The sequence below is a fragment of the Larus michahellis genome, chromosome 5 (genome assembly GCF_964199755.1).
Source record: "Larus michahellis chromosome 5, bLarMic1.1, whole genome shotgun sequence".
NCBI classification, from domain to species: Eukaryota; Metazoa; Chordata; class Aves; order Charadriiformes; family Laridae; genus Larus; species Larus michahellis.
Window position 1 is genome coordinate 16,238,912 of NC_133900.1, and position 502,446 is coordinate 16,741,357.

Sequence of the window (502,446 nt, forward strand, 5' to 3'; positions counted from 1 at the left end):
AGACTATGACTTTGTTTTAATTTAAGATGCCAAGGCCAGAGCAGAGTGCTTTATTGTAATGCCTGGGAACTGAGTAAGTCATCACAGAAGTCTTCAGCACTAAGGGTTAACATCCTTAAGTGGCCTAATGACCTTTTAAAGTCTACAGATCCCTAAAATGCTTCTCTTTTAGGTGTCTGTCATGGTAAAATTAATTTAAGCCTGTCGGCAATCTCCTACACACTCCTAGAGATGCACGGATCACCCATGAAAATCTTTTTTTTATCTTAAAAGGGCTTGCCAGCTTTTCTCCGCACCCCACCCACAGGGCTGGGGCTACAGCGCATCATGAAAATGATTTTGCTGTTACAGCTCCCATAACAAGAAGAGGTGCCACGAGTGCAACTCTGGTGTAACAAGAGCCATTTTACAAGCCAACTTCTTCTTGTTTTGCTCCAGTAACCTTCCTTACCTTCCAGATCACATCACCAGAGCTCCTAAGTGTAAGCCAGGTCACCTTTAAGAACGGCTTTGCTACAGGTAGAAGCCAGGTGAGCTGATTTCCTCCAGATTTTTTGGGTGAGGCTGTTCACCTGATTAGGGCCACACCAAATGGCCACCTGGCAGTTGCCTATTTGATGACAGGATCTGATGTTACCTGTTCTTTAGTAGCTGTGTGGCAGCCGAGGAGAGGAAAGCTACAGACGAGTTCAACTGACCAGCACACGGTGATGTGAAACCTTTGAGAAAATGTGAGTGAATATTTTTATTTTTAAAGTCTTATCTGTATGTGTAGTTATGCTGACACAACCAAGTCAGTATGGCTTTAGAAGTGTCTTGTGCTTTGTATGCTCTGAGAAAGAGTCTCTTTAATCTGTGAACTGTAGAGGTCAGTTGGGGCTGTTAGTCTCACAGCTGGGGAAAAAAAATAAAAATCTTTGTCCTCTTCAGAGCTGAAATCTGGGACTGGACACTGATGTGTGCTGCTTTTCTAGCTTGGTAGGCGCCTGGTGGCAGCAGGGTGCCGCCTGCCAAGAGACAGAGAGCAGATAATGGAGGAGTGAGAAGTTATTTTGTAGAATTTTCTCTGTTTAAAAAGAAAAGAAGCCATAAAGAAACATTCCTCTCAAGTTTTTTTTTCCAATCTGTTTTTCAATTTCTTCAGATGCTGATAGCATGTGAAAGTTCAATGGTGCTTATTTCCTTCACTGCAGCACGTTACAGCTCCTGCTTTCTAGGTGTTAGAGCTGAGGGTTGTGTTTTGAGACTTGTGAAGGTCAGCATTACATGAATTTTGGGCAAGCAAACAGAAAAGCTTGTTACGTGATGTATTAAATCTACTGAAACTTTGACATCTAAACTGTTGTAAAGAGAAAAGTGCCTTAGGAGTTCTTAAACAGTGATGCTGGAGCTTGTGTTATAGCAAACAGCAGGTGGTGTGTCATAAATGAAGACGGCAGAGGCTGGTATGGTGTGGTATGTAAAGGGGCTGTGGGAGCGAAAGGGAGGAACCTTAAAGAGTTGGTCAAGCAAAGAGATGGTGCTTTTCCTGGGAAAGCTGTGCAGCTGGTCCGGTTCTTCAGCTAGGTGCTCTCCACACTTCTGGATCCCTCCCCTTGCAGGGTCTTCATCATTAATCTTGCAACAGCATTTTGAAATTGTGGTAATAATTGGGTCTCTCGACAGCAGATACAGTAAACCAACAGATACAGAAAGCAACAAGAAACTGTTGGGAAAAGTTTGAATTCCATCAGGTTACTTAGAGCAACAAACCAAAGCTGGTGCATAAGCGCTGTAAGGCTACAACATGCCTAAATGGAAAAGCAATAGGTGGGTAATGGCACCCGTGGCTGCACCAGTGTAGTACTGGTGTGGAGCATGCCTTGCCAAGTCCACACCGGTTTGGGCTGGGCGCACGTTAATGAGTTCCAGTGCTGTTACTCTCCAAACTTCTGGTATCCCTGTGAGTGACTTAACCATAATCTCATGTCTGCTCCAGTTCTTGGTAATTCAGTAATAACGAGGTATGATGTAGCTAGAAGATGCCTTTTATCAGAAATGAAATACTAACAGTAAAAATATTTGATGCTGTTGTATCTATTTTTGTAAGAAAAAGGGACTCGTCGGGCTTAGACTAAAACATCTGTGGAAAAAATGAGGAACAGTGTTACGGGCTGGTAGGTGAGCTCAGCTTATGGTGGAGTGTGCCTTAGTACCCTGTCCTGTTGCTCAGCTGGAGCACGAGGTCCCAATATCTGGGGCCTTCCTCCGGACCCTGGCACCAATGCCTGCTGCTGTGGGAGAGGGCTGGCCGGGACCGGAGCTCACCAGCTCGGATACACGTCGAGGCTTAACCTTATAGCGAGAATGGAAGCGCAGCAGTCGCATCTGTTACTGAGCATTATCCTCTGTTGGAAGAAAACATTTCTTTTATGTTACTCCTATTTCTTTATGCTAGCAGATAGGCTTGACCCAAATGTTACATACTTTGTGACTTTTAACGCTCATTTAAAATGCTGACTTATTCAATGGTGAAAATATAAATTAGCCCAGCAGCAAATAATTAGAACAAAACTGTGGCAGTGAATGTTAAACTGGAATATGGCTAATAATAGAAATGTGTGACATGTGGTGGTCACTGTGTAACTGTTTCAGTGCTGGGAGTACAAGGGATGAAATACAGGACCTTGGTCTTAAACTGCAGTGCAAGATGCTCCCAATAAATGGTGGCAGATAACATCTCAAAGCATGTGACTCAGAAGATAGTTTACCTCTGGTTCTTTTTCCTGCGGTACTCAGTATCTCAATTTACATTTCCTGAATAGCTGCTTCCTCATTCCATTTCCTACGATAACTGGTATTTGCATAACTGACCAACTTGACATTGGGGGTCTGGAGGAGTGGGATGTTTCTGTAGTGCAGGGCCTGTTCTAGGCTTCTGCAGAAATAAAAATTGCTACAGCTGAGGTCCTGTCCTTCTCATGTAGTGGCACGTTGGAGACCAAATACTTCTATTAATGTACTAAAATTCAGGAGTAGAAACAAAGGCTACCTGAGAAATACAAATGGAACTGAAAAACAGCATGAATTACTTGACATAGTTTTATGGAGATGAAGGCGTGATGGAAGACACAGAGGTTAAAGTATTTTCTTGGTTTAAAAAAAAAAAAAAAGGACATTAAAACACATCAGGGCTTCTCTTTCTTTCTCCAGTAAAGTTCTCCAGACTTCTTCTCTAAATCTCAATTTTGTTCCTGGAGTTTTGCTCTCCTGAACAAAAACACATGCACTTCAAGCAATTATGAGTTCATTTCCAGGTCCTTCAAACCTTGTGGTTTTTTGGGGGTTTTGTTGGGTTTTTTGTGTTGTTTTTCTTTTTAAAGCTTAAAACAGAGCTTCTTTTAAAGTGAGGATTTCAAGAGCTACTGACATAAAGCAGTGATAAATCTCTACCAGTTGCAGCAGAGTGTGGCAGCCTACCTGTGCAATATTCTCTTATGTCCCATAATCAAAATTCTGGTCCATCACTGAAGAGAGCAATGTAATGCTCTAGCTAAAGAAACTCAGCAAAGCTACTCTCTGCCTCCTTCCAACCCAGTATGCTTTTTGTAAGTGCTATATATCAAGGAAGTGAGGTCTGCTTTCTGTGGTGTGGACCAAAAGAACTTGAGAAAAGGGATGCTGCCACCTTTCAGGTCAGGTGTAGAACAAAGTGAGGTGATGGCTGAGAAGCCCCTCAGCTAGCAAAGTCTACCCAACTGAAAAAAAAACCCAGCCCAAAACAAACAAAAAAAAAGGTTGGTAGGATAAAGCTTTCTCTCATATCACACAGAACTTCTAAGAGCATGGCTAACTGGAAATTGTTACGTTTCCTAGCAGGCCAGAACACACTAACATTGACAATGTTTTGGAATAACTCGTTCTTTATTTGCTACCACTGTAAACATCTCTTTCCATTACACAGACATCACAGTTTACATTATTGCTTTTATATTGTGGTAAACAGAAATTTCTATTAGTATGCAGCTACCTAAGCACAGTGTGATAAGAAGAAACTGCCCTCAAGGTGTCTTGGGCTGTTTTTTTCTTCCCTAGAGAACGACAATATATAGACTGGCACAAGAAACATCGGTCCAAAGACTGATCACCATTGTACTACAGCAACACAAAACCAGTATGACAGAAAGGAACAACAGGTTACATCTCTGCCACGCACACACTAGCAGTATTTTAAAGAATACTGACTGCTGAACTCCCACCTAACTAAATACAAACTTTTTCACCACGATAATTCTTAAAACAAGGCTAACCAATATTCTTTTGTAAAATGATTATTTAAACTAGGCTAGAAAATCTGGAAAACGAATGCTTGGAGCTTTGTGTGTGTCTGCATTTAATTTTTTGTTTGCATTTTTTTTTGTTTTGCCTTTCAAAGAGTGAAAATCCCAAAGTATTTATCTGCGGTGCTTAAATCGGAGCCTTTTCTTATTGTCATTTGGGACAAAATGCCCTATTCTTTACACTGCTGTATCAGATGCCAGAAGCAAAACCAGTTTAAAAACACTCTCAGTTTCTTTCTTCCTAAGTAGCACTGTCTTCAAATCACTTTCCAATCAAGTTGGTTACTTAAGAAGCAATGTGTTTACTTACTTGAAAGATTAGATTTTTACTTTTGCTTATGGTAAACTTCTTATTTTCAGATTAATTTGTTCATGTAGTGGCACCATGTTTCAAGCATACACAAACAACAAAAGTGGAGGTAGTTTGTTAAACAGTTGCTACAGGAACAACATCAACAAAAAAATTTAGAGAACCACCTTGTTGTCTTCGGTTTCAGATTATTTTTTTTTCTAAAATTACCATTGCATATAAGCTTTCACATAGTGAATGCTTTAAAGAGGCAGCAAGTTAGAAAACTAACAGTACTTTCAATTTCTAATAAGATAATACATACTTTAAAACATGACAGTTAATAAATAACAAGAGAATTTACCAAGGTTTTAAGACTCTTAGAATAAACCATGAGCAACAAATTCTGATGTTAAACAAATTGATCACATCAACTTGCAGAGAGGTGCCCTACCTCCATTTTGAATCTTCTACAACGTTAGGACTGTCACCCTACAACAGAGTTAGGATAAAATACCGCTGACTAGTAAAACATTAAGTCTTCCCTTTCCTAAACACAAATTTACCTTTTTTCCATATATTTTCTAGCTACCACCATAATACAATTAGCCTACCGCTGGTGCAAAACAGGGACACCCAGTACTAGTCTACATATAGTGAGTGACTCCTACACAGAAGGACTGGGCTACTTGATCGTACAAAACTACATGCAAATTCTGTTTATGAGGAGGGGGGTACTGGAGCCTAACAAAAATATTTACCTTAATTACTACATGCAAACTAATGCATTCCCATATATGTCACTCATCTGACGATGGTTGGGTTTACTTTTTTTCCTTGTATACTGCCACAGTTTACTCCCAGCTCACACCTTGATTTTTTAAAAAAAAGCTAATGAAGATGCCTCTTCATCAGGCTCAATCTACATTCTACAATAAAATGTCTTAGGTGTGTAATAGGAAATCTGAAACTTGATGGTTGGGCTTTAGAAGCTTCAGCAGTAGCCAAATGTCAGTCTCCTCGTGAACAAGGAGCTGAGCGAAAGTTTCAAGGCTGGCAAGGTGTAGACTCTAGCGCAAGGGAGCGTTGAGAGGGATGGCTCAAGCAATTTTGTGACTTGCTAGCAAGCAGTAGATGAAAATAAGAATGGGATCTCCTTTCCTGCTGCTGCTAAACATATTGGGGTTACTTCTGAAATTCAAAAAGTCAGTCTCTGGTTGCTTGCAAAGGAGATCTATAAGCAATAGCAAAAATTATTAATGAAGAAAAACATTACAGAAGCTGGGGCTAGAAAGTAACAGACAACTAACCTCTCAGCCACTGGGAAAGAGTCCTCTTTCCACTTCCTCAGATTTTAGGCATGTCCAGTATCTACAAAGGTCAGAGAAATGGAGCTCCGCCATAGGACCTGAATCCCAGAACACTTTCCATAGGATCTCAGCTTTTTCAGTGGTGAGAATTACAGGACCCAAGTACCTGGGAGCAGCAAAAGAACTAGGCTTCCTCTGGTCAGTTTTGTATCTAATCTAGTTGGTTCAGCTCGCGAGCCACTGCATAACCGTAAATACTCTCCCTACAAACACCTTCACATTACTCTTTTTTTAGTAGACTAGCATCAACACAACACAGATGAGACAAACCCTTCTCCAGCCTGCACATGTTTAATTCTTGTCTACATCTGAAGTATCATAAAGAGAAAAGAGAAGTGCACTACCTCCTACATACATACTGTCTACCCTGATCAGAAGCTTTCTCACAAATGAGAGATCACCAACATTTAAGGGATCAAAAGCAACTGGGTGGATGCAGTGCAAGAAGTCGCTAGGTACACAATGCAGACTTGCAGAATTACAGAGGTGGGAAGGCACCTCTGGAGATCAGAGCCCAACCCCTGCCCAAGGCAGGGTCACCTAAAGCAGGCTGCTTAGGACCATGTCCAGTTGGGTTTTGATTATCTCCAAGGAGATGTAATATTAGATATTATAATAATACATTTAATACTTGTGTAGTGTAACATCACTCATTACAAAAAGGGGTTAGTGTTTGTTTTTTTTCTTCTCGTGGTTTTTTTTTTTTTTCCCTACTCTTCAGGAAGTTGCTCCTGCATTCTCATAGTAAAAGTTAACAGAAAGCAACGCTCCCTCCCTGCTTCCCTGTACCAACAGGGAAACCTAAATGGTATCCTGAGGTGTTTGAGACTCAGGGACATCAAGTCTAGAAGTTAACTAATTTACCTGAGATGATTTTAAAAAAAAAAAAAAAGGCATGAAAGCTTCTACTAGCATACAAATTTTGTGCCACTGTGTGCTATTTAGGTGTATACCGAAAGAATCTTTCCTAAATAACTCAAGCTTCTAAGGCTATGATCTAGTTACAGAATCAAACTAAAACACTGATTGAATAAAGCAGAAGGCACTTATTTAATAGTAGGTTTTAGAAAAAGAAGTGATGGTCATACCAAATCTGTTTAAAGTTGCTTTAAGCAATAATTAGTCACAATATAGACATGAAGTCCTATTGACTAGATTGTCTGAGGACGCCAAGATTAAGGAACATGTGGTAGCTGCATCCCTTCCATGGAAAATACATCTTTGTTAGAGACTTGTACTCAGGTGTGAATTTATTTTCACAAAATAGGGACTGCAGTTTTTAATGAGTGAACTTTATCAAAGGGCTAAACTAACTCACTTGTACTTCCCACTTAGAATGCCCCATTAGCTGCTAAAAGAAAGGGCTGACAACAGATACAAAGTCAAGCAGCCTGAGCAGATGAAGTTAGGTTAGAAAGAATTGCAAATTTTTACAGTAGGAATATTTTTAGGAGTAGCTTTAGTCTGAGGATCTTATCCTCACACTGATGATTTGTGGTTCTTTTTGTCTGTTAGTAAACTAAGCTTTTTTCCAAGCATAGGAAATTGCTGGTACAAATCCACAGATTCAAAAAAACTTCCTTAGCCAGAAGTAGTTTCTAGTAAGTACATTAGTATGTTGATGGATTAAGCCTCTTCTCCAAAATCATAAGCAACTAAATCCATCCCCTTCATGGACCTCTTCATTATAGAGAAATTTAACATTGAGTGAACGATCAACTACATATACAGAACTAGAAAACAAAGTCTAAAACCAGAGAAATTTCAACTAAAAGAAGTTTTAAAAAGACAGTTAATTTAAAAATTAACAGTAAAACCTATTCATGGAAAACATGATGCAGCATAAATACCTGCTTCATGTTCCTGCACCAAGAGGTATAAAAGAAATTGTGAAAGCAAGCGATCCAGAGGCTCTTGAGATTCGTGGGTTGTTTTTTGTGTTGGTTGGTTTGTTTGTTGGTTTTTGTTTCAAATTTTTAAAAAAAAAAAAAAAAGCTGTCCTTTGGAGAATAGCATATAAAGACCTGTAAACAGAGGCTGATTGTCCAAGCTTTCTTAACTGACTTTTGATTATTTTTTTAAATGTAAAAAAAAAAAATAAAATAAAATTCTGTTAAGCAGTTTTTGGTGAAACATGCAAAACTTCCATCCGATGCATAATTCCATTTTTGATGCAGAACCTCACAGACTGCAGAGGAGTTAAGGTTTCTTTGTATTTTGTAAGGTTAGTATCACATCACAATGCAGTAGAAGTCCCTTAATTTTTTCATGGAATTTCTCTCTGTACTGGTTGAAGTGCATAATGCTTTCTGGTTCTTCTTCAAACCAGAACTTATCAAACTCATAAACCAGATAACCTGTGAAGAAAATAAAATGCTGTTCTGCAAAAATGACTCCACAATAATCTGCCTTGATCTAGCTAGACCTAGAATGATCCTTTAGACTCTATTCAATCCCTTAAAATAGGGAGTGTTCCACCCTGGTCAATAGCAAACTACCGGACTGTAATAATGAATAATAAAAAAAAAAAATCTGCAAATACTCAGTTTTCAGACTGCAGTCTCTAATATATAGAAAGCCACCCAAATGTATCCCTTAGACGTATATTTCTGTAGCACAGTGTAAACACTGTAAGCATCAGGCGCATTTCTAATACCTGATCCAAAAGATAAACAGCTTGCTCTGGCTAATGAGAAAAGAGTGGAAACTTACTCCAAAAACCCTATACTCTACGTTGTAGGCATCCCCCTGGTGGTCTGTATTAAAGAAGCTACAGGTACTTACAGTAAAACTGATGGAAGTGGTCCATCTGTGGTGATCCAGAGACCATGTTGTACAGATGAGACTTTAAAGCACCGTTCTTAAGCAAGCTGTACGCCATTTCTGTCAGATTGATTCCAACTATTGCATAAGAATATCTGCAATGCCAATCATAGGTCACGTTTTACCTTGTGGATCAAAGGACTTAAAAGCTTCCCTGAAACAGTCTGCATTAGGATAATGATTAAGAGTCAGATTTTGCTATGACACTTGCTGAGAAGCTGACTCTGGCCTACAGACCACTTTCCATTCCCTGGTGCATCCAACCATGTAAAAGTTCTTTAAAAACACTAATTTCCTATACAACAGCATCGCAAATGCCTTCATTAGTTAATAATGAGATGGTAAGGCGTTAACCTCAGTTTGCTCATTTGACATCATTAAATTTGCTGGAATATTAAAAATCAGACATCAAAAACGTCACTGCAGTATAAATGGAATGGCCACCTCAACTGTTATTCAAGCTGAAAAAAAATCTGTTTTCCTGTTGTGTGGTATAGAAAGCACTACAACAGAAATTCTCAAAGGACTGTTAAAACAAATATTTTGGGGGGAAGGGAAAAAAAGGAATTCATTTGTGTCAATGCTATGGGATTTAATTGATCTGAATGTCTCTGATATCCTATTCATGACCTACTTCCAAGAGGTAATATTATTTACAATTGAAGCCACGAAAGCCTCCCATTTTTGGTAGGTGATTGAGTTAACTGCGGACTAGCTGGATGGGATGATATACACAGGCTTACCAGCTTTCCTCTGCATCTGACTGCTTTTAGAGGATATTTTGCTGTAAAGTGAGCTAAATCTTTTAATACGCAAAGTTTTCAAAAACGAAGTTAAAGCTGAACAACCACAAAACATCTATTTGTATATATTTAGTACAGAGCAAAAAACTAGCAAAAAAAGGAACCTGATCCAACACAGGATCGGTTAAGGAGAAAAATAAGTATTCATTTCTAAATCTAAACTAAGCCTATTACAAGTAAAGCTAACTATGATGTTAATGGTGTTCACTGTGTTAACTGAAGTCAGTATTTTGCAGTATTTTTGTCCCGAGGACTCTATTCTGGAAAAAAAACAAAACAGCTGCACATAGTTCCCAGCCTGAAACTGATTTCTGTGTTCAGTTGCTCATGCCTTTCTACTTTGGCCCTTTTTTCCTCCTTTAATGGAAAAAAAAAACCCACAAATGTTTCCCCTCTTTACTTTCAGGACACATATTTGGCAGTCTTCACATGAGCTCTTACACAGAACAAGTGAGAAAAAGTTATATAGTGACTTACCCCAGCTTTGGGTGATTTGAACGAGAAAGGATCTGACGAGCTTCGTTGGTGTAATGCTTACTAAAATACCTGGCAGTGTAAAACAGGATCTTCCATTATTTTTTTAAGTTCATATAAAAAAATTCATTTATTCAACATCAAAATGTGTAGCTTTAAACTACAGTTGAATACTACTCTGTACTGAAAAATGGCACAAAATGAAGACCAAGGAAAAGGTAGCAAATTAAATTATATTCGGCATGAACTAATATAGTAAAAAAAAAAAAAAATTGTTGTGATCTGAACATCAAATATAAAGTTGCCCCAAGTCCACAAATTAACTTAGTAAAGTTATGCAAACCTGATTATTTTTCATTACAGTCATTAATTCAGGAGTTTTAAAAGCTTTTGACAAGTTATTTTCTAAGTTATAACCTATCAAATCTATAATATGAGAACAAAACACTAAGGTGTCTTGGGCAAGCAACTTTCTGTTCCTCCCTTCGCTTGTTGGCCTCTACCCAATCACACGTTTACAGATGTGTAGCTGCTAGAAATGTTGACTTATTTAGAAAATACTGATTATTTTTTTTCACTGTCCAGAAGCCACTGCTTCTATTCAGTCTTTATTAGAAATAGCACTAACTAGAGAAAATACATAGATACTGAAAATCAGTTACAACAAATTAAATACTTCTTTTCACTTACACCAGATTCACTAATCCCAGCAGGCCCATTCCTCTGAAGTCTGTTTTGGGATCATCACCTTGGAAGCCAATGTCACACCACTGCTTGGTGATCCTGGCCTTCAGATTCTCATGAGGCATCAGCAAATTCCAAAGCTGCACAAATATGCTTCCATGTTACGCACAGCTGCTAAAGTATTCCAAGTCACATAATTCAGAACACTTGTTGCTGCACACTAGAAACCATTCACCAAGGAACAGGATACAATCTGCATGCTGCTCTTTTCTGTTAGTGGCAATCCGCACTCATACTACAATGGCTTACTTCAGCAATTAGGAAGATTATTACATGTAACATTAAACATGATAGTTTTCCTTCACAGACAAAGCCACTGTATCAATACTAAAGAAACAAAGACTTGTTTCACTTCAGAAACTAAATTTATGCATCATTTTCTGATAGGACAGCTATAAACTGAAACGGAAATTCTCAATGAATGCTTGTTTAACACGTCAATGTTGGGACTTGCGTAGCGAGCAGAGATAATTACAGAAATGCTAAGAAGATGACATGCTAATATATTTGCACAGTAGAAGCTATTTTAAAAAGCCTCAAGCAGTACTATATGATTTGCTTGCCATTATTTATTGTTACCTAAAATACATTACTGATAGTTTTTCTCTTCCGGCATTAAACTATCCTCTTTGACATTGACTGGGATGCAGTAATAAGAAAACACTAGTGTCTTTTTTTATTTAGTAATTATTGTTTTACAAAGTTAGACGTGTGCATAAGGTTAAATATCATTTTAGTTACAATCCTTCAGGGATCTGTTACAAAATTACTTTGCTACTTCTATGTTGTTGTTATGTCTGATCTCACACAAAATAATCCTAGTGCAAGTAATTCTAGTTTATTAATTTGTTTGGCTTTGATGTTGTATTTTACTGTATTGCTTCTATAATGGCTTAGCAGTTCACAAGCAGAAAAGAGCTTTAAATAGGCCACCTGGTAAGAATACTACCAACAAATTAAGTTAATTCAAGCTCTTGGACTTGGAGGCGGGGGGGGAAAAGCCCAAATAAATAGCTTTTGTATTTAAAAGATTATTTTCACCTCAATTAACTGTTCCTCATGTTCTTCGTTATCCGAATCATACGGGACCTTCCTCAGATTTTCCACATTCAAATAAAGTTTTTTATAACCCGATATCTGCAGTAAGGATATATGCAGATTTGTCTTAAACCTGAAATAATAACAAAACACCACACACGGTTGCTATAAAGAGGCACAGTTAACCATAAATTCTTGCCTGAACTACCAGCTAAGGCCTTTCTGATGTTAATTTAACATAAACACTAGAATTAGGAAGTGCTTTATGTTTACCTTTCAAACTACAGTATATTGGTTAAGTATATTGTTTTATGGATCTTATTTCTACTTAAAAAAAAAAAAACCACCAAACCTCTAGCTGATTCTAGTGCTGCACAGTCATGCCCTATTCACTTAAATTATGGAAATAAAAAATAACTTAGCTAAAAATCTGTGATGACACAAGAAAACTCCATCTATCACCCTGACCCCTATATCTTCACCTACCCCCAAACTTTTTATTAAGTCTTAAAGTGTAACTTTGTCAGAAATGCTCATAGCTTCAAAGAAGCATTTAAGTTTTGACTGTTCACAATTTTGCCTCTCAATTGCTCATAATTACTTATGCAGATGAATGCAAAGATTAATCAGGCATCACTATACTCTCTCAAATATATCTAAGCAATCGCATAGTTCATGTAATCAACCTATGCGATAATCATGTTACTTGGAAATAAGGAGTAAGAGAAGGGAACGGCAAGATAGAGTTGCAGTTATCCCAAATCCATGTCAATTAAAACTTTGCAATTTATTTTCTAGAACTGAAGAGGACATAACCGTACCTTATTTTCTAATTTCGTTCTAAAGATTTGTGCCGAATGGCCTAAATATTGTATCAGATTAAGCAACTGCAAGAACGTGCCAAGAAGTCAAAATTGTCTGCCATGAAGAACTTATGTTTGGGTTCTAAACGTACCCTGTATCCTTCTGTTCAATTTTCTTTTCTTTCATTACATCTCTGACACACTTCTCCACTTCAGCTTCCTCAACATGTACAGCATTTCTTAAAACCTAGGAAGTTAACACAGTAAAAGACCTCATGAGGAACGTAGAAATCTATTATCTGCTTTATTCTTATTTCTCAGCTTCTGTATATCTGCCATGTATGCATTCTTTACTATAAAAGGAGAACAGTCAATTTATTGCAAATGTTTACAATAAATGGACTCCACTCGCATATAAAATATTTGCGATAATTACATACAAGCATAACTTGTAACTCTGTCAGACTGTAAGCAACAATCTTTACACAGGAGTGTCATAAAGAATAAATAAAAAGTGCAAGAGTTGCTAAGTCTAGGTGGTTGGTTGCTTTCAAATGCTGAACTGAAACATGTTCTTCCTAATCCATTTGAAACAAATGCAGCTATTGAGTAGCAAAAATGATAGAACTTCAATAAGGAAATAATGCTTCAGAGTCAGGAGACAGGGAACTAACAAACTTGAGGTTTCAATGCTGGGATGAAACAAAAGAACTTCATGTTCTGCTATTCTTCTTCTGCTAGTCTTCTAAAGAGCAAATACTAGTAATTACAATTATACACTGCCCACCTAAAATCACTTCACAACAATTTGTTGTATCAACTTTTTATGGTCACGATGCATTCTTTAGTCCAACTTATGCTAATACCAAAGCTGCTTCATTTCAGTAAAGCAAAAGGTTAACTCTTTTAAAACTGAATATTAATCAATTTGATATAATCATTTAATTAAGAGATGCTAAAAGACCCACCCATACTGTGCTCTACTGCAACAAAGATGCTTGTGGCAGTTACTAATTCTCTCTCAACAAACATCACATTGCAGTGATCAGCTAGAAAAAGGGAGAATGCAGCCCCCTCACTGTCTAAAGAAGAAAAGTTTTGTTCGATACACAAATTTGAGGGTTTGAAGTGTTAGCTTATGTCTAACCACTGCAGAACAACGGGACAAACTTGTCAGTTAAATGTCCACCTGTAAACTTGCATTATGCTTTTTTTAAACAATTCCAAGCATTACTGTATACGCTGCATTTAATTGCTTTATCGGTATCATCTCTCTGTAGATCGCTGTGACCGGGAGAACTGACCCTCTCCAAGAATGGAAGCTCTGTATCACGGTTTGTCTGACTTGCTGCTGAAGAGCAGGTAATCCTTCAGAGAGATGGAAACAAACCCTTGAAGGGCCATGGGGTCATTTTTGAGAAACCTCGACCAACCCTAGCATACAGAACCCAAAATGCTGTTCTCTCCTCTCTGCCTTTTATTCCTCTACTTTCCTCCACCCTCAAAAAGCAAACGCACGTGTTCTTTTCTGGGATCTGTCTCTGAAAGAAGGTTTTATTACAGTTTAATCTCCGGTATCTTTTACCTTATTCTTTGATGATGCCAGTGAATGTTCTGCAATACAAAAAAAGTAAATGTCACGGTTAAATTGAACGGACTTGTTTCAAAAAACTGACAATAGGTGTTCCTGCGGCATGTAAGTATTATAAAATTTTGCATCCCTTTTATTCAAGTAGTTAATAAAAAAAATGACTCAATCTTAAAATCAACAGGTATCAGGTAACTGAAAGTCTTAATTTATATAGATTTTTTTTTTATATATAACCCCTGAGTACAATCCTGAAAATAGACTTGGATTTTTTTTAAAACATTGATCAATTACATGTACAAACACAAATTTGAAAAGGTGACAAGACAAAAATATGACTGATATTTTCCATTTTTAGAAATGTTTTTGTGTTTATTACTGAAGCAAAGTCAAGCTACTGTTAAAACAGCAAAAACTAAATAGTTTCTTAAATTACTATTTTAGATCAAAATTCTGCCTCAAGCAAAATTGTGCATTTAATCATTCTTCCTCCTTTCCCCCTGCCCCAAATGCATTCACGTCTGTTCTGTGTGGCTTTTTTAGTAAGAGGAAAGTAAGAACATACACAAAGTGTTGGGAAGACACTGAGAGAAAATATCAGATTTCTGATTCAGTTTTTGAAGCTAACTGGAAGCAGGCAAGGAAACTAGATCTGGCATTCTGATTTAAAGTTCTCACAGAATAGCCAAGAAGAAGAGAACTGTGAAAACATGATTGAGGGGATGCACCCTGCACTTGGGAGAAGTAACTGGTTTCCAACGATTGCTTTTCACAACGATTCTAAAGATCTAAACCAGTCCTAGGGGAGAATTTACGGCCACTTACAGTACCTAAAGGGGGCTACAGGAAAGATGGGGAGGGACTCTTTATCAGGGAGCGTAGTGATAGGATGAGGTGTAATGCTTTTAAACTGAAAGTGGCAGATTTAGATTAGATATTAGGAAGAAATTCTTTCCTGTGAGGGTGGTGAGACACTGGCACAGGTTGCCCAGAGAAGCTGTGGATGCCCCATCCCTGGAGGTGGCCAAGGCCAGGCTGGATGGGGCTTTGAGCAGCCTGGTCTAGTGGGAGGTGTCCCTGCCCAGGGCAGGGGACCTGGAGGTATTTAAGAGACGTGTAGATGTGGCACTTGGGGACATGGTTTAGTGGCGGACTTGGCAGTGTTAGGTTTACGGTTGGACTCAAAAATCTTAAAGGCTTTTTCCAACCTAAATGATTCTGTGATTGATTCTATCTTCGAGGTCCCTTCCAACCCGAGCCACTCTATGATTCTGTGATTACCTATGCTCAGCGTCCGCTGCGCCCCTGCCTTCGAGCCATCAAAGACACGCTGCAATTCGCATTTCCGAGTCAGCAGCCGCAAGATCCACTTCAGCCAAAACCGAACGTAGTTGCTGTACAGGAACCCCCAGAAGTACACCAACATCTTCTGCGGGAGGAAAGCCCGGCGTTAGCAGCGGGGTCGCGGCGGCGGCGGCAGCCCCTACCCCTCCCCTCAGCCCCGCTACCGCCGCCCGAAAACGCCCTCCCCTCCGGAGGGCAGCACCGCCCGCCGCGGGCCGGCTCCCCCTCAGCCGCGAGCCGTTAACGGTCGGCGCCGCCCCGCCCCGCCCCCCACCGCGAGGCCGGGCAGCCGTTGGGCGGCAGCCGTTACGCGGCCCTGCCCCGGCGCGGCCGCCCGGCGCCCACCGTAGCGGCCAGCTAGCGGCGCCCGGCCGCCCCCCGCATCCTCCCGCCGGAAGCCGCCTTCCCCCCACCGGGAAGTGACGGCGGGGCGGAAGTGCCGGGTGGGAGGCGCCTTCCCCGGCCGGGCGGCCGTTAACGGCTCTGCCGCGCGCTCCTCGGAGGGCCGTAACGGCTCCGCTCCCTCCGCCGCCTGCGGAGGGAGCCCCGGGCAGCGGTGTGCTCAGCGGGCGGCCTGGCTCGGGTAAAGCGCCTCCTGCCCCGAGAGCCCAGAGGCCTGGGCTGCTAGCCAGGTGTGGGAGGCGCGGGCCCAGGTGGCAGGTGTGGTGCCGCCCTAGGTGGTGGCACAGAGGCCCTCGCCCGACATGTTAGTTGGCCAGTCATGGCCAGCCAGCCGGGGCACGCCGCTCACTTCAGGGCTGACGCCGGCGCTAACCGGGCAGTTGGTACAGGCAGCCTGGCTCGTACCTGGGCCAAAAATCAGCGTCCCGTTTCCCTAGTTAACGCCATCACCTCGTGCGTGATGCCTCACAAAATACAGCTGGGGATTGCGTGTGCTTGTTGAGGTGTTTACAAAACCGCTTGAGGACTTGCTGCTTGCCACCGCTATAGCTGAAGGCAACGCTGATCAGAAAGATGTTATGAATTTACTTAAGCTAAATGCTGTTAAGGAGGAGTGCTTTGCCATGGATCCTGCTTTGCCATTGCTGAACGGAGGTTTCAGCCTAAGTGTTTCATTTAGTTCCCGTCACTGCTTCCATTGTATTATTATTTCACTAAACATGGGTTGAACAGTTCCTTTGAGGACAGCAGGAGGAATTCCTATTGCTCAAAATTGTATGCAAAATTTGTAGGCTTGAAAGGGAGCTGACGGACTTGCTTGACCACATTCTGGTACGTTTTTTAATATGAGGAAATTGAAGTACCTTTTACACAGAATCAAAAGCCACGCAGCAGGTCTGGTGGCCTGTGTCCCACAGAGGATTTTAGAGGATGGACCAACACATTTGGCATCCTCCCTTTGGATTTTTACACTCGTAGGGGTGCAGAGTTTCATGTGGGTGAATCATTGATATGTGAACTTCAGTTATTTTCAGTTATTTCAGTTATTTAGTTCCTACTCTTAAAAACCATGAGGAGAGCTGGTGCATGTTAAGAGGCAACAGGTGGTCATTTTTTTTTCAGTGTAACTTAAGTAAGTAAACTGACATTTAAAGCATCGGAGTGCTACTGGATGAAAATAAACATATTTCTCTTTATTAAAAAGTATTTTTACTTGGTGGCAGGATGGCATGATGGTTCTATCACGTCACCTACATATGAGTCAGTCCAAGATAGCCAAAAACTATAAAGTATCTTCAATAAATGCCAAACATCCAGTGCCTAAGAACTGATAAAAGAAATTGGAAGGAAGAAACTTGTCTGTATTGCAGGACTTGGCTAAACTACAGCTCCCAACTCACTTGTACAGGAAACAACTCTAAGCAAATAATCCAGATCAGGAAAAAAAGATTGCGCTGCACCTCCCATCTGATGATTTGTCAGAGCACTGCTGCTGCTGCGGTATTAACACAGCAAGGCCGAAAGCTTGTCATCAGGAGAATCCTGGCCTCAGCAGCAGCTGGGTGTTACAGCTTGATGTTGGGAAGGCGGAGGAGTTGTAACAGCATGAAGCGACGGGAGGGTGGTCAGGTCCTTGCTGTCAGTCTTTATGCCCACGCATGGATTGCTCTAAGATAGTTTGTGAGCTACCGGAATTACTTAGGAAGTCCAGCAGGTGCATCCTTAAAGTGTGGGCCTGTGCAAAGAACACTGAGAGAAATTTGTAGCTGATGAGGCTTTTGTTGATGTATACCAAAATAAAACCTTCCTCTTGCTTCAAGAGTTTCACTTTCCGTTGCATCTTTTAATTGATTAAACAGCTTCATATCATAGAATCATAGAAAGTTTGTGTCAGAAGGGAACTTGAAAGGTCATCTAGTCCAACCCCCCTGCAACGACCAGGGATGTCTTCAACTAGATCGGGTTGCTCAGAGCCCTGTCCAGCCTGACCTTGAACATTTCCAGGGATGAGGCATCTACCACCACTCTGGGCAACCTGGGCCAGTGTTTCACCACCCTCATTGTGAGAATTTTTTTCCTTATATCCAGTCTAAATCTTCTCTCTTTTAGTTTAAAGCCATTACCCCTTGTCTTACTGCAACAGGTCCTGCTAAAAAGTTTGTCCCCATCTTTCCTGTAGGCCCCCTTTAAGTACTGAAAGGCCACAATAAGGTCTCCCTGGAGCCTTCTTGTCTCCAGGCTGAACAACCCCAAGTCTCTCAGCCTGTACTCACAGGAGAGCTGTTTCATCCTTCTGATCATCTTTGTGGTCCTCCTCTGGACCAGCTCCAACAGGTCCATGTTTTTCCTGTGCTGAGGGCTCCAGAGCTGGATGCAGTACCCCAGGTGGGGTCTCACCAGAGCAGAGTAGAGGGGCAGAATCAGCTCCCCCGACCTGCTGGCCATGCTTCTTTTGATGCAGCCCAGGATGCTGTTGGCTTTCTGGGCTGCGAGTGCATGTTGTTGGCTCACGTCCAGCTTTTCATCCATCAGTACGCCCAAGTCCTTCTCAGCAGGGCTGCTCTCAAGCCCTTCGTCCCCCAGTCTGTATCAGTACCGGGGGTTGCCCCGACCCAGGTGCAGGACCCTGTGCTTGGCCTTGTTGAACCTCATGAGGTTCACACAGGCCCGCTTTTCAAGCCTGTCCAAGTCTCTCTGGATGAATCCCTTCCCTCAGGCATGTCAACTGCACCACTTGGCTTGGTGTCATCTGCAAACTTGCTGAGGGTGCACTGGACCTCATTGTCCATGTCATTGATGAAGATATTAAATGGTATTGGTCCCAATATGGACCCCTGAGGGACACCCCTTGTCACTGATCTCCATCTGGACGTTGAGCCATCATATTAATCATATCAATATCATTAATTTTTTTCCATGTTATTTTTATACCTAAATAGAAAATCCTTTTTGTATGGATTGTTAAGAACCAAAGTGACTTCTTTTACTACAGGTTTCAGAATTTGTTACACTTCCTGTTTTGGTTTATGACATTCTTAAACTTTACTGTAACAATAATGCACGCAATACATGATCGTTGTTTTCTCAGTCGATTCTTTTTGCTTCCAGTTTCCAGGACTGATGTGTAGAGTATCCGGTATTGACAATACATTGCAAAATACTTCTCTGTTTTATAATTAGACTTTCTGAGGTAAGCGTGAAAATTTTTAAGGTCTTGTTTTAAAGCACTTCTGAAAGGTGAGAGTTTAAAAGATGCAAGTTTTAACCTAGCTTATACTTTTTTTTTGCTCATACAAGGTTTTCTTTACTAAATCTGTATTTTAAGGTAAGATCTGTAACCAATTACATTTATTTATTTAAAAATATTAAAGCATGTGTTTTTGACAGTTCTTTTCACAGCTTTTTATAACTTGTTATTAAAAAGATGTAGAGCTTATTTACTGTAAATAAGGCAGAAGATAAAGGTGATTATACCAAACTCGGTAATTTCAGGTATATTAATTTCTCTTTAAGTTCCAAACTTGATCATCTTTTTCGATGTATATCAAGTAAGCCTAAACACTTGACTTGAAGCTTCACTGGGTTCTTTACAGAACCGAGCGATCCAGTTGCGAGCGTGTTTGATTTGACGCAAATGTTGGCACTTGAATCATGCAAGATGCTTCTGTATCATCATGTTCAGTCAATTCGTAAATTATATTAGGTCAAAAATATAAAGTGGTAGCTTAAGAAAAAAAAGTTATAGCTTCCTCATTTGCATTCAGTAGTTGCCTTCCAGCACTACCTTCATAGAGACTTTGGTTGAGGAAAGATAATGACCTACTGTTTACCTTTTACAATTACATTTCTTAGGTGACAGCGGGGCAAATAAAAGGTGACTTTAACCAGCAATATCAGTTGGATCTCTACGCAATCAGAAAACTTTCCACGGCAGTGACTATTACCCATTGTTACTGGTAGCTATTTGTTCATGTGCCCTTGTGGATGAAGGACAGCTGCAACCCACATGCAAAACAATCCATTACTTGTTTCACCTGTGACCCTGTATTTTGTCAAATATTTATTTTAATGTTTCTTATCTCTACTCTTGCATTCGCGCAGATGTGTGAGAACAGTATCGAAAACGTGAGACAGTCATCTTAGGAAGAAAAGACATTCAGTGACAGAGCATGAGGACACACCTAGAAACTCTTTATTGCAGGTGAGCTGCCTCGGTGGAACTTGTCCATTGAATGACTTGCTTAGCCCAGGTATTAGAGATTACTCAGCCATGTGTTCTACACGGTATTTTTAAAAGATGATTGGTTTGCCAAAAACGCAGAAAGTCTGCTGCTGGGAGGCAGAACTGGTCTGAAACATTTAACACCACCACCACCCCCACCCCCCAAAAAAAAAAAAGCCCCACGCATCTTATCATCTTATTCCAGTTGTACAGTTCTTGGTGATATGAAATAACATATGAGGACAACACTGAGAGAAAGAGATTAGGCGAGTATGAAGCAAGAAGGAGGGCCTATTTGCAAATAGGTCCCAAGGCAGTGGAAGTTCATGACATTTTCAGTGATTAGGTATTTTGATTTGTTTTTTTTTGAGGAACAGTTAATGCACTACCTCATTCTAAGTTAATGTGCTAGTCTAAGAAGTCAGCATTAAGTAAATGATCACCACAGCTCAGCACGTCTGAGTAACCGCTTCTGCTTTAGCATCAGCCTTAATAAATGACATCTAATGCATTCAGTGGTGGTCTCCGCAGACATTCCCTGTACAGTGTGTAGGTCTGTTATAAGTTTCTGGAACTATGTGATGGGTTTGGATTATTATTTTTTTTTACTGGCTCTGAAAAGAAGCTAAAATTAAGTGTGTGTTAGCTTTCTGATATCTTCAGTAGCCCTCATGCTTGACCACATCATTTACACGTTCGCTTTCGCTTTGTAACAGATAGTTCTAAAGCTCTATTTTACTGCAAATGTGCCAAAGTCTACATTGATCCTCCAATAAAAGTAGTGCCTTGAGCTTTTAGTTTGTTAACTTGGAGAGGGAAATGGTGATGAGGAGGCACCAGCATAAGCGGATTGAGTCATAATCACATTGGTTAATATGAAAAATTACAAGTATATAGTCGAAGTGTAGCTTAAAGAAGATTTGTCAGTAAAAATATCAAAGATACAGTCAGAAACAGAAGGGGGAGGGCAGTTTTGAGTGAATGAGTACAGATCAGGAATAGTAAGGTCTAACTCAAGGTTTCGCAGTGATTCATGGAGCCATACTCAGATTTTTAGTTCTCCATTTGTATGCTGATGCAGGCTATTAGCAGCCTCCTGCATTATTAATGAATAATAACATTTATAATTCAAAGTAATTAGTAAACAGGGAAGTAAACCCATCCATATCATCATTCAAACGCGGGAAGGTTACGCCAACCTCTCAAAAGCAGCAATGTACAATCTGGGGAGGCCGAGATCAGCTTTCCAAAAAGGCCGCAGTTACTTTGTTGGCAGTGTAAGGAGCGGCACGTGAAGGCGGCATTCACCTTAGGACTCCAGCACGCTTGTGCCCGGGCACCGGCGTTCGGTTTGCTTGACACGACGCTATTCCACACGATTTAGGGGTTTCGCTGTAAGACGGGAAGTTACATCTTTCCAACACACCGTATTTTCTTTATCGCAGGTGTGGAATGGCTGCGTGCGCCTGTGCGTTACATTTGCGAGCAGGTAGCGACCGCGACAGAGCGAAAGCCGCCCCACCAGGTATGAAAACCAGGGGTTCCCCCCGCCCCATTCTGTTAAAATTCTGTTAAAATTCTGTTAAAACCGTGTCCCCGTAACAGATTTCTTTTTACCTGCCGCCGCCCCGGGCGCGTGTTTTAATTCTACGCTGCCGCGGCTCGGCTTCCTGATACCATCTTATAAGCAATATGCAAATAAAGGCATCATTAGATTTGCCTCGAGGGGAAGCGGGGGGGACAGGGGCCACGGGGGGTGGGGGGCACGTCCCCGGGCCGGGGCGACGAGGCACGTCCCCGGGCCGGGGCGACGGGGGAGGGCATGCCCCGGCCCGGGTCCGGGCCGGGGCATGCCCTCCCCCGTCGCCCCGGCCCGGGGACGTGTCCCCCGGGCCCCGGAGGCGGGCAGGTTAGCGCGGCACGGACACGCCCGGCCGGCAGTTGGCCGGGAGCCGGCGGCTGGGCGAGTAGGCAACCGCCGAGGGGCGAGCGGGCTAGAGCCCCCGCCGGGAGATGCGGTTGCGGCTCGGTCCCCTCCTCACGGTGCTGTGCGTCGGTGTCGCCTTCCCCTTCTTCTGGTACGCGGTGTGGCAGAGGACGCGAGGTGAGAGGGGACACCCGAACTGGGGGGTACCGAGGGGGACCCGAGGTGAGAGCGGGCACCGGGCGAAACGAGAAGGGCGAGCGACCCGGCGGCACCTGCTCGCCTTCCCTTCCGACGGCCGGGGTCCGCTCGTCCGGAGCGGCCGCTTGACGGCGGTACCGGCTTGTGGCAGCGTCCGTCCCTTCCCGGAGCTTCGGTTCCCCCGTCCCGGGGATGGGGCGAGGGGACACCCGTGCTCCGTCGCTCTCGGCCTCTCGGGTCGGGGCGTTAGTCCGGGTTGCCCCGCAGCCCGCCCCCGCTAGCCCTCGGCTCGGCGGCAGCCTCGGGGAAAGAGGAACCGGGAGCGGTGGAAGGCTCGTCCCCGCGAAGGGCTGAGGGTGCGGGTCTCGCCTGTCCCCCAGGGTCGTGGCTTATGGGCACCGGGTTACCGGATTGCCTAGCAGCTGACGGGACTGGGTCCTTGGGTCAAACCTGTCCGGTTCTAAAAAAAACCCCACCCCAATTTAAGAAAATAATAATACTAAAAGTTGCTAACAACCCTCCTGTGTTAGGATGGAAAGAGCAAGTCTGAAGGTTATCGCCGTGGCTGTCACTTCTGAAGTGTTCTTGTTCGGAATACTACTCAGGGAGGACCATTATCCTTTTTGCAGTTGTATTTGTGCCTCGTGTACAGTCACTTTTCCGCTTTTCTGGCGCCAGAACGCAATGTTCAATCTAGAGAAAAAAACACCCGAGTTTTTATATTTTTATTTATAAACTTTGAAATTACATAATATCTTTTTAATAGGTTACGTAGGTGGCATATGGTGGATAGATCTACAGAAAGCCGGGTCTAAGATTCTCTGAGTCTACATAGGAAAGATAAAACTGCTGTTATTTTCTGGAAATAAATTAGAAGATGTCTCCAAGTAGTACCTGTGAGGCCTGCGGATGCAGCTTGTTACGTGGCAGTTTGCTTGGGGTGAGAGTGGATCCTTACGTGCTTCCTATGTACACCATTACAAAAGGTCTGGTTTTGTAGATGCAGAAGAATTAGAATAAGCCAATTAGGAACTTCTGGGATGAAGACAGCACTCCGACTAGCTGTTAATTTATTTATCTTAATTTTTTCTGTAACAAATAGAAGCGGCAGTAGAAATCGTGGCCCCGCAAGGGAGTATTGAATAGAGTGGAGACCGTGCTGATCCTCCTGCCTTTATCATTTCTTGCCAGCTACGTGGTTGTCTATCCTACAACACTTTGACACTTTTCTCAGTGGCAATCCTGCTCGGAGTGGGGAAGGAGAAACAGAAATAAAAGGGTGTGTCTTAAGAAACTAAGATCCAAGAGATGACAGAATGAAAGCGTTTGTCCCATCCGCAGTTACCACCCCTATCACCATGTTATCTTGTGACTCGTATTTTGTGACTCCTCGTTGCTGAAATTCCATTTTCATTCTGCTTTCTTCTGGGCCTTTCTCTGCTGGTGTTCCATGCTGGGGTGTTTTGGTTTGTGGGTTTTCTTTTTTGTTGGGGCTTTTTTTGGGGGGAGGGTAGTATGTGTGGTGGTAAATATTTATACGTGTTGTTTTAACTTTTCTCTTTCCACAGTTGTCTCCTCCTCCACAGTAAACAGAGTAACTAATTCCTCTCAGATGTTATCATTTTCCTAATTATTATTATTAGCACCTGTTTTCTTAACAAGCTTTTAACCATGAAAAATGTAAATACGTAGTGTTCAGGGACACGTTCCCTCCAAAGCTTGGTAAATCTCACAAATATGTAAATAAGGAGTTGATACTCATAACTAAAGGAGGAGGTAACAGCATGTGGTGAATGACTTTGAATTAAGTTTATTTAGCTGGAAAGATAGTCTTTGCTCCCGGGTGGTGGTAGACGGCAAAAGCCTTCTATCCATCTAGAAAATTCGGGAACAGCCCAATGTTGTTACCTTTTTGCATGGAGAGAGAATCATTGGGAGTAAACGAACTAATGGTCTGTTGTTGTCACAGAGTATCTGCTTAAGAAGGTGGTTTGAAATTAATCTTTTTCTCTGAAAACAGACAGATACCTCTGCTTATTGTTAAAGCTCTCTTCCCTTCCGCGCTGCTGACCTTGCCTCTCCACTGGCATGCCTAGAGCCCTACAGGAGGTCCCACTTTTCTCGCATCTCAAACTGATGTTTATTTTCTTTTCTAATGCCCTTTTCACTTATCCCACCTGTCACTGAGAGGTCAAGGGCTGTCTCAGCTTGTCAGCTCCCATCTCTTTCGCTCACTTGTCAGATGTTCTTTGGCTCATTTTCTTCCACACATTGGGTAAATCTTTTATTTCAGTTTCCTCCTCTGCTTTGCACGTTAAAACGTTTACGCTGCTCTTGATCTTTGACTCCAGCACAGCGCACTAAGCAGCAGTAGTCTGCAGTGCGCCTTCCGGTTTCTATCCAGTTATTGTTTCTTGGATTATAGTGATGTTGGGATAACAAATAATCTTTTTTTGTGTTTGTTGTGCAACTAGGACAGGGCATCCTACCTCAAGACTTAAGTACTTCCATAATATGAGAAGTGTCTAATAGCCCTGTAAAATACTGATCGGTCTGCCTGCAGCCCTTGAAGTGTAAATCAGGTATTGGCTCTGTCCCGATTTCTGTGCAAATAAAAATCAATAGCTTAAGCCAGCGACCTTTACACGTTATACCAAGGGGCTAGTGAGCTTCAGAGATTTGAGTTGAAATGTGTTTGCTGTCAATGACAGCAGTAAATAATTGGCTGTTTGGTACTGCTTCTAACTGCCCAGGGCAGCCCGCGTGTTGACTTGCAGTTGGGAGACTTAACTCGAGTACAGGTAACTTGAACTGGCATGGCAGGGAAGATGCTCCTGCATCACCCATGCACTTAAAAATGATTAAGTTCAGAATTACCAAAGTCACCAGACTTCAGGTATTGTGGATAACATTATATATTTTTAACTATCCTTACAAAGATGTTTTCATAGTCACTTTTTCCATTGCTTTATAAATATAAGCAGAGGTTTCCTTTTAAATAGGCTGATATTTTTGTGGCAGAAACCAAGAAGAGAGAAAATTACGGTGACAATTGGTAATCACTAGATGTTCAGCAAAGCCTGACGCTGTCTAAACTTGCACGGTGATTCCTCCGACATCCTCTAGAGTGTTTGTGAACACATGCTGCTATTAGCAAGTAATCAGATGGACTGTCGTAGCAATACCTGTTCCACCTCCTGCGTGGTTTTGCTGTGAGCTTTTTGGTCCCTCCCCTGGCCCCAAGCAAAACCTGTCTGAAGCAAACAGTTTGCATCTGGGGATAGGAAGGGCTGCTGTCAGGAATGATGCAGATGTTCCTACTGTTGTGCAACTGAGTTACAATCCACTTGTTAATTCACCTGACCAAAAGCGTTTGCTCTCATATAAATACTCTTCGTATGGATTTGTAGTTATGGAAAGTACAGCTATACAATACACGCGGTGATCTTCTTGCGCAGTTTTAGCTATCATTTTTCCATGTTAATATTAATCAAGAAGAAATATCACAGGTATACAAAAATACGAAAGTAAACGTAAGGAGGTAGCAAATCTTGAAAAGCAGTAAAAGAGAAGGCAAGGGTACATTATAAACTCGTTATGAACTTACATAAAGTTTCTTCAGAGGAAAGACTATTCCTGAATAAAAAGAAACTTTGGTGCCTTGGCTGAATAACAATGAATTTTTTAGGAGTCACAGCAATGAGGTAAATCAGATCATCTCACATGGCAGCGCTTCTTCATGTTGCTTGTAAAGAGGTACAAGATTGGATCTCTTTGAACTGATTTGTAACATTTGGCTGCCCTCTTCACCTAAATTTGTGGGATACTTCATCCAAGCAAATTAAAACTAAGCTTTGTCTGGAAGCTAGGAGAAAGTGATGCTAAAATACGATGTCACAGGAACATAAGTGTGTTAATATATCCATGTTGAGTCAAACATTGTGAAACCTGGATTTCTTTATTCCTTTGAGGTGGGGTGAAGAAGAGAGAAACTGTTTGTACTTAATTGTATTCACAGAAGTATACGTAAGGTTTATCAAATTGTTTCACATATTATTTTTTTTCATTATTTCACAAAACTTTTCATCAAAAAAGGGGCACAAAGGGTTAAAAAGGTATTTTTGATGAAAGTAATTTTTTTGCAGTTAAAATTATAGTAATACACATGCTAGCCCAAACAGCTTTTTTTTTTTTTTAACATTTATTTTATTTCCAATAATCTTCTGCCCATGGTGTGATGCTTTGCTTTGGCTGGCCAACCCCTGCTCCTGCTGGGCGTCCAAGCCAGGTCCCCAGGAGAGTCTGTCATTTGCGATGGAGTTCTTTGCGGGCTTCCTGTCCAGACCCAACCGGAGCACTCTGGCTCAAAGCTTCAATTAAATACTGGCAAACTGACAGATTTGATAAGGAGCCTCGAATTACACCGTTCTCATTTCAGCCCATACAGCCTATCTAGATTTATGAATATGCAGAAGCCAATTTTCCTGCCTTCTCTATCCCTGTTAGGCTGTGTTTAACCACCGTTTTCCCCAGTTGTCCCAGTTGACTGGTGTAGGCTACATCTTCCCTCCTTGCCTTCATGCATATGTTTCCTTCCAGTGGAACCGAGAGCATGCAGGGGTTATTGCGCACCGGGGTTTTGTTCCAACATGCAGTCAGGATGTGGCCAAAATGCACAGTGTGGTAAGGGGAGAGTTTCTCCAGTCCACTGATTGCTTACTCAGTTTCTTTGTATAGTTATGCATTTATGTATTAAAAAAAAAAAAAACACAAACAAAAAAACCCCCAACATACAACAACCTCAAATGCGACCTAAGACTTAATATTTACTGGTCCCAAAATTCATATCCAAGCCTTAGAAAAGCTGTATAGTTTTACTGGCTTCTAAATGCGTAATTTACTGGACTGAGTCTGCTGCTTCTTGCAGTTACTTCAGGCAGAATAGTGGCTGCCTTGTCCTCAAAAGTAGAGGAACTGAGTCATAAATCCTATAAAGATTCAGGTACAAAATGAGACCAGTTACTGTTGGTTTTCGTAGGGATAGGGAACATTTCAGACCTCTCTTTGTTTGCTGTGCAGTGTCTCATCACAACCTGTACTTAAACAAGTGCAAATGTATGACCTTCACGTGTTCATAATGTTGCACAGTCTTGAGGAACACAGTTTTATCCAGAAATACTTCAGTTAGTGGCTAGGCATTTAATTAAACACGTGTATAAGTGAGTGATTGTTGCTACATCAGGCAGAACAGTAAAAATATTCAAAATACTAACCAGAATGATGCAATAACCGTTGCTTGAAGTGAATGGGTACTTTTTATTTATCTGATAAAGGCCATATTCAAATCAGAACTTTCCACTGCCATTAAGAACCTATATTGTGTTACTAGCATTACTATGTTAAAAACAAAGTATACCAATTATGGGCAAACACCGTACAATATCCATCCAATTTATACATTTTTCCACTTATTTTAATACCACTGCTTTCCTGTAGGGTGATGTTCTGACTGAATGTTTGAAGATTACTTTTCACTACATTCTAATATAGGAAAAAACTCAGATGTAAAATGAAGATTGTTTGATAGCATTTAAGAAAATATTAGAACTTAGGTTGTAGTTTCTTTTTGAAACAAGTTGCTTATCTATTTTCAGTTAGATACAGTATGTAAAGGGTTCAGTAAAAAGTCTTCTATGCCAAACCCAATAGCGAGTCCATGTTCCTTGTACAGTTGAACGTGTTCTTGAAATTCAGTTATTAACTTTGATCTGCCTTTAACTTTGTAAGGTTTTTGTTCACTTTAATACTGGAAAGTGATTCTGATTCTCTTCCTAGTATATCCTCTGTATGGGCACAGAGGAACCCTAACTTCCCACCCAAAATTGCTGGCACGCAGCTTTTCTTTCATTCTACTGAGTTAATGCAGTGTCCGTCCACTGGCCACCACTGTCTGGAAGCTCCTGATGCGGATGCTGTCAAAGACGAGTTCTGCGCTGGCAGAACATCCTGCTGCCTGCTTCCTCCGCTTGCCCAGACGCCCACCTAGAGAGCTGTAAGAACTTGGGGAGAGAGTCCTCGCTGCGTGTTAAGCCCCGTGCTTTGCCTTACCAAGCCTGCACGTTTGATACTGCTGCTTCACAGCCAGGCAACGGTCTCAGCCAGGCGGCTGAGAATTGTGCCTGGCTGAAATTAGTATTTTTCCTCCTACTCGCAGCCTCCACCATCAGACGTAGGAATAGCGCCTGCGGCCCAGTTGCGGTCAGGGCATGGACAGGACAGATGAGTAAAAACAATTAGAAGCTTCGTAACCTGCTCACTTAACCTTCCCTTTTCAACTGTGTAAAACCAACCTCAGCGCTGACTGACTTCAGAGGGGCTTTGAGCAGCCTGGTCTAGTGGGAGGTGTCCCTGCCCATGGCAGGGGGTTGGAACTAGGTGATCTTTAAGGTCCCTTCCAACCTGAACCATTCTGTGATTAAGATACGCATTAAGACACGCTGTGTCCTATGCATAAAGCTCAACAATTGAAACTACCCCAATTCTGACGAACACTAAACGTAATGGGTGAATGTGCCCAGTGCAGGTGAAGCAGCCTCTGACTTACGGTAGTTTTTCTTGGCTGTCTCTAACCTGTTAGGAGACACAAATAATTCTGTGCTGTAACGCTATAAACAAAATACTGAAAGATCATACACAAATTCCTTACCTGGAAAGGTAAATACCTGCTTAAATACCCTTAGACTTTAGCACATTGTTGAATTTAAGTGTTTGTGTAAGGACTGACTGTTCTGAACTAAGATAAAGGCATTGTTTGGGGGATTTTTTTCCTCCTCGCTCTGAGAGAACAAACCCCAATCTTGCAAAGCATGTAACAAGATTTAGAAAGGTCTCTCTATTTTAGATCAGTGACAGGAAGATAACAAAACGCCACAGTTAGCGCAGTGCATGCCTCAATGGCTTCATATGCTTCATTAACCTGAACAGTGAGCAGTGCTTCCCAGCGTGGGGTATGACAAGATCTTTTGCAGTTAGTGTGCTTATATAGTTTTCATTTAAAGAGGGCATTAACCAGAATTCAGTTTCTACAAAAAAGTGTCGTTAGATATGATAAGCAGTGTTAGCCTGTAATCAAGAAATAGGAACAAGAGTCACTGCTGACACTGGGGTGTTTTCTTCCCGCCTTTCTGCCACTCCCAATTTTCCTTTTATTTTCTTTTTTCTTTGAATGCTAGGAGATAGTGATGAATTATTCCACGGCTCTTAGATGTTGCCAGAAATCAATAGTTAATAAAACTGGAAGCATTTATGATAATAGGAACTATGCGTGTGTAGAGCTAAGAGAAATAATCAGTTGGCTTTCAGAATGAGTATTCGCTTTAGAGATTAGTATTGTTTCTAAACAGTTTTGGTTTCTGGTGCAGTAAGTTATGTATATTTATCTATTAGGAAATAACACAAGATTGCATGTAAAACTATTTTAAGTATTGCCATCTTAGAATTACAGTAGCCGTAAGTATGTATTACAATGTGTAGTAAACAATCAAAGGAAATGCTGTAGTAGAGCTGAAAATGCGTTGCAAAGGCTTTGAGTGCTATCACGGAGCCTGGTTTGCTGTTGGGTTGGGTTTTTTTTCTCGCCTGCCTTGTAGCCAGCATAACCCCATTGAGATTTCCTAGTAGGTTTTCCTTAGCCCAGCAGAGTGATTCACCTTCAGCTCACCAAGGGGAAAAAGAAGCCTTTACTTTACTTTTTGTACTTTTGCCATAGGTCTCCTCATCTCGCTATTTTCCGGTTTTACCTTGACGCTCCCTGTTGCAGATAGAACCGTTGGTAGACAAGGTGCTGCTGAGTCAGGCTATTGCTGGGGACAGACAGTGTTTCGTGTTACAGCCAGAGGTCCCTTCTCCTGGCCCTCCTTGCCGGAGTGAGCTGGAGTTGTGAAAACGCCCTGTCTGCTTCTTCCCAAGCAAGCACTTTTAGCTGGTTTTGTTCTCCTGAGATACTTAAAGAGCAATGCTTTCCATGCACACCCTAAAATCCATTGAAACTTAATGACTATTTAAATATTTAGAGTATTTAGCTTCATAATGCTTCTATTTTTTTCTTCTTAGCTTGCTACAATTATGTCAGTAATTAATACTGCTCATGACAGTACCTTATTGCACAGCAGAATACAAAGCGTTCAGTACTGATTTCCAACCACACGTTTTTTGCCAAAGGTTTACTAATAGTTAATATTGCTCGTTTACATATGGTCTGATAACACTTAGAACATTTCATGTTCTTTTTTGAACTATATATGTTTATAATAACAAACTCATGCGAATACTGCTTGCCTTTTGTCAAACTCCTGCTTCCCCGGCTGACAAAATGGAATGAGATAAGCAATTACCAAGAGTCTTGTTCCTACCAACCCAACAGAGGCTTCAATTCTGAAAGGCTCAAAAATGTGGTTTCTCTCTTCTGGCCTGAAGAAATAGATAATGCTGATTACAAATGCCAGCTTCTTTGGGTGCACTCAGTGATAGCTGAGTATTGACCTTTTATTTGCCAGCAGCATCTATGGTATTTTGGTAGGCTCACCTGTAAGTAAGCAAATAAAACTACAATTAGTCGGTTCTTGCCAAAATGTCAACGCGGTAGTGACACCGCTAGTTTTGAGTCACACTGACACTGGATAGCTGAAAGAATTGTAAAGAGAGGGACTACGATGTTATTAGTCATTTGCAATTTCTTTACTGATTCCTCCTGTAATGTACTGAGGGGATTTTAGTTTGGTTTAGCAAAATCTTATGCTATTACATCACGGGAAATGCCAATGGAACAACACTTTCCAGCATTTAATTATGAAACACCTCCATTACACAATGATTGATTCCCTTTGCAGAAGCAGTAAGTTGCATCCTGTGATAACGTGTATTTATCCTGAGATTGTGGACTTGCTCTTTGTTGTTGTCTCTTTTGCAGGCTAGAATCCCTGGGAATTCACCTTTGCTGAGAAACAGTGGTGGGTCCTAGAAAATGAGTCCTGCCAAGAATGGAACCCAGCACAGTCCACAAATAGAATGGGAGAAATGTTTAAATAACAGGATTTAACTAAAAAAAAACCCAAACCAAACAAAAACAAACAAAAACCCCACAACCCAATAAAAAAGCAGTATTATAAAACATTTTTCTAAAGGAAGTCGAAGGTCCTCTTCTGCCCTCTACTTTCTTTACTTCCTATTGCAAAGTGAGTGTCATGACGCAAATGTTGCCTTACATTAATTTTAATAAGTCTAACAATCTTTATTCACGTGGCAGTGAGGCAGTGGGGGCACTGAGAGGTATGAGCCTTGCATACCATCTGTGATAAGTGGGAAGTTCTGACAGTACCTGCTTCTTAGGAAAGTGGATACATAACGTTGTAAACATAACGTAACATTGACATTATCTGAGAATACTACGCAGAACAGCAGAGGTGTCCAATAACCATGACTGAGGGTACAGCGTTTCTAACATCGATATGGCTGTAGAGTATTTCATCAGAGGTGGGCTATATATTATGAAGGTATCCTTCAATCCAGAGCACAGTTTCAGTTGTTATCTAATTAAATATATCCAGGAGTTCAAATATCTATCTGTACTAGTAGTTCTTAATGTACTCTAGGCATTTTTCAACTCATAGATGAAGACTGAATACCCTAATATCTGTATTTTAATCTTAATAGTGTTTTATACAAACTACAAGCCATTACAGAATTACACTCTTCAATGTGACAAGGGTCATCGCAATTTGTCACTCAGTGAAAAATGCTTTACTGGATAGCACTTTCCCCTGCAATTCATAATCTTTCACTGACTTTTTCCATATTATGGATGGCAGGTTCTTGTTTTTGTCTTCAATTGCAGGCCTTTGCCCAGCTCTGCTCCGAAAACTCTACTACTTAATACTTTTCCAGACTTCTTCATTCTATGAATAAACTTTGAGTGGCCTCTTTTATTATTGTTTATACACTTCTGGTCGCGTCGTCTTCTGGACTGTCTCCTGTTCTTAAACTTTCTCTACATTCTATCATATAATTCACCTCTTTGAAAAGAAATTATGTTCTCATTGCAGGAAATGACTTTGACATGTACCAAAACCAGTTTCTGGAACTTCGTCAAAGACTACTGTATGCTGAAAGGGAAAATAAAAGAAGATCACAGGAACTGAGCAGTGCCCTAGATGAAATTAAACACGTAGTCGCAAAAAGAATGAACTTGACAACAAATCATACAGGTTTGTGTGTGTCAAAATGTTAATGCTTCAAAGTTCTGTGTGTGCTCATGTTTCTTTATCACTGGTGTGGGTAGAAAAATCATTGGTTTGATTATCTTAGCATATAGGTAGAGGTTTCTACTTAAAAAAAAAAAGGGTGGGGAAGTAATCTGTAGCCCCTCTTTAAATAGGGTCCATTAGTAACTAAACAAATAAGTAGAGAAAAACAAGGGGACACAACAGACTGCAGCGCTGTCATGGTGGCAAAGCTGTACGTATTGCTAATCGAGTTTCTTACAGTGCTTATCCCTCTCTCGCTGCCAACTACAGAGCATTGAATAGGCTAATTTTACCAGCTTTTACTATGCTACTACACCCTGATAAATACCAGGGCTGTGCCTAACCTGGAAGGCAAGCACACCTCCTCAGACGTTCCATAGTCTTGGTCCCCCTCCTGTCCAGGTGGAGTGACTTTCTGGGAGCACTTTTTTTTTTTTTTTTTTAAACTGTTTTCTGTAGAGTGGGGAATCTCTCTCGAGTCCTAATTTTCTGTAGGAATATCTTTTGGAAGTTGAAAAACTTCAAACAAATGTTGTCCATTCAGTAAGCCCCTGTCTTCATTGACCTAAGGCAAATGAATAAAGCTGATGCTGGTCATTTGTAAGAGTTGTTTTAAGTAACTTTGAAGGCTGGTAAATTTGGGGAGTTACCTCAGATGCATTTCTTAGGGAAAATAACTTTCCATTTAAGTCAATAAACCTTCTGTTGCTTTGCTGACTGTGAGCTTTCAAGTTTTCTGCAGCTTGGCAGGCTGTTAGCATGATTTTGTTGGCTAAAACGAATTGAGGAGGTGTTCTGGTATCAGGAAGCGTCCCAGCACCAGCCTCTTTGCACAACTGATAAAGAGTCTGGGGGAGGCACCCACTGAAGTATGAATTACCTTAGATAACTTCACAGGAGCTTTATTTTTCTTTCAGGGCAAAAAGACATACACGTTGTAGGTAGCTAGTAGGGAACAGAAAAATTCAGCAACAGAGAATGACAGACAAAATTCTAGTATGAAAGCCATACGCTGCCTGTGTCAGGGAAGTAAGATTTAAGCCTTTAGGCAACTGGTAAAAGATCACTGGAGTGATCTTCAGTTTTGTTTCTAAGCAGTTGTCTTAAATATTAGAAAGACCATTTGCTATTCTTTGTAAATATAATCTTCATTTTAATCTATTTAAATACCTTTTTTAAAATTGCATGGTGCATGTCATCTCTGGCCCCCTGGGTATCTTACATTAAGTGCATTTTTTTTGCAAGCTTATAATTGGTTTTATAATGGTTTTAGAATTAAGTTGTTCAAGTTTATATTAAATTTATTTTAAAGATTTTTTTACCACCACTGGAACACTGAGGAATTTTTCTATCAAGGAAGATAAATTAGTGAATTAATGGTATCTGTTTTTCATATGGCTCATTTTTAAAAAATGGGATTATTTTTATAAGGTCACACCTCAGTTATTTTAACGTGAATAAGTATTCCAATTATTTTCATCTTTATTTTAAACTAGTAAAGAAAAAATAAATATTCCGTACTTTCCTCTTAACTGCTACAGTCTTTTGTTTCTCAAATAGTTTCTAAAGGCCTGGATTTGGTTGTCCTTTTTGCCTTAGGACTTTTTATAACCTGAGATGTTCTGTTAGAGCCCTGAAAACTACCATGTGTTACATTTTGGGGAAAGCATTTAAGTTTGTTAATTAATTAAGGAAGTTATTAATCAGAATATGTGTTTCTTTTCATTTAAATGTTGCTTGCCAACTGTGCAAAAAAAAAAAGAAACACACAATTTTTTCCTTGCGGCTTTGAAAATAACTGCTTGTTGTCTTTTAAGGTGGCTCCATCCTGCAAGTGTTTAGGCACAGGAAAAGACAGGTGGAGTTCCCAAGGCGTTCAGGCTCGGAGCTTTGCACCTTCACTGGGGTGGGGTGGGTCGTACTGAACGATTCTCAGTTTATTACTGCAGGAGGGTAATATATATAAAACATATAATCACTTCTGAGGAAAAGTTCTGTTTGAATAACCGTGTGTGTGGTAATCTGCTAATATTCAGTTGAGGAAAACAGTTGAAATAATAGGCTTCACTGCTGGCTTTTTAAATTATGTGTATATCTGCGTTTGTTTTTTCTTGCAGATGATATGAAGTGGAAAGTGTTAAACCTCACCAGAAAACTCCCTGTGCATCTTACAAACATGTATTACTATCTACCTCACCTTCGAGAATATGAAGATGCCATTTTTCCAAATGTTATTTTTGGGCGACAGAGAACTGGAGGTAGGAAATAAAGTTTGGCTTATATTTTCTGTATGTTTATGTTTTATATTAAGTTCTACCAATGAAGCGTACTCAAAGTTTGGAGGGGGTTTTCTCCCTAAACTTTATAATGTTGCCAAACTAAATAAATTTTAATGGGGATGGCAAAAGCACTTTTGCCACTCCCATCCCAACTTCAAGTCTTCCCCAAAGTATTCTTATAAACCTTTTAAAATATCAACAAAAAATAGTCATAACTGAAAAGCAGTATTATTTTTGTTGTTAGTCACGGACTCACGTGGCAAAGATGCAGTAGCTGACACATTTTCCCCACAAAATTAGTATGACTGAGGAAACCACGGAGAATTTACAATTCACACAGTTTGCTAAAGTTAGAAGCAAATGGAAAGGTGATGTGATCATTTGAAGGATATTAATAAATCTTCAGTGTAACTTTTTCATCCACGTGAGAAATCAGCTGACCACTGCACAAATCATAATCAATTCTAGTGAACTATAATGCAAATTATTAAGTTACATCATCTCCTAATTGTTGTGTGATAGGTAAAAAGAACATCCAAAAGCAATAAGCAAACAAGGAACCAGTCGGCTGTTTTCCTGGGGTTTGTATTTTCTTGAAATTTGACTTTTCTCTAGGGTGATTTATATAAAGAAAGGTTGGCAGCACTTTTGAAAACAAAAAATAACGTGGCCGTGCCTGTGACATGGGCTAGTGGTTCTACTGGTGTGGTGCTGTTGTTCTCACCGGAGTGAGATCTATGCACCTGTAGATCAGCGTGAGTATGCAAAAGACCACGGGTAGTCAGCAAAATGATTTGCAAAAAACCCTCAGAAAACCAGATACATTTGCAAGCAAGCAAGAAAAAAAAGAAGTAAGAAAAGTAATAAAAGAATGCTGCATTTGCTGCATGTTTAATTTTCATTTATTTGGACATGAAAATACAATAGCAGAACCACACTTTAACAAGTACAGGTTGACCTTCGGTGTGTAAAACCAAACAAAACCCCAGTGGCCCAGTGGTTTAGCAGGTTATGTGCTGGGAAGGAAAGTTGGAACTTTGGCATTTTTGAGCTGATGCTGGCACAAATGATGAAGTCTGGAGCAAGTCACTACTTTCCTTCAAAATCCGGTGCTTCCTTACCAGCCTCATGAGTTTCTTGTGAATAGGAATCTTCTGCAAGGACTAAGAATTCTATGGGTTTACTGAGCCATATTAGGTCACTGCATTCAGTAACGCCCTTGCCAATGCTACAGGAATATTAACTGTCACCAAGTCTCATGGTCACATCAAATCAAAGTGTAATTTCAGTTTCCTTTTACCTGATTTGAAATTACGTGGCTTGTGGACTTCTTTCTTTGCAGTCTCACTGGTGATGGGTATTCCTACTGTGAAAAGGGAAAAACAACATTATTTGATTAATACACTGCATTCCCTACTGTACGAACTTTCTGAAGAGCAAAAGAACGACTGCGTAATAATCATCTTTATAGCAGAGGTAAGTCTGCATGGAAAGGTGCAGTATGCTGACAGAAAGACAATATTGGAGATTTATGTCTTAGTGTAATAGTGTAGGAGAGGCTGCAAAATACTGTTAGCTTGGCCTTTGGGAGGGATTTCTTCAGGGTTGGAGGAGATAGTGAATAGTTACTGCCTCAGTGTTCCTGTGTAGAAAAAAACCCTGTAATTCAGGTGATCGAAGGGTAAAAAGTCATATTACATTTACAAACACAGTTGTTGCAGTCAGATTTTCAAATAAAACCATATGAACTCATTAATTATCTCTGAAAGTAAAGTATTCTGCTTCAAGAATGAAATGTAAGTCCTCCACAAAAAAGTTACGTAGAACCAGAAAAAACAACTTAGTCTAACAACATTTCAGATTATTTACCTGCTGGTTTGATAACATATATCTTGCGAAGTACCTTGCCATGCTGGAGCCTTGTCTTCTGGATGTGTATTGGCATTTCTTGTGGAAAAGTAAACTGTTCAGAGACTTGAACGGTTCCACATCTGGGAAAGTAAACGGTGCTCAAGGTAAAACATTAGGGGTAAATGAATTTTTTTCTTGATCACATTGGAAAAAAGCTACAGAAGGGAATTAGCTAGTGATAGTTACTTACAGGTTGAAAGACTGTGCAATTATTCAGACATCATATTTATTCTTCATATTTCTTTGTCCTTCCATAAACAACCTGTATTTCATACCTGTATTTCATACCTGTATTCATTAACAGTTAAAGTTCGCTTTTTTAGTTCAGTCATCACTTAAGAGCAGCTTTTGCAACTGAAATAGTGTCAAACTGAACATAGGTCACTTTATTATATAGGTCAGACTTCCACTTTTGTGTTTGGATCACAACAATAAGTAGACAGGCCCAGTTTTGCTGGCTTTATTTCTCTTCGGCGTAATTTTCAGGACCTGAACTGATTTTACAGTTGCTATTTCCCAGCAAAGAGCCCTGGCAACGATGAGCTTTGCCTAGCTGCCATTCAGATAAACCTTCTATTGCAGGGCTTCTGAGAGTTCTTTGCATTTTTAAGGGTTAACTTCTGAATGGTACATTTTTCCTCCTGTGGACAGCCCTAACATGGCACTTCTAACAAACGGTAGCTTTGGTTGTGGTCATAGTCTGTTTCAGCCAAGTTATGATTAAACTGCTGTTGTAAGAATCGGTCTCTCCCCTTTCTCCCGTCCCCAAAGTCACGTTCTTGCAGCTTCCATTGTTCAGCCATGCTGTAAATTAGAGGACATTGATCAGGCTGAAGGGAGGTGATAAGAACGTTTAATTATGAGAGGGGGCCAGGTGTGTTCACTGATCATGAATCCACACCTTCCTTTTTCCCAGAAAGTTTCAGAAGATCAAGTTAAATGTTTACATCATGGATTAAGTCAGAGTAACTTATTGACTGAAAAGTCAGTTTCAAAGTTGTTGGTATTTTTTTTCTTATCACAGTTCTTTACTTATCACATTGCATCTTTGTTACGCATTACAAATTTAATGTATGGCTGGTAACAATTATTTGTGTATTCAAAAAAAATTCTGAACTGCTAAGACAGGTATTGTATGGCTTTCAAAATCCATAAAACTTAGCACCGTTTAATATAGCTAACAGATGTGTTTTGTACACTAAAACTGTTATTTTTATGAAACAGCAGCAATGAGTAAGTATGCCCTCAAAATTTCCAGACTAAGAGCCATAAGTTTGTTAAATTAGGAAGAAACTCTAAATAAAATTTTTAAGTATCGCTAGCTTTAGAAAATTTTGCTTAGGTGACTTTTCTCAACAGCCTCAGGCCTCTCGTGTGACTTTTGGATGATTAACCTGAAATGGCACTTTTTACAGTTACATGAGTGTGCTTTTCTGGCATAAGTGAAAGCTGTAGAACAGAATTTTATGCAGAAAATGGCTTGGCCTCCTGCAGAAACAGTGAAAAAACAAAATGCAGAAACTGTAGCTGGAGATAGTTCAGTTCTACTTTCAATTGTGTTGAAAGTTCAGTTGGCTTGAAATCCCCATACTGTCCTTTAGTAGAAATGCTGCTCTAACACATTGCTTTTGTTTGGAATGAAAAGAATTGGAGAATAAAAATGAAGTTTTTGCTTGTAAATATTCCCTACAAAATTTTGCTTAATACAAAAATGGGTGACTTGAAATGAACCCCCCCTTCTTTTCTTTAGGTGAATGCAGAATATGTTAACAGCGTTGCAGAAAGTGTTAAAACCAGGTAAGTCCCATAGAGTGTAACACTGAACAGCTAGTAAACATGTTTTGAGCTTTTATGGAAAGAACTAGAGCATTTCAGCAATAAATTACAACTCTACCGTACTGAAGTGGTACTGCTAAGAAGTGAGGCAAAGGTACACTCGTAATACGTGTATTGTAACGCACTGTGAAATTCAGAATGGAAGGATGTATATCAGTTTGTTTTCCTTTTCTTATTTTGCAAATAGGCTTTAACTAATCAGGCAAGGTCTCAACTTAAGGCTCTGATAAATATTTACTTGAACTTCAATATTTTCCCCATGAAATTTATGATGCAATTCAAGGCACCTGTGTCTACATGTATTAGGTCCCCACTGACTTCAGGGCCCTGCAACGTATACTGATGCCTGTCATGTTTTCTAGGTGTTTTTGTTTCCTCATTTGCTTTTTTTCCGTGAAGGCAACGGATTTTGGACAGCAATCTGATTCTATTTATAATGTTAAATACTATTGTATGATGGGTAACATGAGATGGGCATTCTTTGCTGTGCCAAATTAATATAGGAGTTATCAAATGAAGGCTTGAGTGCCACTGCAGTTTTGCTTGCTCTTACCATTCTTTCCCATAGACATTTATGGCATCATGTGCACATGAAAAACCTTAAGGCTAAAGGCCCTGAAGCGCAGCTGACTGAAAGAAGCAAGAGGTGAAATCTGCATGGTGCTGCAGTAACTGGCGTTGCTGGTTTCTTTGGTGCACAAGCTCATTTGTGAATTAGTCACTCTGACGGAACCTCACTTTGGCCGGTATTTGCAGTGAAACAGCCGTTCCCCTCTCTCCTTCTTTTAAATGACTACAAGAGAGGTCTTAGTCCAAGATGAACAAGATCCCCAGAGAGGTTGCCCTTTTCCTTCACTTTTGAGGCTTTGCTGCATGTCCTGCTATACTCAAGGGGTCTCCCAGAGTGTATTTTGGGTGCAGGTTTCCCCGAGAAGGCTCCCCAGGCTGAGCCTGCTGCCGAAGTCATAGCAGTAGCCCCCTGCCTCCAGAGGGTTTAGCTCGGCTGGGAGCACCGCAGCGAGGACAAGGTGGTCCCCCTCAGGACCACTGAGCACCACAAGGTACAATACATATAGCAACTTAAGCACTTAGATCATTTTTATGATTTTGTTACGGTTTTTGAAAATACTGCTGCAGAGTAGATGCTCTGTCAGTGTTATACAGTAAGACTGAGCTTCTTTTTTATAAGCATGCTTGTACTGTGATGTGATTAATTTTTAATGGTAGCCTTTTTTCATTAGTCATAGGAAATGGGGAGCTCAGTTTTGAGAACTTATGTCAGTGATCCTATACCTATCCAAAACTGATGAATTTTTTTTTTTTTTTTCATGTTCTGGAGGAAGGGAGAGATTTGTCTTCCAGGTTTGGCTTTCAAAGTTGATTACACATTTTTTCAATTACTTTTTAAATGGAGAATTGAATCCTTGGAGAGAGAGTAGACCCAGACTCCCCATACCAAACCTCCACCCACTCCAGGACAGTATAATTTTGGCTAGAATGTAGAATTAGAGCAAGTGAAAGGAAACTAGGAGCTCTCATGCAAGGGGGAATGGTTGTGTGTAGTTCTAGATAGTGGATTTGGTTGTGAATTACTGCTGTGTTTTGGCAACCATCTCAGGATTACGAGTAAGAATCCACAGATGCAGGAGGGGCAGGATTTCTGAGACACACTTCCCTCCAATGTTTTCTGTGACTTTGATGAGTTACAGTCTTGCCTGTTGTGACAGTTGTCAAAGACCTCTTCTTGGTTCCTAATTTACAATCTATGTGACTAAGTTTCTTTGCTAGAGTTGTGAATTCCACTTAAGGAGGAGCAGACCTAACTCTGGGAAGCTGCTTTCCGTGGTTGCCCTCAAAAATCTTTTTGAGGAATGGAGTCTCACTAAGCTTCTCTTCACAGCTTCCCCAGAGAAATCCAGTCTGGAGTCCTAGAGGTTATTTCTCCTCCTGCTTCTTATTATCCAGATCTTTCCAACCTGAAGAAAACATTTGGGGATTCAGAGGACAGAGTAAGGTAAGATAGCTGTATAAAACCTAAGAACTTTTGCTAAGAGTATAAAATGGAAAATTCTGCAAAAGTCAACATTGTTGGAGCTGATAATGTTTTCGTATTTCAGAGATAATGGACCCCAAGTGTGCTTTTTTTAAAAATTATTACACAAGGGGATCTTGAGAAAAGCTATGCTGCACATCAGCTTGAGGGTGAGAGCCAAGGCTTCTCCTTTGGGTCTTGACTCTAGACTTAAAACACAGGTTTTAAACCACAGGGATAATGAGGAGAGGGGATAGGCTAGATGATCTGGTCGTAAAGGAGAAAATAGGAAAATGTTTTATGTGACAGGTAAGGGAGAGGCTCTGTGAACACACAGTGGAAACCCCACGTGGCCCCTTAGCTAACTAGTAACAACTGCTGTGGGTTTAATTAACAACCTAACTTTTGGTGATCATGGACTTTTTATACTACTGATAATAATATATCCTATCTGGTGATTTCCTTTGCTCATGTGCCCCAAATTCACTAAGACAGAGGTTATAACCTCATAAAATTGATCTACTGGAGGAAAGTAATCTTCTTTTGATCAACGACAACTATTTATCAGAAGTTACCTCAGCAATGCAGCAAGAGAGCTGCAGTACCCAGAGTTTAGCTTGAAGGAAATCAGCAAGTGTATGTATGCACGTATATTGTGTTTATAGACAAGCCTTACATCTTTCAGAGCACAAACATGTTTACGTACTTAAGTTTCAGATATGATTAGATTTGAATCAGATATACTTATGTTAATTAAATACTGATAAATTACTCTCTAATCTTTGAGCATTGATTATCAAACATCAGCTTCATCCTCTGGTAAAATGAGAGACTGTACTTTGTAGAAAAAAAAATCTGTGTTTACATTTAAACCTGAAAATGAAGTTTATCAACCTGTTTTCTGTGCTGTTAATCATCAAGAGCACTTGATTTTAGATCTTTAAACAATCGCAGTGTGTTGATCTGTACTGTTCATAATATAATGAGTAGAATCTTTAAGTCATTTGACATGAATATACTTGTTAGATGCTTTGTTTCAGGCTGCATTGATACAGATCAGATTTTTTGCTTAGTTAATGTTAACTTTTATAGGAAAGTCAAATAATTTACAGATGTTTACACTAATTATAGCGGAATTTTTATTCGCTTAATGAGTTAGAATACTCAACCTTACAATATTACTGTAGAGAAAAAACTGCAGGGCATTAGAAATGCTTTTATTACAGAAATAACTCTTGCAACCCCCCACAAAAGCTTATCAGAATTTGCTGCTTATGTTTAGGTGGAGAACTAAACAGAATTTGGATTATAGCTTTTTAATGCTATATGCCCAACCTAAGGGAACATTTTATTTACAGGTATGTTCACATTATCATTAAGTAGCTGCGATAGATCTGTACTGATTATTAGCTTTGGCAATTTTAATTTGTTTCAAAGGCCTCAATAAAAACAGCTATCTGTTGTCATTTTCTGTGTATTTTTCCTGTGCTCTTTACAAGCATCCACATATTTCTGTGTTTGTATACATCTTGCAGCCAGGAACTATTTGATTAAACCCACCTCTACCTTCCTGCCATTTGTGAGGTTGAATAACAAGGTAACTGCAGCATGACACCCTTATTTGATTAGGTTAAGAAAGTCAGAATTTAATGTGTTTTCACTTGGCGCAGTGAGACAGAATAGTGGTGGTAGGTGCAGATTACAGCCCAGATCAAAATGAACCAAAAACCCCTTACAGACAGAGAAGCATACCAGTATAGTGATACTGGAGACAAGGTTAAACTGCAAGTTGGTACAGATCCTAAATTCTCCAGATTTAGAGTGTTAGAATGTAAGAAGATCATAATGCATTCAGGCTTAGGGTTTAGCCATCATTGTATATTTGTGCTAGTTTACACTCCATAAAGATGATAAGCAGGACCAGAGAGTCCGAAATTGATCATGACTGTTCAATAATGGAACAGATCCATAAAATTTCATGTAGCTCGTGAATGTCACAGTTTTTAAAAAAGCTCAGAAGAGCGTTTTGCTTAGTTCTTAGTTTTCCTGGGTCTCCTCCGGCTCGAACCGGCCTCAGACTCTGTATCACATAAGTGTATCACGAGATTCCCAGAGGCAGAAGACCACAAGAGCCAGCATCTTGTACAATTCTGTTCAGCATTTAGCACAAACGCGTTTGAGCTGGGCTACTCAAGAGTCTATGCTCCGTTCTCAAATTTGGCATAGGCAAAGAAAAATGTTGCTATTGCATAGTTAAGGTTTACTGGAAAATGAAGTATTTTCCTGTGACTTTTGTATATTTTTAAGAACAGTACCCAAGTTTACTAAGTGCAGTAGAGCATTAAGGCATGGGAAACATGGTGAAGGCAAATGTTAAGCGTGCTGCCAGACACCTAATGTCCTTTTCTATTATGAAGTTCTCCAAGCATGCATGTCTGCATGGAAATGACTTATTTATTTGTTTGTATTTTTAAAAAAATTTGTGAATATGTGTTCTCTTATCTGGGACATTATATAAGGACCGAACTGTGCTATTCAGAGCAAAGCCTGGATTGTGATGGTCTGGTGATAGTTACGGCTATGTTCAGGATTTTCTTAGAAAGAAACTATGCTTTCCTCATATCCTTATCTAGTATATCTGCTTCTCCATTTGTGTGTCCAGCCTGCTGCTGTTTCTCTAGCACAGATGCTGGTCCACCCAGGAAAATTCTCCATAGAGTATGGATGAAAAGAAGGAAGATATGCTGCCATAAAGATAGTTATCATCTACATCTATTTGGAAGCCCTATACTAATGAAAGCAAATAACCTAAAAATCCCTTTCTTCAGCCTGGTACAAAGATTTACTTCAGTAATCTTAGGGGAAACTTGAAATAGATTAGATTTTATTTACTGTTTTGTCAGGAAGCTGTGAATGCCCCATCCCTGGAAGTGTTCAAGGCCAGGCTGGATGGGGCTTTGAGCAGCCTGGTCTAGTGGGAGGTGTCCCTGCCCATGGCAGGGGGTTGGAACTAGATGATCTTTAAGGTCGCTTCCAACCTGAACCATCCATGATTTGGGTGACTGATATTAACCTCTGAATTTTGAAAGAAGATAAACATATGTAATTACTCTTGATGTCTACATGATATCATAAGCCATGCAAGATCTTAGCTGAATAAACATGTAAAGACTCATTCTAGGACACTGCTGAATCAGGATTTAAGCAAGTAGCTTGTGAAGTCCACTGAGGCTAACAGGGTTATGCTGTGGATGAACCTTACCTACTGATCACACATGAACTTTGAAAAAAGATAATAAATCACATCAGTCATCTCATCACTTCTACTTGAAGCATCTCTTCTTCTCTTCTTTGCCTGTCTTTTTTTTTTTTTTTTCCCCCTTAATCGGCTATTGCTTCTTTCGGGCTTCTTTGTGAAGTTTTCTTAATCAATAAAAAACCTAAGAGAACTTTGAAATACTTGTTCCCACTTTTGCTATACTTCCTGGAGTCCCCCAGTGCTCCTTGAGACACTTGTAATAATGTCAGAAACAAGATAATGGGATCTTAACGTAGCCATAAAAGCAGGCATTCGAATCCCAACCTAATAGTGAGGAGATGCATTTTTTCTTTGTGTCCACAGAGACTTAGTTCATTCTGAAGTGATTAAACATTTCAAATCTGAAAGCATCTTTGAGAAACTCAGATACAGCAGTTTTTGGGAAGTGTTTTCTATTAGCGCTCAGATGAACCAAAAATCAGCCATTAAAAAATCTTTTAGTATCTTCAGTTAAAACCTGTGATAAACTTCAAACTTAGTTAACTGAACTACTGCTATGCTTTTTTTACCTCATGAGCTTTTTCCTTGTGGAGGCTGGGGGAGCTTTGTGTATTTATATATAACTTATATGTATATACTGGTAATATATACTGCCAGCAGCACTTATCTGTCCACCATTATAATTTCTCTAGTGTGTTCCTCTAATGGGTTTAAGGCCTAAGCAAGAGCTCTGTGAAGTCATTAGGAGTCTTTGTATTGATTTTTTTTTTCTTCCCCTCCACTAGACTCTAGATCAAACCTGTTAGGTGGTAGTGTTCCTAAAAGGAATAACTTTCATGAAAGTGCATTTTTAGCTGAAATTTTCTTTATGCTTGTACTAAAAAAAAAAAAAAGTGTCTTTATGGAATGAACTGTTGGAGGTTTGTTTTCAGTGGAAAATGAGAGAATAATTTTTTTTCAGCTTAACAGTCTTCGCAAATTTGTTAAATGGTGATTCAAAATACAAAAATACCCTAATATAATTTAGAAAGGAAGATACTTCCCAGTTCGATGCCTACACTTTCATTGTATGCTACAACTTTTTTGTTGCTTCTTCATTGTTACTTCTCTTAGATAACCCCCATAAGAAAAATTAATGGAAACCCATTTATTGTCTATCATTTCGGAAATTTACATAGCCTTGCTATTGTGCCGTATCTTTTTTCATCCCAAAGTACTCATGAGTGAAGGGAAGTTAGCTGCAATCATGTGTTCTGCTGGCCTTCTCGTGGCAATGGGGCAAATGGACTAGACAGTTCATATCTTAAACTTCCTGACCCAGCTGCGTACAGCCACTGCACAATCTCCTTTGGTAGATAAGAGCATACAACAAACAAGTGTCTGTAAACTAAAGTCAGAAAAATTCAAATCAGAATTTGGGTACCACATACTAAATGTTCAGGATAATTACACATAGTATAACTTACTGAAAAAGAACTGATACTGAAATCTCTAAGCAATGGCAGATGCTCTTCAAGAAGATGTGCTTTAGTTGAATGCAAATTATGGGGCTCGGTACAGGGTTAAATAAACAACCTTTAATGTCCTGTGCTACATAGGATATCAAACTTCATACTCCAGTATTCACTTTTAGCTGTCAGCTTCAGAAAAGACTGTTTCAGACTTCTTGCTATGCAAAACTACTTTCAGTTCATAACCACATTCACCCCCACTTGTGTGCAGCCTCTATATTTTTCATCTTTACTACTTTTGTACGCTTTCTTCTAATGTTTCTCGATATGGTGGTCTCACTACGTTTTTGAGATTCTCCGCTCTCCTTTCGTCCTTTTTTGGGTGCCCCTCAATTTCTCTTTAAGGATTCTCTGAAACTATCTGATTCCTTGCCCTTCTCCCTTTACACCGAGCTACGGGAATGATAGTCTTAGCTCATTTCATTTTATGCAAGATTTCTTGTAAGTTGGTGTTTTGGATTTAGTTTTTTTTGTTGTTCTCTTCTGCATAACCGTCGCCTCAGCTCAATCCCCAGATCTCAGAATCTGTTAATAAGCATTTGTCTTGATCTGTTTGTCTCCATCTGTCTATTTTTTGTTATCTTTACCATCAGCAAAAGCTGACAGAGTCAAAACAGAGCTCTTAATCTTGTCTTTCAAACTTCATTCTACTTCCTCCTGGGTCCACTGTTGACAGGGCATTTCTCCCCCGCCTGCTCTACGCTTGTAGTAATGGCCGCATTCAGCTGAAAGCTGGGCGCCAGCTCTCATGCTCTTGCTGCTGACTCTGCACCGAGTCAGCTGATGATGCACAACCAGCAGGAAATCATACATTTATTATTTTTTTTTCCTCATAGCATTCATTTTCTACTTATTTAGCTTTCTGAATCAGATTCCAGTGCCACCAGACAAGCACCAGGGCCAAGAAAGTGCAGCAGTTTTAGATCAAATGAACTCTGTCATTATGCTGCACCCCAACATTCTCCTGGAGGCTTAGTCTCCTCTTCCTGTGTTTTTTCACAGCCATACCAAATTCAAACCTTGAATTACTTGCTCCTTAATTATTTCTGGAATTCATTTATTTCCTTTGTGTCATTACCTCTAACCTTGTCATTATCCTCAGCTTTAGTAACTGGAACAGCTTCTGGCTTTTCAGATCCCCCATTCTTCTCTGAAAGCCGTCCAAAAAATGCAGCCAAGGCCTTTCCCATTTCCTTGACAGATGTCAGTCTCCTTTTCCAGGTATCCTTTCATTGGCTCTATTGCCGTATTCACTGTCAGCCTTTACAACACCTCGGAAGCTCTATGTATGCCTGTCCTTCACAGCATGTTCTTTCTTTCACGACCAGTATTCCCTGAAACAACTTGCTTTCTACTGGCATCTCAGTAATCACCCACAGCTCTTCTCAGTCACCTTTTACATATGACAAAGTCTGTCCAGGATACCCTACAGAGCTTGTAACCATCTGATTTGGACGCTTCTCTTTTCAAACAGTTTGCTCCTGCTGCTTATCTACTGTCTTATTCCTTAATCTCTATCTTTTTGCTTAATGTGAGATCTCTTTAAGGTAGGGAGTCACCCTTACTTGAAAAAGTGAGAAGCACGCGTGGTGTTATAGTTGCTCCTGTAAATAGTCACTCCTGTAAATAAATATTTAATGACTGTTACTGAAACAGAGATACGTGTAGAAACTAAACAGCAATGCACTGTATTTTGGCACAGCTTCAGTACATACTGTACAGCAATCAAACACAATGCAGTTATCACTTACATGTGGCAACATCACCACCCCCTCTGCAAGCAATAAAACTACCACTTGCCTTCTCTTTTTTTGTGGCTTTTTTTTTCCCCACAGCTGGAAGATGATATTTTAGCCAAATCTGATTATTTTCAAAGTATAAAAGACTTCATTGCTAAACAGTCCCAAGAGTGGATGATTCTCGAGTTCTCCCAGCTTGGATTTATTGGTAAGTATTAAGACCTCAGCAGGGTCAGCTGGCTTTGGAGCTGCGTAGGTCGAGTAGGTCTCACTCGGAATTACATTCCAAAGCATGGCAGGACTCGCATATCAAAACTTCCTTGGTTCTGTAGGAAAGCTCCCACTGAAAGTCTTTTACTTTCTGTGCTCTTTAAAACTGTCTTTTTATGCGGAGTCTCCTCAGCATAGGATCTAGTAGTTGGGTTCCCATAAGAAACAGGTTGTTCTACCTCAAGGCACCATGTGCCCCTGTAGCATGTAGTTTTCCTTTCAAGAATAGAATTTGAACTATCTATAAAAAAATCTTCTTCCTTTGTGGAGCAAAACATGCATCCCATATCATAGGGAAGGGGTTTTATTATTTTTAGTAGTAAGTTTCTTTTTGTATTTTTTTCTTCGGTTTTAATACAATTTACTTGTGGTAACACCATATAAGTGTTAGGTCAAACAGAGAGATCTAACAGAATCTGCTAATACAAATAGCAAGAGAACTAAATGAACAGCGATAGTCTTTAAAAGCAACATTTTTCATATCTGGGTCTTAATTTAAAGATATTCAGTGTATTATTGCCAGTGAAATTGCATATCTAGCATTTTGAGGAATTATCCAGGCTTCATTTAATCTGTCACACTGATACAGGTGACTGGCAGATTTGTTTTTGGAACTAGGATGTAACTGCATGCTTTATTAGTCGGCTGGTTGACTATCAGAGAATATCTCCAGGCATGGAATAGAAATCTTTTCAAAATCCCAACAAGCTGGAAGATAACCAAATCTCCGAAGTTGGAGTCTGTGTGAAATTTCCACTAAGTATCAGAATTACGTCCATGTGTTTCAGGCTGGAGTAAACATAAAGCTGGTGATTTTTGGACAGCAATAAAAATATCTAAATATGCAATTTCTTATCTTGCTTTCAGGAAAATTGTTTAAATCAGAAGACCTCCCTCTCATAGTGGATTTTTTTCTCATGTTCTATAAAGATAAGCCCATAGACTGGCTTATAGACCACCTGCTCTGGGTTAAAGTGTGCAATCCGGAAAAGGATGCAGTAAGTATGTCTAAGAATTTATGAACATAAGTAATATTCAAACAGTCCCAGTGACAAAATAATTTATTTTCAAAAAGCGGAATAGAAATCTCTCAAACCTGACTTACTTTGGAATTTGTGGGGAAAGATCTGCTGCAGATCTCCAGAGAGTGGCACGGTGTTTGAGCCCATTAGGGCATGCAGAGAGGCCTGACTCACAGAAATTTGGATTTCCCCACAAGAGCTGTTTTGCCTCTGTCAGCTCAGAACATGGACAGCACAAGCTCACATCTAGTCACGTAGGCAACCCCGCAGCACCAAAGAAAAGTTTGAATATGTAAGCCTATGTGGACTATCACTTCTCATAACTTTCTGCTGACCATTTAATATGAAAGTCAGTAAAGTGTACAATTTTACAATCACAGTTGTTCTGCATTTTGCATACCAATTCCTCTCTTTAACAGAACTTAAGTGTTTTGCTTTAAATCTGTTACTACCTGGGGAAAAAAATGACTGCCTGAAAAAAATAATGCAGGGAAATGTGTAGGTTGAATGAACTAAATGATACTTTTCACTGAAAATGAAAGAAACGGGTGCCATGTCTAGCACTACAGGTGAGCCCAATGAAATATTAAGTATTTCTTTATGTCCTTTTGCATTCTTTCTCTCACCAGTTTTTGGTGCTGGTCACCACTCACACTCTTCTTGTATAACAGACTGTGCCACAGAGGACTGGCCAGAGGGCCAGAGTTTCTGCTCCTTCTTGGTTTTTAAGGTTCAAGAGTTGTATTTGATTGGTGTAGCTAGTCCCCACTTGAGGTGTTCACACATGTTCCTTCTGTGTTGATAAAGAAGGACGAAGAGACAGATAGGAGCTGTGCCGAGCAGGAGACTGAGGGGAGCAGAACAAACAAACTTCAAGTTTTACTGCGTAGCAGAGGTGACCCCTGGGGATGGCAGAAGGCCCCTGGTTTTACCCTTAGTAATGCCACTGAGGAGTCTTGTTCCCACTTCATACAGATAGGAGTAAGCTTTGAGATCCTACTCCATGGGTTAGGCTGGCTCATAGGAGTTACAGTGAGCACCAAGTACCTTTAATTTAGGTTTTTGCCTGCCTGTGATAACAGAATAAAAAAAAAAAAAGATACTGTTATGTTAACATCACCCATTCCAAATCTGTCTAATGTGTGCCAACTTCCATCTGATAGATGAAACATTTTATTTTTTAAATGACTGTTCTAGCTTCTAAGACCTGATTAATACCTAAAATGATGCTGTGTTCCTGAAAGGCAGGCAGGCAGGCAGCTTATGCGAGTCAGCTCCAGCCAAGCCAAAGCAAAGTGGCATCAGCAAGTTTCTAGTGAGTTTCGCTTCTGCAATTGCAGTTTCGATTGCTGTGGGTAGCAAAAACATAATGAGACAAGTCAGTCTCACACTGGACATGGGTGGCAATGACCAGTGGTGTGACCTACTGGGACTATTCCTGAGAATGCGGAAAATGGAGGCTAGAGGAAGGATGGAGATCCCAGTTGCTGCTCCTCCTCTGCTTGTCAGATTAAAGTGGTGGACTTTGTACAGGCGCCAGAGAAGGCAAGCTGACAGAAATCCTCACACTTTCACCTTTCCAAGCAACTAAGAGTGTCACTAAGTGATCACACACTGTGTCTCACGGGAGGGTCAACAGGGCACCTGTTTGTGGTTTTCTGTGCCATCCTGTGGTGATGGGTATGTGGCACACGAGTATTAACATACCAAGATTCAGCTACATTTGCTCACCGAGTTGGAAAAGACAGTTTGTAATGATCAGAGCCATCACATCTCTGCATCGTTCAGAAACTTCGTCATGTTTACCTCCTGTGAACCATCATCCAGTTCTGGGGTCCCCAGTGCAAAAAAGACATGGACCTGTTGGAGCAGGTCCAGAGGAGGGCCGCAAAAATGATCAGAGTGATGGAACACCTCTGCTATGGAGACAGGCTGAGAGAGTTGGGGCTGTTCAGCCTGGAGAAGAGAAGGCTCTCAGGAGACCACATTGTAGCCTTTCAGTACTTAAAGTACTTATAAGAAAGACAGAGAAAGACCTTCTACCAGGGCCCTGTGGTGACAGGACAAGGGGCAACAGTCTTAAATTGAAGGAGGGTAGATTTAGATTGGACATAAGGAAGGCATTTTTTACGCTGAGGGTGGTGAGGCACTGGAACAGGTTGCTCAGAGAAGCTGTGGATGCCCCATCCCTGGAAGTGTTGAAAGTCAGGTTCGATGGGGCTTTGAGCAGCCTGGTCTAGTAGGAGGTGTCCCTGCCCATGGCAGGGGGTTGGAACTAGATGATCTTTGAAGGTCCCTTTGAACCCAAAACATTGTATGGTTCTGTGATCACGTGCAGTGGTATCTATCTATCAAGTGTAGTGGGGACTAGCAGGCTGCAAAGATGGGAGCCCTGACTCAGTGAGGAGCCTTATCTCGGTTTCTGCACAAATGACCACACCAGTCCTGTGCTACTGATTATTCTCAGCTGCTACCATAAGTAGCTGTTTTGGTAGTGCTGCCATAGTGTGAAAGGAGACCTGCTAGGGACTACCTTTATTATAGGGGATGAACTGCAGACCCTGTCAGTAGAAAGTTCACAAATTTTCTTATAATGATTTTTTTTCCAGCAAAAGTATAGGATGCTTTTCAAAGAAGCAGCTGTCAATAAATCAATTTGCATGTATTGTGTTTTTACATTGTTTTGCTGAACATCTGCTGTGGACAAACATAAAAATACTTAGTTCTTTTTATAGACTTCCAGGTGGTTTTGAACTTGTAATTAGTACTTCTGCGGAAACCATAAATCCCCCATGAGTTTTGGTGTTTAAGCCAGCTGAGTGATGACTTAATCACTTCTAGCTTTAGAGGGCATTAATATAGTTTACGTAACATTTTTCTTTTATAGAACTGAAAGCACTTGAAAGGTAAACATATTACCCTCTCAAATCTAAAGATGTGAGACCTGGGATACAGAAAAGTTAAATGATTTTCCAAACTCATACAATAATTCTGTGGCAGAACTGAGAGTAGAACCCAGGGAGTCCCATTTCAGCTCTTTGCTCTGTTCTATGCCATTATGCTTCATTATGTCTCATTAATTACTGTAGCATGTTTGCTTCATTGTATCAAACTATGATGCTCTACACATATAGAGCAAAAATTACACATAAAGAAGTAATTTGTTATCATTCAAAAATCAAGAAACTTGGAAATTAGTACCAATTACAGTTATTTAATTCCCTGGTATATGCCATATTACAAAGTGTACTAAACTGGAAAATCACAATTGAAATACAGTATCTAAGGGTTTTATGGAATTGTAAGATAAAAGATACATAACATAGTATAGTATAGTACATTATAAGCCTCTCAAACATAGCAGACAGCCAAAATGACAAAGATTGAAATGTAACCAGAATCTATCTCGAGAAAGTCAGTTTTGGTCAAAATAATTTTTTTAGAATGATACGGCAAGGCCAAGAGTTGAAATGAAATTTGCCAGAAACAGTTAAAAAAATCAGTTTCAGATTTGAAGTCCACTTGTCACTCTGAGGTGTAACTGATGGTATACAGTGCTGAAGTCCCTGAATTAGTGGTGATTGAGCCTTGAAATCTACATAGCACCATGACTGGAATTACAAGTTTAGGTCTAGAAACAATGTATTTGAAATAAGGTGACCGTTAATCTAAGGATTACTCATTTAAAATATGGTTAAAAAACCTGGACCCATACCCTCAACTACACAATGAAATTGCCTTATGGAACTTAGTTTGTCTCTCCTGTATTTAAATAAAACTTCTCTCCCTTTTACTTTCTTTCCAGATACACTGTGAAAAAGAAAAAGTAAAGTTACGTATCCGTGCGAAACCATCTCTATTTCAGCACGTGGGAATTTATTCATCATTGGCTGGGAAGATACAGAATTTGAAAGTAAGGATAAGTAATTAATGTCATATTTCTATATTATATTCTTGTGTTCTGACTTGTTTCTCAAATCAGTTTCAAGCATTGCATCTTTGGCTTTAGATGGTGTTTCCATATCCAAGAACGCTGGTTTACAGATTTGGGGGAGAATAGTAATCTGGCATCTACACTGCAGATTGGGGACACTGCCTCTGCATAAACATCTCGGAATCTCTAATCTGAATGCTCGTACCATAGTAGCATTTCATGGGATGTAGGAACCCTCTTCACAGAACAAGGTTTCATGTGCTCTGCATGGTACAAACACAAACAGCTATGGTGGGTTGTTTTGGCCAAATAGGGACATGGTTTAGCGGTGGACTTGGCAGTGCTAGGTTAGTGGTTGGACTTGATGATCCTAAAGGTCTCTTCCAACCAAAACGATTCTATGATTCTGTAATAGTCCACAATCCCAATACGAGGGACTATTAAGAAGAAGGTATACTGGTAGGACAAGGGTGTGGCTGTCGTGATGGCCACAGATTTTTTAGGGAGAGTTTGGAGGGCAAACAGTGGATCTACCACATACTTGGTAAGGACAAGAGCAGTGAAGCACCAGACTTCAGGGATGTCCTGATGGTGCCATTTAGATTAGTCATAAGATCATTTAAATTGCTGTATTGGATCAGAATGGAGGTTCACGTAGCGTTTCGCAGAGACCAATATCAGATGTCCTGGCAGAAGGCATAGTAGAGAACTATGAAATAGGCTAGTGTGGAGAAGTTTATTTTTAAATTTAGGCAACTGAGAAATAATCAATACAGCTCTGTCTACAAACTGTAACGTTGATTACATGGAAATGAATATTCTATTTCCCTTAGAAAATCTATTGTAACATTTTTCTAAATCTATTAAAAGTAGATTGTAGATTTTCTGACACTGAGGTAATTATTTTCTGGAATAGCTTCCTGTAGTAAGTCAAGATATTAGAGCACTTTTTTTTCATTGTATGAATGAAATTACACTTCTTTATATCCAACAGGATAAAGATTTTGGCAAAAATGCGCTACATAAAGCACATAATAATCCTCCTGCAAAAGTGGATACAAGCCTAAGAATATACCAGCAATATACCTTGGAAAAAATTTATAAAGGAGAAGACTGTTTTTGGGCTTCAGCTCCAGTGGCAGGGGACTACATCCGCTTCACCTTTTTAAATCCATTAAAAGTTGAAAAGTAAGTATTACATCATATGGAATATGGAAGCCTATGTATATCCAGTTTGGAAATGACTGAGTGTGTTCAGAATCACCAGTGCTCAACTGCTCACATAAACCATAGACTCATTACTGACCAAAAAATACATGATTTGCTATTTATCTTCTCCCCCTCTTGAATTCCCCTCCTGAAATATATTTCTTCATTAGTAATTAGAGAGCTTCTTAATTTTTTTTCCTTTTACTTCTTCAGTTAAATATTTTACATTCTCTTATGATAATTCTCAAAGGATTTTAACTAATGAATTTCATCAATGGAGTCAGTGAAAGTTGTATTTCTATAGTTGTCAACAGAAAGGCTGTTTGCATGATGTCAATCAAGTCAAAGACCATGTCCCAGACCTGACACTTATCAGTGTAGGTGAAAGCGAACAGAAAATATCACTATTGTGGGGAAATAATGAAGAGTGAATTAATGAAGGTGGGATTCAGTTGAAGATTCAGAGACTTCAACGTAGGTATTTACAGTAGAGATGTCTACGTAAAGTAGGTGTGTAAGCTCCTCGTATACATGACAGATGGAGACCTACTTGATAGACTCAGTGGAAGGGAGAGAGCTATTCATATATCTCTATTGCCCGTAATGAGAGCTTGAACACCTGGGTCACAGACAGACTTCTCACTTCACGTGTTTGGATCTACAGCCAGGTCCCACCTTGAATCTTTTTCTGATTCTAAAAGGTAAAACTGTCTTCTGTGTTCTTGCATCATTCAACTTGGGTTTCTTTGAAAGGAAAAGACACCTGTAGCTTAAGATAGGGAAGCATTTTTCAGAAGGACTTACTCTATAAACAGTACAAACTGAGGTTGGCACCAAAAGAAGCAAAGTTTCTTCTCTCTCTGTTGGATTGGAGAACAGATCTGAGTTAAAAGCAACCTAGCAAGAAATATGGTTCCAGGAGAATGTCTCTGACACCAATTACCATAATTACCATATCTCTGTAACGACATTCAGAGAGAAAACTCCTTCACTGTTGTTACACTTCCTCCCAAAACTGGTCACAAAACTAAGACAATTCAATTTCTGCAAAGATTGTAGATTTCTCATTTATTTCAAAAAGAACTTAAGGAAGCAAGTCTGTATCTCCATCTAGTGAGCTGCACTAAGTGAGAGTTGTTATAATAAACACTGGTGTTCTGTAGTGAACACTGCTAATTAACTGGTTTATGCTTTGGGAAACTTGGGTAGCCTCTATTTTTGCATTTTGCTGTTAGTGGGAAGTCGTACTGGATGAAGCTAACTTACACATGGTATTGCCTAATGGCTGATGCCAGCCCCATCCCACTGCTAACCTGTGAAAATGTATAGTTAATCCTACAATATCTGCTGCCCTTCTTAGGCCTTGATTGTTTGATGCCTGAGGAGGGAGGCTGATACTTTAAATTTCCTTAGCTCTTTTTGGATCTAAAAACCTAAGAACTCTTAGGTTCTTAGAAATTCAAAACCAAACAGGCATTTATTTGTCTTTTTAAAATCTCATAGGTGTTTTTGCTTGGATTCTTGCTTTGATGATGCTGTTGCTCATTGGCTATAAAGGAGGTTATTTAGAAGCACCTGAATTGGTCAGTATTGATAAAAAGGGGGATTCTCTTGGCATGTAGCGTATGGTCTGGTAGAAACCAGGATTTTTGCTGCCATTGCATTCCTGCAGCCCATCTCACCTCGGCTTTAGGATGATCGGAACAGATCAGAGGGCAGATCTTCCTTAGGCATTTCAAACTGGAAAGTTAATTTATTTGGAACTTGAGCACTGAAAAGGGGGGACACTTGGATTTGTGGTTCCAGAGGAAGATGTTTTTAATGCTTGTCCGGTTTAAAATAAAAAGCCTCTAGAATGGATTGGTGACATATTGGAAAGTTTCAACGCCTATTTCTGTTCCCTATAGCCCACAAATAATTAAAGAAAAGGTATTTGAAACTTTCTTTCAAAACTGAAAAGAATTACTTCCCTAGAACATTTTACCTGGAAATAATATACATTTATCACCAGGTACTTCTTCAGAAGTGGAAACATGGAGCACCCGGGTGATAAACTGTTTAACACGACTGTGGAAGTGTTGCCAGCTGATGTAAGTCTCTCATTTCCAGTTGTAATACATAGTGCTATTTCATTTTAAGAATGATGTTGACGCCCTAAAAAATATTTCTGGAGATTTTGTTGTTTTATTTTTTTACAGGAAATGCTAAGAAAAGAACTGATTGACAATGGAAGTAAATTTAACTACCCAGCAACCAAAGACGGATATTTAAAAATAGGTAAATTGTTTATTGTCGCTTCAAAACCAGAAATTTTGTTCTTATGTATAAAATGTTTCTGCATTTGAGAATTTCATTAACTCTGTAATAAATACAACATTCCAAGGTGAACTAGGAAGGAAAAGAAACCCTTTTGCGCTACTGCATATCATAGTATATGATGTTTGACCAATTACTATCCTATTTTGTTTTAAATAATGAAGAGCCCTGCCAGCAGCGGCCAAAGCCAAGGTATCTAATTAGAAGAAAGACTAACTGAAGTCTGTGCAAGGTCTTAATAGGATAATTGATTCTGGTTTGGATTTTGCAGCCTTAGCTGAAGACAAGGATTTCTTATAAGAGCATTAACTTGTGCTCCAACCCAAAATGAAGCATCACGCCATGCACCTTCCCCCCTTTTTTGCCCCCAGCCCTCCTTCCCCTTTTCCCTTCCCCAGGGTGGTACAAGACTTCTCTTCAATGACCTGCAGGTTCTCCACACGCTTGCCAAGGCCTGGTTTCTATCATTACCTAAACTAAAACGCCACTACATGAACAAAACCAGACCATTGGGAGATCTGCTTTGCTTCCCACTTTCTTCCGTCTCTTCCACCACAGAATTGCTCTTTTCTCCCAGTGAATCACTTTCACCTCTCCAACGCTTCTTGTTTTCTTTGATTTGCATCTCTCTCCCACCTCCTCGTGGCTCTTTTACTCTAATTAGAGATCCAAACTGAAATGCTGTCAACTCACAGTTGCATATGAAAGTGGATAGGAAATAAATATCATACATGGGATGACCATTTTTCATTTGTCTGCAGTGATTTTATGCCAGTTTAACAAGGTTAGTTAAAAAGCATTGAACTGGTGAAGAAATGTGTAGGAATTGGTCCATGATTCCTAATACAGCTTTTTAAAAATAATCATACTTCTCTTTTAGAGAAGCTAAAAAGCTTCTAGAGAAGCTAAAGCTCTTTTAGATTATTTAACGTGACCGTGTGTGCTGTATGTATATCGTCACTGCTAACATATTTACATTTATTTTTTAACATTTGTAGCTATAGGTTCTTTATTTTCTTGTATTCTTCTCCAGGTCCTAGTTGCTGTAACTGAAGGAATGAATCCTCCTTCTTGTTTACAGTTTTATCTTTCAGTTATTGTTTGACTTTTACCAAAAGGTTATTTTTCCTTAACGTTGTATCCCTGGAGTTAATTTATAATTTGTAATTTAGAGCTTTTGCATAAGTTCACTTGGAAGCATATTTCATTCTAATATATGTTTGTACGGGTCTCGTTTTATTTTTTTATTTAGGGGCTTTTGAAAATGGAATTGCAGAAGGCAGTATCAATCAGTCAATAGGAAAAATACAGGCTATTCGTTTATCAGTCAATTCTGATTCTCCTGTATGGGCAATGCTTAGTGAGGTAAGCATGTTAATAAAAGCATTTTAATTAAACCTTTATTCAATGAGCTTCAATTCTTCCTACCATATAGTATTGATAATCATTAATTTTTATTTAATTTTGAATGGAATTTTGTGTGGGAAAAACTCACACAAGTGGAGAATTAATTAATTATTCAGGGGAGAAATTAAATTTATTTAATAGAAAAAGTGCTGGAAATGCTCAAATGGGATGATTCTCCAGATTTGCAGTGCTGTAAGTACAGCCACTAGAAGTTGGGTCACGATAAACAAACCAACCAAAGGAGACAGGGAGGCTTTTCCAGCTTTTGCCAGTCACCATCTTGGATATTAATTATAATATGCAAACATTTTTCAGATTAACATGATTTTTTTTTATTCTTCAAGTTTCTCCCAAGTTGTCTGAATGTGTGTGAACCTGTAAGTAGAAGATATTAATCAGAAGTTACTGAAGAGAATTACTACAGCCTAAAATTATAGCTGTAGTTGGAAGGAGGGAAAAGCTAATGTCTTAGGCCATGCTTCCTACTCAGATTTTTGAAAATAATATATTTTGGTTTTTTTTCAGGTACTTATCAAGACATCTGAAAACTGAAAAAAAAAAATACATTTTTGACATGTCACTTGTTACAGATTGTTTGAAAACAAGGCTAACAGCAACAAAAAACTGCCTGGGTAAAAAGAACAAATCCAAACCCATTTCATTCTTAATACTGTGTATTAGGAAAGAGTTGTGATAACTGTTAAATCTTTATATAAAGAATATTAAAAGCTATAAAGAACCTCTTTATGTTATTAATTTCTATAAAATGTTCTTGAGTAAGGTGTCATATATAAAAATCTCACCTTAGCTTGGCAACATTTAATATATATTATTATAAACAACTGATAAAGCATTACAGGCTGTCTCAGGGACTAAAGCATAAAAGCATGGTTTCACCAGAACTAAAAATATGGACATTTTTGAAAAACATAAAGGACCCAGTGTTCAACTCCACTAAGAACACTGGTCCGTTTTGGACGGAACGTAGAACTGAAGGAAAATTGTCAATATTCATTGCAAGGATTTAGAGCAGTCCACTTAACAATATGAAAATGGATCTCAAATTTAACAGAAGGAATGTGTTTCAGCATTAATGTAGCATAAGTTATGTTTAATGTTTTTTTTAATGGGAAGTGCCTACAAGCTACCATTTGAATAACTTGAAACTTAAACAGATTTTGTTCAGATGATTGTAAAACTTTTCAGTGAATTTTGCATTTAATTAAGTACGGGAAATAATAAGGGTATTATGTATAACTATATTTTTGTAGAAAGAAAATCTATTTAAATAAAGTTTTGGCTCCTGTTGATAATCAGTATGTACTGATACTGAAATCCTGGTCACAAGGCAAAACTCAATAAAAGTTTGAAAATAAAAGGTAAGCAACAGTAGTCTCATTTGAAATGTTTTGGGGAAATGACAATCCACCTTGGACATCCACCTGTTAATGTGCAGGATTCCTCTATCACCTCCTTAGCACTTGAAGCACAACTGCGCCCTCATTCTCCTGCACATGCATTGCAGCTGCACAGCAGACAGCGAGAAATAAGCTGCACTGTACACTGTTGCATGGATTTGTATTAAATGGGTTACATTAATGAAGAATTGTATTCCTAATGCAAAAGTATTTTAATTTAGAATAAGATTAAATTAATTTTCTTACATTAAAACATTTCAGAAGGGTGTTTTTTCAAAGACCACCTCTAATAATATTTTGATCATTTACAGTATTGTTAGTATACTGTGGTGCAATATATATGTGCATGTAGATATATATACATACATATGTATGCATGTATTCCTCGGACCAAATACTGCAGCCTTCGTTAGGATAAGAGTTCAATGCAGGTTAAGAATTAATGCAGTAATCCAGAGATGCACAGAGGGACACCTTTATCCATCAGCACTTCCAGTAAAAAGAAGGGCTAAGTGAAACTGAGACCAGTGGATTGTTAAAAAGCAGTGGCTAAAACTGCAACTAGGGAAAGAGAGGAAGTAAAGTGGCTCTGCATCGAACCTACCTGGCACGAGAAGGGCAGAGCCGCCTCCCAATGACCTTGCTCAGAATCGCCTTCCAGATCATCTTTTTCTCTGCCGACGCAGGAGTCTGAGACAAAAACTTGTACTAGGGAATAAAAAACAAATCAGATTGCATTGAGAGAGACAAAATTGAGTTCTCTGAAGTCATTCTCTCTCTTAACCTGAAGTGCTTTAGCATCTTTGGGGAAAAACAACTTGAAATGAATAGGGCCCTCTACCCAAAAAGGCAAAGCCACAGATAACCTACAGAACAAGGGGGTTTTTTTTCCTGCAGAGCTTTAGAAATTTGTAGACGTATGAAAATGATTGAAGTGTGGGACCTCTCCTGTCGCCTTAGTGCAGTTCTTAGCATGTCATAGCTTTTAATACTGTCATTGAAATCACATCATGTCATGGGGATTATCTTCAGGATCTTGTCAAATGCTTCAGAATGGCAAGTTCTTGTAAACGTACTGCAACTGTATAGTCTGAATTGACCTCTTATAAGGCTTGTTTCACCTGCCATCAAAAGATGAAAACAGCAGAAATCAAAGTAGAGAGAGCATTTATTGTAGAACATTTTACTAATTAGGCGTGTGATCTAGTAAAAACTTAAAATCTTGTTTTGCCATTGCTTTCACTGCAACAGAGTCCCAGGCTGGGAGCAGTGTCTGCGTTCAGGCTGCCTTACACTCACTTGTTACAGGGAAGCGTCACCATAAGGAGGACATTTCAGAACAATTATTAGTCAGTGAAAACACAGAAAATACTAAGGCAATAGATTTTGTTACCAAAACCTCTTATTTTCATAGTGAAATGAGATTTCACTCTTAAGTGTTGAAGTGTAATTTCAAAAAGCTCAGAAATTCAAAAATTTCAGAATACCTGAAATTATGTTAGGAAGTGACTGGACTTTTTGTAAATACATTTTTTTCATTCTGCACTGCCAGCTTTGTCCTTCATTCATTCTGATTCTATTTTTGCGTATTTTACATAACCATTGCAATCGCAGAACACACTTCCCATCACTTTGACGTAAACGAGGTTTTAAATGTTGACACAGGAAATAATGAATGCTTGCATATGCACTATTAAAACTTTGCTTACTCTTGATTATTCCTGTGCTTTGCGGAGTGCAGAAGTTTCTTGCACAATCTGCAGCACCACTATAAAACTGAAGGAACCTCTTGAGAGGAACTCGGGATTTTCAGTGAAGAAGTGACAGCTGAATAGCGAGTGTTGCAGCCCCAGCAAGTTTAAGACAATGGAGTGTAACACAAATACACTTATTTACCTTTGTATGTTAACAGCAACAACCACCACTGGCAAGTGAATTAGCTGGGTTTGTTCATAACAGTCTCTGTTAGGCAAGGGGCGGTTACAGAACAGGTGCACCAGCTTCCTTTCCACCCTGCAAGCAAGTCCCTACCTGTGGTTTTCCCTTTAATAATCCTGTGTACTGAGCCTGCGTGCGCCTTCGCACACCGCAGCCCTGGGGCCAGGTTAAAGGCTGCAGAGAGGCCGCCTCATAGGAAGCTTCAGTTTAGGTAACGGGTCCAGGGGATAAGGAACATCCTCTGACTTTATGGGTGACAGGTTTTTGCAGGGTAGGCGCTGTGATTGTAACTTACAGAAACAAAGGCAGTAAGCCTAAATAAAAAAAAAAACTATGAAAGGAGTTTCAGATTCCATACAGGATCACCAGTCTCCTTCAGTAGGGAATTTTACTTCAGTATTTTCATGTGGTTTAAAACATAATTGAGAAAATATTGACTACCTTGGGCTCATTGTACATGTACCTAATCAGGTTAAATACCTGTGTGGGAAAAAAGCCCATTTTTCAAGCTAATTCAATATTAATGATGATTTATTCAACCCATTTTGATTTTCACTGGAGCGCAGTTATTCGTTTCTCTGAATGCTGTGTCTCCGTTCTTGTCTTAAAACCTTTGAGGGACTTTTGAAAGGGGAATGCTAACATTTGGCTTCAATACGAAAGGCAGTTATGAACTTGGCTTTACCGATTTTTTACATTGTTTTTTATTTCCATTAATTACATGGGCCCCTAATCTCATCAGTGCTGTTATGACAGCTTAATACAAGCACACATCCACTGTAAATGCTAATGGCTGCTAAATGTACACTGAGAGGAAACTAAGCAGGAATATCTATTAAAATTAATTAGGAAACATTTAATCCAAAGTTGAAAATGTATTTGCTTATTGAATTGAAAATATCTCTCTCATTTGAGAAAGTGGATAGTGTCTCATACACATGGATCCCAATTTTCTCTAACATCTACTTTTTTTATTACTCATAAGACACATTTGTTACCTGTATTACTGGTTGCGCAAACTAATTGTCGTGTCTGAGAGTGTTTTGGGTTGTGTTTTCTTTGTTGTTTTTTTTTTAAACTATTATTTATTTGCATAAATGTAAGATTCCAGATAAATCTTTCATAGATGCCTTACAATGAATGGTAGTAAAATTAACAATTAATTCTGCAGTAAGCAGAAATCTTTAATTCTCCAATTGCTTCTAAAAGGATGTATGTGCATTTCAAGCTGTGAGGATAGCTTTCATCTGTCTTTGTTTGCTCAAGAACGTGCCTTTGTTTTTTTTTAGCTAGAGATGTCTAAAGATTGAAGTTTCCAAAGGACTATGGTACCATTTCTCAAAAGCACATTAAATACGGATTTGAATTGGTGATTTTATTTCCATTAATAATGTGGACCCCTAATACTTGAAAGGCAGAATACCACAAAAATAAATATGAGCATTTGGATTTATAATTCATGTTACACATTCTAATGGTAACTCCTAAGAGTTTTGAGTCAACAAACTAATATGCAGTAGACATAAACCAAATGGAGAAATCTATAAAAATTATCTGACATTATAAATTATTTTAGGAAGGGGGAAGCTTAACTTAACAGTGCATAGGCCATAATTGTTATGTCCAAAAGACCGTTTCCTCAACATGGTAAGAATCAAGTAACACAAAACAGATTCTTGTGGCCTGAGCGCTGGCTGAAAGATGCTTTGAGTGATGAGAAAAAAGTACCACTTTTTCTTATAGCTATCAACATTTCTGGTATTTCCTTCCTTCTTTTCTTTCACAGACCCACAGTTTCATAGGCAATAGAAAGAAAAGCTCTGCTTATGTGCCTTAGTAAGAATTTCTTGGGCAGTGAAATCTGCCTGCATTTGAGGGGATGGCTGGTACTGCAATGACGCATGCCCTTGGCTGCGTAGGAGCGTACCTTTCAAAAGCAGTCTTCAGTGAAGAGTTGCAGATGCATCCTTCAGAGAGATTCAACAGTAAGAACGGAAGGCAGTGGCTATAGTTGTGTGGTTCATCTCACCAATACTGGCGTGATGGTTGGTGTCCAGAATGAACATTGAGCTTGAAATGTGGATGGCAACTCCTACAGCCTTTGGCCAGCAGGAAGTCTTTGAGACAAGTTGTCAAGTGACACAGCATCACGTGCAAACATGCCAAGCCCTGACCCAGTCCGGCAGCAGCTGGAACAACTTCTACATGCCTCGTGATCCCTCAAGGAATCGCTTTTGTCTCAGCCCTCTCCTGCATGTATCAACTATTGGTGTCACAGATGATGTTTTTAAATGTTCATATATTGTTCAGTGCCCAGAGTGTAAAGACACAACTTGAGCTGGGCCGGGAGGCTCCACAGTGCGGTACCCTGCTGTGTTCAGCAGGCCTGGGTGCGGCCTTCAAAAAACCAGTCACGAATTAATGCTGTGGCCGCTCCCCTCAGTGACCCCCCAAATGTAGACTGGATCGCTAGACTGAGTCTCCAACTGCAACACAGGGCTTGGTTAACTTCAGCTAAATTGCTCCAATTAGCAACGGAGAAGCCAACACGTCTTTATCCATCCTGACCACTGACCGAGTGGGATGACGCCACTGCAGCTCAAGGTCCTGCTGACTGTGGCCATAATGGCAAAGTCTATCTCAAAAAACTCTATGCTGGAGCACACACTGATGTGTGTCCAACCCAATGGCACTGGATTTCCCGTCTCTCCTGGCAACTTTTCCTCAGGGAAGGAGCACACTCAGGAGCCGCCATCCCCCAGCCCGGACTAAGCGCAGAATGGCGTCGTGGCGGCGAAGCCGAGGGGCAGCCTGGCAAGGTGCTGCCCCGCGATTGGCTCGGGCACCCGCGGGCCGAGCCGCCATTGGCCCACGCCGGGCGGGAGGGCGCCCTCGATTGGTGGGCCTACCTGCCGGCGGCGGATCGTGGAGGTGGTGGTTCGGGCGCGGATTGGGCAGAGCCGCGCTTGCTGCGCCTGGATTGGCTGAGGCAGAGCGGCGGCACCTGCTCCTCGGCGTCCGCATCCCTGGTGTCGGCGGTGCGCATGCGCGGCCGGTGATGCCCAGGGAACGGCAGCCAGGCTCGGCTAGCGGGGATCGCGCCGCCGGTAATCTGCCCGCCGCGGGGAGGGGTGCGCTGGGGTGGGGGCCGCTCGTCGGCCGCTCTCTGCGCTGCGGTGTTTGATAACTAGGGCGGGGAGTGTATGTGGGGGAGCGGCGGCCACCCGGGCCCGCGGCGGTGGGAGGGTGCGTGGTGGTCCCCCGCAGCGCCCGTCCTGTCTCCGGCGCTCGGTGTGTGGCGGCGGGGGGAGGTCGGACCCCTCCCGGCCGGCGGCGGGGCTCCTGGGGCTGGGTTTCGGAGGGATGAGCAGCTGGGGGGGTGGGTTGCGGGTCCGGCCCAGCCCCTGAGGGGAGACGCCGCGCCTGAGGAGAGAGCGGAGGGGAGAGCCTGAGGAGAGGAGGGCCGCCTCGCCTGAGGAACGTGGCCGCCAGGACTACAGGCGGTTGTGAGGCCGGGGCAGTCAGTTGGCCCTGCGGTGGTCGTTGTGTAGGAACTCCAGGGTGCTTTTCACGGAGCTGGATGCTGTCTTTGGTCAGGTTGATGGCCACACTGCTCTGTGGGGGAGGAGTAAGGCAGCACGTGGTTATGGATGGAGGAAGGGTTTTGGGGGAAAAACACGGCTTTCCATTGCCCTGGGTGGAATTGGTATTTTGGTATAGGAAAAGCCCATGTATTGGTACTGGATGCAGGAGCTTTAGCCCCCTGAGTGAGAAAGGCTGTTAGTGGCAGTCTTACTCTCTGCTTGAGAATGCAGAACTCTGACAGTTTTATGAAAAAGGCACGGCCCTCTCTAAAGTCCAAGGAAAAGTCAGTGATCACAGGGTTGGAAGGGACCTTTGGAGATCATCTAGTCCAACCCCCCTGCTAGAGCAGGGTCACAAAGATGTTGGTAGGACTCAAACTCCAAACCCTCTGGGCCACTGTCAAATGGCCTGACCTCTCGGCTACGGGGACCCCACCAAAACATTGGTGGTTAGCAGAGGATGGTTAATAATCTAAAAGATCCCGACCTCTATTTAATTCTGCATCAAATGGAGTAACAATGCCATTAATTTAATGGCACATGTAGAATATCTAAAAGACCATGGTGCAGTGGTCTGAAGATTGACGTACTTGCACTGTGCAACCATCTGTGGAAATCAAATCATTCAGGTGGGAAGAGACCCCAGGAGGTCTCTACTCCAGCCTGCTGCTCATGGCAGGGTCAGCTCTGAGGCCTGTTCAGGTTGCTCAGAGCTTTATTCTATTGGTCTTGGAAAACACCAAGGACTGAGGCTAGCCAGCCTGTACCACAGCTTGCCTGTCCTCATGGGGGGAAAAAAATTCTAATATCCAGTCAGAATATTCTTTCAGTTTATGCCTGTTGTCTTTCATAAATACTAGTATGTGTCTCAGAAATGGTGGATTGTTTCTTTAGGTGCAATATTACGCTGATGTTGCAGCACTGTTGCTGGTCCCAAGAGTATGCTTTACTATAGTACTGCTGGCTCAAATGTCTCTTCTGATGTGTAGATGGGCTGTAGTTACTGATGTTCCCAGCGCAAAGAGTGACCAAGCTACACAAAAATTCAGTTTAAAATCGCAGGTCTGAAGTTACATATATTAAACACATTGACAATTCTGTCATGGAGAGAAAGCTGAATATAAGCTGCCCATCCCAAAAGGAATGATTGTGAATCCCATTTTGGAGGTGTAATTATTATTGGATAAACTTCTTTGACTCAGCTTCTATGATTACAGCTTTTCAAACTGAAGAACGGCTATCCTGTTCTCTCATGGGTCATACTACAGCTATATCGCATTCCTAATTGAAGGTGCTGTCAAGATGTATGGTTTTGTAATTACATATTTGCTGTAGCCCCCTGAAAGATGGTTTGGAAGTCACTGGTCTTTGACGTTTGGGCCAAGACTGCTCATAAGTGTGTTATGTGTTTGTGTGAGTGCTGTAGGCTAGGATAACTTGTTTTGTTCTGCTGAGGAACTTTTAACCGTGGGGATCCTTTTGGCCTGTTTTTATGGTCACCTTGAGGAAAGAATAAGAAAAGCTTTCCGTAGGTTTTCATGTGCTAATTAGGAAAGTTCAGTAGGTTTTAAAGACAATTAAATGCATAGTGTGAAGTTCTATTTTGAGACTAGAAACTCTTTGACTTAGTTTAAAGATTTATTTTGCATTCTAAGGCCGTAGTGCTGGCAGAATTCACAAAAGTCAAAGATGTAATGGTCTTGTTTAAAACAGTCTTTGCCTGGCAATTGAGCAATAACTGTAATTGTTCTTGATAACATATTTCAGTGTTTCTGGCGTTATTTAGAAAGTGTGTCAAAAGGTCAAAAAAGTGTGTGTTCCCTTTTTGAAGGGAAAAGTAATAGATGTAATTGAAGACTGAATGAAATTAGGAATGTCCTAGGCTAGGTTCAAGGAGTAGTGATAAGGCTTAGCATGAATGAAAGGAAAAAGCTTAACACGTTGAAAGCGTCAGGAGTTCTTTTAAAAGGGAACTGTGTGGAAAGGTGAGTATTAGTCTGATTTCTTGGATGGCCTTGCTAGTCTATGTATGGAACAGAAGTGGATGGGGCTAATTACAGGAAAATTACAGCTATATAAGTGAAAGGTATTTTGGATCATAGGCAAAACACACTGTGTGTTGACAAAGAAAGATGTATCTCTTCATCTGCTTTAGGAGAGGAAGAGGAGACCACCTGCATGACAAACTACTAAAGTAAGGTAGTGAAGTTTTATGGTAAAAAAGCAAGTCTAATACCTGAGTAATATAAGCCACTTTAGCTAAGAACTAAGGAGTCCCAGAAGGTATTGATAGGAAATTCTTCAACAGTTTGTGCTAATATGATGATTAAGAACATGGGATGATTGAGATGGGGGTGGTAAAACTGAGTGTGGTAGCCTCCAGACAAAGATGTTCAAACACTGTAAGATAGAGTATTTGCGTGTGTGTCCTGGTTTGAAGCAGAACAAAACCAATTTTCTTTTCAGTCATTTTACTTTTCTGTTAAGTCTCTTCTGACTGACTGTACTCTCCAAAATTAATTATATGTTTTTCAGACACTGTCTGCTTCTGGCAGTGATAATGTCTGATGCTTATAATTAATGCCAAGGAATGGTATGCAGAGAGGCTCTTGCTTATGCTTCTTGCTCTGACAGCCAAGGTCAGCTCACTTTGCTGTGTACCAAGTTGGAGGATCAGAAGTAGAAGAGTGTAGAGGGCTTGCACCTGTGGGGAGGAGCAGACAGGGCATGTGACCCAAACTTGGCCAACAGGGTATTCCATCCCATCTGCCTCCTGCTCAGTATAAAAGCTGAGGGATCAAAGGGGTCAGCCTCTCTCTTCAGTGGCTGGCATCTGAGGAGGCCTCTGTCTTTCTGCCTTTGGTCCCAATCCCTGCGTTTCTGACTCCAGTTCCCATCTGCTGCTGAGCCCAGTCCCTGTGCTGGCCAGTGGTGTGATTGTCATCCTGGGAGCTCGATGTTGGTTTTGTATATATTTGTGTACACTTCATTATTTTCTTATTAATATTATTAGCTTTTCTTTTTATTGTTAATATTTCATTAAAAGCTGGCTTATGTTTTTTTTCCCCACCCATAAGTCTCTCCCTTGTTCTCTCTCCCTTCCCTTTCTGGGAAGGAAGAGGGTTAATAGAAAACATCTGTCATTCATTTAGTGGCCAACCCAGCCTAAACCGCAACAGTAAGATAAACTGAATGACTTTAAATCATCAAGTCAAGATTATTTTAAAGTCTAGAATTGGCCAAGGAGGTCTATGAATTACAGTATCTGTAGTTTTTACTTAAAGAGCGACAAAGTAGTAAAATTTGCAGATAACTTTTGAGATATATCACTGTGTTAATAACTGAGAAAAGAGGGAACCATAGACTTGCCATCCCCAAGCAAAATACACAGCAGGGTGAAAAGTCCTGCAAAGAATGGTATGGATTGTGGATAATAGTGGGGGAGAAAAAAAAGAATGGTAACATAATTAATGTAGTTTTGTGGAAAATAGGTGTTTGTCACAAGAAGGGAGACTTTTGATGATTTCCTAATATTGACATAGTACTAATATGTGAAACACTTCTTTATGAAACTTCTGGGTTTTGGCTCTAAATATAATTAATGCACTCAATATTAAATTAATAGATCTTAAAAGGAATAAGGAAAAAATAGTTTGTTTTCTTTTTGGACACTTGTAGTACGGTCATACTGGGATGAGGTTTTTTTAGCCCTGATACTATTTGATCTCTATATGTGTTGGTTGATAGAACTTGCAAATGTTATGAATTGAATGATAAATTGGTGCAATTCTAATGTTTCTGTTGCTTAGGAAGAAAGAAAGAGACTCACGCTTCCAGTATAAGGTTGCTTGAATTGCTGCGATATTTAGGGTTGTAGTGGTAAACAATTTAATCTCTAGAGTGCGATGATATAACTAAGAGCGTGACTGCTTTCTCAGGGACAGAAAGCACCTCTGTAGCAGAATATTTATTATGGTAGTAATGGCTAAAAGTAATGCAAGGTTTGAAAATGTCTTACAATAGCAAACTAAATATCAGTAATTGTCTTTCTTTTTAAACTTACTGTGGATAGACATTAATAAGAACCAAAGGATAAATACCTGTGCAGTGATATCTAGAATCTGCCTTCCATTTCCAAATCCAGACAAAAACAAATTCAGAAAGAAGCATTTTTGGCAAGACTGTTGAGGAAACTTGCATAGGCATGTGCTTGATACTACAGTGCTCCAAAGCAGTGGGTACTCTAACATTAAACTGGATTTGTATGTATTGCAGTTGTGAAGCAAAACCACCTGGGCAACAATCTTTTTCTGTGTTGCAGCAGATTAGATTGAGAGGCTGGTGTAGTTATCTGATGTTGGCATTTATACTTACACAGATTAAAGATTTTCAAGTTTCCCTGAAATTGGAAAGATATTTGCATTTAAGATTAAACTTTTGTGTTTATTGGATAATTTCTGAAACAATCTTATGCTTTCTTCAGACACTTAGAGCTGGAGTTGATATAAACTCTGCACTCATCCAAATGTAGACAGTGGCAGAAGAGCCAAAACAATTGAGTAGTTCTGGCAGTGGATAATAATATGTCCTAAATCTATCAATTTTATTTTCCCTAATGAAAGGGATGTTACTTTTTGCTACACTGTAGAGACTGATTCAGTTTGATTACTTGTTCAGATTGTTAAGGAATGAGAAAAATAAAAGCAGTCTTACTTAATTCTTAAAAATGTATATATACAACAGTCAAATTCTTGCTAGATTTGTGGCCTGGCAAGATAAGGGAACAGGCTACAAGCACTGGGACAACAGGAAGGGAAAAAGAGTCTGAGTCAGGGCTGTGTAGTAAGAAATTGTTCAAATTAAGGTATAGCACCTTATTAAAATTCTGTAGAGACAATACTTTATGATCTTTATTTCTTATTATTTTAATGTGTTTTTTTCTGTTGAGGTAAAATGTGGGGTAACATTGGAATAGTATTGATAGTATCCTTGCAACAATATTTAAAATTTAAAACTTTCAGTTCTTCAGATAAGCAGGATGCACTTCCAGTGGGACTGGCTGTGCGTGGGTGTCCTGATAATTAACTCAGTGACTGCAGAAATTGAAAATGAAGAAACTCTGGACGCAGATGTTGAAGCGGAGGATTTCGACAAGCAGTCTCAAGAACCTAATGTTGGCAGAGATAAATCTTCCTTAGAGGTAAGACTACAGAAGTCTTTAGTTAAAGCTTGCTTAATTACAAGGCACATAGTTACCACTAGTAGATAAATTGGTGGACAAACGCATTTTAAAAAGACCAGGTTAATACGGAGTTGACAGCTGAGGGAGTGTCAAACCCACCAGTCTGAGTTTTTCAGTTGCTGTATGTGACACGCAGGACAAGCTTAATAAATGATTCTGCTATGCCAAAGTATAAAGTCAGGTCTCCTGCCTCTAGTGGATAGTCATGAAGAAGGTTTTGCTAGTCTGTGCTTCAATCTAGATGTAGAACTTTTTATTGCAAGTCGTAACATGCCATTTCTAAGAAGAAAACAGAAAACATCTTGGTCTTACTGAGGTTTTGACTTCAGACCAGTTTCTCGATTTCATCAGTCACAGCTGCCTTTTGACACTGTCTTTATTCTCAGAAAATCTTTTTGCATTTGTTATGCTGTCCTTCATAATAGATGTGGGCAATACTCAAATTATTTTTTCAACTTTTTACTGTGTGGCCCAACTGTAATGTGCAAAGTAGATAGAAAAACAGAAGAATGGAAAACATGTATAGAAAGAAGTAGGGAGAAAGCAGAGAACTGTTGCAAGTTCAGTAAATTTTCTGGGGTTTTATTGCACGTAAGATGTGTAACAGTACTTTAGTTATGAGCTTTGAACGCAGGAAGCAGTTTTTAAAATTCACAGATGTAAAATTGTTCACTGTTAGAGGGATGTGCCCAAACTGTAGAAATAAGAGGGGCATGCGGGAGCAGGGAAAGGTGTTTCATGCTGCTAGATGTTTCTGCTGAACAAAATCTGGTGGTCTGTCTGGATGGGCTGCTTCTTGGAGGTATGATAGTGTATTTCAAACGAAAAAATGTAATTTATGCTAGACCATGTGTCTGTACATGTCTTTTTAGGTTGTGTACCAGACTCCAAAGCCAACTGGGGAAGTGTATTTTACAGAAACCTTTGATGGAGAATTTTCTGGGTAAGTTTATGCCTTAAAATGATAAACTTCTATTTTTAGCAGTATAACTTATAGTGGCAGGACTTACTTTGTATTGATTTGTCTGCTAGTATCTTTATAAAAATTAATTTTTACAGGGGTTAGAATTGGGAAGGCTGGTAATGCTTGCTCCAAATACATCATAATGTTAAGCCAGACAGTTAATATTTCAGGTATGTTGCTGTTTTTTGTGTTTTAAGGAAGTTTTTAATAAACTCTGGGTTTATGGACATTAAGAAAAATAATATAATTTAAAGATTTAGCCAGTTGAGTTTAACTAGCTGCAAGGTGAAGTGCATAGCCATTACACTGCAGTAGCAAACTTTCTTCCTCTTCATGTGCACTTAGGTATGCGTAAGAAGACAGAGCCTTCAGCATTATAGATAAAACCTTTATTGGGGAAGCCTTTTTTTTAGCAATTTTTTATTGATTTATTGTATTGCTTCCCATACTCAATAAGAATTAAATATTTTTGAGACTGCTGATGTGTTCCTAGGTAGTTTCACCTTAGTGTATTGGTATTTTAAAAAAATCTTTGGGTTTATCTCAAAAATTCTTAAGCCAGACATTTTTGTCTTGTCTGTATCTTGTAAGTTTTCTTCCATCAGTAGGGCAGTGTAAGGTGTAACTGCTACTGGGTGACTTGTGTTGCTCAATGAAAAGCTGTGTATTGTGAGCTATAGTCAGTTGCCACCAATGCACTGTCAATAAGAGTCAATATAATATATTACTTTCTGTTTCTGGAGAAGACTTCCTACTTCTAATTGGAAAACAACTTAGTTTTCAGTTGTCTTTTCTAGCTCAGCTATAAAGGATGTAGAATACCAAGGAAAACAAATGAGTACCAGGTAAAAGTGGTCTGTGTGATCACTGACTTCTCGTTTTTGTATCAAGCTGGGTTAGCATGTTGTCACGCTCAAGTTAAGTAAGCGTGCATCCAGGTAGGATCTGTGAATGCAGTAGAAATCTCTTTAGTAAGAGCTGGTGTGATGAGTTGTTAAGAGTACTTTCTTGCTATGAGAAAGGGTTTTAAAATGTGAAGGTAAGTCTTTCATTTTTAGTGACAAATCAGGTCTTGTTATTGTTTTTTTTTTTCCTGTACGCTTTGCTGTTGAACGAGAGCTGTCTCTTGATTTGTAAAGAATTACAAAAAAAGGTGTTTTCATACGTTACTAAAGTTGATGGAATAAAATACAACTCTGTGAAAAGCAAGACAGAGGTGAAAGGAGATGCGATATGATATGTTCATTATGGTGGAATTTAAAGCTGCTTATTTTTTTTTACTTCCTGTGAGAGGATTGAGATCCACCTGCTGTAGGAGTGAGGTTATACCATCATAAAAGATGTGTGTCTATTGAGGATGCACAATTTAAAATGTAAACAAAGTAGCATGGTAGCAGGCACCAGTAACTTTTATAAGAGTCATCTTGCTCCCTTTTTCCAGTTGTTTCTAAACTGTTCTATTCTGTAGAGTTACAGGGAATTTCAGGCCACTGAACATTAATCTGTCATTACTCACATTACAGTCTTTCATATTGTCTTATTTTTGTTACATATTTAGACCAAGTGTAGAAGGAAAATACCTAACAAGCTCCTGTCTTCAGTGTATCGCTTGTCTTAATCACTTGTCACTTCTAAATGTTAAGAAGCGCAATACAAAAGCAGTACCAATGATGACAGGAAAATGATTAAATAGAAGAGGTGATAGTGATTGTTAAAAAAGCAAAAACCAAAACCCAAACAATTGAAAACCTTGCTTAACAAATGCAAAAACTTAACTGGAACACTTGAATAATATTCATCCCAATTTCTAGTTTTGAGATCTGTTCAAAGATTAGTTTGTCTTCCTACTAAATTTAATATTCAAAGCTTTAGCTACAATGCTCAGAATGTTTTTGATCTAGCTGTACATAATTTACATAAGAATAACAAGTATGGAACTAAGATGTATGAGAAAGTAAGCAGTGTGTTGCCTTTCTTTCCTAAAACTGGAGAGAAGAGACACATAAATTGACTAGGTAAATCACCAGAATAGAGTTGCTTTTTTGAGAATAGACCTTGAAAATCTTGTGCATGACTTGTGGAGATGTATTATTTCTTCATTGGTCTTTCTCCTGATAGATGAGGGATCTAGTTTGCCATTCATACTGTGAAGCTTTTCTGTTAACAGTGAACAAATCTGGCTGAAACTCAAGCAGAAAAGATAAAGTATTCATCCCTGAAATACTCCATGCAGAGGATTGTTCAGAATGAATGAAAATAGTTCTTTACAGAATTAATTATGAGAATGTAGTATTGTAGTTGATACAATGAAGAGTTCAGTGACAATGTTGGCTTAAGATATTCCTGTGCATGGCTCAAGATAGAACCACTGTATGACCAGATGAGGGTGGATTGCCCCTTTTTTTCCTTCTTTTTTCTTTTTTTTCCTCCTTCAAATGAACACTTTGTGTGTAGGGTATGTGCATATCTTTTTTGTAACCTCAATTTGATAAGCTGAGTTTGCCTTATTTATAGTATCAAGGAGATCAGGAGTTTGTTTGCCCTGTTGGGATTCCCTTTGTGCAATACATTTGGAATCTGTTAAGCGCATGATTGCATTTGTCGTTTGGACGCTTGTACCTCTTCCCTTCCTTCTCTGCTATCCATGTGTAATGTTGCTATCAGATGGTATTGTGGTTTCTTTGGGTGATTTTTTTCCTTTCGTTGTCATATTGAAGGTTTTGCATTTGAACCTTGCTATTTGCCATGTATCTTTGACATTCTGTGCTTATGTAATATTCTAACATTCTACCAAACTCAGGTTGTGTATAAAACTGAAGTTTATTCAGAATATTTAAATTACTTTAGAGCTATAATTGTGTATTCATTTACATTCTTAAGGAGTATTTTGAAATGCTATATTAGACTAAACTATTTTAATTTTTCTTTTCATGTTCTTTGAACTACGCAAAGTTCCATGACTGTCAAAATCATTATCACAGGTTCACAGCCTAGAAGCAAAAGCTGTTTTTCCTTTGCTTGTTAAATATTACAGCTTTCTGTAGCTAGTGAAATGACTACTACACTTCTTGTTTTAGGTGGGTGTTGTCTAAAACCAAGAAAGAAGACACAGATGATAACATTGCTAAATATGATGGTAAGTGGATTTTGGTTTTAATGTTTACTTCCACTCTATAGTTTCTGATGTTCTGTTGTTCTTTGGGAAATAACTACCCCTTACACTGAACTGGACTTTGAAAACCTAGATGACATAAGTCAAAAATATGTTAGTTTGTATAATGACTGTTGCCCTGAAACTGAGATGTGAAATGTTGCTCATTGGGTTACTTAGCATGAAGTTAATTTTTTTTTATCTTCCCAACAATCTATTGGAATGAAGGATACTAGAGTACCCTCTGGCATCTGAATATTCAGTATTGATTATTTATGACTAGTGCTTCTTGAGAACTACCTTCTCTGAAATCACATCAGAGAGGTTTACCACTTCAATTTCAGTAGTTAAACACATTTTTAAAGCAATAAGTTCCATGTTGCTGCATCTGTCCTACCGATTCATGGGCTGATCTCCCAGACTAGCTTCTGAAACAAAAAAGTTGAGCTGAATGATGTTCTTCTTTAAAATACTTTTTCAGATTGTCTGTGCTTGAATGTAGGGTTCTCCAGTGGTTCTTGTATAGTTTATTCTACAGTAGTCTAAAAAAAAAAAATTGGAAAATAATAATGAAAAAGTTGGTTTGATGGTTTTTATCATTGGGGTTTGCACTTGACTTATAAATTCCTAGGCTGGAATTGCCTGCCTGGATGTAATTTTAAATTGTTGACAGATATGTGATCTGTGGCAGTAATTTTGTAACCTCAATTTATTTCACTCAGGAGAAAGTGAGGAGAACAGAAAATGTTTCTCCTGCAAAAGAAAAGTATTTGCTACTGCTCTTATGTCAAATGAAAACAATGTTAACAGAAAGTGGTAAGCATAGTAACTTGTAGGACTTTGGTGTTCACAACAGTACGGAACAGATGTTTTTCGGTTTAGCAGTTACCAGAAATAACTGGTAAAAATAAAGAAGTTGCAGAGGAGATATCCATACAGACGAGATGCTTAGAAGAACTGACATCTCTCCGATTACTTAGCCTCATATTAAGTAGAAATTGTCTCTAATGTCAAAACAGTTATGTTTGCTTACAGACACCCAGGCAATTCAACATTTAACAAAGTCTGTAGTGAAATTTCCAATTTAATTTTTTTGTGTGTCTTGTTGTTTTGACTGACGTTATTCCTTGGTCTTAGTTTCCAGGAAGGAACACTACTGAAGATGAGGGAATTTTCCTACCTCCTGTTTAGCAGACTAGAAGAAACTTGTATGTTGACATACATATCTGCCCTTTCTTAATGACCTTTCACAAATCACATTTCAGTTAAATAAAAGTAAATAGCTGTTTCATTTGGATTTCAGTTTGCGTCTTCTCTAAAGTACATGCTGAAGAACTCATTATGTTTTCTTCCTTTTGTATGTGTTGACACAGACTTTTTTTCAACATTACAGTGAATTGTAAAAGTAGTCTTTCTAAAGTGTTCATTCCTGGAAAAAAAATCAGTGAATCTTGTGCTGCTAATCTCTGAGAAAATATAACTGCCCTTTTAGAAATCTTGTTCTTTGGATTTTGCCCACATGTGTAATCAACAGTATTTTTTCCAAACGCGGAGAATTCACAATTATATAATCTATAATTTTTAAAGCTGTAGGCTTGTCTTTAAGATCAAATCTGATAATTCTTGTAAAGACTTTGGGAGGGGCAGGGGGAAGCTTCATCTCCCACGTGATTAGATTTGACCTGAAAGATTCTCATTCTGTACAAGCAGGAGGGGAAGAACCACGCAGGTATCTAGCTTACGCAGTGCCTTGAGACTAATGTTTTTTATGTGGTGAAGGTAGGAACAAATCTAAAATCTGGAGAAATACTTTCTTCCTCTAGGCACTGTGGGATACCACAAGCTAAAGATACAGATCTACAATATTAAAGTTTTCTTGGAGATTCCTGTAATATTGGAGAAGAGCAAGGAATAACGTGTGCTTTACACATGTGCTATCTTTCAAATATCGAAAGCTAGCATTATCTTAATTAGCTAGAACAAATACCTTTTTGTTGAAATGGGGAACTGGGCTTTTCTATATAGAGCTATGCATACCCAAAGAGTAGGCATCTCTTTAACTATCTGCCGATTTCTTAAGGCTGAATTGGATTTTTACAATAAAATTCCTTAAATATGAACCAGAGCATTGAAACAGTCTCTACAGTAGCAATGGAAGCTTTAGGCTTGAATAAAATATCTAAAATGTATTGATTCTTGCATACAATATTGCAATTAAACAGAAATCCATATTCACACATGCTACAGGTTTGTGCAATAAACTTAATTAAGTTTTGTGATGTAAAAACATTTTTTTATTACATGTGTACATTTTCCTATTCAATTTCACTGGTTTAGGGTGGATTATGGTAAGGATGGGATTCTTTCGTACTTTGGAGTCCATGGCTACTACTGTTTCCTACTTTTGAGTCCATAAAACTCAAACTTTGATAATTTTCTTTCTTTTGGCTATAACAGTTATGAAACTGGGATTTTTACTGCTGTAGAAACAGTTACTTGGGGAAAGAAAAAAGAAATAGCTTGTCACTTCTTGTTGTTACAATTACTTGCACTCTTTTTCCCTAAGGTTTCTTTCCTTCTTGCTGTCTGAGCCAGGACATTGGGTTAGATGGATCGTTGGCATGACACAGTTTTTATTTTACCATCTAACTGTGGAGCTGGAATTCTAGTGGTTTCTAATTCTTGAAAAGTGCTGGTTAAAAGATTCTGTCACTGATTTAATAGGAAGATGTGAGCAGCAAATTTGTGTAGCATGAATTTTATTTTATTTTATTTTGTATTTGAGTGCTGTAGAGTAGTTAGTTCGGGGAAGTGCAAGCTGGACTTGAGTAATGTTTTGCATCCACGGTAGAATTACCAGTAATGAATTGGATGATTATTGTTTAACTTCTTTGCATCATATGTCAAGATTTCTTCCCTGCTTTGGCACCTAGTCCTTATTGGCTGTTAACTCTTTGCTTTCAACAAGGCTATGATTTCTTTACTTCAGCCTACGTTTTTTTTTTCAAAGACTCTGTCTGTGTGTTTTAGGAAGATGGGAAGTAGAAGAGCTGAAAGAAAACACAGTGCCTGGAGACAGAGGATTAGTGTTAAAATCGGTGGCAAAGCATCATGCAATATCAGCTATGCTAACAAAAGCATTTATTTTTGATAATAAACCTTTGATTGTTCAGTAAGTAATCCCTCAGATTTTTTACTTACTATTTATTATTACTAAAATCTTTAAGTCGGGAAAGTAATGTGAATCCCTGTAGAAAAATACTGACTTCCACATAGCGTTGACCTATCATATCCAGAGTTATCAAAACTGTAAGTATGAATGATTTAATAATCAAGTAAGATTGTAGTACGAGTGTTAAAAAGTGATATTTAAACTCTTGTGAAATATTTTTGGACAGAAATGTGGTATTTTACAAGATTGCTGAAAAAGCTAATTAATTTTCAGTCTTACTCTAAAAGAGCTAAATCGTATGTAGTTTGAGTACAGTGTTTTTCCACTTACAGAATACTTCTGTATAGCTTCGTAAAACCAACTTGAATCTTGAATGTACTATAGCAACATTAGTGATGAGGTGCACTGTGGCAATTTGGCTACTTTTCTCTGATATTCAGATTTGCTTTGTTGTACTTAACAGACATATCCAGATAAATCCTCTGGCTGAATTCAGCCTGTCATATGGGCAGTTTCAGAGACAGCACAAACTTTTTAGAACTCTTGGCCGTTTGTGCTTCACTTTGATGTTTGCACGTTGGTCGATACCACCTTGAAACTTTTCTTACTGGCGATACCAACTGTAGCAATTGCTACCATGGAGTTTTTTGACTGACATCACTGCTATATTAGCTTGTGTGGAAATCAAAACCTTTTTGGTCATGTACAAGTGTTTTGACAGTAGTGACTAATACACAGCCGTAATGTAGTCATAATTAGAACTGCAGATAAAACTTAATTTGTATTTGTCTGATACTCGGAATGTTTTTTTTAACTTGTTCTTTGTCCAGATATGAAGTGAATTTTCAAGAAGGCATTGACTGTGGTGGTGCATATATTAAACTTCTCTCTAGTAGTGATGACTTAAATCTGGTATGTCCTCTTACTTAACTATTGCTATTGGTTGTTCATTTGAGGAACGCATAATTGTTCATGTGAAATGTCAATAAGCAATTAATTCCTAATGCATCCTAAATTCTTAAAATATTCCTAAATGTTTAAACAGAAGATTGGGCAAGAGAATAATATGCATATAGTTGATTATATATACACAAAACCTTTGGAGTTATTCTTCTTATAATTTCCATTTATTTTAATAAAACTTATAGGTAGTCCAAAACTTAAAGTAAACTACTAAGATCTGTATTGACACAAGAAATCTCCAAATAGGAATTTCAGAAGGTTAAAATGACCAGTTTGCTGTGATAAATATACTCCTCTTAGCTCTGCACGAGTAATGTCCTATATCCAGGACAAAGGACTCTTGTATCTGTTTAGTCTGACGTTCCGCAATAATAGAAGCCATAGAATCTCAATGTCTAACTTGTGGAACACGGTTGGGTTTTCTTACTACATGGCATCTTAGAAAGGGCTGTGACTTGGATTTAAAAACTGAAAGTGTTGGAGAATCTCTGTTCCCAGGAAAAGGTCTGAATGATCAAGTGTGGAAAAAAAAGTGCCTTAGTATATTGGACCATTTTGTAGATTGTTTCTCAATATGTTGATGTAAGCTTGTCTGCAAAACTCTTTATTACTATGCCAATGCAATCAGGTATTTCTTGCTTAAAATCCTGTTCTGGCACATGAACTGGTTGTTGCCACTTTTAGTATTTCTGCCAGTACGCTGGGGTGTAGATATAAGCTGTCTAGCCTCTGAGGGAGGTTATTTTAGCAACTTTTTTTTCCTCTATGTTAACAACTGGCAGTGAATTGTGGCCTAGGATCTTGTGCAATTCAAATGTTGTGAAGGGATAAGTGTACTTAAAATTCTGACGTAGGTTGCTGTGGCCACTTAAAGGCTGACTGCTCTAACCGCTGCAGGTTTGTGGCTAATTGGTGTTGTTGAGCCCACATTCAGTAGTATAGTGACAGAAGTTTGCAAGACAATCACAGTTACAACCTGTATAGGCTATAGAATTTGTTGGGTTTGAGATGCATTAGGCTATACTATTTGTTCACCAAGACTTGGTAAGCTAGAAAGGCAAGCTCAGGGAAAAAACAGTAGGGAACAGTCTGGAAAAAAGCTTTAATAAGAGTATGGGCAGAATTCATCATTTCCTCTCTGTGTAAGATTTTTCATCTGTGCTTTTATCCCTGAGAGGTTTGTGCTTACTGCTGCCTCTGTGACCCATGAGGCCATAACCTCGACTTTCAAGTACTGAGGAGAACAGAGGTGAAGTGTGATGCCCGCTGTATGTGCAAAATGAAGAGGAGATTGCTCAGGACAGGCTCAAGCCATTGCTTGACCTGACCTGCAAACCAGTGGTCAGGAAGAGTCACTTAACAGTGGGACTCTTAATGAGATACAAGGATAATACGTACCTCTGAAAGAGGCAACACACATAAGTTGCTTGTAAGCATTTTTAAGCTGTATTAATAAAAGTTTTAGTGCAACTTCTAATGCTCTTCTTTTTTTCCTAAAGTTTATATGCCAGCGTGTGTTCTATGCTCAAGTAACCTGAGTACCAATAGATAAGTAGTAAAAGTACAGACCGCAGGAAAGGACGTAGAGGCATGGCATCTTTCACAATGGAAAAATGTGTAAATGATAGTAAAACTGAAAAGTTTTCACATTTTAAAAGAAGGCTTGAGACCTAGATACTCAGCTCAATTACACGTGAAACTGTAATTCTCCAGTATTTGTTACCTTATTAGAAGGTAAAGCAGAAGATGGCAAATGCAAAATCTGCCTGGTTATGGCCTGGCTCACAGCTCATTCTGTACTGTTTTTGGAGTTTCACTGTGTGTGATGAGGTGACTTAAAAGAGTCAATGTTCTCTCTGTCTTGTTTTTTAACTTTAAAATTGGACATGTCTCAATGCTGTATATATACTTATTGCTATTAGAATAGTCAGTTAATTATCGTTAATTCTTAGCAGTGACATTTTCCTAAGACTGTTGAATGTTGTAAAAGGGACCAGACTTAAAATACACGCGCTTGTGTAGTGCATAAAGTGAAGATGTTTTACTTTGCATTCAAAATATTTAAAAATACAGACTCATTTCAAACAATACATTTATGTCAGAATATATATTTCATGAAGAAAACTTCTAGGAATCAAGTGGACTTCTTCCTTCAAGCACTTGCTTATGAATACAAGGCAGCATGTTACTGGATATTCCAAATACAAAAATCGTATAAATAGTTGAAAGATACTGACATATCTCAAGAGTTTACTGCAACATACTCTGAAGAAGAGGAACAATATTTGGTATTTTCAGGGTTGTTTGTTATTTAATATGGAGCAAGAAGGCTGATGAAATACAGGGTAATAATATCCTGGGGTTTTTTTATCTTTATTGAAAAATGAAATTGATGTGAAGAACAGTAATTAGTTCCCTTCCATCTTTTAGTGTAACGTTTGTAGAAGGTTATAGGTATTTGGGTGTTTTGATTTGTGACAGGCTTTTCCACTTAACATAAAGGTAAGGTCTAAACAAATATATTCATCTTCCCTTGAAGAGGCTTATGTGATCTCTATGGTTAGGCCATTCCCTGAGAACAGAGAGCACTCAGCAACTCAAGAGCACTGTTCAGTTCCTTTCGTCACTTACCCTAGCAGTTTTCAGTTGCTTTTTAGAAAAAGGTAACTATGCTGTATGCCACAGCACCCAGAAAAGAAGTACCCAAAATGACTTTGTGAAATGTACAGCATAACACATGCTCAGCTTTCTTGCTTCTACAGGAATACTTTTTTGACAAAACACCTTATACTATTATGTTTGGACCAGATAAATGTGGAGAAGATTACAAACTGCACTTTATCTTCAGACATAAGAATCCTAAAACTGGAGAATATGATGAAAAACATGCAAAACGTCCTGATGTAGACCTAAAAAAATTCTATTTGGACAAGAAGACGCATCTATATACTCTTGGTATTGTTAAATTTTTATAAGTTTAAATTGGAAAGGAGTCTGCTTTTATGTTTGTAATAGTCCATTAATTCTGAGAGGTGGTTGCTTAATGATTCGGGCTTAAATGATTTAAGGCCAGCTCTTAAATGATCTAATGACTGAGCTTAATTGCAGGACATAAAAGTGGCTTTGAAATGTTGCTGTTTAATAATAAATTACTGAAAAAAACGTATCAGCCCTGGCCAGCCTTTAACATGAGGAATTGATTAATACTTTCAGTACTTACCATGATAAAAATACTTGTTAAGGAAGGTACTAAAAAAAACCCACAACTGCCCAGTATTCTAGGAAGGCATCAGAGTTCACAGGAATTCAGTTAAATCTGCAGCGTGCCGCACACAACTCTCCTCCACATGTGAAGAGTTCTCAGTAACCCCTGCACGTGCAGCATGAACGGATGTGTTACCACATCCTCTGAAGATGAATGAATATGGGCTGGTTTTCATTCATGTGACATCTCTTTACGTACCAGTGAACGGTATAGCAGAGATGAAAGTTTAATGTCTGTGTTCTTTTCCCCCCTTTTTCTAATTCCTGGTGAAGAATAAATAATCAGAGAAGAACCGGGTAATCTGTGGCATACTGCAAATCCAGCAAAGTTGACTGCGCTTTTGAACTTCCATTGAATAATAATGGAAGGCACGTGCAACTGCTGTGCCATGGGCAAACTTAACTGTTCTTTAAAATAAATTACAGTAGTGTGCCATAGCAAACTTGCACTTTTAGATAATTGGCGTAAGTGAAACAAAAAACTATTCTTGTGGTAAAGGAATGTATGTGTTTCTGTGTTTGAGCTGTTCATTAGAAATTATGATTAAAGATATTTAAGCTCAGATTGCATTTATTCTGTTTGTAACTGTTCAAATAGACTCCGTACAGCTGTGTGATTCTAATGTATTATGTGACTGATAACATAAGTTTAAAAATCAGTTCTTTGTATTGCATTTAAAGTGATATTGGGGATTTAAATTTTGCATTTATGGATATTTTAATACTGTTGAAGACTTAGGCTGCAAGGGCTTCATTAGATATTATCAAACTGTCAGTGTAAGACTGTTACTCTGGTTTTCATCACTTTTTTTTTATAAAAGTGGAATAGTATTTATATTGAATTAATAGTCTTTGTGTTGAGTGGACATTTGAATATACTTGTTAAGCACTTATAAATGTGCTTATTGGTTATTACAAATGGATCTGGATACAATGTCTGTTACCAAGTCTGACAGTGCTCAGTTCTTTGCCCCTGGCTTCTCAATTACTCACACTTGCTAAAATACTTAAACATTTGAAGATAATTTCCTGTGTTCTTAGTCTGGCATTTGAGGGAAATGGCTGTCAGGTTTCAATCAGAGAAAATATTGCTTTGATGATCCTTCAGCTGTGTTACTGACACAGTTCTTGTGTTTCTGTGCTTTCAGGTGTGAAACTGTAGTTTGGTAGCAGAGATGCCTTTTGGGGCAGAGGTTTGTCTTTTATTGCCTGTGTTTTAGAATAAATAAATAAAGCAGAATTTTGACCAAGTGCTAGGTTTATGAAAAAATCTCTTACGCTGTGCTTGGATGTGATTCAGCACTTGAATTTGCTAGAGGTTTCATTTTGGGGGGCCCAATACTGGTCATATATCTCCACAGTAGCAACTTTAAAGTTTTGTGTCCAGATCCAGTACCTGGGTGGGGAGTCTGTCTCCTGCTCTGCTAGTGAGGATCCTCTTTGCTGTTATTTGTCTAAGTCTGTGATTATTATATAGATTTTGGTTAAAGATATTTGTAACATTAATGTTTTCCGTATTTCCTTAATACAAATTTCTTCAATTTAGTGCTAAAACCAGATGATACATTTGAAATGTTAATTGACCAATCGGTTGTCAGTAGAGGAAGTCTTCTTGAGGATATGGTTCCTCCAGTAAACCCTCCCAAAGAAATAGAGGATCCTAGTGAGAAGAAGCCTGAAGATTGGGATGAGAGACCAAAAATATCTGATCCAAATGCTGTTAAACCAGATGACTGGTAAGGAGAACATTTTTATCTGTACGATGCCTTTTAAGTGCAGGTTATTAATTTGAAAGATTTAACTGGTTTTATTTTGGTTTTTTGGTAATGACAATTGGGATATGTTTCACTACTAAAAGTGCTAAAGTTTGTAAACATAATTGAGGTGGGTACAAGGATCTGGTCATCTTCTAAGGAAAGAAATAATAGTACTTTTTGATTATTTTTTTTTTTTTTTACCCTTCATGGTTGCAATTAATAACTAACATTACTGTACCTGAAAGATGAGGAAAAAAGTTTTGTGTTTAGTTTGGTTTTTTTTTTCCCCACCATATCGTGTTAATTTATATTCAATGATTTCTACTTCCTTCTGTGTGAACTGCTGTTCATACTGCGATTCTAGAAGAGGAAGGAAAAACTTAATGGGAAGACCTGACTGACACCTGCCAGTTGATGGCAGCAATTTCTGGGCTAAGTAGTACTTTGAAACAATGTAAATATCATAGAATCATAGAATTGTTAGGGTTGGAAGGGACCTTAAAGATCATCTAGTTCCAATCCCCCTGCCTTGGGCAGGGACACCTCCCACTAGACCGGGTTGCTCAAAGCCCCTTCCAGCCTGGCCTTGAACACCTCCAGGGATGGGGCATGCACAGCCTCTCTGGGCAACCTGTTCCAGTGCCTCACCACCCTCATGGTGAAGAACTTCTTCCTAACGTCCAGTCTGAATCAACCCATCTCTAGTTTTAATCCATTCCCTCTGGTCCTACCATTACCTGACCTCCTAAAAAGTCCCTCCCCAGCTTTCTTGTAGGCCCCCTTAAGATACTGGTAGGCCGCTGTAAGGTCTCCCTGGAGCCTTCTTTTCTCCAGACTGAACAACCCCAACTCTCTCAGTCTGTCCTCATAGGAGAGGTGCTCCAGCCCTCTGGTCATCCTCGTGGCCCTTCTCTGGACACGTTCCAGCACGTTGATATCTTTCTTGTAGTAGGGGCTCCAGAACTGGACGCAGTACTCCAGGTGGGGTCTCACGAGGGTGGAGTAGAGGGGGAGGATCACCTCCCTCGATCTGCTGGCCACACTTCTCCTCATGCAGCCCAGGATACGGTTGGCTTTCTGGGCTGCTAGTGCACACTGACGGCTCATGTTGAGCCTCCCGTCCACCAGCACCCCCAGGTCCTTTTCTTCAGGGCTGCTCTCAAGCCAGTCACTGCCCAGCCTATGTCGGTGCTTGGGATTGCCCCGACCCAGATGGAGGACCTTGCACTTGGTCTTGTTGAGCTTCATGAGGTAGGCATGGGCCCACCTCTCCAGCCTGTCAAGGTCCCTCTGGATGGCATCCCTTCCCTCCAGCGTGTCAGCCGCCCCACACAACTTGGTGTCGTCAGCAAACTTGCTGAGGCTGCACTCTATGCCACTGTCCATGTCGCTGACGAAGGTGTTAAACCAGAGCGGTCCCAGTACTGATCCTTGAGGGACTCCACTTGTCACTGGCCTCCACTTGGACATGGACTCATTGACAGCCACTCTTTGGGTGCGGCCGTCAAGCCAGTTCTTTATCCACTGAATTGTCCATCCATCAAACCCATATTTTATCAGCTTGGAGACCAGGATGTCGTGCAGGACAGTGTCAAAGGCTTTGCTCAGGTCCAGGTGAATGACATCAGTTGCTCTCCCCTTGTCTATTGGTGTTGTGACCTTCTCATAGAAGGCCACCAGGTTTGTCAGGCCCAATTTGCTCTTGGTGAAGCTGTGTTGATTGTACCCAGTCACCTCTTCGTTATTCTTCTGCCTCAGCAGTGCCTCCAGGAGGATCTGCTCCATAATCTTACCGGGCACGGAGGGGAGACTGACTGGCCTATAGTTCCCTGGTTCCTCCTTCTTTCCCTTTTTGAAAATGGGGATGATGATTCCCCTTTTCCAGTGAGTGGGGACTTCACCAGACTGCCATGACTTCTGGAATACATAATTCAGATATTTATAAACAGATAATTGGATGTCTGATTCTCATGATCGGTGTGTCTAATTGTGTTGTACCTTTGAAAATCATCCCTTTCTTGCCAGTTACAGTCCTCTGAACAGAACATTGGTTCAATGTCAGGCTGATGTATTTTTCTAACATAAGTCTCTAATTGAAGGGACGAAGATGAGCCTTCCAAAATAGAAGATCCTGATGCTGTTAAGCCTGAGGGATGGCTTGATGATGAACCACAGTATGTTCCAGACCCTAATGCAAAAAAACCAAAGGACTGGTAAGAACTTGATCAAGTGCAGATTGTTAACATGTCTTGTAGATAAACTTGCCTATTCTCCGTGGCAAATTATGAGTTGTGGATCAGAAGTCAATCCAAATCTCATTGCCTTTTGAGGTAGTAAGTTGGAATGTGTAAGGTATGGCCAAATACTTGTTGGGTTAGGGGTTGCTTTTAGAAGAACATGAACATGTCAATTGCCTTTTGTTTTCTGAAGGTATAAAAAAAAATATGAAAGACCCCTTTGAAAATGAATTTGCTACAGTGTTAAACCATGGAACAATTCAAGTTGATAATTTGAAATCATCATATAACAGCCTCAAAGCGATCTCTAAGCATCTTATGGAGGAGTGTTTCAAGCTGTCTGCAGATGCAGGAATACAGTTGCTGTGGTAGTTATGAACGTGTGGCCTTTAAAAAAAGTAAAATGTAGCATTCCTTGAAAAAAAAAAAAAAAAAAGTGTTTATACTGTTGGCTAAAGTTTTGTGAGTGGGTCAAAATTCTGAGGTTGTTACAGCAAAATGTGTGTGGACCCTAACTTCAGACTGACAGCTAGCGTTCAGACCAGTCGGGTCTCAAATTGGTTGTTTGTAATTTTAATAATATTTTTTTCTGTAGGGATGAAGAAATGGATGGGGAGTGGGAAGCCCCTCAGATCCCTAATCCAAAGTGTGAGACTGCACCTGGTTGTGGACACTGGGTGCGTCCCATGAAGAATAACCCAAAATATAAAGGAAAATGGAAAGCACCTATGATAGATAATCCTAACTATCAGGTAATAGCAATATTGTAGGTCATTGTTAAAAGGTACAGACTTCAACAGAGCAGGCAAATCCAAGTAGTAGATTTATCTAGGGTTTTTTCAAGTATATTTATATTTTAGAATGAGTCTGAGTACCCACACTAAACATTTTGAGCTTTTTTTGTATTTAATTTGCTTTTTTTTTTCTTTATACTGGAAAATAGGCCTCCTGTATTAAAAAGATTTCTCTGTTGAAAGTTGCTTTTTGCAACGACTTACACTGGTATTACTTATTTAATATGGTCTGTAGAATTGTATTCTGAATTACGTTATCATTTAATGAAATATTTCTCTTTTTGTTGGGGGTTTAAGTGTGGGTTTTCTAAATGAACAAATTTTTTTATACCTATATATATACACACACACACGCACTGGAAGGGACTGTGTGGATCACAGGATGTAGTTCCCCTGCAGTCTTAGGCCACCAGGCAATAGATGTTTATCTCAGAAGATTCCATCACTGGCCACAAAATATTGACCAGTGCCCTCACAAAAATGTGTATGCTATATTGATGAACAAAAGCCAGAAATATATATTACATAAGGAGAGAATAGAGTAAGAAGTAATACCAATGTCTTATTTTCCTGCAGCATTAGGAAATTTGTTTCCTAGACTTACTCTAGGAAGTTTACAGAGACTGTGCTTGGAATCACCAGTATCAGGAAGACCGGAGATGCTTTGTACAGTCAGTTGTTACTGTAACCCTGTATGAACAAAAAGAAAAATTTTAAGAGGTCTGCCCAAGCCAGAAAACCGAGACCCATCTGCCAAAATTCTGTAGGCTATTTCCAATTCCGTTTTTATGCAGGTTAAACTCTACTGCTTGTCTTTTTAAATAATGCATTTAAAATATTTGGGAAGTTCTAATTATTTTAAAATTTGTTTCACAGTTGTTGGTTTCTTTTTTTTTAGTAAGGTGTAGATAATGTGATTACATTTTTGTTCGTTAAAAGGGAATCTGGAGCCCTCGGAAAATACCAAACCCAGACTATTTTGAAGATCTTCACCCATTTGAGATGACCACTGTCAGTGCTATTGGTTTAGAACTCTGGTCTATGACGTCCGATATCTACTTTGATAACTTCATTATATGTTCAGAAAAAGAAGTAGCAGATCGATGGGCAGCAGATGGCTGGGGCTTGAAGAAATTAGTAGCAAGTGCTAATGAGGTACAAACTTTACCGTGTTCTTGATAGCCACAAGTAGTGAAGATGATGTGCTGTTGGAAGCATTTTCTGTCAGAATATTAATTTGTCTGCAATTAATAATCTTGTTGAATAACTATGATAGGTTTCTTTATTGTAGTTTTGGCTTTTTACCTTTCCAGATCAAGATCCTCTTGAAATTAAAAGGGCACAACATTTTACTTAAACACCTAGCAAGAAATTGGCTTCACTGTAGTTAATGAATCTTCTGCTGTTCACAGTAATACTAGCAATTCAGTACCTGTCCGCACATGGAAGCTGTTATTTACACTCAAAGACCTCCCTTACTTTATTTTCTTTTCACTTGTGTCTAACTCATTATATATGTTCTTTAGATGTTTCCCTCCCATGAAGAATGGATAAGTAGTCCTGTGTGTTTTCTGTTTAATAATTTTCAGCCTTTGGCTGCTTAGATGTATATTATGCAGCTCTTAAAATAGCACGCGTATGTTTATGGAGCTGCATCTGTTCTTCTGTTTCTGTGTGTGCATCTGCATTTTGTCTGTATACTGCATTTGCCCAGCTGCCATGTTTTTTTCTCGTTCTCTTTCCTGTCCTGTGCGATGAACTTGTCCTGACATACGAGGTCATGAGCCCCTCTAGTGGCTGCCTTTACTGACTACAGTTTCTTTCTAAAAGTCCTGTACTTTCTTTTGAGTGGCAAGCGCAGGGCTGCAATTGTGGGGAAAGAAACGATGGGTTGGTGGCAAATGTGGCCCATTCCTGACAGCTGCTGTTTGTCATAGGATGAGCAAGTAGCAACAGCATATCTGCCCATACAATTAGGAAAGCTACCTCCTTCTAAAACCTTGCCCTCTTCTGAAATGTTTAGTTTTATGTCTGGATCTACATCTTTAACTGTACACACAATAGCAAAAAATACTCCCTTGAGACCCCTCACTCCACTCTGCCTCTCAAACTTACTACTTTAGTTGCTGGTGTGCTGTTTCCAGAGGTCTGACTGGACCAGGCACTTGCCTACCTACTTCTACTGTTTAAGTCAGAATTGGTCTGGGAGGACAGCTTACTCCCTGAATAATTGTCTGTCAAAGGAGAGAAGATGGTAGTACAGATGGGGCAAGACATTGCTCTTCAGAAGGCTGGCTGCTGCTCTGAGGTTCTTGATGAGCTCTGAGAAGCTTTCAGCTGAGCTAGCGCGGCACGGAGGAAAAATACAGTAGCTGGGAAGGTGTCCTGGTTTGGGGTAGAACAAAACCAACTTTCTTTTCAGTCATTTTACTTTTCTGTTAAGTCTCTTCTGACTGACGGTACTCTCTGAAATTAATTATATGTTTTTCAGACACTGTCTGCTTCTGGCAGTGATAATGTCTGATGCTTATAGTTAATGCCAAGGAATGGTATGCAGAGAGGCTCTTGCTTATGCTTCTTGCTCTGACAGCCAAGGTCAGCTCACTTTGCTGTGTACCAAGTTGGAGGGTCAGAAGTAGAAGAGTGTAGAGGGCTTGCACCTGTGGGGAGGAGCAGACAGGGCAGGTGACCCAAACTTGGCCAACAGGGTATTCCATCCCATCTGCCTCCTGCTCAGTATAAAAGCTGAGGGATCAAAGGGGTCAGCCTCTCTCTTCAGTGGCCGGCATCCGAGGAGGCCTCTGTCTGTCTGCCTTTGGTCCCAATCCCTGCGTTTCTGACTCCAGTTCCCATCTGCTGCTGAGCCCAGTCCCTGTGCTGGCCAGTGGTGTGATTCCCGTCATCCTGGGAGCTCGATGTTGGTTTTGTATATATTTGTACGTATTTCATTATCTTCTTATTAATATTACTGTCTTTTTATTGTTAATACTTCATTAAAGCTGGTTTAGTTGGTTCTTTTCAACCCATAAGTCTCTCCCTTATTCTCTCTCCCTTCCCTTTCTGGGAAGGGAGAGGGGTTGATAGGAAAAAATGTGTCTTTTGTTTAGTATACAGACCAGCCTAATCTTGACAGAAGGGTGTAAAATGTGAGGTTGCCAAGACTCCAAATGTCACTTTACAACTTTACGCTTTTAGTGGCCAGTCTAGTATGTTTGGAATAACAGGCTTGTTCCTTCTTACTTAGTCCTTGCTATTTATTTGCAATCTGTCAAGTTGCTACTTTATTTGTATTGAAATCCAATATTGTTTCAGTCATTAAAAAGCAAAAGTAAAGAAGGGGTTTCTTTGGGCAACATAAAGCTTAATGTATATATACAGTATAGTTTATAAACCTAATGATGTGTTGAGAGGGATGTAAATGCAAAATCTCTCTTTTTTTTTTTTTTTTTTTTTTTAATGTAGCCCGGTATGTTTAGTCAACTGGTGACTGCTGCAGAAGACCACCCATGGCTCTGGGTTCTTTACATCTTGACTTTAGCTCTGCCTGTTGGTCTAGGTGTGTTGTTCTGCTGGCCAGCAAAGGTTAGAGAAATTTCCTATATTTTTATTTGGTTTTATTCTTAATACTTTATTTGAAAACTCTTAATATCTGTGCAACGATACGCACATTTAATGTACCATTGATATTACTTTGCTTGCAGTGGCTGTTGTTTTTAATTCTTAATTTGAGTTTAAATGTAAATTGATTTTTAATTTGTTGTAGAAAACAGATGAAGATATTGACTTCAAAAAAACTGATATATCTAAGCCAATTACGAAGGGAGAACTAAAACAAGAGAGAGAAGAGTTAGATGATGATGAAATAGAATTAGAAGAAGAAAAAGAAAATGAAGATACTGTTGAAGATGGTAAGATGAGCAGGCCAGCTTGCAGTTTGATTAAACATAAAGACCTAAATAGGACTAGTTCATGGATTGCATTACCAATAATTACAACCAGTTACCTTAGAATATGCAAAACCTGCCTTGCTCTGAGTCTTTTTTTCTTTGACAACCTCCAGCGCCTGGCATTCCATGGATATTAGCTCTTCGATAAGTACAAGCAGAAAGTAAGGCTTTCCTCAGTATTTTTTCACTTCCAAGAAATTAACGTGCTTCTGACACCCTTTTTATGTTTGTAGACAGTGATGCATATTTTCTCCCTTCTAAATATTCCATATATTGAACACATTTGAATGGTTTAGATGCACGTACCTGAAGTGGTTAAAGTCACATTGTTGTCTCTAATATGTGGCTGGAATAGCTTTAGGTCTTTAACATAAGTCTTTCTGCTTACTTCTCTGTGGGGGGGTTGTACTTTGAACTATGCTGTTGGTCACTGATTTTAATAATTCCTGTTAAAGCCTGAAAATACAGTATACTTGAAATACTGAAGCCTGCTGCTTCCTTTGTGTTGCTCTCTAGCAATGCACTGCATGCCTGCACAGGTCTGTCCTGCTGCCCCAAGGCAGGAATCAATGGTTCTGTAGGTTGAGCTATACTTCGGCATCCCAGGATAAAATCATCTCGTGTTACTGTGTCAAAGATTACTAGTACTATTCAAGTATGGCTTTGTTCTGTTAGCATTTTCCTGAGTCTATAGTAATGAACAAAAAGCAAACCTCCTAACTTAGAGTGCATATCTTGACTTCCACGAGAAAATCCTTAGCCTCAGACCTCTGCAAGATTCTGCCTCTTAGTTTGCCCTTCCTTGGTAGGAACAAAGTGACTGGCAAGGAAAGTTAGAAACCTAGCAGACATTCATGGGGTGTGTGTTTTGGGGTGTTTGGGGTTTTTTTCCTTAGTGTTGACATCACTTTGTATTACTGACTGAAACTTTGTGGGGTTTGCCTGTCTCTCCACTGTGTTCCATGAGTGGTGGTGGCTTCTGCCTGTATGACTTAAAAATTTATTCAGCATCAGATGTTCCCATGCTAGTACTTACATAATTGAGTATGTTGTTGGCGTACATATATACCTAAAAGTGGAAATCAAAACAGCTGGGTCTGTGGCCTTCACAAAATATGCCAAATATAGGGAGTTGGTTACCCTAGAAGGGCAACCCATGTGCTGACCAGAGAGCAGCCTAGAATTCGCAATATTTGGTGCAAACACTGCTCTTTAGTACAGTGACATGGCCTCAGTAAGAAAGTAGAAACCGCCTGTGTGTTGCTTAGCCTATAGTTTGTCCAGGGAATTTTGGAAAACAAGAAGGTACTTTTTTTTTTTCCTTCAGGTTTTTTCTTTCTTTTTTTTTTTTTTTTCTCCTCTCCAGTGCCTGAAAGTTCAAAGATCTAACTGACGCCACATCTCATAGAAAGCTTACTGCTATTTGTGAATGTTTTTATCCTAATGTAGTGCAAACTTCGAGTGAGCTGAGGGGAGTACAGTGCTTTTCTGACTAGTTTCCGCATTCCAATAATGCATAAGAAGGGGGTGAGCACAGAGCTGCTTATCCCTCAACCAAAACAGTATGCCAGAAGAATTCCCTGCTGAAAAGAGGAGTTCCCTTGGCATGTAGGTGTCGCCCATGGTGGATGACTGCAATGTTGTAGTTTGCCTAAATTCTGACTTAGCAGATTTGGGATACCCGAGTTGTCGTATTTTGGACTCCGGTCTCAAAATTAATACAGTACGTGGATTTAAAGACTTCCCTAAAGGAAACCAACGTAAGGTTGTCATTTTAGTCGGTCACTTAAAAGTCTGAAGACCACATGTACCGTTGTGAAAAGAAGCTAGGCTGAAGCTGTTAAAATTGGTTATTAAATCCAACAGTGCTCAATTTATACTAATTCATGAGTCTTTTACTCTCTATCACAGAGTTGGTTTTAGAGGTGACTGTAAACAAGCAGTTCATTCTAAGACTGAAATTGGCTTATTTTCCTTACTAGTGTGTCTGGATATAGTACATTTTTAATATAGTCTTGTTTATAAAGTAAAATTAATTTCTTTTGAAGATGATCGTGAAGGTGGTGAAGATATTGATGATGATGAAGAAGAAAATGAAGTTGCAGTTGAAAGTCAAGAAGAAGGTGATAAGTCAAATAAATCTGGTTCAGAAGATGAGGTAGGTTTGGGGGTGTTTTCCTCTATTTTCTCCTTGCCCTTGTCCAACATTGCACTTCTAAGCCCAGTTACCTACAAGAGCTTTTCTTCTGAGTTATAAAACAAATCATGAAGTGGGGATGTGTTTTTATTTGACTTTGACAGCTCAAATGCTCTGTATAGGTTTGTGAAACATGTCTCTTCCTATGTAATTTTGGCTAGAAGGTGATATTTATTGTAAAATACAGATATAGTTTAGAAGTGATCATGCAGGTCTCTAAACATGAAATGTTTTTTTAGGAGTATAACTTTTAACAGTTTATTAAATGATTGCCAGTCTTGAATATTTGGATGCTGCAGTAGATGTCAATCTCTTTTTATGGTGCTACTTAATTGAAGGAACATGTGCTTCTAACTGAATAGCTTTTCAGTAAGACCTAGAAGAACCTTAAGCTTTCAGTTATCTTTTTTTTTAATTACAAAATAAGGTTTTCAGCAAAATGACCATACTGATTTTGAATTCAGCACCTGCAGTTTCATTTTTCTTGTGCAGATTAATCCGGTCACCAGATAATCTATAAGTTGTTTTTCAGAAAATGACATTGTAGAATGGAATTTGTGTGTGCTTTTCTTGCTCATCAACTACTCATTATCCATTCATTGAGAAACTCTGCTATGTCTGAAACACTTTAGATCCACCCACAGTATTTCTGTTGGTCATCTTGTGCTTGTCACTCCCTAAATGAGTCCCTTCGCAGAGTAAGGGAGTTGTTTAATGTAATGTTAACTCCTTTTCATATAAAATTTCTCTAGGAAACTGTACCTTGCATGAGGTTGCATTGTTCCAGCTCTGAAATTCTTCATTAATTACACCTTATTCAATACTTCCTCTTGTTCCTCGAAGAAGTTTATTTTTCCTTGTACATCTAACTAGGAATATAGTATCTGATGAACTCCATTAAATACATATGACTTTCTGTGAAAATAATAACAAGATCCAAATGTGTGTATGCCACTACACAGTATCGCAACAAGGTTATGGCTTGCTCTTCTCTGGGTGTTTTCAGGGTGTAGAAGTTTCTGTCATGGGTTGGCTAGTGACCTACGTGGGAGATGTCATACATACCATGTTCTCACTCAGGTTGTGCCGCATTCTGTGAGCTGGCTCCTTCTGACTGAGGTGCTTACCATTAGACAGTGCAAAGCAATGCGTTGTCTGAGAAGGGCATTCGTGTTGGAAAGGCTTTGCATGTGCCTCTAAGCTAATGGCTTTTACACTGAGAAGAACACATCTGATTTAAGAAGAGTTCGTTCTATTTGTAGCTTTCCAAAGGTGGCATTTAGAATGTTTTAAATGCTTTTTGCTTAAGAAGTGGAAATTGAAATTAGCATGAGATGCACTTTAAGGAAGTTGCTAAATTCATTAAAAAGTCACCGCTTTTAAAACAGTGAATAAATGGCAAAACCAAATTTCTGACATCAGTTTATATGTGCTATACTCTTCCTTCTGAATATAAAAAGGAAAAAGTCTTCTACTCACTTTATTGTTAAATTAATATTATGGGAAAAAAAAAAAACGTCCTATCACTTAAGTGTTGCATTTAGTGATAATATGATTGGGGGGGTCAGGAGGAGGAGTAGTAAAGTAACATGCCAGCCTCAATAATTCAGTTAAAATTGGTTTAAAATTTTAATGCTGGCTTTTTTTTTTTTTTACTTTTTTATCTTTTTCAGATGAAAGAAGCTGATGAAAGCACAGGTTCTGGAGATGGTCCACTGAAATCAGTGCGCAAAAGAAGAGTACGAAAGGACTGAGTTACTTCAAGCTAGTATTTGTAGTTCTAGATAATAGTAACTTTTGGTATCCGCTTCAGTGGGCCTAACAGCGTGCAAGTTCCTGAGATTTGCAGGAAAAAGGGGGACTCATTGCTCTTTAACCTCCTCTTTTAATTCTCTAACCTCTTTTAACCTTCCCAAACTACCTTGATTCCTTTTAAGGAGAAACACTATCTGTGAGGAGTTAGCTGATGTTTCGAATTCAGAATAAAAGTGAAATTACAAATTTGCCAACTGATTTTAAGGTGAAGATTCCTAAGGTTTGAAGATTCCTAGAAATTAGTATTAGTTGGAGATAAGCTTACTCTAAATATTTTTTAAAAACATGAGTAAATTATAATATTTTTGCAGCTCTAGCACGAAATTAACTATTTATACTTTTCAGCTAAAAGAGGATGATAGTAAAGATGTAGCATCTATAGCAGTTCACGTTGCTAAGAGAAAAGGTGGGTTTTTTTCTGTGCGGACCTAAACGCAATAATTGGGTTTGTAAGATGGTTTTAGTGCTAGCAACAATTTTTATTGTAAATTATTTATTTTAGTTGATCTTGTTACATGGGTGGTCACCTGTTCACTTTAGACATTGGTTACAGTAATTTATTTTTAAGAGATACTTTAAAATAGAATACTCATAGAACAAGTGGTAATTGATGTGACTTGTTTTATTTTTGGACGCAGATATCAAATCTGCAGAAGTGATATACAGATGACTTTTTTCAAACTTTTATAGTTCTCATGTTCCAAGCCAGAGTGGTATAACCTCTGTTTATAGAATACTTGCTAAGTGTACATTGCCTCCTAAAGATATTTAATAATTCTTGCTTAACATGAAATTTATTAATATAGATAAGAATTTTTGATGGATTAAGTTTTTTACAGATGTGAGTAACTGGACATTCTCATAATATAGTTTAAATAAACTGCGTATTGTAAAAGAATCTTTGTTTTGTTAAAGTTCAGCTGTATATTAAACGAAACAATAAAACTGCAGTCACCAGAAGCCTCTTGCTGCTTGGCAGCTGCCTATAATACTAGTAGGGTATAAAATGCAGGTAAATGCAGTCATACATTAAAAACAAGTAAAAGTACATTAATTCATAAGGTACTTAACAGATTTCCTTGTGCCTGACAAGATGCTAGTTCACTTAAAAAAGAAATATTTTCACAGCAAATGGAGTCAGCAAAGATTCCACAGAAGTCTGAAATGAATGCTTAATTAACCCTAATGAAGAAGACAGTGTCTTTAAGTGCTTGTGTTGAAGCATTCAAAAGTAATTATATTGGACTTTATTTTGTGTGAACTACGTGGAAAGGCCTCTTTGTTGGTTCTTGGGTTGGTTTCTTTTTTCTTTAAGTTAAATGCAAGTTCCCTCTTCTTTATTTAGGGTCTGCATGCAAAAGGTAAGAAGTGAAGACTCCAGACCCTTCCCCCTGCCTCTGACTTTTCAAGCAACAGATAGAAGTTGTTGCCAATGCAGCATCCTGCTGGTAACAGCTACTGTGAGCTGTCGGGGAGCATTTTGGCATTCTTTTTCAACTAATCCTGTCTGAGTCTGGTAACAGTCCTTTGGAATTGTTGCAGCATTTAGGCGTGGGTTTGGGGGGTGGTTTTTGTTTGTTTGTTTGGGGTTTGTTTGGTTTTTTTTGGTGTGATATAGTTACTTCAGGGACTGGTCACCCCTCAGGGGACGCTAGTCTTCCCTTAGGGCATTGAATTTAAGGTTCCCATAAAGTCTTGATTAATGTCCCATCAACACCTTTGCTTGTACCTCACTTCAGTAAATAAGGAGCCATTTACTATGAGTAAAATGGTCTTGTGAGGCCATGACTCAAGGGTGCTGTTTGCAGGAATACTGACTCTGCAAAGCCCATCTCACTTTAATACTGATTTAATGACTTCGATTACCTGGAACCTGGAGATAGAAGACATCAGTAAGTGTGCGCGTCAGCTTACTTGGACATAGTCTTAATGCTAGTAATTAGGGGAGAAATACCAGAGCTTTGGGGATTTGAGACTCTGCATGGAGAAAGTCAGGCAAAAGGGGAACCCCCTTCCATTGACACTTTGTAACACTGAGGTTTCACCTGCAGGTCCTGCGTGTAGTCCATCTATATCTGAACAGGTATTTCAGGAAAAATCTTTGATCTTGCTATCAATGGCTGCTTGAAGGTGCTTTGAAATTAACAAACTAATGGTAATCCAGTTCCAGGATGCCTTGCTGTTAAGACTGTCAGTCATCTTTGGAACACCAGGAGCATCGGGCCTCTGCAGCCTGCACTCCCACTGGCTACATTGTAGCTCCATAAAAGTGGGGTTTTACTGAGGACACCAAATCCCAGACTGAGACTTTTCATTATTCAGGGAAGAATAAGTAGGACTGACGCCAATTGTATTTAATTACAACTGAAGCTACTCCTCAGTTAGCTTCCACCTTCATGAAGGTATGATGAAGTAATTCTGGTTTCTGTCTAATGTAGTGCTCATTACCTGTGTAGCAAAAGGTAAAGTCTCATCTATTCTAACTTGCCTTAAAGCTCTTCCACATGAAGAGGCGCAAGTTTCAGCTTTGACAAGACTGGATGCACTCTACCAACCCTTTTCCTTTTTTCTTTAGCCACAAGAGAAAAATATACAGAATTGTAAGATTCATGGGTGAAAATACAAAGTGAGTCAGGAACTGGAATCTTGCTAAAAATAGATTAATAAACTCAGGTTTACTGTTAATACTTGCTAATTACATCTAGTCTTTCAGACACTTCAGCTATGTAGAAACAATTTAAGATGATGGCAACCCCTACTACTTTGTCACCTTTTGACTACAGATAGTTATGAGACGTTTTAGGGTTTACAAATGTTAAACCAAACTAATCGAGACAAATAAAAAGTTTTTATTTAGTGTAAAGTCAGAAATACAACATCTTTAAAATGTTCATAAGTTAAATGAAGGCCACAGTAGTGGGATGTAAAATGGTCTATAGCTGAAATGACTATTATATATACACCGACAGATAAAATATCACTACCCAGTCTTACAATACAAAATCATGATTTTAAGATTACTTGATCTTGGGGAATTGCTGAAGTGTAACAAGCGCATGCTCTGTTACCACTTGATCTCCTACAATGCAGATGGAGATGTGCAGTGACATGGTTTTAAAGCTAGGATGGCTGTAATGCAATGCAATCTTTAGAAGTCGCGTGCTTAGTGTGATTGTTTTTCATTTTAATGCTCAAACCCTGGACTAACCATGTGATCTACTCTACCTTCTAGCATTTCTTGGATAAATCTAGAGTTCCAGGTAGGCAGTAAAGTGAGAGAGTAGTTCATAGAAGATTAAAAATAAATTTTGATGTTTACAGGACCCCATGACACAGATGGTATCAGCCATTTGTGCCTTGGTGGGTAAAACTTGTTTTCATCATCAGGTTTCTTGACTCAAACTTCTAAACAGCCCTCAGACCGAACCATTGGTGCTTTGTTTGCAATCATTTGACTTTGCTGATGTTCCAGTGAGTGCTGTACAGCCCTCTTAAATGGGAAGAAATGGGAGACCTTGCCTTCCGGGTGGGGAAACCTCACAATGCCAGCTTACACTTGAGACACAGCAGTGCTTAGCTGCCAAGGAACTTGGGGTTTGAGAGGGATTTTATCCACTCATTCAGTTCCTGCAGCTTTATTTTATAGAGTTCATCACAGCAAGGCTGAAAGAGATTCTTGAACTAGTGCTTTCCTTTTGTTAAAAGGTAAAGTACAATGGCTTCGCTACTGAAGAGAGAGAACTCAGTTCTAGGTAATGTCCATAAATAAGTCTGCAGTGCTGCTGTATGGCAAGATGAAAGAGATGCAACTGAGTACTGCTAAAAGTTACAGTGTTTGTATTTCAGCTTCTGCTCTCCCTTAATACTGATTATGTTAGACGTCACCTCTGGGAAGTGCTCAGACCCATAATCTGGGCTGAGCTCCTTTACAAAACCTGCTAACAAACAGCCAAGCCAGTGAAAAAAAACAGGATGCCTTGACACGAGGCATTGCTCAGAGCAGCAAAGATCTGAAAGGCAAAAGCCACCTTTGTTCCACTGCAGTCTTCTGCCTTAGATGTTTCTGTGCAGTGCCTCAAGAGGTACTTCACAAGCGCAGGCTGTGGGGCAGGAAAACAGTTGCTCTAAGGCCTGAAGCAAAGACAAGTTTGGCACTTCGGGAGGAAAATAAAAGGTGGCGAGGAAAGACTTGTTCTCGGTTCCTCACTGCAGATTGTTCACAATGAGCATGAGGAACACTGTTGACCACCTGTTTCTGTAAAGCTTATTACTCAGGATTTTATAAATAAAAACTCTTCATCACACAACTGAAAAACTTCGGGAAGACCATACCTCATGATGCTGTGCCTGATCGTTCTCTGAGGAACCTGGGAAGTGAGAATAGTCTGAAGCGTACATCTTACAAACTACAAACACTCTGATACTGCATCAGTTTGGTATTTCCCTGATGTAAGTTCCTTGATCCTCTTCCCTTACCCTCCCCCTTCCCAAAAAATTTTAAGTGTTTTTCTGTACTCAAGCCCTGCAAATAATGTCATACTGTTACTGCTTCATAGAAATTCTTAACTGGTTTATAGCCTTTTGTTTAAAAGTTGCTTTGCAGAGCTATGGAAAGAACTATATAGTAATCTAAATATATTTGAGGTGAAAAAGGTGATGATATTAGACTTTGAATATTTTTCTTAAATGAGGTTTCAACACAATATTATAACTGTATTATTTTGCAAGTCAAGAGTGCTACCCTAAGACCTCATAGAGCGCCAACAAACTTTTGTTTAACCTGACAAACTGAATTCAATTTTTAACAAGATATGCCCATTTTTAAAACAAGTATGAAAGTTTAGTAAGTCTCTACACTACATTTGCACATTCCTTAATCTTAACAATACACAAACTTATGTCTCCTGTTCATGATAATGTTCTTAATTCTGTTTATCACCAAAGTTTATACTCTTCAGGTATCCAGTAAAGCCACAAACTAAGGTATTTTAGCTCATGTAGCTTATGTCAATTAAAACAAAAAAAGACAGCAGCAATACAATGACATCATCTGTGAGTCAACCCTTACTTCCTTTTGCTTTTTGTGTCAGTTGTTTGGAAAACACTAGACGCTGACATCAGATTTTCTATATACTGTCCAAGAACTTGGTTTTCTGATTTCAGTTTCAAGTTTTCTTCCTTAACAGCATCTACTCGTGCTGAGAGATCTGCAAAGGTGATAGTACAAGAAAAATATTAGACACTATTGCATGCAATAACAAATATGTTCTATGTGCCTACATCAAACTATTCACACTTTTAATGTGGGAAACATTGCCGTAAGGTATTATCTTATAAAACACTCTGCTACTCGCACCTTTTCTTTTAAAGACCATTTTTCTCTATTATTTTGTAGTACAGTATTTTGACAAACTTGTTAAACAAACCTACTGTTAGTCTGTATCCTTAGTCTTTTATTGAATTTTTTTGGATTAGGCTATTGCAAACTAAACTACTTGGTAATGAGCAGGCTCAAAGGTGTATTTCAACTAATGAGCCTGGGGAAGTTAACTGTATCGCCCCTTCTGCTTGAAGTGTATTATGAGAGTCAAGCGCACATTATGTTGCTTAAAGAGGAAAAAAATTAACAGTTCTGAGACCTTGCTTATGTACCTTCAGCTGCATAAGTGACATACTTCTGGACACTTTGACTAAGGTAGGGCAGAACAGTAAAGTCTCTTCTTTTGCTTATGACTCTCTGCTTGTAAAAAAATCTGAGGTGTCAAACTGCTAACCTTCAAGCGTGTGCTGCAGTTCCAAAACTTGATTAATAAGCCGTGTTTTCTCTTCTAATTCCACCTGATTCTCAGCCTCAACAGCTGCAAAAAATCATGAGAGTTTTAGTGCAACCTTTGTTAACAGCTGGAAATTATATTAAGTAGAAAAAAATAACAAGAACGTTAAGAACTTATACCATCCATGTCGGCGTTCATCATTGCAGAACAGGCTCTTTCCGCTTTTGAGGAGAGTTTTCCTGAGAGATGCTCTGCTTAAGGAGGGGGGAAAAAAAAAGAGAACACTGAGGCAGCTGTTAGTGAAACTGCCTTTATATTTGGATTTTTAGATGCATTTTTCTAATTGGTGTTGAAAAGCCAGCACTGAAGCCTAAGCCAGAACAACGGGGTTTTTTTAGTGTTCATCAATTATTTTTGGTATCTGAAGATAATTCTTCAGGTATCTATGCTTCAGTTTACAAAGACAGCTGATCTAGATGACTCCCTAACGTATAAAATAACCGATTTTACACGTTGCCGCCTTCTAGCCACCGATCCTTCTGGAATTGGCTATTAAAGCCCACCCGCCTCCGCCGCTGTCCGGGGCCCTGGGCCTGCAGGGCCGGGCCTGTTTGCTCCGGCTCCACTCGCGCCGAGCCGAGCCCCCCCCGCCTCGCCCCGCATCCCCGCCGCAGGGACGGTGAACGGCAGCGCCGCAGGGCCCTTCCCCGCAGGACCCTCCGCCGGGCCCGCTGCCGAGGCCAACAGCATCCTCTCCGAGGCCCGCCCTCCCCGCCGCGACGCCTCACCTGCCGCCGCCCCGGCCCCGGCCCGCTCCTCGCTCTGCGCCTGCGCCGACCTCCCCGGCCGCGGGCCCTGCGCGCGCAGCGGGCTGCCCTAGCCAATGGGCGGGCCGAGGGGCGGGGCGGGGCCCCGGCGTGCGGCTGAGGGCGGGCTGAGGGCGGGCTGAGGGCGGGCTGAGGGCGGGCTGAGGGCGGGCTGAGGGCGGGCGGGAGAAGCGGTCGCAGCCCAGACCTTGTCCGCCTCACGGGCGGGTTTAGTCCCCTTAAATCCCACCGAGTTGCGGGTAAAATAATGGAAGTGACTAGTAAGTACGCGATTAAATGAATATCAGTGTTTTCCTCACAAACTCGTTTCGCGCTCGTTTCCTAGGGCAGGTGTTTAGAGCGGTGGTCCTCAACCCTGAGTCGTGTTCAGGAGAAGTTAAGAAAAGGCAGGTGTTCCCCAGCACCTAACTCCTTCAGGTTTAGGAAGGCTGGCATAAGCCTGAGGAACCTCTTTCTTCACCGAAAGGGTTATCAAGCATTGGAACAGGCTGCCCAGGGAAGTGGTGGAGTTGCCATCCCTGGAGGTATTTAAAAGACAGGTAGATGTGGTGCTGAGGGACGTGGTTTAGTGGTGGTTTTGGCATGTTAGGTTGATGCTTGGGCTCTGTTTTCTCTGAGGCTAGAAGGTCTCTTCCAACCTAGGTGATTCTATGATTCTAACCTCAAGAGAAAACCAAGCGTGCCTGTGGCTGTGAGTGACCCTCTGGTGCTGGTATGTGGAGCTTCCACTCTGGCAGATCGATAATCCTTCTGCACAGCAGTGTCAAGGCTAAGAAACCTGTGATTTAGCTCCTTTCTTCTGGATCTGACAGCATTATAGATCATATCACGTGGAAACCCAAGTAACTTCATAGTAAGTCTCATCTAGTAGCTCAGTAGCTCCAGACCACCACTCCTCTTTCTGTGTTCTTTCCCTGGTTCCCTAGAGGGAATAACCCTTGCTGCACAGGGTGATTCCTCCCTTTGGACCTCATAGGACAGTCTACAAGCCACAGTAAAGACAACACACAGGACCTGAGCTAATTTTAGTGGCTTTACTGAAATGCCTGCACTGTATGATTTGTAGTTTTATAGGTACTATGTTGCATGGACCATATGTTGCAGTGAATTATATCCATACCATATCCGTATGTTGCAGGAATACCTCCAAAATAAATAATTTGCTGCTGCGGAGATACTCAGGAAGATAAAGGCATTTGGGAAATGTGCCCTCTACTGTATTTTTTTAATACACTTCAGAAGGTATGTATTTCTGATATCTACATGTTCTGGGTGCCTCCACAATATTATTAACATTGTGTTAATAACTTTTTTAACCTCCCAATCACATAAATTCAGAGTAGACTGAATGCTGTTCCAGTTATGAAAACATATTTTAGAGTCTTGCAGTCTGTTTGTACTGGAAAATGAGTCTGTCAATTTCAGTTCCATTAGCTGGTTTACTTAAAAGTATATCACCTTCTCTACAAAAGGCATTTTTAACCCAGTAATCCTGCTTAATTCTTGCAAGCTGTCCTCTCAGGTAGTAGCTGGGTTTTAGGAGCTTGTTCGTAACTCCCCTTGATTGCTGTTTTTAAAATGACAGGTGCTTGTCACTCTGTTGTGATCTTGCTGCACTCGCTATGTGGCAAGCCTGGTAATCAACAGGTTCTCATAATTCTTTTTAGCAAGACAGTCTCCAGTACTTCAATTAATGAAAAAATGTGGCCAGAGTCTGCAGGTGGATACAGATGTATGGAGAGCTTGCTTACCTGGTAAAGAACTTGCTGTGTTTTATACTATAAGAGGAGAAAAAAAATATTGTGGGCTAATCTTGGGGAAATGCACCTCTCTGCTGCAGAAATTCCACTTTGCTCACTGTGTTACGTTTGCAGTTTATTGTCTAAACTGCCCCAAAATGAGCAAAGTGGTAAAATCCTTGATATTGAGTTATGGGACAGAATGGAAACCAGGCATATTGGCTCCTATGCTGTCGTAGCCAAACAAGAGTTGGTGGTTTACCTACTGTTTCCATTTTCAGTATGCATACTGTTGAGGGTTCGTTCTACTTCACATGGTTGTGGTTTCTGACTGTAGTATTTTCTTTTCATTCTTAACTTGGAAATTTGGGCTTGAGCACCAGGCTGAAACTCCTTTTCAGAAGTTAACCTGTGTGGGAGGTTTTTTGGTTTTCCTTTAGAGACAATTGTCTTTATCTGAGCCTCCACTGTTAGCATGGCAGAGAGGCTGTCAGCAGAGAACAGATGGCGCCTTTAGTCTAGTGCTGTGTGTTACTAGGTTAGTGTTAAAGAGTTGCACAGATGCTTCTTTAGGTTTGTACCGCAGTACACTCAGACATAGTGGATCTCACACAATGCATCTTCCTACTGTTAAGTGCTTAATATGAATCCCTTTACCCTAGTATCTGAGACAGTACGACTGGCCCATGCTCTTGGGCCCCAGCATTTAGAAGCTGTTTCTGTGTGACCTGGCTATGGTCTGCACAGACCAGGGACGAAGACTGCTGGCTTGATGCTGCTGGGTGCAAACTCCACAGAGAGGATGCCTATGCCTAGCTCATCTTGCTTTCCCTTAAAAAGGTTTGCCTTCCTAACCCTCCCTCTATTTTCCAGTGCAAAGAAGTCAACCCCAGGATTCTAAATACCTGATGCGTTACCAGATTTAAACACACAAACAAACAAAAAAACCAAAGCCCAACACATTACAGAAAAAAGCCCACAGCCCAAAGTATTTTTCATGAGAAATCAACCAAACCAACAGAAGCTTAGAATATCCCATGACTTACCTATTTGCTTTTCAAATTCCTTACCTCACCTGTCTTGCATTGGGTAATACATCATCAATGAAATTTGTTGTGCACTTTAAATTTGAAGCTTTAGGGATTTACAGTATATCCCAAACAATAAGATTCCTTTTATAATTGTAGGATGTGTCTCAGGGAAGGCATACCTATGTATGTGTGTAGAGTACCAATATTACCTTGCATTTTAGGAGTGTGCTTGGTGTCCCCTTTGACTGGAGGAGGCCGATTCAAGCCCTTGTATAACAATTCTTGCTTTTATCAGCCTGTAGTATTTTGTTAACTCTTGTGTTAGAAAGTGTCATTTCTTTGTTCTTTAAGTTGTTAGCAGGGCAAGTCTTGTCTGGGAACTGTTCCTAGGAGAACCTCAAACAATCTGTCCTCAGGGATCTGGCAGCATTTGCTTCTCTGTGGTTTCCCCACTCACTGGAAGGGGCAAAATTAATGGGGTAAACATGTAAGTGTGAGCAAATCGGTCAAGTTCACTATGTGGCTGTTTACTTTGAGCATTTGGAATATGCAGCACAAGGCTGAGAGACTAGGTACAAACTGTTCACAGAGCTTTTTTTTAAGTTTTGTTTACAAAGTTATGCTCCCTACTTTAGAGAACATATACCTTATCAAGAAAATTAAATAAAATCAATATCAATAAAATTAAATATGCCGCTCCTGGGGAGCAGCATAACAACTCTGCACTTCAAAAAGAAGAAATAGGAGGATTCTCTTTATTACTAGAAATACTTGGACACTGCCCTAAGTAATGTTCTGCTGTTCGGTTTATTAAACTGTTTTTACACTACACACTAGATTACTCTCTTCAGGTAAGTGGATTTTCTGACTGAAGAGTTATGAAGAGAGTTTGTAATTTTTAGCAGCGTGTCAGAGCTCCTGAAGTCAAAACTTGACTTGGATGTAACTAAGAACAGGTGCTAATCCCTTTCTTTCTTACTAATTCGTTTTGTATTTTCGAAGGCATTTGGTTAAAGCAGGGGAGGCATTCGTAATATTGTCATGTATATTAAATTTATAGGAACAAGTTTCACTTTACAATTGCAATTATCTATACTTACTTGTATTCTAAGTTCTGATTAAGCTTTCCTAAAACTAGCTGACGTTGCTGGCAAAAGGAATTAATTTATTCAGTTTCACTGAAAGAGCATTTTTTGCTCAAAATAGCAACAATCTCCCTAGGATATAAAGCATCATTAATAGTTTACCTGAATGCATATACGTATACAGTTACCAAACTACAGGAGATAATTTTATTGCTCTGGACTTAGACTCTAAGCGATTGCTGCTAATGACAAACAGTTTCAGACGTTTTATTTCTCAAACTCTGGTGTACCTCCTGTTTTTTCCGTGGTACACAGTACAAACCAACAAGCCTTTCACTTCCTTTTTGGCAACGTTACAGGCGCTAGAGGCGCCTGCGTAAGCTGACTGATGACAGAGGGTTCACTGTTCACCACTAGAATAGAAATGTATTCTCCTTTTCACTAACAGAAGAAGGTATTGTGCATATTTCTGAGATGAGTTTGCTATTCGAACTGTACTGTTTTCTCCTTTAGCTAATTATTGCCACAAAGAAAAAGACAAAAAGGAATACAAATGGCTTAATTCTTTTTCCTTGCAATACTAACTCGCAAGACCCTTTACATCAAATCTTCATCATTTTGTTTCTCTGTGGAAATGACAGACTTGGAGAAGCTTTTTTTCAAGTAATGTTGCTTTACACCAGAATTCTTTGCAATTATTGTTACTCTTTCTGAGTAACATAAAAGGGCTTTTGTAGCCTTGTGCACATCCTTATGCAAATTTACAATTACAGACTTCTGTCAAATGCAGAATTTGAGTAGTTCTTAGTGTCGTGGTTTGGGCTGGACTGGCCACTGTTTCCAACCAAATCAAACTACACAAAATGAGCAGCTATTTTGGCTTACATTGGTTTAACTATTGTTTGTGTCCTTATTTATTGTGTGTTATTTGGTGCCTTAAGTCCTGAATGAGAATGGGACCTCATCAGATGACATAACCTGTGAGTGTACAGTTGGGGAAAAACATCCAGTCTCTTTAGAAAGTCTACAAAAAGAAAGCCTTAGAAAGTCATATTTTCTCTTTAACCCTAAAGAGGCCTGTCCTCTAACAGAAATGCATCCTATCTTTTGCAGGATTGTGCAGGAGTGCAAATGTTCTCATTTCTTCTCTGATTCCACAAAAATGCATTTTTAAATAGACTGAGCAACTGAACACTTTGCAGCTTTAGGCTGTGAATACCAACATACATGACATAATGTTGGCCTGTTAACAGTTTGATCCTCCTTGTAATCATCAGCTCTAGGTTTGCCACCAAATTTTGTGGAAGGACTTTTTAGCGAGATTCCATAAAGCTTTACTGGTAACTTAATAAGATGAAAAACTGTTTTGCCTTCCTGTAAGTTAGGCCTAAGCATTTAGAGGTTTACATCTGCTTTTTAAAAGCAGGGGTTTACATGAGAAATGCAGTCCTTAACGTTGGCTTTGTAGAAAGCATATTTGAAAAGAGAGTAAGAGAATTTCTAGGGTCTTTACAATGAAGAAAGAGAGCCTTGATTTACTTTTCATCAGAAGAACAATACAGAAATTTTTGCAGCTGTTGGCCATCATCTCACTGTTTTGTTTAATTTTTGGTTTAATTTCCTCTGTATTTGTGTTTGAGAGGTAATTTTTTTGAGGGAACTTTATGAAGCGCTATGAATTTCTAAATTAAAAGGTATTTCTTTCACTAAAGGTGAAAATACTTCACGAATGTTGTTAATGAATCCTTGATTTCATACACTTATGATATTACTATTAAAATACTTATTGAGCAGTTTCTATCTTGCTACCATTTTGTGTTCATCTTGATTTACACGGAATTGATTTTTTTAATACCTGCGTACTTAACAAATAGAGAAACATTGCTGTTTTGAAAGAGCAATAGCTCATATTAAATATTCATTCATTGCAGTCAGTTAATCAGGCTCAGTAACGCCTGTTGCTTTAGCACAAAGGCTTTTCACAGTAGTAAAGAAATTTTGATATGAAGACTGTATTCTGATTATGCTTTAGATTTTACATACATATAGCATGTTGTTCTACTTGTCTGTTTAGTATCTTTTCCAGTATTTTAAGAAATAGGAGGAAAAGCTTATACAATTACAAATGTACTAGAGGTCATTAAAACCAGTGTATTCTTGTGACCCCACTTAAAATTTCATTATGGGACACTTGCTAAAACATCAGGTCATCCTCAGGCAAAGTCCACTTATGATCTGTCCAGTTTCCTTATTCCTCACTTGAACTTGCTGTCGTCCATCCTAAGGAATCTTTTTCTCTCTAACCATCTAAATCTTTTCTGTTATCCTCCCTGCTCTTCTGGAATTGATGTTCTCCAGCCTTACAGTTACAGCTATAAGGCCCATTCTGTTTGTTAGCTTCTGTGCTCGAGTTACTGTAATTAGTCTTCACTTCAGCTGGGACAGATAAGGAAGACTCTTTCCTACAAACTATATGATAGTCTCTTCCTATTGTAGGTTAGGAATTTTCTTATACCTTTCTCTTTAGCCTCCAGCTGTTGCTCTCCGGCAGAAGAAATGGATCAGGGTTATGATGTTCATCATGAATCTTACTGTATTCTCCCTCTATGTCTTCAATCTAAAAGCTTGCCTGAAGATGTCATGTATTTTCAGGTACTTTGAATTTCTCTCTCTGATTCTGACTGACTGTCCCCACGTCTTCACTACTAGGGAAAAAGCTCTGATATTGGTTGCAGATCTTGTATAAAGAAGCCTTGTTTATGGTCCTCTTTGTGTTGCGAATATGATCTTTCTCTGACCTTGGGCGCGTTAACTGCAGTCAAAGAGTCCAGTAAATGTGAAGTGTTTCGTTTCTAAGGTGCAGTAGAGTCTTATTTGTACTGTTGCTGAGCAGCTACTTTTATATCAGTAACATCTGTCAGGGCTTGGCATTGGTGAGTATACTTTGGTATCTAGTATCAGTTGGTGCTTGAATGTGAGCGCTTTTAACTTTGTGCTTCTGTTTTCTCATGTGTATTAACATTTTCCAAGCTGCAAGGGTGCTGAGGTTAGAGTAGTAGAGGAGGCTAGTGCATTTTTGCCTTTTAAAGAAAGCAACTTGATATCTTCCAAAAGACTAATCAAGCAATACGGCAAAAACATCCATCCAGTATTGTGGAGTCATCACAGCTAACCCAGCTACTTCTGGATGCCTTGCAAAGACTAGACAATCTTGCCACTGTGTGCTGCCCCTCATCTGTTCTTGACATGTCATCAGCTGTCCAGCCAGTCACGAAACAGGGTCATAGGATACCTTTTTCCATACTGTTGTACACCTTGCTACAGGGAAAGAGTGAGATTCAGTGTCAGGAGAACCCTCCATTACTGCACAACTTGGACCAAAGTCTGCCAGTTTATCTTGCTGTAAATAGCTCAGGTCAACCACATCTTGATGTTATTAGGCTATATGCTGTATAAACAAAGTGCATTCAAATATTTGGTTCAGCGCCATCACACTACTATGAAATTGCTAGAAAAATGTATTCTAAAAATAAGATCAACCCCACGGTTTGTTTTTTTTTTTGTATAGGAGGTAAAGATAGCATGTACAATGACATTCTTTATGCTAAAAAAAAGGGGGAGTGGGAAATTAGACTTGTATAAAATTCATTAATAAGCAAACCATATTTCTCGCTAGGTTAAATTAGCACAGCTCTACGGTGGCCATGCTGACATGATCAAGTTGGTACTCTGGCCACACCTTTCTAAATAATTTATTGTCAATTCTTATTAACTCACTTCATATTTCCATACATAGAACTATCCTACTTCCCATTGAAGATTATTTTTATTCCATAAGATAGAAGGGGAGTGGGGGGAGGGCAGGCAGTCTTTGCTTTTGTAGTTTCTTTTAAAACAATTAAGTGCTTAATAGTGGGGATTTAAATGGATCAGCTTATTTCCATTACCAATTAATTTGCATCACTTCTTGTGAGCTCTCACTAGAGTATGTAAAAAAGATTATTGTTCCATATTTGGGAGGAAAGGCCAGCATTATCTGTATTTTCTTTGATAGTAGTAACTACTGAGTTAACATTTTTGTAACTTTTTCTTTCTAAACAGTGAAAGGCTATGTGTGCTCAGATGACAAATGTATATTCCCATATGCTATTATGTGAAAACTGTGGTAGCTTCCATACCCCCAAAATCTCAATTTGTAACTATTTACAAGGCTTATTCAACTACGCAACTAGAAAAGTTTACTTGAGGGCTTTCACTAAAAATACTTTATACCTGGTAATTAGGATCTACAGAATCATGTGCTCACGCAGTACTATTATTCAGCCCATGGAATTTGTATTGTATCAGTAGATTACTGTAGTTTCTTACCTGAATCATCTGCCAAGGAAATGTTGGTGAAAGTGTCATCCTCCTCATCCAGGCGTAACTCCATTTTCCTTCCTTTTTTCAAAGTTTTTTGAGACGTGCATTAAGCGTGGCAATTGTCAGCCATTTTTCAGCAGGCATGTGACTTCTCTAGTTAAATCTTTAATGAGTCCAACACACAGGTGTTATCGGATACTGTTGGCAACTACCCACGTCTTACTCTGTGTGGTGTCTCATCTGAACCTTGAGCTCTTTTCCGGAAATTGTTAATCTAGAAGGTTTCTGAGTTCTAACTGCTTTGTCAGATACATGCTGAGCAAACACTGCTATTGCGGGTTCTTTCTGTGAAAGAACTGTGTATTCACACTAGTTGCGTTTTTGTTGTTCTTGATTTTTCTCTAGGGCTGTGTATAGTTTTTTGTTGGAGGGTTTTTTTTGATAGAGGAAAGAGGGAAAGTAACTTTAGTGTTCAAAAAATGTTACTTACAGTCCAAGCAAATGCAATAGACAGATTTGGGAGTAGCAAAGTTAAAATGTAATCTTTAAATACTTAGGAATGTGAGTAATTTTACTTACATGAACAGTTGCATCTAAACCAATCAGGTAATGTGAACAAGTGAAGTTCTATAAGTGAGCATGTGACAGTCTGTGATAGTAGATGGGCGGAAGGAAATCGAGTTCAAAGAAAACCCCACTTTAGTCTTCTTGGTTTGCTTCTTGAAGAAAATTAGACATAGTTTGAACATATAAACTAGAAATTCACCTCAAACTACTTACCTCTTTGGAAATAGCTTTCTTTTGTACTTCTGGATTAGAATGTTTTCTTGCAATAATTTAAAAGTTTAAATGGCCCTGGTCTTGATTAAAGACAGTGAATAGTGGAACCACTTCTTTTTCAGGGGATTGCATGTTCAGAATCTACCCATTTTTAATTTGTATTCAGAAAAAGGCTGTAAGTTTAGGATGCTGACAAATAATTTTTTCTTAATTGTAATTAGGAACCTCTCTGAAGTCTCACTAAAAATTGAATCTTAGTTTTGTGAAGCACTGTCCAGCTATAGAATGAGATAATTCTCAGAATTTACAGTTCACCTTTCACCCTTTTGGACATAATCTTGATTTGGACTCCTGAGACAGCCTCTATGTACAAAGGTAAACGCACGTAACTTGGCAGGACAAAGGGCCTAAGACACTAAGCATCAGAATTGGTGCAGCTTACAGAAATGATAAATGTAATGCTGCTATTTAGTTTTTTCTTCTTATCCTTTAACTGCTTAGTTTTTATTTTAGCTTTTCGGTTGGTGTCAGTGAAGGTACTCACAGCTGCCTTCAGAGATTAATGAAAACCAAGCACATCTTGCATTTTCAGAATTGTGCTGAGAGTTACTCATTTTTGCTTTGCATTGATCAGAACCAGTCCAAAATTTACCTTATTGGTCTTGAGTAGTCTGTGTAAAGAGACCTACTGGTTTCATTCCAAATTCTTGAGTATCACAAGGTGTGTCTGGATCAGTTGGGTTTTTTAATTCTTTCAATGATGCAACAGCACGCTTCAAAGCTCTCATGATGATAATAATAATAATAAAGTTAGAAAACTTTTTGATCTTCTGTCTTTATTATGTCTTTTATTGTTCTCAGACATGTTATGTACAGTAGAAGCATTTCAACAACTCAGTTTGGAAAGGCAGATCCTAAAAACACATGCACTTATATAATCTGTTACCTCCGAATTTTGTAAAACCGTATGTGCTTGTGGAAGTATGGGTTTTATCTTGTCTGAACTGTATAGCCCTCATCTAAAAGCTTTAATTAACTTTTCTTGCCTGTGTCAATATTGTTCTATTATATTGGCCATATGGGTTCCCTCTGGTAGATACAATTTCCATGTAAATTATTAGCTGGTTTTAGACAGACTCTCACAGTAGCCTAGTGAATATGGATGTTGTGCAGTTGTTACTCATGTTTAGATCAAAGCCATTAGTGAAAGTGATGCAGAGTAAAAGCTGTATTTTAATATGAGCCAGCAAGAAAGACTCCTCAGGGTGCAGAAGAATATGATTCAGGGAGGAGTTTGTCTGCCTCATGTGAGATGTACTGATCCCTGCAACTTCTGGAGTCAGGCCTTTCTGCCAAGTGCATTCCACACTGTGTGGCACCAAAGAGCAGGTTACCCGAGGAGTTATTCTTCCTACCCTACAGAGCCAAGACTCAAAGGCTCTCTGCAAGTGTTTCAGAGCTCATTAAAACTCCCTTTGAAAGAAAGGCCTTTGGACAGATTGCTTGCTTTGTTTTCTTAGTCAGTGCCTCTGCTTCTGAAGGAGGAGAGAGCAGAAAGTATGTGTTTGGGTGTATGTATCTAGTTGTATGCATGTGTGTATAAACTAAGACCAAGGTGGGACCCTGGAGCTGCACTTTTTTGCAGAAGGCCTTGGCTTTTTATGAGGACCTGGGAATCAGTTAGATTTGTGGGAGACATACACAGTTTATTCATGGAAATGGAGACTCATTTACCAACAGAGAGGAATGGGGTTTAACTAAGAGGACTTTACAGACATGATCTTGTTTCTTTCTTGCCCGAAATTTTTTTCATATTTAAACATACACCCATGTTCTCTAATTTTAAAGGCGCTGTAGAATTATATCTGTAGCTTGCTTGTTTTTGTGAGTGCTGTGGTGAGAAACATTTTCTTTGATGGTGACCTGATATTTTATTAGTGAAATAAGGTTTTTGGGTAGGAGGTGCCATTTAAATATAAAGTAGAAGTGCCCATTTCTTGCTATCACCATGTTTGTTTTATAAGGAAGAATATAAAGGAGTAGCAGCAGACAGAGGAACTCTGACCAGCTTAAAAGCAAGCTGTGTAATGGAATTAACTGTCAGACCACAATGAGTTTAGCTATTTCCATGTGTGAATTATTTTCACTGGAGTAATGGACATTAATGTAAAAGTTAATTTGGTTATAAAATATCAGCTCATCTTTCTGAGGGTTTCATTACTAAACTGAACAGGGGTTGTGGCATACCTAGCACCTAGTACCTGGCTGCCTTTTAAAATAGGTGGCATAAACTGTCAGAGGAGGTTGAGGGTAGGGGAAGTGTGGGGACAACCTCTCCTTCAGCCACTCCTCTGAGCCCTTTGTTTGACTTCATAGCAATAGCATCAGTTGATGTAGCCATATACTAGCCTAGTTTTGATGAGTATTGGTACAAGCACATTAGCAGATCGCTGTCTAGATATGATGGTCATGAAAGCAGTAGATAAATACCCAAGAACATCTTCAGGTTTGGTGCTGAAATGATTCTCCAAGCTCAGGATTTTGCAGTCTGTCAGGCAACTTTGTGTCAAGTACACAAATACAGGAGGGTTTAGGTCCTTAGCTTTAAAACACCATAGCTAAACCTGCCTGGTAATAGGTTCACATTTTTATTACTGTAAGTATCATGTAACTATTTCCTAATTAAAATGATTTAATGGTGACCTGAAAAGGAAGTTGGCTCAGAGTTAAGTACAGATGTATGGAACGTTTTAGCTAAACCGCAGCATGTGCTGTGACTCCTATTTATACCAACACTGTAACAGTGCTTATAGCGTGGTTGAGGCAGACTTCAATACCACTAATTTTTTGCAGGGTTCAGCCTTGCGCTTACGAACTGAGCTACATCATCAAAACATTCAACAGCCCTTTTCACCTGCTTCCCTTGTTTCCTGTTACTGTGCTAATTTGTTATCTCTGGGAGTCCACAGCTGCAGTGCCTTTTGGAAACATTTTTCAGTGGCTCTATTTCAAATATTTTTGTAACTTGGAAAGGCAAGAGGGAAGAGTGGGGTCGGGGACAGGAGGTTAGTCAGTTGAGAGACATTTTTGCTGTCTGCATCACCCGTCAAAACCTCACTGACCCCTTGTTCCAAAGGTGTAATTGTATAGAGATGCCTGCTGTTGCTCTGATACTTTCTGAGTATCAATAATAGAAAAGATTTTTTTTTTTAAAGTCAGAGAAACACTCAAGTAGAAGAAGGTTTCTGTTGATTTCAGAGAATACTGGGACAGTCAGGGTATTCTGGGTAGGTTAGATCCTTATTGCAACACAGGTGTAATGGCTGATCTTCCATCAGGTTGCATTGTACAATCTTAATGCATTCATCTGCTTTTCTTATGCAGTGGTTTGATGAAGAGTCCAATTTGAAGACAAGTTTTGTAAACGTGGATGTATATGATATAAGCAATGCAGTATATAAAGTAAGCCACTAAAGATTTCAAATAGGAAAACTATGTTTTGCATTCTTAGGAGATATCGTATCCTTCTGCTTTTAGTCAGCACATTTAAAAACAAAATCAAAAATATTCCTTTTGATTTCTATTTTTTTCAAGTAAGACAATAAGCTCTGAGTAAAGAGTAGAATCCATCTCTGACTGTACAATTGGGTAATATACATTTCTGTACATTTGCTGGTACTTTCCAGCATACAACAAAGTGTTTAGAATTATTTTCTTACACAAAACATTAAAAAATGCATCCGATGTATCAGTTTCACACTGTATATAAAACGCAGCGTTTAAAAAATATGTGTGCCTTGTTAGGAAATGACAGCTGCCAGTGTATTTCTGTTTTAATGAACTTCGACAGAAAGGAACTGTGGCACGTGTTTAGTTCATGCTAATAAAGCAGTAATCATACTACTAAATTCGTAGGATGTTCCAAGCTAGTCTGACTGACACTGTATGACAGTAACCTACTTGCAGAACAACAGTTTACTAAGGTGGTGACAGAAGTGTATTAAATGTGTCATTCACAGATTTAACCTGTAAACTGAAGTGTATTTATACTTGTCAGTAAGTATCCTAGGTGTATACTCTCTCTCCATTCCCACCTGCTTCCCTCCTCGCTCACCACTTAGCAGTTTAAGATACTTACAAGCCATGTTGTGGCTGAGATAGTCTTGTAAGTTTTGAGGTACACTTCGAGGGCATGTTATGCAAATGAGCATCATTATTTGCAAATGCTGCTTCTGAAACTGCATCCAAACTGGTCACCTGGAAACCATCCACAACGATGGCCCACTTGCATTCATAGCCACTCACTTATTATGTTTAATTTTGATAAATGCATACATGTTGTTCTTTTCTGCATGAGTAATTTTTTTTAAATTTGTATCTGCTGTCTGAAAATGAATGACTTGTTCATAACATCTGGTACATATGTCTTAAAATAGACCCACTTTGCTTCACACTTGTCCATTCTACTCTCAGATTTCCTGTCATGCATCTGTCTAGACTTGGAGAACATTTGCCCGCTAAATTAAAAAAAATAAAAAAAATCTACTGCTTCAGACTACTTCAAATACTTCTTAAAGTTTAATTCCATTATGATTCCTGTAAAACCAAACTGACTGGGCAACGGGTGAGCCTATCTATATTTTACTAGTGTGTCCTCTTCCATTTCCTGCTCCTTTTTCTTCCATCTGATACATCTCATAATTCTTAACTAGGTGACTCGGCATGTGCAGCATGCAGCAGAACAGGACTCTTCACCGGATTTTGGAATGATCAACCTGCTTTTTCCCTTTGAATGATAGCCCATTCTACTTCACTCCATTGATCTATAATTCTAGAGATGGCAGTAATTCAGGAACAGTGTTGGCTCAAGTAATTTCTACATCTCTAATAATTTTTCATTGTGTTCATTAGAGATACTAGGAAATTATTGGTTAGTTTACTGGAGAGTGCCAGTATAGAAACTGACAAGACACTGAAGACACTGCTTTTTATTTTATTGCTCTAAAGTCATACTAAATGTTTCCTCCGCTTCTTTGTAATACAGAGATGCAGAGAGTTCAGTAGTGCATGTCCTGTCCCAGGGTACGTGTTCCTTATGCCTTTGACAGTGTTCTCTAATGTGTCTGACCATTAGCATCCTTCTAAAGTGAGCGTGACCAGTCAGAAGATAGGAACAACTTCTTTTTGGTCCTTCATGGAGCCTTCCAGGTCTGTAACCAGCTAACCTGTGTGTTTCTTCTGTTCCACGGTGCAGTTAAATGCAAAACACTTCAGATTTTAAATGTGTAGTCATTAAAATTGTCATTGCTAAATGGATGGGGGATGTATTGCTAAATGGATGGGGGATGTTTAATCCAATCAAGGTTTGCTGATTACAACCAATTAAATTCATACAATACTAATAGATTTTACTTTGCAAGAGGATAGCAAAAACACATGGATCTCAATGCAGCCATAGAAACTTCCTGCACGACAGTTCAGGTGCTGAGACAGTACTTAAGCAGTCTATCTCTAGCGACACAGACTTCAGTGATGGCTTCAGAATTACTGCTAGCTTCAGGAGCAGATTAAGTTGGCTTTCGCGAGTCCTGTGCTGCAGTGGCAAGGCTGAGACTGGTACACAGTCCAACAATGTGTCATCCCACTGGCTCTGCTGTATCTTCTCTCTGAATCTTAGCACTTCAGAGGGGAAAAAACAGGGGACATATTTTCAAGTATTTTGCCATTTCAATCTTTTTTTGAAAAATCAAATGTGATCTCTTTGCGGCCTGAATTCTGCCTACCTTGGGCTTGATCAACTTCATTGCAAGCACTCTGACTGGGATGCTGGCTGTTGCTGCAGGCTCTGAAAGAGGGTCATGCAGAACTGCATATTCTGGGCACCAAGGGAGTTTTTCTTTCACACGGTATTTTAGCTTGTTCATAGCTCTGTAATATGCAACTGGTGAAGAGGACTGGGTCCAGAGTACCAGGCAGAATTCCAAAACCTGGATTTATTAGCTAAAACAGATTTGGCGTTTGTCAGTTTCTCTGCTGCTGCCTGCCTCATGGTCTGTCACCTGTCTGAAACACTCCCCAAAGTGCCTAAACAGGCCGCTGCCCCTTGCCTACTGAGCTGCCAGTGGAGCACTCTGCAGAATAAGGTGTCAGTCAGTCAGTAGTCAGACACTAAAAGGCTGACAATGAGAAGGACAAAGTCTATACATGTTCTTGGTTTTCTTTTTCAAAGTCACATACTTTAACAAATATTACTGACATTTGCATACGGATGCCCCATTTGAAGATTGTGGATTTCCTGTTGTCACATACCTGGTTTCTAGAACTCTAAGGTTATTATACGCTACTCACAGAAATCCCCAGTGGAATGCAATCATATGACATGTTTGCTCAATCATTTTTGTCTTGCTTATTCTTGGACGCTGTCTATTTAAGCTGCAGCTATGCTGGCTTTTCTTTAGTACAAGTCTCCTGGAAGGTCATTGCTGATGGCATCTGTGGCCGAAGCTAGTCTGGAGAGATGAATTATTTAAGGTGACTAATGCTTTTAATGGACTTGATGATCAATAATGCTTATAATAATAATACGATAGCAGAGAGAGACCTCATGTATGAAAAACTAGTTTCTGGAGGAGGAAGGGATCTTTGGGGACTTTTTTGCCCCCATAAAATGGGCTATTTCTCAGTTACTTTAATAGAATTGTGCCCAGATCTTAGTTTTATCATGAGTCTTACAATAGTTGGTGTTTCCTTAAAAAAAAAAACAAACCTGAAATTATGTGAGAATCTTTTTTTATTATTATTTTTAAAATGCAGGACTTGTAATAAGGAATGAAAAGATTAAAAGAACTATACCTGTGAACCCTGGCAGAAGCTGAACACAAATGAGAAGCATTAAGGAAAATGTATTAAGGAAAAATTCTATTACTTTAAATCTAATTCCTTGAGTCACAACGCTTAAATGGTGGAGGACTGACTTTGTTCCTGTATCTCGCTTTATACAAATGTTTTATCAAGGTGTGTTTTTTTTTTTTTTACTTAGAAGCTTAAAAATTTTTTTGAGACTGTGGAAGTGGTTGTTACAAGATATTATATCTTACACTTGTGTTTGAGTGGCCTCCCTTGCCAACTTTCCTGGGTGGGAATCATGTCACATTGTAGTGAAGGCTTCCAGTTTTGGTTTGGGAAAGCTGAAAGTAGAAGGGGAAAAGAGAAAACAGAAAGTGTGTAGTGAACAAACTCATTTTCCAAGCCAAGTAAACTATTTAAGAAGGAAAGAATGAAGCCGTGACAGTAATGCCAAACCCAAAGATTCAAAAATGCTACTCTGTAAAGGGTTCAGCCTCAAAAAATAATAAATGTTGGGATTCTTTTATTAGCCTTTGCATTCTTTAGCCATGAGCATTAATGCTTCTAACATCTCTTCAGGCCCATGCAAATCTTTTGGGGGTTTTTTGGAGAGCATCAAAGCTCATGTTATGAAAGTATATCAGTTCAAGAGCTGAGACTGGAAGAAATACACCATTATGTTAATACAGTCTAGGATAAAATTGTGAGAGTTGTAAAGATACCTCATTTAATAAGAACCAGCTGCAAACCCATGCAATAGTAGCAGTACATATTGTATGTGAATGTCTGTTATCAAAAAATGCTCCAAAAGCCAAGACAGAAAAGTTGCTCTCAGACATTGCAAGTGTAGTGATGGAATTATTTGGCATTGGCCAAAAAATAGACCAGGCGAAGCAGTAAGAAGTCTTCCTCTGCTGTGGCCCAGCTGAAGTTTCTGTATAATGTGGGATGGACCTGAAAGCTGTTCTCTCACAGCAAAAAGCCAGGGACAATGGCAGTAACATAGCTGTTAGCTTCCCCTGGTGTCAGGTCTCCTCTCCTTCACTTGAGGAAATGCAGTTTTAGCCACTGAGGGAAATCTGACCTTTAATGCAGTTTTGCAGGATTAATCAGAGAAGAGCTTTGTACCTACCCAAAAACAAGGCAGCCCTCAACACCCCTGTCTTAGGGAAGAATATTTCCCTAGACTAAAGCAAAGCCGTGACATCTCTTTTTCCCTTCCTTGCCTCATCCTGCTGCACACTTTTATCCTCAGTATCCCAGCTTCATGCTTCCTTCCCAACCCTGCTCCATCCCTCTTCTGTGTAGCTTTACCTTTTCTTGCCTTCTCAGCCCTCTTTATTTGATCCTGTTTCTGTCATAAGTCACTTAGTGCGATTCCTGACGCCTGCTGAGTTCTGTCAGGGCCAGTATAGTAGGCTGCCTCCTGCAGGGGCAAATTACTATTATTATTTGATGGGCCGTAGCTCACCTCTGTGCTGTGGTTCACAGCTCCCTACTCTTTGATCATAAAGATAAGGCAAGAGTCTAGTACCTGCTCCAGGGGAGAAGGGATGGGTGGGAAATCTGGCTTGAACTTTAGGAAAATTATAATGAACAACTTATCATGGAATGATGTCTTCATAGTGGAAAATGAAGAATTGCTTTGTAATTATATTATCATGAGTTTTGTCCTTGGGGAATGAAGTGCAGTAACTTCAGAGCTGGCATCCAGTGGAACAATTTCAGACAGAAAGTGAAGACTGACTCAGCTTGTACAAGAAATTAATGGATAAACAGCTTTCCTAAGCTCCATGTATTCTTTGTTAAAAAGACTTATTAGTTCTTTACATCCAGATAGTGTATGAAGAGCCAGATCCTAAGATGCCTACTCAGTCCCACTTAAGCAACCTCTCAGAATGTGAGTCTTAACAGTACTTTTGTCATTAGTCAGATAAAACTGTCAGAGAGTGTATTTGCCTTACAAAGGGGAAAAGAAACATGTTTTATCTTAATACTCTTTTCATAGAAGGTCCCCTTCATCTTTGACTTTCCCAATAGACTTCAGTCCCTTTCCTTGTACTAGTTCCCAGTGGAGCGGTAGTTCCACGCTCCAGCAACGTTCTGAATCAACAGACAGTCTTCAGTGATAAGTTTGACATTCATTAATGCTAATTATTCATGCTCTGTGTGTCGTATACTTTGCATGTGTATGGAAACCAGATCTCTACAGCTATTTTGTTTTATTAGCTGAGAGTGCTACCTATGTTTCCTAAAATCTGTTGCTGTGTATGCAAATTATCCTCTCTACTGAAAGTAGACATTGCCAATCCATTTTGTAATGTCCCTAAGTAAGTGTCCAGAAGTGCCCATTGTCATTGAGATTGGGGATGGTTCCAGGGATTACTGCATAAAGTGTTAAATCTAATAAATATTCCCATCTCCAGGTCCACAGCAAACATGGCATGAGATGCGTGGTTTTTGAGGATATCTTTTAGATAAGATTTTAAACCATGATTATTTTTTTTCGCTAAATTTTGATCACTGATAGTTGCTCTGATTTCTAATTTGGTTAAATATTGTTTATCTAGCTTCCATCTTTCACCTGATTTTTAATGACCTTACACAAGCTGTATTTATTTACATCTAGAAATAGCAGGTAAAAATTCTGTTTTGCTATGTGACTTACTTTTCTCTTCAGGTATGTCTACAACTTTGTAAAAATTATTAAAATGGTTCTGTTTCTTACAGAAGCAAACCAGCAATCTTTCTCACCTTTTGCTTTAAACTACAGTACAATTGTACTCTAGTATTTCAGAACAAAATGTGGCCCATGGTTTGCAAGGTCTCTTCCACGATGGACCTTATATAGGAATCAGCTAAAGGATGCGATACCAGGCTTCACTCCTCCAGAAGAGATTCTCCTGCTATATTCTAAACTGAAGAGCATTGATGTCTGATCCAAAGGAGGGCAGTGTTTTCTTTTTTTTTAAAGGGAAGTGTTTCTTTCAGCTTGTTTGAAAAAGAAGTTTGATTGAGGGACTTTTCAACTTCTTTTTTTAATTGAAGTTGCTGTGACAGTTGTTGCTTGCGTCAGCAGAGAGCATGGTCAGTTTCCAATTACCAGCGACTAATGGAGAAATACATTTTACTGAATCATTGCCCTGATACAGTGTCATTGATTTTAAATTATGGATGAGTCAATGAGTATTTTCATATGCTCACAGAGCAGTTCACAAAGGTGAGTTAAGCTAACACATTCTGCAATGTAGTTGTGGTGTGCTAGGAATGCATCTACAATCAGGTACTACAGACTAGTTTGGAAAGTCCAAGGGTAGTTCAGTTGCATTTCATTCTGCTAAATATACCTAATATTTATGTAAAGTTTTTGTAAGCGTTATCAATTTTTAAATTTTATTTTTACAAAACACATTTCTGAGTAGAATAGAGAGTAGAACTAAACAAATCTGTAAAAGTTCCTGGCTTTGGAGGGAACGTTTGCCCTATTCTAGGCGTGCCAGAGTAATAAAAATCAACAATGAATTCTTACACATGCAAACCAAGGAAGTCAAACCTCAGCATTTCTACTTCTGCTTTTTGTTGCTGTTCACCCCTAATTTTAGCACTTTTATGCTGTGAATCTAGTATCCACAGCACACATCCGTAATACCAGTTTTGTGTGATGAGGCTCAAGTAAACAATGCAATTGTCAACTGTGCACACAGCTTTGAAAAGTTAGGCCTTGGGATAGATGAATAAATAATAGGAATTCAAGCTCTTTTAGTGGCTAAGCAATAAGCGTAGCAACTAAGAAGGTGTTACTCTAACGATGGAGACAAAAAGCTGAGTTCCTGTGTAAAGCCATGGTTGTTTACCTGCTGTAGTGCACTAGTGTCACTGAGTCACATCAAGACCATGGGTTACTCACAAAACGTAATTTAGTGGAGATGCACACACTTTCTCCCTCTTTCTGTCTCAGTGTGTATATTGAGGCAAAGCATTCAACATCCAACAACTCATTGTCTTTATATCCATACTCACGGTAAGACCGTTACAGTTGCAGATAGGTCATCACTGTTTGGTCCTACCAGATGACTACATACAGGAGTCTCACTGTGGTGCAGACTTGAGGCAACCCTCCAGTTATTTTTCAGTAGCTCAAGCATGTGTCCATTTGTTAAATATGGGGATAAATAAAGTACAAATCTCTTAAATGCCATGATTCTAACAAAGTTTTCCTGTCACCTTTTTTAGGATGCCATGCAGTTTTTTCTGTATATGCCGACAGTTATACTGTATGGAGATTCACTAGCTAGATATTATGTGTAATGTGGCGATACTACTTATCTTTTAGAAATAATCTTAGTGATATTTGGAGCCCTAGAGTACTTTGGGATAGTATAGTTAAAAAGAGTACTTTTTACAACTTTCTTCCTTTTCTGGAAAAGCAGTAGTATGATAAAGTTAATATTATATCTGATAAGAGCATGTTCAGAACAGAGCTCAGTAACCTGACTGATTATGTTAGAGAGCCAACCTTTCCAACTCAGCACAGTAGCTCAGTAAGAGAAAGGCATGCTGAAGAATACTGGATACTTCCACTTGCTCTCTGTCACATGAGAATAGGCCATGGCAAGGGAAAACTAGTGAGAGGTAGGGAGAACAGTCATGACATGTCTTGGAAAGATAGGCAACATCTCATATAAGAAAAAAAAGAAGAATGCTGACGTTACCAAGGGATTTGAAAAGATCTCATGTGCATTTACAGAACATTGGAAAAATTTCTGTGATGGGAGACTTTTGATTTGTAGGTCTTCCAAAGCTTATTGATAAATGTTTCAGTTGATTTTGAATTGATTCCTGAACTAATGCACCTTGGTAGATAAGATGTGAAGTCATGGGCAAAGGGATATGCTTAGCAGCTGGCTGATTTCTTCCTGTAGCAAAAGATAAATCTGATGAATAAAGAACACTGGCAATATTAAAAAATTGCATAAACTTTAAAGAACATTGGAAACATGCAAGAATATGTAGTCATTCAGCATGCTTTCTTTTGAGCATAAGTCAAGCATAAATAGTCAAGAGACAGTCATGAATGCTCTTTGTACAAAAGAGCTCTTTCCAGAGTAGGCTTTTGAATGGAACTGTGGAAATAATGAGTAGCAAATTCTGTATGAATGTTTAAAAACAAGTTTGGACATTTTATCTGTAGCTTTTATTTTGGTATTTTTCTAAATGTGCCCAAACTAGGTAGCTAAAAATCACAAAAAGGGGAAGCTGTGTCGTTATCACTGATGATCTCCCATACCTCAAACTATACCGGTTTTATTCATATTTCATCATTTTGTATGAGATGCTTTACAAAACAAGCTGATACCGTGGTCCCTGTTTAACAGAAAGGGATATAGAGAATGCCGCCTTTAGTTGAAGTCTAGTGGCAGAACTGGAAGCTTATCATGAGTTTCCCATGTTCTGGTCAGTACTAGATTCATTATGAAACACATCCTCAAAAGAAGTACTATTTATGAGGAGAGATTAGAGGGATTTTATGGCTTTACCTTAGCAAAGCCACATACTTCTGGATATTTGGACTAGGTAAGTAGCAAGGATGGAGAAGAGTTATATGGAGTGGTATGCTAGAAGTAAAGGAATGAAATTTAAAGGGGTAAATTTTAATCCAGTCAGGCTGTTTTGACTACAGAACAACTGTAGTCAGTTTATAACAAGTGTGTAAACCTGCTCAATCCCCAGAAACTCTGAGAACCAGGCTGGATAAAATGATAGGGAACGTGCTTTTGGGGAGAGCTGGACTGGGTTGTGTAACTTGCTGTTTTAAATTCATTGATGTGGAACAAAGAATAAAGAAAAGCTCTGCAGATGAACAGATGAGATGCTTACCTCAAATATTTGAACTCATGAGACACAGGGAAGAAAAAAAAAGTGTTTTTAATCCCCTGTACCACAGTTGCCTTCATAGTAAAATTTACCTCTGGATTTAATCTAGAGTGCAGTAATTTGTGAGGTTCTTGCTTACAATTGTGCCAACAGTGCTGACAAATTGCTTTTTCCTAATTTTTAACTCTAAAATATTTTTGGTTTATGACAAAATATATTTTTGAAGAACATTTTGCCAGAAATGCTAACTAGAAGTATTATGATGTCCTTTGGAAATGAGAAAGTGTACCAGCATAATTTACGTAAATGTAGTCCTCTTTACAAATATGACTTGACCTTACTGGCAGCTCCTCAGGCTCTGCCCTACAGTATTTTCTCAAAGAAAATCTGGCCCTCTTTAGTTTCATTATTGTCTATGTTATCTACCTGATCCTTAGCCACAGGTGGGGATTTCACTGTGTTTGATGCTGTACAAATACAGAACAAAAAGATCACTTCTCCAAAGAGGTTGCAATTAAGACAAACTAAAAAGAGGAGGAAACATGAGGAAACAGTGGGACAATGTTGGCAATATGCCAGGCAGTATTTTCAGCACACTGACAGTCAGTTTTTCTTTAGGGCATGAAGGTAAAGAGGGTTCTGAAGGGAATTGTGGAGAAAGATGGTAGGGTGATATTGCCAATATGTTGCAACTATCTTTAGGGATCTCCTAATCACCAGGGGAAGCAGGGGAACATAACGATTAGGCACGCAAGCTTGCATCACAGTGTGATCAGAATGGAGAATCTCAGTACGGCACAAGATGAGGGGGGAAGAGAACTGGGAAGCCTTAGGAATCAAAATGAGTGAGTTGACTTTGTAGTAGAGAAGCAGTTGCTGTTTGAAAACTGCAAGGAGAGATATGGCCCAGTCAAAAGAATGAACTAAGAGAAATCATCTTTTGCAGTAGTATTTTGAATTAAATGAGACAGACAAGATTGCATCTGTCAAGGCCAAAGAGAAGGATGTTGTGGTAATCAAGATGAGAATCAGAGTTTCAGCTGTGCAGATGGATAAGAAAAGTCATGGCTTAGATATGTTGTACAGCAAGAATGTACAAGATACCCAGGTAGTCTGTGCTGAACAAATTAACTTCTAATGGAAAGTGCGGGTCATCTGTCTCAAGCAGGTGTTTATTAAAACAGTTATCAAACTGTTCATTTGAGGGGAAGTGGGAGGAGGGGTGAAAAGACAGATGAAAGAGGTAAACAGTAAACTGTGACAAGGTTTTTCAAAGCACTGCTTTCATATGGCAGCATACTGCAGCCAGAGCCTGTCTGCATAAATCTGATTACAAGGTCGAAGTTGGTAATTTTCTTCACTGTTTCACTGCTTCTCAAATCAGCAGCCTTAGTAGTGTAACCTTGCATAAGTATTGTGTCTCCATCCTTACAGGTTGTGATTTTCATAAACTAAACTGAAACATAGGGGCCTGCAGGACTCCCTGTCTCAAACACCAGCAGAGCAGATGACTAGGCTTAAATTATTAACCAAGCCCTGTTTACTGATTTATGGGTTTTCACCAGCCCAGTGTTGCACTGACAGTAACCAGTTACGAGTCAAGTTTGACTTGATTCTCCTTCCTTACTTGATAACAACGTTTGGGTCTTTAAGTGTTATTTGCTGAAAGACGCTATTGGAGTAAGAAGTTCATCATTTTCTCCCAGATCATGTACTAGTAACCCAGTTTGTTCATTAGAGTTAAGACTACAGACAGAATCGTCAAACAAGTGACCACAGAATTGGCTACTCTCTGGAAATTCTAAGGGTGACAAGGACCTTTTCTTCTTCTCATGTTCAGTCCCTGGAATACAGCTTTATTGTAAATTAAGTTATACAGTTAAAAAGATACATAATTCTGTCTCATTATTATACTTCACAGATGAAAAATTAAATCCTAGCTGAGTCATTACCATGTTCTGTTATTGCAGATCTCTCTCATATATTCCCCAAAGAATCTTTTCTATGGAATAAAATATTAGTCATGTAAAGGCTAGCTTGAAGCTCTGAGAACTTTCTTGGAATACTGCCCCCATGAAATCTTGTTGAGAGTTAATGTGAGGGAAGGACACTGGCTGCTCCGAATGAGACAATGTTTTGATAGCTACTCCTTTTACTTGGTTGGGTGCTGAAAATAAGTCTTCAATTCACAAAAGTTGCAGTTGCATGTATTGAGGTTTTAGAAATACAAGAAAACAATGCCAAGACCTGGGAACCTTCTGGGTAGAGCGACTTAGCTACTAAAATAAAAAAAAAGGCAAGCAGCAGACTTGTTGCACAGGGAAGCAAGACGCGGTTCTGAATAAATGTGTGACTCCTGTTCTTGAAGAGCACTAGGTGATGTAAGGAGAGGAAGGAGTACACAGAGAGCTGCATGGTGAGACAGGAAGGAGTTAGGGGTGGAAAATAGTGATGTCAGTTGTGTTCTGCTGTGAGTTATTTCTGTCTGGATCAGTCACTTCAGCACAGTCTTTCAGCTGCAATATTTTCCTAATAGTGAGATACCTGCTGTTGCTTCTAACTTCTGTGGAGTGCTGGCATCGCAACTAGCATCTTGCAATCCTTTTCCCAAGAAACAGTTTGACAACTGGACCTCTCACCGAGACTAGTAGTCCCGTGTCCTTTTATAGCTAATTTGCAATTTTCACAGGACATGTTCAGTTTTTCTGTCTGTTAACAGTTTCTAGCATCAGCTGCTAAAACAAATTAGCTTAGGGAACTAAAGAGTACAGGTCTTGAAAACTAACTCTAACAAATGCCCATGACCGCTTCATGAAACTTAAAGATATTTTCTTGCTGTTGTGCTGCCTTTATGAGGAGTCCTGTATATACACTCTGCTCCCCAAATGTAGATGGATAATTTTCAAAGGAGATAGATGGAAGTCATTCAGGCTGACTAAATAGTGTAAAATAATGGTGTTTGATTCTCTTGTTCCCACAGCAGTAGGGACAGTCTTTTGCATCATGTTAATTTTTCTGTTGCTCGTGGCAGTCAGGGAAAGCCATAACTCATGTGATTTCATGCGAGGAAAGACTCTGCCCTGGAAGGCCTACTCAGTCACTGTCTGCAGAACACTTCGTGGTTTTCAAAATTCATAAGTGCTGCAATAACGTGGGGTCCTGCTTAAAGGTTTATAACTTTTTCTCTCTTTAGGATGCTCAAAAATCATCTAACCTGCCATGCAAGGTTATAGAGTACATTAATACCTCTTTTCTGTTAACACTATCTGGTTAAGATTTCACAATCCAAGGAGGCAGGCAAGGTCTTCTGCAATCATTAGAGAAAATAAAATTCCTTTTGTGTCAAATGTGCTACCGCAGAATAATGTTCTGTTCTGAATTATCTTCCAGAATCTTAGGATCCTGTACTTTGCCTAAGGTAGCTTATGGGAGAAAAAAAATTAAACATTAATCAGATGAAATAATGTTTGTTTTGTTAATATAATCCATTGGTTCTTGAATGGCACATTAATTTCACCCATAGTCCCAACACTACTTGAAAGACTTGAATAACATTTAACTCTTATGTTATCTTGGGGTCATTTTATGACTGAGTCTCATATTTCAATAAAAATTTCAATAGGAATAGCAATTACAAATGTACTTGAATTACAGCTTCCCCTTTGTGAAGTTACTGCAACAGGCATCTACCTCAGGAACAGGGTTTTGCCATTTCTTATTCATTACCAGACAGCTGTTCCTCCTTTACCCAAAGAAATTCAAAACTTGCCCACACATATCTTGTAAATATGTGTTGTTTTACTGCCAGTTGAAATACTTAGTGTATATTGCTGCAGCACAATTATTTGCCTACAGAAACATAGTACAAAGATGTAATTGTTGTACTGACTATGTAGTACGGTCTGTGTGTCAAAACATAGGTTGGACCAATGCTGAGCACTTTTGAAAACCCAGTTTGAACTTAATTATTCTTTCTCATGTCTATTGCATTTGTTCTTTTGCCAGGAAGTGTCAAAACAGGTTCAGGAGTCTCCCTTCCACTCTCTGGTCTGTGCTCTAAAAATACAGTTTGATTATAAAATTCTCCTTTCCCCTCTCTAAGATGACAGGCCGCCTCAAAATCTGTTTCCAGAGATGAACAATCTCTTGCACTGAATGACATTTAACCCATTGAAAAATGACTTTTTTTATGGTCAATAGTGACCTGTGATTAAAAAAAAAAAAAAAAAGATTTAAAGAGGTGCATTCGTTGTTGTTCTGTTTTGTTTTTCCAGTTCTGATCATAGGATAAAGTAATGCTGATATTCACAAAAATTATTTGGGTGCAGCTTTTCAATAGATATACATAATATGGATCTCTGGATTTGTTAATATATGTCTTCTTTTGGTATCATAGCTGGAAAGATGGAACACTTTACAGGTACTGGAAAGAGCATGTTCAAGTTCTTAAGAGCTCATACAAATAAGAAGCAAAATCATCAGTGTGCTTGTTTGTTGAAATGTTCCCCGACTTTTTTAAGTGTTCTGTGTTCAGGGGGACATTGTCTCAGCCGATAACCTTCTGCAAACAGTAGTATGCCAGATGAATTATTTTTATTTATGTCTTGCTCTGTTTGGCATAACATAATAAGACTAATTATGTAATAATATAGTGAATTGCTTTAAGACCTGTTTCAGGTAGCGGGGAACACTTAGGATGTCCTATGCTTCCCTTCAAAGTCTGTGTGTTCAAGCCTGCCCTTAAGCTGTCGGTTAGTTCCAATTAGTTCTGTTGATTTCAGAAGGACCTTGTGAGGTGACCTTGTCTCTCCCATCTTCTGTGGCAAAGAAGTTTAGGGACAGGAGCAGCACCCCTTCTCCTCTCAGGTGGTCAATGTTCACTTGTTAACAATAATTCTGGTTCACATAGCAGTATGTGGAGTTATTTCTTCCTCTTCAGTTTTCATGCTTTAGTTTATGTAGGCAACAGAATAAAAGGAGCTGGAAGACCGTGCTGTTGAGTGAAGATGAATGAACAGAGAAGAAAGATCTGGATCCTGGGCAAGTAGCACACCTCCCAAGGGATCGGTTGTTCTCCCCTTTCCTTTCAATTGTATCCCACTTGACTTAGGGGCAGAACTTGGGCCAGAAAACAGAGTACACCCTGAAGCTTCAGTATTAATTCCTTTATTGTCAGTTGTTCATGAGTCCGATTGTGATTAAGCATCAAATGAGAAAAGCAGCTTCTGCTTCACTTGTCCCACCTCCATCCTGGCAGATAAGGAATAGCCCAAGATTTTTTTCCCCTCAGTCCGTGGTCTGCCAGCCCCTTGGGTGCTCTTTTAAACCTACCCAAAATTCATGATCTAGTAAGATCAAAGCTGGTGAGATCAGAAAATGGGCAGGTAGAAAAGAAGTTCAAATACCATGCAAAGACAATTGGTATCTATTTTAGCAGCAGTACCTCTGCTGGTGTAAACCGCAGTGTTAGCCTACTGCTGACTGCATTGCAGGTCTTTGTTGTCTTGTTGTTTTTGTTTCTTTTCTTTTAATCTGTGCTACTGTGGAAGCAAGAAAAGAAAAATGCTTCCTAGAGACTGAGAAACTGCTAAATTGGAAGACAAAAACTCAAACTGTATCACTGATGAAGATGTCTTCTAGAAGTTTGGGCAAGGACATTAATGGGTCTTGTGCTCTTCTCCCTCTCTCTAATTTGAGACTATCTTTTATCTATCATCTATCTCACTTATCTGTTTAGAATGTTGGTCCTCCTCTGAAGAACTGACTGTTATTGCATATTTGTACAATACCAGTTTTAGTTGGGATTAATCTATCCTGGTACTCATCTCTGTTCTCATTTAATGTTCAGTTGCTTTTCCTGATTCAGTACTTATCAAATACTCACTTACATTTGTTTAAAAAAATCTTTAAATTTTCAAGAGAATATCTTAAGTTTTGATTACCATATATTAATGAAGTTTGAGTACACTTTTCTTGAGCATCTCATTTCCTTGACAATAGATAATAGGCTTTGTTTTAAAAGACAGGTGTCTATTATAATTTTGAGGGCTCTAACACAATACTCTAAATCAGACTTTAACTGAAAAGGAAAGGATCTAGCCATTATTGTGTGACTGTCAGGTTTTCAGATCTTCAGATTTTCAAGAAATGTAGAAAAAGATACCTACTTGCCCATATCTTCCATTTGCTTATGTTTAGATTATGACAATTTTTGGTGCTTTAAAATCCAATTGAACGGTGTGGTTATTCTTTTTGGGAATAGATTGTAAATTTTCAGGCCCCATATCTTTTGATTTAGTGTTTCAAAGTACAAAATATCAGCCTATGTAGCTGCTTTTCCAAAGATGTGGGCCAGCTGCCTGCATCCTGAATCTAATGTTGCCAGTGACTTTCCTGATTAGGTGATGCTTAGGGACATGGTTTAGTGGTGGATTTGGCAGTGCTAGGTTAACGGTTGGACTTGATGACCTTAAAGGTCCCTTCCAACCTAAACGATTCTATGATTCTATTATTCTAATTATCTTCTGCGTTCCCTCCTAAGACACAACATTCATCAGTGTTTTTTCACTATCCAAGAATTTGTATTCTTCCTCATTCTGTTGCATAGTCTTTTTTTTTTCTTTCTCATTATGATCTCTTTCAGAATGAATGTTTCTCTATTCTACAAGATCCTAATCTCCTTGCAATCATGCAACCCAAATAGCTGCATTGTTCAAGAGGTGATTCTAACTTGATTTCAACCTACCTCTGGAGACTAGTTTGGAAGACAAGTGATGGGATCTTGATTTCTTTTTGCTGTTAATATTCTAAGCAGCAGAATTTAGGAATTTTACCGCAAGGCGAAGTTTCACAAAACTGTGGAAAGGTTACAGGTCAACATAAGTGGATGATTGTGTGTACCAATCTAACAGAATAGTTATATTGAAGCTGTTCTTATTATGGCTTGGTATTGCAAAGAAGAGGAGAAGGATGTGTCTCCTGTCAGCTGTTGGCTTTAGTAGGTTATGGTGACTTTGTTTTTTTGTTGAACTACATAAATTAGGTCTTAAGTTTGTAAGTATAATTGTTTACCTTTCTTAAAAAAATAATAATTAAAATCTACATCCTGTAGAGGCAGATGAGCAAGGTGAGCAGTGCAGAAGTTTCTGTCAAAGTGTCTATTTGAGTGCCTGCTGACTAGAAAAGCTATTTAAGCTACAGGATTTTGTTGATCCAGAAGAAATGGATGAAGATTAGGAATGCAGATGTTACTGTTAGTTTCAGCAGAGAATTTTGGTTTAAGAGCATTTTTGTGCTCACTTGCCTGAAGAGAGGCCTGCTGTAGAGGGTACAAGGCAAAGGAAAAGCAGCTGAGTGAAGAATATTTGCTTTATAGAAAATTTGTCTTAGGTCCTATGGCTGTGGTCCTATGGAAAACAAACAGTTTTCTTTTTCAAACAAATTACTCCTACGAGAATGGTTTAAACATGCATGGAACATGCCTTACTTTTATATCATTTATTTTTATCTTAATGTTTACTTAAATATATTCTGATCAGACTGAAGTTAATTTATGCTTATGTAAGTAACAAAAGGAAACTTGCACATTTACAAATGAAGTGTGATAACTTGGTAGCTTTACAGTTTGCTTTTGTTATTTTATTTGCTTGCCTGTGACTTTCGCATGAGCAGCATGCTTCTAAAACACTTATTTGCAGATGTCACTTTAAATATTATTTTCCAAGAGTTTATTTTTCTTAGAAAACAGATGTCTGTAATTATCTTCTTTGACCTTCGAGACTTATCAAAGTCAAATAGGTAATCATCCAATCAGACGGGCTATCATTATCAGAAGAAAAGTAATTATAATCTGAATATGTTTGAACATGATTATTACAAGCCTTAAACAGTTACACTTCTGATTGGGGCAGAACTAAAGACATTATCACTTCATAATTCACATGATGTAACTTCACTTATCCTTGTAATTTTGGAATATGAAGAGCTAAATTTACTGAACAGTGTAGTTCCTTAAACTTGAAAAAATTGTGTAATACCCTCTCTAAAGCCATAAGAAGGATTCTCAACATCTTTATACTGAAATTAGGGAAAACTGTATTTAAGAACATGAGAACTAAAACACAATATTAGATAAATCTCTAAAAGGGCTGAGGAGTACAGCATGTATTTGTATATGAAAATGCACTTGGAATGAAATGTTTTACTGTTCTGGATCCAATGTAACAAAGCACTGAGAGTCTCCTTGGCTCTAAGCATTTATGTGATCAGCTCTGTGTCTCCTGGGATCAAGTCCAAGGCTAGTCTTGTCTCCTTCGGTGCCTATCTTCTCACACTTAGGGGAGTGGGAGCTGAAGTATCCTTGGCTGAGCACAGCTTGAAAGGCAGAGTACTTGAGGTGTCCTTGGCTGCGGTCAGTGACGGGATGGCCACACCACTCCAGAGGGGCTGGCAAGTTCACCATGGACTGGAACCAGCTGGGGCAGGATCTGCTGCTGTGGGAAATGGAATTACGCTGCTGTAACCGCTCTAAGTAGAGTTGTAGGGAAAGATGGAAGCAGTTTTTAATCTCATTCGTGGCAGTTTTGAATATTGTGCAGATAGGGAAATTTGTTCTTTAAAAGGGGAAATGGTGGTAATGTGAAAAAATGCAGTGAAGCAGAAAAAAAATGTTGATAATCAGAGGATGAAATAAAGAAGGGGAGAAGGAGAATTCTTAAATACACAGGGCTGCCCAGAGAGATGTTTTGACTGCAAGGGTGGGATGCTTTTACCTGATCCCACAGGTAAAATCTCAAAGCTCAGAAGTTATACAAACTTCATAGTGAGAGAAAGATTTATTTTAAAGGAAAAATCCTGAAGGGATTGTACCTGCTGAAGTTTGTGGGGCTCTGAACAACAATGTGATCCTGTTCAGTTGCTGAATATTCCTGCCCTGCAAGAAATAACTGCAGTTGTTGACTTCACAAAGTGTGAGCCGGCAGAGCCAGTACCAGCTGATAGAAAAGTGCTCACCAGGGGATAGCCAGGATTCTGTTTAGTGTATTTCAGCACTATGCTGTATGTTCAAATAAGGTGGAACAGAATGGTCTGAGACCTTCTGCTTAGGAATCGGACTGTTTTTCCCAAACATAACAAAGACGCAAGTTCTATTATACTGGTCCTGCACAAAATGGATGTGTGGAGTAGAGGCTGGCTAATTAAGCAGTTTCAAAGAGGGCAGAAGCTTTTCATATCACTGGGGAAATCTGTCAGAATAAGCTAACTGGACTCTTGGCCATTTCTTGGGTCTTGCAAATACTTGGGAAAAATTATCAGCATTAGATTCTCTGTGGACCATTTGAAAATCAAATCATTTTAAAAGATGAGGAAATAGATTCTTTCACAGCAGGATATGGCCTGTGGCAATATGAATGGGGTTTGGTTTTTTTTGCTTGGGACATGCTTCAGAGCTTCGTAGAGACTTGGAAGGAGCCTTTTTACACCTAGAAGATGTCTTGCTGCTTACCACACCTCTGAAGAGGAATCAATACTCTCACACATGATTTAGAATAACCTGAAGGCTACCAATCTGTAATTAAAACAAAAGAAATGACAGTTGTTCTGTAAAGCTTAGGCATAACCAGCGAGACAAGAATTTGCTTGGAGGAAGGGGGGGTCAGGAGGGTGGAAATTCTGCAGAACTGTCTAACTCCCCCAAAACTCACAGGTCTGCAGATTTTTAAAGGGCTCCATTCCCATTACAGAAGGTTTATCTGTAAGCTTACCTATATTTCAAAACCACTGCATAGGCTGGATGAAAAAGGGAAACCATTCCAGGAGTCAACAGCATGATTTAACATTTTTCAGAACTGAAAAGGGAGTGTGTGGCTCTTTCAGCTCACCCATGTTTCAGAGTCCTTTTGATGTTGGACTCCACTTTTAGAACTTACCAGCTGACATAGGACACAAATGATGTTGCCAGCCTGCTACAGGAGAGATCTAAATGCTCCATGAAGAAATTACTTGCACTATCTGAAATTTACAGCCGTGATTGAACCTACAGAACTTTTCCACCAGTAGCTGTATGAAAGAAAGTTTGTAGGCAGGAGATGAAGCGTTGATTAAAAGTGCAGTTTCAATTCAGGAGTTCCTGGGACATGTCCCAAGACAAGTGACTGGAAAAATTAGTATTGTGACATTGCTGCTGTGCCTATGTCTAGGCATAAGCAAAATCATGCTGCTGTTGTCTGTAGACAGTGTTGCAAGTGGTTTGTTATCTTCCCACGCAGGGAAGCAGGGAACTTGCTGTTCAGTGAAAAACGTGGCTGCTGATAAAAGCATGGTTCTCATTTTTCCTCCTTGCTTGTCAGAAGTGGAAATGTCCTAGTCCCCTGGCAGGAGGAACACAGAGACCAGAATTAGTCTCTCGTGCAGTTAAAAGCTTCCATGATACTAGAATAATGTATGATTTGCAATTTTAGTTTCTAGTAATGAATTAGGAAAAGATGTTCATACTCTAGTCCAGCCCCTCCACATCAGGGCTGAACTTAGAATCACCCTCTCCTGATTTGAAAACTGGGAGAGAAGAAAAAAAAAATGCTTTAGAGTGACTTGGACAAGATGGAAATCAGTTTGGGTTTTTGTCATGAAAATGTTCTGATAAAAATTAGGTAAATCCTTCTTTAAATCAGTTATTGAATCGCTTAATTTTTTTCTTGCCGGGCTAAGTCGCTTTCAGATCTGACCTTTGGGACCCAGCAGGGGAGTGTGTCTGATATGCCAGTCAGTCACAGATGAAATTATTGGACATACAAACCCATGTTTTGCTTGGGCCTTATGGAATTAGTTCCTTTTAGCAGTAAGAGAAGTGAAACACCAGAAGCTGTTACCTGTGGTAGCAGGGTCTTCGTGGCAAACACAGGAGATGAGAGATTTCCCTGTTGCTGATTGGTAATGTAGGATATAAGGCATTGAACTAGAGATGTGAGTGACTGTATTTCAGAAGCAGAAAGTGAGAAAACCAATGAAGTGTAGGTTATTTGAGAGGCAAGAGAGACAGCTTGTTAGAGCACAGTGTTGATTAAAAGGCAGGCTAGCATTTCTGAAAGACTGCTTTTTGTTCCTAGTACCTTCAGAGAATCACAATTTTATATATGTATTTGTAGCAGAGAAAATCATATCTTGCCAAAGAAATATTCAACTTGTATCATCTTGTGGCTCTTGCAGTGGCCTTACGAAGCAATATATTGCAGTGTGGCCCAGGGTAAAGGGGCAACAAGGTGTTTAATCAACCAGCTTCCTCTGGTTTATTTTTCTGAATTTGCAGTAATCTTGAATTTGTTTTACTAATGCCATCACTTAATAAGTGCAACCTGGTATAAGCTTGGACAGTGAGTATTTTCAGAATTCATGCCAGGATTGCTAAAAGATTCAGTCAATAAAGTTTGGCTGTTCCTTCTAACTTCTTCCCTGTCTACACATCAGTTTACTTTAAAGACAGTCTGTAAAATTCTTGGGTGAAAAGGAGGTCTCCCCAGACATTTTATTCTTCACAAATAACTGAAATCCATGTTAACAATTTATTATATAATGAAGAATTTCCTGCATACTGTCCGTTTTCCAGCCACTTAACTCTTTGATCGAAATAGAAAGTCAAAACCAGATGACACATCTCCCTTCAAAAACATATTAATAAATTCTTCTTACCTCATCTTTAAAGAGTTTTTTGAGCTAAAAAAATTTCTATTTTACAGTTTTATTACCCTTTAGCGATTAAAGCAATACTGTCTATATGAAAACAACTTCCCAATTTTTAATTATTTCACCTTTGTCTTATTTGGAACTTTTCCATGTTTCTTTCAAGACCAGGAATATTTACATTAAGGAAGAAAACATTTTGGTTATGATTGAGCGGATGGAAATGACTGTATTGACAGTTCTTTAAATCTTTATTTTCTTTTTTGTTAACAAGCTCAATACCTGTTCCTACCTTTCGGACATTTTAAATTTCCCTCAATTGCAATTTCTTCCCTTCCCTTTCACTTTTTATTTATCGAATTAAATCACAGAAGTCTTTTTGCAAAAACTCATCTTGACAACTCACTGCAGCCTGTGGCTTTTGTTACTGTTCTGCCTCACTTACATGCACATAAATTAATTTACCTGAACTGAGCTTCGTCATGTTGAAGTAATCAGTCTTTTCTTTTCTTTCATTCAGTTTCATTGTCTTACGTGACGGGTTACCAGGGATTTTCTTCCACAAAAAGATACTTTAATCTGGTTCGAAAGGTTCCACTGTTTTTATCGTCTTTCCTGCTCCTTCTCGCCTCCAGAGCTACCTGTGGCCACATTTCCTTTCTGAAGAGAGAGTCCTCTGGGCATATTAGGGAAGTAACTTTAGAGGTTTACTAGAAACAGTACTATAATTAGAAATGACTCCTGTTTTGAACGTATTATACTACAGGAGGCTGTTGAACTTCTCTATATGGTCCATTCTCTGAACACTTACATTACAGGTCATGCAAATTAAATAAGAAATATTCCCCCCCCCCTTTTTTTTTAATGTTAACAATTTGGAGCCCTGAGCTGTGACAGTACATTTCTGTTTGTAGACGGCCAAGTGTATTCAGGGAGCTCAGTTAATTGAATACTAAAACTAGTATGTGTCTCCCAGTTCAAAAGCATTTATTCTTTGGAGCCAGTGGCATCTGCCTCAGGGAGCCAAACCTTACATGCAGTAGTAGGGCTTGAAATATTTGGAGTAGTGCACATGCTGTCCTTTAACTTGGAATAATGCAATGCCTTTAACTTAAAATAATCTAAAATTCAAACTGAAATTTAGATTCAGTAACAGTGGGATTCCTAAAGAATTAATCAATAAGATAGTATTCCATGTTCAAAATGTTTCTCTGCTAAAAGCAGCAGAAATTTTGTGAGTTAACTTCTCTGGAGAAAATTACCTGGAGAACATTGAGGAGACAGGTATCCAGGGAAGCTGGACGTATGCATATGTTGGTGTAAGTTAAAACAGAATTTGTCCTACAGCTTTTGTAATACAACTGTTATACAAAACAATTGGTGTTCTCTGAGAAAGTTACTTTCTAATTTTATTTATCATACATTTACTTCCTTTCAGTGTTTTCTTATGAACTACCTAACCTAATCTTGAAACGTGTCTTTCAAAAAATTAAGCTCCTTGTCCCTTTTATTCTTCTATCCTCTATCTTGTTTTCCATTTCTTTCTCAGAACTTGGTCCATGGTACTTGTGCATAAAACACAGATAGTCTACTTGATAATCTTAAATTAGGGATGCATTTACATTTGTGTTGGTCAGATCATGAACGCAGAGATCATACGGAGTTGCTGGGATTTTTGTTGAAATCATGGATTGCTCTGAGTGTACAAACTGACTTCCTCTTGGATGCAATTAAATCACTTGGGCACCGGGACCACACTTGAATATACTCCAAACACTGATGGGCATTCAGTCTATAGAATCACCCAGAGCTAGTGTTCTGCACAGGCCAGGGAGAGACAGAGACAATGCAGGATTCTTTTTGTGTCTCAATAAGAAAGGCCCGACAACAAATGGCCTAATTAAATAGCTGTTTTAATAAGGTAGAATAAAAAGAAAAGTAGAGAAAGTGAGTAAATCTTACGCTCTTCAGATGCTGGGAATCCTGTATTTCTGCATCTGGAGGGACCATCGATGGATTTTTCCCATGGCACACTGCACAGCTTCTGTCTGTGGATGGGTTCCTCTTCGCACCCATGCCATGGTGCCTTTTATATTATGGACCAAGCAGACTCATATATCTTCTCCTGGCAGGCTGGAATGTTATCTCTGTTATAACATCCACCAGTGCACAGCACAGGCTGGCCTGGGGCACACCATCATTACTGAGGTTATTCGTGCTAATGTACAGACTTCTCAAGCCTGAAGTACAATGCCCAAAAGAGCAGACGTGGCTTGCTCAAGAGCACAGACTCCTTGACTATAAAGCCTTCTGCAAGACTCCCAACACAGATCCTCCAAAGTAAAAGTGCTCTGAAATGCATACAAGGTAACTGTCAGATTCTTAGCGCCGAATCTTTCATTTTACAAGTGTGTTCCTATCAGGCCATGCTACTGCTAGATAGGGCAGGCAATAGCTTTGATGTGTTAAAAAGAAACTATAGTTCTCCGGTTTTCACAGACATTTTAGAATCATGCATCCTAAAAACTTCCTTGTCTCATCTAAAACCAGTAATGTGTCTTGGGTTGGGCAGCGGGGATTTACAGCAGTTGTATTTACATTGGATGCCTTTAGCTTTCTCAGAAGTGAGAGAGCTGATTTTGCAAGTTTTTAAATCTGCTTTCTCTCCAAAGTTACTGACCTTCCTGTCATTTGTTGAAATTAATCATAATTTAGTAATGCTGGATGGATTTTTCTGTTATCATAAGAGAGAGATTCTTTTTCACCTTGCCTTCTAATTCTAGCATTGACTTGACACTGTGCATGTCTACTTCTACTATTGCAGAATTCTCTACTCGGGTTTAAACAACATCAGTAGCTTTCCTAAGGAATCTGAACTCACTTAATTACGCAGTTTATCTAATCCTGCTTCAAAAGTTCATCTGTTCTGCATCACAGCTAATCTTGAAACTTGGCATGAAACTATGCACAATTTATTTTGCATTATCATGCTGTATTCTTCAGAAAGTATGACAGGAAAGTTAGTGTTCACATAAAAGTGACTGGATGCATTTTCAAAGCACAAAAGACTGATAACTATTAAGCCTCTAACTTTGGCTCAAGGAAGTCCCTGAGCTACAAAGAGTTTATGAGCATGGCAAGTATATAGCAATGTATATAGCAAATATAGCTGCTCTTATGCATACTCTGTTGGTTGCCGTTGGAGATACAGTATTGGGAGATACACTGGAGATACAGCTTGATGGACTTTTTGTTAGCGTCTCTGTAGTGGCTCTAATGTATTTTATCAAAAGACCTGTATTGAAATTTGAAAAGAAGCTATTCGTTGCATGCTGTAAGTAGTATCATTTATACCACCGTTGAAGATATAGCAAGTAGGTGAAAATACAGTGTTAATTTTCTTAAATTATGATAGCTTGGTCTATTGGAACAAAGGCTTCTGTTAGTTCATTAGATATCCTGTAGCTTCCATCTCTTCTCTTCATTGGAACTGGATGTCTGTAGCATCATAAGCAGAAACAGCATTTCTAAAATAGGAATTCGGTTGAATGAGGACTGATATATGTGTATCTTGGCTCAGATCCCACAGTCTCACTTAAAATGTGGGCCCTGTTTTAAGTGTGCTTGTATCATTACATCCTCATGCTTCCAGACGTCTTCATCTTTCACTAATTGGACAGAATATCTTCTCTTGTGACCAAGTTTGGGATAACAGGATTTGAAACTCTTGTTATATATTCTAATATCAATAGCCTTGTCTTTCACATGATATTTACTGACAGCTCTTCAACTTAATGAGGATTAAGAACCTGTTTCAAGGAGGCTCTTGTTGCCCTAATATGTGTAGCTGACAAATAAAACAATCAGTTGCTTTGGAATAATTTTCAGCTTTGAGAATGATGAATATTTAGTAAATAATTAGTTGTTCAAAATAAAAGTATTTTTTTCATAATAGAATATAAAGATGTAAGGACACTGACTAATTAAATTAATTTATTATTTAAAGATATTCTTTAAAATCATTGAGTGTACTGTTTCTATTACCATTAATTTATTATAATAATTCTATGTATATATCTGTCCGTACCTAATCCACACACAACTATTTTGGAATAAAACTATTATGACTGCAAAGTCAAGTATTCAAAATTAAGGATTGTCATAATTAACACCTTATATTTAACCTATTTAATTTCCTCCTTTTTGTATTTTTTTTATTGTGGCATACCATTTGAATATCATTGTATTCTGTTGTTTTGGTGGTTTGTGGTTTTTTTTTTTCCTATTTGTCTGTCTTGGTGTCTAGCACAGACAGTGTTAAATGAAAATAAATCTGTGCATCAAAATACAAGTCTGTAACCTGGAAGGCACAGGTGACACTGACAGGGTGTAAGTGTGCCTGTTTTGATACAGCATGACCTAAATGTGTGCCCAGCCTCCCTAGAGGATTTGTACAACCTAGCACTGAGCCCTCTGCCACATTGCCATGGCTGCTGAACTTATCCAGCAGGGTTGCAGAAGTGCTTATGTGTGATACAGACACATGCTCCTTTGGCTATAAAGACTTATTGAGGTTGTTGTTTGGGTTTTTTTTAAAAATGTTTTGCCTGTTTATTTGTTCTTCCTTACAGGTGTGCATCCATAACATGCCTGAGTGTTTCATAAGCATAGGAGTTTATAGTAGAGAATGTTAGGGAGGTTGCTTGTCAGGGACAGTTGCTGTGCAAGGTTCCCATGTGTGAACAAAAGGAGGCCTTACTACTGTTTTATGGAGGTCAAAATCCGATGTGAAGATATTAGAAGTTTCCGTTAATTACAAGCATGTGATTTAATGCACATAAGATCTGAGGTTTTAGAGTACTTTATGTATAGCACTTCAGCAACTTGAATGCACAAGTCCCACTGGCTATACCAAAACTGTGAATACACAGTGCCTGCAAAATTAAAATGCAACTGGAATTACATGAAAAACTTGGAGCAGGAATAAAAGTAGCATACATTTTACCAGGGTATTCTTCAGGTGTCTTAATGGTGACATATTCCTTTCTCTTCCTGGAAGTCCCAGCTTCACTTACTATTTTCCATTTCCAACAACAAACAAAGCAGAAATTAAATGGAGAATAGCTTTTTGTGCTGTACAACTCTGACTGTCACCACAGCTGTTCTATTTAAGCAAGGGGATTGTGGAAAAATTAGCACATGATCATATAATTAGTGTCATAACACATACACAAAAAAGGCTGCATGGTTCTGGCATTCGCTAATACTTGAGTACATAGTTTGGCAAAACTTCTGTTGTCTTTGGGAAATGCTGTTCTGTATTTGTCACATAGTGTCATACTGGCATCTATACGTATCATCTGCACTTTTTGCAAGAGATCTGAAGTTACAAAACTTGAATTTGTTATGGTGCATGTTCTCCACATATACTGCAAAAGTGCTTTGGCAGCGGGTCCCATAGACAGTTGGGATTCAGGCATGGCAGGCGCTCCTCCAGGCTTTGCAAGGATAGCTTCTGTCACAGGACAACTGTGACCCTTTATACCCTGTCTTCTCCAGCCTGTCCTTCTCCTAGTCCTCCTTTTCTTCTCTGCCCTCATTCCAGGCTGCTTCTCTTCACCTACTCAGTTTTTCTTCCTTATTTAATCCCTCCAGGCTCCCTATTCCAGTCCTTGACCAATCAGTACTAGTTCCCATCTTTCTGACTCCTCACTTCTCTGGCTGTTTTCTCAGTGACTGATTTTACACTCAGTCTTTGCCCACTTTCTAATATCTACTGCTCTTGGCTGCCATCTCCTTTCTTCAGACGTTTTGTACAATTTTGGTTCCTCCCTCCCTCCCGTTCCATCAGTTCTTGGTTGTAGTACATCAGACTAGCTCTCAGATATTCTAGCATCTCATCATGCCTAAACAAAACTCAGCCCTCTGGTTTGCAGGTCCACTGTTTCTTCATCTACTGCAGTTACCTTAATGAATCAGTTCCTTGCTTATCTTTAATTTCCCTCCTTGATTCATACGCCTATGCTACTCATCAGGATAGTTCGTGTTTCCTTCCCCTACTCCAGTTTTTAGACTGACTCTATCCCCAAACAAGGTCCTTTTTCAAAACTGCAGTCATTCTCGCCTTACTTTTGACCTCTCTGTAGCTAATTCAAGAAACTGTATTACCTAACTCCAGTTTGTATGTTTGTAATTTGAGGACTTTGATTAGTTACAACTTACAAGTTTTGGTAGAACTTACAAATTTGCTTTATCATTGAATCGTACTGTTATGTGGTGTCGGCTAGCCAGAAAGTATCACAATCTCTGACTGTGACCAGTGAAGAACTGCCGACGCAAATAGCTTTGCACACCAAAAGGGCATTATTGAACAGTAAGTTGACAGAAGTCAAGGAGAACTGGCTGTCACAAATTTCCCCACTGAAAGATTTTGAAGAAGGTTGAAGTATTTCCCCAGGTACAGAACAGAATTGTCAGTGATAGTGCTATGACTTGAAGTTTTAGAGAGCTGCAGAAAATAAAGGTTGAAAATAATCTAGAGTACTAAATATTGAGCAGCCCCATTAAGAATATATTTGATCATGTCTTTTCAACTTCTGCTCATCATTGTGATTTTATTTATTTATTTAATAGCAAAAGCTGTATATGATACAGCAAAAGCAGGGGAGGCTTTTGATAAACACAAGTGAGGGTTAAGTGTCTGACTTTCCTTGACTTGCTATGTGCTATAAGCATTTGATTGCTGACCACATCTTTGCCCTCAATCTTCAAATGTACTGTGCAAAGTAACCCAAGTCCTGTGCAGAACTCTAGTAGTTAAAATAATACAAATACGGGTTTAAATGTAGTTTGTAATACTTGCCTTCAGTTTTAATAAATGAGAAGTAATTAGTTTAAAATTGGTGCTGTTAAAAAAGAGCAATGGAATGTAGCAGCGGTTCTGATGTGATGTCTTCGTAATAATAATTTTTTTTAAGAGAGTGAGTTGATTGCAATGGGTTTTGAGTTAAGCTAGATAGGAATTAGGGATTTTGCACTTCTACAAATAATACCAAATGCAAGAGGTCTCTTGAGAGCTGGAGAACTTACGAAGTATTAGTGACTTAATCATCTCAGCAGCTGGTATGCTAAAAGGAAATTATTTTTCAAATTACTTTTCCAGGATTGTGTTCTTAAACATTTAAATGTAGATGCACACATGAGGAACAAGGTATGTGTAAATAATCCCAGTCACTTTAGTAAGTGATACATGTATATTTGTGCTCAGGAAAAATGTATGACAGAACTGGACTTGAAAATGCTCTTTTACAGTGCAAACAACAGGAGTGAGGATTAAGTTCCTGCGGAGGGCCAAGGAGGGCTTTCCAAGGATTTTTGATAGGTTTTGATTTAGGATTGATACAGGATTTGATAGATTTGTGCATTGACGTGTACCATAGACATATTTCCATCTCCAGCACTGTCCCTGTGTTATCATAGCCACCATCCTGGTACCACAGAGAAACCAGGCTCTGGGAGTCTGTATTGGTTACTGAGAGGAATGGCTGCCAAGCAGCCAGGAGAGCAGGACACTGGTGTGGCAAGAAGGGGCAGGGTTTATTTTGGATATTGTTGCAGCAATCTGCAGAAAGGAAGTGTTTGTAATAAGATTATTAGAAAGAAGTGTCTGAATAAGGCTTTTAAAAATTATTTTAATTTGGGATCAACGTTATTAGTGAATCTGAACTGCATTTATCTCTCCGGATTATACAGCATGCCATATTTACCTGAATTGTTTTTCTTTCAATATAAACCTTATTAACAACAAAGAATGTTTTAAAGTTCTTGTGAATATAAGCCATTGTTGCATTTTGGAAGGGAAGTAATAATAAGGTACTTCAGCTCTGCTTTAGTTGGACAGGGCTTCTAAACACTCACTGCTAGTCTTGGCTGTACGTGCTCACTAATTGTTTTTGGGGAGGTAGATTTTTTCCAGGAGACCTTTCAACATGCCTAAGTGAGCAGAAAGGATCACTGTTTCTGAATTCGAAATTTCTTCTGGTGAAATTTACATGACAAAAGAAACCTGTAGTAGTATGAAATGTAGTGGAGAGGGTTTGTTTTTTTTTTTTTTAACATAGAGGCATTTCTCAACTTCAGTGTTCTATTAAACTACATGAACTCTGTTTTGTTCCTCTTTGAGAGGAGCTGTACTTCTGCTACTAGTAAAGATCACAGTGTACTTAGCCTATAAACTCTTTGAGAGGAAAGGAAAACAAATAACAGTATTTAAAGCAGTGCAAATATGAAAAAGAAACTGAGGATCTGGAAATATTTTGCATTTGTATACCACCTCCTTTCCCAGCATACACAAGGTTACAGTAATGCATTACAGACTTGCAGTATCCTCATAAATTGTGTATTATTACCTCCGTTTTATTGATGGGGGGAGCTGAGATAAAGAAATACTTGTGCTTTCTCAATTAATGCAGTAAGCCAGTAAAAAAAATGGAAATAGTGTCCCCCTTTTTTGAATCCTAATTGTGTTTGAAGCAAAAAAAGCATTTTTTTTCTCTCATAAAATAATAGCAAAAAATTGAAGGAATCTCTGGCTGTTGTAAACTTCATCCCCATTAAGAGTTCCACTCTGTTTATGTCAGTCTTAAAATACGTTTGTTTAACTTGTTCTCTAGTGACAAATATACCACAACCTCTCCAGACAATATGTTTCAGCCTCTCACTGTGCTTATCACTAAAAAAGTTGGCTGCAATTTAAATCTATTACTTCTTGTTCATGATGGGCATAGAGAACAAATTACTCCTTCCCTTTGAAAACTGTGACCATACGCCTCCTCAGTCTTCCTGTCTGGAGATTAAACAATTGCAGTTCTTTTGATCTTTCATTGTAGGTCGTGTTTTCTAACCCTCTGATCGTTCTCACTGCTCTCTCCAGTTATCGACATCACGCTTGAAATGTGGTGCCAAAACCAAGGCACTGCACTCATGGCTGATGCCTTAATAGTACTGAATAAAGCAGAAAGCTTACTTCACTTGTCTCATGGAGCAATTTCCCGTGACACACCAAATCTGATGTTTGCCTTTCCCACCCCTGCCCCCCCCCGGAATGACACTGCTGATTCATACTGCTTGCCCTGTCCTGGGGGTCTGGCTTTCTGCAGAAATGCCACCCCACCTCTCGGGCCCCACCTCACGTTTGTCATACGTGTGAGCAGGGACCCTCCCCGTCTTATTTTTGCATTGTGCCTCTTCGTCAGTGGGGAGCACTCAAAAGACATTTGGTTTGCCATTTTGGAATTGGGCTATCTCATCCTTGCCAGACTAGTGTTGTGGTTTAACCCCAGCTGGCAACTATACAGCTGCTCGGCCGCTGCCCACCGGATGGAGGAGAGAATAGGAAGAGTAAAAGTGAGGAAAAACTCCTGGGTTGATATAAAGACAGTTTAATAGGTAAAGCAAAAGGTGTGCCCACAAGCAAAGCAAACCAAGGAATTCATTCACACTTTCCCAGGGGCAGGCAGGTGTCCAGCCGTCTCCAGGAAAGCAGGGCTCCACCACATGTAATGGTTATTTGGGAAGACAAAATACCATCACTCTGGACATCTCCCACTTCCTCCTTCTTCCCACAGCTTTATATACTGAGCATGACACCATGTGGTATGGAATATCTCTTTGGGATCAGCTGGGGTCAGCTGTCCCAGCTGTGTCCCCTACAAACCTCTTGTGCACCCCCAGCCCTCACAGGTGCCATGGTGTCAGGAGCAGGGAAGTCCTCGACTCTGTGCAAGGACTGCTTGACAATAACTAAAACATCCCTGTGTTATCAGGGATGTGATCAGCTGTATTTCCAGCACGAATCTGAAATATAGCCCCGTACCAGCTACTATGAGGAAATTTAATTCTACCTCGGTCAAAACCAGCACAGCTGGATATATAAAGAGGTATCAGGAATGTAAAACTGCGAGGCCATCCATGCCATTACTAGTGCAGACACCACCATGAAGCAACTACTTTCATAAATTGCAGTGTGGATTGTAAAATCATTCCAGGACCTCACCCACCTCGGGTGGTTCAAGCATTTGCTCTCACGTCCGGTTTGATTGTATTCACTTGGCCTCTGGGGGGCGGATACCTGAGCAAAGGGCAGCCCTGTGTCCCCCCTCCTTCGCTAAGGCCCCGTAAAGCCAAGGCGTTTCAATCTCCTGTCATGGCGCCGGGCGGGCTCCGCGCAGTGCCGCCGCCCGGCCCTAGGTGGCAGCCCTGCCGCAGGCCGCGGCGGGCGGGAGACGGCGCCGGTGGCCCGGAGGCTGCGGGAGCCCGCCCGGCAAGGAGGAGGAGGAGGAGGAGGCGGCGGCGACGGCCGGCGGGGAGCTCCGGCCTGGCGGGAGGAGGCTGCCCCGCTCTTCCGGGCGGCAGCGGTGCCGGGGGCGGGCGGTAGCCGCGGCTTTGTGCAGGGAGGCGGCGAGTAGGACCGGGGGAAGGGGGGGGCCTGGGATACCTGGGCCCGGCGCTGTCGCTGGAGGCTGGGAAGCGGGCATGACTCTTAAAGGAGAGCAGAGGGGAAAAGCCTCTGGGTGCTGCGGGTGGGGACAGGGGACGGGAATTGGAAGCGAAGGACGTTTTGCAGCTCTTACGCAGGCCGCTGTGTTCAGTGCTGTGACCCCTCTGGCAGGCTGAAGCGACGGGAGGCTTCAGGTGGTGATTGTCCAGATCTGGTGCTTGAGCTCCCGGGCCTGGTCCTGCCCTGCAAAGGAAACAGTCTGTGAGAGGGCATTTTCCTGACACCAGACGTGGGCTGCTTCCTGTGCTGGGGATCGTGCCTCTAACACACTGGCGGCATGCCTCAAAAGCGTGATAAAAAAGATAAAGAGAGTTTGCACCCTTAAGTTTGTAGCAGATAGATAGGTGATAGCTGTAGCTGTATGAGTGCACTGGAGTTCGCCAACCCAAGTGTAAGCTTGCAGGTTTCCAGAGCTGGGATGTGAAATACAGGTGCCTTTATAGACTTTTCTCTTAAAAATCCCCTACAGCTGTCGGCCGGTGGCACTGTTTGTTAGATTAAACGATAAAATGGCTTGCTCTCAGCCTGTGCTGGGCAGGTGGTCACTGGTGCTGGACCTGATGCTGCAGGATCCACTCCCTGGGTGAGATGTGGCTCTCGGCATGCGCCTGTGTTCTCAAGTTTTATTTCTTCTTGTGTTTGGGAGGGGTTTAAAGCACTTTGCAGTGCCATGTCCCTTTGGTGTATTTAAAGGGTGCTTTGATTTTGGGCAGCAGCATAGGTAGTTCCCTCAGCGGCCGCGGTGTCTGGCAGACTCGCGGGAGCCTTCCAGTGCCTGGAAGTGTCTGTATCCCTTTCCCCAATGCTCTGAATGAGTGTGCTGGGTGTGAACGGATACAACAGGATTTTGACTTGAGTTAATGTAAGTGCTGAAAAAAATCAAAAGAACCTGACTTAGAAAGGAGATCGAAAAGAAGTCACTGCTGAACCAGGCTTCAAGTGTGCATGGTATTGCTTCAGGTTCTCCATTAATTTCCTAACAGTCTTGTTAGTCAGACCATTGGTTTTGGGAAGGGGGCTGTTAGAGGGGTTATGGCTACATCTGCTTTAGGAAAGTGTTATGCAGTGGGAGTGGATCTGTACAGTGAATCTAGGTGGTGCTGAGGACCATGCTATATGTGCCTTTCAGGATGCTTTGCTTTGTACTAGCTCTGGGCTGGAGCAGTGGACTGCATGTCCAGTAGTGGCTGGAACACATCTTCCAGTTTAGCTTAATTTGAAAGTAATCCAGCTTCAAACTGGCATGAACGAGCCAGGGTGAAACAATCAGGAGAAATCTATTCAAAAGCACACTCCTCATACAAACTGAAATGGTAATGCAGATGCACCCTGTGCATGCTTTTGTTAATTTATCTTCATCTAGTCCTGCAACTCTTACTCACTTTCAGTACCATTTATGTAATTCACCTATTCCATAAAGTTTAAAGGGACTGCTGGCCCAATCCTTGCTACTACCTGTGATCAACTGTAATAGAGCAAGAGCTTTCAAAGAACAGCATGTGTCTTCGTGGATTTCAGAAAGGCAGATAACTGTAGCTCTTTCCAAACCTGAGATCAAGACCAGGTAGTGGTTATTTTAAGTGAAAAGAGTAAGATTTTCAGAGGACTCTATGTAAAATATACCACCTCTTCTTTTTTTTTTTCCTTTATTCCTTCAGCATCAGCTCAAAAAAAAAAAGTAGAAAGTAAGAAAGGTGTAAGCCTGCCTTTGAAACTTCACAAAATCTCATTCTATCACTCTTCCTCATGCTGAGCAGCATTATAACAGTACCTGCAGAATCTACCGCAATTAAACAGTATCTGTACAATTTCCATTCAAAATTTGGAAATTTTAATGTGAGTACCCAGGTTGTGCACATCTGATCCCTGCTGTAAGTACACACACAGTGACTTCACATTTTTAACGTATTTTCTTCTCATCATAGTGTAGACACATTCACATAAAAGTAACTTAAAACATGGGATCTGTTTTCATTTCAGAAGTGTGTTTGCATTCTGTAGTGGGGTGAAGAGGTAAGTTATTGTACAGCATTTGCATTCAACAGGACATGCTTACAGTTCGTGTTGAATTTTTGTACTTGGAACTAGAACTGGCCAGTGGAATTACCACTGAATCACAGAAAGCAGAGATGGAAAAGCCCAGTTAGATCATCTAGCCTTTCTCCTTCCTGGTGTAGGATTATTGTGTACCAGATACTTCAGTGCTTTTTTCCAGTGTAGTTTTAAAAGTCTCCAGGGATATGCCTTGTGTCTCTTCCTTCAGGCAAATATTCCATAACCTTCTGTACTTCACCATTAGAAATCTTTTCCTGAGATTTGACCTAAATTTCTCCTTCCTTAAGTACCTTCCATTTGCTGAAGATTTATTACCTTGAACCATTCTAAGTAATTCCAGTCACTCTTTGATATTGACATCTCTAGCAAGCTGTGTTCTTTCTTAATGCTTTGTCCCTTAATCAGAACAGCTATCTATGGCTAGCCTGTGTCTTTACAGTCTTACACCACCTCTACTTCAGCCTGTAGGCTAATAAGGATTTTTCCTATATTCGTTGTGCTTACATCTTATGTTCATTTTCTTGAGAGTGACTTTTATGAGAGTGACTTTTTCATGATTAACATGCCTGAAATTGCAGTTTTTCTCCGAAGGAAAATTGTAAAAATGCTGTCATTGGGCCCTATGGTTATTATCTTTCAAAGATGTACAGATAGAAATAAAAGTTTATCTCTAATTACCAGGCCTGCAAATTTAGACAGAAACTGTCTCCCACACCACACTAATACATCCTCATTTCAGGGCAAGTTAATAACTGCTCATGCTGCAAAAGGAGCATTAAAACAAACAAACAACAACACAAAAAAAAACCCAAAAAAACCCAAAAAATCCATCTTTCCTACTCTGCTGTGCCAAAACTGCAGTAGTTGTTTTACTTTACTAAGAGCAAAACCTAACAGAGGAACATAGTTGGCCAAGACCAGATTTTCAGTGGATGTATGGTGAACAGTTCTGTAGATTTTGAAGGTAACAAAGAAAATGTGCTTTCAAGCAGAAATCCTTGTCATGGTCACCACTGGAACATTTTCTCCAGAAATGACTCGAGGGAAGGGTACGTGGGGATATTGGAGATGAGAGGTGTTTTGAAAGTTGCGAACTTTTGATATTAAAACTGCATCAGCTTTTACAAACTTTTATCTGTCAGCTTTTTGGGGGAAAGGGTAAGAGGCTCCAAACCTGAAACTGCATTTCTGTTTCATGAAGGTTGGATTTAGTGATCAAATTGCATTTGTTGAAATAAGATACTTGTTATTTTTCTGAAGTCTGACAACACTGTTGATGATTTTTCCTAGACTGTCTGGAAAGACTTGCTGGTACATGTATAAATCTTGGTAGAAATTTACCTTTTGTTCCTTTGCTAAAAATGAGAAGCTTCCTGGTTTGTATCTCACTTTAAAAAAATAAGATTAAAGGATTTTGTTGCTTTCACCAAGTGCTCAAAAGATAGTTTGCTGTCTGATAGCTTGCTGACTGGTCAGAGTTTTGCAGCTTGTCTTTAGTCAGGGTTCGACTCTTGTTTCACACACACAAATAAAACCTGAGAAACTTTTAACTGGAACCCAGTTGGTATGTTTGTAAACATAAAATGACTTAGTTGCTATCAAATAATCCCAGCGTTTACTAAGCAGGCAGAGGAATATAGAGAACATACAAGTAAAGCAAATAAACAGAATCCTTGCTGAAACACCTGTATGGTGGATTTGCAACTTTAATTATCTTTATAGCAAAATGGGAGTGGGACATGTTTTTATGTGTCAAGACTGAAGTGAAGACGTTTTGTGTTTTAGGCTTGTGTTTGTAGACCTTTTCCTACACAATGGTTTCTCCTACATGAATTATGTAAACATCTGATGGAAGGATGTAAAGAAGATGGAGCCAGACTCTCATCAGTAGTATATAGTGACAGGATGAGAAGTAATGGCCTCAAATTGAAATACAAGAAGTTCCATTCAAACATAAAAAATTACTTTTTCAATGTGAGGGTGACCAAGCACTGGCACAGGTTGCCCAGAAAGGTTGTGGAGTCTCCATCCTTGGAAATACTCAAAACCCAACTGAACACGCCTCTGAGCCACCGGCTTGGAGCAGGGGGCTTAGAGTGGATGATCTCCAGAGGTATCTCCTGACCTCAGCTATTCTGTGATTCCATGATTTGATTGGAAGAGTGGTAATTACAGGACAACATCCTCTGAGTGTGCACACTCAATTGTTAGTGCTTTGTAACATTAGGTGTATGAGAGCCTAAACATTTTTGTCCGTATGTTAAGCTTGTTCATAGTTAGGAGCCTAAGAATTTTCCTTTAGCAAGCTGCAAATTACCTGAAATGAGAAGGTCAGCTGAGCTCACTCTTGCTCAAGAAAACATTCAGATTAGAATTTTATTTGAGGTGTGTGAGCTTGTCCTTGAAGGTGGGAAAATGGAAATTTGGATTAATCTTAAAGAAGACTACTAACAAATAGAGTTTCAGAAGGTTATCAGAAATTGAAAAGGCAGAACAAAGAAGTAGGCACTCCAGCTGTGTATGTTTATGCCTATGTGGCCTCTCCTGCTATTTCACCACTTCGCTCTCTCATCATTGACACGAGGTCACAATGAGCGTGTAATGCTACCAAAGTGGCATTGTTCATGTGTGCACTTTTCCCTATGCTACCTGTGCGACTTTCATAACCTACAACCACCTTTACAGCAGTCAGAATCTGTCTCTTGCGTTGGGCGGAGCACGTCTTCCTCCAGTTCTCTGCCAAGTATGTTTCTTTGTGTACACCTTTGTGTACCTCAGGCTCTTGGGTTTGTATTCTTCTTTTTTCCCATTGCTATAGAACATATATGCACCCTTCCTAGCCCTGTGCTCTACTGTGGTGTGCATTTCTCATACCTCCATTCTTCTTTCCTCTGCCAGTTGCCTTAGTGGAAAGTGAAATTTACGCAGTCTAAGTCTCTGAGATCCCACTCCAAGTGTTCTGGTTGCCACTTTGAAATCATGCAAAGTGGAACATGCATAATAGAAGCATTCAAAGGAGTAAAGTTGATTTACCAATAACCGAGCTCTTTGAGAACATTTTTTTCGTTGTACATTCTCCAGTAGCAAAAATGGTTTAATGTTTATCACTTTCCTCTACATCCATCTGCTCATTCATCCCTCTTTACCACAATTTGCCACCTTTTGGTTCCTTCTTTTGCCAGCCTTAATGGGATCAGCTGGATCAGTGAAGTGAATCAGGATAAACAGAGTGGGCAAGGGCAAACAGTGGAGGGCGATTTCTTAAGCCTATTTTAGTACCAAAGCCAATATAATGCAAAACTATAGCCTGAGAAGTGAGGAGGATGATGCCCTGGTGGTGCAATAAGAGGCGGAGAAAGGCTGATGTCTGTGCTGTACAGCCAATGCTAGTGCAAAAGAAAAGTACAGTGTGAAAGCTGGAGTGTTTGAGGCATGTTTACACCCATGGGAAAAGTGCAAACAGTGAACCTGACAGGATTCCCATACAGCTATGTGTTATGGCAGAAAAACCCATCGTGACTTTGGAATGATGATTTCAGTTGCTGTTATGACTATGTTCCTCCATCCAGGAAGGAAGGAAAAAAAAGAAAAAAGAGGTATAAACACCAAACCCGACTATCAAAATTTTTCACTCACAGAGTGTAAAATCCATTCCGATCATATGTGCTGTGCTTCTAAATCACTTGGGCACTTCTGATACTTTCATTTACTGTTATTAGCCATTGCACGTGGATGCAGCCGATACTGGTGCACTACCCAAGAGCCCTGATTGTATATGCCATGGGTTTATGGGGCACTTTGTATTCTCCTGCTTTTCCAGAAACTTCTGTTTGTGAAGCCTCATGAGAGCTCCCTCTTGTACTCCTGTGAAGCTCAGCATCCTGTAACAGAAAACCAGGGTGATTTCGTTTGGCATGGGATTCTTTCACATGAGCTGTTATCTACCTGTCTGTGCAGGTTAAGTCTACAGTTCCATATGTAATACAGTTTTACTATCTGAATGCTATAATTTTGTAACCCTAACACGATGTAAGGGTAAGAATGCAAGTTTTGTTGTCCCTCACAGGTTTTTCTGTTGTTTTGAGCAAAATGTTCAATGCATCTGGTATTGCTTTCTTTAGGTATAAATTTGATTTGAAGAGATAGAGTTCATCAGCGCATAAGTGTTATGTGACCTTAGCGCTACGTAACTGCAAAACATTGTTTGCCAGTTTGCACCATCTGTATGTACCTGATGTCCCCAAGTCTCAAACACCTCAGGACACCGATTCGGTTTCCCTGGTGGTACGGGAAAGGAGGAGGGAGATTGTTGCTCTCTGTTAACTTTTACTACGGGAATGCGGGATCTTGCTTGGGGATGTCCACATAGCAAAACCTGGGTGTTACGGTCTGGGCAGGAAGGTGCTGCTTGTCCTGCTCTCAGCAGCCCTTGGCAGCTGGTTGTAATTATGCACTGCAGCTTCAGAGGAAGTTGCTGGCTGTGGGGAGCGTGCAATGCTTGGCTGCGGATCCGCTGCTTTTAAGGGTACAATGGAGATAGAGTAAAAAACAGTGGCACAGAGTGAAGGGGAGGGTGAAAGCCTAATTATCCCCCACTTGAACTAGCTGCCTTGTTAAATCATTACATATTTCTGAAAGTCCCTTGATAGATGTATATCCTAAATGAAGTCAGATGAGGGAAAGGCTGTTCAGATGCCAGGAACTCCAGCCACAAAGGACTAAAACTTCAGTAACAAAAAACCCTCTAAAACTATGTGGAAAACTATTTATTATTTATTTTACTACTCTCTACAAAAAAAAAAAATAATTAGACCGATTTATGTCTCTTGGAAAGAAAAATTACATTGAGCTGACATATTGCAATGACTATTTTTGGTCTTACCATTTAAAATTATAGAGTTATAAATAGAGCAGTGCAAAATGCAGCTATTTTGATTCTCACTGGGGTTCACACAAACATTTTCTTTAGTTTCAATCATTGGATTCATCCCTCCACTCAATGCTGATTCTGCTTTGAATGCAGAGGATTCCTGATTTTTGATTTTTAAACAGCTAAATCAATTTGGAGTTGAAGAGTTTTTGCTGACTCTTAAGGTATGCATTGTTCTAACATCACCTTGTAATTATCTCAAGCTTGCCAAAAGAACTGCGGAAATTTCTGGGAAGGTGGCTATAGTCCTGGTTTTGCAATGAAACCCAAAATGAGGCAAGTTTTGTCTGGCACTGGACGTTGTAACAAAAGCTCTGGTTATAAATCTTGAGAAAAGAACATTTGTAATGGAAGTGGTCAGTGAATCCTAAATAGCAACAGAATGTGTTGCTATGAAATGTGTATACCTAGAGGGGAAAAAAAATGATCCCACTCTTGATAGAAAAGCAGCAGCTTACTCAGAGCTATTCTGGGATGTCAGAGTCAGTCATCAACTCCCTGGTCTGTGGTTGCATCCTTTTAAATTTTGGCCCCTCCAGGCAACCGTGATTTATGTCTTTAGCAGACGAAGCAGCCAAGGTGCATAGTAGAGAGAAGATGTAAAGGTGGGCAAGATCATCTGCTGTGCTGGATTATATTTGGGAGTACAGCAGAACTGTGACCTGGGTGTGGGGTTGTTGGTTTTTTTCCCTTTGCTCTGTTTCTCAGATGTAGACACTTCTTGGGGCCATCCAGATGAGTTATCTTATGTCATGAACTGTCTGATTAATTCAGGTGTTGTCTAATCACATCAGCAGTTCTTTCAAACAATTTCTGTGCTTCATACCTCATAGTTTAGTGCTGTATGTGGATACTACATGTAGTTAGGCAGCTACAGCTGACTTGAGTCTTGGGGACAACTCAAGGTTATTGTGGCTGCTTTACTACCAGAGGATAGTAGAGGATATTAAAACTAGGATGCTTTGGACAAGCTTCTGAGATGCACTTTCCTGTTTAAGAGATGAGGTTTTTTCATTCAACGGTATCTAACACCATGAAAGAGTACCAGAATTCATAGTATGAAATAGAGTATGCTTCAGTGTCAATCAGAGATTTTGCGTAGCTTTTTTTTTTTTATTCCCTAATTTACTTCCCGTATTCTCACTGATATTTTCCCCAAGTAGAATTAGGAGGATAAAGAAAATAGCTTTAATTTTCTTTAAAATTTCTTGCCAGATTTTAAAGAGCTTGACATTTTAACATAAATAATGATTGCTGTTGAATGAAGACTATTTTTCTGAAGCCTGAAAAATCTAGGGAGTTGACTAAAACCAATGACTGTGGTGTAGTTATGACCCTGAGCTGGTGACCCTTCGACCACAAAGCTAAGGTGCTGCTTGTGTAGAAGTACCTGTATCTATACAGGCTTCCTAGAGAGGTGGTCGATGCTCCAAGCCTGTCAGTGTTTAAGAGGCATTTGGACAATGCCCTTAATAACATGCTTCAGCTTTTAGTCAGCCCTGAAGTGATCAGGCAGTTGGACTGGATGATGGTTGTAGGTCCCTTCCAACTGAAATACCCCATTCTGTAAAACAAACCAAATCGCTCCAGTTTCATCCTATAACCCTTATTGATTGCCTTAAACCGTTCTTTTTAATGGCTACAAAAGAGCCTGCTGCTGGAAAAAGTTATGACACTAAAGGTATTGTGAACAGGTCTGTAAAGACTTGCACAGCGAACAGTGACCAACCTTTTAAAGCACCTGTATTACATGAGCAATTCACGCAGCACTTGAGATCAGATTCATTGAGCCATGATGCTCTTCAAAGCTAGTGAAAGTGTCTTCAGACCTTTAAGGCAAAGTACGAAGAATTTCTGGATGTGCTTTCAGGCATCTTTTTGTATTCCAGCATCAAGGAAATACACAAAGCTATGCATCAATGGTATTTCTAGTTCAAAGTCATTGCATACCTCAGTGTTTAATGCATTTATCCTCACAAGCCTCTTGTTGATACAAGTGTAGAATTATGAGTTGAGCATTTAGGGGTCTGTGATGGGTAGGTGGATTTAACCAAAGTAGTGCCTAACAATTATGCCATTGTTTCTTTCTGTCACTTATACAACAAATTTGTAAAAAAGAGTATTATGTACTGCTCATGGACCAAAGTCTACTTTAATGTACTCGGTTTAAAAATACGTACTTTTAAATATCAAAAATTATCTAATAACTTTGTTGCTTTCAGTAGAATTACTCCAGAGGATCCTAACTCCAAAGCCTATTGTGGCTCCAGATCTTTCTTAAGGTTGTCCTAGATCTTCTTTTGCTTATTCAGACCAAGAACTTGCCGCTATTCCCATCTGATCATGCATTAGGTTTCTGTGGAAATCAGGCTGCAGAGGGAGAAGGCTGATATTGATATGAAGACAAGATTTGATCAAGACCTAGGAACTCAGGAGTACTCCGACATCTCCCAGCCTGTATATTGTCAGGTTACCTGTGCATATGGGAGGGAAAGAGAGGAGATCTGTAGCTCATAAATCTGTATTTACTTAGGTGAATAAGTGAATTGTTGGAGATAAAGAACTGCATGTTCACATCAGAGCAACAAGACTTGTTTTATGGCAAAAGCATAAGTGTGACTTTATGTACTTATCTCAGGCAGGTAGTACTATTGACAGTTTCACCCAGAGACATCACCTGTGGTGTGGTTTTTGCCACAGAAAAGTGATTATATTTAATAACATTTCCCAAACAGTAAAAATGCAAAAGCACACATTTATTAGCTGATACCTTGCAAGAAATTAACTCAAAACCGACATTATTTTTGAGTTATGAAAGCTCAGAAAAATACCTGACACTACAAAACCTCTTTGGCACCTAAGAGCTTAAAAAGAAGGAGGATATTTTTCCCAACTTGAAAAAAAATAATAAAATGCTAAAATGGACTAAAACCTTTCTATCAGAACATGTTCTTAAGGTCAGCTTTTAAACCTGTAAAAATAGGGGGTTAATGTAAATGGAAGCAGTGACAGTTTTTTAAATATAGGAACAGTATGGATGCTGACAGAGGTTTATAGAGTCTGAAGATGATGAGAGTTTTTTTGTTTGTATTAGGCGTAAATGTAATAATTTGAAGATACAGGAGAAAATCTGCTCTTAATGGTGGAAGTAATACTGAAGAAATGGTCTGAATTTATTTGATATAATACTTTTTTTAATAACTATGTCTATTAAAGACATCTGCTGAAAGTCCGTAATGCTGATTTAATAGGGAGAAAAAAATAACAAAGTTCTTCAGCAATCCTGTCATCAGTTTAATGTTATGGACTGTTAAAAGAGGGTTTATATATGCAACATTATTAACTGAAGTTCTGCTCAAATTGAAATCAGGCCCACAAAACTTGCTTTTCTGCAGTACATGCTAGGTTTTAAAACAAGTACTTAAAACTATACCAAGAGAATGAATATATTTGTACTTTCTTTAAGATTTTTAAAGGCAATCAGGCCAGGCAGAGAAATATTTCTAAACACCTATACTCTTGCTTACAGTATGTGACCTCTCTAGCAATGTTAATGTGCAACAAAAAAATATAAACTTCCTATACTATGTCATTACTATAACTAGAGAAAAAAAATCCGCCTCCAAAATGACTGAATTACAATTTGTAATAACACACCCAATATTTTACACTGGCTTTGTCAGGGCTGAAAGATACGTGTTGCATTATGAGAGAGATTGAGGACAAAAGGAGGTGGGAACAGAATCTCAAAGATCATGGTCTGGAAGAAAGCTTCCTTACAGGAATTAAATAATTCAGATTAATCACTTTGTTGCCTAACTATGGTTGGCGTTGTTGTAATTTTTTTAAAAACTTAAATTGTAAGGATTGAAGTAAAGTAATAAAACACATTGTATTTTTATAGCTCGAATGTGGAGGGGCCTCATGTTTTCCATGCCTGTAGCCTTGATGATTCTTTTGGCAGCTCTGCTGGTGATAAAAGAAATAACTCACCACTGTCAGGGAATTTGGCTGTTTCATCATTGACATGAGAGGCCAGCATAACTCCATGGTGATTGCTGTCTAAATGACTTATGTAGTTTCTTCATATACTTTTTGATTGAAGAGTGATAACTCAGGCGATGAGTTATTTGGCATCAGCCACTGAGACAATCTGTTTTCTTTTTATAAATCCTACGGCACCTTTCAGCCACCCATTTTTAAATAAGACTATGGTGGACTAGGTTCTAAAGTGCCCGGTAAATTTAGCCAAAGGATGGTTAAATTAGATTTTACTGTCATTCTTTTGCTTTGTTTATTTTTTGTTGTTAAATTATAGTTCTTGAAGGAGTATTGATAAAATAAGAGGTGGGCTAAAAGACTGCCTTTATGTTACAACATAGGAGTATGACAGGGCATTTCACTCCTGGTGGTAGTGGCACTGTCTCTTCCCAAAAGCAGACTGCGTTGTCACAGAACCCAGAGAGGAAAAAATACACTGACACCAGCCCAACTCTATGCAGAAGACACATCCAAGAGGAGGGAAAAGAATAATTAAAAAATTTCTACAATGAAAAAATTTCTATAACAAATCACAACTCAGAATATTATTAAAGATTTAACTATAAACTACCATTGTGCAAGGCAGAAAGTTGTTGTACATTAAAGTTAGTATAAAACAGGTTGAATTATGCTGTAAAACTGACAGGATTTCATGCAAGGTTTTGGGTGGAAGCAGAAGCAGTTTCCTTGCTGAGTACCAAAGACGGTTAGATTTGCTAGAGTTTTATTTGCAGGGTTGCCCACATAACACAATGACTGTAGAGTGCTAAATACGATCTGAAAAGCTGCAGAGGTGATGGGGGCTTTAGACATCCCCTTTGTTAATATCTACTGTAAACATGCTGTTAATGTTTTTATTAAAATACACCAGTTAAATCTTACAGAAAGAGTTGCAGCCAATATTTATGTTAAACCTATCAGCCTCTTGTGTTTCTCTGTCTTGTTTTCACATTTGCTCTTTTTTTTAGACAGAGCAGTGAGTGAAAGGTGTAAAGGAGTTTACAGTATTTATACTGCAGTAACGCACAGGGCTCCAGTCAGAATCCATGTCCTTTTGAGGCAGATGTGTAAACAAATGTAAGGACGTCGTTCCTTCTTGAAAGTGTGTTTAAAAACCATCTGCATCAGACGTGTCTTGATTTAGGTCATAAGCGAAAAGATACCACCTTTTTTCAGTTCCATTTCAACTTTGCAATGACAGTGCACCATTGTGTGGTTACTTTCAAAGAATTCTAACTATGCAAAGTTTAGTATTTGTCCAAGAAAAAAAAATATACATAAGGAGAAAAAGTTAATCACAGAGCAGTTGTATGTACAGCCTGAGTCAAAAGACTATCCACTGTCCTTACTGAGATAGTTCCGTGATTGTCACCTGGGTTGATTTCATATGGGTCTTGGGTTTGAATCTAATAGTCACCCAAAGCCAGTGAGAAGAGGATTATGACAGATGAGGCGTTGTCATTCTTCAGTTCTTTCTCACTCTTATTTTTATCCATTTCTAATTTTTTCTCTTTCATGTGTATTTATAGGTTTCAATTTGTGTTTGCTTATTGTTCAGAAAGGGCTCCTTCATGGAAAAGAGGGACTCGCAGTCTTCCTCACTGTCTAGAAACAGACTGACTTTTTGATTCTAAGCAGCACCCCGGAATTCATGGTGACAGGTGAAGCAGGGCTGCTGGCCTTCACAAAATGTAGGGCATGTTTGAGAACACAAAGCTGCCTGCTGCACTCAAGTGGGCAGTACCGAGAGCACCTCCTGTGGATAAGAAGACACCGTGCATTTTGAGGAGTAGGGTTCGGGAGAAGTCCATTGGTGTGCAACCATCCTACTCACAGTAGTGTTTCAGTGACTGCTCCATTGGTGCCATGATGGCTGCTACATTGTGCTTACAGTAGATCTTGCCCTCTATTCCATTTTTTACTCTGTCCGTGTGTGTGTTGCACGAAGGTCCAAGCTTTCAGATCTGAATTTGCTCTCTGTGATTCTGAGATTCAGATTTATTGCTGTTTGATTTTTCAACCTGACAAAACCTCACTTTTATTTTCTAATTCATATTCACTTTTTCTCCACAGCAAAATCTGCCAATCATGGCAAATTACATGAATGATTCTGTGGAGGCTAAACCAAGATTGCTGAACTCATTTTCATGCATGGCTAAACATAGAATTGAACCTCATGCTCCAGAAGTGAAAGGTTAGTGATTTTAGATAATTTTAAAACGATTGTACAGGAGTTGATACAGCTACAGTCAGTCTACCCTAATCCTGTTGTTTGTTGACTCTGCCCTTGCAGAGGCACTGCTTTCTGTCAGTGATAAAGGGGAGACATTGCTTTCAGTGATGCTGATTCGGCAGAGCTAAGAATCAGTAAATTAGCAGTGACTATAAGGGAATTTTGAACGTTGGTGAAGTACCAAACTTCTATTGTTACTGTGTCTTGGAGAAGAAATTCCAATTAAGTTACTGTACCAGGCAATGTGGGACAGATGGCAGTCCTCTTTCTGAGTCACAAGACAGTAAAACGGGGAAACTGTGTATCCAGTTTTTGGCTTCTCAGTGTCACCGCTATAAAATTACCTCAAAGAACCATATACAAATAAATAAGTCTATAGAGCTAGTATACATTCTAACGAACTGTTTGTTTAGTAACAAAATGATGTGGACAGCTGAAGAATAATTAATTCTGCCAATTCAGTATCTTTGCTATTTATGGAATGATACTCTGTATTCCTCAGGTCTCTTCTTGATTTTTTTCTTATCTGCACAAAGTTAGATGCTTTCATAAATACAATATTCAAGTTGATTAATTTTCATGGATCATGAGGTGCACATAAAGGTATCTAATCCATACAGCAACTGAATGGTGTGATACCGACAGAGAAATTGAAGAAGCAGCATGCTCTTAAACACCAAAGAAACCCCACCAAAAAAGCCTTTTTTTTTTTTTGGCAGCTGGCAATGTGCATAGCTACAGTTGGGACAAAACTGGTAAGATGGGGTTAAAGGGAGTAACTTCTGGGTATTCCAGCTTGAGATGATATGCGGCACAGAGCTTGACTTGGCATCAAAGCATTACTAAATAGAACTACATCAAGTATGTGAGAGTACTGGAAGAACTGATAAATATTACCCTCTGGGTAGTGTACAATTCAGCTTTTTCTTCTCTATGGAAGGGAAGTCTGTCACCCTGCTTTAACTGATAATTATGAATGGCTGGTAGAGGTCAATTAAAAAAAAAAAAGCGTCAAGCTTCTGGTGCCACACTAGCTGAGGCAGCATGTGTTTCCTTTTCCAGAAAGGAAAGGTAGATTCAAAAAAACCACACTAAACCTGTAATGAAAAGGTACTACCTTCCTATATTCTGTCATTTGCAGGTCTTGACAAGACAAATTGGTTGTCTAGTGAAACACATAATTCTAACCCCAAAATTAATCTGTGGTTAGTGCACTGACCTAGAAATCAAAATACCAACATGCAAGTTACTGTGAAAAAATGTTGGACGCCCTAGATCAGTATAGACCAATATGCAAAATTACTGTGCCGACAGGTTATCTCCTGTGAGTGAGACATGCAAAACTAAGACACTTTTACTGAGTTCTGGATTAATAACATAAATTTCTAGAAGAAATGGTAGTCAGAAAGGTGAAGAGGAAAAGGAATGACTGTACATCTCATAGGACAAGAATTAGGCAAAAAAAAAAAAAATCTATACATGTAGGTTTTGATGCTACACCATGGAAAAATGAAAAATGCTGTTATTTATTTCCTATTTTATGGGGTACTGTTTATCGTCGGTGTTCTGATGTGGAGATAGTGCTTTGGTATTCTTGGCCTGTAGTGCTGGATTTCTCTAGAATAGGTACCACGTGAATCATGGGAACACCCATGATCTCAAAGCCCCAACAACATGGGCTGTGTGTTTATATCGCCTCATTCAATCAGAGTGCTTTGTTGAGCTATTAAATGCAAACCAAGCTTAATAAGCTAATGAAGTTACCTTAACATATCTGTTGCATGAAAATCATGCTATGTTACATTGTTACAAATATTTGTTATATGCAGACAAAAGTGGGACTGAAAATAAGGATGTAAATACCTTATCTGGGCACATTTACCACATAAAATCAACTATAGCATGATTTGAAAGCAATGCCCCTGATAGTTTGCAAAGTTAGTGGTTCATAGTAAATAAAGGAGATGCCAGCATGGATGGCAGAGTGAAATAAAGAATCATAGGTACTGTCTTTTGGCAATTCAGTGTTCTGTGGCTCATCATTGCCGTGCGAAGAGGAATAGTGATGCTTAGAAGGATTTGAGAGCTACATGTAATAAATGCTAATTATTATCCACGTACATTTCAGGCAAACTCAGAAGTGAGATCAGATCCAAGTCTGATCCACTCATGTCTGGTTATATCCGGGAAGAACCAGAAGTCCTTTCACAGTTGCTTCCCGGTTTACCAGCCCCATCTGCCCTATATTGCAATTTGCTCAATTATATAAAATGAATACATACACACACACACATGTGTATATATATCCATATATGCATATATATCTTGCTGAACACTAAGACTGCACTTCATGAATGACATAACACTCTTGGATTCAATATCTTTGGGGAGCAATAGAGGCCAAAATGCCCACTATTGTTGTGTTCGCTTCTACATGGGGAGCTATGTAAAAATGAGAATGTTTACCAAGAATAAACAAAGAGTGGCACCTAAGACAATTAAATCCATAAAGGGGGTGCGATGACTACAGAAGGACACCAAAGAGGAAGAGGACAGGATTTACTGGACATGCCTGAGAAAGTAAAAAGAGGTGGTTGTGGCCAAACAGCAAAGAGAGTCTGTTAGAAAGCGGAAGGCGTCCTTCCAAAAGCCAAAGACACATCTAAATGAAAAAAACAAAAAGTATCATAGACACTGACAGACATACTGTTAAAATTATTATTAGGCAGACCAATGATGAGTCTGATACCTAACTAGCTAAGAGAATCAAAAATAGTTCAATATCCTTCTTCCAGTGCATCAGGAGGAAAAAAACATTGTCAGTGAGCCTGAATATGACAGGGGTATAAAATGAATTCTCAGGGAGGACAAAGTCACTGGAGAGAAGCTGAACCATTTGCATCCTTGTTCACTGTGGAGGAAATCAGGGAAATTGTCCTTCCAGAGCCCTTTTGGGGCATTCAGGGAAGTCTGCAGGGGTGTCTCTGAAACTGAAGTATCTGGAAGAGGTAATGGTACAAATGGCAGATGAATACAGAAGAATCTCCAGGATCTGAAGGATTCACCTGAGAATTCTAAGAGAACTCAGGGATGAAATATCTACTAATAGCTGCATTTAACCTCTCTTTTCTATATTCCTCAGTACATGAAAATCATAAGGTGTCAAATGTGATGTCAGTCATTAAGAAAGGTTCCAAGAGTGTCCAGCAAACTAAAATTTGATATCTGTTCCAGGTGAATGAGTAGATATTGTAATGAGAGAGAGAATTAGTATCTACATGAACAAATATTATCTAATCCGTGAGAGTTAACAAAGCTGTCTGACTTCTTTGAAGGAGGCAGTGATATGTAGCATCATCTGACTGATACAGTCAACTTGGATTTCAAAAATACTTTTGACAAAACTTTTTATCGAAGTGTTTCAGGAAAACCAAGCAACATGAGAATGTCACTGGCATAGGAAGGCAGGTGCTGGAATGGATGAGAATATGATTTGAAAGATGTGAATGGTGGGTAGGTCATCACTGTATGGAATTAAATGGCTGGTTCTTGCACAGGAGGAAGATCACTAGTGAAATTCCATACGGCGTCTATCTTGGGACCTGTACTGCTCAATATATTCTTAAATGACCTGGAGAAGGGAAGTGAATCAGTGAGGTGACAAAGCTTTGCTGATAGGAGGTTATGCAAGGTAGTAAGGACAAGGGAGACTGCACAGCTTGCAGAAAGGTTGACTGTACAATAAAACAACAGGTGCAATTGTAAAGTGCAGTGTAGGTAATTGTGAAGTGATACATTTGGGGGGAAGAATAGTCCTATCTTCACATCTTGGATCATTGGGCATTGGACTAGATGACCTTTAAGGGTCCTTCCAACCCAAACTATTCTATGATTCTGTGATTTCTGAGCTGTCGCAAAGGTCTTCAGGAACAAGATCTTTGGGCTATGCTAGGCAGTTCCATGAAAATATCACTTAGTAGTAGTTGAAGAAAAAAAAAATAACAACTCAGGAATTATTAAGAAGCAAGTAGAGAACAGAGAGGATTATCATGCTTACTGTTCAAGTGCATGTGCTCCTGTAAAAATCCAGTGTTTACAAACTTGAATACTGCATACAGTTCCAGTCTCTTTATTTTGGACAGGACATAGTAGAACTGAAAAGTATTCAGAGATTACAAGGATGATCAGAGATACACTGTGACTTCCATTACAACATGCAAGGAACTCCTCTGATCCACTGAATAGCCAAGAATCTTCATTTGGAAAAAAACATGACATAGGGGGACTGTAAGAAGAGGTCGGCAGAACTGAGAGGTCCGGAGAGAAGTGGAGTGGGCTTTTCACTGTCTCTTCTACTACAAGCATGAGGGATATCAGAAGAAGTTACTAAGAGCTTCATTTGGAACAAACCAGAGGAACCAGTTCTTCAGACAACCTATGTGGACCTGTGGTACTCTTCCTCAAATGATTTTCTGGATCAAAGAGTTTATAGGGATGGAAGGAGAGACTGGAAGGAACCTTGGAAGGGATGCTGTAGAGAATACTAACTAGATTAATCACATAACCTAACTTGAAAACATTTGAAGGCTGCCACCCAGTATGTGCTCCATGGATTACTGTGGGAGATAGAGCTCCATGCTACATGGCCCTGTGGTCTGAACCAACGCATAAGTTCGTATGTAACCTTCTCATTATAAACCAAAGTCAGAACTAAATAAATGAAGTTATTAACAGCTTAAATATATTAATAACTTTCAAGCTCCCTAAATAATCATAATGTTATGAAAAGTTAGGATCAGAAAGAACTTTAAGAACTCACCTAATCCATCACAATGGCAAAATCAATTATATTTGTGTCCATACTGACAAATTTGTCTAACTTGTTCCTAAAGCTTTCAGTGATGGAGACTCAACAGCCTCCATAAGTAATCTATTTAAAGTCTCACTATTCATACTATGAGAAGGATTTTTTTCCTGTCTAACTGGAATCTAATCAGCTGTTGTTGGCTGTAAACCATTAGTTAACTGCAAGCCTGAGCTAAGATGGGAGGCGTCCTAGACTTCTGATGAATGTTGTCTAGTAACTTAAGTGACTCTGGAAATAGCCTGAACGCAGGCTTGGTTTTTAATGTAGCTAGTAGTTACTGGGTTTTGTATTTTGGCTAATATGACCAAACATGAACAGGGATCTTTTCTGTATCTTTTCAGGGATTTTCTTGTTATTTTAATGTCTTATCTCTTTAGCATTTTCTGGCTTCAGGTAAACTTTCCCTCAGCAGTCTAAATTGAGCATATTTTGACTTTGCTTCAGCAAAGACTATTTGAAAGGTGTGTCTACAGAAAAAGTGGAACAAAAAGATTTCTTTTAAAATATTACTGAAAAACAGCGTGTAGTATTTTCTTTCTTTTCTATAAGGTCTAATTTCTGGGTTTGCCTGTAATTTACTGAACAATATGTATTTGACGTGAAATGTTTGAGCTGTCTTAAGTGATGCTACTCAGTTCATGTAAACTCTGCTTCTTGCAGATGATTGCTAATTGCGTCCCTCGTTTTCCAGGTACCTGACTTGAGAAAGGGCTCCTGCCTAGCAGAAATGCTAAACTCCTACAGATTCAACTGAAGTTGATGTGGGCTGTTCTTGTAAAACACAGTGTACCTTAAATTGTTTAAGTCTTTTAAAAAATCAGCTCAAATGAGGCATTTTAGCAAAACCTTTTAAGCTCAATTTCTTTGTTTCGGTTTCCAGTCTCTAACATGAGTAAGAGCACTGTCCTCTCACTTGCAATGAATCGTGAAAATCAGTTTATTGGTACATGTGAAACAGTCAGGAGCAGTAATGGTGGCCGTTCTGAGGAAATGAATGTCTGTGAACGGGGTTTGAATTAGTAAATAGATACGAGGTGATACATGGAACAAAAAGGGAAAAATGTATTAAATAGCTGTTCACTGGTGAGCGTTGACAATTCTGTGTACAGAATGAAGCAAACATCCTGTGGAAAAATAGTGTGTAAGGGTGTATTTGAAGACTTCATCATACTGTGGATTGCGCAAGGAAGCCAAATAAAGATTGCACAAGGGCTTTGATTTTGGTGGGTTTGAAGTCATTGACTGCAATCTCAGTGATGTACTTTTAATATAGGTTCTTAAATGTATGCTATATATTTGTAGATTGTAAACTATAGCAGTTTTGATGAAACAATGGTGATGTTGGTCAGCACACTGGCACGGGGAGGAAAATACAGTATTTCTCTGTGTTGAAGACTGAACTTAAAAAAAATGACTGCTGTGGAAAATGACCCTTTATTTGTGTTTCCCTGTGATTTAAGAACTTATAAAAACGTTCTTGTTTGAATGTTAAACTTGATTGGTTATGCCAAGAATTGCAGAACAAGTCTCCCATATGAATCATCAGTCTCCCATATGAAGGAGGATGAACCGTAGTTTTCAATAGGTTAAGGCTGTCTTCTGGCTCAGAAAATTCAAAGTGATCATGTTCGCTCTGAAATTCTTATAAATGGCTGACATCTAAACAGTAACTGCCTTGGAGGGGAAAAAAATAAAATAAAATTCCCCCAGCTGCTTCCTTGTCACCAAAGTTGGCATTCCATTTTATTGATGAGGGATTTTTTGTTGGTTGCCCTGTTAATTCAAGCTAAATGGAGATGGGGCAGTCTTTACTGAGCAGACTCGGTATAAGAATGGCTAAAGACATTTAAGTTCCTTCATGTATGTTTCTAGTGTAAGCTGCAAGGAACCCCCAGAAGCAGCTCTCTGGGATTTTTCCTAGTGTCTTTTCTTCTCTCTCTTTCTCGCCCACCTTCACCCCCCTGGCTCCTCCATTCCAACCCCGTTATTCTCTTGAGATCAGTGTGACAGATCAAAGGCTTAGATGGGGCCTGTGCCTGAGCAAGGATTTTCCTTTCCCCCCTTCAAGCTCTCTCCTGTCTCTCTCCATGGATATCTCCTACAGCTCTTAGCTCCAGAACCAGATTTTCAAAATAACAGAAAGACATACTGTGGTATATTGGGACCAATTATCTTAATTCTGCTTCCTAAACTAGGATGTACTTCAATAACATTAATCTGACAGGATAGTGCGTGGGTAACTGCCAGTTCATGGTAATCACTTTTTATTTAATGTTCTTCTTGTGACCGATCTATAATCAGGACAGGAGAGAACAAGTACACATTTTTCGTTCCTTTCCAGCCCCGATTCAGCAGAGTTACTTAGCAGGGTGTGTGTCTCAATCCATGTGCCTATCCTGCTGCAACACCTTGCTGAATCGGAGCCTTCAGTGTTGTTCACAATTGGTAAGATTTTGTAAAAATTCTGACTTGGATTCCCTATGTTGTACAATTTTAAATGTATAGCCTAGAAAGTGTGTAGTTTTGAGGGTGTTTTGGTTTTGCTTGTATTTACACATAGTGATCACTCCACTTCCTGCAATGCCTTAAAGCTCTGACTTTTCTAATTTTAACTTGCTTTCTGATTTTCTTTGTTGCTTCCCCTTCCTACCTTCGTTATTTTGTTCTTCTCTTCCTTTGCAGCCTTGATGACTTTTTCCTTAACTATTTACAGCAACTTTGTTTGCTTCAGACTCGGATCATCCCTTGAAGAATTCCTACAGCTCTGGATGTTCTGACAGCCATAGCTCGTGGCTGCTCCCAGCTGTCATGAGAATTTTTGCCATGCTGTAGTTGGATTTCACAGATACATTCATGGAGGTTGTGGGGTTTTTTTGTTTTCAGTCAACCCTCAACTGTATGCCTTTGCTTTAACTACTCTCAAAATTACATTATTATTCTTTTTTGACTATGGATGCATTAGGCAACGTGCTTAAACAGCTTGTGGTAGTAACTGAAGTACATCTGGTTTGGTCTGTTAGATTGCACTGTGTCCAAGAGAAGCTTCAGCAGAAGTCTTCTTTTTGCTGTTTAAGCAAGCTGCTTCTTGCAGACCCAAAAAGTGTCTGTTAGCTGGTTTTCAAAGTTGTATCAGCGAACACACTGCATGGTTGACTCTAGGTTCACCTTCCAGCAGATGCCTGTGTCACCATGTCATCCATGGATTTATACATAAACCATGTAATTATAGGAGGAGCTTTCAGAAAGGTGTCTACCCAGGCGGCCACTCTGAAGGTTAATCTGTTGCCCAAGATGGTTTGAAACTTGCTGCCACAACGATTGCAGTTTCCAACCTGACTGGCAGCGCCAGGAACTAAAGTGTGGTTTCTAATAGAGTGGGATTCATATTTATCCTCATGGTGATATTTTTAATGTTGCCCATCTACTGGATAACCCCCAGCTCAGCTGACAATAGGAGAGTGGTTTCAGTATGTTGCTCTGCAAAGGCGTATTTTCTATATTATTTATGGAGCTCCTCCCACTAATATGACTAGCTAGATTATCTGTAAGGCTGCACTTGTTCTGAAACCACTATTGATTAAATGCTGAGATGAATTTTTTTTTTAGAAGCTGTCATTGGAACATGCTTAGGCTGCACTTGCTGTCAGCTTAACAGTCATGTTTCTGTGTCTTCCTCTAAATTCCTCTCCCAGCTGGGCTCTTTCATATCTTAGCATTAAAATAGATTCTTCCTAATTAGACAGATCTCTGTCATGATAATCATCTTGAGAACGTATGCTGTATTTTCATACTGCGTATCTTTTCACAGATCAGGCCTGTGCTTTATAATTTTTCAAAATCGTAACTCACTGAATAGATCCTTTACCAAGCAATCATCTCCTCTAACTGGTAATTAGTGTCCTGTCAGCTGATATCGGTAGGCATTAGTGTTCGACTGCTGGCATCAGCAAGTTCATCTTACATCACTTGGAATTCTGATATATGTGATTCGTTTGAAATTCCAGTTGTGAAGATAGTTTTCTAAAGCTGATGTGCGGGGGGCTGTGGGGATGCGTGGGTGTGTAAAAGGTATAGAGCAAACATACACATTTGTACGTGCAAAATAAATTACTACGTAAGAGGTGAGTGTGCGTAAGTCCATGGTCATACACATAAGTGCACACATCTATCACGAGTGAGCCTGTACTTGTGTCTCATTACAGAACGGAGTTGTTTGGTCAAGGCTGTGAAGAACATCTGTTTTGATGACAATAATCAGTAGTATAACGGGGCTGAGATCTCTCTATTTCTTGCATTGCCCAGGACTTTTTCTGAGGGTTTTTTCCCATTTCTATTTATTCAAAACCGTTGACTTCCCAGAAGTGTTGTCCTTCACAAAAATTGAATTTAAGTAGTTTCCTAAATAGCTCATTTTGGCCTTAGGTTTTCAGAAGCTGGTAATTGTTGGTCTAAGTATCCTTAAAATAAAAGTGATGCAAAAATGAACTGTGAAATCTTTTCTCTATTATGCAATTTTACAATTGCCATTCGATACTTGGCTTTAAAATAAAACTCTCCTGTCGGATGAAAACATGTAGTTAGCTCTTAGGTGCTGGATGACAGCTGTAAAATAACATTTTTTAAGAAATGCTGATTCTATTGATTGTTTTTCGATATAGGGGATAGTAAAAGGTTGTACTATAAAATAATGCAAGTATCAACACTATTGCTCTTAAAATGAGTGGGGAAATAGACGGACACATATTTGCTCAGCTTGGTTTTAACCTCAGCCAATTAAAAAATATCTTTTGATCAGAATCAACTGCTTTTAGAATGTATTCAGATTTTTTTTTTTTTTTCACAAAACTGGTGATTGATCTGTTTGCAAAACTTCTAACAATAAGCACCAGTTACTACAAAACTGTTACTCAAATCATCACCCCTGGACTGTGCAGCCTGGCACAACCAAGGTACCTGGCTGAGGGATTAAAAAATTCCTAAATTTTTAAGAGGCTGGAATTTAATTCTATAACAGTCCGGCATGCACTTAAAAAAATTGCCATGTTTGCTGACAAAGTGATGTACTGAAAGTTAAGGCGTGTTTGTGTGAGTTCGTATAGATTGACAAACGCTATTTATGCTAGTCGTAGGGAAAGAACACAACTTCTATAAAATGTATCAAAAAGCAGCCTGCAAAAAAACCCAAACAAAACCCACAAACCAAGCCGCTACTTTTACATGTATTTCTGACTCGCTGGGTGTAAGAAGCGTTTCTATCTTTTTGTGGATTTCTCTGGTGTACGTACGGCCTTTCAGCGAGGCTGCCCGCACTCACGCTGCCGGGCTGCAGGGGGCACTGCGGAGGAACCCAAAAACTACTTTTTCAAAAGTTGAAGCTAATCCACAGCTGCCTCCCTTTCTGGCCTGCTGGCACTTTCCATTTCAAGTGAAAAACAAACAAACAATCAAAAAAAACAAACAAGAAAGCCCCCTCCTCCTTCCCCCCCACCCCCAGTTCTTACATTCAATCTTTTCATGTTTATTCCTACACAACCAAATAATAGTGTTGTCTTGTGGAGTCAGATGGATAGTTGCTGAAGAGTTTGTAACACATCCCCCGGCTCAAAATTAACAGAGATGCCGATCTTTGCAAATGACGCAGGATTTTGCAGTTTCCACTCGCTCTTTGGCTGCTTCTGAGCAGAACTATAATTTTTCCCTGTTTGTTTTGTGATAAAGCAGTAAGCGGTGATGACAAAGAACAGTAAGCAGCTTCACTTCTCAAACTGATACTAGAGAAAAGTTTTAAGGCCGGGGGGAAGACATGCTCATTAGTCCCAACACTGGGGAAGGTACTAATTACTAATTTTATTTGTCTGCTATTATTTTCCATCTCAACATAGTTAGGAAGCAAAAGGAGCAAATTAAAACCAAATTTCATATCGCTGAGCACTTAAAAGAAGACAAAGACAGCTCTTTGCCACTGCCAGTAGCTTAGAAATAGTATCCTATGCTAATCGGCAATGGCAGAAATGAAGATGGTTTAAATCAGATCTCATGACTAATGTATGAGTTCCCAATTTTCCTTATTTCCAGCTGCATATTAAGAGAACAAGGCTGTCTCTCCGAGATAATTCTGGTTTATATAGGTGTATTTAAAAAAAAAAAAAAAGAATTGGAAGCGCATATCTCATAGTGCTAGTTAGAAAATAACAATCAATTAAAATCCTGCGTGCAGTAGCTTTGTCTGCAAAAACGGCTTAAACTGGGTTCCCGGGATGTTATTCTCGATCCATTAATCACCCGCGCTCTATATGGAGGCAGCCACCCTTGGCTCGGAAAAATGTTCCTTGCCCGACGTGTCATGTTTCTCCTCCTTGTTTAAAATAGAAAGTTCAGCCCCGTCTCCGGGAGGCACCGGGCTCCGCGCTCCCTTCCCCTTCAATTATGCAACAGTTTACACGGCAGGCAAACACGGCACACGCCGCTCTGGTGCTGCCCCCCCTCCCGCCTCCCGGACCCTCCACCGGCCCCTCCCCCGCGACTGCCGGGGGGCTCCGGACACACGCTGTCCGTCCGTGTCGTGTCCCCCCCCCATCCTCCCCGGTGCCCGGCACAGCGCTCTCGCTGGCCGGGTAAAGGCGGCCGCCCGCCCCGCCTGCACCCCGGAGTGGGGACGGGGCGGGGGGGGGGGCGCCGGGGAGCCCCGGGGGCGGCCGCCGCTCCGCCCCGCCGCGCCCGCCGCCGCCCCCGGTGGTGGTTGGGGGGGGGGGAGCGCCATGTCCGCTCCTGCTGGGCGACGTCCGTGCCGGGTTTTGCACCTTGTCCCCGGGTCTGCCTCACGGCCTGGAGGAGCCGCCGCCGCCGCTGCTGCTGCTGCTGCTGCGGTGTTTACCCAGCGCTCCTGTCCTGATATCACTCCGCTGGCATGGAGGAGGAGGAGGTGGAGGAGGAGAGCATTTGATCATTGTGATGGTGGCAGGAGGAGCAGCAGCAGCAGCAGCAAGCAAAGCGGAGCAAAGCGTTAGGCTGTATCAGCTCGGCGTTTGGGTTTTTTTTGTTTTGTTTTTTTTTTTGCAAAGACTTCAGAGCTCTACTTTTTTTTTTTCTTTTTCTTTTTTTTTTCTCCTCTCCAGCTCGGCCCGGATTGTTCATATGTTTACTTCCCCCAGCCCGAGGATTTGCTATTTAGGTTCCTGTTGAAATGCAACCGAGCAGCCAAAGTACTTTGCGAACGCGGTGCGGCATAAACACCAAAACTTTTTTCTAGAAGGAAAATACAATAAGAAAGCGGCTTGGCCTGTCTTTTGATGCCGGGGAGTGCGAGTGAGTGTGCGGTGTGTGCCCGGCGTGCGCTTCTGCTTGGATGTGTGTGTGTGCGAACGTGCGTGTGAGCGGGTGTGTGTGTGTGTCTATGTGGGTGCATGTGAAGGGGCGCGTGTGTTTATCCATGGGGAGAGAAGGCTTTTGGCAAAACCTCCGGAAATCTCACGGAATCTATTTGGAAATGATGGATTATAAAAAAGAAAAAGGAGGAAAGGAACTGGTCTGATATCTCTTGGAGTTTGCTACCCGAATTGCTGCCGCTCAGTTTGTTGTGCTTCTTTTTTTTGTGTGTGTGTGTGTTTGTTGGTTGTGTTCGTGGTGATAACCTTTTAGCACCTTCTCTCTTTATCCCCCCCCACCCCCCCTCTCTCTTTTTAATGTTTTGGAGCTTCTCGAGAGGGATTGGCTGGGGGGAAAGAGAAACATTTGCTTGGGATCGCTGTTTCCCTGATACATGGTGGTGCCCCCTCCCCCCCCGTTTCTCTAAAAAGTATCCCATCAGGACCCCGGAGGAGACTCTGTGTGTGTGAAGGGTAGGATAAAAAAAGTTCTTCCAAAATAGTGTGCCCGGGGAAGAGGATGGGGGATTTTGCAGCCCCCGCTGCCGCCGCGAATGGCAGCAGTATCTGCATCAACAATAACCTGAACAGCAGCCTCAGCGGGGCCGGCGGGGCCGGTATCGGGGTTAACAGCACTCCCCACGGTCCTCCCGCCGCCGCTCCCGGTAACAATAACGCTAACAGCGGCGGCGGCGGCATTCCCAAGCACAGCACCGTGGTGGAGCGGCTGAGGCAGCGCATCGAGGGCTGCCGGCGGCACCATGTCAACTGCGAGAGCAGGTACCAGCAAGCCCAGGCGGAGCAGCTGGAGCTGGAGCGCAGGGACACGGTGAGCCTCTACCAGCGGACCCTGGAGCAGAGGGCCAAGAAAACCGGCACTGGCACCGGCGGCAGCAAGCAGCAGCATCCGAGCAAACAGCAGCAAGATGCCGAGCCTGCCACGGCGGAGCAGAGGAATCACACTCTGATCATGGTAAGGGGATGCGGGCCGGGGAGGGGGGTGGTGGGGTCGCTGTCCGCTCCGAGTCTCTCGCCGGGATGAGCTGGAGGTTGTTTTCCGGAGGGGTGAAAGGGGCTCGGTTCAACTTTGGCGGCGGCAGGGCCGCGGGCCGGCTGGGCGAGCTGGGGGCTACCGGCTGGCTTCGCAACTTCTCACGGGGAGCTGGGGGGCAGCGGGCAAACTTTTCTCCCCCCTCGTCTCTTTCAGAAGGGATGAGCTGCCTCGGGGGAGGGGAGGGAAGAGGGAAGGAGCGTGCGGCGTGGGCTGAAACAAGCCAGAGGAGGGTTTTGTGTGCCTGCGTGTTTCCCCACGGTTTTTCCACGCGGGGGGCGTGCGGCTTTGGGCGGCCGGTCGCCTTTTTAAATCCCGCCGCGGAGGAGGAGGGTGGAAGTCGGCTCCGTAGGGCTGGGGCGCCAGCAGGAGGAAAAGTTGGGGGCAGGTTTCTCGCCTGGGCTGCCCCGGCGTTGGCAGGAGCCCGGCTCCCCACGCCAGCTGAATCGCTTCCTAAAGTTTCCTTGGGTTTTAAGGAGCTTAGCGAGGAGCGGGGCGGGGGGGGGGAAGGGGGCGGAGGCTGAGCCGGTAGGAGCGTAGCGGCAAGTAGGAAGCGGAGTTTCCCACTCCCAGGCTGCACCGATGATGAATAATAAAAGGAGGTGCGGGGGGAGCCGGGGCCCCGCACTCCCCCTGGGCCTTATTGACGGCAGGTCGCGGCTGCCCGTCGTTCTGTTGGGCTGCGGCGGCGGCTCGGTTTGCCCGGGCGAGCGACTCTGCGGCGGGGGGAGAAGCCTGTGTGTGTCCTGAGGTGTCGTCGTCCGTCGCCCCCGCCCCGGGCCGTGTCGTGCCGAGGGTACACGGCGCTCGGGGGCGGGCACGGGGCCGCTGGGTCTTCGCCGTCTGCCGGGCGCACAATGGGCGGCGGGGAGGAGGGAGGGAAGGAGGGAGGCGCGATGGCAGCGTGTGGTTTATAAGCCTCGCACGTCCCTCCCTCTCGCCCTCCCCTGCTGCGCGGGAGGGTCCGGCGGGGCGGCAGCTGCCACCGGCCCCCGCCCGGTGAGGGGGGGGGGGGTGTCTCGGTGACAAAGCGGCGGGGAGGCGTCCGTCCCGGCGGTGGCTCTTCCCCACCCCCCCTTCCCCCGGCATGCGAAAGCAGGGAGCAATGTGTTTATCTCGGGCCGAGCCCGTCCTCCCCTGTCCGTGATGCCGGCTGGGTGCCTGCCGGCTCCTCCCCTGCCCTGGCGCCGCGCAGCCCGGCGGGCAGCACCCCTTCCCCGCTGCCCCTTCGCTGTCCTGCCGGGCGCTTTGTCTGCCATCCCCCGGCCCCGCTTTCGGGGGGCAAGGAGGTGGGTTTGGCTTGGCCGGCGGCAAACAAAAGCTCAGCGCCCAGGGCAGCCCCCACCTCCCGCCCCGCCGCCGAGGAGCATCCCGCCTTCTCCCAGCCGGAGAGCAGCCCCGGCATAGCTCCCGGCCGGGAGGCGAGCAGCGGGACGGCTCCCGCGGCCCCGGGCAGCGGAGGGAGAGCCGGCAGGAGCCGCACAAAGCGGAGGGGATGGTGGTGGTGGTGGTGTGTGCGGGGAGGGGGGGTTGGTTCGCAAACAGGAAGCAGAAAAACCTCACTGACATCTTGTTGCTTTCCTGATGTTAACCAGCGAGGCACAACCATGTTTCTCTCCCTTCTCGTGCCTTTCCGCAGGGCTGAGGCTTTTAAATACCCACTTTTATACGCTCCCCGCACCACGGTACTTTGCCTGGGCTTACATCTGCTCTTAGGGCAGTAACTGAGTCGCTAATCAAACTCCATGAGCAGGGACCGTCTATCGTCAGCCAAAACTGTCCTCAAATCCCTTTTCACATCCCGTGTCATTCCCACAAGGTACAGGAAAGGGGCTGGAGGCTCAGGAGACCAGAGAATTACTCCGCTCCAGGGAAGTGTTGCGGTGCACTGTGTACACATCCAGCTCCAGAGCAGCTCCTGTGCTTCTAGGCCCTTGCCAGTGGTGGGTTGTCCTTTCCCCTTCTTCCCAAACCCGTGTGCTAAAGCATTAAAGATCAGGATTTTTGGTTAAGTAGCTCAATTGTTGGCCTTCCCTTGAAGATCTGGGGCAGAGATGCAAAGCCATGCTATAATGTGAAAGTTGTGGGAACAAAGTAACAAAAGGAGGAAGTGCAGTTACAGCTCTCACTATTATTAATTTGTTTCAGGTTGGGACACTTGAAGAGCTAAGAGTAGCCTAATTAAATGGTAGTTTGCTATGAAATTAATCGTAACTGAATTTTTGTGCTACAGTCTTCATGCTATTTAAATATACTCGTTGTGCACTGTGCTTTTCATCTTAAAAAGAGGAATTCTAATACTTTATTAAAAAATGACCCATTTCCATCAACCTTTTTTTTCTTAAGAGCATTAGTGAAAAATTTAGAAACACTATCTGCTTTGTTTCACTTGTAGAATTTAATTATGATTTTTGTCTAATGTCTAAGAAGGTTAGGGAACATTCATGGGTACATGAAAGTCATCCTTAAAACCTGAGAAATCACTCCATTTAAAGCCAATGAAAAGTATTTTTTTTGAGACATCTGTGCTTTTTATAGTACCAAAAAAACCCCCCAACCTAACCCAAAAACTTAATTTCTAGCAATCGTAACAATTTGGTAAGTTTCATGGGGTTTTTGCATCATAATTTTTATTTACCAAAACTGTTCAACTTCATTTAACATTTTCTTTTGGCATGAGAAAACAGTAAACTACATTTTGGGGGTTCCTCCCTTTCTTTATTCTCTAGTAAACTCCACCTGAGAGGTTTACAGTGGAACAGTTGTATGGATCTGCTACTGCTTTACTCATCACACAAAATCATTATTAAATTCTTCCCTCAGATTACTAAAGTGCACAATTTGGAAATGAAGCAGTCAGTTTGGATTACATGACAACAAATACATCGAGGGTAGCAAGAAATACTGTTTCTGATTCTTTTTTATCAAGGCAAATCTGAGGAAAGTATTATCAGAGAGCGCGTGTGTGTGTCCGTCCATCCATCCGTCTGTCCCTCTCCAAATGGAGAGCTGCTGAGAAGGGAGGGGAGACGTGTGCCGGGTCAGGGCAGGAGTCACCCAACAGAACCTCCCAGAAGCTGGTACTGATGCAGGTGCTAAGGTGTCCTTCAGCAAGCTGGGTAAAAAATGTCTTTAGAAGACAATTATCATTTAGATGTGCATGCTGATTTTCTTCATTTGATGGAGTACGAACTCTCCAGGCTGTACAATGCTCCTTATCGCCACCCCCACAGTTTACACCCTCTTTCCCTGAGTTCATGAAAAGGATTATGCAGTTTCCACTGTTTAGGACTCTGTGTCAACTGACAAGCAGTTATCAATGGGAGCCTTTTTTTCAGAAAGGGATGTAGGAGCATAGGCTTGGCTGTATTTCATGAATTGCTGATCTACTCTGAATTTGTGTCTTGTTACAGACCAAGTTTTCACTTGCTGAATTTTGAAATATCTGGATTTATAACTATTTCAACCTCTTCCTTTTGAGGAGAACAGTGGGTTTCAGAACTAGTTTGCTCCTATACAGGCATTGATGGGAATGTACACAAAAACTAAAATGGTTTCTAAATGTCTGGGAGGACCTTCCCCCCCCGCCCCCATTTCAGCCTAGCAAAAGCCAAAGTTGTTTTCCGTGCCTTTGAGTTGGATTATTAGAATGCTGTACCAGCTTGGTTTTCAAAGGAAGTATTGGGAAAATTTGCAGCTGATCCAAAACTCTGCTGCTCATCTTCGGACTGGTTCCAGGAAATATCAACACATTATTTCAGTTCTTTGGTTCCTTGCGAGCTAATCTGCCTTCTTGCTTCCTCCTTTAAGTGCAAGAGTCTTCTGGCTCTGCATCCATATTGTTGTGTTGTGTGTGGTTCAGAGACGTTTTGTGTGTGTGTGTATACACATGCACATGTTATATATAAAACAAATAATGTATATTTAGTATATAATAAATAGCCAAGTATACAATAAATAGCCAAATACATAATAAATATTGCAAGTTTATCACCTCTGTTTCTTACTCTTCACACTGCTGTTCTTATTGTGCATTTTTTTGTATTTTTTTTTGTCCAATGAAACATTACATCTGTAATTACCATATTGATCTTCTAATGCACATTTATTCACATCTGAGCTCTACTGTGACGTATAAAGGGGATAGAGCTACTTTTTCCTATTTTAAAAGCTGTTCAAGACTTTTCTTATTTAGCACCATTATGGGTTTGATTGCTACTGTCATACTGACCATTTCTAACCCTAAAACCAGTCCTTAGGAAATTGAGTTTAAACACCGTAAACATAAAATGTTATTTAGATCACAGAAATTAGTGACGGAAGTCAAATGACCTATTAGATCATCTTTTCTGTTCCCCTGCCAAAGCATACTATGCCAATTCAGAATTACTTTAAAGCTAGAGAAAACACGGCTGGCAAATACAGTATTTTCCAGTACTGCTTTTTACCCATTCTGGGCACTGCCTCATGGAAGTTAATGATCACATTGCCCTTCTACCTGAGGGAAGGGAAATGGGCAGGCCAATCCTTTCAGCTTGCTTTGTGTGGGGACAGAATGACATGTTCAGAATTATAGAAATGTGGTTATATTTCTTCCTTGTTGGTAGATATTCCACCACAGAAAAGTAGTTCCCCCCTCCTCCCTAGTCTCCTGTTTTTGTTGAAAAAAGTATGCGGAGTGAAAAGTGTAACATCTTAGTTTGTCTTAGTGATTCATGGATAATGTCATTAATGAAATTGATTGCCAAAGAATGCTGTCAGTTTTGTGAGTAGTTTTTTAAAGCTTACACCTGCTGTATTTAAGATGTACCTGTGTGTATTTTTGTAAACCTGTGCACATTTCTTGTGTTCTTTCTCGTGTGATATTGCTGTTTAACTTACTTCACAGGCGCTCAGGAGTTCATCAGTTACACTATAGGAAATGTCTATTTCTCTAGCATTGCAAAGATGAAAAAGAAAGATGATTTTTCAGGTGTTTCTTTTTATTTTCCACAAGAGGTCAAATACTGTAGCCCTTACTCATGCCTGATGACTAAGTAGGATTAAGCATCTCTTCAGTTAATAAGCTGTGTCTGATCTTGCTCACGCTGGGGTACAGTCAGTAGTAAATGCAAAACTGGAATGATACCAGAATTAAATCCCAGGCCAGAAATGCGCCTTCTCTTTCATATGCATCATAGGAGGAGTCATCATGTAACCCTTTTTATTTCACTCTTCCTATAAGGGTGGATCTCTGTGTCTTTCTTACTGCACAGCCTCTCCCATTATTTTTCTCCTTTTCATACCAACTCACGCTTGATGCTCCTGTGTGATTACTGTCCTGTAGGACAAGGAGTTTTTGTGTTGACCTCCTTTTACAGCTAGTCAGCACAATAGGTTTCAGTTTAACAAAATGAAAGGAATGGAGAGACTCTTCACTTCAAGCACTACTAGCCTTCTAATGAACTTTATATCACAGAATCATAGAATGGTTTGGGTTGGAAGGGACCTTAAAGATCACCTAGTTCCAACCCCCCTGCCATGGGCAGGGACACCTCCCACTAGACCAGGCTGCTCAAAGCCCCATCCAGCCTGGCCTTGGACACATCCAGGGATGGGGCATCCACAACTTCTCTGGGCAACCTGTGCCAGTGTCTCATCACCCTCACAGTAAAGAAATTCTTCCTAATATCTAATCTAAATCTACCCTCTTTCAGTTTAAAACTTTTTTTTTTCAGTTAAAAAAAAATGTGCTCTGATAGAAAGTGTGTCCCTTTAAAAGATAGTGGGTCAGGTTATTACGAGCCATAGCTGGAGCAGGGCAAGTTGTGTTTTGAGATACAGTAGCCAGTCATAGTGAAATCTAGGCTTCAACCTGACCAAATAGCAGGCGTTTAAAGTCCTACAGTGAAGTTCTAGGCATTGTCAAGTTCAGGAAGAAAAACTTTGGCTGGAACACGGCCAAAACTCATTCTGATAACACAGAGCCAAAAATATTAACGTGTCATTGTGTTCAGACGATTGGTTGTATTTTGGTTAACCTAAATTTACAGTAACTTGACCTAAAGCTTAAGGCTTCACAAGTGTCTTAAGCTGGTGAAAACCTGGGCTGCCACCACTGAAGAAGTCTCAGCTTTCATGCCCTTGTCAGTGGCCATGCTTTCTTGCTGCCTCCCTTTGCTAATGCCAGCCCTTGCTCCTGTACCTCCGCTGGCAGCTGGGTCACCGAGCAGGAAGAGAAGACAGACACAGTTCTTCCTTCACTTCTGGGTTAGTTTTCAGCTGGATCAGATCTATGATTTGTTTGACCGTCCCTCCCATGGGCAGCACAGTCTTACAACACCTGAATCCTCTTATGAAACTTCACCCTTATCCCAGGATAAACATCTGGGACCTATTAGTTAAAACATGCTCACCTGGTAGCATACATTTTACCTGAACTAAGTAACACCTGGTGTCAGTGCATACGATTCTCTTAGTGAATACAGACACTGAAACAGGAAAGGCTGTAAGTAGCAAAGGAGTCAGAGTTCATTTTTCCTTAAACACTTGTGTGTATATGGCATTTGGTTGCATATTACTCCAGTATGTATAATTCATGTGAGAAGTGTGCTTGGATTAGCAGAGGTTTAAGGACAGGTCTGACAGCTGGGAATTGCTGACTGGAATCCTTCAAGTGTATTGTTTTGTGAATTGAAATGTGACGTACAATCTCTGACTGAAGTTATGAACCTGTAATCAGTTTTCCAGCCTGGGATCTCACAGGCTGTTCAGATAAGCAACATACTTGTATGTTCAGTGGTAATTTGGGAGTCTTAGCAATGTGAAGTATTTATTTTCCTAGTTTTTCTAAGATGGCGAATCACAAAGTCATATAACTTTGATTACTCTTTTGCTTCCCCCTCACATGCTTCAGTTTCACAATGTTTGTAGCTCAAAAGTCATCATAGGCTGCTTCTGTTTGCTTTTTGAATACTTGAAACCCAGTTTCATAGGGGTTAAGAGAAAATGTCTTTTTAAGCTTGCAGTAGTTAACGAGATAGCAGCTGCTGAAATTTTGTGCTTACAGGAAGGGGTTGAGCTGCTGTCTTTCAAGACTTCCCTCTTTCGTATTGATTTTGTTTGCCACCACATACAGTTAAAATTGGCAAGGAGATAAGAATACTTTTAATGTTTAGTTGACCCGAGAGAAGTGTGTCGGCCTATAGGAACTTTGCGTTTTCTGTACGTTTGCGTAACTGCTGAGGCTAACGCTGCAGTTTGTAGCATAGTCGATCTATTGCTGTTTGTTTGCTGTCAGTTCTGCACAACTACAGCATACATGGAGTAGAAAAAAGGTTTGAATTTATGACTTTCAGAATAACTAAGCTAATGAGCAGAAAGACTAACAGCTCAAGAGTTTTCTTTCTTATATTTCTTTTTTATCAAGGCTACTTTCTGTAAGGTTTTCTTATAGGGCTCTATAGCGTTCTCTAAGCTCTCAACACTTGAAGCTTGGTGGAGCTGCATTTTAACTGATTGCAGGTGGGGCTGTTGGGCGGTGCCTCTTCCCCTCCTCCCTTCTTCACACTTCAGACTCCTCCCGACAGTGCTTTAACTACGTGGCTTACAGGAGCATTTCAAGTTCAATAAACCAATTCAACTTCATTTTCCTCCGGTCTTTAGGTTCAGACAAATAGCTGTTAACTGCTGCAGTGAAGGTGTAGCTTTCCTGCATCACCTTTATGCTGCTGGTGAAAATCTCAGGCCTGTTCAGAAAGTCCTAGGATATTGTGTACCCAGGTAAAGAGCAGAGAATTGGTCCTTAGCCTTACTCTGACCCTGGGCATTATCATAACAAAAAGCCAATATGCCTGTGTATGTGTGTTTATATAAACCAGTACATGTACATATACACTCATTTTTAAACTGTACTGAAAGGCAAAGTGAAAAGATTCATGATCAGTGATCAGTTTTGATAGTGGAAGGGGATGCGCTGGTCTGATAAGTTTAAGAACCGCTGATACGCACCCATTTTCTATATTTTCAGCCTCTTTCTCTTTCCTTTAGCTCATATCTGATCCACTGTGATGTTTTGGCACTTCTTCATTGTGTTTAATCTAAAGGAGGAAGGGAGGTGGTTATGGCAGATGAGGCGCTGGAATAGTTCTGGAAAGTATTGAGTTTTTTTAATCGTTTAAGGTATTTCCTTACATTAAGGAGGATAGACCAGCACTTAGTCAAAAGAGATATTGTAGCATTTCCTACCACTTCTGTTTATGCAGAACACTGTGGTTACAGACTCTCTAGTATTTGAGAAAATGACTTTAAAGTCTGACTGCCTTAGCTGGCAGTAGTTGTCTTTAGACTGCTAAAAAGATTGTTACATTTCAGCTGTGAATTTTGCTGCTGATCATTTTTGTCTCTGAAGCCGGTGGCTGTTGTTCTGATTTCTCTGGATTGCATTCCAGTGCATAACTGAGGCAGCACAGGGAAAACTGCTAGTGACATTAAATAACCGATTTTTAATGATGTTTTTGGCAAGCAGTATCTCTATTCATTATACATATTTTTACTTGTCATTGAGGCAGGTAATTAGCTTTGAAGACTTTAGTGGACTCATACAGAAGACTGTAGACTTCTGTAACTGAACGGCAGCCACATTGTTTGAGCTCCAAATTGGCTGAAGCGTTCTGGCATGTAATCCACGGCTGGATATGAAGTAATGGTTCAAAATAATCTGTAGGTCCTTCTATTACAGCACAGTTCTGGGCTGAGCTTGCAGTCTTTGCATTCCAGTAACAGTGGAGATACCATGCTGAGGTTGCATTGCTATCTTTTATTTTTCTAATTTGTGTTAACTAGTTTGTAGGCTGAAAGATTATTTAAAGGCTGGATTGCTGCAGTTTTGAAAATTCACCTGAGAGAATTTGGCTTTACAATTTTTCACCCCAGGGGAGTTGACTGGGGCTTATTTTTTCTAACCTATTTTGATCTGTATTCTACATCATGTAAAACAAAACAAAAATAATGTATTTTCCCTCCTCCATTTCATTTACAACAAAACAAACCAAAAAACTTTATGTTCACACTAGGGTTTACTGCCCTTCTCAGTAACGTTTTTTTGTGGGAAATGCCAGGAGTGGGTAGGGATAATGGAGATTTGTGAATGTAGAATAGCAAAACTAAAATTGATTTTGACTAGTGGTGTTAAAAGCTTCAACTCTCCCTCACCTATTACTATGATAAAGCATATGGCAGTCTGGTTACAGCCAGAGAAGGGTTCTGGGAAGTTGACATAGACCATCTTTCTTTACAGTTGCTATGGATATTTGAATACAAGAAACGTGGTATTTTGTGGTCTTCATTTTGTGTCAAAATACCAAGTATCTTGAAAAAGCGATTCCTCAGGAATGGCAAACTTGTCTCTTACTCTCTTTTTACCGTAAAACTTCATGCTACTTAACACCAGCGGTAAGAACACATTATGTTTACATGTCTTTTAAGTAATTTATCCAAATGAAATATCTGTGTTCTCATGGCATGCTGCGTACAATACAAGAACTTTATTGAGCAGGTACTGAAAACACAGCCTCTGGAAAACCTAGCTAGTTAACCTCTTTACGGTCTCTTCACACGTTACTGCCTTAGGCTTAGTTAGATCAGGCAGCTGAAGCAAGTTAACAGTTTGCTGCCATTAAATGGGGTGGTCTCCTCCTCTTCCCTCCCTGCTGCACTCCTGTACTTGTGCTGGCCCGGTGAGCCTGTCTGTGGTACTAAGCCAGCAGGAAAATTACCTGTCTAGGAGAAAAACCATGTTTATTTTTTGGTGGCAGGTGAAACTGCACAGTGTGGTACCCGGGAAGAGGGAATAGAGGAAAGGGGAGGCAGAAGGTACCGTGTCAGCAAGGCTGTGAAATAAGCCCGTCCTCTCCCCTGCCAGTTGTCTGGTCAGCTACTAGTTGAAAGCCTGGTTGTTGTGGTGCGTTGCTGTAGTTAATTTGTGAGAGAAATACTTACTTGAGTAGTTTATGGAACTCCAGGCGGATTGTTATTGGAAGCGTCTTTGGGAATATGTTACTTGTGAGGATGAGGTGATGATCCAAAGTGTAAAGAAGGTGGAGAAGAATATCTTTTCACCCCAATCTAGTCCAAAGGAGACACCATGCTGGCCACAGTGTGGACTTGTATCAGGTAGGTGACCACTGTCCTTCCTGTGAGGAGAAAAAAAAAAAAATTGTTTGTGTTCATATTTCTTTTGTTTCCTAATTTCCTTCTGAAAATTGATAAACTTTGTTTATGTCTTGCTGATACAACAAGGGAAAACATGATTTTGCTTGATCTTTACATTATGGTAACTGCATTTTTTCAAGGCTACTCAGATGTGCTTATGCTCATTTTATTTCCATGTAGAATAATAAACTATGTAAAATAATTATGAGATGCCTCCATAATAAATATCACCATTCCTGGAATGTGATACCTTGACTTACATACAGGACTTGAAGTAATGCTCAAGTGAGCTGCTGTGTCCATGGTAAAGACACTTGCATATAGTTTTATCTTCCTTCTGTCTGAATCCAACCCTGGGCAATATAATAATAATTTTTATCCACATAGTCCAGGAGAAAAAATTACAGATGGAGCAATTTCTGCCAACTTTGCTCTGTAATATGAGAATTAGTAAAGATGATGTAAATTATAATTCTCTGAATGTTTTTTTTTCCATGAAATTGTACCATGCTGATTAGCGTAGGTGATTTAATTAATTTTTAAATAAGTTAATGATGGGAGGATCAGTGGGGGGTTTTTTGTTTGTTTGGGGTTGTTTGTTTTTCCTCCTTTCTCAGCTGTTTTATTTCAGAACTAGCTCACTTGTTAGAATCCAACCTGTTAGCACAACAGGTAAACAACAGTATTAGCAATATTGGTATTTCTAACGCAGTGTGTTCCATATGTCAGTTTTCACTTGTGGTTACTTGAGAAGTCATTGTTTCTGGTTTCAGAATTATTTACTTCCCAAATCTGTGACTTATCTGTTGTGGATAGTGAACACATGGTGAACATATGTTGTGAAGTCACATAAAGAGTTTATCAGAACAGACTTGGGCTGGCTTGCTTGCCCGTAAAGATAGTGGCAGGAGCAAATTGTGCTGGTCATCTCAAATAACAGTAGAATATGTAACAAATTTTAACTGAAGTGCTTCGTACTTTTTCCGCATTTGTAGAATGCACCTTTCTTTTTTTTTTAAGGGTAAGAGAAGCTTTCCTGAGCTCTTCATCTACAAAGTTAGAGGTTTGTACATGTAGGAAGATAACTGAGGCCAGTAAGTAAAAATAAATAAATAAATAAAATTTAAGTCATATACACAGGGCTCTGTAGAGGAACATAGAATAAACAAGCTCATATAAAATATTTCATAGTATTCAGGCTTTTTTTTTTTACAAATATTGAGTTCTTACATGTTTTAAGATTCAATATTTAAGCTGAGAATCAAATGTCTGTCTTGTTGTGAAGGTAGGAAAATAAATGCCTACAGCTGTATAAAACTTCTATTAGTGCAATATCAAATATAATATTTTTTTTACTAGACAAGATCCATATACTATTAATTTTATAATGCACATTGATAGAATTTTTGCAAGAATGCAAAAAATGCTTTCGCCTGTCACTTAATTGGTTGGGAGTTTTGCGGGGTGGTTGTTTTTTTTGTTGTTCTTGTTGAGTTTGGTTTTTTTTTTTTGGTTGGTTGGTTTTGCCTGCTTCGGCTTAAAAAGGTAGAATGCCAAGTATAGTTGTCTCCACAGTCATGCTAGTGGAGATGGATCAGTAGCCTGAGTGTGGATGAGAAAGTCAAATGTATGTGTTATTGTAGTTTATCACAGTATTTTACAACTAACTACCTGGATACTGCCCTCAGAGGTGGTGTCTTGCAGCATTTGCACTCACAAGTAGGTCATGATAAGGCTGCCTTCCTAAGGCCATGTAGTACTTTTTTAAAAAAAAATAAAAATCCTGTTTTCAGTTGCTTATATTTTCAAAGCTGGTTTTTCTTTGGGAGAAATTTGTCTGAAGTAGTTTACTTGTTTAATCTGAGAATCAGATTAGGGGAAAATAAACTGTTTTGCCTGCTCTTTTACGAAGTTCTTGAAACCATTTCAATGAAAAAACTGTAGCAAATCTGGATTACATGTTGTGGTCTGCCGCTTGTCGTCCTTCTAGCAGCCGTGGGAATAGAGAGGAGAGGGGGGACATTAGCTACTTTATTATCTGGGGTGGGGGGAAAAATACTTTCGATGTGCTTAGCATTTCCTTCCTAACATGTGCTGAAGATTTCGCCCACATCAACTATAGTCTGCCTCCTTGTAGCCCTGATAGACCAACTGGGAGGTGCCCAGGTGGGCTCAGAGCATGTTCCTACCTACGCTAGCAGGAAATTGGTAGGTCTTTCTCCCAGTGTCTCCTCTCAGCTTTCAAGGACCGCTCTCCCTTTCATCCTAGGAGCGGCAGATCTGAAGGTTTGCCTTCTCTGCGCAGTTGGCTCCTTCCAGTTTGGAAGGAGAAGCAAGAAGGCGCTGCATCAGAAATGCAGAGACCTGAGGAAGTGGACGGGAGGACAGTGGGTCAGGAGATGGATAAAACCCAGACTGGGGTAGGCAGAGTGGGGCAAAGCAGACACCAACAGCAAGAGGGACAGAAATACATAAGAGCGTGTTGGACTTGTTGAACCAGGCTGGAGAGTAGAACTTTGCTTCTGGTTGTGTATTCAGGCTTCACCAAGTGCTGGTCACAGTTAGTGAATGAGAATACAGGTACTTGTAATGAACTCAGCTTTTGCTAGCCCGAGTAGCCAGAGCTTGATGCTGGGGCTTTTAACAGGGCCATATTCATGGTTGGCAGAAAATATCAGGCAAATCAGTTGTTTTGGGGTTGGGTTTTCTTGCTCTTCCAGATCTGAAGTCCATCAAAGCATTACAGTGTGCATTATGCTATCTGATGTTCTGCACTGTTGTTAAATTAGGTGGTGTCTTTTTTGTTCAGATTTGTGGAATTCTGAACACTTTCTAGTGGCATGGATAATGAATTTATATGACAACCGTCCAGCAAATGTAAGCCTGCAGACAGCAAGCTTGCTTTTCTTAGTTACCTGTTGCATATTCCTTAGAAGTCACCGACAGACTGCAGCAGTTTGTGTGAAAACCATTTCCCAAATGACCTCTTACATGAGTAATAGATAGATGTGTGTATTTTAAGTCCTTTACGTCCAAATCCTATTTACACATTTCTGAACTTGGATAAGTAAGTGGGGTGTGTTTTTCTCCTGATGGATTAGCTTTGTTTTGCTAAAACAAGCTACATTTCGATACTTTTTTCCCCCCTCTGTGTATACATTCACTGCTAATATTTACAGGTTTACAAACTTGATTGCTGTGGCAGGTAGAAGGCAACATGTATTTCTCAAACCAGTAGAACAAGTGGAAAGTATTTTAGGTATTTTAGGTACAGTGGTTTAGTGGCTGGCTGTATTCCTGTTTTCTGATGGATATAGAGAGAAATGCTGTGGAGTGTAGCGCAGGCCCTTATTACTAAACAGCTGTGAGAGATTTCCTTTCCCTTGGATGGTAGCGTCTCATGTTTTTGGAAGGGAGGGAATGAGCTTCTGTCCCTGAGGTTAAACTACACCACCAAACAGCCAGGATTTTCAGAAGGATTTACAGACATGCAATAAGCCATAGTTATAATCGTGTCCTCTTGTCGGCTGAGCAGTCCCGTCCCTGCCATAGTGTGTGAAGCAGGTGGTTAGCACTTCACATCGTTGGGGTGGTAAATTGAGTTGTACGCTGTTAAACAGGTGAGCTTGCAAATTAGTGCCATGTTTCATCAGACCTGCTTGGACCTACATAACTTGAGCCATCACTGTCTCAGGCAAAAGAGCTGAGTTTTTTCTGTAAGAATGTCTTAAAAAAAACTCTAGAGCATTTTGTAATAGGATTTGCATGATCCGAAAGTATGCCTTTTGCAGACTTAGAGAAATGGTTTGGGTAGCTGACAGAACTAAGTTTTGTCTGCTGTATTTAGTGTTTCAGTCGTAATACTGAGGTGGCAACATTCCTCAATTAGTAAACATTCATAATGGTGGCATCTCAGGAAGGGATGTTATATCACAGAGCTGTCCTCTTTCATCTGAGGGGGGTGGCAGAAGGACATATGTAGCTGACTGTGTATTTTCAGCACAACGTTTTACCTATCTGAGATGTATCTGTACTTATTTTGGGTAATTTGCCTTGCCTTCATCACAAGAAGTTTGAGTTTGGCCTTGAGGTAAAGCCAAAGAATGAAATGGACGTGTAGTGTTGCAAGAGCCTGGGAAAATCCATGGAGTTTCACACCTAGGATGTACGCTGCACCAGACCGTGAGAGAGACCCTTTCTTTTCTCCTAGGACTGTAAAACTGAATGGAAGGTCTCATGTGTTTTGGTAATATTAAGTAATAATGTGCTTATTTTCGTCTCTTGTTATTGACAGCTGTGTTTTTATGTATTGCTTCTGTTCCTTTTGTTGTTCTGTAAATATCAATATAAATCAATCTCTTATTCTTTGTTATGTTGTGAAGAGATTGTTTGTATAATGAGGTATTAAAGGGGTCATTTAACTTCATTTAGCTCATCTTTGAGACACAGAACATGTAAGAAAAGAAATGAAGTAAAAGATATCTGTGGATACAGAAGTGGAAGCTTTGTGGTAATATTTAGAACAAATTTGGGGGGATATCTTGGAAAGTTACTGACAGGCAAAACCCAATGCTTGCATAAAGAACTATGCTAATCTTGTAATAAACTGAGTTTTGGCAAACTGCACCAAAAAAAAAAATACAGGTTCATTGCTTATATTTAGGCCATTTATAAAGACGACTTTATTCATAACTTTTTCTGTCAAATGTCAGCACTTCCTGGCTCTGTTTTCCAATACTCCCTATGTATGGTTTTTATTTCTAAACTCTAGAATTTAGAAATCCTGAGCTGTCATTTCTCACAGGTAGTCTGTGCGCTTGTGGGATCATGCAATGATCGGTGAACGGCAGTTAAGAAAAGCGATTTGTGTTTGTGAAACTTCTGAAAGTTATCTGCGTCTCTACCGGGAAACCCCCACTCCCTCCCTGAAAGCTAAGCATCCACAAATTGTGAGCTATTAAAGGCTGATACAGACATTAAAAGCCACATGTCAAATGCAAGATATTATTGCAAGTTTAGGAGAGATTAGATTCAAATGATTGTTGAGGTGTGTGGGCTGGGCTCTGACCAAAAGAAAGAGGATAAAGGATTTATGAGTGCAAACCAGACCACTTCTTTTACTTACAGTGGCAGGGGCCTATGTCTGCCCTTCAAGGGGAATAGACCCAAATCTTTGGAATTCTCAGTGTCTTGTGTGTGAGTGTTATTTGTTTGGGTGGTGTAACTGACGTAAAAGCACATAAATACCATACTTCTAATTCCTCACAGTAAACCTGTGTATACATTTCATATATGTGTTTATATTTATGTGCAGTCACTCTATGATTGGTTTCATTCAGCCTAGATGATGTCTACTGATGGTTAAGTGTATATTACAAAAACATACTTTCACAAGTGCTTTATAATAATAAATATGTCACATTGCTCTAAGGCTATCCTTCTTTGTAGCAGAGGATGTTGCATTAGGTTTTTAAGTATTGGGGAAGAGATGCATAGCTAGTCTTTACAGTTCAGTAGCCTTATGCCAAAATTGCTCATAAGACAGTATAATTCATAGAGAGAGAACCTTGCAGTGACTAATGGATTTATTTATGGTAAATGTGTGTTTTGACAACTGGGACCATACTTTTAATTTCCGTTTGTAAGGTGGAAGTTTGAAGAATTGGAGGGCTCTGACACTTCAAGAAAATTATGTGATTGGAAAAAGTCTTCATTTCCTCCAAAATCATTTTTCTGCAAAGACCTTTCATCCTGGCAGCGCTAAGTTAGTTTAATTCCTCCAAAGGAAGTGTGCGTATGTGGGGGGGAACCCACAAGACAGCTCCCTGTTTCTGCAACAGGGTTTTACTGGCTGCTTCAATTCAGTACCCCCTGTTACTGGCATATGGATTTATCTCAACAATGGCTCGGTCGCATATGGGAGATGAAGTTTCAGAACTAGCCTATTTTTAAAAATTTGTTTAGTTTCTTTCTGGCTTGAAACTTCTGTGAGGTAGACCATTGCTTTTGTGAAAACTGGATTGTAATCTAGTCATCTCATTGAGCAGAACATGTGGAAATGGAGAAGTGGCAGTCTCTTTCCCAGCGGTGGTATGTGAAGCTATTTTCACTTGGTGCGTTGTTAGGAGAAATATATTCTGACCCACACAGTAATGAAGGCTGCAGGTAGGTTTTCTTCAGGACAACCAAAAAAATACACATCTTGAATTTTTGTAGCAAATAGTTGCTGACTTGGAAGGGCTAATTCTGCACAGCCTGTCATGGCATGGAGACCCCAATGGGCAAAAATAGCAGGCTTTTTCATTTGACTGCCTTTTCTCGAGGTCCTGCCAGCTCTGTATTGTTTGAGCAGTAACACCTGTCTGTCAGTCTAGGAAATGAGGAAGCACTGGGAAAAGGGCGTTGACCTGCCCCTCCATGCCACCAGCAGCACAAGGTAAAAAGGAAGGAGAAGGCTGTACTGTTGGCTTGTTGTTCCCTGTTGTCCTGTCGGATCCATCTGAGCACCCCGGTTTGCTGGTCAAGCTAGAGAAGGAAAACTTGGAGAGGCAGAATCCCACTGGTTCTTAATCAGCACATGCTGAGCTCTAGGTTGACCTGCTCACTTGCATGATTCCAGGGGTTTGGAGGACAAATAAGAGCATCAAAAAGCTATTTTCTTCCATATTTAATATCAAAAGCGCTTACTAGCTCAATACATTCATATGAGCAAGTATGTTAGGTACTTTAAAGAATTAACCAAAACAATTATAAATACTGAAATTAAATTATTCTTCAAATACAAGTTAAGGGAAGTAAGTAAGTAAGTTACTTAAGTTACCTAAGTTACGCACAAAGTGCAAGATGTTATATAATATTTGGAGCCCACTCCCACAATTAAAAAAAAAAATCCTTGGGATTAGGATTCTGCAGGGGAAAACCTTGGTAATAAGCCCTGAGCTCACACGCCATCCTGGACATAAAAATAGCCAGCTGTCCAGGCTATGGCGGGGCTGGGAGGAGGCTTAGGAGGCAGGAGGAGATGTGCGCTCTCTTTGTTGTTCATTTCTTGATGTGCTGGTGAGCAGCCCGCAAGCAAGAGATGGGTTTTACGTAAGAGGAAGTAATTTTAATTTGAAGGAAGGTTTTATGTTACCTCTTTTTGTTCTTTAGCTTTGGATATTTATTTAATCTTCACCTACTGCTGGAAACCGAGTCAGACGAGAAAGAGTACGAACTTCTCTGAAAGCTGAAGGAAACAAAGAATAGCCGAGAGGCCATTCTGGCTCCCTTCCAGCTTGCAGGACATCTCGTGAAGCTGCATGGAGCCTGCACAGCCATGTTTTCATGGCCATTGGGCAGATCTATTTGACTTTAACCTGGACTTCTCCCCTTTGTGCCCAGTTGCTGATGCCGTTGTGTGAGGGGGCATCCGGCTGCAGCCCAGCGCGGTGTGTCCCTGCCAGAGCCTGCTGACGCTCACCTAGAGGTGTGCCACACTGCACTCACGCACCCTGAAGCCACTTCCAATTTTACCTTTACGCTACGAGCGCGATGATTTTAATTCAAATTGCCTTGCTTTTCTGTGTTCCTATAAAGCTTTTCTAAAATGGTTGGTAACACATAACTTTTTTACCTGGGGATCAATGTTTGAAATGGCTTCCCTTTTTTTTTTTTAATTATTATTTCATAAAATAATGCTGCTGGTGGTGACCATCCCACTGAGATCTGCTCCAGGTCTTAAAATGTAATTTATTCAGTCAGAGTAATGGCCAAAGTACTAGTATTTCCTTCTGGGGCTAAAATTCAACTGTTCAGTGAACTGTTTTGCAGTAGGGGAGCAAATGCTTTAAAAAAGATACTGTACAAAATGCATGTCCCTTTCATATTCCACTTGGCATATTCTGATTTTATTGTATTCTTTCATTTAATAATTGTCTGCAGTGGTTTCTTTCAATGCACTTTGTGCATTCTCTCCCGCTCACTTTGTGCAGCAGGAGAGAGGTTTGACAGCAGCTTTAAAATAAACATCATATTGTATTTCTGCATTTCCTATGTTTTTCATGTTTTTCCTATTTTGGCATGGACCGATATGTAAGGAAAGGCTTGCAGATTCACTGTTTACTTTAGCCTTTGGTCACTTTTATATGCATGTATTGCTGACACGCTCTACGATGCCCTGTTCACTCAACTTCTGCCCCAGAAAGTAGACAGAGGCAGCGAGTGAAGAATTCACTAAGACAGAAGAAACACAAGGTGGATTATGCTGGTAATAGTAGCAAATACTCTGTGTCTTTTCGTGAAGAACTGCTGCCATAGTTAGTAAAATAGATTAGACCAGATAAAGGAAAAATCTGCCCTTTTTTTTTCTGCAGACATGAGTGATCCTGTCCCTTGCAAGCTGAAGAAGGATACAGGCAGACTAAAATTAAGCCAACTCTGATCGCTACAGAGTTGTCTGTAGGGTTTCTTTCTCACTTCCAGTAGCGTAGTCCCTGTCATAGTGAAGAAACAGTAATAGCAGCATCGCTACCCCTTGCATGCACTTTCTGTCTGGATTTTCATATAACCCACCTACTTAGAAGGAATTAGAATAGTAAGACAAGAAAATTTGAAACAAGATCTTGAGATTTGGACTATCTTATCCTAATGCTCCTTTTTCTCAGGTCCATAAAGCACTCTTCCTCCCCCAGTTTTTGAGGTTATGCTGTTGTCCCTCTGGTTACTTGCAGTCTACATCCCAGAAGGATAAAACTGACCAGAATAAACTGATGGATGGAAGGGGTTTTGTTTCTTGTGTCAACTGCAGTTACTCTTTCATGAGTTATTTCTCATAGGGATGCATTTCTGTTTCTCTGCTCAGGCTCTTGTTTGGTGTGTGACATGTTTTTTGTTTGTGTGGTTTTGTTTGTTTGGTTTTTGTTGTTTTTTGTTTTTTTTTTTAAATCACCTCCCCGCAATGAGGGTGGATAAAAATCACTAACCTGAAACACTTATTTTTACCCAGTTTTTAATAATTCAGATTTGTGAGCTCAATTAGTAAATTTTAAATTAATTTTTTAAGCACAATTTAGATGTGAAAATAGGATAGCTTATGCCTAAACTTACTGTCATGTGTTAAAATAATCCAACCCTATAACAGCAACTGAGCACCATATTTATACTGAAGTTTTAAAGGAAATCAAACCAGCAAAGGTTAACATTTAGGAAATAATCTTGAACGAGGATGTCTTAAAAGCCTAACCAAGACAACAGGAGCCTTCGGTGCTGATACTGACACAGTGTCTTCATCAGTTTACTTAGTTCAATTAGTTCATTTAAGGATGAAAGCTGATTGTTGAGAGAGCAGGAGGAGATTTCTGCTTCCCATAGGGCAAGCAAGGTATCTACTGATTTTTGGATCTTTTTTAAATGCAGAGAAAACCCAGTCTGATAAACTTTCATTCTTACATAACAAGTACACTGAAGGTATTTTTAAAAATTAATTAAGAAAATAGCATTTTGCTGTGCTTTATTATGATTTCACTTTGCATCTAAATGTGGCTTTGTAGCAATCATAAACAGAAAGTTTAAAACGGAAGAAATTTTTTGCAAGAAGTATAATCTTCGTAGAACGATATAGTCCTTCCATATGTGAAGAAAAAGTATCAGATTTAACATCAAAGACATATGGATTTGCCAAGTAACATGTTTTAATAGTTAATGACCAAGAAGAATTGACCTTTCCCTAGAAAAACAATTATAAAAACAAAAATGCCCCCAAATGGATTTATTCAGATCAAGGTTTCCTGCCTGATAATTTAAACCCTGATTAAAATCAGCAATTTAAATCACTTTGATTTATGTTAGTCGTTCTGCCTTCAAACTAAGTGGGAACAGGCTGGGGCTTTAGACCCTCTACCAGTTAGCACTACCCTTACTCCAGACTCCTATTTTAAGTCATTTACACAGTCTGTCTGATATCTATCTGCACTTCCTTTGCTGTGCTCATCAATTCAAACATCTCCCTTTGTGTTTTGTATTTTTTTTTTAACATTAATCAGAATAAGGAAGGGGTTGAGTAGTTTAACAGTATAATTTAGATGACAACGCAGCACAAATGTGTAACATCCACAAATGTCCATGACCAGCAAATATTTAGTGTCATAATGAAACTGGTTTATATACAGTTCATTTCTTTTAAGTTTTTACTGTTTCCAGTTCTGTTCTTTTCATTTTTACTGGGCTAAAATTCAGTGAGACCTTGATGAGATTTTTTTTTTTTTTTTTCTGAACTAAGGCCATCAAGCTCTGGCCTTCCCTGTCCCTTTTCCTTTAGCTTGAAATCGTAGGAGAAAATGGTGCTTTTTCCACGCCAGCCTCCAGATCAGATAGGCTTTGTCCATGCTCAGCTGCCAGGTGGTGAAGGTGTGTGGTGTGGTCTTCAGAGCAAACAGACCTAATGAATGCACTGTTCTGCGAACGAGGATAAATTGGTTACTTTTATTTACCTAAGTTAACTGTGTTTCATGAGATATCATAACGGGAAGTTTTCTTACTTGCCAACTGTAGTTTCAGAATCATTTGTCATTTTAAGTGTCAAAAACAATGAAGAAAGACAAAATGTTTAAGTAAAACACAGAAGTTGTTTTTGTAAAATTGAATTGTAAAACTGGTGGTCTACTATTTTAGCAGGTGTTAGGGATGCAAAGTTGCTTTGGTGGAGGATTCTGAAAAGCACTTTCCCCCCCTGTTGAATAGCTAGTGTTCAGACATTGTGACAAAAGAAATATTTGTGTTTAAATTCAAGAGTAATGCCCCAGATTTTATTTCACAATGTTTAGTTTAGAGTTAATTAGCAGGTGGGTTTGAGGATTGTGAAATGCTGATATCATCTTGAGTCTTAGTTTCAATGCCTAGACTGTTAAATGGGTAGTATTCATGTTCTTAAGGGGGGAAAAAAATCAAATGTAATCAAGAAAGTTTAAAGTAGTAGTAGAGGTGAGTTCAAGTCTCCAAGTTATATTGTTCAGGTGCTGTTCAGTATCTGTTGGCCTGTCTTGTTGGAATGCATCTTTTTATCTAGTCTCCTCATCGTGATTATTTAGTTGCATAGGTTACAATAAAATCGGTACAGATTGAGACACGTTTCCGTCACCAGGGAGTTTTAAGTCTGTGTTGGATTTGCTGGAGACCTGATTCTGATAGCTCTTTAGCCTTAGAAGGACATGGGTGGGAAATAGGAGGGTGCTTGATAGTAAAATTCCTTGAGGAAATGGGTATATGTGGGGATTAAAAGAAATTGTTTGGTGGGTGTCTTACTTTTCCAATTGTACAGATCTTATTGCAGTAGAAAGCAACGGGGAAGTTACAAGGTTTTAACCTTTCCCAGTAATTCCTGGAACAAGGAGCCTGTGACTATGTTTGGGAATTACCTTGCACACCTGGGATGCACCGCTGATCAGAGTGAATAAGAAGCATGGTTCACTGTGGTTTTGATTAATAAGCTTGCTTCATCGCAGCGCGTGGAGATGCACAAAGACAAGAAACAAAACTGGAGGTTGTGGTTATTAGAAGTGACTGAAACGAACAGTTAGCTTAAAGATTATGTAATAATATGTAACGTGGCATGCAGTTTTGCCAAAAATGCTAATGTAAGTCAATGGTTACCTAATGAAAATATAACTGAAACTGTTGCCAATTCAGCAGCCCGTAGAGATCTTGCAGTAAATGCTACTTTCTGTAGAAAAAGACAACCTTCGTATCTTGGGAATAATTTAAGTGTGGTTTGCTAACTGTAACCTGGTGGACCATATTAGATAGTGCTTAGCTGGAGATTGCTGGAATACCATGATTATTTTTAATTTGTAGATATGTATGTAAGAGAGAATGTAGTTAGATATTGAGTGCAGAGTAATAAAATATATTTGCATATATATCTCCCTCCCGCCCCCGATTCTGTGATTAGGAAAGCATTAGCAAATCTCAGCTGTGACCAACCTTTCCTTTCTGACCATGGAAAAAGATGAAATTCTGATAGACTAAATATAGAATTTCTAAAATTGGTCTGTGGGAAAAAATGGGAAAACGATGACATGCGACAGATTAATGTAGAAACATTTATGTGGTTTGATCTCCTTTTCCCAGCTACGTTTGTGTTAGTGTAGACAGATACATCTAGGCCATTTCCTTGCTGATCCACATGGCGCAAAACTTCAGTATAGAACAAAGTCTTGAAAAATGTGTCATCATTGGTTGTTTTGTACGACTAAAAATGGATACCTAATGGAGTAGCACAAGAGTAGAAACGGTCTGCCATGCATCACAGTTGTTAATAAATGAATACCTGTAGAGTTTATTTCTGCACTTAATATCTGGAACGCTCGGCCCAAATCTAACTGGTGTTCTCAATTGGTTCAAAGATCTTACCTTCCTATGGAATTCACACCAGATTCCCGCCCCCTCTCCCCTCCCCCCGCCCCGCTCCTCAGTTATGCTGGAGTAAATAATCTATAATCTTAATAATTTTTTCTTAATTGCTGTAACTGAGAGACCCCCTCCTTCTGCCTCCTGTCTTGATGAGAAATTGTTGCAATATTTGCTAGAAAACGCTTTTCCTGCAGTTTGAAACTTCAGTTAAGTATAACATTTTCTCTAGGTGCTGGTAGGCAGAGTTACTCCCAGATAATCTGGTCTGAGGACCTGATCCAGCAAGGGCCTGGAGCAGACTGTATGGATAGCTACAGTGCATTCCAGACAGAGATTAGATTCAGTACTCTCACACCTGTAGGCGGGTTTAGGGTTTAATATAATAAATGTTAATGAGAAATATGAAAACTCACTAAGAGGGCAATCTGTTATGAGACGGGAAGGAGAAGGTGGTGGTAATGGCTGCAATGTCAATAGTGTCTAACTGTTCATTAAGCCAGGGTGGAAAGAGAAATTAAACAGATTTATTTATGAAAATTTATGGTCATAGCTTTACAAATTTTGGCTCGCTAAGTAAGAATAAAAATGCAGTGCATATTTCTAGATGAGTTCGGAGTACTAGTGAGTGATAGAGAGGGTTCTGTTGGTTTCTCCATAGTTAGTAGTTTGTTGCGTAAGTCTTTACCTTCCCTAAAAGCTGGGCTTTTGCAGGGGAGGTGTCTGTGGTAGCCTGTAATTTAATACCTCTCATTACTCATTAGCAAAGGCATCCAGGTTCACATTGTAGGTGTTTCCCTTTAGTCAGGCTTCTCTTTAGAAGACGCAGTTGACTGTGATTTGTGGCTTTCTTTACAACTAATTTTAGTTTACTTGTTGACATACAGGAATGGTCACTGCTGCGAATTTTTGATCATGACACAGTTTCTGTTTTCATCTGGCAAATCTGTTAATTGTTGTATCTTAGGAAAGTAAATGTTTTTATTAATCCTTCTCTGCTGCATATATTCTTTAGGATTAGCCTGATGTCTGCTGTAGGGAGATAGGGAAATAATGCTGGGGGAGGAATGCTGTGGCTTGCCTTTCAGGAAGGTGAAGATCTGTTAGGGGATTTCTTGTGTTTATTCCTGAGGAAAGACTGAACATTGATTTAAAGTTATGTGGGTTGGATGCTCACCAGACTGTGTACAAGTACTAGATCTCCAAAACAGCAATTTAGCGAATACTCTTTTTTTTTTTCCCTCTTACTATTAGCAAAACCATGCTTCTTACAAGTTTGAGAAAGAAGTAAAAGGGGATTTCACACCTGTAAGTTGGTATCTACTAGTCAACTACAAATGAAGCCTTATTACAACAGTTGTCATTGTAGTAGCTAAGTTTTTGGTTTCAGCAGGATGCCAGTAGTGTGAAAAGCACATGCTTGTTGTGAAATAAACGTATTGGTGGGATTAGTCCCAGCTGCTGTAAAGCTTCTGTTCTACGTACTGCATCAAACTGGCAAGCCCACACCACCTTGGACTTCACGTGAGATTTTGAAACACACAGGAACCTGTGGGATAAGAGTTTAAACTTCGTTTAGTATTGTGGTGGGGTTTTTTCTCTCTTTTTTTTTTTTTTTTAATAATAGCTCTTAGGCAACACAAGTTAGGCATGTCTTTGGGTTGATGTAAAGCCTAGCAGACGAGTGTTGTTATGAGCGCAGGTTCCTGCATCTGTATGAAAATAAATCTGAATAAATTAAGCCTGAGAGGATAACTAAATAAATACCAGAACAAAAATGTGGTTAGATACTTATTAATTGTGCAGTGACAATGAAGCTGGAGATGTCTAACTGACACGTCCAGTTGAATGTATGACTTGCTGTTTGTGATCATGGTGGCTCATTAGTATAGAAGCAGTCGCTGTATGCGAGTACTAAATGTGCAGGTACATCCGTATCTGGTATGTCTGTCTGACAATACCTCATTTGGTAAAGCAGGTATTGAGTATCATACCTCTCCTCTTCATGTGCTGCCAGCTACAGCACTGGCCTGCAGCTTCAGCTGCTTTGAACTGCCCGCTGAGGACACCTGTACTTATGAAGACGCGTGATAGATGCGGAAGCACGTGGTGCATAGCTACGCAGGTCTCTTTGGTCACTGTTTTTCATGTTTCTCTGATGCTTCCCCTCACTTGTTAGTGCGATTCACGTTTCTGTTTTGTTGTGTCTTTTTTCTCCTGCCTGCTGTGCTCATCACATTTTGGCTTCCAGTAGTGTTTATATTGATATAAATAGCTATAAATATAAATAAATATTATATATAAATATATATAAATCCAGATAGATGAGACCTTATCTGAGATTTTCTGACCCGTGTCACTTTCAGTGGTAGAATTTTGCTCTTCTGAAGGCTGGAGACTAATTGGGTCACAGTGGTTTCCATGTAGGCTTAAAGTCTTTGGTGGTTCTTAGCCACAGGAGTAAGAGTATCAGCAGACCGAGTGCCTCGGAACAGTGCAGGAGGAGGAGAACAGCAGAGCTCTGATACTGGGGCATTTGCTTTTCTGCCTCATGTTTCTGCTCTCAGGCCACCAGACTTGCTTCTCCATCTGGTCCTTTCCAGCTGGCTTGTTGCCAGTAAGCCGCAGTGTAAAGTCTTCAGTGATCCTGTGCACGCACAAGATCCCAGCAAACGTGGTGTGTCCTGCTCCCCCTCACACCCCTCCTTGATAAGGAGTTAGATCCCTGCAGCCAGGTGTAGATGTGAGTGAGGCTTGGGGAGCAAAAGAGGCATCACCATGTAGAAGCCCAGTGTTTGGACAGCGGGTATGTGGAAGACAGGGAGGCTGGCCAAGGAGCTTCCCAGCTGAACTGCACCAGACGCACAGAGCACCAAAATGGCTGGATTAGTGCACAGGTAGACTTGTGACCTTTCCCTGGCCTGTTTCCAGTGTGATTTTTTTTATTTTTTTTTTTTTCTACTCCAGACTAGTTATACACAGCGCTGGCAAGGATCCTGCGTGGTGGTGGTCTGTGGCTATCCGCCTGTGGCTACTTTCTAGCCTGTCCACAAGCACAGGACTTCAGACATGGAGATGCACTGCCTGGTGCATCAGCAGCAGATTTCACCTCATGGTATCCAGAATTTGCTAGACAAGATGCTTTCTGACCACATCAAGCTTCAGTGAACCATGCTGTTGTGGCCCTTGGCTTACTGGGGTCATTCCTAAAGTCACCCCAGGCAGGGAGAATGCTCAGGCAGTTATGAATGAAACAGTCTGTCCTTTAGAGCTATTAAACAGTTATTAATTCTGATTTTTCCTGTTTTCTGACTCTGTAGAGTCTCAACACTGTGACCAAAGTGTGCTTTTCATTGCAAATTTGTAATAATTGAAAAAAATTCTTGCATAATAAAAACTGGAGCGTGAAGAAAAAAGGAGAACCTAATGCTCATATTTAGCTGTACTGTTATTCTGGTTTACTGGATTATGCTTTTAGTTTTTACTGTGGCTATGGATACCTATTCATTTACCGACCGTTCCATCAACAGTGGCAGGTGGATTCTGTCAGACTAATTCAACTTCTTTGTCTTCCTTCTGGACAGCATGTGTGTCATGTATTCTGCACAGGGATATTTATCTCAGATTAGCATTGACGGATAGGGCCAGCATGCTTCCGTAAGAGCGAGGATTGGTTTTCAGACTCTACCTATTGGTTATGCATCTCCTGTATGAATTAACAGTGCTTTAGTAAGATTAAAACCACCTCACTTCTAATACCTTTTCAGAGGTCAGATGTTGCACATGCAGGAACTCCAAAAGGTGTGGCTCATACAAGAGTGAAAATATGTTATTTGAATTGATCTTTCCCATGAAAGGAGAGAAAAAAGGATTAAGGGCATAAGTGTGAGGGACAGGGACCAAATTTTCTTTGAAGAAGTTCTGAAATAAAGCATGTTTTGACACTCTAAGATAACTTCTACTTTTTTTTTTTTTAAGATAGTGCAGTGGTTTTGATAGTACTGACATACAGGTATAGTAGAAGAGGAAATACTCTGCAACAGTAAGACACCAACGAAATAAAAGCAAGGAATCTATCTGAAAGACTGTACCTCTGCATTCGTAAAGTAAAAAAAAAAAAAAAAAACAGTTTGGGAACGTAGTCTACCTCTGTCATGGAAGAATTGCCAAGCTTCCATTTAAGGTAGCTGGACCTGATTAATTCTTCACTGGGAGACGTCCAAGAAAAGCCATGGTGCTGGAGGAAGAGTTGTTCGCAGTGCTGTAGGTGGCACCCTTCCCTTTGAGATGGTGCTGAACCAGTGCCAGAAGGAAGGGGTAGGCGGCCCTCTGCAGAGAGGAGCCCTGGACCAGATGCTCGGCTGGTGTCAATCCGCACAGGTCTGCTGAGGTGCCCGATTTATGCCAGCCGAGAAATCTGTCCTTCCGTCCTAAAAACGCCAGGTGAAAGCAGAGTTTTGCCATTTTGCCAAATTATTTGTCATTGGTAGAGATTCCACGACTCGTCTTTGATGGGATCTGCTGTAGGCTCAGCTGTAGGCTGAGCCCCATGCCAAGCCATGCCTGCTGCCCCTCTGAAGGTCTCCCTGCAGCCTCAGTAGGCAGCGTTGGCTCTCTCTGGTGCTTGGCTGCAGAGGTGGCTGCATTTCTCTGGTGGGCAGTGTCCTGCGTGCAGGCACTAAGTTTGTATCGTGCTTTGGGAGGGAGGCGCAGCTCTATGGAAGCTTATAGATACTGTTACCTTAGTTGGTTATAACATTTTATTTGGCTAATATGTTAAAAAGATACTCATTAAATCATAGCATCGCTTCTCTTTAAAGTAATTTTACTGCGAACGCTGGAGGTAGCACAAGTATTCAGATGCATGCATGAACTACACTAGGGCTGAGGGTCCTCAGACCTATTTGTGTTCCTGTAAGTACAGACCAAAAAAGACTGACTTTTTATTTACCTTGTGGTTTGGGAGTTGAGAGTTAGGACTCTGGGGCCCAAGTGTACAGTCGAGTCCCTGTGTGTCAGCTGATCCTTGGTAGCAGTGTGTGGCAAAAGCAAGTAAATGTGCTGTGAATGAAGCATTCAGTTCCCGGTGCTGACGCTGTGGCCTAAAGCATCCGACTAAAAATATGTCTCTAAAATGGGCAGTCATCTTACATTTTTATTTACTAGTGTGGTTTGGACATGGGTGGATGAAACATTCTGATAAATTTCTGTATCCTTTTTGTCTGTCTGCTTCTGATTTATCGTATTTTACTAATTCAAGAGGTATTACACGCCTAATGAATCAGAGCTTTGACGTTCTGACCGATTTGCATTAAGGTGCTTGGAGGAGAAGGAAGGGTTGGGACAGGGAGTACCAAGCAGAAGGCAAACCTTCTGTCATTGATTATGGCTGTGACCCGATCCTCCCGTACTAAATTCTGTGCCAGAAGGTATTGTATTCGTATCTACTGCAGGATGAGGGTCCAGGGCGCTTGCTCTCCAACATTTGCCATATAGTTCAAAATAGGCGCCACTGGTCTTTGTCACTGTTGTATTCCGCTGTATAGTGTGGCTATCCCCTCAGTTCCCTATAAGGCAGGAAAGTCGCGTCCCCGTTTTACAGGTGCAAACTGAGTCTAATTTTCCCCTGACCTCCTGTGCTAAGGCAGAGTGCTCAATGAGTCCATCCTAATTATGGCTGTGGCAAAAACAAAGGAATAACATTTTGTCATTTTCTGCCAGAAACGGAGAGAACACAGTGATCTTTTAGGGACGATGATCAGAAAGGATATGATTCCAAAGCTGTTCCCTGCACCTCTGCTTTAAAAATGAAAAACAGAGGGATAACCTGGAACTTTGTTAAAGAGGGTGAAATGGAGAGGAGGAGCTGCGACTCAGCTGTCTCGGGCACAGGGTTCCCTCTCTGTTTATAGTGGCACAATCATCTGAAGAGCCATGCTGCTCGGTGAAGCTGTCGCTGCCGCACGGTGCAGTATGGTGCTTGTTCATTTTGATAGGAAGAAGTTTTCCAGGAAGGGGAGGGGAAAAGAGGGCAGCTGATATCCTCTCTTCACCTTCAGTGCAAAGCCGAGAGGATCTTAAGTGATGCTCTACGAATAGAAGAGAAATTTTCATTTATCCCTCTTAGTGGTTGGTACATTCCCCTGCTTCTGATTAGTCCTTTAACACTGCAAAGAGACAGTTTGCTCACACGGCTACGTTTTTGTATCAGTCACAGCCTGGCTTTTATCTCTTTCTCTCCTTCCCAAGCCCACTTAAGGTTTCTTTCGGGGTTGGGGTTTTTTTGGGTTTGGTTGGGTTTTTTGTGTGTGTTGTTTTTGTTTTGTTTTGTTTTTTTTGCAAAGCAGCCATGTGAGAGGAATAAAATAATTTTGAAGAGCATTATATGGTGAGAATTTTGACAATGAGTGGAAGATTGTAATTACTCTCTTCCATTAGACTCAGTGGCTTTGGACAGATAAGCTGTATTGAAACGTGTGACCAGGGCATGGGATCATGGATTGTCTTTCACTGTTGTCATGGCGACAGTGATGCAGGTGGCCTATAACTGCCTGGCTGTCAGATCTTATACATCAAACTGGTGCTAAGTGAAAATATGTTAGAGGCATGGGGGAAAAATTGCCAGCAGTGTTTATAGGATCAGGTGGAAGAGAGATAGGCAGCTTTAAAAGCAGCTTTTCGTGAAAGCTGTAGATGGCTCGGGGATGGTTCTTTGCAGTGTTTATGCCTTCATATGAGCAAAAACAGTTTTAAAGGGGAAAATATATACAAATATATGTCTTTATTATGTCTTTGATGCTTTCTCAAACTCAAGGTGATGATGGTGTTAGGCTGAGACAGAAGAGAAATAGAAAGAAAGGCAAATACTTCTAGCTGACAGCTGGAGCAGACCCTAGAACTTCAGTACTAACTGAGGAAAATATGACGTATTCACTACTGTATTGTGAGATGTAATTGCTAGTAGAAAGTTGACCAGATGTAGAGATATTAAAAGGATATCAAAACTTAAACTGTGAAATAGCATCTTAAAGTCAAGATTTCTTATAGAAAACATCCATTAGATTGCTACAAAGTAATTTCTTTTTCAGAGCAGTTATCTTTCCTAATGGCTTTGTAGTCTATATTCCATGAAGTTCCAAATAGGTTCTGACTCTTATTCCCTTCCCTTTCCAACTGATAGCACCTTTCAAACTGCTGAGATTTACAGTAGTTCCTGACACTAAAATTAATTAATCTGTGTAATTTTGCTAAGTATTGCTAGCTATTGACCTACGTTCGTTCTCTAATGGAGATCAACTCTTTGCAAAGAGAATAGTGAAAATGATGGTAAAAAAGAAAAACACACAAACAACTTTTATTCTAATCAGATGTTAAGTATTTGTTCCCTGCAGTAGTTTGTCCATGGGAAATTAGTTGGGTGGCTTTGGGGTGATTTTTGTCGTGGCAGTTTGCTCTGATCTGGAGTGGAAATACTACTTTGTCTAGTTATGGGAGATCCTGTGGCAGATTTGCCTACCTCTTTCCATTGTTTGTTGAAATATACTATTTATTAGTTCAGATATGCCATTGGTAGTCTGCCCAAAGCATAAATCCATGTGTTCCATGCTATTTTGGCTAAACTGTATGCAGAAAAGTCAACATTGCTTCAGAGTGCACACAGAATAGTTTGGTTTCCAACTTCCCATCCCAGATTTCATTTGCTCTGTTGGACTGCTAGTCAGCAACCGGTAACGCAGTGAGGGGGAAAGTGACTTCATCTCACAGGAGTAGCCAACGTTTGACAAGGCCCACTCTCATCTGCTCATCCTGCCCCAACAAGGTAGATCTCACTATTTCAAATGCAGAGGGAGGCGTGGGAAGCATTTATGAGGAAAAAAACGCCAAACCTCTCTGATACTGTGAGTATTGAAGCCTAAACTACTAGAAAAAGTAGAGCTAAAAGTAAGGCAGGCATTTGAGATAAGAGAATGCTTCTAATCTTGCCCTTGGCTAGGCATTGTGGGGTTTTGTATCATCACCTTTGGAATCATGGCATCTTTTGAACAGAAAAGCACTAAAAAAGAAATGTGATCAAGAGAAACAGATTTTAGTGTAAGCCTAGCAGTCAACAGTGAAGCTGGAATTGCTTGGAAATGTTAATTGCACGGAATTATGATTTGGAAAGCATCAGTCAAGCAATGTAAATGGTTTATCAATTGAAAAGTATGATCAGTCTGATATGGCTACAATTTTCAAATGGGCAAAAAAAAATTATTTTTTTAAATTCCTATCTTAGTGCTTTCTGACCTAGTATTTGGCCTTTCCACATTCCAGAAGCCAGCATTACATGTTTTGGTTTGATGTATCTCTGGGTTTTTAGGTGATACAAATGTTTTTATTGATAGGAGGAGGAGCTTTTATTTTTCACCAGAGGCCTCTATGGAGTGTTTTACTAGAATCAAATACTGACTTATGAATCTATCAAGGATACTATTGATGTAGGGAGTTATTTAATATTTATAATGAATTGGCAAAAATAAACCCAAGATCTGGCGAAGACACATTATGTAAGGGAAAGATCTGATCTGGGTGAGAGCGGAGGACTTTCTGGATTCTTTTCTTCTATGGTAACTGACTCTTTGCGGCACGCTTGAGCGAGGTTAGATCTTTGCTTCTGTCCTAAACATTTCAGTGTTTTAGGCTGAAGTGAAGGATGGGGTGGGACAGGCAGGTCCTGTGTTTACCGGTTGGCTCTGGGCAAGCAATCTTTTCTTCTTTCTCTCTAACTGCCAGTATGTTTGCAAGAATTTGGGGCGTTTTGCCTACTTTTTCACTCTATTGATAGAAGGCATTAGGTAGGTTAAACACTATGAACAAATACAAGATCAGAATAGGAAAGTATGATACAGTGTTGAAGGAGTAGTGTCTGATAGTTTGAGCAAATGAAAAGGAATTGAGTATATTAAGGTTTCTCTTTCAGGCTTTGCCGTTGGTGAGCAGTGCCATACGGAGAATGAAATCACAGAATCAGCCCTTTGAGCTTTGGTTTCCTAAACTTTAACACAGAGATGAATTAGTGTTACTAAAACTTTGAGATCCTTGCCTCAGAAGTCTTGTGAAAGTGCATCCTTGCCACTGCTTAAGTACTTTATGGACTGAAAGCATATGTAAAGTAGTGACGTTCTTTACCAAGTGCTGAATGTTAGGTAATGGTATTTGAGTAGCTCAATAAACATCCCAGTAATCCATTAGATTGCCTTCAGCCTGTGTTTACTGACAGAAAAAAATCTTAACCAAGATTTTTGGCTTCATCTGTGGTTCTCTTCAAAAGTACTGTGGTGTCTTTAGCTTTCATTCAGGCCCAAAATGCATTAGATTATCTTACATAAAGATTTGTATCTTTAGTATAGCTTTGAGATCATCGAGAGCAAAAAAGGCCCAGATGTATATATAAGGATTTTCTAGTTTAAGATGAAAAGAGCGTGTTTTAAGATGATGCCTTAATTCATGTGCTTGAGGTGCTTCATTGTTTTTTTAATCATAGGTTGTTGCTACCAAATTAGCATTTGTAATAGTTTTAGCATTAGTATTCAGGAAAAGTCTGGGTAGGAGGGGGTTGTTTTTGTTTTTTCAGTGTTTTTTGTTGTTGTTCATTTTCCCTTGAAGCTGGAACATAGAGATGGTTTGATGTGTATGTTTACAGTAGCCGTACACAACTTTAAAGAGCAAAAATAGGTGCAGAAATGTAGCTCCTATAACCATTTCCTGACTAACAAGATGGTCTGGCTGGTGAACTAGGCTCATGTTTCTGGTGTTGTGAATCTGATAATGCAGTTTGGATGTTAATTTGGAAGTAACCACAGAGGCTGTAGGCTGGGCAGAGTTATTACCTCATTATCCATTGCTGAGGGTTAGCTGTAAGGTTTTGACCATCTGTGCGCAGGCAGAGGAGGAGGAGGGAGAAGGACAATACAGATTACATATTTCAAACCGATATGGATCCTGATTAGGTCTGGAGTTCCTTGCAGCAGGACAGATCCCTCTCGTTCTGTCTCATCTTTTCAGCTCAGAATAGTGACTGAAACTACTGCTTAGTACAAACCCATGCCTTTTAAAAGGTATTTTATTAGGCTGGTTTCTGCTTTGAAAGTAAGCAGTGTTTTTGTATCCCAGTTTTTCTGAAAAATTGGACTCCTGGCTCTCAAACAGTTTAATCATACTCCAGGTCAAAAATAACTAAATAAAAATACTATTATTCCATCCTTTTTTTTTTTGATACAATGCTAGACCTAAATAATTAATACCAAACCACTTTAACATTAGTCCCGGCACAAACAAGCTGTACCAGTGTTGTGGTTGTTGCAGTTACAACAGTACATGTTGTTTTACATTATTAGTAAAAATGCAGAAGCCGTATGGTGGCGTACCATAAGTTTTGTACTATACTGTTTGCTGTGTTAACCCACAGGAAATTTATTTTTTTTGTGTGTGTGTGTGTGTAATGTCTTGTTCGCTGTCAGCCCTTTGAATTAAAGAAGATATTTGTGGAGTGCGTTGAAAGACACTCCGTCTCCGAGACGTTTCTCTTTTCGAGTGCTTTGCGGCATGTTCCAGCAACTCTTCCTCGCCCATGGCTCCTGCGAGGGAAGCGGGGAAGCCAAGCCCCGGTGGCTGCCGCAGACAGCCCAGCGCTGCGGAGCCGGGGGGGCCGAGAGGGGGAGCTTCCTGCTGTAACAACAAAGCCAACAATCGTCAGGATGCTTGTCTGCCATGGAGGAGTGTCTCTGTTTGGGTGTGAGCTGTATTTCCTGCCTCCCTGTGAATCAAGAATCATTTATTTTGGATCTCTGAGGATTTCTTCCCCCCTGCCTCTGTTTAAAGCCTCCCTTTCCTCCCTCCCCCTCCTTCCTGTCCCCCCACCCCCCCACACCCCCAACATATTTCTCAGTGAGCAGGCTTTCTGTAATGAAATCCTATGTTTAAGAACAATGGCATTTGCAAAAGTCACTTGCACAGTTTCAGTGCAGCTGATTAAGATGTCTCTCTTGTACTAACAGCCAAATAAATACAGCAATATACGTCTTTTAATCGGGTGGACAGAAGTAAGTTTGGGCTCTGATGTTGTGCAAAGGGAGAGACTGAAGTGGCACACGGGGCCTCTCTGCATATCCTTAGTTTGTGACCTGCTTGGGATGGAGAATGCAGCCTTTTGTCTCCCTGGAAATGCCCCTTGCCTGTTAGATAGTACTGAAAATAAGTGCAGATCAATGTATGTTTGAAGATGCGCCGAGACAAAGGCCATTCTGGCCAGCCTTGAGTTGGGGATAGCGGGGAAGAAGATCAGAGATTTAATTCCCCAATATGCATTTTTTTAGCCTCTGAGATCATTTAGTGCACTGCTGTATCAGAGCATATGCAATTTCCTGCATTAAACTCAGTGCCGCGTGTAGTGTGCCTGACACATCCATTTGCAACTGCTTAGCATGAGCCTTAATACTAAGACACGTGCCACTTAAACCAAGTGACTGTGTCTAGTGCCAAGAGCCTTAAGTCCACTCATGGTTAGTGTACTTTCCTGCGCACTTAGCTCAGCCTAATTTAGCTTGTTTACAAAGAGATAAGGCCACGTATGCATTGCTAGGGCTATAGTGCCATAGGAAACGAGCCATTGGATCTATATCTGTTCACCAAATCCATGTGATCTTGCACAAAACTGTGAGGAAAGACTGGGGTTTACCGATGGTGACCCCCCAGTTTCACACATACCAGATGGGCAGAGCCTTCTTCATTAAAAACTACTCCTAGTCCAGGTGTATTCTTTCCCAAAGTTTCATTATTTTTTGTTATTTTTTTTTTCAACATTGCTGCTTCAGGAGCCCAACAAAGTCTCCCTCTCCTGTGTCAGCCTTTGTCTCCTTTGTTCTGCCAGTGATGCCAACACTGACACGCTGTCAGTTTGAGTGCAGCTGTGCCACAAAACAAAGGGGATCAGAGCATGTGCTTTTACATGTGCACAACCCTAACCGGTCAACGCGTGCCCTGGACCAGCCAGAGGAAAGCCAAAACTATTCACATGTATCAACAAGAAGCTGTAGTTGTGGTATAGGCTAGCATGATTTTACCCAGGTTAGCTATATTAAAGCCAGCATAAGATTGCAATGAAGATGGAGTTAGTTACATCATCCATTCCCAGGACTGGCAGACGTTCTGTGTCTCTGACAGTTTCTGTGCTCTTCAAAAGCCCATACCAAAGCTTGGGCTTCAGTAGGCCGTCACTGCTTGATGGGTCCTCCGTATGCCTTTGGATTATCTTCTGCGAGGGAGAGCAACTCTTCCTTTCTGTTGGTTTGGAAAGACACTTGCACAGTAGATGAAATACTAAATGTGCTGAAGAAGAAGAAAACACACCTACCCTCAGGGACCAGGGTAAAGAATTCCGGCAGCAGAGTTTTTTCCATTCCTTCTAGCAGTAAAGGAAGAAAAGTAAAGGTAAAAAGGCCACTGCCACTGCCCAAGTGGTAGAGGAGGCAATGGTGATAGCGATGATTTCTGAAGCTTTTGTGCAACTATTTTTGATGAAGGACAGCACAGGTAATAGGACTAGTATGTGCTCCCACCGGTTAGTGTTGTAACTGGTCAAATCTATTAAAGCTTTCTGCAGTTTCCCTGCTACTGCTGCTTTTACCTTTCTTGTATCAGCAGAGTATGAAGAGCTTAGCCAAAGCCCAAGGCTCTCTTATGTTAGGTGCTGTACAAGAAGACAGTTGTGTTCCACATATAGAGACAACAAATGGATAGCAGGCAGAAAGCAAAGTGGCAGTGACAGGATATCGAACATCATGATAGCAATGGTCTCGGTACATTTTCCATCCCAACACTGGAGGAATTTGAGGAATTACGAGAGTTTATGGAAAGAATCTGACAGACACAAAGAAGAGCACATGAAAGAGCTTGAAGAGATTTGTTTGGCAGTATAACGAGGGGAGGGAGGTCAGCGTCTGCCGTGGGCTGATCAGAGGTGAAAGTCTAAATGTCATTTGGGAGGAAGAGAGAGGCTATGAAGAGCCTTGAATGGGAAGAGAAGAGTGAATGTGATCTGTGATGCAGGGGAGAAAAAAGAGGAGAAAAAAAAAAAGAAAAAAAAAAAAGAACAAACCAACCCACACTCCCAAACCATAATACAACCCCTTTGCAATGCATTTGGGATGGGTGTAGTGGGGCTGGACTGTTTGTCAAGGCAGGAGAAAAGAATGTTGCGTTTTGTTGCCTCTCCCTGCTCCAGCAGTGCAGGATGCTTTTCCCAGGCAAATACTTTTGTTCAAGTGCCTAAGTACACTCCTGGGAACTTCTGGAAGCCTACCTTCAGGCACCCAGGTTTTAAAACTACTGAATGAAGTATTTTATAGTAGACTATCCATGCTGGAATTGTTATTCTGTAATAAAAACAAGTTGGTCTACCATATATGGTTGATTTGGAAATTCTTATAGACTTATGTTTGCTAGGAAAAAGTAATTTTCCTGAGCTCCCTTGTGACAGGGAACTAGATGATGAAAAGTAGGAGCATTCTCTGCTGATCTGTACATTCGAGGGGAAACAAAAAAACTCATGTCAACAACAACAACAAAAAAGAAGCTTTAAAAAGGTGTACTTTGTGCACTTGCTATTTCGCAGGTTTGGTAGCCAAGTATTGTATATGCAGGTGAAAAAATACATTAAGCCTTTCCTAAGGTTTGACTTTACATCCTTAATTTTCTTTTAATAGAGCTTACAGTGTACGGTGTAGTGCTTCTTTGCTTATGGGATTTGGAGTTATTAAGGCATCTCTTCCCCACTGATGAGTATGCATTAACTATTGGGATTGAAGAAATGTTTCATCTGCTATGAAACTGTTGCACGTTTAAGTATAGCCTTCTAGTACCTAAAGGGGGACTACAGGAGAGATGGGGAGGGACTCTTTATCAGGGAGTGGAGTGATAGGGCAAGGAGTAACAACAATGGGTAACGGTTTTAAACTGAAAGAGGGGAGATTTAGATTAGATATTAGGAAGAAATTCTTTCCTGTGAGGGTGGTGAGACACCAGAACATGTTGCCCAGAGAAGCTGTGGATGCCCCATCCCTGGAGGTGTCCAAGGCCAGGCTGGATGGGGCTTTGAGCAGCCTGGTCTAGTGGGAGGTGTCCCTGCCCAGGGCAGGGGGTTGGAACTAGATGATTTTTAAGGTCCCTTCCAAACCAGACAGTTCTGTACTATGTGTAATAAATATTGCTTGAACTGAACACACTGGCAGTGAGGGAGTTTAAGCATGTAGTAGAGACTTGTGTTTAGTCCTTCTTTTGCCTCCACACCCTCTGTATGCTCCATAAGCATCAACATCTTCCACCTCCATCTAATCCTATTTCTGCAGAACTGGAATGATGTGTGAAAGAATGGTTTAATTATGGAGATCAATATTAAAACTGTGTCTTCACTACAGTGGAGGTCATGATACCTATATTCTGACTTGCTAACTGCTCCAAGGGTTGCCTAGTTCCTGCCAGTGCTACATTGTAAAATGTTATTTCTCAGTTGAAGTGTTTAGAGTAATAGCACTAAATAGCTAGATCTTCACTGCATGTTCAGTCAGTGTTTGTAACAGACACACTTTAGCTTGCGACTTTGGTCCAGGTAGTTTGGCTAAAGAAAATGCTTAGCTCAAGCTAGAGTCCTACATCAGTTGTATCCAATCAAGCTATATTAATTATGAGCTACACTACATTGAAGATAAGCTGTAAGGGTTTCAACAGCAGATGTAGGAAGGGGGAAACGAACCATAGATGTAGAAGAGTAGAAAATGGTGGTGGGGAACTTCAAGCAAAAGAAGAAGCTGGAGACCCACAAAATAAGAGACTGATGGTAGGGGGGAGGATCCTGGAAAAGAGGCCAAGTCTGAAATTGAAATATAACCCAATAGGTGCCAAGCACCCAAACTTCAATTAAGTTCCAAGATTGGTGAGTGCTGTCTGCCTCTGGAAATCTGGCTGATTGCTTACTGTCAAGATGTAAATTATAGTCAGGTTACTTCTGCCTGCTGTAGCAATTAATGATTGCTGTTAATTAAATTGACTGACCAGTGGGAGGGAAACTGAAATGTATATGTTCTCAGCTGTTTCAGATGATATGTGCACATACGTGCATGAGAAGGAGCTCTGCCTCTGATGCAGCACTAAATCATGGTCCGAAAAGAGCAGTGTTTTGTCCTGTGTGGATTAAAAAAAATATGTAATTATTTGTTGCGATTCTGCCTGTGCTTTTCATATTATGGACTTCTAGAAGACTGTATGCAGTATTAATCTGAGAGCTGGATTTTTCATACTGTCTGACTCATTGTATTTGTTTGGGGATGTGGGTCAGGCAGAAAGGAAACTGGCTGTATTGTGCATCCTACTTCAAAGTGGTCAAGGATTTCAGTGGGATTTGTCTTGCTTTTTATAGTTTAACATTCAAATAATTACTGCCACTCAGACAAGGCCATAGTCTATCTCAGTTGGGAGGACCCAATATACAGCTCTCATAACCTAACTAGTAGAGCTATTGTTTTGTCTCTTGTTCCTGCTGTGTGGTGTTCAGATAGCTTAGTTCTCTGAGAATTCAGTATGAAGGGGTATTGTGCATGTGAAGATGGTGGTGATGGATACTAAAACAATGAATTAGGCTGATTTCTAGAAGGATGCTGGATCTTCTCTAAAACTACACACGGAGTGTGTTTCATACCTGCTGGTACATGGAGGGTAGATACTATGTGTTCTTAAGGGAGCAGTTGTCTCTGGTTAGGATGGGAGCATATACATCCCTCAGTTTGTATGGTAAGGACACCAAAACGGGGAGCAGCAGCAGGTTTTAGTCAAAGCTCCATAGGAGGTGACAGAGGCTACCACAAATATGCATTAATTCAGCTACTCTGCTGATGAAAATCTGAGCCCTCCATGGCTGAGATCTTTTAGCTATCTGAGAGCTGGCTGGACCAGTTGCTAAAGGTAGGGTTAACTGGGTAAGCCTGGAGGGGAGCATTTGGGCAGAGTCATCTGAAGCCAGCCTTAGTCTTTAGTTACTGTCCAGACTGTCTTGCTGTGTTACTTTGAGAAGCAGTGGCAGTCAGTGAATTCATCCCAGATGATTCCAGCAGACTCTTCTTCCCCAGCTGTCATTCAACTTGTCTTAAGAAATTCCCTCTGTGGAACTTCTTCTCCACCTAACAGATTTGATGCCTGGATCACTTTTTTAAAAGCGGAGGGGAACGGCGTACTTCGCAAATGCAGATTTTGAGTTTGGCAGAACCAGATTGGTAAATCAAGAAACAAAAGGCTGTGTTACATTTTGTAGCAGAATAAACGATACTTTAATAATACAGAATTGCAGGAGAACAGAAGGTCAGACAAGCCAATAGGAAGTGAAAGCAGGGGATAGCATCCTCTGTGCAGCGGTGGTGTTCAGAGGCAGAATGCCCGAGTCAGGAGTTGTGCAGACTGCGGTGGTGGGAGTTTTTGTTCCACAGACCCTGTTTCAAACCCTTATTTGCTGTCTGGCTTAGCGTTTTTGGTCCTGGTGATAAAGGGAAGGTTTCCAAATCACCATTGTGTTGTGACTCAGTGCGGGGGGAGGGGGACAACTTATTCCCCATAAAAGTTTCTTTTGGCTTGGAGACAAAAGAGAAAAGAGCAGTTTGTTGGCTCAGTTTAGCAGTTAGGGAGCCAGTAACCGATCAGCTTATTAATACAGAGGATTTCAAATTTACAGTCAGCCAAAAAAAAAAGCATTTAAAAACACTTAAAAAGAAACAAAAGAAAGGGCAAATTACTTTTGTGTTGGTCTTCAGTTAATCGTAGTTCATGCTCTGGCTACTTACTTTTTAGAAGCTGCTTTGTCTTATTTATTTAAATATCCTTTCCTTTTTCTCCAAGGAGAAAGATCTTCGTGGCAGGGGAAAATAACTCTGCGTGTGTGAGCTTCACATGCATGTGCTTTTCTTAATTGGGAGCAGCAATCTAGGTGTCACAGCAAACCTTAGTCTTCTATTGCTTTTCTGGTAGCCAGTTAAGAAGAAAAGACATGCAGTGTATTTTTGTTTTGGTTTGATTTTACCTCTGATTTTCGTTGGTTAGCATGGAGCAAAATGCTTGTCAGATATGCTAGGGATAGTGTATAGCCCTATGATTGCAGCTCATCAGTGACAACCAACCTTTCCTTAACACACTCTCAAGTAGGAGGCAGCATTTGTTCTGCACTTACTGGCTATTTGTATCCCACTCCATTTGTGCGGTGGGTGGACAGTCTGAGTTGCCCACAGAATTTTTTTTAATTCTCTCACTCATGGGAAAACCCATGGAAATGCATCTTGTCAGCAAATATAACCGATGGTTCTGTACATCTGATTCTTTTTGGCTGCGGAAATCAGAAGAAATCCTATTTCAGTTACAGAGGATATGTTGAATTAGATCTAGCTGGAGTGGTTCTTCCCTCTCCTCAGGGGTGTCTGCTGCACCTTGTGGGGGGATGAGATGCCGCAGAGCAGGCTGACAGATGGAAGCAGCACTGACTTTTCTGTCAGCTAAGACGACTGATCCCTGAGCTCCAGATACTATTCAGTACATGGATTGTTTCAAAAGTTGAAATCCCTCTAAAACTGGGTGGTAAACTTCAGTTGGGATACTTTGCAAATAGGCAGGCTTCAACCTTTAGGGAAGGTTTTGATGTACAAGTATTGATGAACTTGTGTGATATTGTCTTAAGCTGCACTGTCTAGGAAGCAAAGCAACAGGTATGAATAGCTGCAAGTGCTGTATTCTCATTTCTCCTCCACCGAGCATGCAGTCAGCAGTTGCCCTCTGGATTGCCAGCTCAGTCTCATCCTAGACCCTCTTGCATCCACTCCCAGCTCTGTGCAGTCAAGTAACGGCACACCAGCAATGCCTATCATGACCTTTCCCTAGCCAAGAAGCTGAGAGCCCTTGTTCCATCCTCATTCCTCCTTCACCAGTCCAGTACCTTCAACCTGCTCAAGTAGGTTCCATTCCCTGGTTAGGGATTCCTTTGTCCCCCTTGACTCTGTCCACTCCTTGTTCTTCCTCTCTCTGTGTTTTTTGAATTTGTGCTTTAGAGAAACCTCTTCATTCCATTCAAGCTTTCTGTGCAGGTATCCTTTATCTCCTTCTGTACCTCATATCAGGGCAATCACACATGCAGGAAAAAAAATCTGAGCCACTGTCCATGGCACCTGACCTTCACATCTGTTCCTTTGTGATACCCCGCCTCCTTTTCTTCCAGGTTAAAATGTTGGCCTTCAATTCTGGCATCTTTCGTGGAAATGGCTTAGCCACAGCCTGTAGTTCCCCCTCGACGACAACTGAGCTGATACATTTTCATCTTGATGAAGTTTTGTTTCTGGACATCTCAACAAGCTGTTGTTGAGGCTCTCGTAATGTCACTTCTAAATTACTGTGATATACTTCTCCCTGCCTTTGCCTCTTCCCATGCAGAATGCAGCAGCAGGGATTGAGATCTCTCTTTCTCTCTTTTTCCCCCTTTTCTTCGAACATGACCCATGTTGTTTGAATACCCTCACTGGGTTCTCCCTTTGCTGTTTGCATCAGGCGCAAAATAATTGCTTTTATGGCTAAGGTCCTTCTCAACCTTTTCCTTCTTGTTACTTTCCTTAAAGATTGTCTCCTACATACACTGGACCCGTATTGCAGGCTCCGTTTCTCACTTGTTACGTTTTCAAGGCAGGACCTTTCATTGCCATCCTCTGAGGTGGATCTCTTTCCCAGCGGCAAAGCCAGCCTGTCCCTCTCTGTTTTGGAGAGCACTTTCTGACTCTCACCTGCGTACCACCCCTGTCACTCATACGGAGGGCGTGTGACACGGGCTGCTTCTGTTCTGCTTCTGTACAGCACCTAGCACCGTGGGCCTCCATGCGCAGGCAGTGCTTGTAGGTGCTGCAAAAGTACAAGTACTGAAGAATAATACGGTGAAGTTCACAAATCCTGCCTGTCACGCAGCTTTACAGCACGAATGAATTTTGAGTAGCAAATGCAAAAGCCATCGTCGGGAGATGCGTCAGAAACGAGACTTGCACAGTTTGTACCCAGCATATGTGTCTCATGCGTGAGCTCTTCCTGAAAACTTCCTCTGGGGGCCTCTTGCAGGCTCTCGGTTTTCACTGGGGTGTCTTCCCGGTGCCCGGCGCTGCCAGGGGTGGGCACAGGCACGGCAGGAGCTGCCCTGCCAGCCCCCCGAGCCCCCCGGCCAGCACAGCCTGCTGCCAGGAGGTCCGGTACCCAACTCCCATGGCCTGGCATCAGCCCGCCTCAAGAAAGGATTGGCTTTGCCGCGTTTCCTGTGGCTGGTGCCTCTGCCCTGGCTCCCGATGGCACACATTGAAATGCAAATGACAGCAGTAATTGGCGAGAGATAAACCAGGCTGCGAGGGAGCCGGGCGGCGGGGAGTTAAGTGCCTAAGTGACAATTACTGCTCTGCATCCTCCAGCATCCTGAGCAGCAGCCCCCTTTGGTCTCTGCTTTAAAGGAGCTGTAACACGTTAATTGGAGTGCTTCTCTGTTAACATGTCTCACTTAGTTTCTTGTCTGATTCCGCTTTAGTGGGGAGGTGGGGGAAGGCTTTTCTTTGTTGAGGTGGCTGTTTATTGTTAAAGCCTATTGAAATGTGTGTCATTTGTCATGTCGTCTCCTAAGATTGACTAGCTGCCTTTTTTTTTTTTTTTTTAAGGTAGGAGCTGTTAGCAAAATAATACAAGGCAGATGTAGTAACAGCTGCAAGTTAGGAATAGGTTTTAATATTCCTGATAAGCTGTAGATCTTGATGCTTACAAATTAAAAATGTACATTTCACACTGACCAGGTTAGGGGGTGACATATTTCCTTCACATCTCAAGAAAATCTCTGGAAGCAAATAACTTAAAGGGATAGAAGATATACATGTTTATTTTACTGAGTAGTTTATTTTTCAGTGTATATATAATTTATCCTTCGTTTGGAAATTACGTTTTACAGCTTGAGATTCAAATCTGACTGGGCTCCCTCAGTGTGTTTCCATCCTGCCTTGCCATATAAACAAGTGAAAATAGTTCGTTCGCTACTGTTCATGAGCGACAACCAAAACTTCCTCCTTTACTAGATTTTTAAAGACTGAGTAGAAGCGAATCCGGGTGCAAGAGACTCTGGTGCTATCAGACTGGATATGATAGATGCCATAACAGGCTGGACTGGCACGTCTGAGTCACAGTGTGGGCAATGAATATTGTAATGTTGGCACATAACAAGCTCTATAGGAAAGGCAGGTTGAGGTTGTTTTCACCTGTGGAAAAGTAATGCATGGCATAAAAGAGTCCAGGAGCCCCCTTGCAGGAGTGTTTCAGCGTGAAGGACTATAAAGTAGAGAAATAGCAGGGATAAAAATTCCAGGACAGACAGTAAAGCTGCAGTGGTAAGTAGTGTGCTGTCAGTCTCTGGATCAAAGCAACCATAGCAAGTGCAGCATCTCAAGAAGAGTTTAAAGAGCCGGCAAAATCAGCCAGAAGGGCAATTATGGCTCCATCTGCCTACTAATGTAAACAGGTTGTAAATGATACAGGACATAGCTTGTAGGACTGGGTAAGGAATCTGTCAGAACCCCAAATAATAACATTTTGGAATCGGGTTGGTTTTAGTTTTCTGAAGTATTCAAGAGAAAGACTGTCTTGAGTTTTAACACAAGATTTCATTCTAGAAGTAAATATGGCTGGCTCATTTTGATGGTTCGTTTTATGTTTTCCAGTAGCTATCTCCAGAAAAGGATGTGGTTACGCTGTACTGTGAAATGCTGTCTCATCTCACCTTTAAATTGTTAGGCTGGGCAGGTCGCTGTTTGGTGGAGACGCTGATATGACTAATTGTACGGGGAGAGGGAATAGTGATAATTTTACTGAAAAAATGACACTCTTACAAAGCATAACACTCAGGTACCTATAGCTTAAATGCCTTGAGTCTATGTCCAGGTGTTGTAGTGTTAACTGCATGATGAAGAATAAAGGAAAAGGGTAGCTTACATGGAATGTCCTTTTTTTAAGAAAGGTACAGGATGGAGCAGAATAAAACTGCTCTTGCGTGCTCCTGATCTTGGGCTGATCTGCCGCTTGAAGCAACTTCAACATTATTTACACAGCCTAGTGGTCTGACACCTCATGTAAGTCATCTCTACTTATGATAACGGGCCAAGATATCACCCTGGGCTGTTTGCTGCACTTCTGCTATATGGGTGGCAGAGCTGCTCGCGGTAGCTTTTGAATCTGTGGCTTACAGCCTGATGTTTTAGGTACGTTGAATCTGGTGTCTTACCTACCTAAAAAAGGGATTATTATTACAAGTCAGGATTGGCTATAAGACACACAGCCATCCATGTAGCGAGTAACTTCATCAGCTGTCCCAAGTGAGCCACCATATGCTTGTGAGTGAATGTGTGCCCTGGGATCTTCCGCACTGGCCACAGGACCACAGCGCTACCAGAAGGTCTGCAATCACGTATGGTAAGGGCCCACTGAAATGTGTTTCTGGGATGCTTGTTTTATATCGCAGCTTGAAAACTCCTCCAAGGAGGACCGTGAAGTGAGCTGTAGGGCTGGTTTTTACTGTTGCTACATCATGGGAGCTTTCACGCAGGAGAGCCCTCCTTCCTTTTTCCCCTGGTACACAAGCACTGGAGCAAGAGCTGAAATTTCACCTTGTGTATTTTGGATTAAATGCTTAGTCAAGAATTTGAAAAATGTTATAAGCAGTAGCTATCCAACACTTTTCCTAGAAAAAGGGCGTTAACAGTAGTATCCAACCCAATTCCAGGTGCAGTAATTATATTTTGTTCACCTAACTTCTCGTCCTATTGTGAATTTGCAACTCCCATGCTATTGTGCACTGTGTTTCCATGTGCTGATAAACAGCTGCTGTTCATGGATGAGTCACTTCGGTGAATGAAACTGTGTCGAGTTTCCAAAGCTCTTTGGGATCCTTCTAGATAAAACATGTGACGTACACTGAAGTTTATTAATGTTAATGTGGTGCCTAGCATCAAGAAGTTTTTTTTCAGGAAAGAGAAATGAAAGACTATCAGGTTGCCATTACCAGAATTACCACTAATTGAAAAGAGCCTGAAACAAGGTGGGGTAATCCATTGACTTAATAAGAGGAAGACCAGCTTCTCTCTTAGTCTTTTGCTGCACTGAACTGCTCTGGTTTAGCCCATTTTGAGGATCTGTCCCAGAAAACAAAATTAAGAACCTAATTGCTTACTTCGTAGAACTGATGGCTGTAGGGTATCTCTGCATCCATCAGCTTGGTACTACTGAATGTGATTAGGTGTTCGTATGAATAAAAGCGTCACACAGAATTATGACACTTATCTTTATAGTGAAATGGGAGAGAAAGGAGCAGAAGGGGTGAAAACTAAAAAATATGCTTAAATGAGAAGGGACGAATATTTATGCGGGTTAGAGAAATAGGCTGGTGATGGGGGAAATAAGCTCAACATGAGTCATGCAAGCAGAGCGAAGTATATGCTTTTCTAGGAAAGCTTAGAGACCAGGATGGATGAAAGGAAGTTAAAAGGACAAATGTATTAAAAAAAAAAAAAAAAAAAAAAAAAAAAAAAAGAGAGAGTAATTTCTTCCAGAATTATATTAGAAATCCACTGGAGAGCTGATGAGCCTGAATAGCTCAGCAGGCTCAAGGGACAATTAAGAAGAGAAAATTAGAATGTAAAATACTTGTTACGCTGGTCTTCTATACAGAGGTGTACCTCTTGAGCTTAACATTACTTTTGGTAAAGGTGAAGAGTTGGCAGGAGTAGAGGTACTTTTATTGTTAATAAGACCTCATTGAATCGCATGATTTAGCAGACAATGATACAAGTATGAGACCTGGACTCTGCTTGTAGCTTTGCCCCATAATGCCCTGGTCTATGCTTCATTTTCCTTATCTTCAAAATGAAGATAAAGGTATTGTTTTTAAAGCAGTTTGACTGATACGTGTATGTAAATGTAAAGAGTATTTAATATTTTTAATATTTGGACTACATTAATCTATGAAGTTAGTAGTTAACTTTAGTATTAACTGAATTTCCTACCAGGAAAAAACAACCCCAAAATAAATGTCATTTCGTTTATCGTTACTGCTATAATAAGAAGAATCTGGAAGATTGCCAGTGTTCTTCTTATTGAGGTGGGAAAGATGATAAGGGTGATCCAGGGAATTATAAACTCATGACCCTCATTTAAGTAGCTAAGAAAATTGTTGAGAAAGTCATTATAGATGTCATTATTAAGTACCTGAGGCACAAACCAGTGTAGCTTTCTGTAAGTGTAAACTTTGTCTAATATAGTAGAATTCTTTGAAGAAGTTAAAATAGTGAATAATGGGAGAAATGTTAGATATACTGTAACTTATTTACGCGCCTAAAAGGTTGTTGTTAAAGTTTCTCAGAAGAGGCTATTAGGGAAATTTGGTAATCATGGGATGAGTCTTATATTCATACTACAGGTTTAAAAACTATTTTAGATAGGAAGCAAAGAAATTGCAAATTTTTACCGGGGAAAAGGCTAGTTTGTCATCCTGGGAAAATGTTACCAGCAGAGCACCTTGGGGGTCATACTACTGTACTGAACGATAACAGTACTAATGATCTGGAAGAGGGGCTAAGCAGCCTGATTACCAACCCTTAAAAGAGATACAACATTGGTTTTGTCAATCAAGCCTGTATAGAAGAACTGGGAAAACTTCCAAGAGGAGTTTCCAAAGCGCTTATTCCGGCTGAACCCTCAGTGTGGGGAAACATCCACTGAAGTGTAAGGACTTTGACAGTGGTGCCCAAAGATAAAGCAAAACCAGGCATACAATAAATATTTGACAGTATGTTCAAGTACTTGTGGCGTAGTCGTGTGAAAGCCTTTTCAAGAGGCTCAATGGCGAAATAGTCACTTCTGCATGAAAAAGTCAGCAGTGGTTATGTCTAGCTGTGATCCAGGATTGGAAGATAGCCTTGTTCTGGAAACAGCAGCTTAATTTTTCTGTTGGTTTGAGACTTTCCCCGGAAGACTCGAAGATGGCTTGCTGTTAAGGGGTTTAGTGCCCTAAGTGTGACTTTAAATCTCCTAAGTATTCATCCGTGCTTCTCTATGGTTGTACGTTCTCACATTCCAAAGAGTTGTTCTAAAAACTACAAGATTTTTACAGCTTGTGTGCAGTTCACAAGAAAACACGAGAGATGCTGAAAATCTGTAGAAAGATTATATCTGTTTGGAAGTTAAGGTGCATTATTTTCCCTGACCGTTATTGTGGAGTTCCTCTGGATACCTGCTCGTCTAAGGATACGCATTTTTCTTTAGGGAAGGAATAGAGACGTGTAGGCTAATGCACGATTGAACCCACGTCTCCAGATGTGAAAAGCTGATGCATTCAGAAACTGTTTTAGTGAACACTCTTGAATATAAAGGAGACACATTGGGGGAAACACAGCAGGAATTCTTTATATTCTGCCGCTTCCCAGCCTGTTCCTTATGCTCACACAGCAAACCTCATTGGACAGCTACTCTCAGGCTGTTCTTTTTTTTTTTTCCTATGGGAGCAGTCACTTCAGTTTATCCCTTTGTTGCCATGGCTTCTGCTTTAACTTTACTGCCCCTCTAGATTTCTTAGGGTGGGCCTTCAAAGCAGAACTTCCCATTTGGCAGAAAGGCACCTGGCAATAAACTAGGCAAAGGTTAGTGTGGGAAATGTAAATCTGATAGAAGGAACGATAGTTTAAACAACTTCAGCCCCATTCCAGAAGGGCCTTTGATGATATGCCCTGTTCATTAAGGCGGGAAGGGCACACGCTGCCCATCTCTGGGACTGCGGAATATAGTTTCTGTATTTTAGGCTTCTGTCTAGGTGCAATGGCAAATATAGGCTCTGTTTACTAGAGCAGAGATGAAATCAGATCTGCCAGAATTTGGTGTGTACTTCTACCAAGCAGAAGCATTATGGACTTAATCCCCTTCCTGCTCTGCCCCGCTGTGGCTTTCACCTCCTAGGGAATGTGCACTGGAGTGGAGCTGGTTCCTCCCTGCCACTGCAGTGGGTAGTAGCCCCAGCAGAAGTTTGCGTACACATCTCGCTTTATCCCCTTCAGCCCAAAAAACCAAATGTGGCCTCAGAGTGAGGAGCCACCTGTTTGGACTGTAGTGGAGGGCGATCATTAGCCCAGTACATTTCTCTGTTGTGCTCTCTGTGTTACTGCCTCACCTCCTGTGGTCTCAGATTTCATCCCGATTCCTACAGAGATCGCTTCTTCACGTGTGAGCTTGTACATGCGTGTATCTTTTTCGTCGTAGAAAGGAAAGATATTGCATAGCACTGAAAAGAAACTTAAATGACTTGAAAAAAAGTTTTCAGAAGTTTTTTTTTATTTCAGCATTGTTCCTTAAAAAACTTAATAGCTATTATCTTAGGTATTTCAAGTTCATTCATTATCTGGCTGTACATCAGCCAGAATTTAAAAAAAAAAAGAAAAAAGTGGTGGCAGGGCACCTTTTGATTCTCAGTTGAATGGTTCTTTTGAAGCCTGTAAATATTTTTAATGAGTGGTTTTGGTTTTTTTGTTTTGCTTTTGTTTAGTTGTTTTGGATTTGTTTTTGTTGGTTTGTGCTTGTGTTTGTTTTGTTGTTTTTTTGTTTTTTGTTTTTTTTTTTAAACACATTCCTGTCAGTAGGATATCCTCACACAACTGGGAAGAAAATTCAGTTCTAATGCTTAAAACCTTGTAAAATTTTGGCTGTTCTGGTAACTATGTAAGTGGTCATTATCGTAAATGTGAAGCCAGAGCATCTAAAATAAATAAGATGAAAGGAGAAGACAAACAAGCTGACAACCATGGTCTTTAAGAGGACATAATCGACATGAAATCTCGTGAACTATAGTTTGAAAAAGAAAGAGTAATAATAAGTAGTAAAAGTTGTTTTGGAGACGGCACTTGCCCAAACTTGCCTGCCAGTTAGAGTTTTGTAACCACGGTGTCACTATGTTATAGCTGGCTGTTCCTGTGCAATGAGTCTGCAGTTATAGTAGAAGTTGACTGTAGAACCACCCTGAAGCTGGCAATTCACAGTCAAAAAAGCATTCTGAAAAAGATTTTTTTTTTTTTTTAAGCTGTAATGTGTTTCCATTATAATGCTTATAAATGCTAATTGTAAGAATGGCAAGCGTGAAACAGAAAAAAGAAACAGGTAATGTGGGCCTGAAAAAGGGAAGAAAAACTCTACCTCTAATTAGGTACAACTCCTGTTGGAGTTTTGCCTGATTAAAGCCAGAAAGATGAGATGCATTATTTTTCGAGTTACTTAGCTCTGCTCGATCTCATTCTTCAGTTTCATAATTCATATTCAGATTTATCCAAGAAAGAAAGAAATTAAGCATGATTTTGAAGCACTAGGCTAAATTCATCCTGATATAATCAATCCAAGTGGAATTACGCTGAGGAAGAATTTGGCCCAGGCTTTCTAAACTTATTGAGAGAGAAATCACAATCTGACCTGGAAGGGAAGCAGGGAAAATTTTTATCTGAAAGGGCACACCATTACCAATAGCCTTTCTAAAGCACTTTCATTTGTCTTCCCTTCCCATCGTTTTATGCTGATTACATTTGTGCTAATTACGCATGTTCCCTTCTTCTTTCCTGCAAATTAACCATTGCAGGAGAAATGTATTTGCACAGAAATATACTTAAAATATAAAAACTTTGATTGTAGTCCTGTTTAATGAAAAAGCTAAGCATTGCTTACAACTACAGATATATACTACTTAATCAGATCTTTAACATTTTTAATTTGAAAGAAAAAAATATTTGAATTACTAGATTTGCTTTCCAGATTAGGAAGAACTAAAATAATATAAATAATATGGTGGGTTTGCCTGTCTTTTTGATATGGAATATCCATAGAACCAACAGTGTAGAGAGTTCAGATAACTTCTCTTGCCCTTCTGTAAGAGGCTCAATATTCATTACCTTCTCTCCACTGGCTTTTATAGGTTTGGGCATGTCAGATTCTTGGTGCATCAAGTCGTATCATCAATGGGATCTATAGAATTAATATAAATTTATCTTCCTGGAGGGTGTTTTAAATATCTGGACCAAATTGAAAGTCATTAGTACCCGTGTAAGTCCGTATCTGCAGGGGCCTGTTGTACAGGTATGCTCCGGAGTTTTTTCAGTGCAACTGAGAGGAAAAACCATCCCAGTGGGCTTCATCTAAGAATTGCTGGATTTCATTCTCCCTGCACTCTCTCTGCTTCATAATAGTGTTACCTCCGTGGAAGTTAGTCAAGTAATGTCAGTATAAAACCAGGATCTCCGTGCCATCAAACACTGCTTATGAGCGGTATGTATGTTTACTTTGGCCTGGCCAACAAGCCCTGATGTTAGCCATCCTAGAACGGAGCCGTGTGTGTCAGCTGCCACCCTTGCACAACGGTCCTAGCCCTGACCAAACTCATCAACGACTGCAGCCTCTTAGCAAGCACCTCAAACTGCACCCGCAAGCGTGGGCAGTTCTTCAGCCAAAAAAAAACCAAACCCACCACATGCAAAAACCCCCCAGCAAAGTAAATCTACTTTCTACAGTAAAATGTTAGAGTAGTAAAATCTTTTTCTTTCCACCTCAAAAGAAAAAAATCCTACTTTATTAACTGTACCTAATAGAAATTACATCTCTTAATAAGACTTTAGCCATGCCAAAGAATTGATGGTTTCAGGGACCTCACAGAAGTGTGACTTACATTGTCATCCAGTTTAGCTAAGCTAAACCAAACTGGATCAAGATATTCTTGTTCCACAGGGGGATACCCACAGTTGCAGTTCTTCAGGATCAACAGTTGTGCTGTAGTTTCACATCCTACCTTAATCTGAATTAGCGTTCAAGTTCAGGCAAGTACTTCTGTTGGAGGAAACAGACTGAAGTAGACAGAAAACCAACTATTTGCTGTATGTGATTCAATTCTAAGTTAATTTCAACATAAATACACCCACACACCGATCTTCCTGTTATACGAAGTTCATAGGACTTATCATTAGAAAGTGGAAACGTTGCTATTCCAGCCCTGCTTATTGAGGGACACGGCTTCATGTCTCAGCCTGATCCCAGCCCTACCCAAGCTTCTTCATGACCACAGCCAAGCCTTGGCAGCAAAACCCAGCTCCAGCGCACGAATTCGAGACGCAGCAGCAACAGCAACAAAAGCCTGCCCTTCTGCTTTCCCAAGCTGACCCCCTCTCTGCTGCGGGCTCCACCAGAATTTGCGCCGTCCCTTGCTGTTGCCGAGGGGGCAAGCAGTGGCCCCGCAGCAGCAGCTTGCCTCTGTCAGCCGAAACTCTCCCTCCCTCTCCCCCTCCGACATGGCGTTGGAGCAAGCTGCAACACTGCTCTGAACTTGTTCTATCCAGTTTATGCAGCCAGCCCATTCCTAGAGATGCATTCCTGTGGCTGCCTGGAGCTTCACGGGAGGAAAAACCTTCTTGAGCTCCCCCCCTGCCCCAGCCCCCAGCCCTCCCAAGCTGTTTATAGGCAAAGGTCAGATCATCTTCTGTTGCCTGTTCCCCAGTCTCACACTATCTCTTGTGGCACAGCTCAGGAAAAAAATATCCACCTTTTATTTACGTGTGTGTTTATAGGGGAATGAGAAAGGGCAGAATCTGACTTCCTAGTTTTTAAAAAAAGTGCTTTCTTTTCCTCTCCCTGCTCCCCCAATTAAACATTTTTACTTAACAAAAACAAATGTTCACAGTAATAAAAAGGAGAGGTGAGCTGAAGATTCTACAACTCTGTCTATAACTTTAAGAATGCAGAATTTCTCTGGTGTTCCATGCTGTGGGGAACTCTGTTAACTGAGGTTGCTGATGAAAGCCAAAGTGTATTTATAGCACCCGGTCCAGGATAAGCAGATGACAGCTCCATTAACTAGCAGCAGAAATGTCCTGGGACACCACTAACCAACAAGGGATCATCTTCGCCATTAGCCCCGCTGGAGGGGAGCTGGTGGAAGTGGTGAGGCTGCCCACATTAGGCAGGGTTGGGGGGCAGATGGTCTTGTCCTCAGCTCCTGGTTGTTTTTAGGCATTCAGGTCATGATAATAAAGCACCCCCCCTGCTCCTTCCTTCACGTTGAGGTTATTCTTTTGGTCTGTGCTGCTGTGGAACTGCTTGCACTGTGCTCATGGTGGGCTGTGAAAATTTATGCCTACAGAAAAACTAAGTGACTCAGCAGGCCTTACTCGGTGCAGATTATTGGGAAGATTATGTATTGTGTCCCCAGCTCCATGTGAATAAACGGTTAGAGAGGTATCTGTATCCCAGAATTAGGCTGCTGGGTGTTTCAAGTCAACCACAGACAGGTAGCTGGAAATACGTGCTCAGGAGATTGCGAATGAAGGTCAGTCAGGGTTGATGAACGAGTATTGTTAAAGTGGCGACAGCCATGTTCTCTAGCAAGAAAGCTGCTGTGAATTGTAATTGTGGAAATGTTATACAGATGCGCAATGCTGGGGCATAATTTTACTCTGAAGCCTGCAGAATTCAGGTTCTGCTCCCGGGCATGCTCCTGCTGGTGGCTAATTTTCTCTGTAACAAGTACCTCATCGAGGGACTAAATCCTGTCCCCTCTTGCTAGCTGACCTGTCAGAATCACGGCACTGAGGGAAGGTGGAGGGACGGCTCTGGGAGTCACTGCGCTGTAGGGAGAACAGTTGGGGGTCAGACACGGTGTAGCTCATCTGGCAGTTCTCTCTCCCAGGCATGGAAGAACTGGGGCTCCAGGAGAGCGTTACTGGGGCTGGAATAGGTTCTGCTCTGTGACATGGGGAGAGGAGCTGTGTGAGCAACGCTGCACCTCCTTGCCCAGCTGTGCTGGATGTGCTTGGGTCTCTGATGTGAGGCACTAGAGGGAGATGCCAGGATGTGATCTTACTTGAGGCTGCTCCAGTAGCGTGCATGTTCCCAGGTACCTGATCCCTTTCTAAATCATCTGTAGGAGTTCCAGTGCCACAAGAGGAGTTATCTGGTAATTAACTGTAAATGCTTGCCCATACAGACATAAGTTTGGCAGCATCTGGCTCAGAAACCTTCATCGTAAAGTGTCTTTAATGTTTTGGCTGGAAGAGCGTGAATCTGGGAATGTAAGAGGCCGCTGCCTTCTGGGTGATCACTGCCTTGCTGTCTGGGTGTGGATGCCCCTCTACAATAGAGAGGGCGCTCCGTTTGGTTGAAGACACCCCAATAAGGTGTGTTGGCCCCTAGCTCCTATCTCAGATTTCAGTCCACGTTTTTCTTAACAGCTCTTCCAAAACATCTACGCCCCTGAGTAACAGCAAGCAGGGTACTGCAAAGCAAACCCATGCCCAGCTCTTCAGAAACAAAGACTGCCTAGCAACCAGGCTCCTCGCAGCGAGGGAAGATGTGTCCTGCCAGCCTGTGGCCCCTGCTCTTTCAAGGAAGGAAACCAAGATGTCAAAGGAAGTTACCCTTTCAGCATCAATCACATACCTGGGGTCTCACCTTTACGGAGGTCTTGCAGTCAGCGGAGCAGCCATAACATACTGCTCCGTTGTACCTTTGCCCTTTTGCAGGGTGCGTGCCATCCTTCTCCGTGCAGTTGCAGCGTAAAACCGGGTCAAGTAAGTTCTGTCCTGAGGCTGAGGCATACCAGTCCTGGAAGCAACTCAACCACAATGACTAAAAGTTTCCCCAGGAAATAGATTGGATCCTTAACAAGCAGGTGTTTTATGAGCTGATAAAAATGATCTCAAAGGCCAAGAATCAACCTCACAAGTGGAGAGAACAGAAATGATCAGTGGCTGTTCCTCCTGCTGTTGCAAGTCGGAAATCAAACTGAGGGTTTAGTGCAAAGAGGGTTAAAACACTAGTAATTCAGTGCCTACCAGCTGGGAAGAATAATAAAGCCTGCATTTCTGTGTTGGTACGGGGCGAATGCTGCAGAAACAGGAATTTTATTACATAATTATGCCTCCTACAGAAAGCTTTGGGGGGGGGAAGCCAGCAGGTCTGTGCGTCATTAAAATGACACAGAACATGCCACCATGCTCAGAGTCCTGTGTGTGCTTAAGACTGTTTAATACGCACATACTCTTCGTGGCCTTGCCGCATCCATGAATTTCAGTTTGCTGGGTTCACAGCTGGGAGGAAGGCTGCTGAATCAAAACGTGCGCTTGTACTTTCTGCCACGGAAATGGAAGATGGGAGGGCGGGGGTGTGTTGTTGTTTGTTATTGTCTTAACAAAGGTTTAATTAAATGATTGAAAGGAAAGGAAGGGAAAATGCAATTCCCAGCTCAAAAGATGCTGACTTGAGCACACTCCCTTCTAAGGGCAGCGAGGCTCTGGAGCACTGCGAAGTCCTTCTGGATCATCTGTGGCTGCCTTGTGGTGTCCCCTTTGCTTTCTGTAGGAGTGTGGCTCACAGGCACTGGTGGAAGTTGCACTTTGCTGTTGTCAGGAGGAGGAGGTAGTCCACCCACAGTAGGAGGCCATGAACAGCACTTGGAGACTCAGGAAAAACGAGGTTTTGGTAATTTTAGTACTGGCATGAAGAGGACTATTTATCTCAAAGCACCGGGCAAGCAACAAATCATATTAATGTCTTTTGGGATGGATTGAGCAGCACTTTTCCAGTTGTAGGAATGAAGACTCTGACATTGAATGATTATAATTCTGTTCCAGAAATGGCAGCTCCATGGTTTTTCTCTGAGCGTATGTTTAGTGGTCTGTCTGATGAGATCTGTAAGTGTTTTCTGTTGTCTGCTGCTTCTTGAACATCCAAAGCACAAAGTTGAAAGGAAGGGAGAAGGTATTTCCTTTTTTGTGTGTGCTGTCAGCAAGAAACCGATGCAGCCATGAAGAGCATTCTTCTATCTGATTTTTCAGTTCTGTGTAAGCCAAAACTAGAGCATTCTTTCCATCCTGAAGAGCTTACAGTTAAAGGGTTTCATTCAGAAAAGTATTTAAACAATCTGTATTAATGACAGCATTTAAGTAGGCATTTAAGTACTTGTTTGGATTGTACCCTAATAAGGATGCTTTGTTGAATGGGGCTGAAATAGAACAACTGAAGGCAAGGTAAGGAGGGTATTAATGAAACACCTGGTGATGCCTGTCAAGCATTTTGCTGCTTTCATTTCACTTCATCTGCTTTGTTTTAATTGATTCCGGTTTTATCATTTAGTGGGTTGGACAGGGCTGTAGGGAGGCTTGCAGATGTAGCACCAGTGGCATAGGGAGGAGAGAGGAAGCAAAAGGGTGACATAGGTGACGTACCCAGGGCCATTCTACAGGTGTGAATGAAAATCAGCATTTCCTGGCTCCTTTTTTTTTACATGCAAGATAACATGTAAAGATCACAACTACGGCAGTTCCCATATAGATGGGAGGCATGAAAAGCTGGGTCTGCTTTAATATTTGGGTTCCTTTGGGTGTTCACTTGACTGTTGGTACCCTGTGGGATAATCGTGTGTGACTTCTGGCAGCACTGGAAAAAGAAAGCCAACTCGGAAATACTGGGTTAAATTCTGACCCTTATCAGTCCGAGCAAAGTTAATGGGTTTGCATTACTCTAATTAGGAATGCAAAGGTTTAGAGGTTGCTTAGTTACTGGGCCTATAGAGATTTCAGACAGTAGGACATAACTCATATATCCCCCAGATATATTTTTATCACCACAGTCATGATAACATGATATATCATGCTGCCAGTCTGCCACTGTAGATGCAACATTTCAGATGGTGGTCTGCGTGCTGCACTAGACCCGTAGCGTGCTTCTGTGTGGCCTCCCACTTCTTCCAGAGGATGTGGGAATGCCTCCTCCCGTATTGGCTGTGTTGAAAGCCAACCTTTCTTGTGCCATCTCTGCGTTTAAGGATCTTTTTCTTCTCCTGTATGTGTGCAAGGCCCCACGGATGAGCATATCAGAGCATCAGTACAACATGCAAGGTTTCCGGACTGGAATACAGCTGCTCCCAAGGTGAAGCCACGTAGTTGATCCCCTCCGTTTCAGCAGAGCTTTTCCCAGCACGTCCAGCAAGTCATAACTATTCATTTCAATGACACAACCAAGATTTTACTCCTATTAGCATTGCAATGTTTGGTCTCTTTTGCCTGAACAAAATTGTCAGATGGTTCTAGGACTGCAAAGTCCTTGGAAGTGGCAGTAATGTAAGAGGCAGAGAAAAGCAAACTTCACGGTGGATCTGTGCTGAGCTGACAATAGCAGAGGTTGGAATCGATTGAAAATCATTGAGAGAGAACAGAAAGGCTGACTTAGTTTTAACCCCGTTCTTCAAGTGCGCTCTCTGCCTGACTCAACATGCAAAATCCCACCAGCCCAACTAAGGTCAGGGAACGGGAGTGAATACAACTGTTTTATCTGCCTTATCCACAGAAAACATTTAATGCCTGACCGATTTGGGTGAGCCACGAACAAGTTATTCGATTATAAACTGAACATACTAGAAGCAGTGATGTCTTACAAATCTCCCTGTAAGTCTGCAGTTAACTTAAACGAGAGGTCAGCGCAATTTCTTAACAGCTGAACAGTTTGTACAGCCTGCCCAAGTATAAGCTGCCTTTACAAAGTCTCTGCCTACACAAGGCAGGCAGAGGAGGCCTGTTCCGTGTTCATAACATTCACTGAGCCTTTCTGATGTAGTGTTAAATATTGAAATTAGCTTGCAGTATTTTAAAGCTGTAGTTAAAACTAGCGTGGCCAGTATGGTGCACGTGCCTGGATGAAGCCAAGACAACGCACGCATGGGTGAAATGCTGGTGCCACCGAAGAAAGTGTCAGGCCTTGTGGTGACTGCAGTGAAATGCAATTTCACCTGTGGTGTTTAGCAAGTTGAGAGTCAGGCCTGGACCTTTCATTGTTTCCCATTTCCCATCCCCTTCACTGAGAGGAGGCAGATGCAGATTTATTTTTCTTGCAGTTATTGTGAACTGAGAGGAACAACAGAGAGCTGAGGATACATGGAGAGAGCCTCTAAATAGTCTGTGCAGTTGCATAGAGAAATATGATATAACATGCAAAATACCCATGACAGACACATGATTTACACATTAAACCGTAACCTGTGATGGGTTACCGGCTATTAGAAACTATATAACTGTGTATAACAAACATCTTGAATCACTCTTTGCTAAAGCTTATAATGCAGGACACATAAGTTTTCCCTGAAGACCCTTACAGATAAAAGTCTAAAGGAAAAGAAAAAAACAATAGAGATGAAGATGGAGCTGAATAAGCCGCAAACAGCAATGCGTTTGCTGTCAAGCTTTACACAGTTCCAGTCAAGTGTACCTTTATTGCAGACAGACCATGTCCGGTGCTCTATCTGACACTGCCACGCTGGTACACACGACACAGCGTGCCTGGGTACAGCCCAGCCGCATATGCTTTTTGCTTCACTTCCGGTGATTAATAAACTTTGAGTCACTAGTCTTTCAAGTGACGGACTTTCCTAATAGTGAACTTGTTCCCTTCCCCTGAATTATGAAATGAGAGCAAAATTTTTTTGATATTAAAGATATTAAACAGTGGGGGAGGCTGGGTAGTTCTGTAAGGCACCCTCAGCTCTGAGACAGTGTCCCAGTGTTTCCAGCAGTCATAGTAGAGTTCAGAGATCTTCACTCAGTATAAGGCAAGGTAACTTTCAGCTCCATGCCCAGCACTGCCTGCTTTCTGTTGCTCTTTTGCTTATGTGAGAACACAAAGTGTGAAAGAATCCATTTCCATTCCTTCTCCTACAATTTTCTGATGGCCAGAACACAGCCAGACTCCTGAAGGGCAATTGAGGGTATAGGTCAGATAAGAAATCCCTAAGATAGGTTATGTTGGGTGATTCAAAGAATTCCACTGGGCAGAAAAAGGGGATTCAAGTTCACAGTTTTCATAGACCAGAAATGCCAGTTAAGTTGAAAAGCAGATTCTGTTTTGCTTTATCACCACCCACTTTTTCCAAAGATGTTCTACTTTTCTCAGCGGTCTCCCTATTGCTGTAGCTATAAATAAGTATGTATCTTTACACGTGTGAGAGATTCAGGTTTAAACTTGTATTTAAGCTGCAAGGTTATATATAACAGGACTGTATTAAAGATGACAAAATCCTCATTATTCTGTTCATGTTTTATCTCAGTGTAATGTGAATATTCATGGGTATGTGTGCATACAGACATAATATTAACATATGTAGACAGGCGTAGGACAAAAAAACCCCGCAATCCAGGTTCTCTACTGCATTTCTGCAGTTGGGTGTTGGTGTAATTAACTTTCATGATGTAAAGGGAATAATTCTGTTATAAGGCTGAAGCAACAGCATGGCAAAGCCCTGTCTGTTTGCACACTAAGATTTAGATGTGTACATTCTGGGGTAAAATATGTAATTACTAAGTTTGGTCATTCCAGATTCATTCTAAGAATCTCACTTTCTAGACCTTGCCAAAGCATTTCTGAAGCTGTTTTCTTCTTGGTGTTTGGAAAGTAACCATATTTTATCTTTTCAGCAAGCTTCACAGTGCTTTTTTTTTTTTTAAATTGGAAACCTTCACTTTAATCATTGTACAGAGTGTGGCTATGCTTTTCAGGACAGGGAAATGTTGGTAGTTTAAATAGAACAAGGAATATAGCTACCCCTGAGGAGCAAGAGGGAGTTATTGGCATGGTAGCCAGCAAATATTTAGATAGTATAGATCACTTGCCTAAAAGAGCATGAGTCTGGGGTGCCCATCCTTTGCTCAGAGGAGGCTCTTTGGGAACTCGCCAGGGATGTTCCTAATTTGTGAACTGTGGAGCAGGTTAATGATATATGTCCAGAGGAGACTATAGTACTTGTATATTTTGCTGGTCATAATGAACTCAACACACAGGTTTTGGAGTGTAGTTTCTTCGGTGCTCTTGTTCTCTGCAGACTATTGAGGAAGCAAATTAAACCAGCTACAAACTAGACATTCACCTCTGCAAAATTGTTAGAGGACATTCCCCCCCCGCCCTGCAGTGTTAACTCAATCTGCGTTCAAGACTGCTCCAACCAACTTGGCTTCAAAGGTCCAGGGTGCTTCTGTTATGTGGAATGGGGGAATTGAAATGACCGTAGTGAAGTTGGCCGGCATGGAGCTGTGTGAGCACCCTTCGTTCCTATGCTGCGCTGCACGGTGGTGGCCACCAATATGGGATTTTTCACACGGAGGATGCTTTTGCACGCGAACGTGGGGTTAGTTATTAAAGCTCAGCTCAGGGGTCCTGTGCCTGAGGGACATTCATGGCTTCTCAAGCTACCCGGCCTCAGCTGAACAGTTAAATGACTTTGTGCAAGCTCTTAGAAAATACTAGGTACAATGTATTAGTGTATACCTCAGTGGGAAAGTTGTAAGTTAATGAGCCTTTACCTCATATTTGCTATAACCTAGGAATGCACAAATAATTACTTACTGTGGCTCATCTGAATCCTGGTAATTTGTTATGCTGGTAAACTTGGCTACTTCTGTGAACTTACAGACACTAGTGAAATCCACAGCCTGCCTTATTCTATGTATTTATTTATTTATTTTAAATTTAAACTGATTTTACATCTGTCTGTTAGTCAAACGTGTACGTTCTTTTAGGTTAGTAAGAAGACTTGATGGTTGGATCAGCCTTTTTCAATGAAAATGATTATTTTTCTTAGATACTGAACCCTAGGAAGGAGTCTGTTATTTCTCTTTTCTCTAAAATTATAGGTAGCAAATGCTTTTTCTAGTGGGAATAAATAATAGCTGGTTTCACTACTGTCCCATTTTGTGGGGAGTATTGGTGTTTCTAGAGTCTGAATGGTGGGGAGAGAGGTCTTAGTCCCTGTGTACTTGCACAACACTGGATTTCCAAGGGCATTTCTTTTTGTTAGTGCTGTTTGCTTGTTCTTTTCAAAGGGACAAGAATGGAGGTATTAGCGGCTGAAATCCAGCACAGAATTCAGCGTCAGCCACTCGATAGCGTGAGGCAGAGGAGCAGTAAGGAGGTTTCCTCACAAGCACGCGGGGGGATCAGCTGAAGGATGACAGGCTTTCAGTATTCTGCCTGAGCGTCAGGTCTGCAAATGGGATTACAAACCAGTGACAACTGTGATGGCTGGCATTATGTGGACACCTGTTCACCCAGTGCTGGACGCAGGCTAGTGTCCACATAGGATGTTGAACAGTCACCAGATGGTAATGGCTTTCAGTTACTATGCATTTTTTTTTTCTGGATTTGATCCAGCAGTTTGGACAAGATGCTCTTTGCTAGCAAAACAGCACTAGAAGGGGCATGTAGCTCTCAAAGGGGTTCAGATAAAAAGGTTTGTTAATGAACCGCAAAACTCCCCAGGTGGAATGAGTTTAGATTATTGCCACTGAAGTTTAACCAAGTGTCAGGGTCTAAAGTAGCCACTTAATAACGAATGGTTCCACCATCCAGTCGTTCAGGAAAGCTGCTGCGTAACACAGAAACTTCTGTCAGTAAAGGTAGGACCACGGTGTTGCTAATGCCTGAACAACTTAGGGTTGGTCAGTATGCCTGTTTCTGGTTGAAAGCTCCACTTGGATATGAAGGTATGCTCTGGGGGGACACCCTGTGTGTTGTGGAGCATGTCTCGTCCATTCTTCTGGTTAAATTGGGTGAGAGGATACGTCATTCTGTTACCGCTACTTTTGTAGTTATGTTTTACAAGTTGTTTCTTTCAAGTTTTTCTTGCTGGAAGCCTGTGTTTATTTCCCTGGACAAAATTTGGACCCTGATGGGGACCCACCCACCCAGGCAGGGAGGGTGGAGATCAGTTTGAGTACGAAAAAAAGAGTCTGTTGACTTTCTTCTAATGAGTAGTCTGTATGTATGGTGTCCTGCTGGACACTGAGCTGCTGAGTGTTTAAGAACTCCCAGAGTCCAAACCTGCAAACGAAGTGGGGAGGATGGAGAGGGGAGGGAGCCCCTCAAATGTCCAAGACTTAACAGAGCTCCTCCAAAGCCACTGGAGCATCCCTTTTGCTGGCATAAACTGCTCTTGCTTCTTCAGCATCATACGCTGTTATCCTCAGAGATGTAAATCAGCATACCTCCCTCTGGCCCCAGGAGTGTTTCGTATCACTGTGAAATCCGGAATGCTTTTTAAATGGCGAAGAGGTAGTGATTTATAATAGCCAAAACATACTCCCACTGGTGTCTCTGCTGCCCGTAAATCTCCGCTTCTTAGGTACAATGGTAACACTTCTGTTATGTCTCTCTGTTCTTTAACTGTTCCATTTGGCACTTAGTTCACAATAATTCTCTTGAACACGTTACTGTTTCTTGTGACACCATAAATCCTCTTTTAATTTTGGCCATTTATTGCCCTCTCAGTCCCATTTCAGGTTTTCTTTCAGATTTCTCATGGTTTGATCATAGACGTGCTACTCTGGTGTCTCTGTTTCTTGGTGTCATGTGATTAGCACATTACGTTGGAGATCTGTAGTGACTCGCTTCCAAACTATAAGGTTTTGTTATACACGGAAACTTCTAATATGTCTTCTTTGAAGGCATGATATTTATTTATATTCTATTTATTCTATGGGCTTTTTTCCCTTAATTACTGCACTATTTTCTTCATTTGGACTTCCTTGCATGTAGATGGCATCTTAAACTCTTACACTATGTCATCTGCTTGATGCAGAAGATTCTCGAACCGGCCAAGCTTGATAAGAAAATGTTGGGCTCTTGGGATGTGACACATAAGAGCCACACTGCAGCTGTACTTATCCTTTATATTTCACTGTTTTATCCCTGTTCTAGAGAAAGAGTTAACAGCTGTGCTTGTGTGGCTAAAGAGAATTACTGGTCTGGCTGCTAATTATCTTCTCTGGAGGGTCAGTCTTTCCAAGAATCAGGTTATTAAAATGAGAACTGGCTGTCTCCTCTCTCTCTCTCTTTTTTTTTTTTTTTTTTCCCTAGAAAAAAAATTGCACAGGGCATGAAAAATTTGGTGTATTGTTTGAAGTAGAGGAATAGTTTTTGAGTTATAGGTAAAAAATAGTTTGTGAATTTCTCTTTGGGGGTCTATTAGCAGAAGTTTTTACTCATATAGCTAAAATGGATGTATGAGTGTTATCTGGGTCGTTGTTCCTCTTGCTTCATTGTATTTCTGCTAGAAAGTGAAGTCCTCCCCTCTTCATACCTGGGACAGTTTTCAGCTAATGATATATATATATATATATACACACAAGGTCTTCGAGCCCATCATGAGTTCACAAAATCACGAACTCTAGAGATCATCTAGTCCAATGCCCCTGCTAAAGCAGGATTGCCTAGAGCACATTACTCAGGACTGCATCCAGGTGGGTCTTGAAAGTCTCCAGAGAAGGGGACTCCACAACCTCCCTGGGCAGCCTGTTCCAGTGCTCTGTCACCCTCACTGTAAATAAGTTTTTTTTTTTTTCTCATATTTGATTGGAACTTCCTATGTTCCAGCTTGTGCCCGTTACCCCTCATCCTGTTACTGGGAACCGCTGAAAAGAGTCTGGCTCCATCCTTCTTAAACCCACCCTTTAGATACTTGTAAACATTACTAAGGTCTCCCCTCAGCCTTCTCTTCTCCAGGCTAAAGAGTCCCAGCTCTCTCAGCCTTTCCTCATAAGGGAGATGCTCCAGTCCCTCAATCATCTTTGTTGCCCTACGCTGAACTCTCTCCAGTAGTTCCCTGTCCCTCTTGAACTGGGGAGCCCAGAGCTGGACACAGTATTCCAGTCGTGGCCTCGCCAGTGCAGAGTAGAGGGGGAGAATGACCTCCCTCGACCTGCTGGCCACACTCTTCCCTATGCAGCCCAGAGTTCCTGTGTCCTTAAACTGTGTGGATTTCTTGTTTGAGCCTCTGTGTTATCTCCATTTGATAGTAAATGGTGGAGAGGAAGTTTTCTTCTTCAGTGACTGTGATGCATTGTTAGCTAGTGAGGGGCAGCATGATTTAAGTTCAGTTCTTTTTTTTTTTTTTTTGTAGTGTAGGATATGGCTGTTCCTGCATTCTTTGCCATCTATCAGTTGTTTTAGATTTTCCAGTTTCAATTACTGCTCAGTAATGTTAGACTTAGACTAGTGAAATGTGTAATTGTAAATGCTATTTGGATGCCCTTGTCAATTCTTGTCTTTCCAAACTTAAAAGGGCGATTATTGAATTGTTGCAATTGTCACTAGAATCACATTTTGGACTTGCAGGAAGATGCCATGTTTGTCTCCTTGTAAGACTTAATATTTTTTTTTTTAGCAGTAGTTTGCAGGTGTCATTTTGCTCCGTTTGCAGTTGGTTTTGGGGCATTCCTTTTGTCTGCATGCTGCCACTGTGGGTGCCTGGGGTACCCGCATCTGTGGCCAGATCTTCCCCCTTGGTTTCTCACCAGGGGGTAGGACCCTGGCAGTGAGGTCCATCCAGCCTCAGGTGGGCTAAACTGTCTTTCAAATAGTAGAGGACGTCACACTTGTCTAGCGCCCTGATTTATTGTTTTGGTTCCCCTGCAGTACTTAGGCTGTTTCACATCCTGGCTTTTATTATCTGAGGAATATTATCAGCAGCAGATAATTTCCCTCAGTCATGGAGACAGATTTTAATTCATGCTTTCTTGAGTTTGAGACTGGGTTATTTGATTCTATCTGCTTCCACTCTTTTAACTCTTGTAAGCAAAATCTAAAAGCTGCAGGAAGGCTGATGCCAAAAATCAGCTTTTCAGAACAGGGGAAGTTTTTAGTGTTCTCTGTTCAGTGGTGTGTCAGTTGTAAACTCTTCATACTGATTTATAAAGCTTTGCATGGCCTTCGACTGTCTGATGAAACTGTCTTGATAACCACCTACTGTTGCTGCCTTCCTGACTGTCTGTGGGACTGGATTTCACTCTGCCAGTCACAGAGCATTTCGCCATTATTCTTCTGCCTTGTGAAATTCTCTTTCCATGATAAGAGCCATCATTCCACTGAGGCTTTGAAAAAGAAGTCTGTTTTTTGGTGGAACCACTTGACACCAGCAGCGAGATTCTCAGCTGGCGTTCTGTTACCAGTGATGCGAGTGACATAAAGCAGCAGTTTTACCAGTGGTTCACAATTGCTTGTAAATGTATTTTTATGATAATTTTGTAAGACTTTTTTTTAAAGAGGTAATTAATAATGTAATCAGAATAAGTTTAAGAACAGGCGTTGACTAGTTGAGCTTTTCATTGTCATGCTGCTATTTACATATTATTGTCTGATTTAGCAGAGTTATGTCAGCAGCCTCAGTTCTCATCTGTAGGAGAAAAGGGTTGTTCATGTCAGGTTCCTCAGACAGAAAGACTGTATTGACAATGTGTATGGGCATGAACAGGACTAGGGATTGGGTGAAGAGTGATGTGTCCCCAAAACACCCCTCCCAAAACACAACCAAAATTGAATCACATGCAAAGAGAATGAGGACACGTACTTTGGTTGTTGCTTTATTGCGGTGCCCTGTTGGCCTGAGCTGTTCATCCAGGGCCGCTCAGGAAGGACAGAAGATAGCTGGGTTTTGAGAGAGAAATCCAGGCCATTTCTGAAATGGTTTTGTCCTGTAGGCTTTTTCTTGTTCTCAGCATACATTCCTGGTTTTCCTTCGATGTGTTGGAAGGAGCAAGTTTGTTTATGAAAATCTTGTCTGTAAAGAAAAATCCTTGCCTCCAGTGTGCTTAGTTTTTATCAACAAAAAAGAAACTAGACAAAAGGAAGGGATTTTTGTTCTAAAGAGGTATATATTGTTTTTGTTAAGGCAAATCCCCTACTCTCCCTTACCAAATGAGAATCTTTAGCTCCAAAGAGAAGAGTATTGATTTGTCTCCTACAGTGAAATTGCTGAAGCATATAGGAAATGTGATGTTTGTGGTGGTGTTTTTAAAAAAAAAAAAATTGCTTAATGACTCCCTTCCCCCCTGCTTATTCCGGTAACTTAAAGTACAAATTAAAAGATGGGCTGTTAGCAGACACAGTTCTTCCTCGGGTCATGCCAATTCAGAGCTGGGCATGCAACTCAATCCTTAAATTGTGAGCTTTTAAACTGCGTATGTGCAATATGGAAATCGTGGGACAGCCCTGAGCCCGTGTGGATACCCTGGGATACAGTCAGCATGTCTGCAGCTTCCTTGGCAGGTGAGTGAGAGAATGCCTGCTGCACCCCTGCTTGGAGCCGTGCTGGTCATGTTAGCGCCATCCCAAGGTCCAACAAATGGGCTCTGCCTCTCCCCAGGGCTCAGCACCTCTCTTCAGTCAATTCAGAGAGGGAACAAAATCTGCAGGTTGTTCAACCAGACCATCTCGGTGCATTCAGGGTTGTTGGAATACAGGAAGGACTGGGGTCATGCTGCTCACAATAGGTACCAAACAAATGAAACCACCCCTCATGGTGCGAGCAAGATGGATGAACGTTGTCATCTGGTCCTTCTGGTGTTGCTTCACCTGTGGATACAAGGCTCTGTGCTGGGAAAAGAAACTCAAGGGGTAAAAAAGAAGATACCTCAGTATACGGTGATTCACCTTGATACACTAAGCCACACACTTTCTTATTTTGACAGTTGGAGCACTGCCACTGTCAGGGGATGAGGAGGGGGCTAGAGGCCAGAGAGAAAGAATGACTCACTACATTTGAAGTACACTTGGTGCTGTAATTCCTGCAAGCTCTGTGCAGCAGGCTGCCTTGAGAGATGCTGCATTTTGCAGGTCAGGATGCTCCTCTCGGCTCCCAGCTCTTCCTGAGTCCAGAGTTCAGGAGCTGATGCTGATGCCTTCGGCAGAACCCTGTCCTTGCCTTCTGTGGGGATATTGCTGTTGGCTCCCAATTCCCGGGACATCGGTGCTCCACATGAGGTGGGCACTGGGTCCCTGACAGAAGCAGTTACTTCCAACTCCTGCCGCAAAGAGATGGGGGACGAGGAAAAGGCCTCAGATGTACTGACGAGCAGGAGGGTCCCAGTGCTGCTGAGCTTGGAGTCACAGTATCACAGCTCTTTTTGTTTTCTTCTCCACTTAAAGCACTATGTGCAGACAGATGAAAATGTGATGCTGGAAGCCTAAATATATTATCGGGTCTGAGCTTTCATCTCAGCTAACTGCATTGATATCGCAAACAGATTGCACATTCATGAGATGATAACGCTGACCATTTAAAGTTAGGAATCCTTGAAGCTATCTATTCCCTTTTTACATTTTGAGCCAGTTCTTTAGGTACTAGTAGAAGACAACTGCGAATTCAAATGCTTCAAGTAACCTCCCTGCCAAAAAGTGTCACAAGGCACCTTCTAAAAAGTCCATTTAACTCCCAGATAGACTTTTTGCAGTCCTAAAATCCCTGCTTCTTTCCCTGGAGCTCAGCAGCGTTGCCCTTGGTGCCACACGCTTGTGCGTTCCCAGAGCAGTTCTGCAGAGGGCAAGCCAGGCCAAACCCCTGGGGAAATCACAGGCTGCTACAGTGGTTGGTGAGATGATGGCAGGCTGCGGCCTGAGTTGTAGGTGATGTTGCAGAACTGAGGCCCTGCGAGAGTTCAAGGAAACAGGATAAGCCTCATGGTGTCCCTTGAATGCAGGTCATCACAGCCATGTGATGGCAGATCAACAGAACGCAGATTTTAGATGCACAGAGCATCTTCTGGTTAATGTCCAAACTCCTTGCAATGTGTTGTGTATTTTCCTGTATTTTGTTTGTGTCCAGGGCTAGCATTAATGTGACTCACTTCTACATTGTGCCTTTTGTATTACTGGTGAAGAAGATCAGTATTTCTCTTCAAATTACAGAATCTGAACAATTAAGCACGGGAGCATTCACATTCCCACTGGCTTTGGTAAGAGTTTGACTGAGGCAGAGGAAAGGTGACAATGCCAGGGCCTCACTTCTGTTTGGCTCTTTCAGTCGTAAAGAGCTGTGAAAAGAAGGATTGATCTAATGTAAGCAAATGCGTAAATTTTAGGAACAACAGGAAGCAAAGTGAGAGGATCACGGATGTTTGCATCTTCAGGACAAATATTCATGCCTCTTCCTATAGTGCCTTTAATTTATTCGTGTATATTAGCAATGATTCAAAAACTAATAAAGGTTAAACCCCATGATTAGTGCAAGAATAAGATGCAGTGAAAAAGCGAAAGAATGGCAGGAATGAAGAAAATACTAATACAAAGCAGAAGTAGTGAGCAAAAATACATCTGAATTGAACGAAGAGGTGAAAATATTTTAAACAACAGAAAACCCCAAGCAACTGGAAAGGCTTGAAAGCCGAAGGAGGTAACTGTGAAGCAGCCATGTGTGAGAGCTCAGGTGACCCAGCAGGTCAGCCAAGTCCCCCCTTGCCCTGGTGCTGGTTGATACGAAGGACTTTGGGGTGATGGCCATCAGCCTTTGACTTCGCTTTTCTGCCAGACTGACAGAAAGGAAACCGTGAATTGTGGTTGCAGAGGTTGCTTTGTGCAGGAACAGGTTATGCAGCTTCCTCCCACACAGATTTGTTCTGTAACTCAGACCCTTGTGGAGGAGAGGAGCGGGATGAGAAGGCACCCGTCCCTGCTGGGCGCTGAGCCGGTGCCTTGGCTGCCCAAGGAGGCTCCGCCTCAGAGATGACGTCTCCCTTTTTTTAGCCAGGGCATCCTGAAAATTGACCGTTTTGCTGCTCACTCGCATATTCAGGAGGTGCAGAAAGGAAAGTGGGTGTTTTCCAGGCCCCGCCGCCTTCACTGCTCTGTGATGTGGGGAGCGACAGCCGTGCCTGAGCTGAGGGGTCTCCTCGAGGTGCCCAAGGGGGTTGTGCTCCCCAGTGCTGCTGCTGGCCCCCAGAGGCATCATGCGTGCCCCACACACTGAACCTCCACCGAAGTAGAGGTTTGGGGCAATATCCTTCAGGTTGCATTTGTGGGCACTCTTTTTCATTGGAGACCAGCTCTAATACTTTTTTTTTTTTTTCATCTCTTGAAATTATACGACAGCAAACGTCAGTTTTGGCACTGGATTTGTGTAGCCACAATTCCAACCTGTTGTTTGGATTATTTTTAATCTTTGAGTTGTTGGTTTTTACAGTGCTCTTTGGTCCTGCTCAGGCGTGTAAACTTCAGTCATCTTTTTCTCTTCATTTGTGGGGTTTTTTTGTGGTTTTTTTTGTGTTTTTTTGTTGTGTTGTTTTTTTTTTTTTTTTTAATATTCTTTGCACCACGCTGCTTCTCATAGTATCAATGGGCTACTCTCAATAGCCAACTTGTTCCACCTCTGCCCAGTTCACATAAGCTGTAGCTTTTGTTGGTGAGGTGAAGTCCTTCTATGGAGGAAATAATAGGAAAACTAGGACTGCAACTCATGTTGGAGTTCTGTTCCTTGAAAAATATAGGTTCCTCTTTAACAATTACATATAGATTTTGGATATATTGAATCCAAGGAAGTACCATTTCCTTTTCTTTATTACATATCCATTGTATTGTTGAATATAAGGAAAACATAATAGAATTGTCACACAAAAGAGGTGAAAAGGATAAAACAACACACTTGGTTGCTTTTAAGCCTCCCATTCTAAATAGCAAGAGGATCCTGGTTGGGTTTTTTGACCCCATCTGTTTAGAGCTGTGAAGAACTGAAGCAGTTGTTCAGCTACTGTATTAAAGTAGGCTTTGGTGGTTTGCAAAGTGGGTTTGATTTGAGAGGTTAGGCATTCAAAGTTGGAAACATGAGCAATGATACACTCCACACGTAGAGCAAGTTACATTCAGTTTTAAAATTAAAGTTGAACAGAAATGTAGAGCAATTGGGGGAAAAGAATAGGGTCAGTTAAATTGGCTCCACAATTAATGTATTTGGGGATGGGGTGGGGAGGAGGGAGACGTGCCTTACATATGAGAAAATGATGCTTTCCCTGGTGTGTGCTCAGAGCTCTTCCACAGCAGTGGTGGGAAGGAAAATATCTGGTGCCAGTCGCATGGGAGGGTTGCCGGCTGTACGTTCCCTGTGGAATGATCTGTATGAAATCTCTTATGTCACTCTGAATGGCAGCATGAAATAATCTCGCTACTTGGTAATCTCTCAACACAAGTCTCTTGTGTTTCATAGAGGAACTAAAATCTGCAAAATATGTATTTCTCCTGTCTACACCTTCCTCTGCTATTTCTTTCCCTTCTCAGCAAGAAACTGTTGTTTAGAAGGAGCTGGGGTACAAGCTCATCCTTCTGGAGGTTGAATATAACGCTACAGACAGCATCTTACTAAAGTTTCTTAAGTTTTGATTTATTTTTTCCCCTCAACAGACAATGGGAGAAAAGGTAGATAAAAGTAAACAATTCATTTATCCTTTCAGCGTCACCTTAGCGCTGGTTTCATTCCTGTCTCATCTTTTCTCTCCTAACACATCGCATTTTATATCTGTATTGTTTCAGGCACAGAAGACACTCTTTATGACTTGCATTAAATACAGGCTTTATTGAGATTGTCTGTTGTTAGTAGGCTCTAATTAAGCTCCTATATTAAAAAAATGCAATACGCTGAGCACTCAAGCTGCTTTCTGTGGGTGGGAGCCGGTGGGATGCAGAGCACCGGCACCTGTGGCTGCCATCCCTGGAGGTGCGTGGCCCCGCTGTAGAGGGGAGCCTCCGCACGCAGCATCCCAGTGCATCGCCTAAACCATTCTAAACCATTCTTTCTCTCTCCTCTCTCACACAGGCGCACACACACGTAGCTAGATAGTTTTGCTGTCTGCCGCTTCTGCTTTCTGTTGCTAAGTGAACAGCTCTAGCTCACACACAGAGCGGAGCCAATAGCATCCTGACCTCCAAAGGCTGGTAAAAGCTGAAGAAAGGGAATCCAACGGTGCAGTCTTTTCTTTGCTCTCCTCCCACCCCCCTTTCACAGGGAAGTGGGGAGGGGAGAGGGAGAACACAGGATGGTGGAGATAATTCATAATAGCCGTTCATGTTCTGGAGATAAACGCAGTAATACCTGGGGAAAGAAAGAGAATATGATGCTCCTTTGTATTTGTACGCACACACAGGCAAAAATGTTTTTCCTTGTGCTGTGAGCTCCAAGCTGTGATTACGAACTGAGTTAACACTGTGAAGTTATTTTGCTGTGGTCTTCGTAGCTGTTAATCTTCTGCTAATCACTGATACTGGAATATATTGTGAGGCTCATCTTTCCCTCAATCAGAGAAACCCTGAGTGGGGCATTAGCTTCCCCTCGCTGATTATGACACATTTATCACCTTACAACTATTGTTTCCCTGCTCTCCTTCACGAGTATTTGGGGAGGGGGAGGTTGCTCAGCACACTGCTGGCACTTGCGTGATTGTTGCAGTCCCAACAAGAAAACAGCCACACAGTCAGTAGCTATAGGAATTGGCCATCTTGTAGTCATATTTTGTAAAAAAGAAATAGGTTATGGCTCAATTCTCACAAATAGAGCACAGGATTTTTGCAATTCAAGTGATAAGCTACCAAGCACATGCTTTAGCTTAATGTTCAGTTTTAACCTACTGTGAGGTCTTCCTGTAGGTTATTTTTCTTGTATTTGAAGTTCTCCCTAAGTATGTTTCCATCTTGATCAAGGTTTTCTAGGTACAGCAAAGGAGTAAATTTTATCTGTAAACCGTCAGTGCCAGTGTAAAGTACTTGCGCTTGCCCTATGGCTGGCTTGAGTCTGCTGTTGTGTGCGGGGAATATAGCACTTGCCTTGCCTCTGAGCAGCAGCGTGGGCGATTGCAGTTAGTTCTGGATCTGGAAGGAAAAGACATAACCTTCTTGTTGAGTGTAAATGAGAGGAGCATGTCCAGCAATTATTGTTTGGGTGCCACCACCACCAACTTTCCCCAGCTGCAAATCTCAAAACAAATGGTAGGCAGATAAACGGTATCTGCAGAGGCACAGTGGCTGGGTGGCGTGAATCACCCCTCAGAACTGGTGGTTGGACCTGATGAGGAGAGTAAGCCTGTGAAACTCAAATATCCCATTAAAGAAACAAGATTTTTTTTTTTTTTTTACAAAGATTGTACCCATAAATGACAATTGATCCACTCACGCCACATCGTGATCGTTAACAGACAGCTTATTGATGGCTCTGAGCAGTAGCAATGAAGGGTCTCCTGATAATCTAGAAGGATCAGCATAGATCTCTCTTTTCTTCAGCTATCACCAGAAGATGATGAGCAGTGAAGTCCACAATATATCACAGTGCATAACGTAACCTACAGGTTGTAGATAGTGTAATAAAACATGTAGATTGGACAGGAGGAGAGTCAAGCTTTCCCAGTGATGCTGGAGTGGCTCTGCTTCAGCATCTCTGCCTGCAGTGGGAAACTGAAGGCAGGGTGGTGTTTGGTGAGGATGTCAAGGCAAGGATTTGGGGGCACAGACTGTTCTCCTGTCCTCTAAGGAAGAGAAGCCTGAAATCTGAATGAATCCATGTGATGCAGTAGTTTAACACAGGGTCAGCAGTGCTTTGCTGGGTGTTTCTTTAAACCAAAGGTTGCTCTGCTTACAGTCAGGTATCGTGTGAATCACTCGTGTCTTTTGCTTTGACGTGTCACAGCTGCCTCTGTGCCACAGAGCATGGACATGACATTGGCCCTTTCAAGCCAACAGAAACCGTCTGTTAGTAAGTATCTGGCAAATTTGTTTAGTGCTTTGCAGAACTAATGCCGTGCTTACCTCTTTAATCCTGCTGACTACTGTAAAAGAGTGATAAAACTTCGAAGAGCTTGCCACAGTCAATAATTTTGCATTGTACAATGAAATATAATGTTGAAGCTGTCACCTTTAATTAACAGATGACACGTTGTCAATCCACAATTGTCAATCCAATTTTAATTTCCAGTTTTGAACAACTCCCTTTGCAATATTACCAGATTAACTGCCCTCACATAAAAAAATAGCTTACATAAAAGCATGGAAGTGTACTTGATAAAAAATAGTTCTGATCCATAGGTTTCAAGAAAACAAACAAAACAACTTGGCTAAAGTCTTGTTTCACAGAATGGTAAAATCACAGGATGGCAGGGGTTGGAAGGGACCTCTGGAGATCATCTAGTCCAACCCCACTGCCAGAGCAGGGTCACCTAGAGCAGGTTGCATAGGAACACTTCCACGTGGGTTTTGAGTATCTCCAGAGAAGGAGACTCCACAACCTCTCTGGGCAGCCTGTGCCAGGGCTCTGCCACCCTCAAAGTAAAGAAGTTTTTCCTCATGTTGAGACGGAATTTCCTGTGTTTCAGTTTGTGCTCGTTGCCCCTTGTCCTGTTGCTGGGTACCACTGAGAAGAGTCTGACTTCACCCTCTTGACACCCGCCCTTTAGATGTTTATAAGCATTGATGAGATCCCCTCTCAGTCTTCTCTTTTTCCAGGCTAAACAGACGCAGGTCTCTCGGCCTTTCCTCACAAGAGAGATGCTCCAGTCCTTTGATCATCTTTGCAGCCCTCCCACTGGACTCTCTCCAGTAGTTCCTTGTCTTTCTTGAACTGGGGAACCCAGAACTGGATACAGTACTCCAGATGCGTCTCTGCTCAGAGACTCTGCTCTCAGAAGGATCTTTCTTTCCTCATGTAAAGCCTCAGCAAATTGTGAAGGGTGTAACAGGTACCTGAGGCTGTAGCCAAGGCCAGGGGAGTCTTGTTCCGTGGGAGGGTCTCTTTCCCTCATGTGGCTTGGCAGGAAGGCCACCGGTGCTGAGCTCTTCTGAGCCTGGGCTACCTGCAGCCGTCTCCCTCCTCCGGCTGCTCCTGCTGGTGCTGGGTGAGCTGGTGCAGAGCAGGCACCCAGCACCTATTGCCCTTCTGGGTGAAACTCCATCACTGTCCTGCCCCAAGCGCCTTCACTATTTTCCTGCCCCAGAGCGACCATCGCTATATATGTAGGCTGTGCACAGGAAAGTCCATATGCTTCTGTTATTTTTGTCTGCTTTAAGTCTTTGAGATCTCGGTATACTGGTGCATGAGAGTATTTTTTACTACTTTGGCTTATTCACTCACCAGAGGTGTGAGTTTGCACGATAGGCCTGTTACGTTTTCTGCCTTTGTAAAATTCCCGTGAAGACTTGTTCCCCTCCACACACCTTTTGCGGATTTATTTTAATTCTCTTGTACAAAATTCACTGTGTGCAAACCCATTTGTCTATCTCAGCTGTCGTGTTGTGTGGTGTTCCCAATGTGCCTATCACTACGGTATCTAAGCACTTTTTAATACATTCCATCTGAAATTTGCCGCGTGTTTCAAGCTTAACAAAGCTTCAGTAAGAGGAAGGACTACGGAAGAAATAACAGTTTGGAAGAGTAGTTAGAGAAGAAAAATAGGTCCAGATCATCCTAGTGGTTATATTACTTCTTCCTTCTACACAGAGGATTTATACAAATGAAATTTTGGTATGCAAACTAAGGTTGACTTTTGTCAGTTCCATTTGCCCTCTGAACCTGGAGTTTATTGATTGCCCTGTCACTTCCCATAGCTGCACTGTTCGCTAATCTCTTCTGCCTTTCCCCTCTTTTTTTCTGCCCCAACACAGCTCACTCAGGCTTTGTTTGTGTTAGGCAAGTCTGCAGTGTAAATAAATTGATGTATCAGTAGCTGCCTCATTGGAGACTTCTCTTACAAGCACCCTTCTGGCACAACAGGAAACTCAAATTGTTTAAGTTGGTTTGGCAATTAACTCCAATTAGGCTAATCTGGAATATAGCTTTGCAGTGTGCCAATCTAAAGATTTTTCACTGGTGTAACTAAATCAATTTGGGTGCCGGTATAGTGGTTTTGTTTGTTTGTTTTTTCTTTTCATAGCGCAGACAAGCTGTTGTGCAATCCAGCAATAGAGATGTGGGGTTTGAAACTTAGCATCAGATTTTGATCCGTTGGCTCCTCAGGGTGCTGACATTTGGCAGTGTCCTCCCAGCGTTTTAAAGACAACTCGCCTGTCAGTGAGTGCCCATGGCTGGTACGGTTCTGGGGGTGTTGTGGTCCTCGAATTCCCTCCTGGCTGGTGCCACAGTCCAGCTGAGGGTACACAGTTCCCCTCGCTTTACGGTTGAGATGAAGGACTAGGGGGTGCGATCCCATTGAGGTCAGGGCACGTTTGAATATACCTTGGCATGTGTGCATGCGTGTTCACACGGAAAGTACTCTCTGTCCCAAAAATCTTTATGGGAAAAACCAATATTGACTTCCCCTTGCCTTGCACGTTACACAGGTGGTTGTTCCTGACCTGCCAGATTGGAAGTTAAGCTGCTTTCTATAGAGCAGAAGAACATACTTAAGGTGAAAGTGGAGAAACAGGCTGACTTAGTTTTGCCCTCCCAGTGTTCAAACCCACACTGTATAAAGAGGAATCTATCGTTCTGTAACTGCTGCTCCTGATTACTTGAATTTATACAACTTCTCTTGTCTGGAGAACTCCAAATGCTTTAAAAACTATTCTTGGTGCGGGAGAGTTAATTTCAAGACACCAAATAAGCGTATGTATTAGAGTGTAATATAAAATCATCTGTGGCTCTTAAAATATTTAACAGCATAAAGTGGATCATTCCTCCCTGATTTTACACAACTGTGTAGAATTCCTATAGTGTCATACACTCGCTATTAATCATACAGATAGAACTGTCATCTTTGTGAGCTCTGCTGGAATTGCTAAGGTGCCCTCTGCAGAAGATTCTGTGGCTAATGTTCTCATTACCAACTAATTGGCTAAAGAGACTTCTCTCACATTGCATTTAGTCTGATTGATAGTTTTCTATCACCTGATGGGTGGAATGGACGGCCAAACCAATTATCACAGCAAAGAGTGCTATATACCCGAAGAGTTCAGGCAGAGACAAAAGACCCTTATAAGATTATGTCTAGTCAGTGCCAGCTGAGATTTTGTTAAACTATTAAATGGCTTGGGGTTTGTTTTTTCTTCTTTTCTTTTTTTTCTTTTTTTTAATTTTTTGGTAAAAGCACAATTCAGAACGCCTTGGAACTTTCGTAAGTCGGACAACCCCTGTACTGATTTTGGGTTGTGGTCTTAATAACGCTTTGACAGTAAGTGACCTTAAGTGGGTGTAGAGGGTTAAAAACAAATGGAGGCATCATGAGGTGTTAGCAGACAGTATTCTGGAGAGATTTATACCTGAATGAGCCTTGTGATTCGTAAGTGCTGGGGTATGTGCTATTTAGATAGTAACCCTTAGACACGGGCATTATTCAAATTCTTTTTGTGCTTATTTTCCTTTCATGTAGCTCTAACAGTTTTGAAGGAATGTTTGTGCAGTAATTGAGATGGAAAGGTGGTGCTTTTTTTTTTTTCTTTGTAGTTAGCGCTTTAATTTTGGAAATCTTTGCTTGAAATGAAAAGTCAGTTTTCTGGAGAAAGGGAGAGCACGTTGTTCAATTCTTTCGTGGGCCTGGTTTCCAGCGCTTTGGGAACATTGGCTGTTTTTCCAGAATCAGTGGCAAAGCTAAAATTCCTTCTCTCTTTGCTGGGGAAGCTCTGAAGCGTGGGCTCTGCCCTGCAGCCCTCGGGGTGGCACGGTGCAGAGCTGCCCTCCTCTTCCTGCAGCGCAGCAGAAGCCAGGCAGTGCTCTCAGACCCTTCTGTGCCATTCTGGTTTCTCCTGGAAGCAGAGATCTGCCTCCCTGGTACTGTGCCCCCTGTGGATTCCCTAAAAACACACTCTTGGAGAGTTACCTAGGAAGCTCAACTCCAGTAATGCATTACTTTTTTTTTTTTTTTTTTTTTTTTAAAATCAGCTCATTTGTAGCAGAATGATTTTAAATAAGCTTTCCTTGCTTCATTAAAACTATAATGAGAACCAGAAGAAAAATTTCTCAAATACGGGCAGGTGACACAGGAGATGTGGATTCCTTTGCATATACAAAATGGAAAGTATGTGCATGCTGTATTCCCTTTTTTCCTCTTAGCTTTACTGTATATTCTTGCTCCTTCATAGCGGGGAGCGCAGAGGATGTCGGGTAGAGGGTTTGGGCTCTGTCCCGTGGAGTCTGCAATCTGAATGGATGGTGACAAAAGGCAGAGGAAAAGAAAGGAGAGAGAGGGTTACCGTGAGAAAATCACGGGGCTGCATGTATGCAAGTGCATGGATTGTGGTTTCTTTGAGTGTTTAGTTATTGAGAGGATATAACCCAATGCTCTTAAAGAGCACTCCAAGAGGCCTGAGTGGAGCTGAGGGAAAATGTGTTGGAGCGTCGAATCTTCTTTAAATCTCGTCATGTGCTTTGGCTCTGCATGGCTGGCCCACAAATTATATCTTTGGGCCGTTGCAGTAGTGAAGTAAAAGAAGGACTGGGCACTGCTGATCTACAGCTATTTTCAGAAAGACAAGTTTTAAGCTAAGCATTTCTTTCATCCTCGGTGGTTACTGACTGACAAGGACGATGGAAGCTGGAAGCATTCTTGCCCCGTTTTTGGGGTAGCAGTAGCTTTGTAGAGTCTGCACCCTCCCACACGCTGGGAAACGCCAGAGAACATGTAACTCAACGTGACACAGGGCTTGTTTGTATTGCAGAATGTGTCCTCTTGCATTAGTATGTAGATTAATCGAGAGCCAGTCTAGGAAACATCACGAATATGCATGCTAAGTGTTGACGCTTTGTTGTTTAATGAATACACCAAATAAAGTGGAGCAAAGGGGTAAGTGCAGTTAGTAGCCCCAAGAACAACAAAATACTGCTATATTACAGTGACAAACCACTTAGAAATGCAGTAAGCCTCATCTCTTAATTCCTTATGCAGTTTGCTCCCTTGCATAGACAGGCTTTGTTTCTTGCTTCAAAGTTCATTTCAGTTCATTCTTGAATATAATGTAGCTCCTCATAGGCTCCTCAATAATAAATACATCAGAATAGAACTTTAATGAAAAAATAGACAGTGTTCTGGTTGGAATTAGACCAAAGCATTTGCTTTCAAACTCAAATGGGGGAAATTTGGTGTTAAACTTTATTGTTCTATTAGCATTTTAATGAAAAGACTTCCCAGGCATTCCCTAAAGGTAAAGAAATGATCTGTCTCTTAAAAGCTGTATTTTATTAAGAGATGCAACCCAAGACGCAATAATTGCACTCCTGGGTAAGGAAAAGGATGGTTTGGGCCAAGGCTGATATTATAGTCGGCAAAGAAGTATATGTTTGCTGCTTTCACCTGCTAATAATATATGATTTTCCATGTCCTGGCCATAGCCAGCCGAAGTGGGGCTTTATTCAGTGTGAACATCTGCTTCTCGTTGTTCCGTGTAAACTTTTTTTTTAATTTTATATTCAGGGTTTCATTGTAAGTTTCTGTCCAGCCTGCCTCGATTCTACCATATGTAGCCCTTCATTGTAGATAGGATTATGCTGCGTGTGAAGGAATTATTCAAGGTTTCGTGACATAAATCATCTGGGAGATCTTAAAGTGCCAACTGCCTGAATGTCAGTGCGATGACAAAAACGGGATGCCTCTTCAGTCCCGGCATAGCGCTGGAGCTCTGGCCTGTGGAGTGGCCCCAGATTGCTGCTGCGGTGTCTCAGCAAAGGTCTCACCTGCCTAATGCAAATATAATAGTTTTCACTTTATGTGTGTGTCTTGTAATTGTTAATTATGTGTATTTTCTGTCACAGTGAATTAGAAGTTGTAGTTAGTGGAACAGATAATGATGTCCACTTTGAGATGGTTGGGCTCTGATTCAGACCTATTACCTCTGACATTTATTTCACTGTGTCCAGCTCATACTGGATCAAGGTTTGATTTAAAAATAAGTTCATTGATGCCTTGATTTTTTTATATAGTTACATATACTGAACATCTTTAGGACCTGCCAGTGCCATAGGATGGGGTTCTATGCTCTTGGCACCTGTGCCATGTACTGGAATAGTGTGAAAATGCCTGTCCTTGGGATGCACAGCTCATATCTTCAGTAATCTCAGAATAAGAAAATATTGTCCCTCATTATTTAGTCAAAACAGATGAAAAAAGACCCAGCAGAAGTAGGTATGCAGAGAGGTAGAACGTACTATTGCTAAAAATGACTTTACATTTAAAATAATTCTCTTTTTCAAAATACTTATCTAAGAATTGGATTATCATCCCTTTGCATTTGTAGTCAGACTTTGCTGTCCTCTTCTTGAGTACAAATCTACAACAGTGTCCTTAACTATGAGGCAAGTTTCTTGGGCTTTTAGCTGCAGTCGCTGTTTCACTTCTATCTAGTATGAATTTGCACTGCTGCTAATGGCGGAGGTCCTACTTTTGGACACTTGTTCCTGCTGCCTTCTCATGCCAGCACCAAATTTTCTACAACCGCATGGTAAGCTGGCTGGTAGGGCTGATCCAGCCCCAGAAAATAAACTGATAAAACCACAATCCAGACTCCTGCCGTATTTGTAACGACATGGTCTTATGATGGGATAAAGTGGTTGTATAATGACACCTGTACACTGTGAAAACCTAGATCTATATCTGTGTTCTAGTCTCTACTTTTGAAAACTAATAGTAATTCAAGGATTGGCATCCTCAAAGTAAACCCCACATGGCATGTTCCCTTCCCCAGAAAGCTGATGATCTGAATTAGAAAGTCCGTCAAAAAGTGTGGGTGATTGGATGTAGCAAAAGACCATGCAAATGTTGTAGATAACACTTGTATAAACACAGGACATTCTTATTTTGCTTTCTCCTTAATTTTAATAACACCTTGTTTCGAGTTGTAGTATGTATTTCCTTGTCAGCAAGAGATGAGAAGAGAATGGATAGCTGGGGAAGACTAATTAAGAAAGCAGAATATTAGCATGGCTTCAAAGGCAGGGAAAGGGCGACCGGGTATCTTCACTTGCAAAGACTTTTCCAGTCATAAGACACCAAGAGAAATGTTGTGCTGTCATGAGTTGAAGAAGGATGTTTTATTGAACAGGCGGAAATGGCAGTAGGTAAATAGGAAATAAGGACAGAGTTGCAGGACAGGCCCCCCTCTAGCAATACAACCTGGTAGCTCAGTAAGAGTTAAAGCAACGTTACAGCTAGAAGTGGATGCAAGAGGGGTGTTAAAAGCGTTTGTAGTTGCAGTAGAACAAACCTTAGATTCCAGACAAGGGCCTGATGGTCAGGTCAGGGTGAGGAGGATTTGAGCGTGATCTTGGCAATAGGAAAAAAAGCACATGTAGATCTTCGGAACTGTCTTTGAAGAAGGCAGTAAGGGATGGAGGTGGAAAGGAAAGCAGGACTTATGCTGTAACCAAATATGCAACTTTGTAGGGTGGGAAGATAGAGCACTTATCAATTAATGGATTAAATTATAATTTTGCAGTAGAAGGCAACTCCTGAACTCCTGTTCTTGGCATACGTGGAAGGTTTCTCACTTTTGTGTTCAGATGTTTAGTTTTCAATACCTAGCTAGTCTACCTCAAATTTTGCCCGCATTTGGTTACCATCCTCTAGAAGGTGCGTCCCTTCTAGAGGAATCCCAGGATCCGGAACCGGTTAATTCTCTGTTTAAGAGTGGTGTTGAGAATGAAATATGGTTTGGTGATTGCTAAATGTGAGCTCAAATCCTCCATCCTCCCCCAGAGGGGGACTTGAGCAGGAGGCTCCTGCCAGAAGTCTGGCTAGCTGAGCAGGAGGCATGGGGGACTCCTCTCGCCTTTGATGCGCCTAATCCACTGCAGCAGAACAAAAAGCTCAGGTGGCGGCTGGGACTCGTCTTGCTGGTGCTTTGTATGGTTGTAAAGGGCTCCCAGCTGGTCTGAGGGAAGGCAGGAGAAGCGGCCACGAGGGGGACAGCACATCTCCTCCGAACTTATTAAAATGTGGCTGGAGCTCGCTGCTTTGAGCCTCTTGGTTCTTGTGACTCTTTCGAGAGGGTTGCGGTAAGCTGTGGGAGAGGAGCCAACTGGAAGGTTGATCTTTGTTTTCCTGTCTCCAGACAGCGCACCTCCAGCACAAGGCTGGGTAAGCTCTAGCAGGCTGGGCCGTAGGTTACTGGTAGGCGGTGAGCAGTGGTCAAAGCTTGCCCATCCTTTCCATGGGGACAGTTACACATTTTTCCATACTTCTCTGTGACTTAAGCCGGTGCTGTGCATTAAACGACAAATGAATTACGGTGCCGTTGCAGCTCTCATAGAGATTTTTAATCTTTATTTTGGCTAATTAAAACTTCATCAACTTTTATAATTAGTTTTGATACAGTTTTTAGTAAAAAGTCATCGTCTGACACAGGGATTTGTTGCTGCTCTTTGTGTGTAGAGTGCTGGAAAAGAAGTGTTTGATAGTGGGGAGTGTCTGTGGGGGCTCCTGCACAACCATTTCAAACAACTTCTGTTGCTGTAATGGTTTAATTTGGAAAAAAACAAAACAAAACAAAAAGTTTTTCCTAGAATAGATTATACTTTGCATGTGGCTTAAACCTTTAAAAGTACAGGCAGGGGAATTATATGTGGTGAGAGAGAATATTTAGACCACAGCTATATCTCTAGCGAGCTAAAATATACAGTAGCAAATCAGCACCTCTAAGGATGTGTCTTCAGGCCTGCTCAGCGCGGTCTGCCTGACTTTGGGAAAGGTATCTCTCCTCTTCATGCCCCTATTTCCTTCTCCATGAAGTCTAAAGACAGTCTGCAGCTGGTAAAGCTCCCCGGTGCTTTTATGGGAATGGAAAAGTGTTTCTAGCAGTGATGAGATCGAAAAGGAGACCTGGAAAGCAAGTTGGTCTTACCAGCAAGGGAGGGAAAGAATGAGCAGGACGGCAAATTCCTGGGCATAAGGGATGTGCAGATGGGAGAATAGGTGAGAGTACAACATGGGTGGCCTCCAGACCATGGTACGTGCTGGTTTAGGGTGAGCCTGCAAGCATGGGGCACAGCCAGCTTCAGCTCCAGGGCTGGCGAGGTGCAGGGGCTGGCCAGCCTCTGTTCCTGCTCTCTCTGGATGGAGGAAGCGCATCCCTGGGCTGCAAACATCACCTCCAATGTTTCTCCCAGCTAAGGAAGCAAGAGGCAAAGGTCGATGTGACAGAAAAGAGTGGAGCAGGTAGCGTTAAGGGGCTGGGAGAAAGAGCTTCACAAAAGGACAAATGGAAGAAAAGGTGGGAAGAGGAGCAAAGGAGAACAGAGTCTTATCAAGCAAGTTAAACAAGCCTTTTTAATGTCACTTCTCCCTCTGAGCATCCTTAGACTAAACAGAACGGGGGAGGAAAAGCTCTTTAAAAGACGAGATAGAAGGGAAATGGATGCTTTCTGCAGCTCGTGCTCTTCAAAGGAAATAGGAATTCTGGGTGAAAAATCAAATCTATTGCAAAAGAGGTATTTAGATAGATTTATCTGTAATTTACAGAAAATAATAAATTGGTGGTTTGCTTATTGCATTTTGTGAAGAACACGCACAACTGTTGGGCTAATGTAAAAATGGCATTTCAGTAATAATTATGGATATCTTGCTTCGGCCTCATTTAGAAACATGTAATTGAAGTGATAGATAGATAGATGTAGTGCTTATAAATAGTTTAGGTTTGCTAATGTAATAATGAGCAGTTCCCTCATTCTCTCTTTCTCTAGTTTTTCACTTTCCTACATGGTTTTTGCTTCTGAAGCATTTTTTTGTTTTTTTTTTTCCCCCCTCAATTTACTCTTCCCTGCTGCTGGCCAAGAGCATTCCCAGGGCATGCTCTACTACACTGACACGGTTGTATGCCCTTGGGAGCACGGTCCCTTGCTGCTGGGTGGGTGTCATGAGCGCGTAGAGGCTAAATGGAGCAGATGTACTGAAACAATAGAGAGTTGTAAGAGGCTGGGGAAGACGTGCGCGGATGTGCGGTGGTGGGAAGTGCAGCTGGGCGAGGGGCTCCTCACTGGTGGTTGGTGGGAGGGGGTGAAGGCCATGGAGAAAGAGGGCTGAGGGAGGCAATGCAGCGTGTCATGGATGAGTAAAATCAGCGTAGCAAATCTTGATGGTGAAGAGAGTAGTGAAAAATGGTGTAAGGGATGAGGAATAAAAGGATAATGTGCGTCATGTAAACTTGAGTACTAACAAAGTCCAGGGAAGGAGGAGGAACTAGGAATGGGAAGCTATGGGTACAGAAGTGCTGTACTCCCCTGCAAACAAACCTCTTCAGACAGATGATTTGCCATGTATAAGTTCTGCCACCTAGATCATAGAATCATAGAATTGTTGAGGTTGGAAGGGACCTTTAAGATCATCGAGTCCAACCTTTAGCCTACCCTGACAAGAGCCACTTCTAAACCATGTCCCTCAGTGCCCCATCTACCTTTTTTTTAAACACCTCCAGGGATGGTGAATCCACCACCTCCCTGGGCAGCCTATTCCAATGTTTAATAACCCTTTCAGTGAAAAAATGTCTCCTAATATCTAATCTAAACCTCCCCTGACGTAACTTGAACCCGTTTCCCCTTGTCCTATCACTTGTCACCAGGGAGAAGAGGTCAGACCCATCTCTCTACAACCTCCTTTCAGGTAGTTGTAGAGGGTGATAAGGTCTCCCCTCAGCCTCCTCTTCTCCAGGCTAAACAACCCCAGCTCCCTCAGTCGTTCTTCATAAGGTTTGTATCCTTGTACAGATCTCCCTGTACATTAGAAAACTCCACGTTCACTAGTTTTCGCACTTGCAAGGTAAGGGTAGATGAGTACAGGCCTGCCAGCTCTGTGTACCAAAAGAGTGGGTTGAGACCAGCAGAAGGAAGAAGGCAGGATAGGGGATGGAGAGCTGCTGGAACAGGCTGCTTTGTAGGCTGTCCACAGCCTTGCCTAAAGGGCAGTCTGGGTCTGCAACATCCGAAGACTTTGTTCGTGCTTTTCTGATGGTTTAGGGGTAGCTGATGTCTTTTTTTTTTTTTTTTTTTTTTTTTTTTTTTAATATGCTTTAAGGTTTATCAAGGAAGCTCTTCGCTTCTAACTTTCTGATGCTTTTAACATCTATCAGGCAATGACCAGTAGTTGGGTAGCAATAACCTGTAGTAGTATCGATACTGCATAAACATTCCTGAAAAAACTTCAGGGACTTCTGTCCAAACAAATGTTTCTTTGCTCTCATCAAATTTTGATGCATTGCTGCTTAGCGGTCTTTTACCTTATAAAAACTTCTCCCCTCTAGCATCTTTCATTTTGTTTTCTAGTGCATAGGCAGGTTAAGGTCTGAGTGGCTGTTTTGTGATTTTAAGGGAAAAAAATGTAAACAGTGTCCAAATATTAAACTGAAGGACAGAATGGAGCTAAACAAACTTACAATGTCTGAAAACTAACGCTTGTCTTCATCTGTTAGTAGTGAAATGGTTGCAGGTGGAATCTGCGTGTGACAATGTGCTCTTTCTAGTAATGGCTTCCGCTATTCTATCTGTAAGGAGGATGAAAAATCCTTTGAAGAAGCAGGGACAAAGTACAAGCAACGCAGCACCACAGCACTTTAATTTTTGATGTTGAAAGCGTTTGTTAATGTGACTTTTGCTCTTTCCTGTCATTGGTGGGGAATGTTTTCAAATGCTGGCAGTGTCTTAGATGCTTTGTTTTGAACTGCAAAACTAGTAACCTCTTGGACCCGCTGATGTCAAGCACTAGCTTAGACGTCTGTTAGTGCAATGTTGAACGTGGACTAACACAGAGAACGAGGCAGTCAGTAATAGTAGTGTTTCATGTGTAGTACATCTTATGAGGGGGGAAAAAAGGAAGTTCTAAAATATTTATTCTTCTTAATTACAAAATTGCTAAGGAAAAACTTAGAGTCAGTAGGATTTGTGTTGTTTTCTGTGATGTCTTTGTTTGTTTGTTTGTTTTACCTACTCTGTAGGTAGACAAGCCAGGATCAGGCCTCTGGTGCAACCTCTTTCTACTCTCACTGAAGTAAATGGCAAAGAAGGTTTCCACTGGCATCACTGGAAGTGTGATTGAACCTGAATTGCCTTTTGAAAGCAGTAGCAAAAAAGAAGTGGTGGAAAGAGAGGTTGCTGTAGATTTTCTTCATGGGGAGATAGCTCATTTATGCGGGGTGGAACAAATAAAGTTGGGAGACGGGTGAGCATTTGAGATCCAAGTAATCAGGTACAGTAAGTGTGGAAAGGATGCCTTACTTTCCTCAAGCTGTGAAGAATATCCCCTTCTCTCTTCTCTTTAGAGCAAGCTGAATAGTTTTCCTAATGCATCAATTCCCCAGACCAAAATTATCAATGAGAGGTTATAGGTGGGAAAGGAGGGTAAAACAGAGCATTTAAAATGGGAGGAGACTGAAAATGTAAATTCCAGGGGCAGATGCCTGTCCCTAAGGATATTGTAGTGTTGCGGGGCCGGGGTGGGAAGCTACCTTAGTGCTGCTGCGCGACTTGCCAGCTTGTAACCATGGCACCTTTGTATACCCCTGATGAAGAATGTATGCATGAAAATGATGGCTCCATGATGTATGTGTTTTGGGGGTTTTGGTTAGTTTGTTTTCGGTTTTGGGTGGTTTTTTTTTTTTTTCTTTTTTAAACATCCAAGAAGGAGAATAGCTGTCCATCCTGGGTTATGTCCGAGCCCCTCTGTAACATAATGACGGACCTTTTATGTAGAGTGTTACAGTTTCTTTCATTCTGGGAGCAGAGCTGGTTATTCAATTTCAGTGTCCACTAAAGCAATCTCCAAAAGCAGTTAAAATAAAACTCATTACAGTGTGCATGTGATACGGTATGTTTAGAATCCTGAGAATGTGCTGCAATAAACTTTCACTGGCTTTCCCTCTCCACAGCAGCAGATAACAAAATTTACATTTCCACCGCGTATAAGAAACCAAAAAGATGAATCCCTACAGACTAGAGCCTGAGCAGCATTGTTTCTTTGTCTACTGAGAAGTAGTTATTATTTATTTGTGAGAGACATCCAGAAGTCACCTCCAAAGGTGAAATCCGTATTTCTTGAAGATGGAAATAAGCATTCTGTGACTGACAAACAGCTGAGTTTTCTACAAACACGAATTGTGTGTCCCCCTAACCCCTCCCACCCCCCCATCTTTATTTTACCATTAGGTTCTTCTAAGCAGCATGAAAATACCTTTTGCCTCTTTTCCCTGTTCCTGGGATGCGTTATCCTTCCCAGAGGCTGGGCCGGTGTTTGGATAAAGCCACTTATGCAGACGGATCTTGCCTAGTGAAACGTGGTGGTGGCTGAGATAGCACAGGCCTTGCTAATACTCAACTTTGAGCAAACAAGGCAGGTCATACTCATTGTTATTACTTACGTCCAAATGGAGTGCGGCATCCTTACCTGACAAAGGTCAGGTGAAAAACAGGTCTGCTTTCTGAGAGAAGGATTTTTTTTTTTTTTTTTTTTTTTTACCCCTGTAAAAGACACAGAAACACCAGATTCCCAAGCTCTTGAGGGCTGGCTTTGTCTAAGCAGAGCATACTGCCTAACAGGGAGGCTACATGTACTAATTACCGGTTAAAGTGAGATCTCCTGGTGCCACAGTTAATTCTGAAGGCTAGCAGCCAGAGGTGTTTGGAAGGGGCAGAATTGGTAAGGGGATGGCCTGGTTTGTTTTGGTTGGAATCTTGTTTGGTTTATGTTTACTGTGCAGCTGCTTCTTTATAGGCCATCTATTTTCCCAGTGCATGATAATCTTCTCCTTTGTTTTGTTACCTCGTGGATAAGGTTGCTGCACTTTGACATCACTTGCCTCCTAGAAATGTCAGCTTTTGTTGTCACACTTGCAGAGTTTGTGACAGCTGTTTGAAAGAGAACTTTGCGGAATAAATTAACAGCCACAGGAACTTAAAGTATCTGTAGTGAAGCACCTTGGATTGTTTCTTGTTGTTTTTTTTTTTTTTTTATTACTTGTTTCAGCACATTGAAAAACATAACTCTCTGATGCTGTAGGTATCTTGGCTTTCCATTAGAAATTCAGTTTTGCTCAGTAGAATCCATTAAAAATACAAAGCAGCTGTTCCCCCTTCCCTGCCTAACAATCCCAAAAGAAACCAAGGGCCAACCCCATAACCAGAAAACTTGTCCTGGCTGTGGGGCAGACCAGCAAGATGAAAACCAAGAGTCCCATCCCCAAGGCCCCTTCCAGAAATTATTCCTCTGTTGTAAACCTCCACCTTCATAGAGTAGAAGTTTGATGCACGCAAAAGTATGATGGAATGCTTGTGTTGCTGAGAGGGTGGCTCTCAGACCAGTTTGATTTTACAAATTAAAAAAAAGTGTAGTAACCTGAGGTCTGTTTTCAGGACTGTAGGTCATAAATACCAGAGACTCCACCTGCGTATCTTTTCTGAGCTGCAAGACCTCACAGCATTTGCAGTCTTGACAGTAGTGTAGGACACATCTTGCTGAGTGTGTTTCATTAATCTCAAAATAGCCCAGAGATGGATTGTATTGATGATGTTGTATCCAAATGATAGCCACCAGACATGAGTAGGAAAGTGCCCTTGTTGCTTACGTGTTGAAATAAGCCTCCAAAACAACTCAGATCCTCACTAGATTTTTCAAGTTGTAGACTTTACTAACAAATGAAGTGATGAGCAGGCTCCAGTTAGTCAGCCAACACAGGCTGCACATAACTAGTCCTCCCAGTTGCCTCTACCTAGTGCAGACTGGCTATCAGCCACCTCCTTTTCACTAGGACCTAAGTTTTGCTCAGTCCTGAAATATTGTCAGCTGCTCACTATGTATCAGAGGTGGAAAAAAATTCTTCACGTAAATGTTTAGGACCTACTTTTGCAGGTATCTGGCTTCTTCCAACTTGTAGGCCTATCGAAGGAGAGGGTGCCTGGTAATATGTGTGTAAGGTCGAGTCTAGCAGTACTTCAGGATCCTTTGAGGTAAAGGATGCTATGTGTGATTGTTATAAATGATTTGTTTGAGTTCTGCACAAATGCAGCTAAATCAACAGCATAGTTAGGTGATCTGGGCTGGCTTGCAGGTTTTTGGAGAGCTGTTTTCTCTGCTTTCCAGCACCATTTAAAAAGTGTTCTCTAGCTCGTGGTTATGAGCTTAATCTTCCAAATGTGAACGGAATCTAAATTGGCACAGAGCAACTTGTCAGAATCGGCACCCAGTCTGCAGCAGGAGCTCAGGGAGGGATGTGAACCGCCTTTGTTCTTTGCAGTGGGGGTGTTAACGCTGAAGTTTATGATAATGTACTTGCCAGCATTGTTAATTATTCCACTGGAAGGAAGGAGCTGGAGAGTCTGCACAATTTGCTATCAGTAAGGGTCTTGTTTTGGCGTTCCAGTTTGGCGTCTCAAATAGGTGGTGTCTGGGAGAGTCCTGCTTTCTTGGGGGGTGTATGTGGGTCCCTGATTTGTGTCTTTCTCATTACTCTTTGATACAAATAGAATTCTTCTTGAAACCTGGATGAGCAAGCTCTCAATGCTTATGATGTTAAAGAAATGATTTTTTTTTTTTTCTACTGGATCCTCACAATTGTGGAGCTTGTTAACCTGAATGGCTCAATTAGCCAAATGCTAACCTGCTGCCAGTGCTGCTGCTACTGTCACTGCTGCCACTTCAAAAATGTTGTGTTTCACGCATATGCTTTAAAATGTGCCACTTTTGTTTATCTCTGGAGAAAGAGATCAGGCATATACATAAAAAATAAAGATATATATCCTTGCAGTAGTAACTGAGATAATACTGAGTATTATCTGCCATAATATGAACTGTCAATAGCTTGAACAACGATGTGTTCTGAGGTATTTGAAGTAAGAAGCTTTGACTGTAGGGTAGAGGGTTACCACAATTAGCAGAATGAAATTTGTGTGCTTCTATTCGTCATGATGTTAATGAACATTTTAATTGAATATTTTAAAATGCATTTTGAAATAGCCATATAGAGCTCTGGATTAAAACTTGTTGGTTTTACTCATTTTATCTGTGTCGTGCGTTCCCGTTCAGATCCTCAGCTGAGATGTTGCATCTTGTTTGCATTATGGTGCCCGTGCTCAGGACAGTGGAGCTGCGTCTTGGTTCAGAGGAACGAGCAGTGATAAAGAAAAGCCCCGAGCTTGGGCATAGTGCATGACTCCGCAGGCTGATTGTGAGCGTTGTATTTATGTGGGGTCTGATCAAAGTAGGGCTTTCTTTTATCCAGTTTCACAACATGATTTTAATTATGGGGCCTTGGCAATTATCATTGTTGGGTAACTGCCTGAAGCATTAATTTCTTTAGTTTACCCAGTGAAGCTGTAAAATGAGCTTATTCAGACAAACTAGCTTGTGTTTCAGGTTTCAGAAGACGTGCTGTATAATTCGGGTGTTTGACATGTGATTTCTACGTACCTGACCAAAAAGGCAGAATGCATATGGTTTGTTTGGATTAGCTTTTCCTCTCTTGTTCTTAGAAGAATAAAGCAAGATACCCCCTTTTTGTACCTCTGTGCCACCAGCCTCTTTCCTAAGTGTTCCAGGATCTCTCTCAATGTAAGCTTTTGTTTCAGAAAGTAAAATAAAAACGGGAAAGAAAGTTTATATTCCTTTGGTTATGCAAATAAGAATCCAAATGTCAGTTGGTACACCAGCTGATTTTCCAAAATATTCAGCACGTACCTTCACAAGTAGTAGAAGTCATATTGTATACAACACCATGCTGTGTAAGAGGAAGCTTCTGAGGACAGAGAAAGATGGCTTACTGTAAAAGTTGTTGTCTGTTTACGTTCATCCGCCTCTAGACGTGGGAGTGGTGGATGAGTTTCTGCTTTTGCTTACCTCTATTTTGTTGAGGCTTTGCCAGCTCTTTTGAAGCCTGACTCTGCTCCCATTGTTTCCTGTGGGGAAAGACAGAGCACAAAGGCATTTGATGTGGCCAACAACCTTACTCTCATTTTTTCAGATGGGCAAAGCTGAGTATCTGAGAGACCTACCCAAGGACTGTACTGTCAGTTAGTTTGAGAAGTAATCAGAATTGAGGCAAATTTGCCCTGGGAAGTTGTACTAACATGGAAAAGTAAATATAAAAAAATCAAGGAAGTGATGCTCTGTGCATGTGACAGGCCGAGCTTTTAGCCAGGTGGAAGCCCAAGAGAACAAAGACTTTGCTTCCCATTGCCCTTTGCTCTGGGGAGGATGGAAGGTGATATTGGTGATATCTTAGTGGGCCTAGTTCTGTCTCCTGTCCTCTGCGTAAGCCAGCAAGCCGTGTCAAGTAATCTTGGGCTTCTTGCCTGCGAAGCCTGGTCTCCGCTTGCGGCGGTGGAGCCAGCAGCTGTGTGTGCCGCACAGCCAGGGACATCAGCCCGGACTGAGAATCCAAAGGATGCAGGATTTGTCTTGATATCAGCTGGGTATGTAGGCAAACCCCATGGGCTGGAAAGGTTTGTGTGTGTTGAACCTAGTGCAGTATAAGCCATAGGATTGACCAGGTGCAGCCAGCCAGCCAAAAGTGTTATGTGGCACCAGCCACAAATGGAAGTGCCTGACCCTGCAAGTTGAAGCTAAGTAGGGAGGAAAAGACAAAGCCACCTTTGTCCTTTGGATTTCCAAGTCTGCGGTATCTGCACTGCTCTCAGTTGTTAGAAATACTTTTACTTTTGAGTTGTGTCCCTCTCTCTTGACCTTACTCTCTTGATGTGCACTCTTGCAAACCATTTAGTTGGCGAGTGGGTTGAGGAAACAGCAGCACCTTAGGGGTTAAGGCTTTCTGTTCATTTCTCACTCCAGCCATGCCACTGTGCAGAACAGTACATGTGGAACAGCCTGTCGGCTGCTCATCTCCATTTGTTCTTTTTTACAAGGCGTGTCATTTAAATTTACCTCCATCCCACACAAACTGGGTCCTAGTATTATTGCGCTGCATTATTATTGAAAATCATTTGTATTAGCAACACGTTATCTTAAACAAAGGGAAAGAAAGACTTCTATGATGTGTCAAAGCATGGCACTCCATGTCAGCCTTCCTTGTCTACTTCCTTTACAGGGGATCTCTTACTTGGGCTCTATATTGCACGTGTAAAGGGGAGCAGCAGTGGGACGGACTCCCGTGTGCTCAGTGGTGACTCAGACCTTTGTGCAAGCTGCTGCAGTCTCAGTGGCAAATAAGGATGGCATGAAACCTTGTTTTCTGACTTGACTTGGTCCTGTGTTTTTGTTTTCCAGTCTCAAGTAACCTGTTTTATGGGGCAGGATGGAAAGTAACAGTTTAATTAGAGTGAAACTATCAATGTCACACTGTCTTACCTTCCCTTCAACATGGTTGATACAGGTCTCATTTATTTTTTCCACATTTGTAAGTTGAAAGGAATGAGATGGGCATTTCTTGCTGTGTACTTATCTTGAGTTTGCTGGTTTGAAGTCCGGAGGACACGCTGACCTCTCAAACACTCATTGTGTGACGCATGTCCCCAGAGAACGGACAAAGCTGGCAGTGCTTGGACACAGCACCGCTCTCTGCACAGGGTGTAGCTCCTGTTATCTGCTGGGACTGCTGTGAAAGCAGTCCCACTAGCTTGGAGGCAAGGAGCTGCTTGGGGCAGGTAGTCCTCTCTCCCCTCAGGGCAGCTCAGGGCTCCATATGAAGACCAGTGTTAGCCGAAATCTTGAAGAAGGTTGTCCGTGATGTTTTGCGCAGATTCTTGCCCCACACCAGTCCCTTTTGTGATGTGCTGCTTCTGAAGGGATCCCATTCAGTGCCAGAGCTCTGCCCCGTTCCTTGGGGGTGCCCTCGGCACTGGGCACAGCTCGGGTCTTGTGGTGGGTTTCGGTGAAGAGAGCCGGGGTGCTGGTCACCCGCAGGATCCCAGACCAAGTCAGTCAAACATAGTTCAGTTCCGTATCTTTTCCAGTGCATCTCCGCTCATTCACACCCTGCCTTTCCTTGACCTTTGTCTCACCTCATCCTGGTAGAGTTACTTATCTAACCAGTTGAAAAATGAGTCGAGGAGATACAGTGCTGCGTATTTTCTGAACAAAGATGGAGAGAGATGCCTATAGCAGGGCTCTGAATATTGTATACAGCAAAGTGAAATAAAGGCAGGCAGATGTCCACCTCTCCCCTCAAACTTTAGATTTTAAATTGAGCTAAAGAAAATGAGTTAATTCGTTGTCTGGTGGGCAGCTCTGATTTGTTGTAAGGCTGTGCACGGAAACATTGAAGCTAAGAGCGTGCCAGGCTTTATTTGCTGGTTGGTTGGATATTTATGTCAGGTTGCCAGGCAAATTCATATACTGCTTTGCTGCAGGCGAGGTCTTGGGGGTGGGGGAGATGGGTAAACATCTTAGAAAGATCTAAAGGTGTAGGAAGAGGCTTGGAGGAAAAGAATGAGGAGCTGGGTTTGCAAGTTGTAAAACTTGCATCTATTTTTGTCCTCTTGTCGCTGCAGCAGAGGTACAGCGGGCTGAGCTGTTCTGCAGCAGCGCCAGGTTAGCATCCGTGCAGTTCTGTACCCTTGTGCTGCGAGCAGGCAACATTGAAAGGAAAACTTCACAAACCAGTCAGTCCCTGCAACGCGGTTTGAGTTTGTGTCACTTCTTGGACGCTTGCATGTTTATGGAGTCCCACATACTCAAAACCTAAAATAATTTCAGCTAAGGTCTCTTCTGCCAGCGCAAACCACAAAAAGTGATTAAATAGACAACAAATCTCTCTGCACTCTATGCAACAGTTCCCTTTCTCACCCGCAGCTGCCTTCTTTCTACAGCCTGTGTGCCTCTCGTCAGGTTCAGACCTGCAGTTTATGGTACAGGAGGATTTTCTAATCACCATCTGAGTGCCTGGGAAAAGCTGGAGACTCCCTCTGTGTTTGTAAGCGCATGCTGTGATTTACTGGAAGACAAAGCGTGTAAGCCAAAGCAGTAATGTTCTGAAACAAAAGTTAAATCAGGAAGCAGAAATAAAGGCCACCAATATCAATCTTTTATATATTTAGTTACCAAACAGCATCTCCTTTGTCAGCAGCACATGTAACAACCACAAAACAGAGCTGTCCCTTGCTTTTAGTTACTGTATATGCCAGGGCATTCTGTTCTTGTGTGCACTCTCAGAAATAGCTGAAATGCTTATAAATGTATTTCAGCAAACAGCAGCTTCCCCCCCCCCTTTTTTTTTAATTTTAGCAAATGTAATTGCTAGATAAACTTGGGGGTTGCAAAATGCTGAGGTTTAGCACTTCGCTGGACAAGCTGTGTGCATTTTTGAGACAACCAGCATCTGGGAGACTGTCAGCAAACCACTAAGACGTTTGTGACTCACAGGAATGGAGAGTTTTGAAAGGGAAATCGTCTAAGGTAATCACAGCCTTAGCACATCAGGGAAAGCAGGTTTTTTTCAGTTATTGCTCTTTTGTCCTTTCTCAGACACATGGTTGGAGGCTGGTTTAGTTTCATTTTCTTTTGATTAAGAAATTAGAAACTTGTGTTTTCAATCTATTATTACTTTTATTTCTCTTCTGGAGAAAGTCAATAGGAGTTTACTTGAGAGGTGGGTTAGGAAAGATTCATGTTTCTCTTTTACATTTTGTTTGAATTTGTGAAATGTAAGAAAGCTGGATCTCTATAGCTACTGAACAGATCCTCACAGGCAGGTAGGGCAGTATATAGAGTTAGTTTGCTTTCAGCAGAAATAAAGTTGTTGTTTCTTCTGTGGGAAGCTTAGAAGGGTAGGAATTTTTACTGAAAGAAATTCTGGAAATAGCCAGCCCAGGAGAGAGGTAGCTCGCAGTTTATTTATGAAAGCTCATAATGAAATGGTAGATAACAAGCTAGCATGATGTACAATCTGGAGGGATGAACCCGCACTTGAGATTTGACAACACTACTCTTAAAAAAAATTTACTGCTGCGATTTAAGTAGAGAGTACCAAGAGAAGCAGTGTTTTATTTCTGTCAGTTGGCCTTCACTCTAAGATAAAAACAAGTAATTTAAATAGTAAAGGTTCCAGTTACTATCATGCACATTAATATTCACTTTAGCGCACACCCAGACAGTGCCTAAGTGTTCTTCCTTTGCTTTGAGTGGGAGGCTGGGTACGCGTAGCCCCTTCACTGCCATTGTATTTTCCTTTCCTGCAACTCCAAGCAGTAACCACAGTGCACCCCTTGGATGCCTGGGGAGGATGTCACCGCTTGTGTTCATTAGCAAACCAGGTAGGCTAGAAGCAGGATTGTTCTGTACCTGGACAAGATGTTTTCTGTTATCTTCATTCTGAAATATGTGCAAATACCCAGATTTATGAGAAAGAGCAGTTCGCCCTGGGGCAGTAATTGGATTGCAATTATTCAAATAACTGTTACATGCCTTTCTTCATATGAAAGGCAAGGTTTATATGCGTAAAAGACAGTATGGACAACATCTCTTACTCACGCTCTGGTACTTGGAGCATCCATTGAGACCTGAAGGTCCTGATGCAACTCCTACCCAAGTGTTGTTCAGCTCAAACTGCCATCAGCGCAGTAACAGGTCTGCATGTTAAAGGGCAAAACTTGCCTTTAAAGTTTTGTCTTTTTCCATTTTGTTTCCTCCCCACCCCGTTGAAGATAGTTGTCATCATTGGAAACGGCATCTCCTTCATTTTAAGCTGCTGATAAAATATAATGGTATTTTTCTTGTGACCTGGAAGTGGGCATTGGCAAAATTGTGCACATTAGTTGCTTTTAATGAGTCTTAATACTTTCTGACATTCTTTCTTTCCTTTTCCTCATTACGAAGGGCTAAACAAAATATTCTGCTTTACTGACAGAGCTTCTGATCTTGCGTTTTTTCTTTTGCAAAGAGACTTGCTTTGTAGCTGCTTGGCATAGGGTTGCATTAGTTAATCACAATTAAGTTTGCTTCACTTAGATCCATTTGAACAGAACAGAACAAAAAGCAAGCAGTCAGTGTGGGCCAAGATCAAGAACTGGAGAAATCAAAAGGTGCACCGTTCCTCAGATCCAGGTGAAAGCATGGTCAGAGACTGGGCGAAAGCATGAGGCAAGGTATTAACTGATGGTACATCTGAGTGCCAGGAAGCCGGGGAGTCCACATGGGGAGGAGATGGAGTCAGGGGCGGGAATAGGGGAGGACACCTGGAGTGCCACTGCAGCATGGACAAGGCGGTCCCTTCCCTTAGACGCCCAGCCGACGCGGGTGCTTGGGCACAGCATCTGCCAAGATGGTTTGTAAGCAGATGGCTGCCAGCAACGCCGTGGTCTGAGTGCAGGCTGGCAGAGGCTGAAAGACTTCTGGTGTATAACCTCTGTTTTGAAACAACTGTGTGTGTGTGGCAAAACTCAGAGTATTCTATAGTCTTTGATCCTATAGATCTAAATGCAGAGTTTGGGGTTGCTTCCTAGAACTGTCTGAGATCTTAAATTTATTTTCTTTACTATTATTCTTTGAAATATCTTCCAGGAAGAGACATTAGAAACCAGGAGCTGACTACTTAAATTTTAGAATATGAAGCTATGTCTTTCCGTGTGGTTTCCCAGCAGTAGTCCAGTAACATACCAGGTCTAATTTCTAAGCTACTGCCTCAGTTTTGCATGCTGAGATCAGTGCGCTCTCACCCTCCCACCTCCCAGATCGGCAAAGGATTTATTAAAACCGTAGCTACCGCCTTGGCTTCTTCCAGTCTGTTCTTCTTGTCACAGTTCTGCTTAATATGTTGGCATTATTAAAAATCTAATCAAGCTTGCTACTCAGTGTGACTGCGGTTACCTCAGCCTGGTTTACAGCTTTTGCTCTCTGTCCTCTCTTACGAGCGTGAACTTTGCAGCCCTAAAGAACAAAGCTCTCACAGGAGAATGTACTGGAAAAAAAGCCATCAGGTGAAAATGCCTTGGAGTTTCAGCAAGGGTGTGACGCTGCAACTTCAGAAAAAAGGACAAGGTGAACCAATCTTAATTTACTTGTGGAAGGAAGACAAAATCTTTTCTGGATACTCTTTTTTTTTTTTTTTTTTCAGATCAGTAAGATATTTTGTCAGGCAGCATCCCTCTGTTTCTACATACACAAGCAAAGAAATTTCTAGAAGTCTCCCTGAATGAAACACCACTGCATCATCTTCAGAAAGCGCTGGTCTTGGAGAGGGATGCCTGGTATTTATTTAATTAAAATTGGCGTTGGAGCAAATTCCATTGTAGTTGAGGTGAAGGACAGATCCATCATGTGTGGAGGAGGAAACCTAGCAAAACATTCCAAAACAAACAACCCCGCAGTCGCGCTTCATCATGGGCCTCACTTTGGATCCCTTCTCCTCGTGCCTGCTAGCACAGCTTCCCAAGGGTCGGAGATGGAAGGATCTTCCCGCTGAAGGGACTTCCAGGCAGCAGTGCCAGGCAGCTGTATGAAGTTACTTAAAATCCATTGCAGAAACAGCTTTTTATTTTAAAAAACGCAATAAAGGCATGCGGGTCATGTAATTTTACAGCTTAAGTATCAGGAGGTGCAGGTTTATGTTCAGAGGTCAGTGCAGGACAAGCGGAAACACTCTTGAGGGCAAAGCCACTTTTTAGGCAGATGTTTCTGGGAAAGTTATGTAAAAGGCCCTGGTTAAGCCTGGAGTTCAAATTGTTCTTTGCAGATATTTTAAGCAATGGCTGAAGGTTAGCTGTGAATTCAGCCCCTCCTAGCATTAAGGCAGGCAGATTTACTGCATTTTGCATTTGTCTCAATCCCAGGACCCCTGTGATGTCTGTTCCCTCATCCTCGTCCTTTCTGGTGTCAGAGAGGTTGAGGAAAGACTCGTTACTCTATCATTTATCCTGCCATAGAGTAAAGCTCAAAGGGAAGTTCTTGTTTGGAGTTGCTTGCTGTCAGCAAATGCCATACTGCTCCTTGGGGTATCTGGCAAAGTTCTTGCAGGATGGAAAAGTGATTTTAAGATGAACTGTTAGGAGTTAATTCCTCAGGTAGAGCTCTGTTACAGAAAACGGATGGAAAAATCACCCATTCCTGAGTTGCTGGTTTTGTCACTTCTGCAGCTCTCAGAGAGGGAGCTGGTCGTTGTTCTTCTTGGTTTGACCGGTTTGGACTTTTCAGACACCGGGTGAGCTGGGTGGTGTTTGGAAGTGAGTGCTGAGGAAAGAGGGCAGCAGGGAATGATCCTTTGGGCTTTACACAGCAATCGGCAGGTAGCGACAGGAATGCCGCCTGGGCTTGGCGCTTCCATTGGAAGTTTAAGGTGTGTTTGATGGCAGCCTTTTGCCACCCAGAGAAAGCGATGCAATAGATCTGTCTGATTTGCCTTGGTTGTTGTTGATAATTGAATTTAGAGTAACACTGCATCTCTGCTGCAAAGTTAAGCAACAGCTTCTGTTTTAATCCCATGGTACCGGCGTTCATCTCTCAGCCTTCATTGTTCCCTTGTGAGTACTGGGTGTTCTTTGTCTGCAGTTGCTTTCTTGTCTCACAGGCCTACTATTTTCATTCACTTTCTAATTTCTTTCTCTCCCTTTCTTCTGTCTGTCTCCCTCCAAATCTGTGTTAGGTGATGCATATGTGCAGAAGGGGCTGTTTCTAATGAGCTCCTAGGCAGGGAGAAGGCAAGATAGATCACTTTTAAAATTGAAAGAGAAGGGTGGGGGTGGGAGTTTACGCTGAGGGGCACTGTATTTTTTAATAGATTCTTATTTAATTAAGAACACTTCTGGAGGGATGAGGGATGATGGTGTCTTTAGTAACACATTAGAGAACAGCAGAATAGTTGTTTAGATATTTTTTTCCCAAAGCATTCTGGGATTTTTCTCTTTGAGAACTGCCTTTGTGCTTTTACTTTACGTGCTATGGTTAATAAAGAAAAGAACACAACCATAAACCCATTGTGAAGTACCTGTGTTGTCTGAAATGCATTGAAATGAGCTCTTTTTGATGCACACGTGAAGTCTGATGCCTGTCTGAATAGGCACTAAAAATGGGGAGGAGGTTCCAGGCTTGTACTGACCTTGATTGGATCAGATTGACTCACTTTAATAAAGAAAAAGTATTTTTACTTAAAAATTCACAATTAGAAAAGAAGTATCTCCTGAAATTAAGAAGAATTGTCACTATAATAGATGCAACAAAAATACCAGTTTGACAGAGTAAGTCTTTTAGTACATGCCATAATTTAAGAAAGAAAGAAACTGATCCAATTCATGGGAAAACCCTGATCCCACCTAAGTTAGTTGCGGGACTGGTTTGATGTCATTAGTGCCAGGAGTTCATCCTCAGTGTCTAGCATGATTTTGCAGGGTGGGTAGTTAGAAACGGTCCTTTTACCTGTGTGCCGCCCAAAAGTGAATAAGATGAAATGAGGCTTCACTGTACCCATCTAGAAAATGATTAAAGTAGTGCTTGCAACTTCAGGTACGTTGCGTAGCCTTAGCGGTGGAGGCAAGGTGGTTGTAAGAGTAAAGTATCAGCAAAGGCCTGAAAAGGAACTGCTTAAATTTCCAGCAGAAACAGCCCAGACACTGAGAAAATTCTTATCTTATGCCATGGGTGCATGGTATACTGAGATGGACCAAGCAGGCTGTTTTTATACTTTCTTATATTTCATATACACAATTCTGGATGTCGCTAGCATAAATTTGGGAGTGGTAAAGAGGAAGAGGATTGTCTTATGGCTCATGTTATCCTTATCCAAAATGTCCCATTCCCAAACTTTTTCCAATCCGTGTGATAGCAGAATGACTCCTCCCTCCTGCCTTTGCAAATGCAAGAAATTCTGAGCCGTATTCAGAACCAGTATGTGCAAGCTCAAGGTTGGGGGTAGGATCTTCAGAGAGTTGTAGTGAGTTATGAAGAGTTTAACCCACAGATCTTGCTAACCCTTGCAGGTTGGCACTGCTCACCTGAGTGTTCCTGTATCCACTTCATTCGAAAAGCAGCTGGCTTCAGTTATCTGACTGAAGTGTTTGGTATTTACTATAGCACAAGTGGTTTTAACTGGAAAAGGTTAGGGAGCTCTCAAAGGAGGGGTAGTTTGCAGGTCTGGTGGTGCCAGAGGGGACGTCAGCCAGCTGGTACCTTGCTGTGCCTGGCCATGCTTGGATGCAGAGTTTTCCAGGATTGAGCCGTGAAGTTTGAGGTTGAGAGTTTCTGTGGCATCACATCAGTTTGGAAGGTAGGCACGGTGGTTAAAACCCATTTCTTTTCATCTGCCCCGTGTCCTCATTATCAGTTGTGATTTTGCTATCTACACGATCTTGTTTTCTCTTGTTAAAAATAAGAACAAAATCTTCCCACTCTCCGTTGCTGCTGTGTTAAATATCAGCATAAACCAAGAAAGAGCATTTGAGAGGGGCAATGGGAATGCCTATTGCAAAATACTGTCTGATCCCTTCCCACCATAATAACATAAAACAGGCCCGTTACTGGTGATGTCGCCTCAGAACAAGATGGCTAAGCAGATGCAGTTCATGTAAAATATATGGGAGTTCCTCATAATCACTTTAGAAAAACAGGAGTTTGTTTATTTTTGAAGCAATGTTATTAGCTACAGGTCCCATTGTATCCTAGCAATTTAGCTGTGTCAAAGATACGATTAAGCTGCAGCTATGGGACTCAAGTAAAACTGCCAGATCACATTAGTAATATAATTTGTGTTTGTACAGCAGCCATTTCCAGTTTTTTCTACACAAGGGTCTGCTGCAGATTTGGTTTTCGTTCCTCACTCCTTTTCATTGGAGGGACGCAAGGGATTATAAAGTGGTGGTCAAAATTCATATTAGTTTGAATTTAGGAATTAAGAAGTAATTTTGGCTCTTTGCACTAATGTTTGGCCTATGGTTGATGGCAAACCTGAGTTGGGGCCAGATGTGTTCTGGTTTCCTGTGAGCCTCGGTTTACAGGGCTTTGGCTGTGCATACAGCTGAATTGGCGTATATAGGCATATATATATATATATATAAAAGAGCATACATGTATTGGTGTATATAAACTTCATGCATGAAAAGCTGTCTTTTAAAAGTATGTCCTCCATTGAATGTATCTGCATGTAGTTCAAGGGAAGATTTTTTAACAGCAAATAAGGCTGGATGGGCCACCTTCCCTCCTTTTTTTTTTTTTTCCTTTTTTTTTTTTTGTTTTCCAACCAGTGGAAGTGACATCTGAACTGGTGTGTATTCCCCGATCTCTCAAAAGGTTCCTGGTCTTGTCTGTGACCAAAATGTTTTCTCTGTTTAGTATTTAAGCAGCTGCTTAATTTTTACTAATTTTGTTAAAAAAAAGAAAAAAAAAGCTATGGATTCTAGCTTATTTAAATGCACCAGCCCAGATCCACTGAGCACAGCAGAAACTAGATCCAATGATGAGAGTAGTCCATTTGGATCATTTTTCTAGAACAGTTAATTTTTTATTTTTAGGCATATCCCTTTAAGCCTCCCAGCTTTACGTTTGCTGCCTTATCAAGAAGCTGCTTTTATGATTTGCGTTCTTGATCGTGAAGAATTGTGTGATTTTTATTTAGCAGATTGAGAGACGTCATGAAGAAAAAAATGTGAGCAGGCATTACTTAGCCACATGTTTAATTTCCCTCAGTCCCGCAAGTGCTAAATTCTGGTTTTAATTTCATTATTGAAATTACAGGACCTTGTGAAGATCTGGCTGCATCCCAAAATGGCCTCTTGAAAAATACTTCTGAAGCTGCAGCCATGCCAAGTAACCTGCTGCAGACAAAGGTCTCAAGGTATCACTCGTAGCAAACAGTAATTGCTCATTCGCAAGGACAGCTTAGTGTCTCTCTCCCTAATAGACTCCTTGGGAAACGCAGTCAGGTATATATGTGTGCTGTCTGCATGCTCTTAGCCAGACCTACTGCAGCGAGGTGGGTGAAGCATCAGTCAGACCGGTGACTTGGGCAACACTTCAGAGGAACCAAGCCTGGAACTGGCTTGGATCTTGGATCCTGGCCGGTCCCATCTTAATAATGACACGTGCAGACATTGCTTGATGAACTGGCCACGTTGGCCACCTCCACAGATTCAGGCAGCCCAGGACTGCCCTAGTGTGTGCGTTACCTGCCGTGGGGCTCCTGAGTCTTGGAGCAGCTAGACGCCAGCCTGACCAGGGCAATGTGTGGTTCAGGAATGCTGGCCTTATCTAAAACACGCTTCAAAGCACTTGTGGCCAGGTAAGAAGAGAAATAGCTTCTGAATTTCGGGTTTTGGTGTTTCTGCTTGTTGGGAATGGGAGAAGGCTGTGTGTTCTGGCAGGGTGTACATCACTGTGAGTAACGTACTACTCCATTTGAGATGAACCTCGGCAAAGGCTGTAAATTTTAAATGTAGGAAGTGTTCATCTTCAGTTCAGAAGTCACACCCAGTTATGCTGAAACTGCAGGCACGTTGCAAGCAACCGCTCACAAGTGTTTACGTGAACACTTTTACTCTTTGTACAAATATGCAGTAAAATCATAATAAAAATGTAAGATGGGGGCCTTGGACATGCAAATACTGCTGCCTGAAGATTGCCATTGCTGGAATACTGTGAGTAGCTGAGCTCTGTTTAGCCTGGGTAAGAGTGAGCTGAAGAGGTGAGAGTTGTGCTAAAATCACAAATGGGTGCAAAAGGCAAATGTAGAAACTGCAGGAATCCTAGGCAGGCGGTGCAAACGAGGGGAGAGAGGCAGGTAATAAAGCTGTGAAACTTCACCAGGGTCTGCAGTAACGGGTGAAAGTCTGAATCGGATCAAAAGAGAAGTGGGGCACGTCCTTGGAAGGGAGGACCATGTCAAGCTATGATGGTCTGGATACTTTTTTCAGGCCCAAGGGTGCCTGAGCCACTGGCTGATGGTGGGAAGCTGGGTAGGGTGTACAAGGGGAAGGAATCCTCTGTATTTGCTTTGCTTCTTGCAGTCTTTAAGCACCCATTGCTGGGCACCGTCAAAGAAAGGATACCAGGCTAAGTGGATCTGTGATCTAGTATAATGGGGCAGTTCTTGGAAAAAGCCTAGGAAAAGATATTTTGAATCATTTTGTTAATTCCTATAAAGAAAGGTCGCTGAGGCAGTGTCTTGGGAGAGCACACAAGCAAAACGTACCGCTGTCAGTCAGCGTGCAGTTCACAATGGCTCGGGTTTGATATGAGCATTGTATTTATCTTCATTGGAAAGGAGGCACTGGATAATTCTCAAGTGCCTAGCCACTTGATCTTCTCACTTGTGAAGATAAAATGTTGTAGCAAGGCTTAGCTACGCTGCATTGTGCGTGTGCGTGCGTGTGCATACACACAGGGTTTGGTGGCTGGTAAGAGCTAAACTGCTCCTACTGATCTGTATAAACACTGACCCAAAGTGCCATCCTCCTTCCGTGAATGTAAAAATTTTAAATAAATTGCCTTATGTTTGCACGGGACAGTGCTCACCTGGGCAGTGCACCCAAGTGCAGAACGCAGCCTGCCATTGCATTCCTTGATCACCATCAGCTCGTGCCACCCAGCTGAAAGCCTGACACTAAACCGTGAAGGTCAATGCGCTTCAGTCTGGAGCATCAGTGAGGAAACTGCTTTCTAGGGAGCTTGCCGTCGAGCTGTGCTGTTTCTCTCGGATATTTGTAGTAGCCTGGGTTGAGAAGAACCCCCCTCCTTTCTGTGAGAGCCCTTTTGAAGTTAAAACATGATGCTGTCGTCATTGCTTGGAAGCAGTTAGCTTCCGTGCTCCCTTGTGTCCCATTTGGGTGAATCTGAAGCCAAGGTGCTCCTCTGAAAGCTTCCTGACACCGCTTCTCTGGCAGCGGGAATGTGTGAATTAACTGGCGCAGCTGCTGATGGGGAGGAGAGGGTTGGTCTGAGGCCTCCTGAAGGCAATCCCTGTCTCTCCATGACATGGGTGGAGGGAAGGGGAGAGAGAAGAGCCGGCCTTCTGCTGCGTGTGCCCTCACTGTCTCAGGGGCTACATGCTGTACCTGTTGACACTTGTGGGGTCAATCTAGTTGCCTCTGCTAATCCTTCTGAGCTAGTATGTCCTGCATTTAGCTTTGAAAAATGATCATTAGCTTCCAGAGTCAGATCTGGATGCCAGCAAAAGCACTATAGAAGCCCAAAACCATTACAGGCTTCTGGTTTAAGTTTAAATGGACTTCCTTTAGTTTGTTTCCTTTATGCTTCAAAAAGTTTCTAGACATCAGTACCTGCAGAATCTGAAGAGAAAAAGCAATCTCATTTTCAGAAATACTGAAGTCGTATCACTGCTTCTTTCTAATTTCTTTTTCAAATGAATAATTCCCGTGGCGACCAAGAGAAATGAAAAGGCAAGAAGGGAGTGGGTGCTAGTGGTAAAGTGGACCTACCCAAAGCTACCGTGTATCAATTGTATTTTCAAAACTATCAATTGTAATTTTCAGATCCCTCAGACCACGTGAGTTATTTTTGACAGATTCTGCCGACCGCATCCTTTGACATCCAAGAATGAGGGCAGTCTGGCAGTAGCTTTTGAAAGAACATTTATCCTCATCAGTAAGATAAAGCTGTCAAAGGAACCCAGAGACATCCATGGAAATAAATAATGATTCAATATGCAAAACTAGTTTTCTAGTCCCAGAGAAAGGTAAGAGAGGCACATGTCTGAGAGCAGCATTTGAGCATTCAGATGAATGAGGGAAGGGAGAATTGGAATGACACGGTGAATTAAATATTCTGGAGGACTTAAATGATAGGAATTATTTTATTTCTGAAACATTTGCTCAAAATACCAATTTATCAAGGGTAATCTCTTTGTGGCAGTCAGGCACTTACGTATGCATCTTAGGTATCTGATGCCTAATACTGTGGAGAAAACGCTGAGGTTTCTGATCCTGTATTTTAGCTGGGTATGTGGAGTAGCCAGGACAATGAGTAGACCAAGTGTGTTACAGGAAAAAATTAGTTTATTGTATTTATTTGTGAGTTGAATTATATAATGGAATGCAATAACAAGTTACTAGTAATTGCCTCAAAGTAGCCTTTAGATGGAACAGACGGTAAGAACAAGAGTAATTTAATGCATGGCATTAGCAAGTTGCATTAAAGTAGCTACCTCTCTGGTGTCTTCTCAGAAGTTTGTGGCAAACAGGCTCGCTGGGAAATCATTCCGGCTTGCAGAATACAAACCTCACTGGTTTAATGTCTGCTCACAAGGAGGATAGGATTTGCTTCCCTGTTTTCTGCCTTTTAATGTACCTTAATTGAGCAGAAGGTGGTTGGGGCCTTTTTTTTTTTTTCCTTGAATGTGTTTGTTTGACAGCATATGTTGGCGTGCATTCCATGCTAGTAAAAAGCACCTGACTATCATCCTTCAAGCTGGCAACCAGCTAGTGCTTGTTGTGGAAGTGCTTGTAAGCCCTAGCCGTGTATCAGGATCCACTGTAACGGCTGAAGGTGTACACACCTGGATAGCACAGATATAGCAGGAAAAAGATACCCTTGTGCTTTCAGTATTCACAACCGAAATAATTAATTGAATATCCATAATGAGAATGACTATTTCTCCATTCTCACTTTCCAGTGGTCTTCTATTGTGCTGTATTCCAGGGCTAAACAGCAGGGAGGGAGAAGAAATCCTCAGAGCTATGCATGTCCTTCTCCTAAAACTGGCATTGCGGAATAAGGATAATGTAGTTGAAGCCCTGTCGGTCATCCAGCCCAGCCCCTGCTCAAAGCAGGGTCAGCATGGTCATTGAGGACCATATTCAGTTGGGCTTTGAATATCTCCAAGGATGGAGAACCCACGGTTTCTCTGGGCAGCCTGCTCCAGTCTTTGACTCCACTCACATTGAAAACCTTTTTCATGTAATTGCAGTTTCCTGTGTGGAAGTTTGTGTCTTGCCCCTCTATCTGCCACTGTGTGGTCCACTAAGAGTCTGGCTACACCTTCCCATTCACTGAAGACAGCAAGAAAACCTCCCTATTGCCTGTTGTTTTTAGGGCTTAATGAACCCTGTTTGCTGTCACTATTGTAGGCAGTAAAAGGGGAGGGAGTAACAGTTTGAGTTGTAGGCGCCTGTGTTGGACCCGGTGCTGTACAAGGTCATTTTGTGCAGACCAAGTTGTATTTGCCCCCAGCAGCCTTGCTTTATGTCATCAACTTGTTAGCTTCAGTCAGCCCTTACTGGAAGGCTGGAACATCTTGAGATACGAGGAGCTGTTGTCCTTCTGGGGTGTCTTGGGCCCTAGGACTGAGCTTTTGAAGTCTGGCAGTTGGGGAAGATTCCTGTGGCACTTTCTGCAGGAACAAGGGAGGGAAAGAAGGGATTAACCGTCGTACTTAAAGCTAGCTCTTTCAGTAATGAATAATTACTAACTAAGCAGGGCTGTTAGTACAAGCTTCTTTCTTAGCAGTTTAATGAATCCTCACTGTGCATTGTGGTGAGGATTCTTCTCTTCATTCTACACAATGAGCAAATTTTAGCTAAAAATCCAACTAGTTGCTGCATTCTGCGTGTTGAAACTCCCCCCTTCTCTTCAAGCAGGTATGGTATCACATTGCTTCATGTCCTTCATGTCCCATCAAGGCTGATGCTTGCTGATGAAGCAACCTCAGAACAGATGAGCAGTAATCTTGGCACACAGTTTGCAAAAGCAACTCGGTGGTACAGACCTGCACTATGTTCATTTGCTGGTTTATTATTATTTGAAAAGTAAGACATTTTCTGCAATTAATTTCCTGCTTTCAGGGAAAGGGCTGCCAGGGATACAGTTATCTGCAGGACTAAATGTTACAAATTCTTCGCAGACAGTTCTGTTTGGTAATTTCTTCAAAATTTATTTTTCTTGTGGTGATTAAATGCAGTGTACTTGTAAAGACATTTTTGAGTATGTTCCATCCTGCCAGCTGATCCCTGTGGTCCGTCGAAGTGTTGCTATGGGACTATCTACCCTACAGCAGAAGGAAAGGTGATTCCCAAGGGATGAAAAGTTGGTTTCAGATGCCCAGAATCTCAGTTCTGGGAGCTGAGAGCAAAGAACCAGTCAGCACGTCAGGTCTGGTCTATCTTACTGCTTTTCTTACCGATTAGAGAAGTGATTTCCTCTATCAGTTAGAGTAATACTTTTTTTAACCCCTTAAGGGCAGGGTATAATCCCCTAAAATGAAGGGTTATAATCTCAGGTATGCGTAACACTGCTTTATATCACTGTGCAATGAATCCTTTTTCTGTATAGGAATAAGGAATAAATAACCTGTACAGTAAAAGCAGTAGACTTTTTTTTGGTGCATGAACAAGGCCTTATTTATTTAAAAAAATAATACAAAACCCAAACCACTACCCCTGTCTCAACCGTTAAAAGAGGGGGGAGCTGTGGTTTAGGATGCCTGAGACAAACTAAGAAATGTTTCCCCTAATCTTGCACTCTTTGAAACCACTGGCAAATTGTTTTACTTTCCCTGGATTTAAAAGCTGGAAAGAGATCAACATCTTGACCTGATGATAATGATAAGGAAGCCACATCACCCTGGATCATAGGTCAAGCCTGGGAAGTCATGTCAGGAGCCAGACGGCCTGTTACACAGACTTCTGGAAGCCAATATGTATGGTGGCAATACACTTTTCATTTCCTGTAACAAGTCATTCTTCAAGCAGTGGTGGGGCCCCTCCATGTGAACTGCTGGCCCCAACCTTTCACAGGTGGCCATAGGATCTCTAAATTATTTTGTCTTATGGGAAATACTGTGCAAATGTATATTTTTTATTTTTTTTTTTTTTATCATTTCAGGCAGGGGGGCAAAGAAGGAACAAACTGGTTTTCTTATTGACTTTGAGGATTTTGCTGGTACCAGCCTCTTATTTCATCTTGCCTGTGGGTAGCAGCTTGTATATTTTCCAAGTGTCAGGATGGTAGCCCTCAAGCTGCTGAGTGCTAAGTGCATTTGATCAGTATCATTAGCAGCCCCAAGTAATTGATTATGGTCCATAGCCGAGTATTCAGAGCAAGCACACAGCCAATGGCAGTCACTTAATCTGTCATGCCTGCATGTTCCTGTCCTCCCGAGATCTATCAGCTGTGTAGCATCTGACCCCATCAGGAAAATCATTGATGGCTGCTTCGTATTTACCGTGTACCCATTATGTCACCTGAACTGGCTGCAGTGTACATGGGAGAAGGATGTATAGCGGGGATGGCAGAGTTTGTAGATCTTATTTTAGTCTTCCTTTTCACGCAAATCTCAGCCTGGATTTTTGTGGGAAGAGGGGGTGGTCTTTAAATGTACACTGTTCAATTATTTTTCTGGTGTTAGTATTAATTGCAAGACTCAAAATAGGTTGATTAGAATAAGACCTCACAGAGGTGTTTATAATTCAGATTTTAGAGATGTGACTAATGAATAACAACCACAGCTAATCAGTTCTCAAAACTGATGGTAATGAGCAGAAAAGGGGGAGGAAGCCAACCTGCATCTCTGCTAATGCATTTTTTTTTTCAGCACTGCAGTGGAGAGTGGCAAGATCTCTTAACAAGTGTTTGACTCGGATGGAGTTCTTGATTTTTCACAGAAAGGGCCATTTTTGTTAAAGCAGTGCTTAAAGATTAATTTTAAATAACCACTTGCCAATTAAAGCCTTTAAAGTTAGGTTCATATTTAATTGTTGGAACTGTTCTGAGACTTGAAGCTTCTTATGGCATCTTTGGGCTTTTTATTTATAAGTTGGGTTTTTCTGCATTCGTAACAGCTACAAAAATGACAGCAGTGAACACTGGAACCCTTTATTCACAGAACTGGCACTGCAGGGGCATTGGCAGTGCATTTTTTTCTCCGCGTTTCCAATATTTTTGACCTTGATCAAGGTCATTTCTCGAAGATGAGAGCATGTAGTACTTCTTTGGCTACATCTGCTCAGTCCTCTGCCTCTGTACGCTCGTTTGTTTAACCGCGTGGTGAATTTGCTGTCCTGGATAGGAAAGAACCTGAAACATATCAGATGCTCCTCAGCTGGGACCTCAGGCGGGAATGATCCTGACCCACACAGGAGTTGGGGTAGTGTTAGCCTTGGAAAATCCCTCTCAAATCAGAAGCAGACATCTTCATGTCAAATCTCTGTCCTGTGCCAGAGCCTTTTAAGGAGAGAGAATATTTCCTACCCGCCCTTCAGCTTGTGCATGTAGTTTGGGTTTTTTTTTTTTTGACACTGAAGGACACATTTGTTATCAAAGCGTGTTCCCTGCAGTTGAACAAATAATTCCACTGACACCAGTGAGACTGCTTGTGGAAGAATGGCAGGAAAAGAAACTGGCCCTGTCTGGTGAGGAGCTTGTATGCATTTCAGTGTACTCAGGGAGGCTCTGCGGATGCTGACTGCCTATTTAAAATAAAAAAAAAAAAAATTCAGGAACCTAGTTTTGTCATTTGACATACAGCTGAGCTGCCAGTTTGTACATTTTGTCTTTAAATAATACCACAGAACTCAACTCAGTGTGGGCATGATGATGAGGTTCCTCTTTCAGCAGTGAGCAGTGTGGTTTCTAAATAAAGCCAATGGTGGAAATTAGTTGTGTTTAATACTTCAAGTACTGGGGCAAAGAGTACCCGAAGGCCAAGGTTATTCCAGTTACTTACGGCATGAGGCTTTGGTCAAGAGAGACAGACAGCTCCATGTTCCCACTGCTTATCATGTGCCGGCAGTGGCGTTTTGTGAGAGCTGGCTGAGGAGCGGTTCGGCCAAAAACTTACCTGTTTTGGGGGAAAGCAAGTTTGAATCGCTTCAGAAGCGTTTCAATGAATAATTTCTGTTTCCTGCAGAAAGCTGAGCTTTTTGTTGAACAAACAATGCTAGGCAACTTTCTGTAAAGTGTCTCTGAAATATTTTGCACACAAAAGGATACATATATTATCAGTCAACGTATAAAAGAGTTGCAGAATATTCTTAAGTCACGAGCAGTTTTGCAGAAGCCTACAGTTTTTTGATGGTTTCCTGAACTTGATAAAAATGTCGATTTCTTTGTATGACACTTAGCCATTGCAACATCTCATTTTTTGCCCAGTGTCAATGACTTGATGTGGCTGTTGAGTCCTGCAGGAAGGTTCATGACACCTGATGGAAACTGTATCAGTCTTATAGGACGTCTTCAGTAACTGTTCCATAATTCTTTCAATCGTCTGTGTTATTACACTTCATTTGGGTTCAGAGGCCCTAGTACCAACTTACTGCATTGGTGCCAAGTGCGGTTTAACTTCCTTGGGGTGGGAGTGCATGTTTTTAATCCTTCCATGGCCTCGGCTTTAGAGTTTTCAGCGGCGGCAGCATGGCTACGTGAGCATAGATACAGCAGTGCTGGCTTCTTCACTGCCTGAAATTTTTGATGAGGAACAGGCTCCTCACTCAAAAGGCTGTTGTGGGTGCATGTTGCTTAAGTTCGTATCGGTTCCTGGGCTGGCACTTGCTATGAAGACGTGTGTGACCTTCATTACTGGAATGTGAACATCATGTCTTGTGAATTGTAGAGAAAGGCAGGTAGAGGTTGGGAGAGAGGAGGAAGAAGGGAGCCTTAAGCATTTTTTCTTCCTTTACTTCAGCTGCAGGGCTCTGAGGAAAAGAAGGCCTTTCTTCATTCTTTCAATCTCTCTTTTAATTTATTTGCTGCCAGCCCTGGCAGAATAGTCCTGCCAAACAGTTAAAAGTCATATATTTTATATTGCAGCTGTGATCTTCATGAGAATAGAGATCAGAGGGACACAGCAAACTAGTGCAGGGAGCAGCTTTATAGACGCACACGGTTTTCGTTTCTTAGCGGTGTGGATGTGCGAACGCTGTCTCAAAAGACAGAGGCGCAGCATTACCCTGTATGCAGGAGGGTCAGGGAGGAGATGCAGATCATTAGTCATTTATCTGCTCAGCGAGCTTCTTCCTCCGCCAGGGCAGGCAGCTAGTACTGGCTGGGGGAAAAGTCCCAGAGTCCCCATCATCAGCGGAAGCAATCCTGGTGGATTCACGGGCAGCTCTGCCACAGCATTGCATGCACTTGGCCGTGGGGCTCCCAGGTCTGCAGCCCTCTTCAGCATCTCCGTGATGCCCTGCCTCCTCCTCCGCCTCCTCTTCCTCCAGCATCTTGGCTTGGGCACCAGTGCTGGCTGTACCACTTTTAGGCTTGCCTCCAGTCTGCATGCTTCAGCCATGTCCGAGCGCCACCGTAGCTTTGAAAGCGTTTTTGCAATTGAATTTTAATTGGGGTTTCCTTCCCAGAAGTATTGCCTGTTCGGTTTGGCTTTATGACTGATGACATTTATTTTTTTCCTGAAGCTGTCTGTTGTCGTGTGCCTGGGTTCATCATATAAACCAGAGGTCTTCCAAGAAACAACAGTTTAATAAAGGTAGAGAGACGGTATTGGTTGACTTTATCCAAAGCAGTTACGGTTAAAACTGTAGGAAATTAAAGCGATGCAGAGTTTTGCATAGAAAGTCTTGGCATGTAACTCAAATTAATATGGTCTATCACCATGTGTTTGAATCTTCACAATCACCACCTTCTTTTAAACTAAGAGAAGATGGGACAGGAAACAGAAGGACATTTTTTAACATGTTTATAACACGCCTGCAGTTAAGCATTGAAATCTGTATCTTATCACCCACATAAGAGGCTGGATGTTTGTACGATACGTGTAAATGAGCAATAAATGGTGACATTAAAGACAGTTTACGTGCCTACAAATAGCTTTCAGTTTGTGTCTGGTAACAAAATAGAGCTCCTTTTATCTCAGGCTCATTCAAGGGCCGTGTAGTAAAGCCATGTTGGCAACGGCGTGTCAGTCTGTAACATCTCCTTGGCCTGCTAGTATTGTGTGAGAGGGGCTAAAATGCGTCTATATTGGCACTAAAGTGGGATAATCAATCGAGTTAAGGCAGTTCACTGGAAACAGCATTTTTTCCCTAGCCTGAACAGTCCCAGGGGAGTTTTTCTGAAGTTCAGAATCTGACACTACGCTCTTGAAATGGAGGCAGCACAATCCTGTCTTATTTTTTGCTCCTTTTCCGAGCATGCAGTGGAAGTAGGTTAAATTTGGCCATGCAGGCTGGCCAAGTGAACTGGCCGCAAATAAAGCCAGGGTGTGGAGGGCTTCCCGGCGGCCAGGGCCGTCTTTGCCAAGTGGCGCTGGGGTGGAAGGTGGCAGCAGGGTGCCCGGCGGGGACACTGGCAGGTTCATGGCCAACTGAAACGGCAGCCACGGGAGGGACACAGGCCACGTTCCCGCTGGCGTGTCCCTTTGGTCTGGGGCGTCGCTCTGGGCGATGCTGTGAAAGCCGGAGCGTGTACTTGTAGTCGTGCCAGCCAGGAAGTCCTTTTCCGGGGTTTGCATCTTGGTTTGAGGAAATGCTCCAGAAGCTGCGCTTTTAAAATAGTCCTTGGCTGGTGACTGCACTAGCTCTGCTGGCAGATGCTGTTGTGTGAGCCTGCAGATCTGGTTATAGGGAATCTATTACACACCGTATTTAGGCGGTAGCTTCGTTGTCTGCATTCTCTGTTCCGTGCCACTAGCAACGGAGAGACGACACTTGCGCTTTAAATCCTCTTTATATTCTTTATTCTCTGGAGAAGCTGTATAAAACAATCTTTCGATGGTAGTTAACCACTGAAGCAGATTTTTATTTTGCCTAACTCTGTTTAGGTAGCGGGATAGGTACGTGGATGACAGGAGTGTAGAAATCCCTAAATCGAACAGATAGATTTTCTTTTTTAAATGAAAAACTGCATTTCGGATTCTAAAAGCATGTAGGCCTTTGGAATTTGACTGCGCCTGGGTTACAGTTGATATTAATGTGCATAACTGAGGGCAGAGTAAAGTCACGGGTCTCTGAGGCAGTAATTTACCGTGCTTCAGCTCTGAAAGAGTTTTATCTGTCTATAAACAGGAAGGCACAGAAAGCTGAGGAACCTTTCAGAAATATTTTTGTTCTACAGCATGACCAGGAAAGAAATTTCATCGTTAGGACAGATTTTGCTGGAAATGACAAACTCATTGATGTAAATTGTGAGCTCACCTTTTAAAGTTCCTATTGAATTACAGTGATCCCCATGAATTCCAAATGCACCCAGAAAATAGAGAAGCGAGAACATAGCCTCTTGTTTTTCTTTGATAGCGGTTCCCTTTTTCTTTTTTTGTTTTATTTCCAGCAGAAGGGGAGATAAAATCAGGGAGTACTAAGAAATGTTAGTGGGGCAGCGTACACTATCCCATTACATGTCCTTGGAAATAAGCTTGCCCTTCCTACATAGGAAAAACATGAGTAGATTTGTTTGGGTTTTACACCAGTGTGGCTGAGACGAAAACTTGGGACTTTCATTGCTATACAAGAAGGCAATTCTGCCTGAATATGAACAAATGCATTTAAATACCTGTTATATGTTCCTGGTATTCAGTGCACCAAAACTACTATGGAAGGTAACGCCATTGCGGGAAGATTTATTTGTCAGCCTTTTAGTAGGACACTTATAATGAAAAATCTATTTATTTTGCTTGTCCGTCAAAATATGACTTGCCTTGAGTGGATGAGTAAAATTTTGCAACTCTGCATTAAAGTAATGTGATTCCCAATGCATCAGTCAGTTCCTGTCTTAATGTAACTTGTGCTGGGGGAGGCGTTTTGTTTATGCTGTGGTTTATTGCTTTTAGCTGGTGTGAGTAGCAAAAAAGATGCCTGCAATATTGTGATTTACACAATATTGCTCCTGTTAATCCCATTACTTTGCCAGATATTTTTTTCAGGCATCTCTTCACCTCCCACCCCTTGAACTGCAACTTTCTTTGCCATGAGTCGGACCGGAGCCTGGCGTGAGGAGCAGATGTGGGCGGCAGTGCAGATGTGCGCCCCGAGCTTGCTGCAGCCGCGCGGGATAAGGGGAAAGGAGGAGGGAAGGGATGGCTGCTCTGGGTGTGCACATGCAAGTGAGACAGAGAGAGAGACGAGGGGAGGGAAAGAGAAGGACGCACATGATTTTTCTGGCGTGTAAATCCCTAAGAACAATGAGCACTATGGTCTGCTCTCACTCCCAGCACAAAGGGGAGAAAAATTCAGTGGCCACAGTCACACAGGGCAGGATATTGTCAAACTAGAGGAGCGGAGCATGTGCTTCGTGCCACCACCTGTGCCCAGACTAACAGAAGCTTCTGTCCCCGCAGCCTGGTCTTGGGTTTCAAAGAATGTTTTGTATGCGCTGGTTGGCAGCATCACCCCTCCTTCTCCTCAGAGAACCTGCACAAATCCTTTCAGGATTCCCTTTGGGCTGTAGTTATAAGGTTGCTCCTCCACGCTTCTGAAACGCCCCCAGCGTGCGTGGGGAGGGCTGCGCTCGGGGCAGCTTGGGTACTCATGAGGAGGCAAATGTCACACAGAGGGACAGGAGACGAGTTTTCCTTCCTCGTACGTGCTCGGGCACTGAAAGCAGAGGGCTCAAGCCTGTTATCCTTTCTACAGGGCTAGTTGCCTTTCTGCCCACAGGGAGGATAAGTTGGCTTCTTTCCACAGAGATTTGCATTTTGACTGCCATCTTTCTGGAATGCTTTATGAAATGAAGGTGTGTGTGGGGGGTGGTGTTGGTTGACTGTAAAACACAAGCTAGGAGGGCTCAGCTTGGCCGTAGCAGCCCTGACTGCTGGAGAATGGTTGTTTTGAACCCCAGATTCTGGCTGTGCTGGGCCTGAAAGTGCCTAAGTGTGGCAGAGGGGTACCAGTGAACTATGGCAATGAGTAATTGGGCAAAGGATGGAGAGGATTTGTGGTGGGAAGTGATCAGTAACTTTAAAAGCAAACAAACAACCAAGCATCATGGTGTTTTGGATTGCTTTCTGTTATGAGAAATTCCTTAGGCCAAGCAGCTCCATTTATACGTTCTTGTTGTAATTGCACAAACCACGAGACTGTAATTTAAAACACAAAAACAAAACAAAAAGCCAGCAGGGGGTTCCTTTACTTCTCTGGAAAGAGGGAGTCAATTCTAAACTTCTGTGCCTTTGCAACAATATGTAGGGGCTTTACAGTGCTGAGCTGCCTCGCCTGAATGTTAAATTATGGCACTTGTTTTACTCTTTATTTCTGTGTCTTGCGTGATGCAGTTTGTACCAGCAACATCTGAATGCTTTGGCTTACTTTGAAAGACTAGAAGAGTTAAGGGTCTTTAATGAAAGAAAAGAAAATACCCAAAATAGCCTTCTGTAATTTCTGAATTGTATTCTCGGCGGCATTAGCATATAGCTGGAGTTAATTCATTTGCATTAGTGAAAAAGTCAAAGTGAGAGCAGAAGCAGGCCTGTTTGAAAATCAAGCCAGAATCATATCTGATGCAACTCAATCTCAGCTTTGAATGGGAAGCCTGTCACGTTGCTTGTGAACCTGGAGATGTGGATATTTCAGACTCGTCCTGACCTGTAGCTTTGTGACATGCTGAAGGAGGGAGTTGGACTGGGACCCCTGGTTTTCCAGCCAAGCCAGCAGTGGCCAGAACCAGGGCACAGGATTTGCCGAGGTGATCCAGCCATGCCTGCGCCGTGCAGTGGCTCGGGGCAGAGACCCGTCTCCCCCTGCCCTGCCACCATGCTGCACAGAGGCACCGGCCCTGCCAGCCAGCATCACCATCCGCAGAGCCCACGCTGAGCTGGGTTCCTCCTACTTCTAGAGCTAGTCTGGTCCCCCCCGGGCTCAGGTGTTGCTTTGCCTCTTGCCCCACGTAGGCATAGCTTTAGGCATTTGAAGATGTAGCTTTGTGTTTTTGGGGGGATGAGGGGGTGGTCAACAGCACTCTGGGATCCGGGCACCTAAGTCCCATGGATTTCAGAAGGAGAGGAGTGCTCAGCTTGCACAGGTGCTTTGGAAGTCCTGAGAGATGATACAGTGAGGTCTCTAAGGAGGAATTTTTTCTTCTACCTGGTTATCGCAGTTATCTTTAGACTGAAGCAGGAGGGCTGATAACCCATACAAACTTGTAGCAAAACTATAAATCTCTTTAGTTCTGAACATGTATTGTTTTTTTTAAATCTTTGAGACCTTTGTCTCATCAAGGCATTGAGCGTTATTTTTAAATGCACTGCCCCTTAAACGTATTTTCCATTAAAAGATGACGTCCTCGTTTTCCTCTGTGTAAGGAAAAAGGGAACTAGAAACGATTCTGGGACCTTCCTTAAAGCATATATTATTTGACATACTTTTTATCGTGTCAGTCCTGACCTGAGTTCTCTCTAAACTTGATAGTTGTAATCTTTTAAATCCTTCCTCAGATGAGAACTTCTCCGTGGCTATAATAAGTTTTGTTCTCCTGTATCCTTTTTGCAGTGAGGTAGCAAGTACTTGAGCTTGAGTGTGCATCAAGGCTTTACATATGGCTTTACTTTTTTTTTCTTTTCTTTTCCTGTATTAACACGTTCTCCTACCCTGTTGTCTTGTTTCTTTGCCACTTCTTTGTCCTTCTGTGCAGAGCAGGTGTTTTCGCTCAACTGCCTACAGCGATGCCTAAGAATTTTCCAGAGCATTTGGAGTTAAGATAACATCCATCAGCGTGTATGAGGAAACTGCTGCTTTTTATGTGCATTACCTTGCATTTGTCTACACTAAATTTCAGCTGATCAGGGAATATTTCCTCAACGTCTTTGGAAATTATATAGTCATTGACTGAGGGGGAGAGAGAGGATAGAAATTAAATGGTCACAACATTTGCTGAATATTTACTAGCAGAGAGGGAGGGTTCCTTTGAAATGAGACCAGTTTCTCACAGTCTCGTTTCTCTGTGCTGTTCTCTCTCTCTATCTCTCTCTCTCCATATCAAGCAACAGGATTAGGGAAGGCATGAAAGAAATTTCCTTTAGTCCTCTTCATTTTGGGAAGACAGGGCAGCGTGAAGTTGGTGTTGCAGGAGTTATGTGTGGGGACCGTTTCGGGGCTTCCATTTGCTCAGGGAAGGGAAGGCGGGTCGGGGTGCCTGGTCAGGGGTGGGGTGGGGAAGGAGAAGAGCCACACATTTATCCCAAAAGTTGTGAGACCTGTAAGGGCAGAGCTCATGGGAAGCTTTTTGGTGTGCAAGAAAGCTTCCTGGGTTAGGAGGCTGCCCCATATTCCTCATGCTTATGGATTGATTTCTCACCAAGACAAGATTTTGGGAAGACATTTTCTTCCTTGAAAGAAAAGCAGATAAAAACAATACACAAGTGTTTAGTTCTCATGCAGAAAAAAAACCCCAACAACCGTATTGTTCCCTTCTGCAGGAGAGGGACTGCTCTATCACTCAATATAAAAATGGTCAGTGCAGGGGCACCCATCCAGGGCAAAGGCTGCATTTGCTACCACTGAGGAGTTTTTGAATCACCTTAAATAAGGTAGAAGGGGAACTGTAACCCCCATTGGGTTTATTTGCCTCTGGTTGTGAACACCCAATTTTGAAAGTCTTAACCTGATTTTTACAAACAGAAAAGCACTGCCCAGAAAGTTCAACTCCGTTTTTAATTGTTCTAGCCAAAATTCCATTCTGTTTTCCTTCCCAAGCATCAGGCGCTTCGCAGTCGTCACTACTCTTTCCTCTCTATACTGTGGTACGTTTGGTTAAAATATTGATGAGGAAACTCTAGGGCACATGAAAGTTTGTTTTCTAAGAAGATACATGCGTAGCCTCAGTGAAACTTCATTGATATTGTGGATTGATATAAGTTAGTACATATGTATTTAGGATGTGTGTCTGTAAACTTTCCAGGCAGCCTGTGGCAAATAAAAACAGAATGTTTCAAATGTGTTTATGTCTTTAAAGACCAAAGACGCCACCTGAGCCATCTACAGCTCCCGTTGCCATCCAAGCCCTGAACTCTGCATGCTAAAGTAGCCAGGGTGAACCGGTTTTGAGCACCACCTTCAGCTGAAGATTTGGCATATGAATTATAATTTGTTTGGGCTACTTTTAAGCAAAACTCCAAGCATTCTTCAAAGACAGTGTCTCATTTCATACCGGCTGTTCTTGTGTTTGACATGACACCAGAAGGTAGTAAAGCATACTTTTAAAAGCATCGTTTTCTCTTGAATGTGCAGTTTTGTTCATGCTTGTGCTTCTCCCTGTGCACCCATCTGCTCTGAGGCTTGTAGATGGCACACATCTCTTCGCAGGCAAGCGGCAGCCATGGAAAAGTGCCTGTGGCTGCTGGCGAGATCAGGACTATACGTGCAGAGAGGAAGGTTGAGCTTGGCCTCTCTCCATGGAGAAGACCAGCCGGTCAGAGACCCATGGATTTCAGCTGTGGCCTTGACACTGAGCTTCCGAGGCTTTTGGGGAAACTTAAGCACCTTTAATATTTTTGTGTTTGTTTGCCAGAGCGCCTGCTACCTCACCATTTCACCGTGGCATATACTGGGCTGAGTGAGCTTTGGAAAGCAGAGTAGCGATGGAAATGGTGCAGTGTAATGTTTTCATTAAGTACTTGGTCTGCTCTTCCTGCTTCCCTTCTGATTTAATATTTGTTCCCTTTCCTCCCTTTTCTTCTCCGAAAGCACCCCCCTCTTCTCCCCCATGATGTACTCCTCTGTTGTCTTGTTACCTTTCTGAAATGCTCGCTAAGCATGTGTGTCCGGAGACCTCTCTGCGTGGTATTAAAATAGTTGGCTGCCTATGAAGTTACACCATCAAAGTTCCTGCCTATGGCCTCTCGCAAAACGGATGTTCAGAATGCAGTATCTTTTCATCAGGGAAAGATGAAGCACGTTCATTGCTAGATTACTATTTAAAGAGAAATCATTCAGGTGCTATAATTGGAATACCCAAATCGTGGGCTGAGTTCCTCCTCCTGGGGTCCTGTTGCAACTTTGATATACAGACTTTGTCAAAAGGTTTTGAAGGCAGAAAGCCTGCCAGGAAGAACAGTAGCAGAAAGGGGGGAAGATCAAGATATCAAAGGGGATGGCACTGACGGAGGAGAAGTCTGCAGCGATGAGGTTCCCGTGGATCTTTCCCTTTCTCCTTCCCAGGATTCAAGAGCTCTTTCCCCCCCAGTAGAAATGCAAAGGGTAAGCAGTGGGCATTAATACTTCCCGCTCATCAAGATGCGAGCAGCCCACCAGAGCCTGGGGAGGAGAGAAGAGAGAGGGAGGTGTAATTTACTTCTTTTCTTGCTGGCTTCAGTGAACTTGGCTCACCATGGGTCCCTCTCTTGCTCCTGTAGAATACATCTGAATTCGGTAGGATTATAAATGTGATGAATTTCTGGTCTGTGTTGAAGGGCGCAGAGTGGTGCTGTCTTGCTCTTGGGCTTGCTCAGATATACGTTTCATGTATCACTTACCTACCACGCAGGGTGGTTATGAGGATTAATTAGTTAATGTGTGTACAGCACTTTGAAGATGTAATGCACTATTAGGCTCTAGTCTCTGCTTGATGCATGAGTAGAACACCCATTAATGCTAATGGAGGTTGCACACATTTCTCAAGCAGGGAATACATAAATGCTAAATATAATTGTAATTATTATTGTATTTCACAATATGACTTGATCAGGCTTTTGTAATTTAGCTTAATTTTTTTTAATATATAACTTGCAGAAATAAAAAATGTTCTTAATTTTGAATCTTGCTTTCAAGAACAAACTCCTTCAGCCTGAAATAAGCAATCATCCTTCATTCCTCACGTTTCATTGTTTTCTTCTCTTTGTATCTCGTGTATCGTCTGGCCAGAGGTAGGTTTCTGTGTTCTGCAGTTGGCAGAGCTATCTTGCTAGCTAAGGAAGCAAACTCACAACACCTAGCACAAATAGTATTTGATTACTGCTAATTACAGTGCTGTCACATAGACAGGGGGAAAGAACGACGGCTGGCTTTGTCAAATAGCAATGAAATAACCTGCTGTCTGTCTACTGACTTAATGGCTTTAATTGCCAGCGCATAATCAAGATCTGGTGAATTTGTTTGAACATATCAGCAGGCACCAAATATTTCAATTAAGATCAAGTTGTATAACTAGTGTTGCTCTAGCTAGAGCAGAATTCTGGTAAATTCAGATTTTGAGGCTCATGAAAGGGTACTTGTTGGCAAGAGCCAGCAAGAAAACTGACAGCTGGGTTTTGTTTTGTTGTTGTTTTTTTTTTTCCCAGACTTTCAGTAACGTTCTCCTCCTCTGATGCTACTGGACCCTTGTAGATGGTTCCCTTTTATTTTCTTTCAGTCTGTTTTCTTTCTCAGGATGATGTCCTCCAGCAGAGTCCATGCATGGTAGGCTTTCTACTCTAGACCTTTCCCCCCAGTCCAGCCCAGGCAGAAGGTGTGAGTGAGGCCTGGGCTGTTATGGGCCACCGAGAGAACTGTGTTGTCCCAGAGGAACATCTGTCCCAAGTGGTAGAAGGAGGCTTGCTGCAGCAGTGTGAACACTAGCCAGTCTAATTGTCCCTGCAGAAACACTGTGGCCTAGCACACCAAAGGTGGTCTTTTTCTTCCATTTAAATGATAGAACTCTTTTTTTTTTTTGGTCCCTCATCTTCCTGCCAGAACAGTCTTTTTCAAGAAATCAAGTCCCTTTCTATAGCTGGTGGACGTTATGAGAGTTTGGGATGAATGCTTGAATTATGTTCAGCTTTGAGAGCTGAATTTGTCCCAGACTATCTGAAGCCACTTTATTTACATCAAAGGCTCAATCAAAGATTTTTGCTCTATCTTTGAAGGATCCTTCCTTCAGGGATTCACGCCCATTCAACCAGATCATTAGCAGCTGCTTAGGCACAGAAGAACAGGTCCTTGTGATAAAATCTGCAAGGCCACGACTGGGACTTGCCCTTGCTCTTTCATTAACCGCTGAAATGGGAATCTAGCACTTCTCTGACGCTGCTTTGAGCACTGGATCCCGGTGACTACCCTTCCCTGTCCTGTTCGTGTTTAATCATAACATTTGAAAAGACCCACCTGTACCAAGTTAGGCATCAGTTTTCTTTTAGCTAGTATCTGAATTTTCTGTTTTGTTTGTGTGGTTCCTCTGGCTTGTTACATGACAGGCATTAGTCTGGATTAGTGGATAGATGTTCTTGGCACTAAGGTCTCTGTCACTTAAATTGATCTCCTTGGCTTTGGTGGTTATAATTCTTGCCTTAACACCAGAAAGAGTGACCTATGCTTGTCTGTATGTTGTTATCTTATCTGTGATCCTCTTTTAGCTTCATCCCCATACTGTTCAGCGCAGCTTTGCTTGACCCCAAGACACAACTATGGCCTATCTTCTCCCTGCCCTCATGAGCCCTGTAATTTTAGGGATCGTGCTCAGCAGGCATGAGCTCGAAAGCTGGCATGCAGAAAATCGCAAGTTCTTTCTGCTTGTTCTGAAGGACCTTTAGAAAGTTGTACCCGCCCCCTGCTTAGTTCTGGCAAAGCTGGAGTCATTCGTGCGTGTGTTTAGTGGGAGCTGTCAGCGCTCTACAACTCTCTAGATCAGACCTGGAGTCTGAGAGCTAAAAACAACCCCAAAATGCAGAGATGATGTATGATAGACAGATTAACATTTGCAGAAAGGCAGAAAATTAAGACAGAGATTTCTTCCTCCAATTTTATTTTTTCAAGTCAAAGAGGAGAAGCCTAGACCAGTAAACACTCTGATATTTTGCTTCTTTTGGATGTGCGTGTACATGTTTCAATGAGTTTTCAGTCTTTTAATGGGTTCTATATACGGATATTTTAAAGATACGGAAAAGCTGATATTGTAATAATAGGGTAAGGCAGAGATGCTGGGCAAGGTCAGTGGGCTTGCATATTGATGAAGCCAAAGAGTGGGAGGAATCAGGAGGGCTCACGAGAGTGCGTTCTTTGTGTTTGCTACCCCTGCATCTAAATGTAGTTGAATCACAAAGGAACCTGCACTTTTTTTTTTTAAATCAGATTTTCCTTAAACAATTTCTCTTCCCACCCTCCCTCCCAGCTACTTGATTTTATTGTCCAACTGAAATAACTTAGGCATCAGTCACACAGTTGTATTACTGGCAGTGATATCACAGAGAACTAAACTGCATACTGTGGTTATGGCCTTTCCATCTTTACCAATGCGGAAGATACTGGGACAGCGGCTGCCAAACCATTACACGTAAAAACCACCATTTCGATGGACAGGGAACAGTCAGTGTTCCCTATTTCTTAAGGGAGAAAATAAGAGAAGAAAACAGAGGTTTTATGCTTTGTTCTTTTGCTAGCGTGCTTTTCATTTTCTATGTCTTACTGGTTCTGCCACATATACGTAGGCCGATAAGAACCCCAGTGTTACGAGGTTCAGCTCCATTCTCTACTAGATAAATACCCTCTGGAGGATGCTGTTTCTGTTGGTTCTCCATTTCACTGGTTGACTGTAGGCATGGGTGCTCTTAAAAGTAGAGGCCAGATGCTTGGAAAGGGTAAATCAGCACAGCAAAGCAGCTGCTTCCACTTACGCCACCTGAGGACCCCTTTTTATCTTTCTTTATCTACCCTTTGTGCATTTCGTAGCTCCAAGCAAACTTTGCTAATATTGTTATTGGCAATTATATCTTCATTAGTTTCTGTCTTGCCTATCATTTTTCCAGCGTTCCCATCTTGTTTACTTCTGCTCAAGAGCTGTGAGCTTTGGTAATTTTCCAAGTTGTCATCTCACACTTCCAAAATCACCAGATTTCTTTCATTTGCAAAAGTACAGTCTTTGAAGTGTCTTGTACTTCCTGGCAAGGAGGTCACATCCAGCTCTTTTAAAAAAAACTTAGAACTCCTGTTTTCTCCGAACTATTTTCCCCAGTTAGAATTAGTGCAAGGTGTGTGTCTTTGGGAGCTCTGCTAGGTAGAGGTGTAGTTAAAAGTTCTGCTCTCAGCCTATGTCATCTTTAATATTAATGAGATGTAGGGATTGCTTGGATAGCAGATGTGTGAAATCTTGAATTGTTTTTACATTGCCTTTTAAATTCAGTCAAAGACAGTGCTCCTGAAATGCTCCTACCATAAAAAATTGTTGGGGATGCATCGGTGGTGAGAGAGGTAGCAGAGAGCTTTGCAACAAGTGATGTGGAACAGAGCAGTGATAGGCACTACTGAGGTCACGTTCTTCACTGTTCACTCTAGTATTTTGATTATTTTTGTAATTCTCACTTTATTTTTGCTGATAAAATTTCTTGTTGGATGCCCTTCCATAGAAAACTTAGTAATTTTCCTACATAGTTAATATTCAGATATAAAAAAAAACTATTACAGTTTAAACGATGAATAGATGCTAATTTATACATATATACTTATACTCAGAATGCCTAATTAATGATCTTCTGTGTCAGTCACGGATATGCAAATGATTATATTTTGCGACTCTTACCATAATTGTGTTGCCCCGTCTGGCTTCAGTTTGGGGGAATGTTTTTACTGCAGTTTAGGAAGGGATATGAAAGAGACTGAGCAACAAAACAACCCACGGTTAGTTACTGTCTCACCACCGCAGCTGATGTGGCATTTAGATCTTGCTTTTAGTTTTAGAAGTCGAAATGGGAACGGCAGCAGTAAAGAATGTAACTGCTTTCTGGCTACGCTGATCAATCAAAACGGGGTAGGTCCTGGTTGTTCTTACGTGTGCCGCTGCCAGGCGTGCAAAGGAAAATACCTTATTCTCCCCTAGATCTCTAGTGAAAGGACCTCAGGTTTAGCATTATAAGCCATTTGTGACAGACTAGACAAAAATGTCTGTCTGATTGCAGGGTGCTTTGCGTGTGCCGTATTGGCCTCCACTGACAGGTGCTGGGAGCTCTGTCAAGCAAGTGCCAGGTTGTCCCTCTTCTTGTGCTGGAGCTTTACGAGCTGCCAGGAAGGACTTTGGGGGTGCTGGTGGGTGAAAAGCTGGACGTGAGCTGCCAATGTCCGCTTGCAACCCAGAAGGCCGACTGTATCCTGGGCTCCATCAAATGAAGTGTGGCCAGCAGGTTGAGGGAGGTGATGCTGCCCCTCTACTCCGCTCTGGTGAGACCCCCCCTGGAGTACTGCACCCAGCTCTGGAGTCCTCAGCACAGAAAAGACCTGAATCTGTTGGAGTGGGTCCAGAGGAGGGACCACAAAGATGATCAGAGGGCTGGAGCACCTCTCCTATGAAGACAGGGTGAGAGAGCTGGGGTTGTTCAGCCTGGAGAAGAGAAGGCTCCAGGGAGACCTTATTGTGGCCTTTCAGTATTTAAAGGGGGCCTACAGGAAAGATGGGGACAAACTTTTTGGCAGGACCTGTTGTAATAGGACAAGGGGTAATGGTTTTAAACTAAAAGAGGGTAGATTTAGAATAGATAGAAGGAAGACATTTTTTACATTGAGGGTGATGAAACACTGGAACATCTTGCCCAGAGAGGTGGTAGATGCCTCATCCCTGGAAGCATTCCAGGTCAGGTTGGATGGGGCTCTGAGCAACTTGATCTAGTCCAAGATGTCCCTGCTCGTTGTCGGGAGGTTGGACTAGATGACCTTTAAAGATCCCTTCCAACCCAAACTATTCTGTAGCGGGTGAGCTCCGTCCCTGTGAAGAAGAGCAGTGTAAGCCTCTTCTATTGGGCAGAGGCAAGTTTCAGATTTTGTACAGATTGTACAGTCTGTACGGATTTGTACAGATTTTGCACAGCATCTGAGGTGTCGAAGGTAAGAGGAGCGGTTCCTCCAGAGGCACATTTGGAGCAGGAACCCAGCTAGAGGATCTGAGTAGCTCTCTGGAGAGCTCACCTATCCCTGTCCACTATACAAGGAGCTATATTCACTATACTTGCCACACCGGTGCCTAGTTAAGTGGTGTTGGGAGCTTATTGTGAAGCCATGATTTCGCATCTTTTCTTTCTCTTTAAAAAATGCCTGCATCCACGGCAAAGTAAAAGATTCACAATGTATTTTATTGGGGCTTGTGGGTACATTTTGCTACATAAATAATTCTACCTTCCATAATTACAGAGAACATTAATACAAATTATTATTTTCAGCTGCGATACGTACTTGCATTGAAGCTGGTCCAAATTTGCAGTTCTTGGGATTTGGACAAAGGAAAACAGACAGGGTCACGTATTTTTATGGCTGTCTCAGACTGAAAACAGCTGTGAGGAGGGGAAAAAAAATCTAAACCTGATGAATTTCATGCAATTACTGCCCTTGAAAAACATGTTTTAATAAATTAATTAATGGAAGCTTGCCATATCAGGGTGCTGCGTGGGCTTGAGGGCTTCTTGGGGCTGGGGCCAGCATGGGCTCCCCATGGGGGTCTGTTGGGGCAAGGCCAGGCAGCTGGGCCCCCATCCCAGCCAGGAGCAGGGCAACCCCGGGCATCAGGCATCTCCCTGGGGATGGGACAGGAGATGGGCCCAAGGGTGGCTGGGCAGGAGCTGGGGAGCGGTCCTGGGGGGCTGACATGGGGTCCTGGGCCGTGGGGCCCGGGTAGGGCAGGTCAAGACCACTGAAGTCCATTAGTGTCCATCAGGCCCTGGGAGTTACTTCTGCATTAGACTACAAAAAGACTCTTGTTGATGTTTTCAACTGGACACATGAGGAAATTCTTAAGAAATCAGAAATTCATACTGTGAGGAATGGTGGGGATCCTATTTGGGTTACAAGGAGAGAAGTGTCTATAGAACAACCCCAGTTTTTCTCCCTCCAAACATTTTTTCCTGATGGCTATTTTATCAGGCCCTGGGTTATCTTTTAAAGGCCTTCCCTTGCCGCCTTTCTGCTGTGCTGGAATTAGTTTGTGTTGTTTCACCCAAAGAGGTGTGTGTGAATGAGCGCTCAGTGCCTGCCAGCAGGCCATGAGCTGATCCCGAGGAGAGCTGGAAGAATCAGTATGGCTGCTCCAGAGGGGTGTACCACCAGGGCACGCCGTCCCTGTGGAGAAGCATCCCAAAACTGGGCTGGACGGAGGGGGCGCTTACACAGCCTGGCCGCTCCAGTCCAGTCTACATGGGGCGGCATTTGTCTTGTTCCACCCCACGAGTGTGGCATTTGTAAGCATCTGGTGGTGGCTGTGCACAGCCCAGGAAAAGACTTGGGCTGAATGTCGCTCCGGGGAAACTCACGTCTCGCCTCCAGTCAGGAGAGTTCATGGCTCCGCTCTTAGCACAGCTCTTAAATCACCGCTGGGATTTGCAAGGAGTTCACAGCAGCATAACTATCAAATCATGCCTCCGAATTGATCCTGTAGGCTGGGATGCCGGACCCTGGCCGGGGAAGCTATTGATTCTCGACAGCCAGCCTCGCAGGATGGAGAGGCAGTGTGATCTATGCTGTTGTGCTCTTTCCTCGCTCGCACAAGTGACAACCGTCACGACACTGGCATCCAGCAGCTCCATGACATCAAATGCTCCATCGTAGCTGGGTGTGCCATTCAGAGCCCTGCACAGGGAGGCACGCGCGGTGCTGAGCTTTGGATGAGGGGAAGCCAGTCAGTAAACACAGGCGAGATGAGATTGAGCGCTCTCTGTGAAGGCACCGGTGTACAGAGGAATGTGCTTCCCTTGCCGTCCTCTTCCTTGCGCTCTTCTCTTCTGCGAAGGGCTGGATCTCTCTTGCAGAAATGCTGACACTTAAGCGTTCGTTGCCATTATTTATAGATTAAATCTGTAATTGGTTGCAGCTCTTTAGAGACACATTCAGGTGCCCGTGCTTTTTTCAGTGCTTGTTATTTGGATGCTATGTGGTATGTACGTTAATCTTAGATATAGTGACCCCAGGACCTTTTGTTCTAATGTACATGTGCCTATTAGCATTGGAAATGCTACACAAATAATGAAAATCAGGGAAGTTTATTTAATTCTGAGCAAGGTTTTGAAGTATAATCAACAGCTTGTTTCTTAGGTTTTCTTTGAATTTGTGTTACTTAGCATCTGTCACCTGTATTATAACTGAAATGTAAAAATGGAGAAACACTGAACTTAAGGAGAAATGGAAACTTCTGCTACACGGGCAGCTTTTCATGTGTATTGTTACAAGTTACTATAGTAAAGCTTTTCCACAGAGATGGGCTTTTTCCAGTGGAGTGGTAAGAAAATCTTCATTAGGTTCTTTCCATTTGCTAAAAAAATGGCTCTGCATCAGCTTGGGAATTGCAGGAAACAACAGCCCCTGTGGCTTTGTTCTGCTTGTTCCAGCTGCTTATTCTAGACAGAAGGGCAGCCCAGAGAGGGGGGCTTGACAAGTTCTGCTGGTAAAACTAAGAGCAAGTTGTTATTACTCAGGTTAAGAGGTGCTTTTTATGCCTGTCCTTGTTCATTAATATTTTTGCTTTTGCACAGTGTGTTTTAAAATTCAGGTGTCGTTATTTAAAATCTGCATGTGTTAGTTTACATTCCTGTAGCTTAAAGGCATGGCAAGCTCGGGACCTAAACTTTGTGGTGATGTTTCTAAAGTCTCTATTAATCATTCCCAGGATGTTTTCAGGCACTGCATTGTTCATCTAGCTTTCAACTGCTGCTCAGAAATAAGCAAATACAAACCAAAAAAATTGCTCTTGGAGTTAAACTGCAGAGGAGAAGTCCATGGAGCTGCTGGAAAAACAACCCAGCCATCCTGAATAAGCCAATAGCGGGGAAAGAAATATAACACTTGTAGTGTGAAAGGCGCTCTCCTTCGCTCTTTGCATGCGTCAGCCACAAAAATAGCAACATCGGGAACAAAGCTCTATTGGTTAATGAAAGAGGAGGAAAAAGGTGAGGCGGCTCCAAGTTGTGCTAATCACGTTCTTTCCCGTGATAGCCGGGTTACCTTGGTAGTTACTGCTGCAGAAGTGCAAAGTTTGGGTCTGCACCTCCTGACATTTCTACTTCTGTTTCTTCTCTTTGCCTGCTTGCATTGGCTTTGTGGTCACTTTTAGCCGTGTCAGCACGTTGAAAATTGCTGACAGTAAACACCGAAGGCATGCATGCATGCTACTGAAAAAAAACCACAAGGAAAACAGCCTTGGGTAAATGGTGGACTTGCTCACTGTTACACGTTCACAGCTTCCAGGCACGGTCTGGAGCCTCTTACAAAATACAGGGTTTAGAATTTTGTTTTTAAAGGGAATTGATACAGGCTACGACACTGCACTCTTTTCCATGTGAGTTTTGGTATGTGCAGTAGGAGAGAGGTTCGTTGTCCATCCTACTGTGTGGAACAGGAGAAATACTAAGACTTCCGAGCAGGGCAGCAGCCATGGGCATGCAGGATCCTGGGGTTTGAATCAGATAATTTGGCCACCCCTGAGATAGCCTGGGCATCAGAGGGACACGCAGGTCCGATGTCCTCTGTCACCATTGCCATGTCCACCTTCAGGAAGGTGAGCGATGTAGAAACTGCACCGTATGCTGATCAGTATTAAATGCTGTGTGCCGCAGCAGGCTTGCGTTTTACACAGATTGAAAGCGGGACAGGAGGGAGCAGGAAAAGGTACAGTGTTGGGCTCATCTGGGGCAGTCTAGGCTGGGGAACAAGGCTTCTCTTCTAAGTCCTGAGTGCGTCGGCACTTGCTTGTATCAGCAGGGTATCCCCATGTTCCTGCCGCTTTCCTGTAGGTTCAGCATGGTGCTGAGGAGCTGCATTCTGCTTCTACCAAACTTGCCCATCAATGACATCGGGTACGATCCCCAGAGCCCAGCTGTGAGCTGCATGTTGCCAGTGGCTGGGCTCAGTGTACGGAGTGCAGGGATGGGGTTAGGCTGGCCTCAATCAAAAATGGATTTTGCTGGGAGCCTGTTGCTGTTTTTATGGGAGTTTACCCAGCAGCTTTGGAGTCACTGCAGCTGTCTGAAGCAGTTGTAGCGCACACTTTCTCAGAAATGCGCGTCCTGCCTGGTGTTGTGCTACCTCAGAGCCAAGTCCACCTCTCCAGAGGCTCTCTCCAGGAGCCAGGCCACTCACCCACGCAAGAGAAGGTCCTGCAACACGGGCACTGCAGCGGAGGGTCACCCAGGGGCTTCCACCCTCTTCCCTTTCCACTGCAAAGGTGGCGCAGGATGTGGATGAGGTCTGCAGCCTGAACCAGAAACACTAAGATAAAACACAGGCCAGAATCTCATTTCTCTGGAGTTACAGGATGCTTTCTTTGTGGAAATTATGAATTTTTCTGCCTTCAACTGATGCAGTTAGGATCATGATTTGGATGTGATCTATTTTAAGAATATCTGTTTAAAAACATGCTTTCCAAACTCAGTTTAAACTTGGTGTGGTCTCATTCATGCCAGCCAGCCAAACTGCTTTTTAGTATGAGCTAGCCCGAGCTGGCTTAAATCTCTGCTTTTGACTGAATTAAACAAAGCCAACCCAAAGCTGCCGGAGCCTTTACTGCCTTGCCAGCTGAAGGTAAAATGCCACGAGAAACAGGTGCTGAAAGCTGGGAAGAGAGATCGATGTTAGGAGAAAAAAAAAAAGTCAAGGGACTTGTCTACCCTTTGTGTTCTGTATGTGCTGCTGCCTGCTCAAGCCGTCAGGCCTGGCAGAGGCTGTATCTTCCTGCCTGCGTGTAGCGCCTGCCCTACTCCAAGCGCTGCGTAGGCAATAAGTAAATAAACCAAAATTATTTGTTTCTTGACACTAGAGATTACACTGAATCCCTGCTGTAAAGCTCCCTGCATTTGAACCCAAAATATTTTTTAAAGAATTCCTAGGAGGGTGTTGGCATATAATGGCTAATTTTGTAAATCTTGCATTAAAAAGGGGGTTGTACGTTGGAGAGGCTTCTGCTATATTTAGAATAAAACTTCATGCTCCCGCTGTCAGGATGTGAGCTTAATTACAGCATGCTGCAAACTTTGCTTTTGTGAAGGATATTTTTCTGCACTGCTTGCTTCAAAAAGCACAGTTTTGCTGCTATTTTTATGATGCTTTTGTAACAGCAGCAGGAGTTGAAATGGGTTTGGTGAAACTTGAGAAGGATTCTCTGACAAAACCAGTGATAGTAGTTGTGCAGTTCCCAGCTCGTAACTTCTCACCAGCTGAAATGAATCAATGTCAGGAGGAAGGCGTAGCTGGTTGCTGTTCCTTTTTTTTTTTCTTCTTTTTCTTCTTTTTTTCTCCCCCTCCTGTAACTTGTAATTCACTTTTCTATTATACCCCAAATTATCTGTTAACATTTTAGTATGGATCCGCTTTTGCTGCTGTGTTTATGATTTGGGTACCTGCTAGAGGGTTGCAATAGAAAAAGGAAACTGTTAAGTTTGCAAGTTTTACATCCAAAACCAAGGAAAAAAGTACACACGATTCAGCCTCCACGCCTTAAGAGATAACTGCTAGCTCCTTACAATAATTGCCGAGCTGCAAGGAGATCTTCGTCCTTATTGTGGAATCAGGACGTGGTCTGCAGAGGCTGGCACGCTCTGCTCCAGAGAATAGCAGAGCTGTTGCACCTGAGGTGTGGTGGTAGAGAGCTTGTGATATGTGTGTGTTGCACCTGAACGGCAAAGGATCTTAAGGCTGCAGAGGAAAACCCGCAGAAATCAGGAAACGTGGAAGATCTGGGAGGAGTGAGGGGTGGGGTGTGTTTGTTTTTTCTTATGGCCTCTTTCCCTCCTTCAGCAGAGTCGTTGTCTGTCTCTTTGTACTGTTGTCTCTTTGTACTGTGCGTGCATTCAAGATAACTCAGGGTGGGAATCGCATGTAGGGAAAGAGTTTTAGTTTAAGCAGTGTAAAAAAAAAAAAAAAAAACAAACAAAAAAACCCAAACAAACAAAAAAAAAACCCACAACACCAAAAAAACCAAACCAAACAACCAACTTGACCTCTCCACAGACCGTGCTATGTGGAGGGATACACGTTTTTTTATTCAGGTGCTGCAGCTTGCATATCCTGAATGTTGCTGAGGGTGAGGATTACAATCTAAATTACATCCATAGCCGTGAAGGACAGCTGGCACCTTTCAGAAAGTTCTCAGACGCAACACAGGACTGAGTTACCATTGAAGTTAGTCTGAGAAAACCGCATTGCTGTAAACGCTCTGCTGCAGGAGAGGTGTTTTGCACCAGCCAGATGTTGGGTGCTTCTCTTGGTCACTAAATCCTGAAGACCTCCCTTGGCACCTCTGTGTAGTTAGCTGTCAGTGAAGTCCTCAAGCCTAGAGCACCTACAGAGCTACACAAGATGGAAGCGTTACCTCCTGAAAGCATCTCACCCCGATTTCAAGGGTCATTTCATACTAAAGCAGCAAGACATGCAGAAGCCAAGCACATGAACCTCATACTAGCCCAAGTGTGGGGAGGCAAGTGGCTGTGCGCGGGAGGTCAGATTTCAGAGGGATTTCTTTGAAACTACAGAAGAGAAGCGTGCATGTTTCTCCTGCTAGCACTGGGGTGGTGTTTGAGGCAGTAAAAGGGAAATTCCCAGGCAGTACTGTGAGCGCCCTGCGACAGAGGGTGCTGGGCGGGCAGGCAGCAAGGAGAGTTTTGCCGTGCAAAGGTGCGGTTGGATGGGAGAGGATCTGTGCTGGGGGAAGTAAAGCAGAGCCAAGGTATGCTTTGTTACCTGGTGAAAGGAATTTGGAAGTCCAGATTCAGTCTGCACCTAGGAAAAGATTCCTTAAAGAAAGAAATTAATTCAAAGTGAGCGGCATCTGCCCTCCTCTTTTTTTTTTTTTTTTAATAATATTGATTGGAGCTGCCATGAAGTGGGGAAAAAACCCACATTTTTTTTAATGGTAGTGGAGAATTTTTCTGCAAAATATTTAATTCATCAACATGTTACGCTAAAAAGTAAATATGACATAACTTGCTGGAAGAAACATTATTTTCACTTTCACAAATAGTAATGTAAATGTTAAATTTGCTTTTATTTCCTCCCTTTGGTTTTTAAAAGGAAAATAAAATAATTGGCCGGATGTCTTTGAGATTTGATGATAGATTACGCAGTACAGAAGCTTGACACCTGGTAGAAAATTCTCCTTTCTGCAAAGCTTTTATAATGTAACAATATAAATTCATGTATCTAAGGTAAACCGTTTTGCTGCCCCCATGGGACTCACACAAATTTCTCCTATTAGCATGGTGCAAGGATTCTATTGAGACTGCTCACCTGATGAGCAGAAATCTACACAAGTGGCATTTGCAAAATCCCAACAGAGAGATGCTGTAGTTGGAAATAATAATAATTGAAAACATTTTTAATTTAGACAGGACCATGCTCAAAGACATTCCAGCATCTTACTAGAAAATTACTACTACAATAATAAACAACCCTGATGGCTATTCAAGGTTATGAGGTGGTATTTTGCCTACGTGCTGTGTTTCTTGGCTTTAACAGTGTCATGGCAGCCTTCCTCTGAGAAGGGTGCTCGTTTCCTATATAAAGGATGAAAACCTCCCTCATTTTCTGAAATGCTGCAGGTCCCTCTGTTTCCAGAAACTTACTTGAGCAGCACTGCTATCTGAGAGTTGAACAAATAAACCTCACTGTCCCTGCTTTCCCTGGGATTTTGGACTGTTGGCTCAAACAGTACTTCTCACAGTGAAGTAAAGAATTTGTTGAGCTGAATTTATTAAATAGGGACCAAATATTGATGTTCTGATTCTGCGCTTACCTGTTCTAAGACAATGTAAAAACAGAGCCAAGACCTTTATAATTCTGTTTTTGCTTTATTGACAGTGTGCCAGAATAAAAGTGGCATAATCTGGGAAAGTATAATGAATATTTTGCCTAGAACAACTTTGGTGTGTTTATGTTTCTTTAAACATAATCTAAGACGTTAATAAAACACTTTCTGTCAGTGAGATCTAAGCATTAGTCTCTAGACAATTCTTGTTGCAATCTGATTGTTATGAGTCAAAATAATAAACTAGTAAGGATTAATAGAATATTTGGCTAGGAAAAAAGGAGACTGAATGTCTTGTCTTTCTGTGGGCTGTGCAGAGAAAAGCTCTTCCACAGAGGACCAACGCTTTCGGAAGAGAAGGGACTGAAATGGGTGACTTAATATACCTTCATAGAACAAACGTTTTGACTAATGCCTTGCCCAGGACATTAAGTAAATGGCAAAGCTGAGAATTTCTTTGCTAAACGCTGTTCTATTTGCATGAAGGTACTTTCCTCTATGAATTGGGCTGGTTGATGCTGAGAAATATTGACTTACTGAGGCAGACGGGACAGAGGGTTTCATAAACAGAATATTTTTACCTACTGGTGGTCTGCTTCCATCCCTTCTCTGCTCTTTAAAGGTCTTCTGCGTAAGAGGTATTTTTAAGTGAGAACGCTGTGATATTTTTTTTCCTGAAAGAAATAAAATCTCCTTACTCCTAGTCCCAGTATCAGTATGCTGCTTCAAGGAGAGCTGTATTAATGCTATTAATTGTCTCTTTAATGTATTGTTACTGCTGGCACCTCAGAGTCTGATCTGGCAGGAATGGCCAAGTGGAAAACAGGCACCTTGAGACCTTCTGTCCTCCGGCTCCCTGCAGAAGTGTAGGTGGGTGGAAAAGAGGAGTAGCGAAGCACTGGAGAGAATGATGGTCCACTTGCCTCCTTTCTCCTATAAGTGGTAGTGCTGGAAACTTCAGTCTGGTTAGGGTCTAAATCTTTCTATCAGAGACCAAAATGATGACAGGTCTGAGTTGAAAGTCACTTCTGTCGCCTTCTCTCCCCAGACCCTAATGCAGTAACAGCAAAGCTCTGGTTTCACAACACATCCAGGATGGACCTCAGGAAGCAGAGAGGCACGAAAGGTCAAGAGCCGCCTGTTACTTTGTCAGACCCAAAGTTTGATTGGGCAAATTAGATCAAGTAAATATTTAGCAGGCACAGGCTGCCCGGCCTGTAAACATCAAGGAGAATATGATATATGACAGGGTAAAACCACCAATAGCTGGCCAAAGTCCCAGCAAACGCAAGCACAACAGTGCAGGGCATTCACTCCTGCGATCCGGGGCACGGCCTCCTTGGCAGAGCCCCAGCTGCAGGAGAGCCAGTGTGCAAGGGGACAGCCAGGCTGGGCAGGGGGCTGGCCTTGCAAACTGAACGGGGGAGAGAAGAAAAGGCCATTCTCCTTTCTCTCCCTTCCTGAAATCAGCGCTGGGTGATGTTTCTGTTACTTCTGACACGTTTCATAGATAAACTTCAGTAGAAGCTAGAGAAGCAGGGCTAGCAGCAGCCCAGTCTTTGTGTACTTTTGCTCCACGGGGTTTCCTCTTCCCTCCTGTCACTTACTCTTCTGAGGAGACTTTTCTGACTAAGACAATAGCAGGCTCCTTTGCTACTGGCTCTCTTTGTGTCAGCCCACCAGCGGGGGATGCTTTGTAAGCCAGAATGAAGATAAAGTCCCGGAAGACCAAGTAATCAAAATGAGGCGGGGAGGGGGGCTACCCACAAAGTACAACTCAAGTTTTCTCTAATTTTGTGGCATTCACAGCTGGGTTGTGGTCACGGCTGACACAAGACAACTGGTTCCTGATGGATCTGAGTCTTCACCACTGTGTGTTACTTGCAAAATCTGCCAACTTCCTGAGGTCGTTCTGGCCAGCAAGGAGTGGGTAGGCAGGCGCTGCCATAGGAATTAGTTGCCAAAATCAGGCAGCCCAAAAGGCCGCCTGCTTGTCCTGCCTGTCATGTCTGTCTTGGTTTTGATTTGCAGCTGTTACCCCCATAGGGGATTTATGTGAAGTGTAGATCAGAATCTAGAATTATATTCAGCACAGGAATATTTCAATTCTGGGAGTTCTGGTTCAGAGCAATCACTTGTTCCAATTGCAAAAAAAAATAATCCCTCAACTTTTATTGGAAGGGCTTCCAGGGAAGGCCTTGAACAGATTTATGCTGTTTCTTTCAATTTGTACAGCACTGCTGCTGCTGGCGACTGTGTGCTTGCTTCCAAAGGAGAACAGCCGACAACACAACACGTACATACAATGCAAAACTTGTCACTTCCACAGGCAGAACTATCAACCTGGCTACTAATATAGAAGTGCTAAGAGGAACACTATATTCATCTGGATTTTTTTTTCCTTTTCTGTCTTGAAGCTTTTTAGCTTTTCAGCTTTTCTATCCTTATGCAGAATAGATGCAAATCAGGTAGGTAACAGAGATCCCAAATGTATAGTGAACTTTCTCACACATCCATATGCTCCACTGTGCACTGAGAGAGAGGGAGGAGGCTGTTGTGGGCAAAGATGTACATGACAGTGTTTCCTATATAAAAAGAGCACACCCCAGCAGCGTGTCTGAGGAAGCATAAGCTGGAGTTCTGTGGGCCACCATGGGGCCTGAGTGACTTGGAGGGCGTTGGGTATCTGTATCAAAGCTGGGTGAGGTTTCCTGTGTTAGAATAGATGAATAGAAAAATGAAAAATAGCCTCTGAAAAATGCTTTGGAGATCTGAGTTCCAGCTTGGCATTTTAGTTTTTGATCCCTAAGAAGGGATCCAGAGCTACTGGAATTGCATTACTCTGAGCAGTTCAGCACTATCGGTACGATGTCCAACATTAATAACCATTTCTCTGATTGTCTAAACATACGGTCGAGAAAAGAAAAGAAAGTATGTGTTACTACATGGCCTTAAATCTATGTTGTAGGATTGATAAATCCTGGTGTCTCAGGCCAAAGAGGAAAGTTGTTCCATTTACTAGGTAGAAAAATGCCTTGTGCCCTGATCAACCGTGATCCTTTCCATAATTGTCAATCCTTTCAATCAACTGTCAGCGCTTAAGACTCCAGGATTGTGCTGAAAATATCAGACCAAGTGATTTGTTTGCCCTGCTGATGTGGGCACCAAAAAAAGCCACCTTGCAGGCAAGATCTAGTCCTTAGCATCACTGTGAGTGAAACATTTTGGGTCTGTCACCCACGCTTTATTTGGGGAAGCACCAGAATCAATTTTGGACATGAGGTTGAGGACTGTGCTGGAGAAGCCCTAGGCCTCTTGGTTCGAAATGGCTGACAGAGCTGGCCCAGAGGCACATGATAGCCTTGTCAGTCAGGCCCTGAACTAATGTCATAAAGATTAGGGTGGGGCAATTTAAGGTAAATTTATCACAGTTTTCAGTTTGTTTTAAATGCCGTACTATGAGTTGTGGGGATCTTAGGAGATGGTTGAAGTGCAGCACCAAAGGTTCCAGTGTGGGGCACAGCAAATGACCAAAAGTGAGGATGTTTTCAGTTGTTTGAAACCAAACTGGCTTCCCTGGTGTCAGTGCCCCTCAATCCCTTGTGTGCTTTCCAAATTCTGCCCTCTGGGCCACTATCAGGGTGTTCTGCAAAGTGCTCTCCGATATGAACAGCATCCAATTTGCCTCCATTCTTCAGGCTTCTTAAAGAGCCCAACCGAAAACAAATGTAGTCAGCAGCTTCTGATGTGAATTTATTAATGCTTGGGCACATAACAACATCCCCATTAGATACTTTCTTTGAAATAAAGTGCAGTGGATGACTGTTTTGCCATTTTTGTGCGCTGTTCTGTGGTAGATTTGTGTGGTTCGTGATGGTAAATGTCAGTCTAACATTGCCAATTTCAAGGCAGTGACTATTGATGTGAACTGGCAGGAACAGAAAACATTTCCAAAAACGTCTTTCAATTTTGAGGTACCTGTATGTGCAAAGGTCTGATGATTTGAGATCTGATACTTGGTATTTCTTCAAAACCTGACTCCTTTATGTGCGTAATTGATGCATGGTTAGTATTGGAACTGTTCTGGAAATGAAAAGATGGGTGGTTGGTTTTTCCTCTCCTGTTTCTGTAACTGACAACCTGAAATTCCACCCCTCCGGACCAGTAACATTGTCTTCTGTAGTGAAGCATGAACTTGCCCTACTCGGGGCCTAGAAACCAAGGTTGGAGGTGACAACCACCACTCCTTACTCTTCACATCACTGGTTTCTCTTGCTCCTCTTCCACTTTTTGCCGCTCCTTCATGGCAGCAGAGCTAACCCACTGCCGCTTGTAGCAGGGTACTTCCCTTGGAGGCCTGGAACTGCAAACAAAACATTTAGTCTACATGTGGTTGTTTGGATTTCTAATCTGATGAAACCTTGCTCCAGATTCTCCCTGGAGGAAATGAAGCAGGAAATGGCATTTTCTCCATTTCCTTTACCTCAGCGTCACCCTGTGCATCATCTGATGAGATGATACTATGCTTGAGAAACACTTATGGGATTTGTTTTTCTCCTGACGAGTGTAGGCTCTGTCAATTGTTCCATTTATTTCCCTTGCAAGTGTGAATTATAAGAATGTTCAGGTTTTTTATCTAAGCAGATTGCAGACATTGGACATACAGACATCAATTTTATTACACTTTTCTTCCACAATATTGATTAATAGGCAGCTGTCTCCATTGTGTAGGCCTAGGTTCTGGAAAAGGCTATTTTATTACTGTAAATGTGTAGCTATGCTATCATGGCGCGTTTTATTCAAAGGGGATGGGAAGGAGGAAATTCTTGCTGCTTTAAACCTTACTGTGTTTTTTGCATATCTCCTTGAGTCAGATCAAAGATGGAAACCAGTCAGTCCCTTCAGAGGCACCGTTTTAAATCAGATAGTGAAATAAGTTTTAAACAAGTAACAACTGTGCAATGTATGCCTTCAAGTAACTGAATCTTAAAAATTAATAACATTTTCATTCTGAAATGAAAATCTCCATGGAGTTCATCTTCAGTGGCCCTGCCTACTCATCTGCTGTGTTGCTTGTGCTGGTCCATGTCAGAGAACATGGACGGTGGGGTGTGGGGCCAGTTTGGTGCCCAAGGAGATTCTGGTCCGAAGGGAACAAGTGAAAACTGGAAGTCCCTGAAGTGGGAGGAGAGCTGGGGGGAGGCAGACCTTGAAGAAGCTTGAAGGGACCATTGGGTACCTTCCTTGAGTCCCAAAATACTTCCTTAGTGGTTCACCAGCAACAGGTGGAAAGACAATGGGTGGCAGATCCTCTAGTCGCTGTACCAGAGTTAAGAGAGTGAAAATAACATCTAGGACGCTTTGTGTTATTTAAAAGCCTAGTCTGTCTTTCATGATACAGCTCGCCATGCATCTCAAAGCTGTGAGTATGGCTTGTGTCAGGACTTAAAGCTTATCGGCTCGCCAGCTTGCCAGGCGAGGAGGCAGGAAGGCCTGTGGCGGTGTTCAGGGCTGAGCAGTATATCAGGATGTAAAACAAGAAAGAAAAGCCTCATCCCATCTATAGGTGACTGGGAGAGTGCAAAGCCCTTCTCTGACTGCAGCTAATGCTGATGCCGTGGCAGGACCTTCCCACAGGACTCTGTCTGCAACTTCCTCTCGCTCCTGAATGCAAGCAAGTGGGAAATCTACCTTTCCTGTCAATCAGAGCTTCCCCAAGTAACAGCAGAAGGACAGAACTGGCAGGATTCTTGTCAGTTTTGCTGCTGCCCATAGGGTACTGATTATCATTAATGAGTCTTATTGATTTCACTGTGCGGCTTCTTGGGAACAACAGGAGAAGCCTGTCTGCAGACTCGGAAACACAGCACGGCAGTGGGTCATATTTGGAAAGTTAGATGTGCAATCACAAGGGCTGGCTTTTTTTGTTGTTGTTGCGTTGTTTTGTTCAAATTAAAGGCTAGATTCTGCAGAAGCTGATGATTTCAAGAGCCACATCCTTCCCCAGTCTCATCAGGAAATCATTCCGCTTACCACTGGTGAGTAGGTGAGTGGGTTTCTTGAGCCCTCACAGCAGCAGTATTCTCAGCTTCAAGAGAGGGAAGGAGTTGTAATGTGACAAAAGCCTCTCGGGGATCCTCTGGGCCTGACGCTTTCAAGGCAGCCTGGGTTTTTGTTTGTTTTGGTATTGGTTAGCTCTGGCTGCTGCATTGCTCCACCCACGAGGACTGCGCTCTTTGGCCCGTCGTCTTTCTTAGTAGCGATCCTTGTTGTAAGGTGTGGAAATTAAATCTCCAGACCCAGAGCCCTAACTGAAGGGCAGTATGTGGAAGGATTCCCCCTTTACCTAGACATTATGTCTCCAGCTCATCCTGCCCCCACCCCTCAGCCCTGGTGAGGAATGCCAGCAAAAACAAGTGCTGTTTGTTTGTTTGTATTTTGCTGTAAAACTGAAAATAGGAAAGTCACTGTGCTTTTTTTAAATAAATTTTTTTTTTTTTTTTTTAAACCAAACAGATGTTTCCCAACAGCTTTCCCCTCTTGGTTGAAAGCCCCTAATTTCTGTCAAAACACCCATCAGGCAGTCGCTCTTTAACTAGCTGTGCTCAGGCCGCCCATGGCATCCTGTTGCCTGCACTGAGTTTTGAGTCCGCAGGGGGTTTGCAGCTCCCAGAGTAACTCCGGACTGTGGAAGGCGACATCTTGGGATTAACTCCATCCTCTCCTCACAAGTTGCTCTCTTGATTATTTCCTTATTTGTTTTTTACAATTTTTTCCCCTGCAGATAGACCTTTTTAAGACTAGGCAGTGCTTCCTCTCCCCGCCCTCCTCATTTCAGTGTTGCGGCTGGCAGAGTCTCCAGGCGGGAGTGACGGCAGCCCAGTGACATTTATCCTTCGGTAATCAGTTAATTGGCGCAGCCCTCTACCTTTCAGCCTGCACTTCTTAGGATCACACCGGATTTCTGACCTGTGAGAACTTTGCTGTGGAGGGACAGCTTGATCCTTAAACCCATTAGCCAGATGCCAGCCCTGGCTGGGGCAATGACGGGTAGCTCTGGGCACGGGCAGGCGCCAGTTGTGCACTGCCATGTCCTTCCCTGGGACAAAGGTGGCCCACAGGACTGGGGAGGCAGCTCTGAGGAGGTCAGGTTCCACCTCAAAGATGTCTCCCTTGATTCCCAGCCGTATGCGCCATCCCTTCCCTGCCGTGTGGAGGGGAGAGGAGGGTTTTAGCCCCCTCAGCAGCCAGAGGTGTGGGACACAGCTAGGGGCACGATGCTGAGCCTGCTGGCTCGCTGGCCTGATCTGGTGTGGCAAATCCCCTTTTCCTAGGTTCCTGTGGCCATGGCAAGTGGAAGTGGAAAACTTTCCACATCATTTGTAAAGCTGCCCTCAGAGTGAGGCCATCTTACAGAGTCTGTTTAAAATTAAACAAAAGAAAAAAAGTCTAAAATGGAAACATCCCCTCGCTCCCCCATCTCCTTATCTCTCACTTAAAAGTAAAGGAAGTAGAACATTTTAAAGCAGCTTTGTTTCTGTGGATTAAATGAATTGAAATACAGCTTCTTCCTCCCTTGATTTTCTGCCCTTGGCCAGGTAAAGCGCTGGTCCATTGAAATATTGACTATCATTAGTCTGAGATTTGGATTTTTTTCATCTCTCGATGAAGCACAGATCTTTTTTTGGTTACCATCAACCCTCTCTCATAGCTGTTACAGTGCAACACTTCCCCTTTGATATGACAATGACTTTGTACAGGGGAACGACCTTTACCAGAAGAAGAATTGTTTCAAGAATTGATGAAGGGTGAAAAGAAATTGGCAGCATATCATTAAAAAAAAAAAAAAAAAAAGGAAAGAGAGCACACCTTGGCATATAGAGGAAGGGGGAGGGAGGCGGCTGTGTGAAGGCAGCAGAGAGCATTGCTAACAGGCCAGCTTAAAGCCCTCTTAACAACGTGCAGTTGCTCTCCCCAGCTCGTCCATTGATTTCCTCCTGCCCTCCATAGGCCTGGCTGCAGTTAAACCTTGTGTCCTCCACGTGATGCTGAACCGAATCAGATTTTGCTTTTAGTTGTTCGATCAAATTTTCCTTCCTTGAGCTTAGAAGGCACACTTGGGACTTTATAGTAATTGCCTCCCCACGCTGAACTGCTGATACCTTTATTGGATTGGCGTAGGGTTTCAGAGGACTGTGTTTAACATGCAGTGAGCCGCAGCAATGCAAACAGCTCCAGTGTTTAAACAAGCATCCATTAGGCCAGGAAACAAGACAGTGCCAGCCCATTTGGTGCTCTTTAGAGCTGGCAGCTTAAGGGGAACCGTGCAGCAGGGTTCGCCGGGGGGGGAGGCAGGATGGGGGACACACAAATGCAGTGTCAGGAAAACAAGCAAAGCATCTCTGTAGGTTTGTGAGAAATGAGCCGGGGGGAGGCACGGGACTGGGGCGGGGGGGGGGGGAACTTGCGACTGGGGACATGTGCAAAGCTCATTAATATCTCATTATGTTCGAATTGCAGTCTCCCAGCAGATTGGCATTAACATGTGATGTGCTGGAGGAAGGGGCTAGAGGAGAATGGCAGGGATATTTTAAGCAAGCTATTTTTTTTTTCCTTTTTTTTTTTTTTCCTTTACATTGAAGAAGCGAAAAAAATAGTGTGTGCAGGGCAAGGTGCCAGCAAACCACGACGTTTTGTGCATCAGCCCAATACAGTACACTTCATCAAACAAGAACAGTGCTCAGTTGGGCTTATCATAGTACCCACTAGCATCTTTCAGTATTTCTAATAAACCTCCTTTATTTTCAGGAGTGCTTAACTCAGCTGTAAAATTTGGCTCAGTGTGAAACTTCCAACATTCAGGATCTCAGCCCAGGATTAATTCCCCCACCCCCAACCGGCAGAGTGGAGAGTGCAGGGGTTACTTCAACATTTTGCTCCCTTCTCTAAGTTTGTAGCTGGAATGATGTCTGAAATACTTTTTCTCATGCTCCTATACTGAAATACTTTTGTTTTATCCTTAACTGGAGCATGGCAGTCGTTAGCTTATCAGCTGATAAGATGCAGTCATTAGTTTATCAGCTGACATCAGTGCCCTTACTGGCTTCTGCAGGACCACATAAGTTTTTCTGATAAAATCTTGGCTGCCATGTTACTGGGAAAATACCCATTAGTTTTAGGACCGGTTATTCCTTGACTTTCTATACCTGAACGTATAAATCCTCTTAGAAAATAAAAGGCAACTCCCAACGATGGCTTATCCAAAAAAGAACAATCAAGGACTTTATGTAGCAGGCTCTCCTCCCAGTGCTCCCAGTTGCCAAGTTGCATGATTTACCTGGGTAAGCTTTCGTTGAGAACATTGAAGTCATGAGAGCGACACAGAATGTACTTCTTTTGTACTCTGCAGCACTGGGCTTTCGTGCTCAAGAGTTTTACTGACATGTACCAATGAAACCTATGGGTTTTGCTTTTCTGCAGACACCTAGTCCTACTATTGCGTACAAAAATCATTTTAATAGGCACTGTATTTGAGGAGACGTTTATAGCCAAACTATAAGAAAATCATTCTTCAACTCCTTTTGTGCTACAAGAGCAAAACAACGCTTAAATTAGCTCTGACTCTTACGAAATGCTTGCAAGCCCATAGATCTTGGTTCAGACTGCGTATTATGTTTGAACTTTATTGCCCAGGCTATTTGTTATATGTTTATCCTTCTTCGTAAACTTTCTTTCGCCTTTATGGAACAATATTGGAGCCCTCCAGTGGCCAAACTAATCATTCTGAGGAATGGAGCTCAAGTTCCGCCAAGGAGGCTGATTTTTTTTTTTTTCTTTTCTATTAAAAAATTAATTTGGTGATCTATTTATATTCAGGATTTATGTGCAGTTTATTTGAATCACAGCATCATATGTGAAAAGTAAGGAAAGCTAGGAAAAATAATTAGTCTCTTTGCATATCTAGGATCTCCATATATTTATTCTTCTATAGTTTCAATAATTTAATTAGTTGATTGTTTAAATAAATTCAATTAGATAACATTTTCTGAGAGAATCCCATTATGCATATGAGACTGAGAAAAAACATTTTGAGTATTGTGACAATTCACATTTCCTTAAGTGACTCTGTCAGTGTTCTGTGACTTTTTATCTGTGATGTGGCTGGTCTGCTCTCTAGCAGAGCCTAATTTTTGTACACGGCATTGCCATTCATATCAGGGGCCTCGGCAGGTTGAAGATTTCGGCCTCAAGGCTCCCTTGTCTGCAGCTCCCACTGGTGTCTTTCACTTTTCGGGGTCTTTCACTGTGATACCCACTCTGTGTATGGAATAATATCTTTTATTTATACTCTGTGCCCTGGATATTAGTAAGGAGTGTTGAGATCGTCTAGAAAAACTAACAGCTAAAATCGCTTCCTTGTGCTTCCTCATGTTTGATGCGACAGTTATCACAGTTCTTCCTTTTAGATACCAAACTGCAGTAATAGTCCTTAGGAACCCAAAATCAGATGGGTAGATCACGGTAATGTTGGAGCTGGGAGTTTTTGGGAGGAGTTTTGGGATGAGGGGAAGAGGAGAAAGTATGGTCACTTATCTTTTAATAGGATGACCGCAATCTGGCAATTCAGTCCATGTTCAAAAAGCAGTTAAGCAAGTGCTTAAGGTTGTTATTCCTACACCGACTCCTCTTTATTTAGGTGTCACTGGAAATGAGTTTGTACCATTTTGCGTTGTGTAGCTGCAGCTTTATAAAATCATGTATTATCATCAAAATGCTTCAGAACTAGAACATTCAAAAACTGGTAGAGGGAGAGTTGTGTTTGTTTTGTTTTGGTAAAAAGCTTCTAAGTAGCTTTTCTTCCGCAGGCACTGTGGGCATAACAACAGTTGTACTGGGTCACCTCAAAGGTCAGCGTCCTCTCCCCGACAGAAGTCAGTGAGCAGAGTGTAAGAAACAGAGCGGGCACAGCGTCAGCCCTTTCTGGCACATCTTCCCCTCTTCCAGCCATCACAGGTGTAAGAACCACTTGCTGAGCCCGGCTGGAAGCAGTTTGCTTTTGCAGCCCTCTGTGAAGAAGGTTTCTTCTTGTTCTTGCAAGGTGGGGTGAAAATGAGGAAAGCCAAGAAACAGTTGCAGCAGAAACTTGTTGTTTGCCCTGCAGATGGGGGCAAGTTATGCAAATTCCTCTCATCGGCAGTAGCTGGAATTCCTGGAGCAACCCTCGGCATCGTTTCCTTTCATGTTTTTTGTGCGAGTTTGAGAATTGCTGAAGGAGATGGATGCCCAGCTCCAGCTGACTTTTTGAGGAAACTGCTAATGAGGTCAGTTTTTCTCATGGCTTTTTCCAAGACCTGTAAGCGCTAGCGGAGCTGTGAAGGAAGTAATCAGATAGACGGGGAGAGGCTGACGGCAGAATATGAATACGCACTGAGGGTGGGAGCAAGCAGAGGCCTTGTAACCATCAGAAGGAAGGCTAATGCTCTGGAGCCACTTTGCCTTCAGCAGCCACATAACTTACATGTGAGGCTGTGAGATCCAAACTGTGAAAATATGGGGAAACAGTGACAGGAGAGGAAAAAAGATGGAACTATGCAAGGGGGGAGCAAATGTTCCCCGCCTGCCTGATGCACGTTTCATATACCCAGCTCCCCGAAGCCTCCCATCACCGCATAGAGCTGCTGTCACCATTGCTAGCTTGCCATTTGTTTGTCATCGCCTTCTCTGAGGGCTGCTGCCACCCAGATGAGAGCTTCAGGGGTCCGGCAGAGCTATGGGAAAGCAGAGGAGGCAGGGACCGGCTGTAGCTCTTAGCCCCTCAGTGGGGCAGCAGCAGGAGAGCAGCATCATCCCCAGGGACTCCTTCCTGCAGGCCTGTACTGAGAGACCTGGGAGCGCAAGCCGGGAATGCCACAGCGCACAGGCTGCCTGCAGCCCTGCTGTGCTGGGGCCGAGAGGCAAATCTGTACGGTTCTGTGGTTTCGTCTGAATCCTTGTGGTTTGAACCTCTGCTAGACAGTGGCTGTGCGGAGAGACGGCGTTCCCAAGAAGGGCGCTGTGCCCTGCTGCGTTCCCCCCGCAGCTCCTCAGGGAGCCTTTCACCCAGTACCCATTTAGCAGCTCACTGTCTGGTAACAATTCTGGCAGCAATTCCAGGCCCTGCACAGAGAGAACCTCCTTGGGTAGTTTATGCTACTGTACAGAGAGACAGGGAACACTTGAGGAGAAAAATATCTGCTCTACTTTCAGGCATTGCAGTCCTTTCTCATTAGTAGGGAGAGGAGAAGGCTGGCACTACTTTACTGATGAGTCAGGAAAATCCTCTATGTTTGCAGTGTCAAATGCTTCTAATATGATTATTGCGGGTCTGAATTTGGAGTTTGGCAATACCAGACAGCTTTGGTTTTGGGAAAAAAAAATAAAATATATATATAGTAGTGCCTTTTGACCCCAGACATACTGAAACCACGGTCTCCTGCAAATCCTACAGCCCCCAGGACCCAGGTTGGTTCTTGGCCTCGTGTCTTCCACCTGGCATTGAAAAAAGTCAGTCTCGGGCAGCTGTGCGTTTTAAAGCTGGGCCCTTAATGTAATTCTGAAATATGCTAATTGCCAGGCTTTTGTTTTCATTTGACAGTTTTGAAAAGCTCAGAAGAAAGGAGGAAAAATAAAAGAGTATTGTAAATAGCCCTAGGAAAACCTCAACCTGCTGCCCATGTAATTTCCTTTAAAAACAAACTTTCATACTGTGGGAAGCTTTATCACACAGCAGATTTGCACACAGTCCTATAGGCCCGATATCTACGTGAGTTTCCATCATTTCTTAAGCGTGCTTGCTCATTGTTAAAGTTGTTACTAAGGTTACTACAACTGTTATTTAAGAAGGAAGAAGTGCTTGCTTTCCCCAAAGCTTGTCTATATTTCCCTGCTATCTGTGCATCTAATTAAAAATACTTTTCTTTTTTTTTTCCCCTCTCTAGACTTTGCTTAGACCATCATGGTTATAACAGTACTGTTTATCTGGAATTTAAATTCACAAGCCCCTCCTGCTACCTCTCCCCTTATCCTTGCCCCTTTTGAATAATCCAGAAGTGATTAAGCATGTAAGTAACTAAGCAAGAATTTGGAGCTGCACAGCCTTCTTTCCCTTGGCACTGCAAGAAAGTAAGACTCTTTCCAAGAGCAAATGTAATGTAATTATAGGCCAAACTATGAAGATTTCAAGCTTTTTTTTTCTTAGAGTTTAGTGGGACAAAACTGAGACCTCTGGAAATAAAACTGGGGGAAGGACCTGACCCATGCAGACAGAAATCTTTATTAAATGCAGATGTCAACAGCAGTAGTATATAATTAGTGCTCTAATTGTGACTGGGCAAATAATGTTGGTGGCTTGGGGAGGGTCCAGATGCAGGCATCTGACTCTGTGGATGTCTCTCTTGGAGCTTGTTACCAAGGCTCCCTTTAAGGTCAGTGAAAAGAAAAAGACACTTCTAGGGCATGATTTATCTCATTCCCATCTCAGCCTGATGTAGGGGATATGAATCGTATCCTTAAAACTGGAATGAATCGAGTTGTTCTTGCCTGCAACTTTCTTATGGTGCCTACAGGAGTTCCCAGGCTCTTTCTGTCCTGTTCGCAGCTCCCCCCTCCTCTACACCCCGCCTTTTTCCTGAATAAGAAAAGAAAAAGAAGCAAAAGCACTTATTGATCTGAGAAGATATATTGTATATAATGTATTCCCATTGGCTGGGCACAGGATTTGGGAGATTTGAGTCCAATTCTAACCCTGCCGCCGACTTCATATACAGCTTTAGGGAAGCGTGCTGCTCTGTTTTCTGAAGTGAAATGCAGAAGTTTAATATATGTTTGCATCTGAATGACAGACACCATTTAAGTGCTAAGTGTTGGTTTGGGGTTTTTTTTGACACGCAAATAGGGGTTTTTTTCTTTCTAGATTTAGCCCGCCTCTGTTTTTCTCTGAGACCAAAATCCACATAATTCTGGTAGTAGCCCAAAAGTACTTTATCTCCAGACTAACAAATTAAAAGTGCTTTGGTACTAGGTGGCTCATCAATCCTAGAACAAGAGAAAAAGGTGGGAATGAGAGGTCTTTTAAGAAGGAAAATAAGATTGGTGGAAGCCCATTACATGAATGCACAGCTGGTTTATGGTGCATTTCTGTGGCTTATCTAACAGCAAACTAGAATGTCTTGTGCTTCTGGGCCCCTCTGTACAAGAGGGACACTGAAGTGCTGGAGCGGGTCCAGAGGAGAGCTACCAGGCTGGTGAGGGGTCTGGAGACCAGGTCATATGAGGAGAGGCTGAGGGAGCTGGGCATGTTTAGCTTGGAGAAGAGGAGGCTGAGGGGAGACCTCATTGCCCTCTACAGCTACCTGAAAGGAGGTCGTAGAGAGGTGGGTGTTGGCCTCTTCTCCCAGGTGAATAATGACAGGACCAGAGGAAATGGTCTGAAGTTGTGGCAGGGGAGGTTTAGATTAGATATTAGGAAGAATTACTTTACTGAAAGAGTGGTCAGGCACTGGAACAGCCTGCCCAGGGAGGTGTTGAGTCACCATCCCTAGAGGTATTTAAGAAACGTCTAGATGTGGTACTTCAGGGCATGCTCCAGTGGCAGAGATTGTAGGGGGTTGGTTTGGTTTTTTTTTTGGTGTGTGTATGGTTGGACTCAATAATCTCAAAGGTCCTTTTCAACCATGAAGATGCCATGATTCTGTACCTCCAAAGGGTTTAGGAAAGAACTGTAGTGTTCTCAGTGACTCAGTCTTACCTCTACAGCATCTAACAATAGCAAATGCTCTTTCACCTTCATGTGTTTATTTGACACTGTTAAAGGCACAAACTCTCTGTGGTGAATGGGACTTGAAGTCTAAATTTAATTTGGATTAGCTGCTAATATATGCTTACTATGCATAGATTGTTGAGATGAAAACCCATGTGGGTATCATGGGCACTACATGTGCATGTGTGAAAAATGCAGGGGATTATTTTCTTTGCCAGCAAATGGAAAAAGTAAAAAAAAACAAAACAACAAACTGTGTTGTGCACAATGGGTGTGCACAGACATATGTAGCATTATGAGATGCAGTTCCTCCGTTTGGAGGGCTGTTTTTAAAATACACAAAACTGAATTATAGTATTCTGGTGCATGGCTGCGACTAGGAATTTGACCTGTTTAGCAGAGCGCTGACCGCCTTTCTCCTGGTCATCTTCTCGGTTTGTATGGAGACATCTCAAAGCCTTCCACATCATTTTGGCAAACTTTTCTTGCCATTGCTGATGTTGTTATTTGTTGCATAAACCATTCTTTGTATTTTAGGTTGCTTAGGGTACTCAAGGTGAAGCATTTACTTAAATATGGTGCTGAATCAGGGCCTTGATTTGCTTAAAATCTCCTTTCTACTTCTTTACGTGTAAACAGTACATTTGCAGTTCACCCAACCCAGCAGGTCCAGCCTTGAGACTCTGCGACTCTGATAATTGCTGGGGTCTGGGAGACCAGACATGTACTTTTCCATTAGTAGTTGTTGCATGCCTTTGTGGGACCCAAGGTCAGCTTGAGGTGAAGGTACTGAGGCATCAAAGAAGTAAAGTTTGTATGGTTTGCTTGGCCATATTTAGGGCAAAACTGCTATTCAGTGCTGTCTGGCCTTTAGCCTCATGGCAAATAGCTCTCAAACTGTGCTCAGAATAATTCAGAACGTGTCCGGGGCATCCTGTACAATCCTTTGACTCCTTGAGTCTTAACAGATCTTCCACGATCCTGCATTTTTTTTTTTTTTTTTTTTTTACAGTGCTGGCTATAACTTGTATTGAAAGCAAAAAAGGAGTGTAAAGGAGAGCTGTTCCATTAGACTTAGTGTCCATCTCTGAAGGAGTTTTGGTGCAGAAGAGGACCACTAACTCCTAGCGAACTCAATGGGAGCTGGGGGCTTCAGCACCTCTCACGATTGAGCTGCGGGTTTTGTACAGGAGCCTTACAAGACTGCTGCTGCATGCATTCTTTTAAATAGATATGCAAAGGCAAGGCGAACAAGCAGTTCTAGCATTGCTCTTCTTTCCTAGAGATGGATGAAGCTGATTGTGCTGATCAGGGAATTGTTTGGATGAAGGAAAAAGCCAGATCCCTTTTGGATGTTTCTGACATTTTTTTCTATTTTAGAATTTTCAGTTAGGGTTTTTTGGGGGGTTTTTTGGGTTTTTTTTATTTTTTTACAGTCTATAACCTAGCACAATTCTACTTCTAAACTCATCTGTCCTGTGTTTATTTTTTTTCCTTTGCCCAAAAGACATGGCTCAGGAGCACAATGAGAATTGGGACTTTGAAAAAATATGAGTATTAATTCATTAGCATGCAAAAGATTAATTTCCCTCCCCCTTCTCCCCATGCTTGGGTCTCCTTTGCAATGCCTACTGCACTGATAATTGTTTAACCTGTACTTAGATAACCTACACTCCTTTAAAAGTATTTGTCCTTGCAAAGAAATCTTCAGTTCACCTACGTCTCCGACAAATTGCACAGTGGCGCACAGGGGACAGCAGGGGAAAAGGAGGCAGGTTTACAGAGACAAGCTCTGAGATAAATTCACCGTTTTGTTTGCAGCCCGGTATAAGTACTGTTGTTGATTCACAAGATTTTTCTTTTTTTTATGTGTTAGTTGTGGAAGCCTGTTAATTCTGATCTTTGAATTATTTTCAAATGGAAGTTTCATTTATGATGATGTTACCCCAAGAAGGTGACGGAAATGTGTGGGCTTGAACAGGTACCGTATATACTATAGACTACCTGGCTCTCTTTTCCTTCCTTTTCTGATGGTATCAAACACTTAGTCGTGTGGAAGAATCCCTGAAATTACTTACCCCACATTGATTTGAGGAACTGGAAGATGCTACTTCATGCAGCTGTGGAATAAGTAGCCATGTTGTCATGAGGTGGTGTTTGTTGGGAGTTAAAACCAGTGAAATGAATGGGAGACAACCATACCGTTTCTGAGTTCAGCCTTCTGACAGCTTTCTACCAGTCTTCTAGAGATCTTACACTATACAGGCTTTGGTAATAAGAGTCTGAATAGAAGCTAACAGTCCATGGAAACCAATGGCGTCATTGGGGGAGTACCGTCATGCCTCCGCCATCCCTTTTCTCTTCCGGCTCCTCCTTTGGAGTTTCTCCAAGAATATTCTGGAGTATTACATTATGCATGTAGATTGTGCCATGGCAGTCCTTTGCATGCAACTGGAAGGTAATTTGCTTGCTCTAACATAGGAAGGGCTTTTCCCTTACAGCAGTTCGACAAGATTTTAGTCTGGCCGTTCTGAAGTCATAAACAGAGCTCATCTACTACGGGTGCCTTAATGATGAAGGAAAGCAGAGGCTGTGTCAGAAAGCTGCTGCTCCTTTGCAGGGCATGAGAATGCTTTTCTGTCCCAAATGCCCCTTCACTAGCCAGGCAGGGTGCCACCAGCGCGCTTCACTAGCTTGCTATGACTTGTGCCCATCCAAGGATGAATCGGGGCAAGATTTTCCCCAGGACACTGTTTCTAGTGCCATGTATGCCATTTAAGAAGCTAGTGAGTAGCTATGGTGCATGCGCAACAACACTGGATATGTTGCTTTGCTGATGCTTAGTTTAAAACACAAGAGGCTCCTGCTTTTCTTTCCTACCCTGAGTTGTAGGAGTTCTTCTGGAGGTACAGCTTTAATAATCGGCAGCGTCTGCTTTTTATCATTAGCTTCTCTCCTGTCCAGATACAAAGCAGATTGGGAGTGTTTTCAGAGGGTGAAGATTTATCAGCACAACTCCCAGACAAGTCAATTAGAGGCTGCCTGACTAAATCCTCATAACGCGCTTTGAAAACGTAGCTCCTGCCGTCTGCGAGGACAGTTGCAGGGAGAGTGTAGCTCAGCTGTTCGTGTGAGAGACAGGAGCAGGCACTGCCAGCTAAGTCGTTTAGCTCTCAGGCTCTTAGCGCCTTCATTAAGACTTTTGCACAAACAGAGGAATGCTGGCACTCCTGAAGTGATGAGGTTACTGCCTTGCCAGTGTTTATTCTATTGGGCTAAAGTGGGATTAAATTGGATGGACCTGAAGAGGAGGAAGCCATGTAGATCATACACTCGGGCAGGAGGGCTGTTTGACAGCGATGACAGCATTTCATCCCTGAAATAATTTGTGCTCTAAAGTCCGGTTAAACTTGCCAATAATTTTGTATTGAGAAAATTAATTGCATCCATCGCCTGTGTTTTACTCAACAGCTTCCCCAGGGACCCTGGGTGCCAAATCTCTTCAGGAGCCTGCCATTTAGTGTCTTTGCATTAAAATTTAAGTTGGAGTTGCGTAGAGGGAGAGACAGAAATCATGAAAGAAAACCCCTTGAAAGGCAAACTGGAATTGATAATATCATCTATGCACTTACGCTTCAGAAGGATCACACTTTTTTCCCCAGCCTGTTCTAGACACGTACAACTTGAGCCAGGATAGTTTGTATCTTTTGTGTATATATCTCTCCACTAGCTTTTGTATAGATTTCTTCACTCCTGCATCCCTCACTAGCTAGGCATTCTCCACAGTGTTCATTTCTACAGCAGAAAATGTCCTTCTGACAGCAATGCAATGGGGTGGTTTAAAAGGCTGCAATAAACATCAGTAAAGATGTAAGTGCTTATCTTTCTTATTTTGATGAAATTAACACACACACAGAGCTGGAAGTCCTCTTATCACTTGACCTGAGCAATGAAAGTACAAAACTTCTTTAGTCTGCAATGAAAATACATCTCCACTGTGATCAGGCAGAGTCAAGCCATGGGAGAAGCTACTTTTCTTTCTCTCTCCGTCTCTGCAGAAACGTGTCTCCTTCCCTGCTCTTGCTCATCCCTCTCTCAAAGCTCTGAAAGCTCATCCCAGTTCTTGCTTTTCTCGATCTGTTTCAGCACACATCAGTGTCCTTACCTGGCTGGCTGAGGGCAAGCAGACTGACAGCATTTGCCTGGTTTGACTTTGTCAGCGCTGTCGCTGTTTTGCTCTTATCCAGTGCCTTTTTTGTTACCCTTCTTCCCTGTCCTCCACTTGACCTCCCAGTGTGATCCAGTTCCCGCTGGTAGCTGGGAGCCTGACAGCTGGCCGGGGCAGGCGGCTCCAGTGAGGACCCTGGGCTGCCTGCTTTGCATCCATCCAGCTGCTTGAGAGAGCAACCAACCCTTCCTGTCGGACCAGCACAGCTAAAAAGTGAGGAAACGGATCATTTTCCTCACTGTTAGCTCTTTTCAGGTTTAACGGCTTCCCCTGAGCATCTTTTACTTCTTATCATTAATGGGAGTCAGTTTGTTCTTCTGATGACTGTTTGCAAAAAGAGGGGCGAGGGCAGAGACCTTCACAGCCTGGGTAGCAGGCAAAGGTTTGACCCTCCTTCATGAGGCAGAGGTTACTCTGTGAGCCTGCAGAGTTGAACAGGTTGCTGGCTAGGTTGGCAGATCGAGATTTTCACCAACTTCAAACAGATTTCACAACGTGAATTTCCTGCGTATTTGAAACATTGCCCTGGCCAACAAGAACCGGGCGGGCAGGCCCAGCATGGAAGAGCACAGCATGTGCTTTAAGTGAGCAATTGCAATCCAAAATCAATTTGCTACGTCAGGCTTCATCCTGTGAGTTAGCAGGCGTCGGTGCAGTGCTTTCGGCAGCGTGAAGAAATTCAAGTAGTAGGGGAGTGGTTTGATAGATGGAATACTTTGATTTGTTGGAAGCAGTGGTATGTAACCCACCTCCGCTTTGCTTGGCCACTTGTCTGAGTTCAGCTCCCACTTGGCTTTTGAAAGGCTCTCCTGCGCTCCCCACCATCTCTGTGTGACACCTGCAGCAAGTGTCGTTAGGAGGCCACTGTGGAGCTGATGGACTTCAGTTGTACCTCAGGCAATGGTGTCCTGGGGCACTGCTGACTTTTTAAAGGCAGAAGTGGTACAGCAAGGAAGGGTGTGCAAGAAACGAGGAATCCTTTCAAATGTTGAAGCTGAATTGCTGGCATGCAAATGGCAATACTGATTACTCCTTATTGATCTCAGATGGGGTGGTTATGGCCATTATGCCTCTGCTTAGGAGAGCTGTCACATCCAATCTAATTGCTTAGTGTTACTTCACAGCAACCCCTGGGACACTTGCGAAGTTGTTGATAGGAGTTGAGTGCAGCACAAGAAGTTAAGGAGCGAGCCCTCCCTGTCAGAGGCGAGGGAGGTGGTCAAGATCTGTCTGGAAAAGTTGTGGGAGGAGAGAGGAAAAGTGGGGCAAGCTCAGGAACACCTGGAAGAAGAGGTGCAAAGCCAGAAAGACTGATGGGAGGGAGTGTAGAAGTCCTGCAGGAAGGGCCAAGACTGAGTCATTGCACTGGAAGGGAGTTGAGGCCCGTTTGAACATGGATGGCTGATGGGCCAGACTGCGATTCAATGTGAGGAACGGAAAAGATCCATTTTTACTTTTAACAGAAAGAGTCACAGAAAGGCAGTGTGGAGAATATGATAACCCTTGTTTTGTGTAAACCTGCATCTTCTCTGAGGAAGATGGATTTGGGGCTTTGCACGGAGAGCAAAGATAGCTATGGAGGGAGATGCGTCCCAGCACAGTGGGGGAACGAGCATGCCAGACCTCTCAGTTGTCGCCCTTGCCTCATATTGACGTGGCTGGAGCTGCCTTAACAAGAGAAAAGTCAGGGGCAACGTGTCCGCTGTGTAGCTGGTGCATGAAAGCATCTGTAAAAGTAACCCCAGCCTCCTTGTCTGTGGTCTCACAGATCATCCGGCCACCGAGTGGAAGTGGAGCTGTGTCAGACACTGCGAATGGTACTCAGCCTCTATAGGCAGAAAGAGAATGTAGTCTCTTGGCTTTTTTTTTTTTTTTTTGCACCCCTGCTCTTTTCTTTTTTTTTGTTGTGTTGAGAGCAGTGAAAGGACTTGGCCGCCGCCACATCCCCGGTGGCTCCCCGTGGGTGACTGGAACAGCCGCCCACCGAAGGCAGCGCGACGGTGGAGGATGGGCCGGCGAGAGGCTCGGCTGTTGCTATAACAACAGCACCTCCGTCTCATTTCTTTTGAAAAATGAATTGCTGCTGGTGGGATGAAGTGGAGCAGCTTCTCCCCGCAGATGAAAGCCCTGCCGACCGCCTCAGCGCTCTCTTGTTTATCTGTTGGGTCTGTCCTGGCACGTCCGAGCACCTCTGCTGAAAATTTCAGGATGAGTTGGGTTTAGACCATTTGGGTCTGCGTGTTTGCATGCACAGCCTCTGTCCCCCCCGCCTCTCCCCCAGTCAAGATTCATTTAAAAAGTCAACCCGCCAAAGTTTGACCTTTTCTCACTCTGCAACTAGAGTTTCTCCAAAGGCATATAAAGAACAGCACGTCCTGCTTCACTCTCTTCTGCTTTGGGGTAGGAACCTGCTGTGAAATGCAGGTCCACCGGCCAAGTGTTTTGTGTAAATAAAACTAAAGGCCGATGAAACTGGCAAGGGTTTTATTTTATTTTATTTTAATATTTTTGTTTTATTTTAATGTTTTCCCTTTATTTTATGCATCAAGACTCTTCTGTTCCTAGACGTAAATCTCTAAGCTGCTGCTAATATCTTCATGATGCATACTGTAAATACTGTAAATCACGTGCACAAGCTGTATACTACTTCTTAGAAGGAGAGGGAAGACACTTTACAGGAGAATATTGTTTTTACAGAGGGAAGGGGAAGTGCTGGGATTTTAGTCTAAGACACTGTGGAGTCCTGGTGGTGGTAAGCTGCTTGCCATTATATGGTCAGTGTATAATACTCAAGCCATCCAATAGTTGACATGCTGATTGGGAATGAAATCAAGATATAAAAATGAGCATTTGCATTGAAATAATTTGCTAAGAATATTTCTGTGTTGTACCCCAAAAAGAAGAGATGCCTCTATTGTTATGGCTCCCAACCCCTCCAAAAAGCTGGACCCAAGGTGCTTCCCCACCTGCAAAGGTTATATCCAGCATGTTGCCTTCAAATTAACGTTTCACGTTATGTTTCTGTCTACCTACAGTTGTTCAATGAGCAAACAAAGATGAGGTTTTTCTCTAGTGCATGTTAACCCCCAAATCCTGAAACCTCCGAGGGAGAATAATGTGGAGTTAAAAACGTAGAGTAGGCTTCATTTTGTTTTCGTTTGCTACAAGGCACAATTTCTGTACACTTGATGGAAGATAGTTCTCGTGTTAAAGCTGCTTTTTTCTGTAATGCATGATAAACATGATTATTAATATTTATATTTTGGGCCTGCTTTTACTTTCACTGAAGTCACTGTATATTTCTACAGGGGGAAATCCAAGTTTCAGCACATGATGAAATCTTTGGGGGCTGATATTTTTAGGGCTGGTTATTTGCCAGTAGATAGTTTCGATTCTTTTGCTAAACATTCATGTACAAATTAGGTGATGGATTCAGGATAAATTAGTAAGTGATGTGAAACCCGAATGTGTGAAACAACGTGAAATGTATCACTCTTACTGATACTCTGTAAGGGATGCCTTCAAACTGTTGTGAAATATATAGAGTCAGTTCTCTTGTATTTCGCAGGAGGTAATCGCTCTCGCTAATCCCTGACTTTGTCACTAAAACAAATTAAGTTTTTTCCTGTCTCTTCCTTATATGAACTTTTCTTCACAACTAGAAGCCTGTCACCAGGTCTTTGGTATGACTGTTCTTATTTTAGCCCAGCATTTGGCCCGTATGCACTTGGGGCAAAGGGCCATCATGAGTTTTGGACATTTCGAACCCTGTTTTTGCATGTGCGTGCCCATTGGACTTGGTCTTGAGTCACTTGCCGTTCGGTGCCTGTTTTTCTGATGTGGAAGGCAAAGAGGGATAGTGACTTTGTAGTGAGTGGGCTTAGGAGCTGAAACGGGTGATTTCAGCTGTAAATTGTGTGAGTTGCCCATTAGGGGCAACATTTAAATATGCTATTTTAAGCCATTATATCAACTGTGTTACTGACCACCTGCACTTGAGGCCAGATTGTGCTCTTTCTCTTCTTGCTCTGAAGAAAGGAAACTTGGAAGCAACTGCAGCTTGTGAAGCGGTGCCATTACCACATCCATATCGTCCTTCCCCGGTTTCCGGGGTCTGAACCAGGGATATATAAAGATCAGTGAAACAAGCTCAGTTGCTTGGCTGTCGTCTTCTGCCACACGGCAGCTACACCAGTCAAAAAGCGGCGGGGAGCTGTAATGCCGTACGGTGACATTCAGCTTAACGTAGGTTTTTAGGGGAGGGAAGCAGCGGAGGTGAGAGCCATATCATAAGCCTCCTTGTGGGATCTGATTTTTCTCCTTCACACTAGTCCTGGGTGTTGACTTACCTTCCACATCGCTGTTAACTGGCACAGATGAGGCAATTACCACCCCTGGGCGAGCACCTCTTGCTAGAGCTCGCTGCTGCCGTGGCACGGAGAGGGGAAAAGGTGATGCCTCTGCTGTGGGGCTGCGCGCTCTGCAGCCTGGTGTGCTCCCGCAGACCATGGCTCATTAATGTGACTGTGCCAGGGTTTAATTGAGAGAGTGCTGGGGTCGTGTGTGCTCCTGCCTGCATCTGCCGGCACATGCAGGACCCCATCCCTGTGCATCGGTGGAGCTCACGGGGGCAAGAGCTGCTGCAGCAGGGTGAGGAGTGGGAGCGCAGTGACAGGGACTCCACGCACACAGTGGGGAGGCCCAAAACATGCTCACAACCTTCCTGACCCCTGCCTTGTCACAGGTGGGTTCCCCATCGCAGCCTGCGGCACATCTCAGTGCAAACCTCAGCCTTGCTGTTCCCTGACCCCCAGAAACCAGGGGTGGGGAAAGACGGAGGGTAAGGACAACGCCTGTGGAGCTCCACAGGCATCTTGCACTGGTGGAGGGGCCTGGCCGAGCAGTGGTCCACACGGTAGAGGCTGCGGTCGCAGAGCTTCTGTGTGGCACCACAGAAGCCAAGAGAAGAAGGAATTTCAGCCTGTGGGAGGCTTGGCACGCACTGGCTTTGTGCAGGGGGAACAGGCAGCAAAGTCTCGGGCACATATGCCAGCAGGGACCCACTGGTGACTCTTAGGCACATGTCAGTAATTTTCCTCAAGAAAAAAGCTCATCTGCTCCAGGGCAAATCAAGGAGTTGATGGTCTGCTTAAGGACTCAGAGACTTGCCTTTCTGCGTTGTTATAAGGATCACATCCCTGCAGAGGACCAGCATGTAGCTTAGTGTCCCCAGCAACGTGTGCATTGGCCATGTCCTTCTGCGTTGCACGCTGAAGAGGCCACACAGGGCTGAAGGGTGAGAGAAGGGCGCAGCCTTCTCAGAACCGCTCCCTCTGAAATGGGGATGAGATATGGATTTGCTTGCCAGTCTTACACGCGGGATGAAAGGGGAACTAGCCCTCTTCGGGTAGGAGAAATAAATGGGATCTGGATTGTGGGAAGAAAGAAGGTTGAGGACCTCTAGGTTAGGAAAGGGGTGGGAGCTGAGTGTCTGGGATTTTCATACCAGTAAAAATACTTCAAAAATTGATAAAATCTTTCAGTATTTTGTCTTCTATTGTTCTAGTATCAAGGATGCAAGTGTGTCCTGAAGGCGTTCGCTAGAGCTGTGACCTCTTTGCTTCCTCCCCTCCCCACTATTGTTTTTTGCCTTAGCCGAAGAGTGATGCTTTTTTTAGCCTGGTACATAAGCAGAGGATTTAACGTTTGGTGTGATAGGAAAGGACTGTAGGTTGTTACAGTGCATTGCTGTGCTTCTTGTAACCTGAATTAAAGCCTATATTAAAACACTTTTTTTTTTTCTTATAACATTCTTACATTCTAATTTAATTGCTTTCCTGGAGACTTATCTTGCTATCATTTCTGTTAGTTATTTATCTTTTACATTAGCTCCTAGCACACAGGTTATTTCTTTTTTTTTATTTGATTAACATCATGCAAAGTGCCTTCTGTTTTTTTAGGGTGGATATATTATTTTCCTCACTTAAAATTGACTCTCATTATGTTTTGTAGCCAAGAATAGAGGACTAATCAAATGAAACTATGTTAATGAATTTTCTCAAAAAAATTCAGTGTCAACAACACATGTAGTTGTACAACTACAAGTAGTCAAACAGTTGTATTGCAGGTATTTTTCAAGAAGCTTCTAGAAACTTCCAGCAAAAAGATTTTCAGAGTACATAGTAAATTTTAGTGATTCCTTTTTTTTTTTGTCCAATTTAAGACTCCTCACTGTGTTAGGCACCAAAAAGTTGAATTAGTGCTCTCCTATTCAGAGGCAGGTTTGGTTTGGGGTTTTTTGGGCTTTGGGCTTTTTTTTGTTGTTGTTGTTTTAGACCATCTTCTCAAATTATCAAAGCATAAGAATGAAATCAAAGAAACTTCCTAATCAGAGTTTTTAAAACTTATGCTCACTACTATCCTTGGTGATGAGTATCTGTCACAAAGCTCATCAGCGCTTTTCTTGTCTCTGCAACTGGTTAATTCTTGTTTTTTCTCTTGTTTTTCTTTAAGCTTCAAGAGACAGTCAAAAGGAAGTTGGAAGGCGCACGTTCACCTCTCAATGGAGAACAGCAGAATGGAGTTTGTGATGGGAGCTTTTCTCCGACCAGCAAGCGGATACGGAAGGATGTACCAGGCATTGAGGCAATCAACAACTTGCCCAATAATTTACCTTTGCCCGCTGTCTCTCCTCTTCACCAGCTTGACATGAAAGCTCCCCTGCCCTTGCAGAACAGTGGAACTCACGGTAGTGGTCTAGAAGACTTGGGTAAAAATGGTGGGCTTTCTGAGATAAAGCTCCCTGTTAATGGCTGCAATGAGCTAGACAATAGTTTTAACATCCTGCAGAACAAGGAGCTAAAGCAAGAGCCTTTGGATGATCCCAGCTGCATAGACACTTCTGAAACATCCCTTTCCAATCAGAATAAGCTCTTTTCAGATATTAACCTGAACGATCAAGAGTGGCAGGAGCTAATAGACGAACTAGCGAACACCGTTCCAGAAGATGATATACAAGACTTGTTCAACGAAGACTTTGAAGAGAAGAAGGAGCCGGAATTTCCCAGGCCTGCCACAGAGACTCAAGAGAGTGCAAGCGTGAAAAGCGATCCATCTCATTCTCCATTTGCTCATGTCCCATTAGGGTCTCCCCAGGTGAGACCTTCTTCTTCCGGTCCTCCGTTTTCAAACGTCTCCACAGCCTCTAGCATAGCTTCTGTGTCCAGCGCCCCACCAGCCCCAATCCCTGCCGGCTCACCAGCAAACTGTGTTGTTCAGTCACCTCAAACTCCCAGCCAGGCCCACACTCCAGGACAAACACAGACACGGTCTGGCAATGGCTATCTTATGAATCCAGCAGCAGCAACCGTGGCTGGATCAGGGCCTGGGCCTGTGAATATGCCAAGCGCTGACTTGTCTCCAGCCGAACAGCTCAAGCAAATGGCAGCCCAGCAGCAGCAAAGAGCTAAGCTCATGCAGCAGCAGAAGCAGCAGCAGCATCCAAATCAAGCCTCAAGCTGGTCACCTGTGGGCCCTCCATCTAGTCCGTACGGAGGACCCTTCAGTGCAGACAAACCAAATAGTCCAATGATGTATCCCCAAGCCTTTAACAACCAAAACCCAATAGTGCCTGCTATGGCAAACAATCCACAGAAGACCACAATTAATAACTACCTCCCTCAAAATCACATGAATATGATCAGTCAGCAGCCAAATAACCTGGGCACAAACTCCTTAAGCAAACAGCCCAATATGCTTTCTTACGGCAACACCAAACCTCTGACCCACTTCAATGCTGAGCTGAGTCAGAGGATGACCCCACCAATGGCAAATCCCAGCAAGAACCCCATGATGCCCTACATCCAGCAGCAGCAGTCCCAGCAGCCGCAGATGCAAGCTCAGATGGCGCACCTGAGCGAGGAGCAGAAACGCATGCTCATCATGAAGCAGAAAGGAATGATGAATCAGCCCCTGGCATATGCAACACTTCCTTCCCTTGGTCCGGTAAGTGCGAGCGCACGATATGCGGGCAACCGTAAAGAGGCTGATACAAAGGCTTAGTAACTCTTTGTACGATCTCCTCCTCTTTCTCCTGGGAAGTATGGAACGTCATTGCAGATGCTTCTTGGACTTTTCATGTGGTATTGGTGCCTGATCTTTTTAAGAAATGACTGAAATGATGTTGCGTTGTGCTTTAGAAATGTTGTTAAATGGCTGTTTTTCCCTTTGCTTCTACTGATGAGTGCTTTGAGCCACTCTGGGAAGTTTTGGGTCGGAAGTCACTCCTCCGTGGAGGGTTTGTTTCCTTTTTTACATGATGTAAGACTTGATGCTTTTGGATCCCAAACCACTGCATGGCTTAGTTTCCACGGTGTAGACGGAATGGTTGGCCCTTTCTTCTTGGGGCAGGGATCCAGCCAGCTTGAAATAGCATATTTGGCATTTTGGCTCAGGGAACAAAGGAAGGACATTTTGGGTGCCGAGTGCCTTTGGTTTCCACTGGAAGAAGAAAGCGCAACTGGATGCTCTTAGTAGTGCTTGAACCATGCATGAAATGAGATGGTTTATTCCAGGACTTGAAAGCAGTCTTTAGCAACCTCAAATATTCTGTTGTTAGGAATCTGTAGAGTCTTTCAGCAAAAGGCTAAAGCCATGTTGGCTTGAGTGAGCTGGCGTCACTGTCTCACATGTATCCCATGCTAACCTCTGGAGAGGCAGCTGCCAGGCTTGGGGAATAATCTGGAATGAATTAATAACTGATTTAAATAATGGTTATAGTAATGCCCTGTCTCCTCTTAAGTCAGCTGGGTATTCTTAGTTGCGCAGCCCCTGTGAAGATCTGCGAACTGGTGTCACGGAAAGGCTTGAGAATAAGTTTTCTGAATGTTGTTTTAAGAGCTTTAGAAAGAATTACAGTTAATAATCAGTTCACAAAGTAGGTGATGCCTTTACAGAAGTTATGTGCCACCAAAACGTATCAGGAATTCTGATACAATAGTACACTAATAGAATTGTTGGTTGATAGTTTTAGCGTAACAGCTTTTTACCAAATTAGCTGTTTCCACACCACCTACAAGGAGTGCTTCCTTCTGAGCATGGTTTAACTGTGACTCACACTGTAATGCATGTAGAAATACAGCCAATTTTGTCATTTCTTCAGCCTGTGGAGTTTAGGGATCTACGAATATGAGGAGTAGGAGTTTTACCAGGTCAGAACCCATCACATTATTTAAAATTAATTGCAAAACAAAAAGAAATGTTCATCTGCCTCCTGTTTTTGATTCAGGATGTATGGTGACAGCTTAGGGGTTCGTACCTCTATTTTAATTCTGCTTGCCTATTGCATTAGAAATAGGTGGTCTAAAGCCTCTTCTTTTTGTGAAGACTTATCTAGAGAAATACTGCAATAATGACATAAAACTCAGACTGTAATCCGAGCTACAGAATTTGTCAGGTTGTAACTGAGAGGCAGAGGATGTTTGGTCAGGCTGTCTAATGATTTATCGTTCCTTTTCTTCGTTTTTGTTAAATCTGTTGAACTCAAAGACCCATCAAACAGTTGAGAGGACAATCTGCATATATGAAAGAGTTAATATCATCTCCTCCATTTCATAAGTTGAGAAATTCATGTTAATATCTCACTGCAGTTCTCCAGTGTGAACAGGAAACCAAGATTTCATACATCTAATCTTATTCAGTTCCTTTTTTTAATGTAGGAAAAACTAGATATTTGGATACAACTGGACATTCTTCCAAAAACAAGTCCAGATATTAAGTCATTTGTATATCTTATCAAGAAGAAACTTAAGGCAAAGCTGTACTTTGTTATACTATATGTGCAATTCACATTTATTGACCCAGTCAGGATGTGCGACTTCTTGCTTGTGCATTGATGTAGAAAGGTCCCTTCACTACTTGTAAAGTCCACTTGCCTACACCGAAGGGATTTTGTTTGGTGAGGAAGGTTGAAATAATATATTTCTAACTGTAATGTATTTCTTCATTCCTTCCCTGAAAAGCATTTTTCTGTGGAAAATTGGAAAACTTATGATTGTGAGATGTGCTTGGTGGAAACAGATTGTTTTTGCAAAGGTGGTAAGAATGGTATGTTGATATTGTTGAGTTAAATCCAGATAGATGCAGATTATCTGATTCTGCCACTTACTGCATGATGCCGATGGTCAGACTTGCCAGATCATATATGGAAAATAAGGAGATTGCACTCTTCAGTTTGAAGCACAGTTCTGAATGTATAATGAATGTATTTTCAGTCAGTTTATAATTTCTACTTTCATTGTAGTTTTGGTCTTTGATCCAGAATTGTAAAAGTGTGTGTGTGTGAAATAATCTTCAGGATTTAACAAATGGCTTTTAAGGGGAAAAAAAGATTTGAGCTATTGCATCTCACGAGTAGTACTGACCATATATTTCTGTCGGGTGACTATTACAAGGGCGTATTCGAGAACCAAAAGATGATTTAGGGGACATCAGGCACGTACAAAAATGTCTGGTCTTATTTTCTGTGTACTGCTGTAAAATACAAGTATGGCTAGTTGCGTGCATGTGTGCACTACGGACGCTAATTAAACCTATGTCTATTTGGGCTTAGGGTACTTCTGTTGCTAATAAGCAGAATTTTTACATGCACTCATTGCTTCAGTCATTGAACATACTTTAGAGAGACACACCGTGTTTTCAGTCCCACTGGGACCTTGCAAATGCCTTGCAAACGCTCTGTGGAGGGCAGTTGCCTGTGACTGTCCTATTCATGTGTCCGTGCTGGTGCTGTGGGCTTGTGTCCTGGGCTTGCTGAGCATCGCTGCCCACTCTTGTAAAGAGAGGTGAGCAGCGAGAGAGGAAACCCAGCGGCTCAATATCCGTGTGAGGGGTTGGGCAGGCAGAGTGCTACATTAGCAGCTAGCAAAACTGGTACCCAGCAAAAGCAGGATTTCTCCAAAGCTTTTCTATGCTGTTGGTGTCGAAACTCTTCCTGTCAGATGTGTTAGTCCTTTGCTTTGCTGTGCAGATCCAGGACAGGTCCTGGCACTGTGGCCGTAACCTCCGTCACACTAATGCTGAACGACCCCTGTGCCCTGAACCGCCACGTCCTCTGTTTTATACCACAGCTTGTTCGCTTCAAAGGAGCACTGGAATGGGGTATTTCGTTTTTCTACAAAGCAGATACTGGTTTGGATTGTTGAGTCGGGGGTTTTTCTGGGGTTAACCTGAAGGTAATTCAGACCGCTTTTTGTGGAACTGACTGTTAAAACCATGGTCAGATCCTGACCCATCTGCCTTCAGCAGGGCTCTGTCCTGCTACTAGTGTTCCCTCGTGCCTGACTGTTCTCCACTTGGTCTTAGAAATCCCTGCTCTCTGCCTTGCCACAGGTACCCCGAGCTGCGCTAAACCCAGTTGTTAGTTTGTGAGTACGTGGCAGGTATTGTGCTTTAGCCTCTTGCTTCTCCTGGGTGGCTCTTTCATTCTTGCTTATCTGCAGCTATAGGCTAAAACAGCAAGTACAGATTTTCACTGAGGCTGGTATTTGAGGGCTAGAGGTTCCCTGCTATTCTGGTTCCCATGTGATAATAAAAGAAATTGGTTTCACACCAAGAGGCAACAGCGGCTTTGTTTAGGCTTTTTATGGGATTTAAGAAATAAAAGCAAGCCAGCCTAAAACAACCTTCTCTCTCAAAAATTAGAGCTTTGTTTAACCTGAAACGTTCCACTTAGTTTTTGAGGTGTATGTAAGGTTTTATGGGAGGCACTTTTTCTCTTTTCTTTAAACCAAAAAGTAATTTCAAACTGGGGAAAAGTGAAAACGTTTTCTTTGGAAAATTTCAGAATCATTAATTGCGCCTTTTCTTGGTTCCAGCTGTTCAATATGTATGCGTAATGGTAAAAGAAAAAAGCAGCCCAACGGAATAGATGTTGAATGGCTGAGACAGAATTTGATGTTTGGAGCCAAGTAAGTGAGGGAGAGTAATGAGAGGTCGAAACAAAACAGAATTCTCCGTGGGTGTAAGGAAAATAAAACTAGACTGCAGCTCTTTGCCTGCATGGGACTGTGAGGATGCTGCAATTATAGTTCCTATTGAAACCACTAGTTATGTTGTTTGAAATTGGAGGGATGTGAATGAAGAGGAGAAAAGACACCATACTGGAAGAATATCTTCAAATTCTCTTTTCTGTCTTTTGTTTTAATCTTATAAATTAAAAATCACAGAATCACAGAACGGTAGGGGTTGGAAGGGACCATCATCTGGTCCACCCCCTCTGCCAAAGCAGGGTCCCCTAGAGCAGGTTGCACAGGAATGTGTCCAGGTGGGTTTTCAGTATCTCCAGAGAAGGAGACTCCACAACCTCTCCGGGCAGCGTGTTCCAGTGCTCTGTCAAAGATGCCTCATCTGCTCAGTCTGGTTTTGCATGTGAAGGATAAAGGGAGATCTGTGTCCAGAGAACATTTCCAAAACGTAATTGTCTTTGTCCTTTCTAAGTGAAAAGGTGTGTTTCTGGCTGGAATTGTAAAAGAGATTCTATACTTTTTTGAAGGTTATCTTTGGGATAGTGAGAAAAAGAGATTGTTGATGTTCTGGGATTTGGCCTTTTTTAAAAGCCTACCTGAAAGTAAAGGATAAAGTCTACAGATTCGCATTCACTGCATGAAAGTGTGGCAGAAACACAACTGTCTCACTAGATCTTAGGGGAGACAAGCTGGAATGGAAATAATGACTGAGACTGTGAGGATCACTTGCTGAACAGCCTATAGAGATGTAGTGAATGCTCGTCTGTGCTATGTTTGACTTGTAGCCACTGTTTTCCACAAAAGGTTTGCTCTGGAGTTCAGCTGCAGGGCCAGCCTTTTACAAATGCTGAAATTTGTTCCCCAGAAATCTATCTCCCATAGACTCTTAGGGACACACGGGTAATCAAAATGTGCTCACATGGATTCCGACCATCTCACCAGGCAATTTGTAAAGAGTAGCCTGGCCTTCTTACCGTTCCTGCCATCATCTGCACGTTGTGTTGGGAGGGAGGTCACGCTAGCATAAGGCACTGGAAACAAATGTTGGACAGCAGTTGGCTGGGATCAGATCTCCATGGCATAATCCTAAACACCAAATTTTGGCTTATTGGTATTTCCTCATTTTGCAACCTGTGGGCATGTACTTTTTAACCTAATACATGCTTTGTTCTTTCCATACGGTAAATGTTTTTCTGAAATATGAAGTTTTTTCTGTAGCCTAAGCCTTGCAAAATCGAAGTATAAGAGCACTGCTCCCATGCCTCAGCTGAACCAATCATCTTATCATAAGAAAACCATAGATGTTTTTGGTGAAACCTACTTTCCTGAAACCATGTTGACCAGTATTCCTGTTTTATCCTCCGAGTCATTACTGGTGGAGAACTGAAACCAATTGCTCCATTGTTTTACTGGAGAGTGTGTCAGAATAACAGGTCTTTTCCTCTTTTTAAATATCACTGTTGTAGTGGTAAACCTTTAGTTCTTGGAAACTTCTCCACTTGTCCAAGATTTGTTAAAATACATTGCTGTGCAATTTGCTTCTTGTCTAGTTTCTTGAAGACTCAGAGTGCGAGTTATTCTCATCTGTAAATAAATTGTCCCACATTGCTTTTAGAAGCAGAAAATTTGTATTACTGGCTGGATGGAGTGTATATTAAATGTCCCCTATTTTGAAGTCATCATGATAGCACACTTTTTCTTCCTACATGATCTAGATTGCCATGTAAAGAGCAGTTTGTCCTGTTATTCAGTGAGGCCTGTTAGTCTGATGATATAACATGTGCCAACCAACTTTCCTTTAGTTTTATTAGTTATGACTGCAATTGCGAAGCACTGTGATTTTGAAATGTCTATAGCCAGTAGCAGCATATTTTTACATAAAGTGCTACCCTTTTCTGGTTGTTTTTTTTCCATTTTTTCCTTGAAGTGCAAGTTATCATCATCAATTTTTGTTTTCCAGTCTCATGTCCCATTCCTCCTGCTTTCAGCAATACCAGCCGTAATCCATTTCTTATTGTTCATGAGCCTCTCTACCTCTTCTTGTTTATTGTATATGCTCTTAATGTTAATATACAGGTGGTGTAAAACTGTGTTCTTTCCACCCGCTTTTACGGTTGGATCTGTCATAAGCTGGCGACACAGCACCACTGAACATACTGGGATGTTCTCTCCCGCAGGCTAGTTTGCTGCCCTCTGAGCAAAACTAATTTAGCACGAAAAGGCCAACGCTTTCAGTGGTAGGTGGTGACTGAAAGATCCACGTGGCCTTTTCTTCGTATAACGGTGTTCTAGTGTCCTCGGAAAATCAAAAGCCCTCCTTCCTGCCCTGCTTCCTCCACCTGAGAATTGGCATATTCGCTTTGGGAGAGCTACAGGGGTAAACCCGGTCGTCCACTGACACCTTTACTCTTTGTGGATTAGGAAGAGTGCCTATTGCAAAGTGGTACCTGTCGTGTTTTGATGTAGACAGTGGGTTCACTCATGAGTTGGATTCTGTCAGTCTTCGTTTTTATTTTGAGAGAAGACTTAATCCAAAGACTTGAGGTTCCTACCCTTGACAGCGCACTTTGTCTATTTACCGGTCAGTTTTCTGGCTGCCAGAGCTCGCAGAGCGCTTCTTGGAGCGTTTTGCATGACTTGGTCTGATCTCTTTCTCTCCAGTCTGTGGGATCTTGCATGGCCCAGCCAGGATGCAGATGTGACCACAGCTTGCACTTAGATAATATTTTTGGAGTTTTAAATTTGTCTATCTGCCATTTCTCTAAGACCGTGACTGTCCTTAACTTCACCTTTTTCTGGAGTCTAGACATTCAGAGGACTTCTTGCCCCATGTATTTTCATTTTTCTTCGCTAATTCCCAAGTTTGCCGGTTTCCTTCACAACATCTCAGAAATATTAAGTAGACATTAATATTCCAACATTTAAATTCATGAATATATAAGTCTGAATGTCTCAAACAAGTCAATTCATGCCTCATAACACTGCTCGTTGTGAAGAAATTCTAAAAATGCTTCAAAATCATGAGCTTGTAAAAATAAAATATGTCGGGGATGGTGGTGGTGGTTGTCTTCCTGTTTCTGAACCACCAGGATTCTTGGTTTTCCAGTTTTCTTTATCCATCTGAGGCAGAAATTTACTTTTTAAAGTTAAACTTTGATTCTCCCTTACCCCTTGACTCTAGAATATGAAAGTGAAAGGCAAACACATCAAATTATAAATCTTACAATAGCATTGCAAGATAATGTAATACTGGGGACTTTCCTTACCCCCATTTCAGTGTCATCTGTTCTCGTAGTACCCAGCTGGACGATTAAGTTTATGGTGCAAGTCCAAACCTCTTTCTTGGAAGCTTCTCTTTGGTCGTGTTTGTGTTTCTAATGTGTCACGTAGTCCTCTTAGGAAAGACACTTCACAGAAATAAGTGACGTTATTTCTAAGTTGCTGTCTGTACTGAGGACATGGGTGAAGTAGTTGCTCGGTGTGTACCCAGATTGCTTCATTTGCCATCAACAAGGAGGCTGCATGTGCAGTTTCTGCGCGGGGCGGATTTACTAGCCCTTGCAGCTAACAGTGGTAATAAAATCAGCAGCAGCTCCTGAGCAGATGTAACAGTACAGATCCGGGGCTAGGGAGGACTCTATTTCATCTCTGTTTTGGAGGCACGAGGAAGATCTCGTCTTCCTTCTCTGCCTGATCTTCCAGGTCCCACGCTAACTCACGCTGAGGTTGGTGGTCAGCTTTCCCTTGCTGTCAAAGGGAGTCAAGCAAGCCTCGTGACTAATTTTGGAAGAGAAGAGGCTTTGCTGGAAAGGCCAGGGAAGGCTCTGCAGCTGTCCACCCGTTTCCTGCGCTGCGGGCAGTTCTGCAGGGGACACCTTCTAAGCCAGCCGACTGTAAGAAAGAGCAGACATGCGCGATACAGTGGGCGCCTCTGCTGTGAGCAAGGGGGGGCATTTCACAGTGGCCGCCTGCTAGCGCTTACTGCGGTGGTTTGGATCTGGAGACACTCAGACCTACCATGTTTCCGCAGAAGAACCATTTAAAGTGTCTTTTTTTTCCCCTATCATTTTTAAAGATCCATTTATAAATAAGTAAGGGATTAGTCTTCATCAGGCATATAACAATGCCCTTTAGATTAATGAGAGCTGGACCCTTACCGCTTGTTGTACTGATTGTAAGAGATGAACCAGACTACCTCCTTTCAGGCTCCATTTCCACCCTTAGCAGCGCTTCTAAGCCTGAATGTCATTTTGTGTATCTCTGCTGACATTAGATTTTAAATTTCCTTTCGACTGTTCTGTTCTGTAGGGAACAAGCTGTAAGCTAATGCCTTTGCTAGGAAAGCCTCTTCCAGGTAGTCTGGGAGTTTATTCTCCAATTTAAATGTAGTCTCGTTGTCTTTCCCACCCTGTGTAAAGAAAACCAGAGACTGGATTAAAAATTAACTCCATTTCCATCTTTTTTCCATCTCCCCCCCCATAATAGGGGCTTATGCAAACTGAGATTTAATTCCAAGCAAACTTGTAAAATTTTTTATTAGTATTTGGAGAAAAGATTTATTTTAGATACAGAAATATTTCTTGCAACAGGAATTATTCTTGAATAAGCAGCACCCCCCTTTCCTGTGCTCCCTTTGCTGCAGGAGGCACACAATGACTCTGCTGCTTAACTGGGCTCAGCACCTTACCTTTCACGCAGTTTCTGCTCCCACCACGGGCTCACGGTGATCACCCAGCCTGCTCTGGCAAGGACCCCCCTTTCCTTTCCTGCATTCCCCTCTGCTCTGATTTCTGTCTATTAAGGAGCTTGCAGCAAGCAAAACTGCTTATCAAATAATCAGTCGATAAGGGTAAGGGTTATAGGGTATCCTGTAATTAAAAAGCCTATTTTGAACTATTAATAGATTGTGGTTACTTAAAAACCAAGCTCCATCCTGTTCTCTTTTTTTCATCCTCAGTTGTCTTTTTATTTTTCCCCCCCCCCGTGACATGTAGGGTGGCTCCTTCCCTGCCCATGGCTCTACACTCAGGTAGACAGAAGAAGAGACACCATCGGGGAGGTAAATTATGGAAAGTCAGCATGGCATCTGCCTTCCCCACGCTGTATGCATCCTCCTGTGCTGCCTCCTGCACCGGCTTCTCTTTCCTGTTTGCAGGCTAACTGGGAAAGGCACTGGCTTTTGCTGGGGGCCAGGCCAGGAGGGCTGCCGCGTTTCCAAGGATGAGCTTTGGTGCACGCAGAGAGCCAGCCTGGGGAGCAGGGCAAACCGCAGGTTCCTCTCCCACCGTGCCCATCACCAGAGCTGCCGGTGTAATGGGGAAACGGGTTCCTTTGCAAGTTGGAGGGGAGGTGGGGGAATAAGTGGCAGTCCTTTCCAAACGCTCCTGAAGGCAGTCTTGTCCGTCTGATCGAGCTGACAAAAGAAAAAAAATGTTGCGAGGGAAAAAAAAATCTTCATATTTCTGCCATGGTGGTGCTCAGTCTGGGCTTTTGTGCGAGGTGTGGGAGCGACATGTCAGTAGAGGTAGTGCCCACCTCAAGATCTTGCAGCTAATTAAAGATTACACACAGTGACTGCTTCATTTTGGGTAGCGTTGTGAAGAGCTCAAAAAATCAGGAATGCCACAATTGAAGTTGTCCGCAACTATCTGTACTGTTCTGCAAGGTGCAAGAAATGGCAGAAAAGGAAGAAGGACACAGGGAGAGAAACTAAAGCGTACAAATATCTTATGGGAGGCTGAGCACTGCCGGAAAGAGAAGATCCCCTGCTCTGTTGTAATCCCTGGGTTCCTTAAACGTCTTCTCCCACTCAGTAGCATTTCAGGGACACTGAAAGAGGCTGCTGCTTTATCCCAAGAGTGTGAATTCAGCTCAGCTCTTTTGCTCAAGGAGAATATCAGTAAGCAGTGATTAATGTTCCAACTAGGAACCGAGGACCAAGTAAGGCTCCTATTTCCAGAGGAAAAGTAATAGTCCCATCTTTAGTTGCTCATTTTCCCTCACCTTTGTTTACTGCAGTTCATGGCTTGTAGCTGAGGAGTGTTCTGAGCTTGTGAGCAGTCAACGTCACTGTGTTGTGTGCAGTTTCATGTGGAGCCCAACAGCTCTTTTTTACATTTGTGTGTACATACTCCTTTGTGGCTAACGTATCTTTTTGGACGTATATTACCAGGAGCTTTTCTGTCCCAGTATGACTTACAGCCTGCTTCTAAGCCATCACTGCAGGGCTTGGCCACCCGATGCCGGAGCGGTGCAGCACTGGGTCGGTGCCTTCAAAGCCTCCAGCTCAACTTCTGCTTCCCGTGTCTCTGCCTAATCCGTGTCTGTGTGGAGTGGTGCTCCTTGATGAGCAGTCTAGGCCACCCAGCTGGCTATCATCTTCCAGCACAACACTGAAGTGTACCTTGCACTTCTCAATTCCTATTTTGTCTTTTATTTTATCTACGTGGATCATTATTCTGGTGCTTTCCATAGCATTTTTTGATATTCAAGCCCAGTGCTACCTAGAAGCGTTATGCTATTGGCATGTGTTTGCCCTCCAGAAAGATTTCCTAATGTCTGTGATGCGCATGTGTCCATAGTAGGAACACTTAATACCTCTTGAAAGACTGTCCCAGTAAGTGGTTAAGTGCAGATTTGTAGTCCTGCATTCAGGAGGTTCTGCCAAATCCCAGCTGATGCATCTAATTTGCTAAAGAATGTGGCTTCTGCTCTCTCAGCAAAGATTTCATTCCTCATGGGCAGTGGGAAACTTGCCCTTTTTATGTTATTGTTCAGCAGCTTAGCATTAAGTCTGAGATAGACAACTTTGTTACTAAGGAGAGAAACCAGTCTGTTGGTCCCTACGTTCTTCACTCTCATGTAGTGCACACTTACTGCTATTCTTGAGCCCTCCCACCCTTATTTAGCCCCTTTTTGTGCGTGTGAGGAATGCTTTGCAGGCATTAGCCTGTAAGTGTCTCTTACACATGGTGAGGAAACCACCCATTCTGTGTCGACACATCTTCCAAACAGGTGGCTTCCTCATTTACACCCTGTGGGAGCTTGTTAGCAGTTCTTGCTCTGCAGTAAAAGTGGGAGCTGTCTCCAGAGGGTCAAGTATGTAAGAAAGCAAGCCCAAGTCCAGCAGCACTGTCACAAAATCATGTTTTAATGTTTTCTCTGTCTCTGTTTTGCTTCTGTTTCTGCCCTGAGAAGATGACTCCTCCTTTTCTGACATGATGTTCCTTACAGGCTTGAGAGTTAACATCCTCAAAAGAATCTGCATTTTAAATTGTTTTTTGTACACAGTATTACCTAGAGAAAGCAAAATTCCTGAGATTGCCCAGCATGCACTTTCCAGGGAATTATTTTTCCAGTGTGTACTTCATTCCCCCTGAGCCCAGCAGGTTAGGTTTTTCATTTTTTTTTTAATATTATTTGTCTGTTCCTTTTTTTCTCCCCTGCTACTCCATGAGCCATTTTTCTTTCTTCCTCTGAGCTCAAGTTCACCCTCTGCTTCCCCTCATGCAGCTTTTATTTCTCTGCCTCCCCTTCTGATCCATTTAATAGCACAGGGCTGGGTTTTGGTATTGTCACAGTGTGCAGGAAATCACTGTAGACACCACGGCTTTCTGTGGTCTGTATACCTCCGACAGATGGAAATAGTATGAAATATTTGTTGTCATATTAAATGTTTTTTTAACTAGTCATGGGACAGATGAAGGACTGGGGGATCTTAGCTATAATCTCACTAATGTGGTGGCACCATCCATGTGATAAATTTGGCTGCTCCACCTTCAGTCTGCCCACTAATCCATCTCAACCAGGACTTTATGTTCTGAACTATGGAGCAGCTTCACTGGATCAGCATTGTTTGTAGTGTACCCTTATGACAGATGGCTAAAACAAAACTAAAAAAGTAGGAGTTTTCTATTGTGAAATTACCAGTGACATGTAGTTTCCCACACCTTGAGGATTTGTCTCTGGCAGTAGAAGGCAGTAAATTAGTCTTACAAGCCCTTGCATTTTTACAGATGGAAGAGCAATTTTAAGTTATTTTTTTGGGGGAGACTTTTAAGCTGTATTAATGATACTTTCTCTTGCCCTTCATGTCATGTGAAACTGGTCTCGTCATTTGAAGATGGCTTCACTGTTCCCACAGAGAGATGCATAGAACAAAAATGTTTAAAGCCTTTTAAGACATTTCTGGAATAGTTACTACGTAGGTCACAAACTACACAATGCACGTGGATGTACTGTAAAATTTAACGTATGTCGTCGCTCTGAGGCAGTTATTTATCTTGCCACATGGGGGTTACTAGTCCAGGATCAAGAAGAAACATTCCTGTGTTTCTGGGAGGTACCAGTGGCCTTCACCAAGTGTCTGCTCACATCCACCAACCTTACTATGTGCAGGAAAAGAGAGCACGGTGGGGAAAATGTATGGGACAGTACCAAAAAGCTTGTGTGTCTGAAGCAGATGAAGCTTTGAGTTTCAGTTGGAGATGTCACTGGCACAGGTTGCCCAGAGAAGCTGTGGATGCCCCATCCCTGGAGGTGTTCCAGGCGAGGCTGGATGGGGCTTTGAGCAACCTGGAGGTGTCCCTGCCCATGGCAGGGGGGTTGGAACTTAAGTGGTCTTTAAGGTCCCTTCCAACCTGAACCAGTCTATGATTCTGTGTTGGGGATTTCACACCATGACACCAGAAAAGTCACCGGCAGTGCTGCTGCACAAGTTTCCATTTGTACTTGCCCAGTTCCTGTACCTGGTCTGCAGGCAGCACGGGGATTACATCCTCACTCCTTCCCAGGCCGCAGAGAATAGTGAAAACCGTTACCAAAGAAAATAATCCTTGACTCCAGTTACATAAAGGGTGGGCTGTTCTCCAAGGGCCCTGCTGAAAGGGACACAGGTGTCACCTGCAGACGCACTCACAGCTTGAGGGAGGCTGTTTTGGCTGGGGATGGCTGGCACGCCAGGTGCACTGCCAGCGTATGATTTTGATGCTAATGAAGCAGTGGAAAAGGCTCCACTTAGTCACAATACAGTGGTGGCAACGAAGGGGGTCAGGGAGGGGTAAAACCAAGGGTACCAGTGCAGCCCTTCAGGAGAAAGGAGCTTGTGGAAACTGCTGTAGAGTAAAAGCTGCACTGCTTGCAGCCCTGCCTCCCTCCTCTGTGCCTGTCACTGTGTGCATGTGGCCGTGCACATGTGTGTGTGTGTGTGTGTGTGTTGCTGTGAGGGATGTTTCCCGCTGCAGCTGGGCTAGGGAATCACAGAATCATAGAATGGTTAGAACTGGAAGGGGCCTTAAAGGACCTTAAGGGACCATCTGGTTCCAAGCCTCTGCCCTGGGCAGGGACACCTCCCACTAGAGGATGCTGCTCAAAGCCTCATCCAGCCTGGCCTTGAACACTTCCAGGGATGGGGCATCCACAGCTTCTCTGGGAAACCTGTTCCAGTGTCTCATCACCCTCATAATGAAAAATATCTTCTTAATATCTAATCTAAATCTCCCCTCTTCCAGTTTAAAACCACTACCCTTTGTCCTATCACTTCACTCCCTGATAAAGAGTCCCTCCCCATCCTTCCTGTAGCCCCCTTTAGGGACTGGAAGGCTGCTATAAGGTCTCCCTGGAGCCTTCTCTTCTCCAGGCTGAACAACCCCAACTCTCTCAGCCTGTCTTTATAGGAAGCCAAATAATGACCATCAAAACCCAAACCTCTTACAGCTCCACTCACTGGTCCCGAGCATCCTGCCTACCCGCTCTGCCTCCCAGCCACCCCGCAAAGCCTCCTGTCAAGAGGGGGTTCATGTGCTTTGGTCCCGTACAACGTAGGTCGAAGCAGAGTGGGAATGTCAGGGCTGTAACCTCAGCAGAGCTCCCAGCATTGCGACTGCTACGGCCAACAGCAGCTGTGGGGTGGCCAGTGCAGACTGGGGGCTCCCCTGGTTGCACTCCAGTATTGCTGCTTTCACCAAAGGCAGCCGAGGCGTCTGCTTTCCTCTGCTTCTGCTCAGGTCCTCTGTGCTAGGTACAGTGAACCGTGCAAAAAAACCCCAAACATTAACATAGCTAAATGAGCTGGTTTACTCGTGCTCCTGAGACGCACATTCCTCTGGAAAAAACATGGATTTTTGAAAAATCGTCATGAGTAAGTCTGAAATCCATGTACTGCTGAGGCCACTGAACGGCAGGGCACTGCTTTGCTTTTAAGGTGGTCTTTTATCACCTCTCAGATTTTTCAAAGAAAAAAAAAAAGTGGGTATTGTGATTGATTTTCAGTTCATTGAGAATCATGTGGTCTGTCTCTCCTCCATTTTCCTTACCTACTCCACCACTTCTATTTTCCTATTAATAGATGGTGCGTTTCCTTTTCAACTGAGCGAGTGCTTTCTCACCTACACAGCCCTAGTCAATGGGAGTGCTTACGTAAGGATTGCACAGCCTGCCCCCTCCGCGTCTTAATGACATTGGAGAAATGTGGGGGTTTTTTTCTGGTTCTTTAGGATTAGATTCTTCTTTCTCAAAGGCTTTTTTTTGGCCTTGCAAAATTAGATCACCACGATGCAAAAAACAACCCACTGTGATCACAGCTTAATTGCACAATGCCTGTGCTTTCTTGAGTGTTGTTCCCATCTCTTCAAGATTAAGTAAGATCCAGTGGGTTGAACCTTTGATCTGCATAATAAAGGACAAGGAGGCAGTCTGTAAATCTTTCCATCTTTATTCTTTGCAGTTTGGGACCTGAAGGCTTGAAATAATTTTTGCTTGCTAAGAGGAAACTTTATGTAATAAATGTGGAGATGCCATTATGCTAATTAGTGTTGTTAGGAAAAAATCAATGTATGTATGTCATCCAACAGCAAGCAATGATCTTCTCACAATCAGCAATTTATCATGCATTGCCAATGCAGTAGGGCTAGGACTATTTTATTCAGATAAATTTCTCATTCATTTAGTCAGTAAATCATGGTGCACTTCATGATAGTCATTTTTAATGTGATTGCATTTTGTTAAGTTTTAATCACGCATAATGGATTTTGTCTGGCAATGAGGTCAACCTGTAGTCTCTTCCTCTGTCATTTGTATCTTACCACCCCAGCATGGGCAAGCTCTTGACCATACCCAGATGCCCTGGGCTGGGAGGAGACAGGGAAATACAGGAGGCACAGGAAGATGAGCTGTTAAGACTAGTTTGAAGCATTTGATGCTTAGCTGAAGATTTACCCTAGATGGGATTATATTTTGCCTCTGAGTGTAACTGAATTTGCTTGAAAACTGTGTTTACACACTCTCCAATGACACTTTTGAGCTGAGGCAGTTTGAGTCAGGGCTGCGTGAGCATCTTTATTCCACTGGATATGCTGGTAGGGACGCAGCTGGTGCTGCTTTTTCGTCTGCAGGCTGTGCTGCACTTTTTTATTGGCAAAGCAGCAGAAGATGAGGTGTGGGCATGAGGCAGGGAACTGTGGTGGTTTTCAATGAGACGGGCTCTTTTCTTTGGTGTCTTCATCTTGAGTCCAAACTCTGCTGTGACTTGCTTATTCTTAAACTGGTAGAAAAAGTCTCGTTGTCTTCATCAACAACAGGAATGTGCCCTGGGTCTCCTTGCAACTTCAGTACAATTCTGCTGTTCTTATGTTTCTGAATGGCTTTGGAGTGTTTCCATTTGCTTCTTATAGGTGTGATTTGACTTGGTGTTCTTCCTCGCTGAAGCAAGCCGTAACCGTCTTCTCTTTCTTTTTCTGGTGGCTTCCCTCTGTTTTGGTCATCTCCTTCCTCCCTGCATCCCCTCACAATCTTTGTCCGTTCTCCTTTCACTCTTGCCTTCACAGTTTTTTACTTTCTTTCTTTTTGTCAACAAAAAAGACTCCTCCTCTTCATTCTCCTCTACCTATAAAGCATAGTAAGCTCTCTCAGCATTATGTCCCCAGAAAGGGGAAATGGGAATACAGGGAGCAGTGTTACAGAGCACTGGAGATGCTGTTCTGCCTCAGGTTCTAGTGCTGTGCCATCGATGTGGGGGTTGAGCAGCCTCTGATGAGCTGCTTGGGTTCGATTGCTTGTCCAGGTGTGGGGAGGAACCCTACCAGTCCTCAGTGACTACTTCAGCAGTCCCCCATGACAGAGAAGATGTCACATCTCTCTTCTCCCGGGATTCACAAGTCTGTGGTTACAGTCGGGCTCAGGCTTGCTAAATCCCTGGGACAGAGACCCAGATCTCCTGTAGATGCTCTTCTTTGCTCCTTGCAGCACTGTGCCGGCCCCTCGCTGTCACCTGTATGGACGTGGTTTTCTCTGCTTCCTTTCAATGGATGTAGTCTTCATGCGAGATCAGTATATCATTCAGAAAGGTTTTTGAGTTCCTTTGGGATGAAAGGTACTATATGAGTATAAAATCCTCTTAATGTCCCAGAAGGCTGGCCATCGATCTCGGAACAGCCATTTCAATTCTCCCTCCAGATTCCCTGCTTTCTTTCTTTTGTTGTTCTTTTCTGTTGTTGTTGAGAGGGTGACAATCTGGAGACTGATGACCCTTTCTCTTACCACAGTACCGGAGGGGGGAGAGGGAGAATTAATTGTCCATGAATTTTGCGGGAGGTTTCTCCTGCTGTATCAAACAATCAGGATACCTTGTGTGTACTGATGCTGTGACTCCCCACCTGCTGTGACTTCCGTGTGGAGCCTGACCTGCTCTTTCGAGGTTGGACTCTCTCTGGTTACAATGGTGCAAGTCAGGAATCTTCATTGAAGTTAACGAGGTTATGCAGAAGCCATTTTAGAAAAGAACTAGGTCTTTTGTTTGGTAAATGGAAATTGAGTAAACCTTCTCTGTTTTTTTTGTTATTATTTAAGAGAAGAGCACCCTGAAGACATTTTGTACCTTAACAGGTTTTTAGTATCTCTCTCTCTGTCTTTCCCTGTCTCTCTAATGCAACTTTGCCTACAGCCCCGTGCATTAGCAATGCAAAGCAGATTTTGAAAGCCAAGGGAATCCAGGCTCTTCCAGATGAACACTGTGATTTAAAAAAAATAAAAATCTAGAAAGAATAAAGGTTGTCCAAGTGGCATATGGCATGACAGTGACCCTGCTGTAAGGACAGACGTACAGAGCTGATGGTAATCCTACACTGGAGCCAGATAACATCCTGAGGTTAGGAAATCAAAGCCCCATGCTTTGGCTTAGCAGAGAATTAGCATGTGGAGCTTGCGTTAGCTCTGGAAACAGAGTGGTTCAGTTCTTAGTCATGTTGCATTTGGGGCTTGCAGCAAGATCCTACCTCATCCTGCGCAGGAAAATCAGACCCATGTAGTCTGACCAGGGAACAGAGTCTGTTTAGTAAAGCTTCAGTGTTTAGATGGATTTGTGGAGAAGGTGTATACTGTTTCTGATGATTAATTCAGAGAAGTTAATGTCTATTACTGCAGAAACAGGCCATAAGCTGCTTTGTCATATGCTGCTTAAAAACTGTGTGAAGTTGGGGAATAAGTGCCGATACTCGGAGCGGAGTACGATAAATGACTAGGGCAGAAGTTGCAGCAGTTGGTACCCAAGGGACGTTTTCAGGGCTTTTCCACATGGGGACCCACTGAAGTAACCTACAGCAAACCAAGCCTGAGGCCTGTACAAGAGCCACCTCGGCACACGGGAGTTTTAACGTCCTCTAACGACGCACCCGAGTCGCGGCGCTTGTTAGTGTAGCCCTGGTTCCTGCGGGTCCCAGGGCAGGCGATGCTCCGGCCAGCGGAGCTGGTGCCCTGAGCTGCGCTCCCGGCACTCGGGCTGGCACCGCTCTGCTGAGGGGCTCTGGGGGGCCATTTCAGGTGGTCAAGCACTGCGCAAAGGCACGTTTTTCTTCCAGAGAGAAAGGGGAGTACACGTGATGTAATTATTTTCGCTTCCTGGTAGTACACAGGCATGGCTTGGCATCGAATGAGTGAATCCCTTGTTACATAAATGCTGTGCCCTTGTTTAAAAAAAAAAAAAAGTTGCTGTCAGACAATAATGAAGAACAAGACTTTTTGCATTCTCTAGCAAACTGCCTCTACCTCACCCAAGCCCACCTCTCTCTGCCCTGCTGCTTGTGATTTCCCCCTCTTTCTTCTGGTTTTTAAACATATTTAGCAATGAGATCTTCCTTGTTGATATTGTCTGAAATCAAGTAGGTCACGTCTTCCAATACATGACATCGACGGCAATTCTTGGAAAACAGAAACAGATCTTAATAGGGTAGGACCGTCACTTTTTGGTGCAGTTTTAGATGTCTTAGCAGCATTCAGTTAGACTTGGTTTTTAAAATGGCAAAACGATCCCTGTTATAACCAGCGTCAACGAAAAGGATGGTCAGCACTGAGATGTTTTGACCACACTCATCACATTTCGTTTTAAATTTACTTTTATTTTCCCACAAAGGAAGAATTTGGGTCTAAAAGCAGCATATGATAAAAAAAAAAAAAAAAAAAAGTGTTTTCAGGCTTATTTTGGAAGGAAATCTCCTGGCTCAGTTGCAGAAGGTAGACATGGATTTAAAGAATTTGTCATTGTTCTTCTTAAAAGCGTATGCGTATGTTTTGTATTGGATCATTATTGGTCAGGAATGGGGATCCTATTTTTTCCTTCTTTAATATAAAATGACTTCTAATGAGCTTGTCATCATAGTATCTGGATCCAAGTACAAGATCAAGGTTATGACAAAGTTGAAGTATCTCAGTCACTCCAAAGTTGAACTGCTTTATCTATTAAAAAGATTTTTTTAATACAAGCTTTTGTAGGAGTTTTGGGCTTATTCCTTCCTTTTGAAACAAGCTTGGGTATTTATTATTGTTTCTCTTTGCATTTTGCATTCAAGTGCTGGTGTTACTAAATTTTTATTTTTTTTTAATTGGGCTCTGTGCGTGTCTGTCTCTGATTTCCTGTCGCATCATCTGCTGCTTTTTTTTTCTCCCTGCAAGTAGAGTTACATTCTCTTGCTTAGAATAATGCATGATGGGGGAAAAGATGAAACTCATTAAAATACTTAACCAGGAAATAGTCCACTTATACAATCCCCTCTTGTTTTTGATGGTGTCCCTGGAAGCCGGAGCGCAGAGTAAGTCATTTCTGCACGCACAGGCAAACAGCCACTGTGAATACTTAAAATCCCGTCTGTTAACAGAGTAGCTATGTTGGTTTTTGTTGCCAGTGATGGATCACTACTAGTTTAAAACTCAGAGATTGGGAACTTCTTTTGTAAATTGAAGAGGATTATTTCGTGCTGTTGAGCGTCCCCGTCAGAATATAAAAGTCTATTAGCAGAGATGGGATTGCACACCCAGGGGCTGCTGGCAATATGTAATTTACTAAACACACACATGTAGCAAAAATCAGACCCAACAGCCAATATTTTACCTCTGTGCTGCGACTTTCAGATCAAGCACATGAACAGAAAACACTTCTTAATACTCGCCTTGCAACTGTGGTCTCTGATCAGGTTTTTGCCTTGTGAAATATGGTTTGGCTCAGCATCCGATAAAGTTGTTTGTGATACGAATGGCTTGCTCAGTAAGGGCGCTGTGACAGCTCTTTTAATTATTATATGTAATTGTTTATCCATTTTCATGTCAAAGAAGGTCTTTTCTGAACTTTACGGTATTTCTGCTTGGAGTGGTAAAAATGAATTTAATAGAATTGTAAGAATTGAGCCAGTGTATCTTTCTTGTTCCATAGTCCTGACTGCAGGTGCAGTATCTCAGTTCACACGACTGTGTTCTTCACGTGCAAAGGGAAGTTTTCAAAAGGGCAGCAATGCCACCAGATCCCACAGAAAGTGCGTGCAGGTTGGAACTCTAATTCTCATTTCTTCCTCTAAAAATTTCTCTCTGCATCTTTATTATTTTGCTCTGGCTGGACAAGAATACCCACACAGCTTCCCAGAGTTGGTGAATCTCATCATAAACACTGACAAATAAATATAATCTCGGCTACCCTTCCCGTTTCCCTGGTTTCATAGATATTGGCTCTTAGACCCTAAGATTATCAGACCCAAATTCAGAATATGCAAAGAGAACGTAATAAATCTTCCATTTCACCTGTTTGTCACCTTGTTTCTATCAGAGTTGTGCTAAAGGGGCTTTTGCTCCCCACACCACCTCTCCATAGCCTGTGTCAGGACTTGATGTAGCACTGGCATATTGGGAAGTCCCTGTAGTTCAGCGGACTTAAAGACTGGGCCTCGGAATTACAGCACTTTTTCTTAAATAGGTAATCTTACTAGAGAAACCTAGATACTCTTGGAAATGAGGATGTAATTTTTTAGAGAAAGATGGTCAGCCAGCTGCAGAATACAGTTTTTTCCCTAGAACAGATGAGCACTTATTGGTCATCGGAGTGGAGAAAGCAAGCTCCTGCATGGCAATGCTGTCTTGACGAATGTGTTGTCCATCACAAAGCAGAACTGCTCAGGATCCCTCCAAAATAGGTCAAGTGTTTGTCAGGAATTCAGTCTGTGGCATACCCAAATCTTATCCTACTTTTGTCTATCTGCACTCCTCTTTCTTTAGACATCCCAGTGTTTCTTTGAAACCTCAGAAGGGTGAAGGAACCTACTGCTAAATGTTACTTTCTGCTGAATGATGCCCTTGAATGTCTTGTGAGAGAGACAGAGACAGCATCTGTCAGGCATATTGCCATTTCCGTTTGGAGGGCCCTTTTGTTCTCCACTAGGTTAGAGAGGTACAAATGTCCTTGGACATCTTGCCTCTCAGCCCAGGATAAGCCTTTGCTCTGTTCCTCTGTCTGACAAAAGCACGGTGAATGGAGGGGAGACTGAGGCATTCACAGCTGGCATAGAAACCTTATGGCATTGAATGGCATGAAATGGCATTATGGCATGAAATATTGGCACTTCATTGACTGGGTTCTCCACAGTTCTCGCACTGATGAGGAGCAGGAGTCAGTTCCCCTCTTTTGAGCAGATAGATGATTTCTGAGAAAAAGCACGCCTTGCCACAGTTCCTCTTGGGTTCCTCGGCCCTCACTCCCAGGACAGCTGGTTTGGACCACTTTTAAACCATAGAGAGATTCCTTCCCCTCCAAGCACTTGGTAGTTTTTGTAAAGAATTAAACAAAGACGAGACAGATAAATGAGCTGAGGGCCAGACATCATCATCTTCCAAGATGGCCAGTATTGCAGTCCTCATCAAACCCCAGCTGAGAAAGAAGGTGCTTTTTCCCGTCTCATCTGTGGATGCCCAAGGCCTGATGCCTCCAATCTCCTTGACCTTAACCTATGATGATTGCACGTCTCTTTCATTTCCAGAATTGTCTCGCTTTAGGGAAGAGGAGACCTGGTGGTGGTACAGACACAGGGAACTACTTCTAAACTTTCTTACTTGTGAGCTAGGCTAATGTGTAGCATTATTAACAACTTCATGTCAAAATATATTAAAATACAGAGCTTCCTATTGGGCTTGCATTGATCCACACACCCCCAAAAACTAACCACCCATGAACAAAGCACCAACAGCTTCAGCTGGACACTTTTAAATTTAGCAAAAAGCTTTTGCGAAAACTTCCAGGAGAGTGTATATTTGACTGGACAAATGGATTCCATTTTTCTATGTAAGGAGGAGAGACTGCTCTGTGCAGCCTGAACAGGGGAGTGGAGCAGCAACAGGAATTAGAGTGAATTTTCCCCCATCAGTGGGGAGATCACTTTAGTGTTCCACCTTGTTAAATAACTGGCTGAAATCGTGCGTGATTAATGGACAAAATGAAAATTAGATTATGTGTCTTTACTCTTCCTGTGACCTCTACTTTCTCCTGTATCAATTGCAATCAGTCTGGGGGGGAAAAAAAAAGGAAAAAAAAAATTAAAAATCCTGTATAAATACCCTGAAGAGAAGGGGGAGAGGAGAGGAAAGGTGCAGAGCCCCACTGTAAATTGTGTGCTGTCCCCAGAACTCATGGCTTCTGAGGTCTGGATCCTACAGTACTAAAGTTTGAGGAATTAAAATGTGGAACAAATACCTAAGTTTCAGGCTGTCTGTCAATAGTCACAACGTGTGTCAGTCACCCGTGTGGAACTGCTTCCTATGGGGAATTTGGTTTCCCTGCTGCAGCTGCACACAGGAGATGACCTGTGGTTCAGACACTGCCAGGCTATTGGAACAAATGCTTTCCTCCTTCTGGAGGGAGATGTTATATGTTGCTCATCTTTGGACTCCTGTTTGGGCAATAAATCTGAAGATACGAGCCTTAAAGGCAAAAAGAAATCACTGCTTGCCTGCAGGCATGGGGTTCTTCAGCAGTTTTGACACCCTTCAGTGGTGCTTTGTGATCAGAGTGTGCCCACTCAGGGGCACCTGCATGTGTGGAGGCACCAAGAGACTGTCCTCCTTTTGGCCCGCAACATGCTTCAGCCTGTAATATCAGGAAGCAAAGGTTTTCCGCTCCTGTTACAGACCACCTTGACAGAACGAAATGTGTCTTGCTGTGCCCTCTACATTCTTGGAGGGAAAAATGCACATGTAAATCCTATATTCACTAAAGATAACTGAAAATCAACATTTTATGTGAATTGCTACCCCAATAACCTTAACAGGAAAGGCATGGAGGCGTGTATATCTTCTTGCTACCAACACAGTAAAATTAAGAGCAGGAGCATAATACCAGACTCTATGAAATGGCTGATTCCCCTCTGTTTTTTCTGTGTGTGGCCATTGGCCTTGGGAATTCAGGCAGTGCGGTTTCGTTTGAAGAAACCGAACTGCAACCCCCCCCCTATATGGCTTCTGCCTGTTCCTGAGGCTCGGAAGGGTTGACGAGTGAGCACCAAGCTTTGAGTTACAGGGGTCAGTCCATGTTGGACAGATTGGCCAGGTTCGATGGGGCTTTGAGTAACCTGTCTAAGTGGGAGGTGTCCCTGCCCATGGCAGGGGGTTGGAACTAGATGATCTTTAAGGTCCCTTCCAACCCAAACCATTCTATGATTCTGTGTTTTCCAGCTCACGTTTTAGCATGGCATTGATATCTGGTGTCTTCTTTGGAAGGCCTCACATCCCAGACCCCCGGCTTATGCAAGAGTCTTCATTTTTGTGCTTTGAAAAGGAAGGAAAGGTTGAACCTGGTACCCACATCAATGGGCAAATGGAGAAAACCACAGAACTTAACGATACTAAGAAGAAATGTGAAGGCCAGTGCCATGATTTTAGGGATTTGCTTCCTGATTTCTAAACATTCAGGGCTGGTTGCTCTGTGATCGTGTTTTGGTCTCCCTAGCTAAGAGTGAGAAAAATACTAGAAGAGACCTCAGGGTTTCCCATGGGAAATGACAACTAGGTCATGGGTATGCTTGCTGTGAGGTACATATAGTTTCCTTTAAACTGATGCGAAAATCAGAGGCGTAAAGAGGAGATGGTTCTGAGTAGAAGCTCTTTTTCAGGATTGGTATGATTTTCCTTCCTTTAATCAAGTTGTTTGTCCACTCTTAAGAGAAACGAACCGTTTGTGCCCCTTCTATTCCATTTTTGTTGTCACTTGGCACTAACCCAAAGTTGGGCAGTAGGAAATCAAGGTGGGTAATGAGGACCTTACATGACCTCCTTATGCCTAACAGTACATGATTCTCAACAGGTTTGTTTGGCCACCTTCTGCCTAGTTAATAAATACAAGACCTGCTGCAGCACTGCTCAGCTGTCGCTATCAAGGCTTCTGCTTCGCACACGTAAGCCACGGTGGGAGGTCCCCTCTCCATGGCACTGTGCTGTAGGGGCACGCTGAGGGACCGAGGACATCATGCACCCTTGTTCTTTGTCTCGTTCATGCCATTTTTTCCCCTTGACTTCCATGTCGGAGTTTTCTGTGCATATCTCATAGTCTTCTAATGGTTCCTTTTGTAAAGGGGGGGAGTATGTCGTCTCTGCTAGGGCTGTCTGTTTCTACAGCGAGGGACATAACTCAAGTGACCCACCTCTGGAAAATCATAGTGGGAGACCAAGCGCTCTAGCTTTCATCTTGACATTGCTCATCAAAGTCAGCCTGGTTACTGAGAAAACTATGCGTCTCCTGTTTCTGCTACAGTTTTACACTGAGGTTGCAGTCTCTAGTTCAGTTTGCTCTCTGTGAAAAAACATCCTCTTGTTTAGTGGGGGAAAGTAGAGCCTCAGAGAATTGCAGGGAACAGTGGCCCACATCTTAAATGAGATTTTTGAAGCCAGTTTGTAAAAGCTCCCATTTTCTTATGAAACCCATTGGCTCGAATGTTTTAAACGGCAAGTTGAGGACCATGTTCTTTGTAGAGGTGTAGGTGGGCTTGATAGGTGAATGAGAGTTGGATACATGTATAATTGGGCATACATTTCTACACAGGTATTTTGACCAGACAGTCAGCTAATAGCTCCCAATAAGATACTCTGCCCTCTTATATCAGTTCATCTGCCACTCAGACATGCTTAGCAAGATATATGCTGCTTTTTATGCATATAACTCTTGTTAATGCTAAGGATCGTTATGATTGTGTGTGGAGAGGTGTCCTTGCTACATCCTTTCAGGATATTGTCTCCGAGGAGAAGGAGTTACTGTTCGTATGACATGGCTGTCCAGAAATGCTTGCAAATCAAATGCTTTCATTTGCTTTTTATGCAGGGGGGGGAAGAGGAGGGGGGCTGCACACCTTAAAAAAATGCTCTCACCCGGCATCTTGCTTTAAAGAACAAAGTCCTTTTAGGTTTGCAGGAGCTCAAAAAGGCATTCATTCACATCCATTTTGAATAATTTGGTATGAACCTCTCTTGTCAGTTAGATATCTGTCTGCAAAGTCTATTTTTTAAAAAAATTAATTTTGGTTTGACGCTATCTCCTGTCTAAAAAGGGAGGGGGTGTCAGGAAACCCTCAGTTTGTTTCCAGCCTCTAACACAGCTGGCCGCATGACATACAGTGAGTCACTTAACTTCTCTCTTTCGTCTTCTCTTACTGGTGGAACAGTTTCCCAGCGTATCTTGTCTTTTATGTTGCCCATCTGTTCAGTTCTGTGCTTTTTTGGAGAAGGATTTCCATTATTCCTCCAGCAAGGCATGTAGTCGGGGCATAAGGCATAGCAAGTGGTGATTGCCTGCTCAACGTATAGCAAATGCGAGCGAAGCAAAGCAGAGCTTTATTTACACAACAGTTTCAGTCTGTGCCATGGCACTAGATTAAATGCGCAGGAGGCTAGCAGCAACGCGGCTACACATGTTCTGTAATATGCGTACTCCATGTGTTGTTTTTCAGCCTCCTGGGAGAGCTTGCCTGCTGAAGTTCTGCAATCTGGATCTGCTGTGTATTCAGTGTTATTTTGGTACCAGCTGATAGCATAAAGGCTGAATAAATTTGCTTCATGTTAGACGTGGCCCTCTGCAAATAAACGTGCATGTTAAGAAACCCCTCCATGACATAATTAGTTGTCTGTAAGCCACGATGTCATTGTGCGGAGTAATTAGTTCTGTTTATTTAAAGGAGCCCCGGAAAGCTATTAGCAGTTGCCAGTGGACCAACAACGAGAAAGAGAAAAGATAAAAACCCATGTGTGGTGGTTATTAGTCTCTTCATCATACTAATGGACAGCTTGTAAGAAATTGGACTTGCTATCAGTGGCACCGAGTAACAGCAATCGTGTGGGGGACATTGTTTCTTCTCGCTGGCGATAAGGGCGACTTGTGGCGGGCTTTGATAGGATGCTCATTTTTATCTGCTAAGTGCACGGTGCTTGTAAAAACAGCAGTGGCCTTGTTACCACTTGACATGACACTAGTTTTAGCTGTTTACGTTGACACGCCACTACACTCCTTTAAAGCTTCAGCCTGTGGTCAGATTCATTAGAGTACTCCAGAAATGATACTGATACAGCATCTGGCCTGATTTCTTTATGCTCCCTGCACCAAGCAAGACGGAGAGAGTCAGTGTAACCCAGTGGTCGGTTTCGCTTGCTTGTCAGATTTACTCTCTGTGATTAAGTAGTCCAAGGCTTTTGGAAAAGCAAATGAGGTGCTTCACTTGTCTGTAGGTGTGCTTACACGAGGAGAGGGAAGGGCACCCTGTCTGTAACCCCTGAGGGAGGAGAAGGAAACAGGCTCCAGCATGGGTCGTGTGAGCTGGCCGGTGGCCCCAGCTCTCAGCAGGGACGTTTCCAAGAGAAGAGCTACGGTGGCGGCTAGGCTCAAATAGATCTTGCACAGATCTAGGCCTGCCGAGCTCAAGAGGGTTAAAGAGTGCCGACTAAAGCATTTGCTTCTGAAACTTGTGGCATTTAATATATTGGAGTTCTTTCCTACAAGATTTCTAAACCACCTTATATAGGCTATTAGTGAATTATTTCCCTGCTCTGTAATTCTCTAACTTGGCTTATAAATTTTACAGAGAGGTTATTAGCTATAAAGGGTTGTGACAAATGACCTGGGAGAAAGAGGGAAACTTGGTTAAACTTTTCTTCCCCGCCCCCACCCCTAGATTAGCAGCAGGGCTAAGTCTAGGCGTGCTGTTGGTCTTTGTAAAGATGGGTACCTGTGAGGAGATGGGTGAGGGGTCTGTCCCAGGCTCCAAGGAAAAGGGTCTTTTCCACAAGGGGGAGAAAATCTTCTGGAGTTCCCCACTGAGTCTGCAGTAACTCTTATGTGATAAGCTCCCCCAGTCAGCTGAAATAGAGACTATAGGTGATAGTAGGAACCCTGAACTGACCCTCTGTGCTGAGAACGTGTCCATTTACTACTGTAAGTCCACATGTACGTTGGAACAGTTTTGATGGAAGCAAAGCTGCATCTCCCAAGCCCTGTCAGCTTTTGCAAGAGGACATTGCTGCCTGCAGAAAGGAACGGTCTTCAGAAAGTGTTAGGAAACCTCTGGCAGTGGTGCATGACTATAATCCATCTAATATCTGTCAGGGCTTCTTTGTCTGAGCTTCTGCAGAAGCTCGTTTTCAGATCTCTGCTCTACAAGGTGTGCTGGGTAATTTCTGTGTATAAACCAAACCATTAAATAAATTAGTAAATCCCATCTTCTCCGTACCCTCAGATTTGGGTAATCAGTCACGTTATTTGTTAGGGGCTGTCCCTTAGATTTTTTTTTTACTTCTGGATGCTGTCGCTTCTACATATCATGTGATATAAATAATACTGCTAGGAATCTGGAAGCTGCAGCTTTTTATGGCCAAATTGTTATATTTTTCTCTGAATTCACGCTGCTGATTTTGCTGCTTGTGGCTCACATCCTGCCCACCTTTACGTGTGGCCATCCTGTCCTGTTCCACAGTCCGCCCTGCTCGAGGATTGCTGCATGTGTAATGCATCTGTGATCATTCAACCTGAAGGTGTGGGGGGAGGTAGCCAGCAAAACATATGAGTAAGATTTTTTGCAAGCGTATTTGAGTCATTTGTCGTGAGTTGCTTGTTTCCATGGGAATTAGCGGGTGAGAGAAGACATAAGTGAATCTTATTCCTCGCTTTAGCCTCCTCTTGCTAAGTCTGGCTGCATCAACCTGCAGGACCTATAATTTAGACCCAGGGGCAACTGAGAGAGCTCTTTTTCCTTTTTAATTATTATTGCAGTGAATAGATGGTGACCTATCAGGGGAGGAGAGGCATTGCGTGCCTACTTGTTCGAATAGCCCAACACTGCCCCCCAAACTTCCTCACGTGGCTGTAAATATGCCAGGCCTGCCTTTGTGGTGAACCACAAATGCTCTCAGACTTTTGAGGAGCCTGGGGAGATGATTCCAGATCCTAAGGAAGAACAATTCATCTCTTTCCCCATCCCCCTATACACACATACACCATCCCCTTGTCTCTTTTTAGGTCATTTATAATCAGCAGTCATGGAGCACTGGCCTCATTAGTGATATAGCCATTCCTTCAGTGCTTCAGAAATAATCATTTAGAAAAAATGCGCGGTTTTCTTCCCTTGAGAGCCCGTGAGTGATGAATTTATTTCAGTCTGGCTGTCTTGGCTGTCTTGCTCAGCCTTATTTCCATATTTATTTCAACAAATAATGTACTATGGGAACAACAGAACACACTTTGCGAGGCAGAGGATCGCCTGGGCAGGGAGGGGTTAACCAGAGAGATGGCATTCGAAAGCTGGGGCTCAGGGGGAGACGTTTTTGTTCTGAAACATTTTTTAATGTATATACTTTCTACGTGTTTGTGTTTGCAGAGATTTAGAAGCCCTGGGATTTGGACAGTGATTTATTCATAGGGCACCATTTAGAGAACAGACATTGTCCCCTGAGTGGTCCCAGCCACCGACCTTTCTCCTGAAGGGACCATCCCTTTTGTAATGGCGGACAGGTGATTAACTTTCTATGCCAGCTAATGACTCGGGTCTCTCACAAGCAAGCGCCGCTAATTGTGACCGGCCGGGAGGGCTGTCGTACTGGGACCCGTGTACTCGCCCAACGAGAGGCGGTGAGCAGCCCCGGCACGCTCGGGGTCCAGCCGCGTATTTGCTCCATCTCCAGGAACAGGCACTCGCAGCTGCTGTAAACCAGCCTCATGGAGGGACTTCAAACTCATGATTTTTATTCTGCCAGCAACTGTTTCCATAATTGAGTATTACAATCTGCAAGCCTAAGCGCCAAGGTCAGTGGCCAAGGACTGGGAGGAAGAGCTCCCGACTCTTCCTCCCTGTGCTTCTCCAGCCACCCCGGGCAGCCCAACTGTGGCACCGCTTCCCCGTCTGCGCGTCAGCCCTTTCCTCTGAGCCACCACAGTCACAATGGGTTTATTTGAATAACGCTAAACAGTCTGAATTCCTTGAAATATGCCTTCTAAGGACTGCCTTTCCCAATGGGTAAGCTCATGCCGTTAGACCACTCAGCACCCCTGCTCTGCTTTGCCGGTAGCCAAATAAACCTAAGTACATGGCATCACTTTGTGCCATGTGGTTGCGTGTACAATTCAGATATGCGTACTGTGTGTTGTATTTGCAGTTTGGTTTTATGGGTACTTACGAAAAGGAAGGCTGAGCCTGTCCTCTCTCAAAATACAGCCCCTCTACTTCCCTCCTCCCCTCTCACCCGGCTTGGGACATACAGGCTCACGCGTGAAGTGGTGTTTCTGCTATGGCTCGTGTCTGCGTTTCATTTGTTTCCTAGGATGGCTTTTCTGAAGCATCTGGAACTTGTCACTTTTGCATGCATGTGTAAAGTACGTGTAACTTGCCTTCCTCTACGTTTTCAAAAACAGTTCCTATTCAGATTTACTTACGGGTAGCATTAGCGCACAGAAGACCTAGCATTTGATTGCAGAGATCCAAGCAGTTACGCATGTAGCAGCCCTGTGTATTTTGTGTATGTGCACGCGTATTCTTAATGCCCCTTCCAGGTTTTGATTTCCTTAGTTAGCGTGGCATTCATTTACCTAAAACTCTTGCCCTGTTGGCTTGTTAATTAATAGATATTCCTGAGGTTTTCTTTTATATACTGAACTTTCAAAGGCCCAAGCTCACCAGCTCTCTACCAGTGTAACTCTGATAGGTGAGGGACTAATATTTTAAAGCTAGTTCATAGGCTGCCTGTGTCAACCTTCAAATTTAGAGACAAATATCCCCCTCCAGTCTTTTCCTTTAAGGCAAAATTATTATTTCCTTCTTTTCATCTGATTTCTTAATGCACTGCTGTCTAATCACCTTGGTAGCAAGACTGTAACCAGGTAATGGGGGAATAAGTAGCAGTTGGCTTGCTGTCTTCTCCCTTAAGAAAAATCAGTGCGTGCATCTGCCCTACTTTAGGGATAAGCGTCATCAGCTCAGGAAATCTGGGGGGGGTTACAACCAGGAAGGCTCGTAACGGTGGCATCTCTCTGTGAACAGGGAGGGTTCTCAGGGGAGGAATTTAGCACTTTGCTCTTTCCAGCTGCTGGTTGGGAATGCATTCAGCTTTTGCAAAGTCATACCTCCCTTGCCTTTGAAGAATTTACTGAAGAGGAAGCATAGAGACGTATCTTTGAAACCCTGTGCTGGTCACCTTTATTTTACAGTTGGTGAAAATGGCTTAAAAAAGCTTTCACATCAGTCAACATTAGGGGGAGAAAGGACAGATTCTGAAAGAGAGCAGGTAGGTTTCACTTTGCTGTATAGGCCTCAAGGATATCTCTGCTTTCTGACAGAGAAACTCCTGAAAGTCTCAAAGACGTTTTTTTCATCTTTATTGAAGAGCTGGAAGCTTTGCATTTACAGAACAGATGTCCTTTTGTTACAAATTTTTCATTCCTTGTTGAAATAGATATGAGCAAGAATTCACACCACACAAACTCAGGGGGAAGCAGCATTTTAAATGGAATGATTAAAACCCCTGCCTTCTCCCATTGCTTCATTTTTCACTTTTGACTCCTGTGATGTCACCCATTTGCTCTTCTCCAGTTGTCATAGCTTTTGCTGGAGAAGAGAGGAGAAACTCACCTTGGGTGTCCGTATACAGTGTGAAAGGCAAGTGAAAAATAAAATAGAGGAGGGGGAATATATCTTTTAATCTTTTCAGATCAGAGTGAACTCAGGATCAACCCTGGGCCTGCATCTGATGTCCTTTCTTGATTCTCATTAAGTTGAACTTGTGATAACCTACTGTAAAACATTTAGGCTTCAGACACAAGAGCAGGCTAAGACGCTGTGCAGACCGTCACGCCCAGGTGAATGATCAGAAGTGATGGGTCAATACGTACAACAAAAACATGGCTGAAACTAAGTTCATCATTAAGGCAGTGTAGGGAGGAGGTCCCTCTGGACAGGCAGGGAATGAAGAGCATAATTGAGGTTGCTGGATCTCACACCTAATGTGTTAGCCAACTGAATCACAGTTTACACCAGAAGGTTGTGAGCTTCTGTGAACTATATGGTTGCTGGTGATATTAATTTACTACAAATCCTTCCTGTAAGCTCTTTGTAGAGTTACACACTGTGAGCTGCCTTTTCTGTTAATCTTTTCTTTTGTGAGCCTGAGTTTAGCGGTGGTGAGGAAAGGCAGCCTGATGTCCATGGAAAATGGAATCCTGTATTTATCCATAGACTAAGCACCAGCTGTTCCAGCAGAGGAACCCACTGCAAGATTGAATTCAGCTCACTCAGCCCTCACCTTCCCCTTGGTTTGCCTTCTCTGATTGCCTGTTGTGCAATGAAATCGGTAAAAGGGATGTATCATCCATTCTGAGTTAGACTGACACCGTTCAGTTGCCCAGACGCCTTTCAATAGCTTTTCAGGTTTTGTCAAGTACAGTGATACTGAGCCCCTTGCTTTAAATCTGTCAGTCAAAGCCTGTGCTTCGGAAGAGCTGTGCTTTTACCTCTGCGTTTTGCGAACTGGTATATGCCAACCATTAGCAGAGCTCAGAGGTGTAGGGGTTTCTGCATCCACCCATGGAGAAACCCTTCAAACCCCTGTCTGTTACAAAGATAGCTCTCCACTCCACACAGAGCTAAGGTGCTGCTGCTGCCTTCATGCAGGAGCAGTAGGTTGGCCTGGAGACACCACCCTTCCATTACCCTCATGTCCCAGCAGAAGGCCCACAGCTGGAGCTGCCCCAGGCAGAGCACAGGGCTCTCTGCAAGGTTGCACTGGAGGATCCCTGCTTGACCACAACCAGACGTTACAAGCTCCGTGTATAGGCTACTGCCGGCGAGTCTGTGACCTGCATTTCACAAGCGAGGTGACTGTAAATATTCATTTTGGCCTTAAGAAGTGTTGAAGTCTTTGTCAGGAAAGGAGGATTAAAACAGAAACCACAGAATGCAGACCAAAAGTTGGAGGAAGTGGTGACCGTTTTAATGAAAAATCCATTAAATTTTCCAGTTAGTTTTACTCCCAACCTGGCAGGAACACCAGGTCCCGATTCTTTTTTCCCTTGTTATATTGGTTTGCCAACAGCTACACAGGCTGGTCTTAAAGTTGGAGCAAAAACATCATGCTCGCGCTATTTTTCCTGATGCTTCAGCCTCAGGTGGTTTTGCTTTAAGCTGTGAACACAAACCAGCTGCCTACAGTGCTTCCCCTTTTCTGCATCTGTTTGTGTATCATGTAAGTGAACGTTAGATTAATTGCATTTTTCTTCCCCTCTAGATCTGACCATCTTGAATGGCCATAACACCTGCAGGATATGGTACAGTCAGGGATTCAGTTGGATTAATATGTCCCATATGCCCAATGCAAGAAGAAATCCCATTCCAAAGCATCCTGGCTTTCTTTAGTTTGGCTGTTGCAATACTGTTTTTAGACTTCTTCAGATTTCTACAGCTTTGGCTTGTAAGGGATATGTGCGATCCTCCTTACCCTCCTTCCTGGTACACTTAGTTTTGCTTATATTTTGGGAGCAAGCAGCTCATCACACTGAGCAAATTCTGCCCAAATCCACGAGCTGTGATGGGATTAACGGAGAGGTGATGCTTTCAACCAGAAATCCTGGAACAAATGCAGTGCCCCTGGTTACAGAGCTGGTCGGTTGGCATTGAGCAGACGCTCTTTGTTTCTAGATTGTCCCCTCCTTTTAACCACATAGCCACTTTTTCTAATTGCCACCTTATCAGTTTGACCGGCCACTTACACCACCCCAGTGCTCTGTTCACCAGAGCCACCAAAACATGACATTTTGCAGAAGCCTGTGCAGCGGGGACTGTGGCTGGACATGGGATGTTTAACACAGCTTTGCTGAAGGGTTTGCAGTTTTTTTGGCAGGCCTACTAGGATCAGGATTTAACCCTTGTTGGCCAGTACGGTGCTAAATGCCATACTGTGGCTTATATACTGTAGCTCTGGAAATGTGATTTGCCTTGGCGATATCTGAGTCGGTGGCTTGCGGTCACGCTTGAATACAAGGCCCATTTTGCTATGTAGAGAAGTTGAGGCGAGATTCATTTTCTTGCAGCTTCCTTCAGATTTCTAAAAAGCTGTGGGAGGTGGTGGGAGATGAGAAGTCCTTGGTTTTAATTCATCTAAGCCTAAAATTAAATTGGTGTATAGGAGAATAGCCTCTAACAAAGCTGTAAGACCAGCAGGTAAGGAAGGTATAAACAGCAATGGTAAAAAGGCTGTAGAAATCTGCAAGTAAAGCACATGAATGCAGGTCTGGTGTAATTTCTGCTGCTGGCACCGTCTCCCCCCCCCCCCCCAAGCAAAGATGGGAAGTGAGGAGCAATTGCAGCCCTGCATCAAAATGGCAGTGCTTTGTTAGGGCCTTTCTTCCAGAGTGGCTTGCTTGCCCTTGCCCTTTCCCGACTGACACCAAACTGGTAGGAGAGACGCAGTTCGTTTTCCTGGTGCTTCGCCTGTGCCGTTCTCCCCTTCTCCCCTCTCCATCCTCCCCCCACAACTCCCCTGCACTCCTCTTACTCCCCGCTGCCCACATCGAACATGTACAGATTTTACGGTTCACTGGAGAATAAGTGGCTGTCATTTCACAGACGGGCCAGGATGTAATTAGCCACAATGCATCGAAGTAATGGAACAGATGTCTCTTTGTAAACTGAGTTTGCTGTTGCACACTCTGTGTGTGTGACCTGCCGACTGCTCCGGGCGATTCCTCCCAGCCTCCCCTGGCCCCCTCCCCTCTCTCTGTTGCCGAGCCAAGGGCTTAGCTCACATCAAGTGTTTGTGTGTTTGCGGGTTTGTTTTTCTCTCTCCTGCAGTCCTCTCTCCTGCTGTAAGGCCACTGATTATGTGACGGAGTGTTAGCAAGCAGAACCTGCATTTATCGATGGAGTCATTCAAAATAGAAAAGGTGATACCCCTCTTATGAGATAATTGGCAGTTTCAAGTTGCGCTTATTACCCAATGATAATACACCAGTAAAATCATAAATTACTGTTATGATGCCAGGCCTCCTCCTCTCTCTCTGTCTTTTTTTTTTTTTAACTGAAAATAAAATAGCTGGGTTCTCCCTGAGCCCTCAAATTAGTATTTACATTTTAGATAAGAGATGGGCTATTGGACTGATTACAGTGTGATAATGCACGCAAGCTGACAACAAACGCGGCACTCTCAGAAAGATGTCCATCTGACTCAGCTAGGAACTGCAATCCAACCACCAGTCCAAACTTAAACGGGGCAAAAATGGGACCTGACTTCCAGATTCTCGTTTTGTAGAGCAAGCTTGTCTCTGTCAGGTACAGAAACACCCTCTAATTCAGGGAATTTTCCCTCCTTAATATTCCTGAGACATGTTTTCAGGCTGTATCTACGCAGGTTTTCCATTCCTGTAGTTCGCTGTGTCCATGCAGCTCCTGAACCCTGCGCATCTTATCACTTGCAGCTCTCCAGCTGTGCTGCTTTAGCAGCTGCTGCTGGGGGTTTCTGCCAGTGCCCCGTACCACGGCTGGGAGCACTGGGAGCCATGGGGCAGGCTGGCTCTTGGCCTCCAACACTGAATTTGGCTCCGCTTACAGCTCAGCCAGGCCACGGAGGAGCTAAACACCACAACCAGGCACCAGCTACTAGTGGCAGGAGCCTAACGGTGGCACATACAGGGGAGGGTACTTAAGGAAAAGACATGCTTGTGTTCTTAGTGCTTCTGGGTGTTTTCTTGGACAAATAAGTTTGTGTGTCAGGGCACTCATAGTTAAATTATGTATGCAGTCCCTCCGTGTGTGCGTGTTTGTATGCTTGTGTGCATTTACGGTTTATTTTCACAAAAATTTCCTGAAGAGCTGCATCGTTTCCCCAGGGCAGGTTTGATGACAAGGTTCCCAATAGCTCCCCTGGTTTTGACCCAGCAAGCTTAACTTCAGCTTGTACATCTTCTGAGTGTTACCAGTGGTGAGATACGTTCAGTAACGATGGCAGAAAGCAGGTCTTTTGTGTGGGGAGGAGTAAGTTTCTACTTGGAGCTAAAACAATAAAGAGGCTAAGCAGCGTGTAAAGAGCAGAGTGTAAATATGCTGGATATGTTAAACCGCAGAGACCAGTATCATAATTCAGAATAATCCTCTGCAATGTTTCACACTGCGGACAATGCATTAGCCTGGTGCTGACTTCAGCTCTTCTCTTCAACCCATGGAGCAGTTGATTAAAGATTTCAAAGGACACAGGCGTTTGGGGTTGGCCTGCAGCTTCACGTACAGTTCATAGGAAGAAGAGCCACAGCGAAGCATGAGAGAGAAACAGCAATCCCATCAGTGCCAGCCCTCAGAGGCAAATCCCTCGTGCAGTGGGTTTCTCTACCCAACCACGTGCTCGTAAAAGCTCTTTTCACTTGCATCGACACGTGCACGGAGCAACTCCCACGCTGGCTTAAAAGTCAGGAAGCACCGAACATACCAGCCCTGCAAGCACCCATCATGGAGGGCACCAGAGCTTTTTTAGTAGTCTTTCCATTCAGGTCAGCTGGGTACGTGCACAGGATTGACAGTTTTGGAGAAGTCTTCAGAGGCGCATCAGACTGGCAGCAAATTTTATAAACGCAGTATCATGTGGATTCCTCTGTGTCAAAGACCACGTTATGAAGCATGAGAATTAGCCTGTAGTGCAAGAATATCTGTGCATTTCCGAGGGAAAAAGAAATAAAGCAAATTTTGTTGTGGAGTTGAGAGCATGGCTTTTTGTTTCCTCTGACAGTTTAAGCGGTAGGCATTTTGAGGCAAGGAATATGGGGTTTCGACGTGGTTTGTAGCCTTCATCTCTCAATTGAAATGGTGGTTGAAAGTGGCATCAGGAAGAGAAATGGTAGTTAAGAAGTCTCTTCACTAAACATGGGTCCTCCATGGAAGAAGCCCGGTGATTCCCAGGGCTTCCCCAGCACGTACAGTGCAGTGTATTTTATCATCTGGAGTGATATTGTAAAGTTCCACAAAACCATTTAGTATGTTTCCATTCTTGTATACAGTGCTGAGGAAAGCGGGGGGCAAGAATGGCTCTGGGCAGCTGAACTGCAAGCCACTGCTTGGTCTCCTCCTCTCCGGCTCTGGGATCCCAGCAAACCTGGGGGGCCCAGCAGGAGACACCTACGTTCTGCGTTTGGCCAGGGGCCCTCGGAAGGATGCCAGTCCCAGCCGGGACTGGTTCTGAGGTCTTTTGGACAAAACGAGACCAGAATAAGGCATTGGCTTCAGTTTCACTTGTGGCACAACCCACGTTGGAACCGGTCTCCCGAGGAGAAAGATTTGTGCAGTCACCACGGGTGACTTGCCGTCTGAGGCCACGTTGGTTTTGTTGTGCTGCTATTTTTGGTCACTGCTTATTTCTGTGTAGCAAATAGACAGTGGAGAGAGGAAGGCAGGAGAGTGCAGCCCAGGCCTGCGACCTCGCTAAACCGACCGACCCGAAGATCTGCAAACAGGATTGAGCGTGCGGGTGTCACTCTCCGCCGGAGCTGTTGGTGCCTGCAGGCAGGTTTCCATTAAGTGGTGTCGGGGCTGGTTCCCTGCAAACCTCATGTCCGCTAGGGAGGACTTCCCTGAGCCATCCGCTTCCAGCTTCTTGTTTGGGTTTGGTTTTTGTTTTTTTTTTTTTTTCCATTTGATGCTCAAATCCATATGTTGATCTCACCTGCATTGATCAAAATGACTATTAAGCTACATTAATGGGAGAGAAAAATTTGTCATTTGTTACCATTTTTCACACTTTATTAAAAAAGAAAAGAAAGTAAAAAAAAAAAAGTTCCTTGGGTTTCAGTCAACACTGTAGTCTGCGCGGTTGGTCTGTGATGAGGTTGGTATGGTATCACCTGTTTTCAGGTATGACCTGTTTTCACCTGGTCCCTGCTTTTCTAGAGACAAAACTTGGTGTTTGTTAAATCTTCCCAATATGGTAAGATTTCAAAGCAGATGCAATAGATCAACTGAGCTTTCCCTTTGCCTTGTCTCAGAAGAACCAAGCTTAGTGCTGCAACTGCAGGATGGTCTAGCATTAGGGACCAAGGAGTTTCTCTTTGGGTCTAAATGAAGTCAGTTTCTGGCAGCCTAAACTCTCAATGTGGTTTGTCAGTCCCTGAGCAGCAGGCAATTGCACGATACTTGGGAAGATGCTGTACAGCAACAAGTGCTTACGACAATGAGGTATCCCTAGTAAACTCTTTGTAAAAATATATCCAGTTTGTTTGACAAGAATAATTTTTTACTGTGTAAAAAATAAGCGTTCTTGCTCCTGAAGTCCTTTCTCGGGCAAAGCTCCTGCTGACCCAGCAGAACAAAGACTGAGTTTAAACTGTGGCAACAGCTATCACTCATAGCACATAGTGTTTAAGTGTATGTTACTTGATTTAAAATGAACAGCAGGTTACCACCAATATGCACGTATGGGTATCTTTGCCAACCCCTATGACTTGGTTCACACACTGTCCCAAGATGGTAGTTTTGCTGCACACGCTGCTGATGTACCATTTATGTGCAGGGGGCAATTGAGGACCTCATTCTGTCCCCAGCACGTACCAGTGAGGGACACAAAGTGTGATTCTGTGGGTCTGAATGGTGGGATGTGCATTAAACGTGGAGGATCGTGGCTTGTCACTGGTATTTGAGTTGAGTTAGTGGGAAGAGCTCGCCTGCACATCCCCGTGCTGCCAGCTTGGCAGTGTCTGTGTGTGTTTATATACAGGGACCCTCTAGATTGTTAATTAGTGGTGGGGTTGCTGGCACTGCGGTGTCGGGAACTGCTGCTGCAAACCGGCACAGGGACTGTGAGCAAAACCACTTACCCTTGGCAAGAGGAGCGCAACCTTACTTTGGTGTGAGGGTGACCCAGGAGAAACCATGCTCAAGTGCCCTTAGTTAGGTTGGTGCTCAAGTGCCACCAAAGGCTGACGCGACTCAGGCTCCTGTGTAGCTTTGACGCCTTTAAAAGCGTGCCCTAGGTCCGAGGGCAGCTTGATGTCCCTTTATGGCAGTGGAGTGGCCTGGCCAAGAGGGGATTAATATGAATCTGAACCCTGGAGGCTTTGTGCCAAAGCAAAGGTGCTTCATGCTGGGCTGGGCTGGGCTGGGCTGCCAGGGGGGAGAACCAGTGCCAGGAGGAGGCAGCCCAGGCGGGAGGGAGGCCTGTGTCAGCCGGGGGGATGGATGCTGGGCGCAGGATAATGGTCCATCAGGACAATCATTCAAGAACAAGCATTTCTCTCTCTCTTTCTTCACATCTGACTGGTTATCTATTGCTCCTCTTTACTGCAGTCTGCTTGTAGGGCTTCATAGCTTTTGAAGGTATAAGAATAGGGCTCTTTCCCCCCCCTCCCTTTTTTTTTTCACTTGCCTTGAAGTAATCATCTATATTTAGGTCAGTGACATGATGAAAGATGTTTATGTGTTTTTACCTAAAGCTGGAAATTGCCTTTCCGGATATCACTGAATGGAAAAAAGCTAATGGAGCCTTGTTGTGCTTTCATTGCTTTTGCAGTGGTGCTCTTGTTTTAGGGCTATAGCATGCGAAGCATCCTTCCCCACCACACGGCTCTCAGGCTTTCGGCTCCCTCTGCATCCCCCGCCGGCTCCCCTGCATGGAGTGGACTCGGAGAAGGGCAAGGGGAAGGTCACAAGAAGTTATTTTATTCTCCGGCTACCTGGAGCAGGCATCGCCAGCTCTGCCCTATCAAGTAGAAAATGTGGCGCTGATAAATCCTGTCCGCTAAGGAGCTGAGCCTTTTTAATATGCAAGTGCTCAGTCAAAGAAAGTAAACAGACATCTCCTTCTGCAGGGAATTACTAGACAAACTGTCTCCCTCCCCTTACCCTCCTTCCTTCCTCCTCCCTTCCATTTAAGTGTAGGAAATTCTGCTTGCTTTATTTGATAAAGAGGAGGAGGGGAAAGGACATGTACTGAATCATGGTTAAGCTGCTGTCTTCTACCCCAAGACCTTTCAGTCTAGATGTGCTTCATTAGTTTGATAAGCAGACACCAAAAAGGGGGAGGGGTGTGGGGTTTGCATGAGGGGATCTGCCTAGGGGCTGCCCGGAGGTTTAAGAAGATGAACTGCTAATGATGTTGAAGCTGTACCTTTTTGGGACCTTGGCTCCTGGAGGAAAAATGGGCCCTTTTCACTAATTGTGTTGTGCTCAGTAGTGTGATGGAAGGGGACTCACAGGGGAGTGAAACGGAATGAATATCGGCTGGGCTCTTCCCCTGAGCAGCCCCCTCCCTGCTCCTCCCCCACCAACCCAACTCTCGTCTCTTTAGCAAGGTATCTGGCATGAAGTCATCCTAACTATCGGGAGATAACGCTAGGAAAAAAGATTAATTCGGTGGGTCACTTATTTGGACAGTCTTGCATGAGCCTTTCAAACTAAACATAGATTTTAACGAATGTTGTCCAAATTGGCAATGCAAATGTTTTGATGAATAGCTACCAGAAAGACTGTGAACCTTGGATCTGGCCCTGTGTGTGTGCAAACACAGGATCTAAGGACTTTCGAACTTTATTTGCTCTAATCCCTTGCCAGCCCTTTTCCTCTCTGGCAGGTTCATGCCTCGGAAGCGGATAACTGTATCCCCACCGTGCGTCGGGGTATGCAGTTTCTCACCCGAGGTGCTATTGCGTGTTTCCAGGTACGCTAATTTTCCTTTCAGCAGCTCCCTTTCGCTCAGACGCCACCCTGCTTGAGAAGGTAAAGTGCAATTCCCAGGTGCGCTTGTGGAGCGCCCTGGCTCACAGTAGGTCAGCATTCCCCTTCTGCACCAGCATCTATCCCAGCTCAGCTAAGTGATGTTAAACCGCCAGCGTTTCATCTCGTAAAGCCCGGCGTGCTCTGCGTGTGTTTTGGGGCGGGAAGGGAGGTTGGTGGTGGCCAGGCGGTGCCACGCTAGGCACGGGAGCCCCTTTCCAGACTGCTGCCAAATGCCACCCCGATCAACGCCACGTCGGCTGGCCACCTCCTCCCCTGGGCCAAGGAGCCACAGGCAGCTGGAGGTGCTGCTTGGCACTTTGCTTTCTCAAACACCAGTGGGGACAGCAAGCCCAAACCGTGCAAATTAATGGTTCTCTAGGCTCAAAAGCGACCTTTTTAACCCAAGCATGACATTGCCTTAAAACTGTGTGTCCCTGCCGCAATTGATGGCTAGCTAGTCAGCTACAGACAGGCGGAAATCACTTGAAAAGCCGTTCAGCAAAGGGGACACAGGTGGAACTTCAGGAGGCAGCCGGGTGCCCAGGGAACTGCCTCACACATGAGGTCTTCCCGCCATCAAGGAAAAAAAGTGCAAGATTTGTAGCGTCTCTGGAGCACTCCAGCAGCACAGGAGCGGGCAGCAGGTTTAAAGCAAAAGGATGTTTTGTTTTGCTTTCTGCACAACATCTCCTTAATGTGCAGAATTCCCTGCTGCACGCTGTTCCAAAGGCTGCGTGTAAAAGGAATTGGATAAATGCACGAAGGAGAGGTTTGCACTTGAGAATGAGAGCGTGGTAGATCGACGCAGTCTCTAGCACAGGATGCTCCTAATCCTCTGATTGCTGGGAGCTGGGAGGGATCCCAGGGGAAGGCTCGCTGTGTATTTGTCCTTGTTCCTTTTATACTTTCCCTAAGCATTCGTGGCTGGCTACTGTCAGAAACGGGACACTGGGCTAAGAAAACCTTTATGTGTAAGACCATTATGTTACGCTGACGGGACAAGGGTGGGATGAATGCCTGTGTCGGGACACGGTGGGATCACCCGGGCAGCCCAGGCTGCAGAGCAGAGCTTTATGGAACTGCTGCTGGTCATAAGCAGTCCCATACGTGACTTCCTCAGCATCCCTTTGATGGGGATGGTCAAAGGAGGAGCGCTGGCAGACAGCGCAATAAATGCTGATGTTATATGTGTTGTAAACCACTTCACAGAGGGAGGTGAACGTTTCCCAGGGTGTGGTGTGGCAAGGCCGAGAGGCAGGCTGTTTGAAGTTGTGACCAACTGCTTTTCTTCCTTTCTTTTCGGAGGTGATTTCACGTAGTGGGCGACACAGACAAGCGCAACAGTAATTTCTTAATCCAAAGCTTATTTGAGAGTTTTTGCACGCCTTCCACCCCGCTGTCTCCTGCCTCAGCCCCATGCCTGTCCTCTGCCGCTGGGAGCTGCGGAGAGGGACCGATGGGGGCAGCTGCTGGCTGCTCCCACCCAACCACAGTGCCGTCCCATGGAAACCTCTCGGCCCATAGCGCTGCTGGTGCTCCCCCTCACTCAGCACGTGTTGCGTTTGTGCCTCTGCCTTGACCAAAATCCCTGCTCTGTCACCTCCCAGCAGCCGCGATGGTGCGATGGGAGGGGGCAGGATCCACCCCGGCTCATGGGGGGGCACGGGGCAGTCTGTTCCTGCAGAGAATGCAGCATCACACAGGGTGCTGGAGAGGGGACTGTGCCTTGGTGCCTGTAATTATACCCATCTGTTACTTCCCTGTCTCCGCCGCCGCGGAAGAAGCACACAAAGCATCACAAGTGTGATTTAAGCCCCTGGAGAATACAATGGCTTCATTTGAACAAGCCGAGCTGGCCTCTAATGCCCCGCTTTTTACCGCCCCACCGCTGCATGCTGGGCTGTTGAGGGCCGTGCTTTTACACAGCCATCGGCTCTTGCGGCTCGGTCATTATTAACTCTGGGCCTTTTTGTTGTTTCTGCTGCTGTTGTCAGACTTGCGCCGAGGGGACAATGTTAGAACTGTTCCTGCTTTCCCCATCAAAGTGACTGGTTTGGGAGTTTAGTGCCTTCCACATTAATGGGACTGGTAAACTGGTTTTGCATTGCAGTCGCTCTTGTTTTCTGTGCCCTCTTGTCATTGCTGTTGACTCATCAGGCTGAAGTGTCTGAGCTTAATTGAAGCAGTAACAATGCAATCAACATTTCTCTCTATTTTTATCTGCATCTCCCCCTCCCTCTGTTTTTTCTGCTGCCTGGCATGCTATTTCTGGGGCTGAGAGCTTGGCAGCCTCGCAGAGGGTTGCACTGGGAGGGGACTGAGCCACAAATGGAGCAAAGCCCACCAAAGGTAACAGGGGTCCCTTCTTTCTCTCGGCGGCACTGGACTTCCCTGCATTATAATCTTCATCCTTACTGTGCTCCCCTTGTCACCTCCCCCTGTCATCCTTCTGCGATGTGGAGAAGGCCTGGGCAGAGGGAAGTAATTCTACAGCAGGGCTGTATGGATGCACCTAATTAGCATAAAATTAACATAACTCTCTTTTTTAACAGAATGTATCCAGCTCTTCTCCTTTATCCAAGTGATGTGACCAGAGGCAGGGAGGACTGACTGGTCTTGGTGAGGTCTTTAAGAGGTTGGTGGTGAAGATGCTAGCTTGGTCTTTGAACGCTGAGGCGTCCACCCCTGAAACACCCGAACACCCCTGAACGTTCACCCTGAGGAGAACAGGGTGTCCCTGCCAGCTGCACACTTAGGTGGCAACCGTTCTGCAGCAGATGACCGATAGCCACGTTTTCAAACACAGGTCTCCAACGTTAGATAGCTGTCTATACAGAAGCAGCCTGATCTGTCAGGGATGCAAGTCCTGGGAGCAGCAGCATCTTTGTCAGTCAGAGATGCTAAGAGCTCGGTAAAATCCACCGCTTTTCCTCAGGTGCTTAATTACGGGCTCTGAGATGTGGCTGCTCTTGTGTTAGCTCTGAGAGCAGGGCCCAGATTTGGGCCGAGTGTGCTGCTTTGACCAGGATAATGGTGCTCCCAGCATCTTACACGGCCGACCAAAGGGCCTGGCCTGGCAAACATATTTACTGAGAGCGCGGTAAGGAATGGGTCCACATCAGCCATCTTCTGCTGGCTTCTGACATTGATTTTATTTTCCTCTTCCCTCTACATGTGCAAAGGACGTCCTGCCTGTGTCAGCCTTTATTTTCCCCCAGCAACAGCCGAAGAAGATGCATCTGCACGTCATCCAGCGTACCATACAGCTGTAGCTGCACCGTTTGCGGCCATTCCGTTGGGAAGCTAGAGAAGCCAGCGCAGCTGAGTCAGGGACTTGACAAAGGCGTGTTGCCACTTTGCAGAGCGGCTGTATTCTCTTCTGCTTTCTCGGTCCTTTTTCCGTATCGGTTCTGCAGTGCCAGGGCTGCTCGGGGACAAGCAGAAAGCCTGGGAGAGTGAAGCCAGGGCATGGGAGCTGGAAGCTCTTAAGCTTCTGTAAACGTGCTCACCTAAGAGGAAAAGTAGTGATGGGAGGCAGGAAGGAGTAAGTAAGAAAATGTGGCCATTTTGTAATACGTGAAGTAACAACACAAAGTGCAGCTTTTTTGGATTCAGCGATAAGTGCTGTGATTCATCCTGGGCCCACCATGGAGAGTTTCTGATCCATGGCCACTTTCTTTGCACGTTAGAGCATTTGTAGGGGTTTTAATGTGCTTTGCTCTGTGAGCATTGGATTACAGAATTTGTTTTGCCCGGATGTTCCTCAGTGTCCCTAAATAGACGGGTGCCCAGGCAAGTAGACCCAGACAGACAGTTTGCATTGCAGTATGTGGCTGTAGCAGTCTGGTGATCTCTGGTAGAAGCTGAAGAGCAAGAAAAGGTCTCTGAAAGGAAGGACAGTCTTGGACCAGTCTGTCCCTATCTAGCTGGGCCAGCTTCTGATGCCTGTGCCTGGAGGGCGCGCAGCAGTTTGGGTGGGCAGAGTAGCAAGAAACAAATAGATCTTAAAGGCTTTGCACCTCGAGGGGATGCCAACTGGCTTTAAAATGTCTTTTCTTCTGAAATTGATGAGGGTTACTATTGTTGATGGCAAAGCCTGAGGTGTCAAGAGGAGAAAGTATGAGGGAAAGCAGTGTTTTTTCTTTTTCTCCTGTCTAATGTTTTGGTGCACTGAGCAGCACACACGCGTAGTTGGTGTCCGTGTTTTTTCTGTGTAGTTGCTTCATTCCCCCAAATGCATGTTTAGCTCTTCCCGTGAAGCGATGGCAGCAGAGAATCATCTGAAAGTAAGAAAATGTCAGTAGAAAGACCCAGAAGCTAGAGCAAGCACCTTGGGTAGGTGAATTTATTGGAAATACTTCTGACTTGTGCCTGGGAAATGCCTGGATTTCAAGTTGACGGAGTCCTTTGCAGGGAGACACGCCTCTCCTTTGTGTGAACTATACCGCCCTGCATCCCCTTTCTGTCACCTTTTTAGCATTGTTATTGGACTGCTCATCTCTATTTTGTGATCTTTTTCACTTTTTTTTTTTTTATTAGAAAATTAACATACTCTTCTCCTCCCCCCTCCCACCCTGCGGTACAGAGAAAGACTGCTGCTTTGTATCAAAACCAGAATTGTTTTTAAGACAATACCCGCAGATCTAGACCTCTCAGCGCTGATGCTGTAATCTCCGCTGGCATCTTCAATGATTTTATGTCCCCATGTTAGACTTTCCCTCACAAATATATATACAAAGCCCAAATTGTGTTATCTTGAGAACAAATGCTTTCAAATATGTTCGAAAGGAGCGCAAGAACCAGCCACAAAACGAAGGAAGGCGAGAGGTGGCTGACTTTGTTAAATACTCGTTAATACCTCTCGCTGTTGGCAGACCCTGAAGTTTTTAATCAGCCCTGTCTGTGTGTCTGTCTCTGCCTTCTGCGTTTGCCTTTGCTTTTGTCGGCACAGTTTTGCGCCCTGTGATTTTTGTCTGTAGCCGCATGCCTGTTGGCGTGTCTCTCGCCTGTGCGCCTCGCTTCGGCTTGTGTCTGCCTGCGTGCTCCGTACAGGCTCTGCTCTGGTGTGTCCCAGCATGTCTGCCCGTGCCTTCCTGGCTGCCCGGGTCTCTGGGAGCCAGCCGACGTGCCGGCATCTGCCCTGGCTTTTGATAAGTGCATCTCCCAGGGCGTCTGCCTGCACGCATCTCTCCCCGTGCCTTTGCCTGCCTCCGTGTGTTTGCACGCCTGGCCGCGGGACGGTACGCCGGAGGCTCTGTGTGTGTCTTAAGCTGAATTCGGTGACTCTTGTTGAGATGGAGACTCCATCCTTTCCTTCTGTCAGCCTAACAGACGCTTGTACCAGGGAGGAAAAGCTGTTGCCTTGGTGGCTTCAGTGAAGTGAAATAAAATGCTGGTTCGAGTCGGTGGGAGTGGGGATCATTCTCAGATGTCAGCTCCTTAAAAACGGCCTCACTCAAAATGTATATGGAGAGAAGAAAATGGATTTTTCTCTTACAGGAGGGGCTTGTACTCTTTGCGTGGTGTTGGATTTCCCCCCCAGATCCAGGCAGAATGCCGCGCTCCGAAGGGAAGGTCTTTAAAAACAAAACAAAAGGCAGCTGTCAATTTAATCCAAGCTCCCTGATAAAATTCCAGCAGAGTTCCTTTTTTTCAGAGATGAAATAAGAACCCTGGCAGGCCCTCTTGACTGGCCACATAAATCATTCGTGGTAATTGCTCTGAGAAAGACGAGTGCCTCTTCGGTGCAGGGAGGGGGGAAGGCGCCCGCTGCAGCTGCACAGCACCCCAGGTACCCCAGCTGGCGGGGCGCATCCCACTGCCACCCCCCGCCCCCGGGCCTGGGGGGGCTCCTACCTGCAGCAGGGCTGGGTGCTGCAAGCCCCAGAGGGAGAATGTGCTGCAGAGGATAAATAATAGGGTTTGCTGTCGCCTTCCCTTTGTTGTTGGTCCTGCTTTAATCGCCCTGAAGGGATTAAGAGTCAGACAGGGGGAATTTTGGGAAAGGGGCGGGGGGGGGGGGGGGGGGGCTGAGGCTGAGAAGGAGGAGAGGGGGAGGGAAGGATGGAGAAGGTGGAGAGAATGAGATGGAGGTGAGAGGAAGAAGCACGAGATTGATTTAAGTGACTCGCATTTAGTGCACTGGCGGCACAATTTCAATTAGCTAATATCTCCTTGGGTGGGTGCATGACTCTGCACGCTCCTTGTCGCTCCGACGAGAAGTGGAATGGCCATAAAAAGCCGAGCGCTGGGGTCTGGTGTCAGCTTGCCGGCTGCAGCGGTGCAGGAGGACAGCTGCTCCGGGAAGCGGCAAAGCTGCGATTGCTCTTTCCCTGGGCGGTCATAAAGATGGTGCTAATAAAATAAGAGGGCTCCAAAGCAGCACTACAGGAGCAGCCACCAGCCGCAAACCAAACGAAGAGGGCGCTTCTTAATTCACCCCTTCACTTTCACGGTAGAAGCAGTGGGCTGTAGCTGTTATTGTATTTAATATAGATCTGTAACCGCTGCTATCAAAATGATCTTTTCTTAACCGTTTGTTGAACCCCGGGGGTCTGAGTAGGTTTGGGGGCATAGCTGCAACTGAGAATAAGTATGTAAATTGTATATAAAGTAGAATCAGTACATCTGAACAAGGAGGCTAAAGACGAGGGGTGCAGAGGACCAGAGTGGGAGCCTGGAGGTCTGGCTCGTGTTCCTGCTCTGCCGCTGGGCCACAGTGGGCCAGGCTCCTCTCTCCTGAGCCCACCATCCCTCGGAGCCTCCATAACCCAGGCTATGCGTGGGGGGGATATGTGAGCCGGGCAGCAGAGCTGCATGGGGGCATGAGAGCCGTGGCTGCGGCACCCAGCAACACGCTGGCTCTCAGCATCTCACAGGGGTGCTGCCGGCTCCCCATAAAGCCTCTGCCTGCTGTCTTGCTGGCGAGTCATGTCGAGCTGTTAAGGGCTGTTCAATAGTGATAGGTGTTAGTTCTGAAATGCAACCCGCACCATTTGATTCTGCGGCACCCGCTTATTTTGCTGGTCTCTGCAGGGGAAGCCCTCTTCCATTTCCAGTGCAGCACCAGAGCTGACATTGCCTCTTTTCCTTGCTACAAACAAGCTGCTCTGCCAGTATTTCAGATATCTCCTTCCCTCTTTCTTTGTGGGCATGGAGCCCAGCTGCTGAGCACACGCTTCAGCCTCCCTCTGTGCAGGGCCCTAAGAGAAAGACCGAGAAACAAAGGAGTGCAGCCAGCGTGGCTGACTGGCAGCTGGAGTCCCCCGGACAAGTTGCTTGCACTGTTTCCAGCAGAGTCTCCAGGCTGAGAAGTGGGAATAAACGTGTGCCCACCACACACTCTCCTGCTGCTGGCTCCCAGGAGCCAAAGTTCCAGTCCCTGGGCATGGCACTCAGAGCCAGCAGCGTCTTTCCCTCTTCGGATTGCCCTTTCCATCCTCTACAGGCACTCCTCCCTCTCTAAGAAGTTGTGGTGAACACACGAGCATTTGCATCAGTGAGGAAAAAAAAGTTATTTGTGGGCTACAAACCCTGTATGTGGGTGGGAAATGGATAACACGTATGGCAGCAAAACCTCCAAGAGATGGCAGATGGCCATACACATGTATGTGCTGCACACATGTATGTACCTGACGGGGTCTCTATTAAAACAGGCCGTGACTGTGGAGTCCCTTGGTGACCCTCTTTCCTTCTCAGGGCCTTGGCCTGCAGATGTTTGTGAGTTAACGTGCAGCAGTGGCGGAGGTTGCTGTGCCCAGCCGTCACCCGCTCCTGGTCCCCAAGTAGCTCCCCTTGCAGCGAGAGCAGCTTAATCATTTTTGAATCAGCTCCTGAGCCGCCATAGCTCACAGCCCAGCACATTAAGGTGAACTGGCACAGATTGCAGTTTGCCTTAATGGACTGCAGCCGTGCAAGAGAGGCTTTTCCAGCAGCGAAGCTCTCCCTACCACACAGGTAGCTCACTGTGGAAGCGCAGTGGGATAGACACAGCCCCAGCTTCATCCATCAGCGCTTGAGAGCTGACTGGCAAAGTGAAGAGGAGTGAGTTTGCACGCTGCGGGGAAGCGCAAGGATTTCAGCATGCTTCCGACATGGCAGGGCCAGGCTCGGGGAGCCCTCCTGGCCCACGGCAGTCAGCGGTAGGTGTGCTGACAATGCCAGTTAGTGACGGGGTCATCCTCCTAATTATTAGGAAGGAAGCAGTTGTGATTTCTGTTTTTAGGAAAACTGGAACACAAAGACATAAAGGGCTGAGGCTCAGGAAGAGGGGACGTGAAGTGCTAGGGATAAAGACCTTTGTGTTAGCCATGGCATCCTGCTCTCTCTAGTACCGTACTTCTTGCTTTCTTAAACCCCTTGGTTCATGGTAATCAGCTCTGCATGAAAAGTACATACTGTCTTGCAGATACAACATTCAGTTTCCTGTGCCATTTATTCTCCCAATTGCCTGTATTTTTCCCTTTCTGTTCTTACCACTTTTGAAAAACATATTAAACTTCATTTCCTGCTGTTCAAAAATGAACCATAGTTTAAAAGCACCTTGCCTCTGAGGTGAAGATGTTAAGAATTGTAAAATGGAATTAAAATACCTGCATCCGCACCCTATTTCACGGAAGGTCTCAGTTCTAAGGAAGCTGCTGACTTGGTGGAAAAAATGGCAGTTCCCGTGTGGAGTGATAGGGGAGGGATGATTTCCTGCACTGAAGCACTTGCCAGAGGAGGTGATGAAGCCCTCACGTTGTTCAGTGAGGACTGTCACCTCGAGAGCTGCACTCCCACGCTGCAAAGTGGTTCATTGATCTTGTGGGCTAGTTTGTGGGCCATGCAAGAAGGGGAAGGTGAGCTGTCCCCGCTCCCTGACGCAGCCCCTCAAATAGCCTCACGGAGTGCCATATTGCACCGTTTAGTCTCTGCATCCCTCACCAGCTCTGACTGATGGCACGGGAACGAACGGTTCTGGTTTCACTGGAGAGAAAGCTGGAAGGTGAGGGACCATGGGAGTCCCCAGTCGGAGGGGAAAGGAGGGTGGCCTGGAGAAAAGGCCCAGCTTTTCCTCCTGGCAGCTCCAAAGGGCAACCCCAGGGCCAGGTGCTGGGTGCTCTCTTCATTTCTTACATCCGCTCAATACATCTCCAGAAAATTGGACCAGATTCCTGCTTGAGACCTTGTTTGCTCAAGTCAGTGTTCCTGGTACCTCCCAGAGAGCTAAACCAGTAGTCCTTTATGAACGCAGCTCTGGGAAACCTTGGCTGAAAGCACAGAAGAATTTACATCTTTTTTTTTTGCAGTCAAATCTGTGTTTATCTTTCTGTAACCCTTCTAACCCCTTGAAGTGCTTCTGGTAAAGTTGTTTCATTAATGGCTTGATTTTAAAATAATCTTCTTCGCGTGTTCCTGTAGAATTTACTAGGGGTCTAGTTTGCTCATCAACACTTTTGTGAGGGATGCAGTAGGAAATGTACGGGTGGAGAGATTTTAAGGAAATATTAATAGATAACAGCAGCGTTGTAGGTGTGATAGATGGGTGGCAGTGAAGAGGTTAATGCAACGTTGTAGACACATCCCTTATGATGGATAGTCTTGTGTGAGCAGTGCCATTTCTGAGGTGCCAGAAATAATTCCCATTCTGCTTTTGTTTCTTTTGGGAAGAAGAAGCAGGGATTGATTCCAGGGAGCACGTTGTAGTCAAGGCCTAGCCTCGCAGGTTTTCCAGTACTGCTCATGCCTGAGAAATAACTCAGAAAAGAAGGCGCTGGTGGTTTTTCTTCTGTGTCAAAGATGCTCCAGGCTATTGGAAATATCCAACTTTTTCTCATTTCTACTCCTCTTATTCTACCCAAGGTCTAAAATTAAGCCAAGCTCTCTTCTATACATCGTAACTAGACATCAAGGTTCATCTAGCTGGATCCTGCCGCTTTGGGGAGGGATGCCGGTAGGAGCTCAGGCTGCTGATGACTATGCTGCTCCTCCTCAAGTGTGCCGGCGTCGGCTGCTTTTGTGAATATTCCCTCACCTGCTTCAGCTAAAAGGAGCAGGTTAGGAGAGACTTGCTCTTTGTACTATTTAACCCTTTTTATTTGGACTGCAGTTTAGATCGGCTCTTAGGAAAACTTTCTTCACTGAAAGGGTTACCAAGCATTGGAACAGGCTGGCCTGGGAAGTGGCTGAGTCGCCGGCCCTGGAGGTATTTAAAAGACCTGTAGATGCGGTGCTGAGGGACATGGTTTAGTGGTGGAGTCAGCAGTGCTAGGTTCACGGTTGGGATCAATGATATTGAAGGTCTTTTCCAGCCTAAATAATTCTATGATTCTCTGTTTCTTCTTAGCTAGCTGAAATGTCTACCTTACTGCCATCTTTTCAGGTGGAACATACAGAGATGCTTTCTATTCCTGAGCCCTAGAGGTAAAGATTTGCAAGAGCTGGTGGGATCCCATAGGGCTCTTAGATAACCATGTAGACATTAATAGCAGTTGTCAACATGCAAGATAATGTAACGATATAAAAGGGAGCAAGCGTATGCTCCCAGGCAGAAGCTGGAAGCTGCCCACAGAGAATAGGATAGGATTTTTGATAGTAAAAGCTGACTCCTTTTGGATCTACAAGCGGTGCAGGTGAGTCCCAGTTGCAGTGGGGGCCCTCCCTTGTTTTCCCTGGACAGCACAGAAGGGGCAACTGGGAGGAAACGTTACTAAAGGCAACGTTACACGTGCTCGGCGTCAGACAGAAGCGTTGTACTGGCATTAACCCAAGCCCCAGTCTCGTTTTTAACCTCTGCTGTGTGAAATGCATAATCCAGGGTTATCTTTTACTTAAATGTAAGCAATTGCTAAGCTAAGTTTCCAGCTGTGAATACAGCTTACCCTGTGACTGCAGCGCTTGAATGCTGACAGATGTGTGTGTTACCAGCTGACACTCGGAGAGCCAGATTGATTGGCTCAAATAGGAATTCAGAGATTTATTTGAAGGGTCGTATAGGTTCTTCGGAGCATCTCCTCCGCCTCAGGCTGTCAGTTCTGCCTCATGAGCACGTCTGAAAGGTGGCTGTACAGGTACTGTTTAGATGCAACACGGCAGAATTACAGTTTGTCTCTAATTTTTTTACAGATATATTAAAATCAAGTTTAAGGTTTGTTTCAGTTAGTTATATAAGGTCATCTGTAAGCTACAGATCTGAGGACAGCTTGCTTAGTTCAGGGTGATATACTGGCACTTCTAGCCCCTCCTCGGAGTCTGTGCGAGGTATTAAAGCAGAAAGCCTCAGAATCTAAATGGTATTTTAGCACAATATATTTCATTCTGTTTTCACTGGAATGTCTTTTTAATGACAGTACAGAAATCTCTGTAAGGTATACTTCCACCCCTATCTCCATACTCAGGTCTCATACATTTGTACTCATGAGCTACATCTACTTTGTTCTTCCTAGCTTAGATCAAGCAGGTTTTATTTGAGCACATCTCTGGCTGTGTTATGCCTTATACCTGAATAATCATGAACTGAATTCCCAATTAGCTTGCCTTTTGCAACTAAAATCCTGTTGATTTCAACAGTATAGTCTGGTTTAAAATACACAGTGAAACTGCTCTCCCAGTACATCCCAGGGGGACCTTGTAATCTTATTAGATGCACCTGCTGCCATTTGATTTTAACCTCTCGGTTTTTCCCTGCAGTATAATGAATTCCGTGTTCCTCTGCCACAGAAAGCCATCCCGAATGAGCTTTACCATCACTGTTAGGAGGAACGTACCTGCCTCCAAGGAGGTGCCGGCAGCACCTCCATCCTCCACTGCCGGGGACCACCTCCACCTTTTACAGCTGCCAGCAGACCCTTGGTGGACCCTGCACACATGGGTGCTGGCACCAGCATCCCCGGCATCTGCCCCAGCCTGGGACACTGGTGACAAAGGTCCCCTTGGCCAGGGCTGGGCAGCTGGCACTGCAGGTGGTTACGCTGAGCAGCGCGGCCCTCGCAGGCTGCAGAAACTTGGCTCTAAATCTTTTTCTTGTGGCTGTTAGATCAGTAATGAAGCAGGATATAAAGTGCTTTTGCAGCTTCTGGGATATCAGGCCCTCTTCACTGCCGGCTTCACAGCTGTTACTTCTAATCAGCTGGGCAGGCACCATAGAAATGTCAATTTTAATAAACAGTCTTTCATTTCGAATTCGGTTTAGGTTTTACTGGTGGCGGGGGGGGGGTGGTGCTGCTGACCTTCTGATCTCCCATGTCAGGGCTGCTCACTGAACACATGTAACTTCCTCCCTCGCCGCCCTCCCGCGTGCGCTGCTGGAAACGATGACGGGAGGGGGACATTAAGGACCCGATGGTGATCAACCTGAGTCCATGGACCCAGCGTCCCATCCTGGGTGGTTGGTGGGTGTGAGCAGATGCCTCGGGAGCAGCGTGAGGGCAGGAGAGGGCTGTGGAGCTTTCCCCCAAGAGGGTCTCTGAGCTTTCAACAGTCTGCGGCTCAGGGACTTCCAGAACCACCGGTCATGTCTCTGTGTTTAATTAGAGGTGTTTAATTAGCAGTGGCTCAGTTTGGGTCACACTCTGCTCCGAGCCTGGACTGTGCCAAACTTCATAAGGCTCAGTACTGTAGTGCAGACACTTTGAAGTCTGGGAATAAGTAAATGGCAGAGTCGGCGACGTGGCTTGAATCTCTGCTAGGAGCCTAACGTGGTGGGACTGGGGTGGGCTGAGACCTGGAGCCTTGCCTTTGGGGCTCAGGTACCTCTCTGCGGCTCCAGGTCTGTGCCCGGGCCATGAGCTCTCAAAGGTACCCCCAAAGTTGCCCCTGGCACCGCTCTCCTGCCCACCTCCCACCCTTCTCCTGCTATCTCTGGCACCAATGTCCCCTACCCTCACCATCTCCAGCCAGGTCCCCCCACCCCTGCTCTGCTAGCAAGAAAACCACAGGCATCCCTGTAATATTTTTATTGCTCTTTGTTGGTCTTCCTAGGTCCAGGAAAAGTAATTTTTATTGCTCTTTGTTGGTCTTGCTACGTCTAGGAAAAGTCATTTTTACTGCTTTTTTTTGGTCTTGCTAGGTCCAGGAAAAGTCCCAGGTGTTACCCGAGGCTCGGGGAGAGTAGCTTCTTGCAGGTGCCATTTTTTGTTAAAGCTGTGTAGGTTAAGGGAAGAAAGAGAAGAGGTAGAGTACTGATTTTTACATTCTTCAGTCACTGCTGTGGAGTTACAGGCATGGGCATGAATCCATTCCCAGGAAGCCACCAGCAGAATTTGTTAAAGGGCACGAGATGAAGTATTCGCAGCAAGTGGAAGTAAATCACGCTGGGAAGGAGACAGAGAGAGAGAGGGAAGGTTCCCCTGAGTCTCATCGCGGATGCTGCCTGCTCGGCCCGGCAGTGGCCGGCAGCATCCTGGGGCGGACACTGATGTGGTTCACCTCCTGGCTGGCCGGGGCAGCTCGCGAGGCTGCGGGTGATCCGTGCCTCCCAACACCGTTTTGGACGCAGGAAAAGCATTGCCCCTCTCAATGCGCTGTCACAAGCGGTTGTGCGAGAGACCGCGGGTGTCTGTGTGTGTGTGTGTGTGTGTTCGGAGGGAGAGGCGGGAGCGTTTCATGCTGATCCTGGGGAATTTGGCTTCCTTTTAACTAAGGATCTCTGCTTGGACGCTTTTTTTTCCCCCAGCAATCCCTCATTGTCAGGACTTCAATATTTTCTGGAAACATGTAATATGTCTGGCCATTTCTGTCTGTTGAGGAGAATCGACGTGTGGGTTGTAATATATATTAATTCCCCGGAGGGACATTGAACTGTTTCCTCTGCCCAGGTGGAAAGGGATAAACACAGCCACTGACATGCTGTTTAGTCTGAAAATAGCCCACTGAATGCATAATGAAGAGCCTCCTGAGGAGTTACTCTGCATGTTAAAATGGTGTTCAGCAGCCTGTGCTGTCACACAACATAATTTGAAGATGAATGTGCATCCAATCAGCCTACCAATAGCTGACTGTCACCGTCTGGCCATTAGTATTACCTGTCTGTTCAATGGCAGCCGCGTCTCCAGGAAGCAAGAAGTTTGTCGGTCCCAAAATATGTCTTATGTGTGAAGGAGACAAATGAGGAACTCTGTGTCTTGGCTTTGTGCTCGGCGCCCATTTCACGCTGAACAGCCACTTGGCTTTAGCTGGCGAGGACAAAGGAAAATGAACATTTTTCTTCAGTGGGAGGATTTCTGAATGATCAGGGGAAAAGAGCACCCTGCGTCCTTTGTAAGCCTAATGGAGGCAGAGCGGCTGAGGGTCCTTCAGTGAAAGATGCTGCGTCTTCTGGTGCGCGCGGTCCCTGCCTCTGCTGAAATAAAAATTGTCAACCTTGATCCTTTAAAATGCAAGCCAGCGTTTGAGCAAAACGGCTCGCGTTGGAGTCAATTGACAAGTGGCTTCTGCTGTTTAATTCACACCCTGATAACAACACTTGCATGAATGATATGTTGACACCACTTTTGTCTCTGAGCGTTTGACAGCAATTAGGGCTTCACTCCAGGGGCAGAACATCATACTAACAACTGGAGTGCTGTAGGAGGAGGTTAGGGTAAAGAAATTAGCCATCTGTCTGGTGGAGACTGTATCCTCCAGGAGGCAGTTAGATGTCAACAACAGGCAAAATGTTTCCATTCTCATTGTCCTGCACTTCAGTTGGACACAATGGTGTGAAAGGCGCACAGAAGCCCCATTCACTTCCAGTTATATAGAGGTCTGCCACCAGCCACCCTGACGAACGCTGCCTGCCTATTGTAGCTCGTGGCAGCTGAGAGCTGCTCCCCTCTGCGCCGCTCGCAGAGACGCCTGTCAATTCTGGATGTCCCATCGCGGAAAGCCGGCAGGCAGGGACGTAGGTGTTTAGCAGTCGAAAGCAGAGCCTGACTGCAAATGAGGAGGCAAAGTGATTTTTACAGCCCTTCGCTTCAGGCAGGAGGAAGCTGGTGCGGGCTCGGGCTCTGCGGCATGTTCCCGGGCTGTGAACCTTGAATGCGACACTGCGTCCTGAGAGGGAGAGGAGCGGGTAGATCTAATCAGCGCTGCATGGCTGTTTATCAGCTCGCCCGGCGTGGCCGTGCTCCGCACCGCTTAGAGCAGCGCATCCATCAAGCTGCTGCTTGGAACTTTGATTTAAGAAACTCCCCGTCACCAGGGACAGTTACTGCTAGATTAGTCCGGGCGAGGGTTTAGGGAGCGCGTGTTGACATTTGGTCGCGTTAGTCACACTGAGCTACACAGCCAGAGAGAACTGCCAGGTCTCTCACTGTCTGCTCTGAAGGACTGTCTTTATGATTTCTACTGCACAGGCACCTTACTTTTTTTTTTAATTTTATTTTATTTTAAATAAAAACCAAACAGCTCAAGCGTTTTCCAGTCAGGAATCTAGATCTGATAAACAGAGTGCCCTTGGACAAGCCCGCTACCTTGATGGTTAAAAAATTCAAGATCAGGAGCATTTTTTTTGCTGTATTTTGACACGTGTGTGTATCTATAGAGAATAGCGTATGTAGGAGAGCAAGGGGCAGCTGCGTAACATGTGTTTTCATTACCTGCATTGGTTGGCTTCAAAAGGTAAATTATCAGTACAACAACTTGATTCCAGACTACTGTCATTGTAAAAAATACTGTTCACAAATAATGCTATTCTGTATCTAGAAAAGGAATCACCTCTGTGAGCCTTCCTAATGTGCAAAGAAAGCCACACACGATGGCAAAGGTAGGATCTGGTCCCCTGATGCGCCTCAGAAGGTGGCTGGTGTCTCCCTTCCTCCAGGTCCTTCAGACCATTCTGTATGTTTATTAGGCGTCATGAAATTCAACTCTTTGAAGCTTCCAAATCTCAAGTGAGACTTGACACAGCGACAGAGCTAGTAATGCTTCTGGTGCCTTCCTGGACTCTCTAAGGTCTGTCTTGCAAGGCTTGAGCATGGAGCCTTTACCTTTCCCAAGACTTGTGTCTGACACTTTCCTACTCTTACACTGGGCTGTAGGCTGCGTACTATCTTGTGGTCAACTGGATGGGACTGAGTTTGGACAAATCTGGTTCCTCCTCATAGGAACACATGGCCAGTGGCAAAAAAAGTTTTCTTTATTTAAATGGTAGGGAGGGACCCCATGGATAAAACGTGTTTTAAATCAGTGGTGCACATGGTACCTCAGGTAGGCATTTGAGGACATCCCAGCGGATGTCCTTGCCACTCGTCTTCCTCCAGCATGTCCTTTTCTCTTTCGTAGAGTCCCTTTTTGAACTTCCTTAGTTTTTGTTATTGTTCTCACCTGATTTGTGTGGAGTCCTTTCCAAACCATTTGTCAGCTGGCGAGAGGCAGGCGGTAGGATCTTCAGTGCTAATAGCGCAAGTTTTGTCTCTCAGCAGACCCGTGATTACTAACAGATGGCTTGTCAGGACTACTCGTTTCCTTCCTGGTTTCTTTTTTTGGTAGCCTTTAACGAAATGAAATGAGTCCATTTATACAGTAAGCATTACAATAACCAGTTCAACTTATAGTATTCACAAATCGTTATAGAACAGGTCCACTTCTGTCGCAAAATGAATCAACTCTTGCAAAGAAGCTGTACCTTCTAGAAGTGGTCAGCACGTGCTGTTTACTTTGCGCAGGAGTACTTTGTTGGGTTGGTTTTGTATACAGTGATCTATCAAGTTAAACACTGAGCCATCACCAGAGCCATCCATCTGACTCTGGGCAGAAGGTTGCCTTTAAGGGAGCGCTCCAGGACAAAAATTGGCACCGAGTACTGCTGGATAGAGTGTAGGTGTTTTTTTCTTCGGTAGAAACTAGTGACTCTTCTTGAAAAATATGAAAGTGTTTTGCTGAAAATTGGAAGATTTGTCTGAAGCGTTCTGTTTTCTAAACACTTTTTTCCCCGGTATTTGGCAAAACTTATTAATTTTCCCCCTGAAAACAGGAACCTGTTGTGATGAATGTTATGCAGTTGAAATGGTAATTTTCCAGGGAAAAGAAGTCTCAAAAGAAACTTTTTACCCAGTCCCAGTATTTAAGTAAAACTCTGTGTTCGAGTTCTGCCCATCTGCGAAAGCACTTTGTGAGGCCACGGTTTAGGAATAATGTCACTGTTTTCCCAGCCAACAAGATTGCGCATTGCCTTTTTAGTGTCACAAGCGGTGTCCATTTAGTGGTCAGAGGTGGTCAGAGTGAATCATTTTCCTCCAAGATGTGAGCTTCGTAGCGCTCCTTACCGTGGCTGTTTTTAGGGAACAAAGATCCGGTAATCAGCCTGGCGTACAGATCACCCAGGACTGTTCCTGCATCTTGTAGGAAAGTCACAGATTTAGTATTTCAGTCACTAAAAGCCCCTGCTGAGCCATTCTCTTGAAACTCACTTTTTAAGTCAAGTTTGGAGAGGGGAGCAAGCAGATAGATGGCTGTTTTTCAGGGCTGGAGCCAGCCTCTGATCACAGACAGATACATCTTTCTTACGCTTTACTTTGCTCTTTCACCAGCGTTTTCAGACCTATTAAGTATTTTGTCTTGCCTCCACAGGCTGTAATTCTCTCTCGGAGCGCTAACGTGTATGTACATGGGGGGTTTTTATTAGCTTGGTAGGAGCCATTTGGTCCTACGGTGGTGTGAGGGATAAGTCAGCCAGAAGAGACCACGATGCCGCCTTGGTGGTTTCCTGTGTGACTAGCCAAGGAAAAGCGACCTGTCAGCAGACCAGGCGCTTTGGAGAACAGACCCAGCGCTGATGGGAGGAGGACTCCGGTGGCGTGGTGTGTGTTCATCCCTCAGGCACTGTTTTACTTGTGCTTTCCAGTTCAGCGGCGTCCGAGGTGACAGAGGGAAGAAGAATAAGCTAAATTGGTGTCCAGTGGGGTAGGTATGCTGACTAACGTTTATCTGAACAGACATTTATCATCCCTATCCAGGATGGGCCCAAAAGGCATAAGCTCTACAGAAAAGTACGAGCAAAGGTTGGTAGGGGCACCTTCTTCTTACCAGTTGTTAGGATTTAATTATGTATTCCAGTAACAGTCAGTACCTAAAATAAGCCAGAGGGCTGATGTTGTGAAATCCTCCGACCTCTTAGAGACCTCTGTGCTCCTTGGTAGAAAGAAGCAGGGGAAGCAAAAGATAAAGTGGACAGTAACGACAGCAGAATCCATGGTAAAAAATGGGAAAAGAAATTAAAGGAGAAGGAGAGAAACAGATATGACTTGTTGCCTTTTGTAGTATGGATTGGGTTTGGATGTCTCTCTGCAGCTGCCGCTATTGCTGCTGCTGCCACCGTTATTTATTATTCATTATTTTAGCACAGGGAAGGAGCAGTAGTTGAAATAAGCTCCAAGAGCATGACATTTGGTAACAAATGATTTTGAAGACTGTCCCCCAAAATAAAGTTACAGATTCATATTTCAAAAGCTATACAGATGGAAGATCCCACTGTGGGTGAAAATAAAATCAAACCGGTGGGTATGTGGATCTGTAAATAAATGCTGGTGCTTGTTTTTCATAACCACGCTTGCTGCTGAACCTCTCGGCAACCTTGGCCTGACCACAGTGCTGCACAGGTCCGTCTTCTGACACGTGTACTTATTTAAAGGCCTTAACGCTGTACCCGGTGATTAAGGATGTGCAGAAACATGAATAATGAGCGAGACTCTTATTTCAAAATGGGGAGGTCAGAGACCCCAGCACTGCAGCAGGGCTTTGAGCTGTCCTGTCCCTCCCGGCACCCCAAATTCTGAAATGGCCTCTTCTGGGAAACCACTTTTTCTTCAGTAAAATGGTAGAAATGGTGAAAGTCGAGACTTTTTTGATGACAATGATAGTTGTGTGTTATTGGGTTATTTGCCGTCTTCATTCTGGTTGGGGTCTCCAGTGTCTAAAATTGTTGGCTTTTGTCCGGACTGGTTTGTACAGGACAGATTTCGTTCGGCTCAGTGGACGAGATGCCAGTTCAGAGCTGGTGTGAAGGAGAGGGCCACGTGCGTGCCTGTGTGTTAAATCCCCGAGAACAGATGTTTCTGTTGACAAAAAGGAGCGTGTTGCAGCTGAGCATCCTGGGGCGCATTATGTGGGAAGTAGGAGAGGGCAAGGGTGGGCCATGCCTTAAAACAGGGAGCTGTTGATAGGAAAGTAGTCAGCATAAAGAAGCATCTTGTAGAAGATTTAAACAGAAGGTTACTGTGGCTTTGCTGACCCAGAAAGTAAAATTTGTTCTTCCCTCCTCCCTCAGCCGGCTGCCCCTACCCTTTCTTTGCATTGGAAGCGGACACAGCAGTAAAATTCCTCACAAGCACCATTTCTTCGTGGAGGGTTACTGCTTACTGCTGCGTCCCCTAGGGTCCCGCACCGGCCTGAGAAGTCTGGGATTCGCTTGGTGAAATGATGTAGCCAAGTGAACCTCACAAGCAGACACGCTTGTGGACAGCAATTAAAGCTATGGTATGCGTACCATGGCCTGGAGGAGTGGCAGATCATTTAACAATGAGAAACACGAGAAGAAGAAATAAAACCTTCCTCCCAGAGCTTGGTGCAGTCCCTCCCTGCTTTCCCAAATGAATCCTCTGAAGTTTGCACAGAGCTCTGTGTGGTTGAGGGAAACACTCGTAATTTGTTGTTTTGCAGAAGGGTGGTTCCCTGTGCCCTTGGAAAGAGGCGTTTGCTGCAAACCAAACAACAACAAAAACTTTCCCTTCAGGAAGCCAAAGCCTGTTTTTTGAAAGTGTACGTGCACGTCCATTGCTTTTGGCATGGTCTTTGTGCAAGCGTCCAAGAACTAATTTTGCTCTGAAGGTGATGAAATGTGTGCGGAAGAAGTAATAGTACTTTGCACATGTGTCTCAAGACACTGGAAATGTTATCCCCATTGTATAGATATGTTCAGATCCCATAGTGGGTTCTGGGCAAGCGAAGGGCTGCACCTTAGATTTCTTGACTTCTAGTGCTCCAGATAACTACTTAAAAATTGGGGGGGGGACGTCTTAAGAAATGGTATTAAACAGCAAAACTATCTTTCCTTTTTAAACATAACTAAATGCCATCATAACATTTAGGTATGTTGGCAATGCTAGAAATAAACTTAATAGATTTCTACACCGTTTTGCTGTAAGTTTCTGCCTTCCTAGTCTTCTTCACAGAAAGATGCGTCTCTTCTGTTTATCCCTTGCTGAACCTGGCCATGTATAAGCAGAGCAGTAATGTCACGCCTTGGGATTTTATCCATTGGGTTTTGTCCCAAGACTTTGATTCCTGGAGTCAGGTGATTTAATGTCTCACCTCAGCTCTTGTATTTTTTTAAGTGAGTTTCTGTACACTATGGATGTAAAGTTTTAAGTCTGGAGCAGAACTAACTGGAGGTGTATTATTTTATCTCCTTTAACTGTCTGGTGGAGGAAGGAGAGACCAGCTCCTGATTTTGAGAACTGCAGCACTGAGATTTGTGGAACTCCACAAAGCAGAAGCATCCTCTTCTTTCAAGAGTTTCTTGCAGAAGCAGCGATTGCCACAGTGCCGTATTTTCCAGTGGTACCTATAGCTTGGTGTTAGTTGGTACGTTACAAATTAGTAGAAGCCTGACTTACTTTCTTAGCTTCTTCAGTTGCGTGAGAAGGGCATTTCACTCCCAGGCTGCAGAAGCATTCAGACCACTTTTACCATTCCCCTTCCCATGGAGAGATGTTTGCCATGCCCCAACAGCACTTGAGAGCTGAATGAAACTCAGAGGCATCTCATGCCTGTGAGTAGGCACCTCTGGTTAAAGGTAAGCTCCCAGTTCCCCTCTCTCAGTGCCAAGTGGCAGCTTCAGGGAGCGCATCAAGGGAGGATGGTATAAAGCAGCACCTCGATGCACATGGCAGGGGTGTGATTTCGAGGGTGGTGACACTGCCAGGTCCGTCCGTACCCACGGGCATGTGTTGTCCTTAGGCGTGGAGCCGGAAGGCTTGCGGGTGGCGTGATGACGGCTCTGCTGGAAAGCCGCTTGGGAGACTTCTGATAGAGCTCATCAGGAGGAGGCCTGTGGGGAAGGCACTGTTCTCCCTTTCTCAAATGGCAAAACAGTTTTGCCTCCGAGCAGACTCCTCTCGCAGCAGCCATGTGAATGAAAGACCACAGGTAAAGTCTACTGTGAAAAACACCCACCACGTTTTTCCTTTGTAACTACTTTGACTTAACTTCTTTCAAATGTGAAAGAGCTGACAGAGAATGCCTTCCCTTCTCATAAATGAGATTTCAGTAACCAAAGAAGTTGACAGTGTCCCTCTCTATCTTATATTCTGACACTGCGGAAGGCTTTGACTTAACCCTGGTAGTTAAGCTGTAATTGTCTCAACTGAGCCAGGGGGAACCTGGTGAAAAGTGACACACGTATCTTTTTTTTTCTTTTTTATAAATGTCACTCATCCAACTGGCTTTTAACAAGAACACTCTCCAGGCCGTCTCTAGAAGGACCTGACTGCTAACGGGCATATATCACGAAGTTCTTGATCACCTCCTTTTCCCAGGCGTTTCATTGTTTGTTAAGGACCATTGATGTGCTATGAGATTCTCTCGTTACAGTAATTCCTGTGTGTTGGACTAAAAAGTCCTCATGGGAGCAACCCCGTACAGGCTGAGAGACGGGCTGGGTGATCCTCTCCATCTCTGCCTTCGGTGATTCTGGCCTTTGTACATGACACTTCTCTAAACAGTGCCCCGAGAGAGCACTCCTGGCGGTAAACCTCTAAAATGCCGGGATTATCCAAGGAGAGCCTTTTTAGCTCAAAGTACATCACATAATAGAAAGCGTAGACAGCTTAACCAAAGCAGCGGTTTTGCAGTCTAAGCATCTGGTGCCTACTCAGGGGACTGTGGCTTGACTCCCATCATCTGCCAGTCGGGTCACGACTTGGCACAGCAAGTTTTTTTGGGATCGTGGCGCGTTGCTCGGCGGAGCTGTCACCGCCCTGAAGAGCTGCCGCGGGGGAGCGGGATGCTGAGCAGCCTTTTACCCTGGCGTGCGCCCAGGCGGCTGGACCAGTGCCTCGGCGCCGAAGGGCTCCACACCTTCTCGAGTTCTTCTGCTCGTGGGAAATCGGCAGGGTTTCTCCCTGCTCAGGGGTCTCCTGTTTACTGCTGGACTCCGCTTCCTTTCGTGGGTTCAGCAATAAGCTTGTGCTGGCCCGAGAAGCACCTCCTCCGGCAAGCAGTGCTGCCCCCCTCTCAGCATTGTCCCGTGAATCTTCCGATGGCGGCCGAGCCTTGCTCTGGCACCGCCGAATGTGTGCCTGGTGGTGTGCAGCACTCAAATAACACCTGAGGAAGAGGAAGCGGCTCAGTGAAGAGGAAGCACACCGCTGTGAGCTCCTGACAGCCGTGGCAAGTTCACCAGGGTCTGCCTCTCCATCTGGCGATGAGAGACCTGTCTTAGGATCCAGAAAAGCCAGCAGTGTCTGGGACACAGCAAACCCCTCATTTTTAGCCAAGCAGCCTGCTCTCCTCCTCCCACCTGCTCCTTAACCTGTGTTTTTAGTTAGACCGCTCAAAGGAAGCGGGAGTTGAATCGGGTAGAGAAATTTCTTTTCTTCCTTGTTCTGTTCTGAGTGAGATTTTTGCCTGTCGGTTTGTTCAGGTGTGTGCAGACAAGGAATACAATTCTGGGCTGTTTGGAAGGAAGTGTATTCTCTGAGGATGTAAGCAGAGCACGCTGGCACTGTAGCTCCCTGGGTGCCGGCTGCCTCGCAGGGCTCAGGGGGATCTGGTGAGATCAGAGGAACTTGCCATACGGGTGGGGATGCTGAGGCATGAGGCAGGGGGAGCGATTTATCCAAAATCTTCTTTGTGAGTGCATCAGGCCGCCAAAGCCCAGCTTTACAACTAGCCTTCTCCCATGCAGGGTTAATAAAAACAAATTCTGCACACTTCCTAAGGCCACATCCACCTACCTACCCCCTCTCCACCAGGTAACGACCTGTCTGGAGGCAAAGAAATTGGTCTGTTCTTGTGAGACCAGTCAGCTGTAGGCAGGGTGGCACCTGCAGTTTTTTGCTTGAAAGAAAACAGGTTAATCTTATTTGGATTAAAAAAGTTGCCTTTTTTGGTATCAACAGCACACAAAGACTGTAAGGCCACGGTACTTCCGTACACAGCTATTGACAGAACACTTTGTATCCCGAGGAGCTCTTCAAAGAGGGACGGCTTGTTTACATTTACTGCTTTTTGATTTTGCTTCATAAACATACGTAGCCGTCCTGTCGCTGAGCAAAGAGAGGTGTGCTCCAGATTACTCGGATTACTTGGACCTTACAAAGCATTCCCAGAGCTGAGATGAAATGCAAACAGTCAGCTAGCCGTCACTCGGGAGAAAATGATAAGATAGAGAAAGCAAGCACTTATTAGCAGAAAACAAGAGCTGTTTTTACATCCTGCCTTTTCATTATCTCAGTAAGGAAGGGTCCTGGGTCATGTTCATGCCTTAACTGTGGTGAAGTAGGAGGGCCTGATCCTTCGGCATGCCATGGAGCTTCACTGGGTTAATGTGGTCCAGTGCTTTACAAAACGCCGTATGGAGCTTGTATGATTAGGTCATGCAAACAAGGCGATGCAGAACAGCTCCCCATGGGTCACGGTTTGCTCCAAGACCTTGTCTTCCCTGGTGGTTCTTCTGTGGTGGTGGTTGCTTTTTTCCACCTGCTGGGTGACTGAACCAACCAAGGTGGCGTGACTTGTTTGGGCCCACGGCTGGCATCATCTCACAATACCACAGGCCCTTCAGGTGCTCGCCCAGTGTGCTGACACTGTGGGCACCAGGATATCATAGAATCATAGAACTGTTTAGGTTGGAAGGGACCTTTAAGATCATTGAGTTCAACCATTAACCTAACACTGCCAAAACCACCACTAAACCATGTCCCTCAGTACCACGTCTACCTTGTCTTTTAAATACCTCCAGGGATGGGGAGTCAACCACTCCCCTGGGCAGCCTGTTCCAATGCTTCAATGTTTGATAACCCTTTCTATGAAGATATTTTTCCTAATATCCATCCTAAACCTCTCCTGGTGCAACCACTGACTTCGTGAGAGAGACCTTAAGAGGTGTGAGTTTCCATACCCAAGTTAATTTTTAACCATTTCAACTTCTAGCACAAAAGTCACCTCAGTAAATTCTTCCCCTGAGTAACGTATTTCTCTGAGGCTGTGGGGTTAGGTGAGATGGCAGCCGAGGTGCCCTGTGCTCGCCCAGCGCTGGAGAGGTGTGCTCAGGAACCATGAGAGCATCAGGCAACGTGGTACCTCGAAACATCAAGGACAGGTGAGACCGAAAGAAAAGGATTCTCTGTCTGGTCACTTTCCCTGGAATTGGTGCCACAAGCTGCGTCTAGATTTTTTTTTTTTAATGGAAAAGAAAACCCGTGTTGGATGTGTGTTCTCTTTTATGATTTATCTTTTTTGAAATGGATCTGACAACTAGTCAAATATGTGGAAGCTTCAGGGGAGGAGGAGATCTCTGTGCTCCTTCAGCAGCCCTTCACGTGCGTGCGGTCCCCAGCCCTCCCTCCTCAGATTTCTCCCCCTCCCACTTACTGGTGAGCGCAAGCTTGGGAATGGGAATGGGATGTATCAATTCATTATTATCCCAGCAAGAGAAGAGCCTCCTCTGTTGCTATTTTAAGCTCGGCGGGTGCACCCTGCCTGCCATGAACTCGGCACAGTGAAGTGTTCAATTCGGCCTCCTCGCTCATTTAAAAGAAGGCTGTTGAGCACTCTGACCACCACAGCTCCACTTTTACAGCTGGCCGTAAATTTCCGAGCATGCAGTGATATCTTTAGCTTGGACTCCAGAGATTTCCTGTTGAGCTGCACGATGCAATCCTGCAAGCGCGCTAAAGCTAAATATACCCTCTCGGGCTGACACGCTGCCAAACAAAGAAGGGCAGTGTCAACATGAGTTTTTTCCAGTGCTGAACGGGTCGAGTTATTCTGCAGGAGGTGGGGCCTAGTTCAATTAATTAGGCAATTAAGCTTGTTTTGGCGTTTAAATAATCTTTGGACCCCTTTCCGCACTAATCTCGTTTGTGTTCCTGTGGAAAAGGCCGTACGACCTGCGTTGCACCACTGCACTCAGCTTTGGCTGTCGACTCCGTCGTGGACGGAGGTTTTCATCCTGCGGGCAATTTGGGCAATTTCTGAAGCCTGTTTGGCTTCAGAAGAAGGTTGTAGCTTTTTGCTTGTACTAGTCAGCGTGGCCACAGCCTTTAAGAAAGGAGAGAAAATTAATTTTGAAGCAGTCTAAGATTAGTGAGGGAAAATAAGAGTAAAAACATATATAAATGAGACGCACAACACTGGCTTGTTTCTCTTCCTACTGCCAGTGCCACACACTTGGAGTGATTCTTCCAAGCACGAGCTTGGGAACGGGAATATCTTTGCTTCCTGAATTTTTAGGGGTGATTTTATTATGATGTGGCTGTTAACAGTCAATGCGCTCCTCTTCATTTCGCGTAAGATATAGGATGTATTTTTAGGCCATAAGAAAAATGTTCTGAGGGGAGGGAAAAAGCTAATTAGTCTTTCAGGTTGCATTCCTTGCTTTTGCCATTGTAAATCTTTAGGCATTTCCTCTTGTAAGCCAGATGTGTCCGTGCCCAGCACCTGCTGAAGATGCAGCAGGCCTTCCTCTTCGGCAGCTGCAGTTTGGCTGTGGATCTGTGTGAGCTTGCTCACACAAGGGTTTTCGGAAGGGAGGTTGCTACCAGGCGAGCTTGAAATAAGGCTGTCGCTGCACTTAACAGTCACTGCGGAGACCTATGGGACAGAGATTCCCATTCCACTGCGAGGAGGAACAGCAGGAAGGCAGGGACACGCCAGGAGCTCCCCAAACCACTGCTCCCAGCAGCTTTTGAAGGCTTGGGGCTCTGCCTCGGCTCGTATCTTTGCTGGTTTTAGTGGCTAGCCAAAGGAGTTTGCTGCGGGATTGTTTCTTGACAAGTCAGGGAGAGGGAAGAACGTGTTTTATTTATGGTTGTCTTTTTTCCTGGGCATCGTCACTACACCATTCTTCAGGTGACGGTGTGTTTATGCTTTTTAAGAGAGAAATGTCTCATCATAAGTGGCGAGAACACATGCTACTACCTCAGCTCAGAGTAACAGATGATTTTGGAAGGAAGCCAGCAAAGAAAACATGCCACTTACAGTTAAATAAAGAGAATAATGCTAATTGATGAGTATAGGGCAACAATACACATTGCTAATGTGTTGTGCTTGTTAAGGAGATGATTTTTTTTTTTTTTCTTTTTTTCGGTGACAAACTGAATGCTGCAGTTTGGAGTTGTCTGACAAAGTTAGGCACGTATCACCGTGCTGGCTAAGAATCAGAAAGCTGAGCTGTCTTACTAGGGTGCGCAGTTATTCAGGTAACAGTACAGGGAAGCGTGAGCACCGCGGTTAAGTTGCCGGAGGTGTCCGTGAAGTGTAAGCACTCGGGAGTCCTGATGCTTCTGCCAGTGATGTGGCCTGCCTGCCTTGCCGCTGGGCTTGTCCCCGGGGAAAGTCCCCAGATCACACCCTGACCGTTGGCCATCTCCAGCGGTCCCTAAGCTGTCTTGGAGAAGAGGTCTGACAACTTTGGAAAGAACTGGAGTGAAAGAACACAGTAACTCAGTGAATATTAGCTTGGCATCTTCCTAAAGGCAAAACCCCCACCGCGTTTTGCTCACAGGCTGTCAGAACATGAGTAAAGTCTTTCAGTCCCTGTGCCGACCTGTGACAACATTTCCTTAGCGGCATCTTCTGCTACCCGTTTCCCAGAACTTGTTGGTAGCTGGCTCCTTTTGGTGAAGCCCAGGAAGATGCCAGCAGTGGGAGGGACAGTGAATCTGGTGGACGCCACAGTTGCCAGTCTGCCTTGCAGATGATGTCTGAGTGTTACATGTGTGTTTTTATCCATAATATCTAGAAAATCAGGTCTGGGGTCATTAGGTTGAAGTCCAGTGAAAATTCAACAAAATGTTTCCACGCAAAGGATACAGCTCGGCATTTTCACTGGGCTGCCGTGGAGGTGCCCGAGTGCTTTGATTTTTGGACACTGAGAAGCAGACGCGGGTCTGCAGAGACTCACAAAAGTTGTGCTGCACCTAGAAGTTGTGAATGCATGTTTTATTTGAAACATTGTGAACGGCACGGGAATCTCACCTCACCTGGGTTTTAGGGGAATATTTGATTACCGAGTTTGCTAACTAAGCAACAATGCTGCTGAAAACAGCGACCCAGACCTGTTAAACCTGTCTAAAGTAAGAACCGTGATTCATTTAGGCGCTTCCTAGTATGTTGCCAGCTTATTGCAGGGTTGTGGGTAGTTTTGGAGGAAAAGATTTTTTAAGATGCTAATGACAGAGTTACAGCTACAACCTAAGAGGAGGGGGAGCTAAACAAAAGACGGATTCATTAGAGAACAAAAGAAACAGGGGAGGCTTTGAACCTAGGAGTCTCCCACACATTAACTAGGTGTACTGCCAACGTGCTACAGATGTGCGTTACATGAACACATAAGGTAATGATACGTCTACAAAGGGCTGAATGCATCTGTTTGATGTTTTGTAGTGAATTATATTTAAGCAGGTGGGAAGCTGCAAACTCCCCAGTCCCTCCATATGTCAGAAATAAGATATTAAGGGGTCCAAAGGTATCTTCTGCAGTTTCTGTAGAATCACAGCTGACGGCCGCGCCACGTGTTGGTAAATTGGAGCCCTGCTCTACCATTGGGAAGTACAGCCTGTGGTTTCACGCAAGGCACCGTTTGCCTTTCTTTGTGAAGGGTTTGAAGTATCAGCTCTCTGGACAAAGCCTTTTGAATACAGGCAAAGGATAAAGCAGCTGGAAGGAAGGAGGCAACCCGTATCGCTGGGGATTTCAGGGGCTCTCTGTTTTCGTGGCTTGCCAGGGATGCTCGGAGTAGGGTCAGGAGAGGAGAGCTGCGCTCTGGAGCAGCTCTGGAGAGGTGTTGCTGTGTGTCCCCGGTTCGGGACGGGGCACACACAGAGCTCCCAGCCAGCCCCTGCTTCCCCAAACGCCACCGAATCAGCCTGGGGAGCAGGGGCTGTACGTAGCACCACTTTCCAAGAAGACTGTGCAGCCATACTCAACATTTTAATTGGGCCTGCAAAATCGGGATTTAGTCACTGAAATGTGACTGCTGTGCCTGTAACCCAGGGTGTGGCAGAAGGAAGGCCAAGCTGAGTTATTTACACCACAAAGATGCCTTCCAGGAGTTTGCCCAACAGTCTGGTTTGTGCCTCGCCCCAGAAAATGAAATGACATCCATATCCAGGATTCAGACCCGGTTGTGATTAGGACTGGAAGTTACACTAGCTTAACTGTAGTTTCTCTTGTTCTTTCCGAGGAGAGCACGGATGAGATACGGCTTTTGCTAGGGACTTCTACAATGGTGAGGTTGGACCCTTAGTAGGTTGGGGCCAAGGGGATCTCAAGGGAAGCAAGGAATGGGATGGGATTCTTGCAGCTGCAGACAGATCAGGGTCAGAATAAAGTACATTACAAATACCTATTTGTCTGTAGAGACACGACCAAAATAGTCCATTAAAAATCGAGTTCTTCAGATTTAGATTTATTTAGCTCTAGGTGCGTCTGTGTAGTTTCTCTCGTGCTGTTCCATCTTCTGCTATTGCACGTTGGTTTCTCGTTAAGCATTTGAATATAAAAGGGATCGAGGCTGGCTAGGAAGATCTTTAATTGTAGGTTGTTCCCTTTTTCACTGTACGTTCTGAAAAAAATGTAGTAAGGAGATGTGAACACTGGGCTAGAGGAGGTCACCAATAATCTACGCACCTGCCAATCCCATTAGCTCCTTTGGATTTTGCACCGTAGGGGCCTAAAGGAAATATGGCCTAAAAATAGCCATCCAACTTATGAAAAGGAGTCAGCCAAACCGTCCTTCAGCTGAGCCGCAGCTGCCTGAGCGTTTTGAGCAGCGGTAATAGAAAGCTGCAGTATGGAAGCTCTTTTCTTATCTCAGGAGACTCGATTTTACAGAGGATAAAGAATGATGGATGAGAGATCTGCCCTGTTTTCAGTTAAATAACTTCTAATACCACCTAAGAGGAAGCAGAGAGATTCTGTCATCCCTTCAGCATTTTAGATACGTGCCGAGCACAGCCTTGGTTTGGTGGCTGGGATTTTCAGGGTCCCCAGCACTCTGCCAGTTACGGCTGTTTTTTTAGAGCAATATGTAGCTTTGCATTGGCACTCTGGGACACGGTCAAACTCACGGTGATGGTAGGGCTAACAGTTGTATTAATGAAGGGTGTAATTCTTCACAAACAGGGTTTTTTTTTTTTTTCTTAATAACTTCAACAGGACTTTTCCGAGGTTTGCATTTTTCTGTTCCAGGTCCTTTTTTAAGTTATTGAGATAACGAAATTATAAGGATGAAAGTGGGGGCAGGGGGAGCCCAACTCAAAGCCTGCGAAATAATTGCTGCATTTTTTTTTATTTTTTTTTTTTCCAGAAAAAGTCTGTAGTCTTCGTTCACGTTAGTGATAGCTCAAACAAGGCACCCACAGTTGAGTGGCAACTGCACCAATTAGCAGCGCTGCTGTTGGTTTGTGAATTGCATGTGAAATGTAGAATTTGTCCAGAAGTGCTAATGCAAATTGCTCAACAAAAATGTGCCCTCCGTGTCAAGTCTTTTCACTTGTTCTGACACACTGATGTCTTCCCAGATTTCTCTGATCGGCAGATCCCTCTCGCAGTTGACAGCTACCAGAGCTCATGAAGCAATGGAAATATTTCTTGTTGCCATTAGCTGTGTTTCTGCAAAAAGGGCTACAAGCTACTGCTGGGACCGGTTGCTTGCCGTACAACATAATCTTGACTTTTATTTATAGGGTATTGGACTTCAGATTTCTAGAAATAAATGCTAAAAGCCCAGTAAACGTCTAAGATTTTACCTGCACAGAAGTTCAAAGACCCGGTTATCTGCCACGATGGTAATTTGGTCACTTTGCATGTGTTCAGCATCCTCTGTTATTGTATACGGTGATAACCTTTGTACCTTACCATATGAGGCTGAGTTACAATTGCCGTGGGAACGGTAACTTAGCATTTCCTGACTTTTTGAGCATACAATATCTCATCCCAATATTGCGTCCTTTAAAAGAAGAAGAAGGGGAGCAAGGGCACATTGAAATGTGGGTGTTCTCGCATCTACAGAATATAAAATAGCATATTTAGCTGTACGCAGATTTAAGTTGCGTTTGTAACTGCTTGTGTGATGGCGGGTAGCACCTCTGAGTCGTAGCTGCCGTTTAGGACACCCATTGTGCTAGGCTCCCTGCTGATGCAGGATGTAAATATATTTCCTTCCCCTCAAATACTACCAACCTAAGTGTAAGATAAGAGATAATGCAGGGAGACAAACACACCGGGGAGTACAAGGAAACAGAAGAGACTGCTGGACATCATGGAGACAGGAATTTCTGCAAACTTCTACAAACGTTAACTATACTGGGGGCAGAGTTCAGGGTCAGATTTGTATGATTTTGAGAATCTCCTCCCCAGAATGAAATCCAGCAGGGAGGAAAGGGTGATGAAAATCTCAGCAGTTAATGAGAGGTGACGCTGAGGTGGCGTATGCTGCAGCTGGATTTGAGAGCAGGGGAGGGGGCTGAAACCCAGAAGAAGGGGAAGCCAAGAGCGGGCTGCAAAGAGAGAGGTGGCAGAGTCAAGATGACAGGCAAAGAAAATGACCTGGGCAGCAGCACTCTGGCTGCCTGCACGCAGGGTGAGATTGCAACCGTCGGGGTGCAAGGCGATGAGAGCCTGGCTGTGGGACTCTGCAAGGGAGGCTTGAAGCAAAGATGACAACCAGGTTATGGGCTGAGTGACAGGCAAGTGATGGTGTTGTCCACGGGGACGGAAGAAACAGGAAGGAGAGGAGACCTAGGGAGTAGGATGAGAGCCTACGTTGAGCTTGAGCTGACAGATATCCACAAGATGATCCCAGAGGCAGGGCATGAATTTAGTCGGAACAGACGGGAACTGGCTGGGGACAGAGAGGTAGGTCTGTGAGTTGCTGGTGTAGAGAAGGTCCTTGAATGTGTATGGAGAGTGAGCTTGCTCGGAGACAGCAGTGAGAGGGAAAGGGGACGAGGGACGAGGACGCGGACCGACAGAACGGTGGCAGGTGGGAGGGCGAGTAGTGACAAACTAGTCCGGGAAACACTGAGCAACCAACTGAAGGTGTTGGAGTCGAGTAGGAGCACTGGGAAAGGAGGGCCAGATTTCCAGCAGAGTGTGGTCAGCGGCGCCGGAAGGAGCTGACAGGCTGTGGCAGCCAGCCTGGCGTAACAGTGCAGAGCTGCAGCCAGCCAAAGGATATTAGAGACTCTGTGACACCGGTTTCTGTGACAGGCGAGAAGTGAAAGCCTGCTTGGAAAAGAATCTGTGTTGGAGAGGGAGACTAAATTCAGCCTAAATCATATAAATCATAGGCAGCGCACTCGATAAGCTTAGAGATGACAGTGAGAAGAGAGATAGGGTGAGAGCTGGAGAGTCACTTGGAGTCAAGGGTTGTTTGGATTTTATTTGTTTTTTTTTAAAGCATGGAGATAAAGCGTGCTTGCGCTGCGAGGGGAAGGAGCGAGAGGAGAGCGAGATATAAAGAAGAAGGAGGCAGATGGGGGCAAGAGAGATGAGAAGACAGGATGCAGCGAGGTCACCAGGACAAGCAGAAGGGCTGGGGACCGCTGATGAGGCCACCGCCTCTGTGGCCAGGAGGGGAGAGCCGGGCAGGACATGAAGGAAAGCAAGCTCGGGGAAAGAGGGAGGTCACGTCTTGCTTTGTAAAGTCTCTCATGGGAGAGATCAAGACAATCCTGTGCAAAGTCCTGTCTCCAGTGAAGGCAGGAGAAGGCAGGGCTTGAGGAGGGACTCAAAGGCTGCAAAAAGGCAGCTGGGATTGCAGCTGTGAGGGCTGGTTGAGCTGGTGAACGTGAGTATGCATTAGGAAGATGGCAGGATAGAAAGAGGCAAAAAAGCATTCATGGTGTGGAGGAAGTAAAAGAAAGCAAAAAAAAAAAAAAGGAAGTTTAAAGCTTAAGAGATAAGTAATTATCTCAGAAGAGGTATCAAGGATATCCAGAAAGCCTCAGACGGCATGAATAAGGACTTGATCAGCAAAGGAAGCGATGCCTTAGAGAGCTGGAAGTCTAGGGATAATATCAGTACTGCCAAAAGCCGAGCTGAGTTAGGCCTTGCAAAAGAAATTAATTCAATAGTGGAGTTTTCCTTAGTTATATAAATAAAGGAGACCTCAGAGAGACGGGAGGAACCATGCAGTGAAGAGTATGTCAAGGTTAAAGACAACCTAGGCATAGCCCAAATCAGAATACCTTGTCTCAGTTTTCACTAGGGCTAATAAGATTAAACATCAAAACAAAGGCCGGGTGGCTAATGGAAATACAAAGACTGTGTCCAAGGTGGGAGAAAATCAAAAGAGTTTCAAGTACTGGAACTAGGGAATCTGGGGAGCCTGGGGTCAAGGCTGTTAAAAGAAGTAGTTAATGAAATCATAGACCTGGTGTGCCGTCGCAGCCACCTCAGCTTATCAGCAGCTAGTTAGTTGAAACCACAGCAAAGATAATGTGGTTTTGCTGGGCAGCTGCAGTGGAAGACCACTTCCCTAGGTCTTGTGGGCTACCTTTTGGAAATATTTGGTTCTCGATTTTAGACTGAAATACCACTGGCAGAGAGGCTGCACGGACAAGCGCCTGCGACCAAAGACAGGGGAGTTATCCCAACTCTTTGAAGATGGTGGAATTTATGCATGAATTTGTACAGGTGACCATTCCTCATAAGCACTACGCGTCTGCTTTGGTGCTTTTATCAGTCACAGTCATCATCTGCCAGAGCCCACCAGAAAACTGAGGTACTGCGTGTACGCGGCACGCTCTCCCTCTGCGCTTCTTACGGGCATGTGGCAGAAAGAAGTCCTCGCTTCACCCGCGTCCTTCTGGTGTGTGATCTTCCTCCCACGAGGGCACGATGTGAACAAGCTGGAAAAGAGTAGTATTGCAGGAGCCCTTGCGCTCTGCAGATCGTTCCCGTGCAAAGCAAGCTGTGCCAGGAAATAACCGTGAAGATAACGCAGCTTTACTGCGAGCACCGGGGACGTGGCATACGCACTCCCTGACCCCATGCCGCGCTTCTGCCAGGCCAGAAGCCAGTGGCAGAGGCAGTGACAGTGCAGGGGAGGTCCCCGGAGGCATGCAGAAAGAGGGCTACTTTGTGGAGAGCCCCAGACCTTTGCTCTAAATTTTTCTGTGGATTTGGGGTGGGTTGGTTTTGGTTTTTTTTTTTGCTTTTTCTTTTTTTCCTTGGCAGAAGCAATGACATGGGGCAATTTCAGCCTCTTCCCGGTTTTTGAGGTGAGGTGCCTTCTGCATATGGGAAGGAGAGCATATGGCCCACTGTGTTTATTTCTCAGCCAGGATTCTTTCAGGCTTGGCAAATTACATGCCGCTTGCTGAGGAGCAAAGCAAGTGCCAAGTTTGAATTTCTAAAAATGAAAGGGATTTCATTTATCACAGCACACTGAAAAGGATCTGAAAAACACCCTTAAGTGTGAAAAATACCTTTTGTTTATGCTCAAACAAAACAACCAAGGGGAAATTTAACAAAATTTCACCTAGAGTAAAAAAAAAAAAAAGAAATCAACAAACTCTGCAATTGTCCACAGGAGACTTCAGGCAGCTTCTGCCAGGCGTGAGCTAGAGCCAGGCTCCGTGAAATACCTCAACAACCGGCGAACTCCGTGGGGGGCAAGGTGATAATGTGGTACAGGCTCGGGCCATTAGAAGGAAAGGGACTGCCTGGTAATGGGTTCGTGTTTGCTGCGAGAGCGCTCCATTAGAGCATCTTTTTCTTGTACTTTTGCTTTTTCCAGGCCCCCCATTTTTCCCCGTGTGTGCTAGAAGCTTTTCTTTCTCTTACAGCATTTATTTTTATTGTGTCATTTTCCCCCTGTTCCCCCTTTTCATTGGCCCTGCGCAACTGTTTGTTTAAACCATTTGCCTGCTTTCATCTTCCATTTTCCTTCTCTCCCCCTTCCCAGGAGCTCTCTAGCTGTGATTGTCCCTACGCTTCGCATTAGCTTTTCTCTCTCCTGCTCCAGGATGGACTCGAACGGGGCATTAATTAAGGCTAAAACCTTTAGGAGGAGAATTTCTGTCGGGCACCGGCTTCGGAGTTCAGCTGCCTCCGTGATCTCTGCTTTGCTCCCGGACCAGCTTCCGAAGCCCTGGGGAATTGGACAAGTTGGGGCCAAGCAGGCACCGAGAGAGCGGTTGCAGCTCCTGCGGAGCGGCCTGACTTGTACCTTTGAAAGTCCTCAGCTGTGGTAGAAGGCAGCGGGGACGAGGTGTGGAAAAGCTATTGCGTGGGCTGGCTTTTCCAGCTTTCTCCCCCTGCCTTTTGCTCCCTTAATGTTGCCACTCGCTTTCCAAGTGGTAGGGCACGCTGTGGAACGCCGTGACGGCCCGGCTTCAGGCAAGCAGTCTTTGCGGGGAGTAATTACAGCTTTCCTAAGACACATAAAATACAAGGTTGGGCACTTGGTGTTGCTTCAAATCCTCGCCCTCCTTCCCTCCCTGCCGCCAGCCCTGCTCAGGGTGCTGTGGCCGTGGGCGGGTGATGGCGAGCACGGCCGCAGAGATGGTGGCCAAGAGGCCACTTGGGGACTGGCTTTGTGGCTCATGGGCAGCCCCCTCAGACCTCTTGTCCCGGGATACTAATGCCCAACCACTTCTCTTCAGGGAAAGGAGGGCTGGTCCGAGCTCCGGCGGGGTGGGAGCCGTACGTGGGAGTAACCTCTGAGTAACCAATGCGCTGTAAAACCGCACCCGCGCTTGCCTCACAGGAACGCGTCTGCACAGCCCTTCCCTCTGCCCGTCAAATTAACGGCTTGATTAACCCCATCAGTTCACTCCTGCAAGAAAATGATGTAAAATACCGTTTCGCTGGTGCAAACGGCTCAAGAGCAGGTGAGATCGCAGAGCGGGAAGGATTTGTTCCCGGTGCAGGGGCTGGGTGGGAGCGTCAGAAGCAGCCCTGGCTGCCTCTCGGACCTGCGAGAGTCGCAAGGGCTCAGGTCTCAGTGCCTCTGGGCCAGCTGGTAGCACAGTCACTAGCCTCTGCCACACACAGCGTGTATGGGCATATCCCTGGGGACTTGCCCAGGACCGCGAGGCTCGCGTCCCGTAGGCGACCGAGCAAGCACTAGATGATAGCCATCACCTTGCGAGAGGTTCTGCTTGAGCCAGGACTTGTAACTCGTTAAACCAAACAAGAAGAGCTCATCTTAATTTTACACTTCACAAGTATTTTTATATGTGTATACTTATTTCTCCCTTTTTTTTTTTTTTAAGAGATGTCTGTAAGAGGCTATTTTGGGTTTAATTTGGGCTGATCCACTTTTTTTTTTTTTCTCCTAAAAATAAGAAGCCAAATAAAAAATTGCAGTTACAAGGAAACTAGTTATTTGAGATAAATGAACAGTTCTTCCACAGTGCACAAACCCAGCCATTATATCGTTACGCTCCCTACCTTGGAACTAGCTGGTGAAGCTGAGGGATAAACAAAACTGAAAAGCAGGAGTGATTTCCCTTGCAAAGGTTTCTTTCTCGGGGGAGGGCAGAAAAGGCCAGGGTTGTGACTTGTGAAAGAGGAACGGAGCCTGTTTGAATGAGGCCGGTTGAAGTTCGATACCGTTCCGTTGAAACGCTGCGTTTCGGAATCCCACCAGCACTGCTCGGGATTTTTGTGGAGTCAACCCACCGTGCTGCAGCAGAAGTGGGCGCGTGGGGAGGCAGGGCTTCTGGTGCCAGCCGGTAAAACCACCACCCCGTCTGCCTCGCCGTCTTCGAGATGAACTTCTGACCGTCTTTAGCTCTGAAGTGGCGTTAGGAAAGCAGTTGCTCATTTTAGAACCCTTTGTTACCTACTTGGTCACCAGAAAGGAAGAAATTAGTCCCTCTGATGAACAAAACAGAAATGCACAGAAGTAACAGCCTGACGGATCGTGTTGGTTCGGTGGAAAGAATAATCTGTATCGAAAACACGGGGAGGAGAGAGATGCAGGCGAAGGGAGGTGAAAGGAAAACAAATTGGCTGCATGCAGAGGTCTGGTGTCAAACGTCAGAGGCATCTTGTTGGCTCAGATACTATATGAAAGACCATGGCAACCGGGGGCCCGGGGAGCGGGGGGAGGTTTGTAGCCCCTCCCTGAGACTGGATGACAGAGGAAATAGGTGAAGCAATCCGCTCAGTCCGCTCTGCAGAGCCTGACGCTGGAGTCCGAGTTGTACACCGGCATATTCCGTCCCTTCCTCCTGTATGCTGGCTCTTTCAAAGCAAAAAAACCACAGTCTGAAATGAACGGCTCTGTCATTCCCTTAGTCTGTCAGATGGTACCATTCTGCGAAAGGTGGCTTTGCTTTGGGCAGCCTGGTTTAGAGAGAGGGATTAAGATCCCTGCCAGACACAATAAGGAACAACATTACAAGGAATTTAATAGAAATATTTCCTGGGGGAATACAGGAACGCGCTTTCAGGCTGCTCTGAAAACACTGGGTAGAGGTGATGCTTTACTGTGACACAGTATGTGGAAATGGAGTAATACTTTTGGTCCCAGTAATAGGTTGGAGACCCCCTTTTTTAACATATATGCACACACGGGCAGGCAGTACCTAAGAGCCCCCACGCTAAAGGAGCAGTGCCTGTCCGCTGGCACCAGCCTGGCGCTGGGGAGCAGCAGCTGGGAGCTGGGCAGAGCTGAGGGCAGGCAGTGCCGCTCCGTCTCGTGCATCGCCGGCCATTCCATCGCACCGCTAAGTTTGTGTTTATCTGGAAAGGCTGTCATCCTTGAAGACATCAAAACACGGCGATCTGCCGTTTCTGACGGGTGGTGAAATCATAGTGTAAAAATCTGATTCTTCTTTCCGATTTGAATCTGTCTTCAGCTTCCAGCCCTTGTATCTGGTTTTGCCTTCTTCACTGGATAAAAGAACTCTTTAAAGGATATCTTCCCTCGTGAAGGTATTTTTATGTGCCGCGGTCAAAGCATCTCTCAGTTTTCTTTGTGGTAAGCTAAATGGATTGAGCTCTTTAAGTCACTCACTGGCAGACGCTTTCTCCCTCAAATCATTTTTGTGTCTTCTTTTTCTGCTCTGAGTCTAAAATGTAGATGTCTGATTGTATACCTTTTTCTAGTATCGTTCTCCTAATGCAGTACGCAGGATAAGCCACCTCCTGGCTTCTATTTGCACTTCCACTCTTTGTATGTTCAGGGATTGCATTAGTTCACTTACCACAGAACGGCACAGCGAGTTCATGTCTGATTGTCCGTTTTGCACATTAAGGCCCTGCTTTCAAGTCTCTGCTTCCTTCAGCTTTCTGGGAAACGTTTTGTTCCCAGATGTGGAATACCCATCCTCCGTCGATTTCTGCCAGCAGTTGCCTGGATCGGCCCCCTTTTCCCTGGCGTCCCGCTCTGGTCTCTTGGCTCACCGTGTCCAAGGACTGCAGTCATGAGGCCGTGCATGGAGGACCGATGAGCAGGCTTGGCCAGTCCCTGCCTGCGCTTACCCACAGCCCACTGTCTGGCTCTCGGGGCATCAGCTGGTGGTTGTTTTCCTTGTTCTGAAAGCAAATTCTGTGATTGCTTTTAGCTGCAGTTGGGAGATTGAATGACATACAGCAGGAATAAATCACTGCATGTTAAGGAGGAGGCACATGAGATTTGAGACAAAGAGGGAAATACCTTTTCCACTCCCCTTTGTTCTCCTTTTAAAGTCAGTTATGCTCACTGTGCATAACTGTACATACATGATTTTGTATGAGGAGGAGGATGAGATTATCAACAGAGGGCAGCTCCCGTGTAGGCGTTAACTAAGCAGCCAGATCCCTATAAAACTTCAGTTGCTCTGCAACTACACAAACCTGTCCAGGCATGTTATGCTGACCATTTGGAAATTGTGGCTCTTTTTTTGGCTCCGTAAATGGCAGCACGGCTCTTTCAATACCTGGTTTTCCTCCCAGGGGCTGAGCACTCGATTCTGTCCCTGGGCTGCTTTAAAAGCGCTTGGCAGAGGCTGCAGAGGCAGGAGGGATCCCAGCAGGACCCCCCCGGAGGCTTAGCCAGGGCCAGCGCGTGTGTGTTTGAATTGGCTCTGTGGTACGGCCGAGTCAGGGGAAGGGGCTTTGGCACCGTCCCCCCTCCCACAACCGGCTTCTCCTGCCCCTTGGTGAGGACGTCGCGGCAGAGCTGCAGCTTCCCCGATCCCGACTGGAGCACATGTAACTCTGCACAAGCCACCGTTATCAGGAGAGAGCCGTTTGTGGCCTGTGAGTAGCACACGGTGGCTTTGAGTGTTGTTGAAAACAGCCAGAGTGAAAAATCAGAAGTCACACTGTACCGGTCCTCCCAGACGTAGCAGGCTGATGAGAGACAGGCTGAGAATACGGCATGTGTTTCCCATTCCAGGACACCTTGTCACCCTTTTCGGGGGCGACATGCCTACATCCGTACCGGGCAACCCTGTCTGCATGTGCCCACACAAGCACAGGGCGCCGGGGCTGTCCCCTTGGTGCTGTGGATCCCCGGGGATCCCTGCGACGCGGTGGCAGCCTGAGTCAGCCGGTGAGTCAGGCTGTGGGCATGGGCCGCTGGGTACCAGCCCTGCCAGCTGCGGAGGCGATGTGCAGCCGGGAGGGCGTCTGGAGTGCGAGGAGGCAGCAGTGCCGGTTGGTGGAGAAAGGAAAACAGGGCAGAGGGTGTAGGGGAGGGGAAAGGGACGCCAGGGAATGAGGAGCAGGAGGAGCGGGAGGTCTAGGAGCAGGAAGGCTCAGGGTGCAGTAGGAGGATGAGGGAGCTGGCAGGCAGTGCAGGAGCAAAGAGCGTTGTCAGTGAAGCTTGGGTTAGTTTGGTTTTGAAGCTCTGCATCTGGGCCCGGAGCAGGTATGGTTTGTCAGGGGCAGCCGTGTAGAGCCCAGCGTTGCTTCTTTCATCACCAATTCCCAGACACGCACGCGTACCCCCCAGCCCACTTCCAGGTTTCACCTCCATGACGGACCTCCAGAGGGAACAGTGGAAGGAGGGTGGGTGTGCACACCCGTGGCTGGGTAGTTGAAGCCACCTAGAAGGCCCACGTGGTGGCCCTGGGCCACTGCTGGGGCTTGGCAGGGCTGTACAACCTCCCCTCGGAGGTTAACAGCAGCGGTGCCGGGCTGCAGGGGGGCTCCTGGTAGAGAGCTCTGCTCCCAGGCACTAGGGAGCGTTTTCCTGCCTGCGGAGACCTTTTGCCTGGGCTGTGCTCCTGTTTTTGGGACACATAACCCAGGGCTGCTCCCGGTGATGTCAGCGGGGCCTTTCATCATTGGTTGGGAAGAGCTTTGGCCAAAAAAAATGGAAAGGAGAAGAAATATTCCGGGCGAGAGGCTGGCGTTCTGGCTTGATGAAGGCGGCCTGGCTTTAAACCTGTTATTAAAACTGGAAACAGGAAGTTTTCACTCTGAGTAGGTAAACTCTTGTACCTCGAAATGACTAAACGCACAGGGCTGGAAGTGACACCTTTGTGCTAAGCTTCGTGTTTCCTCCAGCTGCCGCACAGCGCGCGGGGCTCATGGCAGCTGGCGGGGCTCCTCTCGAAGCTTTCTTCCTTTGTAAACTCTGGAATTAACTTACAACGTAACGCGATACGGAACAGAGCGCCTTCTGCAGCGTTACCGTGGGGTGAGCGTGTCCCTCAGCCCTGCCCGGGAGCCAGGAGGGTGGTTCTGTGACAGGACTGGTTTGAAGGCGGTTCAGCGAGGGCTCGGGCTGCAGCCCCAGAGGCAGCTGTGCGCGGAGGAAGCTCCCGGTGATGTCACTTCGCAGCGTGCCCTCTGGCTCCCGGGGTGGTTGTTTCCCCCCCTCTCCCCCTTTTCTTTTTCCTTGTAGTGGCTGCAGCAAAGGCTCCATTATTTGGCAGCGTGGCATTGCTTTTTGTCTATAAATGGAAGCGTTTGGCCCGTCTCCCAGTATAACACAAGATAGTCCTGTGCATCGGTTATGCAATCTGTAGCTTGATGACTTCATCAGAAGTCGGGGGAGGGCCGGCAGGGGGTGGTAGGAAAAAGCCTTTACCCTCAGCATCAGCGGCTGGTGTCTGTGTCGTCCCCCCCTCCCCGAAAGCAAAGGGGTGGGTGACAGGGCTCGGAGCAGCGAGGGATGGTTAGTGGGAGCGTTTCCCTGACCCCGGCCCGGGGAAGCTGCCGCAGCCCTCGCCATGACCGTGCTGCAGGGACCGCGCTTGACCAGGTTGTAAAGTGCAGCATGAGAGGGGTCCAGGGGGGAAAAGTGGAAAGAGGATCAGGGAGGGAACTTTCAAACCAGGGCAGATGTTGAAAAGAGAAAGAACCTAAATATTGGAGAGCTGCCTTTCAGCGGAGAGCCCTTCAGGGAATATCTGTGCAAAGTAGAGATGTGGACAAATTGTATTTTCTTGTTATTTCCTCAGAAGGGTCCTTGAAAACCTGACCTTCATGCAGAAAGGCTGATCCTAATTTCCCAAGCTACAGTCAAGCACTGGTTTTAACCCTTTCAGTGACTGGGTTGGGGTGGGTGTCATGAGATTACTTTTCTCTAGCACCCAGTAATTTTTCAATCAGCCAGTAATTGACATAACTGAAACTGTCGATGGAGCAGATGAATCTAAACCTCCCCCTGGAATGGCTGAGGATTAGGATCCTAAAGCGATACAGGTCCTTCCTATTGAGTCAATGTTGTTGACTTTTGGCACGTGCCGGGGGGCTGTGAGGTGCTTGGGTACGATCATGTGGAAGGTAGGTGGGAGAGAAGAGAAAATCCTTGAGCTCTTTTACGCCAAGGAGTACCTGGAATAAGGGAATAAGGGAGGCAGCACTACACCTGCCGCTTTACAATCAAACCCCAAAATTGTTTTTGTTTTTTTGTTGTTTTTTTTTTTTTTTACTTCGGCCCTAGCTGGCCATCTGGTTTTGAGCGAGGTAGTGCCGGAGGGAGGCACCGGGTTGTTGTAAGCTTCGTTTTCCCCCGGCAGCGGGAGACCCTTGTGCTGCCGCGCTGCTGGACGCGCCCGGAGGGTCCGAGGGACCCCCCCCGGCCCCGGGGCAGCTCGGGGGGCGGCTCGGGGGACAGCCGCAGACCCCCCCGAACGCTCCCCGCCGACCCACACCCGCTCCTTCGCTGCCCGCGGGGGGGGGGACGACGTCCCGCCGCTCCCCGGCCCCCCTCCCCCGCAGCGGGGAGAGGCCGGTGACCCCCCGGGACCGCCGTGCCCCGCCGGTCCCCCGCCGCCCCGGTGCCCGCCGGGCCGCGGGCGGGCAGCGACACCTGCCGGCTGGCGCAGCCTCGCCGGGCAGCAGCGGCGGGCACGGCGGCAGCAACCGGGGAGCCAGGGTAGGAGCGGGGGAGACACGACACGGGGCTCGGGTAAAAGCCCGGCCCTGCGGTGGGATGCTCGGAGGGTCCCCGGCCCCCTGGCAGCAGCCGGCTGGCGGCGGAGAGAGGAGGGTTTGGTATTTAACCCCTGTGCCTGCTGTCCCTGGGCTTGCCCAGTGGGAAAAGGCAGCAAATCGGAGTGGAAACATAAAGAGAGCGCAGGGTGGTTTTAGGAGAAGGTGTCGGTGGCATTGCAGGCCCTGCATCCTTTCAGCCACACGCTTTTGGTCCTGTGAAGACAGGCTGAGAGAGTTGGGGTTGTTCAGCCTGGAGAAGAGAAGGCTCCAGGGAGACCTTATAGCCCCTTCCAGTACCTGAAGGGGGCTACAGGAAAGATGGAGAGGGACTCTGTCAGGGAGTGGAGCGATAGGACGAAGGGTAATGGTTTTAAGATGAACGAGGGGAGATTTAGATTAGATATTAGGAAGAAATTCTTTCCTGTGAGGGTGGTGAGGCACTGGCACAGGTTGCCCAGAGAAGCTGTGGATGCCCCATCCCTGGAGGTGTCCAAGGCCAGGCTGGATGGGGCTTTGAGCAGCCTGGTCTAGTGGGAGGTGTCCCTGCCCAGGGCAGGGGGTTGGAACCAGATGATCTTTAAGGTCCCTTCCAACCCAAACCATTCTGTGATTCATTGCTGTGGGATGGAAATCTTAAACAAACACGTTAGTGGTTAAATGCTGAGATTCTGGTGCAATATAGGGGGAATTAATGCTGACAGCTCCTACTCTTCCTTGTGTGTGCCTAAAACCTCGGCTCCTCAGTCCAGGGGACTGTGTGAAACCGCCATTATGGAGAGAAGGGAAATGGAGAGAAAATATATTTCTTGTCTCTATGATGAGGGAGGAAAAGTTTGGAAAAACATGACTCTGAAGTTACATATCCTGTAAAGAAAATAAAAATAAACCTAGTACGTAACTTTATTATTTTATTATTAATAAATTGTAAAGTGCTTTTGCTTTATCTGTGAGGGCTTTGAACTCCGTGAGAGAAGAGGAACCTGCCACCTGCTCCCTGTGGTGAACAGCCCGTGGCTTGGTCACAAGCAATGAGCATCTCTCCAAGGACTCTTACTTTCTTCAGGCTTCACTGTTCACCCATAGACTCAATGCGTCTTGTTAATGAGCCATAATTTCCCTTGCCCATGGAGCACCCTGAGTAACGAGGTCTTCTCTCTCTCTCTCTCTCTTTGCACAGGAGCAGCATCAAGTGGGATTGTCTCGGACCACAGGGCCTATGCAGCCTTCTGTCCCACCGGGCTCCAGCAGCGTGGTCACAGGCACGAGCTCTGGGGGCCCCTTCCTGGGAAACCAACCTCAGGCGGCCATCATGAAGCAGATGCTGATCGAGCAGAGAGCCCAGCTCCATGTGATAGAGCAGCAGAAACAACAGTTTCTAAGAGAGCAGAGGCAGCAGCAGCAGCAGCAGCAGATCCTAGCAGAGCAGGTACAGCATCCATTTGCCTCAGGCGCTGCAGTGCGTGCCGGTATGAGAGCATGAGTGCCAGAGACAGTACAACACCAGCCCTTCCTTCTACATTTGGTGATTCTCTCCCTGTGGCTCATATCATGGTATTTCAGCAATGGTTATCAAAGCAGAGGCATCTGTCTCAGTCCTACCATTAGCTTGGCAAATATTAGCCATGTTCCCAGCGGTGGGTTTGACAGCCGCATGGGGATTACAGACCCTGGAAAAGTTAGCTCTTAACCTGGTGTCTCAGCGGTGCGTTTACTCTGGCAGAAGCAGACTCTGCTACAGTTAGAGCTGCTGGTCCTCTCCCCTACCTCTGACTGTGGTCTTGCACTGGCAAAAGCTACGTTCAGCCGTGTAGTGATCTGGGACAATTAAAAGTAACCTAGCAAAGAAAAAAAGTTAGTATTGACCCAGATCGATTCCTTAATGTGGTTTATGACATACCAGCACAAGGGAGAGGCAGCATCAAGGGAGGAACCAGAAGCTGAAGTAGGAGAACAGTAAAACCAGCTCTCGCAGTGGCGGTGTGGAACTGCTGCACTGGAGCCCGCAGCCTGGCTTCTGGAGCTCTCGGGCTTTGCAATACGGATGTTAAATTACCTGGCCTGAATGGGGGTGTTTTCTGCATGTTTAACTCAGCTGTAGTTTAAAAGCAACCCACAGAAAGTCAGTGGAAAGTCACACAGTTCAGTTCCTGTAAGCTCGTACCCAGGTTTAAAGTTGCAGTCCGCTAATGGTGCCTAGAAAATGCTCTGATAGGTCAGGAGTTGGGGAAATCCAGTTAAAGACAGGGAGTTTGCTTTAATTTGGGTTAGAACTTGTGCATGTGGTATAACCACAGAAATACCGATAGCCTTCCGCTCTTCTCAGGGTCCTCTTGAGAAGCAGAAAAATTCACCCCCAACGAACAGGAAGGACGCTCCTAGAAATAGTCAGGGTAAAGATGCGTGAATTGGTTCAGAGGTGAACAAGCGCGGAGGAGTGAGGATACAGTAGTGTTCCCCCATCGTGGACTAGGCCACTTCGAGTGCATAAACCCAAGAGCCAGTCCCTGACCTGGCTGCTGAAGCCAAGCCTGAAGTGTGGAAAACCTACAGACCTGTGGCTGTCAGGGGTGCTGGCATGGGTGAAAAGGGACGAACTCAGAGTCCTCAGGCTCCTAGATTTTGGGTGTTTAGTGCCTAACAAGGTTCCTTCCTGTTAACTTTTTGGTAGTCTGTAACACGTATTTATGAACGCAGGGATTCATACGTGCTTCTTTGCTGTCTTTGCCATTTTCTCGCCTTTGTTACACATCCTTGGTTTTGGACACCGCGTTTGTACAGCCGCAGATGAAGCACCAAGATACGTCCTTTTAGTAATTGTTTAGTCAAGTATAAACTAGGCTTTGAGAGCCCTGGTAAACACACTCTCTGTTTTTATAATCAGCCCTTGATTCTGTTTTAGATGCATGAGTATTCATAGAAAATAACCCCGGAGGAGCTGGGCTGGTGGGCTGGATCAAGGGAGAGGGAAGCATTTTGCAATCCCCTGCTCCCCAAATATCATTCCCTGAAGTGCAAGAGGGAAATGGGCCGTAGTAGCCGTTTGCGTTTTGGCTAGAGAAGGGTCCCAGGCGGCAGTGCTCAGGTGAGGGTGCAGCACTCCTTGCAGCCAAGTGCTTTGAGCACGGAGGTGGAGGCGAACCTTGTGCCAGCGGCACAAACCGCTAGACCTTGGCAGGGCTGGGGGAAGGAAAAAGGGCGTGTGGCCCTTAGACCTCGGTGAGCCAAGTGATCTCATATCCCTCCCTCTCCTTTCAGCCAGTTCGGTTCGCGCTGCAGAGGTCGAGATGAAGTGGTTGTGAGTAAGAAGAGATGATGCTCGGTGCTCGTTCCCTTTTGAACCCAAAGGAGCCCATGTGTTGAGTGCTCTCAGGAGGACTCTTCAAATGACTCCACTTGTCTCTCCAGCGCAGCTTGCTAGATAAGAAACGCTGCAGTTTTGCTGCAGCACTTTTGCCACCAGCCCCTTGCTCGGCTCATTAATTAATTAATCATCTTTTTCTCTTCTGCTTTCTTTCCCTCGTTCATGTCCAGCAGTTGCAGCAGCAGTCACATTTGCCTCGGCAGCATCTGCAGCAACAGCGGAGCCCGTATCCGGTGCAACAGGTCAATCAGTTCCAAGGTAAAAGCCAAATCCTTTTTCCTGTATCGAGCCAACATATGTCCCTGTAGCGGGCACGTGACAGTTCCTGCGTTTTGGGAAGAGCAGGGATTAAGCAGTGTGCCAGAATAGGAAGCCGGGCTGGTTGCACGCTTGCACATACCACACATTTTACCAAAGGGGAATGCCCAGGTTTGTGTATTTAGTTAAGTTTCTAATTTCCTTTCTGCTTCCCTGACCTGCATTCTTTTTGTTTGACGATTGTTTTGCCTCTTTGACATCTGGATTCTACGGATTTATTTTGTTTGCCTAAACTCTCATTATGCTTTTTTTTTTTCAGTTAGTGCCTCTCACTGTATCTTGGTTTTACTCCTCTTCGTTCCCCACTTTTATCTAATTTGATGAGTGGGGAATTTCAGAGGGGTCATCTTTATCTGAAGAAGTGTCTGAAAAATGTCAGGTGTGGGAAACACAGTGAAATATCTGAGTTGAAATGGAGATTTTTTTCATGTTCTCAAAAAAAGCAAGCGTTATTTCCCCGTGCTCGCAGGTAACTGAAGAATGTAAGGACAATCATTTTGGCTTAGGAAAATAAGTTAATTCCGAGCTTTTTAGGTGAAAAGCGTCAGCGGAATGTCTTCACTAACCGTGGATTCTAAATATACATGAAATAAATGTGCACTTGTGCTGTATATTGATGCCAGTGTCATGTCATGTAGCTGCAGCAGCAAACAAGGGAGGCAACCCAGGAAATGCACGGGCAGCCCAATCTGCGGCTGCTGTATATCAGGGCGGCTCCTTCTGTAATCGCCTGCTCATTCTATTTTTACAGTATAAACTCTAGATGAACCAAAATTTTTCCCAATAATTCATTTGCAAAATCAAAATATATCTGTGTGTGCGCCGCCGTGAGACGTAGACGTAAAATCTTTCTACATTAATGCTTTTTTGAAGCCTTGCCTTCGTATGTATCATTTAAAAGAACTGCAGAAGAAAGTTTAGGTTAATCCCACAGAGCAAGGAATTAATTTTCGTAAATGAGCTAATTTAAATATAAATATTTCACCGTTTTTCCTGTTTAGTCACAAGAATGTAATCGAGTGCAGTAGGTTATGTGTAAGTGAGACCAGAAGGTGGCCCAAAATCTTAAAATCTGTTGAATCTCTCTTTTAACTGCTTCTTGTCTGAACTCTTGCCTCTTACACCGAGCACGGTAATTCACAAAAGCAGTGTGTGAACCACTTGCTGGTAGTGACTCCTTTGGAAGTTTTCAACTGCCATTTTCAATTAAAAAATAGCTAAAAATGCATGAAGTTTTATCATTATCTGTACACTTAAGCACTTGCTGGAATCATAGCAAAAAGAGACAGCTTCTAATCATGGAAGAGGGAGGTGATTAAGAAAATTCAAGGAGACCCCTGCGCCAATCATTAAGAAACCAGTTTAATTGATAGCACAGTTAAAGAAGAAGCTGCCGCTACATTTGCCCTGTGCAAGTGAGATCCAGATGGTCTCTCTTCACGCTACAAAACGCTTCATTTGTCTGCATGTTGGAGAGTTGAGCTAAAAGCATCCTCCTGCAGGAGACGCTTATCCTGCTGCAGCAAAAAGTAGCCATCCTCTGCATCACGTGTGCAAAACTACAGGGGTGGCACTTCCTTTATTCATACCCCTCATGGAAACCAAGCCAACGCAAATAACCGGGCCCAATATTCTTTATTCTCTACAGATGTTCAGGTATGTTGTCTGCCACCGAGGGACAACGCGTAAGGGCTGATCTAAGAACATTCAGATTTTGCTGTGTACAGTTTATGACTCTTAAAGCAACCACTTTATATATACGTCTTGCATTTAACAGTGTTTGAGCTGGGAGTAATTGTATGCCTCTCACTCTCGGAGCTTCACCTGCGGAGTATTTTCTGTAGTTCGGTGTGGTAGTGACTCAAACCCACAATGAACCTACGGCATAATCAGAGCTACGGTAATTGTTTTTAAATAAAGATAGTAAATACAGAAGCATATTGGCTTCCCAGAAATCGATAGCTCCCCCCACCCCTGAAAGGAAGACAGAAGCATGGTTCAGTTATGATGACAGAACCATGGTTCAGTGGAATTTAACAAGGTTAGGATTTTCTGGTTTCCCATCACTGGCCTAAGGTGGAGTAAAATGTGCTTATAATATCGATTCACTAATACACTCTCCCTGCTTTAAATGTCCACAAAAAACAATTTTTCTTCTTTGCATAGACTTAATCAGTAACAATGATATAGAAAATCCATTCATTTATGCCTCCTGAGCTATTAAAAAATTGATTGGCCTTCTGAGCCTGACATTTCCATTTTCAAGGCTTACTTTTGAAAGACAATGGAGATATTTAAAAGAGAGCTTCAAACAGTGAACTGAAGTTCAGCTGCTTTGATGCCATTGAAGAAGGCCAGTGGATGCTTTCTCATTGGCTTGCTAGAAGCTGAATTAGGCTTATCTGAAGAAGATAAGTGCTACTGAATCACAGTCTTTGAAGTCTTAGGGACTAATTTTTTTCATGGAGGAGGGTGCCCCTTGTCACTGATCCCAGGGGAAAAAACAATACACACAAAAAGAAAGATTCATATTTATTTTTGAAAGGGGACTTTGGCTCCCAGGTTGCTTCTTAACGATTTCATTTGCGGTCCCAGCGAAGTCAGAGAAAGGCGGGCCTATTTTAGCCCTGCAGCTCCTGTGGCTGTGTGGCTTAGCTACCTGAGTAGGTTATTATCAGGGAGCCAACCATGGCATCACGCATGCAATGCAGTTCCTCAAGAATCCCAAGCCGTGAATTCCTTTGGGTACACATCCCAAAGTTGTCACAATTGAGAATTACTTAGTGAGTAAATCATTGGCCTTTCAACCTTGCCAGGCTCATTTTAGGCCTGCAGGGAAATTAGGCTGCTCGTCTGCATGGATGGTATTCTCTGCTGAACAGCGTCCCGCTTCACAAATGGAATACATAACAGGATCAGCGATTCCTGTTTAGCGTAGCACTTGAGCTGTGTTGGCTGTCACCTTCAAGGAGAGGGGACCTGGCAGGTCAGGACAGAGGCTGCAGCCAGGGTGAGGTGGGGAACACATAATCTCTGAAACGCAGCTAGCGTTAGGCAGCAAGCACATCTCCCAAGGATGGACGACCTTCTAGCTCTCCGCTGACCTTCACGTGAAACAATAATTTATTTGCTCAGAAAGCACAGCAATCTGAAATCCTGCTGTGATGCAGAAGCCTCCTACAGATTCTCTCTTATGCAAAGATGTGTTAATTGAGATTTACAGGGTTGTGGCTTTTTCTTACTTTCCTCCCTTTTTTGGTGTAGGTTCTCCCCAGGATATCGCAGCTGTGAGAAACCAAGCAGCCCTCCAGAGCATGAGGACATCCCGAATGATGGCCCAGAACGCGAGCATGATGGCAATGGGTCCTTCCCAGAACCCCAGCACGTTGCCCACGACCGCAGGCCAGTCAGACATGGGCATGGCTCCTTACAGCAACGCCTCTTCCAGCCAGCCAGGAATGTACAGTATGAGCACAGGGATGAGCCAAATGTTGCAGCACCCAAACCAAAGCGGCATGAACATGGCACATAACGCAGGCCAGGGAACGAGGCAGCCTGCCTCCGGACAAGCGGTGGGAATGGTGGGCAATTTTGGTCAGAACATGCTGGTAAACTCTGCTCTTCCCCAGCATCAGCAGCAGATGAAAGGATCCGTGGGCCAGGTCTTACCCAGGCCACAGGCACCACGGCTTCAAAACCTGATGGGGACTGTCCCTCAGGGAACACAGAACTGGCAGCAGCGAGGCTTACAAGGTATTCCTGGAAGGACTAGCAGTGAAATGGGGCCCTTCAATAATGGCACAACGTACCCGATGCAGTCTGGGCAGCCACGGCTGTCCAAGCAGCACTTCCCGCAGGGGCTTAATCAGACGGTTGTGGACACGAGTGGAACAGTAAGAGCCCTGAACCCAGCGATGGGAAGACAGTTGCTGCAACCACTACCTGGGCAACAAGGAGCCGGCCAGGCCAGGCCGATGGTGATGCCTGCAATAAGCCAAGGGGTCCCCACCATGGCTGGCTTTAGTCAGCCTCCCACGCAGCAGATGCCAGGTGGTAACTTTGCTCAGAGTGGCCAAGGCCAGGCCTACGAGCGGAATCCCACTCAGGACATATCTTACAACTACAGTAATGAAGGAGCAGGGGGGTCATTCTCCAGTTTAGCAGAGGGCGCAGACCTTGTGGACTCCATCATTAAGAGCGGACCAGGGGATGAGTGGATACAAGAACTTGATGAGTTGTTTGGAAACCCCCAGTGAATGGGCTTGTATAGTCTGGAGCTTTGGTTATTCCGTTTGGAAAAAAAGCAAAGAGAGTCTCGGATGTTCTCCCCATCCTTGGATTGTTGGTTTTTTGTTTGAATTGGTTTGGTTTGGGGTTATTTTGTTTTCTTTTGTTTTTAATTGTGCAAACTGAGCTGATCTGTAGCCAACTTTGGAAGATTCAGGGGACGATGAAAACATCGGCATCCCAAGACTTCCACCAAGCAATCTCCGTTGCATGGCAGCACCCGCTGTGTGTGTGTGGGGGGCAGGATGGGGAAACTGGAAAAGCCAGGTGAGGCCTCTGGTTGGGAAAATTTGGTCTTTCCCTGCTGAAACAAGGCTTCATTGTGCAGGGCTATGGGGTGGTCCCGATATCTCCCACCTCATGTAACTGTAAACGCTGCAGCTTTCAGGGGAGCAGGTGAAAACAGCCGGGAGCGAAGCCTAAAGACGTCCGTGGACGATTGCACAGGCCCTGGTCAGAAACGGGCTTAACCCCGGGGGTCAGCAGGCCTCAGTGAGCCACGGCCAGGCCCACAGGGCTGTCACACGGGAACGTGCAGCACACACGTGACAAACCTAAACAGTCACAGGCGGGTCACCGTTTTCACTGCAGAGTGATAAAAAATCCAATAGAAGCGTGGGAGACCGTAAATTGTGCAATGCGGTGAGGACAGTTTGATTAGGGGAGTGCTGCTGGAGACGCCTTAGGTGGGTGGGTTAACGTAATAAGCTGTTTAGTCCCCTTGGGACTTGCAATCGTGCTTCCCTGTCAGAGCACTTTGGCATGTATCTGCTGCCTGGGGGTGCGGGACAGCGGCTTGGGATGCTGTTGAAGGGCTAAGAGGTACCAAGAGGCATCAGCACAAGTCCTACGCGGGTCCTTTCTTCTCCTTCCGCTCCAGTATGATTCAGTTCCCTTCCTTCCCCTCCTATCCTTCAGCAAGGTGAGCTGACTGCACTTTTTTTCAGGTGAGCAACAACTGCCACAAAGGGGCAGGCAGGGGCAGGGAAAACGGGCCTGAGAAGATGTACAGGGAGGGTTTGGCAGGCAGAGCGAGTTTCTGCTCTCCTCTTGAAAAGCGCAAGGTCGGCAGATAGTATTACCCTGGAGTGTCTGGGCTTTCGACATGATGTTACATGCAACTCGATCTTCAGTTTTAAACAGATGTTTGGTCTAATCTCTCTGGTTTGCTGGAATAAAATTCACTGCAGTGTTTGAAGAAGAGGGACCAGTGAAGGACTACTGTAAAGATCATTCATGAATGGATAAAATAATTGATATAGTTATTACAAACATGGGGTCTGCCCGAATAAGCTTTGAGGTGATAGCGACGTATCACTGCCTCTGCTGCGTGGACCAGTCCTGCGCCGCGCTGTAATGAAGTTGTGATACGTCTTGCACAATATTGAGATGCCAGCCATTCTGAATGCCTCAAGCAGCGGTTCCCAAGCTGCAGTCTGAGCCTGAGGCAGGCTGTCCTCCGAAACCTGTCACCTTTTTAGTGTTTTTAGCTGGGAGCTGCTTATCAGGGTATACAGCAGTGCATAAAAAATGTTAACATGATCCACAGTCCAAAAAATTTGGGAACCTCTGGCCTAATGCTGGCCTCTGTGAGCCATAAGATGTGCTCTGTGGCGAAAACGTCTCTCATGTACAACTGCCAGTACCAACTACCCAGATACCGATTACCTCCTTTGAGCTGCTCTCCTTGGGCCCGGCGATGCGAGGGGCTCAGCCGCTGAAACCCACGGGAGCTGAGGCGCTTGGCATCTTGCATTTTGAAGTCCTGCCTTTCCCTGTGGAGCACAGATGTGCATCTCATTGAGGAGTGGGAGCAAAATGGGCCTGGAACCATCTCAGCGCCCCGTTACGGTTCCCTCTCTGGGTTTACCTAGATGAGGAGAAGTATCTGTTTTAAATGCTATAATGTAGGCAGGACAAGCTGCATTTTTAACATGGACTAGCTGGTCGAGGTGAGCTATCAATCCATCTTGCCCTGACTGCTAATTTTTTAAAAAAATGCTTTAGTTACATCTCTTTTAGCTAACCCCTTTTTAAAATCCAGCACAAAGACCTATTCCAGTTCCTACTGAAGATGACGGGGGTTCACCTGTCCGCTGCTTCGGCAGGAGCCGGATTGGGCCCTAATTCAGTGAAGGAGAGAGCACCAGCCAAAGTTCTCGGTCCCTCTTGTGGGTAAGTGGCTCTTGGTCGGACGAGCCTGAAGGGAAGGGGCAGGCAAACCGAGGAGAAAGGGTGCCCCGAAGGGTGCGTAGGTGTGTGTCTGCGCGAGCCTGGGGGTGAGGGAGGGACGAGCTGCTGTGGCACATTCCCATCCTGCCCCATAGGACAGAGGAGGCAGCGAGCCCGCTGCGCAGGGGACAGTACTGGGGACAGCACAGCGTCCCTTTCTTGGGGTCCCCCTGCCAGCGCAGAGCTGGGGAAGAAGGGATTAGAAATACACAACCGGCAGGTGAATAAATGGTGATGAAGATTGAGTCTCCGTTGTCTTTGTAAAGCTTCCTCCAAATACTCCGTACTGGGACCAAGTACTAGAGAGGTAGATTTTAATAGATTTGGGGTTGGTTTGTTTTTTTTTTTTATTTCTTACTATGGTGCTGATGTATATGTAATGTTAAAAAAAAAAACTTATTTGTAAATATGTTTTTACAATTCTACAGATATCACTGGGTCTACTATCTGTAAAATATATACATATAAATATATATATATATACTGTTTGTTTAAAATAGAGTATTTTTATTTCATTCTTTAACTCATCCTTACTGCAGTGGTATTGCACTTCAGATGACGTCTATTTACTAATTTGTACTGTACCCCTGACAGCAACTTCCTCCATTTTATTCAGATTTTTCTAGTTTTCTGTTTTTACTTTGTACATTAAGCATTGCTTATTTCCTTTTAAGACCTGTACAGAGGCTCTGAAAATGTAGAAAAAGACCTGATGTTAACATACCACTTTTAAAGAAAAAAAGAAAAAAAAACAAAACAGAACAAAACCAACCAAACAAACAAAAAAAAAACAAATAAAAGATGGTTATCTGAGTCATATACAAGGCTGGTTTATAGGATCATCTCTCGCCCCACGCCTGCGCCTCGGTGGGTGATCTTCCAGGGGGAGGAGGGAAGCGGCTTCAGGCAGGGGTTTCTCCGTGGCAGCCTGCGGAGCTGCCCTTGCCCGGCCGGACGCGGGGCAGGTATAGCTGGTACCAGGCCACCCCTCTTGCCCTGGGCTTTTTCACCACCCTCTGCATCCTGGTTAGCCCTGCCAGGCACATCCGAGCTGCTTTCCCCATGGCCAACGGAGCCACAGGTTGCCGTGACGGCAAGGAGTGCTTCAAGAGGTGTCATGAGGTCCCTTTCTCAAAACTGCAGGTGCTCTGAGGTGAGGTCTGTGCTCAGGCAGTTGCTATGGGGGGAGCTGGTCCATAATTGGGCCCAGCTCCAAACTTTTGCATTTATTCCATGTAGGGAGCAAAAGGAGGGAGTAGGGAGGGGCTTTCAGGGGAGGACACAAGATGGAGAGCGCAGGGTGGAAGAGTCCTGCAGCTGAGGTGTGGGAGGTGAGGTGGGGTGGAAGAACGGAGATACGGGGTTGGACATAGAAGTTGGAAAGAGGAGATGGGGAAACTGGGGAAGTGTGAAGACACATGCTTAGAGTAGTTCCCTATCACCTACTACCACTACAGCGTGACAATCGTGTTGTCAGAAGCCTTCAAGGCTCGACACCAATTTCTCCATGTTTCCAGCCTAATGGGGAGTCATCGTGGATCAGACATTGGACCTCCGCACAGCTTGCTGTTCGGGATGTCGGCGTGGCTTGGCTCCACAAACAACCTTTAAGGTGAGGTTAATGTCTCTTAATCCAGTCCTTTACCATCCTAAATGTGGATGATGGGGCACAAGGAGTGAGGCTGGCCCAGATCAGAGCACTCGTCAGAGCTACTCCCCAGCACGTGCTGGAGAGGGCTTGCTGAGAAAGGATGCTTTCAGCAAGAGGCCCCTAGGTACCGACTGGCTTTGGAGCTGCAGCAGCGACCATCATCGTTTCTGATTGCGACCGACAGAAGAACGTTTGCATCAACTCACAGCATAAGCTGAAAGTGCAGCCTGACACCGACTCCTCCATCAGCCGGCAGGAAATGGTGTGGTTCTTGCTGGAGTTACACTAAATACTGACGCTGACAGCACCCATCCGTTATAGGTGCATTTTGTTTTTAATTATAGATGAGTCAGTCTTTGACGCTTTTTGATCTGTCCTGGCTCACTGGGGAAAAAGCAGTGACTCAGAAGACAGGTGGCATCCTCAGCTCTAGGCCTACTTCTGCCCTCCTGTTAGCTGGTGCAGCTCCTCAAATGTGAGGTCCGTGTTTATCCCCTAGCTCTCTGGCTTTGCGCTGCTGGATGATGCTTGGCAGCCTCACACCTGCATTTTTTGGCATGTGAAATTGTCCCCGTACGACAGCAGTTTATTCCTTTCTGGAGAAGAGGGGAAGGAGAAGAAGGAGAAAGAGAAGCTATGTATAGCTATCTAGAAATATGCCAGACCACTGCAACAGGTAAGCTTGGAATGGAATAATTTCAGAGGCAAAGGCCTATTTGAACACAGTTAGTGACCCTTTGGGCCTTTCCTAGTGTGTATTTAAGCCTCTTACATACTTTGGACCTTTGCCTTGGTTTTGACTCCAGTGGCAGCACTTCCTGCTGCCCGTGACTGTGTGAAGACATCACTGGTGGGTGTGTAGGTGGATGGTCTGTCTTTCAGCCCACGGAAGGGCTAGTGGAAGAATTCCCGGTGATTTCTGTGGTGGTTAAATCTGTCCCTGTCGTACTTTCTCCCTGGAGGCAAGCGCCAGAGACTTGCCCTTTCCGCAGCTGTGGCAGCTCCAGCCCGTTCACCATCACGATCTGTCCTTTTCTACTCAGCAGCCATTATTGGACCCAAGTCTCGCACCTTTGCACTTGTTTCATTTTATTGTTCCAAATGCTATTTCAGCCTTTGGCACTTGCAGGCACTAAGTTGTGCCTTTTAATCACAAGCTAACTTCTGTACAGGTGTCCACCTTTTTCATCTGAAAGGTTATTATGAACCCGATCCAACACTCAATTTTCTGTGGTCAGGTTATCAACCTCAGTACACGTTTAGAAAGACCATAAGCATGCTCATTATATAAACATGCAGCATTTTTTGGCCAAATCATGTCTTCAGAGGCATGGCAAGGAAAATTTCTGCCTGCTGCCTCTAGCGTGGGTACATTCAGCATTGCCTAACTAGTTTGAATTATCAGGAGCTACCAAAATAGTCAGGCATGGCCTTGCTTCTCTGTTCTTCTACATAGTTTAAATTGACCATCAGGATACTTGGAGCTGATGGTGCTAAGCTACCACTTTTCCCCCCCTTTTAGCAGATAACTGTTCTCACAGTCAGTTTGCTTCTCATTGTCGTTTTATGATTCCCAGAGCCATGGCCATGCTGGGACATTTGTCTAGTCTTTCCCACACCCCTGCCATCTGTGCCTTGGTGGGAGACAATGCAGGAGACCCAATTGTTAGATGAGCATCTGTGCCTTCTTTTTGTCTGGGCTGGCTCTCCCTCTCGCAAGTGCCACACTGTGGGTACAGCTTCTCTTCCAGAGGCTTTGTGTGAGGACTGGGATCTGCCTCCAGCAGGGCCCCACTTCCACAAGAAGGGTGTTTGAGCATGTGTTGAACTGTAAACGCCCATACAAAATCAAAAGGCCTTTGCAGAAACGTAGGGTCAAGTGTAGCTCGAAACATTTTCCTGAAGAAAGCAGCATTTCCATATGTGCTTAGACAGGCTCCCGTGGTGGGATTGGGTATACTCGGAAAATTGGGACCTTGCAGCGGCAAATTGCATCGAAGCGTGTTTTTACGTTTGTGCAGCACGGATGGCACTACTGGGGAAAATGAAGAGGAGCAAAGGAAGACGACAGAGGCGTTGGCAAAGCTGAAGGACATTGGGTAAGATGGGCGGATGCTTGCAGTGCCAGTTGCAACTAAGTTACTTAGCGAATTAATGGGTTTAGTTTTATGTAATTTGTTTAGGGTTTACGATATGGGGTGGGAAAACAGAACATTTAATTGCAAATGCAGATGTGACATGACATTCTGTCTTACTGACTCTTTTTCAAGGCTGTAGGGAAAGGAGAAAGTGTAAACAGCTCTGAAAAACCATGCATTTTACCTTGCAACAAGCTGTTAGTAGAGAGCTCTGATGCTTTATTTACATGCAGCTTATCTTTTTGGTGTTCAGGGAAAGCATCCACGTTATTTATTTTTTTAAACAGTCTTCAGAACAATTTACGTAGTTTCTTCATGATGCTGAAGTCCAGGTATTCATTCAGAAAGCTGTTAACGATCCCAGCTGCACCCAGGGTTATCAAGCAAGTTAGAATTATCAGATTCAAATAAAAACCTGTTAACCTAGAAGTGGAAAGCAGAAAAATACTGTTACAAGTGAAACTGCTTGTCCACACCAGTTAAGAAGAGGTGTGTAGAGTCAGAAAGGACCACTGCGGAAAGGTTACTTTGGAGTGTTTTGGTAATAAACCATTCCCACACATGACTTTTGCTAGGGAGAAGAGAGATTCCCAATATCCTCTCCAAGGGAAAGCTCTCCCCCAGTGTTTCTAAATATTCGTGTGGAAGTTAGGAACTTGCTCCAGGATGAAGCTAGCTCTTCCCATGACATGAAGACCTGTAGGTAAAGCCACAGACAAGCTCGAGCACCTCACTGCAACTCTAAGCGTAGGAGTGTGAGAAAGAAGCTGTAGGGGCCGAGGGAGAGGTGCGCGTGTCTCTTACATCCACATCTGTTGGTCAGGTACTCTCCCCTGAGCTACAAGGTCTGGTTATCAGCTTGACTTGGAGATGGATTTTTTGACCGGAAAGAGAGTGTTGATCCTAAAAAATCAGTGATTAGGGTACTGTCCTGGTTTCAGCTGAGATAGAGTTAACTTACTTTCTAGTGGTTGCTGTGTTTTCATATTTGCTGTGAAAGGAATGTCGATAATGCATATTGTTTTAGTTGTTGCTAACTGATGTTTATACTAGCCAAGGACTTTTTTCATCTTCCCATACAAGCTGGGAAAGAGCATAGACAGCACAATGGAATGGCCAATGGAATATTCCGTACCATAGACGTCATGCTTGGTATATAAATGGGGGTTGGACGGTGTGGGGAAAATGTGATCTCTGCTCAGGTTGCGCTGGGCAACCAATTCACCAAGCAACGAAAGGTCTCTTTGGAGAATCCCATCACGTTAGCATTGGAGTGAGGTCTGAGGGGCTTGTCAGCCTTCAATTTATAGCCAGCTATCCCCATACCCACGGAGGTTGAAGGAGGGTGGGTGCTCGGGCACCGCTGGGGGTGTGGGGAGCCTCAGAATCTCACTGGTGCCTAAAGACTTGATGTAAGTAGCCTGCCACGTCTACATGCGGATTTGAAAATGGTGAATGAAGTATGAGATTTTTCTCAGTTTCAGGAGAGCAGGAAAAAAGTCTTTCACTTAGCCCTTTAAGCATCTATCAGAGCCAGCTGGAGGGACAGGTGGAGGATACAGCTCACTTGCAAAAGCCTCTCCAGCACAGAAACTGAGTAGAAGGTGCATGTTCCTGCTGTATTCTTAAAAAATCCAGCCTTGGCAAATCTGAACTGCAATTCATGTCATCAAGTACAATAGTATGTGTCATAACCAGCTCTTTGAGCACACAGACCAGGTTTGTCCTTATAACTAGCACGGCTGTAGTCAATGATGATGGTTGAGACTCAGTGTGAAGACTAATGACCCTCTCACTACTAGGCCTGCTGGAGGCTCGTTGTGTGTTTTGGGGCCGGGTTCTGGGTTCTGCATGCCTGCCTTGTGCTGACCTGTTGCCAGCTAAAGCTGGAGGCGAGCACCAGCTGGGCTGCAGAGGCAGCCGCCTGAGCAAAGCCATTTTCTAGGGCTGCCAGGCTGAGTCTTGGCATCCTCTGTTCAATGCAAAGAAATTCAAGTCTCACCAGAGTGTAAAGCTCTGCTAATAGTAAAGCCAGCCACTGTTCCTTGGCTTCCTCGAGAGGCTGGATCAGTTGGTCTAAAAGTACTGAAGTGAAGCATGGGAAAGATTTCTTAAACAAAGGACTTTTTAGTTTGCTGATTAAAGAAAAGTCCGTTATGCTCTGCTTGTTCATTCATTTCCATGGTTTTGCTCCCCAAACTTCCTTAATAGTTGCTAGACTTCTGGTTGGTGTTCATTGCAGTGTTTGAATTATTGCATCTTTTACTGGGAGAAATAAAAGTATCTCCATATATTTGTTCCAGAAAACTTAGCCGCTCCCTTCTCTTAAGCAACAGCTCTTCCAAAAAGGATAAAGGACTGTTGTAGACTGTAGTGAAGGAGAATGGTAATATCGGTACAGAAGCTGTGGGAAATAGCCCTGTAGTACAGCCTTTTTGCTGCTGCAGGATTATTCACTACAAAAATACTCTGATTGCTTTGTGTCTTCCTCTAGAAATATACATCCTAAGTTTTTTAATTTCATGACAAGCATGTATCATGCTATTTTCTTTTTATGACTGATACGTGTGCTGGAAGAGGAGCCTTAGGTCAGAACACAGAATGTAGTGCAGTGTCTTCAGCGAAACAAGAAACAAACCGTGTGTTTGAGTGTTTATAGTGGAGGGGTGTTTTGCTGGTGGGCATGTTTGTTGAAGCAGAATTCATGTTATGAGATGGTGTGCACTTAACATTCATTAACGTATGCTTATCTGCAGCTGTGTTCTTTTGTCTGTGGTGAAAGTTCATCAGCCTACAAGGCCAGATTTGCTTGCATTTTTTGTGGCCAGAGTAAAGGTCTTAACGTGACAAACTGAGGAAAAATGACAATAGCAGGCAGGCAGGCGCTGTGCAAGCCTTGCCTGAGCAGTCTCCCATCCCACAGCAGTCCTGATCTGCAGAACCGTGCTGCTGTTTTCAGAGCTCTCCGAGTCTGGTTGCCAATATGCTCAGTACAAAGCAGGCACCCACAAGGTGAGCATCAACCCTCTTCTCTCTCGTGACCTGCAGCATGCTCACGTCTTAACCTAGGCTTCTACTGCAACAGCCAGCCCTCTTCCCTGAGGGCTTCCGCTTCAGACCTCCTGCTGACACTTTACACATGTTGCATTCAATTATAGTCACTTTTCACTGCCAGTCCTTGGCTCTCAGCCCAGCTTCAGACCACAGCCTAGAGCTTTTAACCTGAGTTCAGTTGGTAACTCCTTACCTTCCTTTCACAGACTGTACGTAACCATGGAAGTACTTGTAGCGGGCAAACACGTACAGCAGACCCAGAAAGGAAGCTGATTCTATGAAAGAAAAGATTATTAGCTCAAAAAAACCCAAAACAGAAAACTAAGAGATTAGGATCACAGACAGAAACTTTAGTTAAGTTTTCTAGTTGTATAGGTCTGGGGATTTTCACAGCTACCCATACCCTGGGAAGCTCTCTTGGGAAAGAATCATTCAAAGGAGATATACGTATTCTTAATCATCCACTACAGAAGGATCTTGATATGGGTTTACAGATGGGGGTGGGCACAGGACTCTCCAAAAAAATCTAAAAACATTCCCTGAAAATGAGACCTCAAGAACTAATGTGAATCTGTACCTCTCCCCTGCCCCAGTTTGGTGGTTATCCCAGAGACAGGATAGTGGGTTGGAGCACTGTGGCTTGACCCAGCCCTGTCATTTTGTATTGTGATGGCAGTTCATGCTAAAGGGGAGTGTTTGTTTTGTTAAGAGAATCTTATTTATGTTGTTAATAACCTGCTTTGCATTTATATAGCAGCTTTTATCCAAGGACATGAGAGAAGGCTGTAGTGAAGTTAGCTTTCTGACCTCCCTGTGGGAAGAGTATAAAGTCACCTCCATTTGATAGATGGAGCAGGGTGTGTAGGTCAGTCGTATTATCCAGGACTAAGCTGGATAATTTTGTGTTCTTTCAAATGGTGCGAGTGAGTACTACAGAGGACAGCTTTTGCTGTGTTCTGGATTAACTCGTGTAAACATACCTACGGGAGATGCTCAGCTGAAAAAATGACTTAAAGAGGAGGTTAACACAATCCTTCTTTTCTTACATATGACAGCGCGCGCCTGTGTTGCTGGTTAGCAACTGTGATTTTCCTCGATGCAATTATCTGTCTATGAGCGCATGTACTATCTCGTATACAATTTGTTGACTTAGGTGGTGTTACTTTGGATTTACATTGGATTTGCAGTGGAGATGGGACTGCCCCCTCCAGAAAAATTACTCTTTCAGAGCAAATATAAAAAATCGAAAAGAAACCTAGTCATTCAGGAAGGAGAGGTATACTGGGCACAAGCTAGTTATCCTTTCTCAAGCCCACAGACGTCATGCTTCTAAAACATCAGCTGGGGAAGGGTTAATAGAGCAGAATGGCAAAATTAGGCTCTATTAGGAGATATCACAAACCCACCTTGGAGGGGTATGAAAGCTCTGTGGCATCTGAGTTCAGAAGGTTTGGCCAAAACCTGACCCCCTGCTAGGCACCTGAGAAAACACCATAGGTTTTCAGGAGCCCCCGCCGCACACCTGCAGTACAGTATCTATGGCTGGAGATGCCGCTGTTATGACTGCACTTCAGCGCTCAGCGCTATGTCCCAGAACAAACAAATGAGTCATAGCCCAGCAGCGATGTCACTCAACTGGGATGTAAAAACCCAAAGGTTTGCTGGCTTGAGCTCCGTCTCCATCAGCCAGGGGTCCAGCCATGGGCACGAGTGCTCTGGCCTGAGTCTTTTCGGGCTGCCTCCTCCCCGGGGATGACAGCTATGCTTGATGTCCTGTGAGAATTGTCCCGTAGTATGCAAATAATTGTTAGTGGGAAGGATCTGGGAGCTGCTTTTCTGAATGATTCACCCTGCAAATCCACTGAGTGTATGATAAACGTGCCATGTGCTGGCTCCTTGATTTGCAGAGAGAAGTGAAAGCTGTCGGGGCGATGTGAAATGCCATGACTAAGTGGGGATTTGAGTGTCACTGAGCATTCTTCTAGGAAGGCTATGCTAATGTAATGCAATTAAAAGAAGGAGAAAAGATGTATACAGTCGTTTACCTCCTGATAAAACTAAAGTGTTTTAAAAAGTTATGTAAAACTTCTCAGGCCAAGATAAAAACAAAAAGTATTTACCTTGATTAAAAAACCATCCAGCAGTCCAGAGAACAGTCAGGAATATTGGGTAAAACTCCACACAGTTTTGTCTGCAGAATAAATTTGAAAGAACATTAGTCTGGAACAGGAAAGAACTGTGAGTGAGATTTTCAAGGAGAATTGGCTTTGGCCTCATTTAGTTGCCACTAAAGTTAATGCTATCGAATCCAGTGGGAGCACAGTCAAGCCAGCATTTGGTGTTCCTAAAAATTCTCTTCTTTGTAATCTCAAATACAAACTATTTCAGACATTTGCCTGTTAGCTAAACTTAGACAAGGATCTGGACCCCAACTCCGTGGATATAAATAGGACAAATAATCCTAAATCAAGTGTCTGTACAGCAGAGAGAGGCAGGAATTCCAGCGCATGGATGTGATGTTAATCGCTTATCTCCATACTCCAAGTTTTGTGGGTCAGCATTCCTGGGACTGCAAGAGGAAGCACAGAGCTGTGCAGAGGCATCTTGGATTGCTCTGCTGAGGCCAACTGCCTTTATGAAGTGCTATCAGGCACAGACAGCACATGACATATCTTCTTATGGTGAGGACCATAACATCTTTATTTGTGGACATCGGTTTTCCCACCAATATTTTGTTGGGATATCTTTCCTTGGTTGTTCTGAATAAATTACTTTTTAATGAATTAGGCAACCTTTTATATCTAACATATTTTGTTATCTAATACGTTGGCTAATATATTCTATGTCTCGTTGTTGTTATCCACTACAACTACAGTTACAGCAGATGGGATTGTTTGAAATAAATATAAATGCTTTTGCATACGGTCATTAGCTAATAACAAACTGAAGCCCTTTAGGAAAATGCTGCCTTCTTAGGTTATTCCACTGTTACCCACTGTGAAGACAGAGGTTTTCTGTGCTTGTCTTCCATGTGTTTGGTGTGAACCACAGCTCAAGAACTGACAGCACAGCCTGCTAGATCCAGAACATCTGAATTCTCTAAGTTACAGTCAATTAGCTCTCAGCCCCTACTTAGGTTTGTGTAATCTGATTGCCTAGTTTGATCAGAATTTGAGCAGTGACTGTTTTAAATGAGATGAACTTACCCCACTATCATTAAAATAATAGCTGAACCATTTGAAAAGCGATCTGTTAGTTATTTTTCTGGGTTTTTTTGAGCAAAGGATGCAAAGAAAAGGTAACATTTTAAGATAATGTTTTTGCTTCTCTTCCGGACTGAATTGTTATTCATTGCCACCTTCTTAATGATCTTGGACTTACTGTGCACGAAATGTTCTGTCAAATTCTGGAGCTCCGGTGACAGCTGGGGGCATGACCTTGTGCTTCATTCTCGATTTCCCCACCAGCCAAGCAAAATGACCTGTAAGCAAAAATAAGGGCTCACAAATTACACAGTTCCCTGGCTCAGTTGCGTCCGTAACACATCGGTAATTTTTTAAATAGAGATCATTATTCTTCAGCGGTTTCCATTTCATTTGACACAGAGAGACCAATGTTAGATAAACTAGTTTTTCCCTCCGAAAGTTTAGATCTCCTCCTCAAGAGTGACACTTGTGAGGAAGGGGAAAAATTGCTATTTCAGAAGTATATTCATTCTCTTTTTGTGTTTGCTACGCTAGCTCTGACTTAAATATCCTTCCACCTCATCTGAATCCTAGAACTGCACAGTCTAAGTCATTCTACAGTGGCAGCCTGCTGCCTTAGCAGGATCTCAGTAACCACACTGCGCTGATGGAAGTCACTTCCCCACTCACTTGAATAGTGTGTGGTCATTTTGTTTTAGTGACACTAAGAGGTGTGACGCTTTGAAGTATGGGGCAGCATTACAATCTTTGGAAACAAAAATCCGGTCGCCACATTTTTAAAGCGATTTACCCATAGAAGATTTACCCATATCTTCTAGTGCCTGCTTTTCCATCTGTTATTGTCTCAGCCTCTCGAAAACCAGCGCGTTGGAAAGAGCAGAGAGCTGCAACTGGGGAGGCTGTGGCCTTTCCCTGCTCTCCACCTCATCTGCTGGAGAGCACTGAGAGCTACCTGTTGGAAGACCTAGGGTGTTTCTGCCTCCACTGATTGGAGCTGATAGTACTTACCTGTCTTGTAAAAAGCATTTTTTACAACAGATGCAGTGCCATGAAGAAGACAGATTACTTGCTGTACAGTCACTAAATATCAGTTACCTACCAAAAAACCCCAAACCAGTCAAACTCTGTCTCTGTCCTTCTGACCTGTATTTCCAGGATTACTTCTGATGCATATATGTATGCCTTATTTTACTGATGTCCTCATTGCAGAAGTCTCCCCCTAAAAGTTAAACAGAGGCTCGCAAGGACAAAAGGCAATACACAGACAGCAATTTTCTGCATGCAGCAGAGCTACTGGGCATCACCCTGTTTGACTTTAAAGCTCTCTGTGTACTTGGAGTTATTTTTCTGGCTGTGTCATAGCCGCCATGTACGAGAAGCTCGCTAACTACCTTGTACCTAAACTTTACCTGGATCCAGAAACCAGGCACCCACCTGAGTTCACTAAAAAGACCTGTCTAAGGTGCATAGAGCATACCTGCTGTCCTCCCTTCTGGGAGCAGTGCCATTAAAACACAGCTAGAGATATCAGTGGTGCTGCCCTGTGCACCTCTTATGGCTAAGCCTTGTGGCCAAAGCCTCTTCCCAAAAAAGCATTTTCCCATCTGTCTTCTCCCCATATAAGAAATTACGGTCTGTGTTCAAGTGACCTCTTAACCTTTCTCTCCAGAGACTAGTCAGACCATCTCAGATATCTCTCTCTGTAAGGTGGGTTTACAGGACCTTTCATTGTATTTGCATCCAGCAAGACCTCCTCCACTCCCACCACACATCTCTTGTCATGCCTGGTGATTCATCCATTATTTGCCACCTTGCAGCCCTTTCAGAAGAGAAGAATGGTCGTGGGGAAGGTTTAGGGAACATGCTTCAGGGAGACTGAAACTTGTGGAAGCACAAGAATTACCTCTGATAAATATTTTCCCAGAAAACTTAACTGAAAAGTTGCTTTTTAACTTCTGTCAGCCCCAAAATGATCTATTTTTTGAAATGACAAATACTATATGCTGGCAAGTCCTGCCTGGCGTATTAGTCAAAATGGTAGGTGATCCATAGTGTTGTGTGCAATGGCATTTTTAGCCAGCAATGCGTTCCTTGTTTTCTGGCCATACTGAGCCATTCAATGCTTACAGTCAGTCTGGGACCAGGTTTTTTCTACTGAGGAACTAAGGCAAGCCAAGGTGGCTCATTGCACCCAAATCAGTTGGGAAAAAAAAAAAAAAAAAGGCCTTGAATGGATGCTGGACAAAATAAACTTACTGGGGGAAGTAAGAAGATTACGGCCCTGTAGGGGCCAAATCGTTCTTGTTTGTTCAGTACAATTAACCAAAGCAAATTGTCAAGGCCATGGTATAACCCTGGCCTCAGCTGCAATGTGATTTGCCCTTGGTATAGCTTGGTCAGCAAGACTCTAGTTTGGGGGGCAGAGATTTGCACACGGGAGACTCTGGCTAACCCTATGCAGAAACAGGTTGTGATAGTATGACAGTACAGCTGACCATCGCAAAGTCCACTACTTTAGTGGCTTCTGCTGTGACTGATGGGAACTTTGCTACAATTAGGGCCAAGTGGGCTTTTATATGCCAATGAAACCCAAGCTGTGGCACTGTGTAATGGGAGAACTAGTCACACCTATCACCTTAAAAAGAACAGGTGAGCCTGGTGTGCAGAACAAGACAGGTATCAACCAGGGACTTGAAAAGAGCTCAGAGAGGAATAATTACTATATTTTTTTGCTAACTGCATAGGACTCGCCTTTTAGTTCCTTTCTGGTGAATGGAAAATAGCGATGTAACTCCAAATTTAAGCTTTGTGATTATGGTTTAACAAGGGCTAAAGTAAACAAGAAAGCAATGGGAGAGCTCTTCTGCCCCACCCACTGGAGCTGCTGTCGTGAGGACTCCAGAAAGCATTGCAGCAGGAGCAAGGAAAGATTTTCACAGCCTTTTCTTCCCCCTGTATCAAGTTGTTCAGTTCTAGCAGGCTAAATTACATGACTGAGGTAGTTACAAAGTATGCTTGACTTGCCTTTGTTTGCTTTTTTTTTTTTCTTTCATCTTCAGGTGGCATTTATGGTTACTGAGTTAATGTCTTTACTCTGAAAATATGGGACAAAGCAGGCTTTCAAGGAACATTACTCTCAAACGTTTTTTTATGTGTTAAAAAGCCTGTAGAGAAGCTGTTACCTGTATCGCAGTGTATGATAGTGTATGTTAATTTGCATGGCTTACAACATTTAAAAAAAAAAAAAAATCAAATACTTTTTAACAATGTCTTGCTGGGTCCTGGAATTACGAAGAGTGATTTTGAAAGGTGGCTAGTTCAGAGAGATGCCTCAATATAGTGGGACCCCAGTCCTCCCTGTTCTCTCCTGTGTCAATGACTGGGATTCATTCTGTCCTTTCATTGGATTCCCTTGTTTTCCCATCAGCCTACAAAGCCCTAATCTCTCAAGCAAATCTTAGCTGCTTAAAACTGGATTCTTGACTGGAAACCACTTCTTGCATTGTTTCTGCTCTTTCTTTCTACCCTAGAGCATTTCTTGCACAGCTTAATTTTCTACTGACCTGATTCTTTGAATACCTCATGGTTCTAAGACACTAAATCTGGTACCTCTGGTGATTGCTAAGCAAAACCTGACTTCCAGCACTGCTTCAGGGAGGTCATATTGCCCATTAGCACCTTCCTAACGCAGAACCGGAGGCTCAGCAGAAAAAACAGAGCCCCGAGTGCTGTGTATGTTGTATTTTGACCACGGCAAGCGGTCACATGCTGGGCTACTCCTCTTGCATGAACTGGTTATAACACACACTTATGGTGCCGGTTTCACGACGTTCATTTGCACTCCCATAAATGAATCTGTGTTGGTTTAGCCATGCTAGAAAGCATGCTGAAAGTAACCCAAGCTGCGATGATTTAAATCAGATCAGCAGATCAGATTCTTACACGCGTCTCTCTTTGGGCTTGATGTCAGGCTGCCGGTGTAAATTAAAACCCAGGTTTTCTTTTCTCTGCTGTGATCTTAACTATGATTAAGTAATATGGATTTACCATCACAAGGAAGAACATAGGTATTTTCCCCCTCCCTTCGTGGTTCCAGAATCTGTACAATTCCTTGAGTTTTCAAACTGCAGTACTTTTCCAGATGTTTGTTTGGTTTTTATTCCTTCACACTTCTACCTTAAAAATCAAGGCAGGCAAATTGAACTTTCACAGAAGTCAATGGGAAATATTGCCGCCAGATAGAAATGTATGTGATCATACCCTGAAGATCACAGGGGTATGTTGTAGCTGGTCTGATGACAGAAAAAGAGAATGCAAATTTTATGGGCTTTTTATTTGCCTGCCATTGTGTTGGGCTTTTTATAACCTGGAAGGGTCACATTCTCAAGCCTTTTTTCTGCTGGGTACGAATGTTATTTCAGTAGTTGAGGCTTTGAGAACAAATAAACAAACAATCAGGCCACGTAGACAGGTTGCCAGATAAGTTGGCAGTGCTATAGATTCTGAAAATAAGGCAAAATAATTATTTTTAACTTGCTCTTAGTCTCATGCTAGTATAGCACAAATGCCTTCAAAATGTATCACAACTATCTGAATCAATATATTTCAAAGAAAATAATGACAAGCATTAAAAATAACACTGCAGTTTTTAGACCAATACACAGCAAAAGGAGCATCTCAGACTTGCCCACTTCCTTCCCTAGTCCTTGATTCTCAGAGCCATATCAGCAGGGGATAAAAGAAATCCATTTAGATCTTAAAGAAACGTAATGATGAGGATGTAATATGGAATCTCTCATATTATTACTGCCTGGTGTAAAGGTTTGTTTTCTTCTTTCATTTCAGATACTCAGTATATATCTCTATTTCACAAAACAGTTTTTTCAGTGCTTTCAGTCCAGCATTAGTGTTTGATTTCACAATTTACTCTCACTTTTGAGGTTTTCAATTGTATAGGTGCCTAAATAAGAATCGAAAGCAAGACACGATGTGGCTTTAGGGTAACTTTACAGCTAGTTACAAGCTCTCACTATAGTATGATTCCAGGAAGTCAGCAAACAAAATAGAATTGAAAACAAAATAGTTTCTCCCACAGGGAAAAGTAATCTGTCCCACTGAGCCAACCCCCTGTCAGACTACAGGGAGGGTAAACAGTGTTCCGGTGAGAAAAACCTTAGGAGTTCTCAGAAATTAAAGTTACAGAGCAGCCAGTTTATCATAAAATAATTTCCAGTACTTCAGAACCGGTGGAAACCTCCCCAAGCCCCAGCCATGCAACCCCCCAGGATCTTACATTGCTGGAAGGCGGAAAGAAGAGAGACAGCCGCAAGCAAAATTAAATCACCAGCCATGTTCCCAGCAGCTTCCGTGTGCGAGCAGGATGTGTGTATAGGAGAGAGAGCTTGAGTGAGCAATAAGGAAAAACACCAGGTGGGAGAATTGTAGTGCTTTTCAGCATTGCAACAAAGGTCTGCCCTGGAAATAAAACAGCCGAACTTTTTAAAACAAGAGCGCAAAATTATGGCCGTTTTTCATTCCTGAAAAAGTTCAAATACAGTCAGCCAGCCCTGCCTGCCTCTTGCCTGCGTGAAAGCACAGAGAGAACAAAACCAGCCTTGCCTGCCTCTGTGGATTCAGCTGTTCTTTTATGCCTTAGATTTCAGTTGCAATGTCTTTGGGGGCGAAGACTTTTTGTTCTGTGTTTGTACAGGGTCTAGCGCGGCGAGGTCTGCGTCCATCACGAGCGGTGCCACTCGAAAGCAGCAGGTGCAGGAGATGCGAGGGAAGACCGGAGCTTTGTATTGTCCCTACGCTTAATTTTTATGGGTTTTGCCCAACATGTACAGCTTAGGCTCTGATGGGTAACATGACAGCCACTTTACAAGCAGTCGGCATGCAGAAAGGAATTGTTCAGGATAGTTCAAAGGGTAAAACAACTAAGAAAGAAAGAAGGAAAGAAATATCTCTCCTCCTTGTACTGCCTGGAGTACACGTCCTATAGCTTATGCCTAGTCCTAAAACTGGGAGAGATTCTCTCAAGGAACATTTTTTCATCAGCTAACTAACAGGAAGCTTAACGTCATTAGCCTTTATGATCCCATAAGACCGCTGGAACAAAACCAGTGTAATGTTTGTTGTGACTCCAGGATTATCTATCCACTTTGCCTCCAGCTGATGTTAAAGTGGGGATATTTCATTAACTTTAGTCAAATTTGCTAATTTTAAAGGCGAACGTAAAAAGGACTTTAAAATCAGTTATTTTACCTTGCGAAAACTTAAAAGGTTATTTCTTGGGTATTACTTCAGTATATTGTTCTTTCTAAAGACTGTAAGAGTTAGATATACTGTAATAACAATAGTTGGATGTTTGTGCTTAGTAACTCTTTGATTGCTGATTTATGCACTTTAATTGCGGTTCTTGTTGTAGTATGGGTTGGCTCTCTGACCACACAGTCTCTCTATGTTTTTACGGGCTGGCTCAGAAGTGTTCCATGCATTGCCACCCTCCTGATATAGGGAAGTGAAGGAAAATTCTAACAGAGCCGGTCATTTGAAAAGTAAAAACCACAAGGGCTAAACGTTTTAGGGCCAGCTGACATTGAAGTTATGGGTTTTTTTCTGACTTTATTCAAAGGATATGAACTTCAAAATAGCAATGGACATAGAAAATCAAGGAAAGATTGACTTAAAAGCAGGCAGGAATACAATTTAGGGCAGGGGGGTAAATCCACAGAAATATTGTAAGTTACGTGTCTATTATGGCTGAGCTAGAGTCTGCTTAAAACTCTGTTCACTGTCCACTGGTAGCAGAGAGTTTGTAGTTGCCTATAGATTTATAATGCTTTTAGTCATACGTACTCCACAGCCCATGTTATGCTTCCTCCCTGTGTAACCCAGAATAGAAAGTCGGCTCATACACAAAACAAGGCTGGGTTTATTTATGATGGTGGAAATACAGTAGTACCTCACATGCCCAGAGTTTTACGATGTGTATAAGCCCCAAGATATAAGTAGATGCCAGGATCGACCAAGAGGTTTCTCCAGTTATGTCAGGACATTCTGACAGCTTGTCTGTGGCTGATTTCTCAGCTTGCTCCTGATGAATGTAATACGATTTTGCATTTCCTTCACTTGCATGTGTTTCATATGTGCTTTGCCTATCTCTGCTGCTGCAAATGCATGTGTTTTCTGCAGCTGTCCAAAGCCGTCTCCAAAGCAAGAACAGAGGCTCTGAGCAGTGAAATGTTAATGTGAGGTCAGAGATAGTGGTGGTATCTTACCAGGTGCAAGTCCTTCCCATTTGGAAACAGTGGTATTTTATTGCTGCGCCATACTTTGTATGTGTGCTCTATGGGGAAAACAAGTTTCTCTAACTGTGATTTGCAGCAGTGGAAACTGAGGCATTGGGTAGGGATGGGACTTGCTGGTTTCGTGCAGCAGCTGTGTGTTGGAGCTGGGCGTCTGTGTACCCCAGGATTTAAGGCAAATTAGTAGTCCTGCCTCTTGCTGACCTGTCTGTCCCTGGCAGACCTTCCCAAAGACGCTGGCTCTTCTCTCTGTAGAGGAGCTCCCATTGACCAGCAGCGAAGGCAAACCCCAGCAGGGTGGCAGCGCTGATGTCACAGAGAGCGGACAGTTGGGGTAGTGAGACCAAAAGCATTTTAAGTGTGAAACCAGACTGATCAAATAAGCTCTTTTAATAGAGTTACACTGTCAAAGCTGCTCAGATTTTGTCTCTGAAGGAGCTGAAAACAGCTTTGCAAAGGGCAGTGTTCAGTCTACGCTGGGGTATAACTTCTTAAAGGCCAGATACAACTGGTGGTGCAGCATCATTTAGTTTTAAACACCTTCTAGAAGACAGGTGCTGAAGAACAGAGAGGCTCCTGTGGCTGGAAGGGAAAACACATCTGAACTCTCATATATTTCACCGGAAACATTTATAGGGTAAATCAAGACTATTACAATGTATGAGGCTAGCTCATGTATCAACAACAGTTTAGCTACAGCAGTAATGGCAGTGAGCTCTGCGGTTTACTAATTTACTCAGCTTTTCAACAATATATTGCAAAGAACATGGGCCTGTGTGGCATTGGGTCAGGCTTTAAATTTATCAGAACTATGAAACAGGTGAAAGAGGCATAAAATATGTTTACTCCTTCAAATGTTCCTGTTTTTACCTCCTAAATAACAGTTGTAACCCATGTCTGCTGTTGTTGCATAGATACTTTGCATGGAGCCTCAGAGGAAGAAGGGAAAGTCCATTTTATTCCGTTCACTTTAAGGTCTGGTTGTTCAGAGAGCCCTGCTTTGTGGCGGTGTTACCCAATAATAAAACAGATCCTCATTTTCTATCCCCATCGTCTGGACACTGGTGGCATGAGATCAAATTATTTTTGCTGGCGGTGGCAGGGCACATTAAAAAGGATTAAACAGAGTAGTAGCCAGAGGTTCAGATTTTTCTCCGATCTGCACCTTCTGCAGCCTAATGTCACCTCCATCAATACTGGATATAGGTCAGGATAGAATTGGTTCATGGTGCTCTCATCTGGCTGTACAAAAGATTGATGTGCTTTAACTCCCATCAGTGTTAATGTGAGTTGCTATATGCACATAAATTCCCACATGCCTGCATGCCTCTTGGATTTCCTTATGGCCTTTGGGTATCATTACATTTTTTCGCTTTGGACATTGCAGGAACATATCTGGGATGCAATTCTGGATTGCGGTAGAGAATAATATATTTTTACATATGTTTATAAAGCATAAACTGTGCCAATCTTGCATAATATCCCATTGTAATCACAGCAGGCTTTCAAAGTAGCAGCAAAAAGAGGAGTCTAGATTATTATAAAAAGTACCTACATGTAATTACAGTGTGGGGTTGTTTTTTGTTAAAATGGTGCTTTTCTTTTAAAAAAAACATGTTTTTTTTTTTCTTAAAATATCTTCACCTATTCTCAGCTCTGAGGAGCTCAGAAGTGCAATGGCTTGGGAGAGATTATCAGAACCTATTTGGGAAAATGGTGCACACACAAGCACATCTGCACTGCCATGTATAAAAGCTGTGTGTCTGTGGTGGTCAGGGAATACCTGGGGCATACAACTGGGTAGAGGCTGAATATTCCTCACCTCCCATGTCTCAGATCTCTTTGCTCAGAGAAGTTGTTGGATGCCCCATCCCTGGAAGTGCCCAAGGCCAGGCTGGATGGGGCTTTGAGCAGCCTGGTCTAGTGGGAGGTGTCCCTGCCCATGGCAGGGGGGTTGGAACTAAATGATCTTTAAGGTCCCTTCCAACCTAAACCATTCTATGATTCCTCCTAACCTGCGTGTTTCTGAGAGAAGCAGTAAATCTCCAGAGAAGAGGTACAGCCTAACACAAGAAGGGAATTCTGCAAACCCTGCCTCTCCCATTCATCTGGAAAGGAGGAGGAAGTGCAGCGTACAAATCTATTTCCCATTCTTTCCTTTGACTTTCCTTGCAAGAGATTCGCTGTGTGCTGCAAAAGCTACCAACCTGAAGATGGGATACGGTAGGCCTTGCAGTCACACAATGTCTGAGGAGAGAGTTAGGCAAAGTCACATTTCTCTTGTCAGTGAGTGTGATTAGATGCCTGAAGATGAGAAGCAACTCTCCCAAATTCTTCACCCTATGGAAATCAGTGTGGCTTATGCTCTGCGCCTCACTCACAGGCTAAAGCTGCTGTGGACCTATATCATCATCTTGCCTGCCTGCCTGTATAATACAAATTGGCAGCATTTCAGCAATGAATAACAGCTCATTAATAAGTGATGGGAGCTGGGAGGCAGCAGTGCTTCCAGACGTTCGAATACTTCCAGCATCGCGCAGTCCCGCCGGCTCTGCGTACCGGTATCTCCGGTTTGCAGCAGGCAGTCTTGGGAGAACTGAGGGCTGGTCTGTGAGATGCAGATCCTGCACAACTTATGTCTGGATCAAAAGGAGGTTTAAAGATTTTCCTGTTGCTATTGACCAACGGGAAGCAGATCCCCAGGCCAGCGTGACTGCTCTGATATCTGGAATGCAAGGGATTAATGGAGATTCAGCAAGAGATTTGAAGACATGTTGGTTGTATATCTCTTGTCTCCGTTCACAACACCTAGCAGATTTGTGACAATGGAGCACTTGCTATTTTTTAACTTGCTAACCTTGGACAAAGAGCGGTTCTAATTAGGTGAAGTGCTTCAGCTCAAGGGAGTCTTTTCATCCATACAGAAGGAAGTTCAATTTCATCTTTGTGGAAATCAGCTGTGTTTAGGAAGTAGGAGGTAAATTGTGCTCATGTTCAGCCTTATCCGATGCCTTTAGGCGGTAAGGCAGATTTGAGCATTCGCTCAGGTAGCTGACGAGCCAGGCCCTCCAGCCTGGCCAGATCTTCAGCGCGGCTTGCCTTACAGACACTCACAACTGTGTACCGTTATTTATTGTCTGCTTCTTCGACTTTTCAGAGGTAAATGTTGGCTCTTGGTGTCAGAGTGATGCTTGCCTGAATCCAGCTAGCGGGGGAATGTAGCAGCCCCAGTCATTGCTATAATAGAAACACTGACATTTTTCCAAGGTGCCTGCTCTAGTTATGCATTCAGCTGCTCCCAAATTTCTATCAGGTGGTATGCCCGATTCCCTGAGATTCCCTTGAAAGTCCTGTGTGACTTGCCCGTGCTAACAGAGGAGGTTAATGGCAGAGACAGGAACCAGAGCGGGTACCTGGCTGCCACCCTTGTACTTTGAATTCCAGACTGCACCCTCCTCCCACCTGGCAGGCCACAGAGCATGCAGGGACCTAGATGCCAGTTCCCTCAAGAAAAATAATGTAAGCAGCTGATATCACGAGTGCCATATTTACACAGGCATGTTTTGAAAAGAAAGAAAAACCCCGGAGAGTATCTTCCTTCTACCATGCTCCTCCATCTCTCTCTCCTGCGGGGCAGCCTGAGTCATGTCCAGCCCTTCCACGCCGGAGTGGGGTTTGATCCAAGCGCTGTCGGATCAGCCACGTTCCCAGGTCGACTGCTCCATCCTGGCTTGGCTTCTGTCTATCTCCTCAGCTCCTTCCTGCATCCCTCCCCAGCGTGATGGCCATTTCTTCTCTTGGTCTCCGCATCCTCTCCGTGCCCATTAGAGGCTCTGCTCTCATCCCTTCTCCTGCTCCCCGGCTCCGCCCATGTCCACTCTCCCCTGACGGATGCTGGCGTAGCTTTCCGAGTGGTTGTAGGTTAAAGCCGGGAGGCCCAGGAAGCTTTGTCTGCTCCTGGGCAGGGGAGGGGGTCCCTTGGCCGGGGTCTTGTGTTGCTTGGCAACATATTTCTCTCTCTCCTCCGACAGTCATTTCCCCTTGCAGCGCCTGCTGATGCACGCACAGCAAATGAAAGCAATATTACAGCAGCAGTTGCTCCTGTCTCTGCTTACTTGTTATTTACGGTTATTGGTATGAAAGGATTTGTAAACATTTCTTCACATCCTTCCTTGGCCAAAATAGATATTCTCACACGCTTTTGTGGCACGCCTGCATAATTAATGGATGGTCACTGCATTTCAGGGCACGTGACATACAATCTAAAGTGGCTGCTGGTTCTAAACATTTCTATTTTTCAGGCCCAAATTGAGACGTCCAAGGTTTTATACTCAGAAGTTCAAAAATCCAATGTAAGAGAGTCCAGCTCAACTGCCTCAAATTGTGACTCTCATTTTTAGGTACGCATACGTTTAACAAACTCTGCTCTGAATGGCTTTTTGTCCCTTTCAAAAGGATTAAGGCTAACATTAAGATTTCAAAAGGAAAACGTTGCCAGGAAGAGAAATAAAGCAGCCCAGGGTTTTTCCTGATGTCTGAGTCTCCCCCTTATCTGTTTGCCCTTTCCTCCTCCACGCTAGCCCTTCCAGCTTCATCTTTCCGTTTTGCAGTTGTGGATATGCCAAAGGAGAATTATAGCTTCACTTATCTGTTTTCTCTAAAAGAGCAAGAAAGCCAGACCACATGAGTTTTCTGATCTTACAATGAAAATCCTGCTGAGGCCTCTCCTTACTTGACAGACTTCAGTTGCTCAGGATAGACCTGGAAAGCTTTGTTCGTGCTGCTGGCCAGTTATGCACTGCCAGATCTTCTGCAGGGCCTTGACTCAGCCCTAGGTAGGTTTTATTCCGTTTGTTAGCAGGGACTGGCTGCCCTCCTAGTTTGCGACAAGGTCTGACAGGCAGGGGAGAACTTTGTTTTGTATTGTCGGGGTGCTCTGCAGTGACAGATGCATATGTACATCTGCCATTGCCCCCTGCTGGGGTATGCCAGAACTACTGGTGTGTGCCCTCCGCTATCTCAGCCAGAGGAACCCTTTTAATTTCCCCAGTAGAAGCCTCTCCTTTGCTTAAAGAAATTACCTCCTTGGGAACTGAGGCTGCCTGCATGTAGCTGGCTGGCAAACAAGATAGGTGTTTTTGTTCAGCAGGTGATGGTCGTGCAGCGTCAGCGCACGAAGCAGCACAGGAGTTAGCCCAGAACAGGAATGACCACCTCGCCAAGCTGCGAAGGAGAATAAAAGCCATCTCCAATGCACAACAGAGTTAAAAAAGATGGGGTTGCAAATTTTTTTCCCATTCAGCTCTCCTTCTGACTGACCAACGGAGCTGACTTTACAGTGGGTGCATACATACAGGGTTGGTTTGCTAGTTTGCCACTCTGCTGCTTAGATTGTATATTTAGTTATTCCTTGTATATCTGTGATCCATTTGGAATTGAATGCAGAGATGGTTTCTGACCACAGCGCTCAGGCATATTGCCTGCTCTACATCCACTCACTTATCTTCATTCTGAGTCTCAGTCTAAAAGCCCTTAGATGGAGATTCTGAATCCACTTTAAAATCTAGTTTTCCCAAAGCAGGGGTTATTACGGACAGCCTTTTTTGAAAGCGCTTTATAGAATGAAGAACTTTGAAAGGCCTTGAAATTTATAGAAATGAATGCCCAGTGCTAACGTGCTACACAGAGGTATACCTGCAAGAAAGAGGCAACTTGCATTTCTATGGGGTTGCACCAGTAGAGAAGGAAGAGGACGCTATGGCCCAGCTGTTCCTCAGAGAAAGAAAATAAGCCCCAGATTAGGCGCACTTAGCCTAGGCAGGCTGGTTGCTTAAGAGGGAGTTCTCTGAAATCAAACCAGGACAGAAGTGATTTGCAGTAATGACCCACTGTCAACCATTTCTTTCCTGAATCTACAGTGACCAGGAGAAAAGGTGTATTATATGTTTTTGGGTTTGGTTTTGGTTGGTTTGGTTTGTTGTTTTTTCACCCCTTCTAAGCACAGATTGCTCCATGGTCGAACTGAGAGATCTGAGAGAGTTTCCCAGCCCCACCTATTCAGCAGTGGCTCTGCACCCCAGCTGGGTGTCACAGCTTACAAATCAGGAGTTTTGTGAAACTCTGCAAAGTCATTTGGAGAGTGCTTTGAAGTTCTTGAATGAGCATAGCCCAGTCGGGGGTAGTTTTCAGTCATCTTCAGCCTGAAAACCCCTCTGTTTTTTCTGGTGGAAACAGAAGTGGGGAAGGAGTGTCAGCTCAGAGCATAACCTGGTAGTGTTCACATGGAGGCAAGCAGGAGTTAAACCAAGTAATGTGGGAGTGCAATTAATGTGTACTTTCATCGGTCACCTTACCCAGGTCACTGTCTGGATCAGCTAACATCCTTGTGCTGACTGAATTGCCTTCTCAACTCAGCAAGAGATGATATTGCAGAGTACAGAACACTGCTGATAAATTAGCAGAGTTTGAGAGTAAGAGCCATTCCAAATCTAGAACGGCCTTATTACTCTTTGAACAACCCAAATGTTTCTTGATATAGTTCATTTAGCCAGCTCTGAAACAGGGAATGTAGAAATAGGTGGCATTGACTTGGGACGTTTATTTTTAGGTAACGCTTTTTGTTCCCTTTCTCAGCGTAAGAACTACTTTCATCTTCTTCAGAGGCAAAGTTATAAATATCTTCCATTGAGAGCCAGGGCCTCTGACACGAATGTGTAGCAATTCTCCCTGCTGCGCATGGCAATCTTATTTCCTTCTATTCCACAGCGCTCTCACACCCCTCTGACAGAAGAAGCCTCCTCAGCTCCTAAAATCCAGTAGTTACTTTCCTGAGGAGGAAGGGGATGCTTGTGGGAAACTGCCCATTATGTGTCGTATCGATGTGAAATATAACGTCCCATTTCTGCCTATTCTTAATCCATGTAACACACTTCACTTCCTTGGATTTCGGTGGCCTGGTTGTTCTTTGTGTAATCAATAGCACGTGCAAACTGCTCCTGTCCTTGCTCTCCTTTGCTTGCTGGTGTCTCATGCCACGCAGTCCTTGCCCTTCACATAGGCACCATGACAACTTCAGAGTGACAGCACTTTATTTGTCAGCAGGTGTTATAGAAAGGACCAAGCAAGAAAGAATTGAAAGTCTGTTAATGGCAAATTTACTTCCTGGTCTCAAAATTTGTCACAAACCCCAGAGAGGCTTGTAACTCCCTAGCGTGTACAATAACGTTCTCTACAATCCTGGCTGCCCCGCTTGCCAGAAAAGTGGTATCTCCTGTGAGGACTAGTGGGAGCTACACACAAGTGCTTCATTCATTAGCTGCTATTTCTGACCAGGAACAGCTCAAGTGGTCAAGCTGCGTAGCATGACCCATCTCACAAGCCTGGTTTACTGCTTCCACAAATTATTGAAGTGCCCGCGGAGACAATGGAAGTGCACAGAGGTTTTCCTTGCTGCTTGCAAGGAAAATGTTGGAATTGCCCTCACCTGCATTTCAAAACAAGAAGGGAGCAAAGAGGAGATGAGAGGCTGTGGGTCCCTTCCTGAAGCTGTGGAAAAGCATCAGTGCAGAGGAGTTGGTGCAGGTGTGTTTTGTAAGCACTGGGGAGTTGAGGGAAGCAGGAGGCATTGCCCTAGAGGAGGAACAAAAGGCAAGTTTTGGTCCATTTTCTCTGACTGATACCGTTCCTTTAGGAAGTCTTGCTCAGGTAATCTAAAAGAAAAATGACTGGGGAAAATAACTAGAGCAATAAATAAAATGGTAGGGGAATGCCTACCTGCCAAAATCTGGAGTTGGAGGTAAGGAATTAGTGTTTCCACTATCTTAACTTTCAAGTGCATCGACGTATAAATTGTGCTTAGTTCCCCTGGTGGATAGAGCTGTGTGTGCATTACCATATGAGGGCATGATGGTTTCAGCAGTGTTCTCTAATAAAATATGCGTAGCCTGAAATAAGCATAGCATGGCCACAGGTAGAGAATATTGGAATATACTTCAAGTTGTGTTGTTTCAGTATCATTCATGATTTATGCTAATTCAAAAGTAATCAAAAGCATTTTAGGTCATTTTGGAAATTTATCTCTTTTAAATTTCCTATGGGAATTATTGTGGTTCTATTTCTGAATCAAAATGTCACTTTTGGAATTTTCTAACTCTAGTATTATTTTAAGATTTTTGTTCTGTTTTTACCTGTCACTTTAAATCCTACATTTCTCCAAAGGGGAGTGGAAGGAGGTCAACTCTTTAATGGGCAAAACCAGATTAATATTCCAAGTATTTTTCTATTTTGAAATTAAAGCACTACTTCTACTTGGAGAAGAAATACATTTTCATTTGGTTTAAAATGCAAAAATTAAGTTTCAAAATAAATTAAAATTTGGCCTTTTTTGAAATAGTTTTCCTGCTAAAAGCACACTAGTGAAAGTGTTCGGTTCAGTGCAAAAAACCCGGTATCCCAACAGATACGTTGCTTTGTTTAATCCCTGCTTTTTGTAATTTTGAGTCTGTTGTATTGACTATATAAAAAATGTAAGGATGTAGTACTCATGAGAAATTGTGTCTTTCCAGGTTATAAGCTTTGAGATGAATAAAGCGATTTATACAGCATAGAGAATGGGATGCATTTTGTTCTGAGACATGTCCTGGTATCAACACAAGTCATGAATTCATGTCAGATCCTCTTTATTTTAAACTTCATGGACAACTTGGAATCGTTCTCTGTAAGGGCTTTGAGGCAGTTCCTTTTCTTTCCCGTGATCCACAACAATGTCAATGTGGCAACTTTCAGTACTCATTTTTTGGAGATCACATGGCTTTTAAAGAGAAATGAATGAGTTAGCATTTTCGACAGTGCACAGATGCTACCTTTGGGATATGTGATGAGCTGGAGACGTCCATACGTTGATTATTGTATTTTGTATAGTTGACAAGGCTTTGCATCTATAACGGCGAATAAATTAATACACCCCATTGCTCTTTCACTTGACTGTTGTAGTTGCCTAGCATATTGCAAGAATGAAGTGAAGCGAGAACTGGAATAAAAAAATACCTGTCTAAAGGAAAAACAACGTAGTAGAACATGATCCAAATTAAACCATTGCCTGATATAACCCAGAACATTATTATTAGGGTGTTGAGCTGACCCTGCTTGAAAAGCAGAACCCCTGCCTTAGACTTAAAGGCCTTTGACGGTTACACAGCAGTACTCACTCTCTAATTGAAGTCAATGATCTCATAGCCTTGGGGATCTGACATGGGGCATAAATTTGCCACAGTTGTAGTTTATAAATGAGCATCGCTATTTTATGGTGATAAGAGACTAGGGCCACTTGGCCTGCTTCCTCCCATTGAAAAGCAAAGCGTTCGTAACGCATAGAAAGCCTCGTTGTTTGATTCTAATGGACGATATCTCTTTCTGCTAACTGAAATATATTTGCCGTTTTGGCACGAGACAAAGTGAGTACTTTTCACACTGTTTCCAGGCTCAGATTGGTTTTATTCCCTTGCTAATCTGAAGAGGTACCCTTCAGGCAAGTTAGGCAGTCTAAGAAAATCCTCTCCTGCTGTAAACCTCTGAGCCTGTATTTAACATAGAAATGAATGTAATGAATCACACTAGGAATTAGAAGGAAACTGCTGGAGCCCAGAGGAGCCTCGTAGTCTCCATGTACGGTGTAGGTGTGTTACAAGACAGCTGGCCTGCGCTGGGGAGCCACGGACCGATAGTTCAAATTTGCCCCCTAGCTCAGCTCCTTCCAGGAGGAAGGTCTCCAGGTGCTTTGTTTGCCCCTCTTGCACTCTGTCTTCTGAAATAACGCACTGTGCCTCACTTGGGGACCCAAAATGGCCAAGTATGGGCATTTTTTTTGTTGGTAAGTGGTTGGCTTCTCAAAAGCCATCCCAAGACACTTGTGAATTCTTGGCTGCATGGCAATCTCTGAAGCATCATTTAGTCCCATTCCTGATCTGTGCTCAAGCTTGTCCACAGATGTGTGTGCAGCTGCAGGGGGACGAGCGAGATGCCCCTTAGCCCCCACCTCTGCATGGGGCAAACCCAGGGCCCCAATCCCTGTTTGCTTGTGCCGGAGTTGCTCATTTTGCACCAACGAGAAGGAGGTCTCAGGCCCACTGGCTTCATTAATATTCACGGGTTTAACTGAAGGGATAGGGCCCGTGCTTTCTAAAAATCAGCTTGTCCTCCAATGCCCTCTGGTGACGGGAATTAATTAGATGCCACTGCTCTTACTGAATCCAGTTGCAAAACTCTAATGTTATTTTATTAAATATTTTAGATAATAAATATATTATTAAATATTTTAGACAAATACTGAGATTTAGCACGAACCGAAGCCTGTGTTCACTAGTTTGAATACAAAACTCTCTCTGTAATTCCTAGGAGAGGAAAAATAGGCATGTTCTAGAGACACCATAACTTAGGGAATCTCCAAAGCTTATTAGGTTTATCCTTTAAATACTTTAGTCCTGATCCTTACTGCAGAGAATTACGCTTGTGCACACACACACGCGCGCGCCTGCATGGCTGCAGAAACGCCTTGTGTCTCCTTCCACACTTAATCTCTCAGGATGGAAAAGCAGTGGCCCCAAATGACTGTTAGGAAAACAGGTTGCTGAAATAATCACAACCACTTGCATATGCTGGCGCGCAACTTCTGCCCTCTGCCTGCTCCTGGCAGTGGAGGCACAAAACAGCCGGGAAGCAAGAGGCAGGCTGGGGGGCAAGATGGGCCACCTCACTGGGTATTTGAAAGTCTGTCTGCCTGATGAATGTGTAGATGCTTTTCAAAACTAGACTTGATAGAAATGGCAACATGTGACAGTGACTTTTTCCTTAGTCTGACTTTACTGTCAGACCATCATGACAGACCAGAGTAAACTACACACGTGACTCCCTCTCTGAAATGCTTATGCACCAATGCACGCAGCATGGGGAATAAGCAGGAAGAGCTGGAGATCTGTGTGTGGTTACAGGGCCACGATCTCATTGCAATTACTGAGGTGTGGTGGGACAGCTCACATGACTGGAATGCTGTCATGGATGGCTACGTCCTTTTCAGGAAAGACAGACCAGCAAGGCGTGGTGGTGGAATTGCACTCTATGTGAGAGAGCATTTGGAATGCATTGAGCTCTCACTAGGGGCGGATGACAAGAGGGTGGAGAGTTTATGGGTAAGGATTAAAGGGCAGGCAAATATGAGAGACACTGTTGTGGGTGTTTATTACAGGCCACCTGATCAGGATGGGGAAGCTGATAAGGCTTTCTACAGACAGATGAAGGTAGCCTCGCAATCGCAGGCCTTCATTCTAATGGGGGACTTCAATCACCCTGATATCTGCTGGGAAGACCACACAGCCAGGCATGCACAGTCTAGGAGGCTCCTCCAGTGCATTGATGATAACTTCTAGACACATGTGGTGCGGGAGCCAACAAGGAGAGGAGCACTCCTAGACCTGGTGCTGACAAACACAGAGGGACTGGTGGGGGACATTAAGGTTAGGGGCACCCTAGGTTGTAGTGATCATGAAATGACAGAGTTCAGGATCACGGGTACCACGCACAAAACATCAGGAAGTAAAATTACAACCTTGGATTTCAGGAGGGCTAACTTTGACCTCTTCAAGAAACTGCTTGGAGAGATCCCGTGGGCTAGGGCTCTGGAAGGCAAAGGGGCTCAAGAAAGCTGGTTGATATTCAAAGACCACTTCCTCCAAGCTCAGGATCGGTGCATCCCTAAGAGAAAGAAATCAGCCAAGGGACGCAGGAGACCTGCATGGTTGAGCAAGGAGCTTCTGAAAAAGCTCAAGTGGAAGAAGGAAGTCTACAATAAGCGGAAGAAGGGACTGACCCCTTGGGAGGATTACAAGAATGCTGCCAGAGCGTGCAGGGATGAAACAGGGAAAGCCAAGGCCGCCTTGGAATTAAACCTGGCCAGGGATGTCAAGCTCAACAGGAAGGGCTTCTAAAGTATATTGGAAGCAAAAGGAAGACCAGAGAAGTTGTGGGCCCACTGTTGAATGAGACAGGAGCCATGGTGACAGAGGATGCGGAGAAGGCGGAGTTACTGAATGCCTTCTTTGCTTCGGTCTTTACTGCTCAGCCCAGCCCTCAGGAGTCCCAGGCATTGGGGGAAGTAACGGGGAAAGAAGATGACCTCAACCCCTGGGTTGAGGAGGATCGAGTGAGGGATCAATTAGATATTCACAAGTCCATGGGCCCCGATGGGATGCACCAGAGAGTGCTGAGGGAGCTGGCAGAAGTCATTGCTGGGCCGCTCTCCATCATCTTTGAAAGGTCCTGGAGAACAGGCGACGTGCCTGAGGGCTGGAGGAAAGCCAATGTCACTCCAGTCTTCAAAAAGGGCAAGAAGGAGGAGCCGGGGAACTACAGGCCGGTCAGCCTCACCTCCATCCCTGGAAAGATGATGGAGCAGCTTGTTCTCAAGGCATGTGGAGGAAAAGAAAGCTATCAGAAGTACTCAACATGGATTCACCAAGGGGAAATCATGTCTGACTAATCTGATAGCCTTCTATGATGGCGTGACTGGATGGATAGATGAGGGGAGGGCAGTAGATGTGGCCTACCTTGACTTAAGCAAGGCATTCGACACGGTCTCCCACAGCATCCTCATAGGGAAGCTGAGGAAGAGTGGGTTAGATGAATGGACAGTAAGGTGGATAGATAAATGGTTGAAAGACAGAGCTCAGAGGGCTGTGATTAGGGGCACAGAGTCTAGTTGGAGGTCAGTGACGAGTGGTGTTCCCCAGGGGTCAGTACTGGGTCCAGTCCTCTTCAATATATTCATCAGTGACCTGGATGAAGGGATAGAGTGCACCCTCAGCAAGTTTGCTGATGACACAAAGCTGGGGGGGGTGGCTGACACAGCAGAAGGCTGTGCCACCATACAGAGAGACCTGGACAGGCTGGAGAGTTGGGAAAAGAGGAACCTTATGAAATTCAATAAGGGCAAGTGTAGGGTGCTGCACCTGGGGAGGAACAACCCCCTGCACCAGTACAGGTTGGGGGCTGACCTGCTGGAGAGCAGCTCATCTGAAAGAGACGTGGGAGTCCCGGTGGACAACAGGACGACCATGAGCCAGCAATGTGCCCTTGTGGCCAAAAAGGCCAATGGCATCCTGGGGGGCATCAAGAAGAGTGTGGCCAGCAGGTCGAGGGAGGTCATCCTCCCCCTCTACTTTGCCTTGGTGAGGCCGCACCTGGAGTACTGTGTCCAGTTCTGGGCTCCCCGGTTCAAGAAGGACAGGGAACTGCTGGAGAGGGTGCAGCAGAGAGCTACCGAGATGATTAGGGGACTGGAACACCTCTCTTATGAAGAAAGACTGAGGGATTTGGGTCTCTTCAGTCTGGAAAAAGACAGCTGAGGGGGGATCTTATCAACACTTATAAATACTTAAAGGGTGGGTGTCAGGAGGATGGGGCCAGGCTTTTTTTAGTGGTGCCTGGCAACAGGACAAGAGGTAATGGGCACAAGCTTGAGCATAGGAAGTTCCACCTAAACATGAGGAGGAACTTCTTTACTTTGAGGGTGGCAGAGCCCTGGCACAGGCTGCCCAGAGAGGTGGTGGAGTCTCCAACTCTGGAGACATTCAAAACCCGCCTGGACGCGTTCCTGTGCAACCTGCTCTAGGGGACCCTGCTCTGGCAGGGGGGTTGGACTAGATGGTCTCCAGAGGTCCCTTCCAACCCTATGATTCTATGGTTCTATGAATGGGGCTTTGAGCAGCCTGGTCTAGTGGGAGGTGTCCCTGACCATGGCAGGGGGGTTGGAACCAGATGATCTTTAAGGTCCCTTCCAACCTAAATCATTCTGTGATTCTATGATAATAGCGAAGCAGGTAGTAACACTGAAATACACAGTGACCGATTGGTGAATGATAAAGAACATTTTTAAATTAAAAATGCAAAAATACTGAAATAACGTTCATAAAGCAGGTCAGATTTCCATTTTATGAGCCTAATGAGCTTCTGAGAGTATCATTGTTTTTTTTAATTGTTTCTCTTACTATTTGCAGTCTCCTTTCTTCAAAAAAAAACAAACCCATAGAAATAACGAAATGCTCCAAGGCTTTGCTGCCACAGTGTGCTGCCACAGACTGAGTGCTTACAGCTTAGTTATTAACCTGTGATAAAGAGAGTTTGTAATTGGAAGTGCCAGCAGAGCCTTGATTACTGAGGGGGCTGTAGGCCTGAGTATAATTTGATAAGCTACTTGGGCACGCAGATCTGCAGCCATTAGTAACTGCCTCCAGCGGCACTGAACATCCGTGCGGTACATCCACAGCCTCTCTGCGCCTGCAGCCAGCACCGGCTGCTTCTTACTCCTGCCCTCGCCCCTGCAGCAAACCAGCTGTGAACGCCATGGAGGGTTGCAAACGCATGCCAAGAGTTGTGCTCCAGCCTCCGCTCTGTGGGACACTGCAGGAGAGACGGCGGTGAGTATGGGAATGTGTGGTAGCTGCTGGCTTTCAGCACCTGAATTAGGGGATCAGGAGCTTCAGAAGTTATGCCAACCTTCCTGTTTTGCGTTAGCACAAGGTCCCATCTAAGACAGCTGCATCAGAGAACATTTGTCCTTGAGTGTATCAGGGCAGTGCTCAGGAGGAAGGATGGCCAGAACAAGCTGGGGTGTGCATTAATTTATCCCTCCTGCACGGTCAGGGTTTGCAATTCTCCCGTGTTTGTGCAGTGGCCTTTCTGACGGTACACAAGACTCTTACCTCCAGCCCCCCAAAGAGCTTCCTTCCTTGCCAACAGAGCCCTCTCCCTGCTCCGAGGGCTATCAAGCCTGTTGCTTTGCATTTCATACATGACAGAACCTTTTGCTGTAGCCATGCATCTGCCTAGCAAAACCACTGGGGCTTTAGAACTAAAGACAAGAGCTAGGCATTTCATGAGCTTTCCTGAGGAAGGACATCCATCTTAAAATTGAGCTGGGCACAAGCAGGGAACGTGATATAAATCCATGCAGATTACCTCACCCCCATGCAATGGAAGTTAATCTTTTGGAAAAGATGGGTGCCTGTTCATTACAAGCAATTACCATCGGTCATAATCCTTCTAGGAAGTACATGGAGAATGACTCAGTTCATTTGACGAGTTATGCCGCCAGTTTTCCCTGAAGCACTGGCCAGCAGAATTACCAAGGCTGGCCCTAAGCTTTCTGAATGGTACGGTATGTATCAGTGCAGCACTCGGCTTAGCTCGCAGCAACAGGCAACTAATGGAACGGGACTGACCAAGATAAAAGAGGCAGCGGGCGACAGCTTGGCAGAGGTATGTATCTCCCCGAGTGTGCATCGGCCCACCCAATTTTTCTGCACTCTTCTGATAGGTCTGCAGCCAAAGAAGCTCTGAGCTACCAGCAATGCTTCAGACGTATAAAACTGAGGATCTTAATGCTTTACAAATATTAACTGAGCTTCTAAACAGGTATGTGGATGGGATCCCACATCTTCACATCTATGGCATGTGTGAGGTACGGAGAGAGAGAGAGAAAGAGAGGGAGAGTAGCTTTACACTCAGTGAGAAGCGTGTCAAGCTCAAGGCTTCAGGAAGGCTTGCAGGAGGGTTAAGCGCAGGCTTTTCAGAATTACCTAGAAGTGGTTTACTCCTGCGCAAGCAGAAGTCAATGACAGTAAGTAGACCTGAGCCAGGGCAAAATGTTATGGAAAGTGTTGCCTGAAATGACTTGTAGCAGGCTCCCTAGGGGGCCTGTCACACAGCCAAGAATAGATCCTTCATCAAAGGGCCATTTTGTCTGTCCCCAGGTCCAGCAATATTGCCTACCTGGCATTTCAGAGGAAGAAAGAGATTCAACATCTACATTTTTAATTGAGAGTTAACCCAAATTTTGAGTTATTTGGAGCACTGTCTCTGTGCAGGTGGATGCGTGGATGTCCTTGCTAACAATACCTTGTTAGCACTCTGAGCAGAGGGCTTATTTTGATGGCTTTACTGACAGAATTGCATGCCTCCCTGTGCAAACTGATCAGAATGCAGCCCTTCTGTCAGCACAAGGTGGGTGCATTAAACATTCACTACTACATTGGCAGCATACGCTTGGAAGCATCACTCTTAAGAAAAAAGTAGCACAAGTGGTCTCAGCAATGTCTGAAAGCAAACTGTATGCACAGCTGTTTATCTTCTGCCATTGCAGGGCACAGCTGATCTAACATTAACTGTGGGTTTGCACAATGTCAGAATAGCCCTGAGAACTTCCAAAGAAGGCTTCTGTATATTGAAGGAACAAACTGCCAGGGAAAACTCTGCCCAAGACCAGCTGATGTGAAGTAGTTGGCTCAAAGACCTACCTGGCAGCGTGAGCAATAGGAGGGCCATAACAGTCCCCACTAACATTGAATGCCAAATAAGTTGTGTGTTGTTGAGGCATGTTTTCAGCAAAAGCATAGAGAGTTTAAGTTACCACAAAGTGGTATCCCACGTGACTGGCCTGCTGGTGACTAGAACAAATCCAGCTTTTCACAGGGACTCCGTGTACACCGCTGCAGCTGAGTACTGTGTGGATCCACGGCTGCATTTTGCCAACCCACTTATCACAGTACTTCTGTATACATTAGACTTTCTTGAGCATTTCAACGTAGATTTGTAGACCAAAGATTGAATAAAAACACAGGTTTCTTCTGGCAACACCACTCTGAACACTAGCCATGCCTCTAGAAATATCTGGAAGAAATTATTTTTGCTTTGTTGAGGTCTGCATAGCCTCTGTTTCAATGAATTGAAAAGATGTGATTAGCAAGGGAGTGTTGCACTATAACATCGCCTTTCTCTTCTGCTAGCAAGTCAGACAAGTTTCTGGAAAGAGTGGACCTGTTGAAAACCAGTGAAAAGTGAGGGATGTATGTAGAAATAAAAAGCTTAAGACTGCAGACCTGCATTCGGTGAAACTTTGACAGAATTAAATAGTGGTGAAACTGAATACACAACTTTTACTATTAGCTGTCTTTAAAAAGAGAGGGTTATAAAAATCTGATTTGCTGTAGGAATGGATGTTTGGGATGTTTCATGCACACGCTTATGGCATGCCACTTCTATCAATAGAAAATGCACGTGCTAATCATTCTCAACTGAGGTGGATTATCAAAAATCACTGTGGTAGATATAAGAGCTTAAAAGAGTAGTATGCAGATGCATGTGCACACGTGCACATTAACCATGTCAGTTATTCATCCTGTGTGACATTCTGTTGCTTGCTGCATTATCTGTTGATAGCTATGATTCCTTACATCTCAGAGACCGAGGTCCCACTGCGTGGCCATGCGCATACACGGCAGTTGTTTGTATACCATGGTCTTGCTGCGAGAGCCAAACTGTGAACTGGGTCTCAAGTGTGTGCATGCTATTTGATGATTGTGTTAACGCGATGTAGTCAGATGAGATTTTGTCCTACCCCATCAGATCTTTACTGAGTTCACCTTTAGACATTATATATACATCCTCAGGAAGGAGGAGTCTTTTTTCTCTCTTGTCTCTCCTTTTCCCCACTGCCCTCTTAAACACCGGTGCATGGCCTTGTTTATATTTACAACTGGTCCATGCACAGAGAGCCAAGGAAAAGCCTTCTCACTGCACCTACAGACCTGCAGCCTCTGCATCATGAGCTTACCAGAAACAGCAGGACACTCAAGTGCAAGATGAGACTTTTTTGGTGCTGTAACTTTAAGACTCAGCAGCTGGAGCTCCATGTGCTGGCACCTTCAAAGGAGCATCAGAGTCCCCATTCTCACTGGCTGGTCCCAGAAGTGCATATGGTTCCCAGAAATGATGATTAGTACCAGTTATTGAATCTTGTTTTAAAGGAAAGTTGCATGTTAACCCCGCACATCCCGCAGAGAGAACAGATTGCAAAATTGGAAGCAGACGGGAACACTTTTGTTAACAAGTGTCAGAAAGTTTCCGATTAGAGTTTAGTCATGCTTTTTACAGTACACAAGTCCAGCATTATTTGTGTGGATCCTCTCAGCCATTTGGCTTCCTCTCAGGCTGACACAGATGCTTACCCAACTGAAATCAAAGCCTCTGGGTAACATGGGGGGGGTCATAGCTTAACGAAGTGATACAAAATCATGCAGCTGTGCGCAGCACACACACTTTACAAGGGCTTTACAATAAAACATCTCATTCACCACAACTTCCTCTGAAATGAGATACTTCTAGCAGACTTGTCATAGCTTTAAAAACCCTCACTCAGTGCTGAAAATTAACCCTCACTTTCAGATGGGTAAATAAATGTTGGCAAGGGCTTTGTACAAACAAACAAACAAACAGCAAGATCTAAGAGTCACTTTGGCCTTTTCCTTTGCCAGACGATTCTTTTGAAGCTCCGGCACTCAAATCTAGCAAACTGTATATGGAGCTGTGCTGAAGCCCAGTCAGTAACTCGGGCTTTGGCTGAGCAAGAGGCAACTGCTATGCAGAAAAAGGGTAACCTGCAAAGCTGGAAGCTGGGAATAAAAATGGCCACATGTCTTTTCCTCCTTCTTTTAGTCCTCTGCCTTAAAAATGACTCATTTTTTAAAGATGAGTTGAATGAGGGGATAGGTAGGTTGGCCTCTGAAAGATGTCTGACAGGAGTATCTTTGGCATCGTAGCACCTGAAAAGGTGAGGTAAACGGCTACATCTCAGTCAGCATGTATGCTCTCTTTGACACACAGAGAAAAGCTTGATATAATCAGTCATGTTTGTAGGACTGAAGGAGTACGAGGGATAAGTTTGCATGTCGCTGCTAAATAGCTGAGAGTTGAGGAAAATAATACAGCTTCAGCAGAAAAGAGCTTTTTAAGTTTTTGTGAGGTTTTTCCTACCAGAAAGCTCCAGAGGGGGAAATGAAGTAAGAGTTCTGACTGGCAGAGAACTTTTCCATAATCATGTGTCAAAAATCTGTCTGCCATTAGACGTCTAAGCCAAGGTTGTGGGATGTGCATTATTATTTCTTAAATGCCAGATACTGACTTGGGTTGGTATAGTATTTCCATATATTTAGCTCTCTGCCCTCTATTACCTTAACAGTGCACTGAGATTTCTTTGAAAAAAAAAAAAAGCAAACTCACCCACTGATATGCTATCCCCATCCCTGCAGACGCCTGATATCACACTTGGTGATGTGCACGAGAACACAACCATCTTTCTAATGCCTAATCTCTCCAGCCACAAATGTGACTGACAGTGGCCAGAAGGACTCCAGCCTGCTTTCGCTGTTCTACTGTCCAGAGGCATGCAAAGGCTCCAAGACTGATCAGCCTTGCAAATGGCACCTCACTGGAAAACTAATGCCATGCTATTCTGGGAGAGAAAATACCAAATACCAAGCCCCTACTCAGTGGAATTACATGAGAAACCACTATGTGGAGCCAGCCACTAATTATTTGGCTGATGAGGAATCTGGATTCAAACAAGCTTGTTATCAAAATTTCAGGTGCACGTGCTCCCCCATTGCCTTTTGCTGCACCTCTCTCAAAAGTCTAGGCATGGGACAATTTGCTGCAATATAAATCAGATGCATAAACCCATTGGTTTTACTTAGTAAAGTGATGCTGCAGAGACAGAAAGACACATCCCTTCCCTGTCTTTGTGTGAGAACTCTCCACCAGGTTTCCCCAGACTGTGTGTGTAGCTTCTTCCTGCGCTTCCATCTACCTTATTCCTTGTTTTGCTCCCATCTAGTCTAAACTCTTGTGGCCTGTGAAAGAGTACTACAAGTGTCTCAGACTAAACAAGAGAACAGAGTACAGCTCAAATATCATTACTGACAACATGCTGTGGTTTGTGTACATCATCTGGCAGATGCAGAGCCTCTTCATCCACTCGATTAGGATGGAATTTGATTTAGAGAACAGAATTATTATTCTAGTTCTATTCTATTATTCTAGATAATGCATATATTCGAAAGGCTGGGAAATACGATAAACTTCTCCAATCTGAGGCATAAGAAGTAATTTCAAATGTTAGGGAAGGGGACAGTAAGAAATGCACACACCGAAGAAACCTTATCTGTTACACAAGATTTCCTCTACTGATGAGCCACAATGAGAATTTATGGACTAAAAGTTCAAACTCAGCTTTGCACTGGAAACTTGCCTCACCGTTTACTCCATTACTTAACGTGAATGCTTCTCTGTTTCCAACACTGAGTTTAGAGGGTTTTTTACAGGCAGGGAAATGACTGGGATACAGCAAGATGTTAAGCACTTTTTGTTGAGAAGAAACTCAAAGAAAGAAGAATCTCAAAAGTAACTCAGGTTTTTGTAGTAATGTGAGATGTATCTGCCTTATTCCTCCACTATCTCCAAGGAAAGAGAGAACTGAAATACAGAAGAAAAAAATTCTGACATCCTCAGTAACCATCTCGGATTAATTTATTATTTGATGCATGCAGCAAGAAACCACAGAGAAAAGATGCCTATTGTTGGTACTAGGAACCATAGGCCATCTGCTCAGGAGTGTCACCTAAACACAGTAATCTTTTGCAGAGCACTCAATTGCAGAGGGAAGTCTTCTCTCCATAGTGATGAGCAGCTAGGAAGAACGGTATTTGGCTCTATAAGCAGTATGAGGCACAGAGCCTGCAGGATATTCATCTATATGGTCTGAGCCTTGAGCATAGCTTGTGCAGGCTATGCTATTATGATAAAAGAATTGAGAATGTATATATATTTCTTCCCCTAGCATCCATTCTCTGGATTTCTCCATCGATGGGAAGCAATACAACCTATCGACAGGGAATCACCCACATAAATTCCTCAAGTTAGTGAGCTCAGGCTGCTCATACAATTTGCACCTGCAAATGGCATTCACTGAACTACCTAAAGTAGCCAGTAAGGCATGGGGGAAGCAAGAGTTGTAAGTTATCCCCAGAGAGCCTCAGGTTTCATGAATAAACAGCCCAAATGCCATTAATCTAGCTGTAAAGAAGTGTCTTGAAAATTGGGCATTCAGGATGATGCTTTGTCAGTCTCTCCTACCAAGCGAAACATTCCCAAGGAAATAATTCAATATTCATTCAGGATAAACAACTTGAACACGAACTTGGCTCTTCCGTATCTGAGCGTGTCTCAATATTGCTAGGCTGCAGAGCTAATCTACTTTTCCTTAGGTTCAGTGATTCTTTTCCCTCCTTGAACACAAAAGGGAAATCTTGGGAGTAGGAACTGAAAGAAATCCACTTGCAAGTGGACTGTGACTTGACGGTGAGGCTGTACACGATCCTGGGCTGTACACACGCTTTTTGCCACCCAGCTTCTCAGTCAGTGGGCAGAGCCCACAGCTTGCAGTTTGAACCGTTCAGTCTTCCCTACTTCAGCAAGGCCTGGTTTGAGCTGGGCAAAAAATCAGGTGTACTTTCATCCCAGTGGGAGCCCTGGCTCTCCCTGGGTTTGATAAGATGCTTCCTGACCTATCCAGGCTCTGTGGTTTCAAAAGCCCAGTTTTTATGGATTTATTTGGGGTAGCTCTGACCCTCCTGCTGCAGACAGACTGGAAAAAACTTCTGTCCTGCCATCTAGTAAAATCCATCGTCTCAAGGTGTTCACACCCAGACAGCCATGAGGACCTGACCATCCACAGCAGCCCCAAATTTGGGAGCCTTCTACCAAAATTAGACACAAATGGCTGCCTCTACCTGTGCTGACATTGCAACTTTAGCAGATTCATAAGGCTAGAGCCCCTCAGCAGACACCCAAGCCTGTTACAGCCCTGGCCAGAAATACTAACCACAGCTGCTTCGTCTCATCTGACAAAGGAGCAGTGATAACTAACTTCAGCAATAAAAATAAAATGAGAGCATTTTGACTGTAAATTGGATTAAGAAATTATAGTGCTATTTTGTTATTGAGATGCAAAAGTTTTCATGTGTTATTGAGCCATTTCCGTGTTACAAATGTCTGAAGGAACATTGTTCACAGTTCAGGAATCTCCAAAGAACAACCCACGGTGCCTCGATTTAAGACTTCAAGTACTGTCCTTGAAAAAACAGAGTATTTTGTAAACACGTAGCATTGTAGATTAAATAAACACCAGCCTGGAGTGTTGAAAGGGTTATTTCTTATTTTAGCATTTCAAGTAGTTTTAGGAAGCGGTCATTCCCTTTTCTGTCTTAATAAATCTTGTCCTACTTAGAGATGATGAAAACCATTTGTTATGAGATACCTTAGCTCTGCTCAGGTTGCAGGAGGCAAAAAGGGCAGCCGAGCAGGGCACACGGGCAGACTGGGCAAGAGCTGGCAGGGCTCAGTACTGAGGGAAAAGGCAAGGGAAAGCTGTAAGGAAGGGGCAGGAAGGCAGACCGTAGGGGATGAGCAGAGATTTTAAATCAACAAAACCAACCTCCTTCCAAAATCTCCTTAGAGAGACCAAATCTCTGGATTCCTCTGGTTGCTCTCAGCAAGCAGCTCCAAGGCCCCTTGGCAAAACAGTCACTTCTCCCCGCCCCATCATCTCCTCCCCATGGGTGACAGTGTCCTGATACTACCAGTTCCTGCATTGATTCGGTGACCTTAGGAGCATAGCTAGTGAGTCACTGTGATACTTTTTGTTGTTTTAATTAGGAGTCTCAGGAACTTACGTTAAAAGAGAATGTCACTGCTCTTCCAAACTGAAATGCAAAGGAAGTAAAGGAACAGAGATTGCACGTCCAACCTCACCACATTATTCTGTGTGTTTTGCTGCTCTCTTTCATTATATGATCACATGCTTGTTTCCTTACACCACAGTCAGAGTACTGCAGGGAGGTTTAGTCTTTTTTTTTCCTCCCAGAGGTTAGCATTAAATAATAGGTAAGGCAAGGGATTGCATAAACAATAATAAGATTAGACTGTTGAATGCAGAGTTAACATTTAAGGAGGGCAAGGCAGCATCAGGCCCCTGCTTAGAAGAAAACAGAAGAAGCAACCAGCTCCTAGCAGCTGGAACAAATTTGAACAACGCTTAATGACGTGAAGACATACTGTGAGTCCCAACATATCTGCTTGTCTGTTTAGATAGTTAAGAAAGCTGAACACCAGCCCAGAGGTGCCTCCACAGACTGACAAAACAAGCGAAGAAGTCTGAACTGATGAGCCCCCGTAAACGCTGCAGCCAGCTCAGCGTTTGCTTGGGATTGCTCCTGCGGTGGGCACGTTGGCTGAACCAAACTGTTGGCAGCTGAGCGCCGCTTGTTTTCTGTTCCACAAGGGGCACTTGGGAATAGCTCTGCAGATGGCTGAGCTCTCATGCAGCAGCCTGGCTGTGGGTAATGGTGCGAGTTGAGTTTTTTTCTAGTTTGATGTTAAATTTTTCACCGCTTCTTAATATCTACCATGAAATGCTAGAACAGTGTGTTTACCATCATTTTCATTTAGTGTTGCTGTGCTGTTCAGCTGTACAGCTGTATATGAAGTTAATGGAAATTACGCTTTGAACATGTGAAATGCTGTGTAATGCTAAGAACTCTTGACAACAATCCAAAACTTGATATTTACCAGACACTTTAATAGTTTTAGCCCCAGTCTCTTAGTTCTCCTACTGTAGAAATGATAACATGTGTAGCGCCACTGCTGTCCTCCAAAAATAAATTAATTAATGTGTGAGGAACCTGGGTACCATGGAAGGAGAAAAGCAGAAGCCCTTGTTACCCTTGTATGCAGGAGAGGATAGTAAATAGAAAAAGCAAGGCCTGAGGCTGTATATGGAATGAACAGGGGAAAAGGCAGCACTGTAATCACACAGCAGGGCACGGGCACTCTGGAAAAAGAGTATGTAGTTATGCAGTTAAAGGCAGGAGAATAGCTTCTATATAGAGCAGGACAGATTGCAGCTAGAGCGGTATTTCTTGTATTTTAACTTATCCTATTTCAACTTTATCTTATAACTTGTAACCTTTGCATTTTTACTGGCAAAAGGGGCTTTTAGGGTGAATGCTGCTATCCCACATCCTGATGAGCTTCTGCAGGTGAGCACCCACCACACTACCATGTTTAAAACTCCTGTTGATCTGCGCTTTCTTATTTGTGTGCGTAGGTCACAGCAGTGCCTGTTTCCTTGCTTTCTGTTGTACTTCCTGAACACTCGTTACCTCTTAGTGAAAAAGGTACCTACCGTGCGTTCCAGCTCCCAGCCCATCGCTTCGTCTCCTTTCTGCTCACCAGATACGTTAATAGCTTAAGCACATCACCTTTGATAAGTCCAACATTATGTATGTGCTGAGTATCAATTAGTCTCTTCCAAGACTGACAGTTAGTGAGCACAGTAAACCTGCAGATCTAAGGAAAACAATGACTGTGCCTTGTTCTCATGCCTCAGTTTCCTTTTTGGTGGGCTGAGATCAGAATTGTTTTAGGTATAGGGGCTTCCACAAATCCTCTCTCCTAAACAGCAAAACTGACTGTCCTTTAGTTAAATTAACCACCTATGACACAGTAGCAAGCCCTTTTGTTCTGCTCAAGCTTTCTGTACATCTCAATCCTCTCCAAAGCTCTCGAGATTAATATTTTATAAGTTGTCATGTCAATTAGGTCAAATACTGACCTCATTACTCTCCTGTTTAAAGATTTCCTAACTCTCTTTCTGCACACATACCTAATTATTTTGTTTCAGTAAGCCGTAGCTGTCCTGTTTTCCTGGTGTGATGTTTTCCTTGACTTCAGCAGCACTGCCTGGCAGCATGTGGCTGACTCAGCGTAGACTCACCAAGTCCTTCAGGTGGGAAGGAGGTCCCTACTCCAACCTGCTGCTCACGGCAGGGTCAGCTCTGAGGCTGGATCTGTCTGTTCGGGGCTTTATCTGGTCGGTCTTTAAATGCCCCCAAGGATGGAGACTGCACAGCCTCTCCGGGCGGCCTGCTTCACTGCTTGGCTGTCCTCACGGGGAGCAAGTTTCTCCTGATGTCACATTTGAACGTCTCTTGGTTTCAGCAATGCCCATTGCCTCTTGTCCTCCCACCACTGTGAAGAGCCTGTTTTCTTGGTAAGCTCTTGTGGGTTGCTGCTGGCTGTCCCCAAAGCCATCTCCTCTCTGGGCTGAACAAGCCCTGTTCCCTCAGTCTCACCTCACAGTGCACGTGCTCCAGCCCCCGACTGTCTGGGTCACCTCCGGCAGGATGAAGGAGATAAGATACCTCCTGCGCTCCCAAGACAGCCAGCTAGAAGACCTAGAAACACTCTGACTTTCCTTTAAGGTGATTCCTCTGTATCATTAAGCTGTGGTGGAGAGCGAGGTCCCTGCAGTACACTGAGGCATGTGGTGATAGCGCACCGTCCTCACGTCCCCTGGATAAGAGCTCATAAATAGCACCTGCTGCTTGGGGCTGTCACCCTTCCTGCAAAAATGAAATCCAAGAGACTGCGTGTGTTTGGCGACGCATGACTAACTTCTCTTCTGGTGCTTGGGAAAACTGCACTTTTAGAAGACTCTAGTGGCTGAATTTCTGAAAATATTTACTTCACAGCCAGCTGTGGTATGTGGGTTTCAAGGTCTCAGTGTTTCCAAGCTCGCCAGATGCAGGGATGAGGAGGAGTGAGACCCAGGCACTTGACCCAAGCTGGCCAACAGGATTATTTCATACCATGACATCACACTCAATGTAAATTAGAAAGTTTGCTGGGGAGTTTCTCCTCTTCCATCATGGGTTCAATCTGAGAACTCCTTGCCCCGCAGCCGGACCCCTGAGCACTTCCCTTCCTCCTGAAGCCACGGTGCTTGCAGCGTCTGACGTTTGCTGTCCCCTGCTGGGAGTGCACGGCTTCCTATGACAGAATGGCCTGAGTATAATCCTTGTGTATTTTATATTGGTATCGGGATTGATATTGGTTCTTCGGTGCTGTTAATTATTTAGTCTTATTCTATTAAATCTGTTTATATTTCAACCCTTGGGTTTCCTTGTTTCTTCCCCAGTCCCCCTTCCTGGGTTGGGAGAGGTCATTGGGTGAGAGAATAATTGTCCAAACAACAACAAATTGCTGCAGGTTCCTCAGACCACAGCAGCCCCTTAAATCCCTCAGGTCAGAGGCACCAGACCAAGTGCAGTTCTTGGTGCGGGGAGGGAGGAGCGACATCACGGTGCCCCTTAGGGGCCCGTAAGGTGGCCTGCTGTGTGAGGCGAACTGCGGATTTGGAGCAGGAGCCCGCGGGTGCCACGCTAGCCCTGTGAGGCCTAGCGCTGGATGTGGCTTCGTGCCATGCTTGGCACATTCCTCGGCAGAAATTTAACCATTTCCTCACGCATTCGCCTCAGCACCGTGCCCATCCCCGTCAGCGCGCTGTAGGGGGGAGTCAGACCTGCGGTGCCACCGGCGCTTTCCACGGGAGGCGGCTCTGGGGCAGCAGAACCCCGACCAAACCTCACCCCGGCCGCCATCTTGTTGCCTTAAAGGGCGCGCCTCAGCACCCCCCCACCCCTCGCGCCCCGCCCTTCCCGGCCTGTTGAAAGGGGGCGTGGCCTATGGGGCGGCCCCACCCTCGAGGCGGGGCCAGGCGCGCGCGCCCGCCCGGGTTACCGCGGCTGCGCCCCGCCCGCCGCCGCTGCCGCCGCCATGGACAGCGACGAGGAGACGCTGGAGGAGACCGTGGAAGGTACCTGCCCCGGCGGGGGGGCGGCGGACGGCGGCGCGGGGGGAGCGGAGGTGGAGGGAGGGAGGGAGGGGCGTCCTCGTGGGTGCCGGGGAGGATGGCGAGGGCGGGGGGGGGGGGGGCGAGGAACGGTGGGCCCGGGAGGGGCGCGCGGGGCCGCCGGCAGCGCATGACATCAGCGGGCTTATGCAACGGCCGCGCTGCCGCCGCCGCGCACGTGGCGGTGTGTGACCGGAGGCGATGGGGGCGGGGGGCTACCGGAGAGATTGGAGGTGTGGGGGGGCCAGCGCCGTGTCATGGGGCCCGGCCCGGCGCCGGTATAACGGGGTGGCGGTGCGCGGGTGGGTCTGGCCCGCCCCGGCCCCGGGCAGGTGGCGTAGGGCGGTTGCCGAGTCCCTTGGTACGGTGGCGAGGTGGGCTCCCTCCATGGAGGTGCGGTATCCCCCTCGGAGGGCTGGGGTGGGGTGTCGGGGGATGCCCGTCCTCTCTCAGGGCTCTGGGGGCCAGGGCAGCCCCCCCTCGGAGGGCCAGTTGCCTTGGGGCGAGCGGCAAAGGGAAGAGGGCAGCCGGAGGAGGCGGCTGTGGCCGTATCTCGTCGCCCCTATGGTAGCGGGAAGGCCCTGTGGGCAACAGCCACCCCCTTCTCTGCTCGCCATTCGTGAGGGGAGAGCTCGCCCTTCCAGAGTGGTAAAAAAAAGAACCAACAGGGGCGGGGGCCTATGGAAGGGCGTCGCTGGTGGGAGCCGCGGCACCCAGCCCCGCAGGCTGCCATGCTGCGAGGGGGCATCTGGGAGGGCAGTGGGGCCTGGCCCCCATCTCACGGCTCTCGGGCAAAGCGGTGGGTGATAGTGCCGGCTCTCCCCCCACCACCACCACCCAAGGTTTCGAGTCCTGCCGGGAAGAGCAATCCTGGATTTCTTCAGCCGCTGGGATTAAGCGGACTGGAATGACGAGGTGGCGGTCACGCTCGTTGTTGGGCGGTGGGCTGCGTGTGTCTCATGGCAGGAGGATTAGGCCTCGCAGCCCAGTTCTCGGAAGAAGAGGCCGGGCACGGCAGCTTAGTCTCACAGCAGATGCCAGCTAAGCAGCTGCAGCGAGGATCGGGATTTATCGCCTAGGTATGTGGTGACGGAGCCGCAGGGAAGCCGCGTTGTGTGAAACACGGTCGTGAGGGGAGCGAGATCCTTAGGGCACACCCCATCCATAGCACCCTGCGTCCGAACGGGTGTGTCTTTTCCCCTCCCTTCCCCCCCGGCTCCGCAAATCTGTGGATTATAATTGCGTCTTGGGCAAAGGGTCATAGTTTTGATCCTCCTGTCGCAGGTAAAGCATTCCGCTGTATCATGGATTTGCTTAGCGTTTCTGTGGGCTGAGGAAAGGAGTTTTTAAAGCATATGTTATTCAGCAGTGTATATGAAAGTGCATGTTTTCCCAAGTGCCACAGAAGCAGCGTGCTGTTTAGGGGCGAATAGGCTGGCTGGGTGTTTTTTGCACTTGCCCGGAGGAAGTTAGAAATACGACAGAAATCAACACATTTTTTTTTGGTGGTGGGGGGGGAGGGGTTAGTTTATTGTTGCTATTCCTAAAACATCCGTCTGGCATCTTTGAGGCCGGAATCTTTTTATCAATGGTGCACACTGTATGTCTTCTGTTAAGTAATAGTAATACTGACAGTAAAGGGCTTTTATCTTTGGTTTGTATACATCAGTGTTTTGGGTAAGTGCTGCATTGTGAATGAGCCCCTATTAGTGTAGTTCCTTTTCTTGAAAAGTTCATGGTCTAAGCTTAAGAGAGAGGTCTCGAGAGACCCTTAGAGAAGTGACAAACTTGAGGTTTTACAATAATTTAAAAATATATTTAGACATTTTGGGTTTGTTTTCGTAAATGGGGGAGAGAAGTGGAACACTGCTTTGCTCCCACTGAAATAATGAGGATTTTTTCCATTGATTTCACCAGGAACAGAATTAGAGCCTGAGGCCTCAGCTGTATGGGAAAAGTCGCATCTATGTAATTAAACTTGAAATTACTTTTTTCCCCCCCCTATTGACTAAGAGAGACTGAATGTCTCTTGTTTTGTTGGGGGAAATTTTTTTTTTTCAATAGGGGAAAATCTCTAGCGTATTAGAAGAATTGGATTCTTTGTACTATGTCTGAGATTAAGACTCTGTATAGAGGCCATCCGATCAAAGCTGACCATTTAAATCTCTGGGATAGCCTGTATCCTAGCGTGCAAAAGTCCTGACATACGTGCTGTGTATAAACATGGCAGCTTTTGTGTTGGGCTTTGCATTCCAGCAAAATCTTGACAAAACCGAATAGTCACAGAGAACAAAGGTGGAAGTTTGGTTGTTGGGTTTTTTTGATCAATCCTGTTAGTATTTTTTTTTTAAATTCAAGTGTTTTATAAAAGTCTTGCTCCTATAGTGAGGGGAAAACCAGTACTGTATTGTTTAGGGTTTGTTAGCTTACACCAGTATACCCTTCCCATATTGATAAAACTGAAGCCTTAAATGATGACATAGCTGGTTTTGTTCTAAAAGAGGTGTCCACATCAGAAATTCCCCTGACCTTTTAGTTAAATTGACATAACTGCTAAAACTTTTCCCTTCTACAAAAAAGGGTGTCCTGACTGAATGGGAGGAAAAAAAAGCCTTTCTTCTGTTTGGAGAGAGCGGCGCGCTGCCTTTTCTGTTTTAAAGGGTTCCTCTTCAAAGTTATTAAAAGCCTTTAGTGATGTAGCTCCCACACACACACTACTTTTGCTCTCTCTTCTTATTCTGTTACTCCTCTCGGCTTGGGCAGTAAGCAGTGTCTGATTGGTTTTATTAACTTTTTAAACTGTTTTCAACATAGCTTGGAGTGGGAACTTAAGAGCATGGTGGTGTTTTGCACAGTGGCTGAACTGGAAGAAGCAAGGTGGGTTGCTGCCCCCCAAGAGGGGCAGGTCAGCTCCCAGCCACCCAGCTCGACCATGGCGGTGGGGCGTGGGGCCAGCCTCCCAAACCAGCAACAAAACGATGAAGGGAAGAATTTTCTGCCGAATTGGTGACTTGCACTAGTTGCAGAGAGTGCTAGGCAAGTGCCAGAGCAGGTGCGAGAGAAACTTTGGGAAGCATGCGTGGGAAGGGTGAAGGAAGGAATCTTGGCTCTTAGATGAGTTCAGATGTCTCACCATTATTTTCTTCTGTACACCTTCTTTCTCGGAGCATTTCCATACTTAGTGTAACAAGTGCAGGAGATGGGTAATAAACCTGCACATTATTATGGGTAATAAACCAGCCATACTTGATTACTTTGAGGAACATTCACTTAGCTCTTTTTTTGCCTTCCTCTATCTTTGTGTCTCCTTCTCTCTCTCTCTCTTTTTTTTTTTTTTTAATGAAATTTTACTGTGAGATAGACAAAAGTTTGAAAATACATCGTGACAAAGCATCCTGGGCTATATGGCATTCTTCTGTCAATCGTTCTGGTATTAAAAGGCTAGGGCAGGTCATGTGCCCCGTTGGAGAGGACTTCTTAACCAGATGCAGCCCCATGCTGTGCCCTGTCTGTGATGTCCCTGAGGGGCTATGAAGCATCTCAAGGAAGCAGTAACTTACGGTGATGTGAGAAGAACAAGTGGGTATGCGTCTGCCCTCTGGGTACCCTTGTCCCCACAGAACCCTGTGGACTTGTTGCAATCGGGGCATGAATAGATGGACTTCTGAAGCCGCATGAGTGGCTGGCTTCTGCCGCTGCTGTCTGCACAGCTTGTTTTCTCCCTGGGCATAGGACTCAAGGTTTGGTAATTCTGAAGCGCCTCTTGTTCCCTGCATCAGCCTGGGCTGTAATCGCTCCCCCTCGCACTGGAGTTTGTTTCTGCCTTTCCATGTGTGCGTTGAACCTTTTCAGTTTAGGGGAAATTTGGTCAGGGAAGAGCTTGATCTGAAGCCTGTAGAAGTGGATGCATGTGCTCTCTCATCTCTGATAGGCTTTGTATGCCTCACCAAGAGACTCAGGGGGATCAGAGGTCAGGTTTTATTTAGAAATGTGGAAGAACATAAATATACGCTAGCTTTTATTTATTCGTCAGTTTTCATGCAAAATTTATACCTGCTAAAATGTCACGATGGGAGCTTGTTAAACCCGCATCTGGCGCATCGCTGTGCTGAAAGCAGCCCCGCTGAGCTTGAGCATCTCCATTCTGCAGGCAGAGCAATGTTCTGCCAACACAGTGCCAAGGGCTCCAAGTTCACACAGGTAAACTAGACAGCAGCAATTGTTTAAAACACTCTCCTTCTATTTTCTTTCGGTTTTGAAGAGGCAGATGGAGATGCAATGGGAGCCTTATTATGCTTTAACTTAATCAGAGTTGGCCAGTTGTATTCTGTAAGATACAGACCCACGCAGATGAGGATCCATGTGCAACAGCTGTAATGGGGAAAGTTGATACGGCTGGGAAGGGGAATGGGATGGGGGGATGTAATGCAATCACACAGAGAGGCACTGGAGAGCAGCATTTAAAATATGAAATAGCAACTTGACTGGCATATTGCAAGAGCATAGTATTGTAGATATCACATGCCTTTATTTCTTTAAGTTCCTGGGGCTATAGTTATGAGGTGGCACACCCACATTGTTGCAAGACATGCACTTATCAAAAGAAGAAACCAAATCTTTTCTTACTCAGTGGTTCGAAGTCTAAATCTATTCTATTTTCACCAGGAAATATATATTTTAGATAAAGAATTATTATACTTTTGAAGACGTATATTAACACAAGTTAGAATAGTATGACCCTTGTTTCTTTTAGAAACATGTCTTTTTGCTTATTCTTCTCTCTCCTGTCTCTCATCACTTCTCTTTTATCCTGACCCTTTTTATTTTTTATTTTAAGTGAAGTGCATTACACAAGTACAGACTTAAGTTGTACTGAATGTCTGAGCACTGTTCCTAACAGAAGTGTTTTGATGTGGATTGCTGTTTTGCACTATGGAGGTACTGCATTTCAAGCGTCTACCTAATCAGAACAGGTTTGCAATTTTATATAATGTTTAATGTGTGCTTTTGCTCTTTGTCTGGATTTTATTTCAGGGCATCTAGATGATGATGGGTTGCCACATGGATTCTGTACAGTCACCTATTCGTCGACAGACAGATTTGAGGGAAACTTTGTCCATGGAGAAAAGAACGGCCGCGGCAAGTTCTTCTTTTTTGATGGAAGGTAAACACCGACTCTTCAGTTTTTCTTCTGTATTCTGCCTCCTGCTTGCAGTGATACCAAAATAATCTACACTGATTGTATGCTGCTGAGTTTCTGGCTAAGCTTTCTCATTAGAAACTGTAGCTGGAAAAGTTTTCTCTAGCGCTGCTGTAGCCGTACCTTTGTGGGCTTCGGGCTTTTTGTGTAATGTGGTGCTTTGAGTTGTTTCCTAGTGGGAGAATGCAGCCACGTGAGCTCTTTTAGCACTGTAAAGGTATGAACTAATTAGAGACCATAAGAACTGGGAGGTGGTCAGAGCTATTGGAAACCATGCTGACGATGACTTGGACTATGAAGTTCTAGTGCATAACTTTAGGTGGAATTCTTTGTTTGTCTTATAGCTCTGTACAGAGACTGCAGCTGGACTGGGAGCTCCCTGTGCCAGACCTCATGCGCAGATGTAGGGCCTTGACAGAAAAAGGCTTACCCTCTGCTTGGTCTTGGAAATTGTTTAGTGGTTAAAGGACTGAGTTAAATATGGTTTTGTTCCCAACTCTACCTAATCCTCTGCAAGTTGCTTGTGGTCTGATTTATTTTCAGAAAAGCCCCTATAATTTCCCGTCTCTTCACTGGGAGTTGTGACAGCGAAATTTGGCTAGTCTGTTCCTATGTGTGTATTTTCTTCTTAGGTCTTCATTATGAACACCTTGTACATCTTCCCCCAACTGCAGTGTTTCTCTCTGCAGTTGCTCAGAATTCCTCCAAAGGAGCGGCAGATGTATAAAATGACACGATTCTTCATGGTTTTGCAGCTGTCGGTGGCACTATGAATAGCAGCCGTTAAACTGACAGTCGTGCCGGGTCTACTCTCCTCCCGCTCAGTGAACTTCTGAGCAGGAGCGGAGGTATTGTGCTGTCTCAGTGAGTCAGCTCCTTGTCTGTACTTGCCTTTGCAATTGCTTCATACTGGGGATTGAGGTTTTTTTTTTCATGAGAAGGATAATCTATTTATTCAGTTATGCAGAAACTGATCAGGCCTCTAAGCTTGGATGAAGAAAAATCCCCACTGTTGTTGGTAATGGGCTTATTAAATCTTGTGTGAGTAACTGAAAATCAGTACTGCCCAGCAGCTGACCTCTCTAAAATAGCCTTTTTTTTAAGTTGGCAGACAGCGGCTCTATGGACACATGTACATAATGCTTCTGTGCTTGTTGATGATCTCAGCAGAGCAGTTGCTGATTGTACAGTCAGAGAAACTGACCCGCTATTTTGTTTGTAGGGCTGCTCCTCCAAGTAATCCAGGGTACAGGCAGTGCTCTGTGGGAAAACTCTAGTTGCTGCTGAGCCTTTTCTGTACTGCTTCAGTGTTGCCAAGTCGTCTTTTTTTTTTCTTTTTTTTTTTTAAATTTTCATAACCCTTAAAAAATGGAACAGTTGGCAACTGCATGACTTCAGGAACTAGCAGAATGAAAATACACAAAAATAGTCTGTAATACGGTTTTGAAAAACGGGATGTTTTTATAAAGACTTCTTGTTTTAATTTAGCTGAAGCAGTCTTAACCAAGCAGTGACTCTAGTTACTCGTTGCAAGTTACCTAGCTATGCCCAGCTGGCAAGAGTAAGTTGCTCTCTGAAGAGGATGGTTCAGGTGTCGTGACGTGTTGCAGGAAGAATGACCTGGCATAAAACAGGACGTGCTGTTTCCATTAACTGTACCATGGGCAAGGCTGAGTGTTTATCAAGAAGAGAAAAGAATCCCCAAAATCCCTCAAAACATCTCTCCCCTTGTAGTATTGTGTGCTTCAGGGCAGTAAGTTAGCTGTTTTCAGCATTCCTGGATCTGTTTCCCTCACAGGCTGCTGGTAAAGGCTGACAGCTGAACTGCTGTGGCTCTGTTGTTTGGGAGTGGTTGAGTCCTGTCAGACACTGGACTGGCAGCAGTGTAAGCGTTCTCATTTTTTTAGTGCTGGGAAGTAGGATTGGCTGCCTGGCTGCCTTGTTTGCCTCTGTGAAAACTCTTCCCTTTATTGGAATAGCTACCCCCTTCCTGTTGATTGTTTAAGGGAGTGGAAACCTGGAAGGAAATATCAGTTGTTTTTTCCTCCCCCCTTCCAAAAATGCAACAAGACCAACATGCTCTTTCAGAGAGAGAGGTTTCACCTCTGGCATACTCCCTGTTTTGGATTATGTACTTGAGCTAAGGCTTGCTGGAGTGCACTTTACAAAACATTTTGTGCAATAACTACGGTCATGAGCGCGGTGTTTGGCTCAGAGCTCCAGCTGCTGTTCTCCCTTAACTAGAAACTCTTGTGAACTGACATCTCCCAGAACGCAGTAGAGAATGGTATTATTTTTAAGGAAAAGTTTTCAGTGTTCCCATATAGAGGGAAAGGTGGGAGATCAGGGAGCGAGGGATGAATGGATCGGAGGTCTATTGATGGAACTTCATACCTGGAGGCACATGGGAGCAAGTATTGCCCCCTTTCCCCAGCCCTTATCACTGATTTATTCTCTAGGTAGTGGTTACCCTAAATCCCCTCTAGGCCTGGTAGATAGTGGGAAGACAGTACATCTGATAAATCTTGATGTCAGTAAAATTTTACACTGTCCACAACGTGATAATCTGAGAAGCAAATGGGAAAAGTATTGGCTAGCTCAGGGTTTGTATTAACAAGATTTTGTTTATGCAAGACATAGGAGCTGTTTATTCCTCTTTGTCTGATCAGGTCTTGGCTGCAAGTATTGTGTCTGGCTGCAGACACCATACTTTGAGACCTTTAAGAAAAAAAAAAAGAGAGAGAGAAAAGGGGGGGGGAAAAATAGAACTCCAAAAACTGTGAGAAGTATAGAAGTTTTAGAGAATCTGACTTTTTCGGCAAGGTTGAAAGACATGGAATTCTTTCTTTAGGTATTTTTTTGTTGATTTCCTTAGGTGATATGAGAGTAGGAAGAGGACATTGTTTGGAGCTTTAATACAAAGAAAGGAAATACAGAAATTTGAGTCACAGTAAAAGCTGTGATGTTTTTTTCCAGTGCTGAAGCACTGTTGTAATTTAGCAGCTTGTTAACTTCAACTAATACCATTGAAGGTAACAAGAAGGTTTTTCTGGTCTGTTTCATTACAGAAACTGGGGGTTTAGTTAATGAAACAGACCAAACTGGCCTGCTTCTTTTAAAGAGTAATCCCACACATGGACTGTGTGTGTGGTGCCAGCTACAGTGAAATTCAAATCTGGTGATCTGTGATAAACTAGAGGAGAAGGTGGTGTCATTTGTAGTTGAGTAAGTGCACAGATTTCTGGTGGTTCTCTCATTTGCTCTGCTCCTTCCCTGTGCTGTGGTGCCATAGCTGTCTGTGCAGCTCTGTAGCAACCCGGATCAAGAAATTCATCCGACTGAGAAGTAAAACAGCTTTCCTGCTCCGCATCTGGTTCGCGTTGAGGCTGTGTGAGCGTTGCTGTGGGACAATGCACGGCGTGAGGAAAGGAGCTGCTTAGAACAGCATTGCTATGAAGGGAGGTCTGAAAAACCAAAGCTGAAGTCTTGTTTCTAAACACGCTATTTGTCATGGATAATATGCCTTCTCTTACTGTAGTGTATTTTCCTATGAAAACCTCAGTGAGGTTGCCCAGCAGGGAGCGAAGCTTTAGAAACCAGAAAGCTAATTCTGAGAAAACATTCCGTTCCCAACTCTTGAAAATATGTTTTGTAGAGTTTTTTAAAACATGTAGAATCATGTGCTCCCAGACACTGCGTTTGTACCTTAGAAGTCTACATCAGAAAAAGAATTATGCAGTGAAAGTGTGTGTACTGCAGCTGACTGTTAGCTAAATATACTGGGGTAAAAGCTAAACAGTTTTTTGTATTTCTTTATGCTAGTTCTAACCTGAGAAAGAAATAACTGAGTAGGTCCTCTTTTACAGTTAGGCTTTCATTTTTAGTAGTTTCTCTCAGCAGTCTTTTTTTAAGGAAGGGAGCGAAGCAGATCGCAGGATGTTATTGTGCCCCTTCTAAAGGTTTTGCAAGACAAAACTGAAGTGAAATGTTTCTTTGTTCAAATCCAAGTGCAGCACTAGTTCTGTTTGACAGGCTGTGTTCCATTTTAATAGAAATACATGAAAAATGCCAGTGCTTTCAGCAGATCTGGTACAGATTGCTGCTAAATGTATCGCTAGGGAGCTAACAGTGCACTGGTAGCAGGTTGCAGTTTGTGCCCTTTTGCGGTCCACCTGTGTGACAGTTCAATTTCACCTCACCAGAGAGATGTCAGTAAAGATCCAAACATAGGAGGTAGAAAATCCTAACGCGAGAGTAGCCTGCTTGAGCAATAATTTCTTCTTCAACCACGAGCGTCCATTCGCTGCTGTAATTTGCTACTGCAGGCTATAAACAAAGCTCAGCAATGTAATTTAGATGAATAATGCTGTGCCCATGCAGCGCACCCTGGTGAAAGGACAGCGTAAGTTGGTCTCTGCCTTTGGAGGTCTGTAGAAAAAAGCTTCTGTTTTTTGTCTTGGCTTTCCAAAAAAGTCAGGTTTATCTTTCTACTACCCTTTCTTTTGTCCCCCTCAAATTTGCTTGAAACCAGCAAACACATCAGAGTTTCAGACATGGTGGGTAGTGATGCCTGGTGGGGCACAGAGGAGAGATACTGGAAGTGACGTCCCACTGATGGAGCCCTGGGAGCCGCTGCCGACCCTTTCATCATTCCTTGCAGTATGCCTGTGGATGGCTCTGCCCTGCGACAGGCCCTTGGAGAGTGGACACTGAGAAAATGAAGAAAACCTATGATTGTTGCAGTGGTGGTGTGCGTTTCGGGGGAGGGTTGTAGGGTACCTAGCAGTAGCAAACCAGGCATCAACAGTTACCTCCTCCTAGGACCTGACTTCCTTGAAGGTTTCCCCTCAGCCTCTCTGGACCACTAATATGCAGAATGACGAGCAGGGTTGTGCTGTGCTTCGTGTCAAGGCTTTGGGTTGGCCTCTTAGAGAGGTGAATAGTCATAGAATCACAGAATTGTCTAGATTGGAAGGGACCTTTAAGATCATCAAGTCCAACTGTCAATTTAACACTGCCAAAACCACCACTAAACCATATCCCTAAGCACCACGTCTACCTGCCTTTTAAATACCTCTAGGGGTGGCTTCCACTGCTGTTTTTTCTCTCTTCACCAGCACCCTGGAAGGGTACTATGTTGATGATGCCCTGCAAGGCCAGGGAATCTACACGTATGAGGATGGAGTGGTCCTTCATGGCACATATGTGGATGGAGAGCTGAATGGACCAGCCCAGGAGTATGACAGTGACGGGCGGCTGATATTCAAAGGGCAGTATAAAGACAACATTCGTCATGGAGTTTGTTGGATTTATTACCCGGTAAGCCTGACACCTGCACTCTTTATTGCAGAATAGTACCATTATGTGTCTGTCTTTTCTCCCCAGCTGAAACAAATATCCACCATGACCCAGCTATCCAAAAGTCAACACATAAAAACCTGGGTGGAAGATCTGTGCATTCTCATTTTGGATAATCCAACATACAGTTAAACCTTTTCAGTGTTGAATGTTTGCCCAGTAGACAGGATTCAGCAAGGCTGCGAGATACCTCCACTATTTTCGTCTTCCAGGGAACCCAGCCCCTTGGAAGTGCATTTATCTCCTTGGGAAGGCTGGGCTGGTGGTTTTGCCACTTTGTAGTGCTGGCTGCAGGTGAGGAGCATGGGAGCCACGCAAGCTATTGCAACCTGCAGGTCTTATTTAACTTGGAGGGGAGACTTTGTCCGTTTCTGCAGGGTATGTTGTGAAGTGTAGCTTCCCCCAACATATCAGGTGTAACTTTTTTTTAATTCCTATGCAGTGTTATAGAGCACTCCAGACTTAAACCTTTCAATCTTTACCTTGTGCTGAGGAGGGGGAAACATCTGCATGTAATTAAGCTGCTGGTCAAAACCCAATCTATTTCTGTGCTACATACGTACATACTTCAGTTGCAGATTCATTTCAAATGTTCGCCATTGGCTGTTCATTTTATTTCCTGGTTTTCACTATTGCCATTAAGCACGTGTGTTACAATGAAAAAATGCTTGGTGTACGCTGCCAAACAAGTGTCAGTTTTCCAGTACTAGTGTATAAAATACACACAGCTGACCCTTCAGGTCATATGTCTCCTGTTTCATCTTCCAGATGACGAGGTGTTGCTGTACCTTCTGGAAATGTGGGTATTTAGAGGTTCTTTATCATTATCATCTTGCCAGACTAAAGGATACAAGGTGTTTCGAAAAAACCTTTGCCATTTGTTTATGCATGGTTCTGTGCATGATGCTATGTGCACAAATATTTACCAAAATTTAAGGTTCACTGTTCCTTACTACGGTATGTTTGAAGCTCTTTCATCCTTGGAGTTGAACAAAATGGTGCAACTCTTAAATAGAGTCTGTGCCCGGCGATCTTGATCTAAATCAGTCTGTTCCTGCTGTTTTTGCTCCAGGGCATCATTTGAAGATGTTTCCTTGTCCTTTTTGAAATAAACACCTGAAGTCGTTAGACCTGTGCTAATCTATGCATCTCATTTTGCAATTCCGTAATAGACCTTATCTGGAGTTGCAGGCAAATCACAGATGGCAAAGCCCAGGGCTAAAACGTGTAAACCTTAGAGAGAAAAAGTGTTGCTGATGATGGCTTTCAGCAAACAGTTGTGGAGTACCCCCTGATATGGTGGGGGGTTGCTGGGGACAGAGAAACTCCCCAGTTGTCCAGCAAATCTTTTTATTTGTCTTTTTTTTTTTTTTTTTGATAGGCCCAGGTCTTCTGATGTACCATGAATTAGCAGTGAGCAAGGCAGTGTTTTTTTAATTTTTTGTTTCTTCCAGCACAGTATCATACTAAAAAAACCTCAGACGAAGTTTGTGTGTGGCTTTGGGCCTTGGTTCACAGACTGTTCACATAAAAATTTTGCCGATTGAAACTCAATATTTGTGTTATGTGGAAGGAAAGACCTTGGGTTTTGCCTGTTTCAAACAAAGTTTTCAAACAAAACCCTGTTAATTTCTTTTATCAGTTTTATCCTGACTGGAATGACTTCACCCACCTTCTTCATGTGTCTGTTTCTCACTCATTTTCATGATCTCACATCTGAATTTACTGTAGCTTAGATTGCTTCTTTAAAAAGTTGGGAAAAATCTTTTTCATTTACTGAAGATAGTAAAAAGTATAACTAAATGCTTTGCCTTTTCTTTCTTGCCCATGCTTTCAGGATGGAGGCAGCCTTGTGGGAGAAGTGAATGAAGAAGGGGAGATGACTGGAGAGAAAATAGCTTATGTGTACCCTGATGGAAAGACTGCATATTCTGGAAGGTTCATAGATGGAGAAATGATAGAAGCAAAACTGGCGACTCTGACGTCTGTAGAGGATGGGAAACCTCAGTTTGAAGTAGTGCCAGGCAGTAAGTTCAGCTAACACAGAAACTTGTATTCTTGCTACCAGCTCTTCACTGCAAACGGCTTGGTTTCTATTACGTTCCCCTCTAGAGGCTCTAAAGGCTGGCTGTGATGAGATAATAAGTCTATTAGTGAGAAGCCCTTTTCCTGAATTCAACAGTTGGACAGAAAGACACGTGGAGCGATCCCTTTGCTCTGGGAACAAGGAAGTGGCCCATGCGTTGGTGCTGCTGAACTGCATTCCGTACCCCATTCCTCGCACACACCATTGCCATCGGCGCCAGCATGAGAACCTGCCTAACCGTGTCAATGCTGGCGCAGTTACAGGCATTGTTCTGTTAGTAAAATAACTAAAAGTGGAGAGGGATGGCACGGTTTGGTTGTAGCTCTGTCAGTTGCTTTTGTGCAAGTGAATGTTAGCCCTGTGAACATTCTGGCATCTGTGTTACAGGACTGAAAGGACACAGGGATTGGAATTAATGAACTAGATTCAGTTGTTGTGTAACAGTCTGATTCACCAGCACCCTTCAGTCCGTCTAGTCCTGCTGATAGAAAGTGGCTATGAAATGGTTGAGGTCAGGGTGTTGCCTTCGACCCATGTAGCCAGTGCTCCTTCTCTAGGGCAGCGGTGCCTTGGGCCGATAGTTCTGGAGTAGTTTTGTTGCTGTGAGGTGTATGTGATGTTTTGGAGGTGAGTGGGTTAAGCTGTGGGCAGGGCCATGAGTAACAAACAGGGACTATGCTAACACATTTATTGTTTTGCCAGCAAAGATTGTCTCACTTGATACGAAATAAGAACGTAAAACTCAGTGAGAAGGTGTTGAGAAGCAAATGCATGTGATTTCTTATTTTTTTAAATCTCTCAGTTGTAATAGCAAATCAAAATGTAACTTAAAAGATGGCTTCGGAGAGGGTACAGTTGTCCTTTGTAAATAGGATCGAATTACACTCTGGAGGAAGCTGCCTTCGGCCGGAACAGTTCTTGGACATCAGGGACAATGGCCTTTTATCAGACTTTGTAATATTGTGTTTGGGGGTTTTTTTTCCCATTTTATTTCCACCTGCATCTTAACCTATCTCCCAGGTAGTCCTCTGGCAGTTGATTGGAGAGGGGTGTAAGGATGTAATTAGAGCTGCACCACTGAGCTGCTTATTAATGGCAGGAAATAAATGACTGTAGCAAGTGTACTTTATGATTACTGAACATTATCTTCTGGCCGAAGTATCTTCAGGATTTGGACGGGAAAACATTTCATATATGAAATAGTCCAAGATTTTTTTATATTTAATGTGTTAATTAATATATCATTTAAAATTTTGCTTTGCTTTTTGATTTTAATTAGAGACTCCGGGAGGGTCAGTTTTGAAAGACTGTCCAGTTGTCCTTTAAAAGTTAGTAGTTTGAAGAACACATATATCACCTTTTTGTGATACTACTGCTACTCTAGTATGTTAAGGGGAAAAAATAATCAAGAACCTTTTACAGGTGCGGTTCTATTGAATACCTTTGTTTGGAAGCATATGACACTTATTTCTTGCAGTCCTTAAAATGTAGTTCTTGAATGCCTTGATTAAATTAAGGGTTGCATGCTTTCAGTACTGACAATTAGTTTATTTCCTTTGTTGATTTCTGTTTGGGGGTTTTTTGTGTTTTTTTTTTTTTTTAGGCCCAGTATACAGTTTTGACAAATCTACTTCATCGTGCATTTCTACAAATGCACTTCTTCCTGATCCTTATGAGTCAGAGAGGTAGGCTTTTTTTCTTCTCCTCTCTTTCAATATTGTCCATTTTTCTTTGCTGTTACATATTTAGGGCCTAATTTTGCAAAGCTTTTCTCATTTAAAATTTAAGAAAAAAATGTGTTAAGAGTTTGTGAAATGAAACCCATTACTGCACATCAGTCAGCGTTTGACTTGATTGAATTTCTTTTTGATTCTCACAATGAACTTGCACTCAATACTTTTTAAGAGATTAAACTAGGATAATTTCTTAGCATTTCAAAGACATGTTCAGTCAAGCTCTGGATGTCAGTAATAGCCTGTATCTACAGCATTCTGCGCAAAAAAGTACGCTGTTCCCCATTTCCTAGATGTGTAACTAGCTTCAGGTTGCAGCGTGCCGCATTCAGTGTGTCTCACTGGATGGCGTGAGTTGTACAAAGTTTTCTACCCTCCCTACAGATGTAGCAAAGTGGCAAGAGTAAATCATCAAGCTGGAGGAAAGTGAGATAGTCTGTGACAACCCTGTAATGTCAAAACACGTTCCTCAGCAATTGTTGCATCATAGTCAGTCAGTGATATCTCTTCTGTGACTATTCCACAATTACACTTTTACCTAGACTTTTGAAAGTCCTTGCATTGTAGATACATTGATTGTAGTCTTTTCAGATAGTCTGAAATCTCTAAATAAGTGATTAGTAAAATGCTGTCATTAATTTCCATCAAGTGCTTAAAGATCTAGGGCTTCACCTTGAAAACTCTTGCTCGTCTGTGCATGTACACATCAGCAACCTCAGCTTAGTGGGTACCTCTGGGATTCTGGAATGTTAGTGAGGGTATTCCTGAGTTGAAGCCATCATTGAGGAGTAACAGTAGATTGGCACTTAAAAAAAAAAATTAATTTCAAACTAATAGATAAAGCCTGCCCCAACTTCCCACCACATCTCTGTTTTACCAAAATTGAGAGAACGTATGGAGGAGAGGAAGGAGAAGGAGTTGCATTTGGAGTTTTTGAATTATTATTATTATTAGTTTTATTATTATATTGAAGTATTAGTCTTTATGCCGGTGGTGTTGTGATAATACTTCTTGAAAATAAAAACTGTAGCCAATCACTAATTCCATGTCCTTTTCCCCTTGTAGGGTGTATGTTGATGTCTCTCTAATTTCCAGTGCTGGAGAAGGATTATTTTCGAAAATAGCAGCAGAAGCCAGTACAGTTATGTCCTTTTACAACGGAGTGCGAATTACACACCAGGAGGTAAAGGAGAGAAAAAAGTCAGTCTGAATTTTCATTGCTCCTTCTGAAGTCTTCTCCTTTTAGTAATATTTTACACCTGCCCCCTTCCCACCATTAAGATTTAACATGATGGAGTTTATTGAAAGAAAAAAAAAAGTGCATGTTCACCTATGTATAAATAAAAAAAGTGGTTGGGTTGGGTTTTTTTTGACATACATACAGGAAAAGCTTTAGTTGCATATATTTGAATGTTTGCTTTCAAACTGCTGGCAAAGTTGACCCCTCCACACACACACACACACTGGATTTTTGCCTTGCAAACTAGGTAGACAGCAGAGACTGGGCCCTCAACGGAAATACAATATCCCTGGATGACGAAACAGTCATAGACGTGCCAGAGCCCTACAACCACGCCGCCAAGTACTGTGCCTCGCTGGGGCATAAGGCCAACCATTCTTTCACTCCTAACTGCATCTACGACCCGTAAGTAGAGTCCCGTGTTTCGGAGTGGAAGCTGTAGCCTGGCAGTCTGGGCTCCCAGGGTGTTTCTGGGCAGCTGAATGGGGCTGGGAGTGACGGGTCCAGGCACTGGGATGAGTTCCTGCTCACCTGGGCCAAGTTGGAAACTGGCTGGCATTGCGGGTGCTTGATGTCTCTTGGGAGTTACACCGTGGAATATCTTGAAGTTTGCAGCTGTGTTAATTCTGTCATGAACTTTAGGAGCTGCCTCTTGATTCTAAAATGCGTAAGCACAACTCTCTAAATCCTAGTTTGGGTAGGACTCTGCACCGTGTTCGGTGAACTACTTGACCAGTGCCATCAAATATGCTGTCATTTCTGAAACTCAAAAAATAAGCATCTTGCTGCTCTGTGGTTGGTGCAGAGCACTAGGAAACTTTCGATGTATGCACATGCTCAAGGATATAAATATTTTTATACGGATGTATAAACAAACAGACCTGTGGAGATGGATAAGTAGAAAATAGTTTACTTTCATTAAATAAGCCAGTTCCCTTTACTGTTGGACCCTGAGAGAAGATGTACAGAAGTATGTTATGATTATTTGGTGGGTAACCTGTACTGAGGAAATGAAGGTGAGCAATTTTCTGTGCTCTCCAGTCCCTCATAATCTTTTCTGTTTTACTGTTGTGCAGATCTTTACCTCTGCAAGCCCAAGGCGTGTGGCAGTGATTAACTTTGCTTTATTTACTTATTACAAGCAAGCAATGTTGCAGGACTGTTGAAAAATAGAGCTACACAAAGCTGATCTAATGTATCAATGGTTTTGCCCTTATTACTTAAGTCTTCATAAGATTGACTCGAAGCAATATCAGATTAAGTGATACTACTCTGAACTGTGAGTGACTTCTGAAAATGTAAAAGGGGCTAACGGAGTCTGTGAATTGACAGCTAAGCCGAGCAAAGGTGTTTATTCTCTGTCTAGGTTTGTTCATCCTCGTTTTGGGCCTATCAAGTGTATCCGTACCATCAGGGCTGTGGAGAAGGATGAAGAATTAACAGTGGCTTACGGATACGATCACAACCCCGTTGGGCAAAACGGGCCAGAAGCACCGGAGTGGTACCAGCTGGAACTGAAAGCTTTCCAGGCTGCCCAGCAAAAGTGAAACGGGAGCTCCTTCTCCGTTCAGCAAACTGAAATAGAAACTTGGATCTATGCACTACCTTTATACTGAAAACTGGACAACCAGGGATTGTTCATGCTGTTGCATCATAACTTTGCATTCTGTGTTAAGAGATAAGTTTCTTGCATACTAACTAGGTTTGACTGTGTTACTCATAGCAGATTTAAAATTAGCTAGCGTTGCACCAGTCTTATCTGGAGAAATTATTTAATATTCTATACGAGACGTGATATTCTTTGGTAGCTTCTGCTTTTGCACCATATGCAAAGATGCCAAAAGACTAGACAGAAAACTAAAATGGGTATATCGTTCACTTTTAGTCGGCAGACTTAGTGTTGCTCTCTATCTGCCTAGGCATTATTGTGCAACTGCATTTTGCATATATGCCACTTGTGATGATAACAGTAATATTTTGATATTCTCTAATAGTAGCATAATTTTGCCTTTTTAAACCTTTGATCTGAATCTTGCAATAGAGCAGTTTATTTATTAGCATATAGGAGGCTGGGTTTTAACTCCCCTTTCCTCTTGTCTGAACGTTGTTCTTTCTAAGAATCCTCTTTTGCAGGAGAAAATCCTTTCTAACTAGTGGAAAGGCTTGTGTGTGTATGTGAGAGTGCTGTGTGTTGGTCTCTGTGGCTCTCTAAATAGTATAGCAACATGTCCAAACCTAATATTTATCTAGCCTTTACGGCTGGCTTATTTTATTTAATTTATGATTATGACACGCAAATGAAGCTGTTCTTTGCATGAAGATTTTCTGAAAGGAGAAAACGGATTCACTTTTGGAAGGACTTTCCGAAGTACGCGTTCTGGAAGGCAAGCACATTACTTGCATTAGTGTCCGTGAGTGGGTTTGTGTATTTCACCTGTTAAAGCAGCCAGTTCTCAAGGCAAAAATTCTAGCAATGAGACGCTTGAATTATCCTAAAGGAGGTGTATGTATTTGAGGGCAGGCTGTAGTACTTGGTTAAGGAGAGCTGTAGCTTTTGTATGTGTTCAGTTGACAAAGGATATAGCCTTGTAGCCGTCTTTTAGTAGTAATGGTTTAAGACACAGTAAATTAACATAGTATGAGATATCAAAATAAGATAAAAAAAAAAAAGATGTGAAAAGATTGTTTTTGAAAGACAATGAATGTAAAAACATCACTCGCTGCTCATATTTAGGAACAGCAGTCAATCCATAGCTTTGGTGCAGCCAACAGCAGGGGGCTTGTGAAAATTCATTTGCAGGGCTGTATTCTGGGATTTTTCAGGGCTAGGGAAATTGTTGTGCGTTTTTTCAGATACTGTACTAGTTCTTGCCTAATGCTGTATAAGAGAGAAATAATCATCTCGGTCCAGATACAGGAACCCTTCTGGGACTCCGATGCTCTCTTTTGGGTTTAGCAGCTTTTGGGGAAAAAACTCAAATGCGTTTGCAACACTTTCTTTAAATGTTTGTAGTTTAAAAAGAGTTTGTATATATGTAACATAAATGATTTGGAAATCAGACCTACCTTTCTATGGCAACACATTTTGGTTGGTTGCTTGGACGGTTGGAGGTGCCTGGCTGTCTGGGGAGCTAGAGGTGGAGAACGGGTTGGGTTGGTACCTGCAAGCGGAAGGATGAGGCTGCTGTTCTGTGCAGTCTGAGAATCCTTGCTTTGGTATCTGTAACAAGTTAATAAGAACCCCTCTAATTTGGGGCTCCGATTAGACTCTGTGACTGATAGCAAACCTTTTCCAGCACCTCACCATTTAAGCTTGCATAAAAGCTGCTCTGTGCTTGTGCTGGGAGGTGGCTGGGGGGGAGGGCGATGGACAAGTAGGCTCAGGGCTTTTTGACACTCTTCCAGCGGTGATCTGAATGTGAGCCGTGACACCACCCATCTCCTCACGCTGGAGGCTCAGGCCACAGCTCCGCTTCTCGTCCGAGGCAGGTGGCTGGCAGAGGTGACAACTCAGGGACTCCAGCTGAGCAGGCAGAGGCAGAACTGAGCCTCACAGGTGAGGGAGGGTTGTCAAAGGCTGATGGGCAGCACGGCTTCAGCAAATCAACCTCAAAAAGAAATATGCATGTCTTTATCTTTTCCTGCCTGCCCACAGGTCCTTCTAGACCATTGCTGTTTCAGCCGTTTGCAGCGAAGCGTGTCTTGCTGGTAGTGAGCTGTTGTGTGTATCTTGTGGATTCTTCTGCCAGGACCATGAAGTTTGCGAAGCTGAGGCTTGTGTGTAAGTCCAGGGAAGAGGAGAGGGAAGATACATGACTGAATCCTGCTGTGAATAGACGGTAATTCCTTCCACAGTCCTGATAACCTGCTTTGGACTGCTGGCGTCTTTGTGCCCGCTAGAGAATCGTGCTTAAAATGTTCTGATCTCTAGAGCTCCTTTGGCTTCAATTCTGGTCAGTCTCCGATTCCTCGGCTGTCTCCTCTTCATGTGGAGTTGCTTACGTTTTAGTAGATTTGTCAGTCTTCATATTGCCTGATTTTTGAGGTAAATACAGATAGGTGCTCTTCGCACATCAGCTTTGAAGGTTGCATCCTAAAATAGGGAAATGCTAGGTTAAAAAAAGGCGCTGAGGTACCCTCTGTGTCTTCTCAAAAGCCATTGATTTGGTGACAGTCAAGCAGATTCTCTTGCGTATGCTTGTAGCCTGGTGGTATGCCACAGCTGTGTCTGTTGTCTCTGTTAGCTCTACTGTCCTTTTTCTCTCTGCTCTGTTAAAATCTATTGGTCCTCCTGTAGATCCCTTCTTCAGTGACCAACCTTCTATAAAAGTGGAGATTATAAAGCTGCTTTGGCTTGATTCAGGACCAAGCCTTTTAATTCCTCTTTGTTTTTTTCTTTTTGTGATCTGTTAGAGTGGAGATGGTTGGGATGGTTTTTACCACCGGGTAGCGAAAGGGCTCAGTGTGTCCTTCAGAGGTTTTTGAGAGGTATGCGTTGGCAACCACCGCTTCAAACACAGGTTAGTTACAGAACTCCAAATAATGCCTTAACTCGGTCAACGTATTGCAGCTCAGCTTCTGGGGATCACTCGATAGCGAGACCAGCTTAGCAAAATTATTTATCGGTAGTAACACAAGACCCACGCCAAAAATTGGTTTTAATTTGGAGCAGGGGAAGCAGTCATTTCGCCAAGCAGTCCATTGGAGCCTGTTGGATGCAGCTGACTGTTGGTGAATATGCAGTAAGTAAAGAAGCTCTGCTTCTCAGAGTCTGGCCAAAGACCTGTCCTGTCAGCATGGAAACGGGAAGAAGAGCCGATGCCTGTCAGCTGAGCCTGGGTGAGCAGCTGGCTCTCAGGATACCCATTGTGGCTAAAGAATGGCGTAAGAGAACCTGGAACTGCTGCTTTTTTCAGGTACGGATCAGCTCCCAGTGTCTGCCTTTGGCCTGCAGTGCTGCACGTGGCTCCTCTGCGGTGGGAGGGTTGTTACCCAAGCTCCTGTATGAGAAGGAGCCTATACCAGCCTGTGTTAGGGGCTGCTGATTGTCTCTTTTTAAAAAAAAAAAATAAAAAAATCTTAAATGGATCTTCCTGCTATGGCAGCACTGTGTTTTGTCACCAAGAATACAGAAGCTTAGTTTTCTGCAGAGGCAGTTAATCTTGGGGACAAGAGAGCATGAGAAGTTACAGCTGAGGGCTACCAGCTGCTGGGTCACTCCTCTGGATAAGAGGGGAAAAGGGTGGTCTCAAGTTGAGTCTCTTGCTATCATTTTACTTTTGGGGATCTACTAAAATACCCGATTTTCCTTCACAAATCTGAAAAGGCTTCTTTTCCTTTTTTTTTGTTTTGTTTTGGTAGCAATTAAAGAAACCTTAACCTACATAAATGCATATAAGTCTTGACTATTGAAAAAGTCAAAGGAAATAGGTGGATATGGCTCTTCAGTGACCAGAGTGAGAGCTGTGATGGCTTTTTTTGACTTTTTGCGCAGTTGCATGTGCCCAGAGGCAGCTCCTGGATGACTCGTGCAGGTTTTGAGACCTTTGGGAGGCCACATGTTTTGGAAGCAACTAGGGAGCCTTCTCCTTAGTCCAGCCTTTTCGGGTGCGGAGCTTTCTTTCGGTGTTGCGCACAGTTGGCAGTGGCTGTGGTTTCTTTCCTGGGGCTGTTGTAGCACGTTGCTGGCATGGAAGTGAGAGAGAAATTGGGGATTTCTCACCCTCTGCCAGGCACTGGAGGAGCAGAGTAGCCAACGTACCCTGTCCGGTACGACAAACTGAGAAGTGGTGGGAATTGCCACTTTTTTGTTTCCTTCCCAGTTGGCTGCCCTTGTCCTTCAATTGAAACCGGTGCTCACCACTTCGGTTGCACCAGGAACTGTACGGTGGCGCTTCTGTCCCAGAGACCTCTGTGTGATTCCTATCCTTTCACTTGATTTGAAGTCTTCTTGGAAAACGCTGGCGTTGCGATAAGGTAACGAGTTGTAGAGAGCCGGTTACCTGCTGCTTTCTCTTCCTCTGGCACAGCGGAATTGCTGGAGCTGTGGGTGCCTGAGGAATTCACCTCCAAGCACTTAAAAAAAAAAAACCAAACAACAAAACAAAACCCAGTTGCTTTGAAAACAACGTTGCTGATGTGTCTCCTTATATGCTGGGGTGCTGCGTTAGACACCTCTTCCTCCCTTCCACCGCCGCGTCGGATGCTGAGAGCATTTGGGCGAGGAAGGCAGGCGCGGGAGCAGCTTTACCTGTGGGTCTGAGCAGGCTTCACCCTCACCAGCACCCCAGGGAGAACTCTTGTTCCTTTTGCTTTGTGTACTGGGAACACGAGAATTATATTTTTTTTGGACGAAGCGGTTTCTAAGCAGTCTTAAGGGATTTTTTTTTTTTAAACAAAAAAAAAAGGTGCAAGATTGAGTGCATGTTTACTTGCCCCAGATCAAAGGTTTTGAACACTAAGGTCACTCACTATCTGTTGAATGGACCCTCCTCTTGGCGCTCTTCTGTCTTCAGGCAATTGAAGCTCCTGCCCTCTTTCTCTACCAATTTTACTGTAACTACTTTTTTTTTTTTCCAGGAGAAATATACACATATACACAAAAAAATCTAAGCAATTAAATGTTGAAGCCATAGGATCATGAGTGTGGGAAGACCCTCTTCACAAGTTTTAACATATTTGTATGTAAAATGATGTTTGTATGAAATATTTTCATGGTAGAATGAATATTTAAAAAAAAAAAAAGGTTCCAGTGAGATCTAAACCAAATTTAAAAGGATGTCTTTTTGTAAGATGCAAGTGTAATTGGTTACCAATAAGCAGATTTTTTTTTTTTTTAAAGGGAGATGCAACAGATGATCTTTACAATTACAAATGGTCGTTTCTGCTATTTGGGGAAGTATTTATGCAGCATTACACACGGCTGTCATAAATAATTGCAATAGCAAGGCCAGTCACATCTTCAGGACATACCTCTCAGCTTGTCCCTCCCTGATACTGTACAAGCGGACCCATCCCTCCTTTCTGCAGATTTCCTCCTAGAAAACCTTTCCTACTGTACCTGTACTGAATTTAACTCTTGAGCTAAGATCCAGACTAAAATCGTGTTTTACCTAACAGTTTCTGCTGGGCCTTCTGCTATTTTAATACTCTTTAGCCCATAATTACTGGGTGTCTCTGTTCTGAAGAACTAAGTGCTAAAGAATAATCCTTGGGGTAAGCTTACACGCGTGGTAACAGTTAACCCCGGAGAACTTAACTTGTATACAGTACTTGATAGGTGTTTTATGACATTTGTACTCGAACTACGAGCCTTACTGAACATCTGTAGGTTTATTCATGACTTTTAAAAAATGGATAACTCTAAGAAAGATGTTTACATGAATGATGATTGCCCTTCCTTTGATGTTATGAATGAGGTTTTTATAGTGTGTTTGGGTGTATGTGCAAGGAAGTAAGAAAAATGTTTCTGGGGAAAAATAAGACTTGACAAACATTTGTAATAAGTGAATTTTAAAGATTGCTTTAATTGCGCTATGAAGGCAATGCAGATATTAAAATATTCAACAGAACTTTCGTCTCTCCTTGTTGTTTGTGTGTCGTGGGTTTGGGCGTCCTCTGACCTCTCCCTGCCTCTCTGCTGTGTGATTGCTTTGCTGGTTATTGCTGGTGCACGGGCGCACAGTTAACACACTTTAGGCCACGTTACATTGATAGTGAACGAACAGCAGGATGCTCCTGACACCACTGCCTTGGTTTTCTTTTATCTGGCACCTCTGCCACTTTTGTTACTCACTTCTCAGTGCACATAACATGGGCTGTAGTTGCGTTGTGGGATGGAAGAGCGTCCTCCCCGTGTATGCCATAGTGTCTTTTAACAGTTGTAATTTAAAAAATGTGAATGCACACTGGTGTACTTTTCTCTTGCCATTGCTGACTGAGGCAGTAGGAAGGCATGGCAGCAAGCAGCAGCGGTGCCTTCCAGGCAGGTAATCCTTACAGCCATCCATGAGCCTTTCGTTATGTTTTCTCTCCCCGGCCCACCTGAGGAGGGGAGTGATGGAGCAGCTTTTGGTGGGCACGTGGCGCCCATCAGCGCTTCGGTGCCTGCCTTGCCCTCCTCTCCTCTGCGATCCCCACAATTGCCATGATGGCTCATGGCCTCTTGTGCCTCTGTGCTGGGTGTAGGTGCGCAGAGACTCTTCCCTCTACAAGGGTGCAGAAGGGACTGGTTTGGCCTTGGCGTTGCCCATCGACCCTCCGTAGCCCCGAAGTGGAAGGGATGAGCGCTTGCTAGGTATTTGCCTTATCTCGAAATCGAGCTGCGTGGAAGGTGACGCTCGGGTCAGGGATGCGGCGTGGGCTGTCCTCGAGTGGTGGCACAACCCTCTGCTCACGCCACGGAGGTGCTGTGGGTTTATTGAAGTAAACGATACCTAACCCAGGAACTGATGCCTTGAAAGCCTAAAATTCCTAACCCGGGAATTGATGCCTTAAAATTGATGCCTTCTTAGGGCTGGCTTTTGCTGCAGGCTCTCGGGTGTTTTCCTTCCAGCCCCGAGAGGGCATCTCCCCCCTGCCGGAGCGCCGGCAGTGCCCGGAGGGGCCGGGGCCGGGGCGGGCGGAGCAGCTGCGGCCCCTGCGCGGCTGCCGGTAGGGCACAGCCTCTCCCAGCCCCTTCCCTTACTTTTCGCACCGACTCTGAACTCTTTCCCCCGCTCCCCGCCCCGGGAGGCGGAGCCGGAGCTTCCCCCGTACCTGCTCGGCTCCGCCCGGGGACGCCGCCGCCGCCGCCCAGCAGCGCCGGTGAGGGCCGCCGGGACGGGCCGGGGGCCGCCGGGACGGGGGGTAGCAGCCGTCGGAGGGGTCCAACCCGCAGCCCGGGCGGCCGAGGGAGGGGGAACGGGGCCGGTGGCGGGGGGGTCTCTGTGCCGGGTCGGTCTCCTCGGTGCCTCCGGGAACGGCGGGCCCGGCCGGTTGGAGCAGCCGCCGGGGTGCGCAGCGTGTGGTGGCCGGCGGCAGGGAGGGGGAGAGCCGGGTCTGGGGTACCGGAGGTGTCAGGGAGGGGGACAGCCGGGTCTGGGGTACCGGAGGTGTCAGGGAGGGGGAGAGCCGGGTTTGGGGTACTGGAGGTGGTGGGGAAGGGGAGAGCCGGGTCTGGGGTACCGGCGGCAGTGGTGGTGGGGGAGAGCCGGGTCTGGGGTACCGGAGGTGATGGGGAGGGTGAGAGCTGGGTCTGGGGTACGGTCAGTAACGGGGAAGAGGGAGACCTGGGTCTGGGGTACCAGCAGTGTCAGGGAGGGAGAGGGACGGGACAGAGACACCGCTCAGATGGGGTACTGGAGGTGGCAGCAGCCCCGGACAGCCGGTCCCGCTGGTGCATCCTGCCCGGGAGGGTGTCACAGCTGCCGCCGAGCGAGGCACGGGGTTTATCTTCTCCAAGTGACAAACCCCAACCAAACCCTTTCTGGGCGGCAGAAACCCCAGAGGAAAAAAGGTTATCGGTGGGGTCGGAAGCGAAGATCACACATCTCTAGGCAGAAACATCCGAGGGATTTCTCAAAAAGACCGCTCACCTTTGCTCGCTTTCCTTTCACTGCTGCCGGCCAGGAGGCGATGAACTCTGTCCTCCCGGTGAACGTGTGGTCCTGCCATCACCAGGTGCCACACTGACCAGTGCTCGCTGGGTGCTGATGCTCCTGTCCCTTCTTTCTCCTGCCTAGGAAAAGCCATCCTCCCCTTCACCAAAGGCCCACGGCGCCGCTTCCCAGCCTCCGCCTTTTGGGCTTGATGTGTGAATCAAAGCAGGATGGATCGCTACCGATACTTCATCTTTAACCAGAGGAACATGGTGGTGCTGGGTCTGTTCCAGATCGCCTTCAGCACGGTGTGCGTCGTCAGCGGGTTCATAGATGCTGTTTTCAGAATGGAGTCTGAGCTGGGCAAAACCAGAGCTCCAATTTGGGCTGGGATGGTAAAGTTGCACTGTATTTTTTTTTTATGCTTTGTTTTGTGGTTTGGGTTTTTTTCCCCCCAAGTGCTTGGGGGTGGGAGGGAGGCCAGCACTTCTTGCCAACTCTTCCCTGCTTTCCCGCTTTGAACACGGATAATCAAAGTTTCCTTATCGTGGTATAGGCGGGAGACTGCAAGCAGGCTTCCCTCTGAAGGAGCTAAATAAAATACATTTCTACTGGGTAATGGAGAAAATGGGGCACAGCAACAACTGACAGGGTTTTTGGCAGAAGGCCACCAAAGATTAGGAGGGGAAGGGTTCATCCTCACGTCAGGTAGATGAACGTGTGGGTGATGAGCTGTGTCCCGCAGCACAGTGCTGCTAATTCTCTGTACTGTGACGAGGAGCGGGCAGCGGGCATCCCCAATCCCCGGCGTCCAGTGCCCTGATGTTACTGGCCGTACCCTGGCGCGCCGCGACGCAAGGGACCGTACTGAACCTCTCTTTTCCATCCAGGGGCTGCCCGGCCCCTTGCAGTAATGGCTTTCTTCCATCTACAAGATACATAAGGACTTGGGAAAGCAGTGCGCGGTTTTAGCACTTTAATCGGACTTATTTAATCAGTTTTATTATTTGGCCAGAGCCGTAAAGCCAGTCGGAGGATTGCTGCCCTGGGGGTAGCGAGCGGGCAAGACGCATTTCACACAGTGGCCTGCCCCCAGGAGACGCTTCAGAGGAAAGCGGTGCGAATCCGCAGTTCTCTTTCAATTTCTGACCTCAGTTACTCTGATCCGAGCCTTGAGGGCCTTTCATCTGCTCTGTGGTAGTTTATCTTCCGAATCTGATACTTGTCTCCCAGTTACCAGCTCCTTTTGTGCTCTGCAGGTGATGGGAGTCCCCGGCGTCCTGGCTTTGTTTTCCTCTCAGAGGAAGAATCCAGTTCTGGTAAGCCTGGAGGGGTGGGCTGGGGGGGATTTTGTGTGTGTACCCGGTGGGGGATAAAATGTTGTCAGGACGGTTTTGGTAGGGAATGAGCTGTCTGGGCCTTCTGCAGGACCGAGAGCTTATTTCCTTGAGTTATCTTCGCGAAAGCCGCTACATTCCTCCAGCAAAAGGAGGCTGCAGCGTTACCCCGCTTTCTGCTGCAGCAGACGAGCGCGGGCTTTAATAACAAGCGAAAATCTGCAAAAACGCTTGCTTTTGAATGCGTTTCTTTTGTTGTTCCTTCCTGTTGTTAAGAATTGCGTAGGCTAAATTAGGAAACAAGTGAATTGACTTGCATTTCCTAGGCAGATCTCTCCAGCCATGTGAACTCCAAGAGGGGGGATAGCGTTTATAAGGGAGAGATCTCTAAGGACAAAGTCTTTGGGTCCAGCTAGCGCCTGTGGTTAAGATTTGGCACTCGACTGGAGCTCAGAAATTCGGTATCATGGAAACCTTTAGTGCACTGCGTTTGGCTTCCAAGTGACTGTTGCTACTTTTTAATGTTACGGGAGGTCAAAGGCTGGTACCTGCAGTGCCGCTTAGTACATCTTGTCTGTACCAGTTGCATTGATTTGTCAGCGGATAGTTTTAGTTCCTGCTCCCCTTCTTTTTCTCCTTTAACTTCTCTGTCTAGGTCAACGTGCTGATAGTCGCTTCCATCGTCTCTTGCCTTGCCGTCCTCACCGTAATAGTGTACAGCTCCCTCACCCTGACCTATGGTGAAGAGGAGGAGCTGAGTTCTGCCCCGGTCCACGTTATCCATACGGTAAGTTATGGATACCACGCTTATTCCCGGGGACCATGGCTGGCTGAATCTGCAAACATCACTGGGCATGACTCTGGAAATAGCAGCAGACCTCCAGGGCGCCTAAATTAGAGTTTGAAGTGGTGCCTGCAGCACCACTGCTGCATCACAGCATATTTATATTAAATATGTGGTGCACTGCAGCACCACATATTTAAAAAAATAAAAAAGTGGGTATGTCTGCAGTTAAGTATCAAGTTAGGTGCTGAAAACCCCAAAACCCACGCAGGGCGAGATAGGCATTTCATAGCTGGCTCCTGCCCTTCGCTGCTGCAGCGTGGCTAGTGTCGGTGGCTACAAGAACTAATGCCCAGCTTGCCTGGATGCTCGTCCGCGAAGCAGCTGGTCCCCGGAGGCGTCCACACGGGGTGCGCACCTGAACGCCCTACAGCCGGGTTAATTGCTGATGATGATGAGAGTAAAAGGGTTCGGGCTGTGCCAGGGAAAAGTCACGGTGCTGCTCACGAAGAGGCGGAGGTGCTGGCCGTGTCCCTGGTTTGAGGCAGCGGTCGCCAGGCCCAGATCCTTTCCAGCACACGCCTCAGGTGGTCACATCGCAGCAGTTACAGCTCAGCTGGTTTAAACGGGGTGTTTTTCAAGTGTATCCCCCACAGTAAAGCTGGGAAGAAGGAATGAGTTAGCCCTTTTGTCCCTCAAACCTGGTGCAAGCTGATGGCTCCCCGGGAGGATGAAGACGTCCCAGGTAGATGAAACTGTTCAGGAGTTTACTGCAGGACAAGTCGAAATGTCAGGCTGCTGAGGTGCAGCACGGCAAGAAGACGTTTCCTGTAGCCAGCGTGAAGAGGAGCAGCCGTTCCTTGGGTTTCCACTCGTTGTTAAACCTATTTCCAAACCTGGCGCTGTTGTATAGCGTCTTAAATTTAACGAGGAGCCTTATTTTACTGCTTGCTCTTTTCCTAGTTGAGGTTCACGCTTGGCTTGTTCTTCAGAGCACGGGAAGCAAAGCCTTAAATACCGCTGACTCTGAAGCGGCCTCCCACGACGCAGTCGCAGCATTGGAATATTTTTTGGTGGAGACCTTCACGTTTTGAATATGGCTTTAACTTTTCCCCCCCCCCCTCCTGCTTGCAGAGATTCGTACTTAATAAAGTGGTGAAGGGTGCTAACGTAGCCATGCTAGCCGCATCGATCGGCAGTGCTGCTGTTGTGCTGGTGATGGCTTATTTGGGATGCCGGAGCCTTCCACGCTGCTCATGCTACGACAGCGAAACGGGGATGGTGAGTGAGGAGCCCAGTACCTTTGTTTGTACCAAGCGTGGGTAGGAGAGGGAGAAACTGGGGGGAAAAATGTATTTTTCTTCTATAAACCTACCTTCAGCTCTACCTCAGTCATCTGGGGCTAATTCTAAGAAATTAAGTGGCTATTAGAAAGGTTTTATCCTTTTTGTGTTTTTCCTTTTACTACCTCCCTCTTACTGACAGTCTTGTGTAAGACGTAGCATAAGTTGTTTCCGTTTTCCAAAGCTGCTGTGGTCCCATTTCCTATGGATTCCTGCTCTCTTCAAAAACTGCTCCTCCTTCTCTCACCCTTAAACCAACGATTGCTCCTGGTACAGCATTTCAAAGACTTACTGGTACGCACACACCTGGACGCCTTATCCCTAGAACTACAAATTCAATGATAAAAATATCCCTGTACCGTGTGTGACGTGTGGGGCGGACGACACACCACGTTTCACTGCTGATTTGTGAGGACCTGCTCATAAACCACCTCCTCATTTATGAGGACCACCTCAAGCGATGGGGCGCACACGCTGCGTGTCTCTGCTGGGGGAGCTCGGTAAATACCCGCTGCTTCTCTACTAGCGTGATTCTGATGCAGCGTTGAACGTGTACATCCGACCATCTCGTCTGGTAAGGAATTAGTGGGTACAGGTTACGAGGCAGCTGCCCTTGACTAAAGACACCAAGCGTGTAAGGTGAGGCTGCTTTAAACTTTCAAACCAAAACTTGTTAGGAGGGGTGGACTACGCAGGCTTTTTAAATGAGTTCGAGTGTATCTTCTTGAACAGTCGGAGATGAGTGTTTTGATGGCGTTGTTTCATTCATAGGAATGGTTGCAACCTAGTGAGGACCAAAATCAGGCTGTGGAAATGGTTTGCGCTGTACAAAGTGAGTAACTCCTTCCCTCCGCGGATTTGGATATTCACCATGGCTCGCGGAAGGAACATCCTGAATAAGCTTTACATCCCGGGCCAAAATCCTGATAACCGAAATACTCCGAGCCAAAAGGAACTCGGGATTTTGTGCAAGTGTCTACACCTGGTTTAGTGGTTTCCTCTTTCCTTCCCCACACAGGTCCTGGGGGCAGAATTTTTAACTTCCCAGATCGGTTTCCAGCCCAGGACTTAGATGCAGAGGAAGACGCGTCCAAACCTCCGCCGTACATCAGAATGGCTTGAAAAAGTGGTCGAACATTTTAAAGCTGCTAGTCTAAAAACGTGGCAAGGCAGATGTAAGGCGTCCTTCATCTTTAAAGGTGGTTAAGCACTTTTCCTTGGCCTGTCGGAAAACACACACAGAAATGGAGAACTATCGAACGCCAAACCTTCAGCAAAGGTGTCAGTGCGAAGGGGAAGATCCGCAGATGGTTTTGGACATTCAGACTTTGTATAGTTAAAATACCTCATTGCCTCTGGAAAGCGGAAGCATTTTTTCCTCCATCTTTTGTACTTCGATTGTGTTTTATTCCACCAGAATTCGTCATGCAATTTGTCTAGCAGTGCTAGCCTTAGGCATTCAAATATTAAATACAATTAATTTTTAAAAGGAACTGGTTGTGGAGTATTTCCCCCCACCAGCTGCTGTCTCAATTGCTTCCCCTCGCCCAATTGAATTACCTGGATGGGATGATAATGGGTGAAGAATAACGAGGGACCCACTTCATTATTGAGCTCCAGGGCGCTTTCCCTCTTCCTCTTGGGAGGGGTGGGGGCAGGTGAAGTTTATGATGTGAAGCCTTGCCAATGCCAGTTGGGTACCTCTGGCAAAATGTGGATTCTGCGAGGCGTACGCGTCTACGTGCAATTAGTTTTACTGCTGAAGTGTAATACTGGAGCGCGTAGGAGCTGAAGTTGCAGTTGCTGCTCTTACAGCGTGACTTAGATACTCTGAATTCAGTTCAGGTTTTTCTATTTCAACTTTGGAGACTGAAAGTTTAAAAAAAAAAAATGCTTATTTTTGGGGCCCATTCTGCTAAAGTTTATTACAGATCTAGACCAAGGTCCTCTGTTGGAGGTTCTCTAGAGGACCTCTTGATCCTCTCGACCGAGGAACTACAGCTTCTAGTCAGCTTCCATCAACTCCTGAGGTACATAAAATTCCCAAATGTACTTTATGAGCCACTCTCAGGTAGGCTCAGAGGTGTCTGTCGAGTGATTATCTTGCCTGCAGGCCTTAAGTAGAAGATTGCTTATCCCATGATGTTGATTAACATGGTGTGTTCATTTGAACAGGGCTTGGAAAGGAATCTCGATCTTGAGAAAGTGCCGTGAGTGGTAGAATAAGTCATGCCCACCATGATCTATTGAAGATGTCCCGGCTTACTGCAGGGGGGTTGGGCTAGATGACCTTTAAAGGTGCCTTCCAACCCAACACGTTCTATGATTCTATGATTGAGGCATGTAGCTCCAGGAATGATCTCTGATAAGACTTATCTTATTGCAGCGTATAAGGTGCCTTTCCCATTCCCAAGGGATGAGGGAATTAAATTGTTCTTTATCATTATTTTTTTTTTTTTTCTAGAGACGGAAGTCTTTTTCATAACGCTATTAAAGGGACTCTGACAACTAAATGAAGACCTTCACCTGATAAAAGCACTGTACGGTCAAAATGCCAGGCAGTCCCCTGAGTCCGTGCTTATGCACATGCACTTAAAATTCCCTTGGTTCCAAAACGGCTTGCCACAGCTACATCATCAAAAATGAGCATTACAGTATGGAATTGATCCTGGCATATGCAAGTTAGCAAATCTTGTCTGACTTCTTAGTCTCTCGGGGTTGGTGAGGTGCAGAGATGGAGGGTTAGTTTCTTTCAAATTATGTGTAAGCTTCCCAGGACTGAACATCTTCAAATTTTGAAGTTTATATTTGAAGATGGTTTACACTTTTTGTTGTAATCTCAAACAGAAAAATACCCCAAGCTTCATATTGCGGAAGTCCCAGTGGACACCGGCATCCTTTTGTGCGTCAGGTGCTCACCAAGTGTCTCCGTTACTGACTTTTGCCATTGAGATTATTAACGGCGCTGGGATTGGAAAAGTGCTCGGATCAAGAGAGCAGCCCCAACCACCGGCCTGCTGCCGCAGCCCTTCGCTGGTCACCCATGGCTGCTTCTGCTGCCCGGGAACTGGCCCCATCCCTCGCTGCTCAGGCCAGCAGCTTCCCTCAGGGCTGCAGGTCCTATTCTGGCAATGGGAAGTTTGACTACGCGCCACAGTAGCCACATTCTTTCTGCCTTTGGCTCTAAATCCCTTCATGTGTTTGCCTCCGCCCACCAACGCACAGCTGGTGGGACTGCGGATGTCCGTTTGAAGGTATCAACGCTTGAATTATGTCAATATTATAATATTTTATATTATATATTATAATTTAATTTATTATTATATTATAATGTAATATTATATATTAAAGTAATTCAAACGTTGTCATTCAAAAAGCGATGCTGTGCCCTTTTCCCTGGCACAGTGCCTGTCAGCCAGCATCAAAGCACCGAGCAGGACTATTTCCCCCATCCTCACACGCTTCCGACGTAACTCCAAACTCTGCAATGAGAAGTCAGGGTTTTTCTCCTGGAAAACCGCTGCTGTTGTGCGTTAAAAGAAAGTAAGACTCCCCGAGAGGTTGTTATGATTGGTATTAGCTAAAAGCAGCGTGGCTTTCATGCTCCTTTAGTCTGAAACAGATTTTTTTGCCCTCGAAAGGAGAAAAGTCGCTAGAAGTAGTTGGTTGCTCAAATGCACTGCTCAGCCACCGCGTCGCTTCTGGGTGGACGTCATGGTCCCATGCAGGAATACTGTTCTGTAAGTAGTCATTACGCAGGAGATGGTACATATTGAGTATAATTCAACATGCTGACAGGCTGAGGAGCCTCTGCCGGCCCCTGAGTCACAGAATGGTTCAGGTTGGAAGGGACCTTAAAGATCATCTGGTTCCAAGCCCCTGCCCTGGGCAGGGACACCTCCCACTAGACCAGGCTGCTCAAAGCCCCATCCAGCCTGGCCTTGGGCACCTCCAGGGATGGGGCAGCCACAGCTTCTCTGGGCAACTTGTTCCAGTGCCACCACCCTCACAGGAAAGAATTTCTTCCTAATATCTAATCTAAATCAACCATCTTTCGGTTTAAAACCATTACTTCTAAATAAAAATGTATGCAATCGATTCAGCAGCAGCTATAAAGCCCTTGATGGCCGTATTTCTTTTTACGGTCCTTCCAGTGGTGCAGCTGCAGCATCGCTAGCACAACACCAGCACCTAAGGTCACGTACAGACACACAATGTCACCAGTTTCTAGAAAAGAAACAGCCGCAATATGGAAATTGGTGGGAACTGCCTACCGATTTAATGTCACTTCCTCTAATTGGTCGGCATTGCAGAAAATATATTCCTGATTGCAGCTTTGCAGTGCTATATTTAGTAGCCCGTTCCACGTGCTCGTTACGGTGCCTTCCCCGAGCCTGCCCCTATCTCCAGGGACATTCCATGGTTTGCGTCACCCCCAGCTTCCGCTGATGGCAGTCAGTGGGATACATATTTATTTATTTATTATGCAAACACACATCCATCGCACCTCCAGTAGAAATGGCCTCGTCATTTATTCCCCACAGATATTTTTTTTTTTTTTTTTTCCTCATTGGCAAGATCCCAGGAACCGAGCCAACTTCCCCGTTCCCGCCCGGCACCGCCAGATTTTCCCTTTTGGGGTTGGCAAAGGCTGCTGGAGGGAGGTCACACACCACAGGGTGGGTGTAGCAGCACCTCAGCAACGCCCCCCCCCACACACCCCCTTGGAATAATTCTAGCAAATCCCAGGGGGGAAAAAAAAAAATCGAAATTCCAGGTTCCACCCGAGCCCAGAGCTCGTTCCGCACCAGAAGACCCTGCACACACGGGTGCTGCACCTTGCGCTTCTCCGCTGAGGAAGGGGAATAACTCGGCGTTTTGAAGGGGAATGAGGGGTGCAAACGTGCCTCAGAGCTCCTGGAGGCCGAACATCCAGCTCTTTTCTTGGGTGTATTGGAAATCGCCAATCCCACCGGCACAGCCGGCGGGCGGGACACCAGAGCCTTGCTTTTGCCACAGGCGATGTGGTCCCGCTCCACAAAAATTACACGGACACCAGGTGCTTCGTGCTGCTCACCTCGTCTTAGCGCTACTTGTTTTAAATCAGAGCCAAGGCGTTGACGTCCAAACCCATTTTTCTGCCTTGGGTAAGCTGAGCCGAACGGTACCCTATTCCCTGACGCGCAGAAGAAGGCGCACAAAAATCCCCGGGGCTGTAAAAGCGAAAGCCGCCAGCCTCTCCCTTAGCAGCGGCCGGAGCTAATCACGGGGCATTAATCAGCAGGCTGATCAGGGAAGCTGGTTCTGGGAGTTAACGTTCAACTAAGGGCAAAGTATTTGCCGCAGCCGTGGCCAGAAGGTGCTGGGAGAGGGAGGAGGGGAAGAGGAGGGAGGGGTCTTCATCACAGCGAGAGCTGTGTCAGGTGTGTTTTTTGGCAATTAGCTTGTTTGGGATTTATAATTTTTTTTTTTTTCGTAACGCCACCTGTAAACTAACACATTGTGGCCTCTGACAGGAACATACTGCTTTTATTCTCGACCTTATTAAGTAATAGGAATGGTTTCAGACTGATGAGGCCTGTGCTGGACGCGGTTTGTGACCCACATGGGGGGTTTAGGCTCACCGCCCCCTCATCCCTACATGGGGGGTTTAGGCTCACCGCCCCCTCATCCCTAAGGCAGTTTTCCAGCTCCAGATGCCCAGGGTGGGTGCGGTTCCTCCCCTGGGCCGCTGGTGCTGGGTGTCACGGCACTGGAAAGCACTCAGCTCTGCCGGGCACAAATCTCTTTCCCCTTTGCTGGAAAAAGTCAGTGAGAAGCCAGGGAATTTAAAAAAAAATAATATATATATATATATAAATAAATCACAGCTCTGCGTGCTCTGCAGCCCCGCCGGTTGTAGCGTGTACTTAAAAATTTAAGTCAAATTTCACTATAGGTAGATGAACTGCCCTAAAATATTCCGTGTGGGGAATTACTCCAGGAATACGTAGGTCTTGCTCCTTAAAGAAACTCCATAAGCCACTGACCACACAAGGGTAGCAGTTTCTAGCAGAAGAATGCTCTGGCTTGATAAAGCGAGAGGTATTTTTTCCCCCGAAGCCTTTGCCGGGTCTCAGCGGTGGCTCTGGTACGGCGGTTTCTTGCGTCAGCCTCCCTGGGCCTTTCATCCAGCCACCTGCAAACCTGCTGCTGGCTGCGAGGAAAAAGCAGACGGAAAGGCCGGGAGCGGCGGTAATCAATCAAAATACAGATACGGTCTGAAAACAGAAAGGGGTATTGGCCTGCAGCTGAGAGGAGGAAGGTTTTCTTTTTTTTTTTTTTTTTTTTTTTTTGGTATAGTCAGCAGAAAACCCACCTAAAAGACCCGCACCGCGGCATTTTGGAGTGAGTCTTGATCCTTATGAGTTCTCCAGCACTAATGGGCTGTGAGGACGGGAAAAAAGTCCTTGGCCTCAACTCTAACTTGAGGGAAAGCCCATCGAAGCAAACGGCGTTTCCCAGCCTTCCCTAGCGGCTTTTCTGCACTGAAACACACAAACAAAGCTTTTATATCTTATATGTCTCTCACTTACATATATATTTTAAAAAGATGTTTTTATATATAATCTATCTTTTATATCTTTTATATATGTGTGTTATATATGTACCTTTTATATATATAATATATATTTACATATTATAAATATTTATATAGAATTTACATATATAATATATTTATATATTATATTTATATAGAACTTATATATATAAAGATATATATTTTTATATAGAACTTATATATAAAGATATATTTATATATAAAAGATATATGTAACACATACATATAAGATATAAAAGATATATCTCAAACATATCTTTTATATCTTTTATTTATATATGTAATATATATATCTCACTTCAAGATATATATATATCACTTTTATATATAAAAAAGATATACATTTCTATATATGTGATATATACACACATATCACTTCAAGATATATATCACATATATATAAAAGATGTAAAAGATATATGTATGTTTGATATATATATCTTTTATATCTTATATATATTTTTTTTATTTGTGTGTATATATATAAAACTTATATGTATATAAAAGCTATATCTCTCTCATATATGGTTTTTTTTTTTTTTTTTTTGTAGTTACAGCTTTGGTACTACCATAAACATGTACTTTCTCTTTAGTTGACATGGTATTTATGTGTTGTCTTAATTAAAAAAAAATAAAAATTCCTTGGTTCATGTTTCGTCTTCTGACTTCTGCCCACTCCGTGTTTTTAAATACATTTTATTTTTTTTACTGAATATTAGTTTCTGCACTGATACAGGACACGCAAATGTTGTTAAGCCCAGGCCCCCCCACTCGCTAACCATGGCACTGATTTGGGCTTACGGCTCGTGCCCTCGTTTGCCGGGTTTTTTTGCCCTAACCGTATCTCGTCGGAGTTACTTCTGTGTCAGCCCTGCAGCCCGGGTTGACGCAAGGTGCTGCTACATCAAACAGCCCTCCATCCAAAGGCTGGAGCTTCAAAGCCGATGCTGGCGCTGGGGCTGCCACGAGCATCACGTACCACACCGTCACCTCACTGCCGTCACCAAAAATTGTAATTGCGTACGACAATTGCGTATATAATATAAACCTTATATATATTTACGTATCATCATCTACCACCATGCATAAAAATGAAATACACCTATTTCATGAAAGCTGAAACTTTTGAAACAAGTTATTTCGCTTCGGATGCAATGTGAGAAAAGCACAACTATTGCGTGGCTCCGACGCCAATCCCAAGGGCTGCCAGCGCTGTGCTTTTTCACAGCGGCATCGCCGTGACTCAGACATCAGCTTGGTGTTGAAGTTAGTCCTCCATGGTAGGAATGAGGATGAATAATCACATACAGGAACTTGAAAACCTCCTCTGGTTAGCAAGTGTGGGGTTTTTTTTAAATCTGCAGCTGAATCTTTAGCCGCTGAAGCCAGGAGCCCTTCATTGCCTCTCTTTTGTGAGTGGGTTAAAAATGTCTCGAAGCACATGGAAATGCTGTTGCTTGTATTTTAGGGTCACTTTAATCTTTTTTGCCCATTGTGTGCCCATCCCGGAACAAGCAAAGCAGCGAGAGATGGAGGACGGATGGGCAGGGGCTGGAGAGCACGACCAGACAGGCTTTACTGGCCAAAAGCTAATGCTTTACTGGCCAAAAAAACCACCCAAACAACCCAACCCCAAATGCTTAGGAATGAGTATAAGTGCAGGGTCAGCACATAACACACGTCCCCCCCCACTCCACCACCAACTACGTGTATCTTGGAGCCTCCCCACCAACCACTTAGTCACAGGCAAAAAGAAATTTTCTTCCATTAACGTCTATTTCTTAAACCTTCAGAAAATCCTAGCGGTCCCACCACGGCACGGCCAGCACTTCCAGTTTAACTGCGGTGCGTAAAAGACAACATCATTTTGCTTGAACTTGTCGTCTGCCGGCATCACTCGGCAGCACTAAGCTTTAGTTGTCTTTATTTTTTTTCCCCCATTATGAAAGCTGAAAACGGGGATTTAAAGCGCCTTCAGCAGCCTGCAGGGTACCAACATCCGAAAGTGAGGCGGCTGCCACGCAGGGAAGGGGGAAATAAGAGAAATAATAGAAGACGAGAAAGAAAAATGAGATAAACCTCCAGTGCCAGGGGTCTGCACGCACAGTGACAACCGAGACTCAGACAAGCCGCTTGGCCACGGGAGAGGAAACACAGTCTTCAAACACAACCTCTGCTTTACAATGCACGGTATGATGTTTTTTAAAAGTATACAGCTAAAAATATTCATTAAGGGGGAGTTTACCCAGTTGCCTCACAGCGGAGTCTTTTTTTCTGCCTGTGACCTTCCTCTCAAAGGGGCGATGCGAACAGCAAAAAATAATTTAAAAACAAGGAAGTACCGAGCTAACATCATGGTCTTATGACTCTCTTCATATGCTCACATTCACGCTAGTCCCCTCTTCCCTTTTATTTAACGCCTCTATGCCTGCGTGCATGTGGATGCGCAGGTGTGTATGAAAAATACAGGCTGGAAACACATGGGCTCTGCAGGCACCACGTTATTGTGATTTATTTTTTTTTTAACCATTGTGATTTTGCGTGCTTATGGCTAAATCTCTGCAACACGCTGTTTTTCAGGGGTTTGGCGGCAGATGAAGCAGAAAGGCTATTTAAGAAGGAGCTGATAAGCTGTTAGAAAGACAATGCTTACCCTTTTTTTTTTTTTAAATTTGACACTGTATAGCTCCTTCTGAAAAATATTAGTACTAGTAGGAAGAAAGAAAACCCCACCGTTATTCTCCAAAGTGAAGATCTGACTCAGGTATGGCTTTTATGCTCAAACACAGAGGCAGGGCTGCTGCTTCCAGCTTGTGCTGCCAGCTCTTTGCAGGGCTATGGAGTGACTTGTTTTAAAGCAGGACCCCACGTGAACCGGCTGTAGGGAAAGCTGGGTCAGGATGGGCAGGTAAAAGAAGAGAGAGGGCCCTCGAGCCCTTCGTTGTTGTCAAATATAGTTGATTTTCCTTGATTCTCTGGCAGCAAGTAACTACCTGGAGATTCCGCCGGGGGTTTTGTTGCTGTTTTCAAATGTGTAAGCAAAGTTTGGTTTCAAACTCCACCTCTCAATAGAAACACAGACTGTGAGACCCAAGTGCACCCCACAGGTTTCAAAATCAGATGCAAGCAGGCAGGAATCCAAAACATGCGTCCCTTTCCTTTCCTTTTTTTTTTTTTTTTTTTTTAAGATGACCTATTTGCTTCAAGGCCAATCTTATCATAATTAATTTCAGTGACGAGAGAACGGGCCACCTCTTTTTGAATGTCTGATGCTGGCAATACCAGCTCTGGTACACCTGACGGTAAAGTGATCTGCAAGTTCTGCTACCCCAAAAAATAACGAAAAAAAAGGGGGGGAGAGGGGTGGTGCAGCACATTTGTCACATGCCATGTGCCTCCTCAGCCTGCTCACCTACCTGACAGCCTCACTGCCAAGCTCTTAGTGGCAACTACAAGGCACGGCTCCGGCTAGCGGTGACCACTGTACCTCGGTCCCCCCAGGGCTCCGTCACATTACAGCAATCCCAGGCTGTCCTTCAGGGGAGAGAAGAGCAGGACGGGGAGAGGATTCTTGGAATGAGCACTGGTGTTGCTGGGAAAGTCGCTTTTTGTTCATTTTAAAGGATTTGCTAAGTATTCTGTCATTCGAGATCCGCATTAACCGGAGGTGATTCAGCAGAGGCGGTGTCATGGTTTGAGGAACCCACAACAATTTATGGTCGTTTAGACAATTATCCTCTCACATGATGACCCCTCCCCACCCAGGAAGGGGAATCGGGAAAAACAAGGAAACCTGAGGGTTGAAATATAAACAGAGTTAATAAAATAAGATTAAATAATTAACATTAATGATACTAAAGAACCAATACTGATCCTGATACAAAATATACAGGATTATACTCAGCCCATTCTGTCATAGGAAGCCGTGCGCTCCCAGCAGGGGACCGCAGCCACCAATGGAGAGAGAGAACTTCTCAGCAAATTTTTTTAATTTATATTTCATGGTATGAAATAATCCTGTTGGCCAGCTTGGGTCAAGTGCCTGGGTCTCGCTCCTTCTCATTCCTGCACCTGGCGAGCTCAAGAACACTGAGACCTTGAAACCCACACACCACAGCTGGCTGTGAAGTAAATATTTTCAGAAATTCAGACA

The 502,446-nt window shown here is 43.2% G+C and overlaps 8 protein-coding genes and 1 long non-coding RNA gene across 18 annotated transcripts; 6 read left to right on the forward strand and 3 right to left on the reverse strand.

Annotated features, from left to right (window-relative positions):
- Positions 1-7,960: 7,960 nt before the first annotated feature.
- On the reverse strand, positions 7,961-16,016 carry ELMOD2 (ELMO domain containing 2). The gene is made up of 9 exons (XM_074588918.1): positions 15,941-16,016; positions 15,533-15,680; positions 14,249-14,277; positions 12,816-12,910; positions 11,864-11,993; positions 10,769-10,902; positions 10,082-10,150; positions 8,763-8,896; positions 7,961-8,335 (listed from the first exon to the last, which is right to left on the reverse strand). The coding sequence occupies exons 2-9, from the start codon at positions 15,675-15,677 to the stop codon at positions 8,178-8,180; spliced, it is 894 nt and encodes a 297-aa protein (XP_074445019.1). The 5' UTR covers positions 15,678-15,680; positions 15,941-16,016; the 3' UTR covers positions 7,961-8,177.
- Positions 16,017-22,232: 6,216 nt separating this feature from the next.
- Positions 22,233-58,597, forward strand: MGAT4D (MGAT4 family member D). Its single transcript, XM_074588507.1, has 15 exons — positions 22,233-22,323; positions 32,445-32,606; positions 34,763-34,903; positions 36,267-36,400; positions 38,586-38,632; positions 40,572-40,685; positions 41,986-42,061; positions 47,309-47,420; positions 48,350-48,480; positions 52,310-52,417; positions 53,433-53,626; positions 55,659-55,737; positions 55,846-55,924; positions 57,216-57,328; positions 57,896-58,597. The coding sequence occupies exons 1-15, from the start codon at positions 22,233-22,235 to the stop codon at positions 57,920-57,922; spliced, it is 1,608 nt and encodes a 535-aa protein (XP_074444608.1). The 3' UTR covers positions 57,923-58,597.
- Positions 58,598-63,702: 5,105 nt separating this feature from the next.
- On the forward strand, positions 63,703-94,773 carry CLGN (calmegin). The gene is made up of 15 exons (XM_074588920.1): positions 63,703-63,833; positions 69,332-69,510; positions 70,425-70,495; positions 73,594-73,652; positions 76,698-76,839; positions 77,670-77,751; positions 80,565-80,757; positions 82,613-82,802; positions 84,923-85,036; positions 85,656-85,812; positions 86,794-87,009; positions 89,317-89,436; positions 89,618-89,762; positions 91,850-91,959; positions 93,672-94,773. The coding sequence occupies exons 1-15, from the start codon at positions 63,785-63,787 to the stop codon at positions 93,750-93,752; spliced, it is 1,908 nt and encodes a 635-aa protein (XP_074445021.1). The 5' UTR covers positions 63,703-63,784; the 3' UTR covers positions 93,753-94,773.
- Positions 94,774-96,642: 1,869 nt separating this feature from the next.
- On the reverse strand, positions 96,643-100,457 carry SCOC (short coiled-coil protein). Of its 2 annotated transcripts, none has more exons than XM_074588921.1 (4): positions 100,376-100,457; positions 99,767-99,838; positions 99,588-99,671; positions 96,643-99,020 (listed from the first exon to the last, which is right to left on the reverse strand). In XM_074588921.1, the coding sequence occupies exons 2-4, from the start codon at positions 99,786-99,788 to the stop codon at positions 98,878-98,880; spliced, it is 249 nt and encodes an 82-aa protein (XP_074445022.1). In that variant the 5' UTR covers positions 99,789-99,838; positions 100,376-100,457; the 3' UTR covers positions 96,643-98,877. The 2 variants fall into 2 exon arrangements, with proteins under 2 accessions (XP_074445022.1, XP_074445023.1); XM_074588922.1 differs by having other exon boundaries at positions 99,767-99,841; positions 100,376-100,413.
- An 83-nt stretch (positions 100,458-100,540) lies between these two features.
- On the forward strand, positions 100,541-166,981 carry LOC141743883 (uncharacterized). Its single transcript, XR_012587237.1, has 4 exons — positions 100,541-100,674; positions 101,553-101,656; positions 157,465-157,585; positions 165,174-166,981. It is a non-coding gene; the product is annotated as an uncharacterized LOC141743883 (long non-coding RNA).
- Positions 166,982-169,049: 2,068 nt separating this feature from the next.
- On the forward strand, positions 169,050-416,846 carry MAML3 (mastermind like transcriptional coactivator 3). 5 transcript variants are annotated; one of them, XM_074588925.1, is made up of 6 exons: positions 180,609-181,058; positions 182,118-182,191; positions 326,317-327,807; positions 410,025-410,273; positions 412,379-412,466; positions 415,791-416,846. In XM_074588925.1, exons 3-6 carry the CDS (start codon positions 326,512-326,514, stop codon positions 416,780-416,782), a joined length of 2,625 nt encoding a protein of 874 aa, XP_074445026.1. In that variant the 5' UTR covers positions 180,609-181,058; positions 182,118-182,191; positions 326,317-326,511; the 3' UTR covers positions 416,783-416,846. The 5 variants fall into 5 exon arrangements, with proteins under 5 accessions (XP_074445024.1, XP_074445025.1, XP_074445026.1 ...); XM_074588923.1 differs by lacking the exons at positions 180,609-181,058; positions 182,118-182,191 and adding an exon at positions 169,050-170,828; XM_074588924.1 differs by lacking the exons at positions 180,609-181,058; positions 182,118-182,191 and adding an exon at positions 169,050-170,828 and having other exon boundaries at positions 412,382-412,466.
- Positions 416,847-421,771: 4,925 nt separating this feature from the next.
- Positions 421,772-434,485, reverse strand: MGST2 (microsomal glutathione S-transferase 2). The gene is made up of 5 exons (XM_074589081.1): positions 434,388-434,485; positions 429,270-429,369; positions 428,009-428,079; positions 426,082-426,163; positions 421,772-423,257 (listed from the first exon to the last, which is right to left on the reverse strand). The coding sequence occupies exons 1-5, from the start codon at positions 434,443-434,445 to the stop codon at positions 423,125-423,127; spliced, it is 444 nt and encodes a 147-aa protein (XP_074445182.1). The 5' UTR covers positions 434,446-434,485; the 3' UTR covers positions 421,772-423,124.
- Positions 434,486-462,885: 28,400 nt separating this feature from the next.
- SETD7 (SET domain containing 7, histone lysine methyltransferase) lies at positions 462,886-486,221 on the forward strand. Of its 4 annotated transcripts, XR_012587240.1 has the most exons (13): positions 462,894-462,997; positions 468,068-468,197; positions 473,351-473,552; positions 475,429-475,618; positions 477,281-477,362; positions 478,476-478,593; positions 478,898-479,055; positions 480,017-481,034; positions 482,056-482,206; positions 482,306-482,489; positions 483,064-483,170; positions 483,323-483,566; positions 484,473-486,221. XR_012587240.1 is itself a non-coding variant. In XM_074588928.1 (8 exons), the coding sequence occupies exons 1-8, from the start codon at positions 462,958-462,960 to the stop codon at positions 480,195-480,197; spliced, it is 1,101 nt and encodes a 366-aa protein (XP_074445029.1). In that variant the 5' UTR covers positions 462,886-462,957; the 3' UTR covers positions 480,198-483,738. The 4 variants fall into 4 exon arrangements, 1 of the variants encoding a protein (XP_074445029.1); XR_012587238.1 differs by lacking the exon at positions 483,064-483,170 and having other exon boundaries at positions 462,886-462,997; positions 480,017-482,206; positions 483,323-486,221; XR_012587239.1 differs by lacking the exon at positions 484,473-486,221 and having other exon boundaries at positions 482,306-483,738.
- Positions 486,222-487,251: 1,030 nt separating this feature from the next.
- LOC141743722 (uncharacterized) lies at positions 487,252-493,198 on the forward strand. 2 transcript variants are annotated; one of them, XM_074588518.1, is made up of 7 exons: positions 487,252-487,455; positions 488,373-488,623; positions 489,488-489,547; positions 490,221-490,352; positions 491,484-491,630; positions 492,464-492,524; positions 492,711-493,198. In XM_074588518.1, exons 2-7 carry the CDS (start codon positions 488,459-488,461, stop codon positions 492,812-492,814), a joined length of 669 nt encoding a protein of 222 aa, XP_074444619.1. In that variant the 5' UTR covers positions 487,252-487,455; positions 488,373-488,458; the 3' UTR covers positions 492,815-493,198. The 2 variants fall into 2 exon arrangements, with proteins under 2 accessions (XP_074444619.1, XP_074444620.1); XM_074588519.1 differs by lacking the exon at positions 491,484-491,630 and having other exon boundaries at positions 487,326-487,455; positions 492,711-493,156.
- The last annotated feature ends 9,248 nt before the right edge of the window (positions 493,199-502,446 follow it).

Excerpts from the sequence above, each read along its gene's own strand:
- ELMOD2 (XM_074588918.1), bottom strand. The coding sequence starts at position 15,677 with ATGTTGGTGTACTTCTGGGGGTTCCTGTACAGCAACTACGTTCGGTTT. Across the intron at positions 11,994-12,815 it reads ATTGAACAGAAGGATACAGG|GTTTAAGACAAATCTGCATA; the intron begins GTACGTTTAGAA and ends TTATTATTTCAG. Across the intron at positions 10,151-10,768 it reads CTGGGATTAGTGAATCTGGT|GTATTTTAGTAAGCATTACA; the intron begins GTAAGTGAAAAG and ends TTACACTGCCAG.
- MGAT4D (XM_074588507.1), top strand. The coding sequence starts at position 22,233 with ATGCGGTTGCGGCTCGGTCCCCTCCTCACGGTGCTGTGCGTCGGTGTC. Across the intron at positions 22,324-32,444 it reads GGTGTGGCAGAGGACGCGAG|GAAATGACTTTGACATGTAC; the intron begins GTGAGAGGGGAC and ends TTCTCATTGCAG. Across the intron at positions 57,329-57,895 it reads TATGGGCAATGCTTAGTGAG|GTACTTATCAAGACATCTGA; the intron begins GTAAGCATGTTA and ends GTTTTTTTTCAG.
- CLGN (XM_074588920.1), top strand. The coding sequence starts at position 63,785 with ATGCCCAGGGAACGGCAGCCAGGCTCGGCTAGCGGGGATCGCGCCGCC. Across the intron at positions 82,803-84,922 it reads GCTGTTAAACCAGATGACTG|GGACGAAGATGAGCCTTCCA; the intron begins GTAAGGAGAACA and ends CTCTAATTGAAG. Across the intron at positions 89,437-89,617 it reads TGTTCTGCTGGCCAGCAAAG|AAAACAGATGAAGATATTGA; the intron begins GTTAGAGAAATT and ends AATTTGTTGTAG.
- SCOC (XM_074588921.1), bottom strand. The coding sequence starts at position 99,788 with ATGATGAACGCCGACATGGATG. Across the intron at positions 99,672-99,766 it reads GATGAACGCCGACATGGATG|CTGTTGAGGCTGAGAATCAG; the intron begins GTATAAGTTCTT and ends GATTTTTTGCAG. Across the intron at positions 99,021-99,587 it reads ACTGCAGCACACGCTTGAAG|ATCTCTCAGCACGAGTAGAT; the intron begins GTTAGCAGTTTG and ends TCACCTTTGCAG.
- MAML3 (XM_074588923.1), top strand. The coding sequence starts at position 170,376 with ATGGGGGATTTTGCAGCCCCCGCTGCCGCCGCGAATGGCAGCAGTATC. Across the intron at positions 410,274-412,378 it reads AGCAGATCCTAGCAGAGCAG|CAGTTGCAGCAGCAGTCACA; the intron begins GTACAGCATCCA and ends GTTCATGTCCAG. Across the intron at positions 412,467-415,790 it reads ACAGGTCAATCAGTTCCAAG|GTTCTCCCCAGGATATCGCA; the intron begins GTAAAAGCCAAA and ends TTTTTGGTGTAG.
- MGST2 (XM_074589081.1), bottom strand. The coding sequence starts at position 434,445 with ATGGCTGGTGATTTAATTTTGCTTGCGGCTGTCTCTCTTCTTTCCGCC. Across the intron at positions 429,370-434,387 it reads TCTTTCCGCCTTCCAGCAAT|GTCATTTTGCTTGGCTGGTG; the intron begins GTAAGATCCTGG and ends TTTTGCTTACAG. Across the intron at positions 426,164-428,008 it reads TGGATGGTTTTTTAATCAAG|AATCAGCTTCCTTTCTGGGT; the intron begins GTAAATACTTTT and ends TTTCTTTCATAG.
- SETD7 (XM_074588928.1), top strand. The coding sequence starts at position 462,958 with ATGGACAGCGACGAGGAGACGCTGGAGGAGACCGTGGAAG. Across the intron at positions 462,998-468,067 it reads GCTGGAGGAGACCGTGGAAG|GGCATCTAGATGATGATGGG; the intron begins GTACCTGCCCCG and ends ATTTTATTTCAG. Across the intron at positions 473,553-475,428 it reads TTTGTTGGATTTATTACCCG|GATGGAGGCAGCCTTGTGGG; the intron begins GTAAGCCTGACA and ends CCATGCTTTCAG.
- LOC141743722 (XM_074588518.1), top strand. The coding sequence starts at position 488,459 with ATGGATCGCTACCGATACTTCATCTTTAACCAGAGGAACATGGTGGTG. Across the intron at positions 488,624-489,487 it reads CTCCAATTTGGGCTGGGATG|GTGATGGGAGTCCCCGGCGT; the intron begins GTAAAGTTGCAC and ends TGTGCTCTGCAG. Across the intron at positions 489,548-490,220 it reads AGAGGAAGAATCCAGTTCTG|GTCAACGTGCTGATAGTCGC; the intron begins GTAAGCCTGGAG and ends TTCTCTGTCTAG.